Source organism: Mesoplodon densirostris, chromosome 16 (assembly GCF_025265405.1).
Source record: "Mesoplodon densirostris isolate mMesDen1 chromosome 16, mMesDen1 primary haplotype, whole genome shotgun sequence".
Classification (NCBI taxonomy): domain Eukaryota; kingdom Metazoa; phylum Chordata; class Mammalia; order Artiodactyla; family Ziphiidae; genus Mesoplodon; species Mesoplodon densirostris.
The window spans coordinates 31,416,303-31,980,687 of NC_082676.1; positions in this window are offsets into that span (position 1 = coordinate 31,416,303).

A 564,385-nucleotide genomic window follows, 5' to 3' on the forward strand; every position below is an offset into this window, starting at 1 on the left:
GAGGCCGATCAACGTGCAGGGAGGCTGCCCAGCGCTGCTCCCACGCGTCTCTGTTATGACTGGGACACTCTACCTTGGCCCCCAGCAAGCAACACGTGGCCCTTGCTAGAAATGTGAAGAGTGGCTCCCATGGGCCTCCTTCCCCCTGAGGTTCCTCAGAAGCCACCGGCGGCCGCTCCGGCACATAGCTGTCACCATGCAAAAGTGGTGCACGGCCGCCTCTGCTATGTGTCCCCGGAGGCATCGGAGAGTTCAGGCCAGCCAGCGTGGCGCATGGATTCATGGCACCCCTGCACCCCCAGCTCTGCTGACGTGAAAAACTAGCCCTTACCTTGGGGCCTCAGGTCACCTGTCATTTCGCCGGAGCTGACTCTGCAGTGCAGTGGTATGAGTCCCGAGAAAGGCATTTGCCAGCACAGTATGGGCTTTGAGAGAACGCAGCCTTGCTCGCCCACAGCGACTACCCTGCCGTGGAGAGTCGTCGGGCCGCAAGCGCTGCTCAGGCAGCTTGGAAGGCAGAAACAAGTCGCTCGCACACAGGCAGAAGGCATACTTTGCCATGAGTGTCCCACTTTCAGGCTTGATGGCACAGCATGTTTATCTGAACATTCTGTCTAGCTATCTAGTAGAAGGGAACGACGGACCCCTTCTGGTAAGAAAGGTTTCCAGGTGGGTAGTGCCATACGTGCAGGAGAGCGTTCCCCACGCTGTGCCAAGTTTGGTACTTGGTGACTCGGGGTGGTCCCGAACGTCCAGCATTGTGCCGGGGAAAGCCGTCCATCGTTTTCTTTCAGGCTGGACGTAAACATCTAACTTCCAGGTGCCGAAGGGATTCATCCTTGAGGCGTCCCCTGGTTTCACTGGGGACGCACAGTGGTGTTTCTCAGAAGAGACCAAATCGCTCCCTGGGGCACACCAGCATGGAATGTAAGGCTGCTCAGAACTGCGTTCCTGAGGCCGTTTGCAAGCTGAACAAACGGGAGGTGTCGAGCGAAGAGGGCAGCACTTTGCCATTACTGCTGGCACATCCGTGCAGATAAGGCAAATGGACGAATTCACTTCCTGCGGCTCAAACGCCACACAAGAGCTGGGCGGCACACAGTGCCCTCTCACAAAAGTTACAACGAACGTGAGTGCACAATGAGTTCTGCGATACCTTACAGAGTTGACGCTCTCCTTTACCGCCTGCTTCCTCACTAGGTGGCACGCTTCTCTTTACTACTGGAAAACGATGGATTTTTACTCAAGGCCAGGGCTCACCTTTCTGTCAGCGGCAATCTCCGGAGTGCTCTTGGAGACGCTCCCAGCAAAGAACTGAGACCAGCGAGCGTCATGTGAGTAAACTCGCACTTGTTCCCTGAGGCCTTCTGGAGCAAAGGAAAGACGGGCCCCAGGAATGTGTCTCAGGCCCCTTTCTAGCCACATCTCATCCACCCGGGGGGAAAAATTACGTTTGGGCAGGGTCGCCCTGTTTCAAACGTGAGCTCAGACAGTTATCCTCAGTAGTTTCTGACTACCTCAAGGAAACAGCGGGAGGAACAGGGCCTTTCCTCGGAGAGACTTTTGGACACAGGGTCCCCTGCACTGCATCCACTGCATAGGTAGTGCAGTACCTGAGGTGGGCCTCAGTGACCAAGGCTCTGTCCCATACCTAGCCGTGTTAAGTGTGAAAGATGTACCTTTCTTCAGGCTGCACTCACAGCCTAGCTCGCGCTTCTGCGAGAGTGCCGTCCTGAGTGTTTCCCTGGACTGAGCCGTTAGCACGGGGTGTTTCTGAAGCACAGGTCCGTTTCAGTCAGTGAGGCCGATCAACGTGCAGGGAGGCTGCCCAGCGCTGCTCCCACGCGTCTCTGTTATGACTGGGACACTCTACCTTGGCCCCCAGCAAGCAACACGTGGCCCTTGCTAGAAATGTGAAGAGTGGCTCCCATGGGCCTCCTTCCCCCTGAGGTTCCTCAGAAGCCACCGGCGGCCGCTCCGGCACATAGCTGTCACCATGCAAAAGTGGTGCACGGCCGCCTCTGCTATGTGTCCCCGGAGGCATCGGAGAGTTCAGGCCAGCCAGCGTGGCGCATGGATTCATGGCACCCCTGCACCCCCAGCTCTGCTGACGTGAAAAACTAGCCCTTACCTTGGGGCCTCAGGTCACCTGTCATTTCGCCGGAGCTGACTCTGCAGTGCAGTGGTATGAGTCCCGAGAAAGGCATTTGCCAGCACAGTATGGGCTTTGAGAGAACACAGCCTTGCTCGCCCACAGCGACTACCCTGCCGTGGAGAGTCGTCGGGCCGCAAGCGCTGCTCAGGCAGCTTGGAAGGCAGAAACAAGTCGCTCGCACACAGGCAGAAGGCATACTTTGCCATGAGTGTCCCACTTTCAGGCTTGATGGCACAGCATGTTTATCTGAACATTCTGTCTAGCTATCTAGTAGAAGGGAACGACGGACCCCTTCTGGTAAGAAAGGTTTCCAGGTGGGGAGTGCCATACGTGCAGGAGAGCGTTCCCCACGCTGTGCCAAGTTTGGTACTTGGTGACTCGGGGTGGTCCCGAACGTCCAGCATTGTGCCGGGGAAAGCCGTCCATCGTTTTCTTTCAGGCTGGACGTAAACATCTAACTTCCAGGTGCCGAAGGGATTCATCCTTGAGGCGTCCCCTGGTTTCACTGGGGACGCACAGTGGTGTTTCTCAGAAGAGACCAAATCGCTCCCTGGGGCACACCAGCATGGAATGTAAGGCTGCTCAGAACTGCGTTCCTGAGGCCGTTTGCAAGCTGAACAAACGGGAGGTGTCGAGCGAAGAGGGCAGCACTTTGCCATTACTGCTGGCACATCCGTGCAGATAAGGCAAATGGACGAATTCACTTCCTGCGGCTCAAACGCCACACAAGAGCTGGGCGGCACACAGTGCCCTCTCACAAAAGTTACAACGAACGTGAGTGCACAATGAGTTCTGCGATACCTTACAGAGTTGACGCTCTCCTTTACCGCCTGCTTCCTCACTAGGTGGCACGCTTCTCTTTACTACTGGAAAACGATGGATTTTTACTCAAGGCCAGGGCTCACCTTTCTGTCAGCGGCAATCTCCGGAGTGCTCTTGGAGACGCTCCCAGCAAAGAACTGAGACCAGCGAGCGTCATGTGAGTAAACTCGCACTTGTTCCCTGAGGCCTTCTGGAGCAAAGGAAAGACGGGCCCCAGGAATGTGTCTCAGGCCCCTTTCTAGCCGCATCTCATCCACCCGGGGGGAAAAATTACGTTTGGGCAGGGTCGCCCTGTTTCAAACGTGAGCTCAGACAGTTATCCTCAGTAGTTTCTGACTACCTCAAGGAAACAGCGGGAGGAACAGGGCCTTTCCTCGGAGAGACTTTTGGACACAGGGTCCCCTGCACTGCATCCACTGCATAGGTAGTGCAGTACCTGAGGTGGGCCTCAGTGACCAAGGCTCTGTCCCATACCTAGCCGTGTTAAGTGTGAAAGATGTACCTTTCTTCAGGCTGCACTCACAGCCTAGCTCGCGCTTCTGCGAGAGTGCCGTGCTGAGTGTTTCCCTGGACTGAGTCGTTAGCACGGTGTGTTTCTGAAGCACAGGTCCGTTTCAGTCAGTGAGGCCGATCGACTTGCAGGGAGGCTGCCCAGCACTGCTCCCACGCGTCTCTGTTATGACTGGGACACTCTACCTCGGCCCCCAGCAAGCACCACGTGGCCCTTGCTAGGAATGTGAACAGTGGCTCCCATGGGCCTCCTTCCCCCTGAGGTTCCTCAGAAGCCACCGGCCGCCCCTCCGGCACAGAGCAGTCACCATGCGAAAGTGGTGCACGGCCGCCTCTGCTATGTGTCCCCGTAGGCATCGGAGAGTTCAGGCCATCCAGCGTGGCGCATGGATTCATGGCACCCCTGCACCCCCAGCTCTGCTGACGTGAAAAACTAGCCCTTACCTTGGGGCCTCAGGTCACCTGTCATTTGGCCGGAGCTGACTCTGCAGTGCAGTGGTATGAGTCCCTAGAAAGGCTTTTGCCAGCACAGGATGGGCTTTGAGAGAACGCAGCCTTGCTCGCCCACAGCGACTACCCTGCCGTGGAGAGTCGTCGGGCCGCAAGCGCTGCTCAGGCAGCTTGGAAGGCAGAAACAAGTCGCTCGCACACAGGCAGAAGGCATACTTTGCCATGAGTGTCCCACTTTCAGGCTTGATGGCACAGCATGTTTATCTGAACATTCTGTCTAGCTATCTAGTACAAGTGAACGAGGGCCCCCTTCTGGTAAGAAAGGTTTCCAGGTGGGGAGTGCCGAACGTGCAGGAGAGCGTTCCCCACGCTGTGCCAAGTTTGGTACTTGGTGACTCGGGGTGGTCCCGAACGTCCAGCATTGTCCTGGGGAAAGCCATCCATCGTTTTCTTTCAGGCTGGACGTAAACATCTAGCTTCCAGGTGCCGAAGGGAGTCGTCCTTGAGGCGTCCCCTGGTTTCACTGGGGACGCACAGTGTTGTTTCTCAGAAGAGCCCAAATAGCTCCCTGGGGCACACCAACATGGAATGTAAGGCTGCTCAGAACTGCGTTCCTGAGGCCGTTTGCAAGCTGAACAAACGGGAGGTGTGGAGCGAAGAGGGAAGCACTTTGCCATTACTGCTGGCACATCCGTGCAGATAAGGCAAACCGACGAAATCACTTCCTGCGGCTCAAACGCCACACAAGAGCTGGGCGGCACACAGTGCCCTCTCACAAAAGTTACAACGAACGTGAGTGCACAATGAGTCCTGCGATACCTTACAGAGTTGACGCTCTCCTTTACCGCCTGCTTCCTCACTAGGTGGCACGCTTCTCTTTACTACTGGAAAACGCTGGACTTTTACTCAAGGCCAGGGCTCACCTTTCTGTCGGCGGCAATCTCCGGAGTGCTCTTGGAGACGCTCCCAGCAAAGAACTGAGACCAGCGAGCCTCATGTGAGTAAACTCGCACTTGTTCCCTGAGGCCTTCTGGAGCAAAGGAAAGACGGGTCCCAGGAATATGTCTCAGGCCCCTTTCTAGCCGCATCTCATCCACCCGGGGGGGGAAAATTACGTTTGGGCAGGGTCGCCCTGTTTCAAACGTGAGCTCAGACAGTTATCCTCAGTAGTTTCTGACTACCTCAAGGAAACAGCGGGAGGAACAGGGCCTTTCCTCGGAGAGACTTTTGGACACAGGGTCCCCTGCACTGCATCCACTGCATAGGTAGTGCAGTACCTGAGGTGGGCCTCAGTGACCAAGGCTCTGTCACATACCTAGCCGTGTTAAGTGTGAAAGATGTACCTTTCTTCAGGCTGCACTCACAGCCTAGCTCGCGCTTCTGCGAGAGTGCCGTCCTGAGGGTTTTCCTGGACTGAGTCGTTAGCACGGGGTGTTTCTGAAGCACAGGTCTGTTTCAGTCAGTGAGGCCGATCGACTTGCAGGGAGGCTGCCCAGCGCTGCTCCCACGCGTCTCTGTTATGACTGGGACACTCTACCTCGGCCCCCAGCAAGCAACACGTGGCCCTTGCTAGGAATGTGAAGAGTGGCTCCCATGGGCCTCCTTCCCCCTGAGGTTCCTCAGAAGCCACCGGCCGCCGATCCGGCACAGAGCAGTCACCAAGCGAAAGTGGTGCACGGCCACCTCTGCTATGTGTCCCCGGAGGCATCGGAGAGTTCAGGCCAGCCAGCGTGGCGCATGGATTCATGGCACCCCTGCACCCCCAGCTCTGCTGACGTGAAAAACTAGCCCTTACCTTGGGGCCTCAGGTCACCTGTCATTTGGCCGGAGCTGACTCTGCAGTGCAGTGGTATGAGTCCCTAGAAAGGCATTTGCCAGCACAGGATGGGCTTTGAGAGAATGCAGCCTTGCTCGCCCACAGCGACTACCCTGCAGTAGAGACTTCGGGCCTCAAGCGCTGCTCAGGCAGCTTGGAAGGCAGAAACAAGTCGCTCGCACACAGGCAGAAGGCGTACTTTGCCATGAGTGTCCCACTTTCAGGCTTGATGGCACAGCATGTTTATCTGAACATTCTGTCTAGCTATCTAGTACAAGGGAACGAGGGCCGCCTTCTGGTAAGAAAGGTTTCCAGGTGGGGAGTGCCGTCCGTGCAGGAGAGCGTTCCCCACGCTGTGCCAAGTTTGGTACTTGGTGCCTCAGGGTGGTCCCGAACGTCCAGCATTGTGCCGGGGAAAGCAGTCCTTCGTTTTCTTTCAGGCTGGACGTAAACATCTAACTTCCAGGTGCCGAAGGGATTCGTCCTTGAGGCGTCCCCTGGTTTCACTGGGGACGCACAGTGGTGTTTCTCAGAAGAGCCCAAATCGCTCCCTGGGGCACACCAGCATGGAATGTAAGGCTGCTCAGAACTGCGTTCCTGAGGCCGTTTGCAAGCTGAACAAACGGGAGGTGTGGAGCGAAGAGGGCAGCACTTTGCCATTACTGCTGGCACATCCGTGCAGATAAGGCAAACGGATGCACTCACTTCCTGCGGCTCAAACGCCACACAAGAGCTGGGCGGCACACAGTGCCCTCTCACAAAAGTTACAACGAACGTGAGTGCACAATGAGTCCTGCGATACCTTACAGAGTTGACGCTCTCCTTTACCGCCTGCTTCCTCACTAGGTGGCACGCTTCTCTTTACTACTGGAAAACGCTGGACTTTTACTCAAGGCCAGGGCTCACCTTTCTGTCGGCGGCAATCTCCGGAGTGCTCTTGGAGACGCTCCCAGCAAAGAACTGAGACCAGCGAGCCTCATGTGAGTAAACTCGCACTTGTTCCCTGAGGCCTTCTGGAGCAAAGGAAAGACGGGTCCCAGGAATGTGTCTCAGGCCCCTTTCTAGCCGCATCTCATCCACCCGGGGGGAAAAATTACGTTTGGGCAGGGTCGCCCTGTTTCAAACGTGAGCTCAGACAGTTATCCTCAGTAGTTTCTGACTACCTCAAGGAAACAGCGGGAGGAACAGGGCCTTTCCTCGGAGAGACTTTTGGGCACAGGGTCCCCTGCACTGCATCCACTGCATAGGTAGTGCAGTACCTGAGGTGGGCCTCAGTGACCAAGGCTCTGTCCCATACATAGCCGTGTTAAGTGTGAAAGATGTACCTTTCTCCAGGCTGCACTCACAGCCTAGCTCGCGCTTCTGCGAGAGTGCCGTCCTGAGTGTTTTCCTGGACTGAGTCGTTAGCACGGGGTGTTTCTGAAGCACAGGTCCGTTTCAGTCAGTGAGGCCGATCGACGTGCAGGGAGGCTGCCCAGCGCTGCTCCCACGCGTCTCTGTTATGACTGGGACACTCTACCTCGGCCCCCAGCAAGCAACACGTGGCCCTTGCTAGAAATGTGAAGAGTGGCTCCCATGGGCCTCCTTCCCCCTGAGGTTCCTCAGAAGCCACCGGCGGCCGCTCCGGCACAGAGCAGTCACCATGCGAAAGTGGTGCACGGCCGCCTCTGCTATGTGTCCCCGGAGGCATCGGAGAGTTCAGGCCATCCAGCGTGGCGCATGGATTCATGGCACCCCTGCACCCCCAGCTCTGCTGACGTGAAAAACTAGCCCTTACCTTGGGTCCTCAGGTCACCTTTCATTTGGCCGGAGCTGACTCTGCAGTGCAGTGGTATGAGTCCCTAGAAAGGCATTTTCCAGCACAGGATGGGCTTTGAGAGAACGCAGGCTTGCTCGCCCACAGCGACTACCCTGCAGTGGAGAGACGTCGGGCCGCAAGCGCTGCTCAGGCAGCTTGGAAGGCAGAAACAAGTCGCTCGCACACAGGCAGAAGGCATACTTTGCCATGAGTGTCCCACTTTCAGGCTTGATGGCACAGCATGTTTATCTGAACATTCTGTCTAGCTATCTAGTACAAGGGAACGTGGGCCCCCTTCTGGTAAGAAAGGTTTCCAGGTGGGGAGTGCCGTACGTGCAGGAGAGCGATCCCCACGCTGTGCCAAGTTTGGTACTTGGTGACTCGGGGTGGTCCCGAACGTCCAGCATTGTGCAGGGGAAAGCCGTCCATCGTTTTCTTTCAGGCTGGACGTAAACATCTAACTTCCAGGTGCCGAAGGGATTCGTCCTTGAGGCGTCCCCTGGTTTCACTGGGGACGCACAGTGGTGTTTCTCAGAAGAGACCAAATCGCTCCCTGGGGCACACCAGCATGGAATGTAAGGCTGCTCAGAACTGCGTTCCTGAGGCCGTTTGCAAGCTGAACAAACGGGAGGTGTCGAGCGAAGAGGGCAGCACTTTGCCATTACTGCTGGCACATCCGTGCAGATAAGGCAAACGGACGCATTCACTTCCTGCGGCTCAAACGCCACACAAGAGCTGGGCGGCACACAGGGCCCTCTCACAAAAGTTACAACGAACGTGAGTGCATAATGAGTTCTGCGATACTTTACAGAGTTGACGCTCTCCTTTACCGCCTGCTTCCTCACTAGGTGGCACGCTTCTCTTTACTACTGGAAATCGCTGGACTTTTACTCAAGGCCAGGGCTCACCTTTCTGTCGCCGGCAATCTCCGGAGTGCTCTTGGAGACGCTCCCAGCAAAGAACTGAGACCAGCGAGCCTCATGCGGGTAAACTTGCACTTGTTCCCTGAAGCCTTCTGGAGCAAAGAAAAGACGGGACCCAGGAATGTGTCTCAGGCCCCTTTCTAGCCGCATCTCATCCATCCGGGGGGAAAATTACGTTTGGTTAGGGTCGCCCTGTTTCAAACGTGAGCTCAGACAGTTATCCTCAGTAGTTTCTGACTACCTCAAGGAAACAGCGGGAGGAACAGGGCCTTTCCTCGGAGAGAGTTTTGGACACAGGGTCCCCTGCACTGCATCCACTGCATAGGTAGTGCAGTACCTGAGGTGGGCCTCAGTGACCAAGGCTCTGTCCCATACCTAGCCGTGTTAAGTGTGAAAGATGTACCTTTCTTCAGGCTGCACTCACAGCCTAGCTCGCGCTTCTGCGAGAGTGCCGTCCTGAGTGTTTCCCTGGACTGAGCCGTTAGCACGGGGTGTTTCTGAAGCACAGGTCCGTTTCAGTCAGTGAGGCCGATCAACGTGCAGGGAAGCTGCCCAGCGCTGCTCCCACGCGTCTCTGTTATGACTGGGACACTCTACCTTGGCCCCCAGCAAGCAACACGTGGCCCTTGCTAGGAATGTGAAGAGTGGCTCCCATGGGCCTCCTTCCCCCTGAGGTTCCACAGAAGCCACCGGCCGCCGCTCTGGCACAGAGCAGTCACCATGCGAAAGTGGTGCACGGCCGCCTCTGCTATGTGTCCCCAGAGGCATCGGAGAGTTCAGGCCATCCAGCGTGGCGCATGGATTCATGGCACCCCTGCACCCCCAGCTCTGCTGACGTGAAAAACTAGCCCTTACCTTGGGGCCTCAGGTCACCTTTCATTTGGCCGGAGCTGACTCTGCAGTGCAGTGGTATGAGTCCCTAGAAAGGCTTTTGCCAGCACAGGATGGGCTTTGAGAGAACGCAGCCTTGCTCGCCCACAGCGACTACCCTGCAGTGGAGAGACGTCGGGCCACAAGCGCTGCTCAGGCAGCTTGGAAGGCAGAAACAAGTCGCTCGCACACGGCCAGAAGGCATACTTTGCCATGAGTGTCCCACTTTCAGGCTTGATGACACAGCATGTTTATCTGAACATTCTGTCTAGCTATCTAGTACAAGGGAACGAGGGCCCCCTTCTGGTAAGAAAGGTTTCCAGGTGGGGAGTGCCGAACGTGCAGGAGAGCGTTCCCCACGCTGTGCCAAGTTTGGTACTTGGTGACTCGGTGTGGTCCCGAACGTCCAGCATTGTGCCGGGGAAAGCCGTCCATCGTTTTCTTTTTCAGTCTGGACGTAAACATCTAGCTTCCAGGTGCCGTAGGGAGTCGTCCTTGAGGCGTCCCCTGGTTTCACTGGGGACGCACAGTGGTGTTTCTCAGAAGAGCCCAAATCGCTCCCTGGGGCACACCAGCATGGAATGTAAGGCTGCTCAGAACTGCGTTCCTGAGGCCGTTTGCAAGCTGAACAAACGGGAGGTGTGGAGCGAAGAGGGCAGCACTTTGCCATTACTGCTGGCACATCCGTGCAGATAAGGCAAACGGACGAATTCACTTCCTGCGGCTGAAACGCCACACAAGAGCTGGGCGGCACACAGTGCCCTCTCACAAAAGTTACAACGAACGTGAGTGCACAATGAGTCCTGCGATACCTTACAGAGTTGACGCTCTCCTTTACCGCCTGCTTCCTCACTAGGTGGCACGCTTCTCTTTACTACTGGAAAACGCTGGACTTTTACTCAAGGCCAGGGCTCACCTTTCTGTCGCCGGCAATCTCCGGAGTGCTCTAGGAGACGCTCCCAGCAAAGAACTGAGACCAGCGAGCCTCATGTGAGTAAACTCGCACTTGTTCCCTGAGGCCTTCTGGAGCAAAGGAAAGACGGGTCCCAGGAATGTGTCTCAGGCCCCTTTCTAGCCGCATCTCATCCACCCGGGGGGAAAAATTACGTTTGGGCAGGGTCGCCCTGTTTCAAACGTGAGCTCAGACAGTTATCCTCAGTAGTTTCTGACTACCTCAAGGAAACCGCGGGAGGAACAGGGCCTTTCCTCGGAGACACTTTTGGACACAGGGTCCCCTGCACTGCATCCACTGCATAGGTAGTGAAGCACCTGAGGTGGGCCTCAGTGACCAAGGCTCTGTCCCATACCTAGCCGTGTTAAGTGTGAAAGATGTACCTTTCTTCAGGCTGCACTCACAGCCTAGCTCGCGCTTCTGCGAGAGTGCCGTCCTGAGGGTTTTCCTGGACTGAGTCGTTAGCACGGGGTGTTTCTGAAGCACAGGTCTGTTTCAGTCAGTGAGGCCGATCGACTTGCAGGGAGGCTGCCCAGCGCTGCTCCCACGCGTCTCTGTTATGACTGGGACACTCTACCTCGGCCCCCAGCAAGCAACACGTGGCCCTTGCTAGGAATGTGAAGAGTGGCTCCCATGGGCCTCCTTCCCCCTGAGGTTCCTCAGAAGCCACCGGCCGCCGATCCGGCACAGAGCAGTCACCAAGCGAAAGTGGTGCACGGCCGCCTCTGCTATGTGTCCCCGGAGGCATCGGAGAGTTCAGGCCAGCCAGCGTGGCGCATGGATTCATGGCACCCCTGCACCCCCAGCTCTGCTGACGTGCAAAACTAGCCCTTACCTTGGGGCCTCAGGTCACCTGTCATTTGGCCGGAGCTGACTCTGCAGTGCAGTGGTATGAGTCCCTAGAAAGGCATTTGCCAGCACAGGATGGGCTTTGAGAGAATGCAGCCTTGCTCGCCCACAGCGACTACCCTGCAGTGGAGAGACGTCGGGCCTCAAGCGCTGCTCAGGCAGCTTGGAAGGCAGAAACAAGTCGCTCGCACACAGGCAGAAGGCGTACTTTGCCATGAGTGTCCCACTTTCAGGCTTGATGGCACAGCATGTTTATCTGAACATTCTGTCTAGCTATCTAGTACAAGGGAATGAGGGCCGCCTTCTGGTAAGAAAGGTTTCCAGGTGGGGAGTGCCGTCCGTGCAGGAGAGCGTTCCCCACGCTGTGCCAAGTTTGGTACTTGGTGCCTCGGGGTGGTCCCGAACGTCCAGCATTGTGCCGGGGAAAGCAGTCCTTCGTTTTCTTTCAGGCTGGACGTAAACATCTAACTTCCAGGTGCCGAAGGGATTCGTCCTTGAGGCGTCCCCTGGTTTCACTGGGGACGCACAGTGGTGTTTCTCAGAAGAGCCCAAATCGCTCCCTGGGGCACACCAGCATGGAATGTAAGGCTGCTCAGAACTGCGTTCCTGAGGCCGTTTGCAAGCTGAACAAACGGGAGGTGTGGAGCGAAGAGGGCAGCACTTTGCCATTACTGCTGGCACATCCGTGCAGATAAGGCAAACGGATGCACTCACTTCCTGCGGCTCAAACGCCACACAAGAGCTGGGCGGCACACAGTGCCCTCTCACAAAAGATACAACGAACGTGTGTGCGCAATGAGTCCTGCGATACCTTACAGAGTTGACGCTCTCCTTTACCGCCTGCTTCCTCACTAGGTGGCACGCTTCTCTTTACTACTGGAAAACGCTGGACTTTTACTCAAGGCCAGGGCTCACCTTTCTGTCGGCGGCAATCTCCGGAGTGCTCTTGGAGACGCTCCCAGCAAAGAACTGAGACCAGCGAGCCTCATGTGAGTAAACTCGCACTTGTTCCCTGAGGCCTTCTGGAGCAAAGGAAAGACGGGTTCCAGGAATGTGTCTCAGGCCCCTTTCTAGCCGCATCTCATCCACCCGGGGGGAAAAATTACGTTTGGGCAGGGTCGCCCTGTTTCAAACGTGAGCTCAGACAGTTATCCTCAGTAGTTTCTGACTACCTCAAGGAAACCGCGGGAGGAACAGGGCCTTTCCTCGGAGAGACTTTTGGACACAGGGTCCCCTGCACTGCATCCACTGCATAGGTAGTGCAGTACCTGAGGTGGGCCTCAGTGACCAAGGCTCTGTCCCATACCTAGCCGTGTTAAGTGTGAAAGATGTACCTTTCTTCAGGCTGCACTCACAGCCTAGCTCGCGCTTCTGCGAGAGTGCCGTCCTGAGGGTTTTCCTGGACTGAGTCGTTAGCACGGGGTGTTTCTGAAGCACAGGTCTGTTTCAGTCAGTGAGGCCGATCGACTTGCAGGGAGGCTGCCCAGCGCTGCTCCCACGCGTCTCTGTTATGACTGGGACACTCTACCTCGGCCCCCAGCAAGCAACACGTGGCCCTTGCTAGGAATGTGAAGAGTGGCTCCCATGGGCCTCCTTCCCCCTGAGGTTCCTCAGAAGCCACCGGCCGCCGATCCGGCACAGAGCAGTCACCAAGCGAAAGTGGTGCACGGCCGCCTCTGCTATGTGTCCCCGGAGGCATCGGAGAGTTCAGGCCAGCCAGCGTGGCGCATGGATTCATGGCACCCCTGCACCCACAGCTCTGCTGACGTGCAAAACTAGCCCTTACCTTGGGGCCTCAGGTCACCTGTCATTTGGCCGGAGCTGACTCTGCAGTGCAGTGGTATGAGTCCCTAGAAAGGCATTTGCCAGCACAGGATGGGCTTTGAGAGAATGCAGCCTTGCTCGCCCACAGCGACTACCCTGCAGTGGAGAGACGTCGGGCCTCAAGCGCTGCTCAGGCAGCTTGGAAGGCAGAAACAAGTCGCTCGCACACAGGCAGAAGGCGTACTTTGCCATGAGTGTCCCACTTTCAGGCTTGATGGCACAGCATGTTTATCTGAACATTCTGTCTAGCTATCTAGTACAAGGGAATGAGGGCCGCCTTCTGGTAAGAAAGGTTTCCAGGTGGGGAGTGCCGTCCGTGCAGGAGAGCGTTCCCCACGCTGTGCCAAGTTTGGTACTTGGTGCCTCGGGGTGGTCCCGAACGTCCAGCATTGTGCCGGGGAAAGCAGTCCTTCGTTTTCTTTCAGGCTGGACGTAAACATCTAACTTCCAGGTGCCGAAGGGATTCGTCCTTGAGGCGTCCCCTGGTTTCACTGGGGACGCACAGTGGTGTTTCTCAGAAGAGCCCAAATCGCTCCCTGGGGCACACCAGCATGGAATGTAAGGCTGCTCAGAACTGCGTTCCTGAGGCCGTTTGCAAGCTGAACAAACGGGAGGTGTGGAGCGAAGAGGGCAGCACTTTGCCATTACTGCTGGCATATCCGTGCAGATAAGGCAAACGGATGCACTCACTTCCTGCGGCTCAAACGCCACACAAGAGCTGGGCGGCACACAGTGCCCTCTCACAAAAGATACAACGAACGTGTGTGCGCAATGAGTCCTGCGATACCTTACAGAGTTGACGCTCTCCTTTACCGCCTGCTTCCTCACTAGGTGGCACGCTTCTCTTTACTACTGGAAAACGCTGGACTTTTACTCAAGGCCAGGGCTCACCTTTCTGTCGGCGGCAATCTCCGGAGTGCTCTTGGAGACGCTCCCAGCAAAGAACTGAGACCAGCGAGCCTCATGTGAGTAAACTCGCACTTGTTCCCTGAGGCCTTCTGGAGCAAAGGAAAGACGGGTCCCAGGAATGTGTCTCAGGCCCCTTTCTAGCCGCATCTCATCCACCCGGGGGGAAAAATTACGTTTGGGCAGGGTCGCCCTGTTTCAAACGTGAGCTCAGACAGTTATCCTCAGTAGTTTCTGACTACCTCAAGGAAACCGCGGGAGGAACAGGGCCTTTCCTCGGAGAGACTTTTGGACACAGGGTCCCCTGCACTGCATCCACTGCATAGGTAGTGAAGTACCTGAGGTGGGCCTCAGTGACCAAGGCTCTGTCCCATACCTAGCCGTGTTAAGTGTGAAAGATGTACCTTTCTTCAGGCTGCACTCACAGCCTAGCTCGCGCTTCTGCGAGAGTGCCGTCCTGAGGGTTTTCCTGGACTGAGTCGTTAGCACGGGGTGTTTCTGAAGCACAGGTCTGTTTCAGTCAGTGAGGCCGATCGACTTGCAGGGAGGCTGCCCAGCGCTGCTCCCACGCGTCTCTGTTATGACTGGGACACTCTACCTCGGCCCCCAGCAAGCAACACGTGGCCCTTGCTAGGAATGTGAAGAGTGGCTCCCATGGGCCTCCTTCCCCCTGAGGTTCCTCAGAAGCCACCGGCCGCCGATCCGGCACAGAGCAGTCACCAAGCGAAAGTGGTGCACGGCCGCCTCTGCTATGTGTCCCCGGAGGCATCGGAGAGTTCAGGCCAGCCAGCGTGGCGCATGGATTCATGGCACCCCTGCACCCCCAGCTCTGCTGACGTGCAAAACTAGCCCTTACCTTGGGGCCTCAGGTCACCTGTCATTTGGCCGGAGCTGACTCTGCAGTGCAGTGGTATGAGTCCCTAGAAAGGCATTTGCCAGCACAGGATGGGCTTTGAGAGAATGCAGCCTTGCTCGCCCACAGCGACTACCCTGCAGTGGAGAGACGTCGGGCCTCAAGCGCTGCTCAGGCAGCTTGGAAGGCAGAAACAAGTCGCTCGCACACAGGCAGAAGGCATACTTTGCCATGAGTGTCCCACTTTCAGGCTTGATGGCACAGCATGTTTATCTGAACATTCTGTCTAGCTATCTAGTACAAGGGAATGAGGGCCGCCTTCTGGTAAGAAAGGTTTCCAGGTGGGGAGTGCCGTCCGTGCAGGAGAGCGTTCCCCACGCTGTGCCAAGTTTGGTACTTGGTGCCTCGGGGTGGTCCCGAACGTCCAGCATTGTGCCGGGGAAAGCAGTCCTTCGTTTTCTTTCAGGCTGGACGTAAACATCTAGCTTCCAGGTGCCGAAGGGATTCGTCTTTGAAGCGTCCCCTGGTTTCACTGGGGACGCACAGTGGTGTTTCTCAGAAGAGCCCAAATCGCTCCCTGGGGCACACCAGCATGGAATGTAAGGCTGCTCAGAACTGCGTTCCTGAGGCCGTTTGCAAGCTGAACAAACGGGAGGTGTCGAGCGAACAGGGCAGCACTGTGCCATTACTGCTGGCACATCCGTGCAGATAAGGCAAACGGACGCATTCACTTCCTGCGGCTCAAACGCCACACAAGAGCTGGGCGGCACCCAGTGCCCTCTCACAAAAGTTACAACGAACGTGAGTGCACAATGAGTCTTGCGATACCTTACAGACTTGACGCTCTCCTTTACCGCCTGCTTCCTCACTAGGTGGCACGCTTCTCTTTACTACTGGAAAACGCTGGACTTTTACTCAAGGCCAGGGCTCACCTTTCTGTCGGCGGCAATCTCCGGAGTGCTCTTGGAGACGCTCCCAGCAAAGAACTGAGACCAGCGAGCCTCATGTGAGTAAACTCGCACTTGTTCCCTGAGGCCTTCTGGAGCAAAGGAAAGACGGGTCCCAGGAATGTGTCTCAGGCCCCTTTCTAGCCGCATCTCATCCACCCGGGGGGAAAAATTACGTTTGGGCAGGGTCGCCCTGTTTCAAACGTGAGCTCAGACAGTTATCCTCAGTAGTTTCTGACTACCTCAAGGAAACCGCGGGAGGAACAGGGCCTTTCCTCGGAGAGACTTTTGGACACAGGGTCCCCTGCACTGCATCCACTGCATAGGTAGTGAAGTACCTGAGGTGGGCCTCAGTGACCAAGGCTCTGTCCCATACCTAGCCGTGTTAAGTGTGAAAGATGTACCTTTCTTCAGGCTGCACTCACAGCCTAGCTCGCGCTTCTGCGAGAGTGCCGTCCTGAGGGTTTTCCTGGACTGAGTCGTTAGCACGGTGTGTTTCTGAAGCACAGGTCTGTTTCAGTCAGTGAGGCCGATCGACTTGCAGGGTGGCTGCCCAGCGCTGCTCCCACACGTCTCTGTTATGACTGGGACACTCTACCTCGGCCCCCAGCAAGCAACACGTGGCCCTTGCTAGGAATGTGAAGAGTGGCTCCCATGGGCCTCCTTCCCCCTGAGGTTCCTCAGAAGCCACCGGCCGCCGCTCCGGCACAGAGCAGTCACCAAGCGAAAGTGGTGCACGGCCGCCTCTGCTATGTGTCCCCGGAGGCATCGGAGAGTTCAGGCCATCCAGCGTGGCGCATGGATTCATGGCACCCCTGCACCCCCAGCTCTGCTGACGTGCAAAACTAGCCCTTACCTTGGGGCCTCAGGTCACCTGTCATTTGGCCGGAGCTGACTCTGCAGTGCTGTGGTATGAGTCCCTAGAAAGGCATTTGCCAGCACAGGATGGGCTTTGAGAGAACGCAGCCTTGCTCGCCCACAGCGACTACCCTGCAGTGGAGAGACGTCGGGCCGCAAGCGCTGCTCAGGCAGCTTGGAAGGCAGAAACAAGTCGCTCGCACACGGCCAGAAGGCATACTTTGCCATGAGTGTCCCACTTTCAGGCTTGATGACACAGCATGTTTATCTGAACATTCTGTCTAGCTATCTAGTACAAGGGAACGAGGGCCCCCTTCTGGTAAGAAAGGTTTCCAGGTGGGGAGTGCCGAACGTGCAGGAGAGCGTTCCCCACGCTGTGCCAAGTTTGGTACTTGGTGACTCGGGGTGGTCCCGAACGTCCAGCATTGCCCCGGGGAAAGCCGTCCATCGTTTTCTTTTTCAGTCTGGACGTAAACATCTAGCTTCCAGGTGCCGAAGGGAGTCGTCCTTGAGGCGTCCCCTGGTTTCACTGGGGACGCACAGTGGTGTTTCTCAGAAGAGCCCAAATCGCTCCCTGGGGCACACCAGCATGGAATGTAAGGCTGCTCAGAACTGCGTTCCTGAGGCCGTTTTCAAGCTGAACAAACGGGAGGTGTCGAGCGAACAGGGCAGCACTGTGCCATTACTGCTGGCACATCCGTGCAGATAAGGCAAACGGACGCATTCACTTCCTGCGGCTCAAACGCCACACAAGAGCTGGGCGGCACACAGGGCCCTCTCACAAAAGTTACAACGAACGTGAGTGCGCAATGAGTCCTGCGATACCTTACAGAGTTGACGCTCTCCTTTACCGCCTGCTTCCTCACTAGGTGGCACGCTTCTCTTTACTACTGGAAAACGCTGGACTTTTACTCAAGGCCAGGGCTCACCTTTCTGTCGGCGGCAATCTCCGGAGTGCTCTTGGAGACGCTCCCAGCAAAGAACTGAGACCAGCGAGCCTCATGTGAGTAAACTCGCACTTGTTCCCTGAGGCCTTCTGGAGCAAAGGAAAGACGGGCCCCAGGAGGGTGTCTCAGGCCCCTTTCTAGCCGCATCTCATCCACCCGGGGGGAAAAATTACGTTTGGGCAGGGTCGCCCTGTTTCAAACGTGAGCTCAGACAGTTATCCTCAGTAGTTTCTGACTACCTCAAGGAAACAGCGGGAGGAACAGGGCCTTTCCTCGGAGACACTTTTGGACACAGGGTCCCCTGCACTGCATCCACTGCATAGGTAGTGCAGAACCTGAGGTGGGCCTCAGTGACCAAGGCTCTGTCCCATACATAGCCGTGTTAAGTGTGAAAGATGTACCTTTCTTCAGGCTGCACTCACAGCCTAGCTCGCGCTTCTGCGAGAGTGCCGTCCTGAGTGTTTTCCTGGACTGAGTCGTTAGCACGGGGTGTTTCTGAAGCACAGGTCCGTTTCAGTCAGTTAGGCCGATCGACGTGCTGGGAGGCTGCCCAGCGCTGCTCCCACGCGTCTCTGTTATGACTGGGACACTCTACCTCGGCCCCCAGCAAGCAACACGTGGCCCTTGCTAGAAATGTGAAGAGTGGCTCCCATGGGCCTCCTTCCCCCTGAGGTTCCTCAGAAGCCACCGGCGGCCGCTCCGGCACAGAGCAGTCACCATGCGAAAGTGGTGCACGGCCGCCTCTGCTATGTGTCCCCGGAGGCATCGGAGAGTTCATGCCATCCAGCAAGGGGCATGGATTCATGGCACCCCTGCACCCCCAGCTCTGCTGACGTGAAAAACTAGCCCTTACCTTGGGGCCTCAGGTCACCTTTCATTTGGCCGGAGCTGACTCTGCAGTGCAGTGGTATGAGTCCCTAGAAAGGCATTTGCCAGCACAGGATGGGCTTTGAGAGAACGCAGGCTTGCTCGCCCACAGCGACTACCCTGCAGTGGAGAGACGTCGGGCCGCAAGCGCTGCTCAGGCAGCTTGGAAGGCAGAAACAAGTCGCTCGCACACAGGCAGAAGGCATACTTTGCCATGAGTGTCCCACTTTCAGGCTTGATGGCACAGCATGTTTATCTGAACATTCTGTCTAGCTATCTAGTACAAGGGAACGAGGGCCCCCTTCTGGTAAGAAAGGTTTCCAGGTGGGGAGTGCCGTACGTGCAGGAGAGCGATCCCCACGCTGTGCCAAGTTTGGTACTTGGTGACTCGGGGTGGTCCCGAACGTCCAGCATTGTCCCGGGGAAAGCCGTCCATCGTTTTCTTTCAGGCTGGACGTAAACATCTAACTTCCAGGTGCCGAAGGGATTCGTCCTTGAGGCGTCCCCTGGTTTCACTGGGGACGCACAGTGGTGTTTCTCAGAAGAGACCAAATCGCTCCCTGGGGCACACCAGCATGGAATGTAAGGCTGCTCAGAACTGCGTTCCTGAGGCCGTTTGCAAGCTGAACAAACGGGAGGTGTGGAGCGAAGAGGGCAGCACTTTGCCATTACTGCTGGCACATCCGTGCAGATAAGGCAAACGGACGCATTCACTTCCTGCGGCTCAAACGCCACACAAGAGCTGGGCGGCACACAGGGCCCTCTCACAAAAGTTACAACGAACGTGAGTGCATAATGAGTTCTGCGATACTTTACAGAGTTGACGCTCTCCTTTACCGCCTGCTTCCTCACTAGGTGGCACGCTTCTCTTTACTACTGGAAATCGCTGGACTTTTACTCAAGGCCAGGGCTCACCTTTCTGTCGCCGGCAATCTCCGGAGTGCTCTTGGAGACGCTCCCAGCAAAGAACTGAGACCAGTGAGCCTCATGCGGGTAAACTTGCACTTGTTCCCTGAGGCCTTCTGGAGCAAAGAAAAGACGGGCCCCAGGAATGTGTCTCAGGCCCCTTTCTAGCCGCATCTCATCCACCCGGGGGGAAAATTACGTTTGGTTAGGGTCGCCCTGTTTCAAACGTGAGCTCAGACAGTTATCCTCAGTAGTTTCTGACTACCTCAAGGAAACCGCGGGAGGAACAGGGCCTTTCCTCGGAGAGACTTTTGGACACAGGGTCCCCTGCACTGCATCCACTGCATAGGTAGTGCAGTACCTGAGGTGGGCCTCAGTGACCAAGGCTCTGTCCCATACCTAGCCGTGTTAAGTGTGAAAGATGTACCTTTCTTCAGGCTGCACTCACAGCCTAGCTCGCGCTTCTGGGAGAGTGCCGTGCTGAGTGTTTCCCTGGACTGAGCCGTTAGCACGGGGTGTTTCTGAAGCACAGGTCCGTTTCAGTCAGTGAGGCCGATCGACGTGCAGGGAGGCTGCCCAGCGCTGCTCCCACGCGTCTCTGTTATGACTGGGACACTCTTCCTTGGCCCCCAGCAAGCAACACGTGGCCCTTGCTAGGAATGTGAAGAGTGGCTCCCATGGGCCTCCTTCCCCCTGAGGTTCCTCAGAAGCCACCGGCCGCCCCTCCGGCACAGAGCAGTCACCATGCGAAAGTGGTGCACGGCCGCCTCTGCTATGTGTCCCCGGAGGCATCGGAGAGTTCAGGCCATCCAGCGTGGCGCATGGATTCATGGCACCCCTGCACCCCCAGCTCTGCTGACGTGAAAAACTAGCCCTTACCTTGGGGCCTCAGGTCACCTTTCATTTGGCCGGAGCTGACTCTGCAGTGCAGTGGTATGAGTCCCTAGAAAGGCATTTGCCAGCACAGGATGGGCTTTGAGAGAACGCAGCCTTGCTCGCCCACAGCGACTACCCTGCAGTGGAGAGACGTCGGGCCTCAAGCGCTGCTCAGGCAGCTTGGAAGGCAGAAACAAGTCGCTCGCACACGGCCAGAAGGCATACTTTGCCATGAGTGTCCCACTTTCAGGCTTGATGACACAGCATGTTTATCTGAACATTCTGTCTAGCTATCTAGTACAAGGGAACGAGGGCCCCCTTCTGGTAAGAAAGGTTTCCAGGTGGGGAGTGCCGAACGTGCAGGAGAGCGTTCCCCACACTGTGCCAAGTTTGGTACTTGGTGACTCGGTGTGGTCCCGAACGTCCAGCATTGTCCCGGGGAAAGCCGTCCATCGTTTTCTTTTTCAGTCTAGACGTAAACATCTAGCTTCCAGGTGCCGAAGGGAGTCGTCCTTGAGGCGTCCCCTGGTTTCACTGGGGACGCACAGTGGTGTTTCTCAGAAGAGCCCAAATCGCTCCCTGGGGCACACCAGCATGGAATGTAAGGCTGCTCAGAACTGCGTTCCTGAGGCCGTTTTCAAGCTGAAAAAACGGGAGGTGTCGAGCGATGAGGGCAGCACTGTGCCATTACTGCTGGCACATCCGTGCAGATAAGGCAAACGGACGCATTCACTTCCTGCGGCTCAAACGCCACACAAGAGCTGGGCGGCACACAGGGCCCTCTCACAAAAGTTACAACGAACGTGAGTGCATAATGAGTTCTGCGATACTTTACAGAGTTGACGCTCTCCTTTACCGCCTGCTTCCTCACTAGGTGGCACGCTTCTCTTTACTACTGGAAATCGCTGGACTTTTACTCAAGGCCAGGGCTCACCTTTCTGTCGCCGGCAATCTCCAGACTGCTCTTGGAGACGCTCCCAGCAAAGAACTGAGACCAGCGAGCCTCATGCGGGTAAACTTGCACTTGTTCCCTGAGGCCTTCTGGAGCAAAGAAAAGACGGGCCCCAGGAATGTGTCTCAGGCCCCTTTCTAGCCGCATCTCATCCACCCGGGGGGAAAATTACGTTTGGTTAGGGTCGCCCTGTTTCAAACGTGAGCTCAGACAGTTATCCTCAGTAGTTTCTGACTACCTCAAGGAAACCGCGGGAGGAACAGGGCCTTTCCTCGGAGAGACTTTTGGACACAGGGTCCCCTGCACTGCATCCACTGCATAGGTAGTGCAGTACCTGAGGTGGGCCTCAGTGACCAAGGCTCTGTCCCATACCTAGCCGTGTTAAGTGTGAAAGATGTACCTTTCTTCAGGCTGCACTCACAGCCTAGCTCGCGCTTCTGCGAGAGTGCCGTCCTGAGTGTTTTCCTGGACTGAGTCGTTAGCACGGGGTGTTTCTGAAGCACAGGTCCGTTTCAGTCAGTGAGGCCGATCGACGTGCTGGGAGGCTGCCCAGCGCTGCTCCCACGCGTCTCTGTTATGACTGGGACACTCTACCTCGGCCCCCAGCAAGCAACACGTGGCCCTTGCTAGAAATGTGAAGAGTGGCTCCCATGGGCCTCCTTCCCCCTGAGGTTCCTCAGAAGCCACCGGCGGCCGCTCAGGCACAGAGCAGTCACCATGCGAAAGTGGTGCACGGCCGCCTCTGCTATGTGTCCCCGGAGGCATCGGAGAGTTCAGGCCATCCAGCGAGGGGCATGGATTCATGGCACCCCTGCACCCCCAGCTCTGCTGACGTGAAAAACTAGCCCTTACCTTGGGTCCTCAGGTCACCTTTCATTTGGACGGAGCTGACTCTGCAGTGCAGTGGTATGAGTCCCTAGAAAGGCATTTTCCAGCACAGGATGGGCTTTGAGAGAACGCAGGCTTGCTCGCCCACAGCGACTACCCTGCAGTGGAGAGACGTCGGGCCGCAAGCGCTGCTCAGGCAGCTTGGAAGGCAGAAACAAGTCGCTCGCACACAGGCAGAAGGCATACTTTGCCATGAGTGTCCCACTTTCAGGCTTGATGGCACAGCATGTTTATCTGAACATTCTGTCTAGCTATCTAGTACAAGGGAACGAGGGCCCCCTTCTGGTAAGAAAGGTTTCCAGGTGGGGAGTGCCGTACGTGCAGGAGAGCGATCCCCACGCTGTGCCAAGTTTGGTACTTGGTGACTCGGGGTGGTCCCGAACGTCCAGCATTGTGCCGGGGAAAGCCGTCCATCGTTTTCTTTCAGGCTGGACGTAAACATCTAACTTCCAGGTGCCGAAGGGATTCGTCCTTGAGGCGTCCCCTGGTTTCACTGGGGACGCACAGTGGTGTTTCTCAGAAGAGACCAAATCGCTCCCTGGGGCACACCAGCATGGAATGTAAGGCTGCTCAGAACTGCGTTCCTGAGGCCGTTTGCAAGCTGAACAAACGGGAGGTGTCGAGCGAAGAGGGCAGCACTTTGCCATTACTGCTGGCACATCCGTGCAGATAAGGCAAACGGACGCATTCACTTCCTGCGGCTCAAACGCCACACAAGAGCTGGGCGGCACACAGGGCCCTCTCACAAAAGTTACAACGAACGTGAGTGCATAATGAGTTCTGCGATACTTTACAGAGTTGACGCTCTCCTTTACCGCCTGCTTCCTCACTAGGTGGCACGCTTCTCTTTACTACTGGAAATCGCTGGACTTTTACTCAAGGCCAGGGCTCACCTTTCTGTCGCCGGCAATCTCCAGACTGCTCTTGGAGACGCTCCCAGCAAAGAACTGAGACCAGCGAGCCTCATGCGGGTAAACTTGCACTTGTTCCCTGAAGCCTTCTGGAGCAAAGAAAAGACGGGACCCAGGAATGTGTCTCAGGCCCCTTTCTAGCCGCATCTCATCCACCCGGGGGGAAAATTACGTTTGGTTAGGGTCGCCCTGTTTCAAACGTGAGCTCAGACAGTTATCCTCAGTAGTTTCTGACTACCTCAAGGAAACCGCGGGAGGAACAGGGCCTTTCCTCGGAGAGACTTTTGGACACAGGGTCCCCTGCACTGCATCCACTGCATAGGTAGTGCAGTACCTGAGGTGGGCCTCAGTGACCAAGGCTCTGTCCCATACCTAGCCGTGTTAAGTGTGAAAGATGCACCTTTCTTCAGGCTGCACTCACAGCCTAGCTCGCGCTTCTGGGAGAGTGCCGTGCTGAGTGTTTCCCTGGACTGAGCCGTTAGCACGGGGTGTTTCTGAAGCACAGGTCCGTTTCAGTCAGTGAGGCCGATCGACGTGCAGGGAGGCTGCCCAGCGCTGCTCCCACGCGTCTCTGTTATGACTGGGACACTCTTCCTTGGCCCCCAGCAAGCAACACGTGGCCCTTGCTAGGAATGTGAAGAGTGGCTCCCATGGGCCTCCTTCCCCCTGAGGTTCCTCAGAAGCCACCGGCCGCCGCTCCGGCACAGAGCAGTCACCATGCGAAAGTGGTGCACGGCCGCCTCTGCTATGTGTCCCCGGAGGCATCGGAGAGTTCAGGCCATCCAGCGTGGCGCATGGATTCATGGCACCCCTGCACCCCCAGCTCTGCTGACGTGAAAAACTAGCCCTTAACTTGGGGCCTCAGGTCACCTTTCATTTGGCCGGAGCTGACTCTGCAGTGCAGTGGTATGAGTCCCTAGAAAGGCATTTGCCAGCACAGGATGGGCTTTGAGAGAACGCAGCCTTGCTCCCCCAAAGCGACTACCCTGCAGTGGAGAGACGTCAGGCCACAAGCGCTGCTCAGGCAGCTTGGAAGGCAGAAACAAGTCGCTCGCACACGGGCAGAAGGCGTACTTTGCCATCAGTGTCCCACTTTCAGGCACGATGACACAGCATGTTTATCTGAACATTCTGTCTAGCTATCTAGTACAAGGGAACGAGGGCCCCCTTCTGGTAAGAAAGGTTTCCAGGTGGGGAGTGCCGTACGTGCAGGAGAGCGATCCCCACGCTGTGCCAAGTTTGGTACTTGGTGACTCGGGGTGGTCCCGAACGTCCAGCATTGTGCCGGGGAAAGCCGTCCATCGTTTTCTTTCAGGCTGGACGTAAACATCTAACTTCCAGGTGCCGAAGGGATTCGTCCTTGAGGCGTCCCCTGGTTTCACTGGGGACGCACAGTGGTGTTTCTCAGAAGAGACCAAATCGCTCCCTGGGGCACACCAGCATGGAATGTAAGGCTGCTCAGAACTGCGTTCCTGAGGCCGTTTGCAAGCTGAACAAACGGGAGGTGTCGAGCGAAGAGGGCAGCACTTTGCCATTACTGCTGGCACATCCGTGCAGATAAGGCAAACGGACGCATTCACTTCCTGCGGCTCAAACGCCACACAAGAGCTGGGCGGCACACAGGGCCCTCTCACAAAAGTTACAACGAACGTGAGTGCATAATGAGTTCTGCGATACTTTACAGAGTTGACGCTCTCCTTTACCGCCTGCTTCCTCACTAGGTGGCACGCTTCTCTTTACTACTGGAAATCGCTGGACTTTTACTCAAGGCCAGGGCTCACCTTTCTGTCGCCGGCAATCTCCGGAGTGCTCTTGGAGACGCTCCCAGCAAAGAACTGAGACCAGCGAGCCTCATGCGGGTAAACTTGCACTTGTTCCCTGAGGCCTTCTGGAGCAAAGAAAAGACGGGCCCCAGGAATGTGTCTCAGGCCCCTTTCTAGCCGCATCTCATCCACCCGGGGGGAAAATTACGTTTGGTTAGGGTCGCCCTGTTTCAAACGTGAGCTCAGACAGTTATCCTCAGTAGTTTCTGACTACCTCAAGGAAACCGCGGGAGGAACAGGGCCTTTCCTCGGAGAGACTTTTGGACACAGGGTCCCCTGCACTGCATCCACTGCATAGGTAGTGAAGTACCTGAGGTGGGCCTCAGTGACCAAGGCTCTGTCCCATACCTAGCCGTGTTAAGTGTGAAAGATGTACCTTTCTTCAGGCTGCACTCACAGCCTAGCTCGCGCTTCTGCGAGAGTGCCGTGCTGAGTGTTTCCCTGGACTGAGCTGTTAGCACGGGGTGTTTCTGAAGCACAGGTCCGTTTCAGTCAGTGAGGCCGTTCGACGTGCTGGGAGGCTGCCCAGCGCTGCTCCCACGCGTCTCTGTTATGACTGGGACACTCTACCTTGGCCCCCAGCAAGCAACACGTGGCCATTGCTAGGAATGTGAAGAGTGGCTCCCATGGGCCTCCTTCCCCCTGAGGTTCCTCAGAAGCCACCGGCCGCCGCTCCGGCACAGAGCAGTCACCATGCGAAAGTGGTGCACGGCCGCCTCTGCTATGTGTCCCCGGAGGCATCGGAGAGTTCAGGCCATCCAGCGTGGCGCATGGATTCATGGCACCCCTGCACCCCCAGCTCTGCTGACGTGAAAAACTAGCCCTTACCTTGGGGCCTCAGGTCACCTTTCATTTGGCCGGAGCTGACTCTGCAGTGCAGTGGTATGAGTCCCTAGAAAGGCATTTGCCAGCACAGGATGGGCTTTGAGAGAACACAGCCTTGCTCGCCCACAGCGACTACCATGCAGTGGAGAGACGTCGGGCCACAAGCGCTGCTCAGGCAGCTTGGAAGGCAGAAACAAGTCGCTCGCACACGGCCAGAAGGCATACTTTGCCATGAGTGTCCCACTTTCAGGCTTGATGACACAGCATGTTTATCTGAACATTCTGTCTAGCTATCTAGTACAAGGGAACGAGGGCCCCCTTCTGGTAAGAAAGGTTTCCAGGTGGGGAGTGCCGAACGTGCAGGAGAGCGTTCCCCACGCTGTGCCAAGTTTGGTACTTGGTGACTCGGTGTGGTCCCGAACGTCCAGCATTGTCCCGGGGAAAGCCGTCCATCGTTTTCTTTTTCAGTCTGGACGTAAACATCTAGCTTCCAGGTGCCGAAGGGAGTCGTCCTTGAGGCGTCCCCTGGTTTCACTGGGGACGCACAGTGGTGTTTCTCAGAAGAGCCCAAATCGCTCCCTGGGGCACACCAGCATGGAATGTAAGGCTGCTCAGAACTGCGTTCCTGAGGCCGTTTTCAAGCTGAACAAACGGGAGGTGTGGAGCGAAGAGGGCAGCACTGTGCCATTACTGCTGGCACATCCGTGCAGATAAGGCAAACGGACGCATTCACTTCCTGCGGCTCAAACGCCACACAAGAGCTGGGCGGCACACAGTGCCCTCTCACAAAAGTTACAACGAACGTGAGTGCACAATGAGTCCTGCGATACCTTACAGAGTTGACGCTCTCCTTTACCGCCTGCTTCCTCACTAGGTGGCACGCTTCTCTTTACTACTGGAAAACGCTGGACTTTTACTCAAGGCCAGGGCTCACCTTTCTGTCGCCGGCAATCTCCGGAGTGCTCTTGGAGACGCTCCCAGCAAAGAACTGAGACCAGCGAGCCTCATGCGAGTAAACTCGCACTTGTTCCCTGAGGCCTTCTGGAGCAAAGAAAAGACGGGCCCCAGGAATGTGTCTCAGGCCCCTTTCTAGCCGCATCTCATCCACCCGGGGGGGGAAAATTACGTTTGGGCAGGGTCGCCCTGTTTCAAACGTGAGCTCAGACAGTTATCCTCAGTAGTTTCTGACTACCTCAAGGAAACCGCGGGAGGAACAGGGCCTTTCCTCGGAGAGACTTTTGGACACAGGGTCCACTGCACTGCATCCACTGCATAGGTAGTGCAGTACCTGAGGTGGGCCAGAGTGACCAAGGCTCTGTCCCATACCTAGCCGTGTTAAGTGTGAAAGATGTACCTTTCTTCAGGCTGCACTCACAACCTAGCTCGCGCTTCTGCGAGAGTGCCGTGCTGAGTGTTTCCCTGGACTGAGTCGTTAGCACGGTGTGTTTCTGAAGCACAGGTCCGTTTCAGTCAGTGAGGCCGATCGACGTGCAGGGAGGCTGCCCAGCGCTGCTCCCACGCGTCTCTGTTATGACTGGGACACTCTACCTTGGCCCCCAGCAAGCAACACGTGGCCCTTGCTAGGAATGTGAAGAGTGGCTCCCATGGGCCTCCTTCCCCCTGAGGTTCCTCAGAAGCCACCGGCCGTCGCTCCGGCACAGAGCAGTCACCATGCGAAAGTGGTGCACGGCCCCCTCTGCTATGTTTCCCCGGAGGCATTGGAGAATTCAGGTCAGCCAGCGTGGCGCATGGATTCATGGCACCCCAGCACCCCCAGCTCTACTGACGTGCTAAACTAGCCCTTACCGTCGGGCCTCAGGTCACCTGTCATTTGGCCAGAGCTGACTCTGCAGTGCAGTGGTATGAGTCCCTAGAAAGGCTTTTGCCAGCACAGGATGGGCTTTGAGAGAACGCAGCCTTGCTCGCCCACAGCGACTACCCTGCAGTGGAGAGACGTCGGGCCGCAAGCGCTGCTCAGGCAGCTTGGAAGGCAGAAACAAGTCGCTCGCACACAGGCAGAAGGCGTACTTTGCCATCAGTGCCCCACTTTCAGGCTTGATGACACAGCATGTTTATCTGAACATTCTGTCTAGCTATCTAGTATAAGGGAACGAGGGCCCCCTTCTGGTAAGAAAGGTTTCCAGGTGGGGAGTGCCGTCCGTGCAGGAGAGCGTTCCCCACGCTGTGCCAAGTTTGGTACTTGGTGACTCGGGGTGGTCCCGAACGTCCAGCATTGTCCCGGGGACAGCCGTCCATCGTTTTCTTTTTCAGGCTGGACGTAAACATCTAGCTTCCAGGTGCCGAAGGGAGTCGTCCTTGAGGCGTCCCCTGGTTTCACGCGGGACGCACAGTGGTGTTTCTCAGAAGAGCCCAAATCGCTCCCTGGGGCACACCAGCATGGAATGTAAGGCTGCTCAGAACTGCGTGCCTGAGGCCGTTTGCAGGCTAAACAAACGGGAGGTGTCGAGCGAAGAGGGGCAGCACTTTGCCATTACTGCTGGCACATCCGTGCAGTTAAGGCAAACGAACGCATTCACTTCCTGCGGCTCAAACGCCACACAAGAGCTGGGCGGCACACAGTGCCCTCTCACAAAAGTTACAACGAACGTGAGTGCACAATGAGTTCTGCGATACCGTACAGAGTTGACGCTCTCCTTTACCGCCTGCTTCCTCACTAGGGCGGCACGCTTCACTTTACTACTGGAAAACGCTGGACTTTTACTCGAGGCCAGGGCTCACCTTTCTGTCGCCGGCAATCTCCAGACTGCTCTTGGAGACGCTCCCAGCAAAGAACTGAGACCAGCGAGCCTCATGCGAGTAAACTCGCACTTGTCCCCTGAGGCCTTCTGGAGCAAAGAAAAGACGGGCCCCAGGAGTGTGTCTCAGGCCCCTTTCTAGCCGCATCTCATCCACCCGGGGGGAAAATTACGTTTGGGCAGGGTCGCCCTGTTTCAAACGTGAGCTCAGACAGTTATCCTCAGTAGTTTCTGACTACCTCAAGGAAACAGCGGGAGGAACAGGGCCTTTCCTCGGAGACACTTTTGGACACAGGGTCCCCTGCACTGCATCCACTGCATAGGTAGTGCAGTACCTGAGGTGGGCCTCAGTGACCAAGGCTCTGTCCCATACCTAGCCGTGTTAAGTGTGAAAGATGTACCTTTCTTCAGGCTGCACTCACAGCCTAGCTCGCGCTTCTGCTAGAGGGCCGTGCTGAGTGTTTCCCTGGACTGAGTCGTTAGCACGGTGTTTTTCTGAAGCACAGGTCCGTTTCAGTCAGTGAGGCCGATCGACTTGCAGGGAGGCTGCCTAGCGCTGCTCCCACGCGTCTCTGTTATGACTGGGACACTCTACCTCGACCCCCAGCAAGCACCACGTGGCCCTTGCTAGGAATGTGAAGAGTGGCTCCCATGGGCCTCCTTCCCCCTGAGGTTCCTCAGAAGCCACCGGCCGCCCCTCCGGCACAGAGCAGTCAGCATGCGAAAGTGGTGCACGGCCCCCTCTGCTATGTGTCCCCGGAGGCATCGGAGAGTTCAGGCCATCCAGCGTGGCGCATGGATTCATGGCCCCCCTGCACCCCTAGCTCTGCTGACGTGAAACACTAGCCCTTACCTTGGGGCCTCAGGTCACCTTTCATTTGGCCGGAGCTGACTCTGCAGTGCAGTGGTATGAGTCCCTAGAAAGGCTTTTGCCAGCACAGGATGGGCTTTGAGAGAACGCAGCCTTGCTCGCCCACAGCGACTACCCTGCAGTGGAGAGACGTCGGGCCGCAAGCGCTGCTCAGGCAGCTTGGAAGGCAGAAACAAGTCGCTCGCACACAGGCAGAAGGCGTACTTTGCCATCAGTGCCCCACTTTCAGGCTTGATGACACAGCATGTTTATCTGAACATTCTGTCTAGCTATCTAGTATAAGGGAACGAGGGCCCCCTTCTGGTAAGAAAGGTTTCCAGGTGGGGAGTGCCGTCCGTGCAGGAGAGCGTTCCCCACGCTGTGCCAAGTTTGGTACTTGGTGACTCGGGGTGGTCCCGAACGTCCAGCATTGTCCCGGAGACAGCCGTCCATCGTTTTCTTATTCAGGCTGGACGTAAACATCTAGCTTCCAGGTGCCGAAGGGAGTCGTCCTTGAGGCGTCCCCTGGTTTCACGCGGGATGCACAGTGGTGTTTCTCAGAAGAGCCCAAATCGCTCCCTGGGGCACACCAGCATGGAATGTAAGGCTGCTCAGAACTGCGTGCCTGAGGCCGTTTGCAGGCTAAACAAACGGGAGGTGTCGAGCGAAGAGGGGCAGCACTTTGCCATTACTGCTGGCACATCCGTGCAGTTAAGGCAAACGAACGCATTCACTTCCTGCGGCTCAAACGCCACACAAGAGCTGGGCGGCACACAGTGCCCTCTCACAAAAGTTACAACGAACGTGAGTGCACAATGAGTTCTGCGATACCGTACAGAGTTGACGCTCTCCTTTACCGCCTGCTTCCTCACTAGGGCGGCACGCTTCACTTTACTACTGGAAAACGCTGGACTTTTACTCAAGGCCAGGGCTCACCTTTCTGTCGCCGGCAATCTCCAGACTGCTCTTGGAGACGCTCCCAGCAAAGAACTGAGACCAGCGAGCCTCATGCGAGTAAACTCGCACTTGTCCCCTGAGGCCTTCTGGAGCAAAGAAAAGACGGGCCCCAGGAGGGTGTCTCAGGCCCCTTTCTAGCCGCATCTCATCCACCCGGGGGGAAAATTACGTTTGGGCAGGGTCGCCCTGTTTCAAACGTGAGCTCAGACAGTTATCCTCAGTAGTTTCTGACTACCTCAAGGAAACAGCGGGAGGAACAGGGCCTTTCCTCGGAGACACTTTTGGACACAGGGTCCCCTGCACTGCATCCACTGCATAGGTAGTGCAGTACCTGAGGTGGGCCTCAGTGACCAAGGCTCTGTCCCATACCTAGCCGTGTTAAGTGTGAAAGATGTACCTTTCTTCAGGCTGCACTCACAGCCTAGCTCGCGCTTCTGCTAGAGTGCCGTGCTGAGTGTTTCCCTGGACTGAGTCGTTAGCACGGTGTGTTTCTGAAGCACAGGTCCGTTTCAGTCAGTGAGGCCGATCGACTTGCAGGGAGGCTGCCCAGCGCTGCTCCCACGCGTCTCTGTTATGACTGGGACACTCTACCTCGGCCCCCAGCAAGCACCACGTGGCCCTTGCTAGGAATGTGAAGAGTGGCTCCCATGGGCCTCCTTCCCCCTGAGGTTCCTCAGAAGCCACCGGCCGCCCCTCCGGCACAGAGCAGTCAGCATGCGAAAGTGGTGCACGGCCCCCTCTGCTATGTGTCCCCGGAGGCATCGGAGAGTTCAGGCCCTCCAGCGTGGCGCATGGATTCATGGCCCCCCTGCACCCCCAGCTCTGCTGACGTGAAACACTAGCCCTTACCTTGGGGCCTCAGGTCACCTTTCATTTGGCCGGAGCTGACTCTGCAGTGCAGTGGTATGAGTCCCTAGAAAGGCTTTTGCCAGCACAGGATGGGCTTTGAGAGAACGCAGCCTTGCTCGCCCACAGCGACTACCCTGCAGTGGAGAGACGTCGGGCCGCAAGCGCTGCTCAGGCAGCTTGGAAGGCAGAAACAAGTCGCTCGCACACGGGCAGAAGGCGTACTTTGCCATCAGTGTCCCACTTTCAGGCTTGATGACACAGCATGTTTATCTGAACATTCTGTCTAGCTATCTAGTATAAGGGAACGAGGGCCCCCTTCTGGTAAGAAAGGTTTCCAGGTGGGGAGTGCCGTCCGTGCAGGAGAGCGTTCCCCACGCTGTGCCAAGTTTGGTACTTGGTGACTCGGGGTGGTCCCGAACGTCCAGCATTGTCCCGGGGACAGCCGTCCATCGTTTTCTTTTTCAGGCTGGACGTAAACATCTAGCTTCCAGGTGCCGAAGGGAGTCGTCCTTGAGGCGTCCCCTGGTTTCACGCGGGACGCACAGTGGTGTTTCTCAGAAGAGCCCAAATCGCTCCCTGGGGCACACCAGCATGGAATGTAAGGCTGCTCAGAACTGCGTGCCTGAGGCCGTTTGCAGGTTAAACAAACGGGAGGTGTCGAGCGAAGAGGGCAGCACTTTGCCATTACTGCTGGCACATCCGTGCAGTTAAGGCAAACGAACGCATTCACTTCCTGCGGCTCAAACGCCACACAAGAGCTGGGCGGCACACAGTGCCCTCTCACAAAAGTTACAACGAACGTGAGTGCACAATGAGTTCTGCGATACCGTACAGAGTTGACGCTCTCCTTTACCGCCTGCTTCCTCACTAGGGCGGCACGCTTCACTTTACTACTGGAAAACGCTGGACTTTTACTCGAGGCCAGGGCTCACCTTTCTGTCGCCGGCAATCTCCAGACTGCTCTTGGAGACGCTCCCAGCAAAGAACTGAGACCAGCGAGCCTCATGCGAGTAAACTCGCACTTGTCCCCTGAGGCCTTCTGGAGCAAAGAAAAGACGGGCCCCAGGAGGGTGTCTCAGGCCCCTTTCTAGCCGCATCTCATCCACCCGGGGGGAAAATTACGTTTGGGCAGGGTCGCCCTGTTTCAAACGTGAGCTCAGACAGTTATCCTCAGTAGTTTCTGACTACCTCAAGGAAACAGCGGGAGGAACAGGGCCTTTCCTCGGAGACACTTTTGGACACAGGGTCCCCTGCACTGCATCCCCTGCATAGGTAGTGCAGTACCTGAGGTGGGCCTCAGTGACCAAGGCTCTGTCCCATACCTAGCGGTGGTAAGTGTGAAAGATGTACCTTTCTTCAGGCTGCACTCACAGCCTAGCTCGCGCTTCTGCGAGAGTGCCGTGCTGAGTGTTTCCCTGGACTGAGTCGTTAGCACGGTGTGTTTCTGAAGCACAGGTCCGTTTCAGTCAGTGAGGCCGATCGACTTGCAGGGAGGCTGCCCAGCGCTGCTCCCACGCGTCTCTGTTATGACTGGGACACTCTACCTCGGCCCCCAGCAAGCACCACGTGGCCCTTGCTAGGAATGTGAAGAGTGGCTCCCATGGGCCTCCTTCCCCCTGAGGTTCCTCAGAAGCCACCGGCCGCCCCTCCGGCACAGAGCAGTCAGCATGCGAAAGTGGTGCACGGCCCCCTCTGCTATGTGTCCCCGGAGGCATCGGAGAGTTCAGGCCATCCAGCGTGGCGCATGGATTCATGGCCCCCCTGCACCCCCAGCTCTGCTGACGTGAAACACTAGCCCTTACCTTGGGGCCTCAGGTCACCTTTCATTTGGCCGGAGCTGACTCTGCAGTGCAGTGGTATGAGTCCCTAGAAAGGCTTTTGCCAGCACAGGATGGGCTTTGAGAGAACGCAGCCTTGCTCGCCCACAGCGACTACCCTGCAGTGGAGAGACGTCGGGCCGCAAGCGCTGCTCAGGCAGCTTGGAAGGCAGAAACAAGTCGCTCGCACACAGGCAGAAGGCGTACTTTGCCATCAGTGCCCCACTTTCAGGCTTGATGACACAGCATGTTTATCTGAACATTCTGTCTAGCTATCTAGTATAAGGGAACGAGGGCCCCCTTCTGGTAAGAAAGGTTTCCAGGTGGGGAGTGCCGTCCGTGCAGGAGAGCGTTCCCCACGCTGTGCCAAGTTTGGTACTTGGTGACTCGGGGTGGTCCCGAACGTCCAGCATTGTCCCGGAGACAGCCGTCCATCGTTTTCTTTTTCAGGCTGGACGTAAACATCTAGCTTCCAGGTGCCGAAGGGAGTCGTCCTTGAGGCGTCCCCTGGTTTCACGCGGGATGCACAGTGGTGTTTCTCAGAAGAGCCCAAATCGCTCCCTGGGGCACACCAGCATGGAATGTAAGGCTGCTCAGAACTGCGTGCCTGAGGCCGTTTGCAGGCTAAACAAACGGGAGGTGTCGAGCGAAGAGGGGCAGCACTTTGCCATTACTGCTGGCACATCCGTGCAGTTAAGGCAAACGAACGCATTCACTTCCTGCGGCTCAAACGCCACACAAGAGCTGGGCGGCACACAGTGCCCTCTCACAAAAGTTACAACGAACGTGAGTGCACAATGAGTTCTGCGATACCGTACAGAGTTGACGCTCTCCTTTACCGCCTGCTTCCTCACTAGGGCGGCACGCTTCACTTTACTACTGGAAAACGCTGGACTTTTACTCGAGGCCAGGGCTCACCTTTCTGTCGCCGGCAATCTCCAGACTGCTCTTGGAGACGCTCCCAGCAAAGAACTGAGACCAGCGAGCCTCATGCGAGTAAACTCGCACTTGTTCCCTGAGGCCTTCTGGAGCAAAGAAAAGACGGGCCCCAGGAGGGTGTCTCAGGCCCCTTTCTAGCCGCATCTCATCCACCCGGGGGGAAAATTACGTTTGGGCAGGGTCGCCCTGTTTCAAACGTGAGCTCAGACAGTTATCCTCAGTAGTTTCTGACTACCTCAAGGAAACAGCGGGAGGAACAGGGCCTTTCCTCGGAGACACTTTTGGACACAGGGTCCCCTGCACTGCATCCCTTGCATAGGTAGTGCAGTACCTGAGGTGGGCCTCAGTGACCAAGGCTCTGTCCCATACCTAGCCGTGTTAAGTGTGAAAGATGTACCTTTCTTCAGGCTGCACTCACAGCCTAGCTCGCGCTTCTGCTAGAGTGCCGTGCTGAGTGTTTCCCTGGACTGAGTCGTTAGCACGGTGTGTTTCTGAAGCACAGGTCCGTTTCAGTCAGTGAGGCCGATCGACTTGCAGGGAGGCTGCCCAGCGCTGCTCCCACGCGTCTCTGTTATGACTGGGACACTCTACCTCGGCCCCCAGCAAGCACCACGTGGCCCTTGCTAGGAATGTGAAGAGTGGCTCCCATGGGCCTCCTTCCCCCTGAGGTTCCTCAGAAGCCACCGGCCGCCCCTCCGGCACAGAGCAGTCAGCATGCGAAAGTGGTGCACGGCCCCATCTGCTATGTGTCCCCGGAGGCATCGGAGAGTTCAGGGCATCCAGCGTGGCGCATGGATTCATGGCACCCCTGCACCTCCAGCTCTGCTGACGTGAAACACTAGCCCTTACCTTGGGGCCTCAGGTCACCTTTCATTTGGCCGGAGCTGACTCTGCAGTGCAGTGGTATGAGTCCCTAGAAAGGCTTTTGCCAGCACAGGATGGGCTTTGAGAGAACGCAGCCTTGCTCGCCCACAGCGACTACCCTGCAGTGGAGAGACGTCGGGCCGCAAGCGCTGCTCAGGCAGCTTGGAAGGCAGAAACAAGTCGCTCGCACACAGGCAGAAGGCGTACTTTGCCATCAGTGCCCCACTTTCAGGCTTGATGACACAGCATGTTTATCTGAACATTCTGTCTAGCTATCTAGTATAAGGGAACGAGGGCCCCCTTCTGGTAAGAAAGGTTTCCAGGTGGGGAGTGCCGTCCGTGCAGGAGAGCGTTCCCCACGCTGTGCCAAGTTTGGTACTTGGTGACTCGGGGTGGTCCCGAACGTCCAGCATTGTCCCGGGGACAGCCGTCCATCGTTTTCTTTTTCAGGCTGGACGTAAACATCTAGCTTCCAGGTGCCGAAGGGAGTCGTCCTTGAGGCGTCCCCTGGTTTCACGCGGGACGCACAGTGGTGTTTCTCAGAAGAGCCCAAATCGCTCCCTGGGGCACACCAGCATGGAATGTAAGGCTGCTCAGAACTGCGTGCCTGAGGCCGTTTGCAGGCTAAACAAACGGGAGGTGTCGAGCGAAGAGGGGCAGCACTTTGCCATTACTGCTGGCACATCCGTGCAGTTAAGGCAAACGAACGCATTCACTTCCTGCGGCTCAAACGCCACACAAGAGCTGGGCGGCACACAGTGCCCTCTCACAAAAGTTACAACGAACGTGAGTGCACAATGAGTTCTGCGATACCGTACAGAGTTGACGCTCTCCTTTACCGCCTGCTTCCTCACTAGGGCGGCACGCTTCACTTTACTACTGGAAAACGCTGGACTTTTACTCGAGGCCAGGGCTCACCTTTCTGTCGCCGGCAATCTCCAGACTGCTCTTGGAGACGCTCCCAGCAAAGAACTGAGACCAGCGAGCCTCATGCGAGTAAACTCGCACTTGTCCCCTGAGGCCTTCTGGAGCAAAGAAAAGACGGGCCCCAGGAGGGTGTCTCAGGCCCCTTTCTAGCCGCATCTCATCCACCCGGGGGGAAAATTACGTTTGGGCAGGGTCGCCCTGTTTCAAACGTGAGCTCAGACAGTTATCCTCAGTAGTTTCTGACTACCTCAAGGAAACAGCGGGAGGAACAGGGCCTTTCCTCGGAGAGACTTTTGGACACAGGGTCCCCTGCACTGCATCCCTTGCATAGGTAGTGCAGTACCTGAGGTGGGCCTCAGTGACCAAGGCTCTGTCCCATACCTAGCCGTGTTAAGTGTGAAAGATGTACCTTTCTTCAGGCTGCACTCACAGCCTAGCTCGCGCTTCTGCTAGAGTGCCGTGCTGAGTGTTTCCCTGGACTGAGTCGTTAGCACGGTGTGTTTCTGAAGCACAGGTCCGTTTCAGTCAGTGAGGCCGATCGACTTGTAGGGAGGCTGCCCAGCGCTGCTCCCACGCGTCTCTGTTATGACTGGGACACTCTACCTCGGCCCCCAGCAAGCACCACGTGGCCCTTGCTAGGAATGTGAAGAGTGGCTCCCATGGGCCTCCTTCCCCCTGAGGTTCCTCAGAAGCCACCGGCCGCCCCTCCGGCACAGAGCAGTCAGCATGCGAAAGTGGTGCACGGCCGCCTCTGCTATGTGTCCCCGGAGGCATCGGAGAGTTCAGGCCATCCAGCGTGGCGCATGGATTCATGGCACCCCTGCACCTCCAGCTCTGCTGACGTGAAACACTAGCCCTTACCTTGGGGCCTCAGGTCACCTTTCATTTGGCCGGAGCTGACTCTGCAGTGCAGTGGTATGAGTCCGTAGGAAGGCTTTTGCCAGCACAGGATGGGCTTTGAGAGAACGCAGCCTTGCTCACCCACAGCGACTACCCTGCAGTGGAGAGACGTCGGGCCGCAAGCGCTGCTCAGGCAGCTTGGAAGGCAGAAACAAGTCGCTCGCACACAGGCAGAAGGCGTACTTTGCCATCAGTGCCCCACTTTCAGGCTTGATGACACAGCATGTTTATCTGAACATTCTGTCTAGCTATCTAGTATAAGGGAACGAGGGCCCCCTTCTGGTAAGAAAGGTTTCCAGGTGGGGAGTGCCGTCCGTGCAGGAGAGCGTTCCCCACGCTGTGCCAAGTTTGGTACTTGGTGACTCGGGGTGGTCCCGAACGTCCAGCATTGTCCCGGGGACAGCCGTCCATCGTTTTCTTTTTCAGGCTGGACGTAAACATCTAGCTTCCAGGTGCCGAAGGGAGTCGTCCTTGAGGCGTCCCCTGGTTTCACGCGGGACGCACAGTGGTGTTTCTCAGAAGAGCCCAAATCGCTCCCTGGGGCACACCAGCATGGAATGTAAGGCTGCTCAGAACTGCGTGCCTGAGGCCGTTTGCAGGCTAAACAAACGGGAGGTGTCGAGCGAAGAGGGGCAGCACTTTGCCATTACTGCTGGCACATCCGTGCAGTTAAGGCAAACGAACGCATTCACTTCCTGCGGCTCAAACGCCACACAAGAGCTGGGCGGCACACAGTGCCCTCTCACAAAAGTTACAACGAACGTGAGTGCACAATGAGTTCTGCGATACCGTACAGAGTTGACGCTCTCCTTTACCGCCTGCTTCCTCACTAGGGCGGCACGCTTCACTTTACTACTGGAAAACGCTGGACTTTTACTCGAGGCCAGGGCTCACCTTTCTGTCGCCGGCAATCTCCAGACTGCTCTTGGAGACGCTCCCAGCAAAGAACTGAGACCAGCGAGCCTCATGCGAGTAAACTCGCACTTGTCCCCTGAGGCCTTCTGGAGCAAAGAAAAGACGGGCCCCAGGAGGGTGTCTCAGGCCCCTTTCTAGCCGCATCTCATCCACCCGGGGGGAAAATTACGTTTGGGCAGGGTCGCCCTGTTTCAAACGTGAGCTCAGACAGTTATCCTCAGTAGTTTCTGACTACCTCAAGGAAACAGCGGGAGGAACAGGGCCTTTCCTCGGAGACACTTTTGGACACAGGGTCCCCTGCACTGCATCCCCTGCATAGGTAGTGCAGTACCTGAGGTGGGCCTCAGTGACCAAGGCTCTGTCCCATACCTAGCGGTGGTAAGTGTGAAAGATGTACCTTTCTTCAGGCTGCACTCACAGCCTAGCTCGCGCTTCTGCGAGAGTGCCGTGCTGAGTGTTTCCCTGGACTGAGTCGTTAGCACGGTGTGTTTCTGAAGCACAGGTCCGTTTCAGTCAGTGAGGCCGATCGACTTGCAGGGAGGCTGCCCAGCGCTGCTCCCACGCGTCTCTGTTATGACTGGGACACTCTACCTCGGCCCCCAGCAAGCACCACGTGGCCCTTGCTAGGAATGTGAAGAGTGGCTCCCATGGGCCTCCTTCCCCCTGAGGTTCCTCAGAAGCCACCGGCCGCCCCTCCGGCACAGAGCAGTCAGCATGCGAAAGTGGTGCACGGCCCCCTCTGCTATGTGTCCCCGGAGGCATCGGAGAGTTCAGGCCATCCAGCGTGGCGCATGGATTCATGGCCCCCCTGCACCCCCAGCTCTGCTGACGTGAAACACTAGCCCTTACCTTGGGGCCTCAGGTCACCTTTCATTTGGCCGGAGCTGACTCTGCAGTGCAGTGGTATGAGTCCCTAGAAAGGCTTTTGCCAGCACAGGATGGGCTTTGAGAGAACGCAGCCTTGCTCGCCCACAGCGACTACCCTGCAGTGGAGAGACGTCGGGCCGCAAGCGCTGCTCAGGCAGCTTGGAAGGCAGAAACAAGTCGCTCGCACACAGGCAGAAGGCGTACTTTGCCATCAGTGCCCCACTTTCAGGCTTGATGACACAGCATGTTTATCTGAACATTCTGTCTAGCTATCTAGTATAAGGGAACGAGGGCCCCCTTCTGGTAAGAAAGGTTTCCAGGTGGGGAGTGCCGTCCGTGCAGGAGAGCGTTCCCCACGCTGTGCCAAGTTTGGTACTTGGTGACTCGGGGTGGTCCCGAACGTCCAGCATTGTCCCGGAGACAGCCGTCCATCGTTTTCTTTTTCAGGCTGGACGTAAACATCTAGCTTCCAGGTGCCGAAGGGAGTCGTCCTTGAGGCGTCCCCTGGTTTCACGCGGGATGCACAGTGGTGTTTCTCAGAAGAGCCCAAATCGCTCCCTGGGGCACACCAGCATGGAATGTAAGGCTGCTCAGAACTGCGTGCCTGAGGCCGTTTGCAGGCTAAACAAACGGGAGGTGTCGAGCGAAGAGGGGCAGCACTTTGCCATTACTGCTGGCACATCCGTGCAGTTAAGGCAAACGAACGCATTCACTTCCTGCGGCTCAAACGCCACACAAGAGCTGGGCGGCACACAGTGCCCTCTCACAAAAGTTACAACGAACGTGAGTGCACAATGAGTTCTGCGATACCGTACAGAGTTGACGCTCTCCTTTACCGCCTGCTTCCTCACTAGGGCGGCACGCTTCACTTTACTACTGGAAAACGCTGGACTTTTACTCGAGGCCAGGGCTCACCTTTCTGTCGCCGGCAATCTCCAGACTGCTCTTGGAGACGCTCCCAGCAAAGAACTGAGACCAGCGAGCCTCATGCGAGTAAACTCGCACTTGTTCCCTGAGGCCTTCTGGAGCAAAGAAAAGACGGGCCCCAGGAGGGTGTCTCAGGCCCCTTTCTAGCCGCATCTCATCCACCCGGGGGGAAAATTACGTTTGGGCAGGGTCGCCCTGTTTCAAACGTGAGCTCAGACAGTTATCCTCAGTAGTTTCTGACTACCTCAAGGAAACAGCGGGAGGAACAGGGCCTTTCCTCGGAGACACTTTTGGACACAGGGTCCCCTGCACTGCATCCCTTGCATAGGTAGTGCAGTACCTGAGGTGGGCCTCAGTGACCAAGGCTCTGTCCCATACCTAGCCGTGTTAAGTGTGAAAGATGTACCTTTCTTCAGGCTGCACTCACAGCCTAGCTCGCGCTTCTGCTAGAGTGCCGTGCTGAGTGTTTCCCTGGACTGAGTCGTTAGCACGGTGTGTTTCTGAAGCACAGGTCCGTTTCAGTCAGTGAGGCCGATCGACTTGCAGGGAGGCTGCCCAGCGCTGCTCCCACGCGTCTCTGTTATGACTGGGACACTCTACCTCGGCCCCCAGCAAGCACCACGTGGCCCTTGCTAGGAATGTGAAGAGTGGCTCCCATGGGCCTCCTTCCCCCTGAGGTTCCTCAGAAGCCACCGGCCGCCCCTCCGGCACAGAGCAGTCAGCATGCGAAAGTGGTGCACGGCCCCATCTGCTATGTGTCCCCGGAGGCATCGGAGAGTTCAGGGCATCCAGCGTGGCGCATGGATTCATGGCACCCCTGCACCTCCAGCTCTGCTGACGTGAAACACTAGCCCTTACCTTGGGGCCTCAGGTCACCTTTCATTTGGCCGGAGCTGACTCTGCAGTGCAGTGGTATGAGTCCCTAGAAAGGCTTTTGCCAGCACAGGATGGGCTTTGAGAGAACGCAGCCTTGCTCGCCCACAGCGACTACCCTGCAGTGGAGAGACGTCGGGCCGCAAGCGCTGCTCAGGCAGCTTGGAAGGCAGAAACAAGTCGCTCGCACACAGGCAGAAGGCGTACTTTGCCATCAGTGCCCCACTTTCAGGCTTGATGACACAGCATGTTTATCTGAACATTCTGTCTAGCTATCTAGTATAAGGGAACGAGGGCCCCCTTCTGGTAAGAAAGGTTTCCAGGTGGGGAGTGCCGTCCGTGCAGGAGAGCGTTCCCCACGCTGTGCCAAGTTTGGTACTTGGTGACTCGGGGTGGTCCCGAACGTCCAGCATTGTCCCGGGGACAGCCGTCCATCGTTTTCTTTTTCAGGCTGGACGTAAACATCTAGCTTCCAGGTGCCGAAGGGAGTCGTCCTTGAGGCGTCCCCTGGTTTCACGCGGGACGCACAGTGGTGTTTCTCAGAAGAGCCCAAATCGCTCCCTGGGGCACACCAGCATGGAATGTAAGGCTGCTCAGAACTGCGTGCCTGAGGCCGTTTGCAGGCTAAACAAACGGGAGGTGTCGAGCGAAGAGGGGCAGCACTTTGCCATTACTGCTGGCACATCCGTGCAGTTAAGGCAAACGAACGCATTCACTTCCTGCGGCTCAAACGCCACACAAGAGCTGGGCGGCACACAGTGCCCTCTCACAAAAGTTACAACGAACGTGAGTGCACAATGAGTTCTGCGATACCGTACAGAGTTGACGCTCTCCTTTACCGCCTGCTTCCTCACTAGGGCGGCACGCTTCACTTTACTACTGGAAAACGCTGGACTTTTACTCGAGGCCAGGGCTCACCTTTCTGTCGCCGGCAATCTCCAGACTGCTCTTGGAGACGCTCCCAGCAAAGAACTGAGACCAGCGAGCCTCATGCGAGTAAACTCGCACTTGTCCCCTGAGGCCTTCTGGAGCAAAGAAAAGACGGGCCCCAGGAGGGTGTCTCAGGCCCCTTTCTAGCCGCATCTCATCCACCCGGGGGGAAAATTACGTTTGGGCAGGGTCGCCCTGTTTCAAACGTGAGCTCAGACAGTTATCCTCAGTAGTTTCTGACTACCTCAAGGAAACAGCGGGAGGAACAGGGCCTTTCCTCGGAGAGACTTTTGGACACAGGGTCCCCTGCACTGCATCCCTTGCATAGGTAGTGCAGTACCTGAGGTGGGCCTCAGTGACCAAGGCTCTGTCCCATACCTAGCCGTGTTAAGTGTGAAAGATGTACCTTTCTTCAGGCTGCACTCACAGCCTAGCTCGCGCTTCTGCTAGAGTGCCGTGCTGAGTGTTTCCCTGGACTGAGTCGTTAGCACGGTGTGTTTCTGAAGCACAGGTCCGTTTCAGTCAGTGAGGCCGATCGACTTGTAGGGAGGCTGCCCAGCGCTGCTCCCACGCGTCTCTGTTATGACTGGGACACTCTACCTCGGTCCCCAGCAAGCACCACGTGGCCCTTGCTAGGAATGTGAAGAGTGGCTCCCATGGGCCTCCTTCCCCCTGAGGTTCCTCAGAAGCCACCGGCCGCCCCTCCGGCACAGAGCAGTCAGCATGCGAAAGTGGTGCACGGCCGCCTCTGCTATGTGTCCCCGGAGGCATCGGAGAGTTCAGGCCATCCAGCGTGGCGCATGGATTCATGGCACCCCTGCACCTCCAGCTCTGCTGACGTGAAACACTAGCCCTTACCTTGGGGCCTCAGGTCACCTTTCATTTGGCCGGAGCTGACTCTGCAGTGCAGTGGTATGAGTCCGTAGGAAGGCTTTTGCCAGCACAGGATGGGCTTTGAGAGAACGCAGCCTTGCTCACCCACAGCGACTACCCTGCAGTGGAGAGACGTCGGGCCGCAAGCGCTGCTCAGGCAGCTTGGAAGGCAGAAACAAGTCGCTCGCACACAGGCAGAAGGCGTACTTTGCCATCAGTGCCCCACTTTCAGGCTTGATGACACAGCATGTTTATCTGAACATTCTGTCTAGCTATCTAGTATAAGGGAACGAGGGCCCCCTTCTGGTAAGAAAGGTTTCCAGGTGGGGAGTGCCGTCCGTGCAGGAGAGCGTTCCCCACGCTGTGCCAAGTTTGGTACTTGGTGACTCGGGGTGGTCCCGAACGTCCAGCATTGTCCCGGGGACAGCCGTCCATCGTTTTCTTTTTCAGGCTGGACGTAAACATCTAGCTTCCAGGTGCCGAAGGGAGTCGTCCTTGAGGCGTCCCCTGGTTTCACGCGGGACGCACAGTGGTGTTTCTCAGAAGAGCCCAAATCGCTCCCTGGGGCACACCAGCATGGAATGTAAGGCTGCTCAGAACTGCGTGCCTGAGGCCGTTTGCAGGCTAAACAAACGGGAGGTGTCGAGCGAAGAGGGGCAGCACTTTGCCATTACTGCTGGCACATCCGTGCAGTTAAGGCAAACGAACGCATTCACTTCCTGCGGCTCAAACGCCACACAAGAGCTGGGCGGCACACAGTGCCCTCTCACAAAAGTTACAACGAACGTGAGTGCACAATGAGTTCTGCGATACCGTACAGAGTTGACGCTCTCCTTTACCGCCTGCTTCCTCACTAGGGCGGCACGCTTCACTTTACTACTGGAAAACGCTGGACTTTTACTCGAGGCCAGGGCTCACCTTTCTGTCGCCGGCAATCTCCAGACTGCTCTTGGAGACGCTCCCAGCAAAGAACTGAGACCAGCGAGCCTCATGAGAGTAAACTCGCACTTGTCCCCTGAGGCCTTCTGGAGCAAAGAAAAGACGGGCCCCAGGAGGGTGTCTCAGGCCCCTTTCTAGCCGCATCTCATCCACCCGGGGGGAAAATTACGTTTGGGCAGGGTCGCCCTGTTTCAAACGTGAGCTCAGACAGTTATCCTCAGTAGTTTCTGACTACCTCAAGGAAACAGCGGGAGGAACAGGGCCTTTCCTCGGAGACACTTTTGGACACAGGGTCCCCTGCACTGCATCCCTTGCATAGGTAGTGCAGTACCTGAGGTGGGCCTCAGTGACCAAGGCTCTGTCCCATACCTAGAGGTGGTAAGTGTGAAAGATGTACCTTTCTTCAGGCTGCACTCACAGCCTAGCTCGCGCTTCTGCGAGAGTGCCGTGCTGAGTGTTTCCCTGGACTGAGTCGTTAGCACAGTGTGTTTCTGAATCACAGGTCCGTTTCAGTCAGTGAGGCCGATCGACTTGCAGGGAGGCTGCCCAGCGCTGCTCCCACGCGTCTCTGTTATGACTGGGACACTCTACCTCGGCCCCCAGCAAGCACCACGTGGCCCTTGCTAGGAATGTGAAGAGTGGCTCCCATGGGCCTCCTTCCCCCTGAGGTTCCTCAGAAGCCACCGGCCGCCCCTCCGGCACAGAGCAGTCAGCATGCGAAAGTGGTGCACGGCCCCCTCTGCTATGTGTCCCCGGAGGCATCGGAGAGTTCAGGCCATCCAGCGTGGCGCATGGATTCATGGCCCCCCTGCACCCCCAGCTCTGCTGACGTGAAACACTAGCCCTTACCTTGGGGCCTCAGGTCACCTTTCATTTGGCCGGAGCTGACTCTGCAGTGCAGTGGTATGAGTCCCTAGAAAGGCTTTTGCCAGCACAGGATGGGCTTTGAGAGAACGCAGCCTTGCTCGCCCACAGCGACTACCCTGCAGTGGAGAGACGTCGGGCCGCAAGCGCTGCTCAGGCAGCTTGGAAGGCAGAAACAAGTCGCTCGCACACAGGCAGAAGGCGTACTTTGCCATCAGTGCCCCACTTTCAGGCTTGATGACACAGCATGTTTATCTGAACATTCTGTCTAGCTATCTAGTATAAGGGAACGAGGGCCCCCTTCTGGTAAGAAAGGTTTCCAGGTGGGGAGTGCCGTCCGTGCAGGAGAGCGTTCCCCACGCTGTGCCAAGTTTGGTACTTGGTGACTCGGGGTGGTCCCGAACGTCCAGCATTGTCCCGGGGACAGCCGTCCATCGTTTTCTTTTTCAGGCTGGACGTAAACATCTAGCTTCCAGGTGCCGAAGGGAGTCGTCCTTGAGGCGTCCCCTGGTTTCACGCGGGACGCACAGTGGTGTTTCTCAGAAGAGCCCAAATCGCTCCCTGGGGCACACCAGCATGGAATGTAAGGCTGCTCAGAACTGCGTGCCTGAGGCCGTTTGCAGGCTAAACAAACGGGAGGTGTCGAGCGAAGAGGGGCAGCACTTTGCCATTACTGCTGGCACATCCGTGCAGTTAAGGCAAACGAACGCATTCACTTCCTGCGGCTCAAACGCCACACAAGAGCTGGGCGGCACACAGTGCCCTCTCACAAAAGTTACAACGAACGTGAGTGCACAATGAGTTCTGCGATACCGTACAGAGTTGACGCTCTCCTTTACCGCCTGCTTCCTCACTAGGGCGGCACGCTTCACTTTACTACTGGAAAACGCTGGACTTTTACTCGAGGCCAGGGCTCACCTTTCTGTCGCCGGCAATCTCCAGACTGCTCTTGGAGACGCTCCCAGCAAAGAACTGAGACCAGCGAGCCTCATGCGAGTAAACTCGCACTTGTCCCCTGAGGCCTTCTGGAGCAAAGAAAAGACGGGCCCCAGGAGTGTGTCTCAGGCCCCTTTCTAGCCGCATCTCATCCACCCGGGGGGAAAATTACGTTTGGGCAGGGTCGCCCTGTTTCAAACGTGAGCTCAGACAGTTATCCTCAGTAGTTTCTGACTACCTCAAGGAAACAGCGGGAGGAACAGGGCCTTTCCTCGGAGACACTTTTGGACACAGGGTCCCCTGCACTGCATCCACTGCATAGGTAGTGCAGTACCTGAGGTGGGCCTCAGTGACCAAGGCTCTGTCCCATACCTAGCCGTGTTAAGTGTGAAAGATGTACCTTTCTTCAGGCTGCACTCACAGCCTAGCTCGCGCTTCTGCGAGAGTGCCGTGCTGAGTGTTTCCCTGGACTGAGTCGTTAGCACGGTGTGTTTCTGAAGCACAGGTCCGTTTCAGTCAGTGAGGCCGATCGACTTGCAGGGAGGCTGCCCAGCGCTGCTCCCACGCGTCTCTGTTATGACTGGGACACTCTACCTCGGCCCCCAGCAAGCACCACGTGGCCCTTGCTAGGAATGTGAAGAGTGGCTCCCATGGGCCTCCTTCCCCCTGAGGTTCCTCAGAAGCCACCGGCCGCCCCTCCGGCACAGAGCAGTCAGCATGCGAAAGTGGTGCACGGCCCCCTCTGCTATGTGTCCCCGGAGGCATCGGAGAGTTCAGGCCATCCAGCGTGGCGCATGGATTCATGGCACCCCTGCACCTCCAGCTCTGCTGACGTTAAACACTAGCCCTTACCTTGGGGCCTCAGGTCACCTTTCATTTGGCCGGAGCTGACTCTGCAGTGCAGTGGTATGAGTCCCTAGAAAGGCTTTTGCCAGCACAGGATGGGCTTTGAGAGAACGCAGCCTTGCTCGCCCACAGCGACTACCCTGCAGTGGAGAGACGTCGGGCCGCAAGCGCTGCTCAGGCAGCTTGGAAGGCAGAAACAAGTCGCTCGCACACAGGCAGAAGGCGTACTTTGCCATCAGTGCCCCACTTTCAGGCTTGATGACACAGCATGTTTATCTGAACATTCTGTCTAGCTATCTAGTATAAGGGAACGAGGGCCCCCTTCTGGTAAGAAAGGTTTCCAGGTGGGGAGTGCCGTCCGTGCAGGAGAGCGTTCCCCACGCTGTGCCAAGTTTGGTACTTGGTGACTCGGGGTGGTCCCGAACGTCCAACATTGTCCCGGAGACAGCCGTCCATCGTTTTCTTTTTCAGGCTGGACGTAAACATCTAGCTTCCAGGTGCCGAAGGGAGTCGTCCTTGAGGCGTCCCCTGGTTTCACGCGGGACGCACAGTGGTGTTTCTCAGAAGAGCCCAAATCGCTCCCTGGGGCACACCAGCATGGAATGTAAGGCTGCTCAGAACTGCGTGCCTGAGGCCATTTGCAGGCTAAACAAACGGGAGGTGTCGAGCGAAGAGGGGCAGCACTTTGCCATTACTGCTGGCACATCCGTGCAGTTAAGGCAAACGAACGCATTCACTTCCTGCGGCTCAAACGCCACACAAGAGCTGGGCGGCACACAGTGCCCTCTCACAAAAGTTACAACGAACGTGAGTGCACAATGAGTTCTGCGATACCGTACAGAGTTGACGCTCTCCTTTACCGCCTGCTTCCTCACTAGGGCGGCACGCTTCACTTTACTACTGGAAAACGCTGGACTTTTACTCGAGGCCAGGGCTCACCTTTCTGTCGCCGGCAATCTCCAGACTGCTCTTGGAGACGCTCCCAGCAAAGAACTGAGACCAGCGAGCCTCATGCGAGTAAACTCGCACTTGTTCCCTGAGGCCTTCTGGAGCAAAGAAAAGACGGGCCCCAGGAGGGTGTCTCAGGCCCCTTTCTAGCCGCATCTCATCCACCCGGGGGGAAAATTACGTTTGGGCAGGGTCGCCCTGTTTCAAACGTGAGCTCAGACAGTTATCCTCAGTAGTTTCTGACTACCTCAAGGAAACAGCGGGAGGAACAGGGCCTTTCCTCGGAGACACTTTTGGACACAGGGTCCCCTGCACTGCATCCACTGCATAGGTAGTGCAGTACCTGAGGTGGGCCTCAGTGACCAAGGCTCTGTCCCATACCTAGCCGTGTTAAGTGTGAAAGATGTACCTTTCTTCAGGCTGCACTCACAGCCTAGCTCGCGCTTCTGCGAGAGTGCCGTGCTGAGTGTTTCCCTGGACTGAGTCGTTAGCACGGTGTGTTTCTGAAGCACAGGTCCGTTTCAGTCAGTGAGGCCGATCGACTTGCAGGGAGGCTGCCCAGCGCTGCTCCCACGCGTCTCTGTTATGACTGGGACACTCTACCTCGGCCCCCAGCAAGCACCACGTGGCCCTTGCTAGGAATGTGAAGAGTGGCTCCCATGGGCCTCCTTCCCCCTGAGGTTCCTCAGAAGCCACCGCCCACCCCTCCGGCACAGAGCAGTCAGCATGCGAAAGTGGTGCACGGCCCCCTCTGCTATGTGTCCCCGGAGGCATCGGAGAGTTCAGGCCATCCAGCGTGGCGCATGGATTCATGGCACCCCTGCACCTCCAGCTCTGCTGACGTGAAACACTAGCCCTTACCTTGGGGCCTCAGGTCACCTTTCATTTGGCCGGAGCTGACTCTGCAGTGCAGTGGTATGAGTCCCTAGAAAGGCTTTTGCCAGCACAGGATGGGCTTTGAGAGAACGCAGCCTTGCTCACCCACAGCGACTACCCTGCAGTGGAGAGACGTCGGGCCGCAAGCGCTGCTCAGGCAGCTTGGAAGGCAGAAACAAGTCGCTCGCACACAGGCAGAAGGCGTACTTTGCCATCAGTGCCCCACTTTCAGGCTTGATGACACAGCATGTTTATCTGAACATTCTGTCTAGCTATCTAGTATAAGGGAACGAGGGCCCCCTTCTGGTAAGAAAGGTTTCCAGGTGGGGAGTGCCGTCCGTGCAGGAGAGCGTTCCCCACGCTGTGCCAAGTTTGGTACTTGGTGACTCGGGGTGGTCCCGAACGTCCAGCATTGTCCCGGGGACAGCCGTCCATCGTTTTCTTTTTCAGGCTGGACGTAAACATCTAGCTTCCAGGTGCCGAAGGGAGTCGTCCTTGAGGCGTCCCCTGGTTTCACGCGGGACGCACAGTGGTGTTTCTCAGAAGAGCCCAAATCGCTCCCTGGGGCACACCAGCATGGAATGTAAGGCTGCTCAGAACTGCGTGCCTGAGGCCGTTTGCAGGTTAAACAAACGGGAGGTGTCGAGCGAAGAGGGGCAGCACTTTGCCATTACTGCTGGCACATCCGTGCAGTTAAGGCAAACGAACGCATTCACTTCCTGCGGCTCAAACGCCACACAAGAGCTGGGCGGCACACAGTGCCCTCTCACAAAAGTTACAACGAACGTGAGTGCACAATGAGTTCTGCGATACCGTACAGAGTTGACGCTCTCCTTTACCGCCTGCTTCCTCACTAGGGCGGCACGCTTCACTTTACTACTGGAAAACGCTGGACTTTTACTCGAGGCCAGGGCTCACCTTTCTGTCGCCGGCAATCTCCAGACTGCTCTTGGAGACGCTCCCAGCAAAGAACTGAGACCAGCGAGCCTCATGCGAGTAAACTCGCACTTGTTCCCTGAGGCCTTCTGGAGCAAAGAAAAGACCGGCCCCAGGAGGGTGTCTCAGGCCCCTTTCTAGCCGCATCTCATCCACCCGGGGGGAAAATTACGTTTGGGCAGGGTCGCCCTGTTTCAAACGTGAGCTCAGACAGTTATCCTCAGTAGTTTCTGACTACCTCAAGGAAACAGCGGGAGGAACAGGGCCTTTCCTCGGAGACACTTTTGGACACAGGGTCCCCTGCACTGCATCCACTGCATAGGTAGTGCAGTACCTGAGGTGGGCCTCAGTGACCAAGGCTCTGTCCCATACCTAGCCGTGTTAAGTGTGAAAGATGTACCTTTCTTCAGGCTGCACTCACAGCCTAGCTCGCGCTTCTGCGAGAGTGCCGTGCTGAGTGTTTCCCTGGACTGAGTCGTTAGCACGGTGTGTTTCTGAAGCACAGGTCCGTTTCAGTCAGTGAGGCCGATCGACTTGCAGGGAGGCTGCCCAGCGCTGCTCCCACGCGTCTCTGTTATGACTGGGACACTCTACCTCGGCCCCCAGCAAGCACCACGTGGCCCTTGCTAGGAATGTGAAGAGTGGCTCCCATGGGCCTCCTTCCCCCTGAGGTTCCTCAGAAGCCACCGGCCGCCCCTCCGGCACAGAGCAGTCAGCATGCGAAAGTGGTGCACGGCCCCCTCTGCTATGTGTCCCCGGAGGCATCGGAGAGTTCAGGCCCTCCAGCGTGGCGCATGGATTCATGGCACCCCTGCACCCCCAGCTCTGCTGACGTGAAACACTAGCCCTTACCTTGGGGCCTCAGGTCACCTTTCATTTGGCCGGAGCTGACTCTGCAGTGCAGTGGTATGAGTCCCTAGAAAGGCTTTTGCCAGCACAGGATGGGCTTTGAGAGAACGCAGCCTTGCTCGCCCACAGCGACTACCCTGCAGTGGAGAGACGTCGGGACGCAAGCGCTGCTCAGGCAGCTTGGAAGGCAGAAACAAGTCGCTCGCACACAGGCAGAAGGCGTACTTTGCCATCAGTGCCCCACTTTCAGGCTTGATGACACAGCATGTTTATCTGAACATTCTGTCTAGCTATCTAGTATAAGGCAACGAGGGCCCCCTTCTGGTAAGAAAGGTTTCCAGGTGGGGAGTGCCGTCCGTGCAGGAGAGCGTTCCCCACGCTGTGCCAAGTTTGGTACTTGGTGACTCGGGGTGGTCCCGAACGTCCAGCATTGTCCCGGAGACAGCCGTCCATCGTTTTCTTTTTCAGGCTGGACGTAAACATCTAGCTTCCAGGTGCCGAAGGGAGTCGTCCTTGAGGCGTCCCCTGGTTTCACGCGGGACGCACAGTGGTGTTTCTCAGAAGAGCCCAAATCGCTCCCTGGGGCACACCAGCATGGAATGTAAGGCTGCTCAGAACTGCGTGCCTGAGGCCGTTTGCAGGCTAAACAAACGGGAGGTGTCGAGCGAAGAGGGGCAGCACTTTGCCATTACTGCTGGCACATCCGTGCAGTTAAGGCAAACGAACGCATTCACTTCCTGCGGCTCAAACGCCACACAAGAGCTGGGCGGCACACAGTGCCCTCTCACAAAAGTTACAACGAACGTGAGTGCACAATGAGTTCTGCGATACCGTACAGAGTTGACGCTCTCCTTTACCGCCTGCTTCCTCACTAGGGCGGCACGCTTCACTTTACTACTGGAAAACGCTGGACTTTTACTCGAGGCCAGGGCTCACCTTTCTGTCGCCGGCAATCTCCAGACTGCTCTTGGAGACGCTCCCAGCAAAGAACTGAGACCAGCGAGCCTCATGCGAGTAAACTCGCACTTGTCCCCTGAGGCCTTCTGGAGCAAAGAAAAGACGGGCCCCAGGAGGGTGTCTCAGGCCCCTTTCTAGCCGCATCTCATCCACCCGGGGGGAAAATTACGTTTGGGCAGGGTCGCCCTGTTTCAAACGTGAGCTCAGACAGTTATCCTCAGTAGTTTCTGACTACCTCAAGGAAACAGCGGGAGGAACAGGGCCTTTCCTCGGAGACACTTTTGGACACAGGGTCCCCTGCACTGCATCCACTGCATAGGTAGTGCAGTACCTGAGGTGGGCCTCAGTGACCAAGGCTCTGTCCCATACCTAGCCGTGTTAAGTGTGAAAGATGTACCTTTCTTCAGGCTGCACTCACAGCCTAGCTCGCGCTTCTGCTAGAGTGCCGTGCTGAGTGTTTCCCTGGACTGAGTCGTTAGCACGGTGTGTTTCTGAAGCACAGGTCCGTTTCAGTCAGTGAGGCCGATCGACTTGTAGGGAGGCTGCCCAGCGCTGCTCCCACGCGTCTCTGTTATGACTGGGACACTCTACCTCGGCCCCCAGCAAGCACCACGTGGCCCTTGCTAGGAATGTGAAGAGTGGCTCCCATGGGCCTCCTTCCCCCTGAGGTTCCTCAGAAGCCACCGCCCACCCCTCCGGCACAGAGCAGTCAGCATGCGAAAGTGGTGCACGGCCCCCTCTGCTATGTGTCCCCGGAGGCATCGGAGAGTTCAGGCCATCCAGCGTGGCGCATGGATTCATGGCACCCCTGCACCTCCAGCTCTGCTGACGTGAAACACTAGCCCTTACCTTGGGGCCTCAGGTCACCTTTCATTTGGCCGGAGCTGACTCTGCAGTGCAGTGGTATGAGTCCCTAGAAAGGCTTTTGCCAGCACAGGATGGGCTTTGAGAGAACGCAGCCTTGCTCGCCCACAGCGACTACCCTGCAGTGGAGAGACGTCGGGCCGCAAGCGCTGCTCAGGCAGCTTGGAAGGCAGAAACAAGTCGCTCGCACACAGGCAGAAGGCGTACTTTGCCATCAGTGCCCCACTTTCAGGCTTGATGACACAGCATGTTTATCTGAACATTCTGTCTAGCTATCTAGTATAAGGGAACGAGGGCCCCCTTCTGGTAAGAAAGGTTTCCAGGTGGGGAGTGCCGTCCGTGCAGGAGAGCGTTCCCCACGCTGTGCCAAGTTTGGTACTTGGTGACTCGGGGTGGTCCCGAACGTCCAGCATTGTCCCGGGGACAGCCGTCCATCGTTTTCTTTTTCAGGCTGGACGTAAACATCTAGCTTCCAGGTGCCGAAGGGAGTCGTCCTTGAGGCGTCCCCTGGTTTCACGCGGGACGCACAGTGGTGTTTCTCAGAAGAGCCCAAATCGCTCCCTGGGGCACACCAGCATGGAATGTAAGGCTGCTCAGAACTGCGTGCCTGAGGCCGTTTGCAGGTTAAACAAACGGGAGGTGTCGAGCGAAGAGGGCAGCACTTTGCCATTACTGCTGGCACATCCGTGCAGTTAAGGCAAACGAACGCATTCACTTCCTGCGGCTCAAACGCCACACAAGAGCTGGGCGGCACACAGTGCCCTCTCACAAAAGTTACAACGAACGTGAGTGCACAATGAGTTCTGCGATACCGTACAGAGTTGACGCTCTCCTTTACCGCCTGCTTCCTCACTAGGGCGGCACGCTTCACTTTACTACTGGAAAACGCTGGACTTTTACTCGAGGCCAGGGCTCACCTTTCTGTCGCCGGCAATCTCCAGACTGCTCTTGGAGACGCTCCCAGCAAAGAACTGAGACCAGCGAGCCTCATGCGAGTAAACTCGCACTTGTTCCCTGAGGCCTTCTGGAGCAAAGAAAAGACCGGCCCCAGGAGGGTGTCTCAGGCCCCTTTCTAGCCGCATCTCATCCACCCGGGGGGAAAATTACGTTTGGGCAGGGTCGCCCTGTTTCAAACGTGAGCTCAGACAGTTATCCTCAGTAGTTTCTGACTACCTCAAGGAAACAGCGGGAGGAACAGGGCCTTTCCTCGGAGACACTTTTGGACACAGGGTCCCCTGCACTGCATCCCTTGCATAGGTAGTGCAGTACCTGAGGTGGGCCTCAGTGACCAAGGCTCTGTCCCATACCTAGCGGTGGTAAGTGTGAAAGATGTACCTTTCTTCAGGCTGCACTCACAGCCTAGCTCGCGCTTCTGCGAGAGTGCCGTGCTGAGTGTTTCCCTGGACTGAGTCGTTAGCACGGTGTGTTTCTGAAGCACAGGTCCGTTTCAGTCAGTGAGGCCGATCGACTTGCAGGGAGGCTGCCCAGCGCTGCTCCCACGCGTCTCTGTTATGACTGGGACACTCTACCTCGGCCCCCAGCAAGCAACACGTGGCCCTTGCTAGGAATGTGAAGAGTGGCTCCCATGGGCCTCCTTCCCCCTGAGGTTCCTCAGAAGCCACCGGCCGCCCCTCCGGCACAGAGCAGTCAGCATGCGAAAGTGGTGCACGGCCCCCTCTGCTATGTGTCCCCGGAGGCATCGGAGAGTTCAGGCCATCCAGCGTGGCGCATGGATTCATGGCCCCCCTGCACCCCCAGCTCTGCTGACGTGAAACACTAGCCCTTACCTTGGGGCCTCAGGTCACCTTTCATTTGGCCGGAGCTGACTCTGCAGTGCAGTGGTATGAGTCCCTAGAAAGGCTTTTGCCAGCACAGGATGGGCTTTGAGAGAACGCAGCCTTGCTCGCCCACAGCGACTACCCTGCAGTGGAGAGACGTCGGGCCGCAAGCGCTGCTCAGGCAGCTTGGAAGGCAGAAACAAGTCGCTCGCACACAGGCAGAAGGCGTACTTTGCCATCAGTGCCCCACTTTCAGGCTTGATGACACAGCATGTTTATCTGAACATTCTGTCTAGCTATCTAGTATAAGGGAACGAGGGCCCCCTTCTGGTAAGAAAGGTTTCCAGGTGGGGAGTGCCATCCGTGCAGGAGAGCGTTCCCCACGCTGTGCCAAGTTTGGTACTTGGTGACTCGGGGTGGTCCCGAACGTCCAGCATTGTCCCGGGGACAGCCGTCCATCGTTTTCTTTTTCAGGCTGGACGTAAACATCTAGCTTCCAGGTGCCGAAGGGAGTCGTCCTTGAGGCGTCCCCTGGTTTCACGCGGGACGCACAGTGGTGTTTCTCAGAAGAGCCCAAATCGCTCCCTGGGGCACACCAGCATGGAATGTAAGGCTGCTCAGAACTGCGTGCCTGAGGCCGTTTGCAGGTTAAACAAACGGGAGGTGTCGAGCGAAGAGGGGCAGCACTTTGCCATTACTGCTGGCACATCCGTGCAGTTAAGGCAAACGAACGCATTCACTTCCTGCGGCTCAAACGCCACACAAGAGCTGGGCGGCACACAGTGCCCTCTCACAAAAGTTACAACGAACGTGAGTGCACAATGAGTTCTGCGATACCGTACAGAGTTGACGCTCTCCTTTACCGCCTGCTTCCTCACTAGGGCGGCACGCTTCACTTTACTACTGGAAAACGCTGGACTTTTACTCGAGGCCAGGGCTCACCTTTCTGTCGCCGGCAATCTCCAGACTGCTCTTGGAGACGCTCCCAGCAAAGAACTGAGACCAGCGAGCCTCATGCGAGTAAACTCGCACTTGTTCCCTGAGGCCTTCTGGAGCAAAGAAAAGACCGGCCCCAGGAGGGTGTCTCAGGCCCCTTTCTAGCCGCATCTCATCCACCCGGGGGGAAAATTACGTTTGGGCAGGGTCGCCCTGTTTCAAACGTGAGCTCAGACAGTTATCCTCAGTAGTTTCTGACTACCTCAAGGAAACAGTGGGAGGAACAGGGCCTTTCCTCGGAGACACTTTTGGACACAGGGTCCCCTGCACTGCATCCACTGCATAGGTAGTGCAGTACCTGAGGTGGGCCTCAGTGACCAAGGCTCTGTCCCATACCTAGCGGTGGTAAGTGTGAAAGATGTACCTTTCTTCAGGCTGCACTCACAGCCTAGCTCGCGCTTCTGCGAGAGTGCCGTGCTGAGTGTTTCCCTGGACTGAGTCGTTAGCACGGTGTGTTTCTGAAGCACAGGTCCGTTTCAGTCAGTGAGGCCGATCGACTTGGAGGCTGCCCAGCGCTGCTCCCACGCGTCTCTGTTATGACTGGGACACTCTACCTCGGCCCCCAGCAAGCACCACGTGGCCCTTGCTAGGAATGTGAAGAGTGGCTCCCATGGGCCTCCTTCCCCCTGAGGTTCCTCAGAAGCCACCGGCCGCCCCTCCGGCACAGAGCAGTCAGCATGCGAAAGTGGTGCACGGCCCCCTCTGCTATGTGTCCCCGGAGGCATCGGAGAGTTCAGGCCCTCCAGCGTGGCGCATGGATTCATGGCCCCCCTGCACCCCCAGCTCTGCTGACGTGAAACACTAGCCCTTACCTTGGGGCCTCAGGTCACCTTTCATTTGGCCGGAGCTGACTCTGCAGTGCAGTGGTATGAGTCCCTAGAAAGGCTTTTGCCAGCACAGGATGGGCTTTGAGAGAACGCAGCCTTGCTCGCCCACAGCGACTACCCTGCAGTGGAGAGACGTCGGGCCGCAAGCGCTGCTCAGGCAGCTTGGAAGGCAGAAACAAGTCGCTCGCACACAGGCAGAAGGCGTACTTTGCCATCAGTGCCCCACTTTCAGGCTTGATGACACAGCATGTTTATCTGAACATTCTGTCTAGCTATCTAGTATAAGGGAACGAGGGCCCCCTCCTGGTAAGAAAGGTTTCCAGGTGGGGAGTGCCATCCGTGCAGGAGAGCGTTCCCCACGCTGTGCCAAGTTTGGTACTTGGTGACTCGGGGTGGTCCCGAACGTCCAGCATTGTCCCGGGGACAGCCGTCCATCGTTTTCTTTTTCAGGCTGGACGTAAACATCTAGCTTCCAGGTGCCGAAGGGAGTCGTCCTTGAGGCGTCCCCTGGTTTCACGCGGGACGCACAGTGGTGTTTCTCAGAAGAGCCCAAATCGCTCCCTGGGGCACACCAGCATGGAATGTAAGGCTGCTCAGAACTGCGTGCCTGAGGCCGTTTGCAGGCTAAACAAACGGGAGGTGTCGAGCGAAGAGGGGCAGCACTTTGCCATTACTGCTGGCACATCCGTGCAGTTAAGGCAAACGAACGCATTCACTTCCTGCGGCTCAAACGCCACACAAGAGCTGGGCGGCACACAGTGCCCTCTCACAAAAGTTACAACGAACGTGAGTGCACAATGAGTTCTGCGATACCGTACAGAGTTGACGCTCTCCTTTACCGCCTGCTTCCTCACTAGGGCGGCACGCTTCACTTTACTACTGGAAAACGCTGGACTTTTACTCGAGGCCAGGGCTCACCTTTCTGTCGCCGGCAATCTCCGGACTGCTCTTGGAGACGCTCCCAGCAAAGAACTGAGACCAGCGAGCCTCATGCGAGTAAACTCGCACTTGTTCCCTGAGGCCTTCTGGAGCAAAGAAAAGACGGGCCCCAGGAGGGTGTCTCAGGCCCCTTTCTAGCCGCATCTCATCCACCCGGGGGGAAAATTACGTTTGGGCAGGGTCGCCCTGTTTCAAACGTGAGCTCAGACAGTTATCCTCAGTAGTTTCTGACTACCTCAAGGAAACAGCGGGAGGAACAGGGCCTTTCCTCGGAGACACTTTTGGACACAGGGTCCCCTGCACTGCATCCACTGCATAGGTAGTGCAGTACCTGAGGTGGGCCTCAGTGACCAAGGCTCTGTCCCATACCTAGCGGTGGTAAGTGTGAAAGATGTACCTTTCTTCAGGCTGCACTCACAGCCTAGCTCACGCTTCTGCGAGAGTGTCGTGCTGAGTGTTTCCCTGGACTGAGTCGTTAGCACGGTGTGTTTCTGAAGCACAGGTCCGTTTCAGTCAGTGAGGCCGATCGACTTGCAGGGAGGCTGCCCAGCGCTGCTCCCACGCATCTCTGTTATGACTGGGACACTCTACCTCGGCCCCCAGCAAGCACCACGTGGCCCTTGCTAGGAATGTGAACAGTGGCTCCCATGGGCCTCCTTCCCCCTGAGGTTCCTCAGAAGCCACCGGCCGCCCCTCCGGCACAGAGCAGTCAGCATGCGAAAGTGGTGCACGGCCCCCTCTGCTATGTGTCCCCGGAGGCATCGGAGAGTTCAGGCCCTCCAGCGTGGCGCATGGATTCATGGCCCCCCTGCACCCCCAGCTCTGCTGACGTGAAACACTAGCCCTTACCTTGGGGCCTCAGGTCACCTTTCATTTGGCCGGAGCTGACTCTGCAGTGCAGTGGTATGAGTCCCTAGAAAGGCTTTTGCCAGCACAGGATGGGCTTTGAGAGAACGCAGCCTTGCTCGCCCACAGCGACTACCCTGCAGTGGAGAGACGTCGGGCCGCAAGCGCTGCTCAGGCAGCTTGGAAGGCAGAAACAAGTCGCTCGCACACAGGCAGAAGGCGTACTTTGCCATCAGTGCCCCACTTTCAGGCTTGATGACACAGCATGTTTATCTGAACATTCTGTCTAGCTATCTAGTATAAGGGAACGAGGGCCCCCTTCTGGTAAGAAAGGTTTCCAGGTGGGGAGTGCCGTCCGTGCAGGAGAGCGTTCCCCACGCTGTGCCACGTTTGGTACTTGGTGACTCGGGGTGGTCCCGAACGTCCAGCATTGTCCCGGGGACAGCCGTCCATCGTTTTCTTTTTCAGGCTGGACGTAAACATCTAGCTTCCAGGTGCCGAAGGGAGTCGTCCTAGAGGCGTCCCCTGGTTTCACGCGGGACGCACAGTGGTGTTTCTCAGAAGAGCCCAAATCGCTCCCTGGGGCACACCAGCATGGAATGTAAGGCTGCTCAGAACTGCGTGCCTGAGGCCGTTTGCAGGTTAAACAAACGGGAGGTGTCGAGCGAAGAGGGCAGCACTTTGCCATTACTGCTGGCACATCCGTGCAGTTAAGGCAAACGAACGCATTCACTTCCTGCGGCTCAAACGCCACACAAGAGCTGGGCGGCACACAGTGCCCTCTCACAAAAGTTACAACGAACGTGAGTGCACAATGAGTTCTGCGATACCGTACAGAGTTGACGCTCTCCTTTACCGCCTGCTTCCTCACTAGGGCGGCACGCTTCACTTTACTACTGGAAAACGCTGGACTTTTACTCGAGGCCAGGGCTCACCTTTCTGTCGCCGGCAATCTCCAGACTGCTCTTGGAGACGCTCCCAGCAAAGAACTGAGACCAGCGAGCCTCATGCGAGTAAACTCGCACTTGTTCCCTGAGGCCTTCTGGAGCAAAGAAAAGACCGGCCCCAGGAGGGTGTCTCAGGCCCCTTTCTAGCCGCATCTCATCCACCCGGGGGGAAAATTACGTTTGGGCAGGGTCGCCCTGTTTCAAACGTGAGCTCAGACAGTTATCCTCAGTAGTTTCTGACTACCTCAAGGAAACAGCGGGAGGAACAGGGCCTTTCCTCGGAGACACTTTTGGACACAGGGTCCCCTGCACTGCATCCCCTGCATAGGTAGTGCAGTACCTGAGGTGGGCCTCAGTGACCAAGGCTCTGTCCCATACCTAGCGGTGGTAATTGTGAAAGATGTACCTTTCTTCAGGCTGCACTCACAGCCTAGCTCGCGCTTCTGCGAGAGTGCCGTGCTGAGTGTTTCCCTGGACTGAGTCGTTAGCACGGTGTGTTTCTGAAGCACAGGTCCGTTTCAGTCAGTGAGGCCGATCGACTTGCAGGGAGGCTGCCCAGCGCTGCTCCCACGCGTCTCTGTTATGACTGGGACACTCTACCTCGGCCCCCAGCAAGCACCACGTGGCCCTTGCTAGGAATGTGAAGAGTGGCTCCCATGGGCCTCCTTCCCCCTGAGGTTCCTCAGAAGCCACCGGCCGCCCCTCCGGCACAGAGCAGTCAGCATGCGAAAGTGGTGCACGGCCCCCTCTGCTATGTGTCCCCGGAGGCATCGGAGAGTTCAGGCCCTCCAGCGTGGCGCATGGATTCATGGCCCCCCTGCACCCCCAGCTCTGCTGACGTGAAACACTAGCCCTTACCTTGGGGCCTCAGGTCACCTTTCATTTGGCCGGAGCTGACTCTGCAGTGCAGTGGTATGAGTCCCTAGAAAGGCTTTTGCCAGCACAGGATGGGCTTTGAGAGAACGCAGCCTTGCTCGCCCACAGCGACTACCCTGCAGTGGAGAGACGTCGGGCCGCAAGCGCTGCTCAGGCAGCTTGGAAGGCAGAAACAAGTCGCTCGCACACAGGCAGAAGGCGTACTTTGCCATCAGTGCCCCACTTTCAGGCTTGATGACACAGCATGTTTATCTGAACATTCTGTCTAGCTATCTAGTATAAGGGAACGAGGGCCCCCTTCTGGTAAGAAAGGTTTCCAGGTGGGGAGTGCCGTCCGTGCAGGAGAGCGTTCCCCACGCTGTGCCAAGTTTGGTACTTGGTGACTCGGGGTGGTCCCGAACGTCCAGCATTGTCCCGGGGACAGCCGTCCATCGTTTTCTTTTTCAGGCTGGACGTAAACATCTAGCTTCCAGGTGCCGAAGGGAGTCGTCCTTGAGGCGTCCCCTGGTTTCACGCGGGACGCACAGTGGTGTTTCTCAGAAGAGCCCAAATCGCTCCCTGGGGCACACCAGCATGGAATGTAAGGCTGCTCAGAACTGCGTGCCTGAGGCCGTTTGCAGGTTAAACAAACGGGAGGTGTCGAGCGAAGAGGGCAGCACTTTGCCATTACTGCTGGCACATCCGTGCAGTTAAGGCAAACGAACGCATTCACTTCCTGCGGCTCAAACGCCACACAAGAGCTGGGCGGCACACAGTGCCCTCTCACAAAAGTTACAACCAACGTGAGTGCACAATGAGTTCTGTGATACCGTACAGAGTTGACGCTCTCCTTTACCGCCTGCTTCCTCACTAGGGCGGCACGCTTCACTTTACTACTGGAAAACGCTGGACTTTTACTCGAGGCCAGGGCTCACCTTTCTGTCGCCGGCAATCTCCAGACTGCTCTTGGAGACGCTCCCAGCAAAGAACTGAGACCAGCGAGCCTCATGCGTGTAAACTCGCACTTGTTCCCTGAGGCCTTCTGGAGCAAAGAAAAGACCGGCCCCAGGAGGGTGTCTCAGGCCCCTTTCTAGCCGCATCTCATCCACCCGGGGGGAAAATTACGTTTGGGCAGGGTCGCCCTGTTTCAAACGTGAGCTCAGACAGTTATCCTCAGTAGTTTCTGACTACCTCAAGGAAACAGCGGGAGGAACAGGGCCTTTCCTCGGAGACACTTTTGGACACAGGGTCCCCTGCACTGCATCCCCTGCATAGGTAGTGCAGTACCTGAGGTGGGCCTCAGTGACCAAGGCTCTGTCCCATACCTAGCGGTGGTAAGTGTGAAAGATGTACCTTTCTTCAGGCTGCACTCACAGCCTAGCTCGCGCTTCTGCGAGAGTGCCGTGCTGAGTGTTTCCCTGGACTGAGTCGTTAGCACGGTGTGTTTCTGAAGCACAGGTCCGTTTCAGTCAGTGAGGCCGATCGACTTGCAGGGAGGCTGCCCAGCGCTGCTCCCACGCGTCTCTGTTATGACTGGGACACTCTACCTCGGCCCCCAGCAAGCACCACGTGGCCCTTGCTAGGAATGTGAAGAGTGGCTCCCATGGGCCTCCTTCCCCCTGAGGTTCCTCAGAAGCCACCGGCCGCCCCTCCGGCACAGAGCAGTCAGCATGCGAAAGTGGTGCACGGCCCCCTCTGCTATGTGTCCCCGGAGGCATCGGAGAGTTCAGGCCCTCCAGCGTGGCGCATGGATTCATGGCCCCCCTGCACCCCCAGCTCTGCTGACGTGAAACACTAGCCCTTACCTTGGGGCCTCAGGTCACCTTTCATTTGGCCGGAGCTGACTCTGCAGTGCAGTGGTATGTGTCCCTAGAAAGGCTTTTGCCAGCACAGGATGGGCTTTGAGAGAACGCAGCCTTGCTCGCCCACAGCGACTACCCTGCAGTGGAGAGACGTCGGGCCGCAAGCGCTGCTCAGGCAGCTTGGAAGGCAGAAACAAGTCGCTCGCACACAGGCAGAAGGCGTACTTTGCCATCAGTGCCCCACTTTCAGGCTTGATGACACAGCATGTTTATCTGAACATTCTGTCTAGCTATCTAGTATAAGGGAACGAGGGCCCCCTTCTGGTAAGAAAGGTTTCCAGGTGGGGAGTGCCGTCCGTGCAGGAGAGCGTTCCCCACGCTGTGCCAAGTTTGGTACTTGGTGACTCGGGGTGGTCCCGAACGTCCAGCATTGTCCCGGGGACAGCCGTCCATCGTTTTCTTTTTCAGGCTGGACGTAAACATCTAGCTTCCAGGTGCCGAAGGGAGTCGTCCTTGAGGCGTCCCCTGGTTTCACGCGGGACGCACAGTGGTGTTTCTCAGAAGAGCCCAAATCGCTCCCTGGGGCACACCAGCATGGAATGTAAGGCTGCTCAGAACTGCGTGCCTGAGGCCGTTTGCAGGTTAAACAAACGGGAGGTGTCGAGCGAAGAGGGGCAGCACTTTGCCATTACTGCTGACACATCCGTGCAGTTAAGGCAAACGAACGCATTCACTTCCTGCGGCTCAAACGCCACACAAGAGCTGGGCGGCACACAGTGCCCTCTCACAAAAGTTACAACGAACGTGAGTGCACAATGAGTTCTGCGATACCGTACAGAGTTGACGCTCTCCTTTACCGCCTGCTTCCTCACTAGGGCGGCACGCTTCACTTTACTACTGGAAAACGCTGGACTTTTACTCGAGGCCAGGGCTCACCTTTCTGTCGCCGGCAATCTCCAGACTGCTCTTGGAGACGCTCCCAGCAAAGAACTGAGACCAGCGAGCCTCATGCGAGTAAACTCGCACTTGTTCCCTGAGGCCTTCTGGAGCAAAGAAAAGACCGGCCCCAGGAGGGTGTCTCAGGCCCCTTTCTAGCCGCATCTCATCCACCCGGGGGGAAAATTACGTTTGGGCAGGGTCGCCCTGTTTCAAACGTGAGCTCAGACAGTTATCCTCAGTAGTTTCTGACTACCTCAAGGAAACAGCGGGAGGAACAGGGCCTTTCCTCGGAGACACTTTTGGACACAGGGTCCCCTGCACTGCATCCACTGCATAGGTAGTGCAGTACCTGAGGTGGGCCTCAGTGACCAAGGCTCTGTCCCATACCTAGCCGTGTTAAGTGTGAAAGATGTACCTTTCTTCAGGCTGCACTCACAGCCTAGCTCGCGCTTCTGCGAGAGTGCCGTGCTGAGTGTTTCCCTGGACTGAGTCGTTAGCACGGTGTGTTTCTGAAGCACAGGTCCGTTTCAGTCAGTGAGGCCGATCGACTTGCAGGGAGGCTGCCCAGCGCTGCTCCCACGCGTCTCTGTTATGACTGGGACACTCTACCTCGGCCCCCAGCAAGCACCACGTGGCCCTTGCTAGGAATGTGAAGAGTGGCTCCCATGGGCCTCCTTCCCCCTGAGGTTCCTCAGAAGCCACCGGCCGCCCCTCCGGCACAGAGCAGTCAGCATGCGAAAGTGGTGCACGGCCCCCTCTGCTATGTGTCCCCGGAGGCATCGGAGAGTTCAGGCCCTCCAGCGTGGTGCATGGATTCATGGCCCCCCTGCACCCCCAGCTCTGCTGACGTGAAACACTAGCCCTTACCTTGGGGCCTCAGGTCACCTTTCATTTGGCCGGAGCTGACTCTGCAGTGCAGTGGTATGAGTCCCTAGAAAGGCTTTTGCCAGCACAGGATGGGCTTTGAGAGAACGCAGCCTTGCTCGCCCACAGCGACTACCCTGCAGTGGAGAGACGTCGGGCCGCAAGCGCTGCTCAGGCAGCTTGGAAGGCAGAAACAAGTCGCTCGCACACAGGCAGAAGGCGTACTTTGCCATCAGTGCCCCACTTTCAGGCTTGATGACACAGCATGTTTATCTGAACATTCTGTCTAGCTATCTAGTATAAGGGAACGAGGGCCCCCTTCTGGTAAGAAAGGTTTCCAGGTGGGGAGTGCCATCCGTGCAGGAGAGCGTTCCCCACGCTGTGCCAAGTTTGGTACTTGGTGACTCGGGGTGGTCCCGAACGTCCAGCATTGTCCCGGGGACAGCCGTCCATCGTTTTCTTTTTCAGGCTGGACGTAAACATCTAGCTTCCAGGTGCCGAAGGGAGTCGTCCTTGAGGCGTCCCCTGGTTTCACGCGGGACGCACAGTGGTGTTTCTCAGAAGAGCCCAAATCGCTCCCTGGGGCACACCAGCATGGAATGTAAGGCTGCTCAGAACTGCGTGCCTGAGGCCGTTTGCAGGCTAAACAAACGGGAGGTGTCGAGCGAAGAGGGGCAGCACTTTGCCATTACTGCTGGCACATCCGTGCAGTTAAGGCAAACGAACGCATTCACTTCCTGCGGCTCAAACGCCACACAAGAGCTGGGCGGCACACAGTGCCCTCTCACAAAAGTTACAACGAACGTGAGTGCACAATGAGTTCTGCGATACCGTACAGAGTTGACGCTCTCCTTTACCGCCTGCTTCCTCACTAGGGCGGCACGCTTCACTTTACTACTGGAAAACGCTGGACTTTTACTCGAGGCCAGGGCTCACCTTTCTGTCGCCGGCAATCTCCAGACTGCTCTTGGAGACGCTCCCAGCAAAGAACTGAGACCAGCGAGCCTCATGCGAGTAAACTCGCACTTGTTCCCTGAGGCCTTCTGGAGCAAAGAAAAGACCGGCCCCAGGAGGGTGTCTCAGGCCCCTTTCTAGCCGCATCTCATCCACCCGGGGGGAAAATTACGTTTGGGCAGGGTCGCCCTGTTTCAAACGTGAGCTCAGACAGTTATCCTCAGTAGTTTCTGACTACCTCAAGGAAACAGTGGGAGGAACAGGGCCTTTCCTCGGAGACACTTTTGGACACAGGGTCCCCTGCACTGCATCCACTGCATAGGTAGTGCAGTACCTGAGGTGGGCCTCAGTGACCAAGGCTCTGTCCCATACCTAGCGGTGGTAAGTGTGAAAGATGTACCTTTCTTCAGGCTGCACTCACAGCCTAGCTCGCGCTTCTGCGAGAGTGCCGTGCTGAGTGTTTCCCTGGACTGAGTCGTTAGCACGGTGTGTTTCTGAAGCACAGGTCCGTTTCAGTCAGTGAGGCCGATCGACTTGGAGGCTGCCCAGCGCTGCTCCCACGCGTCTCTGTTATGACTGGGACACTCTACCTCGGCCCCCAGCAAGCACCACGTGGCCCTTGCTAGGAATGTGAAGAGTGGCTCCCATGGGCCTCCTTCCCCCTGAGGTTCCTCAGAAGCCACCGGCCGCCCCTCCGGCACAGAGCAGTCAGCATGCGAAAGTGGTGCACGGCCCCCTCTGCTATGTGTCCCCGGAGGCATCGGAGAGTTCAGGCCCTCCAGCGTGGCGCATGGATTCATGGCCCCCCTGCACCCCCAGCTCTGCTGACGTGAAACACTAGCCCTTACCTTGGGGCCTCAGGTCACCTTTCATTTGGCCGGAGCTGACTCTGCAGTGCAGTGGTATGAGTCCCTAGAAAGGCTTTTGCCAGCACAGGATGGGCTTTGAGAGAACGCAGCCTTGCTCGCCCACAGCGACTACCCTGCAGTGGAGAGACGTCGGGCCGCAAGCGCTGCTCAGGCAGCTTGGAAGGCAGAAACAAGTCGCTCGCACACAGGCAGAAGGCGTACTTTGCCATCAGTGCCCCACTTTCAGGCTTGATGACACAGCATGTTTATCTGAACATTCTGTCTAGCTATCTAGTATAAGGGAACGAGGGCCCCCTCCTGGTAAGAAAGGTTTCCAGGTGGGGAGTGCCATCCGTGCAGGAGAGCGTTCCCCACGCTGTGCCAAGTTTGGTACTTGGTGACTCGGGGTGGTCCCGAACGTCCAGCATTGTCCCGGGGACAGCCGTCCATCGTTTTCTTTTTCAGGCTGGACGTAAACATCTAGCTTCCAGGTGCCGAAGGGAGTCGTCCTTGAGGCGTCCCCTGGTTTCACGCGGGACGCACAGTGGTGTTTCTCAGAAGAGCCCAAATCGCTCCCTGGGGCACACCAGCATGGAATGTAAGGCTGCTCAGAACTGCGTGCCTGAGGCCGTTTGCAGGCTAAACAAACGGGAGGTGTCGAGCGAAGAGGGGCAGCACTTTGCCATTACTGCTGGCACATCCGTGCAGTTAAGGCAAACGAACGCATTCACTTCCTGCGGCTCAAACGCCACACAAGAGCTGGGCGGCACACAGTGCCCTCTCACAAAAGTTACAACGAACGTGAGTGCACAATGAGTTCTGCGATACCGTACAGAGTTGACGCTCTCCTTTACCGCCTGCTTCCTCACTAGGGCGGCACGCTTCACTTTACTACTGGAAAACGCTGGACTTTTACTCGAGGCCAGGGCTCACCTTTCTGTCGCCGGCAATCTCCGGACTGCTCTTGGAGACGCTCCCAGCAAAGAACTGAGACCAGCGAGCCTCATGCGAGTAAACTCGCACTTGTTCCCTGAGGCCTTCTGGAGCAAAGAAAAGACGGGCCCCAGGAGGGTGTCTCAGGCCCCTTTCTAGCCGCATCTCATCCACCCGGGGGGAAAATTACGTTTGGGCAGGGTCGCCCTGTTTCAAACGTGAGCTCAGACAGTTATCCTCAGTAGTTTCTGACTACCTCAAGGAAACAGCGGGAGGAACAGGGCCTTTCCTCGGAGACACTTTTGGACACAGGGTCCCCTGCACTGCATCCACTGCATAGGTAGTGCAGTACCTGAGGTGGGCCTCAGTGACCAAGGCTCTGTCCCATACCTAGCGGTGGTAAGTGTGAAAGATGTACCTTTCTTCAGGCTGCACTCACAGCCTAGCTCACGCTTCTGCGAGAGTGTCGTGCTGAGTGTTTCCCTGGACTGAGTCGTTAGCACGGTGTGTTTCTGAAGCACAGGTCCGTTTCAGTCAGTGAGGCCGATCGACTTGCAGGGAGGCTGCCCAGCGCTGCTCCCACGCATCTCTGTTATGACTGGGACACTCTACCTCGGCCCCCAGCAAGCACCACGTGGCCCTTGCTAGGAATGTGAACAGTGGCTCCCATGGGCCTCCTTCCCCCTGAGGTTCCTCAGAAGCCACCGGCCGCCCCTCCGGCACAGAGCAGTCAGCATGCGAAAGTGGTGCACGGCCCCCTCTGCTATGTGTCCCCGGAGGCATCGGAGAGTTCAGGCCCTCCAGCGTGGCGCATGGATTCATGGCCCCCCTGCACCCCCAGCTCTGCTGACGTGAAACACTAGCCCTTACCTTGGGGCCTCAGGTCACCTTTCATTTGGCCGGAGCTGACTCTGCAGTGCAGTGGTATGAGTCCCTAGAAAGGCTTTTGCCAGCACAGGATGGGCTTTGAGAGAACGCAGCCTTGCTCGCCCACAGCGACTACCCTGCAGTGGAGAGACGTCGGGCCGCAAGCGCTGCTCAGGCAGCTTGGAAGGCAGAAACAAGTCGCTCGCACACAGGCAGAAGGCGTACTTTGCCATCAGTGCCCCACTTTCAGGCTTGATGACACAGCATGTTTATCTGAACATTCTGTCTAGCTATCTAGTATAAGGGAACGAGGGCCCCCTTCTGGTAAGAAAGGTTTCCAGGTGGGGAGTGCCGTCCGTGCAGGAGAGCGTTCCCCACGCTGTGCCACGTTTGGTACTTGGTGACTCGGGGTGGTCCCGAACGTCCAGCATTGTCCCGGGGACAGCCGTCCATCGTTTTCTTTTTCAGGCTGGACGTAAACATCTAGCTTCCAGGTGCCGAAGGGAGTCGTCCTAGAGGCGTCCCCTGGTTTCACGCGGGACGCACAGTGGTGTTTCTCAGAAGAGCCCAAATCGCTCCCTGGGGCACACCAGCATGGAATGTAAGGCTGCTCAGAACTGCGTGCCTGAGGCCGTTTGCAGGTTAAACAAACGGGAGGTGTCGAGCGAAGAGGGCAGCACTTTGCCATTACTGCTGGCACATCCGTGCAGTTAAGGCAAACGAACGCATTCACTTCCTGCGGCTCAAACGCCACACAAGAGCTGGGCGGCACACAGTGCCCTCTCACAAAAGTTACAACGAACGTGAGTGCACAATGAGTTCTGCGATACCGTACAGAGTTGACGCTCTCCTTTACCGCCTGCTTCCTCACTAGGGCGGCACGCTTCACTTTACTACTGGAAAACGCTGGACTTTTACTCGAGGCCAGGGCTCACCTTTCTGTCGCCGGCAATCTCCAGACTGCTCTTGGAGACGCTCCCAGCAAAGAACTGAGACCAGCGAGCCTCATGCGAGTAAACTCGCACTTGTTCCCTGAGGCCTTCTGGAGCAAAGAAAAGACCGGCCCCAGGAGGGTGTCTCAGGCCCCTTTCTAGCCGCATCTCATCCACCCGGGGGGAAAATTACGTTTGGGCAGGGTCGCCCTGTTTCAAACGTGAGCTCAGACAGTTATCCTCAGTAGTTTCTGACTACCTCAAGGAAACAGCGGGAGGAACAGGGCCTTTCCTCGGAGACACTTTTGGACACAGGGTCCCCTGCACTGCATCCCCTGCATAGGTAGTGCAGTACCTGAGGTGGGCCTCAGTGACCAAGGCTCTGTCCCATACCTAGCGGTGGTAATTGTGAAAGATGTACCTTTCTTCAGGCTGCACTCACAGCCTAGCTCGCGCTTCTGCGAGAGTGCCGTGCTGAGTGTTTCCCTGGACTGAGTCGTTAGCACGGTGTGTTTCTGAAGCACAGGTCCGTTTCAGTCAGTGAGGCCGATCGACTTGCAGGGAGGCTGCCCAGCGCTGCTCCCACGCGTCTCTGTTATGACTGGGACACTCTACCTCGGCCCCCAGCAAGCACCACGTGGCCCTTGCTAGGAATGTGAAGAGTGGCTCCCATGGGCCTCCTTCCCCCTGAGGTTCCTCAGAAGCCACCGGCCGCCCCTCCGGCACAGAGCAGTCAGCATGCGAAAGTGGTGCACGGCCCCCTCTGCTATGTGTCCCCGGAGGCATCGGAGAGTTCAGGCCCTCCAGCGTGGCGCATGGATTCATGGCCCCCCTGCACCCCCAGCTCTGCTGACGTGAAACACTAGCCCTTACCTTGGGGCCTCAGGTCACCTTTCATTTGGCCGGAGCTGACTCTGCAGTGCAGTGGTATGAGTCCCTAGAAAGGCTTTTGCCAGCACAGGATGGGCTTTGAGAGAACGCAGCCTTGCTCGCCCACAGCGACTACCCTGCAGTGGAGAGACGTCGGGCCGCAAGCGCTGCTCAGGCAGCTTGGAAGGCAGAAACAAGTCGCTCGCACACAGGCAGAAGGCGTACTTTGCCATCAGTGCCCCACTTTCAGGCTTGATGACACAGCATGTTTATCTGAACATTCTGTCTAGCTATCTAGTATAAGGGAACGAGGGCCCCCTTCTGGTAAGAAAGGTTTCCAGGTGGGGAGTGCCGTCCGTGCAGGAGAGCGTTCCCCACGCTGTGCCAAGTTTGGTACTTGGTGACTCGGGGTGGTCCCGAACGTCCAGCATTGTCCCGGGGACAGCCGTCCATCGTTTTCTTTTTCAGGCTGGACGTAAACATCTAGCTTCCAGGTGCCGAAGGGAGTCGTCCTTGAGGCGTCCCCTGGTTTCACGCGGGACGCACAGTGGTGTTTCTCAGAAGAGCCCAAATCGCTCCCTGGGGCACACCAGCATGGAATGTAAGGCTGCTCAGAACTGCGTGCCTGAGGCCGTTTGCAGGTTAAACAAACGGGAGGTGTCGAGCGAAGAGGGCAGCACTTTGCCATTACTGCTGGCACATCCGTGCAGTTAAGGCAAACGAACGCATTCACTTCCTGCGGCTCAAACGCCACACAAGAGCTGGGCGGCACACAGTGCCCTCTCACAAAAGTTACAACCAACGTGAGTGCACAATGAGTTCTGTGATACCGTACAGAGTTGACGCTCTCCTTTACCGCCTGCTTCCTCACTAGGGCGGCACGCTTCACTTTACTACTGGAAAACGCTGGACTTTTACTCGAGGCCAGGGCTCACCTTTCTGTCGCCGGCAATCTCCAGACTGCTCTTGGAGACGCTCCCAGCAAAGAACTGAGACCAGCGAGCCTCATGCGTGTAAACTCGCACTTGTTCCCTGAGGCCTTCTGGAGCAAAGAAAAGACCGGCCCCAGGAGGGTGTCTCAGGCCCCTTTCTAGCCGCATCTCATCCACCCGGGGGGAAAATTACGTTTGGGCAGGGTCGCCCTGTTTCAAACGTGAGCTCAGACAGTTATCCTCAGTAGTTTCTGACTACCTCAAGGAAACAGCGGGAGGAACAGGGCCTTTCCTCGGAGACACTTTTGGACACAGGGTCCCCTGCACTGCATCCCCTGCATAGGTAGTGCAGTACCTGAGGTGGGCCTCAGTGACCAAGGCTCTGTCCCATACCTAGCGGTGGTAAGTGTGAAAGATGTACCTTTCTTCAGGCTGCACTCACAGCCTAGCTCGCGCTTCTGCGAGAGTGCCGTGCTGAGTGTTTCCCTGGACTGAGTCGTTAGCACGGTGTGTTTCTGAAGCACAGGTCCGTTTCAGTCAGTGAGGCCGATCGACTTGCAGGGAGGCTGCCCAGCGCTGCTCCCACGCGTCTCTGTTATGACTGGGACACTCTACCTCGGCCCCCAGCAAGCACCACGTGGCCCTTGCTAGGAATGTGAAGAGTGGCTCCCATGGGCCTCCTTCCCCCTGAGGTTCCTCAGAAGCCACCGGCCGCCCCTCCGGCACAGAGCAGTCAGCATGCGAAAGTGGTGCACGGCCCCCTCTGCTATGTGTCCCCGGAGGCATCGGAGAGTTCAGGCCCTCCAGCGTGGCGCATGGATTCATGGCCCCCCTGCACCCCCAGCTCTGCTGACGTGAAACACTAGCCCTTACCTTGGGGCCTCAGGTCACCTTTCATTTGGCCGGAGCTGACTCTGCAGTGCAGTGGTATGTGTCCCTAGAAAGGCTTTTGCCAGCACAGGATGGGCTTTGAGAGAACGCAGCCTTGCTCGCCCACAGCGACTACCCTGCAGTGGAGAGACGTCGGGACGCAAGCGCTGCTCAGGCAGCTTGGAAGGCAGAAACAAGTCGCTCGCACACAGGCAGAAGGCGTACTTTGCCATCAGTGCCCCACTTTCAGGCTTGATGACACAGCATGTTTATCTGAACATTCTGTCTAGCTATCTAGTATAAGGGAACGAGGGCCCCCTTCTGGTAAGAAAGGTTTCCAGGTGGGGAGTGCCGTCCGTGCAGGAGAGCGTTCCCCACGCTGTGCCAAGTTTGGTACTTGGTGACTCGGGGTGGTCCCGAACGTCCAGCATTGTCCCGGGGACAGCCGTCCATCGTTTTCTTTTTCAGGCTGGACGTAAACATCTAGCTTCCAGGTGCCGAAGGGAGTCGTCCTTGAGGCGTCCCCTGGTTTCACGCGGGACGCACAGTGGTGTTTCTCAGAAGAGCCCAAATCGCTCCCTGGGGCACACCAGCATGGAATGTAAGGCTGCTCAGAACTGCGTGCCTGAGGCCGTTTGCAGGTTAAACAAACGGGAGGTGTCGAGCGAAGAGGGGCAGCACTTTGCCATTACTGCTGACACATCCGTGCAGTTAAGGCAAACGAACGCATTCACTTCCTGCGGCTCAAACGCCACACAAGAGCTGGGCGGCACACAGTGCCCTCTCACAAAAGTTACAACGAACGTGAGTGCACAATGAGTTCTGCGATACCGTACAGAGTTGACGCTCTCCTTTACCGCCTGCTTCCTCACTAGGGCGGCACGCTTCACTTTACTACTGGAAAACGCTGGACTTTTACTCGAGGCCAGGGCTCACCTTTCTGTCGCCGGCAATCTCCAGACTGCTCTTGGAGACGCTCCCAGCAAAGAACTGAGACCAGCGAGCCTCATGCGAGTAAACTCGCACTTGTTCCCTGAGGCCTTCTGGAGCAAAGAAAAGACCGGCCCCAGGAGGGTGTCTCAGGCCCCTTTCTAGCCGCATCTCATCCACCCGGGGGGAAAATTACGTTTGGGCAGGGTCGCCCTGTTTCAAACGTGAGCTCAGACAGTTATCCTCAGTAGTTTCTGACTACCTCAAGGAAACAGCGGGAGGAACAGGGCCTTTCCTCGGAGACACTTTTGGACACAGGGTCCCCTGCACTGCATCCACTGCATAGGTAGTGCAGTACCTGAGGTGGGCCTCAGTGACCAAGGCTCTGTCCCATACCTAGCCGTGTTAAGTGTGAAAGATGTACCTTTCTTCAGGCTGCACTCACAGCCTAGCTCGCGCTTCTGCGAGAGTGCCGTGCTGAGTGTTTCCCTGGACTGAGTCGTTAGCACGGTGTGTTTCTGAAGCACAGGTCCGTTTCAGTCAGTGAGGCCGATCGACTTGCAGGGAGGCTGCCCAGCGCTGCTCCCACGCGTCTCTGTTATGACTGGGACACTCTACCTCGGCCCCCAGCAAGCACCACGTGGCCCTTGCTAGGAATGTGAAGAGTGGCTCCCATGGGCCTCCTTCCCCCTGAGGTTCCTCAGAAGCCACCGGCCGCCCCTCCGGCACAGAGCAGTCAGCATGCGAAAGTGGTGCACGGCCCCCTCTGCTATGTGTCCCCGGAGGCATCGGAGAGTTCAGGCCCTCCAGCGTGGTGCATGGATTCATGGCCCCCCTGCACCCCCAGCTCTGCTGACGTGAAACACTAGCCCTTACCTTGGGGCCTCAGGTCACCTTTCATTTGGCCGGAGCTGACTCTGCAGTGCAGTGGTATGAGTCCCTAGAAAGGCTTTTGCCAGCACAGGATGGGCTTTGAGAGAACGCAGCCTTGCTCGCCCACAGCGACTACCCTGCAGTGGAGAGACGTCGGGCCGCAAGCGCTGCTCAGGCAGCTTGGAAGGCAGAAACAAGTCGCTCGCACACAGGCAGAAGGCGTACTTTGCCATCAGTGCCCCACTTTCAGGCTTGATGACACAGCATGTTTATCTGAACATTCTGTCTAGCTATCTAGTATAAGGGAACGAGGGCCCCCTTCTGGTAAGAAAGGTTTCCAGGTGGGGAGTGCCATCCGTGCAGGAGAGCGTTCCCCACGCTGTGCCAAGTTTGGTACTTGGTGACTCGGGGTGGTCCCGAACGTCCAGCATTGTCCCGGGGACAGCCGTCCATCGTTTTCTTTTTCAGGCTGGACGTAAACATCTAGCTTCCAGGTGCCGAAGGGAGTCGTCCTTGAGGCGTCCCCTGGTTTCACGCGGGACGCACAGTGGTGTTTCTCAGAAGAGCCCAAATCGCTCCCTGGGGCACACCAGCATGGAATGTAAGGCTGCTCAGAACTGCGTGCCTGAGGCCGTTTGCAGGTTAAACAAACGGGAGGTGTCGAGCGAAGAGGGGCAGCACTTTGCCATTACTGCTGGCACATCCGTGCAGTTAAGGCAAACGAACGCATTCACTTCCTGCGGCTCAAACGCCACACAAGAGCTGGGCGGCACACAGTGCCCTCTCACAAAAGTTACAACGAACGTGAGTGCACAATGAGTTCTGCGATACCGTACAGAGTTGACGCTCTCCTTTACCGCCTGCTTCCTCACTAGGGCGGCACGCTTCACTTTACTACTGGAAAACGCTGGACTTTTACTCGAGGCCAGGGCTCACCTTTCTGTCGCCGGCAATCTCCAGACTGCTCTTGGAGACGCTCCCAGCAAAGAACTGAGACCAGCGAGCCTCATGCGAGTAAACTCGCACTTGTTCCCTGAGGCCTTCTGGAGCAAAGAAAAGACCGGCCCCAGGAGGGTGTCTCAGGCCCCTTTCTAGCCGCATCTCATCCACCCGGGGGGAAAATTACGTTTGGGCAGGGTCGCCCTGTTTCAAACGTGAGCTCAGACAGTTATCCTCAGTAGTTTCTGACTACCTCAAGGAAACAGTGGGAGGAACAGGGCCTTTCCTCGGAGACACTTTTGGACACAGGGTCCCCTGCACTGCATCCACTGCATAGGTAGTGCAGTACCTGAGGTGGGCCTCAGTGACCAAGGCTCTGTCCCATACCTAGCGGTGGTAAGTGTGAAAGATGTACCTTTCTTCAGGCTGCACTCACAGCCTAGCTCGCGCTTCTGCGAGAGTGCCGTGCTGAGTGTTTCCCTGGACTGAGTCGTTAGCACGGTGTGTTTCTGAAGCACAGGTCCGTTTCAGTCAGTGAGGCCGATCGACTTGGAGGCTGCCCAGCGCTGCTCCCACGCGTCTCTGTTATGACTGGGACACTCTACCTCGGCCCCCAGCAAGCACCACGTGGCCCTTGCTAGGAATGTGAAGAGTGGCTCCCATGGGCCTCCTTCCCCCTGAGGTTCCTCAGAAGCCACCGGCCGCCCCTCCGGCACAGAGCAGTCAGCATGCGAAAGTGGTGCACGGCCCCCTCTGCTATGTGTCCCCGGAGGCATCGGAGAGTTCAGGCCCTCCAGCGTGGCGCATGGATTCATGGCCCCCCTGCACCCCCAGCTCTGCTGACGTGAAACACTAGCCCTTACCTTGGGGCCTCAGGTCACCTTTCATTTGGCCGGAGCTGAATCTGCAGTGCAGTGGTATGAGTCCCTAGAAAGGCTTTTGCCAGCACAGGATGGGCTTTGAGAGAACGCAGCCTTGCTCGCCCACAGCGACTACCCTGCAGTGGAGAGACGTCGGGCCGCAAGCGCTGCTCAGGCAGCTTGGAAGGCAGAAACAAGTCGCTCGCACACAGGCAGAAGGCGTACTTTGCCATCAGTGCCCCACTTTCAGGCTTGATGACACAGCATGTTTATCTGAACATTCTGTCTAGCTATCTAGTATAAGGGAACGAGAGCCCCCTCCTGGTAAGAAAGGTTTCCAGGTGGGGAGTGCCATCCGTGCAGGAGAGCGTTCCCCACGCTGTGCCAAGTTTGGTACTTGGTGACTCGGGGTGGTCCCGAACGTCCAGCATTGTCCCGGGGACAGCCGTCCATCGTTTTCTTTTTCAGGCTGGACGTAAACATCTAGCTTCCAGGTGCCGAAGGGAGTCGTCCTTGAGGCGTCCCCTGGTTTCACGCGGGACGCACAGTGGTGTTTCTCAGAAGAGCCCAAATCGCTCCCTGGGGCACACCAGCATGGAATGTAAGGCTGCTCAGAACTGCGTGCCTGAGGCCGTTTGCAGGTTAAACAAACGGGAGGTGTCGAGCGAAGAGGGGCAGCACTTTGCCATTACTGCTGGCACATCCGTGCAGTTAAGGCAAACGAACGCATTCACTTCCTGCGGCTCAAACGCCACACAAGAGCTGGGCGGCACACAGTGCCCTCTCACAAAAGTTACAACGAACGTGAGTGCACAATGAGTTCTGTGATACCGTACAGAGTTGACGCTCTCCTTTACCGCCTGCTTCCTCACTAGGGCGGCACGCTTCACTTTACTACTGGAAAACGCTGGACTTTTACTCGAGGCCAGGGCTCACCTTTCTGTCACCGGCAATCTCCAGACTGCTCTTGGAGACGCTCCCAGCAAAGAACTGAGACCAGCGAGCCTCATGCGAGTAAACTCGCACTTGTTCCCTGAGGCCTTCTGGAGCAAAGAAAAGACCGGCCCCAGGAGGGTGTCTCAGGCCCCTTTCTAGCCGCATCTCATCCACCCGGGGGGAAAATTACGTTTGGGCAGGGTCGCCCTGTTTCAAACGTGAGCTCAGACAGTTATCCTCAGTAGTTTCTGACTACCTCAAGGAAACAGCGGGAGGAACAGGGCCTTTCCTCGGAGACACTTTTGGACACAGGGTCCCCTGCACTGCATCCACTGCATAGGTAGTGCAGTACCTGAGGTGGGCCTCAGTGACCAAGGCTCTGTCCCATACCTAGCCGTGTTAAGTGTGAAAGATGTACCTTTCTTCAGGCTGCACTCACAGCCTAGCTCGCGCTTCTGCGAGAGTGCCGTGCTGAGTGTTTCCCTGGACTGAGTCGTTAGCACGGTGTGTTTCTGAAGCACAGGTCCGTTTCAGTCAGTGAGGCCGATCGACTTGCAGGGAGGCTGCCCAGCGCTGCTCCCACGCGTCTCTGTTATGACTGGGACACTCTACCTCGGCCCCCAGCAAGCACCACGTGGCCCTTGCTAGGAATGTGAAGAGTGGCTCCCATGGGCCTCCTTCCCCCTGAGGTTCCTCAGAAGCCACCGGCCGCCCCTCCGGCACAGAGCAGTCAGCATGCGAAAGTGGTGCACGGCCCCCTCTGCTATGTGTCCCCGGAGGCATCGGAGAGTTCAGGCCCTCCAGCGTGGCGCATGGATTCATGGCCCCCCTGCACCCCCAGCTCTGCTGACGTGAAACACTAGCCCTTACCTTGGGGCCTCAGGTCACCTTTCATTTGGCCGGAGCTGACTCTGCAGTGCAGTGGTATGAGTCCCTAGAAAGGCTTTTGCCAGCACAGGATGGGCTTTGAGAGAACGCAGCCTTGCTCGCCCACAGCGACTACCCTGCAGTGGAGAGACGTCGGGCCGCAAGCGCTGCTCAGGCAGCTTGGAAGGCAGAAACAAGTCGCTCGCACACAGGCAGAAGGCGTACTTTGCCATCAGTGCCCCACTTTCAGGCTTGATGACACAGCATGTTTATCTGAACATTCTGTCTAGCTATCTAGTATAAGGGAACGAGGGCCCCCTTCTGGTAAGAAAGGTTTCCAGGTGGGGAGTGCCGTCCGTGCAGGAGAGCGTTCCCCACGCTGTGCCAAGTTTGGTACTTGGTGACTCGGGGTGGTCCCGAACGTCCAGCATTGTCCCGGGGACAGCCGTCCATCGTTTTCTTTTTCAGGCTGGACGTAAACATCTAGCTTCCAGGTGCCGAAGGGAGTCGTCCTTGAGGCGTCCCCTGGTTTCACGCGGGACGCACAGTGGTGTTTCTCAGAAGAGCCCAAATCGCTCCCTGGGGCACACCAGCATGGAATGTAAGGCTGCTCAGAACTGCGTGCCTGAGGCCGTTTGCAGGTTAAACAAACGGGAGGTGTCGAGCGAAGAGGGCAGCACTTTGCCATTAATGCTGGCACATCCGTGCAGTTAAGGCAAACGAACGCATTCACTTCCTGCGGCTCAAACGCCACACAAGAGCTGGGCGGCACACAGTGCCCTCTCACAAAAGTTACAACGAACGTGAGTGCACAATGAGTTCTGCGATACCGTACAGAGTTGACGCTCTCCTTTACCGCCTGCTTCCTCACTAGGGCGGCACGCTTCACTTTACTACTGGAAAACGCTGGACTTTTACTCGAGGCCAGGGCTCACCTTTCTGTCGCCGGCAATCTCCAGACTGCTCTTGGAGACGCTCCCAGCAAAGAACTGAGACCAGCGAGCCTCATGCGAGTAAACTCGCACTTGTTCCCTGAGGCCTTCTGGAGCAAAGAAAAGACCGGCCCCAGGAGGGTGTCTCAGGCCCCTTTCTAGCCGCATCTCATCCACCCGGGGGGAAAATTACGTTTGGGCAGGGTCGCCCTGTTTCAAACGTGAGCTCAGACAGTTATCCTCAGTAGTTTCTGACTACCTCAAGGAAACAGCGGGAGGAACAGGGCCTTTCCTCGGAGACACTTTTGGACACAGGGTCCCCTGCACTGCATCCCCTGCATAGGTAGTGCAGTACCTGAGGTGGGCCTCAGTGACCAAGGCTCTGTCCCATACCTAGCGGTGGTAAGGGTGAAAGATGTACCTTTCTTCAGGCTGCACTCACAGCCTAGCTCGCGCTTCTGCGAGAGTGCCGTGCTGAGTGTTTCCCTGGACTGAGTCGTTAGCACGGTGTGTTTCTGAAGCACAGGTCCGTTTCAGTCAGTGAGGCCGATCGACTTGCAGGGAGGCTGCCCAGCGCTGCTCCCACGCGTCTCTGTTATGACTGGGACACTCTACCTCGGCCCCCAGCAAGCACCACGTGGCCCTTGCTAGGAATGTGAAGAGTGGCTCCCATGGGCCTCCTTCCCCCTGAGGTTCCTCAGAAGCCACCGGCCGCCCCTCCGGCACAGAGCAGTCAGCATGCGAAAGTGGTGCACGGCCCCCTCTGCTATGTGTCCCCGGAGGCATCGGAGAGTTCAGGCCCTCCAGCGTGGCGCATGGATTCATGGCCCCCCTGCACCCCCAGCTCTGCTGACGTGAAACACTAGCCCTTACCTTGGGGCCTCAGGTCACCTTTCATTTGGCCGGAGCTGACTCTGCAGTGCAGTGGTATGAGTCCCTAAAAAGGCTTTTGCCAGCACAGGATGGGCTTTGAGAGAACGCAGCCTTGCTCGCCCACAGCGACTACCCTGCAGTGGAGAGACGTCGGGACGCAAGCGCTGCTCAGGCAGCTTGGAAGGCAGAAACAAGTCGCTCGCACACAGGCAGAAGGCGTACTTTGCCATCAGTGCCCCACTTTCAGGCTTGATGACACAGCATGTTTATCTGAACATTCTGTCTAGCTATCTAGTATAAGGGAACGAGGGCCCCCTTCTGGTAAGAAAGGTTTCCAGGTGGGGAGTGCCGTCCGTGCAGGAGAGCGTTCCCCACGCTGTGCCAAGTTTGGTACTTGGTGACTCGGGGTGGTCCCGAACGTCCAGCATTGTCCCGGGGACAGCCGTCCATCGTTTTCTTTTTCAGGCTGGACGTAAACATCTAGCTTCCAGGTGCCGAAGGGAGTCGTCCTTGAGGCGTCCCCTGGTTTCACGCGGGACGCACAGTGGTGTTTCTCAGAAGAGCCCAAATCGCTCCCTGGGGCACACCAGCATGGAATGTAAGGCTGCTCAGAACTGCGTGCCTGAGGCCGTTTGCAGGTTAAACAAACGGGAGGTGTCGAGCGAAGAGGGGCAGCACTTTGCCATTACTGCTGGCACATCCGTGCAGTTAAGGCAAACGAACGCATTCACTTCCTGCGGCTCAAACGCCACACAAGAGCTGGGCGGCACACAGTGCCCTCTCACAAAAGTTACAACGAACGTGAGTGCACAATGAGTTCTGCGATACCGTACAGAGTTGACGCTCTCCTTTACCGCCTGCTTCCTCACTAGGGCGGCACGCTTCACTTTACTACTGGAAAACGCTGGACTTTTACTCGAGGCCAGGGCTCACCTTTCTGTCGCCGGCAATCTCCAGACTGCTCTTGGAGACGCTCCCAGCAAAGAACTGAGACCAGCGAGCCTCATGCGAGTAAACTCGCACTTGTTCCCTGAGGCCTTCTGGAGCAAAGAAAAGACCGGCCCCAGGAGGGTGTCTCAGGCCCCTTTCTAGCCGCATCTCATCCACCCGGGGGGAAAATTACGTTTGGGCAGGGTCGCCCTGTTTCAAACGTGAGCTCAGACAGTTATCCTCAGTAGTTTCTGACTACCTCAAGGAAACAGCGGGAGGAACAGGGCCTTTCCTCGGAGACACTTTTGGACACAGGGTCCCCTGCACTGCATCCACTGCATAGGTAGTGCAGTACCTGAGGTGGGCCTCAGTGACCAAGGCTCTGTCCCATACCTAGCGGTGGTAAGTGTGAAAGATGTACCTTTCTTCAGGCTGCACTCACAGCCTAGCTCGCGCTTCTGCGAGAGTGCCGTGCTGAGTGTTTCCCTGGACTGAGTCGTTAGCACGGTGTGTTTCTGAAGCACAGGTCCGTTTCAGTCAGTGAGGCCGATCGACTTGGAGGCTGCCCAGCGCTGCTCCCACGCGTCTCTGTTATGACTGGGACACTCTACCTCGGCCCCCAGCAAGCACCACGTGGCCCTTGCTAGGAATGTGAAGAGTGGCTCCCATGGGCCTCCTTCCCCCTGAGGTTCCTCAGAAGCCACCGGCCGCCCCTCCGGCACAGAGCAGTCAGCATGCGAAAGTGGTGCACGGCCCCCTCTGCTATGTGTCCCCGGAGGCATCGGAGAGTTCAGGCCCTCCAGCGTGGCGCATGGATTCATGGCCCCCCTGCACCCCCAGCTCTGCTGACGTGAAACACTAGCCCTTACCTTGGGGCCTCAGGTCACCTTTCATTTGGCCGGAGCTGACTCTGCAGTGCAGTGGTATGAGTCCCTAAAAAGGCTTTTGCCAGCACAGGATGGGCTTTGAGAGAACGCAGCCTTGCTCGCCCACAGCGACTACCCTGCAGTGGAGAGACGTCGGGCCGCAAGCGCTGCTCAGGCAGCTTGGAAGGCAGAAACAAGTCGCTCGCACACAGGCAGAAGGCGTACTTTGCCATCAGTGCCCCACTTTCAGGCTTGATGACACAGCATGTTTATCTGAACATTCTGTCTAGCTATCTAGTATAAGGGAACGAGGGCCCCCTTCTGGTAAGAAAGGTTTCCAGGTGGGGAGTGCCGTCCGTGCAGGAGAGCGTTCCCCACGCTGTGCCAAGTTTGGTACTTGGTGACTCGGGGTGGTCCCGAACGTCCAGCATTGTCCCGGGGACAGCCGTCCATCGTTTTCTTTTTCAGGCTGGACGTAAACATCTAGCTTCCAGGTGCCGAAGGGAGTCGTCCTTGAGGCGTCCCCTGGTTTCACGCGGGACGCACAGTGGTGTTTCTCAGAAGAGCCCAAATCGCTCCCTGGGGCACACCAGCATGGAATGTAAGGCTGCTCAGAACTGCGTGCCGGAGGCCGTTTGCAGGCTAAACAAACGGGAGGTGTCGAGCGAAGAGGGGCAGCACTTTGCCATTACTGCTGGCACATCCGTGCAGTTAAGGCAAACGAACGCATTCACTTCCTGCGGCTCAAACGCCACACAAGAGCTGGGCGGCACACAGTGCCCTCTCACAAAAGTTACAACGAACGTGAGTGCACAATGAGTTCTGCGATACCGTACAGAGTTGACGCTCTCCTTTACCGCCTGCTTCCTCACTAGGGCGGCACGCTTCACTTTACTACTGGAAAACGCTGGACTTTTACTCGAGGCCAGGGCTCACCTTTCTGTCGCCGGCAATCTCCAGACTGCTCTTGGAGACGCTCCCAGCAAAGAACTGAGACCAGCGAGCCTCATGCGAGTAAACTCGCACTTGTTCCCTGAGGCCTTCTGGAGCAAAGAAAAGACGGGCCCCAGGAGGGTGTCTCAGGCCCCTTTCTAGCCGCATCTCATCCACCCGGGGGGAAAATTACGTTTGGGCAGGGTCGCCCTGTTTCAAACGTGAGCTCAGACAGTTATACTCAGTAGTTTCTGACTACCTCAAGGAAACAGCGGGAGGAACAGGGCCTTTCCTCGGAGACACTTTTGGACACAGGGTCCCCTGCACTGCATCCACTGCATAGGTAGTGCAGTACCTGAGGTGGGCCTCAGTGACCAAGGCTCTGTCCCATACCTAGCCGTGTTAAGTGTGAAAGATGTACCTTTCTTCAGGCTGCACTCACAGCCTAGCTCGCGCTTCTGCTAGAGTGCCGTGCTGAGTGTTTCCCTGGACTGAGTCGTTAGCACGGTGTGTTTCTGAAGCACAGGTCCGTTTCAGTCAGTGAGGCCGATCGACTTGCAGGGAGGCTGCCCAGCGCTGCTCCCACGCGTCTCTGTTATGACTGGGACACTCTACCTCGGCCCCCAGCAAGCACCACGTGGCCCTTGCTAGGAATGTGAAGAGTGGCTCCCATGGGCCTCCTTCCCCCTGAGGTTCCTCAGAAGCCACCGGCCGCCCCTCCGGCACAGAGCAGTCAGCATGCGAAAGTGGTGCACGGCCCCCTCTGCTATGTGTCCCCGGAGGCATCGGAGAGTTCAGGCCATCCAGCGTGGCGCATGGATTCATGGCACCCCTGCACCTCCAGCTCTGCTGACGTGAAACACTAGCCCTTACCTTGGGGCCTCAGGTCACCTTTCATTTGGCCGGAGCTGACTCTGCAGTGCAGTGGTATGAGTCCCTAGAAAGGCTTTTGCCAGCACAGGATGGGCTTTGAGAGAACGCAGCCTTGCTCGCCCACAGCGACTACCCTGCAGTGGAGAGACGTCGGGCCGCAAGCGCTGCTCAGGCAGCTTGGAAGGCAGAAACAAGTCGCTCGCACACAGGCAGAAGGCGTACTTTGCCATCAGTGCCCCACTTTCAGGCTTGATGACACAGCATGTTTATCTGAACATTCTGTCTAGCTATCTAGTATAAGGGAACGAGGGCCCCCTTCTGGTAAGAAAGGTTTCCAGGTGGGGAGTGCCGTCCGTGCAGGAGAGCGTTCCCCACGCTGTGCCAAGTTTGGTACTTGGTGACTCGGGGTGGTCCCGAACGTCCAGCATTGTCCCGGGGACAGCCGTCCATCGTTTTCTTTTTCAGGCTGGACGTAAACATCTAGCTTCCAGGTGCCGAAGGGAGTCGTCCTTGAGGCGTCCCCTGGTTTCACGCGGGACGCACAGTGGTGTTTCTCAGAAGAGCCCAAATCGCTCCCTGGGGCACACCAGCATGGAATGTAAGGCTGCTCAGAACTGCGTGCCGGAGGCCGTTTGCAGGCTAAACAAACGGGAGGTGTCGAGCGAAGAGGGGCAGCACTTTGCCATTACTGCTGGCACATCCGTGCAGTTAAGGCAAACGAACGCATTCACTTCCTGCGGCTCAAACGCCACACAAGAGCTGGGCGGCACACAGTGCCCTCTCACAAAAGTTACAACGAACGTGAGTGCACAATGAGTTCTGCGATACCGTACAGAGTTGACGCTCTCCTTTACCGCCTGCTTCCTCACTAGGGCGGCACGCTTCACTTTACTACTGGACAACGCTGGACTTTTACTCGAGGCCAGGGCTCACCTTTCTGTCGCCGGCAATCTCCAGACTGCTCTTGGAGACGCTCCCAGCAAAGAACTGAGACCAGCGAGCCTCATGCGAGTAAACTCGCACTTGTTCCCTGAGGCCTTCTGGAGCAAAGAAAAGACGGGCCCCAGGAGGGTGTCTCAGGCCCCTTTCTAGCCGCATCTCATCCACCCGGGGGGAAAATTACGTTTGGGCAGGGTCGCCCTGTTTCAAACGTGAGCTCAGACAGTTATCCTCAGTAGTTTCTGACTACCTCAAGGAAACAGCGGGAGGAACAGGGCCTTTCCTCGGAGACACTTTTGGACACAGGGTCCCCTGCACTGCATCCACTGCATAGGTAGTGCAGTACCTGAGGTGGGCCTCAGTGACCAAGGCTCTGTCCCATACCTAGCCGTGTTAAGTGTGAAAGATGTACCTTTCTTCAGGCTGCACTCACAGCCTAGCTCGCGCTTCTGCTAGAGTGCCGTGCTGAGTGTTTCCCTGGACTGAGTCGTTAGCACGGTGTGTTTCTGAAGCACAGGTCCGTTTCAGTCAGTGAGGCCGATCGACTTGCAGGGAGGCTGCCCAGCGCTGCTCCCACGCGTCTCTGTTATGACTGGGACACTCTACCTCGGCCCCCAGCAAGCACCACGTGGCCCTTGCTAGGAATGTGAAGAGTGGCTCCCATGGGCCTCCTTCCCCCTGAGGTTCCTCAGAAGCCACCGGCCGCCCCTCCGGCACAGAGCAGTCAGCATGCGAAAGTGGTGCACGGCCCCCTCTGCTATGTGTCCCCGGAGGCATCGGAGAGTTCAGGCCATCCAGCGTGGCGCATGGATTCATGGCACCCCTGCACCTCCAGCTCTGCTGACGTGAAACACTAGCCCTTACCTTGGGGCCTCAGGTCACCTTTCATTTGGCCGGAGCTGACTCTGCAGTGCAGTGGTATGAGTCCCTAGAAAGGCTTTTGCCAGCACAGGATGGGCTTTGAGAGAACGCAGCCTTGCTCGCCCACAGCGACTACCCTGCAGTGGAGAGACGTCGGGCCGCAAGCGCTGCTCAGGCAGCTTGGAAGGCAGAAACAAGTCGCTCGCACACAGGCAGAAGGCGTACTTTGCCATCAGTGCCCCACTTTCAGGCTTGATGACACAGCATGTTTATCTGAACATTCTGTCTAGCTATCTAGTATAAGGGAACGAGGGCCCCCTTCTGGTAAGAAAGGTTTCCAGGTGGGGAGTGCCGTCCGTGCAGGAGAGCGTTCCCCACGCTGTGCCAAGTTTGGTACTTGGTGACTCGGGGTGGTCCCGAACGTCCAGCATTGTCCCGGGGACAGCCGTCCATCGTTTTCTTTTTCAGGCTGGACGTAAACATCTAGCTTCCAGGTGCCGAAGGGAGTCGTCCTTGAGGCGTCCCCTGGTTTCACGCGGGACGCACAGTGGTGTTTCTCAGAAGAGCCCAAATCGCTCCCTGGGGCACACCAGCATGGAATGTAAGGCTGCTCAGAACTGCGTGCCTGAGGCCGTTTGCAGGTTAAACAAACGGGAGGTGTCGAGCGAAGAGGGGCAGCACTTTGCCATTACTGCTGGCACATCCGTGCAGTTAAGGCAAACGAACGCATTCACTTCCTGCGGCTCAAACGCCACACAAGAGCTGGGCGGCACACAGTGCCCTCTCACAAAAGTTACAACGAACGTGAGTGCACAATGAGTTCTGCGATACCGTACAGAGTTGACGCTCTCCTTTACCGCCTGCTTCCTCACTAGGGCGGCACGCTTCACTTTACTACTGGAAAACGCTGGACTTTTACTCGAGGCCAGGGCTCACCTTTCTGTCGCCGGCAATCTCCAGACTGCTCTTGGAGACGCTCCCAGCAAAGAACTGAGACCAGCGAGCCTCATGCGAGTAAACTCGCACTTGTTCCCTGAGGCCTTCTGGAGCAAAGAAAAGACCGGCCCCAGGAGGGTGTCTCAGGCCCCTTTCTAGCCGCATCTCATCCACCCGGGGGGAAAATTACGTTTGGGCAGGGTCGCCCTGTTTCAAACGTGAGCTCAGACAGTTATCCTCAGTAGTTTCTGACTACCTCAAGGAAACAGCGGGAGGAACAGGGCCTTTCCTCGGAGACACTTTTGGACACAGGGTCCCCTGCACTGCATCCACTGCATAGGTAGTGCAGTACCTGAGGTGGGCCTCAGTGACCAAGGCTCTGTCCCATACCTAGCGGTGGTAAGTGTGAAAGATGTACCTTTCTTCAGGCTGCACTCACAGCCTAGCTCGCGCTTCTGCGAGAGTGCCGTGCTGAGTGTTTCCCTGGACTGAGTCGTTAGCACGGTGTGTTTCTGAAGCACAGGTCCGTTTCAGTCAGTGAGGCCGATCGACTTGGAGGCTGCCCAGCGCTGCTCCCACGCGTCTCTGTTATGACTGGGACACTCTACCTCGGCCCCCAGCAAGCACCACGTGGCCCTTGCTAGGAATGTGAAGAGTGGCTCCCATGGGCCTCCTTCCCCCTGAGGTTCCTCAGAAGCCACCGGCCGCCCCTCCGGCACAGAGCAGTCAGCATGCGAAAGTGGTGCACGGCCCCCTCTGCTATGTGTCCCCGGAGGCATCGGAGAGTTCAGGCCCTCCAGCGTGGCGCATGGATTCATGGCCCCCCTGCACCCCCAGCTCTGCTGACGTGAAACACTAGCCCTTACCTTGGGGCCTCAGGTCACCTTTCATTTGGCCGGAGCTGACTCTGCAGTGCAGTGGTATGAGTCCCTAAAAAGGCTTTTGCCAGCACAGGATGGGCTTTGAGAGAACGCAGCCTTGCTCGCCCACAGCGACTACCCTGCAGTGGAGAGACGTCGGGCCGCAAGCGCTGCTCAGGCAGCTTGGAAGGCAGAAACAAGTCGCTCGCACACAGGCAGAAGGCGTACTTTGCCATCAGTGCCCCACTTTCAGGCTTGATGACACAGCATGTTTATCTGAACATTCTGTCTAGCTATCTAGTATAAGGGAACGAGGGCCCCCTTCTGGTAAGAAAGGTTTCCAGGTGGGGAGTGCCGTCCGTGCAGGAGAGCGTTCCCCACGCTGTGCCAAGTTTGGTACTTGGTGACTCGGGGTGGTCCCGAACGTCCAGCATTGTCCCGGGGACAGCCGTCCATCGTTTTCTTTTTCAGGCTGGACGTAAACATCTAGCTTCCAGGTGCCGAAGGGAGTCGTCCTTGAGGCGTCCCCTGGTTTCACGCGGGACGCACAGTGGTGTTTCTCAGAAGAGCCCAAATCGCTCCCTGGGGCACACCAGCATGGAATGTAAGGCTGCTCAGAACTGCGTGCCGGAGGCCGTTTGCAGGCTAAACAAACGGGAGGTGTCGAGCGAAGAGGGGCAGCACTTTGCCATTACTGCTGGCACATCCGTGCAGTTAAGGCAAACGAACGCATTCACTTCCTGCGGCTCAAACGCCACACAAGAGCTGGGCGGCACACAGTGCCCTCTCACAAAAGTTACAACGAACGTGAGTGCACAATGAGTTCTGCGATACCGTACAGAGTTGACGCTCTCCTTTACCGCCTGCTTCCTCACTAGGGCGGCACGCTTCACTTTACTACTGGAAAACGCTGGACTTTTACTCGAGGCCAGGGCTCACCTTTCTGTCGCCGGCAATCTCCAGACTGCTCTTGGAGACGCTCCCAGCAAAGAACTGAGACCAGCGAGCCTCATGCGAGTAAACTCGCACTTGTTCCCTGAGGCCTTCTGGAGCAAAGAAAAGACGGGCCCCAGGAGGGTGTCTCAGGCCCCTTTCTAGCCGCATCTCATCCACCCGGGGGGAAAATTACGTTTGGGCAGGGTCGCCCTGTTTCAAACGTGAGCTCAGACAGTTATCCTCAGTAGTTTCTGACTACCTCAAGGAAACAGCGGGAGGAACAGGGCCTTTCCTCGGAGACACTTTTGGACACAGGGTCCCCTGCACTGCATCCACTGCATAGGTAGTGCAGTACCTGAGGTGGGCCTCAGTGACCAAGGCTCTGTCCCATACCTAGCCGTGTTAAGTGTGAAAGATGTACCTTTCTTCAGGCTGCACTCACAGCCTAGCTCGCGCTTCTGCGAGAGTGCCGTGCTGAGTGTTTCCCTGGACTGAGTCGTTAGCACGGTGTGTTTCTGAAGCACAGGTCCGTTTCAGTCAGTGAGGCCGATCGACTTGCAGGGAGGCTGCCCAGCGCTGCTCCCACGCGTCTCTGTTATGACTGGGACACTCTACCTCGGCCCCCAGCAAGCACCACGTGGCCCTTGCTAGGAATGTGAAGAGTGGCTCCCATGGGCCTCCTTCCCCCTGAGGTTCCTCAGAAGCCACCGCCCACCCCTCCGGCACAGAGCAGTCAGCATGCGAAAGTGGTGCACGGCCCCCTCTGCTATGTGTCCCCGGAGGCATCGGAGAGTTCAGGCCATCCAGCGTGGCGCATGGATTCATGGCACCCCTGCACCTCCAGCTCTGCTGACGTGAAACACTAGCCCTTACCTTGGGGCCTCAGGTCACCTTTCATTTGGCCGGAGCTGACTCTGCAGTGCAGTGGTATGAGTCCCTAGAAAGGCTTTTGCCAGCACAGGATGGGCTTTGAGAGAACGCAGCCTTGCTCGCCCACAGCGACTACCCTGCAGTGGAGAGACGTCGGGCCGCAAGCGCTGCTCAGGCAGCTTGGAAGGCAGAAACAAGTCGCTCGCACACAGGCAGAAGGCGTACTTTGCCATCAGTGCCCCACTTTCAGGCTTGATGACACAGCATGTTTATCTGAACATTCTGTCTAGCTATCTAGTATAAGGGAACGAGGGCCCCCTTCTGGTAAGAAAGGTTTCCAGGTGGGGAGTGCCGTCCGTGCAGGAGAGCGTTCCCCACGCTGTGCCAAGTTTGGTACTTGGTGACTCGGGGTGGTCCCGAACGTCCAGCATTGTCCCGGGGACAGCCGTCCATCGTTTTCTTTTTCAGGCTGGACGTAAACATCTAGCTTCCAGGTGCCGAAGGGAGTCGTCCTTGAGGCGTCCCCTGGTTTCACGCGGGACGCACAGTGGTGTTTCTCAGAAGAGCCCAAATCGCTCCCTGGGGCACACCAGCATGGAATGTAAGGCTGCTCAGAACTGCGTGCCTGAGGCCGTTTGCAGGTTAAACAAACGGGAGGTGTCGAGCGAAGAGGGGCAGCACTTTGCCATTACTGCTGGCACATCCGTGCAGTTAAGGCAAACGAACGCATTCACTTCCTGCGGCTCAAACGCCACACAAGAGCTGGGCGGCACACAGTGCCCTCTCACAAAAGTTACAACGAACGTGAGTGCACAATGAGTTCTGCGATACCGTACAGAGTTGACGCTCTCCTTTACCGCCTGCTTCCTCACTAGGGCGGCACGCTTCACTTTACTACTGGAAAACGCTGGACTTTTACTCGAGGCCAGGGCTCACCTTTCTGTCGCCGGCAATCTCCAGACTGCTCTTGGAGACGCTCCCAGCAAAGAACTGAGACCAGCGAGCCTCATGCGAGTAAACTCGCACTTGTTCCCTGAGGCCTTCTGGAGCAAAGAAAAGACGGGCCCCAGGAGGGTGTCTCAGGCCCCTTTCTAGCCGCATCTCATCCACCCGGGGGGAAAATTACGTTTGGGCAGGGTCGCCCTGTTTCAAACGTGAGCTCAGACAGTTATCCTCAGTAGTTTCTGACTACCTCAAGGAAACAGCGGGAGGAACAGGGCCTTTCCTCGGAGACACTTTTGGACACAGGGTCCCCTGCACTGCATCCACTGCATAGGTAGTGCAGTACCTGAGGTGGGCCTCAGTGACCAAGGCTCTGTCCCATACCTAGCCGTGTTAAGTGTGAAAGATGTACCTTTCTTCAGGCTGCACTCACAGCCTAGCTCGCGCTTCTGCGAGAGTGCCGTGCTGAGTGTTTCCCTGGACTGAGTCGTTAGCACGGTGTGTTTCTGAAGCACAGGTCCGTTTCAGTCAGTGAGGCCGATCGACTTGCAGGGAGGCTGCCCAGCGCTGCTCCCACGCGTCTCTGTTATGACTGGGACACTCTACCTCGGCCCCCAGCAAGCACCACGTGGCCCTTGCTAGGAATGTGAAGAGTGGCTCCCATGGGCCTCCTTCCCCCTGAGGTTCCTCAGAAGCCACCGCCCACCCCTCCGGCACAGAGCAGTCAGCATGCGAAAGTGGTGCACGGCCCCCTCTGCTATGTGTCCCCGGAGGCATCGGAGAGTTCAGGCCATCCAGCGTGGCGCATGGATTCATGGCACCCCTGCACCTCCAGCTCTGCTGACGTGAAACACTAGCCCTTACCTTGGGGCCTCAGGTCACCTTTCATTTGGCCGGAGCTGACTCTGCAGTGCAGTGGTATGAGTCCCTAGAAAGGCTTTTGCCAGCACAGGATGGGCTTTGAGAGAACGCAGCCTTGCTCGCCCACAGCGACTACCCTGCAGTGGAGAGACGTCGGGCCGCAAGCGCTGCTCAGGCAGCTTGGAAGGCAGAAACAAGTCGCTCGCACACAGGCAGAAGGCGTACTTTGCCATCAGTGCCCCACTTTCAGGCTTGATGACACAGCATGTTTATCTGAACATTCTGTCTAGCTATCTAGTATAAGGGAACGAGGGCCCCCTTCTGGTAAGAAAGGTTTCCAGGTGGGGAGTGCCGTCCGTGCAGGAGAGCGTTCCCCACGCTGTGCCAAGTTTGGTACTTGGTGACTCGGGGTGGTCCCGAACGTCCAGCATTGTCCCGGGGACAGCCGTCCATCGTTTTCTTTTTCAGGCTGGACGTAAACATCTAGCTTCCAGGTGCCGAAGGGAGTCGTCCTTGAGGCGTCCCCTGGTTTCACGCGGGACGCACAGTGGTGTTTCTCAGAAGAGCCCAAATCGCTCCCTGGGGCACACCAGCATGGAATGTAAGGCTGCTCAGAACTGCGTGCCTGAGGCCGTTTGCAGGTTAAACAAACGGGAGGTGTCGAGCGAAGAGGGGCAGCACTTTGCCATTACTGCTGGCACATCCGTGCAGTTAAGGCAAACGAACGCATTCACTTCCTGCGGCTCAAACGCCACACAAGAGCTGGGCGGCACACAGTGCCCTCTCACAAAAGTTACAACGAACGTGAGTGCACAATGAGTTCTGCGATACCGTACAGAGTTGACGCTCTCCTTTACCGCCTGCTTCCTCACTAGGGCGGCACGCTTCACTTTACTACTGGAAAACGCTGGACTTTTACTCGAGGCCAGGGCTCACCTTTCTGTCGCCGGCAATCTCCAGACTGCTCTTGGAGACGCTCCCAGCAAAGAACTGAGACCAGCGAGCCTCATGCGAGTAAACTCGCACTTGTTCCCTGAGGCCTTCTGGAGCAAAGAAAAGACCGGCCCCAGGAGGGTGTCTCAGGCCCCTTTCTAGCCGCATCTCATCCACCCGGGGGGAAAATTACGTTTGGGCAGGGTCGCCCTGTTTCAAACGTGAGCTCAGACAGTTATCCTCAGTAGTTTCTGACTACCTCAAGGAAACAGCGGGAGGAACAGGGCCTTTCCTCGGAGACACTTTTGGACACAGGGTCCCCTGCACTGCATCCACTGCATAGGTAGTGCAGTACCTGAGGTGGGCCTCAGTGACCAAGGCTCTGTCCCATACCTAGCCGTGTTAAGTGTGAAAGATGTACCTTTCTTCAGGCTGCACTCACAGCCTAGCTCGCGCTTCTGCGAGAGTGCCGTGCTGAGTGTTTCCCTGGACTGAGTCGTTAGCACGGTGTGTTTCTGAAGCACAGGTCCGTTTCAGTCAGTGAGGCCGATCGACTTGCAGGGAGGCTGCCCAGCGCTGCTCCCACGCGTCTCTGTTATGACTGGGACACTCTACCTCGGCCCCCAGCAAGCACCACGTGGCCCTTGCTAGGAATGTGAAGAGTGGCTCCCATGGGCCTCCTTCCCCCTGAGGTTCCTCAGAAGCCACCGGCCGCCCCTCCGGCACAGAGCAGTCAGCATGCGAAAGTGGTGCACGGCCCCCTCTGCTATGTGTCCCCGGAGGCATCGGAGAGTTCAGGCCATCCAGCGTGGCGCATGGATTCATGGCCCCCCTGCACCCCCAGCTCTGCTGACGTGAAACACTAGCCCTTACCTTGGGGCCTCAGGTCACCTTTCATTTGGCCGGAGCTGACTCTGCAGTGCAGTGGTATGAGTCCCTAGAAAGGCTTTTGCCAGCACAGGATGGGCTTTGAGAGAACGCAGCCTTGCTCGCCCACAGCGACTACCCTGCAGTGGAGAGACGTCGGGCCGCAAGCGCTGCTCAGGCAGCTTGGAAGGCAGAAACAAGTCGCTCGCACACAGGCAGAAGGCGTACTTTGCCATCAGTGCCCCACTTTCAGGCTTGATGACACAGCATGTTTATCTGAACATTCTGTCTAGCTATCTAGTATAAGGGAACGAGGGCCCCCTTCTGGTAAGAAAGGTTTCCAGGTGGGGAGTGCCGTCCGTGCAGGAGAGCGTTCCCCACGCTGTGCCAAGTTTGGTACTTGGTGACTCGGGGTGGTTCCGAACGTCCAACATTGTCCCGGAGACAGCCGTCCATCGTTTTCTTTTTCAGGCTGGACGTAAACATCTAGCTTCCAGGTGCCGAAGGGAGTCGTCCTTGAGGCGTCCCCTGGTTTCACGCGGGACGCACAGTGGTGTTTCTCAGAAGAGCCCAAATCGCTCCCTGGGGCACACCAGCATGGAATGTAAGGCTGCTCAGAACTGCGTGCCTGAGGCCGTTTGCAGGCTAAAGAAACGGGAGGTGTCGAGCGAAGAGGGGCAGCACTTTGCCATTACTGCTGGCACATCCGTGCAGTTAAGGCAAACGAACGCATTCACTTCCTGCGGCTCAAACGCCACACAAGAGCTGGGCGGCACACAGTGCCCTCTCACAAAAGTTACAACGAACGTGAGTGCACAATGAGTTCTGCGATACCGTACAGAGTTGACGCTCTCCTTTACCGCCTGCTTCCTCACTAGGGCGGCACGCTTCACTTTACTACTGGAAAACGCTGGACTTTTACTCGAGGCCAGGGCTCACCTTTCTGTCGCTGGCAATCTCCGGACTGCTCTTGGAGACGCTCCCAGCAAAGAACTGAGACCAGCGAGCCTCATGCGAGTAAACTCGCACTTGTTCCCTGAGGCCTTCTGGAGCAAAGAAAAGACGGGCCCCAGGAGGGTGTCTCAGGCCCCTTTCTAGCCGCATCTCATCCACCCGGGGGGAAAATTACGTTTGGGCAGGGTCGCCCTGTTTCAAACGTGAGCTCAGACAGTTATCCTCAGTAGTTTCTGACTACCTCAAGGAAACAGCGGGAGGAACAGGGCCTTTCCTCGGAGACACTTTTGGACACAGGGTCCCCTGCACTGCATCCACTGCATAGGTAGTGCAGTACCTGAGGTGGGCCTCAGTGACCAAGGCTCTGTCCCATACCTAGCGGTGGTAAGTGTGAAAGATGTACCTTTCTTCAGGCTGCACTCACAGCCTAGCTCACGCTTCTGCGAGAGTGTCGTGCTGAGTGTTTCCCTGGACTGAGTCGTTAGCACGGTGTGTTTCTGAAGCACAGGTCCGTTTCAGTCAGTGAGGCCGATCGACTTGCAGGGAGGCTGCCCACCGCTGCTCCCACGCATCTCTGTTATGACTGGGACACTCTACCTCGGCCCCCAGCAAGCACCACGTGGCCCTTGCTAGGAATGTGAAGAGTGGCTCCCATGGGCCTCCTTCCCCCTGAGGTTCCTCAGAAGCCACCGGCCGCCCCTCCGGCACAGAGCAGTCAGCATGCGAAAGTGGTGCACGGCCCCCTCTGCTATGTGTCCCCGGAGGCATCGGAGAGTTCAGGCCATCCAGCGTGGCGCATGGATTCATGGCCCCCCTGCACCCCCAGCTCTGCTGACGTGAAACACTAGCCCTTACCTTGGGGCCTCAGGTCACCTTTCATTTGGCCGGAGCTGTCTCTGCAGTGCAGTGGTATGAGTCCCTAGAAAGGCTTTTGCCAGCACAGGATGGGCTTTGAGAGAACGCAGCCTTGCTCGCCCACAGCGACTACCCTGCAGTGGAGAGACGTCGGGCCGCAAGCGCTGCTCAGGCAGCTTGGAAGGCAGAAACAAGTCGCTCGCACACAGGCAGAAGGCGTACTTTGCCATCAGTGCCCCACTTTCAGGCTTGATGACACAGCATGTTTATCTGAACATTCTGTCTAGCTATCTAGTATAAGGGAACGAGGGCCCCCTTCTGGTAAGAAAGGTTTCCAGGTGGGGAGTGCCGTCCGTGCAGGAGAGCGTTCCCCACGCTGTGCCAAGTTTGGTACTTGGTGACTCGGGGTGGTCCCGAACGTCCAGCATTGTCCCGGGGACAGCCGTCCATCGTTTTCTTTTTCAGGCTGGACGTAAACATCTAGCTTCCAGGTGCCGAAGGGAGTCGTCCTTGAGGCGTCCCCTGGTTTCACGCGGGACGCACAGTGGTGTTTCTCAGAAGAGCCCAAATCGCTCCCTGGGGCACACCAGCATGGAATGTAAGGCTGCTCAGAACTGCGTGCCTGAGGCCGTTTGCAGGTTAAACAAACGGGAGGTGTCGAGCGAAGAGGGCAGCACTTTGCCATTACTGCTGGCACATCCGTGCAGTTAAGGCAAACGAACGCATTCACTTCCTGCGGCTCAAACGCCACACAAGAGCTGGGCGGCACACAGTGCCCTCTCACAAAAGTTACAACGAACGTGAGTGCACAATGAGTTCTGCGATACCGTACAGAGTTGACGCTCTCCTTTACCGCCTGCTTCCTCACTAGGGCGGCACGCTTCACTTTACTACTGGAAAACGCTGGACTTTTACTCGAGGCCAGGGCTCACCTTTCTGTCGCCGGCAATCTCCAGACTGCTCTTGGAGACGCTCCCAGCAAAGAACTGAGACCAGCGAGCCTCATGCGAGTAAACTCGCACTTGTTCCCTGAGGCCTTCTGGAGCAAAGAAAAGACCGGCCCCAGGAGGGTGTCTCAGGCCCCTTTCTAGCCGCATCTCATCCACCCGGGGGGAAAATTACGTTTGGGCAGGGTCGCCCTGTTTCAAACGTGAGCTCAGACAGTTATCCTCAGTAGTTTCTGACTACCTCAAGGAAACAGCGGGAGGAACAGGGCCTTTCCTCAGAGACACTTTTGGACACAGGGTCCCCTGCACTGCATCCCCTGCATAGGTAGTGCAGTACCTGAGGTGGGCCTCAGTGACCAAGGCTCTGTCCCATACCTAGCGGTGGTAAGTGTGAAAGATGTACCTTTCTTCAGGCTGCACTCACAGCCTAGCTCGCGCTTCTGCGAGAGTGCCGTGCTGAGTGTTTCCCTGGACTGAGTCGTTAGCACGGTGTGTTTCTGAAGCACAGGTCCGTTTCAGTCAGTGAGGCCGATCGACTTGCAGGGAGGCTGCCCAGCGCTGCTCCCACGCGTCTCTGTTATGACTGGGACACTCTACCTCGGCCCCCAGCAAGCACCACGTGGCCCTTGCTAGGAATGTGAAGAGTGGCTCCCATGGGCCTCCTTCCCCCTGAGGTTCCTCAGAAGCCACCGGCCGCCCCTCCGGCACAGAGCAGTCAGCATGCGAAAGTGGTGCACGGCCCCCTCTGCTATGTGTCCCCGGAGGCATCGGAGAGTTCAGGCCCTCCAGCGTGGCGCATGGATTCATGGCCCCCCTGCACCCCCAGCTCTGCTGACGTGAAACACTAGCCCTTACCTTGGGGCCTCAGGTCACCTTTCATTTGGCCGGAGCTGACTCTGCAGTGCAGTGGTATGAGTCCCTAGAAAGGCTTTTGCCAGCACAGGATGGGCTTTGAGAGAACGCAGCCTTGCTCGCCCACAGCGACTACCCTGCAGTGGAGAGACGTCGGGCCGCAAGCGCTGCTCAGGCAGCTTGGAAGGCAGAAACAAGTCGCTCGCACACAGGCAGAAGGCGTACTTTGCCATCAGTGCCCCACTTTCAGGCTTGATGACACAGCATGTTTATCTGAACATTCTGTCTAGCTATCTAGTATAAGGGAACGAGGGCCCCCTTCTGGTAAGAAAGGTTTCCAGGTGGGGAGTGCCGTCCGTGCAGGAGAGCGTTCCCCACGCTGTGCCAAGTTTGGTACTTGGTGACTCGGGGTGGTCCCGAACGTCCAGCATTGTCCCGGGGACAGCCGTCCATCGTTTTCTTTTTCAGGCTGGACGTAAACATCTAGCTTCCAGGTGCCGAAGGGAGTCGTCCTTGAGGCGTCCCCTGGTTTCACGCGGGACGCACAGTGGTGTTTCTCAGAAGAGCCCAAATCGCTCCCTGGGGCACACCAGCATGGAATGTAAGGCTGCTCAGAACTGCGTGCCTGAGGCCGTTTGCAGGTTAAACAAACGGGAGGTGTCGAGCGAAGAGGGCAGCACTTTGCCATTACTGCTGGCACATCCGTGCAGTTAAGGCAAACGAACGCATTCACTTCCTGCGGCTCAAACGCCACACAAGAGCTGGGCGGCACACAGTGCCCTCTCACAAAAGTTACAACGAACGTGAGTGCACAATGAGTTCTGCGATACCGTACAGAGTTGACGCTCTCCTTTACCGCCTGCTTCCTCACTAGGGCGGCACGCTTCACTTTACTACTGGAAAACGCTGGACTTTTACTCGAGGCCAGGGCTCACCTTTCTGTCGCCGGCAATCTCCAGACTGCTCTTGGAGACGCTCCCAGCAAAGAACTGAGACCAGCGAGCCTCATGCGAGTAAACTCGCACTTGTTCCCTGAGGCCTTCTGGAGCAAAGAAAAGACCGGCCCCAGGAGGGTGTCTCAGGCCCCTTTCTAGCCGCATCTCATCCACCCGGGGGGAAAATTACGTTTGGGCAGGGTCGCCCTGTTTCAAACGTGAGCTCAGACAGTTATCCTCAGTAGTTTCTGACTACCTCAAGGAAACAGCGGGAGGAACAGGGCCTTTCCTCGGAGACACTTTTGGACACAGGGTCCCCTGCACTGCATCCCCTGCATAGGTAGTGCAGTACCTGAGGTGGGCCTCAGTGACCAAGGCTCTGTCCCATACCTAGCGGTGGTAAGTGTGAAAGATGTACCTTTCTTCAGGCTGCACTCACAGCCTAGCTCGCGCTTCTGCGAGAGTGCCGTGCTGAGTGTTTCCCTGGACTGAGTCGTTAGCACGGTGTGTTTCTGAAGCACAGGTCCGTTTCAGTCAGTGAGGCCGATCGACTTGCAGGGAGGCTGCCCAGCGCTGCTCCCACGCGTCTCTGTTATGACTGGGACACTCTACCTCGGCCCCCAGCAAGCACCACGTGGCCCTTGCTAGGAATGTGAAGAGTGGCTCCCATGGGCCTCCTTCCCCCTGAGGTTCCTCAGAAGCCACCGCCCGCCCCTCCGGCACAGAGCAGTCAGCATGCGAAAGTGGTGCACGGCCCCCTCTGCTATGTGTCCCCGGAGGCATCGGAGAGTTCAGGCCCTCCAGCGTGGCGCATGGATTCATGGCCCCCCTGCACCCCCAGCTCTGCTGACGTGAAACACTAGCCCTTACCTTGGGGCCTCAGGTCACCTTTCATTTGGCCGGAGCTGACTCTGCAGTGCAGTGGTATGAGTCCCTAGAAAGGCTTTTGCCAGCACAGGATGGGCTTTGAGAGAACGCAGCCTTGCTCGCCCACAGCGACTACCCTGCAGTGGAGAGACGTCGGGCCGCAAGCGCTGCTCAGGCAGCTTGGAAGGCAGAAACAAGTCGCTCGCACACAGGCAGAAGGCGTACTTTGCCATCAGTGCCCCACTTTCAGGCTTGATGACACAGCATGTTTATCTGAACATTCTGTCTAGCTATCTAGTATAAGGGAACGAGGGCCCCCTTCTGGTAAGAAAGGTTTCCAGGTGGGGAGTGCCGTCCGTGCAGGAGAGCGTTCCCCACGCTGTGCCAAGTTTGGTACTTGGTGACTCGGGGTGGTCCCGAACGTCCAGCATTGTCCCGGGGACAGCCGTCCATCGTTTTCTTTTTCAGGCTGGACGTAAACATCTAGCTTCCAGGTGCCGAAGGGAGTCGTCCTTGAGGCGTCCCCTGGTTTCACGCGGGACGCACAGTGGTGTTTCTCAGAAGAGCCCAAATCGCTCCCTGGGGCACACCAGCATGGAATGTAAGGCTGCTCAGAACTGCGTGCCTGAGGCCGTTTGCAGGTTAAACAAACGGGAGGTGTCGAGCGAAGAGGGCAGCACTTTGCCATTACTGCTGGCACATCCGTGCAGTTAAGGCAAACGAACGCATTCACTTCCTGCGGCTCAAACGCCACACAAGAGCTGGGCGGCACACAGTGCCCTCTCACAAAAGTTACAACGAACGTGAGTGCACAATGAGTTCTGCGATACCGTACAGAGTTGACGCTCTCCTTTACCGCCTGCTTCCTCACTAGGGCGGCACGCTTCACTTTACTACTGGAAAACGCTGGACTTTTACTCGAGGCCAGGGCTCACCTTTCTGTCGCCGGCAATCTCCAGACTGCTCTTGGAGACGCTCCCAGCAAAGAACTGAGACCAGCGAGCCTCATGCGAGTAAACTCGCACTTGTTCCCTGAGGCCTTCTGGAGCAAAGAAAAGACCGGCCCCAGGAGGGTGTCTCAGGCCCCTTTCTAGCCGCATCTCATCCACCCGGGGGGAAAATTACGTTTGGGCAGGGTCGCCCTGTTTCAAACGTGAGCTCAGACAGTTATCCTCAGTAGTTTCTGACTACCTCAAGGAAACAGCGGGAGGAACAGGGCCTTTCCTCGGAGACACTTTTGGACACAGGGTCCCCTGCACTGCATCCCCTGCATAGGTAGTGCAGTACCTGGGGTGGGCCTCAGTGACCAAGGCTCTGTCCCATACCTAGCGGTGGTAAGTGTGAAAGATGTACCTTTCTTCAGGCTGCACTCACAGCCTAGCTCGCGCTTCTGCGAGAGTGCCGTGCTGAGTGTTTCCCTGGACTGAGTCGTTAGCACGGTGTGTTTCTGAAGCACAGGTCCGTTTCAGTCAGTGAGGCCGATCGACTTGCAGGGAGGCTGCCCAGCGCTGCTCCCACGCGTCTCTGTTATGACTGGGACACTCTACCTCGGCCCCCAGCAAGCACCACGTGGCCCTTGCTAGGAATGTGAAGAGTGGCTCCCATGGGCCTCCTTCCCCCTGAGGTTCCTCAGAAGCCACCGGCCGCCCCTCCGGCACAGAGCAGTCAGCATGCGAAAGTGGTGCACGGCCCCCTCTGCTATGTGTCCCCGGAGGCATCGGAGAGTTCAGGCCCTCCAGCGTGGCGCATGGATTCATGGCCCCCCTGCACCCCCAGCTCTGCTGACGTGAAACACTAGCCCTTACCTTGGGGCCTCAGGTCACCTTTCATTTGGCCGGAGCTGACTCTGCAGTGCAGTGGTATGAGTCCCTAAAAAGGCTTTTGCCAGCACAGGATGGGCTTTGAGAGAACGCAGCCTTGCTCGCCCACAGCGACTACCCTGCAGTGGAGAGACGTCGGGACGCAAGCGCTGCTCAGGCAGCTTGGAAGGCAGAAACAAGTCGCTCGCACACAGGCAGAAGGCGTACTTTGCCATCAGTGCCCCACTTTCAGGCTTGATGACACAGCATGTTTATCTGAACATTCTGTCTAGCTATCTAGTATAAGGGAACGAGGGCCCCCTTCTGGTAAGAAAGGTTTCCAGGTGGGGAGTGCCGTCCGTGCAGGAGAGCGTTCCCCACGCTGTGCCAAGTTTGGTACTTGGTGACTCGGGGTGGTCCCGAACGTCCAGCATTGTCCCGGGGACAGCCGTCCATCGTTTTCTTTTTCAGGCTGGACGTAAACATCTAGCTTCCAGGTGCCGAAGGGAGTCGTCCTTGAGGCGTCCCCTGGTTTCACGCGGGACGCACAGTGGTGTTTCTCAGAAGAGCCCAAATCGCTCCCTGGGGCACACCAGCATGGAATGTAAGGCTGCTCAGAACTGCGTGCCTGAGGCCGTTTGCAGGTTAAACAAACGGGAGGTGTCGAGCGAAGAGGGGCAGCACTTTGCCATTACTGCTGGCACATCCGTGCAGTTAAGGCAAACGAACGCATTCACTTCCTGCGGCTCAAACGCCACACAAGAGCTGGGCGGCACACAGTGCCCTCTCACAAAAGTTACAACGAACGTGAGTGCACAATGAGTTCTGCGATACCGTACAGAGTTGACGCTCTCCTTTACCGCCTGCTTCCTCACTAGGGCGGCACGCTTCACTTTACTACTGGAAAACGCTGGACTTTTACTCGAGGCCAGGGCTCACCTTTCTGTCGCCGACAATCTCCAGACTGCTCTTGGAGACGCTCCCAGCAAAGAACTGAGACCAGCGAGCCTCATGCGAGTAAACTCGCACTTGTTCCCTGAGGCCTTCTGGAGCAAAGAAAAGACGGGCCCCAGGAGGGTGTCTCAGGCCCCTTTCTAGCCGCATCTCATCCACCCGGGGGGAAAATTACGTTTGGGCAGGGTCGCCCTGTTTCAAACGTGAGCTCAGACAGTTATCCTCAGTAGTTTCTGACTACCTCAAGGAAACCGCGGGAGGAACAGGGCCTTTCCTCGGAGACACTTTTGGACACAGGGTCCCCTGCACTGCATCCACTGCATAGGTAGTGCAGTACCTGAGGTGGGCCTCAGTGACCAAGGCTCTGTCCCATACCTAGCCGTGTTAAGTGTGAAAGATGTACCTTTCTTCAGGCTGCACTCACAGCCTAGCTCGCGCTTCTGCGAGAGTGCCGTGCTGAGTGTTTCCCTGGACTGAGTCGTTAGCACGGTGTGTTTCTGAAGCACAGGTCCGTTTCAGTCAGTGAGGCCGATCGACTTGCAGGGAGGCTGCCCAGCGCTGCTCCCACGCGTCTCTGTTATGACTGGGACACTCTACCTCGGCCCCCAGCAAGCACCACGTGGCCCTTGCTAGGAATGTGAAGAGTGGCTCCCATGGGCCTCCTTCCCCCTGAGGTTCCTCAGAAGCCACCGGCCGCCCCTCCGGCACAGAGCAGTCAGCATGCGAAAGTGGTGCACGGCCCCCTCTGCTATGTGTCCCCGGAGGCATCGGAGAGTTCAGGCCCTCCAGCGTGGCGCATGGATTCATGGCCCCCCTGCACCCCCAGCTCTGCTGACGTGAAACACTAGCCCTTACCTTGGGGCCTCAGGTCACCTTTCATTTGGCCGGAGCTGACTCTGCAGTGCAGTGGTATGAGTCCCTAGAAAGGCTTTTGCCAGCACAGGATGGGCTTTGAGAGAACGCAGCCTTGCTCGCCCACAGCGACTACCCTGCAGTGGAGAGACGTCGGGCCGCAAGCGCTGCTCAGGCAGCTTGGAAGGCAGAAACAAGTCGCTCGCACACAGGCAGAAGGCGTACTTTGCCATCAGTGCCCCACTTTCAGGCTTGATGACACAGCATGTTTATCTGAACATTCTGTCTAGCTATCTAGTATAAGGGAACGAGGGCCCCCTTCTGGTAAGAAAGGTTTCCAGGTGGGGAGTGCCGTCCGTGCAGGAGAGCGTTCCCCACGCTGTGCCAAGTTTGGTACTTGGTGACTCGGGGTGGTCCCGAACGTCCAGCATTGTCCCGGGGACAGCCGTCCATCGTTTTCTTTTTCAGGCTGGACGTAAACATCTAGCTTCCAGGTGCCGAAGGGAGTCGTCCTTGAGGCGTCCCCTGGTTTCACGCGGGACGCACAGTGGTGTTTCTCAGAAGAGCCCAAATCGCTCCCTGGGGCACACCAGCATGGAATGTAAGGCTGCTCAGAACTGCGTGCCTGAGGCCGTTTGCAGGTTAAACAAACGGGAGGTGTCGAGCGAAGAGGGCAGCACTTTGCCATTACTGCTGGCACATCCGTGCAGTTAAGGCAAACGAACGCATTCACTTCCTGCGGCTCAAACGCCACACAAGAGCTGGGCGGCACACAGTGCCCTCTCACAAAAGTTACAACGAACGTGAGTGCACAATGAGTTCTGCGATACCGTACAGAGTTGACGCTCTCCTTTACCGCCTGCTTCCTCACTAGGGCGGCACGCTTCACTTTACTACTGGAAAACGCTGGACTTTTACTCGAGGCCAGGGCTCACCTTTCTGTCGCCGGCAATCTCCAGACTGCTCTTGGAGACGCTCCCAGCAAAGAACTGAGACCAGCGAGCCTCATGCGAGTAAACTCGCACTTGTTCCCTGAGGCCTTCTGGAGCAAAGAAAAGACCGGCCCCAGGAGGGTGTCTCAGGCCCCTTTCTAGCCGCATCTCATCCACCCGGGGGGAAAATTACGTTTGGGCAGGGTCGCCCTGTTTCAAACGTGAGCTCAGACAGTTATCCTCAGTAGTTTCTGACTACCTCAAGGAAACAGCGGGAGGAACAGGGCCTTTCCTCAGAGACACTTTTGGACACAGGGTCCCCTGCACTGCATCCCCTGCATAGGTAGTGCAGTACCTGAGGTGGGCCTCAGTGACCAAGGCTCTGTCCCATACCTAGCGGTGGTAAGTGTGAAAGATGTACCTTTCTTCAGGCTGCACTCACAGCCTAGCTCGCGCTTCTGCGAGAGTGCCGTGCTGAGTGTTTCCCTGGACTGAGTCGTTAGCACGGTGTGTTTCTGAAGCACAGGTCCGTTTCAGTCAGTGAGGCCGATCGACTTGCAGGGAGGCTGCCCAGCGCTGCTCCCACGCGTCTCTGTTATGACTGGGACACTCTACCTCGGCCCCCAGCAAGCACCACGTGGCCCTTGCTAGGAATGTGAAGAGTGGCTCCCATGGGCCTCCTTCCCCCTGAGGTTCCTCAGAAGCCACCGGCCGCCCCTCCGGCACAGAGCAGTCAGCATGCGAAAGTGGTGCACGGCCCCCTCTGCTATGTGTCCCCGGAGGCATCGGAGAGTTCAGGCCCTCCAGCGTGGCGCATGGATTCATGGCCCCCCTGCACCCCCAGCTCTGCTGACGTGAAACACTAGCCCTTACCTTGGGGCCTCAGGTCACCTTTCATTTGGCCGGAGCTGACTCTGCAGTGCAGTGGTATGAGTCCCTAGAAAGGCTTTTGCCAGCACAGGATGGGCTTTGAGAGAACGCAGCCTTGCTCGCCCACAGCGACTACCCTGCAGTGGAGAGACGTCGGGCCGCAAGCGCTGCTCAGGCAGCTTGGAAGGCAGAAACAAGTCGCTCGCACACAGGCAGAAGGCGTACTTTGCCATCAGTGCCCCACTTTCAGGCTTGATGACACAGCATGTTTATCTGAACATTCTGTCTAGCTATCTAGTATAAGGGAACGAGGGCCCCCTTCTGGTAAGAAAGGTTTCCAGGTGGGGAGTGCCGTCCGTGCAGGAGAGCGTTCCCCACGCTGTGCCAAGTTTGGTACTTGGTGACTCGGGGTGGTCCCGAACGTCCAGCATTGTCCCGGGGACAGCCGTCCATCGTTTTCTTTTTCAGGCTGGACGTAAACATCTAGCTTCCAGGTGCCGAAGGGAGTCGTCCTTGAGGCGTCCCCTGGTTTCACGCGGGACGCACAGTGGTGTTTCTCAGAAGAGCCCAAATCGCTCCCTGGGGCACACCAGCATGGAATGTAAGGCTGCTCAGAACTGCGTGCCTGAGGCCGTTTGCAGGTTAAACAAACGGGAGGTGTCGAGCGAAGAGGGCAGCACTTTGCCATTACTGCTGGCACATCCGTGCAGTTAAGGCAAACGAACGCATTCACTTCCTGCGGCTCAAACGCCACACAAGAGCTGGGCGGCACACAGTGCCCTCTCACAAAAGTTACAACGAACGTGAGTGCACAATGAGTTCTGCGATACCGTACAGAGTTGACGCTCTCCTTTACCGCCTGCTTCCTCACTAGGGCGGCACGCTTCACTTTACTACTGGAAAACGCTGGACTTTTACTCGAGGCCAGGGCTCACCTTTCTGTCGCCGGCAATCTCCAGACTGCTCTTGGAGACGCTCCCAGCAAAGAACTGAGACCAGCGAGCCTCATGCGAGTAAACTCGCACTTGTTCCCTGAGGCCTTCTGGAGCAAAGAAAAGACGGGCCCCAGGAGGGTGTCTCAGGCCCCTTTCTAGCCGCATCTCATCCACCCGGGGGGAAAATTACGTTTGGGCAGGGTCGCCCTGTTTCAAACGTGAGCTCAGACAGTTATCCTCAGTAGTTTCTGACTACCTCAAGGAAACAGCGGGAGGAACAGGGCCTTTCCTCGGAGACACTTTTGGACACAGGGTCCCCTGCACTGCATCCCCTGCATAGGTAGTGCAGTACCTGAGGTGGGCCTCAGTGACCAAGGCTCTGTCCCATACCTAGCGGTGGTAAGTGTGAAAGATGTACCTTTCTTCAGGCTGCACTCACAGCCTAGCTCGCGCTTCTGCGAGAGTGCCGTGCTGAGTGTTTCCCTGGACTGAGTCGTTAGCACGGTGTGTTTCTGAAGCACAGGTCCGTTTCAGTCAGTGAGGCCGATCGACTTGCAGGGAGGCTGCCCAGCGCTGCTCCCACGCGTCTCTGTTATGACTGGGACACTCTACCTCGGCCCCCAGCAAGCACCACGTGGCCCTTGCTAGGAATGTGAAGAGTGGCTCCCATGGGCCTCCTTCCCCCTGAGGTTCCTCAGAAGCCACCGCCCGCCCCTCCGGCACAGAGCAGTCAGCATGCGAAAGTGGTGCACGGCCCCCTCTGCTATGTGTCCCCGGAGGCATCGGAGAGTTCAGGCCCTCCAGCGTGGCGCATGGATTCATGGCCCCCCTGCACCCCCAGCTCTGCTGACGTGAAACACTAGCCCTTACCTTGGGGCCTCAGGTCACCTTTCATTTGGCCGGAGCTGACTCTGCAGTGCAGTGGTATGAGTCCCTAGAAAGGCTTTTGCCAGCACAGGATGGGCTTTGAGAGAACGCAGCCTTGCTCGCCCACAGCGACTACCCTGCAGTGGAGAGACGTCGGGCCGCAAGCGCTGCTCAGGCAGCTTGGAAGGCAGAAACAAGTCGCTCGCACACAGGCAGAAGGCGTACTTTGCCATCAGTGCCCCACTTTCAGGCTTGATGACACAGCATGTTTATCTGAACATTCTGTCTAGCTATCTAGTATAAGGGAACGAGGGCCCCCTTCTGGTAAGAAAGGTTTCCAGGTGGGGAGTGCCGTCCGTGCAGGAGAGCGTTCCCCACGCTGTGCCAAGTTTGGTACTTGGTGACTCGGGGTGGTCCCGAACGTCCAGCATTGTCCCGGGGACAGCCGTCCATCGTTTTCTTTTTCAGGCTGGACGTAAACATCTAGCTTCCAGGTGCCGAAGGGAGTCGTCCTTGAGGCGTCCCCTGGTTTCACGCGGGACGCACAGTGGTGTTTCTCAGAAGAGCCCAAATCGCTCCCTGGGGCACACCAGCATGGAATGTAAGGCTGCTCAGAACTGCGTGCCTGAGGCCGTTTGCAGGTTAAACAAACGGGAGGTGTCGAGCGAAGAGGGCAGCACTTTGCCATTACTGCTGGCACATCCGTGCAGTTAAGGCAAACGAACGCATTCACTTCCTGCGGCTCAAACGCCACACAAGAGCTGGGCGGCACACAGTGCCCTCTCACAAAAGTTACAACGAACGTGAGTGCACAATGAGTTCTGCGATACCGTACAGAGTTGACGCTCTCCTTTACCGCCTGCTTCCTCACTAGGGCGGCACGCTTCACTTTACTACTGGAAAACGCTGGACTTTTACTCGAGGCCAGGGCTCACCTTTCTGTCGCCGGCAATCTCCAGACTGCTCTTGGAGACGCTCCCAGCAAAGAACTGAGACCAGCGAGCCTCATGCGAGTAAACTCGCACTTGTTCCCTGAGGCCTTCTGGAGCAAAGAAAAGACCGGCCCCAGGAGGGTGTCTCAGGCCCCTTTCTAGCCGCATCTCATCCACCCGGGGGGAAAATTACGTTTGGGCAGGGTCGCCCTGTTTCAAACGTGAGCTCAGACAGTTATCCTCAGTAGTTTCTGACTACCTCAAGGAAACAGCGGGAGGAACAGGGCCTTTCCTCGGAGACACTTTTGGACACAGGGTCCCCTGCACTGCATCCCCTGCATAGGTAGTGCAGTACCTGAGGTGGGCCTCAGTGACCAAGGCTCTGTCCCATACCTAGCGGTGGTAAGTGTGAAAGATGTACCTTTCTTCAGGCTGCACTCACAGCCTAGCTCGCGCTTCTGCGAGAGTGCCGTGCTGAGTGTTTCCCTGGACTGAGTCGTTAGCACGGTGTGTTTCTGAAGCACAGGTCCGTTTCAGTCAGTGAGGCCGATCGACTTGCAGGGAGGCTGCCCAGCGCTGCTCCCACGCGTCTCTGTTATGACTGGGACACTCTACCTCGGCCCCCAGCAAGCACCACGTGGCCCTTGCTAGGAATGTGAAGAGTGGCTCCCATGGGCCTCCTTCCCCCTGAGGTTCCTCAGAAGCCACCGGCCGCCCCTCCGGCACAGAGCAGTCAGCATGCGAAAGTGGTGCACGGCCCCCTCTGCTATGTGTCCCCGGAGGCATCGGAGAGTTCAGGCCCTCCAGCGTGGTGCATGGATTCATGGCCCCCCTGCACCCCCAGCTCTGCTGACGTGAAACACTAGCCCTTACCTTGGGGCCTCAGGTCACCTTTCATTTGGCCGGAGCTGACTCTGCAGTGCAGTGGTATGAGTCCCTAGAAAGGCTTTTGCCAGCACAGGATGGGCTTTGAGAGAACGCAGCCTTGCTCGCCCACAGCGACTACCCTGCAGTGGAGAGACGTCGGGACGCAAGCGCTGCTCAGGCAGCTTGGAAGGCAGAAACAAGTCGCTCGCACACAGGCAGAAGGCGTACTTTGCCATCAGTGCCCCACTTTCAGGCTTGATGACACAGCATGTTTATCTGAACATTCTGTCTAGCTATCTAGTATAAGGGAACGAGGGCCCCCTTCTGGTAAGAAAGGTTTCCAGGTGGGGAGTGCCATCCGTGCAGGAGAGCGTTCCCCACGCTGTGCCAAGTTTGGTACTTGGTGACTCGGGGTGGTCCCGAACGTCCAGCATTGTCCCGGGGACAGCCGTCCATCGTTTTCTTTTTCAGGCTGGACGTAAACATCTAGCTTCCAGGTGCCGAAGGGAGTCGTCCTTGAGGCGTCCCCTGGTTTCACGCGGGACGCACAGTGGTGTTTCTCAGAAGAGCCCAAATCGCTCCCTGGGGCACACCAGCATGGAATGTAAGGCTGCTCAGAACTGCGTGCCTGAGGCCGTTTGCAGGTTAAACAAACGGGAGGTGTCGAGCGAAGAGGGGCAGCACTTTGCCATTACTGCTGGCACATCCGTGCAGTTAAGGCAAACGAACGCATTCACTTCCTGCGGCTCAAACGCCACACAAGAGCTGGGCGGCACACAGTGCCCTCTCACAAAAGTTACAACGAACGTGAGTGCACAATGAGTTCTGCGATACCGTACAGAGTTGACGCTCTCCTTTACCGCCTGCTTCCTCACTAGGGCGGCACGCTTCACTTTACTACTGGAAAACGCTGGACTTTTACTCGAGGCCAGGGCTCACCTTTCTGTCGCCGGCAATCTCCAGACTGCTCTTGGAGACGCTCCCAGCAAAGAACTGAGACCAGCGAGCCTCATGCGAGTAAACTCGCACTTGTTCCCTGAGGCCTTCTGGAGCAAAGAAAAGACCGGCCCCAGGAGGGTGTCTCAGGCCCCTTTCTAGCCGCATCTCATCCACCCGGGGGGAAAATTACGTTTGGGCAGGGTCGCCCTGTTTCAAACGTGAGCTCAGACAGTTATCCTCAGTAGTTTCTGACTACCTCAAGGAAACAGCGGGAGGAACAGGGCCTTTCCTCGGAGACACTTTTGGACACAGGGTCCCCTGCACTGCATCCACTGCATAGGTAGTGCAGTACCTGAGGTGGGCCTCAGTGACCAAGGCTCTGTCCCATACCTAGCGGTGGTAAGTGTGAAAGATGTACCTTTCTTCAGGCTGCACTCACAGCCTAGCTCGCGCTTCTGCGAGAGTGCCGTGCTGAGTGTTTCCCTGGACTGAGTCGTTAGCACGGTGTGTTTCTGAAGCACAGGTCCGTTTCAGTCAGTGAGGCCGATCGACTTGGAGGCTGCCCAGCGCTGCTCCCACGCGTCTCTGTTATGACTGGGACACTCTACCTCGGCCCCCAGCAAGCACCACGTGGCCCTTGCTAGGAATGTGAAGAGTGGCTCCCATGGGCCTCCTTCCCCCTGAGGTTCCTCAGAAGCCACCGCCCGCCCCTCCGGCACAGAGCAGTCAGCATGCGAAAGTGGTGCACGGCCCCCTCTGCTATGTGTCCCCGGAGGCATCGGAGAGTTCAGGCCCTCCAGCGTGGCGCATGGATTCATGGCCCCCCTGCACCCCCAGCTCTGCTGACGTGAAACACTAGCCCTTACCTTGGGGCCTCAGGTCACCTTTCATTTGGCCGGAGCTGACTCTGCAGTGCAGTGGTATGAGTCCCTAGAAAGGCTTTTGCCAGCACAGGATGGGCTTTGAGAGAACGCAGCCTTGCTCGCCCACAGCGACTACCCTGCAGTGGAGAGACGTCGGGCCGCAAGCGCTGCTCAGGCAGCTTGGAAGGCAGAAACAAGTCGCTCGCACACAGGCAGAAGGCGTACTTTGCCATCAGTGCCCCACTTTCAGGCTTGATGACACAGCATGTTTATCTGAACATTCTGTCTAGCTATCTAGTATAAGGGAACGAGGGCCCCCTCCTGGTAAGAAAGGTTTCCAGGTGGGGAGTGCCATCCGTGCAGGAGAGCGTTCCCCACGCTGTGCCAAGTTTGGTACTTGGTGACTCGGGGTGGTCCCGAACGTCCAGCATTGTCCCGGGGACAGCCGTCCATCGTTTTCTTTTTCAGGCTGGACGTAAACATCTAGCTTCCAGGTGCCGAAGGGAGTCGTCCTTGAGGCGTCCCCTGGTTTCACGCGGGACGCACAGTGGTGTTTCTCAGAAGAGCCCAAATCGCTCCCTGGGGCACACCAGCATGGAATGTAAGGCTGCTCAGAACTGCGTGCCTGAGGCCGTTTGCAGGTTAAACAAACGGGAGGTGTCGAGCGAAGAGGGGCAGCACTTTGCCATTACTGCTGGCACATCCGTGCAGTTAAGGCAAACGAACGCATTCACTTCCTGCGGCTCAAACGCCACACAAGAGCTGGGCGGCACACAGTGCCCTCTCACAAAAGTTACAACGAACGTGAGTGCACAATGAGTTCTGCGATACCGTACAGAGTTGACGCTCTCCTTTACCGCCTGCTTCCTCACTAGGGCGGCACGCTTCACTTTACTACTGGAAAACGCTGGACTTTTACTCGAGGCCAGGGCTCACCTTTCTGTCGCCGGCAATCTCCAGACTGCTCTTGGAGACGCTCCCAGCAAAGAACTGAGACCAGCGAGCCTCATGCGAGTAAACTCGCACTTGTTCCCTGAGGCCTTCTGGAGCAAAGAAAAGACCGGCCCCAGGAGGGTGTCTCAGGCCCCTTTCTAGCCGCATCTCATCCACCCGGGGGGAAAATTACGTTTGGGCAGGGTCGCCCTGTTTCAAACGTGAGCTCAGACAGTTATCCTCAGTAGTTTCTGACTACCTCAAGGAAACAGCGGGAGGAACAGGGCCTTTCCTCGGAGACACTTTTGGACACAGGGTCCCCTGCACTGCATCCACTGCATAGGTAGTGCAGTACCTGAGGTGGGCCTCAGTGACCAAGGCTCTGTCCCATACCTAGCCGTGTTAAGTGTGAAAGATGTACCTTTCTTCAGGCTGCACTCACAGCCTAGCTCGCGCTTCTGCGAGAGTGCCGTGCTGAGTGTTTCCCTGGACTGAGTCGTTAGCACGGTGTGTTTCTGAAGCACAGGTCCGTTTCAGTCAGTGAGGCCGATCGACTTGCAGGGAGGCTGCCCAGCGCTGCTCCCACGCGTCTCTGTTATGACTGGGACACTCTACCTCGGCCCCCAGCAAGCACCACGTGGCCCTTGCTAGGAATGTGAAGAGTGGCTCCCATGGGCCTCCTTCCCCCTGAGGTTCCTCAGAAGCCACCGGCCGCCCCTCCGGCACAGAGCAGTCAGCATGCGAAAGTGGTGCACGGCCCCCTCTGCTATGTGTCCCCGGAGGCATCGGAGAGTTCAGGCCCTCCAGCGTGGCGCATGGATTCATGGCCCCCCTGCACCCCCAGCTCTGCTGACGTGAAACACTAGCCCTTACCTTGGGGCCTCAGGTCACCTTTCATTTGGCCGGAGCTGACTCTGCAGTGCAGTGGTATGAGTCCCTAGAAAGGCTTTTGCCAGCACAGGATGGGCTTTGAGAGAACGCAGCCTTGCTCGCCCACAGCGACTACCCTGCAGTGGAGAGACGTCGGGCCGCAAGCGCTGCTCAGGCAGCTTGGAAGGCAGAAACAAGTCGCTCGCACACAGGCAGAAGGCGTACTTTGCCATCAGTGCCCCACTTTCAGGCTTGATGACACAGCATGTTTATCTGAACATTCTGTCTAGCTATCTAGTATAAGGGAACGAGGGCCCCCTTCTGGTAAGAAAGGTTTCCAGGTGGGGAGTGCCGTCCGTGCAGGAGAGCGTTCCCCACGCTGTGCCAAGTTTGGTACTTGGTGACTCGGGGTGGTCCCGAACGTCCAGCATTGTCCCGGGGACAGCCGTCCATCGTTTTCTTTTTCAGGCTGGACGTAAACATCTAGCTTCCAGGTGCCGAAGGGAGTCGTCCTTGAGGCGTCCCCTGGTTTCACGCGGGACGCACAGTGGTGTTTCTCAGAAGAGCCCAAATCGCTCCCTGGGGCACACCAGCATGGAATGTAAGGCTGCTCAGAACTGCGTGCCTGAGGCCGTTTGCAGGTTAAACAAACGGGAGGTGTCGAGCGAAGAGGGGCAGCACTTTGCCATTACTGCTGGCACATCCGTGCAGTTAAGGCAAACGAACGCATTCACTTCCTGCGGCTCAAACGCCACACAAGAGCTGGGCGGCACACAGTGCCCTCTCACAAAAGTTACAACGAACGTGAGTGCACAATGAGTTCTGCGATACCGTACAGAGTTGACGCTCTCCTTTACCGCCTGCTTCCTCACTAGGGCGGCACGCTTCACTTTACTACTGGAAAACGCTGGACTTTTACTCGAGGCCAGGGCTCACCTTTCTGTCGCCGGCAATCTCCAGACTGCTCTTGGAGACGCTCCCAGCAAAGAACTGAGACCAGCGAGCCTCATGCGAGTAAACTCGCACTTGTTCCCTGAGGCCTTCTGGAGCAAAGAAAAGACCGGCCCCAGGAGGGTGTCTCAGGCCCCTTTCTAGCCGCATCTCATCCACCCGGGGGGAAAATTACGTTTGGGCAGGGTCGCCCTGTTTCAAACGTGAGCTCAGACAGTTATCCTCAGTAGTTTCTGACTACCTCAAGGAAACAGCGGGAGGAACAGGGCCTTTCCTCGGAGACACTTTTGGACACAGGGTCCCCTGCACTGCATCCACTGCATAGGTAGTGCAGTACCTGAGGTGGGCCTCAGTGACCAAGGCTCTGTCCCATACCTAGCCGTGTTAAGTGTGAAAGATGTACCTTTCTTCAGGCTGCACTCACAGCCTAGCTCGCGCTTCTGCGAGAGTGCCGTGCTGAGTGTTTCCCTGGACTGAGTCGTTAGCACGGTGTGTTTCTGAAGCACAGGTCCGTTTCAGTCAGTGAGGCCGATCGACTTGCAGGGAGGCTGCCCAGCGCTGCTCCCACGCGTCTCTGTTATGACTGGGACACTCTACCTCGGCCCCCAGCAAGCACCACGTGGCCCTTGCTAGGAATGTGAAGAGTGGCTCCCATGGGCCTCCTTCCCCCTGAGGTTCCTCAGAAGCCACCGGCCGCCCCTCCGGCACAGAGCAGTCAGCATGCGAAAGTGGTGCACGGCCCCCTCTGCTATGTGTCCCCGGAGGCATCGGAGAGTTCAGGCCCTCCAGCGTGGTGCATGGATTCATGGCCCCCCTGCACCCCCAGCTCTGCTGACGTGAAACACTAGCCCTTACCTTGGGGCCTCAGGTCACCTTTCATTTGGCCGGAGCTGACTCTGCAGTGCAGTGGTATGAGTCCCTAGAAAGGCTTTTGCCAGCACAGGATGGGCTTTGAGAGAACGCAGCCTTGCTCGCCCACAGCGACTACCCTGCAGTGGAGAGACGTCGGGACGCAAGCGCTGCTCAGGCAGCTTGGAAGGCAGAAACAAGTCGCTCGCACACAGGCAGAAGGCGTACTTTGCCATCAGTGCCCCACTTTCAGGCTTGATGACACAGCATGTTTATCTGAACATTCTGTCTAGCTATCTAGTATAAGGGAACGAGGGCCCCCTTCTGGTAAGAAAGGTTTCCAGGTGGGGAGTGCCATCCGTGCAGGAGAGCGTTCCCCACGCTGTGCCAAGTTTGGTACTTGGTGACTCGGGGTGGTCCCGAACGTCCAGCATTGTCCCGGGGACAGCCGTCCATCGTTTTCTTTTTCAGGCTGGACGTAAACATCTAGCTTCCAGGTGCCGAAGGGAGTCGTCCTTGAGGCGTCCCCTGGTTTCACGCGGGACGCACAGTGGTGTTTCTCAGAAGAGCCCAAATCGCTCCCTGGGGCACACCAGCATGGAATGTAAGGCTGCTCAGAACTGCGTGCCTGAGGCCGTTTGCAGGTTAAACAAACGGGAGGTGTCGAGCGAAGAGGGGCAGCACTTTGCCATTACTGCTGGCACATCCGTGCAGTTAAGGCAAACGAACGCATTCACTTCCTGCGGCTCAAACGCCACACAAGAGCTGGGCGGCACACAGTGCCCTCTCACAAAAGTTACAACGAACGTGAGTGCACAATGAGTTCTGCGATACCGTACAGAGTTGACGCTCTCCTTTACCGCCTGCTTCCTCACTAGGGCGGCACGCTTCACTTTACTACTGGAAAACGCTGGACTTTTACTCGAGGCCAGGGCTCACCTTTCTGTCGCCGGCAATCTCCAGACTGCTCTTGGAGACGCTCCCAGCAAAGAACTGAGACCAGCGAGCCTCATGCGAGTAAACTCGCACTTGTTCCCTGAGGCCTTCTGGAGCAAAGAAAAGACCGGCCCCAGGAGGGTGTCTCAGGCCCCTTTCTAGCCGCATCTCATCCACCCGGGGGGAAAATTACGTTTGGGCAGGGTCGCCCTGTTTCAAACGTGAGCTCAGACAGTTATCCTCAGTAGTTTCTGACTACCTCAAGGAAACAGCGGGAGGAACAGGGCCTTTCCTCGGAGACACTTTTGGACACAGGGTCCCCTGCACTGCATCCACTGCATAGGTAGTGCAGTACCTGAGGTGGGCCTCAGTGACCAAGGCTCTGTCCCATACCTAGCGGTGGTAAGTGTGAAAGATGTACCTTTCTTCAGGCTGCACTCACAGCCTAGCTCGCGCTTCTGCGAGAGTGCCGTGCTGAGTGTTTCCCTGGACTGAGTCGTTAGCACGGTGTGTTTCTGAAGCACAGGTCCGTTTCAGTCAGTGAGGCCGATCGACTTGGAGGCTGCCCAGCGCTGCTCCCACGCGTCTCTGTTATGACTGGGACACTCTACCTCGGCCCCCAGCAAGCACCACGTGGCCCTTGCTAGGAATGTGAAGAGTGGCTCCCATGGGCCTCCTTCCCCCTGAGGTTCCTCAGAAGCCACCGCCCGCCCCTCCGGCACAGAGCAGTCAGCATGCGAAAGTGGTGCACGGCCCCCTCTGCTATGTGTCCCCGGAGGCATCGGAGAGTTCAGGCCCTCCAGCGTGGCGCATGGATTCATGGCCCCCCTGCACCCCCAGCTCTGCTGACGTGAAACACTAGCCCTTACCTTGGGGCCTCAGGTCACCTTTCATTTGGCCGGAGCTGACTCTGCAGTGCAGTGGTATGAGTCCCTAGAAAGGCTTTTGCCAGCACAGGATGGGCTTTGAGAGAACGCAGCCTTGCTCGCCCACAGCGACTACCCTGCAGTGGAGAGACGTCGGGCCGCAAGCGCTGCTCAGGCAGCTTGGAAGGCAGAAACAAGTCGCTCGCACACAGGCAGAAGGCGTACTTTGCCATCAGTGCCCCACTTTCAGGCTTGATGACACAGCATGTTTATCTGAACATTCTGTCTAGCTATCTAGTATAAGGGAACGAGGGCCCCCTTCTGGTAAGAAAGGTTTCCAGGTGGGGAGTGCCGTCCGTGCAGGAGAGCGTTCCCCACGCTGTGCCAAGTTTGGTACTTGGTGACTCGGGGTGGTCCCGAACGTCCAGCATTGTCCCGGGGACAGCCGTCCATCGTTTTCTTTTTCAGGCTGGACGTAAACATCTAGCTTCCAGGTGCCGAAGGGAGTCGTCCTTGAGGCGTCCCCTGGTTTCACGCGGGACGCACAGTGGTGTTTCTCAGAAGAGCCCAAATCGCTCCCTGGGGCACACCAGCATGGAATGTAAGGCTGCTCAGAACTGCGTGCCTGAGGCCGTTTGCAGGTTAAACAAACGGGAGGTGTCGAGCGAAGAGGGCAGCACTTTGCCATTACTGCTGGCACATCCGTGCAGTTAAGGCAAACGAACGCATTCACTTCCTGCGGCTCAAACGCCACACAAGAGCTGGGCGGCACACAGTGCCCTCTCACAAAAGTTACAACGAACGTGAGTGCACAATGAGTTCTGCGATACCGTACAGAGTTGACGCTCTCCTTTACCGCCTGCTTCCTCACTAGGGCGGCACGCTTCACTTTACTACTGGAAAACGCTGGACTTTTACTCGAGGCCAGGGCTCACCTTTCTGTCGCCGGCAATCTCCAGACTGCTCTTGGAGACGCTCCCAGCAAAGAACTGAGACCAGCGAGCCTCATGCGAGTAAACTCGCACTTGTTCCCTGAGGCCTTCTGGAGCAAAGAAAAGACCGGCCCCAGGAGGGTGTCTCAGGCCCCTTTCTAGCCGCATCTCATCCACCCGGGGGGAAAATTACGTTTGGGCAGGGTCGCCCTGTTTCAAACGTGAGCTCAGACAGTTATCCTCAGTAGTTTCTGACTACCTCAAGGAAACAGCGGGAGGAACAGGGCCTTTCCTCGGAGACACTTTTGGACACAGGGTCCCCTGCACTGCATCCCCTGCATAGGTAGTGCAGTACCTGGGGTGGGCCTCAGTGACCAAGGCTCTGTCCCATACCTAGCGGTGGTAAGTGTGAAAGATGTACCTTTCTTCAGGCTGCACTCACAGCCTAGCTCGCGCTTCTGCGAGAGTGCCGTGCTGAGTGTTTCCCTGGACTGAGTCGTTAGCACGGTGTGTTTCTGAAGCACAGGTCCGTTTCAGTCAGTGAGGCCGATCGACTTGCAGGGAGGCTGCCCAGCGCTGCTCCCACGCGTCTCTGTTATGACTGGGACACTCTACCTCGGCCCCCAGCAAGCACCACGTGGCCCTTGCTAGGAATGTGAAGAGTGGCTCCCATGGGCCTCCTTCCCCCTGAGGTTCCTCAGAAGCCACCGGCCGCCCCTCCGGCACAGAGCAGTCAGCATGCGAAAGTGGTGCACGGCCCCCTCTGCTATGTGTCCCCGGAGGCATCGGAGAGTTCAGGCCCTCCAGCGTGGCGCATGGATTCATGGCCCCCCTGCACCCCCAGCTCTGCTGACGTGAAACACTAGCCCTTACCTTGGGGCCTCAGGTCACCTTTCATTTGGCCGGAGCTGACTCTGCAGTGCAGTGGTATGAGTCCCTAAAAAGGCTTTTGCCAGCACAGGATGGGCTTTGAGAGAACGCAGCCTTGCTCGCCCACAGCGACTACCCTGCAGTGGAGAGACGTCGGGACGCAAGCGCTGCTCAGGCAGCTTGGAAGGCAGAAACAAGTCGCTCGCACACAGGCAGAAGGCGTACTTTGCCATCAGTGCCCCACTTTCAGGCTTGATGACACAGCATGTTTATCTGAACATTCTGTCTAGCTATCTAGTATAAGGGAACGAGGGCCCCCTTCTGGTAAGAAAGGTTTCCAGGTGGGGAGTGCCGTCCGTGCAGGAGAGCGTTCCCCACGCTGTGCCAAGTTTGGTACTTGGTGACTCGGGGTGGTCCCGAACGTCCAGCATTGTCCCGGGGACAGCCGTCCATCGTTTTCTTTTTCAGGCTGGACGTAAACATCTAGCTTCCAGGTGCCGAAGGGAGTCGTCCTTGAGGCGTCCCCTGGTTTCACGCGGGACGCACAGTGGTGTTTCTCAGAAGAGCCCAAATCGCTCCCTGGGGCACACCAGCATGGAATGTAAGGCTGCTCAGAACTGCGTGCCTGAGGCCGTTTGCAGGTTAAACAAACGGGAGGTGTCGAGCGAAGAGGGGCAGCACTTTGCCATTACTGCTGGCACATCCGTGCAGTTAAGGCAAACGAACGCATTCACTTCCTGCGGCTCAAACGCCACACAAGAGCTGGGCGGCACACAGTGCCCTCTCACAAAAGTTACAACGAACGTGAGTGCACAATGAGTTCTGCGATACCGTACAGAGTTGACGCTCTCCTTTACCGCCTGCTTCCTCACTAGGGCGGCACGCTTCACTTTACTACTGGAAAACGCTGGACTTTTACTCGAGGCCAGGGCTCACCTTTCTGTCGCCGGCAATCTCCAGACTGCTCTTGGAGACGCTCCCAGCAAAGAACTGAGACCAGCGAGCCTCATGCGAGTAAACTCGCACTTGTTCCCTGAGGCCTTCTGGAGCAAAGAAAAGACGGGCCCCAGGAGGGTGTCTCAGGCCCCTTTCTAGCCGCATCTCATCCACCCGGGGGGAAAATTACGTTTGGGCAGGGTCGCCCTGTTTCAAACGTGAGCTCAGACAGTTATCCTCAGTAGTTTCTGACTACCTCAAGGAAACAGCGGGAGGAACAGGGCCTTTCCTCGGAGACACTTTTGGACACAGGGTCCCCTGCACTGCATCCACTGCATAGGTAGTGCAGTACCTGAGGTGGGCCTCAGTGACCAAGGCTCTGTCCCATACCTAGCCGTGTTAAGTGTGAAAGATGTACCTTTCTTCAGGCTGCACTCACAGCCTAGCTCGCGCTTCTGCGAGAGTGCCGTGCTGAGTGTTTCCCTGGACTGAGTCGTTAGCACGGTGTGTTTCTGAAGCACAGGTCCGTTTCAGTCAGTGAGGCCGATCGACTTGCAGGGAGGCTGCCCAGCGCTGCTCCCACGCGTCTCTGTTATGACTGGGACACTCTACCTCGGCCCCCAGCAAGCACCACGTGGCCCTTGCTAGGAATGTGAAGAGTGGCTCCCATGGGCCTCCTTCCCCCTGAGGTTCCTCAGAAGCCACCGGCCGCCCCTCCGGCACAGAGCAGTCAGCATGCGAAAGTGGTGCACGGCCCCCTCTGCTATGTGTCCCCGGAGGCATCGGAGAGTTCAGGCCCTCCAGCGTGGTGCATGGATTCATGGCCCCCCTGCACCCCCAGCTCTGCTGACGTGAAACACTAGCCCTTACCTTGGGGCCTCAGGTCACCTTTCATTTGGCCGGAGCTGACTCTGCAGTGCAGTGGTATGAGTCCCTAGAAAGGCTTTTGCCAGCACAGGATGGGCTTTGAGAGAACGCAGCCTTGCTCGCCCACAGCGACTACCCTGCAGTGGAGAGACGTCGGGACGCAAGCGCTGCTCAGGCAGCTTGGAAGGCAGAAACAAGTCGCTCGCACACAGGCAGAAGGCGTACTTTGCCATCAGTGCCCCACTTTCAGGCTTGATGACACAGCATGTTTATCTGAACATTCTGTCTAGCTATCTAGTATAAGGGAACGAGGGCCCCCTTCTGGTAAGAAAGGTTTCCAGGTGGGGAGTGCCATCCGTGCAGGAGAGCGTTCCCCACGCTGTGCCAAGTTTGGTACTTGGTGACTCGGGGTGGTCCCGAACGTCCAGCATTGTCCCGGGGACAGCCGTCCATCGTTTTCTTTTTCAGGCTGGACGTAAACATCTAGCTTCCAGGTGCCGAAGGGAGTCGTCCTTGAGGCGTCCCCTGGTTTCACGCGGGACGCACAGTGGTGTTTCTCAGAAGAGCCCAAATCGCTCCCTGGGGCACACCAGCATGGAATGTAAGGCTGCTCAGAACTGCGTGCCTGAGGCCGTTTGCAGGTTAAACAAACGGGAGGTGTCGAGCGAAGAGGGGCAGCACTTTGCCATTACTGCTGGCACATCCGTGCAGTTAAGGCAAACGAACGCATTCACTTCCTGCGGCTCAAACGCCACACAAGAGCTGGGCGGCACACAGTGCCCTCTCACAAAAGTTACAACGAACGTGAGTGCACAATGAGTTCTGCGATACCGTACAGAGTTGACGCTCTCCTTTACCGCCTGCTTCCTCACTAGGGCGGCACGCTTCACTTTACTACTGGAAAACGCTGGACTTTTACTCGAGGCCAGGGCTCACCTTTCTGTCGCCGGCAATCTCCAGACTGCTCTTGGAGACGCTCCCAGCAAAGAACTGAGACCAGCGAGCCTCATGCGAGTAAACTCGCACTTGTTCCCTGAGGCCTTCTGGAGCAAAGAAAAGACCGGCCCCAGGAGGGTGTCTCAGGCCCCTTTCTAGCCGCATCTCATCCACCCGGGGGGAAAATTACGTTTGGGCAGGGTCGCCCTGTTTCAAACGTGAGCTCAGACAGTTATCCTCAGTAGTTTCTGACTACCTCAAGGAAACAGCGGGAGGAACAGGGCCTTTCCTCGGAGACACTTTTGGACACAGGGTCCCCTGCACTGCATCCACTGCATAGGTAGTGCAGTACCTGAGGTGGGCCTCAGTGACCAAGGCTCTGTCCCATACCTAGCGGTGGTAAGTGTGAAAGATGTACCTTTCTTCAGGCTGCACTCACAGCCTAGCTCGCGCTTCTGCGAGAGTGCCGTGCTGAGTGTTTCCCTGGACTGAGTCGTTAGCACGGTGTGTTTCTGAAGCACAGGTCCGTTTCAGTCAGTGAGGCCGATCGACTTGGAGGCTGCCCAGCGCTGCTCCCACGCGTCTCTGTTATGACTGGGACACTCTACCTCGGCCCCCAGCAAGCACCACGTGGCCCTTGCTAGGAATGTGAAGAGTGGCTCCCATGGGCCTCCTTCCCCCTGAGGTTCCTCAGAAGCCACCGCCCGCCCCTCCGGCACAGAGCAGTCAGCATGCGAAAGTGGTGCACGGCCCCCTCTGCTATGTGTCCCCGGAGGCATCGGAGAGTTCAGGCCCTCCAGCGTGGCGCATGGATTCATGGCCCCCCTGCACCCCCAGCTCTGCTGACGTGAAACACTAGCCCTTACCTTGGGGCCTCAGGTCACCTTTCATTTGGCCGGAGCTGACTCTGCAGTGCAGTGGTATGAGTCCCTAGAAAGGCTTTTGCCAGCACAGGATGGGCTTTGAGAGAACGCAGCCTTGCTCGCCCACAGCGACTACCCTGCAGTGGAGAGACGTCGGGCCGCAAGCGCTGCTCAGGCAGCTTGGAAGGCAGAAACAAGTCGCTCGCACACAGGCAGAAGGCGTACTTTGCCATCAGTGCCCCACTTTCAGGCTTGATGACACAGCATGTTTATCTGAACATTCTGTCTAGCTATCTAGTATAAGGGAACGAGGGCCCCCTCCTGGTAAGAAAGGTTTCCAGGTGGGGAGTGCCATCCGTGCAGGAGAGCGTTCCCCACGCTGTGCCAAGTTTGGTACTTGGTGACTCGGGGTGGTCCCGAACGTCCAGCATTGTCCCGGGGACAGCCGTCCATCGTTTTCTTTTTCAGGCTGGACGTAAACATCTAGCTTCCAGGTGCCGAAGGGAGTCGTCCTTGAGGCGTCCCCTGGTTTCACGCGGGACGCACAGTGGTGTTTCTCAGAAGAGCCCAAATCGCTCCCTGGGGCACACCAGCATGGAATGTAAGGCTGCTCAGAACTGCGTGCCTGAGGCCGTTTGCAGGTTAAACAAACGGGAGGTGTCGAGCGAAGAGGGGCAGCACTTTGCCATTACTGCTGGCACATCCGTGCAGTTAAGGCAAACGAACGCATTCACTTCCTGCGGCTCAAACGCCACACAAGAGCTGGGCGGCACACAGTGCCCTCTCACAAAAGTTACAACGAACGTGAGTGCACAATGAGTTCTGCGATACCGTACAGAGTTGACGCTCTCCTTTACCGCCTGCTTCCTCACTAGGGCGGCACGCTTCACTTTACTACTGGAAAACGCTGGACTTTTACTCGAGGCCAGGGCTCACCTTTCTGTCGCCGGCAATCTCCAGACTGCTCTTGGAGACGCTCCCAGCAAAGAACTGAGACCAGCGAGCCTCATGCGAGTAAACTCGCACTTGTTCCCTGAGGCCTTCTGGAGCAAAGAAAAGACCGGCCCCAGGAGGGTGTCTCAGGCCCCTTTCTAGCCGCATCTCATCCACCCGGGGGGAAAATTACGTTTGGGCAGGGTCGCCCTGTTTCAAACGTGAGCTCAGACAGTTATCCTCAGTAGTTTCTGACTACCTCAAGGAAACAGCGGGAGGAACAGGGCCTTTCCTCGGAGACACTTTTGGACACAGGGTCCCCTGCACTGCATCCACTGCATAGGTAGTGCAGTACCTGAGGTGGGCCTCAGTGACCAAGGCTCTGTCCCATACCTAGCCGTGTTAAGTGTGAAAGATGTACCTTTCTTCAGGCTGCACTCACAGCCTAGCTCGCGCTTCTGCGAGAGTGCCGTGCTGAGTGTTTCCCTGGACTGAGTCGTTAGCACGGTGTGTTTCTGAAGCACAGGTCCGTTTCAGTCAGTGAGGCCGATCGACTTGCAGGGAGGCTGCCCAGCGCTGCTCCCACGCGTCTCTGTTATGACTGGGACACTCTACCTCGGCCCCCAGCAAGCACCACGTGGCCCTTGCTAGGAATGTGAAGAGTGGCTCCCATGGGCCTCCTTCCCCCTGAGGTTCCTCAGAAGCCACCGGCCGCCCCTCCGGCACAGAGCAGTCAGCATGCGAAAGTGGTGCACGGCCCCCTCTGCTATGTGTCCCCGGAGGCATCGGAGAGTTCAGGCCCTCCAGCGTGGCGCATGGATTCATGGCCCCCCTGCACCCCCAGCTCTGCTGACGTGAAACACTAGCCCTTACCTTGGGGCCTCAGGTCACCTTTCATTTGGCCGGAGCTGACTCTGCAGTGCAGTGGTATGAGTCCCTAGAAAGGCTTTTGCCAGCACAGGATGGGCTTTGAGAGAACGCAGCCTTGCTCGCCCACAGCGACTACCCTGCAGTGGAGAGACGTCGGGCCGCAAGCGCTGCTCAGGCAGCTTGGAAGGCAGAAACAAGTCGCTCGCACACAGGCAGAAGGCGTACTTTGCCATCAGTGCCCCACTTTCAGGCTTGATGACACAGCATGTTTATCTGAACATTCTGTCTAGCTATCTAGTATAAGGGAACGAGGGCCCCCTTCTGGTAAGAAAGGTTTCCAGGTGGGGAGTGCCGTCCGTGCAGGAGAGCGTTCCCCACGCTGTGCCAAGTTTGGTACTTGGTGACTCGGGGTGGTCCCGAACGTCCAGCATTGTCCCGGGGACAGCCGTCCATCGTTTTCTTTTTCAGGCTGGACGTAAACATCTAGCTTCCAGGTGCCGAAGGGAGTCGTCCTTGAGGCGTCCCCTGGTTTCACGCGGGACGCACAGTGGTGTTTCTCAGAAGAGCCCAAATCGCTCCCTGGGGCACACCAGCATGGAATGTAAGGCTGCTCAGAACTGCGTGCCTGAGGCCGTTTGCAGGTTAAACAAACGGGAGGTGTCGAGCGAAGAGGGGCAGCACTTTGCCATTACTGCTGGCACATCCGTGCAGTTAAGGCAAACGAACGCATTCACTTCCTGCGGCTCAAACGCCACACAAGAGCTGGGCGGCACACAGTGCCCTCTCACAAAAGTTACAACGAACGTGAGTGCACAATGAGTTCTGCGATACCGTACAGAGTTGACGCTCTCCTTTACCGCCTGCTTCCTCACTAGGGCGGCACGCTTCACTTTACTACTGGAAAACGCTGGACTTTTACTCGAGGCCAGGGCTCACCTTTCTGTCGCCGGCAATCTCCAGACTGCTCTTGGAGACGCTCCCAGCAAAGAACTGAGACCAGCGAGCCTCATGCGAGTAAACTCGCACTTGTTCCCTGAGGCCTTCTGGAGCAAAGAAAAGACGGGCCCCAGGAGGGTGTCTCAGGCCCCTTTCTAGCCGCATCTCATCCACCCGGGGGGAAAATTACGTTTGGGCAGGGTCGCCCTGTTTCAAACGTGAGCTCAGACAGTTATCCTCAGTAGTTTCTGACTACCTCAAGGAAACAGCGGGAGGAACAGGGCCTTTCCTCGGAGACACTTTTGGACACAGGGTCCCCTGCACTGCATCCACTGCATAGGTAGGGCAGTACCTGAGGTGGGCCTCAGTGACCAAGGCTCTGTCCCATACCTAGCCGTGTTAAGTGTGAAAGATGTACCTTTCTTCAGGCTGCACTCACAGCCTAGCTCGCGCTTCTGCGAGAGTGCCGTGCTGAGTGTTTCCCTGGACTGAGTCGTTAGCACGGTGTGTTTCTGAAGCACAGGTCCGTTTCAGTCAGTGAGGCCGATCGACTTGCAGGGAGGCTGCCCAGCGCTGCTCCCACGCGTCTCTGTTATGACTGGGACACTCTACCTCGGCCCCCAGCAAGCACCACGTGGCCCTTGCTAGGAATGTGAAGAGTGGCTCCCATGGGCCTCCTTCCCCCTGAGGTTCCTCAGAAGCCACCGGCCGCCCCTCCGGCACAGAGCAGTCAGCATGCGAAAGTGGTGCACGGCCCCCTCTGCTATGTGTCCCCGGAGGCATCGGAGAGTTCAGGCCATCCAGCGTGGCGCATGGATTCATGGCACCCCTGCACCCCCAGCTCTGCTGACGTGAAACACTAGCCCTTACCTTGGGGCCTCAGGTCACCTTTCATTTGGCCGGAGCTGACTCTGCAGTGCAGTGGTATGAGTCCCTAGAAAGGCTTTTGCCAGCACAGGATGGGCTTTGAGAGAACGCAGCCTTGCTCGCCCACAGCGACTACCCTGCAGTGGAGAGACGTCGGGCCGCAAGCGCTGCTCAGGCAGCTTGGAAGGCAGAAACAAGTCGCTCGCACACAGGCAGAAGGCGTACTTTGCCATCAGTGCCCCACTTTCAGGCTTGATGACACAGCATGTTTATCTGAACATTCTGTCTAGCTATCTAGTATAAGGGAACGAGGGCCCCCTTCTGGTAAGAAAGGTTTCCAGGTGGGGAGTGCCGTCCGTGCAGGAGAGCGTTCCCCACGCTGTGCCAAGTTTGGTACTTGGTGACTCGGGGTGGTCCCGAACGTCCAGCATTGTCCCGGGGACAGCCGTCCATCGTTTTCTTTTTCAGGCTGGACGTAAACATCTAGCTTCCAGGTGCCGAAGGGAGTCGTCCTTGAGGCGTCCCCTGGTTTCACGCGGGACGCACAGTGGTGTTTCTCAGAAGAGCCCAAATCGCTCCCTGGGGCACACCAGCATGGAATGTAAGGCTGCTCAGAACTGCGTGCCTGAGGCCGTTTGCAGGCTAAACAAACGGGAGGTGTCGAGCGAAGAGGGGCAGCACTTTGCCATTACTGCTGGCACATCCGTGCAGTTAAGGCAAACGAACGCATTCACTTCCTGCGGCTCAAACGCCACACAAGAGCTGGGCGGCACACAGTGCCCTCTCACAAAAGTTACAACGAACGTGAGTGCACAATGAGTTCTGCGATACCGTACAGAGTTGACGCTCTCCTTTACCGCCTGCTTCCTCACTAGGGCGGCACGCTTCACTTTACTACTGGAAAACGCTGGACTTTTACTCGAGGCCAGGGCTCACCTTTCTGTCGCCGGCAATCTCCAGACTGCTCTTGGAGACGCTCCCAGCAAAGAACTGAGACCAGCGAGCCTCATGCGAGTAAACTCGCACTTGTTCCCTGAGGCCTTCTGGAGCAAAGAAAAGACGGGCCCCAGGAGGGTGTCTCAGGCCCCTTTCTAGCCGCATCTCATCCACCCGGGGGGAAAATTACGTTTGGGCAGGGTCGCCCTGTTTCAAACGTGAGCTCAGACAGTTATCCTCAGTAGTTTCTGACTACCTCAAGGAAACAGCGGGAGGAACAGGGCCTTTCCTCGGAGACACTTTTGGACACAGGGTCCCCTGCACTGCATCCACTGCATAGGTAGTGCAGTACCTGAGGTGGGCCTCAGTGACCAAGGCTCTGTCCCATACCTAGCCGTGTTAAGTGTGAAAGATGTACCTTTCTTCAGGCTGCACTCACAGCCTAGCTCGCGCTTCTGCGAGAGTGCCGTGCTGAGTGTTTCCCTGGACTGAGTCGTTAGCACGGTGTGTTTCTGAAGCACAGGTCCGTTTCAGTCAGTGAGGCCGATCGACTTGCAGGGAGGCTGCCCAGCGCTGCTCCCACGCGTCTCTGTTATGACTGGGACACTCTACCTCGGCCCCCAGCAAGCACCACGTGGCCCTTGCTAGGAATGTGAAGAGTGGCTCCCATGGGCCTCCTTCCCCCTGAGGTTCCTCAGAAGCCACCGCCCACCCCTCCGGCACAGAGCAGTCAGCATGCGAAAGTGGTGCACGGCCCCCTCTGCTATGTGTCCCCGGAGGCATCGGAGAGTTCAGGCCATCCAGCGTGGCGCATGGATTCATGGCACCCCTGCACCTCCAGCTCTGCTGACGTGAAACACTAGCCCTTACCTTGGGGCCTCAGGTCACCTTTCATTTGGCCGGAGCTGACTCTGCAGTGCAGTGGTATGAGTCCCTAGAAAGGCTTTTGCCAGCACAGGATGGGCTATGAGAGAACGCAGCCTTGCTCACCCACAGCGACTACCCTGCAGTGGAGAGACGTCGGGCCGCAAGCGCTGCTCAGGCAGCTTGGAAGGCAGAAACAAGTCGCTCGCACACAGGCAGAAGGCGTACTTTGCCATCAGTGCCCCACTTTCAGGCTTGATGACACAGCATGTTTATCTGAACATTCTGTCTAGCTATCTAGTATAAGGGAACGAGGGCCCCCTTCTGGTAAGAAAGGTTTCCAGGTGGGGAGTGCCGTCCGTGCAGGAGAGCGTTCCCCACGCTGTGCCAAGTTTGGTACTTGGTGACTCGGGGTGGTCCCGAACGTCCAGCATTGTCCCGGAGACAGCCGTCCATCGTTTTCTTTTTCAGGCTGGACGTAAACATCTAGCTTCCAGGTGCCGAAGGGAGTCGTCCTTGAGGCGTCCCCTGGTTTCACGCGGGACGCACAGTGGTGTTTCTCAGAAGAGCCCAAATCGCTCCCTGGGGCACACCAGCATGGAATGTAAGGCTGCTCAGAACTGCGTGCCTGAGGCCGTTTGCAGGCTAAACAAACGGGAGGTGTCGAGCGAAGAGGGGCAGCACTTTGCCATTACTGCTGGCACATCCGTGCAGTTAAGGCAAACGAACGCATTCACTTCCTGCGGCTCAAACGCCACACAAGAGCTGGGCGGCACACAGTGCCCTCTCACAAAAGTTACAACGAACGTGAGTGCACAATGAGTTCTGCGATACCGTACAGAGTTGACGCTCTCCTTTACCGCCTGCTTCCTCACTAGGGCGGCACGCTTCACTTTACTACTGGAAAACGCTGGACTTTTACTCGAGGCCAGGGCTCACCTTTCTGTCGCCGGCAATCTCCAGACTGCTCTTGGAGACGCTCCCAGCAAAGAACTGAGACCAGCGAGCCTCATGCGAGTAAACTCGCACTTGTTCCCTGAGGCCTTCTGGAGCAAAGAAAAGACGGGCCCCAGGAGGGTGTCTCAGGCCCCTTTCTAGCCGCATCTCATCCACCCGGGGGGAAAATTACGTTTGGGCAGGGTCGCCCTGTTTCAAACGTGAGCTCAGACAGTTATCCTCAGTAGTTTCTGACTACCTCAAGGAAACAGCGGGAGGAACAGGGCCTTTCCTCGGAGACACTTTTGGACACAGGGTCCCCTGCACTGCATCCACTGCATAGGTAGTGCAGTACCTGAGGTGGGCCTCAGTGACCAAGGCTCTGTCCCATACCTAGCGGTGGTAAGTGTGAAAGATGTACCTTTCTTCAGGCTGCAATCACAGCCTAGCTCACGCTTCTGCGAGAGTGTCGTGCTGAGTGTTTCCCTGGACTGAGTCGTTAGCACGGTGTGTTTCTGAAGCACAGGTCCGTTTCAGTCAGTGAGGCCGATCGACTTGCAGGGAGGCTGCCCACCGCTGCTCCCACGCATCTCTGTTATGACTGGGACACTCTACCTCGGCCCCCAGCAAGCACCACGTGGCCCTTGCTAGGAATGTGAACAGTGGCTCCCATGGGCCTCCTTCCCCCTGAGGTTCCTCAGAAGCCACCGGCCGCCCCTCCGGCACAGAGCAGTCAGCATGCGAAAGTGGTGCACGGCCCCCTGTGCTATGTGTCCCCGGAGGCATCGGAGAGTTCAGGCCATCCAGCGTGGCGCATGGATTCATGGCCCCCCTGCACCCCCATCTCTGCTGACGTGAAACACTAGCCCTTACCTTGGGGCCTCAGGTCACCTTTCATTTGGCCGGAGCTGTCTCTGCAGTGCAGTGGTATGAGTCCCTAGAAAGGCTTTTGCCAGCACAGGATGGGCTTTGAGAGAACGCAGCCTTGCTCGCCCACAGCGACTACCCTGCAGTGGACAGACGTCGGGCCGCAAGCGCTGCTCAGGCAGCTTGGAAGGCAGAAACAAGTCGCTCGCACACAGGCAGAAGGCGTACTTTGCCATCAGTGCCCCACTTTCAGGCTTGATGACACAGCATGTTTATCTGAACATTCTGTCTAGCTATCTAGTATAAGGGAACGAGGGCCCCCTTCTGGTAAGAAAGGTTTCCAGGTGGGGAGTGCCGTCCGTGCAGGAGAGCGTTCCCCACGCTGTGCCAAGTTTGGTACTTGGTGACTCGGGGTGGTCCCGAACGTCCAGCATTGTCCCGGGGACAGCCGTCCATCGTTTTCTTTTTCAGGCTGGACGTAAACATCTAGCTTCCAGGTGCCGAAGGGAGTCGTCCTTGAGGCGTCCCCTGGTTTCACGCGGGACGCACAGTGGTGTTTCTCAGAAGAGCCCAAATCGCTCCCTGGGGCACACCAGCATGGAATGTAAGGCTGCTCAGAACTGCGTGCCTGAGGCCGTTTGCAGGTTAAACAAACGGGAGGTGTCGAGCGAAGAGGGCAGCACTTTGCCATTACTGCTGGCACATCCGTGCAGTTAAGGCAAACGAACGCATTCACTTCCTGCGGCTCAAACGCCACACAAGAGCTGGGCGGCACACAGTGCCCTCTCACAAAAGTTACAACGAACGTGAGTGCACAATGAGTTCTGCGATACCGTACAGAGTTGACGCTCTCCTTTACCGCCTGCTTCCTCACTAGGGCGGCACGCTTCACTTTACTACTGGAAAACGCTGGACTTTTACTCGAGGCCAGGGCTCACCTTTCTGTCGCCGGCAATCTCCGGACTGCTCTTGGAGACGCTCCCAGCAAAGAACTGAGACCAGCGAGCCTCATGCGAGTAAACTCGCACTTGTTCCCTGAGGCCTTCTGGAGCAAAGAAAAGACGGGCCCCAGGAGGGTGTCTCAGGCCCCTTTCTAGCCGCATCTCATCCACCCGGGGGGAAAATTACGTTTGGGCAGGGTCGCCCTGTTTCAAACGTGAGCTCAGACAGTTATCCTCAGTAGTTTCTGACTACCTCAAGGAAACAGCGGGAGGAACAGGGCCTTTCCTCGGAGACACTTTTGGACACAGGGTCCCCTGCACTGCATCCACTGTATACGTAGTGCAGTACCTGAGGTGGGCCTCAGTGACCAAGGCTCTGTCCCATACCTAGCGGTGGTAAGTGTGAAAGATGTACCTTTCTTCAGGCTGCACTCACAGCCTAGCTCACGCTTCTGCGAGAGTGTCGTGCTGAGTGTTTCCCTGGACTGAGTCGTTAGCACGGTGTGTTTCTGAAGCACAGGTCCGTTTCAGTCAGTGAGGCCGATCGACTTGCAGGGAGGCTGCCCAGCGCTGCTCCCACGCATCTCTGTTATGACTGGGACACTCTAGCTCGGCCCCCAGCAAGCACCACGTGGCCCTTGCTAGGAATGTGAACAGTGGCTCCCATGGGCCTCCTTCCCCCTGAGGTTCCTCAGAAGCCACCGCCCGCCCCTCCGGCACAGAGCAGTCAGCATGCGAAAGTGGTGCACGGCCCCCTCTGCTATGTGTCCCCGGAGGCATCGGAGAGTTCAGGCCCTCCAGCGTGGCGCATGGATTCATGGCCCCCCTGCACCCCCAGCTCTGCTGACGTGAAACACTAGCCCTTACCTTGGGGCCTCAGGTCACCTTTCATTTGGCCGGAGCTGTCTCTGCAGTGCAGTGGTATGAGTCCCTAGAAAGGCTTTTGCCAGCACAGGATGGGCTTTGAGAGAACGCAGCCTTGCTCGCCCACAGCGACTACCCTGCAGTGGAGAGACGTCGGGCCGCAAGCGCTGCTCAGGCAGCTTGGAAGGCAGAAACAAGTCGCTCGCACACAGGCAGAAGGCGTACTTTGCCATCAGTGCCCCACTTTCAGGCTTGATGACACAGCATGTTTATCTGAACATTCTGTCTAGCTATCTAGTATAAGGGAACGAGGGCCCCCTTCTGGTAAGAAAGGTTTCCAGGTGGGGAGTGCCGTCCGTGCAGGAGAGCGTTCCCCACGCTGTGCCAAGTTTGGTACTTGGTGACTCGGGGTGGTCCCGAACGTCCAGCATTGTCCCGGGGACAGCCGTCCATCGTTTGCTTTTTCAGGCTGGACGTAAACATCTAGCTTCCAGGTGCCGAAGGGAGTCGTCCTTGAGGCGTCCCCTGGTTTCACGCGGGACGCACAGTGGTGTTTCTCAGAAGAGCCCAAATCGCTCCCTGGGGCACACCAGCATGGAATGTAAGGCTGCTCAGAACTGCGTGCCTGAGGCCGTTTGCAGGTTAAACAAACGGGAGGTGTCGAGCGAAGAGGGCAGCACTTTGCCATTACTGCTGGCACATCCGTGCAGTTAAGGCAAACGAACGCATTCACTTCCTGCGGCTCAAACGCCACACAAGAGCTGGGCGGCACACAGTGCCCTCTCACAAAAGTTACAACGAACGTGAGTGCACAATGAGTTCTGCGATACCGTACAGAGTTGACGCTCTCCTTTACCGCCTGCTTCCTCACTAGGGCGGCACGCTTCACTTTACTACTGGAAAACGCTGGACTTTTACTCGAGGCCAGGGCTCACCTTTCTGTCGCCGGCAATCTCCAGACTGCTCTTGGAGACGCTCCCAGCAAAGAACTGAGACCAGCGAGCCTCATGCGAGTAAACTCGCACTTGTTCCCTGAGGCCTTCTGGAGCAAAGAAAAGACCGGCCCCAGGAGGGTGTCTCAGGCCCCTTTCTAGCCGCATCTCATCCACCCGGGGGGAAAATTACGTTTGGGCAGGGTCGCCCTGTTTCAAACGTGAGCTCAGACAGTTATCCTCAGTAGTTTCTGACTACCTCAAGGAAACAGCGGGAGGAACAGGGCCTTTCCTCGGAGACACTTTTGGACACAGGGTCCCCTGCACTGCATCCCCTGCATAGGTAGTGCAGTACCTGAGGTGGGCCTCAGTGACCAAGGCTCTGTCCCATACCTAGCGGTGGTAAGTGTGAAAGATGTACCTTTCTTCAGGCTGCACTCACAGCCTAGCTCGCGCTTCTGCGAGAGTGCCGTGCTGAGTGTTTCCCTGGACTGAGTCGTTAGCACGGTGTGTTTCTGAAGCACAGGTCCGTTTCAGTCAGTGAGGCCGATCGACTTGCAGGGAGGCTGCCCAGCGCTGCTCCCACGCGTCTCTGTTATGACTGGGACACTCTACCTCGGCCCCCAGCAAGCACCACGTGGCCCTTGCTAGGAATGTGAAGAGTGGCTCCCATGGGCCTCCTTCCCCCTGAGGTTCCTCAGAAGCCACCGGCCGCCCCTCCGGCACAGAGCAGTCAGCATGCGAAAGTGGTGCACGGCCCCCTCTGCTATGTGTCCCCGGAGGCATCGGAGAGTTCAGGCCCTCCAGCGTGGCGCATGGATTCATGGCCCCCCTGCACCCCCAGCTCTGCTGACGTGAAACACTAGCCCTTACCTTGGGGCCTCAGGTCACCTTTCATTTGGCCGGAGCTGACTCTGCAGTGCAGTGGTATGAGTCCCTAGAAAGGCTTTTGCCAGCACAGGATGGGCTTTGAGAGAACGCAGCCTTGCTCGCCCACAGCGACTACCCTGCAGTGGAGAGACGTCGGGCCGCAAGCGCTGCTCAGGCAGCTTGGAAGGCAGAAACAAGTCGCTCGCACACAGGCAGAAGGCGTACTTTGCCATCAGTGCCCCACTTTCAGGCTTGATGACACAGCATGTTTATCTGAACATTCTGTCTAGCTATCTAGTATAAGGGAACGAGGGCCCCCTTCTGGTAAGAAAGGTTTCCAGGTGGGGAGTGCCGTCCGTGCAGGAGAGCGTTCCCCACGCTGTGCCAAGTTTGGTACTTGGTGACTCGGGGTGGTCCCGAACGTCCAGCATTGTCCCGGGGACAGCCGTCCATCGTTTTCTTTTTCAGGCTGGACGTAAACATCTAGCTTCCAGGTGCCGAAGGGAGTCGTCCTTGAGGCGTCCCCTGGTTTCACGCGGGACGCACAGTGGTGTTTCTCAGAAGAGCCCAAATCGCTCCCTGGGGCACACCAGCATGGAATGTAAGGCTGCTCAGAACTGCGTGCCTGAGGCCGTTTGCAGGTTAAACAAACGGGAGGTGTCGAGCGAAGAGGGCAGCACTTTGCCATTACTGCTGGCACATCCGTGCAGTTAAGGCAAACGAACGCATTCACTTCCTGCGGCTCAAACGCCACACAAGAGCTGGGCGGCACACAGTGCCCTCTCACAAAAGTTACAACGAACGTGAGTGCACAATGAGTTCTGCGATACCGTACAGAGTTGACGCTCTCCTTTACCGCCTGCTTCCTCACTAGGGCGGCACGCTTCACTTTACTACTGGAAAACGCTGGACTTTTACTCGAGGCCAGGGCTCACCTTTCTGTCGCCGGCAATCTCCAGACTGCTCTTGGAGACGCTCCCAGCAAAGAACTGAGACCAGCGAGCCTCATGCGAGTAAACTCGCACTTGTTCCCTGAGGCCTTCTGGAGCAAAGAAAAGACGGGCCCCAGGAGGGTGTCTCAGGCCCCTTTCTAGCCGCATCTCATCCACCCGGGGGGAAAATTACGTTTGGGCAGGGTCGCCCTGTTTCAAACGTGAGCTCAGACAGTTATCCTCAGTAGTTTCTGACTACCTCAAGGAAACAGCGGGAGGAACAGGGCCTTTCCTCGGAGACACTTTTGGACACAGGGTCCCCTGCACTGCATCCCCTGCATAGGTAGTGCAGTACCTGAGGTGGGCCTCAGTGACCAAGGCTCTGTCCCATACCTAGCGGTGGTAAGTGTGAAAGATGTACCTTTCTTCAGGCTGCACTCACAGCCTAGCTCGCGCTTCTGCGAGAGTGCCGTGCTGAGTGTTTCCCTGGACTGAGTCGTTAGCACGGTGTGTTTCTGAAGCACAGGTCCGTTTCAGTCAGTGAGGCCGATCGACTTGCAGGGAGGCTGCCCAGCGCTGCTCCCACGCGTCTCTGTTATGACTGGGACACTCTACCTCGGCCCCCAGCAAGCACCACGTGGCCCTTGCTAGGAATGTGAAGAGTGGCTCCCATGGGCCTCCTTCCCCCTGAGGTTCCTCAGAAGCCACCGGCCGCCCCTCCGGCACAGAGCAGTCAGCATGCGAAAGTGGTGCACGGCCCCCTCTGCTATGTGTCCCCGGAGGCATCGGAGAGTTCAGGCCCTCCAGCGTGGCGCATGGATTCATGGCCCCCCTGCACCCCCAGCTCTGCTGACGTGAAACACTAGCCCTTACCTTGGGGCCTCAGGTCACCTTTCATTTGGCCGGAGCTGACTCTGCAGTGCAGTGGTATGAGTCCCTAGAAAGGCTTTTGCCAGCACAGGATGGGCTTTGAGAGAACGCAGCCTTGCTCGCCCACAGCGACTACCCTGCAGTGGAGAGACGTCGGGCCGCAAGCGCTGCTCAGGCAGCTTGGAAGGCAGAAACAAGTCGCTCGCACACAGGCAGAAGGCGTACTTTGCCATCAGTGCCCCACTTTCAGGCTTGATGACACAGCATGTTTATCTGAACATTCTGTCTAGCTATCTAGTATAAGGGAACGAGGGCCCCCTTCTGGTAAGAAAGGTTTCCAGGTGGGGAGTGCCGTCCGTGCAGGAGAGCGTTCCCCACGCTGTGCCAAGTTTGGTACTTGGTGACTCGGGGTGGTCCCGAACGTCCAGCATTGTCCCGGGGACAGCCGTCCATCGTTTTCTTTTTCAGGCTGGACGTAAACATCTAGCTTCCAGGTGCCGAAGGGAGTCGTCCTTGAGGCGTCCCCTGGTTTCACGCGGGACGCACAGTGGTGTTTCTCAGAAGAGCCCAAATCGCTCCCTGGGGCACACCAGCATGGAATGTAAGGCTGCTCAGAACTGCGTGCCTGAGGCCGTTTGCAGGCTAAACAAACGGGAGGTGTCGAGCGAAGAGGGGCAGCACTTTGCCATTACTGCTGGCACATCCGTGCAGTTAAGGCAAACGAACGCATTCACTTCCTGCGGCTCAAACGCCACACAAGAGCTGGGCGGCACACAGTGCCCTCTCACAAAAGTTACAACGAACGTGAGTGCACAATGAGTTCTGCGATACCGTACAGAGTTGACGCTCTCCTTTACCGCCTGCTTCCTCACTAGGGCGGCACGCTTCACTTTACTACTGGAAAACGCTGGACTTTTACTCGAGACCAGGGCTCACCTTTCTGTCGCCGGCAATCTCCAGACTGCTCTTGGAGACGCTCCCAGCAAAGAACTGAGACCAGCGAGCCTCATGCGAGTAAACTCGCACTTGTTCCCTGAGGCCTTCTGGAGCAAAGAAAAGACCGGCCCCAGGAGGGTGTCTCAGGCCCCTTTCTAGCCGCATCTCATCCACCCGGGGGGAAAATTACGTTTGGGCAGGGTCGCCCTGTTTCAAACGTGAGCTCAGACAGTTATCCTCAGTAGTTTCTGACTACCTCAAGGAAACAGCGGGAGGAACAGGGCCTTTCCTCGGAGACACTTTTGGACACAGGGTCCCCTGCACTGCATCCACTGCATAGGTAGTGCAGTACCTGAGGTGGGCCTCAGTGACCAAGGCTCTGTCCCATACCTAGCCGTGTTAAGTGTGAAAGATGTACCTTTCTTCAGGCTGCACTCACAGCCTAGCTCGCGCTTCTGCGAGAGTGCCGTGCTGAGTGTTTCCCTGGACTGAGTCGTTAGCACGGTGTGTTTCTGAAGCACAGGTCCGTTTCAGTCAGTGAGGCCGATCGACTTGCAGGGAGGCTGCCCAGCGCTGCTCCCACGCGTCTCTGTTATGACTGGGACACTCTACCTCGGCCCCCAGCAAGCACCACGTGGCCCTTGCTAGGAATGTGAAGAGTGGCTCCCATGGGCCTCCTTCCCCCTGAGGTTCCTCAGAAGCCACCGGCCGCCCCTCCGGCACAGAGCAGTCAGCATGCGAAAGTGGTGCACGGCCCCCTCTGCTATGTGTCCCCGGAGGCATCGGAGAGTTCAGGCCCTCCAGCGTGGTGCATGGATTCATGGCCCCCCTGCACCCCCAGCTCTGCTGACGTGAAACACTAGCCCTTACCTTGGGGCCTCAGGTCACCTTTCATTTGGCCGGAGCTGACTCTGCAGTGCAGTGGTATGAGTCCCTAGAAAGGCTTTTGCCAGCACAGGATGGGCTTTGAGAGAACGCAGCCTTGCTCGCCCACAGCGACTACCCTGCAGTGGAGAGACGTCGGGCCACAAGCGCTGCTCAGGCAGCTTGGAAGGCAGAAACAAGTCGCTCGCACACAGGCAGAAGGCGTACTTTGCCATCAGTGCCCCACTTTCAGGCTTGATGACACAGCATGTTTATCTGAACATTCTGTCTAGCTATCTAGTATAAGGGAACGAGGGCCCCCTTCTGGTAAGAAAGGTTTCCAGGTGGGGAGTGCCATCCGTGCAGGAGAGCGTTCCCCACGCTGTGCCAAGTTTGGTACTTGGTGACTCGGGGTGGTCCCGAACGTCCAGCATTGTCCCGGGGACAGCCGTCCATCGTTTTCTTTTTCAGGCTGGACGTAAACATCTAGCTTCCAGGTGCCGAAGGGAGTCGTCCTTGAGGCGTCCCCTGGTTTCACGCGGGACGCACAGTGGTGTTTCTCAGAAGAGCCCAAATCGCTCCCTGGGGCACACCAGCATGGAATGTAAGGCTGCTCAGAACTGCGTGCCTGAGGCCGTTTGCAGGTTAAACAAACGGGAGGTGTCGAGCGAAGAGGGGCAGCACTTTGCCATTACTGCTGGCACATCCGTGCAGTTAAGGCAAACGAACGCATTCACTTCCTGCGGCTCAAACGCCACACAAGAGCTGGGCGGCACACAGTGCCCTCTCACAAAAGTTACAACGAACGTGAGTGCACAATGAGTTCTGCGATACCGTACAGAGTTGACGCTCTCCTTTACCGCCTGCTTCCTCACTAGGGCGGCACGCTTCACTTTACTACTGGAAAACGCTGGACTTTTACTCGAGGCCAGGGCTCACCTTTCTGTCGCCGGCAATCTCCAGACTGCTCTTGGAGACGCTCCCAGCAAAGAACTGAGACCAGCGAGCCTCATGCGAGTAAACTCGCACTTGTTCCCTGAGGCCTTCTGGAGCAAAGAAAAGACCGGCCCCAGGAGGGTGTCTCAGGCCCCTTTCTAGCCGCATCTCATCCACCCGGGGGGAAAATTACGTTTGGGCAGGGTCGCCCTGTTTCAAACGTGAGCTCAGACAGTTATCCTCAGTAGTTTCTGACTACCTCAAGGAAACAGCGGGAGGAACAGGGCCTTTCCTCGGAGACACTTTTGGACAAAGGGTCCCCTGCACTGCATCCACTGCATAGGTAGTGCAGTACCTGAGGTGGGCCTCAGTGACCAAGGCTCTGTCCCATACCTAGCGGTGGTAAGTGTGAAAGATGTACCTTTCTTCAGGCTGCACTCACAGCCTAGCTCGCGCTTCTGCGAGAGTGCCGTGCTGAGTGTTTCCCTGGACTGAGTCGTTAGCACGGTGTGTTTCTGAAGCACAGGTCCGTTTCAGTCAGTGAGGCCGATCGACTTGGAGGCTGCCCAGCGCTGCTCCCACGCGTCTCTGTTATGACTGGGACACTCTACCTCGGCCCCCAGCAAGCACCACGTGGCCCTTGCTAGGAATGTGAAGAGTGGCTCCCATGGGCCTCCTTCCCCCTGAGGTTCCTCAGAAGCCACCGCCCGCCCCTCCGGCACAGAGCAGTCAGCATGCGAAAGTGGTGCACGGCCCCCTCTGCTATGTGTCCCCGGAGGCATCGGAGAGTTCAGGCCCTCCAGCGTGGCGCATGGATTCATGGCCCCCCTGCACCCCCAGCTCTGCTGACGTGAAACACTAGCCCTTACCTTGGGGCCTCAGGTCACCTTTCATTTGGCCGGAGCTGACTCTGCAGTGCAGTGGTATGAGTCCCTAGAAAGGCTTTTGCCAGCACAGGATGGGCTTTGAGAGAACGCAGCCTTGCTCGCCCACAGCGACTACCCTGCAGTGGAGAGACGTCGGGCCGCAAGCGCTGCTCAGGCAGCTTGGAAGGCAGAAACAAGTCGCTCGCACACAGGCAGAAGGCGTACTTTGCCATCAGTGCCCCACTTTCAGGCTTGATGACACAGCATGTTTATCTGAACATTCTGTCTAGCTATCTAGTATAAGGGAACGAGGGCCCCCTCCTGGTAAGAAAGGTTTCCAGGTGGGGAGTGCCATCCGTGCAGGAGAGCGTTCCCCACGCTGTGCCAAGTTTGGTACTTGGTGACTCGGGGTGGTCCCGAACGTCCAGCATTGTCCCGGGGACAGCCGTCCATCGTTTTCTTTTTCAGGCTGGACGTAAACATCTAGCTTCCAGGTGCCGAAGGGAGTCGTCCTTGAGGCGTCCCCTGGTTTCACGCGGGACGCACAGTGGTGTTTCTCAGAAGAGCCCAAATCGCTCCCTGGGGCACACCAGCATGGAATGTAAGGCTGCTCAGAACTGCGTGCCTGAGGCCGTTTGCAGGCTAAACAAACGGGAGGTGTCGAGCGAAGAGGGGCAGCACTTTGCCATTACTGCTGGCACATCCGTGCAGTTAAGGCAAACGAACGCATTCACTTCCTGCGGCTCAAACGCCACACAAGAGCTGGGCGGCACACAGTGCCCTCTCACAAAAGTTACAACGAACGTGAGTGCACAATGAGTTCTGCGATACCGTACAGAGTTGACGCTCTCCTTTACCGCCTGCTTCCTCACTAGGGCGGCACGCTTCACTTTACTACTGGAAAACGCTGGACTTTTACTCGAGGCCAGGGCTCACCTTTCTGTCGCCGGCAATCTCCAGACTGCTCTTGGAGACGCTCCCAGCAAAGAACTGAGACCAGCGAGCCTCATGCGAGTAAACTCGCACTTGTTCCCTGAGGCCTTCTGGAGCAAAGAAAAGACCGGCCCCAGGAGGGTGTCTCAGGCCCCTTTCTAGCCGCATCTCATCCACCCGGGGGGAAAATTACGTTTGGGCAGGGTCGCCCTGTTTCAAACGTGAGCTCAGACAGTTATCCTCAGTAGTTTCTGACTACCTCAAGGAAACAGCGGGAGGAACAGGGCCTTTCCTCGGAGACACTTTTGGACACAGGGTCCCCTGCACTGCATCCCCTGCATAGGTAGTGCAGTACCTGAGGTGGGCCTCAGTGACCAAGGCTCTGTCCCATACCTAGCGGTGGTAAGTGTGAAAGATGTACCTTTCTTCAGGCTGCACTCACAGCCTAGCTCGCGCTTCTGCGAGAGTGCCGTGCTGAGTGTTTCCCTGGACTGAGTCGTTAGCACGGTGTGTTTCTGAAGCACAGGTCCGTTTCAGTCAGTGAGGCCGATCGACTTGCAGGGAGGCTGCCCAGCGCTGCTCCCACGCGTCTCTGTTATGACTGGGACACTCTACCTCGGCCCCCAGCAAGCACCACGTGGCCCTTGCTAGGAATGTGAAGAGTGGCTCCCATGGGCCTCCTTCCCCCTGAGGTTCCTCAGAAGCCACCGGCCGCCCCTCCGGCACAGAGCAGTCAGCATGCGAAAGTGGTGCACGGCCCCCTCTGCTATGTGTCCCCGGAGGCATCGGAGAGTTCAGGCCCTCCAGCGTGGCGCATGGATTCATGGCCCCCCTGCACCCCCAGCTCTGCTGACGTGAAACACTAGCCCTTACCTTGGGGCCTCAGGTCACCTTTCATTTGGCCGGAGCTGACTCTGCAGTGCAGTGGTATGAGTCCCTAGAAAGGCTTTTGCCAGCACAGGATGGGCTTTGAGAGAACGCAGCCTTGCTCGCCCACAGCGACTACCCTGCAGTGGAGAGACGTCGGGCCGCAAGCGCTGCTCAGGCAGCTTGGAAGGCAGAAACAAGTCGCTCGCACACAGGCAGAAGGCGTACTTTGCCATCAGTGCCCCACTTTCAGGCTTGATGACACAGCATGTTTATCTGAACATTCTGTCTAGCTATCTAGTATAAGGGAACGAGGGCCCCCTCCTGGTAAGAAAGGTTTCCAGGTGGGGAGTGCCATCCGTGCAGGAGAGCGTTCCCCACGCTGTGCCAAGTTTGGTACTTGGTGACTCGGGGTGGTCCCGAACGTCCAGCATTGTCCCGGGGACAGCCGTCCATCGTTTTCTTTTTCAGGCTGGACGTAAACATCTAGCTTCCAGGTGCCGAAGGGAGTCGTCCTTGAGGCGTCCCCTGGTTTCACGCGGGACGCACAGTGGTGTTTCTCAGAAGAGCCCAAATCGCTCCCTGGGGCACACCAGCATGGAATGTAAGGCTGCTCAGAACTGCGTGCCTGAGGCCGTTTGCAGGTTAAACAAACGGGAGGTGTCGAGCGAAGAGGGGCAGCACTTTGCCATTACTGCTGGCACATCCGTGCAGTTAAGGCAAACGAACGCATTCACTTCCTGCGGCTCAAACGCCACACAAGAGCTGGGCGGCACACAGTGCCCTCTCACAAAAGTTACAACGAACGTGAGTGCACAATGAGTTCTGCGATACCGTACAGAGTTGACACTCTCCTTTACCGCCTGCTTCCTCACTAGGGCGGCACGCTTCACTTTACTACTGGAAAACGCTGGACTTTTACTCGAGGCCAGGGCTCACCTTTCTGTCGCCGGCAATCTCCAGACTGCTCTTGGAGACGCTCCCAGCAAAGAACTGAGACCAGCGAGCCTCATGCGAGTAAACTCGCACTTGTTCCCTGAGGCCTTCTGGAGCAAAGAAAAGACCGGCCCCAGGAGGGTGTCTCAGGCCCCTTTCTAGCCGCATCTCATCCACCCGGGGGGAAAATTACGTTTGGGCAGGGTCGCCCTGTTTCAAACGTGAGCTCAGACAGTTATCCTCAGTAGTTTCTGACTACCTCAAGGAAACAGCGGGAGGAACAGGGCCTTTCCTCGGAGACACTTTTGGACACAGGGTCCCCTGCACTGCATCCACTGCATAGGTAGTGCAGTACCTGAGGTGGGCCTCAGTGACCAAGGCTCTGTCCCATACCTAGCGGTGGTAAGTGTGAAAGATGTACCTTTCTTCAGGCTGCACTCACAGCCTAGCTCGCGCTTCTGCGAGAGTGCCGTGCTGAGTGTTTCCCTGGACTGAGTCGTTAGCACGGTGTGTTTCTGAAGCACAGGTCCGTTTCAGTCAGTGAGGCCGATCGACTTGGAGGCTGCCCAGCGCTGCTCCCACGCGTCTCTGTTATGACTGGGACACTCTACCTCGGCCCCCAGCAAGCACCACGTGGCCCTTGCTAGGAATGTGAAGAGTGGCTCCCATGGGCCTCCTTCCCCCTGAGGTTCCTCAGAAGCCACCGGCCGCCCCTCCGGCACAGAGCAGTCAGCATGCGAAAGTGGTGCACGGCCCCCTCTGCTATGTGTCCCCGGAGGCATCGGAGAGTTCAGGCCCTCCAGCGTGGCGCATGGATTCATGGCCCCCCTGCACCCCCAGCTCTGCTGACGTGAAACACTAGCCCTTACCTTGGGGCCTCAGGTCACCTTTCATTTGGCCGGAGCTGACTCTGCAGTGCAGTGGTATGAGTCCCTAGAAAGGCTTTTGCCAGCACAGGATGGGCTTTGAGAGAACGCAGCCTTGCTCGCCCACAGCGACTACCCTGCAGTGGAGAGACGTCGGGCCGCAAGCGCTGCTCAGGCAGCTTGGAAGGCAGAAACAAGTCGCTCGCACACAGGCAGAAGGCGTACTTTGCCATCAGTGCCCCACTTTCAGGCTTGATGACACAGCATGTTTATCTGAACATTCTGTCTAGCTATCTAGTATAAGGGAACGAGGGCCCCCTTCTGGTAAGAAAGGTTTCCAGGTGGGGAGTGCCATCCGTGCAGGAGAGCGTTCCCCACGCTGTGCCAAGTTTGGTACTTGGTGACTCGGGGTGGTCCCGAACGTCCAGCATTGTCCCGGGGACAGCCGTCCATCGTTTTCTTTTTCAGGCTGGACGTAAACATCTAGCTTCCAGGTGCCGAAGGGAGTCGTCCTTGAGGCGTCCCCTGGTTTCACGCGGGACGCACAGTGGTGTTTCTCAGAAGAGCCCAAATCGCTCCCTGGGGCACACCAGCATGGAATGTAAGGCTGCTCAGAACTGCGTGCCTGAGGCCGTTTGCAGGTTAAACAAACGGGAGGTGTCGAGCGAAGAGGGCAGCACTTTGCCATTACTGCTGGCACATCCGTGCAGTTAAGGCAAACGAACGCATTCACTTCCTGCGGCTCAAACGCCACACAAGAGCTGGGCGGCACACAGTGCCCTCTCACAAAAGTTACAACGAACGTGAGTGCACAATGAGTTCTGCGATACCGTACAGAGTTGACGCTCTCCTTTACCGCCTGCTTCCTCACTAGGGCGGCACGCTTCACTTTACTACTGGAAAACGCTGGACTTTTACTCGAGGCCAGGGCTCACCTTTCTGTCGCCGGCAATCTCCAGACTGCTCTTGGAGACGCTCCCAGCAAAGAACTGAGACCAGCGAGCCTCATGCGAGTAAACTCGCACTTGTTCCCTGAGGCCTTCTGGAGCAAAGAAAAGACCGGCCCCAGGAGGGTGTCTCAGGCCCCTTTCTAGCCGCATCTCATCCACCCGGGGGGAAAATTACGTTTGGGCAGGGTCGCCCTGTTTCAAACGTGAGCTCAGACAGTTATCCTCAGTAGTTTCTGACTACCTCAAGGAAACAGCGGGAGGAACAGGGCCTTTCCTCGGAGACACTTTTGGACACAGGGTACCCTGCACTGCATCCCCTGCATAGGTAGTGCAGTACCTGAGGTGGGCCTCAGTGACCAAGGCTCTGTCCCATACCTAGCGGTGGTAAGTGTGAAAGATGTACCTTTCTTCAGGCTGCACTCACAGCCTAGCTCGCGCTTCTGCGAGAGTGCCGTGCTGAGTGTTTCCCTGGACTGAGTCGTTAGCACGGTGTGTTTCTGAAGCACAGGTCCGTTTCAGTCAGTGAGGCCGATCGACTTGCAGGGAGGCTGCCCAGCGCTGCTCCCACGCGTCTCTGTTATGACTGGGACACTCTACCTCGGCCCCCAGCAAGCACCACGTGGCCCTTGCTAGGAATGTGAAGAGTGGCTCCCATGGGCCTCCTTCCCCCTGAGGTTCCTCAGAAGCCACCGGCCGCCCCTCCGGCACAGAGCAGTCAGCATGCGAAAGTGGTGCACGGCCCCCTCTGCTATGTGTCCCCGGAGGCATCGGAGAGTTCAGGCCCTCCAGCGTGGCGCATGGATTCATGGCCTCCCTGCACCCCCAGCTCTGCTGACGTGAAACACTAGCCCTTACCTTGGGGCCTCAGGTCACCTTTCATTTGGCCGGAGCTGACTCTGCAGTGCAGTGGTATGAGTCCCTAAAAAGGCTTTTGCCAGCACAGGATGGGCTTTGAGAGAACGCAGCCTTGCTCGCCCACAGCGACTACCCTGCAGTGGAGAGACGTCGGGCCGCAAGCGCTGCTCAGGCAGCTTGGAAGGCAGAAACAAGTCGCTCGCACACAGGCAGAAGGCGTACTTTGCCATCAGTGCCCCACTTTCAGGCTTGATGACACAGCATGTTTATCTGAACATTCTGTCTAGCTATCTAGTATAAGGGAACGAGGGCCCCCTTCTGGTAAGAAAGGTTTCCAGGTGGGGAGTGCCGTCCGTGCAGGAGAGCGTTCCCCACGCTGTGCCAAGTTTGGTACTTGGTGACTCGGGGTGGTCCCGAACGTCCAGCATTGTCCCGGGGACAGCCGTCCATCGTTTTCTTTTTCAGGCTGGACGTAAACATCTAGCTTCCAGGTGCCGAAGGGAGTCGTCCTTGAGGCGTCCCCTGGTTTCACGCGGGACGCACAGTGGTGTTTCTCAGAAGAGCCCAAATCGCTCCCTGGGGCACACCAGCATGGAATGTAAGGCTGCTCAGAACTGCGTGCCTGAGGCCGTTTGCAGGTTAAACAAACGGGAGGTGTCGAGCGAAGAGGGGCAGCACTTTGCCATTACTGCTGGCACATCCGTGCAGTTAAGGCAAACGAACGCATTCACTTCCTGCGGCTCAAACGCCACACAAGAGCTGGGCGGCACACAGTGCCCTCTCACAAAAGTTACAACGAACGTGAGTGCACAATGAGTTCTGCGATACCGTACAGAGTTGACGCTCTCCTTTACCGCCTGCTTCCTCACTAGGGCGGCACGCTTCACTTTACTACTGGAAAACGCTGGACTTTTACTCGAGGCCAGGGCTCACCTTTCTGTCGCCGGCAATCTCCAGACTGCTCTTGGAGACGCTCCCAGCAAAGAACTGAGACCAGCGAGCCTCATGCGAGTAAACTCGCACTTGTTCCCTGAGGCCTTCTGGAGCAAAGAAAAGACCGGCCCCAGGAGGGTGTCTCAGGCCCCTTTCTAGCCGCATCTCATCCACCCGGGGGGAAAATTACGTTTGGGCAGGGTCGCCCTGTTTCAAACGTGAGCTCAGACAGTTATCCTCAGTAGTTTCTGACTACCTCAAGGAAACAGCGGGAGGAACAGGGCCTTTCCTCGGAGACACTTTTGGACACAGGGTCCCCTGCACTGCATCCACTGCATAGGTAGTGCAGTACCTGAGGTGGGCCTCAGTGACCAAGGCTCTGTCCCATACCTAGCGGTGGTAAGTGTGAAAGATGTACCTTTCTTCAGGCTGCACTCACAGCCTAGCTCGCGCTTCTGCGAGAGTGCCGTGCTGAGTGTTTCCCTGGACTGAGTCGTTAGCACGGTGTGTTTCTGAAGCACAGGTCCGTTTCAGTCAGTGAGGCCGATCGACTTGGAGGCTGCCCAGCGCTGCTCCCACGCGTCTCTGTTATGACTGGGACACTCTACCTCGGCCCCCAGCAAGCACCACGTGGCCCTTGCTAGGAATGTGAAGAGTGGCTCCCATGGGCCTCCTTCCCCCTGAGGTTCCTCAGAAGCCACCGGCCGCCCCTCCGGCACAGAGCAGTCAGCATGCGAAAGTGGTGCACGGCCCCCTCTGCTATGTGTCCCCGGAGGCATCGGAGAGTTCAGGCCCTCCAGCGTGGCGCATGGATTCATGGCCCCCCTGCACCCCCAGCTCTGCTGACGTGAAACACTAGCCCTTACCTTGGGGCCTCAGGTCACCTTTCATTTGGCCGGAGCTGACTCTGCAGTGCAGTGGTATGAGTCCCTAGAAAGGCTTTTGCCAGCACAGGATGGGCTTTGAGAGAACGCAGCCTTGCTCGCCCACAGCGACTACCCTGCAGTGGAGAGACGTCGGGCCGCAAGCGCTGCTCAGGCAGCTTGGAAGGCAGAAACAAGTCGCTCGCACACAGGCAGAAGGCGTACTTTGCCATCAGTGCCCCACTTTCAGGCTTGATGACACAGCATGTTTATCTGAACATTCTGTCTAGCTATCTAGTATAAGGGAACGAGGGCCCCCTTCTGGTAAGAAAGGTTTCCAGGTGGGGAGTGCCATCCGTGCAGGAGAGCGTTCCCCACGCTGTGCCAAGTTTGGTACTTGGTGACTCGGGGTGGTCCCGAACGTCCAGCATTGTCCCGGGGACAGCCGTCCATCGTTTTCTTTTTCAGGCTGGACGTAAACATCTAGCTTCCAGGTGCCGAAGGGAGTCGTCCTTGAGGCGTCCCCTGGTTTCACGCGGGACGCACAGTGGTGTTTCTCAGAAGAGCCCAAATCGCTCCCTGGGGCACACCAGCATGGAATGTAAGGCTGCTCAGAACTGCGTGCCTGAGGCCGTTTGCAGGTTAAACAAACGGGAGGTGTCGAGCGAAGAGGGCAGCACTTTGCCATTACTGCTGGCACATCCGTGCAGTTAAGGCAAACGAACGCATTCACTTCCTGCGGCTCAAACGCCACACAAGAGCTGGGCGGCACACAGTGCCCTCTCACAAAAGTTACAACGAACGTGAGTGCACAATGAGTTCTGCGATACCGTACAGAGTTGACGCTCTCCTTTACCGCCTGCTTCCTCACTAGGGCGGCACGCTTCACTTTACTACTGGAAAACGCTGGACTTTTACTCGAGGCCAGGGCTCACCTTTCTGTCGCCGGCAATCTCCAGACTGCTCTTGGAGACGCTCCCAGCAAAGAACTGAGACCAGCGAGCCTCATGCGAGTAAACTCGCACTTGTTCCCTGAGGCCTTCTGGAGCAAAGAAAAGACCGGCCCCAGGAGGGTGTCTCAGGCCCCTTTCTAGCCGCATCTCATCCACCCGGGGGGAAAATTACGTTTGGGCAGGGTCGCCCTGTTTCAAACGTGAGCTCAGACAGTTATCCTCAGTAGTTTCTGACTACCTCAAGGAAACAGCGGGAGGAACAGGGCCTTTCCTCGGAGACACTTTTGGACACAGGGTACCCTGCACTGCATCCCCTGCATAGGTAGTGCAGTACCTGAGGTGGGCCTCAGTGACCAAGGCTCTGTCCCATACCTAGCGGTGGTAAGTGTGAAAGATGTACCTTTCTTCAGGCTGCACTCACAGCCTAGCTCGCGCTTCTGCGAGAGTGCCGTGCTGAGTGTTTCCCTGGACTGAGTCGTTAGCACGGTGTGTTTCTGAAGCACAGGTCCGTTTCAGTCAGTGAGGCCGATCGACTTGCAGGGAGGCTGCCCAGCGCTGCTCCCACGCGTCTCTGTTATGACTGGGACACTCTACCTCGGCCCCCAGCAAGCACCACGTGGCCCTTGCTAGGAATGTGAAGAGTGGCTCCCATGGGCCTCCTTCCCCCTGAGGTTCCTCAGAAGCCACCGGCCGCCCCTCCGGCACAGAGCAGTCAGCATGCGAAAGTGGTGCACGGCCCCCTCTGCTATGTGTCCCCGGAGGCATCGGAGAGTTCAGGCCCTCCAGCGTGGCGCATGGATTCATGGCCTCCCTGCACCCCCAGCTCTGCTGACGTGAAACACTAGCCCTTACCTTGGGGCCTCAGGTCACCTTTCATTTGGCCGGAGCTGACTCTGCAGTGCAGTGGTATGAGTCCCTAAAAAGGCTTTTGCCAGCACAGGATGGGCTTTGAGAGAACGCAGCCTTGCTCGCCCACAGCGACTACCCTGCAGTGGAGAGACGTCGGGCCGCAAGCGCTGCTCAGGCAGCTTGGAAGGCAGAAACAAGTCGCTCGCACACAGGCAGAAGGCGTACTTTGCCATCAGTGCCCCACTTTCAGGCTTGATGACACAGCATGTTTATCTGAACATTCTGTCTAGCTATCTAGTATAAGGGAACGAGGGCCCCCTTCTGGTAAGAAAGGTTTCCAGGTGGGGAGTGCCGTCCGTGCAGGAGAGCGTTCCCCACGCTGTGCCAAGTTTGGTACTTGGTGACTCGGGGTGGTCCCGAACGTCCAGCATTGTCCCGGGGACAGCCGTCCATCGTTTTCTTTTTCAGGCTGGACGTAAACATCTAGCTTCCAGGTGCCGAAGGGAGTCGTCCTTGAGGCGTCCCCTGGTTTCACGCGGGACGCACAGTGGTGTTTCTCAGAAGAGCCCAAATCGCTCCCTGGGGCACACCAGCATGGAATGTAAGGCTGCTCAGAACTGCGTGCCTGAGGCCGTTTGCAGGTTAAACAAACGGGAGGTGTCGAGCGAAGAGGGGCAGCACTTTGCCATTACTGCTGGCACATCCGTGCAGTTAAGGCAAACGAACGCATTCACTTCCTGCGGCTCAAACGCCACACAAGAGCTGGGCGGCACACAGTGCCCTCTCACAAAAGTTACAACGAACGTGAGTGCACAATGAGTTCTGCGATACCGTACAGAGTTGACGCTCTCCTTTACCGCCTGCTTCCTCACTAGGGCGGCACGCTTCACTTTACTACTGGAAAACGCTGGACTTTTACTCGAGGCCAGGGCTCACCTTTCTGTCGCCGGCAATCTCCAGACTGCTCTTGGAGACGCTCCCAGCAAAGAACTGAGACCAGCGAGCCTCATGCGAGTAAACTCGCACTTGTTCCCTGAGGCCTTCTGGAGCAAAGAAAAGACCGGCCCCAGGAGGGTGTCTCAGGCCCCTTTCTAGCCGCATCTCATCCACCCGGGGGGAAAATTACGTTTGGGCAGGGTCGCCCTGTTTCAAACGTGAGCTCAGACAGTTATCCTCAGTAGTTTCTGACTACCTCAAGGAAACAGCGGGAGGAACAGGGCCTTTCCTCGGAGACACTTTTGGACACAGGGTCCCCTGCACTGCATCCACTGCATAGGTAGTGCAGTACCTGAGGTGGGCCTCAGTGACCAAGGCTCTGTCCCATACCTAGCGGTGGTAAGTGTGAAAGATGTACCTTTCTTCAGGCTGCACTCACAGCCTAGCTCGCGCTTCTGCGAGAGTGCCGTGCTGAGTGTTTCCCTGGACTGAGTCGTTAGCACGGTGTGTTTCTGAAGCACAGGTCCGTTTCAGTCAGTGAGGCCGATCGACTTGGAGGCTGCCCAGCGCTGCTCCCACGCGTCTCTGTTATGACTGGGACACTCTACCTCGGCCCCCAGCAAGCACCACGTGGCCCTTGCTAGGAATGTGAAGAGTGGCTCCCATGGGCCTCCTTCCCCCTGAGGTTCCTCAGAAGCCACCGCCCGCCCCTCCGGCACAGAGCAGTCAGCATGCGAAAGTGGTGCACGGCCCCCTCTGCTATGTGTCCCCGGAGGCATCGGAGAGTTCAGGCCCTCCAGCGTGGCGCATGGATTCATGGCCCCCCTGCACCCCCAGCTCTGCTGACGTGAAACACTAGCCCTTACCTTGGGGCCTCAGGTCACCTTTCATTTGGCCGGAGCTGACTCTGCAGTGCAGTGGTATGAGTCCCTAGAAAGGCTTTTGCCAGCACAGGATGGGCTTTGAGAGAACGCAGCCTTGCTCGCCCACAGCGACTACCCTGCAGTGGAGAGACGTCGGGCCGCAAGCGCTGCTCAGGCAGCTTGGAAGGCAGAAACAAGTCGCTCGCACACAGGCAGAAGGCGTACTTTGCCATCAGTGCCCCACTTTCAGGCTTGATGACACAGCATGTTTATCTGAACATTCTGTCTAGCTATCTAGTATAAGGGAACGAGGGCCCCCTCCTGGTAAGAAAGGTTTCCAGGTGGGGAGTGCCATCCGTGCAGGAGAGCGTTCCCCACGCTGTGCCAAGTTTGGTACTTGGTGACTCGGGGTGGTCCCGAACGTCCAGCATTGTCCCGGGGACAGCCGTCCATCGTTTTCTTTTTCAGGCTGGACGTAAACATCTAGCTTCCAGGTGCCGAAGGGAGTCGTCCTTGAGGCGTCCCCTGGTTTCACGCGGGACGCACAGTGGTGTTTCTCAGAAGAGCCCAAATCGCTCCCTGGGGCACACCAGCATGGAATGTAAGGCTGCTCAGAACTGCGTGCCTGAGGCCGTTTGCAGGTTAAACAAACGGGAGGTGTCGAGCGAAGAGGGGCAGCACTTTGCCATTACTGCTGGCACATCCGTGCAGTTAAGGCAAACGAACGCATTCACTTCCTGCGGCTCAAACGCCACACAAGAGCTGGGCGGCACACAGTGCCCTCTCACAAAAGTTACAACGAACGTGAGTGCACAATGAGTTCTGCGATACCGTACAGAGTTGACGCTCTCCTTTACCGCCTGCTTCCTCACTAGGGCGGCACGCTTCACTTTACTACTGGAAAACGCTGGACTTTTACTCGAGGCCAGGGCTCACCTTTCTGTCGCCGGCAATCTCCAGACTGCTCTTGGAGACGCTCCCAGCAAAGAACTGAGACCAGCGAGCCTCATGCGAGTAAACTCGCACTTGTTCCCTGAGGCCTTCTGGAGCAAAGAAAAGACCGGCCCCAGGAGGGTGTCTCAGGCCCCTTTCTAGCCGCATCTCATCCACCCGGGGGGAAAATTACGTTTGGGCAGGGTCGCCCTGTTTCAAACGTGAGCTCAGACAGTTATCCTCAGTAGTTTCTGACTACCTCAAGGAAACAGCGGGAGGAACAGGGCCTTTCCTCGGAGACACTTTTGGACACAGGGTCCCCTGCACTGCATCCCCTGCATAGGTAGTGCAGTACCTGAGGTGGGCCTCAGTGACCAAGGCTCTGTCCCATACCTAGCGGTGGTAAGTGTGAAAGATGTACCTTTCTTCAGGCTGCACTCACAGCCTAGCTCGCGCTTCTGCGAGAGTGCCGTGCTGAGTGTTTCCCTGGACTGAGTCGTTAGCACGGTGTGTTTCTGAAGCACAGGTCCGTTTCAGTCAGTGAGGCCGATCGACTTGCAGGGAGGCTGCCCAGCGCTGCTCCCACGCGTCTCTGTTATGACTGGGACACTCTACCTCGGCCCCCAGCAAGCAACACGTGGCCCTTGCTAGGAATGTGAACAGTGGCTCCCATGGGCCTCCTTCCCCCTGAGGTTCCTCAGAAGCCACCGCCCGCCCCTCCGGCACAGAGCAGTCAGCATGCGAAAGTGGTGCACGGCCCCCTCTGCTATGTGTCCCCGGAGGCATCGGAGAGTTCAAGCCCTCCAGCGTGGCGCATGGATTCATGGCCCCCCTGCACCCCCAGCTCTGCTGACGTGAAACACTAGCCCTTACCTTGGGGCCTCAGGTCACCTTTCATTTGGCCGGAGCTGACTCTGCAGTGCAGTGGTATGAGTCCCTAAAAAGGCTTTTGCCAGCACAGGATGGGCTTTGAGAGAACGCAGCCTTGCTCGCCCACAGCGACTACCCTGCAGTGGAGAGACGTCGGGACGCAAGCGCTGCTCAGGCAGCTTGGAAGGCAGAAACAAGTCGCTCGCACACAGGCAGAAGGCGTACTTTGCCATCAGTGCCCCACTTTCAGGCTTGATGACACAGCATGTTTATCTGAACATTCTGTCTAGCTATCTAGTATAAGGGAACGAGGGCCCCCTTCTGGTAAGAAAGGTTTCCAGGTGGGGAGTGCCGTCCGTGCAGGAGAGCGTTCCCCACGCTGTGCCAAGTTTGGTACTTGGTGACTCGGGGTGGTCCCGAACGTCCAGCATTGTCCCGGGGACAGCCGTCCATCGTTTTCTTTTTCAGGCTGGACGTAAACATCTAGCTTCCAGGTGCCGAAGGGAGTCGTCCTTGAGGCGTCCCCTGGTTTCACGCGGGACGCACAGTGGTGTTTCTCAGAAGAGCCCAAATCGCTCCCTGGGGCACACCAGCATGGAATGTAAGGCTGCTCAGAACTGCGTGCCTGAGGCCGTTTGCAGGCTAAACAAACGGGAGGTGTCGAGCGAAGAGGGGCAGCACTTTGCCATTACTGCTGGCACATCCGTGCAGTTAAGGCAAACGAACGCATTCACTTCCTGCGGCTCAAACGCCACACAAGAGCTGGGCGGCACACAGTGCCCTCTCACAAAAGTTACAACGAACGTGAGTGCACAATGAGTTCTGCGATACCGTACAGAGTTGACGCTCTCCTTTACCGCCTGCTTCCTCACTAGGGCGGCACGCTTCACTTTACTACTGGAAAACGCTGGACTTTTACTCGAGGCCAGGGCTCACCTTTCTGTCGCCGGCAATCTCCAGACTGCTCTTGGAGACGCTCCCAGCAAAGAACTGAGACCAGCGAGCCTCATGCGAGTAAACTCGCACTTGTTCCCTGAGGCCTTCTGGAGCAAAGAAAAGACCGGCCCCAGGAGGTGTCTCAGGCCCCTTTCTAGCCGCATCTCATCCACCCGGGGGGAAAATTACGTTTGGGCAGGGTCGCCCTGTTTCAAACGTGAGCTCAGACAGTTATCCTCAGTAGTTTCTGACTACCTCAAGGAAACAGCGGGAGGAACAGGGCCTTTCCTCGGAGACACTTTTGGACACAGGGTCCCCTGCACTGCATCCCCTGCATAGGTAGTGCAGTACCTGAGGTGGGCCTCAGTGACCAAGGCTCTGTCCCATACCTAGCGGTGGTAAGTGTGAAAGATGTACCTTTCTTCAGGCTGCACTCACAGCCTAGCTCGCGCTTCTGCGAGAGTGCCGTGCTGAGTGTTTCCCTGGACTGAGTCGTTAGCACGGTGTGTTTCTGAAGCACAGGTCCGTTTCAGTCAGTGAGGCCGATCGACTTGGAGGCTGCCCAGCGCTGCTCCCACGCGTCTCTGTTATGACTGGGACACTCTACCTCGGCCCCCAGCAAGCACCACGTGGCCCTTGCTAGGAATGTGAAGAGTGGCTCCCATGGGCCTCCTTCCCCCTGAGGTTCCTCAGAAGCCACCGCCCGCCCCTCCGGCACAGAGCAGTCAGCATGCGAAAGTGGTGCACGGCCCCCTCTGCTATGTGTCCCCGGAGGCATCGGAGAGTTCAGGCCCTCCAGCGTGGCGCATGGATTCATGGCCCCCCTGCACCCCCAGCTCTGCTGACGTGAAACACTAGCCCTTACCTTGGGGCCTCAGGTCACCTTTCATTTGGCCGGAGCTGACTCTGCAGTGCAGTGGTATGAGTCCCTAGAAAGGCTTTTGCCAGCACAGGATGGGCTTTGAGAGAACGCAGCCTTGCTCGCCCACAGCGACTACCCTGCAGTGGAGAGACGTCGGGCCGCAAGCGCTGCTCAGGCAGCTTGGAAGGCAGAAACAAGTCGCTCGCACACAGGCAGAAGGCGTACTTTGCCATCAGTGCCCCACTTTCAGGCTTGATGACACAGCATGTTTATCTGAACATTCTGTCTAGCTATCTAGTATAAGGGAACGAGGGCCCCCTTCTGGTAAGAAAGGTTTCCAGGTGGGGAGTGCCATCCGTGCAGGAGAGCGTTCCCCACGCTGTGCCAAATTTGGTACTTGGTGACTCGGGGTGGTCCCGAACGTCCAGCATTGTCCCGGGGACAGCCGTCCATCGTTTTCTTTTTCAGGCTGGACGTAAACATCTAGCTTCCAGGTGCCGAAGGGAGTCGTCCTTGAGGCGTCCCCTGGTTTCACGCGGGACGCACAGTGGTGTTTCTCAGAAGAGCCCAAATCGCTCCCTGGGGCACACCAGCATGGAATGTAAGGCTGCTCAGAACTGCGTGCCTGAGGCCGTTTGCAGGTTAAACAAACGGGAGGTGTCGAGCGAAGAGGGCAGCACTTTGCCATTACTGCTGGCACATCCGTGCAGTTAAGGCAAACGAACGCATTCACTTCCTGCGGCTCAAACGCCACACAAGAGCTGGGCGGCACACAGTGCCCTCTCACAAAAGTTACAACGAACGTGAGTGCACAATGAGTTCTGCGATACCGTACAGAGTTGACGCTCTCCTTTACCGCCTGCTTCCTCACTAGGGCGGCACGCTTCACTTTACTACTGGAAAACGCTGGACTTTTACTCGAGGCCAGGGCTCACCTTTCTGTCGCCGGCAATCTCCAGACTGCTCTTGGAGACGCTCCCAGCAAAGAACTGAGACCAGCGAGCCTCATGCGAGTAAACTCGCACTTGTTCCCTGAGGCCTTCTGGAGCAAAGAAAAGACCGGCCCCAGGAGGGTGTCTCAGGCCCCTTTCTAGCCGCATCTCATCCACCCGGGGGGAAAATTACGTTTGGGCAGGGTCGCCCTGTTTCAAACGTGAGCTCAGACAGTTATCCTCAGTAGTTTCTGACTACCTCAAGGAAACAGCGGGAGGAACAGGGCCTTTCCTCGGAGACACTTTTGGACACAGGGTCCCCTGCACTGCATCCCCTGCATAGGTAGTGCAGTACCTGAGGTGGGCCTCAGTGACCAAGGCTCTGTCCCATACCTAGCGGTGGTAAGTGTGAAAGATGTACCTTTCTTCAGGCTGCACTCACAGCCTAGCTCGCGCTTCTGCGAGAGTGCCGTGCTTAGTGTTTCCCTGGACTGAGTCGTTAGCACGGTGTGTTTCTGAAGCACAGGTCCGTTTCAGTCAGTGAGGCCGATCGACTTGCAGGGAGGCTGCCCAGCGCTGCTCCCACGCGTCTCTGTTATGACTGGGACACTCTACCTCGGCCCCCAGCAAGCACCACGTGGCCCTTGCTAGGAATGTGAAGAGTGGCTCCCATGGGCCTCCTTCCCCCTGAGGTTCCTCAGAAGCCACCGGCCGCCCCTCCGGCACAGAGCAGTCAGCATGCGAAAGTGGTGCACGGCCCCCTCTGCTATGTGTCCCCGGAGGCATCGGAGAGTTCAGGCCCTCCAGCGTGGCGCATGGATTCATGGCCCCCCTGCACCCCCAGCTCTGCTGACGTGAAACACTAGCCCTTACCTTGGGGCCTCAGGTCACCTTTCATTTGGCCGGAGCTGACTCTGCAGTGCAGTGGTATGAGTCCCTAGAAAGGCTTTTGCCAGCACAGGATGGGCTTTGAGAGAACGCAGCCTTGCTCGCCCACAGCGACTACCCTGCAGTGGAGAGACGTCGGGCCGCAAGCGCTGCTCAGGCAGCTTGGAAGGCAGAAACAAGTCGCTCGCACACAGGCAGAAGGCGTACTTTGCCATCAGTGCCCCACTTTCAGGCTTGATGACACAGCATGTTTATCTGAACATTCTGTCTAGCTATCTAGTATAAGGGAACGAGGGCCCCCTTCTGGTAAGAAAGGTTTCCAGGTGGGGAGTGCCGTCCGTGCAGGAGAGCGTTCCCCACGCTGTGCCAAGTTTGGTACTTGGTGACTCGGGGTGGTCCCGAACGTCCAGCATTGTCCCGGGGACAGCCGTCCATCGTTTTCTTTTTCAGGCTGGACGTAAACATCTAGCTTCCAGGTGCCGAAGGGAGTCGTCCTTGAGGCGTCCCCTGGTTTCACGCGGGACGCACAGTGGTGTTTCTCAGAAGAGCCCAAATCGCTCCCTGGGGCACACCAGCATGGAATGTAAGGCTGCTCAGAACTGCGTGCCTGAGGCCGTTTGCAGGTTAAACAAACGGGAGGTGTCGAGCGAAGAGGGGCAGCACTTTGCCATTACTGCTGGCACATCCGTGCAGTTAAGGCAAACGAACGCATTCACTTCCTGCGGCTCAAACGCCACACAAGAGCTGGGCGGCACACAGTGCCCTCTCACAAAAGTTACAACGAACGTGAGTGCACAATGAGTTCTGCGATACCGTACAGAGTTGACGCTCTCCTTTACCGCCTGCTTCCTCACTAGGGCGGCACGCTTCACTTTACTACTGGAAAACGCTGGACTTTTACTCGAGGCCAGGGCTCACCTTTCTGTCGCCGGCAATCTCCAGACTGCTCTTGGAGACGCTCCCAGCAAAGAACTGAGACCAGCGAGCCTCATGCGAGTAAACTCGCACTTGTTCCCTGAGGCCTTCTGGAGCAAAGAAAAGACCGGCCCCAGGAGGGTGTCTCAGGCCCCTTTCTAGCCGCATCTCATCCACCCGGGGGGAAAATTACGTTTGGGCAGGGTCGCCCTGTTTCAAACGTGAGCTCAGACAGTTATCCTCAGTAGTTTCTGACTACCTCAAGGAAACAGCGGGAGGAACAGGGCCTTTCCTCGGAGACACTTTTGGACACAGGGTCCCCTGCACTGCATCCACTGCATAGGTAGTGCAGTACCTGAGGTGGGCCTCAGTGACCAAGGCTCTGTCCCATACCTAGCGGTGGTAAGTGTGAAAGATGTACCTTTCTTCAGGCTGCACTCACAGCCTAGCTCGCGCTTCTGCGAGAGTGCCGTGCTGAGTGTTTCCCTGGACTGAGTCGTTAGCACGGTGTGTTTCTGAAGCACAGGTCCGTTTCAGTCAGTGAGGCCGATCGACTTGGAGGCTGCCCAGCGCTGCTCCCACGCGTCTCTGTTATGACTGGGACACTCTACCTCGGCCCCCAGCAAGCACCACGTGGCCCTTGCTAGGAATGTGAAGAGTGGCTCCCATGGGCCTCCTTCCCCCTGAGGTTCCTCAGAAGCCACCGCCCGCCCCTCCGGCACAGAGCAGTCAGCATGCGAAAGTGGTGCACGGCCCCCTCTGCTATGTGTCCCCGGAGGCATCGGAGAGTTCAGGCCCTCCAGCGTGGCGCATGGATTCATGGCCCCCCTGCACCCCCAGCTCTGCTGACGTGAAACACTAGCCCTTACCTTGGGGCCTCAGGTCACCTTTCATTTGGCCGGAGCTGACTCTGCAGTGCAGTGGTATGAGTCCCTAGAAAGGCTTTTGCCAGCACAGGATGGGCTTTGAGAGAACGCAGCCTTGCTCGCCCACAGCGACTACCCTGCAGTGGAGAGACGTCGGGCCGCAAGCGCTGCTCAGGCAGCTTGGAAGGCAGAAACAAGTCGCTCGCACACAGGCAGAAGGCGTACTTTGCCATCAGTGCCCCACTTTCAGGCTTGATGACACAGCATGTTTATCTGAACATTCTGTCTAGCTATCTAGTATAAGGGAACGAGGGCCCCCTTCTGGTAAGAAAGGTTTCCAGGTGGGGAGTGCCATCCGTGCAGGAGAGCGTTCCCCACGCTGTGCCAAATTTGGTACTTGGTGACTCGGGGTGGTCCCGAACGTCCAGCATTGTCCCGGGGACAGCCGTCCATCGTTTTCTTTTTCAGGCTGGACGTAAACATCTAGCTTCCAGGTGCCGAAGGGAGTCGTCCTTGAGGCGTCCCCTGGTTTCACGCGGGACGCACAGTGGTGTTTCTCAGAAGAGCCCAAATCGCTCCCTGGGGCACACCAGCATGGAATGTAAGGCTGCTCAGAACTGCGTGCCTGAGGCCGTTTGCAGGCTAAACAAACGGGAGGTGTCGAGCGAAGAGGGCAGCACTTTGCCATTACTGCTGGCACATCCGTGCAGTTAAGGCAAACGAACGCATTCACTTCCTGCGGCTCAAACGCCACACAAGAGCTGGGCGGCACACAGTGCCCTCTCACAAAAGTTACAACGAACGTGAGTGCACAATGAGTTCTGCGATACCGTACAGAGTTGACGCTCTCCTTTACCGCCTGCTTCCTCACTAGGGCGGCACGCTTCACTTTACTACTGGAAAACGCTGGACTTTTACTCGAGGCCAGGGCTCACCTTTCTGTCGCCGGCAATCTCCAGACTGCTCTTGGAGACGCTCCCAGCAAAGAACTGAGACCAGCGAGCCTCATGCGAGTAAACTCGCACTTGTTCCCTGAGGCCTTCTGGAGCAAAGAAAAGACCGGCCCCAGGAGGGTGTCTCAGGCCCCTTTCTAGCCGCATCTCATCCACCCGGGGGGAAAATTACGTTTGGGCAGGGTCGCCCTGTTTCAAACGTGAGCTCAGACAGTTATCCTCAGTAGTTTCTGACTACCTCAAGGAAACAGCGGGAGGAACAGGGCCTTTCCTCGGAGACACTTTTGGACACAGGGTCCCCTGCACTGCATCCCCTGCATAGGTAGTGCAGTACCTGAGGTGGGCCTCAGTGACCAAGGCTCTGTCCCATACCTAGCGGTGGTAAGTGTGAAAGATGTACCTTTCTTCAGGCTGCACTCACAGCCTAGCTCGCGCTTCTGCGAGAGTGCCGTGCTGAGTGTTTCCCTGGACTGAGTCGTTAGCACGGTGTGTTTCTGAAGCACAGGTCCGTTTCAGTCAGTGAGGCCGATCGACTTGCAGGGAGGCTGCCCAGCGCTGCTCCCACGCGTCTCTGTTATGACTGGGACACTCTACCTCGGCCCCCAGCAAGCACCACGTGGCCCTTGCTAGGAATGTGAAGAGTGGCTCCCATGGGCCTCCTTCCCCCTGAGGTTCCTCAGAAGCCACCGCCCGCCCCTCCGGCACAGAGCAGTCAGCATGCGAAAGTGGTGCACGGCCCCCTCTGCTATGTGTCCCCGGAGGCATCGGAGAGTTCAGGCCCTCCAGCGTGGCGCATGGATTCATGGCCCCCCTGCACCCCCAGCTCTGCTGACGTGAAACACTAGCCCTTACCTTGGGGCCTCAGGTCACCTTTCATTTGGCCGGAGCTGACTCTGCAGTGCAGTGGTATGAGTCCCTAGAAAGGCTTTTGCCAGCACAGGATGGGCTTTGAGAGAACGCAGCCTTGCTCGCCCACAGCGACTACCCTGCAGTGGAGAGACGTCGGGCCGCAAGCGCTGCTCAGGCAGCTTGGAAGGCAGAAACAAGTCGCTCGCACACAGGCAGAAGGCGTACTTTGCCATCAGTGCCCCACTTTCAGGCTTGATGACACAGCATGTTTATCTGAACATTCTGTCTAGCTATCTAGTATAAGGGAACGAGGGCCCCCTTCTGGTAAGAAAGGTTTCCAGGTGGGGAGTGCCGTCCGTGCAGGAGAGCGTTCCCCACGCTGTGCCAAGTTTGGTACTTGGTGACTCGGGGTGGTCCCGAACGTCCAGCATTGTCCCGGGGACAGCCGTCCATCGTTTTCTTTTTCAGGCTGGACGTAAACATCTAGCTTCCAGGTGCCGAAGGGAGTCGTCCTTGAGGCGTCCCCTGGTTTCACGCGGGACGCACAGTGGTGTTTCTCAGAAGAGCCCAAATCGCTCCCTGGGGCACACCAGCATGGAATGTAAGGCTGCTCAGAACTGCGTGCCTGAGGCCGTTTGCAGGTTAAACAAACGGGAGGTGTCGAGCGAAGAGGGGCAGCACTTTGCCATTACTGCTGGCACATCCGTGCAGTTAAGGCAAACGAACGCATTCACTTCCTGCGGCTCAAACGCCACACAAGAGCTGGGCGGCACACAGTGCCCTCTCACAAAAGTTACAACGAACGTGAGTGCACAATGAGTTCTGCGATACCGTACAGAGTTGACGCTCTCCTTTACCGCCTGCTTCCTCACTAGGGCGGCACGCTTCACTTTACTACTGGAAAACGCTGGACTTTTACTCGAGGCCAGGGCTCACCTTTCTGTCGCCGGCAATCTCCAGACTGCTCTTGGAGACGCTCCCAGCAAAGAACTGAGACCAGCGAGCCTCATGCGAGTAAACTCGCACTTGTTCCCTGAGGCCTTCTGGAGCAAAGAAAAGACCGGCCCCAGGAGGGTGTCTCAGGCCCCTTTCTAGCCGCATCTCATCCACCCGGGGGGAAAATTACGTTTGGGCAGGGTCGCCCTGTTTCAAACGTGAGCTCAGACAGTTATCCTCAGTAGTTTCTGACTACCTCAAGGAAACAGCGGGAGGAACAGGGCCTTTCCTCGGAGACACTTTTGGACACAGGGTCCCCTGCACTGCATCCACTGCATAGGTAGTGCAGTACCTGAGGTGGGCCTCAGTGACCAAGGCTCTGTCCCATACCTAGCGGTGGTAAGTGTGAAAGATGTACCTTTCTTCAGGCTGCACTCACAGCCTAGCTCGCGCTTCTGCGAGAGTGCCGTGCTGAGTGTTTCCCTGGACTGAGTCGTTAGCACGGTGTGTTTCTGAAGCACAGGTCCGTTTCAGTCAGTGAGGCCGATCGACTTGGAGGCTGCCCAGCGCTGCTCCCACGCGTCTCTGTTATGACTGGGACACTCTACCTCGGCCCCCAGCAAGCACCACGTGGCCCTTGCTAGGAATGTGAAGAGTGGCTCCCATGGGCCTCCTTCCCCCTGAGGTTCCTCAGAAGCCACCGCCCGCCCCTCCGGCACAGAGCAGTCAGCATGCGAAAGTGGTGCACGGCCCCCTCTGCTATGTGTCCCCGGAGGCATCGGAGAGTTCAGGCCCTCCAGCGTGGCGCATGGATTCATGGCCCCCCTGCACCCCCAGCTCTGCTGACGTGAAACACTAGCCCTTACCTTGGGGCCTCAGGTCACCTTTCATTTGGCCGGAGCTGACTCTGCAGTGCAGTGGTATGAGTCCCTAGAAAGGCTTTTGCCAGCACAGGATGGGCTTTGAGAGAACGCAGCCTTGCTCGCCCACAGCGACTACCCTGCAGTGGAGAGACGTCGGGCCGCAAGCGCTGCTCAGGCAGCTTGGAAGGCAGAAACAAGTCGCTCGCACACAGGCAGAAGGCGTACTTTGCCATCAGTGCCCCACTTTCAGGCTTGATGACACAGCATGTTTATCTGAACATTCTGTCTAGCTATCTAGTATAAGGGAACGAGGGCCCCCTTCTGGTAAGAAAGGTTTCCAGGTGGGGAGTGCCATCCGTGCAGGAGAGCGTTCCCCACGCTGTGCCAAGTTTGGTACTTGGTGACTCGGGGTGGTCCCGAACGTCCAGCATTGTCCCGGGGACAGCCGTCCATCGTTTTCTTTTTCAGGCTGGACGTAAACATCTAGCTTCCAGGTGCCGAAGGGAGTCGTCCTTGAGGCGTCCCCTGGTTTCACGCGGGACGCACAGTGGTGTTTCTCAGAAGAGCCCAAATCGCTCCCTGGGGCACACCAGCATGGAATGTAAGGCTGCTCAGAACTGCGTGCCTGAGGCCGTTTGCAGGTTAAACAAACGGGAGGTGTCGAGCGAAGAGGGGCAGCACTTTGCCATTACTGCTGGCACATCCGTGCAGTTAAGGCAAACGAACGCATTCACTTCCTGCGGCTCAAACGCCACACAAGAGCTGGGCGGCACACAGTGCCCTCTCACAAAAGTTACAACGAACGTGAGTGCACAATGAGTTCTGCGATACCGTACAGAGTTGACGCTCTCCTTTACCGCCTGCTTCCTCACTAGGGCGGCACGCTTCACTTTACTACTGGAAAACGCTGGACTTTTACTCGAGGCCAGGGCTCACCTTTCTGTCACCGGCAATCTCCAGACTGCTCTTGGAGACGCTCCCAGCAAAGAACTGAGACCAGCGAGCCTCATGCGAGTAAACTCGCACTTGTTCCCTGAGGCCTTCTGGAGCAAAGAAAAGACCGGCCCCAGGAGGGTGTCTCAGGCCCCTTTCTAGCCGCATCTCATCCACCCGGGGGGAAAATTACGTTTGGGCAGGGTCGCCCTGTTTCAAACGTGAGCTCAGACAGTTATCCTCAGTAGTTTCTGACTACCTCAAGGAAACAGCGGGAGGAACAGGGCCTTTCCTCGGAGACACTTTTGGACACAGGGTCCCCTGCACTGCATCCACTGCATAGGTAGTGCAGTACCTGAGGTGGGCCTCAGTGACCAAGGCTCTGTCCCATACCTAGCCGTGTTAAGTGTGAAAGATGTACCTTTCTTCAGGCTGCACTCACAGCCTAGCTCGCGCTTCTGCGAGAGTGCCGTGCTGAGTGTTTCCCTGGACTGAGTCGTTAGCACGGTGTGTTTCTGAAGCACAGGTCCGTTTCAGTCAGTGAGGCCGATCGACTTGCAGGGAGGCTGCCCAGCGCTGCTCCCACGCGTCTCTGTTATGACTGGGACACTCTACCTCGGCCCCCAGCAAGCACCACGTGGCCCTTGCTAGGAATGTGAAGAGTGGCTCCCATGGGCCTCCTTCCCCCTGAGGTTCCTCAGAAGCCACCGGCCGCCCCTCCGGCACAGAGCAGTCAGCATGCGAAAGTGGTGCACGGCCCCCTCTGCTATGTGTCCCCGGAGGCATCGGAGAGTTCAGGCCCTCCAGCGTGGCGCATGGATTCATGGCCCCCCTGCACCCCCAGCTCTGCTGACGTGAAACACTAGCCCTTACCTTGGGGCCTCAGGTCACCTTTCATTTGGCCGGAGCTGACTCTGCAGTGCAGTGGTATGAGTCCCTAGAAAGGCTTTTGCCAGCACAGGATGGGCTTTGAGAGAACGCAGCCTTGCTCGCCCACAGCGACTACCCTGCAGTGGAGAGACGTCGGGCCGCAAGCGCTGCTCAGGCAGCTTGGAAGGCAGAAACAAGTCGCTCGCACACAGGCAGAAGGCGTACTTTGCCATCAGTGCCCCACTTTCAGGCTTGATGACACAGCATGTTTATCTGAACATTCTGTCTAGCTATCTAGTATAAGGGAACGAGGGCCCCCTTCTGGTAAGAAAGGTTTCCAGGTGGGGAGTGCCGTCCGTGCAGGAGAGCGTTCCCCACGCTGTGCCAAGTTTGGTACTTGGTGACTCGGGGTGGTCCCGAACGTCCAGCATTGTCCCGGAGACAGCCGTGCATCGTTTTCTTTTTCAGGCTGGACGTAAACATCTAGCTTCCAGGTGCCGAAGGGAGTCGTCCTTGAGGCGTCCCCTGGTTTCACGCGGGACGCACAGTGGTGTTTCTCAGAAGAGCCCAAATCGCTCCCTGGGGCACACCAGCATGGAATGTAAGGCTGCTCAGAACTGCGTGCCTGAGGCCGTTTGCAGGCTAAACAAACGGGAGGTGTCGAGCGAAGAGGGGCAGCACTTTGCCATTACTGCTGGCACATCCGTGCAGTTAAGGCAAACGAACGCATTCACTTCCTGCGGCTCAAACGCCACACAAGAGCTGGGCGGCACACAGTGCCCTCTCACAAAAGTTACAACGAACGTGAGTGCACAATGAGTTCTGCGATACCGTACAGAGTTGACGCTCTCCTTTACCGCCTGCTTCCTCACTAGGGCGGCACGCTTCACTTTACTACTGGAAAACGCTGGACTTTTACTCGAGGCCAGGGCTCACCTTTCTGTCGCCGGCAATCTCCGGACTGCTCTTGGAGACGCTCCCAGCAAAGAACTGAGACCAGCGAGCCTCATGCGAGTAAACTCGCACTTGTTCCCTGAGGCCTTCTGGAGCAAAGAAAAGACGGGCCCCAGGAGGGTGTCTCAGGCCCCTTTCTAGCCGCATCTCATCCACCCGGGGGGAAAATTACGTTTGGGCAGGGTCGCCCTGTTTCAAACGTGAGCTCAGACAGTTATCCTCAGTAGTTTCTGACTACCTCAAGGAAACAGCGGGAGGAACAGGGCCTTTCCTCGGAGACACTTTTGGACACAGGGTCCCCTGCACTGCATCCACTGCATAGGTAGTGCAGTACCTGAGGTGGGCCTCAGTGACCAAGGCTCTGTCCCATACCTAGCGGTGGTAAGTGTGAAAGATGTACCTTTCTTCAGGCTGCACTCACAGCCTAGCTCACGCTTCTGCGAGAGTGTCGTGCTGAGTGTTTCCCTGGACTGAGTCGTTAGCACGGTGTGTTTCTGAAGCACAGGTCCGTTTCAGTCAGTGAGGCCGATCGACTTGCAGGGAGGCTGCCCAGCGCTGCTCCCACGCATCTCTGTTATGACTGGGACACTCTACCTCGGCCCCCAGCAAGCACCACGTGGCCCTTGCTAGGAATGTGAACAGTGGCTCCCATGGGCCTCCTTCCCCCTGAGGTTCCTCAGAAGCCACCGGCCGCCCCTCCGGCACAGAGCAGTCAGCATGCGAAAGTGGTGCACGGCCCCCTCTGCTATGTGTCCCCGGAGGCATCGGAGAGTTCAGGCCATCCAGCGTGGCGCATGGATTCATGGCCCCCCTGCACCCCCAGCTCTGCTGACGTGAAACACTAGCCCTTACCTTGGGGCCTCAGGTCACCTTTCATTTGGCCGGAGCTGACTCTGCAGTGCAGTGGTATGAGTCCCTAGAAAGGCTTTTGCCAGCACAGGATGGGCTTTGAGAGAACGCAGCCTTGCTCGCCCACAGCGACTACCCTGCAGTGGAGAGACGTCGGGCCGCAAGCGCTGCTCAGGCAGCTTGGAAGGCAGAAACAAGTCGCTCGCACACAGGCAGAAGGCGTACTTTGCCATCAGTGCCCCACTTTCAGGCTTGATGACACAGCATGTTTATCTGAACATTCTGTCTAGCTATCTAGTATAAGGGAACGAGGGCCCCCTTCTGGTAAGAAAGGTTTCCAGGTGGGGAGTGCCATCCGTGCAGGAGAGCGTTCCCCACGCTGTGCCAAGTTTGGTACTTGGTGACTCGGGGTGGTCCCGAACGTCCAGCATTGTCCCGGGGACAGCCGTCCATCGTTTTCTTTTTCAGGCTGGACGTAAACATCTAGCTTCCAGGTGCCGAAGGGAGTCGTCCTTGAGGCGTCCCCTGGTTTCACGCGGGACGCACAGTGGTGTTTCTCAGAAGAGCCCAAATCGCTCCCTGGGGCACACCAGCATGGAATGTAAGGCTGCTCAGAACTGCGTGCCTGAGGCCGTTTGCAGGTTAAACAAACGGGAGGTGTCGAGCGAAGAGGGGCAGCACTTTGCCATTACTGCTGGCACATCCGTGCAGTTAAGGCAAACGAACGCATTCACTTCCTGCGGCTCAAACGCCACACAAGAGCTGGGCGGCACACAGTGCCCTCTCACAAAAGTTACAACGAACGTGAGTGCACAATGAGTTCTGCGATACCGTACAGAGTTGACGCTCTCCTTTACCGCCTGCTTCCTCACTAGGGCGGCACGCTTCACTTTACTACTGGAAAACGCTGGACTTTTACTCGAGGCCAGGGCTCACCTTTCTGTCACCGGCAATCTCCAGACTGCTCTTGGAGACGCTCCCAGCAAAGAACTGAGACCAGCGAGCCTCATGCGAGTAAACTCGCACTTGTTCCCTGAGGCCTTCTGGAGCAAAGAAAAGACCGGCCCCAGGAGGGTGTCTCAGGCCCCTTTCTAGCCGCATCTCATCCACCCGGGGGGAAAATTACGTTTGGGCAGGGTCGCCCTGTTTCAAACGTGAGCTCAGACAGTTATCCTCAGTAGTTTCTGACTACCTCAAGGAAACAGCGGGAGGAACAGGGCCTTTCCTCGGAGACACTTTTGGACACAGGGTCCCCTGCACTGCATCCACTGCATAGGTAGTGCAGTACCTGAGGTGGGCCTCAGTGACCAAGGCTCTGTCCCATACCTAGCCGTGTTAAGTGTGAAAGATGTACCTTTCTTCAGGCTGCACTCACAGCCTAGCTCGCGCTTCTGCGAGAGTGCCGTGCTGAGTGTTTCCCTGGACTGAGTCGTTAGCACGGTGTGTTTCTGAAGCACAGGTCCGTTTCAGTCAGTGAGGCCGATCGACTTGCAGGGAGGCTGCCCAGCGCTGCTCCCACGCGTCTCTGTTATGACTGGGACACTCTACCTCGGCCCCCAGCAAGCACCACGTGGCCCTTGCTAGGAATGTGAAGAGTGGCTCCCATGGGCCTCCTTCCCCCTGAGGTTCCTCAGAAGCCACCGGCCGCCCCTCCGGCACAGAGCAGTCAGCATGCGAAAGTGGTGCACGGCCCCCTCTGCTATGTGTCCCCGGAGGCATCGGAGAGTTCAGGCCCTCCAGCGTGGCGCATGGATTCATGGCCCCCCTGCACCCCCAGCTCTGCTGACGTGAAACACTAGCCCTTACCTTGGGGCCTCAGGTCACCTTTCATTTGGCCGGAGCTGACTCTGCAGTGCAGTGGTATGAGTCCCTAGAAAGGCTTTTGCCAGCACAGGATGGGCTTTGAGAGAACGCAGCCTTGCTCGCCCACAGCGACTACCCTGCAGTGGAGAGACGTCGGGCCGCAAGCGCTGCTCAGGCAGCTTGGAAGGCAGAAACAAGTCGCTCGCACACAGGCAGAAGGCGTACTTTGCCATCAGTGCCCCACTTTCAGGCTTGATGACACAGCATGTTTATCTGAACATTCTGTCTAGCTATCTAGTATAAGGGAACGAGGGCCCCCTTCTGGTAAGAAAGGTTTCCAGGTGGGGAGTGCCGTCCGTGCAGGAGAGCGTTCCCCACGCTGTGCCAAGTTTGGTACTTGGTGACTCGGGGTGGTCCCGAACGTCCAGCATTGTCCCGGAGACAGCCGTGCATCGTTTTCTTTTTCAGGCTGGACGTAAACATCTAGCTTCCAGGTGCCGAAGGGAGTCGTCCTTGAGGCGTCCCCTGGTTTCACGCGGGACGCACAGTGGTGTTTCTCAGAAGAGCCCAAATCGCTCCCTGGGGCACACCAGCATGGAATGTAAGGCTGCTCAGAACTGCGTGCCTGAGGCCGTTTGCAGGCTAAACAAACGGGAGGTGTCGAGCGAAGAGGGGCAGCACTTTGCCATTACTGCTGGCACATCCGTGCAGTTAAGGCAAACGAACGCATTCACTTCCTGCGGCTCAAACGCCACACAAGAGCTGGGCGGCACACAGTGCCCTCTCACAAAAGTTACAACGAACGTGAGTGCACAATGAGTTCTGCGATACCGTACAGAGTTGACGCTCTCCTTTACCGCCTGCTTCCTCACTAGGGCGGCACGCTTCACTTTACTACTGGAAAACGCTGGACTTTTACTCGAGGCCAGGGCTCACCTTTCTGTCGCCGGCAATCTCCGGACTGCTCTTGGAGACGCTCCCAGCAAAGAACTGAGACCAGCGAGCCTCATGCGAGTAAACTCGCACTTGTTCCCTGAGGCCTTCTGGAGCAAAGAAAAGACGGGCCCCAGGAGGGTGTCTCAGGCCCCTTTCTAGCCGCATCTCATCCACCCGGGGGGAAAATTACGTTTGGGCAGGGTCGCCCTGTTTCAAACGTGAGCTCAGACAGTTATCCTCAGTAGTTTCTGACTACCTCAAGGAAACAGCGGGAGGAACAGGGCCTTTCCTCGGAGACACTTTTGGACACAGGGTCCCCTGCACTGCATCCACTGCATAGGTAGTGCAGTACCTGAGGTGGGCCTCAGTGACCAAGGCTCTGTCCCATACCTAGCGGTGGTAAGTGTGAAAGATGTACCTTTCTTCAGGCTGCACTCACAGCCTAGCTCACGCTTCTGCGAGAGTGTCGTGCTGAGTGTTTCCCTGGACTGAGTCGTTAGCACGGTGTGTTTCTGAAGCACAGGTCCGTTTCAGTCAGTGAGGCCGATCGACTTGCAGGGAGGCTGCCCAGCGCTGCTCCCACGCATCTCTGTTATGACTGGGACACTCTACCTCGGCCCCCAGCAAGCACCACGTGGCCCTTGCTAGGAATGTGAACAGTGGCTCCCATGGGCCTCCTTCCCCCTGAGGTTCCTCAGAAGCCACCGGCCGCCCCTCCGGCACAGAGCAGTCAGCATGCGAAAGTGGTGCACGGCCCCCTCTGCTATGTGTCCCCGGAGGCATCGGAGAGTTCAGGCCATCCAGCGTGGCGCATGGATTCATGGCCCCCCTGCACCCCCAGCTCTGCTGACGTGAAACACTAGCCCTTACCTTGGGGCCTCAGGTCACCTTTCATTTGGCCGGAGCTGACTCTGCAGTGCAGTGGTATGAGTCCCTAGAAAGGCTTTTGCCAGCACAGGATGGGCTTTGAGAGAACGCAGCCTTGCTCGCCCACAGCGACTACCCTGCAGTGGAGAGACGTCGGGCCGCAAGCGCTGCTCAGGCAGCTTGGAAGGCAGAAACAAGTCGCTCGCACACAGGCAGAAGGCGTACTTTGCCATCAGTGCCCCACTTTCAGGCTTGATGACACAGCATGTTTATCTGAACATTCTGTCTAGCTATCTAGTATAAGGGAACGAGGGCCCCCTTCTGGTAAGAAAGGTTTCCAGGTGGGGAGTGCCATCCGTGCAGGAGAGCGTTCCCCACGCTGTGCCAAGTTTGGTACTTGGTGACTCGGGGTGGTCCCGAACGTCCAGCATTGTCCCGGGGACAGCCGTCCATCGTTTTCTTTTTCAGGCTGGATGTAAACATCTAGCTTCCAGGTGCCGAAGGGAGTCGTCCTTGAGGCGTCCCCTGGTTTCACGCGGGACGCACAGTGGTGTTTCTCAGAAGAGCCCAAATCGCTCCCTGGGGCACACCAGCATGGAATGTAAGGCTGCTCAGAACTGCGTGCCTGAGGCCGTTTGCAGGCTAAACAAACGGGAGGTGTCGAGCGAAGAGGGGCAGCACTTTGCCATTACTGCTGGCACATCCGTGCAGTTAAGGCAAACGAACGCATTCACTTCCTGCGGCTCAAACGCCACACAAGAGCTGGGCGGCACACAGTGCCCTCTCACAAAAGTTACAACGAACGTGAGTGCACAATGAGTTCTGCGATACTGTACAGAGTTGACGCTCTCCTTTACCGCCTGCTTCCTCACTAGGGCGGCACGCTTCACTTTACTACTGGAAAACGCTGGACTTTTACTCGAGGCCAGGGCTCACCTTTCTGTCGCCGGCAATCTCCAGACTGCTCTTGGAGACGCTCCCAGCAAAGAACTGAGACCAGCGAGCCTCATGCGAGTAAACTCGCACTTGTTCCCTGAGGCCTTCTGGAGCAAAGAAAAGACCGGCCCCAGGAGGGTGTCTCAGGCCCCTTTCTAGCCGCATCTCATCCACCCGGGGGGAAAATTACGTTTGGGCAGGGTCGCCCTGTTTCAAACGTGAGCTCAGACAGTTATCCTCAGTAGTTTCTGACTACCTCAAGGAAACAGCGGGAGGAACAGGGCCTTTCCTCGGAGACACTTTTGGACACAGGGTCCCCTGCACTGCATCCACTGCATAGGTAGTGCAGTACCTGAGGTGGGCCTCAGTGACCAAGGCTCTGTCCCATACCTAGCCGTGTTAAGTGTGAAAGATGTACCTTTCTTCAGGCTGCACTCACAGCCTAGCTCGCGCTTCTGCGAGAGTGCTGTGCTGAGTGTTTCCCTGGACTGAGTCGTTAGCACGGTGTGTTTCTGAAGCACAGGTCCGTTTCAGTCAGTGAGGCCGATCGACTTGCAGGGAGGCTGCCCAGCGCTGCTCCCACGCGTCTCTGTTATGACTGGGACACTCTACCTCGGCCCCCAGCAAGCACCACGTGGCCCTTGCTAGGAATGTGAAGAGTGGCTCCCATGGGCCTCCTTCCCCCTGAGGTTCCTCAGAAGCCACCGGCCACCCCTCCGGCACAGAGCAGTCAGCATGCGAAAGTGGTGCACGGCCCCCTCTGCTATGTGTCCCCGGAGGCATCGGAGAGTTCAGGCCCTCCAGCGTGGCGCATGGATTCATGGCCCCCCTGCACCCCCAGCTCTGCTGACGTGAAACACTAGCCCTTACCTTGGGGCCTCAGGTCACCTTTCATTTGGCCGGAGCTGACTCTGCAGTGCAGTGGTATGAGTCCCTAGAAAGGCTTTTGCCAGCACAGGATGGGCTTTGAGAGAACGCAGCCTTGCTCGCCCACAGCGACTACCCTGCAGTGGAGAGACGTCGGGCCGCAAGCGCTGCTCAGGCAGCTTGGAAGGCAGAAACAAGTCGCTCGCACACAGGCAGAAGGCGTACTTTGCCATCAGTGCCCCACTTTCAGGCTTGATGACACAGCATGTTTATCTGAACATTCTGTCTAGCTATCTAGTATAAGGGAACGAGGGCCCCCTTCTGGTAAGAAAGGTTTCCAGGTGGGGAGTGCCATCCGTGCAGGAGAGCGTTCCCCACGCTGTGCCAAGTTTGGTACTTGGTGACTCGGGGTGGTCCCGAACGTCCAGCATTGTCCCGGGGACAGCCGTCCATCGTTTTCTTTTTCAGGCTGGATGTAAACATCTAGCTTCCAGGTGCCGAAGGGAGTCGTCCTTGAGGCGTCCCCTGGTTTCACGCGGGACGCACAGTGGTGTTTCTCAGAAGAGCCCAAATCGCTCCCTGGGGCACACCAGCATGGAATGTAAGGCTGCTCAGAACTGCGTGCCTGAGGCCGTTTGCAGGTTAAACAAACGGGAGGTGTCGAGCGAAGAGGGGCAGCACTTTGCCATTACTGCTGGCACATCCGTGCAGTTAAGGCAAACGAACGCATTCACTTCCTGCGGCTCAAACGCCACACAAGAGCTGGGCGGCACACAGTGCCCTCTCACAAAAGTTACAACGAACGTGAGTGCACAATGAGTTCTGCGATACTGTACAGAGTTGACGCTCTCCTTTACCGCCTGCTTCCTCACTAGGGCGGCACGCTTCACTTTACTACTGGAAAACGCTGGACTTTTACTCGAGGCCAGGGCTCACCTTTCTGTCGCCGGCAATCTCCAGACTGCTCTTGGAGACGCTCCCAGCAAAGAACTGAGACCAGCGAGCCTCATGCGAGTAAACTCGCACTTGTTCCCTGAGGCCTTCTGGAGCAAAGAAAAGACCGGCCCCAGGAGGGTGTCTCAGGCCCCTTTCTAGCCGCATCTCATCCACCCGGGGGGAAAATTACGTTTGGGCAGGGTCGCCCTGTTTCAAACGTGAGCTCAGACAGTTATCCTCAGTAGTTTCTGACTACCTCAAGGAAACAGCGGGAGGAACAGGGCCTTTCCTCGGAGACACTTTTGGACACAGGGTCCCCTGCACTGCATCCACTGCATAGGTAGTGCAGTACCTGAGGTGGGCCTCAGTGACCAAGCCTCTGTCCCATACCTAGCCGTGTTAAGTGTGAAAGATGTACCTTTCTTCAGGCTGCACTCACAGCCTAGCTCGCGCTTCTGCGAGAGTGCTGTGCTGAGTGTTTCCCTGGACTGAGTCGTTAGCACGGTGTGTTTCTGAAGCACAGGTCCGTTTCAGTCAGTGAGGCCGATCGACTTGCAGGGAGGCTGCCCAGCGCTGCTCCCACGCGTCTCTGTTATGACTGGGACACTCTACCTCGGCCCCCAGCAAGCACCACGTGGCCCTTGCTAGGAATGTGAAGAGTGGCTCCCATGGGCCTCCTTCCCCCTGAGGTTCCTCAGAAGCCACCGGCCGCCCCTCCGGCACAGAGCAGTCAGCATGCGAAAGTGGTGCACGGCCCCCTCTGCTATGTGTCCCCGGAGGCATCGGAGAGTTCAGGCCCTCCAGCGTGGCGCATGGATTCATGGCCCCCCTGCACCCCCAGCTCTGCTGACGTGAAACACTAGCCCTTACCTTGGGGCCTCAGGTCACCTTTCATTTGGCCGGAGCTGACTCTGCAGTGCAGTGGTATGAGTCCCTAGAAAGGCTTTTGCCAGCACAGGATGGGCTTTGAGAGAACGCAGCCTTGCTCGCCCACAGCGACTACCCTGCAGTGGAGAGACGTCGGGCCGCAAGCGCTGCTCAGGCAGCTTGGAAGGCAGAAACAAGTCGCTCGCACACAGGCAGAAGGCGTACTTTGCCATCAGTGCCCCACTTTCAGGCTTGATGACACAGCATGTTTATCTGAACATTCTGTCTAGCTATCTAGTATAAGGGAACGAGGGCCCCCTTCTGGTAAGAAAGGTTTCCAGGTGGGGAGTGCCGTCCGTGCAGGAGAGCGTTCCCCACGCTGTGCCAAGTTTGGTACTTGGTGACTCGGGGTGGTCCCGAACGTCCAGCATTGTCCCGGGGACAGCCGTCCATCGTTTTCTTTTTCAGGCTGGACGTAAACATCTAGCTTCCAGGTGCCGAAGGGAGTCGTCCTTGAGGCGTCCCCTGGTTTCACGCGGGACGCACAGTGGTGTTTCTCAGAAGAACCCAAATCGCTCCCTGGGGCACACCAGCATGGAATGTAAGGCTGCTCAGAACTGCGTGCCTGAGGCCGTTTGCAGGTTAAACAAACGGGAGGTGTCGAGCGAAGAGGGCAGCACTTTGCCATTACTGCTGGCACATCCGTGCAGTTAAGGCAAACGAACGCATTCACTTCCTGCGGCTCAAACGCCACACAAGAGCTGGGCGGCACACAGTGCCCTCTCACAAAAGTTACAACGAACGTGAGTGCACAATGAGTTCTGCGATACCGTACAGAGTTGACGCTCTCCTTTACCGCCTGCTTCCTCACTAGGGCGGCACGCTTCACTTTACTACTGGAAAACGCTGGACTTTTACTCAAGGCCAGGGCTCACCTTTCTGTCGCCGGCAATCTCCAGACTGCTCTTGGAGACGCTCCCAGCAAAGAACTGAGACCAGCGAGTCTCATGCGAGTAAACTCGCACTTGTTCCCTGAGGCCTTCTGGAGCAAAGAAAAGACCGGCCCCAAGAGGGTGGCTCAGGCCCCTTTCTAGCCGCATCTCATCCACCCGGGGGGAAAATTACGTTTGGGCAGGGTCGCCCTGTTTCAAACGTGAGCTCAGACAGTTATCCTCAGTAGTTTCTGACTACCTCAAGGAAACAGCGGGAGGAACAGGGCCTTTCCTCGGAGACACTTTTGGACACAGGGTCCCCTGCACTGCATCCCTTGCATAGGTAGTGCAGTACCTGAGGTGGGCCTCAGTGACCAAGGCTCTGTCCCATACCTAGCGGTGGTAAGTGTGAAAGATGTACCTTTCTTCAGGCTGCACTCACAGCCTAGCTCGCGCTTCTGCGAGAGTGCCGTGCTGAGTGTTTCCCTGGACTGAGTCGTTAGCACGGTGTGTTTCTGAAGCACAGGTCCGTTTCAGTCAGTGAGGCCGATCGACTTGCAGGGAGGCTGCCCAGCGCTGCTCCCACGCGTCTCTGTTATGACTGGGACACTCTACCTCGGCCCCCAGCAAGCAACACGTGGCCCTTGCTAGGAATGTGAACAGTGGCTCCCATGGGCCTCCTTCCCCCTGAGGTTCCTCAGAAGCCACCGGCCGCCCCTCCGGCACAGAGCAGTCAGCATGCGAAAGTGGTGCACGGCCCCCTCTGCTATGTGTCCCCGGAGGCATCGGAGAGTTCAGGCCATCCAGCGTGGCGCATGGATTCATGGCCCCCCTGCACCCCCAGCTCTGCTGACGTGAAACACTAGCCCTTACCTTGGGGCCTCAGGTCACCTTTCATTTGGCCGGAGCTGACTCTGCAGTGCAGTGGTATGAGTCCCTAGAAAGGCTTTTGCCAGCACAGGATGGGCTTTGAGAGAACGCAGCCTTGCTCGCCCACAGCGACTACCCTGCAGTGGAGAGACGTCGGGCCGCAAGCGCTGCTCAGGCAGCTTGGAAGGCAGAAACAAGTCGCTCGCACACAGGCAGAAGGCGTACTTTGCCATCAGTGCCCCACTTTCAGGCTTGATGACACAGCATGTTTATCTGAACATTCTGTCTAGCTATCTAGTATAAGGGAACGAGGGCCCCCTTCTGGTAAGAAAGGTTTCCAGGTGGGGAGTGCCGTCCGTGCAGGAGAGCGTTCCCCACGCTGTGCCAAGTTTGGTACTTGGTGACTCGGGGTGGTCCCGAACGTCCAGCATTGTCCCGGAGACAGCCGTGCATCGTTTTCTTTTTCAGGCTGGACGTAAACATCTAGCTTCCAGGTGCCGAAGGGAGTCGTCCTTGAGGCGTCCCCTGGTTTCACGCGGGACGCACAGTGGTGTTTCTCAGAAGAGCCCAAATCGCTCCCTGGGGCACACCAGCATGGAATGTAAGGCTGCTCAGAACTGCGTGCCTGAGGCCGTTTGCAGGCTAAACAAACGGGAGGTGTCGAGCGAAGAGGGGCAGCACTTTGCCATTACTGCTGGCACATCCGTGCAGTTAAGGCAAACGAACGCATTCACTTCCTGCGGCTCAAACGCCACACAAGAGCTGGGCGGCACACAGTGCCCTCTCACAAAAGTTACAACGAACGTGAGTGCACAATGAGTTCTGCGATACCGTACAGAGTTGACGCTCTCCTTTACCGCCTGCTTCCTCACTAGGGCGGCACGCTTCACTTTACTACTGGAAAACGCTGGACTTTTACTCGAGGCCAGGGCTCACCTTTCTGTCGCCGGCAATCTCCGGACTGCTCTTGGAGACGCTCCCAGCAAAGAACTGAGACCAGCGAGCCTCATGCGAGTAAACTCGCACTTGTTCCCTGAGGCCTTCTGGAGCAAAGAAAAGACGGGCCCCAGGAGGGTGTCTCAGGCCCCTTTCTAGCCGCATCTCATCCACCCGGGGGGAAAATTACGTTTGGGCAGGGTCGCCCTGTTTCAAACGTGAGCTCAGACAGTTATCCTCAGTAGTTTCTGACTACCTCAAGGAAACAGCGGGAGGAACAGGGCCTTTCCTCGGAGACACTTTTGGACACAGGGTCCCCTGCACTGCATCCACTGCATAGGTAGTGCAGTACCTGAGGTGGGCCTCAGTGACCAAGGCTCTGTCCCATACCTAGCGGTGGTAAGTGTGAAAGATGTACCTTTCTTCAGGCTGCACTCACAGCCTAGCTCACGCTTCTGCGAGAGTGTCGTGCTGAGTGTTTCCCTGGACTGAGTCGTTAGCACGGTGTGTTTCTGAAGCACAGGTCCGTTTCAGTCAGTGAGGCCGATCGACTTGCAGGGAGGCTGCCCACCGCTGCTCCCACGCATCTCTGTTATGACTGGGACACTCTACCTCGGCCCCCAGCAAGCACCACGTGGCCCTTGCTAGGAATGTGAACAGTGGCTCCCATGGGCCTCCTTCCCCCTGAGGTTCCTCAGAAGCCACCGGCCGCCCCTCCGGCACAGAGCAGTCAGCATGCGAAAGTGGTGCACGGCCCCCTCTGCTATGTGTCCCCGGAGGCATCGGAGAGTTCAGGCCATCCAGCGTGGCGCATGGATTCATGGCCCCCCTGCACCCCCAGCTCTGCTGACGTGAAACACTAGCCCTTACCTTGGGGCCTCAGGTCACCTTTCATTTGGCCGGAGCTGACTCTGCAGTGCAGTGGTATGAGTCCCTAGAAAGGCTTTTGCCAGCACAGGATGGGCTTTGAGAGAACGCAGCCTTGCTCGCCCACAGCGACTACCCTGCAGTGGAGAGACGTCGGGCCGCAAGCGCTGCTCAGGCAGCTTGGAAGGCAGAAACAAGTCGCTCGCACACAGGCAGAAGGCGTACTTTGCCATCAGTGCCCCACTTTCAGGCTTGATGACACAGCATGTTTATCTGAACATTCTGTCTAGCTATCTAGTATAAGGGAACGAGGGCCCCCTTCTGGTAAGAAAGGTTTCCAGGTGGGGAGTGCCGTCCGTGCAGGAGAGCGTTCCCCACGCTGTGCCAAGTTTGGTACTTGGTGACTCGGGGTGGTCCCGAACGTCCAGCATTGTCCCGGGGACAGCCGTCCATCGTTTTCTTTTTCAGGCTGGACGTAAACATCTAGCTTCCAGGTGCCGAAGGGAGTCGTCCTTGAGGCGTCCCCTGGTTTCACGCGGGACGCACAGTGGTGTTTCTCAGAAGAGCCCAAATCGCTCCCTGGGGCACACCAGCATGGAATGTAAGGCTGCTCAGAACTGCGTGCCTGAGGCCGTTTGCAGGTTAAACAAACGGGAGGTGTCGAGCGAAGAGGGCAGCACTTTGCCATTACTGCTGGCACATCCGTGCAGTTAAGGCAAACGAACGCATTCACTTCCTGCGGCTCAAACGCCACACAAGAGCTGGGCGGCACACAGTGCCCTCTCACAAAAGTTACAACGAACGTGAGTGCACAATGAGTTCTGCGATACCGTACAGAGTTGACGCTCTCCTTTACCGCCTGCTTCCTCACTAGGGCGGCACGCTTCACTTTACTACTGGAAAACGCTGGACTTTTACTCGAGGCCAGGGCTCACCTTTCTGTCGCCGGCAATCTCCGGACTGCTCTTGGAGACGCTCCCAGCAAAGAACTGAGACCAGCGAGCCTCATGCGAGTAAACTCGCACTTGTTCCCTGAGGCCTTCTGGAGCAAAGAAAAGACCGGCCCCAGGAGGGTGTCTCAGGCCCCTTTCTAGCCGCATCTCATCCACCCGGGGGGAAAATTACGTTTGGGCAGGGTCGCCCTGTTTCAAACGTGAGCTCAGACAGTTATCCTCAGTAGTTTCTGACTACCTCAAGGAAACAGCGGGAGGAACAGGGCCTTTCCTCGGAGACACTTTTGGACACAGGGTCCCCTGCACTGCATCCCCTACATAGGTAGTGCAGTACCTGAGGTGGGCCTCAGTGACCAAGGCTCTGTCCCATACCTAGCGGTGGTAAGTGTGAAAGATGTACCTTTCTTCAGGCTGCACTCACAGCCTAGCTCGCGCTTCTGCGAGAGTGCCGTGCTGAGTGTTTCCCTGGACTGAGTCGTTAGCACGGTGTGTTTCTGAAGCACAGGTCCGTTTCAGTCAGTGAGGCCGATCGACTTGCAGGGAGGCTGCCCAGCGCTGCTCCCACGCGTCTCTGTTATGACTGGGACACTCTACCTCGGCCCCCAGCAAGCACCACGTGGCCCTTGCTAGGAATGTGAAGAGTGGCTCCCATGGGCCTCCTTCCCCCTGAGGTTCCTCAGAAGCCACCGCCCGCCCCTCCGGCACAGAGCAGTCAGCATGCGAAAGTGGTGCACGGCCCCCCTCTGCTATGTGTCCCCGGAGGCATCGGAGAGTTCAGGCCCTCCAGCGTGGCGCATGGATTCATGGCCCCCCTGCACCCCCAGCTCTGCTGACGTGAAACACTAGCCCTTACCTTGGGGCCTCAGGTCACCTTTCATTTGGCCGGAGCTGACTCTGCAGTGCAGTGGTATGAGTCCCTAGAAAGGCTTTTGCCAGCACAGGATGGGCTTTGAGAGAACGCAGCCTTGCTCGCCCACAGCGACTACCCTGCAGTGGAGAGACGTCGGGCCGCAAGCGCTGCTCAGGCAGCTTGGAAGGCAGAAACAAGTCGCTCGCACACAGGCAGAAGGCGTACTTTGCCATCAGTGCCCCACTTTCAGGCTTGATGACACAGCATGTTTATCTGAACATTCTGTCTAGCTATCTAGTATAAGGGAACGAGGGCCCCCTTCTGGTAAGAAAGGTTTCCAGGTGGGGAGTGCCATCCGTGCAGGAGAGCGTTCCCCACGCTGTGCCAAGTTTGGTACTTGGTGACTCGGGGTGGTCCCGAACGTCCAGCATTGTCCCGGGGACAGCCGTCCATCGTTTTCTTTTTCAGGCTGGACGTAAACATCTAGCTTCCAGGTGCCGAAGGGAGTCGTCCTTGAGGCGTCCCCTGGTTTCACGCGGGACGCACAGTGGTGTTTCTCAGAAGAGCCCAAATCGCTCCCTGGGGCACACCAGCATGGAATGTAAGGCTGCTCAGAACTGCGTGCCTGAGGCCGTTTGCAGGCTAAACAAACGGGAGGTGTCGAGCGAAGAGGGGCAGCACTTTGCCATTACTGCTGGCACATCCGTGCAGTTAAGGCAAACGAACGCATTCACTTCCTGCGGCTCAAACGCCACACAAGAGCTGGGCGGCACACAGTGCCCTCTCACAAAAGTTACAACGAACGTGAGTGCACAATGAGTTCTGCGATACCGTACAGAGTTGACGCTCTCCTTTACCGCCTGCTTCCTCACTAGGGCGGCACGCTTCACTTTACTACTGGAAAACGCTGGACTTTTACTCGAGGCCAGGGCTCACCTTTCTGTCGCCGGCAATCTCCAGACTGCTCTTGGAGACGCTCCCAGCAAAGAACTGAGACCAGCGAGCCTCATGCGAGTAAACTCGCACTTGTTCCCTGAGGCCTTCTGGAGCAAAGAAAAGACCGGCCCCAGGAGGGTGTCTCAGGCCCCTTTCTAGCCGCATCTCATCCACCCGGGGGGTAAATTACGTTTGGGCAGGGTCGCCCTGTTTCAAACGTGAGCTCAGACAGTTATCCTCAGTAGTTTCTGACTACCTCAAGGAAACAGCGGGAGGAACAGGGCCTTTCCTCGGAGACACTTTTGGACACAGGGTCCCCTGCACTGCATCCACTGCATAGGTAGTGCAGTACCTGAGGTGGGCCTCAGTGACCAAGGCTCTGTCCCATACCTAGCCGTGTTAAGTGTGAAAGATGTACCTTTCTTCAGGCTGCACTCACAGCCTAGCTCGCGCTTCTGCGAGAGTGCCGTGCTGAGTGTTTCCCTGGACTGAGTCGTTAGCACGGTGTGTTTCTGAAGCACAGGTCCGTTTCAGTCAGTGAGGCCGATCGACTTGCAGGGAGGCTGCCCAGCGCTGCTCCCACGCGTCTCTGTTATGACTGGGACACTCTACCTCGGCCCCCAGCAAGCACCACGTGGCCCTTGCTAGGAATGTGAAGAGTGGCTCCCATGGGCCTCCTTCCCCCTGAGGTTCCTCAGAAGCCACCGGCCGCCCCTCCGGCACAGAGCAGTCAGCATGCGAAAGTGGTGCACGGCCCCCTCTGCTATGTGTCCCCGGAGGCATCGGAGAGTTCAGGCCCTCCAGCGTGGCGCATGGATTCATGGCCCCCCTGCACCCCCAGCTCTGCTGACGTGAAACACTAGCCCTTACCTTGGGGCCTCAGGTCACCTTTCATTTGGCCGGAGCTGACTCTGCAGTGCAGTGGTATGAGTCCCTAGAAAGGCTTTTGCCAGCACAGGATGGGCTTTGAGAGAACGCAGCCTTGCTCGCCCACAGCGACTACCCTGCAGTGGAGAGACGTCGGGCCGCAAGCGCTGCTCAGGCAGCTTGGAAGGCAGAAACAAGTCGCTCGCACACAGGCAGAAGGCGTACTTTGCCATCAGTGCCCCACTTTCAGGCTTGATGACACAGCATGTTTATCTGAACATTCTGTCTAGCTATCTAGTATAAGGGAACGAGGGCCCCCTTCTGGTAAGAAAGGTTTCCAGGTGGGGAGTGCCGTCCGTGCAGGAGAGCGTTCCCCACGCTGTGCCAAGTTTGGTACTTGGTGACTCGGGGTGGTCCCGAACGTCCAGCATTGTCCCGGGGACAGCCGTCCATCGTTTTCTTTTTCAGGCTGGACGTAAACATCTAGCTTCCAGGTGCCGAAGGGAGTCGTCCTTGAGGCGTCCCCTGGTTTCACGCGGGACGCACAGTGGTGTTTCTCAGAAGAGCCCAAATCGCTCCCTGGGGCACACCAGCATGGAATGTAAGGCTGCTCAGAACTGCGTGCCTGAGGCCGTTTGCAGGTTAAACAAACGGGAGGTGTCGAGCGAAGAGGGGCAGCACTTTGCCATTACTGCTGGCACATCCGTGCAGTTAAGGCAAACGAACGCATTCACTTCCTGCGGCTCAAACGCCACACAAGAGCTGGGCGGCACACAGTGCCCTCTCACAAAAGTTACAACGAACGTGAGTGCACAATGAGTTCTGCGATACCGTACAGAGTTGACGCTCTCCTTTACCGCCTGCTTCCTCACTAGGGCGGCACGCTTCACTTTACTACTGGAAAACGCTGGACTTTTACTCGAGGCCAGGGCTCACCTTTCTGTCGCCGGCAATCTCCAGACTGCTCTTGGAGACGCTCCCAGCAAAGAACTGAGACCAGCGAGCCTCATGCGAGTAAACTCGCACTTGTTCCCTGAGGCCTTCTGGAGCAAAGAAAAGACCGGCCCCAGGAGGGTGTCTCAGGCCCCTTTCTAGCCGCATCTCATCCACCCGGGGGGAAAATTACGTTTGGGCAGGGTCGCCCTGTTTCAAACGTGAGCTCAGACAGTTATCCTCAGTAGTTTCTGACTACCTCAAGGAAACAGCGGGAGGAACAGGGCCTTTCCTCGGAGACACTTTTGGACACAGGGTCCCCTGCACTGCATCCACTGCATAGGTAGTGCAGTACCTGAGGTGGGCCTCAGTGACCAAGGCTCTGTCCCATACCTAGCGGTGGTAAGTGTGAAAGATGTACCTTTCTTCAGGCTGCACTCACAGCCTAGCTCGCGCTTCTGCGAGAGTGCCGTGCTGAGTGTTTCCCTGGACTGAGTCGTTAGCACGGTGTGTTTCTGAAGCACAGGTCCGTTTCAGTCAGTGAGGCCGATCGACTTGGAGGCTGCCCAGCGCTGCTCCCACGCGTCTCTGTTATGACTGGGACACTCTACCTCGGCCCCCAGCAAGCACCACGTGGCCCTTGCTAGGAATGTGAAGAGTGGCTCCCATGGGCCTCCTTCCCCCTGAGGTTCCTCAGAAGCCACCGGCCGCCCCTCCGGCACAGAGCAGTCAGCATGCGAAAGTGGTGCACGGCCCCCTCTGCTATGTGTCCCCGGAGGCATCGGAGAGTTCAGGCCCTCCAGCGTGGCGCATGGATTCATGGCCCCCCTGCACCCCCAGCTCTGCTGACGTGAAACACTAGCCCTTACCTTGGGGCCTCAGGTCACCTTTCATTTGGCCGGAGCTGACTCTGCAGTGCAGTGGTATGAGTCCCTAGAAAGGCTTTTGCCAGCACAGGATGGGCTTTGAGAGAACGCAGCCTTGCTCGCCCACAGCGACTACCCTGCAGTGGAGAGACGTCGGGCCGCAAGCGCTGCTCAGGCAGCTTGGAAGGCAGAAACAAGTCGCTCGCACACAGGCAGAAGGCGTACTTTGCCATCAGTGCCCCACTTTCAGGCTTGATGACACAGCATGTTTATCTGAACATTCTGTCTAGCTATCTAGTATAAGGCAACGAGGGCCCCCTTCTGGTAAGAAAGGTTTCCAGGTGGGGAGTGCCGTCCGTGCAGGAGAGCGTTCCCCACGCTGTGCCAAGTTTGGTACTTGGTGACTCGGGGTGGTCCCGAACGTCCAGCATTGTCCCGGGGACAGCCGTGCATCGTTTTCTTTTTCAGGCTGGACGTAAACATCTAGCTTCCAGGTGCCGAAGGGAGTCGTCCTTGAGGCGTCCCCTGGTTTCACGCGGGACGCACAGTGGTGTTTCTCAGAAGAGCCCAAATCGCTCCCTGGGGCACACCAGCATGGAATGTAAGGCTGCTCAGAACTGCGTGCCTGAGGCCGTTTGCAGGTTAAACAAACGGGAGGTGTCGAGCGAAGAGGGGCAGCACTTTGCCATTACTGCTGGCACATCCGTGCAGTTAAGGCAAACGAACGCATTCACTTCCTGCGGCTCAAACGCCACACAAGAGCTGGGCGGCACACAGTGCCCTCTCACAAAAGTTACAACGAACGTGAGTGCACAATGAGTTCTGCGATACCGTACAGAGTTGACGCTCTCCTTTACCGCCTGCTTCCTCACTAGGGCGGCACGCTTCACTTTACTACTGGAAAACGCTGGACTTTTACTCGAGGCCAGGGCTCACCTTTCTGTCGCCGGCAATCTCCAGACTGCTCTTGGAGACGCTCCCAGCAAAGAACTGAGACCAGCGAGCCTCATGCGAGTAAACTCGCACTTGTTCCCTGAGGCCTTCTGGAGCAAAGAAAAGACCGGCCCCAGGAGGGTGTCTCAGGCCCCTTTCTAGCCGCATCTCATCCACCCGGGGGGAAAATTACGTTTGGGCAGGGTCGCCCTGTTTCAAACGTGAGCTCAGACAGTTATCCTCAGTAGTTTCTGACTACCTCAAGGAAACAGCGGGAGGAACAGGGCCTTTCCTCGGAGACACTTTTGGACACAGGGTACCCTGCACTGCATCCCCTGCATAGGTAGTGCAGTACCTGAGGTGGGCCTCAGTGACCAAGGCTCTGTCCCATACCTAGCGGTGGTAAGTGTGAAAGATGTACCTTTCTTCAGGCTGCACTCACAGCCTAGCTCGCGCTTCTGCGAGAGTGCCGTGCTGAGTGTTTCCCTGGACTGAGTCGTTAGCACGGTGTGTTTCTGAAGCACAGGTCCGTTTCAGTCAGTGAGGCCGATCGACTTGCAGGGAGGCTGCCCAGCGCTGCTCCCACGCGTCTCTGTTATGACTGGGACACTCTACCTCGGCCCCCAGCAAGCACCACGTGGCCCTTGCTAGGAATGTGAACAGTGGCTCCCATGGGCCTCCTTCCCCCTGAGGTTCCTCAGAAGCCACCGCCCGCCCCTCCGGCACAGAGCAGTCAGCATGCGAAAGTGGTGCACGGCCCCCTCTGCTATGTGTCCCCGGAGGCATCGGAGAGTTCAGGCCCTCCAGCGTGGCGCATGGATTCATGGCCTCCCTGCACCCCCAGCTCTGCTGACGTGAAACACTAGCCCTTACCTTGGGGCCTCAGGTCACCTTTCATTTGGCCGGAGCTGACTCTGCAGTGCAGTGGTATGAGTCCCTAAAAAGGCTTTTGCCAGCACAGGATGGGCTTTGAGAGAACGCAGCCTTGCTCGCCCACAGCGACTACCCTGCAGTGGAGAGACGTCGGGACGCAAGCGCTGCTCAGGCAGCTTGGAAGGCAGAAACAAGTCGCTCGCACACAGGCAGAAGGCGTACTTTGCCATCAGTGCCCCACTTTCAGGCTTGATGACACAGCATGTTTATCTGAACATTCTGTCTAGCTATCTAGTATAAGGGAACGAGGGCCCCCTTCTGGTAAGAAAGGTTTCCAGGTGGGGAGTGCCGTCCGTGCAGGAGAGCGTTCCCCACGCTGTGCCAAGTTTGGTACTTGGTGACTCGGGGTGGTCCCGAACGTCCAGCATTGTCCCGGGGACAGCCGTCCATCGTTTTCTTTTTCAGGCTGGACGTAAACATCTAGCTTCCAGGTGCCGAAGGGAGTCGTCCTTGAGGCGTCCCCTGGTTTCACGCGGGACGCACAGTGGTGTTTCTCAGAAGAGCCCAAATCGCTCCCTGGGGCACACCAGCATGGAATGTAAGGCTGCTCAGAACTGCGTGCCTGAGGCCGTTTGCAGGTTAAACAAACGGGAGGTGTCGAGCGAAGAGGGGCAGCACTTTGCCATTACTGCTGGCACATCCGTGCAGTTAAGGCAAACGAACGCATTCACTTCCTGCGGCTCAAACGCCACACAAGAGCTGGGCGGCACACAGTGCCCTCTCACAAAAGTTACAACGAACGTGAGTGCACAATGAGTTCTGCGATACCGTACAGAGTTGACGCTCTCCTTTACCGCCTGCTTCCTCACTAGGGCGGCACGCTTCACTTTACTACTGGAAAACGCTGGACTTTTACTCGAGGCCAGGGCTCACCTTTCTGTCGCCGGCAATCTCCAGACTGCTCTTGGAGACGCTCCCAGCAAAGAACTGAGACCAGCGAGCCTCATGCGAGTAAACTCGCACTTGTTCCCTGAGGCCTTCTGGAGCAAAGAAAAGACCGGCCCCAGGAGGGTGTCTCAGGCCCCTTTCTAGCCGCATCTCATCCACCCGGGGGGAAAATTACGTTTGGGCAGGGTCGCCCTGTTTCAAACGTGAGCTCAGACAGTTATCCTCAGTAGTTTCTGACTACCTCAAGGAAACAGCGGGAGGAACAGGGCCTTTCCTCGGAGACACTTTTGGACACAGGGTCCCCTGCACTGCATCCACTGCATAGGTAGTGCAGTACCTGAGGTGGGCCTCAGTGACCAAGGCTCTGTCCCATACCTAGCGGTGGTAAGTGTGAAAGATGTACCTTTCTTCAGGCTGCACTCACAGCCTAGCTCGCGCTTCTGCGAGAGTGCCGTGCTGAGTGTTTCCCTGGACTGAGTCGTTAGCACGGTGTGTTTCTGAAGCACAGGTCCGTTTCAGTCAGTGAGGCCGATCGACTTGGAGGCTGCCCAGCGCTGCTCCCACGCGTCTCTGTTATGACTGGGACACTCTACCTCGGCCCCCAGCAAGCACCACGTGGCCCTTGCTAGGAATGTGAAGAGTGGCTCCCATGGGCCTCCTTCCCCCTGAGGTTCCTCAGAAGCCACCGGCCGCCCCTCCGGCACAGAGCAGTCAGCATGCGAAAGTGGTGCACGGCCCCCTCTGCTATGTGTCCCCGGAGGCATCGGAGAGTTCAGGCCCTCCAGCGTGGCGCATGGATTCATGGCCCCCCTGCACCCCCAGCTCTGCTGACGTGAAACACTAGCCCTTACCTTGGGGCCTCAGGTCACCTTTCATTTGGCCGGAGCTGACTCTGCAGTGCAGTGGTATGAGTCCCTAGAAAGGCTTTTGCCAGCACAGGATGGGCTTTGAGAGAACGCAGCCTTGCTCGCCCACAGCGACTACCCTGCAGTGGAGAGACGTCGGGCCGCAAGCGCTGCTCAGGCAGCTTGGAAGGCAGAAACAAGTCGCTCGCACACGGGCAGAAGGCGTACTTTGCCATCAGTGCCCCACTTTCAGGCTTGATGACACAGCATGTTTATCTGAACATTCTGTCTAGCTATCTAGTATAAGGGAACGAGGGCCCCCTCCTGGTAAGAAAGGTTTCCAGGTGGGGAGTGCCGTCCGTGCAGGAGAGCGTTCCCCACGCTGTGCCAAGTTTGGTACTTGGTGACTCGGGGTGGTCCCGAACGTCCAGCATTGTCCCGGGGACAGCCGTCCATCGTTTTCTTTTTCAGGCTGGACGTAAACATCTAGCTTCCAGGTGCCGAAGGGAGTCGTCCTTGAGGCGTCCCCTGGTTTCACGCGGGACGCACAGTGGTGTTTCTCAGAAGAGCCCAAATCGCTCCCTGGGGCACACCAGCATGGAATGTAAGGCTGCTCAGAACTGCGTGCCTGAGGCCGTTTGCAGGCTAAACAAACGGGAGGTGTCGAGCGAAGAGGGGCAGCACTTTGCCATTACTGCTGGCACATCCGTGCAGTTAAGGCAAACGAACGCATTCACTTCCTGCGGCTCAAACGCCACACAAGAGCTGGGCAGCACACAGTGCCCTCTCACAAAAGTTACAACGAACGTGAGTGCACAATGAGTTCTGCGATACCGTACAGAGTTGACGCTCTCCTTTACCGCCTGCTTCCTCACTAGGGCGGCACGCTTCACTTTACTACTGGAAAACGCTGGACTTTTACTCGAGGCCAGGGCTCACCTTTCTGTCGCCGGCAATCTCCAGACTGCTCTTGGAGACGCTCCCAGCAAAGAACTGAGACCAGCGAGCCTCATGCGAGTAAACTCGCACTTGTTCCCTGAGGCCTTCTGGAGCAAAGAAAAGACCGGCCCCAGGAGGTGTCTCATGCCCCTTTCTAGCCGCATCTCATCCACCCGGGGGGAAAATTACGTTTGGGCAGGGTCGCCCTGTTTCAAACGTGAGCTCAGACAGTTATCCTCAGTAGTTTCTGACTACCTCAAGGAAACAGCGGGAGGAACAGGGCCTTTCCTCGGAGACACTTTTGGACACAGGGTCCCCTGCACTGCATCCACTGCATAGGTAGTGCAGTACCTGAGGTGGGCCTCAGTGACCAAGGCTCTGTCCCATACCTAGCGGTGGTAAGTGTGAAAGATGTACCTTTCTTCAGGCTGCACTCACAGCCTAGCTCGCGCTTCTGCGAGAGTGCCGTGCTGAGTGTTTCCCTGGACTGAGTCGTTAGCACGGTGTGTTTCTGAAGCACAGGTCCGTTTCAGTCAGTGAGGCCGATCGACTTGGAGGCTGCCCAGCGCTGCTCCCACGCGTCTCTGTTATGACTGGGACACTCTACCTCGGCCCCCAGCAAGCACCACGTGGCCCTTGCTAGGAATGTGAAGAGTGGCTCCCATGGGCCTCCTTCCCCCTGAGGTTCCTCAGAAGCCACCGGCCGCCCCTCCGGCACAGAGCAGTCAGCATGCGAAAGTGGTGCACGGCCCCCTCTGCTATGTGTCCCCGGAGGCATCGGAGAGTTCAGGCCCTCCAGCGTGGCGCATGGATTCATGGCCCCCCTGCACCCCCAGCTCTGCTGACGTGAAACACTAGCCCTTACCTTGGGGCCTCAGGTCACCTTTCATTTGGCCGGAGCTGACTCTGCAGTGCAGTGGTATGAGTCCCTAGAAAGGCTTTTGCCAGCACAGGATGGGCTTTGAGAGAACGCAGCCTTGCTCGCCCACAGCGACTACCCTGCAGTGGAGAGACGTCGGGCCGCAAGCGCTGCTCAGGCAGCTTGGAAGGCAGAAACAAGTCGCTCGCACACAGGCAGAAGGCGTACTTTGCCATCAGTGCCCCACTTTCAGGCTTGATGACACAGCATGTTTATCTGAACATTCTGTCTAGCTATCTAGTATAAGGGAACGAGGGCCCCCTTCTGGTAAGAAAGGTTTCCAGGTGGGGAGTGCCGTCCGTGCAGGAGAGCGTTCCCCACGCTGTGCCAAATTTGGTACTTGGTGACTCGGGGTGGTCCCGAACGTCCAGCATTGTCCCGGGGACAGCCGTCCATCGTTTTCTTTTTCAGGCTGGACGTAAACATCTAGCTTCCAGGTGCCGAAGGGAGTCGTCCTTGAGGCGTCCCCTGGTTTCACGCGGGACGCACAGTGGTGTTTCTCAGAAGAGCCCAAATCGCTCCCTGGGGCACACCAGCATGGAATGTAAGGCTGCTCAGAACTGCGTGCCTGAGGCCGTTTGCAGGTTAAACAAACGGGAGGTGTCGAGCGAAGAGGGCAGCACTTTGCCATTACTGCTGGCACATCCGTGCAGTTAAGGCAAACGAACGCATTCACTTCCTGCGGCTCAAACGCCACACAAGAGCTGGGCGGCACACAGTGCCCTCTCACAAAAGTTACAACGAACGTGAGTGCACAATGAGTTCTGCGATACCGTACAGAGTTGACGCTCTCCTTTACCGCCTGCTTCCTCACTAGGGCGGCACGCTTCACTTTACTACTGGAAAACGCTGGACTTTTACTCGAGGCCAGGGCTCACCTTTCTGTCGCCGGCAATCTCCAGACTGCTCTTGGAGCCGCTCCCAGCAAAGAACTGAGACCAGCGAGCCTCATGCGAGTAAACTCGCACTTGTTCCCTGAGGCCTTCTGGAGCAAAGAAAAGACCGGCCCCAGGAGGGTGTCTCAGGCCCCTTTCTAGCCGCATCTCATCCACCCGGGGGGAAAATTACGTTTGGGCAGGGTCGCCCTGTTTCAAACGTGAGCTCAGACAGTTATCCTCAGTAGTTTCTGACTACCTCAAGGAAACAGCGGGAGGAACAGGGCCTTTCCTCGGAGACACTTTTGGACACAGGGTCCCCTGCACTGCATCCCCTGCATAGGTAGTGCAGTACCTGAGGTGGGCCTCAGTGACCAAGGCTCTGTCCCATACCTAGCGGTGGTAAGTGTGAAAGATGTACCTTTCTTCAGGCTGCACTCACAGCCTAGCTCGCGCTTCTGCGAGAGTGCCGTGCTGAGTGTTTCCCTGGACTGAGTCGTTAGCACGGTGTGTTTCTGAAGCACAGGTCCGTTTCAGTCAGTGAGGCCGATCGACTTGCAGGGAGGCTGCCCAGCGCTGCTCCCACGCGTCTCTGTTATGACTGGGACACTCTACCTCGGCCCCCAGCAAGCACCACGTGGCCCTTGCTAGGAATGTGAAGAGTGGCTCCCATGGGCCTCCTTCCCCCTGAGGTTCCTCAGAAGCCACCGGCCGCCCCTCCGGCACAGAGCAGTCAGCATGCGAAAGTGGTGCACGGCCCCCTCTGCTATGTGTCCCCGGAGGCATCGGAGAGTTCAGGCCCTCCAGCGTGGCGCATGGATTCATGGCCCCCCTGCACCCCCAGCTCTGCTGACGTGAAACACTAGCCCTTACCTTGGGGCCTCAGGTCACCTTTCATTTGGCCGGAGCTGACTCTGCAGTGCAGTGGTATGAGTCCCTAGAAAGGCTTTTGCCAGCACAGGATGGGCTTTGAGAGAACGCAGCCTTGCTCGCCCACAGCGACTACCCTGCAGTGGAGAGACGTCGGGCCGCAAGCGCTGCTCAGGCAGCTTGGAAGGCAGAAACAAGTCGCTCGCACACAGGCAGAAGGCGTACTTTGCCATCAGTGCCCCACTTTCAGGCTTGATGACACAGCATGTTTATCTGAACATTCTGTCTAGCTATCTAGTATAAGGGAACGAGGGCCCCCTTCTGGTAAGAAAGGTTTCCAGGTGGGGAGTGCCGTCCGTGCAGGAGAGCGTTCCCCACGCTGTGCCAAGTTTGGTACTTGGTGACTCGGGGTGGTCCCGAACGTCCAGCATTGTCCCGGGGACAGCCGTCCATCGTTTTCTTTTTCAGGCTGGACGTAAACATCTAGCTTCCAGGTGCCGAAGGGAGTCGTCCTTGAGGCGTCCCCTGGTTTCACGCGGGACGCACAGTGGTGTTTCTCAGAAGAGCCCAAATCGCTCCCTGGGGCACACCAGCATGGAATGTAAGGCTGCTCAGAACTGCGTGCCTGAGGCCGTTTGCAGGCTAAACAAACGGGAGGTGTCGAGCGAAGAGGGGCAGCACTTTGCCATTACTGCTGGCACATCCGTGCAGTTAAGGCAAACGAACGCATTCACTTCCTGCGGCTCAAACGCCACACAAGAGCTGGGCGGCACACAGTGCCCTCTCACAAAAGTTACAACGAACGTGAGTGCACAATGAGTTCTGCGATACCGTACAGAGTTGACGCTCTCCTTTACCGCCTGCTTCCTCACTAGGGCGGCACGCTTCACTTTACTACTGGAAAACGCTGGACTTTTACTCGAGGCCAGGGCTCACCTTTCTGTCGCCGGCAATCTCCAGACTGCTCTTGGAGACGCTCCCAGCAAAGAACTGAGACCAGCGAGCCTCATGCGAGTAAACTCGCACTTGTTCCCTGAGGCCTTCTGGAGCAAAGAAAAGACGGGCCCCAGGAGGGTGTCTCAGGCCCCTTTCTAGCCGCATCTCATCCACCCGGGGGGAAAATTACGTTTGGGCAGGGTCGCCCTGTTTCAAACGTGAGCTCAGACAGTTATCCTCAGTAGTTTCTGACTACCTCAAGGAAACAGCGGGAGGAACAGGGCCTTTCCTCGGAGACACTTTTGGACACAGGGTCCCCTGCACTGCATCCACTGCATAGGTAGTGCAGTACCTGAGGTGGGCCTCAGTGACCAAGGCTCTGTCCCATACCTAGCGGTGGTAAGTGTGAAAGATGTACCTTTCTTCAGGCTGCACTCACAGCCTAGCTCGCGCTTCTGCGAGAGTGCCGTGCTGAGTGTTTCCCTGGACTGAGTCGTTAGCACGGTGTGTTTCTGAAGCACAGGTCCGTTTCAGTCAGTGAGGCCGATCGACTTGGAGGCTGCCCAGCGCTGCTCCCACGCGTCTCTGTTATGACTGGGACACTCTACCTCGGCCCCCAGCAAGCACCACGTGGCCCTTGCTAGGAATGTGAAGAGTGGCTCCCATGGGCCTCCTTCCCCCTGAGGTTCCTCAGAAGCCACCGCCCGCCCCTCCGGCACAGAGCAGTCAGCATGCGAAAGTGGTGCACGGCCCCCTCTGCTATGTGTCCCCGGAGGCATCGGAGAGTTCAGGCCCTCCAGCGTGGCGCATGGATTCATGGCCCCCCTGCACCCCCAGCTCTGCTGACGTGAAACACTAGCCCTTACCTTGGGGCCTCAGGTCACCTTTCATTTGGCCGGAGCTGACTCTGCAGTGCAGTGGTATGAGTCCCTAGAAAGGCTTTTGCCAGCACAGGATGGGCTTTGAGAGAACGCAGCCTTGCTCGCCCACAGCGACTACCCTGCAGTGGAGAGACGTCGGGCCGCAAGCGCTGCTCAGGCAGCTTGGAAGGCAGAAACAAGTCGCTCGCACACAGGCAGAAGGCGTACTTTGCCATCAGTGCCCCACTTTCAGGCTTGATGACACAGCATGTTTATCTGAACATTCTGTCTAGCTATCTAGTATAAGGGAACGAGGGCCCCCTTCTGGTAAGAAAGGTTTCCAGGTGGGGAGTGCCATCCGTGCAGGAGAGCGTTCCCCACGCTGTGCCAAGTTTGGTACTTGGTGACTCGGGGTGGTCCCGAACGTCCAGCATTGTCCCGGGGACAGCCGTCCATCGTTTTCTTTTTCAGGCTGGACGTAAACATCTAGCTTCCAGGTGCCGAAGGGAGTCGTCCTTGAGGCGTCCCCTGGTTTCACGCGGGACGCACAGTGGTGTTTCTCAGAAGAGCCCAAATCGCTCCCTGGGGCACACCAGCATGGAATGTAAGGCTGCTCAGAACTGCGTGCCTGAGGCCGTTTGCAGGTTAAACAAACGGGAGGTGTCGAGCGAAGAGGGGCAGCACTTTGCCATTACTGCTGGCACATCCGTGCAGTTAAGGCAAACGAACGCATTCACTTCCTGCGGCTCAAACGCCACACAAGAGCTGGGCGGCACACAGTGCCCTCTCACAAAAGTTACAACGAACGTGAGTGCACAATGAGTTCTGCGATACCGTACAGAGTTGACGCTCTCCTTTACCGCCTGCTTCCTCACTAGGGCGGCACGCTTCACTTTACTACTGGAAAACGCTGGACTTTTACTCGAGGCCAGGGCTCACCTTTCTGTCACCGGCAATCTCCAGACTGCTCTTGGAGACGCTCCCAGCAAAGAACTGAGACCAGCGAGCCTCATGCGAGTAAACTCGCACTTGTTCCCTGAGGCCTTCTGGAGCAAAGAAAAGACCGGCCCCAGGAGGGTGTCTCAGGCCCCTTTCTAGCCGCATCTCATCCACCCGGGGGGAAAATTACGTTTGGGCAGGGTCGCCCTGTTTCAAACGTGAGCTCAGACAGTTATCCTCAGTAGTTTCTGACTACCTCAAGGAAACAGCGGGAGGAACAGGGCCTTTCCTCGGAGACACTTTTGGACACAGGGTCCCCTGCACTGCATCCACTGCATAGGTAGTGCAGTACCTGAGGTGGGCCTCAGTGACCAAGACTCTGTCCCATACCTAGCCGTGTTAAGTGTGAAAGATGTACCTTTCTTCAGGCTGCACTCACAGCCTAGCTCGCGCTTCTGCGAGAGTGCCGTGCTGAGTGTTTCCCTGGACTGAGTCGTTAGCACGGTGTGTTTCTGAAGCACAGGTCCGTTTCAGTCAGTGAGGCCGATCGACTTGCAGGGAGGCTGCCCAGCGCTGCTCCCACGCGTCTCTGTTATGACTGGGACACTCTACCTCGGCCCCCAGCAAGCACCACGTGGCCCTTGCTAGGAATGTGAAGAGTGGCTCCCATGGGCCTCCTTCCCCCTGAGGTTCCTCAGAAGCCACCGGCCGCCCCTCCGGCACAGAGCAGTCAGCATGCGAAAGTGGTGCACGGCCCCCTCTGCTATGTGTCCCCGGAGGCATCGGAGAGTTCAGGCCCTCCAGCGTGGCGCATGGATTCATGGCCCCCCTGCACCCCCAGCTCTGCTGACGTGAAACACTAGCCCTTACCTTGGGGCCTCAGGTCACCTTTCATTTGGCCGGAGCTGACTCTGCAGTGCAGTGGTATGAGTCCCTAGAAAGGCTTTTGCCAGCACAGGATGGGCTTTGAGAGAACGCAGCCTTGCTCGCCCACAGCGACTACCCTGCAGTGGAGAGACGTCGGGCCGCAAGCGCTGCTCAGGCAGCTTGGAAGGCAGAAACAAGTCGCTCGCACACAGGCAGAAGGCGTACTTTGCCATCAGTGCCCCACTTTCAGGCTTGATGACACAGCATGTTTATCTGAACATTCTGTCTAGCTATCTAGTATAAGGGAACGAGGGCCCCCTTCTGGTAAGAAAGGTTTCCAGGTGGGGAGTGCCGTCCGTGCAGGAGAGCGTTCCCCACGCTGTGCCAAGTTTGGTACTTGGTGACTCGGGGTGGTCCCGAACGTCCAGCATTGTCCCGGAGACAGCCGTGCATCGTTTTCTTTTTCAGGCTGGACGTAAACATCTAGCTTCCAGGTGCCGAAGGGAGTCGTCCTTGAGGCGTCCCCTGGTTTCACGCGGGACGCACAGTGGTGTTTCTCAGAAGAGCCCAAATCGCTCCCTGGGGCACACCAGCATGGAATGTAAGGCTGCTCAGAACTGCGTGCCTGAGGCCGTTTGCAGGCTAAACAAACGGGAGGTGTCGAGCGAAGAGGGCAGCACTTTGCCATTACTGCTGGCACATCCGTGCAGTTAAGGCAAACGAACGCATTCACTTCCTGCGGCTCAAACGCCACACAAGAGCTGGGCGGCACACAGTGCCCTCTCACAAAAGTTACAACGAACGTGAGTGCACAATGAGTTCTGCGATACCGTACAGAGTTGACGCTCTCCTTTACCGCCTGCTTCCTCACTAGGGCGGCACGCTTCACTTTACTACTGGAAAACGCTGGACTTTTACTCGAGGCCAGGGCTCACCTTTCTGTCGCCGGCAATCTCCAGACTGCTCTTGGAGACGCTCCCAGCAAAGAACTGAGACCAGCGAGCCTCATGCGAGTAAACTCGCACTTGTTCCCTGAGGCCTTCTGGAGCAAAGAAAAGACGGGCCCCAGGAGGGTGTCTCAGGCCCCTTTCTAGCCGCATCTCATCCACCCGGGGGGAAAATTACGTTTGGGCAGGGTCGCCCTGTTTCAAACGTGAGCTCAGACAGTTATCCTCAGTAGTTTCTGACTACCTCAAGGAAACAGCGGGAGGAACAGGGCCTTTCCTCGGAGACACTTTTGGACACAGGGTCCCCTGCACTGCATCCCCTGCATAGGTAGTGCAGTACCTGAGGTGGGCCTCAGTGACCAAGGCTCTGTCCCATACCTAGCGGTGGTAAGTGTGAAAGATGTACCTTTCTTCAGGCTGCACTCACAGCCTAGCTCGCGCTTCTGCGAGAGTGCCGTGCTGAGTGTTTCCCTGGACTGAGTCGTTAGCACGGTGTGTTTCTGAAGCACAGGTCCGTTTCAGTCAGTGAGGCCGATCGACTTGCAGGGAGGCTGCCCAGCGCTGCTCCCACGCGTCTCTGTTATGACTGGGACACTCTACCTCGGCCCCCAGCAAGCAACACGTGGCCCTTGCTAGGAATGTGAAGAGTGGCTCCCATGGGCCTCCTTCCCCCTGAGGTTCCTCAGAAGCCACCGGCCGCCCCTCCGGCACAGAGCAGTCAGCATGCGAAAGTGGTGCACGGCCCCCTCTGCTATGTGTCCCCGGAGGCATCGGAGAGTTCAGGCCATCCAGCGTGGCGCATGGATTCATGGCCCCCCTGCACCCCCAGCTCTGCTGACGTGAAACACTAGCCCTTACCTTGGGGCCTCAGGTCACCTTTCATTTGGCCGGAGCTGACTCTGCAGTGCAGTGGTATGAGTCCCTAGAAAGGCTTTTGCCAGCACAGGATGGGCTTTGAGAGAACGCAGCCTTGCTCGCCCACAGCGACTACCCTGCAGTGGAGAGACGTCGGGCCGCAAGCGCTGCTCAGGCAGCTTGGAAGGCAGAAACAAGTCGCTCGCACACGGGCAGAAGGCGTACTTTGCCATCAGTGCCCCACTTTCAGGCTTGATGACACAGCATGTTTATCTGAACATTCTGTCTAGCTATCTAGTATAAGGGAACGAGGGCCCCCTTCTGGTAAGAAAGGTTTCCAGGTGGGGAGTGCCGTCCGTGCAGGAGAGCGTTCCCCACGCTGTGCCAAGTTTGGTACTTGGTGACTCGGGGTGGTCCCGAACGTCCAGCATTGTCCCGGGGACAGCCGTCCATCGTTTTCTTTTTCAGGCTGGACGTAAACATCTAGCTTCCAGGTGCCGAAGGGAGTCGTCCTTGAGGCGTCCCCTGGTTTCACGCGGGACGCACAGTGGTGTTTCTCAGAAGAGCCCAAATCGCTCCCTGGGGCACACCAGCATGGAATGTAAGGCTGCTCAGAACTGCGTGCCTGAGGCCGTTTGCAGGCTAAACAAACGGGAGGTGTCGAGCGAAGAGGGGCAGCACTTTGCCATTACTGCTGGCACATCCGTGCAGTTAAGGCAAACGAACGCATTCACTTCCTGCGGCTCAAACGCCACACAAGAGCTGGGCGGCACACAGTGCCCTCTCACAAAAGTTACAACGAACGTGAGTGCACAATGAGTTCTGCGATACCGTACAGAGTTGACGCTCTCCTTTACCGCCTGCTTCCTCACTAGGGCGGCACGCTTCACTTTACTACTGGAAAACGCTGGACTTTTACTCGAGGCCAGGGCTCACCTTTCTGTCGCCGGCAATCTCCAGACTGCTCTTGGAGACGCTCCCAGCAAAGAACTGAGACCAGCGAGCCTCATGCGAGTAAACTCGCACTTGTTCCCTGAGGCCTTCTGGAGCAAAGAAAAGACCGGCCCCAGGAGGGTGTCTCAGGCCCCTTTCTAGCCGCATCTCATCCACCCGGGGGGAAAATTACGTTTGGGCAGGGTCGCCCTGTTTCAAACGTGAGCTCAGACAGTTATCCTCAGTAGTTTCTGACTACCTCAAGGAAACAGCGGGAGGAACAGGGCCTTTCCTCGGAGACACTTTTGGACACAGGGTCCCCTGCACTGCATCCCCTGCATAGGTAGTGCAGTACCTGAGGTGGGCCTCAGTGACCAAGGCTCTGTCCCATACCTAGCGGTGGTAAGTGTGAAAGATGTACCTTTCTTCAGGCTGCACTCACAGCCTAGCTCGCGCTTCTGCGAGAGTGCCGTGCTGAGTGTTTCCCTGGACTGAGTCGTTAGCACGGTGTGTTTCTGAAGCACAGGTCCGTTTCAGTCAGTGAGGCCGATCGACTTGCAGGGAGGCTGCCCAGCGCTGCTCCCACGCGTCTCTGTTATGACTGGGACACTCTACCTCGGCCCCCAGCAAGCACCACGTGGCCCTTGCTAGGAATGTGAAGAGTGGCTCCCATGGGCCTCCTTCCCCCTGAGGTTCCTCAGAAGCCACCGGCCGCCCCTCCGGCACAGAGCAGTCAGCATGCGAAAGTGGTGCACGGCCCCCTCTGCTATGTGTCCCCGGAGGCATCGGAGAGTTCAGGCCCTCCAGCGTGGCGCATGGATTCATGGCCCCCCTGCACCCCCAGCTCTGCTGACGTGAAACACTAGCCCTTACCTTGGGGCCTCAGGTCACCTTTCATTTGGCCGGAGCTGACTCTGCAGTGCAGTGGTATGAGTCCCTAGAAAGGCTTTTGCCAGCACAGGATGGGCTTTGAGAGAACGCAGCCTTGCTCGCCCACAGCGACTACCCTGCAGTGGAGAGACGTCGGGCCGCAAGCGCTGCTCAGGCAGCTTGGAAGGCAGAAACAAGTCGCTCGCACACAGGCAGAAGGCGTACTTTGCCATCAGTGCCCCACTTTCAGGCTTGATGACACAGCATGTTTATCTGAACATTCTGTCTAGCTATCTAGTATAAGGGAACGAGGGCCCCCTTCTGGTAAGAAAGGTTTCCAGGTGGGGAGTGCCGTCCGTGCAGGAGAGCGTTCCCCACGCTGTGCCAAGTTTGGTACTTGGTGACTCGGGGTGGTCCCGAACGTCCAGCATTGTCCCGGGGACAGCCGTCCATCGTTTTCTTTTTCAGGCTGGACGTAAACATCTAGCTTCCAGGTGCCGAAGGGAGTCGTCCTTGAGGCGTCCCCTGGTTTCACGCGGGACGCACAGTGGTGTTTCTCAGAAGAGCCCAAATCGCTCCCTGGGGCACACCAGCATGGAATGTAAGGCTGCTCAGAACTGCGTGCCTGAGGCCGTTTGCAGGCTAAACAAACGGGAGGTGTCGAGCGAAGAGGGGCAGCACTTTGCCATTACTGCTGGCACATCCGTGCAGTTAAGGCAAACGAACGCATTCACTTCCTGCGGCTCAAACGCCACACAAGAGCTGGGCGGCACACAGTGCCCTCTCACAAAAGTTACAACGAACGTGAGTGCACAATGAGTTCTGCGATACCGTACAGAGTTGACACTCTCCTTTACCGCCTGCTTCCTCACTAGGGCGGCACGCTTCACTTTACTACTGGAAAACGCTGGACTTTTACTCGAGGCCAGGGCTCACCTTTCTGTCGCCGGCAATCTCCAGACTGCTCTTGGAGACGCTCCCAGCAAAGAACTGAGACCAGCGAGCCTCATGCGAGTAAACTCGCACTTGTTCCCTGAGGCCTTCTGGAGCAAAGAAAAGACGGGCCCCAGGAGGGTGTCTCAGGCCCCTTTCTAGCCGCATCTCATCCACCCGGGGGGAAAATTACGTTTGGGCAGGGTCGCCCTGTTTCAAACGTGAGCTCAGACAGTTATCCTCAGTAGTTTCTGACTACCTCAAGGAAACAGCGGGAGGAACAGGGCCTTTCCTCGGAGACACTTTTGGACACAGGGTCCCCTGCACTGCATCCACTGCATAGGTAGTGCAGTACCTGAGGTGGGCCTCAGTGACCAAGGCTCTGTCCCATACCTAGCGGTGGTAAGTGTGAAAGATGTACCTTTCTTCAGGCTGCACTCACAGCCTAGCTCACGCTTCTGCGAGAGTGCCGTGCTGAGTGTTTCCCTGGACTGAGTCGTTAGCACGGTGTGTTTCTGAAGCACAGGTCCGTTTCAGTCAGTGAGGCCGATCGACTTGCAGGGAGGCTGCCCAGCGCTGCTCCCACGCGTCTCTGTTATGACTGGGACACTCTACCTCGGCCCCCAGCAAGCACCACGTGGCCCTTGCTAGGAATGTGAAGAGTGGCTCCCATGGGCCTCCTTCCCCCTGAGGTTCCTCAGAAGCCACCGGCCGCCCCTCCGGCACAGAGCAGTCAGCATGCGAAAGTGGTGCACGGCCCCCTCTGCTATGTGTCCCCGGAGGCATCGGAGAGTTCAGGCCATCCAGCGTGGCGCATGGATTCATGGCCCCCCTGCACCCCCAGCTCTGCTGACGTGAAACACTAGCCCTTACCTTGGGGCCTCAGGTCACCTTTCATTTGGCCGGAGCTGACTCTGCAGTGCAGTGGTATGAGTCCCTAGAAAGGCTTTTGCCAGCACAGGATGGGCTTTGAGAGAACGCAGCCTTGCTCGCCCACAGCGACTACCCTGCAGTGGAGAGACGTCGGGCCGCAAGCGCTGCTCAGGCAGCTTGGAAGGCAGAAACAAGTCGCTCGCACACGGGCAGAAGGCGTACTTTGCCATCAGTGCCCCACTTTCAGGCTTGATGACACAGCATGTTTATCTGAACATTCTGTCTAGCTATCTAGTATAAGGGAACGAGGGCCCCCTTCTGGTAAGAAAGGTTTCCAGGTGGGGAGTGCCGTCCGTGCAGGAGAGCGTTCCCCACGCTGTGCCAAGTTTGGTACTTGGTGACTCGGGGTGGTCCCGAACGTCCAGCATTGTCCCGGGGACAGCCGTCCATCGTTTTCTTTTTCAGGCTGGACGTAAACATCTAGCTTCCAGGTGCCGAAGGGAGTCGTCCTTGAGGCGTCCCCTGGTTTCACGCGGGACGCACAGTGGTGTTTCTCAGAAGAGCCCAAATCGCTCCCTGGGGCACACCAGCATGGAATGTAAGGCTGCTCAGAACTGCGTGCCTGAGGCCGTTTGCAGGCTAAACAAACGGGAGGTGTCGAGCGAAGAGGGGCAGCACTTTGCCATTACTGCTGGCACATCCGTGCAGTTAAGGCAAACGAACGCATTCACTTCCTGCGGCTCAAACGCCACACAAGAGCTGGGCGGCACACAGTGCCCTCTCACAAAAGTTACAACGAACGTGAGTGCACAATGAGTTCTGCGATACCGTACAGAGTTGACACTCTCCTTTACCGCCTGCTTCCTCACTAGGGCGGCACGCTTCACTTTACTACTGGAAAACGCTGGACTTTTACTCGAGGCCAGGGCTCACCTTTCTGTCGCCGGCAATCTCCAGACTGCTCTTGGAGACGCTCCCAGCAAAGAACTGAGACCAGCGAGCCTCATGCGAGTAAACTCGCACTTGTTCCCTGAGGCCTTCTGGAGCAAAGAAAAGACGGGCCCCAGGAGGGTGTCTCAGGCCCCTTTCTAGCCGCATCTCATCCACCCGGGGGGAAAATTACGTTTGGGCAGGGTCGCCCTGTTTCAAACGTGAGCTCAGACAGTTATCCTCAGTAGTTTCTGACTACCTCAAGGAAACAGCGGGAGGAACAGGGCCTTTCCTCGGAGACACTTTTGGACACAGGGCCCCCTGCACTGCATCCCCTGCATAGGTAGTGCAGTACCTGAGGTGGGCCTCAGTGACCAAGGCTCTGTCCCATACCTAGCGGTGGTAAGTGTGAAAGATGTACCTTTCTTCAGGCTGCACTCACAGCCTAGCTCACGCTTCTGCGAGAGTGCCGTGCTGAGTGTTTCCCTGGACTGAGTCGTTAGCACGGTGTGTTTCTGAAGCACAGGTCCGTTTCAGTCAGTGAGGCCGATCGACTTGCAGGGAGGCTGCCCAGCGCTGCTCCCACGCGTCTCTGTTATGACTGGGACACTCTACCTCGGCCCCCAGCAAGCACCACGTGGCCCTTGCTAGGAATGTGAAGAGTGGCTCCCATGGGCCTCCTTCCCCCTGAGGTTCCTCAGAAGCCACCGGCCGCCCCTCCGGCACAGAGCAGTCAGCATGCGAAAGTGGTGCACGGCCCCCTCTGCTATGTGTCCCCGGAGGCATCGGAGAGTTCAGGCCATCCAGCGTGGCGCATGGATTCATGGCCCCCCTGCACCCCCAGCTCTGCTGACGTGAAACACTAGCCCTTACCTTGGGGCCTCAGGTCACCTTTCATTTGGCCGGAGCTGACTCTGCAGTGCAGTGGTATGAGTCCCTAGAAAGGCTTTTGCCAGCACAGGATGGGCTTTGAGAGAACGCAGCCTTGCTCGCCCACAGCGACTACCCTGCAGTGGAGAGACGTCGGGCCGCAAGCGCTGCTCAGGCAGCTTGGAAGGCAGAAACAAGTCGCTCGCACACGGGCAGAAGGCGTACTTTGCCATCAGTGCCCCACTTTCAGGCTTGATGACACAGCATGTTTATCTGAACATTCTGTCTAGCTATCTAGTATAAGGGAACGAGGGCCCCCTTCTGGTAAGAAAGGTTTCCAGGTGGGGAGTGCCGTCCGTGCAGGAGAGCGTTCCCCACGCTGTGCCAAGTTTGGTACTTGGTGACTCGGGGTGGTCCCGAACGTCCAGCATTGTCCCGGGGACAGCCGTCCATCGTTTTCTTTTTCAGGCTGGACGTAAACATCTAGCTTCCAGGTGCCGAAGGGAGTCGTCCTTGAGGCGTCCCCTGGTTTCACGCGGGACGCACAGTGGTGTTTCTCAGAAGAGCCCAAATCGCTCCCTGGGGCACACCAGCATGGAATGTAAGGCTGCTCAGAACTGCGTGCCTGAGGCCGTTTGCAGGCTAAACAAACGGGAGGTGTCGAGCGAAGAGGGGCAGCACTTTGCCATTACTGCTGGCACATCCGTGCAGTTAAGGCAAACGAACGCATTCACTTCCTGCGGCTCAAACGCCACACAAGAGCTGGGCGGCACACAGTGCCCTCTCACAAAAGTTACAACGAACGTGAGTGCACAATGAGTTCTGCGATACCGTACAGAGTTGACGCTCTCCTTTACCGCCTGCTTCCTCACTAGGGCGGCACGCTTCACTTTACTACTGGAAAACGCTGGACTTTTACTCGAGGCCAGGGCTCACCTTTCTGTCGCCGGCAATCTCCAGACTGCTCTTGGAGACGCTCCCAGCAAAGAACTGAGACCAGCGAGCCTCATGCGAGTAAACTCGCACTTGTTCCCTGAGGCCTTCTGGAGCAAAGAAAAGACGGGCCCCAGGAGGGTGTCTCAGGCCCCTTTCTAGCCGCATCTCATCCACCCGGGGGGAAAATTACGTTTGGGCAGGGTCGCCCTGTTTCAAACGTGAGCTCAGACAGTTATCCTCAGTAGTTTCTGACTACCTCAAGGAAACAGCGGGAGGAACAGGGCCTTTCCTCGGAGACACTTTTGGACACAGGGTCCCCTGCACTGCATCCACTGCATAGGTAGTGCAGTACCTGAGGTGGTCCTCAGTGACCAAGGCTCTGTCCCATACCTAGCGGTGGTAAGTGTGAAAGATGTACCTTTCTTCAGGCTGCACTCACAGCCTAGCTCACGCTTCTGCGAGAGTGTCGTGCTGAGTGTTTCCCTGGACTGAGTCGTTAGCACGGTGTGTTTCTGAAGCACAGGTCCGTTTCAGTCAGTGAGGCCGATCGACTTGCAGGGAGGCTGCCCAGCGCTGCTCCCACGCGTCTCTGTTATGACTGGGACACTCTACCTCGGCCCCCAGCAAGCACCACGTGGCCCTTGCTAGGAATGTGAAGAGTGGCTCCCATGGGCCTCCTTCCCCCTGAGGTTCCTCAGAAGCCACCGGCCGCCCCTCCGGCACAGAGCAGTCAGCATGCGAAAGTGGTGCACGGCCCCCTCTGCTATGTGTCCCCGGAGGCATCGGAGAGTTCAGGCCATCCAGCGTGGCGCATGGATTCATGGCCCCCCTGCACCCCCAGCTCTGCTGACGTGAAACACTAGCCCTTACCTTGGGGCCTCAGGTCACCTTTCATTTGGCCGGAGCTGACTCTGCAGTGCAGTGGTATGAGTCCCTAGAAAGGCTTTTGCCAGCACAGGATGGGCTTTGAGAGAACGCAGCCTTGCTCGCCCACAGCGACTACCCTGCAGTGGAGAGACGTCGGGCCGCAAGCGCTGCTCAGGCAGCTTGGAAGGCAGAAACAAGTCGCTCGCACACAGGCAGAAGGCGTACTTTGCCATCAGTGCCCCACTTTCAGGCTTGATGACACAGCATGTTTATCTGAACATTCTGTCTAGCTATCTAGTATAAGGGAACGAGGGCCCCCTTCTGGTAAGAAAGGTTTCCAGGTGGGGAGTGCCGTCCGTGCAGGAGAGCGTTCCCCACGCTGTGCCAAGTTTGGTACTTGGTGACTCGGGGTGGTCCCGAACGTCCAGCATTGTCCCGGGGACAGCCGTCCATCGTTTTCTTTTTCAGGCTGGACGTAAACATCTAGCTTCCAGGTGCCGAAGGGAGTCGTCCTTGAGGCGTCCCCTGGTTTCACGCGGGACGCACAGTGGTGTTTCTCAGAAGAGCCCAAATCGCTCCCTGGGGCACACCAGCATGGAATGTAAGGCTGCTCAGAACTGCGTGCCTGAGGCCGTTTGCAGGCTAAACAAACGGGAGGTGTCGAGCGAAGAGGGGCAGCACTTTGCCATTACTGCTGGCACATCCGTGCAGTTAAGGCAAACGAACGCATTCACTTCCTGCGGCTCAAACGCCACACAAGAGCTGGGCGGCACACAGTGCCCTCTCACAAAAGTTACAACGAACGTGAGTGCACAATGAGTTCTGCGATACCGTACAGAGTTGACGCTCTCCTTTACCGCCTGCTTCCTCACTAGGGCGGCACGCTTCACTTTACTACTGGAAAACGCTGGACTTTTACTCGAGGCCAGGGCTCACCTTTCTGTCGCCGGCAATCTCCGGAGTGCTCTTGGAGACGCTCCCAGCAAAGAACTGAGACCAGCGAGCCTCATGCGAGTAAACTCGCACTTGTCCCCTGAGGCCTTCTGGAGCAAAGAAAAGACGGGCCCCAGGAGGGTGTCTCAGGCCCCTTTCTAGCCGCATCTCATCCACCCGGGGGGAAAATTACGTTTGGGCAGGGTCGCCCTGTTTCAAACGTGAGCTCAGACAGTTATCCTCAGTAGTTTCTGACTACCTCAAGGAAACAGCGGGAGGAACAGGGCCTTTCCTCGGAGACACTTTTGGACACAGGGCCCCCTGCACTGCATCCCCTGCATAGGTAGTGCAGTACCTGAGGTGGGCCTCAGTGACCAAGGCTCTGTCCCATACCTAGCGGTGGTAAGTGTGAAAGATGTACCTTTCTTCAGGCTGCACTCACAGCCTAGCTCACGCTTCTGCGAGAGTGCCGTGCTGAGTGTTTCCCTGGACTGAGTCGTTAGCACGGTGTGTTTCTGAAGCACAGGTCCGTTTCAGTCAGTGAGGCCGATCGACTTGCAGGGAGGCTGCCCAGCGCTGCTCCCACGCGTCTCTGTTATGACTGGGACACTCTACCTCGGCCCCCAGCAAGCACCACGTGGCCCTTGCTAGGAATGTGAAGAGTGGCTCCCATGGGCCTCCTTCCCCCTGAGGTTCCTCAGAAGCCACCGGCCGCCCCTCCGGCACAGAGCAGTCAGCATGCGAAAGTGGTGCACGGCCCCCTCTGCTATGTGTCCCCGGAGGCATCGGAGAGTTCAGGCCATCCAGCGTGGCGCATGGATTCATGGCCCCCCTGCACCCCCAGCTCTGCTGACGTGAAACACTAGCCCTTACCTTGGGGCCTCAGGTCACCTTTCATTTGGCCGGAGCTGACTCTGCAGTGCAGTGGTATGAGTCCCTAGAAAGGCTTTTGCCAGCACAGGATGGGCTTTGAGAGAACGCAGCCTTGCTCGCCCACAGCGACTACCCTGCAGTGGAGAGACGTCGGGCCGCAAGCGCTGCTCAGGCAGCTTGGAAGGCAGAAACAAGTCGCTCGCACACGGGCAGAAGGCGTACTTTGCCATCAGTGCCCCACTTTCAGGCTTGATGACACAGCATGTTTATCTGAACATTCTGTCTAGCTATCTAGTATAAGGGAACGAGGGCCCCCTTCTGGTAAGAAAGGTTTCCAGGTGGGGAGTGCCGTCCGTGCAGGAGAGCGTTCCCCACGCTGTGCCAAGTTTGGTACTTGGTGACTCGGGGTGGTCCCGAACGTCCAGCATTGTCCCGGGGACAGCCGTCCATCGTTTTCTTTTTCAGGCTGGACGTAAACATCTAGCTTCCAGGTGCCGAAGGGAGTCGTCCTTGAGGCGTCCCCTGGTTTCACGCGGGACGCACAGTGGTGTTTCTCAGAAGAGCCCAAATCGCTCCCTGGGGCACACCAGCATGGAATGTAAGGCTGCTCAGAACTGCGTGCCTGAGGCCGTTTGCAGGCTAAACAAACGGGAGGTGTCGAGCGAAGAGGGGCAGCACTTTGCCATTACTGCTGGCACATCCGTGCAGTTAAGGCAAACGAACGCATTCACTTCCTGCGGCTCAAACGCCACACAAGAGCTGGGCGGCACACAGTGCCCTCTCACAAAAGTTACAACGAACGTGAGTGCACAATGAGTTCTGCGATACCGTACAGAGTTGACGCTCTCCTTTACCGCCTGCTTCCTCACTAGGGCGGCACGCTTCACTTTACTACTGGAAAACGCTGGACTTTTACTCGAGGCCAGGGCTCACCTTTCTGTCGCCGGCAATCTCCAGACTGCTCTTGGAGACGCTCCCAGCAAAGAACTGAGACCAGCGAGCCTCATGCGAGTAAACTCGCACTTGTTCCCTGAGGCCTTCTGGAGCAAAGAAAAGACGGGCCCCAGGAGGGTGTCTCAGGCCCCTTTCTAGCCGCATCTCATCCACCCGGGGGGAAAATTACGTTTGGGCAGGGTCGCCCTGTTTCAAACGTGAGCTCAGACAGTTATCCTCAGTAGTTTCTGACTACCTCAAGGAAACAGCGGGAGGAACAGGGCCTTTCCTCGGAGACACTTTTGGACACAGGGTCCCCTGCACTGCATCCACTGCATAGGTAGTGCAGTACCTGAGGTGGGCCTCAGTGACCAAGGCTCTGTCCCATACCTAGCGGTGGTAAGTGTGAAAGATGTACCTTTCTTCAGGCTGCACTCACAGCCTAGCTCGCGCTTCTGCGAGAGTGTCGTGCTGAGTGTTTCCCTGGACTGAGTCGTTAGCACGGTGTGTTTCTGAAGCACAGGTCCGTTTCAGTCAGTGAGGCCGATCGACTTGCAGGGAGGCTGCCCAGCGCTGCTCCCACGCGTCTCTGTTATGACTGGGACACTCTACCTCGGCCCCCAGCAAGCACCACGTGGCCCTTGCTAGGAATGTGAAGAGTGGCTCCCATGGGCCTCCTTCCCCCTGAGGTTCCTCAGAAGCCACCGGCCGCCCCTCCGGCACAGAGCAGTCAGCATGCGAAAGTGGTGCACGGCCCCCTCTGCTATGTGTCCCCGGAGGCATCGGAGAGTTCAGGCCATCCAGCGTGGCGCATGGATTCATGGCCCCCCTGCACCCCCAGCTCTGCTGACGTGAAACACTAGCCCTTACCTTGGGGCCTCAGGTCACCTTTCATTTGGCCGGAGCTGACTCTGCAGTGCAGTGGTATGAGTCCCTAGAAAGGCTTTTGCCAGCACAGGATGGGCTTTGAGAGAACGCAGCCTTGCTCGCCCACAGCGACTACCCTGCAGTGGAGAGACGTCGGGCCGCAAGCGCTGCTCAGGCAGCTTGGAAGGCAGAAACAAGTCGCTCGCACACGGGCAGAAGGCGTACTTTGCCATCAGTGCCCCACTTTCAGGCTTGATGACACAGCATGTTTATCTGAACATTCTGTCTAGCTATCTAGTATAAGGGAACGAGGGCCCCCTCCTGGTAAGAAAGGTTTCCAGGTGGGGAGTGCCGTCCGTGCAGGAGAGCGTTCCCCACGCTGTGCCAAGTTTGGTACTTGGTGACTCGGGGTGGTCCCGAACGTCCAGCATTGTCCCGGGGACAGCCGTCCATCGTTTTCTTTTTCAGGCTGGACGTAAACATCTAGCTTCCAGGTGCCGAAGGGAGTCGTCCTTGAGGCGTCCCCTGGTTTCACGCGGGACGCACAGTGGTGTTTCTCAGAAGAGCCCAAATCGCTCCCTGGGGCACACCAGCATGGAATGTAAGGCTGCTCAGAACTGCGTGCCTGAGGCCGTTTGCAGGCTAAACAAACGGGAGGTGTCGAGCGAAGAGGGGCAGCACTTTGCCATTACTGCTGGCACATCCGTGCAGTTAAGGCAAACGAACGCATTCACTTCCTGCGGCTCAAACGCCACACAAGAGCTGGGCGGCACACAGTGCCCTCTCACAAAAGTTACAACGAACGTGAGTGCACAATGAGTTCTGCGATACCGTACAGAGTTGACGCTCTCCTTTACCGCCTGCTTCCTCACTAGGGCGGCACGCTTCACTTTACTACTGGAAAACGCTGGACTTTTACTCGAGGCCAGGGCTCACCTTTCTGTCGCCGGCAATCTCCAGACTGCTCTTGGAGACGCTCCCAGCAAAGAACTGAGACCAGCGAGCCTCATGCGAGTAAACTCGCACTTGTTCCCTGAGGCCTTCTGGAGCAAAGAAAAGACGGGCCCCAGGAGGGTGTCTCAGGCCCCTTTCTAGCCGCATCTCATCCACCCGGGGGGAAAATTACGTTTGGGCAGGGTCGCCCTGTTTCAAACGTGAGCTCAGACAGTTATCCTCAGTAGTTTCTGACTACCTCAAGGAAACAGCGGGAGGAACAGGGCCTTTCCTCGGAGACACTTTTGGACACAGGGTCCCCTGCACTGCATCCCCTGCATAGGTAGTGCAGTACCTGAGGTGGGCCTCAGTGACCAAGGCTCTGTCCCATACCTAGCGGTGGTAAGTGTGAAAGATGTACCTTTCTTCAGGCTGCACTCACAGCCTAGCTCGCGCTTCTGCGAGAGTGCCGTGCTGAGTGTTTCCCTGGACTGAGTCGTTAGCACGGTGTGTTTCTGAAGCACAGGTCCGTTTCAGTCAGTGAGGCCGATCGACTTGCAGGGAGGCTGCCCAGCGCTGCTCCCACGCGTCTCTGTTATGACTGGGACACTCTACCTCGGCCCCCAGCAAGCAACACGTGGCCCTTGCTAGGAATGTGAACAGTGGCTCCCATGGGCCTCCTTCCCCCTGAGGTTCCTCAGAAGCCACCGGCCGCCCCTCCGGCACAGAGCAGTCAGCATGCGAAAGTGGTGCACGGCCCCCTCTGCTATGTGTCCCCGGAGGCATCGGAGAGTTCAAGCCCTCCAGCGTGGCGCATGGATTCATGGCCCCCCTGCACCCCCAGCTCTGCTGACGTGAAACACTAGCCCTTACCTTGGGGCCTCAGGTCACCTTTCATTTGGCCGGAGCTGACTCTGCAGTGCAGTGGTATGAGTCCCTAAAAAGGCTTTTGCCAGCACAGGATGGGCTTTGAGAGAACGCAGCCTTGCTCGCCCACAGCGACTACCCTGCAGTGGAGAGACGTCGGGACGCAAGCGCTGCTCAGGCAGCTTGGAAGGCAGAAACAAGTCGCTCGCACACAGGCAGAAGGCGTACTTTGCCATCAGTGCCCCACTTTCAGGCTTGATGACACAGCATGTTTATCTGAACATTCTGTCTAGCTATCTAGTATAAGGGAACGAGGGCCCCCTTCTGGTAAGAAAGGTTTCCAGGTGGGGAGTGCCGTCCGTGCAGGAGAGCGTTCCCCACGCTGTGCCAAGTTTGGTACTTGGTGACTCGGGGTGGTCCCGAACGTCCAGCATTGTCCCGGGGACAGCCGTCCATCGTTTTCTTTTTCAGGCTGGACGTAAACATCTAGCTTCCAGGTGCCGAAGGGAGTCGTCCTTGAGGCGTCCCCTGGTTTCACGCGGGACGCACAGTGGTGTTTCTCAGAAGAGCCCAAATCGCTCCCTGGGGCACACCAGCATGGAATGTAAGGCTGCTCAGAACTGCGTGCCTGAGGCCGTTTGCAGGCTAAACAAACGGGAGGTGTCGAGCGAAGAGGGGCAGCACTTTGCCATTACTGCTGGCACATCCGTGCAGTTAAGGCAAACGAACGCATTCACTTCCTGCGGCTCAAACGCCACACAAGAGCTGGGCAGCACACAGTGCCCTCTCACAAAAGTTACAACGAACGTGAGTGCACAATGAGTTCTGCGATACCGTACAGAGTTGACGCTCTCCTTTACCGCCTGCTTCCTCACTAGGGCGGCACGCTTCACTTTACTACTGGAAAACGCTGGACTTTTACTCGAGGCCAGGGCTCACCTTTCTGTCGCCGGCAATCTCCAGACTGCTCTTGGAGACGCTCCCAGCAAAGAACTGAGACCAGCGAGCCTCATGCGAGTAAACTCGCACTTGTTCCCTGAGGCCTTCTGGAGCAAAGAAAAGACCGGCCCCAGGAGGTGTCTCAGGCCCCTTTCTAGCCGCATCTCATCCACCCGGGGGGAAAATTACGTTTGGGCAGGGTCGCCCTGTTTCAAACGTGAGCTCAGACAGTTATCCTCAGTAGTTTCTGACTACCTCAAGGAAACAGCGGGAGGAACAGGGCCTTTCCTCGGAGACACTTTTGGACACAGGGTCCCCTGCACTGCATCCACTGCATAGGTAGTGCAGTACCTGAGGTGGGCCTCAGTGACCAAGGCTCTGTCCCATACCTAGCGGTGGTAAGTGTGAAAGATGTACCTTTCTTCAGGCTGCACTCACAGCCTAGCTCGCGCTTCTGCGAGAGTGCCGTGCTGAGTGTTTCCCTGGACTGAGTCGTTAGCACGGTGTGTTTCTGAAGCACAGGTCCGTTTCAGTCAGTGAGGCCGATCGACTTGGAGGCTGCCCAGCGCTGCTCCCACGCGTCTCTGTTATGACTGGGACACTCTACCTCGGCCCCCAGCAAGCACCACGTGGCCCTTGCTAGGAATGTGAAGAGTGGCTCCCATGGGCCTCCTTCCCCCTGAGGTTCCTCAGAAGCCACCGCCCGCCCCTCCGGCACAGAGCAGTCAGCATGCGAAAGTGGTGCACGGCCCCCTCTGCTATGTGTCCCCGGAGGCATCGGAGAGTTCAGGCCCTCCAGCGTGGCGCATGGATTCATGGCCCCCCTGCACCCCCAGCTCTGCTGACGTGAAACACTAGCCCTTACCTTGGGGCCTCAGGTCACCTTTCATTTGGCCGGAGCTGACTCTGCAGTGCAGTGGTATGAGTCCCTAGAAAGGCTTTTGCCAGCACAGGATGGGCTTTGAGAGAACGCAGCCTTGCTCGCCCACAGCGACTACCCTGCAGTGGAGAGACGTCGGGCCGCAAGCGCTGCTCAGGCAGCTTGGAAGGCAGAAACAAGTCGCTCGCACACAGGCAGAAGGCGTACTTTGCCATCAGTGCCCCACTTTCAGGCTTGATGACACAGCATGTTTATCTGAACATTCTGTCTAGCTATCTAGTATAAGGGAACGAGGGCCCCCTTCTGGTAAGAAAGGTTTCCAGGTGGGGAGTGCCATCCGTGCAGGAGAGCGTTCCCCACGCTGTGCCAAATTTGGTACTTGGTGACTCGGGGTGGTCCCGAACGTCCAGCATTGTCCCGGGGACAGCCGTCCATCGTTTTCTTTTTCAGGCTGGACGTAAACATCTAGCTTCCAGGTGCCGAAGGGAGTCGTCCTTGAGGCGTCCCCTGGTTTCACGCGGGACGCACAGTGGTGTTTCTCAGAAGAGCCCAAATCGCTCCCTGGGGCACACCAGCATGGAATGTAAGGCTGCTCAGAACTGCGTGCCTGAGGCCGTTTGCAGGCTAAACAAACGGGAGGTGTCGAGCGAAGAGGGGCAGCACTTTGCCATTACTGCTGGCACATCCGTGCAGTTAAGGCAAACGAACGCATTCACTTCCTGCGGCTCAAACGCCACACAAGAGCTGGGCAGCACACAGTGCCCTCTCACAAAAGTTACAACGAACGTGAGTGCACAATGAGTTCTGCGATACCGTACAGAGTTGACGCTCTCCTTTACCGCCTGCTTCCTCACTAGGGCGGCACGCTTCACTTTACTACTGGAAAACGCTGGACTTTTACTCGAGGCCAGGGCTCACCTTTCTGTCGCCGGCAATCTCCAGACTGCTCTTGGAGACGCTCCCAGCAAAGAACTGAGACCAGCGAGCCTCATGCGAGTAAACTCGCACTTGTTCCCTGAGGCCTTCTGGAGCAAAGAAAAGACCGGCCCCAGGAGGTGTCTCAGGCCCCTTTCTAGCCGCATCTCATCCACCCGGGGGGAAAATTACGTTTGGGCAGGGTCGCCCTGTTTCAAACGTGAGCTCAGACAGTTATCCTCAGTAGTTTCTGACTACCTCAAGGAAACAGCGGGAGGAACAGGGCCTTTCCTCGGAGACACTTTTGGACACAGGGTCCCCTGCACTGCATCCACTGCATAGGTAGTGCAGTACCTGAGGTGGGCCTCAGTGACCAAGGCTCTGTCCCATACCTAGCGGTGGTAAGTGTGAAAGATGTACCTTTCTTCAGGCTGCACTCACAGCCTAGCTCGCGCTTCTGCGAGAGTGCCGTGCTGAGTGTTTCCCTGGACTGAGTCGTTAGCACGGTGTGTTTCTGAAGCACAGGTCCGTTTCAGTCAGTGAGGCCGATCGACTTGGAGGCTGCCCAGCGCTGCTCCCACGCGTCTCTGTTATGACTGGGACACTCTACCTCGGCCCCCAGCAAGCACCACGTGGCCCTTGCTAGGAATGTGAAGAGTGGCTCCCATGGGCCTCCTTCCCCCTGAGGTTCCTCAGAAGCCACCGCCCGCCCCTCCGGCACAGAGCAGTCAGCATGCGAAAGTGGTGCACGGCCCCCTCTGCTATGTGTCCCCGGAGGCATCGGAGAGTTCAGGCCCTCCAGCGTGGCGCATGGATTCATGGCCCCCCTGCACCCCCAGCTCTGCTGACGTGAAACACTAGCCCTTACCTTGGGGCCTCAGGTCACCTTTCATTTGGCCGGAGCTGACTCTGCAGTGCAGTGGTATGAGTCCCTAGAAAGGCTTTTGCCAGCACAGGATGGGCTTTGAGAGAACGCAGCCTTGCTCGCCCACAGCGACTACCCTGCAGTGGAGAGACGTCGGGCCGCAAGCGCTGCTCAGGCAGCTTGGAAGGCAGAAACAAGTCGCTCGCACACAGGCAGAAGGCGTACTTTGCCATCAGTGCCCCACTTTCAGGCTTGATGACACAGCATGTTTATCTGAACATTCTGTCTAGCTATCTAGTATAAGGGAACGAGGGCCCCCTTCTGGTAAGAAAGGTTTCCAGGTGGGGAGTGCCATCCGTGCAGGAGAGCGTTCCCCACGCTGTGCCAAATTTGGTACTTGGTGACTCGGGGTGGTCCCGAACGTCCAGCATTGTCCCGGGGACAGCCGTCCATCGTTTTCTTTTTCAGGCTGGACGTAAACATCTAGCTTCCAGGTGCCGAAGGGAGTCGTCCTTGAGGCGTCCCCTGGTTTCACGCGGGACGCACAGTGGTGTTTCTCAGAAGAGCCCAAATCGCTCCCTGGGGCACACCAGCATGGAATGTAAGGCTGCTCAGAACTGCGTGCCTGAGGCCGTTTGCAGGCTAAACAAACGGGAGGTGTCGAGCGAAGAGGGGCAGCACTTTGCCATTACTGCTGGCACATCCGTGCAGTTAAGGCAAACGAACGCATTCACTTCCTGCGGCTCAAACGCCACACAAGAGCTGGGCAGCACACAGTGCCCTCTCACAAAAGTTACAACGAACGTGAGTGCACAATGAGTTCTGCGATACCGTACAGAGTTGACGCTCTCCTTTACCGCCTGCTTCCTCACTAGGGCGGCACGCTTCACTTTACTACTGGAAAACGCTGGACTTTTACTCGAGGCCAGGGCTCACCTTTCTGTCGCCGGCAATCTCCAGACTGCTCTTGGAGACGCTCCCAGCAAAGAACTGAGACCAGCGAGCCTCATGCGAGTAAACTCGCACTTGTTCCCTGAGGCCTTCTGGAGCAAAGAAAAGACCGGCCCCAGGAGGTGTCTCAGGCCCCTTTCTAGCCGCATCTCATCCACCCGGGGGGAAAATTACGTTTGGGCAGGGTCGCCCTGTTTCAAACGTGAGCTCAGACAGTTATCCTCAGTAGTTTCTGACTACCTCAAGGAAACAGCGGGAGGAACAGGGCCTTTCCTCGGAGACACTTTTGGACACAGGGTCCCCTGCACTGCATCCACTGCATAGGTAGTGCAGTACCTGAGGTGGGCCTCAGTGACCAAGGCTCTGTCCCATACCTAGCGGTGGTAAGTGTGAAAGATGTACCTTTCTTCAGGCTGCACTCACAGCCTAGCTCGCGCTTCTGCGAGAGTGCCGTGCTGAGTGTTTCCCTGGACTGAGTCGTTAGCACGGTGTGTTTCTGAAGCACAGGTCCGTTTCAGTCAGTGAGGCCGATCGACTTGGAGGCTGCCCAGCGCTGCTCCCACGCGTCTCTGTTATGACTGGGACACTCTACCTCGGCCCCCAGCAAGCACCACGTGGCCCTTGCTAGGAATGTGAAGAGTGGCTCCCATGGGCCTCCTTCCCCCTGAGGTTCCTCAGAAGCCACCGGCCGCCCCTCCGGCACAGAGCAGTCAGCATGCGAAAGTGGTGCACGGCCCCCTCTGCTATGTGTCCCCGGAGGCATCGGAGAGTTCAGGCCCTCCAGCGTGGCGCATGGATTCATGGCCCCCCTGCACCCCCAGCTCTGCTGACGTGAAACACTAGCCCTTACCTTGGGGCCTCAGGTCACCTTTCATTTGGCCGGAGCTGACTCTGCAGTGCAGTGGTATGAGTCCCTAGAAAGGCTTTTGCCAGCACAGGATGGGCTTTGAGAGAACGCAGCCTTGCTCGCCCACAGCGACTACCCTGCAGTGGAGAGACGTCGGGCCGCAAGCGCTGCTCAGGCAGCTTGGAAGGCAGAAACAAGTCGCTCGCACACAGGCAGAAGGCGTACTTTGCCATCAGTGCCCCACTTTCAGGCTTGATGACACAGCATGTTTATCTGAACATTCTGTCTAGCTATCTAGTATAAGGGAACGAGGGCCCCCTTCTGGTAAGAAAGGTTTCCAGGTGGGGAGTGCCATCCGTGCAGGAGAGCGTTCCCCACGCTGTGCCAAATTTGGTACTTGGTGACTCGGGGTGGTCCCGAACGTCCAGCATTGTCCCGGGGACAGCCGTCCATCGTTTTCTTTTTCAGGCTGGACGTAAACATCTAGCTTCCAGGTGCCGAAGGGAGTCGTCCTTGAGGCGTCCCCTGGTTTCACGCGGGACGCACAGTGGTGTTTCTCAGAAGAGCCCAAATCGCTCCCTGGGGCACACCAGCATGGAATGTAAGGCTGCTCAGAACTGCGTGCCTGAGGCCGTTTGCAGGCTAAACAAACGGGAGGTGTCGAGCGAAGAGGGGCAGCACTTTGCCATTACTGCTGGCACATCCGTGCAGTTAAGGCAAACGAACGCATTCACTTCCTGCGGCTCAAACGCCACACAAGAGCTGGGCAGCACACAGTGCCCTCTCACAAAAGTTACAACGAACGTGAGTGCACAATGAGTTCTGCGATACCGTACAGAGTTGACGCTCTCCTTTACCGCCTGCTTCCTCACTAGGGCGGCACGCTTCACTTTACTACTGGAAAACGCTGGACTTTTACTCGAGGCCAGGGCTCACCTTTCTGTCGCCGGCAATCTCCAGACTGCTCTTGGAGACGCTCCCAGCAAAGAACTGAGACCAGCGAGCCTCATGCGAGTAAACTCGCACTTGTTCCCTGAGGCCTTCTGGAGCAAAGAAAAGACCGGCCCCAGGAGGGTGTCTCAGGCCCCTTTCTAGCCGCATCTCATCCACCCGGGGGGAAAATTACGTTTGGGCAGGGTCGCCCTGTTTCAAACGTGAGCTCAGACAGTTATCCTCAGTAGTTTCTGACTACCTCAAGGAAACAGCGGGAGGAACAGGGCCTTTCCTCGGAGACACTTTTGGACACAGGGTCCCCTGCACTGCATCCCCTGCATAGGTAGTGCAGTACCTGAGGTGGGCCTCAGTGACCAAGGCTCTGTCCCATACCTAGCGGTGGTAAGTGTGAAAGATGTACCTTTCTTCAGGCTGCACTCACAGCCTAGCTCGCGCTTCTGCGAGAGTGCCGTGCTGAGTGTTTCCCTGGACTGAGTCGTTAGCACGGTGTGTTTCTGAAGCACAGGTCCGTTTCAGTCAGTGAGGCCGATCGACTTGCAGGGAGGCTGCCCAGCGCTGCTCCCACGCGTCTCTGTTATGACTGGGACACTCTACCTCGGCCCCCAGCAAGCACCACGTGGTCCTTGCTAGGAATGTGAAGAGTGGCTCCCATGGGCCTCCTTCCCCCTGAGGTTCCTCAGAAGCCACCGGCCGCCCCTCCGGCACAGAGCAGTCAGCATGCGAAAGTGGTGCACGGCCCCCTCTGCTATGTGTCCCCGGAGGCATCGGAGAGTTCAGGCCCTCCAGCGTGGCGCATGGATTCATGGCCCCCCTGCACCCCCAGCTCTGCTGACGTGAAACACTAGCCCTTACCTTGGGGCCTCAGGTCACCTTTCATTTGGCCGGAGCTGACTCTGCAGTGCAGTGGTATGAGTCCCTAGAAAGGCTTTTGCCAGCACAGGATGGGCTTTGAGAGAACGCAGCCTTGCTCGCCCACAGCGACTACCCTGCAGTGGAGAGACGTCGGGCCGCAAGCGCTGCTCAGGCAGCTTGGAAGGCAGAAACAAGTCGCTCGCACACAGGCAGAAGGCGTACTTTGCCATCAGTGCCCCACTTTCAGGCTTGATGACACAGCATGTTTATCTGAACATTCTGTCTAGCTATCTAGTATAAGGGAACGAGGGCCCCCTTCTGGTAAGAAAGGTTTCCAGGTGGGGAGTGCCGTCCGTGCAGGAGAGCGTTCCCCACGCTGTGCCAAGTTTGGTACTTGGTGACTCGGGGTGGTCCCGAACGTCCAGCATTGTCCCGGGGACAGCCGTCCATCGTTTTCTTTTTCAGGCTGGACGTAAACATCTAGCTTCCAGGTGCCGAAGGGAGTCGTCCTTGAGGCGTCCCCTGGTTTCACGCGGGACGCACAGTGGTGTTTCTCAGAAGAGCCCAAATCGCTCCCTGGGGCACACCAGCATGGAATGTAAGGCTGCTCAGAACTGCGTGCCTGAGGCCGTTTGCAGGCTAAACAAAGGGAGGTGTCGAGCGAAGAGGGGCAGCACTTTGCCATTACTGCTGGCACATCCGTGCAGTTAAGGCAAACGAACGCATTCACTTCCTGCGGCTCAAACGCCACACAAGAGCTGGGCGGCACACAGTGCCCTCTCACAAAAGTTACAACGAACGTGAGTGCACAATGAGTTCTGCGATACCGTACAGAGTTGACACTCTCCTTTACCGCCTGCTTCCTCACTAGGGCGGCACGCTTCACTTTACTACTGGAAAACGCTGGACTTTTACTCGAGGCCAGGGCTCACCTTTCTGTCGCCGGCAATCTCCAGACTGCTCTTGGAGACGCTCCCAGCAAAGAACTGAGACCAGCGAGCCTCATGCGAGTAAACTCGCACTTGTTCCCTGAGGCCTTCTGGAGCAAAGAAAAGACGGGCCCCAGGAGGGTGTCTCAGGCCCCTTTCTAGCCGCATCTCATCCACCCGGGGGGAAAATTACGTTTGGGCAGGGTCGCCCTGTTTCAAACGTGAGCTCAGACAGTTATCCTCAGTAGTTTCTGACTACCTCAAGGAAACAGCGGGAGGAACAGGGCCTTTCCTCGGAGACACTTTTGGACACAGGGTCCCCTGCACTGCATCCACTGCATAGGTAGTGCAGTACCTGAGGTGGGCCTCAGTGACCAAGGCTCTGTCCCATACCTAGCGGTGGTAAGTGTGAAAGATGTACCTTTCTTCAGGCTGCACTCACAGCCTAGCTCGCGCTTCTGCGAGAGTGCCGTGCTGAGTGTTTCCCTGGACTGAGTCGTTAGCACGGTGTGTTTCTGAAGCACAGGTCCGTTTCAGTCAGTGAGGCCGATCGACTTGCAGGGAGGCTGCCCAGCGCTGCTCCCACGCGTCTCTGTTATGACTGGGACACTCTACCTCGGCCCCCAGCAAGCACCACGTGGCCCTTGCTAGGAATGTGAAGAGTGGCTCCCATGGGCCTCCTTCCCCCTGAGGTTCCTCAGAAGCCACCGGCCGCCCCTCCGGCACAGAGCAGTCAGCATGCGAAAGTGGTGCACGGCCCCCTCTGCTATGTGTCCCCGGAGGCATCGGAGAGTTCAGGCCCTCCAGCGTGGCGCATGGATTCATGGCCCCCCTGCACCCCCAGCTCTGCTGACGTGAAACACTAGCCCTTACCTTGGGGCCTCAGGTCACCTTTCATTTGGCCGGAGCTGACTCTGCAGTGCAGTGGTATGAGTCCCTAGAAAGGCTTTTGCCAGCACAGGATGGGCTTTGAGAGAACGCAGCCTTGCTCGCCCACAGCGACTACCCTGCAGTGGAGAGACGTCGGGCCGCAAGCGCTGCTCAGGCAGCTTGGAAGGCAGAAACAAGTCGCTCGCACACAGGCAGAAGGCGTACTTTGCCATCAGTGCCCCACTTTCAGGCTTGATGACACAGCATGTTTATCTGAACATTCTGTCTAGCTATCTAGTATAAGGGAACGAGGGCCCCCTTCTGGTAAGAAAGGTTTCCAGGTGGGGAGTGCCGTCCGTGCAGGAGAGCGTTCCCCACGCTGTGCCAAGTTTGGTACTTGGTGACTCGGGGTGGTCCCGAACGTCCAGCATTGTCCCGGGGACAGCCGTCCATCGTTTTCTTTTTCAGGCTGGACGTAAACATCTAGCTTCCAGGTGCCGAAGGGAGTCGTCCTTGAGGCGTCCCCTGGTTTCACGCGGGACGCACAGTGGTGTTTCTCAGAAGAGCCCAAATCGCTCCCTGGGGCACACCAGCATGGAATGTAAGGCTGCTCAGAACTGCGTGCCTGAGGCCGTTTGCAGGCTAAACAAACGGGAGGTGTCGAGCGAAGAGGGGCAGCACTTTGCCATTACTGCTGGCACATCCGTGCAGTTAAGGCAAACGAACGCATTCACTTCCTGCGGCTCAAACGCCACACAAGAGCTGGGCGGCACACAGTGCCCTCTCACAAAAGTTACAACGAACGTGAGTGCACAATGAGTTCTGCGATACCATACAGAGTTGACACTCTCCTTTACCGCCTGCTTCCTCACTAGGGCGGCACGCTTCACTTTACTACTGGAAAACGCTGGACTTTTACTCGAGGCCAGGGCTCACCTTTCTGTCGCCGGCAATCTCCAGACTGCTCTTGGAGACGCTCCCAGCAAAGAACTGAGACCAGCGAGCCTCATGCGAGTAAACTCGCACTTGTTCCCTGAGGCCTTCTGGAGCAAAGAAAAGACGGGCCCCAGGAGGGTGTCTCAGGCCCCTTTCTAGCCGCATCTCATCCACCCGGGGGGAAAATTACGTTTGGGCAGGGTCGCCCTGTTTCAAACGTGAGCTCAGACAGTTATCCTCAGTAGTTTCTGACTACCTCAAGGAAACAGCGGGAGGAACAGGGCCTTTCCTCGGAGACACTTTTGGACACAGGGTCCCCTGCACTGCATCCACTGCATAGGTAGTGCAGTACCTGAGGTGGGCCTCAGTGACCAAGGCTCTGTCCCATACCTAGCGGTGGTAAGTGTGAAAGATGTACCTTTCTTCAGGCTGCACTCACAGCCTAGCTCGCGCTTCTGCGAGAGTGCCGTGCTGAGTGTTTCCCTGGACTGAGTCGTTAGCACGGTGTGTTTCTGAAGCACAGGTCCGTTTCAGTCAGTGAGGCCGATCGACTTGCAGGGAGGCTGCCCAGCGCTGCTCCCACGCGTCTCTGTTATGACTGGGACACTCTACCTCGGCCCCCAGCAAGCACCACGTGGCCCTTGCTAGGAATGTGAAGAGTGGCTCCCATGGGCCTCCTTCCCCCTGAGGTTCCTCAGAAGCCACCGGCCGCCCCTCCGGCACAGAGCAGTCAGCATGCGAAAGTGGTGCACGGCCCCCTCTGCTATGTGTCCCCGGAGGCATCGGAGAGTTCAGGCCATCCAGCGTGGCGCATGGATTCATGGCCCCCCTGCACCCCCAGCTCTGCTGACGTGAAACACTAGCCCTTACCTTGGGGCCTCAGGTCACCTTTCATTTGGCCGGAGCTGACTCTGCAGTGCAGTGGTATGAGTCCCTAGAAAGGCTTTTGCCAGCACAGGATGGGCTTTGAGAGAACGCAGCCTTGCTCGCCCACAGCGACTACCCTGCAGTGGAGAGACGTCGGGCCGCAAGCGCTGCTCAGGCAGCTTGGAAGGCAGAAACAAGTCGCTCGCACACGGGCAGAAGGCGTACTTTGCCATCAGTGCCCCACTTTCAGGCTTGATGACACAGCATGTTTATCTGAACATTCTGTCTAGCTATCTAGTATAAGGGAACGAGGGCCCCCTTCTGGTAAGAAAGGTTTCCAGGTGGGGAGTGCCGTCCGTGCAGGAGAGCGTTCCCCACGCTGTGCCAAGTTTGGTACTTGGTGACTCGGGGTGGTCCCGAACGTCCAGCATTGTCCCGGGGACAGCCGTCCATCGTTTTCTTTTTCAGGCTGGACGTAAACATCTAGCTTCCAGGTGCCGAAGGGAGTCGTCCTTGAGGCGTCCCCTGGTTTCACGCGGGACGCACAGTGGTGTTTCTCAGAAGAGCCCAAATCGCTCCCTGGGGCACACCAGCATGGAATGTAAGGCTGCTCAGAACTGCGTGCCTGAGGCCGTTTGCAGGCTAAACAAACGGGAGGTGTCGAGCGAAGAGGGGCAGCACTTTGCCATTACTGCTGGCACATCCGTGCAGTTAAGGCAAACGAACGCATTCACTTCCTGCGGCTCAAACGCCACACAAGAGCTGGGCGGCACACAGTGCCCTCTCACAAAAGTTACAACGAACGTGAGTGCACAATGAGTTCTGCGATACCGTACAGAGTTGACGCTCTCCTTTACCGCCTGCTTCCTCACTAGGGCGGCACGCTTCACTTTACTACTGGAAAACGCTGGACTTTTACTCGAGGCCAGGGCTCACCTTTCTGTCGCCGGCAATCTCCAGACTGCTCTTGGAGACGCTCCCAGCAAAGAACTGAGACCAGCGAGCCTCATGCGAGTAAACTCGCACTTGTTCCCTGAGGCCTTCTGGAGCAAAGAAAAGACGGGCCCCAGGAGGGTGTCTCAGGCCCCTTTCTAGCCGCATCTCATCCACCCGGGGGGAAAATTACGTTTGGGCAGGGTCGCCCTGTTTCAAACGTGAGCTCAGACAGTTATCCTCAGTAGTTTCTGACTACCTCAAGGAAACAGCGGGAGGAACAGGGCCTTTCCTCGGAGACACTTTTGGACACAGGGTCCCCTGCACTGCATCCACTGCATAGGTAGTGCAGTACCTGAGGTGGGCCTCAGTGACCAAGGCTCTGTCCCATACCTAGCGGTGGTAAGTGTGAAAGATGTACCTTTCTTCAGGCTGCACTCACAGCCTAGCTCACGCTTCTGCGAGAGTGTCGTGCTGAGTGTTTCCCTGGACTGAGTCGTTAGCACGGTGTGTTTCTGAAGCACAGGTCCGTTTCAGTCAGTGAGGCCGATCGACTTGCAGGGAGGCTGCCCAGCGCTGCTCCCACGCGTCTCTGTTATGACTGGGACACTCTACCTCGGCCCCCAGCAAGCACCACGTGGCCCTTGCTAGGAATGTGAAGAGTGGCTCCCATGGGCCTCCTTCCCCCTGAGGTTCCTCAGAAGCCACCGGCCGCCCCTCCGGCACAGAGCAGTCAGCATGCGAAAGTGGTGCACGGCCCCCTCTGCTATGTGTCCCCGGAGGCATCGGAGAGTTCAGGCCATCCAGCGTGGCGCATGGATTCATGGCCCCCCTGCACCCCCAGCTCTGCTGACGTGAAACACTAGCCCTTACCTTGGGGCCTCAGGTCACCTTTCATTTGGCCGGAGCTGACTCTGCAGTGCAGTGGTATGAGTCCCTAGAAAGGCTTTTGCCAGCACAGGATGGGCTTTGAGAGAACGCAGCCTTGCTCGCCCACAGCGACTACCCTGCAGTGGAGAGACGTCGGGCCGCAAGCGCTGCTCAGGCAGCTTGGAAGGCAGAAACAAGTCGCTCGCACACAGGCAGAAGGCGTACTTTGCCATCAGTGCCCCACTTTCAGGCTTGATGACACAGCATGTTTATCTGAACATTCTGTCTAGCTATCTAGTATAAGGGAACGAGGGCCCCCTTCTGGTAAGAAAGGTTTCCAGGTGGGGAGTGCCGTCCGTGCAGGAGAGCGTTCCCCACGCTGTGCCAAGTTTGGTACTTGGTGACTCGGGGTGGTCCCGAACGTCCAGCATTGTCCCGGGGACAGCCGTCCATCGTTTTCTTTTTCAGGCTGGACGTAAACATCTAGCTTCCAGGTGCCGAAGGGAGTCGTCCTTGAGGCGTCCCCTGGTTTCACGCGGGACGCACAGTGGTGTTTCTCAGAAGAGCCCAAATCGCTCCCTGGGGCACACCAGCATGGAATGTAAGGCTGCTCAGAACTGCGTGCCTGAGGCCGTTTGCAGGCTAAACAAACGGGAGGTGTCGAGCGAAGAGGGGCAGCACTTTGCCATTACTGCTGGCACATCCGTGCAGTTAAGGCAAACGAACGCATTCACTTCCTGCGGCTCAAACGCCACACAAGAGCTGGGCGGCACACAGTGCCCTCTCACAAAAGTTACAACGAACGTGAGTGCACAATGAGTTCTGCGATACCGTACAGAGTTGACGCTCTCCTTTACCGCCTGCTTCCTCACTAGGGCGGCACGCTTCACTTTACTACTGGAAAACGCTGGACTTTTACTCGAGGCCAGGGCTCACCTTTCTGTCGCCGGCAATCTCCGGAGTGCTCTTGGAGACGCTCCCAGCAAAGAACTGAGACCAGCGAGCCTCATGCGAGTAAACTCGCACTTGTTCCCTGAGGCCTTCTGGAGCAAAGAAAAGACGGGCCCCAGGAGGGTGTCTCAGGCCCCTTTCTAGCCGCATCTCATCCACCCGGGGGGAAAATTACGTTTGGGCAGGGTCGCCCTGTTTCAAACGTGAGCTCAGACAGTTATCCTCAGTAGTTTCTGACTACCTCAAGGAAACAGCGGGAGGAACAGGGCCTTTCCTCGGAGACACTTTTGGACACAGGGTCCCCTGCACTGCATCCACTGCATAGGTAGTGCAGTACCTGAGGTGGGCCTCAGTGACCAAGGCTCTGTCCCATACCTAGCGGTGGTAAGTGTGAAAGATGTACCTTTCTTCAGGCTGCACTCACAGCCTAGCTCACGCTTCTGCGAGAGTGCCGTGCTGAGTGTTTCCCTGGACTGAGTCGTTAGCACGGTGTGTTTCTGAAGCACAGGTCCGTTTCAGTCAGTGAGGCCGATCGACTTGCAGGGAGGCTGCCCAGCGCTGCTCCCACGCGTCTCTGTTATGACTGGGACACTCTACCTCGGCCCCCAGCAAGCACCACGTGGCCCTTGCTAGGAATGTGAAGAGTGGCTCCCATGGGCCTCCTTCCCCCTGAGGTTCCTCAGAAGCCACCGGCCGCCCCTCCGGCACAGAGCAGTCAGCATGCGAAAGTGGTGCACGGCCCCCTCTGCTATGTGTCCCCGGAGGCATCGGAGAGTTCAGGCCATCCAGCGTGGCGCATGGATTCATGGCCCCCCTGCACCCCCAGCTCTGCTGACGTGAAACACTAGCCCTTACCTTGGGGCCTCAGGTCACCTTTCATTTGGCCGGAGCTGACTCTGCAGTGCAGTGGTATGAGTCCCTAGAAAGGCTTTTGCCAGCACAGGATGGGCTTTGAGAGAACGCAGCCTTGCTCGCCCACAGCGACTACCCTGCAGTGGAGAGACGTCGGGCCGCAAGCGCTGCTCAGGCAGCTTGGAAGGCAGAAACAAGTCGCTCGCACACGGGCAGAAGGCGTACTTTGCCATCAGTGCCCCACTTTCAGGCTTGATGACACAGCATGTTTATCTGAACATTCTGTCTAGCTATCTAGTATAAGGGAACGAGGGCCCCCTTCTGGTAAGAAAGGTTTCCAGGTGGGGAGTGCCGTCCGTGCAGGAGAGCGTTCCCCACGCTGTGCCAAGTTTGGTACTTGGTGACTCGGGGTGGTCCCGAACGTCCAGCATTGTCCCGGGGACAGCCGTCCATCGTTTTCTTTTTCAGGCTGGACGTAAACATCTAGCTTCCAGGTGCCGAAGGGAGTCGTCCTTGAGGCGTCCCCTGGTTTCACGCGGGACGCACAGTGGTGTTTCTCAGAAGAGCCCAAATCGCTCCCTGGGGCACACCAGCATGGAATGTAAGGCTGCTCAGAACTGCGTGCCTGAGGCCGTTTGCAGGCTAAACAAACGGGAGGTGTCGAGCGAAGAGGGGCAGCACTTTGCCATTACTGCTGGCACATCCGTGCAGTTAAGGCAAACGAACGCATTCACTTCCTGCGGCTCAAACGCCACACAAGAGCTGGGCGGCACACAGTGCCCTCTCACAAAAGTTACAACGAACGTGAGTGCACAATGAGTTCTGCGATACCGTACAGAGTTGACGCTCTCCTTTACCGCCTGCTTCCTCACTAGGGCGGCACGCTTCACTTTACTACTGGAAAACGCTGGACTTTTACTCGAGGCCAGGGCTCACCTTTCTGTCGCCGGCAATCTCCAGACTGCTCTTGGAGACGCTCCCAGCAAAGAACTGAGACCAGCGAGCCTCATGCGAGTAAACTCGCACTTGTTCCCTGAGGCCTTCTGGAGCAAAGAAAAGACGGGCCCCAGGAGGGTGTCTCAGGCCCCTTTCTAGCCGCATCTCATCCACCCGGGGGGAAAATTACGTTTGGGCAGGGTCGCCCTGTTTCAAACGTGAGCTCAGACAGTTATCCTCAGTAGTTTCTGACTACCTCAAGGAAACAGCGGGAGGAACAGGGCCTTTCCTCGGAGACACTTTTGGACACAGGGTCCCCTGCACTGCATCCACTGCATAGGTAGTGCAGTACCTGAGGTGGGCCTCAGTGACCAAGGCTCTGTCCCATACCTAGCGGTGGTAAGTGTGAAAGATGTACCTTTCTTCAGGCTGCACTCACAGCCTAGCTCGCGCTTCTGCGAGAGTGTCGTGCTGAGTGTTTCCCTGGACTGAGTCGTTAGCACGGTGTGTTTCTGAAGCACAGGTCCGTTTCAGTCAGTGAGGCCGATCGACTTGCAGGGAGGCTGCCCAGCGCTGCTCCCACGCGTCTCTGTTATGACTGGGACACTCTACCTCGGCCCCCAGCAAGCACCACGTGGCCCTTGCTAGGAATGTGAAGAGTGGCTCCCATGGGCCTCCTTCCCCCTGAGGTTCCTCAGAAGCCACCGGCCGCCCCTCCGGCACAGAGCAGTCAGCATGCGAAAGTGGTGCACGGCCCCCTCTGCTATGTGTCCCCGGAGGCATCGGAGAGTTCAGGCCATCCAGCGTGGCGCATGGATTCATGGCCCCCCTGCACCCCCAGCTCTGCTGACGTGAAACACTAGCCCTTACCTTGGGGCCTCAGGTCACCTTTCATTTGGCCGGAGCTGACTCTGCAGTGCAGTGGTATGAGTCCCTAGAAAGGCTTTTGCCAGCACAGGATGGGCTTTGAGAGAACGCAGCCTTGCTCGCCCACAGCGACTACCCTGCAGTGGAGAGACGTCGGGCCGCAAGCGCTGCTCAGGCAGCTTGGAAGGCAGAAACAAGTCGCTCGCACACGGGCAGAAGGCGTACTTTGCCATCAGTGCCCCACTTTCAGGCTTGATGACACAGCATGTTTATCTGAACATTCTGTCTAGCTATCTAGTATAAGGGAACGAGGGCCCCCTCCTGGTAAGAAAGGTTTCCAGGTGGGGAGTGCCGTCCGTGCAGGAGAGCGTTCCCCACGCTGTGCCAAGTTTGGTACTTGGTGACTCGGGGTGGTCCCGAACGTCCAGCATTGTCCCGGGGACAGCCGTCCATCGTTTTCTTTTTCAGGCTGGACGTAAACATCTAGCTTCCAGGTGCCGAAGGGAGTCGTCCTTGAGGCGTCCCCTGGTTTCACGCGGGACGCACAGTGGTGTTTCTCAGAAGAGCCCAAATCGCTCCCTGGGGCACACCAGCATGGAATGTAAGGCTGCTCAGAACTGCGTGCCTGAGGCCGTTTGCAGGCTAAACAAACGGGAGGTGTCGAGCGAAGAGGGGCAGCACTTTGCCATTACTGCTGGCACATCCGTGCAGTTAAGGCAAACGAACGCATTCACTTCCTGCGGCTCAAACGCCACACAAGAGCTGGGCGGCACACAGTGCCCTCTCACAAAAGTTACAACGAACGTGAGTGCACAATGAGTTCTGCGATACCGTACAGAGTTGACGCTCTCCTTTACCGCCTGCTTCCTCACTAGGGCGGCACGCTTCACTTTACTACTGGAAAACGCTGGACTTTTACTCGAGGCCAGGGCTCACCTTTCTGTCGCCGGCAATCTCCAGACTGCTCTTGGAGACGCTCCCAGCAAAGAACTGAGACCAGCGAGCCTCATGCGAGTAAACTCGCACTTGTTCCCTGAGGCCTTCTGGAGCAAAGAAAAGACCGGCCCCAGGAGGTGTCTCAGGCCCCTTTCTAGCCGCATCTCATCCACCCGGGGGGAAAATTACGTTTGGGCAGGGTCGCCCTGTTTCAAACGTGAGCTCAGACAGTTATCCTCAGTAGTTTCTGACTACCTCAAGGAAACAGCGGGAGGAACAGGGCCTTTCCTCGGAGACACTTTTGGACACAGGGTCCCCTGCACTGCATCCACTGCATAGGTAGTGCAGTACCTGAGGTGGGCCTCAGTGACCAAGGCTCTGTCCCATACCTAGCGGTGGTAAGTGTGAAAGATGTACCTTTCTTCAGGCTGCACTCACAGCCTAGCTCGCGCTTCTGCGAGAGTGCCGTGCTGAGTGTTTCCCTGGACTGAGTCGTTAGCACGGTGTGTTTCTGAAGCACAGGTCCGTTTCAGTCAGTGAGGCCGATCGACTTGGAGGCTGCCCAGCGCTGCTCCCACGCGTCTCTGTTATGACTGGGACACTCTACCTCGGCCCCCAGCAAGCACCACGTGGCCCTTGCTAGGAATGTGAAGAGTGGCTCCCATGGGCCTCCTTCCCCCTGAGGTTCCTCAGAAGCCACCGGCCGCCCCTCCGGCACAGAGCAGTCAGCATGCGAAAGTGGTGCACGGCCCCCTCTGCTATGTGTCCCCGGAGGCATCGGAGAGTTCAGGCCCTCCAGCGTGGCGCATGGATTCATGGCCCCCCTGCACCCCCAGCTCTGCTGACGTGAAACACTAGCCCTTACCTTGGGGCCTCAGGTCACCTTTCATTTGGCCGGAGCTGACTCTGCAGTGCAGTGGTATGAGTCCCTAGAAAGGCTTTTGCCAGCACAGGATGGGCTTTGAGAGAACGCAGCCTTGCTCGCCCACAGCGACTACCCTGCAGTGGAGAGACGTCGGGCCGCAAGCGCTGCTCAGGCAGCTTGGAAGGCAGAAACAAGTCGCTCGCACACAGGCAGAAGGCGTACTTTGCCATCAGTGCCCCACTTTCAGGCTTGATGACACAGCATGTTTATCTGAACATTCTGTCTAGCTATCTAGTATAAGGGAACGAGGGCCCCCTTCTGGTAAGAAAGGTTTCCAGGTGGGGAGTGCCATCCGTGCAGGAGAGCGTTCCCCACGCTGTGCCAAATTTGGTACTTGGTGACTCGGGGTGGTCCCGAACGTCCAGCATTGTCCCGGGGACAGCCGTCCATCGTTTTCTTTTTCAGGCTGGACGTAAACATCTAGCTTCCAGGTGCCGAAGGGAGTCGTCCTTGAGGCGTCCCCTGGTTTCACGCGGGACGCACAGTGGTGTTTCTCAGAAGAGCCCAAATCGCTCCCTGGGGCACACCAGCATGGAATGTAAGGCTGCTCAGAACTGCGTGCCTGAGGCCGTTTGCAGGCTAAACAAACGGGAGGTGTCGAGCGAAGAGGGGCAGCACTTTGCCATTACTGCTGGCACATCCGTGCAGTTAAGGCAAACGAACGCATTCACTTCCTGCGGCTCAAACGCCACACAAGAGCTGGGCGGCACACAGTGCCCTCTCACAAAAGTTACAACGAACGTGAGTGCACAATGAGTTCTGCGATACCGTACAGAGTTGACGCTCTCCTTTACCGCCTGCTTCCTCACTAGGGCGGCACGCTTCACTTTACTACTGGAAAACGCTGGACTTTTACTCGAGGCCAGGGCTCACCTTTCTGTCGCCGGCAATCTCCAGACTGCTCTTGGAGACGCTCCCAGCAAAGAACTGAGACCAGCGAGCCTCATGCGAGTAAACTCGCACTTGTTCCCTGAGGCCTTCTGGAGCAAAGAAAAGACCGGCCCCAGGAGGTGTCTCAGGCCCCTTTCTAGCCGCATCTCATCCACCCGGGGGGAAAATTACGTTTGGGCAGGGTCGCCCTGTTTCAAACGTGAGCTCAGACAGTTATCCTCAGTAGTTTCTGACTACCTCAAGGAAACAGCGGGAGGAACAGGGCCTTTCCTCGGAGACACTTTTGGACACAGGGTCCCCTGCACTGCATCCACTGCATAGGTAGTGCAGTACCTGAGGTGGGCCTCAGTGACCAAGGCTCTGTCCCATACCTAGCGGTGGTAAGTGTGAAAGATGTACCTTTCTTCAGGCTGCACTCACAGCCTAGCTCGCGCTTCTGCGAGAGTGCCGTGCTGAGTGTTTCCCTGGACTGAGTCGTTAGCACGGTGTGTTTCTGAAGCACAGGTCCGTTTCAGTCAGTGAGGCCGATCGACTTGGAGGCTGCCCAGCGCTGCTCCCACGCGTCTCTGTTATGACTGGGACACTCTACCTCGGCCCCCAGCAAGCACCACGTGGCCCTTGCTAGGAATGTGAAGAGTGGCTCCCATGGGCCTCCTTCCCCCTGAGGTTCCTCAGAAGCCACCGGCCGCCCCTCCGGCACAGAGCAGTCAGCATGCGAAAGTGGTGCACGGCCCCCTCTGCTATGTGTCCCCGGAGGCATCGGAGAGTTCAGGCCCTCCAGCGTGGCGCATGGATTCATGGCCCCCCTGCACCCCCAGCTCTGCTGACGTGAAACACTAGCCCTTACCTTGGGGCCTCAGGTCACCTTTCATTTGGCCGGAGCTGACTCTGCAGTGCAGTGGTATGAGTCCCTAGAAAGGCTTTTGCCAGCACAGGATGGGCTTTGAGAGAACGCAGCCTTGCTCGCCCACAGCGACTACCCTGCAGTGGAGAGACGTCGGGCCGCAAGCGCTGCTCAGGCAGCTTGGAAGGCAGAAACAAGTCGCTCGCACACAGGCAGAAGGCGTACTTTGCCATCAGTGCCCCACTTTCAGGCTTGATGACACAGCATGTTTATCTGAACATTCTGTCTAGCTATCTAGTATAAGGGAACGAGGGCCCCCTTCTGGTAAGAAAGGTTTCCAGGTGGGGAGTGCCATCCGTGCAGGAGAGCGTTCCCCACGCTGTGCCAAATTTGGTACTTGGTGACTCGGGGTGGTCCCGAACGTCCAGCATTGTCCCGGGGACAGCCGTCCATCGTTTTCTTTTTCAGGCTGGACGTAAACATCTAGCTTCCAGGTGCCGAAGGGAGTCGTCCTTGAGGCGTCCCCTGGTTTCACGCGGGACGCACAGTGGTGTTTCTCAGAAGAGCCCAAATCGCTCCCTGGGGCACACCAGCATGGAATGTAAGGCTGCTCAGAACTGCGTGCCTGAGGCCGTTTGCAGGTTAAACAAACGGGAGGTGTCGAGCGAAGAGGGCAGCACTTTGCCATTACTGCTGGCACATCCGTGCAGTTAAGGCAAACGAACGCATTCACTTCCTGCGGCTCAAACGCCACACAAGAGCTGGGCGGCACACAGTGCCCTCTCACAAAAGTTACAACGAACGTGAGTGCACAATGAGTTCTGCGATACCGTACAGAGTTGACGCTCTCCTTTACCGCCTGCTTCCTCACTAGGGCGGCACGCTTCACTTTACTACTGGAAAACGCTGGACTTTTACTCGAGGCCAGGGCTCACCTTTCTGTCGCCGGCAATCTCCAGACTGCTCTTGGAGACGCTCCCAGCAAAGAACTGAGACCAGCGAGCCTCATGCGAGTAAACTCGCACTTGTTCCCTGAGGCCTTCTGGAGCAAAGAAAAGACCGGCCCCAGGAGGGTGTCTCAGGCCCCTTTCTAGCCGCATCTCATCCACCCGGGGGGAAAATTACGTTTGGGCAGGGTCGCCCTGTTTCAAACGTGAGCTCAGACAGTTATCCTCAGTAGTTTCTGACTACCTCAAGGAAACAGCGGGAGGAACAGGGCCTTTCCTCGGAGACACTTTTGGACACAGGGTCCCCTGCACTGCATCCCCTGCATAGGTAGTGCAGTACCTGAGGTGGGCCTCAGTGACCAAGGCTCTGTCCCATACCTAGCGGTGGTAAGTGTGAAAGATGTACCTTTCTTCAGGCTGCACTCACAGCCTAGCTCGCGCTTCTGCGAGAGTGCCGTGCTGAGTGTTTCCCTGGACTGAGTCGTTAGCACGGTGTGTTTCTGAAGCACAGGTCCGTTTCAGTCAGTGAGGCCGATCGACTTGCAGGGAGGCTGCCCAGCGCTGCTCCCACGCGTCTCTGTTATGACTGGGACACTCTACCTCGGCCCCCAGCAAGCACCACGTGGCCCTTGCTAGGAATGTGAAGAGTGGCTCCCATGGGCCTCCTTCCCCCTGAGGTTCCTCAGAAGCCACCGGCCGCCCCTCCGGCACAGAGCAGTCAGCATGCGAAAGTGGTGCACGGCCCCCTCTGCTATGTGTCCCCGGAGGCATCGGAGAGTTCAGGCCCTCCAGCGTGGCGCATGGATTCATGGCCCCCCTGCACCCCCAGCTCTGCTGACGTGAAACACTAGCCCTTACCTTGGGGCCTCAGGTCACCTTTCATTTGGCCGGAGCTGACTCTGCAGTGCAGTGGTATGAGTCCCTAGAAAGGCTTTTGCCAGCACAGGATGGGCTTTGAGAGAACGCAGCCTTGCTCGCCCACAGCGACTACCCTGCAGTGGAGAGACGTCGGGCCGCAAGCGCTGCTCAGGCAGCTTGGAAGGCAGAAACAAGTCGCTCGCACACAGGCAGAAGGCGTACTTTGCCATCAGTGCCCCACTTTCAGGCTTGATGACACAGCATGTTTATCTGAACATTCTGTCTAGCTATCTAGTATAAGGGAACGAGGGCCCCCTTCTGGTAAGAAAGGTTTCCAGGTGGGGAGTGCCGTCCGTGCAGGAGAGCGTTCCCCACGCTGTGCCAAGTTTGGTACTTGGTGACTCGGGGTGGTCCCGAACGTCCAGCATTGTCCCGGGGACAGCCGTCCATCGTTTTCTTTTTCAGGCTGGACGTAAACATCTAGCTTCCAGGTGCCGAAGGGAGTCGTCCTTGAGGCGTCCCCTGGTTTCACGCGGGACGCACAGTGGTGTTTCTCAGAAGAGCCCAAATCGCTCCCTGGGGCACACCAGCATGGAATGTAAGGCTGCTCAGAACTGCGTGCCTGAGGCCGTTTGCAGGTTAAACAAACGGGAGGTGTCGAGCGAAGAGGGGCAGCACTTTGCCATTACTGCTGGCACATCCGTGCAGTTAAGGCAAACGAACGCATTCACTTCCTGCGGCTCAAACGCCACACAAGAGCTGGGCGGCACACAGTGCCCTCTCACAAAAGTTACAACGAACGTGAGTGCACAATGAGTTCTGCGATACCGTACAGAGTTGACGCTCTCCTTTACCGCCTGCTTCCTCACTAGGGCGGCACGCTTCACTTTACTACTGGAAAACGCTGGACTTTTACTCGAGGCCAGGGCTCACCTTTCTGTCGCCGGCAATCTCCAGACTGCTCTTGGAGACGCTCCCAGCAAAGAACTGAGACCAGCGAGCCTCATGCGAGTAAACTCGCACTTGTTCCCTGAGGCCTTCTGGAGCAAAGAAAAGACCGGCCCCAGGAGGGTGTCTCAGGCCCCTTTCTAGCCGCATCTCATCCACCCGGGGGGAAAATTACGTTTGGGCAGGGTCGCCCTGTTTCAAACGTGAGCTCAGACAGTTATCCTCAGTAGTTTCTGACTACCTCAAGGAAACAGCGGGAGGAACAGGGCCTTTCCTCGGAGACACTTTTGGACACAGGGTCCCCTGCACTGCATCCACTGCATAGGTAGTGCAGTACCTGAGGTGGGCCTCAGTGACCAAGGCTCTGTCCCATACCTAGCGGTGGTAAGTGTGAAAGATGTACCTTTCTTCAGGCTGCACTCACAGCCTAGCTCGCGCTTCTGCGAGAGTGCCGTGCTGAGTGTTTCCCTGGACTGAGTCGTTAGCACGGTGTGTTTCTGAAGCACAGGTCCGTTTCAGTCAGTGAGGCCGATCGACTTGGAGGCTGCCCAGCGCTGCTCCCACGCGTCTCTGTTATGACTGGGACACTCTACCTCGGCCCCCAGCAAGCACCACGTGGCCCTTGCTAGGAATGTGAAGAGTGGCTCCCATGGGCCTCCTTCCCCCTGAGGTTCCTCAGAAGCCACCGGCCGCCCCTCCGGCACAGAGCAGTCAGCATGCGAAAGTGGTGCACGGCCCCCTCTGCTATGTGTCCCCGGAGGCATCGGAGAGTTCAGGCCCTCCAGCGTGGCGCATGGATTCATGGCCCCCCTGCACCCCCAGCTCTGCTGACGTGAAACACTAGCCCTTACCTTGGGGCCTCAGGTCACCTTTCATTTGGCCGGAGCTGACTCTGCAGTGCAGTGGTATGAGTCCCTAGAAAGGCTTTTGCCAGCACAGGATGGGCTTTGAGAGAACGCAGCCTTGCTCGCCCACAGCGACTACCCTGCAGTGGAGAGACGTCGGGCCGCAAGCGCTGCTCAGGCAGCTTGGAAGGCAGAAACAAGTCGCTCGCACACAGGCAGAAGGCGTACTTTGCCATCAGTGCCCCACTTTCAGGCTTGATGACACAGCATGTTTATCTGAACATTCTGTCTAGCTATCTAGTATAAGGGAACGAGGGCCCCCTTCTGGTAAGAAAGGTTTCCAGGTGGGGAGTGCCATCCGTGCAGGAGAGCGTTCCCCACGCTGTGCCAAGTTTGGTACTTGGTGACTCGGGGTGGTCCCGAACGTCCAGCATTGTCCCGGGGACAGCCGTCCATCGTTTTCTTTTTCAGGCTGGACGTAAACATCTAGCTTCCAGGTGCCGAAGGGAGTCGTCCTTGAGGCGTCCCCTGGTTTCACGCGGGACGCACAGTGGTGTTTCTCAGAAGAGCCCAAATCGCTCCCTGGGGCACACCAGCATGGAATGTAAGGCTGCTCAGAACTGCGTGCCTGAGGCCGTTTGCAGGTTAAACAAACGGGAGGTGTCGAGCGAAGAGGGGCAGCACTTTGCCATTACTGCTGGCACATCCGTGCAGTTAAGGCAAACGAACGCATTCACTTCCTGCGGCTCAAACGCCACACAAGAGCTGGGCGGCACACAGTGCCCTCTCACAAAAGTTACAACGAACGTGAGTGCACAATGAGTTCTGCGATACCGTACAGAGTTGACGCTCTCCTTTACCGCCTGCTTCCTCACTAGGGCGGCACGCTTCACTTTACTACTGGAAAACGCTGGACTTTTACTCGAGGCCAGGGCTCACCTTTCTGTCGCCGGCAATCTCCAGACTGCTCTTGGAGACGCTCCCAGCAAAGAACTGAGACCAGCGAGCCTCATGCGAGTAAACTCGCACTTGTTCCCTGAGGCCTTCTGGAGCAAAGAAAAGACCGGCCCCAGGAGGGTGTCTCAGGCCCCTTTCTAGCCGCATCTCATCCACCCGGGGGGAAAATTACGTTTGGGCAGGGTCGCCCTGTTTCAAACGTGAGCTCAGACAGTTATCCTCAGTAGTTTCTGACTACCTCAAGGAAACAGCGGGAGGAACAGGGCCTTTCCTCGGAGACACTTTTGGACACAGGGTCCCCTGCACTGCATCCACTGCATAGGTAGTGCAGTACCTGAGGTGGGCCTCAGTGACCAAGGCTCTGTCCCATACCTAGCCGTGTTAAGTGTGAAAGATGTACCTTTCTTCAGGCTGCACTCACAGCCTAGCTCGCGCTTCTGCGAGAGTGCCGTGCTGAGTGTTTCCCTGGACTGAGTCGTTAGCACGGTGTGTTTCTGAAGCACAGGTCCGTTTCAGTCAGTGAGGCCGATCGACTTGCAGGGAGGCTGCCCAGCGCTGCTCCCACGCGTCTCTGTTATGACTGGGACACTCTACCTCGGCCCCCAGCAAGCACCACGTGGCCCTTGCTAGGAATGTGAAGAGTGGCTCCCATGGGCCTCCTTCCCCCTGAGGTTCCTCAGAAGCCACCGGCCGCCCCTCCGGCACAGAGCAGTCAGCATGCGAAAGTGGTGCACGGCCCCCTCTGCTATGTGTCCCCGGAGGCATCGGAGAGTTCAGGCCCTCCAGCGTGGCGCATGGATTCATGGCCCCCCTGCACCCCCAGCTCTGCTGACGTGAAACACTAGCCCTTACCTTGGGGCCTCAGGTCACCTTTCATTTGGCCGGAGCTGACTCTGCAGTGCAGTGGTATGAGTCCCTAGAAAGGCTTTTGCCAGCACAGGATGGGCTTTGAGAGAACGCAGCCTTGCTCGCCCACAGCGACTACCCTGCAGTGGAGAGACGTCGGGCCGCAAGCGCTGCTCAGGCAGCTTGGAAGGCAGAAACAAGTCGCTCGCACACAGGCAGAAGGCGTACTTTGCCATCAGTGCCCCACTTTCAGGCTTGATGACACAGCATGTTTATCTGAACATTCTGTCTAGCTATCTAGTATAAGGGAACGAGGGCCCCCTTCTGGTAAGAAAGGTTTCCAGGTGGGGAGTGCCGTCCGTGCAGGAGAGCGTTCCCCACGCTGTGCCAAGTTTGGTACTTGGTGACTCGGGGTGGTCCCGAACGTCCAGCATTGTCCCGGAGACAGCCGTGCATCGTTTTCTTTTTCAGGCTGGACGTAAACATCTAGCTTCCAGGTGCCGAAGGGAGTCGTCCTTGAGGCGTCCCCTGGTTTCACGCGGGACGCACAGTGGTGTTTCTCAGAAGAGCCCAAATCGCTCCCTGGGGCACACCAGCATGGAATGTAAGGCTGCTCAGAACTGCGTGCCTGAGGCCGTTTGCAGGCTAAACAAACGGGAGGTGTCGAGCGAAGAGGGGCAGCACTTTGCCATTACTGCTGGCACATCCGTGCAGTTAAGGCAAACGAACGCATTCACTTCCTGCGGCTCAAACGCCACACAAGAGCTGGGCGGCACACAGTGCCCTCTCACAAAAGTTACAACGAACGTGAGTGCACAATGAGTTCTGCGATACCGTACAGAGTTGACGCTCTCCTTTACCGCCTGCTTCCTCACTAGGGCGGCACGCTTCACTTTACTACTGGAAAACGCTGGACTTTTACTCGAGGCCAGGGCTCACCTTTCTGTCGCCGGCAATCTCCGGACTGCTCTTGGAGACGCTCCCAGCAAAGAACTGAGACCAGCGAGCCTCATGCGAGTAAACTCGCACTTGTTCCCTGAGGCCTTCTGGAGCAAAGAAAAGACGGGCCCCAGGAGGGTGTCTCAGGCCCCTTTCTAGCCGCATCTCATCCACCCGGGGGGAAAATTACGTTTGGGCAGGGTCGCCCTGTTTCAAACGTGAGCTCAGACAGTTATCCTCAGTAGTTTCTGACTACCTCAAGGAAACAGCGGAAGGAACAGGGCCTTTCCTCGGAGACACTTTTGGACACAGGGTCCCCTGCACTGCATCCACTGCATAGGTAGTGCAGTACCTGAGGTGGGCCTCAGTGACCAAGGCTCTGTCCCATACCTAGCGGTGGTAAGTGTGAAAGATGTACCTTTCTTCAGGCTGCACTCACAGCCTAGCTCACGCTTCTGCGAGAGTGCCGTGCTGAGTGTTTCCCTGGACTGAGTCGTTAGCACGGTGTGTTTCTGAAGCACAGGTCCGTTTCAGTCAGTGAGGCCGATCGACTTGCAGGGAGGCTGCCCAGCGCTGCTCCCACGCATCTCTGTTATGACTGGGACACTCTACCTCGGCCCCCAGCAAGCACCACGTGGCCCTTGCTAGGAATGTGAACAGTGGCTCCCATGGGCCTCCTTCCCCCTGAGGTTCCTCAGAAGCCACCGGCCGCCCCTCCGGCACAGAGCAGTCAGCATGCGAAAGTGGTGCACGGCCCCCTCTGCTATGTGTCCCCGGAGGCATTGGAGAGTTCAGGCCATCCAGCGTGGCGCATGGATTCATGGCCCCCCTGCACCCCCAGCTCTGCTGACGTGAAACACTAGCCCTTACCTTGGGGCCTCAGGTCACCTTTCATTTGGCCGGAGCTGACTCTGCAGTGCAGTGGTATGAGTCCCTAGAAAGGCTTTTGCCAGCACAGGATGGGCTTTGAGAGAACGCAGCCTTGCTCGCCCACAGCGACTACCCTGCAGTGGAGAGACGTCGGGCCGCAAGCGCTGCTCAGGCAGCTTGGAAGGCAGAAACAAGTCGCTCGCACACGGGCAGAAGGCGTACTTTGCCATCAGTGCCCCACTTTCAGGCTTGATGACACAGCATGTTTATCTGAACATTCTGTCTAGCTATCTAGTATAAGGGAACGAGGGCCCCCTTCTGGTAAGAAAGGTTTCCAGGTGGGGAGTGCCATCCGTGCAGGAGAGCGTTCCCCACGCTGTGCCAAGTTTGGTACTTGGTGACTCGGGGTGGTCCCGAACGTCCAGCATTGTCCCGGGGACAGCCGTCCATCGTTTTCTTTTTCAGGCTGGACGTAAACATCTAGCTTCCAGGTGCCGAAGGGAGTCGTCCTTGAGGCGTCCCCTGGTTTCACGCGGGACGCACAGTGGTGTTTCTCAGAAGAGCCCAAATCGCTCCCTGGGGCACACCAGCATGGAATGTAAGGCTGCTCAGAACTGCGTGCCTGAGGCCGTTTGCAGGTTAAACAAACGGGAGGTGTCGAGCGAAGAGGGGCAGCACTTTGCCATTACTGCTGGCACATCCGTGCAGTTAAGGCAAACGAACGCATTCACTTCCTGCGGCTCAAACGCCACACAAGAGCTGGGCGGCACACAGTGCCCTCTCACAAAAGTTACAACGAACGTGAGTGCACAATGAGTTCTGCGATACTGTACAGAGTTGACGCTCTCCTTTACCGCCTGCTTCCTCACTAGGGCGGCACGCTTCACTTTACTACTGGAAAACGCTGGACTTTTACTCGAGGCCAGGGCTCACCTTTCTGTCGCCGGCAATCTCCAGACTGCTCTTGGAGACGCTCCCAGCAAAGAACTGAGACCAGCGAGCCTCATGCGAGTAAACTCGCACTTGTTCCCTGAGGCCTTCTGGAGCAAAGAAAAGACCGGCCCCAGGAGGGTGTCTCAGGCCCCTTTCTAGCCGCATCTCATCCACCCGGGGGGAAAATTACGTTTGGGCAGGGTCGCCCTGTTTCAAACGTGAGCTCAGACAGTTATCCTCAGTAGTTTCTGACTACCTCAAGGAAACAGCGGGAGGAACAGGGCCTTTCCTCGGAGACACTTTTGGACACAGGGTCCCCTGCACTGCATCCACTGCATAGGTAGTGCAGTACCTGAGGTGGGCCTCAGTGACCAAGGCTCTGTCCCATACCTAGCCGTGTTAAGTGTGAAAGATGTACCTTTCTTCAGGCTGCACTCACAGCCTAGCTCGCGCTTCTGCGAGAGTGCCGTGCTGAGTGTTTCCCTGGACTGAGTCGTTAGCACGGTGTGTTTCTGAAGCACAGGTCCGTTTCAGTCAGTGAGGCCGATCGACTTGCAGGGAGGCTGCCCAGCGCTGCTCCCACGCGTCTCTGTTATGACTGGGACACTCTACCTCGGCCCCCAGCAAGCACCACGTGGCCCTTGCTAGGAATGTGAAGAGTGGCTCCCATGGGCCTCCTTCCCCCTGAGGTTCCTCAGAAGCCACCGGCCGCCCCTCCGGCACAGAGCAGTCAGCATGCGAAAGTGGTGCACGGCCCCCTCTGCTATGTGTCCCCGGAGGCATCGGAGAGTTCAGGCCCTCCAGCGTGGCGCATGGATTCATGGCCCCCCTGCACCCCCAGCTCTGCTGACGTGAAACACTAGCCCTTACCTTGGGGCCTCAGGTCACCTTTCATTTGGCCGGAGCTGACTCTGCAGTGCAGTGGTATGAGTCCCTAGAAAGGCTTTTGCCAGCACAGGATGGGCTTTGAGAGAACGCAGCCTTGCTCGCCCACAGCGACTACCCTGCAGTGGAGAGACGTCGGGCCGCAAGCGCTGCTCAGGCAGCTTGGAAGGCAGAAACAAGTCGCTCGCACACGGGCAGAAGGCGTACTTTGCCATCAGTGCCCCACTTTCAGGCTTGATGACACAGCATGTTTATCTGAACATTCTGTCTAGCTATCTAGTATAAGGGAACGAGGGCCCCCTTCTGGTAAGAAAGGTTTCCAGGTGGGGAGTGCCGTCCGTGCAGGAGAGCGTTCCCCACGCTGTGCCAAGTTTGGTACTTGGTGACTCGGGGTGGTCCCGAACGTCCAGCATTGTCCCGGGGACAGCCGTCCATCGTTTTCTTTTTCAGGCTGGACGTAAACATCTAGCTTCCAGGTGCCGAAGGGAGTCGTCCTTGAGGCGTCCCCTGGTTTCACGCGGGACGCACAGTGGTGTTTCTCAGAAGAGCCCAAATCGCTCCCTGGGGCACACCAGCATGGAATGTAAGGCTGCTCAGAACTGCGTGCCTGAGGCCGTTTGCAGGCTAAACAAACGGGAGGTGTCGAGCGAAGAGGGGCAGCACTTTGCCATTACTGCTGGCACATCCGTGCAGTTAAGGCAAACGAACGCATTCACTTCCTGCGGCTCAAACGCCACACAAGAGCTGGGCGGCACACAGTGCCCTCTCACAAAAGTTACAACGAACGTGAGTGCACAATGAGTTCTGCGATACCGTACAGAGTTGACGCTCTCCTTTACCGCCTGCTTCCTCACTAGGGCGGCACGCTTCACTTTACTACTGGAAAACGCTGGACTTTTACTCGAGGCCAGGGCTCACCTTTCTGTCGCCGGCAATCTCCGGACTGCTCTTGGAGACGCTCCCAGCAAAGAACTGAGACCAGCGAGCCTCATGCGAGTAAACTCGCACTTGTTCCCTGAGGCCTTCTGGAGCAAAGAAAAGACGGGCCCCAGGAGGGTGTCTCAGGCCCCTTTCTAGCCGCATCTCATCCACCCGGGGGAAAATTACGTTTGGGCAGGGTCGCCCTGTTTCAAACGTGAGCTCAGACAGTTATCCTCAGTAGTTTCTGACTACCTCAAGGAAACAGCGGAAGGAACAGGGCCTTTCCTCGGAGACACTTTTGGACACAGGGTCCCCTGCACTGCATCCACTGCATAGGTAGTGCAGTACCTGAGGTGGGCCTCAGTGACCAAGGCTCTGTCCCATACCTAGCGGTGGTAAGTGTGAAAGATGTACCTTTCTTCAGGCTGCACTCACAGCCTAGCTCACGCTTCTGCGAGAGTGCCGTGCTGAGTGTTTCCCTGGACTGAGTCGTTAGCACGGTGTGTTTCTGAAGCACAGGTCCGTTTCAGTCAGTGAGGCCGATCGACTTGCAGGGAGGCTGCCCAGCGCTGCTCCCACGCATCTCTGTTATGACTGGGACACTCTACCTCGGCCCCCAGCAAGCACCATGTGGCCCTTGCTAGGAATGTGAACAGTGGCTCCCATGGGCCTCCTTCCCCCTGAGGTTCCTCAGAAGCCACCGGCCGCCCCTCCGGCACAGAGCAGTCAGCATGCGAAAGTGGTGCACGGCCCCCTCTGCTATGTGTCCCCGGAGGCATCGGAGAGTTCAGGCCCTCCAGCGTGGCGCATGGATTCATGGCCCCCCTGCACCCCCAGCTCTGCTGACGTGAAACACTAGCCCTTACCTTGGGGCCTCAGGTCACCTTTCATTTGGCCGGAGCTGACTCTGCAGTGCAGTGGTATGAGTCCCTAGAAAGGCTTTTGCCAGCACAGGATGGGCTTTGAGAGAACGCAGCCTTGCTCGCCCACAGCGACTACCCTGCAGTGGAGAGACGTCGGGCCGCAAGCGCTGCTCAGGCAGCTTGGAAGGCAGAAACAAGTCGCTCGCACACGGGCAGAAGGCGTACTTTGCCATCAGTGCCCCACTTTCAGGCTTGATGACACAGCATGTTTATCTGAACATTCTGTCTAGCTATCTAGTATAAGGGAACGAGGGCCCCCTTCTGGTAAGAAAGGTTTCCAGGTGGGGAGTGCCGTCCGTGCAGGAGAGCGTTCCCCACGCTGTGCCAAGTTTGGTACTTGGTGACTCGGGGTGGTCCCGAACGTCCAGCATTGTCCCGGGGACAGCCGTCCATCGTTTTCTTTTTCAGGCTGGACGTAAACATCTAGCTTCCAGGTGCCGAAGGGAGTCGTCCTTGAGGCGTCCCCTGGTTTCACGCGGGACGCACAGTGGTGTTTCTCAGAAGAGCCCAAATCGCTCCCTGGGGCACACCAGCATGGAATGTAAGGCTGCTCAGAACTGCGTGCCTGAGGCCGTTTGCAGGCTAAACAAACGGGAGGTGTCGAGCGAAGAGGGGCAGCACTTTGCCATTACTGCTGGCACATCCGTGCAGTTAAGGCAAACGAACGCATTCACTTCCTGCGGCTCAAACGCCACACAAGAGCTGGGCGGCACACAGTGCCCTCTCACAAAAGTTACAACGAACGTGAGTGCACAATGAGTTCTGCGATACCGTACAGAGTTGACGCTCTCCTTTACCGCCTGCTTCCTCACTAGGGCGGCACGCTTCACTTTACTACTGGAAAACGCTGGACTTTTACTCGAGGCCAGGGCTCACCTTTCTGTCGCCGGCAATCTCCGGACTGCTCTTGGAGACGCTCCCAGCAAAGAACTGAGACCAGCGAGCCTCATGCGAGTAAACTCGCACTTGTTCCCTGAGGCCTTCTGGAGCAAAGAAAAGACGGGCCCCAGGAGGGTGTCTCAGGCCCCTTTCTAGCCGCATCTCATCCACCCGGGGGGAAAATTACGTTTGGGCAGGGTCGCCCTGTTTCAAACGTGAGCTCAGACAGTTATCCTCAGTAGTTTCTGACTACCTCAAGGAAACAGCGGAAGGAACAGGGCCTTTCCTCGGAGACACTTTTGGACACAGGGTCCCCTGCACTGCATCCACTGCATAGGTAGTGCAGTACCTGAGGTGGGCCTCAGTGACCAAGGCTCTGTCCCATACCTAGCCGTGTTAAGTGTGAAAGATGTACCTTTCTTCAGGCTGCACTCACAGCCTAGCTCGCGCTTCTGCGAGAGTGCCGTGCTGAGTGTTTCCCTGGACTGAGTCGTTAGCACGGTGTGTTTCTGAAGCACAGGTCCGTTTCAGTCAGTGAGGCCGATCGACTTGCAGGGAGGCTGCCCAGCGCTGCTCCCACGCGTCTCTGTTATGACTGGGACACTCTACCTCGGCCCCCAGCAAGCACCACGTGGCCCTTGCTAGGAATGTGAAGAGTGGCTCCCATGGGCCTCCTTCCCCCTGAGGTTCCTCAGAAGCCACCGGCCGCCCCTCCGGCACAGAGCAGTCAGCATGCGAAAGTGGTGCACGGCCCCCTCTGCTATGTGTCCCCGGAGGCATCGGAGAGTTCAGGCCCTCCAGCGTGGCGCATGGATTCATGGCCCCCCTGCACCCCCAGCTCTGCTGACGTGAAACACTAGCCCTTACCTTGGGGCCTCAGGTCACCTTTCATTTGGCCGGAGCTGACTCTGCAGTGCAGTGGTATGAGTCCCTAGAAAGGCTTTTGCCAGCACAGGATGGGCTTTGAGAGAACGCAGCCTTGCTCGCCCACAGCGACTACCCTGCAGTGGAGAGACGTCGGGCCGCAAGCGCTGCTCAGGCAGCTTGGAAGGCAGAAACAAGTCGCTCGCACACGGGCAGAAGGCGTACTTTGCCATCAGTGCCCCACTTTCAGGCTTGATGACACAGCATGTTTATCTGAACATTCTGTCTAGCTATCTAGTATAAGGGAACGAGGGCCCCCTTCTGGTAAGAAAGGTTTCCAGGTGGGGAGTGCCGTCCGTGCAGGAGAGCGTTCCCCACGCTGTGCCAAGTTTGGTACTTGGTGACTCGGGGTGGTCCCGAACGTCCAGCATTGTCCCGGGGACAGCCGTCCATCGTTTTCTTTTTCAGGCTGGACGTAAACATCTAGCTTCCAGGTGCCGAAGGGAGTCGTCCTTGAGGCGTCCCCTGGTTTCACGCGGGACGCACAGTGGTGTTTCTCAGAAGAGCCCAAATCGCTCCCTGGGGCACACCAGCATGGAATGTAAGGCTGCTCAGAACTGCGTGCCTGAGGCCGTTTGCAGGCTAAACAAAGGGAGGTGTCGAGCGAAGAGGGGCAGCACTTTGCCATTACTGCTGGCACATCCGTGCAGTTAAGGCAAACGAACGCATTCACTTCCTGCGGCTCAAACGCCACACAAGAGCTGGGCGGCACACAGTGCCCTCTCACAAAAGTTACAACGAACGTGAGTGCACAATGAGTTCTGCGATACCGTACAGAGTTGACACTCTCCTTTACCGCCTGCTTCCTCACTAGGGCGGCACGCTTCACTTTACTACTGGAAAACGCTGGACTTTTACTCGAGGCCAGGGCTCACCTTTCTGTCGCCGGCAATCTCCAGACTGCTCTTGGAGACGCTCCCAGCAAAGAACTGAGACCAGCGAGCCTCATGCGAGTAAACTCGCACTTGTTCCCTGAGGCCTTCTGGAGCAAAGAAAAGACGGGCCCCAGGAGGGTGTCTCAGGCCCCTTTCTAGCCGCATCTCATCCACCCGGGGGGAAAATTACGTTTGGGCAGGGTCGCCCTGTTTCAAACGTGAGCTCAGACAGTTATCCTCAGTAGTTTCTGACTACCTCAAGGAAACAGCGGGAGGAACAGGGCCTTTCCTCGGAGACACTTTTGGACACAGGGTCCCCTGCACTGCATCCCCTGCATAGGTAGTGCAGTACCTGAGGTGGGCCTCAGTGACCAAGGCTCTGTCCCATACCTAGCGGTGGTAAGTGTGAAAGATGTACCTTTCTTCAGGCTGCACTCACAGCCTAGCTCGCGCTTCTGCGAGAGTGCCGTGCTGAGTGTTTCCCTGGACTGAGTCGTTAGCACGGTGTGTTTCTGAAGCACAGGTCCGTTTCAGTCAGTGAGGCCGATCGACTTGCAGGGAGGCTGCCCAGCGCTGCTCCCACGCGTCTCTGTTATGACTGGGACACTCTACCTCGGCCCCCAGCAAGCACCACGTGGCCCTTGCTAGGAATGTGAAGAGTGGCTCCCATGGGCCTCCTTCCCCCTGAGGTTCCTCAGAAGCCACCGGCCGCCCCTCCGGCACAGAGCAGTCAGCATGCGAAAGTGGTGCACGGCCCCCTCTGCTATGTGTCCCCGGAGGCATCGGAGAGTTCAGGCCCTCCAGCGTGGCGCATGGATTCATGGCCCCCCTGCACCCCCAGCTCTGCTGACGTGAAACACTAGCCCTTACCTTGGGGCCTCAGGTCACCTTTCATTTGGCCGGAGCTGACTCTGCAGTGCAGTGGTATGAGTCCCTAGAAAGGCTTTTGCCAGCACAGGATGGGCTTTGAGAGAACGCAGCCTTGCTCGCCCACAGCGACTACCCTGCAGTGGAGAGACGTCGGGCCGCAAGCGCTGCTCAGGCAGCTTGGAAGGCAGAAACAAGTCGCTCGCACACGGGCAGAAGGCGTACTTTGCCATCAGTGCCCCACTTTCAGGCTTGATGACACAGCATGTTTATCTGAACATTCTGTCTAGCTATCTAGTATAAGGGAACGAGGGCCCCCTTCTGGTAAGAAAGGTTTCCAGGTGGGGAGTGCCGTCCGTGCAGGAGAGCGTTCCCCACGCTGTGCCAAGTTTGGTACTTGGTGACTCGGGGTGGTCCCGAACGTCCAGCATTGTCCCGGGGACAGCCGTCCATCGTTTTCTTTTTCAGGCTGGACGTAAACATCTAGCTTCCAGGTGCCGAAGGGAGTCGTCCTTGAGGCGTCCCCTGGTTTCACGCGGGACGCACAGTGGTGTTTCTCAGAAGAGCCCAAATCGCTCCCTGGGGCACACCAGCATGGAATGTAAGGCTGCTCAGAACTGCGTGCCTGAGGCCGTTTGCAGGCTAAACAAACGGGAGGTGTCGAGCGAAGAGGGGCAGCACTTTGCCATTACTGCTGGCACATCCGTGCAGTTAAGGCAAACGAACGCATTCACTTCCTGCGGCTCAAACGCCACACAAGAGCTGGGCGGCACACAGTGCCCTCTCACAAAAGTTACAACGAACGTGAGTGCACAATGAGTTCTGCGATACCGTACAGAGTTGACGCTCTCCTTTACCGCCTGCTTCCTCACTAGGGCGGCACGCTTCACTTTACTACTGGAAAACGCTGGACTTTTACTCGAGGCCAGGGCTCACCTTTCTGTCGCCGGCAATCTCCAGACTGCTCTTGGAGACGCTCCCAGCAAAGAACTGAGACCAGCGAGCCTCATGCGAGTAAACTCGCACTTGTTCCCTGAGGCCTTCTGGAGCAAAGAAAAGACGGGCCCCAGGAGGGTGTCTCAGGCCCCTTTCTAGCCGCATCTCATCCACCCGGGGGGAAAATTACGTTTGGGCAGGGTCGCCCTGTTTCAAACGTGAGCTCAGACAGTTATCCTCAGTAGTTTCTGACTACCTCAAGGAAACAGCGGGAGGAACAGGGCCTTTCCTCGGAGACACTTTTGGACACAGGGTCCCCTGCACTGCATCCACTGCATAGGTAGTGCAGTACCTGAGGTGGGCCTCAGTGACCAAGGCTCTGTCCCATACCTAGCGGTGGTAAGTGTGAAAGATGTACCTTTCTTCAGGCTGCACTCACAGCCTAGCTCACGCTTCTGCGAGAGTGTCGTGCTGAGTGTTTCCCTGGACTGAGTCGTTAGCACGGTGTGTTTCTGAAGCACAGGTCCGTTTCAGTCAGTGAGGCCGATCGACTTGCAGGGAGGCTGCCCAGCGCTGCTCCCACGCGTCTCTGTTATGACTGGGACACTCTACCTCGGCCCCCAGCAAGCACCACGTGGCCCTTGCTAGGAATGTGAAGAGTGGCTCCCATGGGCCTCCTTCCCCCTGAGGTTCCTCAGAAGCCACCGGCCGCCCCTCCGGCACAGAGCAGTCAGCATGCGAAAGTGGTGCACGGCCCCCTCTGCTATGTGTCCCCGGAGGCATCGGAGAGTTCAGGCCATCCAGCGTGGCGCATGGATTCATGGCCCCCCTGCACCCCCAGCTCTGCTGACGTGAAACACTAGCCCTTACCTTGGGGCCTCAGGTCACCTTTCATTTGGCCGGAGCTGACTCTGCAGTGCAGTGGTATGAGTCCCTAGAAAGGCTTTTGCCAGCACAGGATGGGCTTTGAGAGAACGCAGCCTTGCTCGCCCACAGCGACTACCCTGCAGTGGAGAGACGTCGGGCCGCAAGCGCTGCTCAGGCAGCTTGGAAGGCAGAAACAAGTCGCTCGCACACGGGCAGAAGGCGTACTTTGCCATCAGTGCCCCACTTTCAGGCTTGATGACACAGCATGTTTATCTGAACATTCTGTCTAGCTATCTAGTATAAGGGAACGAGGGCCCCCTTCTGGTAAGAAAGGTTTCCAGGTGGGGAGTGCCGTCCGTGCAGGAGAGCGTTCCCCACGCTGTGCCAAGTTTGGTACTTGGTGACTCGGGGTGGTCCCGAACGTCCAGCATTGTCCCGGGGACAGCCGTCCATCGTTTTCTTTTTCAGGCTGGACGTAAACATCTAGCTTCCAGGTGCCGAAGGGAGTCGTCCTTGAGGCGTCCCCTGGTTTCACGCGGGACGCACAGTGGTGTTTCTCAGAAGAGCCCAAATCGCTCCCTGGGGCACACCAGCATGGAATGTAAGGCTGCTCAGAACTGCGTGCCTGAGGCCGTTTGCAGGCTAAACAAACGGGAGGTGTCGAGCGAAGAGGGGCAGCACTTTGCCATTACTGCTGGCACATCCGTGCAGTTAAGGCAAACGAACGCATTCACTTCCTGCGGCTCAAACGCCACACAAGAGCTGGGCGGCACACAGTGCCCTCTCACAAAAGTTACAACGAACGTGAGTGCACAATGAGTTCTGCGATACCGTACAGAGTTGACGCTCTCCTTTACCGCCTGCTTCCTCACTAGGGCGGCACGCTTCACTTTACTACTGGAAAACGCTGGACTTTTACTCGAGGCCAGGGCTCACCTTTCTGTCGCCGGCAATCTCCAGACTGCTCTTGGAGACGCTCCCAGCAAAGAACTGAGACCAGCGAGCCTCATGCGAGTAAACTCGCACTTGTTCCCTGAGGCCTTCTGGAGCAAAGAAAAGACGGGCCCCAGGAGGGTGTCTCAGGCCCCTTTCTAGCCGCATCTCATCCACCCGGGGGGAAAATTACGTTTGGGCAGGGTCGCCCTGTTTCAAACGTGAGCTCAGACAGTTATCCTCAGTAGTTTCTGACTACCTCAAGGAAACAGCGGGAGGAACAGGGCCTTTCCTCGGAGACACTTTTGGACACAGGGTCCCCTGCACTGCATCCACTGCATAGGTAGTGCAGTACCTGAGGTGGGCCTCAGTGACCAAGGCTCTGTCCCATACCTAGCCGTGTTAAGTGTGAAAGATGTACCTTTCTTCAGGCTGCACTCACAGCCTAGCTCGCGCTTCTGCGAGAGTGCCGTGCTGAGTGTTTCCCTGGACTGAGTCGTTAGCACGGTGTGTTTCTGAAGCACAGGTCCGTTTCAGTCAGTGAGGCCGATCGACTTGCAGGGAGGCTGCCCAGCGCTGCTCCCACGCGTCTCTGTTATGACTGGGACACTCTACCTCGGCCCCCAGCAAGCACCACGTGGCCCTTGCTAGGAATGTGAAGAGTGGCTCCCATGGGCCTCCTTCCCCCTGAGGTTCCTCAGAAGCCACCGGCCGCCCCTCCGGCACAGAGCAGTCAGCATGCGAAAGTGGTGCACGGCCCCCTCTGCTATGTGTCCCCGGAGGCATCGGAGAGTTCAGGCCCTCCAGCGTGGCGCATGGATTCATGGCCCCCCTGCACCCCCAGCTCTGCTGACGTGAAACACTAGCCCTTACCTTGGGGCCTCAGGTCACCTTTCATTTGGCCGGAGCTGACTCTGCAGTGCAGTGGTATGAGTCCCTAGAAAGGCTTTTGCCAGCACAGGATGGGCTTTGAGAGAACGCAGCCTTGCTCGCCCACAGCGACTACCCTGCAGTGGAGAGACGTCGGGCCGCAAGCGCTGCTCAGGCAGCTTGGAAGGCAGAAACAAGTCGCTCGCACACGGGCAGAAGGCGTACTTTGCCATCAGTGCCCCACTTTCAGGCTTGATGACACAGCATGTTTATCTGAACATTCTGTCTAGCTATCTAGTATAAGGGAACGAGGGCCCCCTTCTGGTAAGAAAGGTTTCCAGGTGGGGAGTGCCGTCCGTGCAGGAGAGCGTTCCCCACGCTGTGCCAAGTTTGGTACTTGGTGACTCGGGGTGGTCCCGAACGTCCAGCATTGTCCCGGGGACAGCCGTCCATCGTTTTCTTTTTCAGGCTGGACGTAAACATCTAGCTTCCAGGTGCCGAAGGGAGTCGTCCTTGAGGCGTCCCCTGGTTTCACGCGGGACGCACAGTGGTGTTTCTCAGAAGAGCCCAAATCGCTCCCTGGGGCACACCAGCATGGAATGTAAGGCTGCTCAGAACTGCGTGCCTGAGGCCGTTTGCAGGCTAAACAAACGGGAGGTGTCGAGCGAAGAGGGGCAGCACTTTGCCATTACTGCTGGCACATCCGTGCAGTTAAGGCAAACGAACGCATTCACTTCCTGCGGCTCAAACGCCACACAAGAGCTGGGCGGCACACAGTGCCCTCTCACAAAAGTTACAACGAACGTGAGTGCACAATGAGTTCTGCGATACCGTACAGAGTTGACGCTCTCCTTTACCGCCTGCTTCCTCACTAGGGCGGCACGCTTCACTTTACTACTGGAAAACGCTGGACTTTTACTCGAGGCCAGGGCTCACCTTTCTGTCGCCGGCAATCTCCAGACTGCTCTTGGAGACGCTCCCAGCAAAGAACTGAGACCAGCGAGCCTCATGCGAGTAAACTCGCACTTGTTCCCTGAGGCCTTCTGGAGCAAAGAAAAGACGGGCCCCAGGAGGGTGTCTCAGGCCCCTTTCTAGCCGCATCTCATCCACCCGGGGGGAAAATTACGTTTGGGCAGGGTCGCCCTGTTTCAAACGTGAGCTCAGACAGTTATCCTCAGTAGTTTCTGACTACCTCAAGGAAACAGCGGGAGGAACAGGGCCTTTCCTCGGAGACACTTTTGGACACAGGGTCCCCTGCACTGCATCCACTGCATAGGTAGTGCAGTACCTGAGGTGGGCCTCAGTGACCAAGGCTCTGTCCCATACCTAGCGGTGGTAAGTGTGAAAGATGTACCTTTCTTCAGGCTGCACTCACAGCCTAGCTCACGCTTCTGCGAGAGTGTCGTGCTGAGTGTTTCCCTGGACTGAGTCGTTAGCACGGTGTGTTTCTGAAGCACAGGTCCGTTTCAGTCAGTGAGGCCGATCGACTTGCAGGGAGGCTGCCCAGCGCTGCTCCCACGCGTCTCTGTTATGACTGGAACACTCTACCTCGGCCCCCAGCAAGCACCACGTGGCCCTTGCTAGGAATGTGAAGAGTGGCTCCCATGGGCCTCCTTCCCCCTGAGGTTCCTCAGAAGCCACCGGCCGCCCCTCCGGCACAGAGCAGTCAGCATGCGAAAGTGGTGCACGGCCCCCTCTGCTATGTGTCCCCGGAGGCATCGGAGAGTTCAGGCCATCCAGCGTGGCGCATGGATTCATGGCCCCCCTGCACCCCCAGCTCTGCTGACGTGAAACACTAGCCCTTACCTTGGGGCCTCAGGTCACCTTTCATTTGGCCGGAGCTGACTCTGCAGTGCAGTGGTATGAGTCCCTAGAAAGGCTTTTGCCAGCACAGGATGGGCTTTGAGAGAACGCAGCCTTGCTCGCCCACAGCGACTACCCTGCAGTGGAGAGACGTCGGGCCGCAAGCGCTGCTCAGGCAGCTTGGAAGGCAGAAACAAGTCGCTCGCACACGGGCAGAAGGCGTACTTTGCCATCAGTGCCCCACTTTCAGGCTTGATGACACAGCATGTTTATCTGAACATTCTGTCTAGCTATCTAGTATAAGGGAACGAGGGCCCCCTTCTGGTAAGAAAGGTTTCCAGGTGGGGAGTGCCGTCCGTGCAGGAGAGCGTTCCCCACGCTGTGCCAAGTTTGGTACTTGGTGACTCGGGGTGGTCCCGAACGTCCAGCATTGTCCCGGGGACAGCCGTCCATCGTTTTCTTTTTCAGGCTGGACGTAAACATCTAGCTTCCAGGTGCCGAAGGGAGTCGTCCTTGAGGCGTCCCCTGGTTTCACGCGGGACGCACAGTGGTGTTTCTCAGAAGAGCCCAAATCGCTCCCTGGGGCACACCAGCATGGAATGTAAGGCTGCTCAGAACTGCGTGCCTGAGGCCGTTTGCAGGCTAAACAAACGGGAGGTGTCGAGCGAAGAGGGGCAGCACTTTGCCATTACTGCTGGCACATCCGTGCAGTTAAGGCAAACGAACGCATTCACTTCCTGCGGCTCAAACGCCACACAAGAGCTGGGCGGCACACAGTGCCCTCTCACAAAAGTTACAACGAACGTGAGTGCACAATGAGTTCTGCGATACCGTACAGAGTTGACGCTCTCCTTTACCGCCTGCTTCCTCACTAGGGCGGCACGCTTCACTTTACTACTGGAAAACGCTGGACTTTTACTCGAGGCCAGGGCTCACCTTTCTGTCGCCGGCAATCTCCAGACTGCTCTTGGAGACGCTCCCAGCAAAGAACTGAGACCAGCGAGCCTCATGCGAGTAAACTCGCACTTGTTCCCTGAGGCCTTCTGGAGCAAAGAAAAGACCGGCCCCAGGAGGGTGTCTCAGGCCCCTTTCTAGCCGCATCTCATCCACCCGGGGGGAAAATTACGTTTGGGCAGGGTCGCCCTGTTTCAAACGTGAGCTCAGACAGTTATCCTCAGTAGTTTCTGACTACCTCAAGGAAACAGCGGGAGGAACAGGGCCTTTCCTCGGAGACACTTTTGGACACAGGGTCCCCTGCACTGCATCCACTGCATAGGTAGTGCAGTACCTGAGGTGGGCCTCAGTGACCAAGGCTCTGTCCCATACCTAGCCGTGTTAAGTGTGAAAGATGTACCTTTCTTCAGGCTGCACTCACAGCCTAGCTCGCGCTTCTGCGAGAGTGCCGTGCTGAGTGTTTCCCTGGACTGAGTCGTTAGCACGGTGTGTTTCTGAAGCACAGGTCCGTTTCAGTCAGTGAGGCCGATCGACTTGCAGGGAGGCTGCCCAGCGCTGCTCCCACGCGTCTCTGTTATGACTGGGACACTCTACCTCGGCCCCCAGCAAGCACCACGTGGCCCTTGCTAGGAATGTGAACAGTGGCTCCCATGGGCCTCCTTCCCCCTGAGGTTCCTCAGAAGCCACCGGCCGCCCCTCCGGCACAGAGCAGTCAGCATGCGAAAGTGGTGCACGGCCCCCTCTGCTATGTGTCCCCGGAGGCATCGGAGAGTTCAGGCCCTCCAGCGTGGCGCATGGATTCATGGCCCCCCTGCACCCCCAGCTCTGCTGACGTGAAACACTAGCCCTTACCTTGGGGCCTCAGGTCACCTTTCATTTGGCCGGAGCTGACTCTGCAGTGCAGTGGTATGAGTCCCTAGAAAGGCTTTTGCCAGCACAGGATGGGCTTTGAGAGAACGCAGCCTTGCTCGCCCACAGCGACTACCCTGCAGTGGAGAGACGTCGGGCCGCAAGCGCTGCTCAGGCAGCTTGGAAGGCAGAAACAAGTCGCTCGCACACGGGCAGAAGGCGTACTTTGCCATCAGTGCCCCACTTTCAGGCTTGATGACACAGCATGTTTATCTGAACATTCTGTCTAGCTATCTAGTATAAGGGAACGAGGGCCCCCTTCTGGTAAGAAAGGTTTCCAGGTGGGGAGTGCCGTCCGTGCAGGAGAGCGTTCCCCACGCTGTGCCAAGTTTGGTACTTGGTGACTCGGGGTGGTCCCGAACGTCCAGCATTGTCCCGGGGACAGCCGTCCATCGTTTTCTTTTTCAGGCTGGACGTAAACATCTAGCTTCCAGGTGCCGAAGGGAGTCGTCCTTGAGGCGTCCCCTGGTTTCCCGCGGGACGCACAGTGGTGTTTCTCAGAAGAGCCCAAATCGCTCCCTGGGGCACACCAGCATGGAATGTAAGGCTGCTCAGAACTGCGTGCCTGAGGCCGTTTGCAGGCTAAACAAACGGGAGGTGTCGAGCGAAGAGGGGCAGCACTTTGCCATTACTGCTGGCACATCCGTGCAGTTAAGGCAAACGAACGCATTCACTTCCTGCGGCTCAAACGCCACACAAGAGCTGGGCGGCACACAGTGCCCTCTCACAAAAGTTACAACGAACGTGAGTGCACAATGAGTTCTGCGATACCGTACAGAGTTGACGCTCTCCTTTACCGCCTGCTTCCTCACTAGGGCGGCACGCTTCACTTTACTACTGGAAAACGCTGGACTTTTACTCGAGGCCAGGGCTCACCTTTCTGTCGCCGGCAATCTCCGGACTGCTCTTGGAGACGCTCCCAGCAAAGAACTGAGACCAGCGAGCCTCATGCGAGTAAACTCGCACTTGTTCCCTGAGGCCTTCTGGAGCAAAGAAAAGACGGGCCCCAGGAGGGTGTCTCAGGCCCCTTTCTAGCCGCATCTCATCCACCCGGGGGGAAAATTACGTTTGGGCAGGGTCGCCCTGTTTCAAACGTGAGCTCAGACAGTTATCCTCAGTAGTTTCTGACTACCTCAAGGAAACAGCGGAAGGAACAGGGCCTTTCCTCGGAGACACTTTTGGACACAGGGTCCCCTGCACTGCATCCACTGCATAGGTAGTGCAGTACCTGAGGTGGGCCTCAGTGACCAAGGCTCTGTCCCATACCTAGCGGTGGTAAGTGTGAAAGATGTACCTTTCTTCAGGCTGCACTCACAGCCTAGCTCACGCTTCTGCGAGAGTGCCGTGCTGAGTGTTTCCCTGGACTGAGTCGTTAGCACGGTGTGTTTCTGAAGCACAGGTCCGTTTCAGTCAGTGAGGCCGATCGACTTGCAGGGAGGCTGCCCAGCGCTGCTCCCACGCATCTCTGTTATGACTGGGACACTCTACCTCGGCCCCCAGCAAGCACCACGTGGCCCTTGCTAGGAATGTGAACAGTGGCTCCCATGGGCCTCCTTCCCCCTGAGGTTCCTCAGAAGCCACCGGCCGCCCCTCCGGCACAGAGCAGTCAGCATGCGAAAGTGGTGCACGGCCCCCTCTGCTATGTGTCCCCGGAGGCATCGGAGAGTTCAGGCCCTCCAGCGTGGCGCATGGATTCATGGCCCCCCTGCACCCCCAGCTCTGCTGACGTGAAACACTAGCCCTTACCTTGGGGCCTCAGGTCACCTTTCATTTGGCCGGAGCTGACTCTGCAGTGCAGTGGTATGAGTCCCTAGAAAGGCTTTTGCCAGCACAGGATGGGCTTTGAGAGAACGCAGCCTTGCTCGCCCACAGCGACTACCCTGCAGTGGAGAGACGTCGGGCCGCAAGCGCTGCTCAGGCAGCTTGGAAGGCAGAAACAAGTCGCTCGCACACGGGCAGAAGGCGTACTTTGCCATCAGTGCCCCACTTTCAGGCTTGATGACACAGCATGTTTATCTGAACATTCTGTCTAGCTATCTAGTATAAGGGAACGAGGGCCCCCTTCTGGTAAGAAAGGTTTCCAGGTGGGGAGTGCCGTCCGTGCAGGAGAGCGTTCCCCACGCTGTGCCAAGTTTGGTACTTGGTGACTCGGGGTGGTCCCGAACGTCCAGCATTGTCCCGGGGACAGCCGTCCATCGTTTTCTTTTTCAGGCTGGACGTAAACATCTAGCTTCCAGGTGCCGAAGGGAGTCGTCCTTGAGGCGTCCCCTGGTTTCACGCGGGACGCACAGTGGTGTTTCTCAGAAGAGCCCAAATCGCTCCCTGGGGCACACCAGCATGGAATGTAAGGCTGCTCAGAACTGCGTGCCTGAGGCCGTTTGCAGGCTAAACAAACGGGAGGTGTCGAGCGAAGAGGGGCAGCACTTTGCCATTACTGCTGGCACATCCGTGCAGTTAAGGCAAACGAACGCATTCACTTCCTGCGGCTCAAACGCCACACAAGAGCTGGGCGGCACACAGTGCCCTCTCACAAAAGTTACAACGAACGTGAGTGCACAATGAGTTCTGCGATACCGTACAGAGTTGACGCTCTCCTTTACCGCCTGCTTCCTCACTAGGGCGGCACGCTTCACTTTACTACTGGAAAACGCTGGACTTTTACTCGAGGCCAGGGCTCACCTTTCTGTCGCCGGCAATCTCCGGACTGCTCTTGGAGACGCTCCCAGCAAAGAACTGAGACCAGCGAGCCTCATGCGAGTAAACTCGCACTTGTTCCCTGAGGCCTTCTGGAGCAAAGAAAAGACGGGCCCCAGGAGGGTGTCTCAGGCCCCTTTCTAGCCGCATCTCATCCACCCGGGGGGAAAATTACGTTTGGGCAGGGTCGCCCTGTTTCAAACGTGAGCTCAGACAGTTATCCTCAGTAGTTTCTGACTACCTCAAGGAAACAGCGGGAGGAACAGGGCCTTTCCTCGGAGACACTTTTGGACACAGGGTCCCCTGCACTGCATCCACTGCATAGGTAGTGCAGTACCTGAGGTGGGCCTCAGTGACCAAGGCTCTGTCCCATACCTAGCGGTGGTAAGTGTGAAAGATGTACCTTTCTTCAGGCTGCACTCACAGCCTAGCTCACGCTTCTGCGAGAGTGTCGTGCTGAGTGTTTCCCTGGACTGAGTCGTTAGCACGGTGTGTTTCTGAAGCACAGGTCCGTTTCAGTCAGTGAGGCCGATCGACTTGCAGGGAGGCTGCCCAGCGCTGCTCCCACGCGTCTCTGTTATGACTGGGACACTCTACCTCGGCCCCCAGCAAGCACCACGTTGCCCTTGCTAGGAATGTGAAGAGTGGCTCCCATGGGCCTCCTTCCCCCTGAGGTTCCTCAGAAGCCACCGGCCGCCCCTCCGGCACAGAGCAGTCAGCATGCGAAAGTGGTGCACGGCCCCCTCTGCTATGTGTCCCCGGAGGCATCGGAGAGTTCAGGCCATCCAGCGTGGCGCATGGATTCATGGCCCCCCTGCACCCCCAGCTCTGCTGACGTGAAACACTAGCCCTTACCTTGGGGCCTCAGGTCACCTTTCATTTGGCCGGAGCTGACTCTGCAGTGCAGTGGTATGAGTCCCTAGAAAGGCTTTTGCCAGCACAGGATGGGCTTTGAGAGAACGCAGCCTTGCTCGCCCACAGCGACTACCCTGCAGTGGAGAGACGTCGGGCCGCAAGCGCTGCTCAGGCAGCTTGGAAGGCAGAAACAAGTCGCTCGCACACGGGCAGAAGGCGTACTTTGCCATCAGTGCCCCACTTTCAGGCTTGATGACACAGCATGTTTATCTGAACATTCTGTCTAGCTATCTAGTATAAGGGAACGAGGGCCCCCTTCTGGTAAGAAAGGTTTCCAGGTGGGGAGTGCCGTCCGTGCAGGAGAGCGTTCCCCACGCTGTGCCAAGTTTGGTACTTGGTGACTCGGGGTGGTCCCGAACGTCCAGCATTGTCCCGGGGACAGCCGTCCATCGTTTTCTTTTTCAGGCTGGACGTAAACATCTAGCTTCCAGGTGCCGAAGGGAGTCGTCCTTGAGGCGTCCCCTGGTTTCACGCGGGACGCACAGTGGTGTTTCTCAGAAGAGCCCAAATCGCTCCCTGGGGCACACCAGCATGGAATGTAAGGCTGCTCAGAACTGCGTGCCTGAGGCCGTTTGCAGGCTAAACAAACGGGAGGTGTCGAGCGAAGAGGGGCAGCACTTTGCCATTACTGCTGGCACATCCGTGCAGTTAAGGCAAACGAACGCATTCACTTCCTGCGGCTCAAACGCCACACAAGAGCTGGGCGGCACACAGTGCCCTCTCACAAAAGTTACAACGAACGTGAGTGCACAATGAGTTCTGCGATACCGTACAGAGTTGACGCTCTCCTTTACCGCCTGCTTCCTCACTAGGGCGGCACGCTTCACTTTACTACTGGAAAACGCTGGACTTTTACTCGAGGCCAGGGCTCACCTTTCTGTCGCCGGCAATCTCCAGACTGCTCTTGGAGACGCTCCCAGCAAAGAACTGAGACCAGCGAGCCTCATGCGAGTAAACTCGCACTTGTTCCCTGAGGCCTTCTGGAGCAAAGAAAAGACCGGCCCCAGGAGGGTGTCTCAGGCCCCTTTCTAGCCGCATCTCATCCACCCGGGGGGAAAATTACGTTTGGGCAGGGTCGCCCTGTTTCAAACGTGAGCTCAGACAGTTATCCTCAGTAGTTTCTGACTACCTCAAGGAAACAGCGGGAGGAACAGGGCCTTTCCTCGGAGACACTTTTGGACACAGGGTCCCCTGCACTGCATCCACTGCATAGGTAGTGCAGTACCTGAGGTGGGCCTCAGTGACCAAGGCTCTGTCCCATACCTAGCCGTGTTAAGTGTGAAAGATGTACCTTTCTTCAGGCTGCACTCACAGCCTAGCTCGCGCTTCTGCGAGAGTGCCGTGCTGAGTGTTTCCCTGGACTGAGTCGTTAGCACGGTGTGTTTCTGAAGCACAGGTCCGTTTCAGTCAGTGAGGCCGATCGACTTGCAGGGAGGCTGCCCAGCGCTGCTCCCACGCGTCTCTGTTATGACTGGGACACTCTACCTCGGCCCCCAGCAAGCACCACGTGGCCCTTGCTAGGAATGTGAAGAGTGGCTCCCATGGGCCTCCTTCCCCCTGAGGTTCCTCAGAAGCCACCGGCCGCCCCTCCGGCACAGAGCAGTCAGCATGCGAAAGTGGTGCACGGCCCCCTCTGCTATGTGTCCCCGGAGGCATCGGAGAGTTCAGGCCCTCCAGCGTGGCGCATGGATTCATGGCCCCCCTGCACCCCCAGCTCTGCTGACGTGAAACACTAGCCCTTACCTTGGGGCCTCAGGTCACCTTTCATTTGGCCGGAGCTGACTCTGCAGTGCAGTGGTATGAGTCCCTAGAAAGGCTTTTGCCAGCACAGGATGGGCTTTGAGAGAACGCAGCCTTGCTCGCCCACAGCGACTACCCTGCAGTGGAGAGACGTCGGGCCGCAAGCGCTGCTCAGGCAGCTTGGAAGGCAGAAACAAGTCGCTCGCACACGGGCAGAAGGCGTACTTTGCCATCAGTGCCCCACTTTCAGGCTTGATGACACAGCATGTTTATCTGAACATTCTGTCTAGCTATCTAGTATAAGGGAACGAGGGCCCCCTTCTGGTAAGAAAGGTTTCCAGGTGGGGAGTGCCGTCCGTGCAGGAGAGCGTTCCCCACGCTGTGCCAAGTTTGGTACTTGGTGACTCGGGGTGGTCCCGAACGTCCAGCATTGTCCCGGGGACAGCCGTCCATCGTTTTCTTTTTCAGGCTGGACGTAAACATCTAGCTTCCAGGTGCCGAAGGGAGTCGTCCTTGAGGCGTCCCCTGGTTTCACGCGGGACGCACAGTGGTGTTTCTCAGAAGAGCCCAAATCGCTCCCTGGGGCACACCAGCATGGAATGTAAGGCTGCTCAGAACTGCGTGCCTGAGGCCGTTTGCAGGCTAAACAAACGGGAGGTGTCGAGCGAAGAGGGGCAGCACTTTGCCATTACTGCTGGCACATCCGTGCAGTTAAGGCAAACGAACGCATTCACTTCCTGCGGCTCAAACGCCACACAAGAGCTGGGCGGCACACAGTGCCCTCTCACAAAAGTTACAACGAACGTGAGTGCACAATGAGTTCTGCGATACCGTACAGAGTTGACGCTCTCCTTTACCGCCTGCTTCCTCACTAGGGCGGCACGCTTCACTTTACTACTGGAAAACGCTGGACTTTTACTCGAGGCCAGGGCTCACCTTTCTGTCGCCGGCAATCTCCGGACTGCTCTTGGAGACGCTCCCAGCAAAGAACTGAGACCAGCGAGCCTCATGCGAGTAAACTCGCACTTGTTCCCTGAGGCCTTCTGGAGCAAAGAAAAGACGGGCCCCAGGAGGGTGTCTCAGGCCCCTTTCTAGCCGCATCTCATCCACCCGGGGGGAAAATTACGTTTGGGCAGGGTCGCCCTGTTTCAAACGTGAGCTCAGACAGTTATCCTCAGTAGTTTCTGACTACCTCAAGGAAACAGCGGAAGGAACAGGGCCTTTCCTCGGAGACACTTTTGGACACAGGGTCCCCTGCACTGCATCCACTGCATAGGTAGTGCAGTACCTGAGGTGGGCCTCAGTGACCAAGGCTCTGTCCCATACCTAGCGGTGGTAAGTGTGAAAGATGTACCTTTCTTCAGGCTGCACTCACAGCCTAGCTCACGCTTCTGCGAGAGTGCCGTGCTGAGTGTTTCCCTGGACTGAGTCGTTAGCACGGTGTGTTTCTGAAGCACAGGTCCGTTTCAGTCAGTGAGGCCGATCGACTTGCAGGGAGGCTGCCCAGCGCTGCTCCCACGCATCTCTGTTATGACTGGGACACTCTACCTCGGCCCCCAGCAAGCACCACGTGGCCCTTGCTAGGAATGTGAACAGTGGCTCCCATGGGCCTCCTTCCCCCTGAGGTTCCTCAGAAGCCACCGGCCGCCCCTCCGGCACAGAGCAGTCAGCATGCGAAAGTGGTGCACGGCCCCCTCTGCTATGTGTCCCCGGAGGCATCGCAGAGTTCAGGCCCTCCAGCGTGGCGCATGGATTCATGGCCCCCCTGCACCCCCAGCTCTGCTGACGTGAAACACTAGCCCTTACCTTGGGGCCTCAGGTCACCTTTCATTTGGCCGGAGCTGACTCTGCAGTGCAGTGGTATGAGTCCCTAGAAAGGCTTTTGCCAGCACAGGATGGGCTTTGAGAGAACGCAGCCTTGCTCGCCCACAGCGACTACCCTGCAGTGGAGAGACGTCGGGCCGCAAGCGCTGCTCAGGCAGCTTGGAAGGCAGAAACAAGTCGCTCGCACACGGGCAGAAGGCGTACTTTGCCATCAGTGCCCCACTTTCAGGCTTGATGACACAGCATGTTTATCTGAACATTCTGTCTAGCTATCTAGTATAAGGGAACGAGGGCCCCCTTCTGGTAAGAAAGGTTTCCAGGTGGGGAGTGCCGTCCGTGCAGGAGAGCGTTCCCCACGCTGTGCCAAGTTTGGTACTTGGTGACTCGGGGTGGTCCCGAACGTCCAGCATTGTCCCGGGGACAGCCGTCCATCGTTTTCTTTTTCAGGCTGGACGTAAACATCTAGCTTCCAGGTGCCGAAGGGAGTCGTCCTTGAGGCGTCCCCTGGTTTCACGCGGGACGCACAGTGGTGTTTCTCAGAAGAGCCCAAATCGCTCCCTGGGGCACACCAGCATGGAATGTAAGGCTGCTCAGAACTGCGTGCCTGAGGCCGTTTGCAGGCTAAACAAACGGGAGGTGTCGAGCGAAGAGGGGCAGCACTTTGCCATTACTGCTGGCACATCCGTGCAGTTAAGGCAAACGAACGCATTCACTTCCTGCGGCTCAAACGCCACACAAGAGCTGGGCGGCACACAGTGCCCTCTCACAAAAGTTACAACGAACGTGAGTGCACAATGAGTTCTGCGATACCGTACAGAGTTGACGCTCTCCTTTACCGCCTGCTTCCTCACTAGGGCGGCACGCTTCACTTTACTACTGGAAAACGCTGGACTTTTACTCGAGGCCAGGGCTCACCTTTCTGTCGCCGGCAATCTCCGGACTGCTCTTGGAGACGCTCCCAGCAAAGAACTGAGACCAGCGAGCCTCATGCGAGTAAACTCGCACTTGTTCCCTGAGGCCTTCTGGAGCAAAGAAAAGACGGGCCCCAGGAGGGTGTCTCAGGCCCCTTTCTAGCCGCATCTCATCCACCCGGGGGGAAAATTACGTTTGGGCAGGGTCGCCCTGTTTCAAACGTGAGCTCAGACAGTTATCCTCAGTAGTTTCTGACTACCTCAAGGAAACAGCGGAAGGAACAGGGCCTTTCCTCGGAGACACTTTTGGACACAGGGTCCCCTGCACTGCATCCACTGCATAGGTAGTGCAGTACCTGAGGTGGGCCTCAGTGACCAAGGCTCTGTCCCATACCTAGCGGTGGTAAGTGTGAAAGATGTACCTTTCTTCAGGCTGCACTCACAGCCTAGCTCACGCTTCTGCGAGAGTGCCGTGCTGAGTGTTTCCCTGGACTGAGTCGTTAGCACGGTGTGTTTCTGAAGCACAGGTCCGTTTCAGTCAGTGAGGCCGATCGACTTGCAGGGAGGCTGCCCAGCGCTGCTCCCACGCATCTCTGTTATGACTGGGACACTCTACCTCGGCCCCCAGCAAGCACCACGTGGCCCTTGCTAGGAATGTGAACAGTGGCTCCCATGGGCCTCCTTCCCCCTGAGGTTCCTCAGAAGCCACCGGCCGCCCCTCCGGCACAGAGCAGTCAGCATGCGAAAGTGGTGCACGGCCCCCTCTGCTATGTGTCCCCGGAGGCATCGGAGAGTTCAGGCCATCCAGCGTGGCGCATGGATTCATGGCCCCCCTGCACCCCCAGCTCTGCTGACGTGAAACACTAGCCCTTACCTTGGGGCCTCAGGTCACCTTTCATTTGGCCGGAGCTGACTCTGCAGTGCAGTGGTATGAGTCCCTAGAAAGGCTTTTGCCAGCACAGGATGGGCTTTGAGAGAACGCAGCCTTGCTCGCCCACAGCGACTACCCTGCAGTGGAGAGACGTCGGGCCGCAAGCGCTGCTCAGGCAGCTTGGAAGGCAGAAACAAGTCGCTCGCACACAGGCAGAAGGCGTACTTTGCCATCAGTGCCCCACTTTCAGGCTTGATGACACAGCATGTTTATCTGAACATTCTGTCTAGCTATCTAGTATAAGGGAACGAGGGCCCCCTTCTGGTAAGAAAGGTTTCCAGGTGGGGAGTGCCATCCGTGCAGGAGAGCGTTCCCCACGCTGTGCCAAGTTTGGTACTTGGTGACTCGGGGTGGTCCCGAACGTCCAGCATTGTCCCGGGGACAGCCGTCCATCGTTTTCTTTTTCAGGCTGGACGTAAACATCTAGCTTCCAGGTGCCGAAGGGAGTCGTCCTTGAGGCGTCCCCTGGTTTCACGCGGGACGCACAGTGGTGTTTCTCAGAAGAGCCCAAATCGCTCCCTGGGGCACACCAGCATGGAATGTAAGGCTGCTCAGAACTGCGTGCCTGAGGCCGTTTGCAGGTTAAACAAACGGGAGGTGTCGAGCGAAGAGGGGCAGCACTTTGCCATTACTGCTGGCACATCCGTGCAGTTAAGGCAAACGAACGCATTCACTTCCTGCGGCTCAAACGCCACACAAGAGCTGGGCGGCACACAGTGCCCTCTCACAAAAGTTACAACGAACGTGAGTGCACAATGAGTTCTGCGATACTGTACAGAGTTGACGCTCTCCTTTACCGCCTGCTTCCTCACTAGGGCGGCACGCTTCACTTTACTACTGGAAAACGCTGGACTTTTACTCGAGGCCAGGGCTCACCTTTCTGTCGCCGGCAATCTCCAGACTGCTCTTGGAGACGCTCCCAGCAAAGAACTGAGACCAGCGAGCCTCATGCGAGTAAACTCGCACTTGTTCCCTGAGGCCTTCTGGAGCAAAGAAAAGACCGGCCCCAGGAGGGTGTCTCAGGCCCCTTTCTAGCCGCATCTCATCCACCCGGGGGGAAAATTACGTTTGGGCAGGGTCGCCCTGTTTCAAACGTGAGCTCAGACAGTTATCCTCAGTAGTTTCTGACTACCTCAAGGAAACAGCGGGAGGAACAGGGCCTTTCCTCGGAGACACTTTTGGACACAGGGTCCCCTGCACTGCATCCACTGCATAGGTAGTGCAGTACCTGAGGTGGGCCTCAGTGACCAAGGCTCTGTCCCATACCTAGCCGTGTTAAGTGTGAAAGATGTACCTTTCTTCAGGCTGCACTCACAGCCTAGCTCGCGCTTCTGCGAGAGTGCCGTGCTGAGTGTTTCCCTGGACTGAGTCGTTAGCACGGTGTGTTTCTGAAGCACAGGTCCGTTTCAGTCAGTGAGGCCGATCGACTTGCAGGGAGGCTGCCCAGCGCTGCTCCCACGCGTCTCTGTTATGACTGGGACACTCTACCTCGGCCCCCAGCAAGCACCACGTGGCCCTTGCTAGGAATGTGAAGAGTGGCTCCCATGGGCCTCCTTCCCCCTGAGGTTCCTCAGAAGCCACCGGCCGCCCCTCCGGCACAGAGCAGTCAGCATGCGAAAGTGGTGCACGGCCCCCTCTGCTATGTGTCCCCGGAGGCATCGGAGAGTTCAGGCCCTCCAGCGTGGCGCATGGATTCATGGCCCCCCTGCACCCCCAGCTCTGCTGACGTGAAACACTAGCCCTTACCTTGGGGCCTCAGGTCACCTTTCATTTGGCCGGAGCTGACTCTGCAGTGCAGTGGTATGAGTCCCTAGAAAGGCTTTTGCCAGCACAGGATGGGCTTTGAGAGAACGCAGCCTTGCTCGCCCACAGCGACTACCCTGCAGTGGAGAGACGTCGGGCCGCAAGCGCTGCTCAGGCAGCTTGGAAGGCAGAAACAAGTCGCTCGCACACGGGCAGAAGGCGTACTTTGCCATCAGTGCCCCACTTTCAGGCTTGATGACACAGCATGTTTATCTGAACATTCTGTCTAGCTATCTAGTATAAGGGAACGAGGGCCCCCTTCTGGTAAGAAAGGTTTCCAGGTGGGGAGTGCCGTCCGTGCAGGAGAGCGTTCCCCACGCTGTGCCAAGTTTGGTACTTGGTGACTCGGGGTGGTCCCGAACGTCCAGCATTGTCCCGGGGACAGCCGTCCATCGTTTTCTTTTTCAGGCTGGACGTAAACATCTAGCTTCCAGGTGCCGAAGGGAGTCGTCCTTGAGGCGTCCCCTGGTTTCACGCGGGACGCACAGTGGTGTTTCTCAGAAGAGCCCAAATCGCTCCCTGGGGCACACCAGCATGGAATGTAAGGCTGCTCAGAACTGCGTGCCTGAGGCCGTTTGCAGGCTAAACAAAGGGAGGTGTCGAGCGAAGAGGGGCAGCACTTTGCCATTACTGCTGGCACATCCGTGCAGTTAAGGCAAACGAACGCATTCACTTCCTGCGGCTCAAACGCCACACAAGAGCTGGGCGGCACACAGTGCCCTCTCACAAAAGTTACAACGAACGTGAGTGCACAATGAGTTCTGCGATACCGTACAGAGTTGACACTCTCCTTTACCGCCTGCTTCCTCACTAGGGCGGCACGCTTCACTTTACTACTGGAAAACGCTGGACTTTTACTCGAGGCCAGGGCTCACCTTTCTGTCGCCGGCAATCTCCAGACTGCTCTTGGAGACGCTCCCAGCAAAGAACTGAGACCAGCGAGCCTCATGCGAGTAAACTCGCACTTGTTCCCTGAGGCCTTCTGGAGCAAAGAAAAGACGGGCCCCAGGAGGGTGTCTCAGGCCCCTTTCTAGCCGCATCTCATCCACCCGGGGGGAAAATTACGTTTGGGCAGGGTCGCCCTGTTTCAAACGTGAGCTCAGACAGTTATCCTCAGTAGTTTCTGACTACCTCAAGGAAACAGCGGGAGGAACAGGGCCTTTCCTCGGAGACACTTTTGGACACAGGGTCCCCTGCACTGCATCCCCTGCATAGGTAGTGCAGTACCTGAGGTGGGCCTCAGTGACCAAGGCTCTGTCCCATACCTAGCGGTGGTAAGTGTGAAAGATGTACCTTTCTTCAGGCTGCACTCACAGCCTAGCTCGCGCTTCTGCGAGAGTGCCGTGCTGAGTGTTTCCCTGGACTGAGTCGTTAGCACGGTGTGTTTCTGAAGCACAGGTCCGTTTCAGTCAGTGAGGCCGATCGACTTGCAGGGAGGCTGCCCAGCGCTGCTCCCACGCGTCTCTGTTATGACTGGGACACTCTACCTCGGCCCCCAGCAAGCACCACGTTGCCCTTGCTAGGAATGTGAAGAGTGGCTCCCATGGGCCTCCTTCCCCCTGAGGTTCCTCAGAAGCCACCGGCCGCCCCTCCGGCACAGAGCAGTCAGCATGCGAAAGTGGTGCACGGCCCCCTCTGCTATGTGTCCCCGGAGGCATCGGAGAGTTCAGGCCATCCAGCGTGGCGCATGGATTCATGGCCCCCCTGCACCCCCAGCTCTGCTGACGTGAAACACTAGCCCTTACCTTGGGGCCTCAGGTCACCTTTCATTTGGCCGGAGCTGACTCTGCAGTGCAGTGGTATGAGTCCCTAGAAAGGCTTTTGCCAGCACAGGATGGGCTTTGAGAGAACGCAGCCTTGCTCGCCCACAGCGACTACCCTGCAGTGGAGAGACGTCGGGCCGCAAGCGCTGCTCAGGCAGCTTGGAAGGCAGAAACAAGTCGCTCGCACACGGGCAGAAGGCGTACTTTGCCATCAGTGCCCCACTTTCAGGCTTGATGACACAGCATGTTTATCTGAACATTCTGTCTAGCTATCTAGTATAAGGGAACGAGGGCCCCCTTCTGGTAAGAAAGGTTTCCAGGTGGGGAGTGCCGTCCGTGCAGGAGAGCGTTCCCCACGCTGTGCCAAGTTTGGTACTTGGTGACTCGGGGTGGTCCCGAACGTCCAGCATTGTCCCGGGGACAGCCGTCCATCGTTTTCTTTTTCAGGCTGGACGTAAACATCTAGCTTCCAGGTGCCGAAGGGAGTCGTCCTTGAGGCGTCCCCTGGTTTCACGCGGGACGCACAGTGGTGTTTCTCAGAAGAGCCCAAATCGCTCCCTGGGGCACACCAGCATGGAATGTAAGGCTGCTCAGAACTGCGTGCCTGAGGCCGTTTGCAGGCTAAACAAACGGGAGGTGTCGAGCGAAGAGGGGCAGCACTTTGCCATTACTGCTGGCACATCCGTGCAGTTAAGGCAAACGAACGCATTCACTTCCTGCGGCTCAAACGCCACACAAGAGCTGGGCGGCACACAGTGCCCTCTCACAAAAGTTACAACGAACGTGAGTGCACAATGAGTTCTGCGATACCGTACAGAGTTGACGCTCTCCTTTACCGCCTGCTTCCTCACTAGGGCGGCACGCTTCACTTTACTACTGGAAAACGCTGGACTTTTACTCGAGGCCAGGGCTCACCTTTCTGTCGCCGGCAATCTCCAGACTGCTCTTGGAGACGCTCCCAGCAAAGAACTGAGACCAGCGAGCCTCATGCGAGTAAACTCGCACTTGTTCCCTGAGGCCTTCTGGAGCAAAGAAAAGACCGGCCCCAGGAGGGTGTCTCAGGCCCCTTTCTAGCCGCATCTCATCCACCCGGGGGGAAAATTACGTTTGGGCAGGGTCGCCCTGTTTCAAACGTGAGCTCAGACAGTTATCCTCAGTAGTTTCTGACTACCTCAAGGAAACAGCGGGAGGAACAGGGCCTTTCCTCGGAGACACTTTTGGACACAGGGTCCCCTGCACTGCATCCACTGCATAGGTAGTGCAGTACCTGAGGTGGGCCTCAGTGACCAAGGCTCTGTCCCATACCTAGCCGTGTTAAGTGTGAAAGATGTACCTTTCTTCAGGCTGCACTCACAGCCTAGCTCGCGCTTCTGCGAGAGTGCCGTGCTGAGTGTTTCCCTGGACTGAGTCGTTAGCACGGTGTGTTTCTGAAGCACAGGTCCGTTTCAGTCAGTGAGGCCGATCGACTTGCAGGGAGGCTGCCCAGCGCTGCTCCCACGCGTCTCTGTTATGACTGGGACACTCTACCTCGGCCCCCAGCAAGCACCACGTGGCCCTTGCTAGGAATGTGAAGAGTGGCTCCCATGGGCCTCCTTCCCCCTGAGGTTCCTCAGAAGCCACCGGCCGCCCCTCCGGCACAGAGCAGTCAGCATGCGAAAGTGGTGCACGGCCCCCTCTGCTATGTGTCCCCGGAGGCATCGGAGAGTTCAGGCCCTCCAGCGTGGCGCATGGATTCATGGCCCCCCTGCACCCCCAGCTCTGCTGACGTGAAACACTAGCCCTTACCTTGGGGCCTCAGGTCACCTTTCATTTGGCCGGAGCTGACTCTGCAGTGCAGTGGTATGAGTCCCTAGAAAGGCTTTTGCCAGCACAGGATGGGCTTTGAGAGAACGCAGCCTTGCTCGCCCACAGCGACTACCCTGCAGTGGAGAGACGTCGGGCCGCAAGCGCTGCTCAGGCAGCTTGGAAGGCAGAAACAAGTCGCTCGCACACGGGCAGAAGGCGTACTTTGCCATCAGTGCCCCACTTTCAGGCTTGATGACACAGCATGTTTATCTGAACATTCTGTCTAGCTATCTAGTATAAGGGAACGAGGGCCCCCTTCTGGTAAGAAAGGTTTCCAGGTGGGGAGTGCCGTCCGTGCAGGAGAGCGTTCCCCACGCTGTGCCAAGTTTGGTACTTGGTGACTCGGGGTGGTCCCGAACGTCCAGCATTGTCCCGGGGACAGCCGTCCATCGTTTTCTTTTTCAGGCTGGACGTAAACATCTAGCTTCCAGGTGCCGAAGGGAGTCGTCCTTGAGGCGTCCCCTGGTTTCACGCGGGACGCACAGTGGTGTTTCTCAGAAGAGCCCAAATCGCTCCCTGGGGCACACCAGCATGGAATGTAAGGCTGCTCAGAACTGCGTGCCTGAGGCCGTTTGCAGGCTAAACAAACGGGAGGTGTCGAGCGAAGAGGGGCAGCACTTTGCCATTACTGCTGGCACATCCGTGCAGTTAAGGCAAACGAACGCATTCACTTCCTGCGGCTCAAACGCCACACAAGAGCTGGGCGGCACACAGTGCCCTCTCACAAAAGTTACAACGAACGTGAGTGCACAATGAGTTCTGCGATACCGTACAGAGTTGACGCTCTCCTTTACCGCCTGCTTCCTCACTAGGGCGGCACGCTTCACTTTACTACTGGAAAACGCTGGACTTTTACTCGAGGCCAGGGCTCACCTTTCTGTCGCCGGCAATCTCCGGACTGCTCTTGGAGACGCTCCCAGCAAAGAACTGAGACCAGCGAGCCTCATGCGAGTAAACTCGCACTTGTTCCCTGAGGCCTTCTGGAGCAAAGAAAAGACGGGCCCCAGGAGGGTGTCTCAGGCCCCTTTCTAGCCGCATCTCATCCACCCGGGGGGAAAATTACGTTTGGGCAGGGTCGCCCTGTTTCAAACGTGAGCTCAGACAGTTATCCTCAGTAGTTTCTGACTACCTCAAGGAAACAGCGGAAGGAACAGGGCCTTTCCTCGGAGACACTTTTGGACACAGGGTCCCCTGCACTGCATCCACTGCATAGGTAGTGCAGTACCTGAGGTGGGCCTCAGTGACCAAGGCTCTGTCCCATACCTAGCGGTGGTAAGTGTGAAAGATGTACCTTTCTTCAGGCTGCACTCACAGCCTAGCTCACGCTTCTGCGAGAGTGCCGTGCTGAGTGTTTCCCTGGACTGAGTCGTTAGCACGGTGTGTTTCTGAAGCACAGGTCCGTTTCAGTCAGTGAGGCCGATCGACTTGCAGGGAGGCTGCCCAGCGCTGCTCCCACGCATCTCTGTTATGACTGGGACACTCTACCTCGGCCCCCAGCAAGCACCACGTGGCCCTTGCTAGGAATGTGAACAGTGGCTCCCATGGGCCTCCTTCCCCCTGAGGTTCCTCAGAAGCCACCGGCCGCCCCTCCGGCACAGAGCAGTCAGCATGCGAAAGTGGTGCACGGCCCCCTCTGCTATGTGTCCCCGGAGGCATCGCAGAGTTCAGGCCCTCCAGCGTGGCGCATGGATTCATGGCCCCCCTGCACCCCCAGCTCTGCTGACGTGAAACACTAGCCCTTACCTTGGGGCCTCAGGTCACCTTTCATTTGGCCGGAGCTGACTCTGCAGTGCAGTGGTATGAGTCCCTAGAAAGGCTTTTGCCAGCACAGGATGGGCTTTGAGAGAACGCAGCCTTGCTCGCCCACAGCGACTACCCTGCAGTGGAGAGACGTCGGGCCGCAAGCGCTGCTCAGGCAGCTTGGAAGGCAGAAACAAGTCGCTCGCACACGGGCAGAAGGCGTACTTTGCCATCAGTGCCCCACTTTCAGGCTTGATGACACAGCATGTTTATCTGAACATTCTGTCTAGCTATCTAGTATAAGGGAACGAGGGCCCCCTTCTGGTAAGAAAGGTTTCCAGGTGGGGAGTGCCGTCCGTGCAGGAGAGCGTTCCCCACGCTGTGCCAAGTTTGGTACTTGGTGACTCGGGGTGGTCCCGAACGTCCAGCATTGTCCCGGGGACAGCCGTCCATCGTTTTCTTTTTCAGGCTGGACGTAAACATCTAGCTTCCAGGTGCCGAAGGGAGTCGTCCTTGAGGCGTCCCCTGGTTTCACGCGGGACGCACAGTGGTGTTTCTCAGAAGAGCCCAAATCGCTCCCTGGGGCACACCAGCATGGAATGTAAGGCTGCTCAGAACTGCGTGCCTGAGGCCGTTTGCAGGCTAAACAAACGGGAGGTGTCGAGCGAAGAGGGGCAGCACTTTGCCATTACTGCTGGCACATCCGTGCAGTTAAGGCAAACGAACGCATTCACTTCCTGCGGCTCAAACGCCACACAAGAGCTGGGCGGCACACAGTGCCCTCTCACAAAAGTTACAACGAACGTGAGTGCACAATGAGTTCTGCGATACCGTACAGAGTTGACGCTCTCCTTTACCGCCTGCTTCCTCACTAGGGCGGCACGCTTCACTTTACTACTGGAAAACGCTGGACTTTTACTCGAGGCCAGGGCTCACCTTTCTGTCGCCGGCAATCTCCGGACTGCTCTTGGAGACGCTCCCAGCAAAGAACTGAGACCAGCGAGCCTCATGCGAGTAAACTCGCACTTGTTCCCTGAGGCCTTCTGGAGCAAAGAAAAGACGGGCCCCAGGAGGGTGTCTCAGGCCCCTTTCTAGCCGCATCTCATCCACCCGGGGGGAAAATTACGTTTGGGCAGGGTCGCCCTGTTTCAAACGTGAGCTCAGACAGTTATCCTCAGTAGTTTCTGACTACCTCAAGGAAACAGCGGAAGGAACAGGGCCTTTCCTCGGAGACACTTTTGGACACAGGGTCCCCTGCACTGCATCCACTGCATAGGTAGTGCAGTACCTGAGGTGGGCCTCAGTGACCAAGGCTCTGTCCCATACCTAGCGGTGGTAAGTGTGAAAGATGTACCTTTCTTCAGGCTGCACTCACAGCCTAGCTCACGCTTCTGCGAGAGTGCCGTGCTGAGTGTTTCCCTGGACTGAGTCGTTAGCACGGTGTGTTTCTGAAGCACAGGTCCGTTTCAGTCAGTGAGGCCGATCGACTTGCAGGGAGGCTGCCCAGCGCTGCTCCCACGCATCTCTGTTATGACTGGGACACTCTACCTCGGCCCCCAGCAAGCACCACGTGGCCCTTGCTAGGAATGTGAACAGTGGCTCCCATGGGCCTCCTTCCCCCTGAGGTTCCTCAGAAGCCACCGGCCGCCCCTCCGGCACAGAGCAGTCAGCATGCGAAAGTGGTGCACGGCCCCCTCTGCTATGTGTCCCCGGAGGCATCGGAGAGTTCAGGCCATCCAGCGTGGCGCATGGATTCATGGCCCCCCTGCACCCCCAGCTCTGCTGACGTGAAACACTAGCCCTTACCTTGGGGCCTCAGGTCACCTTTCATTTGGCCGGAGCTGACTCTGCAGTGCAGTGGTATGAGTCCCTAGAAAGGCTTTTGCCAGCACAGGATGGGCTTTGAGAGAACGCAGCCTTGCTCGCCCACAGCGACTACCCTGCAGTGGAGAGACGTCGGGCCGCAAGCGCTGCTCAGGCAGCTTGGAAGGCAGAAACAAGTCGCTCGCACACAGGCAGAAGGCGTACTTTGCCATCAGTGCCCCACTTTCAGGCTTGATGACACAGCATGTTTATCTGAACATTCTGTCTAGCTATCTAGTATAAGGGAACGAGGGCCCCCTTCTGGTAAGAAAGGTTTCCAGGTGGGGAGTGCCATCCGTGCAGGAGAGCGTTCCCCACGCTGTGCCAAGTTTGGTACTTGGTGACTCGGGGTGGTCCCGAACGTCCAGCATTGTCCCGGGGACAGCCGTCCATCGTTTTCTTTTTCAGGCTGGACGTAAACATCTAGCTTCCAGGTGCCGAAGGGAGTCGTCCTTGAGGCGTCCCCTGGTTTCACGCGGGACGCACAGTGGTGTTTCTCAGAAGAGCCCAAATCGCTCCCTGGGGCACACCAGCATGGAATGTAAGGCTGCTCAGAACTGCGTGCCTGAGGCCGTTTGCAGGTTAAACAAACGGGAGGTGTCGAGCGAAGAGGGGCAGCACTTTGCCATTACTGCTGGCACATCCGTGCAGTTAAGGCAAACGAACGCATTCACTTCCTGCGGCTCAAACGCCACACAAGAGCTGGGCGGCACACAGTGCCCTCTCACAAAAGTTACAACGAACGTGAGTGCACAATGAGTTCTGCGATACTGTACAGAGTTGACGCTCTCCTTTACCGCCTGCTTCCTCACTAGGGCGGCACGCTTCACTTTACTACTGGAAAACGCTGGACTTTTACTCGAGGCCAGGGCTCACCTTTCTGTCGCCGGCAATCTCCAGACTGCTCTTGGAGACGCTCCCAGCAAAGAACTGAGACCAGCGAGCCTCATGCGAGTAAACTCGCACTTGTTCCCTGAGGCCTTCTGGAGCAAAGAAAAGACCGGCCCCAGGAGGGTGTCTCAGGCCCCTTTCTAGCCGCATCTCATCCACCCGGGGGGAAAATTACGTTTGGGCAGGGTCGCCCTGTTTCAAACGTGAGCTCAGACAGTTATCCTCAGTAGTTTCTGACTACCTCAAGGAAACAGCGGGAGGAACAGGGCCTTTCCTCGGAGACACTTTTGGACACAGGGTCCCCTGCACTGCATCCACTGCATAGGTAGTGCAGTACCTGAGGTGGGCCTCAGTGACCAAGGCTCTGTCCCATACCTAGCCGTGTTAAGTGTGAAAGATGTACCTTTCTTCAGGCTGCACTCACAGCCTAGCTCGCGCTTCTGCGAGAGTGCCGTGCTGAGTGTTTCCCTGGACTGAGTCGTTAGCACGGTGTGTTTCTGAAGCACAGGTCCGTTTCAGTCAGTGAGGCCGATCGACTTGCAGGGAGGCTGCCCAGCGCTGCTCCCACGCGTCTCTGTTATGACTGGGACACTCTACCTCGGCCCCCAGCAAGCACCACGTGGCCCTTGCTAGGAATGTGAAGAGTGGCTCCCATGGGCCTCCTTCCCCCTGAGGTTCCTCAGAAGCCACCGGCCGCCCCTCCGGCACAGAGCAGTCAGCATGCGAAAGTGGTGCACGGCCCCCTCTGCTATGTGTCCCCGGAGGCATCGGAGAGTTCAGGCCCTCCAGCGTGGCGCATGGATTCATGGCCCCCCTGCACCCCCAGCTCTGCTGACGTGAAACACTAGCCCTTACCTTGGGGCCTCAGGTCACCTTTCATTTGGCCGGAGCTGACTCTGCAGTGCAGTGGTATGAGTCCCTAGAAAGGCTTTTGCCAGCACAGGATGGGCTTTGAGAGAACGCAGCCTTGCTCGCCCACAGCGACTACCCTGCAGTGGAGAGACGTCGGGCCGCAAGCGCTGCTCAGGCAGCTTGGAAGGCAGAAACAAGTCGCTCGCACACGGGCAGAAGGCGTACTTTGCCATCAGTGCCCCACTTTCAGGCTTGATGACACAGCATGTTTATCTGAACATTCTGTCTAGCTATCTAGTATAAGGGAACGAGGGCCCCCTTCTGGTAAGAAAGGTTTCCAGGTGGGGAGTGCCGTCCGTGCAGGAGAGCGTTCCCCACGCTGTGCCAAGTTTGGTACTTGGTGACTCGGGGTGGTCCCGAACGTCCAGCATTGTCCCGGGGACAGCCGTCCATCGTTTTCTTTTTCAGGCTGGACGTAAACATCTAGCTTCCAGGTGCCGAAGGGAGTCGTCCTTGAGGCGTCCCCTGGTTTCACGCGGGACGCACAGTGGTGTTTCTCAGAAGAGCCCAAATCGCTCCCTGGGGCACACCAGCATGGAATGTAAGGCTGCTCAGAACTGCGTGCCTGAGGCCGTTTGCAGGCTAAACAAAGGGAGGTGTCGAGCGAAGAGGGGCAGCACTTTGCCATTACTGCTGGCACATCCGTGCAGTTAAGGCAAACGAACGCATTCACTTCCTGCGGCTCAAACGCCACACAAGAGCTGGGCGGCACACAGTGCCCTCTCACAAAAGTTACAACGAACGTGAGTGCACAATGAGTTCTGCGATACCGTACAGAGTTGACACTCTCCTTTACCGCCTGCTTCCTCACTAGGGCGGCACGCTTCACTTTACTACTGGAAAACGCTGGACTTTTACTCGAGGCCAGGGCTCACCTTTCTGTCGCCGGCAATCTCCAGACTGCTCTTGGAGACGCTCCCAGCAAAGAACTGAGACCAGCGAGCCTCATGCGAGTAAACTCGCACTTGTTCCCTGAGGCCTTCTGGAGCAAAGAAAAGACGGGCCCCAGGAGGGTGTCTCAGGCCCCTTTCTAGCCGCATCTCATCCACCCGGGGGGAAAATTACGTTTGGGCAGGGTCGCCCTGTTTCAAACGTGAGCTCAGACAGTTATCCTCAGTAGTTTCTGACTACCTCAAGGAAACAGCGGGAGGAACAGGGCCTTTCCTCGGAGACACTTTTGGACACAGGGTCCCCTGCACTGCATCCCCTGCATAGGTAGTGCAGTACCTGAGGTGGGCCTCAGTGACCAAGGCTCTGTCCCATACCTAGCGGTGGTAAGTGTGAAAGATGTACCTTTCTTCAGGCTGCACTCACAGCCTAGCTCGCGCTTCTGCGAGAGTGCCGTGCTGAGTGTTTCCCTGGACTGAGTCGTTAGCACGGTGTGTTTCTGAAGCACAGGTCCGTTTCAGTCAGTGAGGCCGATCGACTTGCAGGGAGGCTGCCCAGCGCTGCTCCCACGCGTCTCTGTTATGACTGGGACACTCTACCTCGGCCCCCAGCAAGCACCACGTGGCCCTTGCTAGGAATGTGAAGAGTGGCTCCCATGGGCCTCCTTCCCCCTGAGGTTCCTCAGAAGCCACCGGCCGCCCCTCCGGCACAGAGCAGTCAGCATGTGAAAGTGGTGCACGGCCCCCTCTGCTATGTGTCCCCGGAGGCATCGGAGAGTTCAGGCCATCCAGCGTGGCGCATGGATTCATGGCCCCCCTGCACCCCCAGCTCTGCTGACGTGAAACACTAGCCCTTACCTTGGGGCCTCAGGTCACCTTTCATTTGGCCGGAGCTGACTCTGCAGTGCAGTGGTATGAGTCCCTAGAAAGGCTTTTGCCAGCACAGGATGGGCTTTGAGAGAACGCAGCCTTGCTCGCCCACAGCGACTACCCTGCAGTGGAGAGACGTCGGGCCGCAAGCGCTGCTCAGGCAGCTTGGAAGGCAGAAACAAGTCGCTCGCACACGGGCAGAAGGCGTACTTTGCCATCAGTGCCCCACTTTCAGGCTTGATGACACAGCATGTTTATCTGAACATTCTGTCTAGCTATCTAGTATAAGGGAACGAGGGCCCCCTTCTGGTAAGAAAGGTTTCCAGGTGGGGAGTGCCGTCCGTGCAGGAGAGCGTTCCCCACGCTGTGCCAAGTTTGGTACTTGGTGACTCGGGGTGGTCCCGAACGTCCAGCATTGTCCCGGGGACAGCCGTCCATCGTTTTCTTTTTCAGGCTGGACGTAAACATCTAGCTTCCAGGTGCCGAAGGGAGTCGTCCTTGAGGCGTCCCCTGGTTTCACGCGGGACGCACAGTGGTGTTTCTCAGAAGAGCCCAAATCGCTCCCTGGGGCACACCAGCATGGAATGTAAGGCTGCTCAGAACTGCGTGCCTGAGGCCGTTTGCAGGCTAAACAAACGGGAGGTGTCGAGCGAAGAGGGGCAGCACTTTGCCATTACTGCTGGCACATCCGTGCAGTTAAGGCAAACGAACGCATTCACTTCCTGCGGCTCAAACGCCACACAAGAGCTGGGCGGCACACAGTGCCCTCTCACAAAAGTTACAACGAACGTGAGTGCACAATGAGTTCTGCGATACCGTACAGAGTTGACGCTCTCCTTTACCGCCTGCTTCCTCACTAGGGCGGCACGCTTCACTTTACTACTGGAAAACGCTGGACTTTTACTCGAGGCCAGGGCTCACCTTTCTGTCGCCGGCAATCTCCAGACTGCTCTTGGAGACGCTCCCAGCAAAGAACTGAGACCAGCGAGCCTCATGCGAGTAAACTCGCACTTGTTCCCTGAGGCCTTCTGGAGCAAAGAAAAGACGGGCCCCAGGAGGGTGTCTCAGGCCCCTTTCTAGCCGCATCTCATCCACCCGGGGGGAAAATTACGTTTGGGCAGGGTCGCCCTGTTTCAAACGTGAGCTCAGACAGTTATCCTCAGTAGTTTCTGACTACCTCAAGGAAACAGCGGGAGGAACAGGGCCTTTCCTCGGAGACACTTTTGGACACAGGGTCCCCTGCACTGCATCCCCTGCATAGGTAGTGCAGTACCTGAGGTGGGCCTCAGTGACCAAGGCTCTGTCCCATACCTAGCGGTGGTAAGTGTGAAAGATGTACCTTTCTTCAGGCTGCACTCACAGCCTAGCTCACGCTTCTGCGAGAGTGTCGTGCTGAGTGTTTCCCTGGACTGAGTCGTTAGCACGGTGTGTTTCTGAAGCACAGGTCCGTTTCAGTCAGTGAGGCCGATCGACTTGCAGGGAGGCTGCCCAGCGCTGCTCCCACGCGTCTCTGTTATGACTGGGACACTCTACCTCGGCCCCCAGCAAGCACCACGTGGCCCTTGCTAGGAATGTGAAGAGTGGCTCCCATGGGCCTCCTTCCCCCTGAGGTTCCTCAGAAGCCACCGGCCGCCCCTCCGGCACAGAGCAGTCAGCATGCGAAAGTGGTGCACGGCCCCCTCTGCTATGTGTCCCCGGAGGCATCGGAGAGTTCAGGCCATCCAGCGTGGCGCATGGATTCATGGCCCCCCTGCACCCCCAGCTCTGCTGACGTGAAACACTAGCCCTTACCTTGGGGCCTCAGGTCACCTTTCATTTGGCCGGAGCTGACTCTGCAGTGCAGTGGTATGAGTCCCTAGAAAGGCTTTTGCCAGCACAGGATGGGCTTTGAGAGAACGCAGCCTTGCTCGCCCACAGCGACTACCCTGCAGTGGAGAGACGTCGGGCCGCAAGCGCTGCTCAGGCAGCTTGGAAGGCAGAAACAAGTCGCTCGCACACGGGCAGAAGGCGTACTTTGCCATCAGTGCCCCACTTTCAGGCTTGATGACACAGCATGTTTATCTGAACATTCTGTCTAGCTATCTAGTATAAGGGAACGAGGGCCCCCTTCTGGTAAGAAAGGTTTCCAGGTGGGGAGTGCCGTCCGTGCAGGAGAGCGTTCCCCACGCTGTGCCAAGTTTGGTACTTGGTGACTCGGGGTGGTCCCGAACGTCCAGCATTGTCCCGGGGACAGCCGTCCATCGTTTTCTTTTTCAGGCTGGACGTAAACATCTAGCTTCCAGGTGCCGAAGGGAGTCGTCCTTGAGGCGTCCCCTGGTTTCACGCGGGACGCACAGTGGTGTTTCTCAGAAGAGCCCAAATCGCTCCCTGGGGCACACCAGCATGGAATGTAAGGCTGCTCAGAACTGCGTGCCTGAGGCCGTTTGCAGGCTAAACAAACGGGAGGTGTCGAGCGAAGAGGGGCAGCACTTTGCCATTACTGCTGGCACATCCGTGCAGTTAAGGCAAACGAACGCATTCACTTCCTGCGGCTCAAACGCCACACAAGAGCTGGGCGGCACACAGTGCCCTCTCACAAAAGTTACAACGAACGTGAGTGCACAATGAGTTCTGCGATACCGTACAGAGTTGACGCTCTCCTTTACCGCCTGCTTCCTCACTAGGGCGGCACGCTTCACTTTACTACTGGAAAACGCTGGACTTTTACTCGAGGCCAGGGCTCACCTTTCTGTCGCCGGCAATCTCCGGAGTGCTCTTGGAGACGCTCCCAGCAAAGAACTGAGACCAGCGAGCCTCATGCGAGTAAACTCGCACTTGTTCCCTGAGGCCTTCTGGAGCAAACAAAAGACGGGCCCCAGGAGGGTGTCTCAGGCCCCTTTCTAGCCGCATCTCATCCACCCGGGGGGAAAATTACGTTTGGGCAGGGTCGCCCTGTTTCAAACGTGAGCTCAGACAGTTATCCTCAGTAGTTTCTGACTACCTCAAGGAAACAGCGGGAGGAACAGGGCCTTTCCTCGGAGACACTTTTGGACACAGGGTCCCCTGCACTGCATCCACTGCATAGGTAGTGCAGTACCTGAGGTGGGCCTCAGTGACCAAGGCTCTGTCCCATACCTAGCGGTGGTAAGTGTGAAAGATGTACCTTTCTTCAGGCTGCACTCAGCCTAGCTCACGCTTCTGCGAGAGTGTCGTGCTGAGTGTTTCCCTGGACTGAGTCGTTAGCACGGTGTGTTTCTGAAGCACAGGTCCGTTTCAGTCAGTGAGGCCGATCGACTTGCAGGGAGGCTGCCCAGCGCTGCTCCCACGCATCTCTGTTATGACTGGGACACTCTACCTCGGCCCCCAGCAAGCACCACGTGGCCCTTGCTAGGAATGTGAAGAGTGGCTCCCATGGGCCTCCTTCCCCCTGAGGTTCCTCAGAAGCCACCGCCCACCCCTCCGGCACAGAGCAGTCAGCATGCGAAAGTGGTGCACGGCCCCCTCTGCTATGTGTCCCCGGAGGCATCGGAGAGTTCAGGCCATCCAGCGTGGCGCATGGATTCATGGCACCCCTGCACCTCCAGCTCTGCTGACGTGAAACACTAGCCCTTACCTTGGGGCCTCAGGTCACCTTTCATTTGGCCGGAGCTGACTCTGCAGTGCAGTGGTATGAGTCCCTAGAAAGGCTTTTGCCAGCACAGGATGGGCTTTGAGAGAACGCAGCCTTGCTCGCCCACAGCGACTACCCTGCAGTGGAGAGACGTCGGGCCGCAAGCGCTGCTCAGGCAGCTTGGAAGGCAGAAACAAGTCGCTCGCACACGGGCAGAAGGCGTACTTTGCCATCAGTGCCCCACTTTCAGGCTTGATGACACAGCATGTTTATCTGAACATTCTGTCTAGCTATCTAGTATAAGGGAACGAGGGCCCCCTTCTGGTAAGAAAGGTTTCCAGGTGGGGAGTGCCGTCCGTGCAGGAGAGCGTTCCCCACGCTGTGCCAAGTTTGGTACTTGGTGACTCGGGGTGGTCCCGAACGTCCAGCATTGTCCCGGAGACAGCCGTCCATCGTTTTCTTTTTCAGGCTGGACGTAAACATCTAGCTTCCAGGTGCCGAAGGGAGTCGTCCTTGAGGCGTCCCCTGGTTTCACGCGGGACGCACAGTGGTGTTTCTCAGAAGAGCCCAAATCGCTCCCTGGGGCACACCAGCATGGAATGTAAGGCTGCTCAGAACTGCGTGCCTGAGGCCGTTTGCAGGCTAAACAAACGGGAGGTGTCGAGCGAAGAGGGGCAGCACTTTGCCATTACTGCTGGCACATCCGTGCAGTTAAGGCAAACGAACGCATTCACTTCCTGCGGCTCAAACGCCACACAAGAGCTGGGCGGCACACAGTGCCCTCTCACAAAAGTTACAACGAACGTGAGTGCACAATGAGTTCTGCGATACCGTACAGAGTTGACGCTCTCCTTTACCGCCTGCTTCCTCACTAGGGCGGCACGCTTCACTTTACTACTGGAAAACGCTGGACTTTTACTCGAGGCCAGGGCTCACCTTTCTGTCGCCGGCAATCTCCAGACTGCTCTTGGAGACGCTCCCAGCAAAGAACTGAGACCAGCGAGCCTCATGCGAGTAAACTCGCACTTGTTCCCTGAGGCCTTCTGGAGCAAAGAAAAGACGGGCCCCAGGAGGGTGTCTCAGGCCCCTTTCTAGCCGCATCTCATCCACCCGGGGGGAAAATTACGTTTGGGCAGGGTCGCCCTGTTTCAAACGTGAGCTCAGACAGTTATCCTCAGTAGTTTCTGACTACCTCAAGGAAACAGCGGGAGGAACAGGGCCTTTCCTCGGAGACACTTTTGGACACAGGGTCCCCTGCACTGCATCCCCTGCATAGGTAGTGCAGTACCTGAGGTGGGCCTCAGTGACCAAGGCTCTGTCCCATACCTAGCGGTGGTAAGTGTGAAAGATGTACCTTTCTTCAGGCTGCACTCACAGCCTAGCTCGCACTTCTGCGAGAGTGCCGTGCTGAGTGTTTCCCTGGACTGAGTCGTTAGCACGGTGTGTTTCTGAAGCACAGGTCCGTTTCAGTCAGTGAGGCCGATCGACTTGCAGGGAGGCTGCCCAGTGCTGCTCCCACGCGTCTCTGTTATGACTGGGACACTCTACCTCGGCCCCCAGCAAGCACCACGTGGCCCTTGCTAGGAATGTGAAGAGTGGCTCCCATGGGCCTCCTTCCCCCTGAGGTTCCTCAGAAGCCACCGGCCGCCCCTCCGGCACAGAGCAGTCAGCATGCGAAAGTGGTGCACGGCCCCCTCTGCTATGTGTCCCCGGAGGCATCGGAGAGTTCAGGCCATCCAGCGTGGCGCATGGATTCATGGCCCCCCTGCACCCCCAGCTCTGCTGACGTGAAACACTAGCCCTTACCTTGGGGCCTCAGGTCACCTTTCATTTGGCCGGAGCTGACTCTGCAGTGCAGTGGTATGAGTCCCTAGAAAGGCTTTTGCCAGCACAGGATGGGCTTTGAGAGAACGCAGCCTTGCTCGCCCACAGCGACTACCCTGCAGTGGAGAGACGTCGGGCCGCAAGCGCTGCTCAGGCAGCTTGGAAGGCAGAAACAAGTCGCTCGCACACAGGCAGAAGGCGTACTTTGCCATCAGTGCCCCACTTTCAGGCTTGATGACACAGCATGTTTATCTGAACATTCTGTCTAGCTATCTAGTATAAGGGAACGAGGGCCCCCTTCTGGTAAGAAAGGTTTCCAGGTGGGGAGTGCCGTCCGTGCAGGAGAGCGTTCCCCACGCTGTGCCAAGTTTGGTACTTGGTGACTCGGGGTGGTCCCGAACGTCCAGCATTGTCCCGGGGACAGCCGTCCATCGTTTTCTTTTTCAGGCTGGACGTAAACATCTAGCTTCCAGGTGCCGAAGGGAGTCGTCCTTGAGGCGTCCCCTGGTTTCACGCGGGACGCACAGTGGTGTTTCTCAGAAGAGCCCAAATCGCTCCCTGGGGCACACCAGCATGGAATGTAAGGCTGCTCAGAACTGCGTGCCTGAGGCCGTTTGCAGGCTAAACAAACGGGAGGTGTCGAGCGAAGAGGGGCAGCACTTTGCCATTACTGCTGGCACATCCGTGCAGTTAAGGCAAACGAATGCATTCACTTCCTGCGGCTCAAACGCCACACAAGAGCTGGGCGGCACACAGTGCCCTCTCACAAAAGTTACAACGAACGTGAGTGCACAATGAGTTCTGCGATACCGTACAGAGTTGACGCTCTCCTTTACCGCCTGCTTCCTCACTAGGGCGGCACGCTTCACTTTACTACTGGAAAACGCTGGACTTTTACTCGAGGCCAGGGCTCACCTTTCTGTCGCCGGCAATCTCCAGACTGCTCTTGGAGACGCTCCCAGCAAAGAACTGAGACCAGCGAGCCTCATGCGAGTAAACTCGCACTTGTTCCCTGAGGCCTTCTGGAGCAAAGAAAAGACGGGCCCCAGGAGGGTGTCTCAGGCCCCTTTCTAGCCGCATCTCATCCACCCGGGGGGAAAATTACGTTTGGGCAGGGTCGCCCTGTTTCAAACGTGAGCTCAGACAGTTATCCTCAGTAGTTTCTGACTACCTCAAGGAAACAGCGGGAGGAACAGGGCCTTTCCTCGGAGACACTTTTGGACACAGGGTCCCCTGCACTGCATCCACTGCATAGGTAGTGCAGTACCTGAGGTGGGCCTCAGTGACCAAGGCTCTGTCCCATACCTAGCGGTGGTAAGTGTGAAAGATGTACCTTTCTTCAGGCTGCACTCAGCCTAGCTCACGCTTCTGCGAGAGTGTCGTGCTGAGTGTTTCCCTGGACTGAGTCGTTAGCACGGTGTGTTTCTGAAGCACAGGTCCGTTTCAGTCATTGAGGCCGATCGACTTGCAGGGAGGCTGCCCAGCGCTGCTCCCACGCATCTCTGTTATGACTGGGACACTCTACCTCGGCCCCCAGCAAGCACCACGTGGCCCTTGCTAGGAATGTGAAGAGTAGCTCCCATGGGCCTCCTTCCCCCTGAGGTTCCTCAGAAGCCACCGCCCACCCCTCCGGCACAGAGCAGTCAGCATGCGAAAGTGGTGCACGGCCCCCTCTGCTATGTGTCCCCGGAGGCATCGGAGAGTTCAGGCCATCCAGCGTGGCGCATGGATTCATGGCACCCCTGCACCTCCAGCTCTGCTGACGTGAAACACTAGCCCTTACCTTGGGGCCTCAGGTCACCTTTCATTTGGCCGGAGCTGACTCTGCAGTGCAGTGGTATGAGTCCCTAGAAAGGCTTTTGCCAGCACAGGATGGGCTTTGAGAGAACGCAGCCTTGCTCGCCCACAGCGACTACCCTGCAGTGGAGAGACGTCGGGCCGCAAGCGCTGCTCAGGCAGCTTGGAAGGCAGAAACAAGTCGCTCGCACACGGGCAGAAGGCGTACTTTGCCATCAGTGCCCCACTTTCAGGCTTGATGACACAGCATGTTTATCTGAACATTCTGTCTAGCTATCTAGTATAAGGGAACGAGGGCCCCCTTCTGGTAAGAAAGGTTTCCAGGTGGGGAGTGCCGTCCGTGCAGGAGAGCGTTCCCCACGCTGTGCCAAGTTTGGTACTTGGTGACTCGGGGTGGTCCCGAACGTCCAGCATTGTCCCGGAGACAGCCGTCCATCGTTTTCTTTTTCAGGCTGGACGTAAACATCTAGCTTCCAGGTGCCGAAGGGAGTCGTCCTTGAGGCGTCCCCTGGTTTCACGCGGGACGCACAGTGGTGTTTCTCAGAAGAGCCCAAATCGCTCCCTGGGGCACACCAGCATGGAATGTAAGGCTGCTCAGAACTGCGTGCCTGAGGCCGTTTGCAGGCTAAACAAACGGGAGGTGTCGAGCGAAGAGGGGCAGCACTTTGCCATTACTGCTGGCACATCCGTGCAGTTAAGGCAAACGAACGCATTCACTTCCTGCGGCTCAAACGCCACACAAGAGCTGGGCGGCACACAGTGCCCTCTCACAAAAGTTACAACGAACGTGAGTGCACAATGAGTTCTGCGATACCGTACAGAGTTGACGCTCTCCTTTACCGCCTGCTTCCTCACTAGGGCGGCACGCTTCACTTTACTACTGGAAAACGCTGGACTTTTACTCGAGGCCAGGGCTCACCTTTCTGTCGCCGGCAATCTCCAGACTGCTCTTGGAGACGCTCCCAGCAAAGAACTGAGACCAGCGAGCCTCATGCGAGTAAACTCGCACTTGTCCCCTGAGGCCTTCTGGAGCAAAGAAAAGACGGGCCCCAGGAGGGTGTCTCAGGCCCCTTTCTAGCCGCATCTCATCCACCCGGGGGGAAAATTACGTTTGGGCAGGGTCGCCCTGTTTCAAACGTGAGCTCAGACAGTTATCCTCAGTAGTTTCTGACTACCTCAAGGAAACAGCGGGAGGAACAGGGCCTTTCCTCGGAGACACTTTTGGACACAGGGTCCCCTGCACTGCATCCCCTGCATAGGTAGTGCAGTACCTGAGGTGGGCCTCAGTGACCAAGGCTCTGTCCCATACCTAGCGGTGGTAAGTGTGAAAGATATACCTTTCTTCAGGCTGCACTCACAGCCTAGCTCGCGCTTCTGCGAGAGTGCCGTGCTGAGTGTTTCCCTGGACTGAGTCGTTAGCACGGTGTGTTTCTGAAGCACAGGTCCGTTTCAGTCAGTGAGGCCGATCGACTTGCCGGGAGGCTGCCCAGCGCTGCTCCCACGCGTCTCTGTTATGACTGGGACACTCTACCTCGGCCCCCAGCAAGCACCACGTGGCCCTTGCTAGGAATGTGAAGAGTGGCTCCCATGGGCCTCCTTCCCCCTGAGGTTCCTCAGAAGCCACCGGCCGCCCCTCCGGCACAGAGCAGTCAGCATGCGAAAGTGGTGCACGGCCCCCTCTGCTATGTGTCCCCGGAGGCATCGGAGAGTTCAGGCCATCCAGCGTGGCGCATGGATTCATGGCACTCCTGCACCCCCAGCTCTGCTGACGTGAAACACTAGCCCTTACCTTGGGGCCTCAGGTCACCTTTCATTTGGCTGGAGCTGACTCTGCAGTGCAGTGGTATGAGTCCCTAGAAAGGCTTTTGCCAGCATAGGATCGGCTTTGAGAGAACGCAGCCTTGCTCGCCCACAGCGACTACCCTGCAGTGGAGAGACGTCGGGCCGCAAGCGCTGCTCAGGCAGCTTGGAAGGCAGAAACAAGTCGCTCGCACACGGGCAGAAGGCGTACTTTGCCATCAGTGCCCCACTTTCAGGCTTGATGACACAGCATGTTTATCTGAACATTCTGTCTAGCTATCTAGTATAAGGGAACGAGGGCCCCCTTCTGGTAAGAAAGGTTTCCAGGTGGGGAGTGCCGTCCGTGCAGGAGAGCGTTCCCCACGCTGTGCCAAGTTTGGTACTTGGTGACTCGGGGTGGTCCCGAACGTCCAGCATTGTCCCGGGGACAGCCGTCCATCGTTTTCTTTTTCAGGCTGGACGTAAACATCTAGCTTCCAGGTGCCGAAGGGAGTCGTCCTTGAGGCGTCCCCTGGTTTCACGCGGGACGCACAGTGGTGTTTCTCAGAAGAGCCCAAATCGCTCCCTGGGGCACACCAGCATGGAATGTAAGGCTGCTCAGAACTGCGTGCCTGAGGCCGTTTGCAGGCTAAACAAACGGGAGGTGTCGAGCGAAGAGGGGCAGCACTTTGCCATTACTGCTGGCACATCCGTGCAGTTAAGGCAAACGAACGCATTCACTTCCTGCGGCTCAAACGCCACACAAGAGCTGGGCGGCACACAGTGCCCTCTCACAAAAGTTACAACGAACGTGAGTGCACAATGAGTTCTGCGATACCGTACAGAGTTGACGCTCTCCTTTACCGCCTGCTTCCTCACTAGGGCGGCACGCTTCACTTTACTACTGGAAAACGCTGGACTTTTACTCGAGGCCAGGGCTCACCTTTCTGTCGCCGGCAATCTCCAGACTGCTCTTGGAGACGCTCCCAGCAAAGAACTGAGACCAGCGAGCCTCATGCGAGTAAACTCGCACTTGTTCCCTGAGGCCTTCTGGAGCAAAGAAAAGACGGGCCCCAGGAGGGTGTCTCAGGCCCCTTTCTAGCCGCATCTCATCCACCCGGGGGGAAAATTACGTTTGGGCAGGGTCGCCCTGTTTCAAACGTGAGCTCAGACAGTTATCCTCAGTAGTTTCTGACTACCTCAAGGAAACAGCGGGAGGAACAGGGCCTTTCCTCGGAGACACTTTTGGACACAGGGTCCCCTGCACTGCATCCACTGCATAGGTAGTGCAGTACCTGAGGTGGGCCTCAGTGACCAAGGCTCTGTCCCATACCTAGCGGTGGTAAGTGTGAAAGATGTACCTTTCTTCAGGCTGCACTCAGCCTAGCTCACGCTTCTGCGAGAGTGTCGTGCTGAGTGTTTCCCTGGACTGAGTCGTTAGCACGGTGTGTTTCTGAAGCACAGGTCCGTTTCAGTCAGTGAGGCCGATCGACTTGCAGGGAGGCTGCCCAGCGCTGCTCCCACGCATCTCTGTTATGACTGGGACACTCTACCTCGGCCCCCAGCAAGCACCACGTGGCCCTTGCTAGGAATGTGAAGAGTGGCTCCCATGGGCCTCCTTCCCCCTGAGGTTCCTCAGAAGCCACCGCCCACCCCTCCGGCACAGAGCAGTCAGCATGCGAAAGTGGTGCACGGCCCCCTCTGCTATGTGTCCCCGGAGGCATCGGAGAGTTCAGGCCATCCAGCGTGGCGCATGGATTCATGGCACCCCTGCACCTCCAGCTCTGCTGACGTGAAACACTAGCCCTTACCTTGGGGCCTCAGGTCACCTTTCATTTGGCCGGAGCTGACTCTGCAGTGCAGTGGTATGAGTCCCTAGAAAGGCTTTTGCCAGCACAGGATGGGCTTTGAGAGAACGCAGCCTTGCTCGCCCACAGCGACTACCCTGCAGTGGAGAGACGTCGGGCCGCAAGCGCTGCTCAGGCAGCTTGGAAGGCAGAAACAAGTGGCTCGCACACGGGCAGAAGGCGTACTTTGACATCAGTGCCCCACTTTCAGGCTTGATGACACAGCATGTTTATCTGAACATTCTGTCTAGCTATCTAGTATAAGGGAACGAGGGCCCCCTTCTGGTAAGAAAGGTTTCCAGGTGGGGAGTGCCGTCCGTGCAGGAGAGCGTTCCCCACGCTGTGCCAAGTTTGGTACTTGGTGACTCGGGGTGGTCCCGAACGTCCAGCATTGTCCCGGGGACAGCCGTCCATCGTTTTCTTTTTCAGGCTGGACGTAAACATCTAGCTTCCAGGTGCCGAAGGGAGTCGTCCTTGAGGCGTCCCCTGGTTTCACGCGGGACGCACAGTGGTGTTTCTCAGAAGAGCCCAAATCGCTCCCTGGGGCACACCAGCATGGAATGTAAGGCTGCTCAGAACTGCGTGCCTGAGGCCGTTTGCAGGCTAAACAAACGGGAGGTGTCGAGCGAAGAGGGGCAGCACTTTGCCATTACTGCTGGCACATCCGTGCAGTTAAGGCAAACGAATGCATTCACTTCCTGCGGCTCAAACGCCACACAAGAGCTGGGCGGCACACAGTGCCCTCTCACAAAAGTTACAACGAACGTGAGTGCACAATGAGTTCTGCGATACCGTACAGAGTTGACGCTCTCCTTTACCGCCTGCTTCCTCACTAGGGCGGCACGCTTCACTTTACTACTGGAAAACGCTGGACTTTTACTCGAGGCCAGGGCTCACCTTTCTGTCGCCGGCAATCTCCAGACTGCTCTTGGAGACGCTCCCAGCAAAGAACTGAGACCAGCGAGCCTCATGCGAGTAAACTCGCACTTGTTCCCTGAGGCCTTCTGGAGCAAAGAAAAGACGGGCCCCAGGAGGGTGTCTCAGGCCCCTTTCTAGCCGCATCTCATCCACCCGGGGGGAAAATTACGTTTGGGCAGGGTCGCCCTGTTTCAAACGTGAGCTCAGACAGTTATCCTCAGTAGTTTCTGACTACCTCAAGGAAACAGCGGGAGGAACAGGGCCTTTCCTCGGAGACACTTTTGGACACAGGGTCCCCTGCACTGCATCCACTGCATAGGTAGTGCAGTACCTGAGGTGGGCCTCAGTGACCAAGGCTCTGTCCCATACCTAGCGGTGGTAAGTGTGAAAGATGTACCTTTCTTCAGGCTGCACTCAGCCTAGCTCACGCTTCTGCGAGAGTGTCGTGCTGAGTGTTTCCCTGGACTGAGTCGTTAGCACGGTGTGTTTCTGAAGCACAGGTCCGTTTCAGTCATTGAGGCCGATCGACTTGCAGGGAGGCTGCCCAGCGCTGCTCCCACGCATCTCTGTTATGACTGGGACACTCTACCTCGGCCCCCAGCAAGCACCACGTGGCCCTTGCTAGGAATGTGAAGAGTAGCTCCCATGGGCCTCCTTCCCCCTGAGGTTCCTCAGAAGCCACCGCCCACCCCTCCGGCACAGAGCAGTCAGCATGCGAAAGTGGTGCACGGCCCCCTCTGCTATGTGTCCCCGGAGGCATCGGAGAGTTCAGGCCATCCAGCGTGGCGCATGGATTCATGGCACCCCTGCACCTCCAGCTCTGCTGACGTGAAACACTAGCCCTTACCTTGGGGCCTCAGGTCACCTTTCATTTGGCCGGAGCTGACTCTGCAGTGCAGTGGTATGAGTCCCTAGAAAGGCTTTTGCCAGCACAGGATGGGCTTTGAGAGAACGCAGCCTTGCTCGCCCACAGCGACTACCCTGCAGTGGAGAGACGTCGGGCCGCAAGCGCTGCTCAGGCAGCTTGGAAGGCAGAAACAAGTCGCTCGCACACGGGCAGAAGGCGTACTTTGCCATCAGTGCCCCACTTTCAGGCTTGATGACACAGCATGTTTATCTGAACATTCTGTCTAGCTATCTAGTATAAGGGAACGAGGGCCCCCTTCTGGTAAGAAAGGTTTCCAGGTGGGGAGTGCCGTCCGTGCAGGAGAGCGTTCCCCACGCTGTGCCAAGTTTGGTACTTGGTGACTCGGGGTGGTCCCGAACGTCCAGCATTGTCCCGGAGACAGCCGTCCATCGTTTTCTTTTTCAGGCTGGACGTAAACATCTAGCTTCCAGGTGCCGAAGGGAGTCGTCCTTGAGGCGTCCCCTGGTTTCACGCGGGACGCACAGTGGTGTTTCTCAGAAGAGCCCAAATCGCTCCCTGGGGCACACCAGCATGGAATGTAAGGCTGCTCAGAACTGCGTGCCTGAGGCCGTTTGCAGGCTAAACAAACGGGAGGTGTCGAGCGAAGAGGGGCAGCACTTTGCCATTACTGCTGGCACATCCGTGCAGTTAAGGCAAACGAACGCATTCACTTCCTGCGGCTCAAACGCCACACAAGAGCTGGGCGGCACACAGTGCCCTCTCACAAAAGTTACAACGAACGTGAGTGCACAATGAGTTCTGCGATACCGTACAGAGTTGACGCTCTCCTTTACCGCCTGCTTCCTCACTAGGGCGGCACGCTTCACTTTACTACTGGAAAACGCTGGACTTTTACTCGAGGCCAGGGCTCACCTTTCTGTCGCCGGCAATCTCCAGACTGCTCTTGGAGACGCTCCCAGCAAAGAACTGAGACCAGCGAGCCTCATGCGAGTAAACTCGCACTTGTCCCCTGAGGCCTTCTGGAGCAAAGAAAAGACGGGCCCCAGGAGGGTGTCTCAGGCCCCTTTCTAGCCGCATCTCATCCACCCGGGGGGAAAATTACGTTTGGGCAGGGTCGCCCTGTTTCAAACGTGAGCTCAGACAGTTATCCTCAGTAGTTTCTGACTACCTCAAGGAAACAGCGGGAGGAACAGGGCCTTTCCTCGGAGACACTTTTGGACACAGGGTCCCCTGCACTGCATCCCCTGCATAGGTAGTGCAGTACCTGAGGTGGGCCTCAGTGACCAAGGCTCTGTCCCATACCTAGCGGTGGTAAGTGTGAAAGATATACCTTTCTTCAGGCTGCACTCACAGCCTAGCTCGCGCTTCTGCGAGAGTGCCGTGCTGAGTGTTTCCCTGGACTGAGTCGTTAGCACGGTGTGTTTCTGAAGCACAGGTCCGTTTCAGTCAGTGAGGCCGATCGACTTGCCGGGAGGCTGCCCAGCGCTGCTCCCACGCGTCTCTGTTATGACTGGGACACTCTACCTCGGCCCCCAGCAAGCACCACGTGGCCCTTGCTAGGAATGTGAAGAGTGGCTCCCATGGGCCTCCTTCCCCCTGAGGTTCCTCAGAAGCCACCGGCCGCCCCTCCGGCACAGAGCAGTCAGCATGCGAAAGTGGTGCACGGCCCCCTCTGCTATGTGTCCCCGGAGGCATCGGAGAGTTCAGGCCATCCAGCGTGGCGCATGGATTCATGGCACTCCTGCACCCCCAGCTCTGCTGACGTGAAACACTAGCCCTTACCTTGGGGCCTCAGGTCACCTTTCATTTGGCTGGAGCTGACTCTGCAGTGCAGTGGTATGAGTCCCTAGAAAGGCTTTTGCCAGCATAGGATCGGCTTTGAGAGAACGCAGCCTTGCTCGCCCACAGCGACTACCCTGCAGTGGAGAGACGTCGGGCCGCAAGCGCTGCTCAGGCAGCTTGGAAGGCAGAAACAAGTCGCTCGCACACGGGCAGAAGGCGTACTTTGCCATCAGTGCCCCACTTTCAGGCTTGATGACACAGCATGTTTATCTGAACATTCTGTCTAGCTATCTAGTATAAGGGAACGAGGGCCCCCTTCTGGTAAGAAAGGTTTCCAGGTGGGGAGTGCCGTCCGTGCAGGAGAGCGTTCCCCACGCTGTGCCAAGTTTGGTACTTGGTGACTCGGGGTGGTCCCGAACGTCCAGCATTGTCCCGGGGACAGCCGTCCATCGTTTTCTTTTTCAGGCTGGACGTAAACATCTAGCTTCCAGGTGCCGAAGGGAGTCGTCCTTGAGGCGTCCCCTGGTTTCACGCGGGACGCACAGTGGTGTTTCTCAGAAGAGCCCAAATCGCTCCCTGGGGCACACCAGCATGGAATGTAAGGCTGCTCAGAACTGCGTGCCTGAGGCCGTTTGCAGGCTAAACAAACGGGAGGTGTCGAGCGAAGAGGGGCAGCACTTTGCCATTACTGCTGGCACATCCGTGCAGTTAAGGCAAACGAACGCATTCACTTCCTGCGGCTCAAACGCCACACAAGAGCTGGGCGGCACACAGTGCCCTCTCACAAAAGTTACAACGAACGTGAGTGCACAATGAGTTCTGCGATACCGTACAGAGTTGACGCTCTCCTTTACCGCCTGCTTCCTCACTAGGGCGGCACGCTTCACTTTACTACTGGAAAACGCTGGACTTTTACTCGAGGCCAGGGCTCACCTTTCTGTCGCCGGCAATCTCCAGACTGCTCTTGGAGACGCTCCCAGCAAAGAACTGAGACCAGCGAGCCTCATGCGAGTAAACTCGCACTTGTTCCCTGAGGCCTTCTGGAGCAAAGAAAAGACGGGCCCCAGGAGGGTGTCTCAGGCCCCTTTCTAGCCGCATCTCATCCACCCGGGGGGAAAATTACGTTTGGGCAGGGTCGCCCTGTTTCAAACGTGAGCTCAGACAGTTATCCTCAGTAGTTTCTGACTACCTCAAGGAAACAGCGGGAGGAACAGGGCCTTTCCTCGGAGACACTTTTGGACACAGGGTCCCCTGCACTGCATCCACTGCATAGGTAGTGCAGTACCTGAGGTGGGCCTCAGTGACCAAGGCTCTGTCCCATACCTAGCGGTGGTAAGTGTGAAAGATGTACCTTTCTTCAGGCTGCACTCAGCCTAGCTCACGCTTCTGCGAGAGTGTCGTGCTGAGTGTTTCCCTGGACTGAGTCGTTAGCACGGTGTGTTTCTGAAGCACAGGTCCGTTTCAGTCAGTGAGGCCGATCGACTTGCAGGGAGGCTGCCCAGCGCTGCTCCCACGCATCTCTGTTATGACTGGGACACTCTACCTCGGCCCCCAGCAAGCACCACGTGGCCCTTGCTAGGAATGTGAAGAGTGGCTCCCATGGGCCTCCTTCCCCCTGAGGTTCCTCAGAAGCCACCGCCCACCCCTCCGGCACAGAGCAGTCAGCATGCGAAAGTGGTGCACGGCCCCCTCTGCTATGTGTCCCCGGAGGCATCGGAGAGTTCAGGCCATCCAGCGTGGCGCATGGATTCATGGCACCCCTGCACCTCCAGCTCTGCTGACGTGAAACACTAGCCCTTACCTTGGGGCCTCAGGTCACCTTTCATTTGGCCGGAGCTGACTCTGCAGTGCAGTGGTATGAGTCCCTAGAAAGGCTTTTGCCAGCACAGGATGGGCTTTGAGAGAACGCAGCCTTGCTCGCCCACAGCGACTACCCTGCAGTGGAGAGACGTCGGGCCGCAAGCGCTGCTCAGGCAGCTTGGAAGGCAGAAACAAGTGGCTCGCACACGGGCAGAAGGCGTACTTTGACATCAGTGCCCCACTTTCAGGCTTGATGACACAGCATGTTTATCTGAACATTCTGTCTAGCTATCTAGTATAAGGGAACGAGGGCCCCCTTCTGGTAAGAAAGGTTTCCAGGTGGGGAGTGCCGTCCGTGCAGGAGAGCGTTCCCCACGCTGTGCCAAGTTTGGTACTTGGTGACTCGGGGTGGTCCCGAACGTCCAGCATTGTCCCGGAGACAGCCGTCCATCGTTTTCTTTTTCAGGCTGGACGTAAACATCTAGCTTCCAGGTGCCGAAGGGAGTCGTCCTTGAGGCGTCCCCTGGTTTCACGCGGGACGCACAGTGGTGTTTCTCAGAAGAGCCCAAATCGCTCCCTGGGGCACACCAGCATGGAATGTAAGGCTGCTCAGAACTGCGTGCCTGAGGCCGTTTGCAGGCTAAACAAACGGGAGGTGTCGAGCGAAGAGGGGCAGCACTTTGCCATTACTGCTGGCACATCCGTGCAGTTAAGGCAAACGAACGCATTCACTTCCTGCGGCTCAAACGCCACACAAGAGCTGGGCGGCACACAGTGCCCTCTCACAAAAGTTACAACGAACGTGAGTGCACAATGAGTTCTGCGATACCGTACAGAGTTGACGCTCTCCTTTACCGCCTGCTTCCTCACTAGGGCGGCACGCTTCACTTTACTACTGGAAAACGCTGGACTTTTACTCGAGGCCAGGGCTCACCTTTCTGTCGCCGGCAATCTCCAGACTGCTCTTGGAGACACTCCCAGCAAAGAACTGAGACCAGCGAGCCTCATGCGAGTAAACTCGCACTTGTTCCCTGAGGCCTTCTGGAGCAAAGAAAAGACGGGCCCCAGGAGTGTGTCTCAGGCCCCTTTCTAGCCGCATCTCATCCACCCGGGGGGAAAATTACGTTTGGGCAGGGTCGCCCTGTTTCAAACGTGAGCTCAGACAGTTATCCTCAGTAGTTTCTGACTACCTCAAGGAAACAGCGGGAGGAACAGGGCCTTTCCTCGGAGACACTTTTGGACACAGGGTCCCCTGCACTGCATCCACTGCATAGGTAGTGCAGTACCTGAGGTGGGCCTCAGTGACCAAGGCTCTGTCCCATACCTAGCGGTGGTAAGTGTGAAAGATGTACCTTTCTTCAGGCTGCACTCACAGCCTAGCTCGCGCTTCTGCGAGAGTGCCGTGCTGAGTGTTTCCCTGGACTGAGTCGTTAGCACGGTGTGTTTCTGAAGCACAGGTCCGTTTCAGTCAGTGAGGCCGATCGACTTGCAGGGAGGCTGCCCAGCGCTGCTCCCACGCGTCTCTGTTATGACTGGGACACTCTACCTCGGCCCCCAGCAAGCACCACGTGGCCCTTGCTAGGAATGTGAAGAGTGGCTCCCATGGGCCTCCTTCCCCCTGAGGTTCCTCAGAAGCCACCGGCCGCCCCTCCGGCACAGAGCAGTCAGCATGCGAAAGTGGTGAACGGCCCCCTCTGCTATGTGTCCCCGGAGGCATCGGAGAGTTCAGGCCATCCAGCGTGGCGCATGGATTCATGGCCCCCCTGCACCCCCAGCTCTGCTGACGTGAAACACTAGCCCTTACCTTGGGGCCTCAGGTCACCTTTCATTTGGCCGGAGCTGACTCTGCAGTGCAGTGGTATGAGTCCCTAGAAAGGCTTTTGCCAGCACAGGATGGGCTTTGAGAGAACGCAGCCTTGCTCGCCCACAGCGACTACCCTGCAGTGGAGAGACGTCGGGCCGCAAGCGCTGCTCAGGCAGCTTGGAAGGCAGAAACAAGTCGCTCGCACACGGGCAGAAGGCGTACTTTGCCATCAGTGCCCCACTTTCAGGCTTGATGACACAGCATGTTTATCTGAACATTCTGTCTAGCTATCTAGTATAAGGGAACGAGGGCCCCCTTCTGGTAAGAAAGGTTTCCAGGTGGGGAGTGCCGTCCGTGCAGGAGAGCGTTCCCCACGCTGTGCCAAGTTTGGTACTTGGTGACTCGGGGTGGTCCCGAACGTCCAGCATTGTCCCGGAGACAGCCGTCCATCGTTTTCTTTTTCAGGCTGGACGTAAACATCTAGCTTCCAGGTGCCGAAGGGAGTCGTCCTTGAGGCGTCCCCTGGTTTCACGCGGGACGCACAGTGGTGTTTCTCAGAAGAGCCCAAATCGCTCCCTGGGGCACACCAGCATGGAATGTAAGGCTGCTCAGAACTGCGTGCCTGAGGCCGTTTGCAGGCTAAACAAACGGGAGGTGTCGAGCGAAGAGGGCAGCACTTTGCCATTACTGCTGGCACATCCGTGCAGTTAAGGCAAACGAACGCATTCACTTCCTGCGGCTCAAACGCCACACAAGAGCTGGGCGGCACACAGTGCCCTCTCACAAAAGTTACAACGAACGTGAGTGCACAATGAGTTCTGCGATACCGTACAGAGTTGACGCTCTCCTTTACCGCCTGCTTCCTCACTAGGGCGGCACGCTTCACTTTACTACTGGAAAACGCTGGACTTTTACTCGAGGCCAGGGCTCACCTTTCTGTCGCCGGCAATCTCCAGACTGCTCTTGGAGACGCTCCCAGCAAAGAACTGAGACCAGCGAGCCTCATGCGAGTAAACTCGCACTTGTTCCCTGAGGCCTTCTGGAGCAAAGAAAAGACGGGCCCCAGGAGGGTGTCTCAGGCCCCTTTCTAGCCGCATCTCATCCACCCGGGGGGAAAATTACGTTTGGGCAGGGTCGCCCTGTTTCAAACGTGAGCTCAGACAGTTATCCTCAGTAGTTTCTGACTACCTCAAGGAAACAGCGGGAGGAACAGGGCCTTTCCTCGGAGACACTTTTGGACACAGGGTCCCCTGCACTGCATCCCTTGCATAGGTAGTGCAGTACCTGAGGTGGGCCTCAGTGACCAAGGCTCTGTCCCATACCTAGCGGTGGTAAGTGTGAAAGATGTACCTTTCTTCAGGCTGCACTCACAGCCTAGCTCGCGCTTCTGCGAGAGTGCCGTGCTGAGTGTTTCCCTGGACTGAGTCGTTAGCACGGTGTGTTTCTGAAGCACAGGTCCGTTTCAGTCAGTGAGGCCGATCGACTTGCAGGGAGGCTGCCCAGCGCTGCTCCCACGCGTCTCTGTTATGACTGGGACACTCTACCTCGGCCCCCAGCAAGCACCACGTGGCCCTTGCTAGGAATGTGAAGAGTGGCTCCCATGGGCCTCCTTCCCCCTGAGGTTCCTCAGAAGCCACCGGCCGCCCCTCCGGCACAGAGCAGTCAGCATGCGAAAGTGGTGCACGGCCCCCTCTGCTATGTGTCCCCGGAGGCATCGGAGAGTTCAGGCCATCCAGCGTGGCGCATGGATTCATGGCCCCCCTGCACCCCCAGCTCTGCTGACGTGAAACACTAGCCCTTACCTTGGGGCCTCAGGTCACCTTTCATTTGGCCGGAGCTGACTCTGCAGTGCAGTGGTATGAGTCCCTAGAAAGGCTTTTGCCAGCACAGAATGGGCTTTTTTTTTTTTTTTTTTTTTTTTCCGGTATGCGGGCCTCTCACTGTCGTGGCCTCCCCCGTTGCGGAGCACAGGCTCCGGACGCGCAGGCTCAGCGGCCATGGCTCACGGGCCCAGCCGCTCCACGGCATATGGGATCCTCCCAGACCGGGGCACGAACCCGTATCCCCTGCATCGGCAGGCGGACTCCCAACCACTTGCGCCACAAGGGAGGCCCACAGGATGGGCCTTGACAGAACGCAGCCTTGCTCGCCCACAGCGACTACCCTGCAGTGGAGAGACGTCGGGCCGCAAGCGCTGCTCAGGCAGCTTGGAAGGCAGAAACAAGTCGCTCGCACACAGGCAGAAGGCGTACTTTGCCATCAGTGCCCCACTTTCAGGCTTGATGACACAGCATGTTTATCTGAACATTCTGTCTAGCTATCTAGTATAAGGGAACGAGGGCCCCCTTCTGGTAAGAAAGGTTTCCAGGTGGGGAGTGCCGTCCGTGCAGGAGAGCGTTCCCCACGCTGTGCCAAGTTTGGTACTTGGTGACTCGGTGTGGTCCCGAACGTCCAGCATTGTCCCGGAGACAGCCGTCCATCGTTTTCTTTTTCAGGCTGGACGTAAACATCTAGCTTCCAGGTGCCGAAGGGAGTCGTCCTTGAGGCATCCCCTGTTTTCACGCGGGACGCACAGTGGTGTTTCTCAGAAGAGCCCAAATCGCTCCCTGGGGCACACCAGCATGGAATGTAAGGCTGCTCAGAACTGCGTGCCTGAGGCCGTTTGCAGGCTAAACAAACGGGAGGTGTCGAGCGAAGAGGGCAGCACTTTGCCATTACTGCTGGCACATCCGTGCAGTTAAGGCAAACGAACGCATTCACTTCCTGCGGCTCAAACGCCACACAAGAGCTGGGCGGCACACAGTGCCCTCTCACAAAAGTTACAACGAACGTGAGTGCACAATGAGTTCTGCGATACCGTACAGAGTTGACGCTCTCCTTTACCGCCTGCTTCCTCACTAGGGCGGCACGCTTCACTTTACTACTGGAAAACGCTGGACTTTTACTCGAGGCCAGGGCTCACCTTTCTGTCGCCGGCAATCTCCAGACTGCTCTTGGAGACGCTCCCAGCAAAGAACTGAGACCAGCGAGCCTCATGCGAGTAAACTCGCACTTGTCCCCTGAGGCCTTCTGGAGCAAAGAAAAGACGGGCCCCAGGAGGGTGTCTCAGGCACTTTTCTAGCCGCATCTCATCCACCCGGGGGGAAAATTACGTTTGGGCAGGGTCGCCCTGTTTCAAACGTGAGCTCAGACAGTTATCCTCAGTAGTTTCTGACTACCTCAAGGAAACAGCGGGAGGAACAGGGCCTTTCCTCGGAGACACTTTTGGACACAGGGTCCCCTGCACTGCATCCCCTACATAGGTAGTGCAGTACCTGAGGTGGGCCTCAGTGACCAAGGCTCTGTCCCATACCTAGCGGTGGTAAGTGTGAAAGATGTACCTTTCTTCAGGCTGCACTCACAGCCTAGCTCACGCTTCTGCGAGAGTGTCGTGCTGAGTGTTTCCCTGGACTGAGTCGTTAGCACGGTGTGTTTCTGAAGCACAGGTCCGTTTCAGTCAGTGAGGCCGATCGACTTGCAGGGAGGCTGCCCAGCGCTGCTCCCACGCGTCTCTGTTATGACTGGGACACTCTACCTCGGCCCCCAGCAAGCACCACGTGGCCCTTGCTAGGAATGTGAACAGTGGCTCCCATGGGCCTCCTTCCCCCTGAGGTTCCTCAGAAGCCACCGCCCGCCCCTCCGGCACAGAGCAGTCAGCATGCGAAAGTGGTGCACGGCCCCCTCTGCTATGTGTCCCCGGAGGCATCGGAGAGTTCAGGCCATCCAGCGTGGCGCATGGATTCATGGCACCCCTGCACCTCCAGCTCTGCTGACGTGAAACACTAGCCCTTACCTTGGGGCCTCAGGTCACCTTTCATTTGGCCGGAGCTGACTCTGCAGTGCAGTGGTATGAGTCCCTAGAAAGGCTTTTGCCAGCACAGGATGGGCTTTGAGAGAACGCAGCCTTGCTCGCCCACAGCGACTACCCTGCAGTGGAGAGACGTCGGGCCGCAAGCGCTGCTCGGGCAGCTTGGAAGGCAGAAACAATTCGCTCGCACACAGGCAGAAAGCGTACTTTGCCATCAGTGCCCCACTTTCAGGCTTGATGACACAGCATGTTTATCTGAACATTCTGTCTAGCTATCTAGTATAAGGGAACGAGGGCCCCCTTCTGGTAAGAAAGGTTTCCAGGTGGGGAGTGCCGTCCGTGCAGGAGAGCGTTCCCCACGCTGTGCCAAGTTTGGTACTTGGTGACTCGGGGTGGTCCCGAACGTCCAGCATTGTCCCGGGGACAGCCATCCATCGTTTTCTTTTTCAGGCTGGACGTAAACATCTAGCTTCCAGGTGCCGAAGGGAGTCGTCCTTGAGGCGTCCCCTGGTTTCACGCGGGACGCACAGTGGTGTTTCTCAGAAGAGCCCAAATCGCTCCCTGGGGCACACCAGCATGGAATGTAAGGCTGCTCAGAACTGCGTGCCTGAGGCCGTTTGCAGGCTAAACAAAGGGAGGTGTCGAGCGAAGAGGGCAGCACTTTGCCATTACTGCTGGCACATCCGTGCAGTTAAGGCAAACGAACGCATTCACTTCCTGCGGCTCAAACGCCACACAAGAGCTGGGCGGCACACAGTGCCCTCTCACAAAAGTTACAACGAACGTGAGTGCACAATGAGTTCTGCGATACCGTACAGAGTTGACGCTCTCCTTTACCGCCTGCTTCCTCACTAGGGCGGCACGCTTCACTTTACTACTGGAAAACGCTGGACTTTTACTCGAGGCCAGGGCTCACCTTTCTGTCGCCGGCAATCTCCAGACTGCTCTTGGAGACGCTCCCAGCAAAGAACTGAGACCAGCGAGCCTCATGCGAGTAAACTCGCACTTGTCCCCTGAGGCCTTCTGGAGCAAAGAAAAGACGGGCCCCAGGAGGGTGTCTCAGGCCCCTTTCTAGCCGCATCTCATCCACCCGGGGGGAAAATTACGTTTGGGCAGGGTCGCCCTGTTTCAAACGTGAGCTCAGACAGTTATCCTCAGTAGTTTCTGACTACCTCAAGGAAACAGCGGGAGGAACAGGGCCTTTCCTCGGAGACACTTTTGGACACAGGGTCCCCTGCACTGCATCCCTTGCATAGGTAGTGCAGTACCTGAGGTGGGCCTCAGTGACCAAGGCTCTGTCCCATACCTAGCGGTGGTAAGTGTGAAAGATGTACCTTTCTTCAGGCTGCACTCACAGCCTAGCTCGCGCTTCTGCGAGAGTGCTGTGCTGAGTGTTTCCCTGGACTGAGTCGTTAGCACGGTGTGTTTCTGAAGCACAGGTCCGTTTCAGTCAGTGAGGCCGATCGACTTGCAGGGAGGCTGCCCAGCGCTGCTCCCACGCGTCTCTGTTATGACTGGGACACTCTACCTCGGCCCCCAGCAAGCACCACGTGGCCCTTGCTAGGAATGTGAAGAGTGGCTCCCATGGGCCTCCTTCCCCCTGAGGTTCCTCAGAAGCCACCGGCCGCCCCTCCGGCACAGAGCAGTCAGCATGCGAAAGTGGTGCACGGCCCCCTCTGCTATGTGTCCCCGGAGGCATCGGAGAGTTCAGGCCATCCAGCGTGGCGCATGGATTCATGGCCCCCCTGCACCCCCAGCTCTGCTGACGTGAAACACTAGCCCTTACCTTGGGGCCTCAGGTCACCTTTCATTTGGCCGGAGCTGACTCTGCAGTGCAGTGGTATGAGTCCCTAGAAAGGCTTTTGCCAGCACAGAATGGGCTTTTTTTTTTTTTTTTTTTTTTTCCGGTATGCGGGCCTCTCACTGTCGTGGCCTCCCCCGTTGCGGAGCACAGGCTCCGGACGCGCAGGCTCAGCGGCCATGGCTCACGGGCCCAGCCGCTCCACGGCATATGGGATCCTCCCAGACCGGGGCACGAACCCTTATCCCCTGCATCGGAAGGCGGACTCCCAACCACTTGCGCCACAAGGGAGGCCCACAGGATGGGCCTTGACAGAACGCAGCCTTGCTCGCCCACAGCGACTACCCTGCAGTGGAGAGACGTCGGGCCGCAAGCGCTGCTCAGGCAGCTTGGAAGGCAGAAACAAGTCGCTCGCACACGGGCAGAAGGCGTACTTTGCCATCAGTGCCCCACTTTCAGGCTTGATGACACAGCATGTTTATCTGAACATTCTGTCTAGCTATCTAGTATAAGGGAACGAGGGCCCCCTTCTGGTAAGAAAGGTTTCCAGGTGGGGAGTGCCGTCCGTGCAGGAGAGCGTTCCCCACGCTGTGCCAAGTTTGGTACTTGGTGACTCGGGGTGGTCCCGAACGTCCAGCATTGTCCCGGAGACAGCCGTCCATCGTTTTCTTTTTCAGGCTGGACGTAAACATCTAGCTTCCAGGTGCCGAAGGGAGTCGTCCTTGAGGCGTCCCCTGGTTTCACGCGGGACGCACAGTGGTGTTTCTCAGAAGAGCCCAAATCGCTCCCTGGGGCACACCAGCATGGAATGTAAGGCTGCTCAGAACTGCGTGCCTGAGGCCGTTTGCAGGCTAAACAAACGGGAGGTGTCGAGCGAAGAGGGCAGCACTTTGCCATTACTGCTGGCACATCCGTGCAGTTAAGGCAAACGAACGCATTCACTTCCTGCGGCTCAAACGCCACACAAGAGCTGGGCGGCACACAGTGCCCTCTCACAAAAGTTACAACGAACGTGAGTGCACAATGAGTTCTGCGATACCGTACAGAGTTGACGCTCTCCTTTACCGCCTGCTTCCTCACTAGGGCGGCACGCTTCACTTTACTACTGGAAAACGCTGGACTTTTACTCGAGGCCAGGGCTCACCTTTCTGTCGCCGGCAATCTCCAGACTGCTCTTGGAGACGCTCCCAGCAAAGAACTGAGACCAGCGAGCCTCATGCGAGTAAACTCGCACTTGTTCCCTGAGGCCTTCTGGAGCAAAGAAAAGACGGGCCCCAGGAGGGTGTCTCAGGCCCCTTTCTAGCCGCATCTCATCCACCCGGGGGGAAAATTACGTTTGGGCAGGGTCGCCCTGTTTCAAACGTGAGCTCAGACAGTTATCCTCAGTAGTTTCTGACTACCTCAAGGAAACAGCGGGAGGAACAGGGCCTTTCCTCGGAGACACTTTTGGACACAGGGTCCCCTGCACTGCATCCCTTGCATAGGTAGTGCAGTACCTGAGGTGGGCCTCAGTGACCAAGGCTCTGTCCCATACCTAGCGGTGGTAAGTGTGAAAGATGTACCTTTCTTCAGGCTGCACTCACAGCCTAGCTCGCGCTTCTGCGAGAGTGCCGTGCTGAGTGTTTCCCTGGACTGAGTCGTTAGCACGGTGTGTTTCTGAAGCACAGGTCCGTTTCAGTCAGTGAGGCCGATCGACTTGCAGGGAGGCTGCCCAGCGCTGCTCCCACGCGTCTCTGTTATGACTGGGACACTCTACCTCGGCCCCCAGCAAGCACCACGTGGCCCTTGCTAGGAATGTGAAGAGTGGCTCCCATGGGCCTCCTTCCCCCTGAGGTTCCTCAGAAGCCACCGGCCGCCCCTCCGGCACAGAGCAGTCAGCATGCGAAAGTGGTGCACGGCCCCCTCTGCTATGTGTCCCCGGAGGCATCGGAGAGTTCAGGCCATCCAGCGTGGCGCATGGATTCATGGCCCCCCTGCACCCCCAGCTCTGCTGACGTGAAACACTAGCCCTTACCTTGGGGCCTCAGGTCACCTTTCATTTGGCCGGAGCTGACTCTGCAGTGCAGTGGTATGAGTCCCTAGAAAGGCTTTTGCCAGCACAGAATGGGCTTTTTTTTTTTTTTTTTTTTTTTTCCGGTATGCGGGCCTCTCACTGTCGTGGCCTCCCCCGTTGCGGAGCACAGGCTCCGGACGCGCAGGCTCAGCGGCCATGGCTCACGGGCCCAGCCGCTCCACGGCATATGGGATCCTCCCAGACCGGGGCACGAACCCGTATCCCCTGCATCGGCAGGCGGACTCCCAACCACTTGCGCCACAAGGGAGGCCCACAGGATGGGCCTTGACAGAACGCAGCCTTGCTCGCCCACAGCGACTACCCTGCAGTGGAGAGACGTCGGGCCGCAAGCGCTGCTCAGGCAGCTTGGAAGGCAGAAACAAGTCGCTCGCACACAGGCAGAAGGCGTACTTTGCCATCAGTGCCCCACTTTCAGGCTTGATGACACAGCATGTTTATCTGAACATTCTGTCTAGCTATCTAGTATAAGGGAACGAGGGCCCCCTTCTGGTAAGAAAGGTTTCCAGGTGGGGAGTGCCGTCCGTGCAGGAGAGCGTTCCCCACGCTGTGCCAAGTTTGGTACTTGGTGACTCGGTGTGGTCCCGAACGTCCAGCATTGTCCCGGAGACAGCCGTCCATCGTTTTCTTTTTCAGGCTGGACGTAAACATCTAGCTTCCAGGTGCCGAAGGGAGTCGTCCTTGAGGCATCCCCTGTTTTCACGCGGGACGCACAGTGGTGTTTCTCAGAAGAGCCCAAATCGCTCCCTGGGGCACACCAGCATGGAATGTAAGGCTGCTCAGAACTGCGTGCCTGAGGCCGTTTGCAGGCTAAACAAACGGGAGGTGTCGAGCGAAGAGGGCAGCACTTTGCCATTACTGCTGGCACATCCGTGCAGTTAAGGCAAACGAACGCATTCACTTCCTGCGGCTCAAACGCCACACAAGAGCTGGGCGGCACACAGTGCCCTCTCACAAAAGTTACAACGAACGTGAGTGCACAATGAGTTCTGCGATACCGTACAGAGTTGACGCTCTCCTTTACCGCCTGCTTCCTCACTAGGGCGGCACGCTTCACTTTACTACTGGAAAACGCTGGACTTTTACTCGAGGCCAGGGCTCACCTTTCTGTCGCCGGCAATCTCCAGACTGCTCTTGGAGACGCTCCCAGCAAAGAACTGAGACCAGCGAGCCTCATGCGAGTAAACTCGCACTTGTCCCCTGAGGCCTTCTGGAGCAAAGAAAAGACGGGCCCCAGGAGGGTGTCTCAGGCACCTTTCTAGCCGCATCTCATCCACCCGGGGGGAAAATTACGTTTGGGCAGGGTCGCCCTGTTTCAAACGTGAGCTCAGACAGTTATCCTCAGTAGTTTCTGACTACCTCAAGGAAACAGCGGGAGGAACAGGGCCTTTCCTCGGAGACACTTTTGGACACAGGGTCCCCTGCACTGCATCCCCTACATAGGTAGTGCAGTACCTGAGGTGGGCCTCAGTGACCAAGGCTCTGTCCCATACCTAGCGGTGGTAAGTGTGAAAGATGTACCTTTCTTCAGGCTGCACTCACAGCCTAGCTCACGCTTCTGCGAGAGTGTCGTGCTGAGTGTTTCCCTGGACTGAGTCGTTAGCACGGTGTGTTTCTGAAGCACAGGTCCGTTTCAGTCAGTGAGGCCGATCGACTTGCAGGGAGGCTGCCCAGCGCTGCTCCCACGCATCTCTGTTATGACTGGGACACTCTACCTCGGCCCCCAGCAAGCACCACGTGGCCCTTGCTAGGAATGTGAACAGTGGCTCCCATGGGCCTCCTTCCCCCTGAGGTTCCTCAGAAGCCACCGCCCGCCCCTCCGGCACAGAGCAGTCAGCATGCGAAAGTGGTGCACGGCCCCCTCTGCTATGTGTCCCCGGAGGCATCGGAGAGTTCAGGCCATCCAGCGTGGCGCATGGATTCATGGCACCCCTGCACCTCCAGCTCTGCTGACGTGAAACACTAGCCCTTACCTTGGGGCCTCAGGTCACCTTTCATTTGGCCGGAGCTGACTCTGCAGTGCAGTGGTATGAGTCCCTAGAAAGGCTTTTGCCAGCACAGGATGGGCTTTGAGAGAACGCAGCCTTGCTCGCCCACAGCGACTACCCTGCAGTGGAGAGACGTCGGGCCGCAAGCGCTGCTCGGGCAGCTTGGAAGGCAGAAACAAGTCGCTCGCACACAGGCAGAAGGCGTACTTTGCCATCAGTGCCCCACTTTCAGGCTTGATGACACAGCATGTTTATCTGAACATTCTGTCTAGCTATCTAGTATAAGGGAACGAGGGCCCCCTTCTGGTAAGAAAGGTTTCCAGGTGGGGAGTGCCGTCCGTGCAGGAGAGCGTTCCCCACGCTGTGCCAAGTTTGGTACTTGGTGACTCGGGGTGGTCCCGAACGTCCAGCATTGTCCCGGGGACAGCCATCCATCGTTTTCTTTTTCAGGCTGGACGTAAACATCTAGCTTCCAGGTGCCGAAGGGAGTCGTCCTTGAGGCGTCCCCTGGTTTCACGCGGGACGCACAGTGGTGTTTCTCAGAAGAGCCCAAATCGCTCCCTGGGGCACACCAGCATGGAATGTAAGGCTGCTCAGAACTGCGTGCCTGAGGCCGTTTGCAGGCTAAACAAACGGGAGGTGTCGAGCGAAGAGGGGCAGCACTTTGCCATTACTGCTGGCACATCCGTGCAGTTAAGGCAAACGAACGCATTCACTTCCTGCGGCTCAAACGCCACACAAGAGCTGGGCAGCACACAGTGCCCTCTCACAAAAGTTACAACGAACGTGAGTGCACAATGAGTTCTGCGATACCGTACAGAGTTGACGCTCTCCTTTACCGCCTGCTTCCTCACTAGGGCGGCACGCTTCACTTTACTACTGGAAAACGCTGGACTTTTACTCGAGGCCAGGGCTCACCTTTCTGTCGCCGGCAATCTCCAGACTGCTCTTGGAGACGCTCCCAGCAAAGAACTGAGACCAGCGAGCCTCATGCGAGTAAACTCGCACTTGTTCCCTGAGGCCTTCTGGAGCAAAGAAAAGACCGGCCCCAGGAGGTGTCTCAGGCCCCTTTCTAGCCGCATCTCATCCACCCGGGGGGAAAATTACGTTTGGGCAGGGTCGCCCTGTTTCAAACGTGAGCTCAGACAGTTATCCTCAGTAGTTTCTGACTACCTCAAGGAAACAGCGGGAGGAACAGGGCCTTTCCTCGGAGACACTTTTGGACACAGGGTCCCCTGCACTGCATCCCTTGCATAGGTAGTGCAGTACCTGAGGTGGGCCTCAGTGACCAAGGCTCTGTCCCATACCTAGCGGTGGTAAGTGTGAAAGATGTACCTTTCTTCAGGCTGCACTCACAGCCTAGCTCGCGCTTCTGCGAGAGTGCCGTGCTGAGTGTTTCCCTGGACTGAGTCGTTAGCACGGTGTGTTTCTGAAGCACAGGTCCGTTTCAGTCAGTGAGGCCGATCGACTTGCAGGGAGGCTGCCCAGCGCTGCTCCCACGCGTCTCTGTTATGACTGGGACACTCTACCTCGGCCCCCAGCAAGCACCACGTGGCCCTTGCTAGGAATGTGAAGAGTGGCTCCCATGGGCCTCCTTCCCCCTGAGGTTCCTCAGAAGCCACCGGCCGCCCCTCCGGCACAGAGCAGTCAGCATGCGAAAGTGGTGCACGGCCCCCTCTGCTATGTGTCCCCGGAGGCATCGGAGAGTTCAGGCCATCCAGCGTGGCGCATGGATTCATGGCCCCCCTGCACCCCCAGCTCTGCTGACGTGAAACACTAGCCCTTACCTTGGGGCCTCAGGTCACCTTTCATTTGGCCGGAGCTGACTCTGCAGTGCAGTGGTATGAGTCCCTAGAAAGGCTTTTGCCAGCACAGAATGGGCTTTTTTTTTTTTTTTTTTTTTTTTCCGGTATGCGGGCCTCTCACTGTCGTGGCCTCCCCCGTTGCGGAGCACAGGCTCCGGACGCGCAGGCTCAGCGGCCATGGCTCACGGGCCCAGCCGCTCCACGGCATATGGGATCCTCCCAGACCGGGGCACGAACCCGTATCCCCTGCATCGGCAGGCGGACTCCCAACCACTTGCGCCACAAGGGAGGCCCACAGGATGGGCCTTGACAGAACGCAGCCTTGCTCGCCCACAGCGACTACCCTGCAGTGGAGAGACGTCGGGCCGCAAGCGCTGCTCAGGCAGCTTGGAAGGCAGAAACAAGTCGCTCGCACACAGGCAGAAGGCGTACTTTGCCATCAGTGCCCCACTTTCAGGCTTGATGACACAGCATGTTTATCTGAACATTCTGTCTAGCTATCTAGTATAAGGGAACGAGGGCCCCCTTCTGGTAAGAAAGGTTTCCAGGTGGGGAGTGCCGTCCGTGCAGGAGAGCGTTCCCCACGCTGTGCCAAGTTTGGTACTTGGTGACTCGGTGTGGTCCCGAACGTCCAGCATTGTCCCGGAGACAGCCGTCCATCGTTTTCTTTTTCAGGCTGGACGTAAACATCTAGCTTCCAGGTGCCGAAGGGAGTCGTCCTTGAGGCATCCCCTGTTTTCACGCGGGACGCACAGTGGTGTTTCTCAGAAGAGCCCAAATCGCTCCCTGGGGCACACCAGCATGGAATGTAAGGCTGCTCAGAACTGCGTGCCTGAGGCCGTTTGCAGGCTAAACAAACGGGAGGTGTCGAGCGAAGAGGGCAGCACTTTGCCATTACTGCTGGCACATCCGTGCAGTTAAGGCAAACGAACGCATTCACTTCCTGCGGCTCAAACGCCACACAAGAGCTGGGCGGCACACAGTGCCCTCTCACAAAAGTTACAACGAACGTGAGTGCACAATGAGTTCTGCGATACCGTACAGAGTTGACGCTCTCCTTTACCGCCTGCTTCCTCACTAGGGCGGCACGCTTCACTTTACTACTGGAAAACGCTGGACTTTTACTCGAGGCCAGGGCTCACCTTTCTGTCGCCGGCAATCTCCAGACTGCTCTTGGAGACGCTCCCAGCAAAGAACTGAGACCAGCGAGCCTCATGCGAGTAAACTCGCACTTGTCCCCTGAGGCCTTCTGGAGCAAAGAAAAGACGGGCCCCAGGAGGGTGTCTCAGGCACCTTTCTAGCCGCATCTCATCCACCCGGGGGGAAAATTACGTTTGGGCAGGGTCGCCCTGTTTCAAACGTGAGCTCAGACAGTTATCCTCAGTAGTTTCTGACTACCTCAAGGAAACAGCGGGAGGAACAGGGCCTTTCCTCGGAGACACTTTTGGACACAGGGTCCCCTGCACTGCATCCCCTACATAGGTAGTGCAGTACCTGAGGTGGGCCTCAGTGACCAAGGCTCTGTCCCATACCTAGCGGTGGTAAGTGTGAAAGATGTACCTTTCTTCAGGCTGCACTCACAGCCTAGCTCACGCTTCTGCGAGAGTGTCGTGCTGAGTGTTTCCCTGGACTGAGTCGTTAGCACGGTGTGTTTCTGAAGCACAGGTCCGTTTCAGTCAGTGAGGCCGATCGACTTGCAGGGAGGCTGCCCAGCGCTGCTCCCACGCATCTCTGTTATGACTGGGACACTCTACCTCGGCCCCCAGCAAGCACCACGTGGCCCTTGCTAGGAATGTGAACAGTGGCTCCCATGGGCCTCCTTCCCCCTGAGGTTCCTCAGAAGCCACCGCCCGCCCCTCCGGCACAGAGCAGTCAGCATGCGAAAGTGGTGCACGGCCCCCTCTGCTATGTGTCCCCGGAGGCATCGGAGAGTTCAGGCCATCCAGCGTGGCGCATGGATTCATGGCACCCCTGCACCTCCAGCTCTGCTGACGTGAAACACTAGCCCTTACCTTGGGGCCTCAGGTCACCTTTCATTTGGCCGGAGCTGACTCTGCAGTGCAGTGGTATGAGTCCCTAGAAAGGCTTTTGCCAGCACAGGATGGGCTTTGAGAGAACGCAGCCTTGCTCGCCCACAGCGACTACCCTGCAGTGGAGAGACGTCGGGCCGCAAGCGCTGCTCGGGCAGCTTGGAAGGCAGAAACAAGTCGCTCGCACACAGGCAGAAGGCGTACTTTGCCATCAGTGCCCCACTTTCAGGCTTGATGACACAGCATGTTTATCTGAACATTCTGTCTAGCTATCTAGTATAAGGGAACGAGGGCCCCCTTCTGGTAAGAAAGGTTTCCAGGTGGGGAGTGCCGTCCGTGCAGGAGAACGTTCCCCACGCTGTGCCAAGTTTGGTACTTGGTGACTCGGGGTGGTCCCGAACGTCCAGCATTGTCCCGGGGACAGCCATCCATCGTTTTCTTTTTCAGGCTGGACGTAAACATCTAGCTTCCAGGTGCCGAAGGGAGTCGTCCTTGAGGCGTCCCCTGGTTTCACGCGGGACGCACAGTGGTGTTTCTCAGAAGAGCCCAAATCGCTCCCTGGGGCACACCAGCATGGAATGTAAGGCTGCTCAGAACTGCGTGCCTGAGGCCGTTTGCAGGCTAAACAAACGGGAGGTGTCGAGCGAAGAGGGGCAGCACTTTGCCATTACTGCTGGCACATCCGTGCAGTTAAGGCAAACGAACGCATTCACTTCCTGCGGCTCAAACGCCACACAAGAGCTGGGCAGCACACAGTGCCCTCTCACAAAAGTTACAACGAACGTGAGTGCACAATGAGTTCTGCGATACCGTACAGAGTTGACGCTCTCCTTTACCGCCTGCTTCCTCACTAGGGCGGCACGCTTCACTTTACTACTGGAAAACGCTGGACTTTTACTCGAGGCCAGGGCTCACCTTTCTGTCGCCGGCAATCTCCAGACTGCTCTTGGAGACGCTCCCAGCAAAGAACTGAGACCAGCGAGCCTCATGCGAGTAAACTCGCACTTGTTCCCTGAGGCCTTCTGGAGCAAAGAAAAGACCGGCCCCAGGAGGTGTCTCAGGCCCCTTTCTAGCCGCATCTCATCCACCCGGGGGGAAAATTACGTTTGGGCAGGGTCGCCCTGTTTCAAACGTGAGCTCAGACAGTTATCCTCAGTAGTTTCTGACTACCTCAAGGAAACAGCGGGAGGAACAGGGCCTTTCCTCGGAGACACTTTTGGACACAGGGTCCCCTGCACTGCATCCCTTGCATAGGTAGTGCAGTACCTAAGGTGGGCCTCAGTGACCAAGGCTCTGTCCCATACCTAGCGGTGGTAAGTGTGAAAGATGTACCTTTCTTCAGGCTGCACTCACAGCCTAGCTCGCGCTTCTGCGAGAGTGCTGTGCTGAGTGTTTCCCTGGACTGAGTCGTTAGCACGGTGTGTTTCTGAAGCACAGGTCCGTTTCAGTCAGTGAGGCCGATCGACTTGCAGGGAGGCTGCCCAGCGCTGCTCCCACGCGTCTCTGTTATGACTGGGACACTCTACCTCGGCCCCCAGCAAGCACCACGTGGCCCTTGCTAGGAATGTGAAGAGTGGCTCCCATGGGCCTCCTTCCCCCTGAGGTTCCTCAGAAGCCACCGGCCGCCCCTCCGGCACAGAGCAGTCAGCATGCGAAAGTGGTGCACGGCCCCCTCTGCTATGTGTCCCCGGAGGCATCGGAGAGTTCAGGCCATCCAGCGTGGCGCATGGATTCATGGCCCCCCTGCACCCCCAGCTCTGCTGACGTGAAACACTAGCCCTTACCTTGGGGCCTCAGGTCACCTTTCATTTGGCCGGAGCTGACTCTGCAGTGCAGTGGTATGAGTCCCTAGAAAGGCTTTTGCCAGCACAGAATGGGCTTTTTTTTTTTTTTTTTTTTTTTTCCGGTATGCGGGCCTCTCACTGTCGTGGCCTCCCCCGTTGCGGAGCACAGGCTCCGGACGCGCAGGCTCAGCGGCCATGGCTCACGGGCCCAGCCGCTCCACGGCATATGGGATCCTCCCAGACCGGGGCACGAACCCTTATCCCCTGCATCGGAAGGCGGACTCCCAACCACTTGCGCCACAAGGGAGGCCCACAGGATGGGCCTTGACAGAACGCAGCCTTGCTCGCCCACAGCGACTACCCTGCAGTGGAGAGACGTCGGGCCGCAAGCGCTGCTCAGGCAGCTTGGAAGGCAGAAACAAGTCGCTCGCACACAGGCAGAAGGCGTACTTTGCCATCAGTGCCCCACTTTCAGGCTTGATGACACAGCATGTTTATCTGAACATTCTGTCTAGCTATCTAGTATAAGGGAACGAGGGCCCCCTTCTGGTAAGAAAGGTTTCCAGGTGGGGAGTGCCGTCCGTGCAGGAGAGCGTTCCCCACGCTGTGCCAAGTTTGGTACTTGGTGACTCGGTGTGGTCCCGAACGTCCAGCATTGTCCCGGAGACAGCCGTCCATCGTTTTCTTTTTCAGGCTGGACGTAAACATCTAGCTTCCAGGTGCCGAATGGAGTCGTCCTTGAGGCATCCCCTGTTTTCACGCGGGACGCACAGTGGTGTTTCTCAGAAGAGCCCAAATCGCTCCCTGGGGCACACCAGCATGGAATGTAAGGCTGCTCAGAACTGCGTGCCTGAGGCCGTTTGCAGGCTAAACAAACGGGAGGTGTCGAGCGAAGAGGGCAGCACTTTGCCATTACTGCTGGCACATCCGTGCAGTTAAGGCAAACGAACGCATTCACTTCCTGCGGCTCAAACGCCACACAAGAGCTGGGCGGCACACAGTGCCCTCTCACAAAAGTTACAACGAACGTGAGTGCACAATGAGTTCTGCGATACCGTACAGAGTTGACGCTCTCCTTTACCGCCTGCTTCCTCACTAGGGCGGCACGCTTCACTTTACTACTGGAAAACGCTGGACTTTTACTCGAGGCCAGGGCTCACCTTTCTGTCGCCGGCAATCTCCAGACTGCTCTTGGAGACGCTCCCAGCAAAGAAATGAGACCAGCGAGCCTCATGCGAGTAAACTCGCACTTGTTCCCTGAGGCCTTCTGGAGCAAAGAAAAGACGGGCCCCAGGAGGGTGTCTCAGGCCCCTTTCTAGCCGCATCTCATCCACCCGGGGGGAAAATTACGTTTGGGCAGGGTCGCCCTGCTTCAAACGTGAGCTCAGACAGTTATCCTCAGTAGTTTCTGACTACCTCAAGGAAACAGCGGGAGGAACAGGGCCTTTCCTCGGAGACACTTTTGGACACAGGGTCCCCTGCACTGCATCCACTGCATAGGTAGTGCAGTACCTGAGGTGGGCCTCAGTGACCAAGGCTCTGTCCCATACCTAGCGGTGGTAAGTGTGAAAGATGTACCTTTCTTCAGGCTGCACTCACAGCCTAGCTCGCGCTTCTGCGAGAGTGCCGTGCTGAGTGTTTCCCTGGACTGAGTCGTTAGCACGGTGTGTTTCTGAAGCACAGGTCCGTTTCAGTCAGTGAGGCCGATCGACTTGCAGGGAGGCTGCCCAGCGCTGCTCCCACGCGTCTCTGTTATGACTGGGACACTCTACCTCGGCCCCCAGCAAGCACCACGTGGCCCTTGCTAGGAATGTGAAGAGTGGCTCCCATGGGCCTCCTTCCCCCTGAGGTTCCTCAGAAGCCACCGGCCGCCCCTCCGGCACAGAGCAGTCAGCATGCGAAAGTGGTGCACGGCCCCCTCTGCTATGTGTCCCCGGAGGCATCGGAGAGTTCAGGCCATCCAGCGTGGCGCATGGATTCATGGCCCCCCTGCACCCCCAGCTCTGCTGACGTGAAACACTAGCCCTTACCTTGGGGCCTCAGGTCACCTTTCATTTGGCCGGAGCTGACTCTGCAGTGCAGTGGTATGAGTCCCTAGAAAGGCTTTTGCCAGCACAGGATGGACTTTGAGAGAACGCAGCCTTGCTCGCCCACAGCGAATACCCTGCAGTGGAGAGACGTCGGGCCGCAAGCGCTGCTCAGGCAGCTTGGAAGGCAGAAACAAGTCGCTCGCACACAGGCAGAAGGCGTACTTTGCCATCAGTGCCCCACTTTCAGGCTTGATGACACAGCATGTTTATCTGAACATTCTGTCTAGCTATCTAGTATAAGGGAACGAGGGCCCCCTTCTGGTAAGAAAGGTTTCCAGGTGGGGAGTGCCGTCCGTGCAGGAGAGCGTTCCCCACGCTGTGCCAAGTTTGGTACTTGGTGACTCGGGGTGGTCCCGAACGTCCAGCATTGTCCCGGAGACAGCCGTCCATCGTTTTCTTTTTCAGGCTGGACGTAAACATCTAGCTTCCAGGTGCCGAAGGGAGTCGTCCTTGAGGCGTCCCCTGGTTTCACGCGGGATGCACAGTGGTGTTTCTCAGAAGAGCCCAAATCGCTCCCTGGGGCACACCAGCATGGAATGTAAGGCTGCTCAGAACTGCGTGCCTGAGGCCGTTTGCAGGCTAAACAAACGGGAGGTGTCGAGCGAAGAGGGGCAGCACTTTGCCATTACTGCTGGCACATCCGTGCAGTTAAGGCAAACGAACGCATTCACTTCCTGCGGCTCAAACGCCACACAAGAGCTGGGCGGCACACAGTGCCCTCTCACAAAAGTTACAACGAACGTGAGTGCACAATGAGTTCTGCGATACCGTACAGAGTTGACGCTCTCCTTTACCGCCTGCTTCCTCACTAGGGCGGTACGCTTCACTTTACTACTGGAAAACGCTGGACTTTTACTCGAGGCCAGGGCTCACCTTTCTGTCGCCGGCAATCTCCGGAGTGCTCTTGGAGACGCTCCCAGCAAAGAACTGAGACCAGCGAGCCTCATGCGAGTAAACTCGCACTTGTTCCCTGAGGCCTTCTGGAGCAAAGAAAAGAAGGGCCCCAGGAGGGTGTCTCAGGCCCCTTTCTAGCCGCATCTCATCCACCCGGGGGGAAAATTACGTTTGGGCAGGGTCGCCCTGTTTCAAACGTGAGCTCAGACAGTTATCCTCAGTAGTTTCTGACTACCTCAAGGAAACAGCGGGAGGAACAGGGCCTTTCCTCGGAGACACTTTGGGACACAGGGTCCCCTGCACTGCATCCACTGCATAGGTAGTGCAGTACCTGAGGTGGGCCTCAGTGACCAAGGCTCTGTCCCATACCTAGCGGTGGTAAGTGTGAAAGATGTACCTTTCTTCAGGCTGCACTCACAGCCTAGCTCACGCTTCTGCGAGAGTGTCGTGCTGAGTGTTTCCCTGGACTGAGTCGTTAGCACGGTGTGTTTCTGAAGCACAGGTCCGTTTCAGTCAGTGAGGCCGATCGACTTGCAAGGGAGGCTGCCCAGCGCTGCTCCCACGCATCTCTGTTATGACTGGGACACTCTACCTCGGCCCCCAGCAAGCACCACGTGGCCCTTGCTAGGAATGTGAAGAGTGGCTCCCATGGGCCTCCTTCCCCCTGAGGTTCCTCATAAGCCACCGGCCGCCCCTCCGGCACAGAGCAGTCAGCATGCGAAAGTGGTGCACGGCCCCCTCTGCTATGTGTCCCCGGAGGCATCGGAGAGTTCAGGCCATCCAGCGTGGCGCATGGATTCATGGCACCCCTGCACCTCCAGCTCTGCTGACGTGAAACACTAGCCCTTACCTTGGGGCCTCAGGTCACCTTTCATTTGGCCGGAGCTGACTCTGCAGTGCAGTGGTATGAGTCCCTAGAAAGGCTTTTGCCAGCACAGGATGGGCTTTGAGAGAACGCAGCCTTGCTCGCCCACAGCGACTACCCTGCAGTGGAGAGACGTCGGGCCGCAAGCGCTGCTCGGGCAGCTTGGAAGGCAGAAACAAGTCGCTCGCACACGGGCAGAAGGCGTACTTTGCCATCAGTGCCCCACTTTCAGGCTTGATGACACAGCATGTTTATCTGAACATTCTGTCTAGCTATCTAGTATAAGGGAACGAGGGCCCCCTTCTGGTAAGAAAGGTTTCCAGGTGGGGAGTGCCGTCCGTGCAGGAGAGCGTTCCCCACGCTGTGCCAAGTTTGGTACTTGGTGACTCGGGGTGGTCCCGAACGTCCAGCATTGTCCCGGGGACAGCCATCCATCGTTTTCTTTTTCAGGCTGGACGTAAACATCTAGCTTCCAGGTGCCGAAGGGAGTCGTCCTTGAGGCGTCCCCTGGTTTCACGCGGGACGCACAGTGGTGTTTCTCAGAAGAGCCCAAATCGCTCCCTGGGGCACACCAGCATGGAATGTAAGGCTGCTCAGAACTGCGTGCCTGAGGCCGTTTGCAGGCTAAACAAAGGGAGGTGTCGAGCGAAGAGGGCAGCACTTTGCCATTACTGCTGGCACATCCGTGCAGTTAAGGCAAACGAACGCATTCACTTCCTGCGGCTCAAACGCCACACAAGAGCTGGGCGGCACACAGTGCCCTCTCACAAAAGTTACAACGAACGTGAGTGCACAATGAGTTCTGCGATACCGTACAGAGTTGACGCTCTCCTTTACCGCCTGCTTCCTCACTAGGGCGGCACGCTTCACTTTACTACTGGAAAACGCTGGACTTTTACTCGAGGCCAGGGCTCACCTTTCTGTCGCCGGCAATCTCCAGACTGCTCTTGGAGACGCTCCCAGCAAAGAACTGAGACCAGCGAGCCTCATGCGAGTAAACTCGCACTTGTCCCCTGAGGCCTTCTGGAGCAAAGAAAAGACGGGCCCCAGGAGGGTGTCTCAGGCCCCTTTCTAGCCGCATCTCATCCACCCGGGGGGAAAATTACGTTTGGGCAGGGTCGCCCTGTTTCAAACGTGAGCTCAGACAGTTATCCTCAGTAGTTTCTGACTACCTCAAGGAAACAGCGGGAGGAACAGGGCCTTTCCTCGGAGACACTTTTGGACACAGGGTCCCCTGCACTGCATCCCTTGCATAGGTAGTGCAGTACCTGAGGTGGGCCTCAGTGACCAAGGCTCTGTCCCATACCTAGCGGTGGTAAGTGTGAAAGATGTACCTTTCTTCAGGCTGCACTCACAGCCTAGCTCGCGCTTCTGCGAGAGTGCTGTGCTGAGTGTTTCCCTGGACTGAGTCGTTAGCACGGTGTGTTTCTGAAGCACAGGTCCGTTTCAGTCAGTGAGGCCGATCGACTTGCAGGGAGGCTGCCCAGCGCTGCTCCCACGCGTCTCTGTTATGACTGGGACACTCTACCTCGGCCCCCAGCAAGCACCACGTGGCCCTTGCTAGGAATGTGAAGAGTGGCTCCCATGGGCCTCCTTCCCCCTGAGGTTCCTCAGAAGCCACCGGCCGCCCCTCCGGCACAGAGCAGTCAGCATGCGAAAGTGGTGCACGGCCCCCTCTGCTATGTGTCCCCGGAGGCATCGGAGAGTTCAGGCCATCCAGCGTGGCGCATGGATTCATGGCCCCCCTGCACCCCCAGCTCTGCTGACGTGAAACACTAGCCCTTACCTTGGGGCCTCAGGTCACCTTTCATTTGGCCGGAGCTGACTCTGCAGTGCAGTGGTATGAGTCCCTAGAAAGGCTTTTGCCAGCACAGAATGGGCTTTTTTTTTTTTTTTTTTTTTTTCCGGTATGCGGGCCTCTCACTGTCGTGGCCTCCCCCGTTGCGGAGCACAGGCTCCGGACGCGCAGGCTCAGCGGCCATGGCTCACGGGCCCAGCCGCTCCACGGCATATGGGATCCTCCCAGACCGGGGCACGAACCCTTATCCCCTGCATCGGAAGGCGGACTCCCAACCACTTGCGCCACAAGGGAGGCCCACAGGATGGGCCTTGACAGAACGCAGCCTTGCTCGCCCACAGCGACTACCCTGCAGTGGAGAGACGTCGGGCCGCAAGCGCTGCTCAGGCAGCTTGGAAGGCAGAAACAAGTCGCTCGCACACAGGCAGAAGGCGTACTTTGCCATCAGTGCCCCACTTTCAGGCTTGATGACACAGCATGTTTATCTGAACATTCTGTCTAGCTATCTAGTATAAGGGAACGAGGGCCCCCTTCTGGTAAGAAAGGTTTCCAGGTGGGGAGTGCCGTCCGTGCAGGAGAGCGTTCCCCACGCTGTGCCAAGTTTGGTACTTGGTGACTCGGTGTGGTCCCGAACGTCCAGCATTGTCCCGGAGACAGCCGTCCATCGTTTTCTTTTTCAGGCTGGACGTAAACATCTAGCTTCCAGGTGCCGAATGGAGTCGTCCTTGAGGCATCCCCTGTTTTCACGCGGGACGCACAGTGGTGTTTCTCAGAAGAGCCCAAATCGCTCCCTGGGGCACACCAGCATGGAATGTAAGGCTGCTCAGAACTGCGTGCCTGAGGCCGTTTGCAGGCTAAACAAACGGGAGGTGTCGAGCGAAGAGGGCAGCACTTTGCCATTACTGCTGGCACATCCGTGCAGTTAAGGCAAACGAACGCATTCACTTCCTGCGGCTCAAACGCCACACAAGAGCTGGGCGGCACACAGTGCCCTCTCACAAAAGTTACAACGAACGTGAGTGCACAATGAGTTCTGCGATACCGTACAGAGTTGACGCTCTCCTTTACCGCCTGCTTCCTCACTAGGGCGGCACGCTTCACTTTACTACTGGAAAACGCTGGACTTTTACTCGAGGCCAGGGCTCACCTTTCTGTCGCCGGCAATCTCCAGACTGCTCTTGGAGACGCTCCCAGCAAAGAACTGAGACCAGCGAGCCTCATGCGAGTAAACTCGCACTTGTTCCCTGAGGCCTTCTGGAGCAAAGAAAAGACGGGCCCCAGGAGGGTGTCTCAGGCCCCTTTCTAGCCGCATCTCATCCACCCGGGGGGAAAATTACGTTTGGGCAGGGTCGCCCTGTTTCAAACGTGAGCTCAGACAGTTATCCTCAGTAGTTTCTGACTACCTCAAGGAAACAGCGGGAGGAACAGGGCCTTTCCTCGGAGACACTTTTGGACACAGGGTCCCCTGCACTGCATCCCTTGCATAGGTAGTGCAGTACCTGAGGTGGGCCTCAGTGACCAAGGCTCTGTCCCATACCTAGCGGTGGTAAGTGTGAAAGATGTACCTTTCTTCAGGCTGCACTCACAGCCTAGCTCGCGCTTCTGCGAGAGTGCCGTGCTGAGTGTTTCCCTGGACTGAGTCGTTAGCACGGTGTGTTTCTGAAGCACAGGTCCGTTTCAGTCAGTGAGGCCGATCGACTTGCAGGGAGGCTGCCCAGCGCTGCTCCCACGCGTCTCTGTTATGACTGGGACACTCTACCTCGGCCCCCAGCAAGCACCACGTGGCCCTTGCTAGGAATGTGAAGAGTGGCTCCCATGGGCCTCCTTCCCCCTGAGGTTCCTCAGAAGCCACCGGCCGCCCCTCCGGCACAGAGCAGTCAGCATGCGAAAGTGGTGCACGGCCCCCTCTGCTATGTGTCCCCGGAGGCATCGGAGAGTTCAGGCCATCCAGCGTGGCGCATGGATTCATGGCCCCCCTGCACCCCCAGCTCTGCTGACGTGAAACACTAGCCCTTACCTTGGGGCCTCAGGTCACCTTTCATTTGGCCGGAGCTGACTCTGCAGTGCAGTGGTATGAGTCCCTAGAAAGGCTTTTGCCAGCACAGAATGGGCTTTTTTTTTTTTTTTTTTTTTTTTCCGGTATGCGGGCCTCTCACTGTCGTGGCCTCCCCCGTTGCGGAGCACAGGCTCCGGACGCGCAGGCTCAGCGGCCATGGCTCACGGGCCCAGCCGCTCCACGGCATATGGGATCCTCCCAGACCGGGGCACGAACCCGTATCCCCTGCATCGGCAGGCGGACTCCCAACCACTTGCGCCACAAGGGAGGCCCACAGGATGGGCCTTGACAGAACGCAGCCTTGCTCGCCCACAGCGACTACCCTGCAGTGGAGAGACGTCGGGCCGCAAGCGCTGCTCAGGCAGCTTGGAAGGCAGAAACAAGTCGCTCGCACACAGGCAGAAGGCGTACTTTGCCATCAGTGCCCCACTTTCAGGCTTGATGACACAGCATGTTTATCTGAACATTCTGTCTAGCTATCTAGTATAAGGGAACGAGGGCCCCCTTCTGGTAAGAAAGGTTTCCAGGTGGGGAGTGCCGTCCGTGCAGGAGAGCGTTCCCCACGCTGTGCCAAGTTTGGTACTTGGTGACTCGGTGTGGTCCCGAACGTCCAGCATTGTCCCGGAGACAGCCGTCCATCGTTTTCTTTTTCAGGCTGGACGTAAACATCTAGCTTCCAGGTGCCGAAGGGAGTCGTCCTTGAGGCATCCCCTGTTTTCACGCGGGACGCACAGTGGTGTTTCTCAGAAGAGCCCAAATCGCTCCCTGGGGCACACCAGCATGGAATGTAAGGCTGCTCAGAACTGCGTGCCTGAGGCCGTTTGCAGGCTAAACAAACGGGAGGTGTCGAGCGAAGAGGGCAGCACTTTGCCATTACTGCTGGCACATCCGTGCAGTTAAGGCAAACGAACGCATTCACTTCCTGCGGCTCAAACGCCACACAAGAGCTGGGCGGCACACAGTGCCCTCTCACAAAAGTTACAACGAACGTGAGTGCACAATGAGTTCTGCGATACCGTACAGAGTTGACGCTCTCCTTTACCGCCTGCTTCCTCACTAGGGCGGCACGCTTCACTTTACTACTGGAAAACGCTGGACTTTTACTCGAGGCCAGGGCTCACCTTTCTGTCGCCGGCAATCTCCAGACTGCTCTTGGAGACGCTCCCAGCAAAGAACTGAGACCAGCGAGCCTCATGCGAGTAAACTCGCACTTGTCCCCTGAGGCCTTCTGGAGCAAAGAAAAGACGGGCCCCAGGAGGGTGTCTCAGGCACCTTTCTAGCCGCATCTCATCCACCCGGGGGGAAAATTACGTTTGGGCAGGGTCGCCCTGTTTCAAACGTGAGCTCAGACAGTTATCCTCAGTAGTTTCTGACTACCTCAAGGAAACAGCGGGAGGAACAGGGCCTTTCCTCGGAGACACTTTTGGACACAGGGTCCCCTGCACTGCATCCCCTACATAGGTAGTGCAGTACCTGAGGTGGGCCTCAGTGACCAAGGCTCTGTCCCATACCTAGCGGTGGTAAGTGTGAAAGATGTACCTTTCTTCAGGCTGCACTCACAGCCTAGCTCACGCTTCTGCGAGAGTGTCGTGCTGAGTGTTTCCCTGGACTGAGTCGTTAGCACGGTGTGTTTCTGAAGCACAGGTCCGTTTCAGTCAGTGAGGCCGATCGACTTGCAGGGAGGCTGCCCAGCGCTGCTCCCACGCATCTCTGTTATGACTGGGACACTCTACCTCGGCCCCCAGCAAGCACCACGTGGCCCTTGCTAGGAATGTGAACAGTGGCTCCCATGGGCCTCCTTCCCCCTGAGGTTCCTCAGAAGCCACCGCCCGCCCCTCCGGCACAGAGCAGTCAGCATGCGAAAGTGGTGCACGGCCCCCTCTGCTATGTGTCCCCGGAGGCATCGGAGAGTTCAGGCCATCCAGCGTGGCGCATGGATTCATGGCACCCCTGCACCTCCAGCTCTGCTGACGTGAAACACTAGCCCTTACCTTGGGGCCTCAGGTCACCTTTCATTTGGCCGGAGCTGACTCTGCAGTGCAGTGGTATGAGTCCCTAGAAAGGCTTTTGCCAGCACAGGATGGGCTTTGAGAGAACGCAGCCTTGCTCGCCCACAGCGACTACCCTGCAGTGGAGAGACGTCGGGCCGCAAGCGCTGCTCGGGCAGCTTGGAAGGCAGAAACAAGTCGCTCGCACACAGGCAGAAGGCGTACTTTGCCATCAGTGCCCCACTTTCAGGCTTGATGACACAGCATGTTTATCTGAACATTCTGTCTAGCTATCTAGTATAAGGGAACGAGGGCCCCCTTCTGGTAAGAAAGGTTTCCAGGTGGGGAGTGCCGTCCGTGCAGGAGAGCGTTCCCCACGCTGTGCCAAGTTTGGTACTTGGTGACTCGGGGTGGTCCCGAACGTCCAGCATTGTCCCGGGGACAGCCATCCATCGTTTTCTTTTTCAGGCTGGACGTAAACATCTAGCTTCCAGGTGCCGAAGGGAGTCGTCCTTGAGGCGTCCCCTGGTTTCACGCGGGACGCACAGTGGTGTTTCTCAGAAGAGCCCAAATCGCTCCCTGGGGCACACCAGCATGGAATGTAAGGCTGCTCAGAACTGCGTGCCTGAGGCCGTTTGCAGGCTAAACAAACGGGAGGTGTCGAGCGAAGAGGGGCAGCACTTTGCCATTACTGCTGGCACATCCGTGCAGTTAAGGCAAACGAACGCATTCACTTCCTGCGGCTCAAACGCCACACAAGAGCTGGGCAGCACACAGTGCCCTCTCACAAAAGTTACAACGAACGTGAGTGCACAATGAGTTCTGCGATACCGTACAGAGTTGACGCTCTCCTTTACCGCCTGCTTCCTCACTAGGGCGGCACGCTTCACTTTACTACTGGAAAACGCTGGACTTTTACTCGAGGCCAGGGCTCACCTTTCTGTCGCCGGCAATCTCCAGACTGCTCTTGGAGACGCTCCCAGCAAAGAACTGAGACCAGCGAGCCTCATGCGAGTAAACTCGCACTTGTTCCCTGAGGCCTTCTGGAGCAAAGAAAAGACCGGCCCCAGGAGGTGTCTCAGGCCCCTTTCTAGCCGCATCTCATCCACCCGGGGGGAAAATTACGTTTGGGCAGGGTCGCCCTGTTTCAAACGTGAGCTCAGACAGTTATCCTCAGTAGTTTCTGACTACCTCAAGGAAACAGCGGGAGGAACAGGGCCTTTCCTCGGAGACACTTTTGGACACAGGGTCCCCTGCACTGCATCCCTTGCATAGGTAGTGCAGTACCTGAGGTGGGCCTCAGTGACCAAGGCTCTGTCCCATACCTAGCGGTGGTAAGTGTGAAAGATGTACCTTTCTTCAGGCTGCACTCACAGCCTAGCTCGCGCTTCTGCGAGAGTGCCGTGCTGAGTGTTTCCCTGGACTGAGTCGTTAGCACGGTGTGTTTCTGAAGCACAGGTCCGTTTCAGTCAGTGAGGCCGATCGACTTGCAGGGAGGCTGCCCAGCGCTGCTCCCACGCGTCTCTGTTATGACTGGGACACTCTACCTCGGCCCCCAGCAAGCACCACGTGGCCCTTGCTAGGAATGTGAAGAGTGGCTCCCATGGGCCTCCTTCCCCCTGAGGTTCCTCAGAAGCCACCGGCCGCCCCTCCGGCACAGAGCAGTCAGCATGCGAAAGTGGTGCACGGCCCCCTCTGCTATGTGTCCCCGGAGGCATCGGAGAGTTCAGGCCATCCAGCGTGGCGCATGGATTCATGGCCCCCCTGCACCCCCAGCTCTGCTGACGTGAAACACTAGCCCTTACCTTGGGGCCTCAGGTCACCTTTCATTTGGCCGGAGCTGACTCTGCAGTGCAGTGGTATGAGTCCCTAGAAAGGCTTTTGCCAGCACAGAATGGGCTTTTTTTTTTTTTTTTTTTTTTTTCCGGTATGCGGGCCTCTCACTGTCGTGGCCTCCCCCGTTGCGGAGCACAGGCTCCGGACGCGCAGGCTCAGCGGCCATGGCTCACGGGCCCAGCCGCTCCACGGCATATGGGATCCTCCCAGACCGGGGCACGAACCCGTATCCCCTGCATCGGCAGGCGGACTCCCAACCACTTGCGCCACAAGGGAGGCCCACAGGATGGGCCTTGACAGAACGCAGCCTTGCTCGCCCACAGCGACTACCCTGCAGTGGAGAGACGTCGGGCCGCAAGCGCTGCTCAGGCAGCTTGGAAGGCAGAAACAAGTCGCTCGCACACAGGCAGAAGGCGTACTTTGCCATCAGTGCCCCACTTTCAGGCTTGATGACACAGCATGTTTATCTGAACATTCTGTCTAGCTATCTAGTATAAGGGAACGAGGGCCCCCTTCTGGTAAGAAAGGTTTCCAGGTGGGGAGTGCCGTCCGTGCAGGAGAGCGTTCCCCACGCTGTGCCAAGTTTGGTACTTGGTGACTCGGTGTGGTCCCGAACGTCCAGCATTGTCCCGGAGACAGCCGTCCATCGTTTTCTTTTTCAGGCTGGACGTAAACATCTAGCTTCCAGGTGCCGAAGGGAGTCGTCCTTGAGGCATCCCCTGTTTTCACGCGGGACGCACAGTGGTGTTTCTCAGAAGAGCCCAAATCGCTCCCTGGGGCACACCAGCATGGAATGTAAGGCTGCTCAGAACTGCGTGCCTGAGGCCGTTTGCAGGCTAAACAAACGGGAGGTGTCGAGCGAAGAGGGCAGCACTTTGCCATTACTGCTGGCACATCCGTGCAGTTAAGGCAAACGAACGCATTCACTTCCTGCGGCTCAAACGCCACACAAGAGCTGGGCGGCACACAGTGCCCTCTCACAAAAGTTACAACGAACGTGAGTGCACAATGAGTTCTGCGATACCGTACAGAGTTGACGCTCTCCTTTACCGCCTGCTTCCTCACTAGGGCGGCACGCTTCACTTTACTACTGGAAAACGCTGGACTTTTACTCGAGGCCAGGGCTCACCTTTCTGTCGCCGGCAATCTCCAGACTGCTCTTGGAGACGCTCCCAGCAAAGAACTGAGACCAGCGAGCCTCATGCGAGTAAACTCGCACTTGTCCCCTGAGGCCTTCTGGAGCAAAGAAAAGACGGGCCCCAGGAGGGTGTCTCAGGCACCTTTCTAGCCGCATCTCATCCACCCGGGGGGAAAATTACGTTTGGGCAGGGTCGCCCTGTTTCAAACGTGAGCTCAGACAGTTATCCTCAGTAGTTTCTGACTACCTCAAGGAAACAGCGGGAGGAACAGGGCCTTTCCTCGGAGACACTTTTGGACACAGGGTCCCCTGCACTGCATCCCCTACATAGGTAGTGCAGTACCTGAGGTGGGCCTCAGTGACCAAGGCTCTGTCCCATACCTAGCGGTGGTAAGTGTGAAAGATGTACCTTTCTTCAGGCTGCACTCACAGCCTAGCTCACGCTTCTGCGAGAGTGTCGTGCTGAGTGTTTCCCTGGACTGAGTCGTTAGCACGGTGTGTTTCTGAAGCACAGGTCCGTTTCAGTCAGTGAGGCCGATCGACTTGCAGGGAGGCTGCCCAGCGCTGCTCCCACGCATCTCTGTTATGACTGGGACACTCTACCTCGGCCCCCAGCAAGCACCACGTGGCCCTTGCTAGGAATGTGAACAGTGGCTCCCATGGGCCTCCTTCCCCCTGAGGTTCCTCAGAAGCCACCGCCCGCCCCTCCGGCACAGAGCAGTCAGCATGCGAAAGTGGTGCACGGCCCCCTCTGCTATGTGTCCCCGGAGGCATCGGAGAGTTCAGGCCATCCAGCGTGGCGCATGGATTCATGGCACCCCTGCACCTCCAGCTCTGCTGACGTGAAACACTAGCCCTTACCTTGGGGCCTCAGGTCACCTTTCATTTGGCCGGAGCTGACTCTGCAGTGCAGTGGTATGAGTCCCTAGAAAGGCTTTTGCCAGCACAGGATGGGCTTTGAGAGAACGCAGCCTTGCTCGCCCACAGCGACTACCCTGCAGTGGAGAGACGTCGGGCCGCAAGCGCTGCTCGGGCAGCTTGGAAGGCAGAAACAAGTCGCTCGCACACAGGCAGAAGGCGTACTTTGCCATCAGTGCCCCACTTTCAGGCTTGATGACACAGCATGTTTATCTGAACATTCTGTCTAGCTATCTAGTATAAGGGAACGAGGGCCCCCTTCTGGTAAGAAAGGTTTCCAGGTGGGGAGTGCCGTCCGTGCAGGAGAGCGTTCCCCACGCTGTGCCAAGTTTGGTACTTGGTGACTCGGGGTGGTCCCGAACGTCCAGCATTGTCCCGGGGACAGCCATCCATCGTTTTCTTTTTCAGGCTGGACGTAAACATCTAGCTTCCAGGTGCCGAAGGGAGTCGTCCTTGAGGCGTCCCCTGGTTTCACGCGGGACGCACAGTGGTGTTTCTCAGAAGAGCCCAAATCGCTCCCTGGGGCACACCAGCATGGAATGTAAGGCTGCTCAGAACTGCGTGCCTGAGGCCGTTTGCAGGCTAAACAAACGGGAGGTGTCGAGCGAAGAGGGGCAGCACTTTGCCATTACTGCTGGCACATCCGTGCAGTTAAGGCAAACGAACGCATTCACTTCCTGCGGCTCAAACGCCACACAAGAGCTGGGCAGCACACAGTGCCCTCTCACAAAAGTTACAACGAACGTGAGTGCACAATGAGTTCTGCGATACCGTACAGAGTTGACGCTCTCCTTTACCGCCTGCTTCCTCACTAGGGCGGCACGCTTCACTTTACTACTGGAAAACGCTGGACTTTTACTCGAGGCCAGGGCTCACCTTTCTGTCGCCGGCAATCTCCAGACTGCTCTTGGAGACGCTCCCAGCAAAGAACTGAGACCAGCGAGCCTCATGCGAGTAAACTCGCACTTGTTCCCTGAGGCCTTCTGGAGCAAAGAAAAGACCGGCCCCAGGAGGTGTCTCAGGCCCCTTTCTAGCCGCATCTCATCCACCCGGGGGGAAAATTACGTTTGGGCAGGGTCGCCCTGTTTCAAACGTGAGCTCAGACAGTTATCCTCAGTAGTTTCTGACTACCTCAAGGAAACAGCGGGAGGAACAGGGCCTTTCCTCGGAGACACTTTTGGACACAGGGTCCCCTGCACTGCATCCCTTGCATAGGTAGTGCAGTACCTAAGGTGGGCCTCAGTGACCAAGGCTCTGTCCCATACCTAGCGGTGGTAAGTGTGAAAGATGTACCTTTCTTCAGGCTGCACTCACAGCCTAGCTCGCGCTTCTGCGAGAGTGCTGTGCTGAGTGTTTCCCTGGACTGAGTCGTTAGCACGGTGTGTTTCTGAAGCACAGGTCCGTTTCAGTCAGTGAGGCCGATCGACTTGCAGGGAGGCTGCCCAGCGCTGCTCCCACGCGTCTCTGTTATGACTGGGACACTCTACCTCGGCCCCCAGCAAGCACCACGTGGCCCTTGCTAGGAATGTGAAGAGTGGCTCCCATGGGCCTCCTTCCCCCTGAGGTTCCTCAGAAGCCACCGGCCGCCCCTCCGGCACAGAGCAGTCAGCATGCGAAAGTGGTGCACGGCCCCCTCTGCTATGTGTCCCCGGAGGCATCGGAGAGTTCAGGCCATCCAGCGTGGCGCATGGATTCATGGCCCCCCTGCACCCCCAGCTCTGCTGACGTGAAACACTAGCCCTTACCTTGGGGCCTCAGGTCACCTTTCATTTGGCCGGAGCTGACTCTGCAGTGCAGTGGTATGAGTCCCTAGAAAGGCTTTTGCCAGCACAGAATGGGCTTTTTTTTTTTTTTTTTTTTTTTCCGGTATGCGGGCCTCTCACTGTCGTGGCCTCCCCCGTTGCGGAGCACAGGCTCCGGACGCGCAGGCTCAGCGGCCATGGCTCACGGGCCCAGCCGCTCCACGGCATATGGGATCCTCCCAGACCGGGGCACGAACCCTTATCCCCTGCATCGGAAGGCGGACTCCCAACCACTTGCGCCACAAGGGAGGCCCACAGGATGGGCCTTGACAGAACGCAGCCTTGCTCGCCCACAGCGACTACCCTGCAGTGGAGAGACGTCGGGCCGCAAGCGCTGCTCAGGCAGCTTGGAAGGCAGAAACAAGTCGCTCGCACACAGGCAGAAGGCGTACTTTGCCATCAGTGCCCCACTTTCAGGCTTGATGACACAGCATGTTTATCTGAACATTCTGTCTAGCTATCTAGTATAAGGGAACGAGGGCCCCCTTCTGGTAAGAAAGGTTTCCAGGTGGGGAGTGCCGTCCGTGCAGGAGAGCGTTCCCCACGCTGTGCCAAGTTTGGTACTTGGTGACTCGGTGTGGTCCCGAACGTCCAGCATTGTCCCGGAGACAGCCGTCCATCGTTTTCTTTTTCAGGCTGGACGTAAACATCTAGCTTCCAGGTGCCGAATGGAGTCGTCCTTGAGGCATCCCCTGTTTTCACGCGGGACGCACAGTGGTGTTTCTCAGAAGAGCCCAAATCGCTCCCTGGGGCACACCAGCATGGAATGTAAGGCTGCTCAGAACTGCGTGCCTGAGGCCGTTTGCAGGCTAAACAAACGGGAGGTGTCGAGCGAAGAGGGCAGCACTTTGCCATTACTGCTGGCACATCCGTGCAGTTAAGGCAAACGAACGCATTCACTTCCTGCGGCTCAAACGCCACACAAGAGCTGGGCGGCACACAGTGCCCTCTCACAAAAGTTACAACGAACGTGAGTGCACAATGAGTTCTGCGATACCGTACAGAGTTGACGCTCTCCTTTACCGCCTGCTTCCTCACTAGGGCGGCACGCTTCACTTTACTACTGGAAAACGCTGGACTTTTACTCGAGGCCAGGGCTCACCTTTCTGTCGCCGGCAATCTCCAGACTGCTCTTGGAGACGCTCCCAGCAAAGAAATGAGACCAGCGAGCCTCATGCGAGTAAACTCGCACTTGTTCCCTGAGGCCTTCTGGAGCAAAGAAAAGACGGGCCCCAGGAGGGTGTCTCAGGCCCCTTTCTAGCCGCATCTCATCCACCCGGGGGGAAAATTACGTTTGGGCAGGGTCGCCCTGCTTCAAACGTGAGCTCAGACAGTTATCCTCAGTAGTTTCTGACTACCTCAAGGAAACAGCGGGAGGAACAGGGCCTTTCCTCGGAGACACTTTTGGACACAGGGTCCCCTGCACTGCATCCACTGCATAGGTAGTGCAGTACCTGAGGTGGGCCTCAGTGACCAAGGCTCTGTCCCATACCTAGCGGTGGTAAGTGTGAAAGATGTACCTTTCTTCAGGCTGCACTCACAGCCTAGCTCGCGCTTCTGCGAGAGTGCCGTGCTGAGTGTTTCCCTGGACTGAGTCGTTAGCACGGTGTGTTTCTGAAGCACAGGTCCGTTTCAGTCAGTGAGGCCGATCGACTTGCAGGGAGGCTGCCCAGCGCTGCTCCCACGCGTCTCTGTTATGACTGGGACACTCTACCTCGGCCCCCAGCAAGCACCACGTGGCCCTTGCTAGGAATGTGAAGAGTGGCTCCCATGGGCCTCCTTCCCCCTGAGGTTCCTCAGAAGCCACCGGCCGCCCCTCCGGCACAGAGCAGTCAGCATGCGAAAGTGGTGCACGGCCCCCTCTGCTATGTGTCCCCGGAGGCATCGGAGAGTTCAGGCCATCCAGCGTGGCGCATGGATTCATGGCCCCCCTGCACCCCCAGCTCTGCTGACGTGAAACACTAGCCCTTACCTTGGGGCCTCAGGTCACCTTTCATTTGGCCGGAGCTGACTCTGCAGTGCAGTGGTATGAGTCCCTAGAAAGGCTTTTGCCAGCACAGGATGGACTTTGAGAGAACGCAGCCTTGCTCGCCCACAGCGAATACCCTGCAGTGGAGAGACGTCGGGCCGCAAGCGCTGCTCAGGCAGCTTGGAAGGCAGAAACAAGTCGCTCGCACACAGGCAGAAGGCGTACTTTGCCATCAGTGCCCCACTTTCAGGCTTGATGACACAGCATGTTTATCTGAACATTCTGTCTAGCTATCTAGTATAAGGGAACGAGGGCCCCCTTCTGGTAAGAAAGGTTTCCAGGTGGGGAGTGCCGTCCGTGCAGGAGAGCGTTCCCCACGCTGTGCCAAGTTTGGTACTTGGTGACTCGGGGTGGTCCCGAACGTCCAGCATTGTCCCGGAGACAGCCGTCCATCGTTTTCTTTTTCAGGCTGGACGTAAACATCTAGCTTCCAGGTGCCGAAGGGAGTCGTCCTTGAGGCGTCCCCTGGTTTCACGCGGGATGCACAGTGGTGTTTCTCAGAAGAGCCCAAATCGCTCCCTGGGGCACACCAGCATGGAATGTAAGGCTGCTCAGAACTGCGTGCCTGAGGCCGTTTGCAGGCTAAACAAACGGGAGGTGTCGAGCGAAGAGGGGCAGCACTTTGCCATTACTGCTGGCACATCCGTGCAGTTAAGGCAAACGAACGCATTCACTTCCTGCGGCTCAAACGCCACACAAGAGCTGGGCGGCACACAGTGCCCTCTCACAAAAGTTACAACGAACGTGAGTGCACAATGAGTTCTGCGATACCGTACAGAGTTGACGCTCTCCTTTACCGCCTGCTTCCTCACTAGGGCGGTACGCTTCACTTTACTACTGGAAAACGCTGGACTTTTACTCGAGGCCAGGGCTCACCTTTCTGTCGCCGGCAATCTCCGGAGTGCTCTTGGAGACGCTCCCAGCAAAGAACTGAGACCAGCGAGCCTCATGCGAGTAAACTCGCACTTGTTCCCTGAGGCCTTCTGGAGCAAAGAAAAGAAGGGCCCCAGGAGGGTGTCTCAGGCCCCTTTCTAGCCGCATCTCATCCACCCGGGGGGAAAATTACGTTTGGGCAGGGTCGCCCTGTTTCAAACGTGAGCTCAGACAGTTATCCTCAGTAGTTTCTGACTACCTCAAGGAAACAGCGGGAGGAACAGGGCCTTTCCTCGGAGACACTTTGGGACACAGGGTCCCCTGCACTGCATCCACTGCATAGGTAGTGCAGTACCTGAGGTGGGCCTCAGTGACCAAGGCTCTGTCCCATACCTAGCGGTGGTAAGTGTGAAAGATGTACCTTTCTTCAGGCTGCACTCACAGCCTAGCTCACGCTTCTGCGAGAGTGTCGTGCTGAGTGTTTCCCTGGACTGAGTCGTTAGCACGGTGTGTTTCTGAAGCACAGGTCCGTTTCAGTCAGTGAGGCCGATCGACTTGCAAGGGAGGCTGCCCAGCGCTGCTCCCACGCATCTCTGTTATGACTGGGACACTCTACCTCGGCCCCCAGCAAGCACCACGTGGCCCTTGCTAGGAATGTGAAGAGTGGCTCCCATGGGCCTCCTTCCCCCTGAGGTTCCTCATAAGCCACCGGCCGCCCCTCCGGCACAGAGCAGTCAGCATGCGAAAGTGGTGCACGGCCCCCTCTGCTATGTGTCCCCGGAGGCATCGGAGAGTTCAGGCCATCCAGCGTGGCGCATGGATTCATGGCACCCCTGCACCTCCAGCTCTGCTGACGTGAAACACTAGCCCTTACCTTGGGGCCTCAGGTCACCTTTCATTTGGCCGGAGCTGACTCTGCAGTGCAGTGGTATGAGTCCCTAGAAAGGCTTTTGCCAGCACAGGATGGGCTTTGAGAGAACGCAGCCTTGCTCGCCCACAGCGACTACCCTGCAGTGGAGAGACGTCGGGCCGCAAGCGCTGCTCAGGCAGCTTGGAAGGCAGAAACAAGTCGCTCGCACACGGGCAGAAGGCGTACTTTGCCATCAGTGCCCCACTTTCAGGCTTGATGACACAGCATGTTTATCTGAACATTCTGTCTAGCTATCTAGTATAAGGGAACGAGGGCCCCCTTCTGGTAAGAAAGGTTTCCAGGTGGGGAGTGCCGTCCGTGCAGGAGAGCGTTCCCCACGCTGTGCCAAGTTTGGTACTTGGTGACTCGGGGTGGTCCCGAACGTCCAGCATTGTCCCGGGGACAGCCGTCCATCGTTTTCTTTTTCAGGCTGGACGTAAACATCTAGCTTCCAGGTGCCGAAGGGAGTCGTCCTTGAGGCGTCCCCTGGTTTCACGCGGGACGCACAGTGGTGTTTCTCAGAAGAGCCCAAATCGCTCCCTGGGGCACACCAGCATGGAATGTAAGGCTGCTCAGAACTGCGTGCCTGAGGCCGTTTGCAGGTTAAACAAACGGGAGGTGTCGAGCGAAGAGGGGCAGCACTTTGCCATTACTGCTGGCACATCCGTGCAGTTAAGGCAAACGAACGCATTCACTTCCTGCGGCTCAAACGCCACACAAGAGCTGGGCGGCACACAGTGCCCTCTCACAAAAGTTACAACGAACGTGAGTGCACAATGAGTTCTGCGATACCGTACAGAGTTGACGCTCTCCTTTACCGCCTGCTTCCTCACTAGGGCGGCACGCTTCACTTTACTACTGGAAAACGCTGGACTTTTACTCGAGGCCAGGGCTCACCTTTCTGTCGCCGGCAATCTCCAGACTGCTCTTGGAGACGCTCCCAGCAAAGAACTGAGACCAGCGAGCCTCATGCGAGTAAACTCGCACTTGTCCCCTGAGGCCTTCTGGAGCAAAGAAAAGACGGGCCCCAGGAGGGTGTCTCAGGCCCCTTTCTAGCCGCATCTCATCCACCCGGGGGGGAAATTACGTTTGGGCAGGGTCGCCCTGTTTCAAACGTGAGCTCAGACAGTTATCCTCAGTAGTTTCTGACTACCTCAAGGAAACAGCGGGAGGAACAGGGCCTTTCCTCGGAGACACTTTTGGACACAGGGTCCCCTGCACTGCATCCCCTGCATAGGTAGTGCAGTACCTGAGGTGGGCCTCAGTGACCAAGGCTCTGTCCCATACCTAGCGGTGGTAAGTGTGAAAGATGTACCTTTCTTCAGGCTGCACTCACAGCCTAGCTCGCGCTTCTGCGAGAGTGCCGTGCTGAGTGTTTCCCTGGACTGAGTCGTTAGCACGGTGTGTTTCTGAAGCACAGGTCCGTTTCAGTCAGTGAGGCCGATCGACTTGCAGGGAGGCTGCCCAGCGCTGCTCCCACGCGTCTCTGTTATGACTGGGACACTCTACCTCGGCCCCCAGCAAGCACCACGTGGCCCTTGCTAGGAATGTGAAGAGTGGCTCCCATGGGCCTCCTTCCCCCTGAGGTTCCTCAGAAGCCACCGGCCGCCCCTCCGGCACAGAGCAGTCAGCATGCGAAAGTGGTGCACGGCCCCCTCTGCTATGTGTCCCCGGAGGCATCGGAGAGTTCAGGCCATCCAGCGTGGCACATGGATTCATGGCCCCCCTGCACCCCCAGCTCTGCTGACGTGAAACACTAGCCCTTACCTTGGGGCCTCAGGTCACCTGTCATTTGGCCGGAGCTGACTCTGCAGTGCAGTGGTATGAGTCCCTAGAAAGGCTTTTGCCAGCACAGGATGGGCTTTGAGAGAACGCAGCCTTGCTCGCCCACAGCGACTACCCTGCAGTGGAGAGACGTCGGGCCGCAAGCGCTGCTCAGGCAGCTTGGAAGGCAGAAACAAGTCGCTCGCACACGGGCAGAAGGCGTACTTTGCCATCAGTGCCCCACTTTCAGGCTTGATGACACAGCATGTTTATCTGAACATTCTGTCTAGCTATCTAGTATAAGGGAACGAGGGCCCCCTTCTGGTAAGAAAGGTTTCCAGGTGGGGAGTGCCGTCCGTGCAGGAGAGCGTTCCCCACGCTGTGCCAAGTTTGGTACTTGGTGACTCGGGGTGGTCCCGAACGTCCAGCATTGTCCCGGAGACAGCCGTCCATCGTTTTCTTTTTCAGGCTGGACGTAAACATCTAGCTTCCAGGTGCCGAAGGGAGTCGTCCTTGAGGCGTCCCCTGGTTTCACGCGGGACGCACAGTGGTGTTTCTCAGAAGAGCCCAAATCGCTCCCTGGGGCACACCAGCATGGAATGTAAGGCTGCTCAGAACTGCGTGCCTGAGGCCGTTTGCAGGCTAAACAAACGGGAGGTGTCGAGCGAAGAGGGGCAGCACTTTGCCATTACTGCTGGCACATCCGTGCAGTTAAGGCAAACGAACGCATTCACTTCCTGCGGCTCAAACGCCACACAAGAGCTGGGCGGCACACAGTGCCCTCTCACAAAAGTTACAACGAACGTGAGTGCACAATGAGTTCTGCGATACCGTACAGAGTTGACGCTCTCCTTTACCGCCTGCTTCCTCACTAGGGCGGCACGCTTCACTTTACTACTGGAAAACGCTGGACTTTTACTCGAGGCCAGGGCTCACCTTTCTGTCGCCGGCAATCTCCAGACTGCTCTTGGAGACGCTCCCAGCAAAGAACTGAGACCAGCGAGCCTCATGCGAGTAAACTCGCACTTGTTCCCTGAGGCCTTCTGGAGCAAAGAAAAGACGGGCCCCAGGAGGGTGTCTCAGGCCCCTTTCTAGCCGCATCTCATCCACCCGGGGGGAAAATTACGTTTGGGCAGGGTCGCCCTGTTTCAAACGTGAGCTCAGACAGTTATCCTCAGTAGTTTCTGACTACCTCAAGGAAACAGCGGGAGGAACAGGGCCTTTCCTCGGAGACACTTTTGGACACAGGGTCCCCTGCACTGCATCCACTGCATAGGTAGTGCAGTACCTGAGGTGGGCCTCAGTGACCAAGGCTCTGTCCCATACCTAGCGGTGGTAAGTGTGAAAGATGTACCTTTCTTCAGGCTGCACTCACAGCCTAGCTCACGCTTCTGCGAGAGTGTCGTGCTGAGTGTTTCCCTGGACTGAGTCGTTAGCACGGTGTGTTTCTGAAGCACAGGTCCGTTTCAGTCAGTGAGGCCGATCGACTTGCAGGGAGGCTGCCCAGCGCTGCTCCCACGCATTTCTGTTATGACTGGGACACTCTACCTCGGCCCCCAGCAAGCACCACGTGGCCCTTGCTAGGAATGTGAAGAGTGGCTCCCATGGGCCTCCTTCCCCCTGAGGTTCCTCAGAAGCCACCGCCCACCCCTCCGGCACAGAGCAGTCAGCATGCGAAAGTGGTGCACGGGCCCCTCTGCTATGTGTCCCCGGAGGCATCGGAGAGTTCAGGCCATCCAGCGTGGCGCATGGATTCATGGCACCCCTGCACCTCCAGCTCTGCTGACGTGAAACACTAGCCCTTACCTTGGGGCCTCAGGTCACCTTTCATTTGGCCGGAGCTGACTCTGCAGTGCAGTGGTATGAGTCCCTAGAAAGGCTTTTGCCAGCACAGGATGGGCTTTGAGAGAACGCAGCCTTGCTCGCCCACAGCGACTACCCTGCAGTGGAGAGACGTCGGGCCGCAAGCGCTGCTCAGGCAGCTTGGAAGGCAGAAACAAGTCGCTCGCACACAGGCAGAAGGCGTACTTTGCCATCAGTGCCCCACTTTCAGGCTTGATGACACAGCATGTTTATCTGAACATTCTGTCTAGCTATCTAGTATAAGGGAACGAGGGCCCCCTTCTGGTAAGAAAGGTTTCCAGGTGGGGAGTGCCGTCCGTGCAGGAGAGCGTTCCCCACGCTGTGCCAAGTTTGGTACTTGGTGACTCGGGGTGGTCCCGAACGTCCAGCATTGTCCCGGGGACAGCCGTCCATCGTTTTCTTTTTCAGGCTGGACGTAAACATCTAGCTTCCAGGTGCCGAAGGGAGTCGTCCTTGAGGCGTCCCCTGGTTTCACGCGGGACGCACAGTGGTGTTTCTCAGAAGAGCCCAAATCGCTCCCTGGGGCACACCAGCATGGAATGTAAGGCTGCTCAGAACTGCGTGCCTGAGGCCGTTTGCAGGTTAAACAAACGGGAGGTGTCGAGCAAAGAGGGCAGCACTTTGCCATTACTGCTGGCACATCCGTGCAGTTAAGGCAAACGAACGCATTCACTTCCTGCGGCTCAAACGCCACACAAGAGCTGGGCGGCACACAGTGCCCTCTCAGAAAATTTACAACGAACGTGAGTGCACAATGAGTTCTGCGATACCGTACAGAGTTGACGCTCTCCTTTACCGCCTGCTTCCTCACTAGGGCGGCACGCTTCACTTTACTACTGGAAAACGCTGGACTTTTACTCGAGGCCAGGGCTCACCTTTCTGTCGCCGGCAATCTCCAGACTGCTCTTGGAGACGCTCCCAGCAAAGAACTGAGACCAGCGAGCCTCATGCGAGTAAACTCGCACTTGTTCCCTGAGGCCTTCTGGAGCAAAGAAAAGACGGGCCCCAGGGGGGTGTCTCAGGCCCCTTTCTAGCCGCATCTCATCCACCCGGGGAGAAAATTACGTTTGGGCAGGGTCGCCCTGTTTCAAACGTGAGCTCAGACAGTTATCCTCAGTAGTTTCTGACTACCTCAAGGAAACAGCGGGAGGAACAGGGCCTTTCCTCGGAGACACTTTTGGACACAGGGTCCCCTGCACTGCATCCCCTGCATAGGTAGTGCAGTACCTGAGGTGGGCCTCAGTGACCAAGGCTCTGTCCCATACCTAGCGGTGGTAAGTGTGAAAGATGTACCTTTCTTCAGGCTGCACTCACAGCCTAGCTCGCGCTTCTGCGAGAGTGCCGTGCTGAGTGTTTCCCTGGACTGAGTCGTTAGCACGGTGTGTTTCTGAAGCACAGGTCCGTTTCAGTCAGTGAGGCCGATCGACTTGCAGGGAGGCTGCCCAGCGCTGCTCCCACGCGTCTCTGTTATGACTGGGACACTCTACCTCGGCCCCCAGCAAGCACCACGTGGCCCTTGCTAGGAATGTGAAGAGTGGCTCCCATGGGCCTCCTTCCCCCTGAGGTTCCTCAGAAGCCACCGGCCGCCCCTCCGGCACAGAGCAGTCAGCATGCGAAAGTGGTGCACGGCCCCCTCTGCTATGTGTCCCCGGAGGCATCGGAGAGTTCAGGCCATCCAGCGTGGCGCATGGATTCATGGCCCCCCTGCACCCCCAGCTCTGCTGACGTGAAACACTAGCCCTTACCTTGGGGCCTCAGGTCACCTTTCATTTGGCCGGAGCTGACTCTGCAGTGCAGTGGTATGAGTCCCTAGAAAGGCTTTTGCCAGCACAGGATGGGCTTTGAGAGAACGCAGCCTTGCTCGCCCACAGCGACTACCCTGCAGTGGAGAGACGTCGGGCCGCAAGCGCTGCTCAGGCAGCTTGGAAGGCAGAAACAATTCGCTCGCACACGGGCAGAAGGCGTACTTTGCCATCAGTGCCCCACTTTCAGGCTTGATGACACAGCATGTTTATCTGAACATTCTGTCTAGCTATCTAGTATAAGGGAACGAGGGCCCCCTTCTGGTAAGAAAGGTTTCCAGGTGGGGAGTGCCGTCCGTGCAGGAGAGCGTTCCCCACGCTGTGCCAAGTTTGGTACTTGGTGACTCGGGGTGGTCCCGAACGTCCAGCATTGTCCCGGAGACAGCCGTCCATCGTTTTCTTTTTCAGGCTGGACGTAAACATCTAGCTTCCAGGTGCCGAAGGGAGTCGTCCTTGAGGCGTCCCCTGGTTTCACGCGGGACGCACAGTGGTGTTTCTCAGAAGAGCCCAAATCGCTCCCTGGGGCACACCAGCATGGAATGTAAGGCTGCTCAGAACTGCGTGCCTGAGGCCGTTTGCAGGCTAAACAAACGGGAGGTGTCGAGCGAAGAGGGGCAGCACTTTGCCATTACTGCTGGCACATCCGTGCAGTTAAGGCAAACGAACGCATTCACTTCCTGCGGCTCAAACGCCACACAAGAGCTGGGCGGCACACAGTGCCCTCTCACAAAAGTTACAACGAACGTGAGTGCACAATGAGTTCTGCGATACCGTACAGAGTTGACGCTCTCCTTTACCGCCTGCTTCCTCACTAGGGCGGCACGCTTCACTTTACTACTGGAAAACGCTGGACTTTTACTCGAGGCCAGGGCTCACCTTTCTGTCGCCGGCAATCTCCAGACTGCTCTTGGAGACGCTCCCAGCAAAGAACTGAGACCAGCGAGCCTCATGCGAGTAAACTCGCACTTGTTCCCTGAGGCCTTCTGGAGCAAAGAAAAGACGGGCCCCAGGAGGGTGTCTCAGGCCCCTTTCTAGCCGCATCTCATCCACCCGGGGGGAAAATTACGTTTGGGCAGGGTCGCCCTGTTTCAAACGTGAGCTCAGACAGTTATCCTCAGTAGTTTCTGACTACCTCAAGGAAACAGCGGGAGGAACAGGGCCTTTCCTCGGAGACACTTTTGGACACAGGGTCCCCTGCACTGCATCCACTGCATAGGTAGTGCAGTACCTGAGGTGGGCCTCAGTGACCAAGGCTATGTCCCATACCTAGCGGTGGTAAGTGTGAAAGATGTACCTTTCTTCAGGCTGCACTCACAGCCTAGCTCACGCTTCTGCGAGAGTGTCGTGCTGAGTGTTTCCCTGGACTGAGTCGTTAGCACGGTGTGTTTCTGAAGCACAGGTCCGTTTCAGTCAGTGAGGCCGATCGACTTGCAGGGAGGCTGCCCAGCGCTGCTCCCACGCATCTCTGTTATGACTGGGACACTCTACCTCGGCCCCCAGCAAGCACCACGTGGCCCTTGCTAGGAATGTGAAGAGTGGCTCCCATGGGCCTCCTTCCCCCTGAGGTTCCTCAGAAGCCACCGCCCACCCCTCCGGCACAGAGCAGTCAGCATGCGAAAGTGGTGCACGGGCCCCTCTGCTATGTGTCCCCGGAGGCATCGGAGAGTTCAGGCCATCCAGCGTGGCGCATGGATTCATGGCACCCCTGCACCTCCAGCTCTGCTGACGTGAAACACTAGCCCTTACCTTGGGGCCTCAGGTCACCTTTCATTTGGCCGGAGCTGACTCTGCAGTGCAGTGGTATGAGTCCCTAGAAAGGCTTTTGCCAGCACAGGATGGGCTTTGAGAGAACGCAGCCTTGCTCGCCCACAGCGACTACCCTGCAGTGGAGAGACGTCGGGCCGCAAGCGCTGCTCAGGCAGCTTGGAAGGCAGAAACAAGTCGCTCGCACACAGGCAGAAGGCGTACTTTGCCATCAGTGCCCCACTTTCAGGCTTGATGACACAGCATGTTTATCTGAACATTCTGTCTAGCTATCTAGTATAAGGGAACGAGGGCCCCCTTCTGGTAAGAAAGGTTTCCAGGTGGGGAGTGCCGTCCGTGCAGGAGAGCGTTCCCCACGCTGTGCCAAGTTTGGTACTTGGTGACTCGGGGTGGTCCCGAACGTCCAGCATTGTCCCGGGGACAGCCGTCCATCGTTTTCTTTTTCAGGCTGGACGTAAACATCTAGCTTCCAGGTGCCGAAGGGAGTCGTCCTTGAGGCGTCCCCTGGTTTCACGCGGGACGCACAGTGGTGTTTCTCAGAAGAGCCCAAATCGCTCCCTGGGGCACACCAGCATGGAATGTAAGGCTGCTCAGAACTGCGTGCCTGAGGCCGTTTGCAGGCTAAACAAACGGGAGGTGTCGAGCGAAGAGGGGCAGCACTTTGCCATTACTGCTGGCACATCCGTGCAGTTAAGGCAAACGAACGCATTCACTTCCTGCGGCTCAAACGCCACACAAGAGCTGGGCGGCACACAGTGCCCTCTCACAAAAGTTACAACGAACGTGAGTGCACAATGAGTTCTGCGATACCGTACAGAGTTGACGCTCTCCTTTACCGCCTGCTTCCTCACTAGGGCGGCACGCTTCACTTTACTACTGGAAAACGCTGGACTTTTACTCGAGGCCAGGGCTCACCTTTCTGTCGCCGGCAATCTCCAGACTGCTCTTGGAGACGCTCCCAGCAAAGAACTGAGACCAGCGAGCCTCATGCGAGTAAACTCGCACTTGTTCCCTGAGGCCTTCTGGAGCAAAGAAAAGACGGGCCCCAGGAGGGTGTCTCAGGCCCCTTTCTAGCCGCATCTCATCCACCCGGGGGGAAAATTACGTTTGGGCAGGGTCGCCCTGTTTCAAACGTGAGCTCAGACAGTTATCCTCAGTAGTTTCTGACTACCTCAAGGAAACAGCGGGAGGAACAGGGCCTTTCCTCGGAGACACTTTTGGACACAGGGTCCCCTGCACTGCATCCACTGCATAGGTAGTGCAGTACCTGAGGTGGGCCTCAGTGACCAAGGCTCTGTCCCATACCTAGCAGTGGTAAGTGTGAAAGATGTACCTTTCTTCAGGCTGCACTCACAGCCTAGCTCACGCTTCTGCGAGAGTGTCGTGCTGAGCGTTTCCCTGGACTGAGTCGTTAGCACGGTGTGTTTCTGAAGCACAGGTCCGTTTCAGTCAGTGAGGCCGATCGACTTGCAGGGAGGCTGCCCAGCGCTGCTCCCACGCATCTCTGTTATGACTGGGACACTGTACCTCGGCCCCCAGCAAGCACCACGTGGCCCTTGCTAGGAATGTGAACAGTGGCTCCCATGGGCCTCCTTCCCCCTGAGGTTCCTCAGAAGCCACCGCCCACCCCTCCGGCACAGAGCAGTCAGCATGCGAAAGTGGTGCACGGCCCCCTCTGCTATGTGTCCCCGGAGGCATCGGAGAGTTCAGGCCATCCAGCGTGGCGCATGGATTCATGGCCCCCCTGCACCTCCAGCTCTGCTGACGTGAAACACTAGCCCTTACCTTGGGGCCTCAGGTCACCTTTCATTTGGCCGGAGCTGACTCTGCAGTGCAGTGGTATGAGTCCCTAGAAAGGCTTTTGCCAGCACAGGATGGGCTTTGAGAGAACGCAGCCTTGCTCGCCCACAGCGACTACCCTGCAGTGGAGAGACGTCGGGCCGCAAGCGCTGCTCAGGCAGCTTGGAAGGCAGAAACAAGTCGCTCGCACACAGGCAGAAGGCGTACTTTGCCATCAGTGCCCCACTTTCAGGCTTGATGACACAGCATGTTTATCTGAACATTCTGTCTAGCTATCTAGTATAAGGGAACGAGGGCCCCCTTCTGGTAAGAAAGGTTTCCAGGTGGGGAGTGCCGTCCGTGCAGGAGAGCGTTCCCCATGCTGTGCCAAGTTTGGTACTTGGTGACTCGGGGTGGTCCCGAACGTCCAGCATTGTCCCGGGGACAGCCGTCCATCGTTTTCTTTTTCAGGCTGGACGTAAACATCTAGCTTCCAGGTGCCGAAGGGAGTCGTCCTTGAGGCGTCCCCTGGTTTCACGCGGGACGCACAGTGGTGTTTCTCAGAAGAGCCCAAATCGCTCCCTGGGGCACACCAGCATGGAATGTAAGGCTGCTCAGAACTGCGTGCCTGAGGCCGTTTGCAGGTTAAACAAACGGGAGGTGTCGAGCAAAGAGGGCAGCACTTTGCCATTACTGCTGGCACATCCGTGCAGTTAAGGCAAACGAACGCATTCACTTCCTGCGGCTCAAACGCCACACAAGAGCTGGGCGGCACACAGTGCCCTCTCAGAAAATTTACAACGAACGTGAGTGCACAATGAGTTCTGCGATACCGTACAGAGTTGACGCTCTCCTTTACCGCCTGCTTCCTCACTAGGGCGGCACGCTTCACTTTACTACTGGAAAACGCTGGACTTTTACTCGAGGCCAGGGCTCACCTTTCTGTCGCCGGCAATCTCCAGACTGCTCTTGGAGACGCTCCCAGCAAAGAACTGAGACCAGCGAGCCTCATGCGAGTAAACTCGCACTTGTTCCCTGAGGCCTTCTGGAGCAAAGAAAAGACGGGCCCCAGGGGGGTGTCTCAGGCCCCTTTCTAGCCGCATCTCATCCACCCGGGGAGAAAATTACGTTTGGGCAGGGTCGCCCTGTTTCAAACGTGAGCTCAGACAGTTATCCTCAGTAGTTTCTGACTACCTCAAGGAAACAGCGGGAGGAACAGGGCCTTTCCTCGGAGACACTTTTGGACACAGGGTCCCCTGCACTGCATCCCCTGCATAGGTAGTGCAGTACCTGAGGTGGGCCTCAGTGACCAAGGCTCTGTCCCATACCTAGCGGTGGTAAGTGTGAAAGATGTACCTTTCTTCAGGCTGCACTCACAGCCTAGCTCGCGCTTCTGCGAGAGTGCCGTGCTGAGTGTTTCCCTGGACTGAGTCGTTAGCACGGTGTGTTTCTGAAGCACAGGTCCGTTTCAGTCAGTGAGGCCGATCGACTTGCAGGGAGGCTGCCCAGCGCTGCTCCCACGCGTCTCTGTTATGACTGGGACACTCTACCTCGGCCCCCAGCAAGCACCACGTGGCCCTTGCTAGGAATGTGAAGAGTGGCTCCCATGGGCCTCCTTCCCCCTGAGGTTCCTCAGAAGCCACCGGCCGCCCCTCCGGCACAGAGCAGTCAGCATGCGAAAGTGGTGCACGGCCCCCTCTGCTATGTGTCCCCGGAGGCATCGGAGAGTTCAGGCCATCCAGCGTGGCGCATGGATTCATGGCCCCCCTGCACCCCCAGCTCTGCTGACGTGAAACACTAGCCCTTACCTTGGGGCCTCAGGTCACCTTTCATTTGGCCGGAGCTGACTCTGCAGTGCAGTGGTATGAGTCCCTAGAAAGGCTTTTGCCAGCACAGGATGGGCTTTGAGAGAACGCAGCCTTGCTCGCCCACAGCGACTACCCTGCAGTGGAGAGACGTCGGGCCGCAAGCGCTGCTCAGGCAGCTTGGAAGGCAGAAACAAGTCGCTCGCACACGGGCAGAAGGCGTACTTTGCCATCAGTGCCCCACTTTCAGGCTTGATGACACAGCATGTTTATCTGAACATTCTGTCTAGCTATCTAGTATAAGGGAACGAGGGCCCCCTTCTGGTAAGAAAGGTTTCCAGGTGGGGAGTGCCGTCCGTGCAGGAGAGCGTTCCCCACGCTGTGCCAAGTTTGGTACTTGGTGACTCGGGGTGGTCCCGAACGTCCAGCATTGTCCCGGGGACAGCCGTCCATCGTTTTCTTTTTCAGGCTGGACGTAAACATCTAGCTTCCAGGTGCCGAAGGGAGTCGTCCTTGAGGCGTCCCCTGGTTTCACGCGGGACGCACAGTGGTGTTTCTCAGAAGAGCCCAAATCGCTCCCTGGGGCACACCAGCATGGAATGTAAGGCTGCTCAGAACTGCGTGCCTGAGGCCGTTTGCAGGCTAAACAAACGGGAGGTGTCGAGCGAAGAGGCGCAGCACTTTGCCATTACTGCTGGCACATCCGTGCAGTTAAGGCAAACGAACGCATTCACTTCCTGCGGCTCAAACGCCACACAAGAGCTGGGCGGCACACAGTGCCCTCTCACAAAAGTTACAACGAACGTGAGTGCACAATGAGTTCTGCGATACCGTACAGAGTTGACACTCTCCTTTACCGCCTGCTTCCTCACTAGGGCGGCACGCTTCACTTTACTACTGGAAAACGCTGGACTTTTACTCGAGGCCAGGGCTCACCTTTCTGTCGCCGGCAATCTCCAGACTGCTCTTGGAGACGCTCCCAGCAAAGAACTGAGACCAGCGAGCCTCATGCGAGTAAACTCGCACTTGTTCCCTGAGGCCTTCTGGAGCAAAGAAAAGACGGGCCCCAGGAGGGTGTCTCAGGCCCCTTTCTAGCCGCATCTCATCCACACGGGGGGAAAATTACGTTTGGGCAGGGTCGCCCTGTTTCAAACGTGAGCTCAGACAGTTATCCTCAGTGGTTTCTGACTACCTCAAGGAAACAGCGGGAGGAACAGGGCCTTTCCTCGGAGACACTTTTGGACACAGGGTCCCCTGCACTGCATCCCCTGCATAGGTAGTGCAGTACCTGAGGTGGGCCTCAGTGACCAAGGCTCTGTCCCATACCTAGCGGTGGTAAGTGTGAAAGATGTACCTTTCTTCAGGCTGCACTCACAGCCTAGCTCGCGCTTCTGCGAGAGTGCCGTGCTGAGTGTTTCCCTGGACTGAGTCGTTAGCACGGTGTGTTTCTGAAGCACAGGTCCGTTTCAGTCAGTGAGGCCGATCGACTTGCAGGGAGGCTGCCCAGCGCTGCTCCCACGCGTCTCTGTTATGACTGGGACACTCTACCTCGGCCCCCAGCAAGCACCACGTGGCCCTTGCTAGGAATGTGAAGAGTGGCTCCCATGGGCCTCCTTCCCCCTGAGGTTCCTCAGAAGCCACCGGCCGCCCCTCCGGCACAGAGCAGTCAGCATGCGAAAGTGGTGCACGGCCCCCTCTGCTATGTGTCCCCGGAGGCATCGGAGAGTTCAGGCCATCCAGCGTGGCGCATGGATTCATGGCACCCCTGCACCTCCAGCTCTGCTGACGTGAAACACTAGCCCTTACCTTGGGGCCTCAGGTCACCTTTCATTTGGCCGGAGCTGACTCTGCAGTGCAGTGGTATGAGTCCCTAGAAAGGCTTTTGCCAGCACAGGATGGGCTTTGAGAGAACGCAGCCTTGCTCGCCCACAGCGACTACCCTGCAGTGGAGAGACGTCGGGCCGCAAGCGCTGCTCAGGCAGCTTGGAAGGCAGAAACAAGTCGCTCGCACACAGGCAGAAGGCGTACTTTGCCATCAGTGCCCCACTTTCAGGCTTGATGACACAGCATGTTTATCTGAACATTCTGTCTAGCTATCTAGTATAAGGGAACGAGGGCCCCCTTCTGGTAAGAAAGGTTTCCAGGTGGGGAGTGCCGTCCGTGCAGGAGAGCGTTCCCCACGCTGTGCCAAGTTTGGTACTTGGTGACTCGGGGTGGTCCCGAACGTCCAGCATTGTCCCGGGGACAGCCGTCCATCGTTTTCTTTTTCAGGCTGGACGTAAACATCTAGCTTCCAGGTGCCGAAGGGAGTCGTCCTTGAGGCGTCCCCTGGTTTCACGCGGGACGCACAGTGGTGTTTCTCAGAAGAGCCCAAATCGCTCCCTGGGGCACACCAGCATGGAATGTAAGGCTGCTCAGAACTGCGTGCTTGAGGCCGTTTGCAGGTTAAACAAACGGGAGGTGTCGAGCAAAGAGGGCAGCACTTTGCCATTACTGCTGGCACATCCGTGCAGTTAAGGCAAACGAACGCATTCACTTCCTGCGGCTCAAACGCCACACAAGAGCTGGGCGGCACACAGTGCCCTCTCAGAAAATTTACAACGAACGTGAGTGCACAATGAGTTCTGCGATACCGTACAGAGTTGACGCTCTCCTTTACCGCCTGCTTCCTCACTAGGGCGGCACGCTTCACTTTACTACTGGAAAACGCTGGACTTTTACTCGAGGCCAGGGCTCACCTTTCTGTCGCCGGCAATCTCCAGACTGCTCTTGGAGACGCTCCCAGCAAAGAACTGAGACCAGCGAGCCTCATGCGAGTAAACTCGCACTTGTTCCCTGAGGCCTTCTGGAGCAAAGAAAAGACGGGCCCCAGGGGGGTGTCTCAGGCCCCTTTCTAGCCGCATCTCATCCACCCGGGGAGAAAATTACGTTTGGGCAGGGTCGCCCTGTTTCAAACGTGAGCTCAGACAGTTATCCTCAGTAGTTTCTGACTACCTCAAGGAAACAGCGGGAGGAACAGGGCCTTTCCTCGGAGACACTTTTGGACACAGGGTCCCCTGCACTGCATCCCCTGCATAGGTAGTGCAGTATCTGAGGTGGGCCTCAGTGACCAAGGCTCTGTCCCATACCTAGCGGTGGTAAGTGTGAAAGATGTACCTTTCTTCAGGCTGCACTCACAGCCTAGCTCGCGCTTCTGCGAGAGTGCCGTGCTGAGTGTTTCCCTGGACTGAGTCGTTAGCACGGTGTGTTTCTGAAGCACAGGTCCGTTTCAGTCAGTGAGGCCGATCGACTTGCAGGGAGGCTGCCCAGCGCTGCTCCCACGCGTCTCTGTTATGACTGGGACACTCTACCTCGGCCCCCAGCAAGCACCACGTGGCCCTTGCTAGGAATGTGAAGAGTGGCTCCCATGGGCCTCCTTCCCCCTGAGGTTCCTCAGAAGCCACCGGCCGCCCCTCCGGCACAGAGCAGTCAGCATGCGAAAGTGGTGCACGGCCCCCTCTGCTATGTGTCCCCGGAGGCATCGGAGAGTTCAGGCCATCCAGCGTGGCGCATGGATTCATGGCCCCCCTGCACCCCCAGCTCTGCTGACGTGAAACACTAGCCCTTACCTTGGGGCCTCAGGTCACCTTTCATTTGGCCGGAGCTGACTCTGCAGTGCAGTGGTATGAGTCCCTAGAAAGGCTTTTGCCAGCACAGGATGGGCTTTGAGAGAACGCAGCCTTGCTCGCCCACAGCGACTACCCTGCAGTGGAGAGACGTCGGGCCGCAAGCGCTGCTCAGGCAGCTTGGAAGGCAGAAACAAGTCGCTCGCACACGGGCAGAAGGCGTACTTTGCCATCAGTGCCCCACTTTCAGGCTTGATGACACAGCATGTTTATCTGAACATTCTGTCTAGCTATCTAGTATAAGGGAACGAGGGCCCCCTTCTGGTAAGAAAGGTTTCCAGGTGGGGAGTGCCGTCCGTGCAGGAGAGCGTTCCCCACGCTGTGCCAAGTTTGGTACTTGGTGACTCGGGGTGGTCCCGAACGTCCAGCATTGTCCCGGGGACAGCCGTCCATCGTTTTCTTTTTCAGGCTGGACGTAAACATCTAGCTTCCAGGTGCCGAAGGGAGTCGTCCTTGAGGCGTCCCCTGGTTTCACGCGGGACGCACAGTGGTGTTTCTCAGAAGAGCCCAAATCGCTCCCTGGGGCACACCAGCATGGAATGTAAGGCTGCTCAGAACTGCGTGCCTGAGGCCGTTTGCAGGCTAAACAAACGGGAGGTGTCGAGCGAAGAGGGGCAGCACTTTGCCATTACTGCTGGCACATCCGTGCAGTTAAGGCAAACGAACGCATTCACTTCCTGCGGCTCAAACGACACACAAGAGCTGGGCGGCACACAGTGCCCTCTCACAAAAGTTACAACGAACGTGAGTGCACAATGAGTTCTGCGATACCGTACAGAGTTGACACTCTCCTTTACCGCCTGCTTCCTCACTAGGGCGGCATGCTTCACTTTACTACTGGAAAACGCTGGACTTTTAATCGAGGCCAGGGCTCACCTTTCTGTCGCCGGCAATCTCCAGACTGCTCTTGGAGACGCTCCCAGCAAAGAACTGAGACCAGCGAGCCTCATGCGAGTAAACTCGCACTTGTTCCCTGAGGCCTTCTGGAGCAAAGAAAAGACGGGCCCCAGGAGGGTGTCTCAGGCCCCTTTCTAGCCGCATCTCATCCACACGGGGGGAAAATTACGTTTGGGCAGGGTCGCCCTGTTTCAAACGTGAGCTCAGACAGTTATCCTCAGTAGTTTCTGACTACCTCAAGGAAACAGCGGGAGGAACAGGGCCTTTCCTCGGAGACACTTTTGGACACAGGGTCCCCTGCACTGCATCCCCTGCATAGGTAGTGCAGTACCTGAGGTGGGCCTCAGTGACCAAGGCTCTGTCCCATACCTAGCGGTGGTAAGTGTGAAAGATGTACCTTTCTTCAGGCTGCACTCACAGCCTAGCTCGCGCTTCTGCGAGAGTGCCGTGCTGAGTGTTTCCCTGGACTGAGTCGTTAGCACGGTGTGTTTCTGAAGCACAGGTCCGTTTCAGTCAGTGAGGCCGATCGACTTGCAGGGAGGCTGCCCAGCGCTGCTCCCACGCGTCTCTGTTATGACTGGGACACTCTACCTCGGCCCCCAGCAAGCACCACGTGGCCCTTGCTAGGAATGTGAAGAGTGGCTCCCATGGGCCTCCTTCCCCCTGAGGTTCCTCAGAAGCCACCGGCCGCCCCTCCGGCACAGAGCAGTCAGCATGCGAAAGTGGTGCACGGCCCCCTCTGCTATGTGTCCCCGGAGGCATCGGAGAGTTCAGGCCATCCAGCGTGGCGCATGGATTCATGGCCCCCCTGCACCCCCAGCTCTGCTGACGTGAAACACTAGCCCTTACCTTGGGGCCTCAGGTCACCTTTCATTTGGCCGGAGCTGACTCTGCAGTGCAGTGGTATGAGTCCCTAGAAAGGCTTTTGCCAGCACAGGATGGGCTTTGAGAGAACGCAGCCTTGCTCGCCCACAGCGACTACCCTGCAGTGGAGAGACGTCGGGCCGCAAGCGCTGCTCAGGCAGCTTGGAAGGCAGAAACAAGTCGCTCGCACACGGGCAGAAGGCGTACTTTGCCATCAGTGCCCCACTTTCAGGCTTGATGACACAGCATGTTTATCTGAACATTCTGTCTAGCTATCTAGTATAAGGGAACGAGGGCCCCCTTCTGGTAAGAAAGGTTTCCAGGTGGGGAGTGCCGTCCGTGCAGGAGAGCGTTCCCCACGCTGTGCCAAGTTTGGTACTTGGTGACTCGGGGTGGTCCCGAACGTCCAGCATTGTCCCGGGGACAGCCGTCCATCGTTTTCTTTTTCAGGCTGGACGTAAACATCTAGCTTCCAGGTGCCGAAGGGAGTCGTCCTTGAGGCGTCCCCTGGTTTCACGCGGGACGCACAGTGGTGTTTCTCAGAAGAGCCCAAATCGCTCCCTGGGGCACACCAGCATGGAATGTAAGGCTGCTCAGAACTGCGTGCCTGAGGCCGTTTGCAGGCTAAACAAACGGGAGGTGTCGAGCGAAGAGGGGCAGCACTTTGCCATTACTGCTGGCACATCCGTGCAGTTAAGGCAAACGAACGCATTCACTTCCTGCGGCTCAAACGCCACACAAGAGCTGGGCGGCACACAGTGCCCTCTCACAAAAGTTACAACGAACGTGAGTGCACAATGAGTTCTGCGATACCGTACAGAGTTGACGCTCTCCTTTACCGCCTGCTTCCTCACTAGGGCGGCACGCTTCACTTTACTACTGGAAAACGCTGGACTTTTACTCGAGGCCAGGGCTCACCTTTCTGTCGCCGGCAATCTCCAGACTGCTCTTGGAGACGCTCCCAGCAAAGAACTGAGACCAGCGAGCCTCATGCGAGTAAACTCGCACTTGTTCCCTGAGGCCTTCTGGAGCAAAGAAAAGACGGGCCCCAGGAGGGTGTCTCAGGCCCCTTTCTAGCCGCATCTCATCCACCCGGGGGGAAAATTACGTTTGGGCAGGGTCGCCCTGTTTCAAACGTGAGCTCAGACAGTTATCCTCAGTAGTTTCTGACTACCTCAAGGAAACAGCGGGAGGAACAGGGCCTTTCCTCGGAGACACTTTTGGACACAGGGTCCCCTGCACTGCATCCACTGCATAGGTAGTGCAGTACCTGAGGTGGGCCTCAGTGACCAAGGCTCTGTCCCATACCTAGCGGTGGTAAGTGTGAAAGATGTACCTTTCTTCAGGCTGCACTCAGCCTAGCTCACGCTTCTGCGTGAGTGTCGTGCTGAGTGTTTCCCTGGACTGAGTCGTTAGCACGGTGTGTTTCTGAAGCACAGGTCCGTTTCAGTCAGTGAGGCCGATCGACTTGCAGGGAGGCTGCCCAGCGCTGCTCCCACGCATCTCTGTTATGACTGGGACACTCTACCTCGGCCCCCAGCAAGCACCACGTGGCCCTTGCTAGGAATGTGAAGAGTGGCTCCCATGGGCCTCCTTCCCCCTGAGGTTCCTCAGAAGCCACCGCCCACCCCTCCGGCACAGAGCAGTCAGCATGCGAAAGTGGTGCACGGCCCCCTCTGCTATGTGTCCCCGGAGGCATCGGAGAGTTCAGGCCATCCAGCGTGGCGCATGGATTCATGGCACCCCTGCACCTCCAGCTCTGCTGACGTGAAACACTAGCCCTTACCTTGGGGCCTCAGGTCACCTTTCATTTGGCCGGAGCTGACTCTGCAGTGCAGTGGTATGAGTCCCTAGAAAGGCTTTTGCCAGCACAGGATGGGCTTTGAGAGAACGCAGCCTTGCTCGCCCACAGCGACTACCCTGCAGTGGAGAGACGTCGGGCCGCAAGCGCTGCTCAGGCAGCTTGGAAGGCAGAAACAAGTCGCTCGCACACGGGCAGAAGGCGTACTTTGCCATCAGTGCCCCACTTTCAGGCTTGATGACACAGCATGTTTATCTGAACATTCTGTCTAGCTATCTAGTATAAGGGAACGAGGGCCCCCTTCTGGTAAGAAAGGTTTCCAGGTGGGGAGTGCCGTCCGTGCAGGAGAGCGTTCCCCACGCTGTGCCAAGTTTGGTACTTGGTGACTCGGGGTGGTCCCGAACGTCCAGCATTGTCCCGGGGACAGCCGTCCATCGTTTTCTTTTTCAGGCTGGACGTAAACATCTAGCTTCCAGGTGCCGAAGGGAGTCGTCCTTGAGGCGTCCCCTGGTTTCACGCGGGACGCACAGTGGTGTTTCTCAGAAGAGCCCAAATCGCTCCCTGGGGCACACCAGCATGGAATGTAAGGCTGCTCAGAACTGCGTGCCTGAGGCCGTTTGCAGGCTAAACAAACGGGAGGTGTCGAGCGAAGAGGGGCAGCACTTTGCCATTACTGCTGGCACATCCGTGCAGTTAAGGCAAACGAACGCATTCACTTCCTGCGGCTCAAACGCCACACAAGAGCTGGGCGGCACACAGTGCCCTCTCACAAAAGTTACAACGAACGTGAGTGCACAATGAGTTCTGCGATACCGTACAGAGTTGACGCTCTCCTTTACCGCCTGCTTCCTCACTAGGGCGGCACGCTTCACTTTACTACTGGAAAACGCTGGACTTTTACTCGAGGCCAGGGCTCACCTTTCTGTCGCCGGCAATCTCCAGACTGCTCTTGGAGACGCTCCCAGCAAAGAACTGAGACCAGCGAGCCTCATGCGAGTAAACTCGCACTTGTTCCCTGAGGCCTTCTGGAGCAAAGAAAAGACCGGCCCCAGGAGGGTGTCTCAGGCCCCTTTCTAGCCGCATCTCATCCACCCGGGGGGAAAATTACGTTTGGGCAGGGTCGCCCTGTTTCAAACGTGAGCTCAGACAGTTATCCTCAGTAGTTTCTGACTACCTCAAGGAAACAGCGGGAGGAACAGGGCCTTTCCTCGGAGACACTTTTGGACACAGGGTCCCCTGCACTGCATCCCCTGCATAGGTAGTGCAGTACCTGAGGTGGGCCTCAGTGACCAAGGCTCTGTCCCATACCTAGCGGTGGTAAGTGTGAAAGATGTACCTTTCTTCAGGCTGCACTCACAGCCTAGCTCGCGCTTCTGCGAGAGTGCCGTGCTGAGTGTTTCCCTGGACTGAGTCGTTAGCACGGTGTGTTTCTGAAGCACAGGTCCGTTTCAGTCAGTGAGGCCGATCGACTTGCAGGGAGGCTGCCCAGCGCTGCTCCCACGCGTCTCTGTTATGACTGGGACACTCTACCTCGGCCCCCAGCAAGCACCACGTGGCCCTTGCTAGGAATGTGAAGAGTGGCTCCCATGGGCCTCCTTCCCCCTGAGGTTCCTCAGAAGCCACCGGCCGCCCCTCCGGCACAGAGCAGTCAGCATGCGAAAGTGGTGCACGGCCCCCTCTGCTATGTGTCCCCGGAGGCATCGGAGAGTTCAGGCCATCCAGCGTGGCGCATGGATTCATGGCCCCCCTGCACCCCCAGCTCTGCTGACGTGAAACACTAGCCCTTACCTTGGGGCCTCAGGTCACCTTTCATTTGGCCGGAGCTGACTCTGCAGTGCAGTGGTATGAGTCCCTAGAAAGGCTTTTGCCAGCACAGGATGGGCTTTGAGAGAACGCAGCCTTGCTCGCCCACAGCGACTACCCTGCAGTGGAGAGACGTCGGGCCGCAAGCGCTGCTCAGGCAGCTTGGAAGGCAGAAACAAGTCGCTCGCACACGGGCAGAAGGCGTACTTTGCCATCAGTGCCCCACTTTCAGGCTTGATGACACAGCATGTTTATCTGAACATTCTGTCTAGCTATCTAGTATAAGGGAACGAGGGCCCCCTTCTGGTAAGAAAGGTTTCCAGGTGGGGAGTGCCGTCCGTGCAGGAGAGCGTTCCCCACGCTGTGCCAAGTTTGGTACTTGGTGACTCGGGGTGGTCCCGAACGTCCAGCATTGTCCCGGAGACAGCCGTCCATCGTTTTCTTTTTCAGGCTGGACGTAAACATCTAGCTTCCAGGTGCCGAAGGGAGTCGTCCTTGAGGCGTCCCCTGGTTTCACGCGGGACGCACAGTGGTGTTTCTCAGAAGAGCCCAAATCGCTCCCTGGGGCACACCAGCATGGAATGTAAGGCTGCTCAGAACTGCGTGCCTGAGGCCGTTTGCAGGCTAAACAAACGGGAGGTGTCGAGCGAAGAGGGCAGCACTTTGCCATTACTGCTGGCACATCCGTGCAGTTAAGGCAAACGAACGCATTCACTTCCTGCGGCTCAAACGCCACACAAGAGCTGGGCGGCACACAGTGCCCTCTCACAAAAGTTACAACGAACGTGAGTGCACAATGAGTTCTGCGATACCGTACAGAGTTGACGCTCTCCTTTACCGCCTGCTTCCTCACTAGGGCGGCACGCTTCACTTTACTACTGGAAAACGCTGGACTTTTACTCGAGGCCAGGGCTCACCTTTCTGTCGCCGGCAATCTCCAGACTGCTCTTGGAGACGCTCCCAGCAAAGAACTGAGACCAGCGAGCCTCATGCGAGTAAACTCGCACTTGTTCCCTGAGGCCTTCTGGAGCAAAGAAAAGACCGGCCCCAGGAGGGTGTCTCAGGCCCCTTTCTAGCCGCATCTCATCCACCCGGGGGGAAAATTACGTTTGGGCAGGGTCGCCCTGTTTCAAACGTGAGCTCAGACAGTTATCCTCAGTAGTTTCTGACTACCTCAAGGAAACAGCGGGAGGAACAGGGCCTTTCCTCGGAGACACTTTTGGACACAGGGTCCCCTGCACTGCATCCCTTGCATAGGTAGTGCAGTACCTGAGGTGGGCCTCAGTGACCAAGGCTCTGTCCCATACCTAGCGGTGGTAAGTGTGAAAGATGTACCTTTCTTCAGGCTGCACTCACAGCCTAGCTCGCGCTTCTGCGAGAGTGCTGTGCTGAGTGTTTCCCTGGACTGAGTCGTTAGCACGGTGTGTTTCTGAAGCACAGGTCCGTTTCAGTCAGTGAGGCCGATCGACTTGCAGGGAGGCTGCCCAGCGCTGCTCCCACGCGTCTCTGTTATGACTGGGACACTCTACCTCGGCCCCCAGCAAGCACCACGTGGCCCTTGCTAGGAATGTGAAGAGTGGCTCCCATGGGCCTCCTTCCCCCTGAGGTTCCTCAGAAGCCACCGCCCGCCCCTCCGGCACAGAGCAGTCAGCATGCGAAAGTGGTGCACGGCCCCCTCTGCTATGTGTCCCCGGAGGCATCGGAGAGTTCAGGCCATCCAGCGTGGCGCATGGATTCATGGCCCCCCTGCACCCCCAGCTCTGCTGACGTGAAACACTAGCCCTTACCTTGGGGCCTCAGGTCACCTTTCATTTGGCCGGAGCTGACTCTGCAGTGCAGTGGTATGAGTCCCTAGAAAGGCTTTTGCCAGCACAGAATGGGCTTTTTTTTTTTTTTTTTTTTTTTCCGGTATGCGGGCCTCTCACTGTCGTGGCCTCCCCCGTTGCGGAGCACAGGCTCCGGACGCGCAGGCTCAGCGGCCATGGCTCACGGGCCCAGCCGCTCCACGGCATATGGGATCCTCCCAGACCGGGGCACGAACCCGTATCCCCTGCATCGGCAGGCGGACTCCCAACCACTTGCGCCACAAGGGAGGCCCACAGGATGGGCCTTGACAGAACGCAGCCTTGCTCGCCCACAGCGACTACCCTGCAGTGGAGAGACGTCGGGCCGCAAGCGCTGCTCAGGCAGCTTGGAAGGCAGAAACAAGTCGCTCGCACACAGGCAGAAGGCGTACTTTGCCATCAGTGCCCCACTTTCAGGCTTGATGACACAGCATGTTTATCTGAACATTCTGTCTAGCTATCTAGTATAAGGGAACGAGGGCCCCCTTCTGGTAAGAAAGGTTTCCAGGTGGGGAGTGCCGTCCGTGCAGGAGAGCGTTCCCCACGCTGTGCCAAGTTTGGTACTTGGTGACTCGGGGTGGTCCCGAACGTCCAGCATTGTCCCGGAGACAGCCGTCCATCGTTTTCTTTTTCAGGCTGGACGTAAACATCTAGCTTCCAGGTGCCGAAGGGAGTCGTCCTTGAGGCATCCCCTGTTTTCACGCGGGACGCACAGTGGTGTTTCTCAGAAGAGCCCAAATCGCTCCCTGGGGCACACCAGCATGGAATGTAAGGCTGCTCAGAACTGCGTGCCTGAGGCCGTTTGCAGGCTAAACAAACGGGAGGTGTCGAGCGAAGAGGGCAGCACTTTGCCATTACTGCTGGCACATCCGTGCAGTTAAGGCAAACGAACGCATTCACTTCCTGCGGCTCAAACGCCACACAAGAGCTGGGCGGCACACAGTGCCCTCTCACAAAAGTTACAACGAACGTGAGTGCACAATGAGTTCTGCGATACCGTACAGAGTTGACGCTCTCCTTTACCGCCTGCTTCCTCACTAGGGCGGCACGCTTCACTTTACTACTGGAAAACGCTGGACTTTTACTCGAGGCCAGGGCTCACCTTTCTGTCGCCGGCAATCTCCAGACTGCTCTTGGAGACGCTCCCAGCAAAGAACTGAGACCAGCGAGCCTCATGCGAGTAAACTCGCACTTGTCCCCTGAGGCCTTCTGGAGCAAAGAAAAGACGGGCCCCAGGAGGGTGTCTCAGGCACCTTTCTAGCCGCATCTCATCCACCCGGGGGGAAAATTACGTTTGGGCAGGGTCGCCCTGTTTCAAACGTGAGCTCAGACAGTTATCCTCAGTAGTTTCTGACTACCTCAAGGAAACAGCGGGAGGAACAGGGCCTTTCCTCGGAGACACTTTTGGACACAGGGTCCCCTGCACTGCATCCCCTGCATAGGTAGTGCAGTACCTGAGGTGGGCCTCAGTGACCAAGGCTCTGTCCCATACCTAGCGGTGGTAAGTGTGAAAGATGTACCTTTCTTCAGGCTGCACTCACAGCCTAGCTCACGCTTCTGCGAGAGTGTCGTGCTGAGTGTTTCCCTGGACTGAGTCGTTAGCACGGTGTGTTTCTGAAGCACAGGTCCGTTTCAGTCAGTGAGGCCGATCGACTTGCAGGGAGGCTGCCCAGCGCTGCTCCCACGCATCTCTGTTATGACTGGGACACTCTACCTCGGCCCCCAGCAAGCACCACGTGGCCCTTGCTAGGAATGTGAACAGTGGCTCCCATGGGCCTCCTTCCCCCTGAGGTTCCTCAGAAGCCACCGCCCGCCCCTCCGGCACAGAGCAGTCAGCATGCGAAAGTGGTGCACGGCCCCCTCTGCTATGTGTCCCCGGAGGCATCGGAGAGTTCAGGCCATCCAGCGTGGCGCATGGATTCATGGCACCCCTGCACCTCCAGCTCTGCTGACGTGAAACACTAGCCCTTACCTTGGGGCCTCAGGTCACCTTTCATTTGGCCGGAGCTGACTCTGCAGTGCAGTGGTATGAGTCCCTAGAAAGGCTTTTGCCAGCACAGGATGGGCTTTGAGAGAACGCAGCCTTGCTCGCCCACAGCGACTACCCTGCAGTGGAGAGACGTCGGGCCGCAAGCGCTGCTCGGGCAGCTTGGAAGGCAGAAACAAGTCGCTCGCACACAGGCAGAAGGCGTACTTTGCCATCAGTGCCCCACTTTCAGGCTTGATGACACAGCATGTTTATCTGAACATTCTGTCTAGCTATCTAGTATAAGGGAACGAGGGCCCCCTTCTGGTAAGAAAGGTTTCCAGGTGGGGAGTGCCGTCCGTGCAGGAGAGCGTTCCCCACGCTGTGCCAAGTTTGGTACTTGGTGACTCGGGGTGGTCCCGAACGTCCAGCATTGTCCCGGGGACAGCCATCCATCGTTTTCTTTTTCAGGCTGGACGTAAACATCTAGCTTCCAGGTGCCGAAGGGAGTCGTCCTTGAGGCGTCCCCTGGTTTCACGCGGGACGCACAGTGGTGTTTCTCAGAAGAGCCCAAATCGCTCCCTGGGGCACACCAGCATGGAATGTAAGGCTGCTCAGAACTGCGTGCCTGAGGCCGTTTGCAGGCTAAACAAACGGGAGGTGTCGAGCAAAGAGGGCAGCACTTTGCCATTACTGCTGGCACATCCGTGCAGTTAAGGCAAACGAACGCATTCACTTCCTGCGGCTCAAACGCCACACAAGAGCTGGGCGGCACACAGTGCCCTCTCACAAAAGTTACAACGAACGTGAGTGCACAATGAGTTCTGCGATACCGTACAGAGTTGACGCTCTCCTTTACCGCCTGCTTCCTCACTAGGGCGGCACGCTTCACTTTACTACTGGAAAACGCTGGACTTTTACTCGAGGCCAGGGCTCACCTTTCTGTCGCCGGCAATCTCCAGACTGCTCTTGGAGACGCTCCCAGCAAAGAACTGAGACCAGCGAGCCTCATGCGAGTAAACTCGCACTTGTTCCCTGAGGCCTTCTGGAGCAAAGAAAAGACCGGCCCCAGGAGGGTGTCTCAGGCCCCTTTCTAGCCGCATCTCATCCACCCGGGGGGAAAATTACGTTTGGGCAGGGTCGCCCTGTTTCAAACGTGAGCTCAGACAGTTATCCTCAGTAGTTTCTGACTACCTCAAGGAAACAGCGGGAGGAACAGGGCCTTTCCTCGGAGACACTTTTGGACACAGGGTCCCCTGCACTGCATCCCCTGCATAGGTAGTGCAGTACCTGAGGTGGGCCTCAGTGACCAAGGCTCTGTCCCATACCTAGCCGTGTTAAGTGTGAAAGATGTACCTTTCTTCAGGCGGCACTCACAGCCTAGCTCGCGCTTCTGCGAGAGTGCCGTGCTGAGTGTTTCCCTGGACTGAGTCGTTAGCACGGTGTGTTTCTGAAGCACAGGTCCGTTTCAGTCAGTGAGGCCGATCGACTTGCAGGGAGGCTGCCCAGCGCTGCTCCCACGTGTCTCTGTTATGACTGGGACACTCTACCTCGGCCCCCAGCAAGCACCACGTGGCCCTTGCTAGGAATGTGAAGAGTGGCTCCCATGGGCCTCCTTCCCCCTGAGGTTCCTCAGAAGCCACCGGCCGCCCCTCCGGCACAGAGCAGTCAGCATGCGAAAGTGGTGCACGGCCCCCTCTGCTATGTGTCCCCGGAGGCATCGGAGAGTTCAGGCCATCCAGCGTGGCGCATGGATTCATGGCCCCCCTGCACCCCCAGCTCTGCTGACGTGAAACACTAGCCCTTACCTTGGGGCCTCAGGTCACCTTTCATTTGGCCGGAGCTGACTCTGCAGTGCAGTGGTATGAGTCCCTAGAAAGGCTTTTGCCAGCACAGAATGGGCTTTTTTTTTTTTTTTTTTTTTTTCCGGTATGCGGGCCTCTCACTGTCGTGGCCTCCCCCGTTGCGGAGCACAGGCTCCGGACGCGCAGGCTCAGCGGCCATGGCTCACGGGCCCAGCCGCTCCACGGCATATGGGATCCTCCCAGACCGGGGCACGAACCCTTATCCCCTGCATCGGAAGGCGGACTCCCAACCACTTGCGCCACAAGGGAGGCCCACAGGATGGGTCTTGACAGAACGCAGCCTTGCTCGCCCACAGCGACTACCCTGCAGTGGAGAGACGTCGGGCCGCAAGCGCTGCTCAGGCAGCTTGGAAGGCAGAAACAAGTCGCTCGCACACAGGCAGAAGGCGTACTTTGCCATCAGTGCCCCACTTTCAGGCTTGATGACACAGCATGTTTATCTGAACATTCTGTCTAGCTATCTAGTATAAGGGAACGAGGGCCCCCTTCTGGTAAGAAAGGTTTCCAGGTGGGGAGTGCCGTCCGTGCAGGAGAGCGTTCCCCACGCTGTGCCAAGTTTGGTACTTGGTGACTCGGTGTGGTCCCGAACGTCCAGCATTGTCCCGGAGACAGCCGTCCATCGTTTTCTTTTTCAGGCTGGACGTAAACATCTAGCTTCCAGGTGCCGAATGGAGTCGTCCTTGAGGCATCCCCTGTTTTCACGCGGGACGCACAGTGGTGTTTCTCAGAAGAGCCCAAATCGCTCCCTGGGGCACACCAGCATGGAATGTAAGGCTGCTCAGAACTGCGTGCCTGAGGCCGTTTGCAGGCTAAACAAACGGGAGGTGTCGAGCGAAGAGGGCAGCACTTTGCCATTACTGCTGGCACATCCGTGCAGTTAAGGCAAACGAACGCATTCACTTCCTGCGGCTCAAACGCCACACAAGAGCTGGGCGGCACACAGTGCCCTCTCACAAAAGTTACAACGAACGTGAGTGCACAATGAGTTCTGCGATACCGTACAGAGTTGACGCTCTCCTTTACCGCCTGCTTCCTCACTAGGGCGGCACGCTTCACTTTACTACTGGAAAACGCTGGACTTTTACTCGAGGCCAGGGCTCACCTTTCTGTCGCCGGCAATCTCCAGACTGCTCTTGGAGACGCTCCCAGCAAAGAACTGAGACCAGCGAGCCTCATGCGAGTAAACTCGCACTTGTTCCCTGAGGCCTTCTGGAGCAAAGAAAAGACGGGCCCCAGGAGGGTGTCTCAGGCCCCTTTCTAGCCGCATCTCATCCACCCGGGGGGAAAATTACGTTTGGGCAGGGTCGCCCTGTTTCAAACGTGAGCTCAGACAGTTATCCTCAGTAGTTTCTGACTACCTCAAGGAAACAGCGGGAGGAACAGGGCCTTTCCTCGGAGACACTTTTGGACACAGGGTCCCCTGCACTGCATCCACTGCATAGGTAGTGCAGTACCTGAGGTGGGCCTCAGTGACCAAGGCTCTGTCCCATACCTAGCAGTGGTAAGTGTGAAAGATGTACCTTTCTTCAGGCTGCACTCACAGCCTAGCTCACGCTTCTGCGAGAGTGTCGTGCTGAGCGTTTCCCTGGACTGAGTCGTTAGCACGGTGTGTTTCTGAAGCACAGGTCCGTTTCAGTCAGTGAGGCCGATCGACTTGCAGGGAGGCTGCCCAGCGCTGCTCCCACGCATCTCTGTTATGACTGGGACACTGTACCTCGGCCCCCAGCAAGCACCACGTGGCCCTTGCTAGGAATGTGAACAGTGGCTCCCATGGGCCTCCTTCCCCCTGAGGTTCCTCAGAAGCCACCGCCCACCCCTCCGGCACAGAGCAGTCAGCATGCGAAAGTGGTGCACGGCCCCCTCTGCTATGTGTCCCCGGAGGCATCGGAGAGTTCAGGCCATCCAGCGTGGCGCATGGATTCATGGCCCCCCTGCACCTCCAGCTCTGCTGACGTGAAACACTAGCCCTTACCTTGGGGCCTCAGGTCACCTTTCATTTGGCCGGAGCTGACTCTGCAGTGCAGTGGTATGAGTCCCTAGAAAGGCTTTTGCCAGCACAGGATGGGCTTTGAGAGAACGCAGCCTTGCTCGCCCACAGCGACTACCCAGCAGTGGAGAGACGTCGGGCCGCAAGCGCTGCTCAGGCAGCTTGGAAGGCAGAAACAAGTCGCTCGCACACAGGCAGAAGGCGTACTTTGCCATCAGTGCCCCACTTTCAGGCTTGATGACACAGCATGTTTATCTGAACATTCTGTCTAGCTATCTAGTATAAGGGAACGAGGGCCCCCTTCTGGTAAGAAAGGTTTCCAGGTGGGGAGTGCCGTCCGTGCAGGAGAGCGTTCCCCACGCTGTGCCAAGTTTGGTACTTGGTGACTCGGGGTGGTCCCGAACGTCCAGCATTGTCCCGGGGACAGCCGTCCATCGTTTTCTTTTTCAGGCTGGACGTAAACATCTAGCTTCCAGGTGCCGAAGGGAGTCGTCCTTGAGGCGTCCCCTGGTTTCACGCGGGACGCACAGTGGTGTTTCTCAGAAGAGCCCAAATCGCTCCCTGGGGCACACCAGCATGGAATGTAAGGCTGCTCAGAACTGCGTGCCTGAGGCCGTTTGCAGGTTAAACAAACGGGAGGTGTCGAGCAAAGAGGGCAGCACTTTGCCATTACTGCTGGCACATCCGTGCAGTTAAGGCAAACGAACGCATTCACTTCCTGCGGCTCAAACGCCACACAAGAGCTGGGCGGCACACAGTGCCCTCTCAGAAAATTTACAACGAACGTGAGTGCACAATGAGTTCTGCGATACCGTACAGAGTTGACGCTCTCCTTTACCGCCTGCTTCCTCACTAGGGCGGCACGCTTCACTTTACTACTGGAAAACGCTGGACTTTTACTCGAGGCCAGGGCTCACCTTTCTGTCGCCGGCAATCTCCAGACTGCTCTTGGAGACGCTCCCAGCAAAGAACTGAGACCAGCGAGCCTCATGCGAGTAAACTCGCACTTGTTCCCTGAGGGCTTCTGGAGCAAAGAAAAGACGGGCCCCAGGGGGGTGTCTCAGGCCCCTTTCTAGCCGCATCTCATCCACCCGGGGAGAAAATTACGTTTGGGCAGGGTCGCCCTGTTTCAAACGTGAGCTCAGACAGTTATCCTCAGTAGTTTCTGACTACCTCAAGGAAACAGCGGGAGGAACAGGGCCTTTCCTCTGAGACACTTTTGGACACAGGGTCCCCTGCACTGCATCCCCTGCATAGGTAGTGCAGTACCTGAGGTGGGCCTCAGTGACCAAGGCTCTGTCCCATACCTAGCGGTGGTAAGTGTGAAAGATGTACCTTTCTTCAGGCTGCACTCACAGCCTAGCTCGCGCTTCTGCGAGAGTGCCGTGCTGAGTGTTTCCCTGGACTGAGTCGTTAGCACGGTGTGTTTCTGAAGCACAGGTCCGTTTCAGTCAGTGAGGCCGATCGACTTGCAGGGAGGCTGCCCAGCGCTGCTCCCACGCGTCTCTGTTATGACTGGGACACTCTACCTCGGCCCCCAGCAAGCACCACGTGGCCCTTGCTAGGAATGTGAAGAGTGGCTCCCATGGGCCTCCTTCCCCCTGAGGTTCCTCAGAAGCCACCGGCCGCCCCTCCGGCACAGAGCAGTCAGCATGCGAAAGTGGTGCACGGCCCCCTCTGCTATGTGTCCCCGGAGGCATCGGAGAGTTCAGGCCATCCAGCGTGGCGCATGGATTCATGGCCCCCCTGCACCCCCAGCTCTGCTGACGTGAAACACTAGCCCTTACCTTGGGGCCTCAGGTCACCTTTCATTTGGCCGGAGCTGACTCTGCAGTGCAGTGGTATGAGTCCCTAGAAAGGCTTTTGCCAGCACAGGATGGGCTTTGAGAGAACGCAGCCTTGCTCGCCCACAGCGACTACCCTGCAGTGGAGAGACGTCGGGCCGCAAGCGCTGCTCAGGCAGCTTGGAAGGCAGAAACAAGTCGCTCGCACACGGGCAGAAGGCGTACTTTGCCATCAGTGCCCCACTTTCAGGCTTGATGACACAGCATGTTTATCTGAACATTCTGTCTAGCTATCTAGTATAAGGGAACGAGGGCCCCCTTCTGGTAAGAAAGGTTTCCAGGTGGGGAGTGCCGTCCGTGCAGGAGAGCGTTCCCCACGCTGTGCCAAGTTTGGTACTTGGTGACTCGGGGTGGTCCCGAACGTCCAGCATTGTCCCGGGGACAGCCGTCCATCGTTTTCTTTTTCAGGCTGGACGTAAACATCTAGCTTCCAGGTGCCGAAGGGAGTCGTCCTTGAGGCGTCCCCTGGTTTCACGCGGGACGCACAGTGGTGTTTCTCAGAAGAGCCCAAATCGCTCCCTGGGGCACACCAGCATGGAATGTAAGGCTGCTCAGAACTGCGTGCCTGAGGCCGTTTGCAGGCTAAACAAACGGGAGGTGTCGAGCGAAGAGGGGCAGCACTTTGCCATTACTGCTGGCACATCCGTGCAGTTAAGGCAAACGAACGCATTCACTTCCTGCGGCTCAAACGACACACAAGAGCTGGGCGGCACACAGTGCCCTCTCACAAAAGTTACAACGAACGTGAGTGCACAATGAGTTCTGCGATACCGTACAGAGTTGACACTCTCCTTTACCGCCTGCTTCCTCACTAGGGCGGCACGCTTCACTTTACTACTGGAAAACGCTGGACTTTTACTCGAGGCCAGGGCTCACCTTTCTGTCGCCGGCAATCTCCAGACTGCTCTTGGAGACGCTCCCAGCAAAGAACTGAGACCAGCGAGCCTCATGCGAGTAAACTCGCACTTGTTCCCTGAGGCCTTCTGGAGCAAAGAAAAGACGGGCCCCAGGAGGGTGTCTCAGGCCCCTTTCTAGCCGCATCTCATCCACCCGGGGGGAAAATTACGTTTGGGCAGGGTCGCCCTGTTTCAAACGTGAGCTCAGACAGTTATCCTCAGTAGTTTCTGACTACCTCAAGGAAACAGCGGGAGGAACAGGGCCTTTCCTCGGAGACACTTTTGGACACAGGGTCCCCTGCACTGCATCCCCTGCATAGGTAGTGCAGAACCTGAGGTGGGCCTCAGTGACCAAGGCTCTGTCCCATACCTAGCGGTGGTAAGTGTGAAAGATGTACCTTTCTTCAGGCTGCACTCAGCCTAGCTCACGCTTCTGCGAGAGTGTCGTGCTGAGTGTTTCCCTGGACTGAGTCGTTAGCACGGTGTGTTTCTGAAGCACAGGTCCGTTTCAGTCAGTGAGGCCGATCGACTTGCAGGGAGGCTGCCCAGCGCTGCTCCCACGCATCTCTGTTATGACTGGGACACTCTACCTCGGCCCCCAGCAAGCACCACGTGGCCCTTGCTAGGAATGTGAAGAGTGGCTCCCATGGGCCTCCTTCCCCCTGAGGTTCCTCAGAAGCCACCGCCCACCCCTCCGGCACAGAGCAGTCAGCATGCGAAAGTGGTGCACGGCCCCCTCTGCTATGTGTCCCCGGAGGCATCGGAGAGTTCAGGCCATCCAGCGTGGCGCATGGATTCATGGCACCCCTGCACCTCCAGCTCTGCTGACGTGAAACACTAGCCCTTACCTTGGGGCCTCAGGTCACCTTTCATTTGGCCGGAGCTGACTCTGCAGTGCAGTGGTATGAGTCCCTAGAAAGGCTTTTGCCAGCACAGGATGGGCTTTGAGAGAACGCAGCCTTGCTCGCCCACAGCGACTACCCTGCAGTGGAGAGACGTCGGGCCGCAAGCGCTGCTCAGGCAGCTTGGAAGGCAGAAACAAGTCGCTCGCACACGGGCAGAAGGCGTACTTTGCCATCAGTGCCCCACTTTCAGGCTTGATGACACAGCATGTTTATCTGAACATTCTGTCTAGCTATCTAGTATAAGGGAACGAGGGCCCCCTTCTGGTAAGAAAGGTTTCCAGGTGGGGAGTGCCGTCCGTGCAGGAGAGCGTTCCCCACGCTGTGCCAAGTTTGGTACTTGGTGACTCGGGGTGGTCCCGAACGTCCAGCATTGTCCCGGGGACAGCCGTCCATCGTTTTCTTTTTCAGGCTGGACGTAAACATCTAGCTTCCAGGTGCCGAAGGGAGTCGTCCTTGAGGCGTCCCCTGGTTTCACGCGGGACGCACAGTGGTGTTTCTCAGAAGAGCCCAAATCGCTCCCTGGGGCACACCAGCATGGAATGTAAGGCTGCTCAGAACTGCGTGCCTGAGGCCGTTTGCAGGCTAAACAAACGGGAGGTGTCGAGCGAAGAGGGGCAGCACTTTGCCATTACTGCTGGCACATCCGTGCAGTTAAGGCAAACGAACGCATTCACTTCCTGCGGCTCAAACGCCACACAAGAGCTGGGCGGCACACAGTGCCCTCTCACAAAAGTTACAACGAACGTGAGTGCACAATGAGTTCTGCGATACCGTACAGAGTTGACGCTCTCCTTTACCGCCTGCTTCCTCACTAGGGCGGCACGCTTCACTTTACTACTGGAAAACGCTGGACTTTTACTCGAGGCCAGGGCTCACCTTTCTGTCGCCGGCAATCTCCAGACTGCTCTTGGAGACGCTCCCAGCAAAGAACTGAGACCAGCGAGCCTCATGCGAGTAAACTCGCACTTGTTCCCTGAGGCCTTCTGGAGCAAAGAAAAGACCGGCCCCAGGAGGGTGTCTCAGGCCCCTTTCTAGCCGCATCTCATCCACCCGGGGGGAAAATTACGTTTGGGCAGGGTCGCCCTGTTTCAAACGTGAGCTCAGACAGTTATCCTCAGTAGTTTCTGACTACCTCAAGGAAACAGCGGGAGGAACAGGGCCTTTCCTCGGAGACACTTTTGGACACAGGGTCCCCTGCACTGCATCCCCTGCATAGGTAGTGCAGTACCTGAGGTGGGCCTCAGTGACCAAGGCTCTGTCCCATACCTAGCGGTGGTAAGTGTGAAAGATGTACCTTTCTTCAGGCTGCACTCACAGCCTAGCTCGCGCTTCTGCGAGAGTGCCGTGCTGAGTGTTTCCCTGGACTGAGTCGTTAGCACGGTGTGTTTCTGAAGCACAGGTCCGTTTCAGTCAGTGAGGCCGATCGACTTGCAGGGAGGCTGCCCAGCGCTGCTCCCACGCGTCTCTGTTATGACTGGGACACTCTACCTCGGCCCCCAGCAAGCACCACGTGGCCCTTGCTAGGAATGTGAAGAGTGGCTCCCATGGGCCTCCTTCCCCCTGAGGTTCCTCAGAAGCCACCGGCCGCCCCTCCGGCACAGAGCAGTCAGCATGCGAAAGTGGTGCACGACCCCTCTGCTATGTGTCCCCGGAGGCATCGGAGAGTTCAGGCCATCCAGCGTGGCGCATGGATTCATGGCCCCCCTGCACCCCCAGCTCTGCTGACGTGAAACACTAGCCCTTACCTTGGGGCCTCAGGTCACCTTTCATTTGGCCGGAGCTGACTCTGCAGTGCAGTGGTATGAGTCCCTAGAAAGGCTTTTGCCAGCACAGGATGGGCTTTGAGAGAACGCAGCCTTGCTCGCCCACAGCGACTACCCTGCAGTGGAGAGACGTCGGGCCGCAAGCGCTGCTCAGGCAGCTTGGAAGGCAGAAACAAGTCGCTCGCACACGGGCAGAAGGCGTACTTTGCCATCAGTGCCCCACTTTCAGGCTTGATGACACAGCATGTTTATCTGAACATTCTGTCTAGCTGTCTAGTATAAGGGAACGAGGGCCCCCTTCTGGTAAGAAAGGTTTCCAGGTGGGGAGTGCCGTCCGTGCAGGAGAGCGTTCCCCACGCTGTGCCAAGTTTGGTACTTGGTGACTCGGGGTGGTCCCGAACGTCCAGCATTGTCCCGGAGACAGCCGTCCATCGTTTTCTTTTTCAGGCTGGACGTAAACATCTAGCTTCCAGGTGCCGAAGGGAGTCGTCCTTGAGGCGTCCCCTGGTTTCACGCGGGACGCACAGTGGTGTTTCTCAGAAGAGCCCAAATCGCTCCCTGGGGCACACCAGCATGGAATGTAAGGCTGCTCAGAACTGCGTGCCTGAGGCCGTTTGCAGGCTAAACAAACGGGAGGTGTCGAGCGAAGAGGGGCAGCACTTTGCCATTACTGCTGGCACATCCGTGCAGTTAAGGCAAACGAACGCATTCACTTCCTGCGGCTCAAACGCCACACAAGAGCTGGGCGGCACACAGTGCCCTCTCACAAAAGTTACAACGAACGTGAGTGCACAATGAGTTCTGCGATACCGTACAGAGTTGACGCTCTCCTTTACCGCCTGCTTCCTCACTAGGGCGGCACGCTTCACTTTACTACTGGAAAACGCTGGACTTTTACTCGAGGCCAGGGCTCACCTTTCTGTCGCCGGCAATCTCCAGACTGCTCTTGGAGACGCTCCCAGCAAAGAACTGAGACCAGCGAGCCTCATGCGAGTAAACTCGCACTTGTTCCCTGAGGCCTTCTGGAGCAAAGAAAAGACGGGCCCCAGGAGGGTGTCTCAGGCCCCTTTCTAGCCGCATCTCATCCACCCGGGGGGAAAATTACGTTTGGGCAGGGTCGCCCTGTTTCAAACGTGAGCTCAGACAGTTATCCTCAGTAGTTTCTGACTACCTCAAGGAAACAGCGGGAGGAACAGGGCCTTTCCTCGGAGACACTTTTGGACACAGGGTCCCCTGCACTGCATCCACTGCATAGGTAGTGCAGTACCTGAGGTGGGCCTCAGTGACCAAGGCTCTGTCCCATACCTAGCGGTGGTAAGTGTGAAAGATGTACCTTTCTTCAGGCTGCACTCACAGCCTAGCTCGCGCTTCTGCGAGAGTGCCGTGCTGAGTGTTTCCCTGGACTGAGTCGTTAGCACGGTGTGTTTCTGAAGCACAGGTCCGTTTCAGTCAGTGAGGCCGATCGACTTGCAGGGAGGCAGCCCAGCGCTGCTCCCACGCGTCTCTGTTATGACTGGGACACTCTACCTCGGCCCCCAGCAAGCACCACGTGGCCCTTGCTAGGAATGTGAAGAGTGGCTCCCATGGGCCTCCTTCCCCCTGAGGTTCCTCAGAAGCCACCGGCCGCCCCTCCGGCACAGAGCAGTCAGCATGCGAAAGTGGTGCACGGCCCCCTCTGCTATGTGTCCCCGGAGGCATCGGAGAGTTCAGGCCATCCAGCGTGGCGCATGGATTCATGGCCCCCCTGCACCTCCAGCTCTGCTGACGTGAAACACTAGCCCTTACCTTGGGGCCTCAGGTCACCTTTCATTTGGCCGGAGCTGACTCTGCAGTGCAGTGGTATGAGTCCCTAGAAAGGCTTTTGCCAGCACAGGATGGGCTTTGAGAGAACGCAGCCTTGCTCGCCCACAGCGACTACCCTGCAGTGGAGAGACGTCGGGCCGCAAGCGCTGCTCAGGCAGCTTGGAAGGCAGAAACAAGTCGCTCGCACACGGGCAGAAGGCGTACTTTGCCATCAGTGCCCCACTTTCAGGCTTGATGACACAGCATGTTTATCTGAACATTCTGTCTAGCTATCTAGTATAAGGGAACGAGGGCCCCCTTCTGGTAAGAAAGGTTTCCAGGTGGGGAGTGCCGTCCGTGCAGGAGAGCGTTCCCCACGCTGTGCCAAGTTTGGTACTTGGTGACTCGGGGTGGTCCCGAACGTCCAGCATTGTCCCGGGGACAGCCGTCCATCGTTTTCTTTTTCAGGCTGGACGTAAACATCTAGCTTCCAGGTGCCGAAGGGAGTCGTCCTTGAGGCGTCCCCTGGTTTCACGCGGGACGCACAGTGGTGTTTCTCAGAAGAGCCCAAATCGCTCCCTGGGGCACACCAGCATGGAATGTAAGGCTGCTCAGAACTGCGTGCCTGAGGCCGTTTGCAGGCTAAACAAACGGGAGGTGTCGAGCGAAGAGGGGCAGCACTTTGCCATTACTGCTGGCACATCCGTGCAGTTAAGGCAAACGAACGCATTCACTTCCTGCGGCTCAAACGCCACACAAGAGCTGGGCGGCACACAGTGCCCTCTCACAAAAGTTACAACGAACGTGAGTGCACAATGAGTTCTGCGATACCGTACAGAGTTGACGCTCTCCTTTACCGCCTGCTTCCTCACTAGGGCGGCACGCTTCACTTTACTACTGGAAAACGCTGGACTTTTACTCGAGGCCAGGGCTCACCTTTCTGTCGCCGGCAATCTCCAGACTGCTCTTGGAGACGCTCCCAGCAAAGAACTGAGACCAGCGAGCCTCATGCGAGTAAACTCGCACTTGTTCCCTGAGGCCTTCTGGAGCAAAGAAAAGACGGGCCCCAGGAGGGTGTCTCAGGCCCCTTTCTAGCCGCATCTCATCCACCCGGGGGGAAAATTACGTTTGGGCAGGGTCGCCCTGTTTCAAACGTGAGCTCAGACAGTTATCCTCAGTAGTTTCTGACTACCTCAAGGAAACAGCGGGAGGAACAGGGCCTTTCCTCGGAGACACTTTTGGACACAGGGTCCCCTGCACTGCATCCACTGCATAGGTAGTGCAGTACCTGAGGTGGGCCTCAGTGACCAAGGCTCTGTCCCATACCTAGCGGTGGTAAGTGTGAAAGATGTACCTTTCTTCAGGCTGCACTCAGCCTAGCTCACGCTTCTGCGAGAGTGTCGTGCTGAGTGTTTCCCTGGACTGAGTCGTTAGCACGGTGTGTTTCTGAAGCACAGGTCCGTTTCAGTCAGTGAGGCCGATCGACTTGCAGGGAGGCTGCCCAGCGCTGCTCCCACGCATCTCTGTTATGACTGGGACACTCTACCTCGGCCCCCAGCAAGCACCACGTGGCCCTTGCTAGGAATGTGAAGAGTGGCTCCCATGGGCCTCCTTCCCCCTGAGGTTCCTCAGAAGCCACCGCCCACCCCTCCGGCACAGAGCAGTCAGCATGCGAAAGTGGTGCACGGCCCCCTCTGCTATGTGTCCCCGGAGGCATCGGAGAGTTCAGGCCATCCAGCGTGGCGCATGGATTCATGGCACCCCTGCACCTCCAGCTCTGCTGACGTGAAACACTAGCCCTTACCTTGGGGCCTCAGGTCACCTTTCATTTGGCCGGAGCTGACTCTGCAGTGCAGTGGTATGAGTCCCTAGAAAGGCTTTTGCCAGCACAGGATGGGCTTTGAGAGAACGCAGCCTTGCTCGCCCACAGCGACTACCCTGCAGTGGAGAGACGTCGGGCCGCAAGCGCTGCTCAGGCAGCTTGGAAGGCAGAAACAAGTCGCTCGCACACGGGCAGAAGGCGTACTTTGCCATCAGTGCCCCACTTTCAGGCTTGATGACACAGCATGTTTATCTGAACATTCTGTCTAGCTATCTAGTATAAGGGAACGAGGGCCCCCTTCTGGTAAGAAAGGTTTCCAGGTGGGGAGTGCCGTCCGTGCAGGAGAGCGTTCCCCACGCTGTGCCAAGTTTGGTACTTGGTGACTCGGGGTGGTCCCGAACGTCCAGCATTGTCCCGGGGACAGCCGTCCATCGTTTTCTTTTTCAGGCTGGACGTAAACATCTAGCTTCCAGGTGCCGAAGGGAGTCGTCCTTGAGGCGTCCCCTGGTTTCACGCGGGACGCACAGTGGTGTTTCTCAGAAGAGCCCAAATCGCTCCCTGGGGCACACCAGCATGGAATGTAAGGCTGCTCAGAACTGCGTGCCTGAGGCCGTTTGCAGGCTAAACAAACGGGAGGTGTCGAGCGAAGAGGGGCAGCACTTTGCCATTACTGCTGGCACATCCGTGCAGTTAAGGCAAACGAACGCATTCACTTCCTGCGGCTCAAACGCCACACAAGAGCTGGGCGGCACACAGTGCCCTCTCACAAAAGTTACAACGAACGTGAGTGCACAATGAGTTCTGCGATACCGTACAGAGTTGACGCTCTCCTTTACCGCCTGCTTCCTCACTAGGGCGGCACGCTTCACTTTACTACTGGAAAACGCTGGACTTTTACTCGAGGCCAGGGCTCACCTTTCTGTCGCCGGCAATCTCCAGACTGCTCTTGGAGACGCTCCCAGCAAAGAACTGAGACCAGCGAGCCTCATGCGAGTAAACTCGCACTTGTTCCCTGAGGCCTTCTGGAGCAAAGAAAAGACCGGCCCCAGGAGGGTGTCTCAGGCCCCTTTCTAGCCGCATCTCATCCACCCGGGGGGAAAATTACGTTTGGGCAGGGTCGCCCTGTTTCAAACGTGAGCTCAGACAGTTATCCTCAGTAGTTTCTGACTACCTCAAGGAAACAGCGGGAGGAACAGGGCCTTTCCTCGGAGACACTTTTGGACACAGGGTCCCCTGCACTGCATCCCCTGCATAGGTAGTGCAGTACCTGAGGTGGGCCTCAGTGACCAAGGCTCTGTCCCATACCTAGCGGTGGTAAGTGTGAAAGATGTACCTTTCTTCAGGCTGCACTCACAGCCTAGCTCGCGCTTCTGCGAGAGTGCCGTGCTGAGTGTTTCCCTGGACTGAGTCGTTAGCACGGTGTGTTTCTGAAGCACAGGTCCGTTTCAGTCAGTGAGGCCGATCGACTTGCAGGGAGGCTGCCCAGCGCTGCTCCCACGCGTCTCTGTTATGACTGGGACACTCTACCTCGGCCCCCAGCAAGCACCACGTGGCCCTTGCTAGGAATGTGAAGAGTGGCTCCCATGGGCCTCCTTCCCCCTGAGGTTCCTCAGAAGCCACCGGCCGCCCCTCCGGCACAGAGCAGTCAGCATGCGAAAGTGGTGCACGACCCCTCTGCTATGTGTCCCCGGAGGCATCGGAGAGTTCAGGCCATCCAGCGTGGCGCATGGATTCATGGCCCCCCTGCACCCCCAGCTCTGCTGACGTGAAACACTAGCCCTTACCTTGGGGCCTCAGGTCACCTTTCATTTGGCCGGAGCTGACTCTGCAGTGCAGTGGTATGAGTCCCTAGAAAGGCTTTTGCCAGCACAGGATGGGCTTTGAGAGAACGCAGCCTTGCTCGCCCACAGCGACTACCCTGCAGTGGAGAGACGTCGGGCCGCAAGCGCTGCTCAGGCAGCTTGGAAGGCAGAAACAAGTCGCTCGCACACGGGCAGAAGGCGTACTTTGCCATCAGTGCCCCACTTTCAGGCTTGATGACACAGCATGTTTATCTGAACATTCTGTCTAGCTGTCTAGTATAAGGGAACGAGGGCCCCCTTCTGGTAAGAAAGGTTTCCAGGTGGGGAGTGCCGTCCGTGCAGGAGAGCGTTCCCCACGCTGTGCCAAGTTTGGTACTTGGTGACTCGGGGTGGTCCCGAACGTCCAGCATTGTCCCGGAGACAGCCGTCCATCGTTTTCTTTTTCAGGCTGGACGTAAACATCTAGCTTCCAGGTGCCGAAGGGAGTCGTCCTTGAGGCGTCCCCTGGTTTCACGCGGGACGCACAGTGGTGTTTCTCAGAAGAGCCCAAATCGCTCCCTGGGGCACACCAGCATGGAATGTAAGGCTGCTCAGAACTGCGTGCCTGAGGCCGTTTGCAGGCTAAACAAACGGGAGGTGTCGAGCGAAGAGGGGCAGCACTTTGCCATTACTGCTGGCACATCCGTGCAGTTAAGGCAAACGAACGCATTCACTTCCTGCGGCTCAAACGCCACACAAGAGCTGGGCGGCACACAGTGCCCTCTCACAAAAGTTACAACGAACGTGAGTGCACAATGAGTTCTGCGATACCGTACAGAGTTGACGCTCTCCTTTACCGCCTGCTTCCTCACTAGGGCGGCACGCTTCACTTTACTACTGGAAAACGCTGGACTTTTACTCGAGGCCAGGGCTCACCTTTCTGTCGCCGGCAATCTCCAGACTGCTCTTGGAGACGCTCCCAGCAAAGAACTGAGACCAGCGAGCCTCATGCGAGTAAACTCGCACTTGTTCCCTGAGGCCTTCTGGAGCAAAGAAAAGACGGGCCCCAGGAGGGTGTCTCAGGCCCCTTTCTAGCCGCATCTCATCCACCCGGGGGGAAAATTACGTTTGGGCAGGGTCGCCCTGTTTCAAACGTGAGCTCAGACAGTTATCCTCAGTAGTTTCTGACTACCTCAAGGAAACAGCGGGAGGAACAGGGCCTTTCCTCGGAGACACTTTTGGACACAGGGTCCCCTGCACTGCATCCACTGCATAGGTAGTGCAGTACCTGAGGTGGGCCTCAGTGACCAAGGCTCTGTCCCATACCTAGCGGTGGTAAGTGTGAAAGATGTACCTTTCTTCAGGCTGCACTCACAGCCTAGCTCACGCTTCTGCGAGAGTGTCGTGCTGAGTGTTTCCCTGGACTGAGTCGTTAGCACGGTGTGTTTCTGAAGCACAGGTCAGTTTCAGTCAGTGAGGCCGATCGACTTGCAGGGAGGCTGCCCAGCGCTGCTCCCACGCGTCTCTGTTATGACTGGGACACTCTACCTCGGCCCCCAGCAAGCACCACGTGGCCCTTGCTAGGAATGTGAAGAGTGGCTCCCATGGGCCTCCTTCCCCCTGAGGTTCCTCAGAAGCCACCGGCCGCCCCTCCGGCACAGAGCAGTCAGCATGCGAAAGTGGTGCACGGCCCCCTCTGCTATGTGTCCCCGGAGGCATCGGAGAGTTCAGGCCATCCAGCGTGGCGCATGGATTCATGGCCCCCCTGCACCCCCAGCTCTGCTGACGTGAAACACTAGCCCTTACCTTGGGGCCTCAGGTCACCTTTCATTTGGCCGGAGCTGACTCTGCAGTGCAGTGGTATGAGTCCCTAGAAAGGCTTTTGCCAGCACAGGATGGGCTTTGAGAGAACGCAGCCTTGCTCGCCCACAGCGACTACCCTGCAGTGGAGAGACGTCGGGCCGCAAGCGCTGCTCAGGCAGCTTGGAAGGCAGAAACAAGTCGCTCGCACACAGGCAGAAGGCGTACTTTGCCATCAGTGCCCCACTTTCAGGCTTGATGACACAGCATGTTTATCTGAACATTCTGTCTAGCTATCTAGTATAAGGGAACGAGGGCCCCCTTCTGGTAAGAAAGGTTTCCAGGTGGGGAGTGCCGTCCGTGCAGGAGAGCGTTCCCCACGCTGTGCCAAGTTTGGTACTTGGTGACTCGGGGTGGTCCCGAACGTCCAGCATTGTCCCGGGGACAGCCGTCCATCGTCTTCTTTTTCAGGCTGGACGTAAACATCTAGCTTCCAGGTGCAGAAGGGAGTCGTCCTTGAGGCGTCCCCTGGTTTCACGCGGGACGCACAGTGGTGTTTCTCAGAAGAGCCCAAATCGCTCCCTGGGGCACACCAGCATGGAATGTAAGGCTGCTCAGAACTGCGTGCCTGAGGCCGTTTGCAGGCTAAACAAACGGGAGGTGTCGAGCGAAGAGGGGCAGCACTTTGCCATTACTGCTGGCACATCCGTGCAGTTAAGGCAAACGAACGCATTCACTTCCTGCGGCTCAAACGCCACACAAGAGCTGGGCGGCACACAGTGCCCTCTCACAAAAGTTACAACGAACGTGAGTGCACAATGAGTTCTGCGATACCGTACAGAGTTGACGCTCTCCTTTACCGCCTGCTTCCTCACTAGGGCGGCACGCTTCACTTTACTACTGGAAAACGCTGGACTTTTACTCGAGGCCAGGGCTCACCTTTCTGTCGCCGGCAATCTCCAGACTGCTCTTGGAGACGCTCCCAGCAAAGAACTGAGACCAGCGAGCCTCATGCGAGTAAACTCGCACTTGTTCCCTGAGGCCTTCTGGAGCAAAGAAAAGACGGGCCCCAGGAGGGTGTCTCAGGCCCCTTTCTAGCCGCATCTCATCCACCCGGGGGGAAAATTACGTTTGGGCAGGGTCGCCCTGTTTCAAACGTGAGCTCAGACAGTTATCCTCAGTAGTTTCTGACTACCTCAAGGAAACAGCGGGAGGAACAGGGCCTTTCCTCGGAGACACTTTTGGACACAGGGTCCCCTGCACTGCATCCACTGCATAGGTAGTGCAGTACCTGAGGTGGGCCTCAGTGACCAAGGCTCTGTCCCATACCTAGCGGTGGTAAGTGTGAAAGATGTACCTTTCTTCAGGCTGCACTCAGCCTAGCTCACGCTTCTGCGAGAGTGTCGTGCTGAGTGTTTCCCTGGACTGAGTCGTTAGCACGGTGTGTTTCTGAAGCACAGGTCCGTTTCAGTCAGTGAGGCCGATCGACTTGCAGGGAGGCTGCCCAGCGCTGCTCCCACGCATCTCTGTTATGACTGGGACACTCTACCTCGGCCCCCAGCAAGCACCACGTGGCCCTTGCTAGGAATGTGAACAGTGGATCCCATGGGCCTCCTTCCCCCTGAGGTTCCTCAGAAGCCACCGCCCACCCCTCCGGCACAGAGCAGTCAGCATGCGAAAGTGGTGCACGGCCCCCTCTGCTATGTGTCCCCGGAGGCATCGGAGAGTTCAGGCCATCCAGCGTGGCGCATGGATTCATGGCACCCCTGCACCTCCAGCTCTGCTGACGTGAAACACTAGCCCTTACCTTGGGGCCTCAGGTCACCTTTCATTTGGCCGGAGCTGACTCTGCAGTGCAGTGGTATGAGTCCCTAGAAAGGCTTTTGCCAGCACAGGATGGGCTTTGAGAGAACGCAGCCTTGCTCGCCCACAGCGACTACCCTGCAGTGGAGAGACGTCGGGCCGCAAGCGCTGCTCAGGCAGCTTGGAAGGCAGAAACAAGTCGCTCGCACACGGGCAGAAGGCGTACTTTGACATCAGTGCCCCACTTTCAGGCTTGATGACACAGCATGTTTATCTGAACATTCTGTCTAGCTATCTAGTATAAGGGAACGAGGGCCCCCTTCTGGTAAGAAAGGTTTCCAGGTGGGGAGTGCCGTCCGTGCAGGAGAGCGTTCCCCACGCTGTGCCAAGTTTGGTACTTGGTGACTCGGGGTGGTCCCGAACGTCCAGCATTGTCCCGGAGACAGCCGTCCATCGTTTTCTTTTTCAGGCTGGACGTAAACATCTAGCTTCCAGGTGCCGAAGGGAGTCGTCCTTGAGGCGTCCCCTGGTTTCACGCGGGACGCACAGTGGTGTTTCTCAGAAGAGCCCAAATCGCTCCCTGGGGCACACCAGCATGGAATGTAAGGCTGCTCAGAACTGCGTGCCTGAGGCCGTTTGCAGGCTAAACAAACGGGAGGTGTCGAGCGAAGAGGGGCAGCACTTTGCCATTACTGCTGGCACATCCGTGCAGTTAAGGCAAACGAACGCATTCACTTCCTGCGGCTCAAACGCCACACAAGAGCTGGGCGGCACACAGTGCCCTCTCACAAAAGTTACAACGAACGTGAGTGCACAATGAGTTCTGCGATACCGTACAGAGTTGACGCTCTCCTTTACCGCCTGCTTCCTCACTAGGGCGGCACGCTTCACTTTACTACTGGAAAACGCTGGACTTTTACTCGAGGCCAGGGCTCACCTTTCTGTCGCCGGCAATCTCCAGACTGCTCTTGGAGACGCTCCCAGCAAAGAACTGAGACCAGCGAGCCTCATGCGAGTAAACTCGCACTTGTCCCCTGAGGCCTTCTGGAGCAAAGAAAAGACGGGCCCCAGGAGTGTGTCTCAGGCCCCTTTCTAGCCGCATCTCATCCACCCGGGGGGAAAATTACGTTTGGGCAGGGTCGCCCTGTTTCAAACGTGAGCTCAGACAGTTATCCTCAGTAGTTTCTGACTACCTCAAGGAAACAGCGGGAGGAACAGGGCCTTTCCTCGGAGACACTTTTGGACACAGGGTCCCCTGCACTGCATCCCCTGCATAGGTAGTGCAGTACCTGAGGTGGGCCTCAGTGACCAAGGCTCTGTCCCATACCTAGCGGTGGTAAGTGTGAAAGATGTACCTTTCTTCAGGCTGCACTCACAGCCTAGCTCGCGCTTCTGCGAGAGTGCCGTGCTGAGTGTTTCCCTGGACTGAGTCGTTAGCACGGTGTGTTTCTGAAGCACAGGTCCGTTTCAGTCAGTGAGGCCGATCGACTTGCAGGGAGGCTGCCCAGTGCTGCTCCCACGCGTCTCTGTTATGACTGGGACACTCTACCTCGGCCCCCAGATAGCACCACGTGGCCCTTGCTAGGAATGTGAAGAGTGGCTCCCATGGGCCTCCTTCCCCCTGAGGTTCCTCAGAAGCCACCGGCCGCCCCTCCGGCACAGAGCAGTCAGCATGCGAAAGTGGTGCACGGCCCCCTCTGCTATGTGTCCCCGGAGGCATCGGAGAGTTCAGGCCATCCAGCGTGGCGCATGGATTCATGGCACCCCTGCACCCCCAGCTCTGCTGACGTGAAACACTAGCCCTTACCTTGGGGCCTCAGGTCACCTTTCATTTGGCCGGAGCTGACTCTGCAGTGCAGTGGTATGAGTCCCTAGAAAGGCTTTTGCCAGCACAGGATGGGCTTTGAGAGAACGCAGCCTTGCTCGCCCACAGCGACTACCCTGCAGTGGAGAGACGTCGGGCCGCAAGCGCTGCTCAGGCAGCTTGGAAGGCAGAAACAAGTCGCTCGCACACGGGCAGAAGGCGTACTTTGCCATCAGTGCCCCACTTTCAGGCTTGATGACACAGCATGTTTATCTGAACATTCTGTCTAGCTATCTAGTATAAGGGAACGAGGGCCCCCTTCTGGTAAGAAAGGTTTCCAGGTGGGGAGTGCCGTCCGTGCAGGAGAGCGTTCCCCACGCTGTGCCAAGTTTGGTACTTGGTGACTCGGGGTGGTCCCGAACGTCCAGCATTGTCCCGGAGACAGCCGTCCATCGTTTTCTTTTTCAGGCTGGACGTAAACATCTAGCTTCCAGGTGCCGAAGGGAGTCGTCCTTGAGGCGTCCCCTGGTTTCACGCGGGACGCACAGTGGTGTTTCTCAGAAGAGCCCAAATCGCTCCCTGGGGCACACCAGCATGGAATGTAAGGCTGCTCAGAACTGCGTGCCTGAGGCCGTTTGCAGGCTAAACAAACGGGAGGTGTCGAGCGAAGAGGGGCAGCACTTTGCCATTACTGCTGGCACATCCGTGCAGTTAAGGCAAACGAACGCATTCACTTCCTGCGGCTCAAACGCCACACAAGAGCTGGGCGGCACACAGTGCCCTCTCACAAAAGTTACAACGAACGTGAGTGCACAATGAGTTCTGCGATACCGTACAGAGTTGACGCTCTCCTTTACCGCCTGCTTCCTCACTAGGGCGGCACGCTTCACTTTACTACTGGAAAACGCTGGACTTTTACTCGAGGCCAGGGCTCACCTTTCTGTCGCCGGCAATCTCCAGACTGCTCTTGGAGACGCTCCCAGCAAAGAACTGAGACCAGCGAGCCTCATGCGAGTAAACTCGCACTTGTTCCCTGAGGCCTTCTGGAGCAAAGAAAAGACGGGCCCCAGGAGGGTGTCTCAGGCCCCTTTCTAGCCGCATCTCATCCACCCGGGGGGAAAATTACGTTTGGGCAGGGTCGCCCTGTTTCAAACGTGAGCTCAGACAGTTATCCTCAGTAGTTTCTGACTACCTCAAGGAAACAGCGGGAGGAACAGGGCCTTTCCTCGGAGACACTTTTGGACACAGGGTCCCCTGCACTGCATCCACTGCATAGGTAGTGCAGTACCTGAGGTGGGCCTCAGTGACCAAGGCTCTGTCCCATACCTAGCGGTGGTAAGTGTGAAAGATGTACCTTTCTTCAGGCTGCACTCACAGCCTAGCTCACGCTTCTGCGAGAGTGTCGTGCTGAGTGTTTCCCTGGACTGAGTCGTTAGCACGGTGTGTTTCTGAAGCACAGGTCCGTTTCAGTCAGTGAGGCCGATCGACTTGCAGGGAGGCTGCCCAGCGCTGCTCCCACGCATCTCTGTTATGACTGGGACACTCTACCTCGGCCCCCAGCAAGCACCACGTGGCCCTTGCTAGGAATGTGAACAGTGGCTCCCATGGGCCTCCTTCCCCCTGAGGTTCCTCAGAAGCCACCGCCCACCCCTCCGGCACAGAGCAGTCAGCATGCGAAAGTGGTGCACGGCCCCCTCTGCTATGTGTCCCCGGAGGCATCGGAGAGTTCAGGCCATCCAGCGTGGCGCATGGATTCATGGCACCCCTGCACCTCCAGCTCTGCTGACGTGAAACACTAGCCCTTACCTTGGGGCCTCAGGTCACCTTTCATTTGGCCGGAGCTGACTCTGCAGTGCAGTGGTATGAGTCCCTAGAAAGGCTTTTGCCAGCACAGGATGGGCTTTGAGAGAACGCAGCCTTGCTCGCCCACAGCGACTACCCTGCAGTGGAGAGACGTCGGGCCGCAAGCGCTGCTCAGGCAGCTTGGAAGGCAGAAACAAGTCGCTCGCACACGGGCAGAAGGCGTACTTTGCCATCAGTGCCCCACTTTCAGGCTTGATGACACAGCATGTTTATCTGAACATTCTGTCTAGCTATCTAGTATAAGGGAACGAGGGCCCCCTTCTGGTAAGAAAGGTTTCCAGGTGGGGAGTGCCGTCCGTGCAGGAGAGCGTTCCCCACGCTGTGCCAAGTTTGGTACTTGGTGACTCGGGGTGGTCCCGAACGTCCAGCATTGTCCCGGGGACAGCCGTCCATCGTTTTCTTTTTCAGGCTGGACGTAAACATCTAGCTTCCAGGTGCCGAAGGGAGTCGTCCTTGAGGCGTCCCCTGGTTTCACGCGGGACGCACAGTGGTGTTTCTCAGAAGAGCCCAAATCACTCCCTGGGGCACACCAGCATGGAATGTAAGGCTGCTCAGAACTGCGTGCCTGAGGCCGTTTGCAGGCTAAACAAACGGGAGGTGTCGAGCGAAGAGGGGCAGCACTTTGCCATTACTGCTGGCACATCCGTGCAGTTAAGGCAAACGAACGCATTCACTTCCTGCGGCTCAAACGCCACACAAGAGCTGGGCGGCACACAGTGCCCTCTCACAAAAGTTACAACGAACGTGAGTGCACAATGAGTTCTGCGATACCGTACAGAGTTGACGCTCTCCTTTACCGCCTGCTTCCTCACTAGGGCGGCACGCTTCACTTTACTACTGGAAAACGCTGGACTTTTACTCGAGGCCAGGGCTCACCTTTCTGTCGCCGGCAATCTCCAGACTGCTCTTGGAGACGCTCCCAGCAAAGAACTGAGACCAGCGAGCCTCATGCGAGTAAACTCGCACTTGTTCCCTGAGGCCTTCTGGAGCAAAGAAAAGACGGGCCCCAGGAGGGTGTCTCAGGCCCCTTTCTAGCCGCATCTCATCCACCCGGGGGGAAAATTACGTTTGGGCAGGGTCGCCCTGTTTCAAACGTGAGCTCAGACAGTTATCCTCAGTAGTTTCTGACTACCTCAAGGAAACAGCGGGAGGAACAGGGCCTTTCCTCGGAGACACTTTTGGACACAGGGTCCCCTGCACTGCATCCACTGCATAGGTAGTGCAGTACCTGAGGTGGGCCTCAGTGACCAAGGCTCTGTCCCATACCTAGCGGTGGTAAGTGTGAAAGATGTACCTTTCTTCAGGCTGCACTCAGCCTAGCTCACGCTTCTGCGAGAGTGTCGTGCTGAGTGTTTCCCTGGACTGAGTCGTTAGCACGGTGTGTTTCTGAAGCACAGGTCCGTTTCAGTCAGTGAGGCCGATCGACTTGCAGGGAGGCTGCCCAGCGCTGCTCCCACGCGTCTCTGTTATGACTGGGACACTCTACCTCGGCCCCCAGATAGCACCACGTGGCCCTTGCTAGGAATGTGAAGAGTGGCTCCCATGGGCCTCCTTCCCCCTGAGGTTCCTCAGAAGCCACCGGCCGCCCCTCCGGCACAGAGCAGTCAGCATGCGAAAGTGGTGCACGGCCCCCTCTGCTATGTGTCCCCGGAGGCATCGGAGAGTTCAGGCCATCCAGCGTGGCGCATGGATTCATGGCACCCCTGCACCCCCAGCTCTGCTGACGTGAAACACTAGCCCTTACCTTGGGGCCTCAGGTCACCTTTCATTTGGCCGGAGCTGACTCTGCAGTGCAGTGGTATGAGTCCCTAGAAAGGCTTTTGCCAGCACAGGATGGGCTTTGAGAGAACGCAGCCTTGCTCGCCCACAGCGACTACCCTGTAGTGGAGAGACGTCGGGCCGCAAGCGCTGCTCAGGCAGCTTGGAAGGCAGAAACAAGTCGCTCGCACACGGGCAGAAGGCGTACTTTGCCATCAGTGCCCCACTTTCAGGCTTGATGACACAGCATGTTTATCTGAACATTCTGTCTAGCTATCTAGTATAAGGGAACGAGGGCCCCCTTCTGGTAAGAAAGGTTTCCAGGTGGGGAGTGCCGTCCGTGCAGGAGAGCGTTCCCCACGCTGTGCCAAGTTTGGTACTTGGTGACTCGGGGTGGTCCCGAACGTCCAGCATTGTCCCGGAGACAGCCGTCCATCGTTTTCTTTTTCAGGCTGGACGTAAACATCTAGCTTCCAGGTGCCGAAGGGAGTCGTCCTTGAGGCGTCCCCTGGTTTCACGCGGGACGCACAGTGGTGTTTCTCAGAAGAGCCCAAATCGCTCCCTGGGGCACACCAGCATGGAATGTAAGGCTGCTCAGAACTGCGTGCCTGAGGCCGTTTGCAGGCTAAACAAACGGGAGGTGTCGAGCGAAGAGGGGCAGCACTTTGCCATTACTGCTGGCACATCCGTGCAGTTAAGGCAAACGAACGCATTCACTTCCTGCGGCTCAAACGCCACACAAGAGCTGGGCGGCACACAGTGCCCTCTCACAAAAGTTACAACGAACGTGAGTGCACAATGAGTTCTGCGATACCGTACAGAGTTGACGCTCTCCTTTACCGCCTGCTTCCTCACTAGGGCGGCACGCTTCACTTTACTACTGGAAAACGCTGGACTTTTACTCGAGGCCAGGGCTCACCTTTCTGTCGCCGGCAATCTCCAGACTGCTCTTGGAGACGCTCCCAGCAAAGAACTGAGACCAGCGAGCCTCATGCGAGTAAACTCGCACTTGTTCCCTGAGGCCTTCTGGAGCAAAGAAAAGACCGGCCCCAGGAGGGTGTCTCAGGCCCCTTTCTAGCCGCATCTCATCCACCCGGGGGGAAAATTACGTTTGGGCAGGGTCGCCCTGTTTCAAACGTGAGCTCAGACAGTTATCCTCAGTAGTTTCTGACTACCTCAAGGAAACAGCGGGAGGAACAGGGCCTTTCCTCGGAGACACTTTTGGACACAGGGTCCCCTGCACTGCATCCACTGCATAGGTAGTGCAGTACCTGAGGTGGGCCTCAGTGACCAAGGCTCTGTCCCATACCTAGCGGTGGTAAGTGTGAAAGATGTACCTTTCTTCAGGCTGCACTCACAGCCTAGCTCACGCTTCTGCGAGAGTGTCGTGCTGAGTGTTTCCCTGGACTGAGTCGTTAGCACGGTGTGTTTCTGAAGCACAGGTCCGTTTCAGTCAGTGAGGCCGATCGACTTGCAGGGAGGCTGCCCAGCGCTGCTCCCACGCATCTCTGTTATGACTGGGACACTCTACATCGGCCCCCAGCAAGCACCACGTGGCCCTTGCTAGGAATGTGAACAGTGGCTCCCATGGGCCTCCTTCCCCCTGAGGTTCCTCAGAAGCCACCGCCCACCCCTCCGGCACAGAGCAGTCAGCATGCGAAAGTGGTGCATGGCCCCCTCTGCTATGTGTCCCCGGAGGCATCGGAGAGTTCAGGCCATCCAGCGTGGCACATGGATTCATGGCACCCCTGCACCTCCAGCTCTGCTGACGTGAAACACTAGCCCTTACCTTGGGGCCTCAGGTCACCTTTCATTTGGCCGGAGCTGACTCTGCAGTGCAGTGGTATGAGTCCCTAGAAAGGCTTTTGCCAGCACAGGATGGGCTTTGAGAGAACGCAGCCTTGCTCGCCCACAGCGACTACCCTGCAGTGGAGAGACGTCGGGCCGCAAGCGCTGCTCAGGCAGCTTGGAAGGCAGAAACAAGTCGCTCGCACACAGGCAGAAGGCGTACTTTGCCATCAGTGCCCCACTTTCAGGCTTGATGACACAGCATGTTTATCTGAACATTCTGTCTAGCTATCTAGTATAAGGGAACGAGGGCCCCCTTCTGGTAAGAAAGGTTTCCAGGTGGGGAGTGCCGTCCGTGCAGGAGAGCGTTCCCCACGCTGTGCCAAGTTTGGTACTTGGTGACTCGGGGTGGTCCCGAACGTCCAGCATTGTCCCGGGGACAGCCGTCCATCGTTTTCTTTTTCAGGCTGGACGTAAACATCTAGCTTCCAGGTGCCGAAGGGAGTCGTCCTTGAGGCGTCCCCTGGTTTCACGCGGGACGCACAGTGGTGTTTCTCAGAAGAGCCCAAATCGCTCCCTGGGGCACACCAGCATGGAATGTAAGGCTGCTCAGAACTGCGTGCCTGAGGCCGTTTGCAGGTTAAACAAACGGGAGGTGTCGAGCGAAGAGGGCAGCACTTTGCCATTACTGCTGGCACATCCGTGCAGTTAAGGCAAACGAACGCATTCACTTCCTGCGGCTCAAATGCCACACAAGAGCTGGGCGGCACACAGTGCCCTCTCACAAAAGTTACAACGAACGTGAGTGCACAATGAGTTCTGCGATACCGTACAGAGTTGACGCTCTCCTTTACCGCCTGCTTCCTCACTAGGGCGGCACGCTTCACTTTACTACTGGAAAACGCTGGACTTTTACTCGAGGCCAGGGCTCACCTTTCTGTCGCCGGCAATCTCCAGACTGCTCTTGGAGACGCTCCCAGCAAAGAACTGAGACCAGCGAGCCTCATGCGAGTAAACTCGCACTTGTCCCCTGAGGCCTTCTGGAGCAAAGAAAAGACGGGCCCCAGGAGGGTGTCTCAGGCCCCTTTCTAGCCGCATCTCATCCACCCGGGGGGAAAATTACGTTTGGGCAGGGTCGCCCTGTTTCAAACGTGAGCTCAGACAGTTATCCTCAGTAGTTTCTGACTACCTCAAGGAAACAGCGGGAGGAACAGGGCCTTTCCTCGGAGACACTTTTGGACACAGGGCCCCCTGCACTGCATCCCCTGCATAGGTAGTGCAGTACCTGAGGTGGGCCTCAGTGACCAAGGCTCTGTCCCATACCTAGCGGTGGTAAGTGTGAAAGATGTACCTTTCTTCAGGCTGCACTCACAGCCTAGCTCGCACTTCTGCGAGAGTGCCGTGCTGAGTGTTTCCCTGGACTGAGTCGTTAGCACGGTGTGTTTCTGAAGCACAGGTCCGTTTCAGTCAGTGAGGCCGATCGACTTGCAGGGAGGCTGCCCAGCGCTGCTCCCACGCGTCTCTGTTATGACTGGGACACTCTACCTCGGCCCCCAGCAAGCACCACGTGGCCCTTGCTAGGAATGTAAAGAGTGGCTCCCATGGGCCTCCTTCCCCCTGAGGTTCCTCAGAAGCCACCGGCCGCCCCTCCGGCACAGAGCAGTCAGCATGCGAAAGTGGTGCACGGCCCCCTCTGCTATGTGTCCCCGGAGGCATCGGAGAGTTCAGGCCCTCCAGCGTGGCGCATGGATTCATGGCCCCCCTGCACCCCCAGCTCTGCTGACGTGAAACACTAGCCCTTACCTTGGGGCCTCAGGTCACCTTTCATTTGGCCGGAGCTGACTCTGCAGTGCAGTGGTATGAGTCCCTAGAAAGGCTTTTGCCAGCACAGGATGGGCTTTGAGAGAACGCAGCCTTGCTCGCCCACAGCGACTACCCTGCAGTGGAGAGACGTCGGGCCGCAAGCGCTGCTCAGGCAGCTTGGAAGGCAGAAACAAGTCGCTCGCACACAGGCAGAAGGCGTACTTTGCCATCAGTGCCCCACTTTCAGGCTTGATGACACAGCATGTTTATCTGAACATTCTGTCTAGCTATCTAGTATAAGGGAACGAGGGCCCCCTTCTGGTAAGAAAGATTTCCAGGTGGGGAGTGCCGTCCGTGCAGGAGAGCGTTCCCCACGCTGTGCCAAGTTTGGTACTTGGTGACTCGGGGTGGTCCCGAACGTCCAGCATTGTCCCGGAGACAGCCGTCCATCGTTTTCTTTTTCAGGCTGGACGTAAACATCTAGCTTCCAGGTGCCGAAGGGAGTCGTCCTTGAGGCGTCCCCTGGTTTCACGCGGGACGCACAGTGGTGTTTCTCAGAAGAGCCCAAATCGCTCCCTGGGGCACACCAGCATGGAATGTAAGGCTGCTCAGAACTGCGTGCCTGAGGCCGTTTGCAGGCTAAACAAACGGGAGGTGTCGAGCGAAGAGGGGCAGCACTTTGCCATTACTGCTGGCACATCCGTGCAGTTAAGGCAAACGAACGCATTCACTTCCTGCGGCTCAAACGCCACACAAGAGCTGGGCGGCACACAGTGCCCTCTCACAAAAGTTACAACGAACGTGAGTGCACAATGAGTTCTGCGATACCGTACAGAGTTGACGCTCTCCTTTACCGCCTGCTTCCTCACTAGGGCGGCACGCTTCACTTTACTACTGGAAAACGCTGGACTTTTACTCGAGGCCAGGGCTCACCTTTCTGTCGCCGGCAATCTCCAGACTGCTCTTGGAGACGCTCCCAGCAAAGAACTGAGACCAGCGAGCCTCATGCGAGTAAACTCGCACTTGTTCCCTGAGGCCTTCTGGAGCAAAGAAAAGACGGGCCCCAGGAGGGTGTCTCAGGCCCCTTTCTAGCCGCATCTCATCCACCCGGGGGGAAAATTACGTTTGGGCAGGGTCGCCCTGTTTCAAACGTGAGCTCAGACAGTTATCCTCAGTAGTTTCTGACTACCTCAAGGAAACAGCGGGAGGAACAGGGCCTTTCCTCGGAGACACTTTTGGACACAGGGTCCCCTGCACTGCATCCCCTGCATAGGTAGTGCAGTACCTGAGGTGGGCCTCAGTGACCAAGGCTCTGTCCCATACCTAGCGGTGGTAAGTGTGAAAGATGTACCTTTCTTCAGGCTGCACTCACAGCCTAGCTCGCGCTTCTGCGAGAGTGCCGTGCTGAGTGTTTCCCTGGACTGAGTCGTTAGCACGGTGTGTTTCTGAAGCACAGGTCCGTTTCAGTCAGTGAGGCCGATCGACTTGCAGGGAGGCTGCCCAGCGCTGCTCCCACGCGTCTCTGTTATGACTGGGACACTCTACCTCGGCCCCCAGCAAGCACCACGTGGCCCTTGCTAGGAATGTGAAGAGTGGCTCCCATGGGCCTCCTTCCCCCTGAGGTTCCTCAGAAGCCACCGGCCGCCCCTCCGGCACAGAGCAGTCAGCATGCGAAAGTGGTGCACGGCCCCCTCTGCTATGTGTCCCCGGAGGCATCGGAGAGTTCAGGCCATCCAGCGTGGCGCATGGATTCATGGCCCCCCTGCACCCCCAGCTCTGCTGACGTGAAACACAAGCCCTTACCTTGGGGCCTCAGGTCACCTTTCATTTGGCCGGAGCTGACTCTGCAGTGCAGTGGTATGAGTCCCTAGAAAGGCTTTTGCCAGCACAGGATGGGCTTTGAGAGAACGCAGCCTTGCTCGCCCACAGCGAATACCCTGCAGTGGAGAGACGTCGGGCCGCAAGCGCTGCTCAGGCAGCTTGGAAGGCAGAAACAAGTCGCTCGCACACAGGCAGAAGGCGTACTTTGCCATCAGTGCCCCACTTTCAGGCTTGATGACACAGCATGTTTATCTGAACATTCTGTCTAGCTATCTAGTATAAGGGAACGAGGGCCCCCTTCTGGTAAGAAAGGTTTCCAGGTGGGGAGTGCCGTCCGTGCAGGAGAGCGTTCCCCACGCTGTGCCAAGTTTGGTACTTGGTGACTCGGGGTGGTCCCGAACGTCCAGCATTGTCCCGGAGACAGCCGTCCATCGTTTTCTTTTTCAGGCTGGACGTAAACATCTAGCTTCCAGGTGCCGAAGGGAGTCGTCCTTGAGGCGTCCCCTGGTTTCACGCGGGACGCACAGTGGTGTTTCTCAGAAGAGCCCAAATCGCTCCCTGGGGCACACCAGCATGGAATGTAAGGCTGCTCAGAACTGCGTGCCTGAGGCCGTTTGCAGGCTAAACAAACGGGAGGTGTCGAGCGAAGAGGGGCAGCACTTTGCCATTACTGCTGGCACATCCGTGCAGTTAAGGCAAACGAACGCATTCACTTCCTGCGGCTCAAACGCCACACAAGAGCTGGGCGGCACACAGTGCCCTCTCACAAAAGTTACAACGAACGTGAGTGCACAATGAGTTCTGCGATACCGTACAGAGTTGACGCTCTCCTTTACCGCCTGCTTCCTCACTAGGGCGGCACGCTTCACTTTACTACTGGAAAACGCTGGACTTTTACTCGAGGCCAGGGCTCACCTTTCTGTCGCCGGCAATCTCCAGACTGCTCTTGGAGACGCTCCCAGCAAAGAACTGAGACCAGCGAGCCTCATGCGAGTAAACTCGCACTTGTCCCCTGAGGCCTTCTGGAGCAAAGAAAAGACCGGCCCCAGGAGGGTGTCTCAGGCCCCTTTCTAGCCGCATCTCATCCACCCGGGGGGAAAATTACGTTTGGGCAGGGTCGCCCTGTTTCAAACGTGAGCTCAGACAGTTATCCTCAGTAGTTTCTGACTACCTCAAGGAAACAGCGGGAGGAACAGGGCCTTTCCTCGGAGACACTTTTGGACACAGGGTCCCCTGCACTGCATCCCCTGCATAGGTAGTGCAGTACCTGAGGTGGGCCTCAGTGACCAAGGCTCTGTCCCATACCTAGCGGTGGTAAGTGTGAAAGATGTACCTTTCTTCAGGCGGCACTCACAGCCTAGCTCGCGCTTCTGCGAGAGTGCCGTGCTGAGTGTTTCCCTGGACTGAGTCGTTAGCACGGTGTGTTTCTGAAGCACAGGTCCGTTTCAGTCAGTGAGGCCGATCGACTTGCAGGGAGGCTGCCCAGCGCTGCTCCCACGCGTCTCTGTTATGACTGGGACACTCTACCTCGGCCCCCAGCAAGCACCACGTGGCCCTTGCTAGGAATGTGAAGAGTGGCTCCCATGGGCCTCCTTCCCCCTGAGGTTCCTCAGAAGCCACCGGCCGCCCCTCCGGCACAGAGCAGTCAGCATGCGAAAGTGGTGCACGGCCCCCTCTGCTATGTGTCCCCGGAGGCATCGGAGAGTTCAGGCCCTCCAGCGTGGCGCATGGATTCATGGCCCCCCTGCACCCCCAGCTCTGCTGACGTGAAACACTAGCCCTTACCTTGGGGCCTCAGGTCACCTTTCATTTGGCCGGAGCTGACTCTGCAGTGCAGTGGTATGAGTCCCTAGAAAGGCTTTTGCCAGCACAGGATGGGCTTTGAGAGAACGCAGCCTTGCTCGCCCACAGCGACTACCCTGCAGTGGAGAGACGTCGGGCCGCAAGCGCTGCTCAGGCAGCTTGGAAGGCAGAAACAAGTCGCTCGCACACGGGCAGAAGGCGTACTTTGCCATCAGTGCCCCACTTTCAGGCTTGATGACACAGCATGTTTATCTGAACATTCTGTCTAGCTATCTAGTATAAGGGAACGAGGGCCCCCTTCTGGTAAGAAAGGTTTCCAGGTGGGGAGTGCCGTCCGTGCAGGAGAGCGTTCCCCACGCTGTGCCAAGTTTGGTACTTGGTGACTCGGGGTGGTCCCGAACGTCCAGCATTGTCCCGGGGACAGCCGTCCATCGTCTTCTTTTTCAGGCTGGACGTAAACATCTAGCTTCCAGGTGCCGAAGGGAGTCGTCCTTGAGGCGTCCCCTGGTTTCACGCGGGACGCACAGTGGTGTTTCTCAGAAGAGCCCAAATCGCTCCCTGGGGCACACCAGCATGGAATGTAAGGCTGCTCAGAACTGCGTGCCTGAGGCCGTTTGCAGGCTAAACAAACGGGAGGTGTCGAGCGAAGAGGGGCAGCACTTTGCCATTACTGCTGGCACATCCGTGCAGTTAAGGCAAACGAACGCATTCACTTCCTGCGGCTCAAACGCCACACAAGAGCTGGGCGGCACACAGTGCCCTCTCACAAAAGTTACAACGAACGTGAGTGCACAATGAGTTCTGCGATACCGTACAGAGTTGACGCTCTCCTTTACCGCCTGCTTCCTCACTAGGGCGGCACGCTTCACTTTACTACTGGAAAACGCTGGACTTTTACTCGAGGCCAGGGCTCACCTTTCTGTCGCCGGCAATCTCCAGACTGCTCTTGGAGACGCTCCCAGCAAAGAACTGAGACCAGCGAGCCTCATGCGAGTAAACTCGCACTTGTCCCCTGAGGCCTTCTGGAGCAAAGAAAAGACCGGCCCCAGGAGGGTGTCTCAGGCCCCTTTCTAGCCGCATCTCATCCACCCGGGGGGAAAATTACGTTTGGGCAGGGTCGCCCTGTTTCAAACGTGAGCTCAGACAGTTATCCTCAGTAGTTTCTGACTACCTCAAGGAAACAGCGGGAGGAACAGGGCCTTTCCTCGGAGACACTTTTGGACACAGGGTCCCCTGCACTGCATCCCCTGCATAGGTAGTGCAGTACCTGAGGTGGGCCTCAGTGACCAAGGCTCTGTCCCATACCTAGCGGTGGTAAGTGTGAAAGATGTACCTTTCTTCAGGCGGCACTCACAGCCTAGCTCGCGCTTCTGCGAGAGTGCCGTGCTGAGTGTTTCCCTGGACTGAGTCGTTAGCACGGTGTGTTTCTGAAGCACAGGTCCGTTTCAGTCAGTGAGGCCGATCGACTTGCAGGGAGGCTGCCCAGCGCTGCTCCCACGCGTCTCTGTTATGACTGGGACACTCTACCTCGGCCCCCAGCAAGCACCACGTGGCCCTTGCTAGGAATGTGAAGAGTGGCTCCCATGGGCCTCCTTCCCCCTGAGGTTCCTCAGAAGCCACCGGCCGCCCCTCCGGCACAGAGCAGTCAGCATGCGAAAGTGGTGCACGGCCCCCTCTGCTATGTGTCCCCGGAGGCATCGGAGAGTTCAGGCCCTCCAGCGTGGCGCATGGATTCATGGCCCCCCTGCACCCCCAGCTCTGCTGACGTGAAACACTAGCCCTTACCTTGGGGCCTCAGGTCACCTTTCATTTGGCCGGAGCTGACTCTGCAGTGCAGTGGTATGAGTCCCTAGAAAGGCTTTTGCCAGCACAGGATGGGCTTTGAGAGAACGCAGCCTTGCTCGCCCACAGCGACTACCCTGCAGTGGAGAGACGTCGGGCCGCAAGCGCTGCTCAGGCAGCTTGGAAGGCAGAAACAAGTCGCTCGCACACGGGCAGAAGGCGTACTTTGCCATCAGTGCCCCACTTTCAGGCTTGATGACACAGCATGTTTATCTGAACATTCTGTCTAGCTATCTAGTATAAGGGAACGAGGGCCCCCTTCTGGTAAGAAAGGTTTCCAGGTGGGGAGTGCCGTCCGTGCAGGAGAGCGTTCCCCACGCTGTGCCAAGTTTGGTACTTGGTGACTCGGGGTGGTCCCGAACGTCCAGCATTGTCCCGGGGACAGCCGTCCATCGTCTTCTTTTTCAGGCTGGACGTAAACATCTAGCTTCCAGGTGCCGAAGGGAGTCGTCCTTGAGGCGTCCCCTGGTTTCACGCGGGACGCACAGTGGTGTTTCTCAGAAGAGCCCAAATCGCTCCCTGGGGCACACCAGCATGGAATGTAAGGCTGCTCAGAACTGCGTGCCTGAGGCCGTTTGCAGGCTAAACAAACGGGAGGTGTCGAGCGAAGAGGGGCAGCACTTTGCCATTACTGCTGGCACATCCGTGCAGTTAAGGCAAACGAACGCATTCACTTCCTGCGGCTCAAACACCACACAAGAGCTGGGCGGCACACAGTGCCCTCTCACAAAAGTTACAACGAACGTGAGTGCACAATGAGTTCTGCGATACCGTACAGAGTTGACGCTCTCCTTTACCGCCTGCTTCCTCACTAGGGCGGCACGCTTCACTTTACTACTGGAAAACGCTGGACTTTTACTCGAGGCCAGGGCTCACCTTTCTGTCGCCGGCAATCTCCAGACTGCTCTTGGAGACGCTCCCAGCAAAGAACTGAGACCAGCGAGCCTCATGCGAGTAAACTCGCACTTGTCCCCTGAGGCCTTCTGGAGCAAAGAAAAGACGGGCCCCAGGAGGGTGTCTCAGGCCCCTTTCTAGCCGCATCTCATCCACCCGGGGGGAAAATTACGTTTGGGCAGGGTCGCCCTGTTTCAAACGTGAGCTCAGACAGTTATCCTCAGTAGTTTCTGACTACCTCAAGGAAACAGCGGGAGGAACAGGGCCTTTCCTCGGAGACACTTTTGGACACAGGGCCCCCTGCACTGCATCCCCTGCATAGGTAGTGCAGTACCTGAGGTGGGCCTCAGTGACCAAGGCTCTGTCCCATACCTAGCCGTGTTAAGTGTGAAAGATGTACCTTTCTTCAGGCGGCACTCACAGCCTAGCTCGCGCTTCTGCGAGAGTGCCGTGCTGAGTGTTTCCCTGGACTGAGTCGTTAGCACGGTGTGTTTCTGAAGCACAGGTCCGTTTCAGTCAGTGAGGCCGATCGACTTGCAGGGAGGCTGCCCAGCGCTGCTCCCACGCGTCTCTGTTATGACTGGGACACTCTACCTCGGCCCCCAGCAAGCACCACGTGGCCCTTGCTAGGAATGTGAAGAGTGGCTCCCATGGGCCTCCTTCCCCCTGAGGTTCCTCAGAAGCCACCGGCCGCCCCTCCGGCACAGAGCAGTCAGCATGCGAAAGTGGTGCACGGCCCCCTCTGCTATGTGTCCCCGGAGGCATCGGAGAGTTCAGGCCCTCCAGCGTGGCGCATGGATTCATGGCCCCCCTGCACCCCCAGCTCTGCTGACGTGAAACACTAGCCCTTACCTTGGGGCCTCAGGTCACCTTTCATTTGGCCGGAGCTGACTCTGCAGTGCAGTGGTATGAGTCCCTAGAAAGGCTTTTGCCAGCACAGGATGGGCTTTGAGAGAACGCAGCCTTGCTCGCCCACAGCGACTACCCTGCAGTGGAGAGACGTCGGGCCGCAAGCGCTGCTCAGGCAGCTTGGAAGGCAGAAACAAGTCGCTCGCACACGGGCAGAAGGCGTACTTTGCCATCAGTGCCCCACTTTCAGGCTTGATGACACAGCATGTTTATCTGAACATTCTGTCTAGCTATCTAGTATAAGGGAACGAGGGCCCCCTTCTGGTAAGAAAGGTTTCCAGGTGGGGAGTGCCGTCCGTGCAGGAGAGCGTTCCCCACGCTGTGCCAAGTTTGGTACTTGGTGACTCGGGGTGGTCCCGAACGTCCAGCATTGTCCCGGGGACAGCTGTCCATCGTTTTCTTTTTCAGGCTGGACGTAAACATCTAGCTTCCAGGTGCCGAAGGGAGTCGTCCTTGAGGCGTCCCCTGGTTTCACGCGGGACGCACAGTGGTGTTTCTCAGAAGAGCCCAAATCGCTCCCTGGGGCACACCAGCATGGAATGTAAGGCTGCTCAGAACTGCGTGCCTGAGGCCGTTTGCAGGCTAAACAAACGGGAGGTGTCGAGCGAAGAGGGGCAGCACTTTGCCATTACTGCTGGCACATCCGTGCAGTTAAGGCAAACGAACGCATTCACTTCCTGCGGCTCAAACGCCACACAAGAGCTGGGCGGCACACAGTGCCCTCTCACAAAAGTTACAACGAACGTGAGTGCACAATGAGTTCTGCGATACCGTACAGAGTTGACGCTCTCCTTTACCGCCTGCTTCCTCACTAGGGCGGCACGCTTCACTTTACTACTGGAAAACGCTGGACTTTTACTCGAGGCCAGGGCTCACCTTTCTGTCGCCGGCAATCTCCAGAGTGCTCTTGGAGACGCTCTCAGCAAAGAACTGAGACCAGCGAGCCTCATGCGAGTAAACTCGCACTTGTCCCCTGAGGCCTTCTGGAGCAAAGAAAAGACGGGCCCCAGGAGGGTGTCTCAGGCCCCTTTCTAGCCGCATCTCATCCACCCGGGGGGAAAATTACGTTTGGGCAGGGTCGCCCTGTTTCAAACGTGAGCTCAGACAGTTATCCTCAGTAGTTTCTGACTACCTCAAGGAAACAGCGGGAGGAACAGGGCCTTTCCTCGGAGACACTTTTGGACACAGGGTCCCCTGCACTGCATCCACTGCATAGGTAGTGCAGTACCTGAGGTGGGCCTCAGTGACCAAGGCTCTGTCCCATACCTAGCCGTGTTAAGTGTGAAAGATGTACCTTTCTTCAGGCGGCACTCACAGCCTAGCTCGCGCTTCTGCGAGAGTGCCGTGCTGAGTGTTTCCCTGGACTGAGTCGTTAGCACGGTGTGTTTCTGAAGCACAGGTCCGTTTCAGTCAGTGAGGCCGATCGACTTGCAGGGAGGCTGCCCAGCGCTGCTCCCACGCGTCTCTGTTATGACTGGGACACTCTACCTCGGCCCCCAGCAAGCACCACGTGGCCCTTGCTAGGAATGTGAAGAGTGGCTCCCATGGGCCTCCTTCCCCCTGAGGTTCCTCAGAAGCCACCGGCCGCCCCTCCGGCACAGAGCAGTCAGCATGCGAAAGTGGTGCACGGCCCCCTCTGCTATGTGTCCCCGGAGGCATCGGAGAGTTCAGGCCATCCAGCGTGGCGCATGGATTCATGGCCCCCCTGCACCCCCAGCTCTGCTGACGTGAAACACTAGCCCTTACCTTGGGGCCTCAGGTCACCTTTCATTTGGCCGGAGCTGACTCTGCAGTGCAGTGGTATGAGTCCCTAGAAAGGCTTTTGCCAGCACAGGATGGGCTTTGAGAGAACGCAGCCTTGCTCGCCCACAGCGACTACCCTGCAGTGGAGAGACGTCGGGCCGCAAGCGCTGCTCAGGCAGCTTGGAAGGCAGAAACAAGTCGCTCGCACACAGGCAGAAGGCGTACTTTGCCATCAGTGCCCCACTTTCAGGCTTGATGACACAGCATGTTTATCTGAACATTCTGTCTAGCTATCTAGTATAAGGGAACGAGGGCCCCCTTCTGGTAAGAAAGGTTTCCAGGTGGGGAGTGCCGTCCGTGCAGGAGAGCGTTCCCCACGCTGTGCCAAGTTTGGTACTTGGTGACTCGGGGTGGTCCCGAACGTCCAGCATTGTCCCGGGGACAGCCGTCCATCGTCTTCTTTTTCAGGCTGGACGTAAACATCTAGCTTCCAGGTGCCGAAGGGAGTCGTCCTTGAGGCGTCCCCTGGTTTCACGCGGGACGCACAGTGGTGTTTCTCAGAAGAGCCCAAATCGCTCCCTGGGGCACACCAGCATGGAATGTAAGGCTGCTCAGAACTGCGTGCCTGAGGCCGTTTGCAGGCTAAACAAACGGGAGGTGTCGAGCGAAGAGGGGCAGCACTTTGCCATTACTGCTGGCACATCCGTGCAGTTAAGGCAAACGAACGCATTCACTTCCTGCGGCTCAAACGCCACACAAGAGCTGGGCGGCACACAGTGCCCTCTCACAAAAGTTACAACGAACGTGAGTGCACAATGAGTTCTGCGATACCGTACAGAGTTGACGCTCTCCTTTACCGCCTGCTTCCTCACTAGGGCGGCACGCTTCACTTTACTACTGGAAAACGCTGGACTTTTACTCGAGGCCAGGGCTCACCTTTCTGTCGCCGGCAATCTCCAGAGTGCTCTTGGAGACGCTCTCAGCAAAGAACTGAGACCAGCGAGCCTCATGCGAGTAAACTCGCACTTGTCCCCTGAGGCCTTCTGGAGCAAAGAAAAGACGGGCCCCAGGAGGGTGTCTCAGGCCCCTTTCTAGCCGCATCTCATCCACACGGGGGGAAAATTACGTTTGGGCAGGGTCGCCCTGTTTCAAACGTGAGCTCAGACAGTTATCCTCAGTAGTTTCTGACTACCTCAAGGAAACAGCGGGAGGAACAGGGCCTTTCCTCGGAGACACTTTTGGACACAGGGCCCCCTGCACTGCATCCCCTGCATAGGTAGTGCAGTACCTGAGGTGGGCCTCAGTGACCAAGGCTCTGTCCCATACCTAGCCGTGTTAAGTGTGAAAGATGTACCTTTCTTCAGGCGGCACTCACAGCCTAGCTCGCGCTTCTGCGAGAGTGCCGTGCTGAGTGTTTCCCTGGACTGAGTCGTTAGCACGGTGTGTTTCTGAAGCACAGGTCCGTTTCAGTCAGTGAGGCCGATCGACTTGCAGGGAGGCTGCCCAGCGCTGCTCCCACGCGTCTCTGTTATGACTGGGACACTCTACCTCGGCCCCCAGCAAGCACCACGTGGCCCTTGCTAGGAATGTGAAGAGTGGCTCCCATGGGCCTCCTTCCCCCTGAGGTTCCTCAGAAGCCACCGGCCGCCCCTCCGGCACAGAGCAGTCAGCATGCGAAAGTGGTGCACGGCCCCCTCTGCTATGTGTCCCCGGAGGCATCGGAGAGTTCAGGCCCTCCAGCGTGGCGCATGGATTCATGGCCCCCCTGCACCCCCAGCTCTGCTGACGTGAAACACTAGCCCTTACCTTGGGGCCTCAGGTCACCTTTCATTTGGCCGGAGCTGACTCTGCAGTGCAGTGGTATGAGTCCCTAGAAAGGCTTTTGCCAGCACAGGATGGGCTTTGAGAGAACGCAGCCTTGCTCGCCCACAGCGACTACCCTGCAGTGGAGAGATGTCGGGCCGCAAGCGCTGCTCAGGCAGCTTGGAAGGCAGAAACAAGTCGCTCGCACACGGGCAGAAGGCGTACTTTGCCATCAGTGCCCCACTTTCAGGCTTGATGACACAGCATGTTTATCTGAACATTCTGTCTAGCTATCTAGTATAAGGGAACGAGGGCCCCCTTCTGGTAAGAAAGGTTTCCAGGTGGGGAGTGCCGTCCGTGCAGGAGAGCGTTCCCCACGCTGTGCCAAGTTTGGTACTTGGTGACTCGGGGTGGTCCCGAACGTCCAGCATTGTCCCGGGGACAGCCGTCCATCGTCTTCTTTTTCAGGCTGGACGTAAACATCTAGCTTCCAGGTGCCGAAGGGAGTCGTCCTTGAGGCGTCCCCTGGTTTCACGCGGGACGCACAGTGGTGTTTCTCAGAAGAGCCCAAATCGCTCCCTGGGGCACACCAGCATGGAATGTAAGGCTGCTCAGAACTGCGTGCCTGAGGCCGTTTGCAGGCTAAACAAACGGGAGGTGTCGAGCGAAGAGGGGCAGCACTTTGCCATTACTGCTGGCACATCCGTGCAGTTAAGGCAAACGAACGCATTCACTTCCTGCGGCTCAAACGCCACACAAGAGCTGGGCGGCACACAGTGCCCTCTCACAAAAGTTACAACGAACGTGAGTGCACAATGAGTTCTGCGATACCGTACAGAGTTGACGCTCTCCTTTACCGCCTGCTTCCTCACTAGGGCGGCACGCTTCACTTTACTACTGGAAAACGCTGGACTTTTACTCGAGGCCAGGGCTCACCTTTCTGTCGCCGGCAATCTCCAGAGTGCTCTTGGAGACGCTCCCAGCAAAGAACTGAGACCAGCGAGCCTCATGCGAGTAAACTCGCACTTGTCCCCTGAGGCCTTCTGGAGCAAAGAAAAGACGGGCCCCAGGAGGGTGTCTCAGGCCCCTTTCTAGCCGCATCTCATCCACCCGGGGGGAAAATTACGTTTGGGCAGGGTCGCCCTGTTTCAAACGTGAGCTCAGACAGTTATCCTCAGTAGTTTCTGACTACCTCAAGGAAACAGCGGGAGGAACAGGGCCTTTCCTCGGAGACACTTTTGGACACAGGGTCCCCTGCACTGCATCCCCTGCATAGGTAGTGCAGTACCTGAGGTGGGCCTCAGTGACCAAGGCTCTGTCCCATACCTAGCCGTGTTAAGTGTGAAAGATGTACCTTTCTTCAGGCGGCACTCACAGCCTAGCTCGCGCTTCTGCGAGAGTGCCGTGCTGAGTGTTTCCCTGGACTGAGTCGTTAGCACGGTGTGTTTCTGAAGCACAGGTCCGTTTCAGTCAGTGAGGCCGATCGACTTGCAGGGAGGCTGCCCAGCGCTGCTCCCACGCGTCTCTGTTATGACTGGGACACTCTACCTCGGCCCCCAGCAAGCACCACGTGGCCCTTGCTAGGAATGTGAAGAGTGGCTCCCATGGGCCTCCTTCCCCCTGAGGTTCCTCAGAAGCCACCGGCCGCCCCTCCGGCACAGAGCAGTCAGCATGCGAAAGTGGTGCACGGCCCCCTCTGCTATGTGTCCCCGGAGGCATCGGAGAGTTCAGGCCCTCCAGCGTGGCGCATGGATTCATGGCCCCCCTGCACCCCCAGCTCTGCTGACGTGAAACACTAGCCCTTACCTTGGGGCCTCAGGTCACCTTTCATTTGGCCGGAGCTGACTCTGCAGTGCAGTGGTATGAGTCCCTAGAAAGGCTTTTGCCAGCACAGGATGGGCTTTGAGAGAACGCAGCCTTGCTCGCCCACAGCGACTACCCTGCAGTGGAGAGACGTCGGGCCGCAAGCGCTTCTCAGGCAGCTTGGAAGGCAGAAACAAGTCGCTCGCACACAGGCAGAAGGCGTACTTTGCCATCAGTGCCCCACTTTCAGGCTTGATGACACAGCATGTTTATCTGAACATTCTGTCTAGCTATCTAGTATAAGGGAACGAGGGCCCCCTTCTGGTAAGAAAGGTTTCCAGGTGGGGAGTGCCGTCCGTGCAGGAGAGCGTTCCCCACGCTGTGCCAAGTTTGGTACTTGGTGACTCGGGGTGGTCCCGAACGTCCAGCATTGTCCCGGAGACAGCCGTCCATCGTTTTCTTTTTCAGGCTGGACGTAAACATCTAGCTTCCAGGTGCCGAAGGGAGTCGTCCTTGAGGCGTCCCCTGGTTTCACGCGGGACGCACAGTGGTGTTTCTCAGAAGAGCCCAAATCGCTCCCTGGGGCACACCAGCATGGAATGTAAGGCTGCTCAGAACTGCGTGCCTGAGGCCGTTTGCAGGCTAAACAAACGGGAGGTGTCGAGCGAAGAGGGGCAGCACTTTGCCATTACTGCTGGCACATCCGTGCAGTTAAGGCAAACGAACGCATTCACTTCCTGCGGCTCAAACGCCACACAAGAGCTGGGCGGCACACAGTGCCCTCTCACAAAAGTTACAACGAACGTGAGTGCACAATGAGTTCTGCGATACCGTACAGAGTTGACGCTCTCCTTTACCGCCTGCTTCCTCACTAGGGCGGCACGCTTCACTTTACTACTGGAAAACGCTGGACTTTTACTCGAGGCCAGGGCTCACCTTTCTGTCGCCGGCAATCTCCAGAGTGCTCTTGGAGACGCTCCCAGCAAAGAACTGAGACCAGCGAGCCTCATGCGAGTAAACTCGCACTTGTCCCCTGAGGCCTTCTGGAGCAAAGAAAAGACGGGCCCCAGGAGGGTGTCTCAGGCCCCTTTCTAGCCGCATCTCATCCACCCGGGGGGAAAATTACGTTTGGGCAGGGTCGCCCTGTTTCAAACGTGAGCTCAGACAGTTATCCTCAGTAGTTTCTGACTACCTCAAGGAAACAGCGGGAGGAACAGGGCCTTTCCTCGGAGACACTTTTGGACACAGGGCCCCCTGCACTGCATCCCCTGCATAGGTAGTGCAGTACCTGAGGTGGGCCTCAGTGACCAAGGCTCTGTCCCATACCTAGCGGTGGTAAGTGTGAAAGATGTACCTTTCTTCAGGCTGCACTCACAGCCTAGCTCGCGCTTCTGCGAGAGTGCCGTGCTGAGTGTTTCCCTGGACTGAGTCGTTAGCACGGTGTGTTTCTGAAGCACAGGTCCGTTTCAGTCAGTGAGGCCGATCGACTTGCAGGGAGGCTGCCCAGCGCTGCTCCCACGCGTCTCTGTTATGACTGGGACACTCTACCTCGGCCCCCAGCAAGCACCACGTGGCCCTTGCTAGGAATGTGAAGAGTGGCTCCCATGGGCCTCCTTCCCCCTGAGGTTCCTCAGAAGCCACCGGCCGCCCCTCCGGCACAGAGCAGTCAGCATGCGAAAGTGGTGCACGGCCCCCTCTGCTATGTGTCCCCGGAGGCATCGGAGAGTTCAGGCCCTCCAGCGTGGCGCATGGATTCATGGCCCCCCTGCACCCCCAGCTCTGCTGACGTGAAACACTAGCCCTTACCTTGGGGCCTCAGGTCACCTTTCATTTGGCCGGAGCTGACTCTGCAGTGCAGTGGTATGAGTCCCTAGAAAGGCTTTTGCCAGCACAGGATGGGCTTTGAGAGAACGCAGCCTTGCTCGCCCACAGCGACTACCCTGCAGTGGACAGATGTCGGGCCGCAAGCGCTGCTCAGGCAGCTTGGAAGGCAGAAACAAGTCGCTCGCACACGGGCAGAAGGCGTACTTTGCCATCAGTGCCCCACTTTCAGGCTTGATGACACAGCATGTTTATCTGAACATTCTGTCTAGCTATCTAGTATAAGGGAACGAGGGCCCCCTTCTGGTAAGAAAGGTTTCCAGGTGGGGAGTGCCGTCCGTGCAGGAGAGCGTTCCCCACGCTGTGCCAAGTTTGGTACTTGGTGACTCGGGGTGGTCCCGAACGTCCAGCATTGTCCCGGGGACAGCCGTCCATCGTCTTCTTTTTCAGGCTGGACGTAAACATCTAGCTTCCAGGTGCCGAAGGGAGTCGTCCTTGAGGCGTCCCCTGGTTTCACGCGGGACGCACAGTGGTGTTTCTCAGAAGAGCCCAAATCGCTCCCTGGGGCACACCAGTATGGAATGTAAGGCTGCTCAGAACTGCGTGCCTGAGGCCGTTTGCAGGCTAAACAAACGGGAGGTGTCGAGCGAAGAGGGGCAGCACTTTGCCATTACTGCTGGCACATCCGTGCAGTTAAGGCAAACGAACGCATTCACTTCCTGCGGCTCAAACGCCACACAAGAGCTGGGCGGCACACAGTGCCCTCTCACAAAAGTTACAACGAACGTGAGTGCACAATGAGTTCTGCGATACCGTACAGAGTTGACGCTCTCCTTTACCGCCTGCTTCCTCACTAGGGCGGCACGCTTCACTTTACTACTGGAAAACGCTGGACTTTTACTCGAGGCCAGGGCTCACCTTTCTGTCGCCGGCAATCTCCAGAGTGCTCTTGGAGACGCTCCCAGCAAAGAACTGAGACCAGCGAGCCTCATGCGAGTAAACTCGCACTTGTCCCCTGAGGCCTTCTGGAGCAAAGAAAAGACGGGCCCCAGGAGGGTGTCTCAGGCCCCTTTCTAGCCGCATCTCATCCACCCGGGGGGAAAATTACGTTTGGGCAGGGTCGCCCTGTTTCAAACGTGAGCTCAGACAGTTATCCTCAGTAGTTTCTGACTACCTCAAGGAAACAGCGGGAGGAACAGGGCCTTTCCTCGGAGACACTTTTGGACACAGGGCCCCCTGCACTGCATCCCCTGCATAGGTAGTGCAGTACCTGAGGTGGGCCTCAGTGACCAAGGCTCTGTCCCATACCTAGCCGTGTTAAGTGTGAAAGATGTACCTTTCTTCAGGCTGCACTCACAGCCTAGCTCGCGCTTCTGCGAGAGTGCCGTGCTGAGTGTTTCCCTGGACTGAGTCGTTAGCACGGTGTGTTTCTGAAGCACAGGTCCGTTTCAGTCAGTGAGGCCGATCGACTTGCAGGGAGGCTGCCCAGCGCTGCTCCCACGCGTCTCTGTTATGACTGGGACACTCTACCTCGGCCCCCAGCAAGCACCACGTGGCCCTTGCTAGGAATGTGAAGAGTGGCTCCCATGGGCCTCCTTCCCCCTGAGGTTCCTCAGAAGCCACCGGCCGCCCCTCCGGCACAGAGCAGTCAGCATGCGAAAGTGGTGCACGGCCCCCTCTGCTATGTGTCCCCGGAGGCATCGGAGAGTTCAGGCCCTCCAGCGTGGCGCATGGATTCATGGCCCCCCTGCACCCCCAGCTCTGCTGACGTGAAACACTAGCCCTTACCTTGGGGCCTCAGGTCACCTTTCATTTGGCCGGAGCTGACTCTGCAGTGCAGTGGTATGAGTCCCTAGAAAGGCTTTTGCCAGCACAGGATGGGCTTTGAGAGAACGCAGCCTTGCTCGCCCACAGCGACTACCCTGCAGTGGAGAGACGTCGGGCCGCAAGCGCTGCTCAGGCAGCTTGGAAGGCAGAAACAAGTCGCTCGCACACAGGCAGAAGGCGTACTTTGCCATCAGTGCCCCACTTTCAGGCTTGATGACACAGCATGTTTATCTGAACATTCTGTCTAGCTATCTAGTATAAGGGAACGAGGGCCCCCTTCTGGTAAGAAAGGTTTCCAGGTGGGGAGTGCCGTCCGTGCAGGAGAGCGTTCCCCACGCTGTGCCAAGTTTGGTACTTGGTGACTCGGGGTGGTCCCGAACGTCCAGCATTGTCCCGGGGACAGCCGTCCATCGTCTTCTTTTTCAGGCTGGACGTAAACATCTAGCTTCCAGGTGCCGAAGGGAGTCGTCCTTGAGGCGTCCCCTGGTTTCACGCGGGACGCACAGTGGTGTTTCTCAGAAGAGCCCAAATCGCTCCCTGGGGCACACCAGCATGGAATGTAAGGCTGCTCAGAACTGCGTGCCTGAGGCCGTTTGCAGGCTAAACAAACGGGAGGTGTCGAGCGAAGAGGGGCAGCACTTTGCCATTACTGCTGGCACATCCGTGCAGTTAAGGCAAACGAACGCATTCACTTCCTGCGGCTCAAACGCCACACAAGAGCTGGGCGGCACACAGTGCCCTCTCACAAAAGTTACAACGAACGTGAGTGCACAATGAGTTCTGCGATACCGTACAGAGTTGACGCTCTCCTTTACCGCCTGCTTCCTCACTAGGGCGGCACGCTTCACTTTACTACTGGAAAACGCTGGACTTTTACTCGAGGCCAGGGCTCACCTTTCTGTCGCCGGCAATCTCCAGAGTGCTCTTGGAGACGCTCTCAGCAAAGAACTGAGACCAGCGAGCCTCATGCGAGTAAACTCGCACTTGTCCCCTGAGGCCTTCTGGAGCAAAGAAAAGACGGGCCCCAGGAGGGTGTCTCAGGCCCCTTTCTAGCCGCATCTCATCCACACGGGGGGAAAATTACGTTTGGGCAGGGTCGCCCTGTTTCAAACGTGAGCTCAGACAGTTATCCTCAGTAGTTTCTGACTACCTCAAGGAAACAGCGGGAGGAACAGGGCCTTTCCTCGGAGACACTTTTGGACACAGGGCCCCCTGCACTGCATCCCCTGCATAGGTAGTGCAGTACCTGAGGTGGGCCTCAGTGACCAAGGCTCTGTCCCATACCTAGCCGTGTTAAGTGTGAAAGATGTACCTTTCTTCAGGCGGCACTCACAGCCTAGCTCGCGCTTCTGCGAGAGTGCCGTGCTGAGTGTTTCCCTGGACTGAGTCGTTAGCACGGTGTGTTTCTGAAGCACAGGTCCGTTTCAGTCAGTGAGGCCGATCGACTTGCAGGGAGGCTGCCCAGCGCTGCTCCCACGCGTCTCTGTTATGACTGGGACACTCTACCTCGGCCCCCAGCAAGCACCACGTGGCCCTTGCTAGGAATGTGAAGAGTGGCTCCCATGGGCCTCCTTCCCCCTGAGGTTCCTCAGAAGCCACCGGCCGCCCCTCCGGCACAGAGCAGTCAGCATGCGAAAGTGGTGCACGGCCCCCTCTGCTATGTGTCCCCGGAGGCATCGGAGAGTTCAGGCCCTCCAGCGTGGCGCATGGATTCATGGCCCCCCTGCACCCCCAGCTCTGCTGACGTGAAACACTAGCCCTTACCTTGGGGCCTCAGGTCACCTTTCATTTGGCCGGAGCTGACTCTGCAGTGCAGTGGTATGAGTCCCTAGAAAGGCTTTTGCCAGCACAGGATGGGCTTTGAGAGAACGCAGCCTTGCTCGCCCACAGCGACTACCCTGCAGTGGAGAGAAGTCGGGCCGCAAGCGCTGCTCAGGCAGCTTGGAAGGCAGAAACAAGTCGCTCGCACACGGGCAGAAGGCGTACTTTGCCATCAGTGCCCCACTTTCAGGCTTGATGACACAGCATGTTTATCTGAACATTCTGTCTAGCTATCTAGTATAAGGGAACGAGGGCCCCCTTCTGGTAAGAAAGGTTTCCAGGTGGGGAGTGCCGTCCGTGCAGGAGAGCGTTCCCCACGCTGTGCCAAGTTTGGTACTTGGTGACTCGGGGTGGTCCCGAACGTCCAGCATTGTCCCGGGGACAGCCGTCCATCGTCTTCTTTTTCAGGCTGGACGTAAACATCTAGCTTCCAGGTGCCGAAGGGAGTCGTCCTTGAGGCGTCCCCTGGTTTCACGCGGGACGCACAGTGGTGTTTCTCAGAAGAGCCCAAATCGCTCCCTGGGGCCCACCAGCATGGAATGTAAGGCTGCTCAGAACTGCGTGCCTGAGGCCGTTTGCAGGCTAAACAAACGGGAGGTGTCGAGCGAAGAGGGGCAGCACTTTGCCATTACTGCTGGCACATCCGTGCAGTTAAGGCAAACGAACGCATTCACTTCCTGCGGCTCAAACGCCACACAAGAGCTGGGCGGCACACAGTGCCCTCTCACAAAAGTTACAACGAACGTGAGTGCACAATGAGTTCTGCGATACCGTACAGAGTTGACGCTCTCCTTTACCGCCTGCTTCCTCACTAGGGCGGCACGCTTCACTTTACTACTGGAAAACGCTGGACTTTTACTCGAGGCCAGGGCTCACCTTTCTGTCGCCGGCAATCTCCAGACTGCTCTTGGAGACGCTCCCAGCAAAGAACTGAGACCAGCGAGCCTCATGCGAGTAAACTCGCACTTGTCCCCTGAGGCCTTCTGGAGCAAAGAAAAGACGGGCCCCAGGAGGGTGTCTCAGGCCCCTTTCTAGCCGCATCTCATCCACCCGGGGGGAAAATTACGTTTGGGCAGGGTCGCCCTGTTTCAAACGTGAGCTCAGACAGTTATCCTCAGTAGTTTCTGACTACCTCAAGGAAACAGCGGGAGGAACAGGGCCTTTCCTCGGAGACACTTTTGGACACAGGGTCCCCTGCACTGCATCCCCTGCATAGGTAGTGCAGTACCTGAGGTGGGCCTCAGTGACCAAGGCTCTGTCCCATACCTAGCCGTGTTAAGTGTGAAAGATGTACCTTTCTTCAGGCGGCACTCACAGCCTAGCTCGCGCTTCTGCGAGAGTGCCGTGCTGAGTGTTTCCCTGGACTGAGTCGTTAGCACGGTGTGTTTCTGAAGCACAGGTCCGTTTCAGTCAGTGAGGCCGATCGACTTGCAGGGAGGCTGCCCAGCGCTGCTCCCACGCATCTCTGTTATGACTGGGACACTCTACCTCGGCCCCCAGCAAGCACCACGTGGCCCTTGCTAGGAATGTGAAGAGTGGCTCCCATGGGCCTCCTTCCCCCTGAGGTTCCTCAGAAGCCACCGGCCGCCCCTCCGGCACAGAGCAGTCAGCATGCGAAAGTGGTGCACGGCCCCCTCTGCTATGTGTCCCCGGAGGCATCGGAGAGTTCAGGCCATCCAGCGTGGCGCATGGATTCATGGCCCCCCTGCACCCCCAGCTCTGCTGACGTGAAACACTAGCCCTTACCTTGGGGCCTCAGGTCACCTTTCATTTGGCCGGAGCTGACTCTGCAGTGCAGTGGTATGAGTCCCTAGAAAGGCTTTTGCCAGCACAGGATGGGCTTTGAGAGAACGCAGCCTTGCTCGCCCACAGCGACTACCCTGCAGTGGAGAGATGTCGGGCCGCAAGCGCTGCTCAGGCAGCTTGGAAGGCAGAAACAAGTCGCTCGCACACGGGCAGAAGGCGTACTTTGCCATCAGTGCCCCACTTTCAGGCTTGATGACACAGCATGTTTATCTGAACATTCTGTCTAGCTATCTAGTATAAGGGAACGAGGGCCCCCTTCTGGTAAGAAAGGTTTCCAGGTGGGGAGTGCCGTCCGTGCAGGAGAGCGTTCCCCACGCTGTGCCAAGTTTGGTACTTGGTGACTCGGGGTGGTCCCGAACGTCCAGCATTGTCCCGGGGACAGCCGTCCATCGTCTTCTTTTTCAGGCTGGACGTAAACATCTAGCTTCCAGGTGCCGAAGGGAGTCGTCCTTGAGGCGTCCCCTGGTTTCACGCGGGACGCACAGTGGTGTTTCTCAGAAGAGCCCAAATCGCTCCCTGGGGCACACCAGCATGGAATGTAAGGCTGCTCAGAACTGCGTGCCTGAGGCCGTTTGCAGGCTAAACAAACGGGAGGTGTCGAGCGAAGAGGGGCAGCACTTTGCCATTACTGCTGGCACATCCGTGCAGTTAAGGCAAACGAACGCATTCACTTCCTGCGGCTCAAACGCCACACAAGAGCTGGGCGGCACACAGTGCCCTCTCACAAAAGTTACAACGAACGTGAGTGCACAATGAGTTCTGCGATACCGTACAGAGTTGACGCTCTCCTTTACCGCCTGCTTCCTCACTAGGGCGGCACGCTTCACTTTACTACTGGAAAACGCTGGACTTTTACTCGAGGCCAGGGCTCACCTTTCTGTCGCCGGCAATCTCCAGACTGCTCTTGGAGACGCTCCCAGCAAAGAACTGAGACCAGCGAGCCTCATGCGAGTAAACTCGCACTTGTCCCCTGAGGCCTTCTGGAGCAAAGAAAAGACGGGCCCCAGGAGGGTGTCTCAGGCCCCTTTCTAGCCGCATCTCATCCACACGGGGGGAAAATTACGTTTGGGCAGGGTCGCCCTGTTTCAAACGTGAGCTCAGACAGTTATCCTCAGTAGTTTCTGACTACCTCAAGGAAACAGCGGGAGGAACAGGGCCTTTCCTCGGAGACACTTTTGGACACAGGGCCCCCTGCACTGCATCCCCTGCATAGGTAGTGCAGTACCTGAGGTGGGCCTCAGTGACCAAGGCTCTGTCCCATACCTAGCCGTGTTAAGTGTGAAAGATGTACCTTTCTTCAGGCGGCACTCACAGCCTAGCTCGCGCTTCTGCGAGAGTGCCGTGCTGAGTGTTTCCCTGGACTGAGTCGTTAGCACGGTGTGTTTCTGAAGCACAGGTCCGTTTCAGTCAGTGAGGCCGATCGACTTGCAGGGAGGCTGCCCAGCGCTGCTCCCACGCGTCTCTGTTATGACTGGGACACTCTACCTCGGCCCCCAGCAAGCACCACGTGGCCCTTGCTAGGAATGTGAAGAGTGGCTCCCATGGGCCTCCTTCCCCCTGAGGTTCCTCAGAAGCCACCGGCCGCCCCTCCGGCACAGAGCAGTCAGCATGCGAAAGTGGTGCACGGCCCCCTCTGCTATGTGTCCCCGGAGGCATCGGAGAGTTCAGGCCCTCCAGCGTGGCGCATGGATTCATGGCCCCCCTGCACCCCCAGCTCTGCTGACGTGAAACACTAGCCCTTACCTTGGGGCCTCAGGTCACCTTTCATTTGGCCGGAGCTGACTCTGCAGTGCAGTGGTATGAGTCTCTAGAAAGGCTTTTGCCAGCACAGGATGGGCTTTGAGAGAACGCAGCCTTGCTCGCCCACAGCGACTACCCTGCAGTGGGGAGACGTCGGGCCGCAAGCGCTGCTCAGGCAGCTTGGAAGGCAGAAACAAGTCGCTCGCACACAGGCAGAAGGCGTACTTTGCCATCAGTGCCCCACTTTCAGGCTTGATGACACAGCATGTTTATCTGAACATTCTGTCTAGCTATCTAGTATAAGGGAACGAGGGCCCCCTTCTGGTAAGAAAGGTTTCCAGGTGGGGAGTGCCGTCCGTGCAGGAGAGCGTTCCCCACGCTGTGCCAAGTTTGGTACTTGGTGACTCGGGGTGGTCCCGAACGTCCAGCATTGTCCCGGGGACAGCCGTCCATCGTCTTCTTTTTCAGGCTGGACGTAAACATCTAGCTTCCAGGTGCCGAAGGGAGTCGTCCTTGAGGCGTCCCCTGGTTTCACGCGGGACGCACAGTGGTGTTTCTCAGAAGAGCCCAAATCGCTCCCTGGGGCACACCAGCATGGAATGTAAGGCTGCTCAGAACTGCGTGCCTGAGGCCGTTTGCAGGCTAAACAAACGGGAGGTGTCGAGCGAAGAGGGGCAGCACTTTGCCATTACTGCTGGCACATCCGTGCAGTTAAGGCAAACGAACGCATTCACTTCCTGCGGCTCAAACGCCACACAAGAGCTGGGCGGCACACAGTGCCCTCTCACAAAAGTTACAACGAACGTGAGTGCACAATGAGTTCTGCGATACCGTACAGAGTTGACGCTCTCCTTTACCGCCTGCTTCCTCACTAGGGCGGCACGCTTCACTTTACTACTGGAAAACGCTGGACTTTTACTCGAGGCCAGGGCTCACCTTTCTGTCGCCGGCAATCTCCAGAGTGCTCTTGGAGACGCTCTCAGCAAAGAACTGAGACCAGCGAGCCTCATGCGAGTAAACTCGCACTTGTCCCCTGAGGCCTTCTGGAGCAAAGAAAAGACGGGCCCCAGGAGGGTGTCTCAGGCCCCTTTCTAGCCGCATCTCATCCACACGGGGGGAAAATTACGTTTGGGCAGGGTCGCCCTGTTTCAAACGTGAGCTCAGACAGTTATCCTCAGTAGTTTCTGACTACCTCAAGGAAACAGCGGGAGGAACAGGGCCTTTCCTCGGAGACACTTTTGGACACAGGGTCCCCTGCACTGCATCCCCTGCATAGGTAGTGCAGTACCTGAGGTGGGCCTCAGTGACCAAGGCTCTGTCCCATACCTAGCCGTGTTAAGTGTGAAAGATGTACCTTTCTTCAGGCGGCACTCACAGCCTAGCTCGCGCTTCTGCGAGAGTGCCGTGCTGAGTGTTTCCCTGGACTGAGTCGTTAGCACGGTGTGTTTCTGAAGCACAGGTCCGTTTCAGTCAGTGAGGCCGATCGACTTGCAGGGAGGCTGCCCAGCGCTGCTCCCACGCGTCTCTGTTATGACTGGGACACTCTACCTCGGCCCCCAGCAAGCACCACGTGGCCCTTGCTAGGAATGTGAAGAGTGGCTCCCATGGGCCTCCTTCCCCCTGAGGTTCCTCAGAAGCCACCGGCCGCCCCTCCGGCACAGAGCAGTCAGCATGCGAAAGTGGTGCACGGCCCCCTCTGCTATGTGTCCCCGGAGGCATCGGAGAGTTCAGGCCCTCCAGCGTGGCGCATGGATTCATGGCCCCCCTGCACCCCCAGCTCTGCTGACGTGAAACACTAGCCCTTACCTTGGGGCCTCAGGTCACCTTTCATTTGGCCGGAGCTGACTCTGCAGTGCAGTGGTATGAGTCCCTAGAAAGGCTTTTGCCAGCACAGGATGGGCTTTGAGAGAACGCAGCCTTGCTCGCCCACAGCGACTACCCTGCAGTGGAGAGATGTCGGGCCGCAAGCGCTGCTCAGGCAGCTTGGAAGGCAGAAACAAGTCGCTCGCACACGGGCAGAAGGCGTACTTTGCCATCAGTGCCCCACTTTCAGGCTTGATGACACAGCATGTTTATCTGAACATTCTGTCTAGCTATCTAGTATAAGGGAACGAGGGCCCCCTTCTGGTAAGAAAGGTTTCCAGGTGGGGAGTGCCGTCCGTGCAGGAGAGCGTTCCCCACGCTGTGCCAAGTTTGGTACTTGGTGACTCGGGGTGGTCCCGAACGTCCAGCATTGTCCCGGGGACAGCCGTCCATCGTCTTCTTTTTCAGGCTGGACGTAAACATCTAGCTTCCAGGTGCCGAAGGGAGTCGTCCTTGAGGCGTCCCCTGGTTTCACGCGGGACGCACAGTGGTGTTTCTCAGAAGAGCCCAAATCGCTCCCTGGGGCACACCAGCATGGAATGTAAGGCTGCTCAGAACTGCGTGCCTGAGGCCGTTTGCAGGCTAAACAAACGGGAGGTGTCGAGCGAAGAGGGGCAGCACTTTGCCATTACTGCTGGCACATCCGTGCAGTTAAGGCAAACGAACGCATTCACTTCCTGCGGCTCAAACGCCACACAAGAGCTGGGCGGCACACAGTGCCCTCTCACAAAAGTTACAACGAACGTGAGTGCACAATGAGTTCTGCGATACCGTACAGAGTTGACGCTCTCCTTTACCGCCTGCTTCCTCACTAGGGCGGCACGCTTCACTTTACTACTGGAAAACGCTGGACTTTTACTCGAGGCCAGGGCTCACCTTTCTGTCGCCGGCAATCTCCAGAGTGCTCTTGGAGACGCTCCCAGCAAAGAACTGAGACCAGCGAGCCTCATGCGAGTAAACTCGCACTTGTCCCCTGAGGCCTTCTGGAGCAAAGAAAAGACGGGCCCCAGGAGGGTGTCTCAGGCCCCTTTCTAGCCGCATCTCATCCACACGGGGGGAAAATTACGTTTGGGCAGGGTCGCCCTGTTTCAAACGTGAGCTCAGACAGTTATCCTCAGTAGTTTCTGACTACCTCAAGGAAACAGCGGGAGGAACAGGGCCTTTCCTCGGAGACACTTTTGGACACAGGGCCCCCTGCACTGCATCCCCTGCATAGGTAGTGCAGTACCTGAGGTGGGCCTCAGTGACCAAGGCTCTGTCCCATACCTAGCCGTGTTAAGTGTGAAAGATGTACCTTTCTTCAGGCTGCACTCACAGCCTAGCTCGCGCTTCTGCGAGAGTGCCGTGCTGAGTGTTTCCCTGGACTGAGTCGTTAGCACGGTGTGTTTCTGAAGCACAGGTCCGTTTCAGTCAGTGAGGCCGATCGACTTGCAGGGAGGCTGCCCAGCGCTGCTCCCACGCGTCTCTGTTATGACTGGGACACTCTACCTCGGCCCCCAGCAAGCACCACGTGGCCCTTGCTAGGAATGTGAAGAGTGGCTCCCATGGGCCTCCTTCCCCCTGAGGTTCCTCAGAAGCCACCGGCCGCCCCTCCGGCACAGAGCAGTCAGCATGCGAAAGTGGTGCACGGCCCCCTCTGCTATGTGTCCCCGGAGGCATCGGAGAGTTCAGGCCCTCCAGCGTGGCGCATGGATTCATGGCCCCCCTGCACCCCCAGCTCTGCTGACGTGAAACACTAGCCCTTACCTTGGGGCCTCAGGTCACCTTTCATTTGGCCGGAGCTGACTCTGCAGTGCAGTGGTATGAGTCCCTAGAAAGGCTTTTGCCAGCACAGGATGGGCTTTGAGAGAACGCAGCCTTGCTCGCCCACAGCGACTACCCTGCAGTGGGGAGACGTCGGGCCGCAAGCGCTGCTCAGGCAGCTTGGAAGGCAGAAACAAGTCGCTCGCACACAGGCAGAAGGCGTACTTTGCCATCAGTGCCCCACTTTCAGGCTTGATGACACAGCATGTTTATCTGAACATTCTGTCTAGCTATCTAGTATAAGGGAACGAGGGCCCCCTTCTGGTAAGAAAGGTTTCCAGGTGGGGAGTGCCGTCCGTGCAGGAGAGCGTTCCCCACGCTGTGCCAAGTTTGGTACTTGGTGACTCGGGGTGGTCCCGAACGTCCAGCATTGTCCCGGAGACAGCCGTCCATCGTTTTCTTTTTCAGGCTGGACGTAAACATCTAGCTTCCAGGTGCCGAAGGGAGTCGTCCTTGAGGCGTCCCCTGGTTTCACGCGGGACGCACAGTGGTGTTTCTCAGAAGAGCCCAAATCGCTCCCTGGGGCACACCAGCATGGAATGTAAGGCTGCTCAGAACTGCGTGCCTGAGGCCGTTTGCAGGCTAAACAAACGGGAGGTGTCGAGCGAAGAGGGGCAGCACTTTGCCATTACTGCTGGCACATCCGTGCAGTTAAGGCAAACGAACGCATTCACTTCCTGCGGCTCAAACGCCACACAAGAGCTGGGCGGCACACAGTGCCCTCTCACAAAAGTTACAACGAACGTGAGTGCACAATGAGTTCTGCGATACCGTACAGAGTTGACGCTCTCCTTTACCGCCTGCTTCCTCACTAGGGCGGCACGCTTCACTTTACTACTGGAAAACGCTGGACTTTTACTCGAGGCCAGGGCTCACCTTTCTGTCGCCGGCAATCTCCAGAGTGCTCTTGGAGACGCTCCCAGCAAAGAACTGAGACCAGCGAGCCTCATGCGAGTAAACTCGCACTTGTCCCCTGAGGCCTTCTGGAGCAAAGAAAAGACGGGCCCCAGGAGGGTGTCTCAGGCCCCTTTCTAGCCGCATCTCATCCACACGGGGGGAAAATTACGTTTGGGCAGGGTCGCCCTGTTTCAAACGTGAGCTCAGACAGTTATCCTCAGTAGTTTCTGACTACCTCAAGGAAACAGCGGGAGGAACAGGGCCTTTCCTCGGAGACACTTTTGGACACAGGGCCCCCTGCACTGCATCCCCTGCATAGGTAGTGCAGTACCTGAGGTGGGCCTCAGTGACCAAGGCTCTGTCCCATACCTAGCCGTGTTAAGTGTGAAAGATGTACCTTTCTTCAGGCTGCACTCACAGCCTAGCTCGCGCTTCTGCGAGAGTGCCGTGCTGAGTGTTTCCCTGGACTGAGTCGTTAGCACGGTGTGTTTCTGAAGCACAGGTCCGTTTCAGTCAGTGAGGCCGATCGACTTGCAGGGAGGCTGCCCAGCGCTGCTCCCACGCGTCTCTGTTATGACTGGGACACTCTACCTCGGCCCCCAGCAAGCACCACGTGGCCCTTGCTAGGAATGTGAAGAGTGGCTCCCATGGGCCTCCTTCCCCCTGAGGTTCCTCAGAAGCCACCGGCCGCCCCTCCGGCACAGAGCAGTCAGCATGCGAAAGTGGTGCACGGCTCCCTCTGCTATGTGTCCCCGGAGGCATCGGAGAGTTCAGGCCATCCAGCGTGGCGCATGGATTCATGGCCCACCTGCACCCCCAGCTCTGCTGACGTGAAACACTAGCCCTTACCTTGGGGCCTCAGGTCACCTTTCATTTGGCCGGAGCTGACTCTGCAGTGCAGTGGTATGAGTCCCTAGAAAGGCTTTTGCCAGCACAGGATGGGCTTTGAGAGAACGCAGCCTTGCTCCACAGCGACTACCCTGCAATGGAGAGACGTCGGGCCGCAAGCGCTGCTCAGGCAGCTTGGAAGGCAGAAACAAGTCGCTCGCACACGGGCAGAAGGCGTACTTTGCCATCAGTGCCCCACTTTCAGGCTTGATGACACAGCATGTTTATCTGAACATTCTGTCTAGCTATCTAGTATAAGGGAACGAGGGCCCCCTTCTGGTAAGAAAGGTTTCCAGGTGGGGAGTGCCGTCCGTGCAGGAGAGCGTTCCCCACGCTGTGCCAAGTTTGGTACTTGGTGACTCGGGGTGGTCCCGAACGTCCAGCATTGTCCCGGGGACAGCCGTCCATCGTTTTCTTTTTCAGGCTGGACGTAAACATCTAGCTTCCAGGTGCCGAAGGGAGTCGTCCTTGAGGCGTCCCCTGGTTTCACGCGGGACGCACAGTGGTGTTTCTCAGAAGAGCCCAAATCGCTCCCTGGGGCACACCAGCATGGAATGTAAGGCTGCTCAGAACTGCGTGCCTGAGGCCGTTTGCAGGCTAAACAAACGGGAGGTGTCGAGCGAAGAGGGGCAGCACTTTGCCATTACTGCTGGCACATCCGTGCAGTTAAGGCAAACGAACGCATTCACTTCCTGCGGCTCAAACGCCACACAAGAGCTGGGCGGCACACAGTGCCCTCTCACAAAAGTTACAACGAACGTGAGTGCACAATGAGTTCTGCGATACCGTACAGAGTTGACGCTCTCCTTTACCGCCTGCTTCCTCACTAGGGCGGCACGCTTCACTTTACTACTGGAAAACGCTGGACTTTTACTCGAGGCCAGGGCTCACCTTTCTGTCGCCGGCAATCTCCAGAGTGCTCTTGGAGACGCTCCCAGCAAAGAACTGAGACCAGCGAGCCTCATGCGAGTAAACTCGCACTTGTCCCCTGAGGCCTTCTGGAGCAAAGAAAAGACGGGCCCCAGGAGGGTGTCTCAGGCCCCTTTCTAGCCGCATCTCATCCACCCGGGGGGAAAATTACGTTTGGGCAGGGTCGCCCTGTTTCAAACGTGAGCTCAGACAGTTATCCTCAGTAGTTTCTGACTACCTCAAGGAAACAGCGGGAGGAACAGGGCCTTTCCTCGGAGACACTTTTGGACACAGGGTCCCCTGCACTGCATCCCCTGCATAGGTAGTGCAGTACCTGAGGTGGGCCTCAGTGACCAAGGCTCTGTCCCATACCTAGCCGTGTTAAGTGTGAAAGATGTACCTTTCTTCAGGCGGCACTCACAGCCTAGCTCGCGCTTCTGCGAGAGTGCCGTGCTGAGTGTTTCCCTGGACTGAGTCGTTAGCACGGTGTGTTTCTGAAGCACAGGTCCGTTTCAGTCAGTGAGGCCGATCGACTTGCAGGGAGGCTGCCCAGCGCTGCTCCCACGCGTCTCTGTTATGACTGGGACACTCTACCTCGGCCCCCAGCAAGCACCACGTGGCCCTTGCTAGGAATGTGAAGAGTGGCTCCCATGGGCCTCCTTCCCCCTGAGGTTCCTCAGAAGCCACCGGCCGCCCCTCCGGCACAGAGCAGTCAGCATGCGAAAGTGGTGCACGGCCCCCTCTGCTATGTGTCCCCGGAGGCATCGGAGAGTTCAGGCCCTCCAGCGTGGCGCATGGATTCATGGCCCCCCTGCACCCCCAGCTCTGCTGACGTGAAACACTAGCCCTTACCTTGGGGCCTCAGGTCACCTTTCATTTGGCCGGAGCTGACTCTGCAGTGCAGTGGTATGAGTCCCTAGAAAGGCTTTTGCCAGCACAGGATGGGCTTTGAGAGAACGCAGCCTTGCTCGCCCACAGCGACTACCCTGCAGTGGAGAGACGTCGGGCCGCAAGCGCTGCTCAGGCAGCTTGGAAGGCAGAAACAAGTCGCTCGCACACAGGCAGAAGGCGTACTTTGCCATCAGTGCCCCACTTTCAGGCTTGATGACACAGCATGTTTATCTGAACATTCTGTCTAGCTATCTAGTATAAGGGAACGAGGGCCCCCTTCTGGTAAGAAAGGTTTCCAGGTGGGGAGTGCCGTCCGTGCAGGAGAGCGTTCCCCACGCTGTGCCAAGTTTGGTACTTGGTGACTCGGGGTGGTCCCGAACGTCCAGCATTGTCCCGGGGACAGCCGTCCATCGTCTTCTTTTTCAGGCTGGACGTAAACATCTAGCTTCCAGGTGCCGAAGGGAGTCGTCCTTGAGGCGTCCCCTGGTTTCACGCGGGACGCACAGTGGTGTTTCTCAGAAGAGCCCAAATCGCTCCCTGGGGCACACCAGCATGGAATGTAAGGCTGCTCAGAACTGCGTGCCTGAGGCCGTTTGCAGGCTAAACAAACGGGAGGTGTCGAGCGAAGAGGGGCAGCACTTTGCCATTACTGCTGGCACATCCGTGCAGTTAAGGCAAACGAACGCATTCACTTCCTGCGGCTCAAACGCCACACAAGAGCTGGGCGGCACACAGTGCCCTCTCACAAAAGTTACAACGAACGTGAGTGCACAATGAGTTCTGCGATACCGTACAGAGTTGACGCTCTCCTTTACCGCCTGCTTCCTCACTAGGGCGGCACGCTTCACTTTACTACTGGAAAACGCTGGACTTTTACTCGAGGCCAGGGCTCACCTTTCTGTCGCCGGCAATCTCCAGAGTGCTCTTGGAGACGCTCCCAGCAAAGAACTGAGACCAGCGAGCCTCATGCGAGTAAACTCGCACTTGTCCCCTGAGGCCTTCTGGAGCAAAGAAAAGACCGGCCCCAGGAGGGTGTCTCAGGCCCCTTTCTAGCCGCATCTCATCCACACGGGGGGAAAATTACGTTTGGGCAGGGTCGCCCTGTTTCAAACGTGAGCTCAGACAGTTATCCTCAGTAGTTTCTGACTACCTCAAGGAAACAGCGGGAGGAACAGGGCCTTTCCTCGGAGACACTTTTGGACACAGGGCCCCCTGCACTGCATCCCCTGCATAGGTAGTGCAGTACCTGAGGTGGGCCTCAGTGACCAAGGCTCTGTCCCATACCTAGCCGTGTTAAGTGTGAAAGATGTACCTTTCTTCAGGCGGCACTCACAGCCTAGCTCGCGCTTCTGCGAGAGTGCCGTGCTGAGTGTTTCCCTGGACTGAGTCGTTAGCACGGTGTGTTTCTGAAGCACAGGTCCGTTTCAGTCAGTGAGGCCGATCGACTTGCAGGGAGGCTGCCCAGCGCTGCTCCCACGCGTCTCTGTTATGACTGGGACACTCTACCTCGGCCCCCAGCAAGCACCACGTGGCCCTTGCTAGGAATGTGAAGAGTGGCTCCCATGGGCCTCCTTCCCCCTGAGGTTCCTCAGAAGCCACCGGCCGCCCCTCCGGCACAGAGCAGTCAGCATGCGAAAGTGGTGCACGGCCCCCTCTGCTATGTGTCCCCGGAGGCATTGGAGAGTTCAGGCCCTCCAGCGTGGCGCATGGATTCATGGCCCCCCTGCACCCCCAGCTCTGCTGACGTGAAACACTAGCCCTTACCTTGGGGCCTCAGGTCACCTTTCATTTGGCCGGAGCTGACTCTGCAGTGCAGTGGTATGAGTCCCTAGAAAGGCTTTTGCCAGCACAGGATGGGCTTTGAGAGAACGCAGCCTTGCTCGCCCACAGCGACTACCCTGCAGTGGAGAGATGTCGGGCCGCAAGCGCTGCTCAGGCAGCTTGGAAGGCAGAAACAAGTCGCTCGCACACGGGCAGAAGGCGTACTTTGCCATCAGTGCCCCACTTTCAGGCTTGATGACACAGCATGTTTATCTGAACATTCTGTCTAGCTATCTAGTATAAGGGAACGAGGGCCCCCTTCTGGTAAGAAAGGTTTCCAGGTGGGGAGTGCCGTCCGTGCAGGAGAGCGTTCCCCACGCTGTGCCAAGTTTGGTACTTGGTGACTCGGGGTGGTCCCGAACGTCCAGCATTGTCCCGGGGACAGCCGTCCATCGTCTTCTTTTTCAGGCTGGACGTAAACATCTAGCTTCCAGGTGCCGAAGGGAGTCGTCCTTGAGGCGTCCCCTGGTTTCACGCGGGACGCACAGTGGTGTTTCTCAGAAGAGCCCAAATCGCTCCCTGGGGCACACCAGCATGGAATGTAAGGCTGCTCAGAACTGCGTGCCTGAGGCCGTTTGCAGGCTAAACAAACGGGAGGTGTCGAGCGAAGAGGGGCAGCACTTTGCCATTACTGCTGGCACATCCGTGCAGTTAAGGCAAACGAACGCATTCACTTCCTGCGGCTCAAACGCCACACAAGAGCTGGGCGGCACACAGTGCCCTCTCACAAAAGTTACAACGAACGTGAGTGCACAATGAGTTCTGCGATACCGTACAGAGTTGACGCTCTCCTTTACCGCCTGCTTCCTCACTAGGGCGGCACGCTTCACTTTACTACTGGAAAACGCTGGACTTTTACTCGAGGCCAGGGCTCACCTTTCTGTCGCCGGCAATCTCCAGACTGCTCTTGGAGACGCTCCCAGCAAAGAACTGAGACCAGCGAGCCTCATGCGAGTAAACTCGCACTTGTCCCCTGAGGCCTTCTGGAGCAAAGAAAAGACGGGCCCCAGGAGGGTGTCTCAGGCCCCTTTCTAGCCGCATCTCATCCACACGGGGGGAAAATTACGTTTGGGCAGGGTCGCCCTGTTTCAAACGTGAGCTCAGACAGTTATCCTCAGTAGTTTCTGACTACCTCAAGGAAACAGCGGGAGGAACAGGGCCTTTCCTCGGAGACACTTTTGGACACAGGGCCCCCTGCACTGCATCCCCTGCATAGGTAGTGCAGTACCTGAGGTGGGCCTCAGTGACCAAGGCTCTGTCCCATACCTAGCCGTGTTAAGTGTGAAAGATGTACCTTTCTTCAGGCTGCACTCACAGCCTAGCTCGCGCTTCTGCGAGAGTGCCGTGCTGAGTGTTTCCCTGGACTGAGTCGTTAGCACGGTGTGTTTCTGAAGCACAGGTCCGTTTCAGTCAGTGAGGCCGATCGACTTGCAGGGAGGCTGCCCAGCGCTGCTCCCACGCGTCTCTGTTATGACTGGGACACTCTACCTCGGCCCCCAGCAAGCACCACGTGGCCCTTGCTAGGAATGTGAAGAGTGGCTCCCATGGGCCTCCTTCCCCCTGAGGTTCCTCAGAAGCCACCGGCCGCCCCTCCGGCACAGAGCAGTCAGCATGCGAAAGTGGTGCACGGCCCCCTCTGCTATGTGTCCCCGGAGGCATCGGAGAGTTCAGGCCCTCCAGCGTGGCGCATGGATTCATGGCCCCCCTGCACCCCCAGCTCTGCTGACGTGAAACACTAGCCCTTACCTTGGGGCCTCAGGTCACCTTTCATTTGGCCGGAGCTGACTCTGCAGTGCAGTGGTATGAGTCCCTAGAAAGGCTTTTGCCAGCACAGGATGGGCTTTGAGAGAACGCAGCCTTGCTCGCCCACAGCGACTACCCTGCAGTGGGGAGACGTCGGGCCGCAAGCGCTGCTCAGGCAGCTTGGAAGGCAGAAACAAGTCGCTCGCACACAGGCAGAAGGCGTACTTTGCCATCAGTGCCCCACTTTCAGGCTTGATGACACAGCATGTTTATCTGAACATTCTGTCTAGCTATCTAGTATAAGGGAACGAGGGCCCCCTTCTGGTAAGAAAGGTTTCCAGGTGGGGAGTGCCGTCCGTGCAGGAGAGCGTTCCCCACGCTGTGCCAAGTTTGGTACTTGGTGACTCGGGGTGGTCCCGAACGTCCAGCATTGTCCCGGGGACAGCCGTCCATCGTTTTCTTTTTCAGGCTGGACGTAAACATCTAGCTTCCAGGTGCCGAAGGGAGTCGTCCTTGAGGCGTCCCCTGGTTTCACGCGGGACGCACAGTGGTGTTTCTCAGAAGAGCCCAAATCGCTCCCTGGGGCACACCAGCATGGAATGTAAGGCTGCTCAGAACTGCGTGCCTGAGGCCGTTTGCAGGCTAAACAAACGGGAGGTGTCGAGCGAAGAGGGGCAGCACTTTGCCATTACTGCTGGCACATCCGTGCAGTTAAGGCAAACGAACGCATTCACTTCCTGCGGCTCAAACGCCACACAAGAGCTGGGCGGCACACAGTGCCCTCTCACAAAAGTTACAACGAACGTGAGTGCACAATGAGTTCTGCGATACCGTACAGAGTTGACGCTCTCCTTTACCGCCTGCTTCCTCACTAGGGCGGCACGCTTCACTTTACTACTGGAAAACGCTGGACTTTTACTCGAGGCCAGGGCTCACCTTTCTGTCGCCGGCAATCTCCAGAGTGCTCTTGGAGACGCTCCCAGCAAAGAACTGAGACCAGCGAGCCTCATGCGAGTAAACTCGCACTTGTCCCCTGAGGCCTTCTGGAGCAAAGAAAAGACGGGCCCCAGGAGGGTGTCTCAGGCCCCTTTCTAGCCGCATCTCATCCACACGGGGGGAAAATTACGTTTGGGCAGGGTCGCCCTGTTTCAAACGTGAGCTCAGACAGTTATCCTCAGTAGTTTCTGACTACCTCAAGGAAACAGCGGGAGGAACAGGGCCTTTCCTCGGAGACACTTTTGGACACAGGGCCCCCTGCACTGCATCCCCTGCATAGGTAGTGCAGTACCTGAGGTGGGCCTCAGTGACCAAGGCTCTGTCCCATACCTAGCCGTGTTAAGTGTGAAAGATGTACCTTTCTTCAGGCTGCACTCACAGCCTAGCTCGCGCTTCTGCGAGAGTGCCGTGCTGAGTGTTTCCCTGGACTGAGTCGTTAGCACGGTGTGTTTCTGAAGCACAGGTCCGTTTCAGTCAGTGAGGCCGATCGACTTGCAGGGAGGCTGCCCAGCGCTGCTCCCACGCGTCTCTGTTATGACTGGGACACTCTACCTCGGCCCCCAGCAAGCACCACGTGGCCCTTGCTAGGAATGTGAAGAGTGGCTCCCATGGGCCTCCTTCCCCCTGAGGTTCCTCAGAAGCCACCGGCCGCCCCTCCGGCACAGAGCAGTCAGCATGCGAAAGTGGTGCACGGCTCCCTCTGCTATGTGTCCCCGGAGGCATCGGAGAGTTCAGGCCATCCAGCGTGGCGCATGGATTCATGGCCCACCTGCACCCCCAGCTCTGCTGACGTGAAACACTAGCCCTTACCTTGGGGCCTCAGGTCACCTTTCATTTGGCCGGAGCTGACTCTGCAGTGCAGTGGTATGAGTCCCTAGAAAGGCTTTTGCCAGCACAGGATGGGCTTTGAGAGAACGCAGCCTTGCTCCACAGCGACTACCCTGCAATGGAGAGACGTCGGGCCGCAAGCGCTGCTCAGGCAGCTTGGAAGGCAGAAACAAGTCGCTCGCACACGGGCAGAAGGCGTACTTTGCCATCAGTGCCCCACTTTCAGGCTTGATGACACAGCATGTTTATCTGAACATTCTGTCTAGCTATCTAGTATAAGGGAACGAGGGCCCCCTTCTGGTAAGAAAGGTTTCCAGGTGGGGAGTGCCGTCCGTGCAGGAGAGCGTTCCCCACGCTGTGCCAAGTTTGGTACTTGGTGACTCGGGGTGGTCCCGAACGTCCAGCATTGTCCCGGGGACAGCCGTCCATCGTTTTCTTTTTCAGGCTGGACGTAAACATCTAGCTTCCAGGTGCCGAAGGGAGTCGTCCTTGAGGCGTCCCCTGGTTTCACGCGGGACGCACAGTGGTGTTTCTCAGAAGAGCCCAAATCGCTCCCTGGGGCACACCAGCATGGAATGTAAGGCTGCTCAGAACTGCGTGCCTGAGGCCGTTTGCAGGCTAAACAAACGGGAGGTGTCGAGCGAAGAGGGGCAGCACTTTGCCATTACTGCTGGCACATCCGTGCAGTTAAGGCAAACGAACGCATTCACTTCCTGCGGCTCAAACGCCACACAAGAGCTGGGCGGCACACAGTGCCCTCTCACAAAAGTTACAACGAACGTGAGTGCACAATGAGTTCTGCGATACCGTACAGAGTTGACGCTCTCCTTTACCGCCTGCTTCCTCACTAGGGCGGCACGCTTCACTTTACTACTGGAAAACGCTGGACTTTTACTCGAGGCCAGGGCTCACCTTTCTGTCGCCGGCAATCTCCAGAGTGCTCTTGGAGACGCTCCCAGCAAAGAACTGAGACCAGCGAGCCTCATGCGAGTAAACTCGCACTTGTCCCCTGAGGCCTTCTGGAGCAAAGAAAAGACGGGCCCCAGGAGGGTGTCTCAGGCCCCTTTCTAGCCGCATCTCATCCACCCGGGGGGAAAATTACGTTTGGGCAGGGTCGCCCTGTTTCAAACGTGAGCTCAGACAGTTATCCTCAGTAGTTTCTGACTACCTCAAGGAAACAGCGGGAGGAACAGGGCCTTTCCTCGGAGACACTTTTGGACACAGGGTCCCCTGCACTGCATCCCCTGCATAGGTAGTGCAGTACCTGAGGTGGGCCTCAGTGACCAAGGCTCTGTCCCATACCTAGCCGTGTTAAGTGTGAAAGATGTACCTTTCTTCAGGCGGCACTCACAGCCTAGCTCGCGCTTCTGCGAGAGTGCCGTGCTGAGTGTTTCCCTGGACTGAGTCGTTAGCACGGTGTGTTTCTGAAGCACAGGTCCGTTTCAGTCAGTGAGTCCGATCGACTTGCAGGGAGGCTGCCCAGCGCTGCTCCCACGCGTCTCTGTTATGACTGGGACACTCTACCTCGGCCCCCAGCAAGCACCACGTGGCCCTTGCTAGGAATGTGAAGAGTGGCTCCCATGGGCCTCCTTCCCCCTGAGGTTCCTCAGAAGCCACCGGCCGCCCCTCCGGCACAGAGCAGTCAGCATGCGAAAGTGGTGCACGGCCCCCTCTGCTATGTGTCCCCGGAGGCATCGGAGAGTTCAGGCCCTCCAGCGTGGCGCATGGATTCATGGCCCCCCTGCACCCCCAGCTCTGCTGACGTGAAACACTAGCCCTTACCTTGGGGCCTCAGGTCACCTTTCATTTGGCCGGAGCTGACTCTGCAGTGCAGTGGTATGAGTCCCTAGAAAGGCTTTTGCCAGCACAGGATGGGCTTTGAGAGAACGCAGCCTTGCTCGCCCACAGCGACTACCCTGCAGTGGAGAGACGTCGGGCCGCAAGCGCTGCTCAGGCAGCTTGGAAGGCAGAAACAAGTCGCTCGCACACAGGCAGAAGGCGTACTTTGCCATCAGTGCCCCACTTTCAGGCTTGATGACACAGCATGTTTATCTGAACATTCTGTCTAGCTATCTAGTATAAGGGAACGAGGGCCCCCTTCTGGTAAGAAAGGTTTCCAGGTGGGGAGTGCCGTCCGTGCAGGAGAGCGTTCCCCACGCTGTGCCAAGTTTGGTACTTGGTGACTCGGGGTGGTCCCGAACGTCCAGCATTGTCCCGGGGACAGCCGTCCATCGTCTTCTTTTTCAGGCTGGACGTAAACATCTAGCTTCCAGGTGCCGAAGGGAGTCGTCCTTGAGGCGTCCCCTGGTTTCACGCGGGACGCACAGTGGTGTTTCTCAGAAGAGCCCAAATCGCTCCCTGGGGCACACCAGCATGGAATGTAAGGCTGCTCAGAACTGCGTGCCTGAGGCCGTTTGCAGGCTAAACAAACGGGAGGTGTCGAGCGAAGAGGGGCAGCACTTTGCCATTACTGCTGGCACATCCGTGCAGTTAAGGCAAACGAACGCATTCACTTCCTGCGGCTCAAACGCCACACAAGAGCTGGGCGGCACACAGTGCCCTCTCACAAAAGTTACAACGAACGTGAGTGCACAATGAGTTCTGCGATACCGTACAGAGTTGACGCTCTCCTTTACCGCCTGCTTCCTCACTAGGGCGGCACGCTTCACTTTACTACTGGAAAACGCTGGACTTTTACTCGAGGCCAGGGCTCACCTTTCTGTCGCCGGCAATCTCCAGAGTGCTCTTGGAGACGCTCCCAGCAAAGAACTGAGACCAGCGAGCCTCATGCGAGTAAACTCGCACTTGTCCCCTGAGGCCTTCTGGAGCAAAGAAAAGACGGGCCCCAGGAGGGTGTCTCAGGCCCCTTTCTAGCCGCATCTCATCCACCCGGGGGGAAAATTACGTTTGGGCAGGGTCGCCCTGTTTCAAACGTGAGCTCAGACAGTTATCCTCAGTAGTTTCTGACTACCTCAAGGAAACAGCGGGAGGAACAGGGCCTTTCCTCGGAGACACTTTTGGACACAGGGCCCCCTGCACTGCATCCCCTGCATAGGTAGTGCAGTACCTGAGGTGGGCCTCAGTGACCAAGGCTCTGTCCCATACCTAGCGGTGGTAAGTGTGAAAGATGTACCTTTCTTCAGGCTGCACTCACAGCCTAGCTCGCGCTTCTGCGAGAGTGCCGTGCTGAGTGTTTCCCTGGACTGAGTCGTTAGCACGGTGTGTTTCTGAAGCACAGGTCCGTTTCAGTCAGTGAGGCCGATCGACTTGCAGGGAGGCTGCCCAGCGCTGCTCCCACGCGTCTCTGTTATGACTGGGACACTCTACCTCGGCCCCCAGCAAGCACCACGTGGCCCTTGCTAGGAATGTGAAGAGTGGCTCCCATGGGCCTCCTTCCCCCTGAGGTTCCTCAGAAGCCACCGGCCGCCCCTCCGGCACAGAGCAGTCAGCATGCGAAAGTGGTGCACGGCCCCCTCTGCTATGTGTCCCCGGAGGCATCGGAGAGTTCAGGCCATCCAGCGTGGCGCATGGATTCATGGCCCCCCTGCACCCCCAGCTCTGCTGACGTGAAACACTAGCCCTTACCTTGGGGCCTCAGGTCACCTTTCATTTGGCCGGAGCTGACTCTGCAGTGCAGTGGTATGAGTCCCTAGAAAGGCTTTTGCCAGCACAGGATGGGCTTTGAGAGAACGCAGCCTTGCTCGCCCACAGCGACTACCCTGCAGTGGAGAGACGTCGGGCCGCAAGCGCTGCTCAGGCAGCTTGGAAGGCAGAAACAAGTCGCTCGCACACAGGCAGAAGGCGTACTTTGCCATCAGTGCCCCACTTTCAGGCTTGATGACACAGCATGTTTATCTGAACATTCTGTCTAGCTATCTAGTATAAGGGAACGAGGGCCCCCTTCTGGTAAGAAAGGTTTCCAGGTGGGGAGTGCCGTCCGTGCAGGAGAGCGTTCCCCACGCTGTGCCAAGTTTGGTACTTGGTGACTCGGGGTGGTCCCGAACGTCCAGCATTGTCCCGGGGACAGCCGTCCATCGTCTTCTTTTTCAGGCTGGACGTAAACATCTAGCTTCCAGGTGCCGAAGGGAGTCGTCCTTGAGGCGTCCCCTGGTTTCACGCGGGACGCACAGTGGTGTTTCTCAGAAGAGCCCAAATCGCTCCCTGGGGCACACCAGCATGGAATGTAAGGCTGCTCAGAACTGCGTGCCTGAGGCCGTTTGCAGGCTAAACAAACGGGAGGTGTCGAGCGAAGAGGGGCAGCACTTTGCCATTACTGCTGGCACATCCGTGCAGTTAAGGCAAACGAACGCATTCACTTCCTGCGGCTCAAACGCCACACAAGAGCTGGGCGGCACACAGTGCCCTCTCACAAAAGTTACAACGAACGTGAGTGCACAATGAGTTCTGCGATACCGTACAGAGTTGACGCTCTCCTTTACCGCCTGCTTCCTCACTAGGGCGGCACGCTTCACTTTACTACTGGAAAACGCTGGACTTTTACTCGAGGCCAGGGCTCACCTTTCTGTCGCCGGCAATCTCCAGAGTGCTCTTGGAGACGCTCCCAGCAAAGAACTGAGATCAGCGAGCCTCATGCGAGTAAACTCGCACTTGTCCCCTGAGGCCTTCTGGAGCAAAGAAAAGATGGGCCCCAGGAGGGTGTCTCAGGCCCCTTTCTAGCCGCATCTCATCCACCCGGGGGGAAAATTACGTTTGGGCAGGGTCGCCCTGTTTCAAACGTGAGCTCAGACAGTTATCCTCAGTAGTTTCTGACTACCTCAAGGAAACAGCGGGAGGAACAGGGCCTTTCCTCGGAGACACTTTTGGACACAGGGCCCCCTGCACTGCATCCCCTGCATAGGTAGTGCAGTACCTGAGGCGGGCCTCAGTGACCAAGGCTCTGTCCCATACCTAGCGGTGGTAAGTGTGAAAGATGTACCTTTCTTCAGGCTGCACTCACAGCCTAGCTCGCGCTTCTGCGAGAGTGCCGTGCTGAGTGTTTCCCTGGACTGAGTCGTTAGCACGGTGTGTTTCTGAAGCACAGGTCCGTTTCAGTCAGTGAGGCCGATCGACTTGCAGGGAGGCTGCCCAGCGCTGCTCCCACGCGTCTCTGTTATGACTGGGACACTCTACCTCGGCCCCCAGCAAGCACCACGTGGCCCTTGCTAGGAATGTGAAGAGTGGCTCCCATGGGCCTCCTTCCCCCTGAGGTTCCTCAGAAGCCACCGGCCGCCCCTCCGGCACAGAGCAGTCAGCATGCGAAAGTGGTGCACGGCCCCCTCTGCTATGTGTCCCCGGAGGCATCGGAGAGTTCAGGCCCTCCAGCGTGGCGCATGGATTCATGGCCCCCCTGCACCCCCAGCTCTGCTGACGTGAAACACTAGCCCTTACCTTGGGGCCTCAGGTCACCTTTCATTTGGCCGGAGCTGACTCTGCAGTGCAGTGGTATGAGTCCCTAGAAAGGCTTTTGCCAGCACAGGATGGGCTTTGAGAGAACGCAGCCTTGCTCGCCCACAGCGACTACCCTGCAATGGAGAGACGTCGGGCCGCAAGCGCTGCTCAGGCAGCTTGGAAGGCAGAAACAAGTCGCTCGCACACGGGCAGAAGGCGTACTTTGCCATCAGTGCCCCACTTTCAGGCTTGATGACACAGCATGTTTATCTGAACATTCTGTCTAGCTATCTAGTATAAGGGAACGAGGGCCCCCTTCTGGTAAGAAAGGTTTCCAGGTGGGGAGTGCCGTCCGTGCAGGAGAGCGTTCCCCACGCTGTGCCAAGTTTGGTACTTGGTGACTCGGGGTGGTCCCGAACGTCCAGCATTGTCCCGGGGACAGCCGTCCATCGTTTTCTTTTTCAGGCTGGACGTAAACATCTAGCTTCCAGGTGCCGAAGGGAGTCGTCCTTGAGGCGTCCCCTGGTTTCACGCGGGACGCACAGTGGTGTTTCTCAGAAGAGCCCAAATCGCTCCCTGGGGCACACCAGCATGGAATGTAAGGCTGCTCAGAACTGCGTGCCTGAGGCCGTTTGCAGGCTAAACAAACGGGAGGTGTCGAGCGAAGAGGGGCAGCACTTTGCCATTACTGCTGGCACATCCGTGCAGTTAAGGCAAACGAACGCATTCACTTCCTGCGGCTCAAACGCCACACAAGAGCTGGGCGGCACACAGTGCCCTCTCACAAAAGTTACAACGAACGTGAGTGCACAATGAGTTCTGCGATACCGTACAGAGTTGACGCTCTCCTTTACCGCCTGCTTCCTCACTAGGGCGGCACGCTTCACTTTACTACTGGAAAACGCTGGACTTTTACTCGAGGCCAGGGCTCACCTTTCTGTCGCCGGCAATCTCCAGAGTGCTCTTGGAGACGCTCCCAGCAAAGAACTGAGACCAGCGAGCCTCATGCGAGTAAACTCGCACTTGTCCCCTGAGGCCTTCTGGAGCAAAGAAAAGACGGGCCCCAGGAGGGTGTCTCAGGCCCCTTTCTAGCCGCATCTCATCCACCCGGGGGGAAAATTACGTTTGGGCAGGGTCGCCCTGTTTCAAACGTGAGCTCAGACAGTTATCCTCAGTAGTTTCTGACTACCTCAAGGAAACAGCGGGAGGAACAGGGCCTTTCCTCGGAGACACTTTTGGACACAGGGTCCCCTGCACTGCATCCCCTGCATAGGTAGTGCAGTACCTGAGGTGGGCCTCAGTGACCAAGGCTCTGTCCCATACCTAGCGGTGGTAAGTGTGAAAGATGTACCTTTCTTCAGGCTGCACTCACAGCCTAGCTCGCGCTTCTGCGAGAGTGCCGTGCTGAGTGTTTCCCTGGACTGAGTCGTTAGCACGGTGTGTTTCTGAAGCACAGGTCCGTTTCAGTCAGTGAGGCCGATCGACTTGCAGGGAGGCTGCCCAGCGCTGCTCCCACGCGTCTCTGTTATGACTGGGACACTCTACCTCGGCCCCCAGCAAGCACCACGTGGCCCTTGCTAGGAATGTGAAGAGTGGCTCCCATGGGCCTCCTTCCCCCTGAGGTTCCTCAGAAGCCACCGGCCGCCCCTCCGGCACAGAGCAGTCAGCATGCGAAAGTGGTGCACGGCCCCCTCTGCTATGTGTCCCCGGAGGCATCGGAGAGTTCAGGCCCTCCAGCGTGGCGCATGGATTCATGGCCCCCCTGCACCCCCAGCTCTGCTGACGTGAAACACTAGCCCTTACCTTGGGGCCTCAGGTCACCTTTCATTTGGCCGGAGCTGACTCTGCAGTGCAGTGGTATGAGTCCCTAGAAAGGCTTTTGCCAGCACAGGATGGGCTTTGAGAGAACGCAGCCTTGCTCGCCCACAGCGACTACCCTGCAGTGGAGAGACGTCGGGCCGCAAGCGCTGCTCAGGCAGCTTGGAAGGCAGAAACAAGTCGCTCGCACACAGGCAGAAGGCGTACTTTGCCATCAGTGCCCCACTTTCAGGCTTGATGACACAGCATGTTTATCTGAACATTCTGTCTAGCTATCTAGTATAAGGGAACGAGGGCCCCCTTCTGGTAAGAAAGGTTTCCAGGTGGGGAGTGCCGTCCGTGCAGGAGAGCGTTCCCCACGCTGTGCCAAGTTTGGTACTTGGTGACTCGGGGTGGTCCCGAACGTCCAGCATTGTCCCGGAGACAGCCGTCCATCGTTTTCTTTTTCAGGCTGGACGTAAACATCTAGCTTCCAGGTGCCGAAGGGAGTCGTCCTTGAGGCGTCCCCTGGTTTCACGCGGGACGCACAGTGGTGTTTCTCAGAAGAGCCCAAATCGCTCCCTGGGGCACACCAGCATGGAATGTAAGGCTGCTCAGAACTGCGTGCCTGAGGCCGTTTGCAGGCTAAACAAACGGGAGGTGTCGAGCGAAGAGGGGCAGCACTTTGCCATTACTGCTGGCACATCCGTGCAGTTAAGGCAAACGAACGCATTCACTTCCTGCGGCTCAAACGCCACACAAGAGCTGGGCGGCACACAGTGCCCTCTCACAAAAGTTACAACGAACGTGAGTGCACAATGAGTTCTGCGATACCGTACAGAGTTGACGCTCTCCTTTACCGCCTGCTTCCTCACTAGGGCGGCACGCTTCACTTTACTACTGGAAAACGCTGGACTTTTACTCGAGGCCAGGGCTCACCTTTCTGTCGCCGGCAATCTCCAGACTGCTCTTGGAGACGCTCCCAGCAAAGAACTGAGACCAGCGAGCCTCATGCGAGTAAACTCGCACTTGTCCCCTGAGGCCTTCTGGAGCAAAGAAAAGACCGGCCCCAGGAGGGTGTCTCAGGCCCCTTTCTAGCCGCATCTCATCCACCCGGGGGGAAAATTACGTTTGGGCAGGGTCGCCCTGTTTCAAACGTGAGCTCAGACAGTTATCCTCAGTAGTTTCTGACTACCTCAAGGAAACAGCGGGAGGAACAGGGCCTTTCCTCGGAGACACTTTTGGACACAGGGTCCCCTGCACTGCATCCCCTGCATAGGTAGTGCAGTACCTGAGGTGGGCCTCAGTGACCAAGGCTCTGTCCCATACCTAGCGGTGGTAAGTGTGAAAGATGTACCTTTCTTCAGGCGGCACTCACAGCCTAGCTCGCGCTTCTGCGAGAGTGCCGTGCTGAGTGTTTCCCTGGACTGAGTCGTTAGCACGGTGTGTTTCTGAAGCACAGGTCCGTTTCAGTCAGTGAGGCCGATCGACTTGCAGGGAGGCTGCCCAGCGCTGCTCCCACGCGTCTCTGTTATGACTGGGACACTCTACCTCGGCCCCCAGCAAGCACCACGTGGCCCTTGCTAGGAATGTGAAGAGTGGCTCCCATGGGCCTCCTTCCCCCTGAGGTTCCTCAGAAGCCACCGGCCGCCCCTCCGGCACAGAGCAGTCAGCATGCGAAAGTGGTGCACGGCCCCCTCTGCTATGTGTCCCCGGAGGCATCGGAGAGTTCAGGCCATCCAGCGTGGCGCATGGATTCATGGCCCCCCTGCACCCCCAGCTCTGCTGACGTGAAACACTAGCCCTTACCTTGGGGCCTCAGGTCACCTTTCATTTGGCCGGAGCTGACTCTGCAGTGCAGTGGTATGAGTCCCTAGAAAGGCTTTTGCCAGCACAGGATGGGCTTTGAGAGAACGCAGCCTTGCTCGCCCACAGCGACTACCCTGCAGTGGAGAGACGTCGGGCCGCAAGCGCTGCTCAGGCAGCTTGGAAGGCAGAAACAAGTCGCTCGCACACGGGCAGAAGGCGTACTTTGCCATCAGTGCCCCACTTTCAGGCTTGATGACACAGCATGTTTATCTGAACATTCTGTCTAGCTATCTAGTATAAGGGAACGAGGGCCCCCTTCTGGTAAGAAAGGTTTCCAGGTGGGGAGTGCCGTCCGTGCAGGAGAGCGTTCCCCACGCTGTGCCAAGTTTGGTACTTGGTGACTCGGGGTGGTCCCGAACGTCCAGCATTGTCCCGGGGACAGCCGTCCATCGTCTTCTTTTTCAGGCTGGACGTAAACATCTAGCTTCCAGGTGCCGAAGGGAGTCGTCCTTGAGGCGTCCCCTGGTTTCACGCGGGACGCACAGTGGTGTTTCTCAGAAGAGCCCAAATCGCTCCCTGGGGCACACCAGCATGGAATGTAAGGCTGCTCAGAACTGCGTGCCTGAGGCCGTTTGCAGGCTAAACAAACGGGAGGTGTCGAGCGAAGAGGGGCAGCACTTTGCCATTACTGCTGGCACATCCGTGCAGTTAAGGCAAACGAACGCATTCACTTCCTGCGGCTCAAACGCCACACAAGAGCTGGGCGGCACACAGTGCCCTCTCACAAAAGTTACAACGAACGTGAGTGCACAATGAGTTCTGCGATACCGTACAGAGTTGACGCTCTCCTTTACCGCCTGCTTCCTCACTAGGGCGGCACGCTTCACTTTACTACTGGAAAACGCTGGACTTTTACTCGAGGCCAGGGCTCACCTTTCTGTCGCCGGCAATCTCCAGACTGCTCTTGGAGACGCTCCCAGCAAAGAACTGAGACCAGCGAGCCTCATGCGAGTAAACTCGCACTTGTCCCCTGAGGCCTTCTGGAGCAAAGAAAAGACCGGCCCCAGGAGGGTGTCTCAGGCCCCTTTCTAGCCGCATCTCATCCACCCGGGGGGAAAATTACGTTTGGGCAGGGTCGCCCTGTTTCAAACGTGAGCTCAGACAGTTATCCTCAGTAGTTTCTGACTACCTCAAGGAAACAGCGGGAGGAACAGGGCCTTTCCTCGGAGACACTTTTGGACACAGGGCCCCCTGCACTGCATCCCCTGCATAGGTAGTGCAGTACCTGAGGTGGGCCTCAGTGACCAAGGCTCTGTCCCATACCTAGCCGTGTTAAGTGTGAAAGATGTACCTTTCTTCAGGCGGCACTCACAGCCTAGCTCGCGCTTCTGCGAGAGTGCCGTGCTGAGTGTTTCCCTGGACTGAGTCGTTAGCACGGTGTGTTTCTGAAGCACAGGTCCGTTTCAGTCAGTGAGGCCGATCGACTTGCAGGGAGGCTGCCCAGCGCTGCTCCCACGCGTCTCTGTTATGACTGGGACACTCTACCTCGGCCCCCAGCAAGCACCACGTGGCCCTTGCTAGGAATGTGAAGAGTGGCTCCCATGGGCCTCCTTCCCCCTGAGGTTCCTCAGAAGCCACCGGCCGCCCCTCCGGCACAGAGCAGTCAGCATGCGAAAGTGGTGCACGGCCCCCTCTGCTATGTGTCCCCGGAGGCATCGGAGAGTTCAGGCCCTCCAGCGTGGCGCATGGATTCATGGCCCCCCTGCACCCCCAGCTCTGCTGACGTGAAACACTAGCCCTTACCTTGGGGCCTCAGGTCACCTTTCATTTGGCCGGAGCTGACTCTGCAGTGCAGTGGTATGAGTCCCTAGAAAGGCTTTTGCCAGCACAGGATGGGCTTTGAGAGAACGCAGCCTTGCTCGCCCACAGCGACTACCCTGCAGTGGAGAGACGTCGGGCCGCAAGCGCTGCTCAGGCAGCTTGGAAGGCAGAAACAAGTCGCTCGCACACGGGCAGAAGGCGTACTTTGCCATCAGTGCCCCACTTTCAGGCTTGATGACACAGCATGTTTATCTGAACATTCTGTCTAGCTATCTAGTATAAGGGAACGAGGGCCCCCTTCTGGTAAGAAAGGTTTCCAGGTGGGGAGTGCCGTCCGTGCAGGAGAGCGTTCCCCACGCTGTGCCAAGTTTGGTACTTGGTGACTCGGGGTGGTCCCGAACGTCCAGCATTGTCCCGGGGACAGCCGTCCATCGTTTTCTTTTTCAGGCTGGACGTAAACATCTAGCTTCCAGGTGCCGAAGGGAGTCGTCCTTGAGGCGTCCCCTGGTTTCACGCGGGACGCACAGTGGTGTTTCTCAGAAGAGCCCAAATCGCTCCCTGGGGCACACCAGCATGGAATGTAAGGCTGCTCAGAACTGCGTGCCTGAGGCCGTTTGCAGGCTAAACAAACGGGAGGTGTCGAGCGAAGAGGGGCAGCACTTTGCCATTACTGCTGGCACATCCGTGCAGTTAAGGCAAACGAACGCATTCACTTCCTGCGGCTCAAACGCCACACAAGAGCTGGGCGGCACACAGTGCCCTCTCACAAAAGTTACAACGAACGTGAGTGCACAATGAGTTCTGCGATACCGTACAGAGTTGACGCTCTCCTTTACCGCCTGCTTCCTCACTAGGGCGGCACGCTTCACTTTACTACTGGAAAACGCTGGACTTTTACTCGAGGCCAGGGCTCACCTTTCTGTCGCCGGCAATCTCCAGACTGCTCTTGGAGACGCTCCCAGCAAAGAACTGAGACCAGCGAGCCTCATGCGAGTAAACTCGCACTTGTCCCCTGAGGCCTTCTGGAGCAAAGAAAAGACGGGCCCCAGGAGGGTGTCTCAGGCCCCTTTCTAGCCGCATCTCATCCACCCGGGGGGAAAATTACGTTTGGGCAGGGTCGCCCTGTTTCAAACGTGAGCTCAGACAGTTATCCTCAGTAGTTTCTGACTACCTCAAGGAAACAGCGGGAGGAACAGGGCCTTTCCTCGGAGACACTTTTGGACACAGGGTCCCCTGCACTGCATCCACTGCATAGGTAGTGCAGTACCTGAGGTGGGCCTCAGTGACCAAGACTCTGTCCCATACCTAGCCGTGTTAAGTGTGAAAGATGTACCTTTCTTCAGGCGGCACTCACAGCCTAGCTCGCGCTTCTGCGAGAGTGCCGTGCTGAGTGTTTCCCTGGACTGAGTCGTTAGCACGGTGTGTTTCTGAAGCACAGGTCCGTTTCAGTCAGTGAGGCCGATCGACTTGCAGGGAGGCTGCCCAGCGCTGCTCCCACGCATCTCTGTTATGACTGGGACACTCTACCTCGGCCCCCAGCAAGCACCACGTGGCCCTTGCTAGGAATGTGAAGAGTGGCTCCCATGGGCCTCCTTCCCCCTGAGGTTCCTCAGAAGCCACCGGCCGCCCCTCCGGCACAGAGCAGTCAGCATGCGAAAGTGGTGCACGGCCCCCTCTGCTATGTGTCCCCGGAGGCATCGGAGAGTTCAGGCCATCCAGCGTGGCGCATGGATTCATGGCCCCCCTGCACCCCCAGCTCTGCTGACGTGAAACACTAGCCCTTACCTTGGGGCCTCAGGTCACCTTTCATTTGGCCGGAGCTGACTCTGCAGTGCAGTGGTATGAGTCCCTAGAAAGGCTTTTGCCAGCACAGGATGGGCTTTGAGAGAACGCAGCCTTGCTCGCCCACAGCGACTACCCTGCAGTGGAGAGACGTCGGGCCGCAAGCGCTGCTCAGGCAGCTTGGAAGGCAGAAACAAGTCGCTCGCACACAGGCAGAAGGCGTACTTTGCCATCAGTGCCCCACTTTCAGGCTTGATGACACAGCATGTTTATCTGAACATTCTGTCTAGCTATCTAGTATAAGGGAACGAGGGCCCCCTTCTGGTAAGAAAGGTTTCCAGGTGGGGAGTGCCGTCCGTGCAGGAGAGCGTTCCCCACGCTGTGCCAAGTTTGGTACTTGGTGACTCGGGGTGGTCCCGAACGTCCAGCATTGTCCCGGGGACAGCCGTCCATCGTCTTCTTTTTCAGGCTGGACGTAAACATCTAGCTTCCAGGTGCCGAAGGGAGTCGTCCTTGAGGCGTCCCCTGGTTTCACGCGGGACGCACAGTGGTGTTTCTCAGAAGAGCCCAAATCGCTCCCTGGGGCACACCAGCATGGAATGTAAGGCTGCTCAGAACTGCGTGCCTGAGGCCGTTTGCAGGCTAAACAAACGGGAGGTGTCGAGCGAAGAGGGGCAGCACTTTGCCATTACTGCTGGCACATCCGTGCAGTTAAGGCAAACGAACGCATTCACTTCCTGCGGCTCAAACGCCACACAAGAGCTGGGCGGCACACAGTGCCCTCTCACAAAAGTTACAACGAACGTGAGTGCACAATGAGTTCTGCGATACCGTACAGAGTTGACGCTCTCCTTTACCGCCTGCTTCCTCACTAGGGCGGCACGCTTCACTTTACTACTGGAAAACGCTGGACTTTTACTCGAGGCCAGGGCTCACCTTTCTGTCGCCGGCAATCTCCAGACTGCTCTTGGAGACGCTCCCAGCAAAGAACTGAGACCAGCGAGCCTCATGCGAGTAAACTCGCACTTGTCCCCTGAGGCCTTCTGGAGCAAAGAAAAGACGGGCCCCAGGAGGGTGTCTCAGGCCCCTTTCTAGCCGCATCTCATCCACCCGGGGGGAAAATTACGTTTGGGCAGGGTCGCCCTGTTTCAAACGTGAGCTCAGACAGTTATCCTCAGTAGTTTCTGACTACCTCAAGGAAACAGCGGGAGGAACAGGGCCTTTCCTCGGAGACACTTTTGGACACAGGGCCCCCTGCACTGCATCCCCTGCATAGGTAGTGCAGTACCTGAGGTGGGCCTCAGTGACCAAGGCTCTGTCCCATACCTAGCCGTGTTAAGTGTGAAAGATGTACCTTTCTTCAGGCGGCACTCACAGCCTAGCTCGCGCTTCTGCGAGAGTGCCGTGCTGAGTGTTTCCCTGGACTGAGTCGTTAGCACGGTGTGTTTCTGAAGCACAGGTCCGTTTCAGTCAGTGAGGCCGATCGACTTGCAGGGAGGCTGCCCAGCGCTGCTCCCACGCGTCTCTGTTATGACTGGGACACTCTACCTCGGCCCCCAGCAAGCACCACGTGGCCCTTGCTAGGAATGTGAAGAGTGGCTCCCATGGGCCTCCTTCCCCCTGAGGTTCCTCAGAAGCCACCGGCCGCCCCTCCGGCACAGAGCAGTCAGCATGCGAAAGTGGTGCACGGCCCCCTCTGCTATGTGTCCCCGGAGGCATCGGAGAGTTCAGGCCCTCCAGCGTGGCGCATGGATTCATGGCCCCCCTGCACCCCCAGCTCTGCTGACGTGAAACACTAGCCCTTACCTTGGGGCCTCAGGTCACCTTTCATTTGGCCGGAGCTGACTCTGCAGTGCAGTGGTATGAGTCCCTAGAAAGGCTTTTGCCAGCACAGGATGGGCTTTGAGAGAACGCAGCCTTGCTCGCCCACAGCGACTACCCTGCAGTGGAGAGATGTCGGGCCGCAAGCGCTGCTCAGGCAGCTTGGAAGGCAGAAACAAGTCGCTCGCACACGGGCAGAAGGCGTACTTTGCCATCAGTGCCCCACTTTCAGGCTTGATGACACAGCATGTTTATCTGAACATTCTGTCTAGCTATCTAGTATAAGGGAACGAGGGCCCCCTTCTGGTAAGAAAGGTTTCCAGGTGGGGAGTGCCGTCCGTGCAGGAGAGCGTTCCCCACGCTGTGCCAAGTTTGGTACTTGGTGACTCGGGGTGGTCCCGAACGTCCAGCATTGTCCCGGGGACAGCCGTCCATCGTCTTCTTTTTCAGGCTGGACGTAAACATCTAGCTTCCAGGTGCCGAAGGGAGTCGTCCTTGAGGCGTCCCCTGGTTTCACGCGGGACGCACAGTGGTGTTTCTCAGAAGAGCCCAAATCGCTCCCTGGGGCACACCAGCATGGAATGTAAGGCTGCTCAGAACTGCGTGCCTGAGGCCGTTTGCAGGCTAAACAAACGGGAGGTGTCGAGCGAAGAGGGGCAGCACTTTGCCATTACTGCTGGCACATCCGTGCAGTTAAGGCAAACGAACGCATTCACTTCCTGCGGCTCAAACGCCACACAAGAGCTGGGCGGCACACAGTGCCCTCTCACAAAAGTTACAACGAACGTGAGTGCACAATGAGTTCTGCGATACCGTACAGAGTTGACGCTCTCCTTTACCGCCTGCTTCCTCACTAGGGCGGCACGCTTCACTTTACTACTGGAAAACGCTGGACTTTTACTCGAGGCCAGGGCTCACCTTTCTGTCGCCGGCAATCTCCAGAGTGCTCTTGGAGACGCTCCCAGCAAAGAACTGAGACCAGCGAGCCTCATGCGAGTAAACTCGCACTTGTCCCCTGAGGCCTTCTGGAGCAAAGAAAAGACGGGCCCCAGGAGGGTGTCTCAGGCCCCTTTCTAGCCGCATCTCATCCACACGGGGGGAAAATTACGTTTGGGCAGGGTCGCCCTGTTTCAAACGTGAGCTCAGACAGTTATCCTCAGTAGTTTCTGACTACCTCAAGGAAACAGCGGGAGGAACAGGGCCTTTCCTCGGAGACACTTTTGGACACAGGGCCCCCTGCACTGCATCCCCTGCATAGGTAGTGCAGTACCTGAGGTGGGCCTCAGTGACCAAGGCTCTGTCCCATACCTAGCGGTGGTAAGTGTGAAAGATGTACCTTTCTTCAGGCTGCACTCACAGCCTAGCTCGCGCTTCTGCGAGAGTGCCGTGCTGAGTGTTTCCCTGGACTGAGTCGTTAGCACGGTGTGTTTCTGAAGCACAGGTCCGTTTCAGTCAGTGAGGCCGATCGACTTGCAGGGAGGCTGCCCAGCGCTGCTCCCACGCGTCTCTGTTATGACTGGGACACTCTACCTCGGCCCCCAGCAAGCACCACGTGGCCCTTGCTAGGAATGTGAAGAGTGGCTCCCATGGGCCTCCTTCCCCCTGAGGTTCCTCAGAAGCCACCGGCCGCCCCTCCGGCACAGAGCAGTCAGCATGCGAAAGTGGTGCACGGCCCCCTCTGCTATGTGTCCCCGGAGGCATCGGAGAGTTCAGGCCCTCCAGCGTGGCGCATGGATTCATGGCCCCCCTGCACCCCCAGCTCTGCTGACGTGAAACACTAGCCCTTACCTTGGGGCCTCAGGTCACCTTTCATTTGGCCGGAGCTGACTCTGCAGTGCAGTGGTATGAGTCCCTAGAAAGGCTTTTGCCAGCACAGGATGGGCTTTGAGAGAACGCAGCCTTGCTCGCCCACAGCGACTACCCTGCAGTGGAGAGACGTCGGGCCGCAAGCGCTGCTCAGGCAGCTTGGAAGGCAGAAACAAGTCGCTCGCACACGGGCAGAAGGCGTACTTTGCCATCAGTGCCCCACTTTCAGGCTTGATGACACAGCATGTTTATCTGAACATTCTGTCTAGCTATCTAGTATAAGGGAACGAGGGCCCCCTTCTGGTAAGAAAGGTTTCCAGGTGGGGAGTGCCGTCCGTGCAGGAGAGCGTTCCCCACGCTGTGCCAAGTTTGGTACTTGGTGACTCGGGGTGGTCCCGAACGTCCAGCATTGTCCCGGGGACAGCCGTCCATCGTCTTCTTTTTCAGGCTGGACGTAAACATCTAGCTTCCAGGTGCCGAAGGGAGTCGTCCTTGAGGCGTCCCCTGGTTTCACGCGGGACGCACAGTGGTGTTTCTCAGAAGAGCCCAAATCGCTCCCTGGGGCACACCAGCATGGAATGTAAGGCTGCTCAGAACTGCGTGCCTGAGGCCGTTTGCAGGCTAAACAAACGGGAGGTGTCGAGCGAAGAGGGGCAGCACTTTGCCATTACTGCTGGCACATCCGTGCAGTTAAGGCAAACGAACGCATTCACTTCCTGCGGCTCAAACGCCACACAAGAGCTGGGCGGCACACAGTGCCCTCTCACAAAAGTTACAACGAACGTGAGTGCACAATGAGTTCTGCGATACCGTACAGAGTTGACGCTCTCCTTTACCGCCTGCTTCCTCACTAGGGCGGCACGCTTCACTTTACTACTGGAAAACGCTGGACTTTTACTCGAGGCCAGGGCTCACCTTTCTGTCGCCGGCAATCTCCAGAGTGCTCTTGGAGACGCTCTCAGCAAAGAACTGAGACCAGCGAGCCTCATGCGAGTAAACTCGCACTTGTCCCCTGAGGCCTTCTGGAGCAAAGAAAAGACGGGCCCCAGGAGGGTGTCTCAGGCCCCTTTCTAGCCGCATCTCATCCACACGGGGGGAAAATTACGTTTGGGCAGGGTCGCCCTGTTTCAAACGTGAGCTCAGACAGTTATCCTCAGTAGTTTCTGACTACCTCAAGGAAACAGCGGGAGGAACAGGGCCTTTCCTCGGAGACACTTTTGGACACAGGGCCCCCTGCACTGCATCCCCTGCATAGGTAGTGCAGTACCTGAGGTGGGCCTCAGTGACCAAGGCTCTGTCCCATACCTAGCCGTGTTAAGTGTGAAAGATGTACCTTTCTTCAGGCGGCACTCACAGCCTAGCTCGCGCTTCTGCGAGAGTGCCGTGCTGAGTGTTTCCCTGGACTGAGTCGTTAGCACGGTGTGTTTCTGAAGCACAGGTCCGTTTCAGTCAGTGAGGCCGATCGACTTGCAGGGAGGCTGCCCAGCGCTGCTCCCACGCGTCTCTGTTATGACTGGGACACTCTACCTCGGCCCCCAGCAAGCACCACGTGGCCCTTGCTAGGAATGTGAAGAGTGGCTCCCATGGGCCTCCTTCCCCCTGAGGTTCCTCAGAAGCCACCGGCCGCCCCTCCGGCACAGAGCAGTCAGCATGCGAAAGTGGTGCACGGCCCCCTCTGCTATGTGTCCCCGGAGGCATCGGAGAGTTCAGGCCCTCCAGCGTGGCGCATGGATTCATGGCCCCCCTGCACCCCCAGCTCTGCTGACGTGAAACACTAGCCCTTACCTTGGGGCCTCAGGTCACCTTTCATTTGGCCGGAGCTGACTCTGCAGTGCAGTGGTATGAGTCCCTAGAAAGGCTTTTGCCAGCACAGGATGGGCTTTGAGAGAACGCAGCCTTGCTCGCCCACAGCGACTACCCTGCAGTGGAGAGATGTCGGGCCGCAAGCGCTGCTCAGGCAGCTTGGAAGGCAGAAACAAGTCGCTCGCACACGGGCAGAAGGCGTACTTTGCCATCAGTGCCCCACTTTCAGGCTTGATGACACAGCATGTTTATCTGAACATTCTGTCTAGCTATCTAGTATAAGGGAACGAGGGCCCCCTTCTGGTAAGAAAGGTTTCCAGGTGGGGAGTGCCGTCCGTGCAGGAGAGCGTTCCCCACGCTGTGCCAAGTTTGGTACTTGGTGACTCGGGGTGGTCCCGAACGTCCAGCATTGTCCCGGGGACAGCCGTCCATCGTCTTCTTTTTCAGGCTGGACGTAAACATCTAGCTTCCAGGTGCCGAAGGGAGTCGTCCTTGAGGCGTCCCCTGGTTTCACGCGGGACGCACAGTGGTGTTTCTCAGAAGAGCCCAAATCGCTCCCTGGGGCACACCAGCATGGAATGTAAGGCTGCTCAGAACTGCGTGCCTGAGGCCGTTTGCAGGCTAAACAAACGGGAGGTGTCGAGCGAAGAGGGGCAGCACTTTGCCATTACTGCTGGCACATCCGTGCAGTTAAGGCAAACGAACGCATTCACTTCCTGCGGCTCAAACGCCACACAAGAGCTGGGCGGCACACAGTGCCCTCTCACAAAAGTTACAACGAACGTGAGTGCACAATGAGTTCTGCGATACCGTACAGAGTTGACGCTCTCCTTTACCGCCTGCTTCCTCACTAGGGCGGCACGCTTCACTTTACTACTGGAAAACGCTGGACTTTTACTCGAGGCCAGGGCTCACCTTTCTGTCGCCGGCAATCTCCAGACTGCTCTTGGAGACGCTCCCAGCAAAGAACTGAGACCAGCGAGCCTCATGCGAGTAAACTCGCACTTGTCCCCTGAGGCCTTCTGGAGCAAAGAAAAGACGGGCCCCAGGAGGGTGTCTCAGGCCCCTTTCTAGCCGCATCTCATCCACACGGGGGGAAAATTACGTTTGGGCAGGGTCGCCCTGTTTCAAACGTGAGCTCAGACAGTTATCCTCAGTAGTTTCTGACTACCTCAAGGAAACAGCGGGAGGAACAGGGCCTTTCCTCGGAGACACTTTTGGACACAGGGCCCCCTGCACTGCATCCCCTGCATAGGTAGTGCAGTACCTGAGGTGGGCCTCAGTGACCAAGGCTCTGTCCCATACCTAGCCGTGTTAAGTGTGAAAGATGTACCTTTCTTCAGGCTGCACTCACAGCCTAGCTCGCGCTTCTGCGAGAGTGCCGTGCTGAGTGTTTCCCTGGACTGAGTCGTTAGCACGGTGTGTTTCTGAAGCACAGGTCCGTTTCAGTCAGTGAGGCCGATCGACTTGCAGGGAGGCTGCCCAGCGCTGCTTCCACGCGTCTCTGTTATGACTGGGACACTCTACCTCGGCCCCCAGCAAGCACCACGTGGCCCTTGCTAGGAATGTGAAGAGTGGCTCCCATGGGCCTCCTTCCCCCTGAGGTTCCTCAGAAGCCACCGGCCGCCCCTCCGGCACAGAGCAGTCAGCATGCGAAAGTGGTGCACGGCCCCCTCTGCTATGTGTCCCCGGAGGCATCGGAGAGTTCAGGCCCTCCAGCGTGGCGCATGGATTCATGGCCCCCCTGCACCCCCACCTCTGCTGACGTGAAACACTAGCCCTTACCTTGGGGCCTCAGGTCACCTTTCATTTGGCCGGAGCTGACTCTGCAGTGCAGTGGTATGAGTCCCTAGAAAGGCTTTTGCCAGCACAGGATGGGCTTTGAGAGAACGCAGCCTTGCTCGCCCACAGCGACTACCCTGCAGTGGGGAGACGTCGGGCCGCAAGCGCTGCTCAGGCAGCTTGGAAGGCAGAAACAAGTCGCTCGCACACAGGCAGAAGGCGTACTTTGCCATCAGTGCCCCACTTTCAGGCTTGATGACACAGCATGTTTATCTGAACATTCTGTCTAGCTATCTAGTATAAGGGAACGAGGGCCCCCTTCTGGTAAGAAAGGTTTCCAGGTGGGGAGTGCCGTCCGTGCAGGAGAGCGTTCCCCACGCTGTGCCAAGTTTGGTACTTGGTGACTCGGGGTGGTCCCGAACGTCCAGCATTGTCCCGGGGACAGCCGTCCATCGTCTTCTTTTTCAGGCTGGACGTAAACATCTAGCTTCCAGGTGCCGAAGGGAGTCGTCCTTGAGGCGTCCCCTGGTTTCACGCGGGACGCACAGTGGTGTTTCTCAGAAGAGCCCAAATCGCTCCCTGGGGCACACCAGCATGGAATGTAAGGCTGCTCAGAACTGCGTGCCTGAGGCCGTTTGCAGGCTAAACAAACGGGAGGTGTCGAGCGAAGAGGGGCAGCACTTTGCCATTACTGCTGGCACATCCGTGCAGTTAAGGCAAACGAACGCATTCACTTCCTGCGGCTCAAACGCCACACAAGAGCTGGGCGGCACACAGTGCCCTCTCACAAAAGTTACAACGAACGTGAGTGCACAATGAGTTCTGCGATACCGTACAGAGTTGACGCTCTCCTTTACCGCCTGCTTCCTCACTAGGGCGGCACGCTTCACTTTACTACTGGAAAACGCTGGACTTTTACTCGAGGCCAGGGCTCACCTTTCTGTCGCCGGCAATCTCCGGAGTGCTCTTGGAGACGCTCCCAGCAAAGAACTGAGACCAGCGAGCCTCATGCGAGTAAACTCGCACTTGTTCCCTGAGGCCTTCTGGAGCAAAGAAAAGACGGGCCCCAGGAGTGTGTCTCAGGCCCCTTTCTAGCCGCATCTCATCCACCCGGGGGGAAAATTACGTTTGGGCAGGGTCGCCCTGTTTCAAACGTGAGCTCAGACAGTTATCCTCAGTAGTTTCTGACTACCTCAAGGAAACAGCGGGAGGAACAGGGCCTTTCCTCGGAGACACTTTTGGACACAGGGTCCCCTGCACTGCATCCCCTGCATAGGTAGTGCAGTACCTGAGGCGGGCCTCAGTGACCAAGGCTCTGTCCCATACCTAGCCGTGTTAAGTGTGAAAGATGTACCTTTCTTCAGGCTGCACTCACAGCCTAGCTCGCGCTTCTGCGAGAGTGCCGTGCTGAGTGTTTCCCTGGACTGAGTCATTAGCACGGTGTGTTTCTGAAGCACAGGTCCGTTTCAGTCAGTGAGGCCGATCGACTTGCAGGGAGGCTGCCCAGCGCTGCTCCCACGCGTCTCTGTTATGACTGGGACACTCTACCTCGGCCCCCAGCAAGCACCACGTGGCCCTTGCTAGGAATGTGAAGAGTGGCTCCCATGGGCCTCCTTCCCCCTGAGGTTCCTCAGAAGCCACCGGCCGCCCCTCCGGCACAGAGCAGTCAGCATGCGAAAGTGGTGCACGGCTCCCTCTGCTATGTGTCCCCGGAGGCATCGGAGAGTTCAGGCCATCCAGCGTGGCGCATGGATTCATGGCCCCCCTGCACCCCCAGCTCTGCTGACGTGAAACACTAGCCCTTACCTTGGGGCCTCAGGTCACCTTTCATTTGGCCGGAGCTGACTCTGCAGTGCAGTGGTATGAGTCCCTAGAAAGGCTTTTGCCAGCACAGGATGGGCTTTGAGAGAACGCAGCCTTGCTCCACAGCGACTACCCTGCAATGGAGAGACGTCGGGCCGCAAGCGCTGCTCAGGCAGCTTGGAAGGCAGAAACAAGTCGCTCGCACACGGGCAGAAGGCGTACTTTGCCATCAGTGCCCCACTTTCAGGCTTGATGACACAGCATGTTTATCTGAACATTCTGTCTAGCTATCTAGTATAAGGGAACGAGGGCCCCCTTCTGGTAAGAAAGGTTTCCAGGTGGGGAGTGCCGTCCGTGCAGGAGAGCGTTCCCCACGCTGTGCCAAGTTTGGTACTTGGTGACTCGGGGTGGTCCCGAACGTCCAGCATTGTCCCGGAGACAGCCGTCCATCGTTTTCTTTTTCAGGCTGGACGTAAACATCTAGCTTCCAGGTGCCGAAGGGAGTCGTCCTTGAGGCGTCCCCTGGTTTCACGCGGGACGCACAGTGGTGTTTCTCAGAAGAGCCCAAATCGCTCCCTGGGGCACACCAGCATGGAATGTAAGGCTGCTCAGAACTGCGTGCCTGAGGCCGTTTGCAGGCTAAACAAACGGGAGGTGTCGAGCGAAGAGGGGCAGCACTTTGCCATTACTGCTGGCACATCCGTGCAGTTAAGGCAAACGAACGCATTCACTTCCTGCGGCTCAAACGCCACACAAGAGCTGGGCGGCACACAGTGCCCTCTCACAAAAGTTACAACGAACGTGAGTGCACAATGAGTTCTGCGATACCGTACAGAGTTGACGCTCTCCTTTACCGCCTGCTTCCTCACTAGGGCGGCACGCTTCACTTTACTACTGGAAAACGCTGGACTTTTACTCGAGGCCAGGGCTCACCTTTCTGTCGCCGGCAATCTCCAGAGTGCTCTTGGAGACGCTCCCAGCAAAGAACTGAGACCAGCGAGCCTCATGCGAGTAAACTCGCACTTGTCCCCTGAGGCCTTCTGGAGCAAAGAAAAGACGGGCCCCAGGAGGGTGTCTCAGGCCCCTTTCTAGCCGCATCTCATCCACCCGGGGGGAAAATTACGTTTGGGCAGGGTCGCCCTGTTTCAAACGTGAGCTCAGACAGTTATCCTCAGTAGTTTCTGACTACCTCAAGGAAACAGCGGGAGGAACAGGGCCTTTCCTCGGAGACACTTTTGGACACAGGGTCCCCTGCACTGCATCCCCTGCATAGGTAGTGCAGTACCTGAGGTGGGCCTCAGTGACCAAGGCTCTGTCCCATACCTAGCCGTGTTAAGTGTGAAAGATGTACCTTTCTTCAGGCGGCACTCACAGCCTAGCTCGCGCTTCTGCGAGAGTGCCGTGCTGAGTGTTTCCCTGGACTGAGTCGTTAGCACGGTGTGTTTCTGAAGCACAGGTCCGTTTCAGTCAGTGAGGCCGATCGACTTGCAGGGAGGCTGCCCAGCGCTGCTCCCACGCGTCTCTGTTATGACTGGGACACTCTACCTCGGCCCCCAGCAAGCACCACGTGGCCCTTGCTAGGAATGTGAAGAGTGGCTCCCATGGGCCTCCTTCCCCCTGAGGTTCCTCAGAAGCCACCGGCCGCCCCTCCGGCACAGAGCAGTCAGCATGCGAAAGTGGTGCACGGCCCCCTCTGCTATGTGTCCCCGGAGGCATCGGAGAGTTCAGGCCCTCCAGCGTGGCGCATGGATTCATGGCCCCCCTGCACCCCCAGCTCTGCTGACGTGAAACACTAGCCCTTACCTTGGGGCCTCAGGTCACCTTTCATTTGGCCGGAGCTGACTCTGCAGTGCAGTGGTATGAGTCCCTAGAAAGGCTTTTGCCAGCACAGGATGGGCTTTGAGAGAACGCAGCCTTGCTCGCCCACAGCGACTACCCTGCAGTGGAGAGACGTCGGGCCGCAAGCGCTGCTCAGGCAGCTTGGAAGGCAGAAACAAGTCGCTCGCACACAGGCAGAAGGCGTACTTTGCCATCAGTGCCCCACTTTCAGGCTTGATGACACAGCATGTTTATCTGAACATTCTGTCTAGCTATCTAGTATAAGGGAACGAGGGCCCCCTTCTGGTAAGAAAGGTTTCCAGGTGGGGAGTGCCGTCCGTGCAGGAGAGCGTTCCCCACGCTGTGCCAAGTTTGGTACTTGGTGACTCGGGGTGGTCCCGAACGTCCAGCATTGTCCCGGAGACAGCCGTCCATCGTTTTCTTTTTCAGGCTGGACGTAAACATCTAGCTTCCAGGTGCCGAAGGGAGTCGTCCTTGAGGCGTCCCCTGGTTTCACGCGGGACGCACAGTGGTGTTTCTCAGAAGAGCCCAAATCGCTCCCTGGGGCACACCAGCATGGAATGTAAGGCTGCTCAGAACTGCGTGCCTGAGGCCGTTTGCAGGCTAAACAAACGGGAGGTGTCGAGCGAAGAGGGGCAGCACTTTGCCATTACTGCTGGCACATCCGTGCAGTTAAGGCAAACGAACGCATTCACTTCCTGCGGCTCAAACGCCACACAAGAGCTGGGCGGCACACAGTGCCCTCTCACAAAAGTTACAACGAACGTGAGTGCACAATGAGTTCTGCGATACCGTACAGAGTTGACGCTCTCCTTTACCGCCTGCTTCCTCACTAGGGCGGCACGCTTCACTTTACTACTGGAAAACGCTGGACTTTTACTCGAGGCCAGGGCTCACCTTTCTGTCGCCGGCAATCTCCAGAGTGCTCTTGGAGACGCTCCCAGCAAAGAACTGAGACCAGCGAGCCTCATGCGAGTAAACTCGCACTTGTCCCCTGAGGCCTTCTGGAGCAAAGAAAAGACGGGCCCCAGGAGGGTGTCTCAGGCCCCTTTCTAGCCGCATCTCATCCACCCGGGGGGAAAATTACGTTTGGGCAGGGTCGCCCTGTTTCAAACGTGAGCTCAGACAGTTATCCTCAGTAGTTTCTGACTACCTCAAGGAAACAGCGGGAGGAACAGGACCTTTCCTCGGAGACACTTTTGGACACAGGGCCCCCTGCACTGCATCCCCTGCATAGGTAGTGCAGTACCTGAGGTGGGCCTCAGTGACCAAGGCTCTGTCCCATACCTAGCGGTGGTAAGTGTGAAAGATGTACCTTTCTTCAGGCTGCACTCACAGCCTAGCTCGCGCTTCTGCGAGAGTGCCGTGCTGAGTGTTTCCCTGGACTGAGTCGTTAGCACGGTGTGTTTCTGAAGCACAGGTCCGTTTCAGTCAGTGAGGCCGATCGACTTGCAGGGAGGCTGCCCAGCGCTGCTCCCACGCGTCTCTGTTATGACTGGGACACTCTACCTCGGCCCCCAGCAAGCACCACGTGGCCCTTGCTAGGAATGTGAAGAGTGGCTCCCATGGGCCTCCTTCCCCCTGAGGTTCCTCAGAAGCCACCGGCCGCCCCTCCAGCACAGAGCAGTCAGCATGCGAAAGTGGTGCACGGCCCCCTCTGCTATGTGTCCCCGGAGGCATCGGAGAGTTCAGGCCATCCAGCGTGGCGCATGGATTCATGGCCCCCCTGCACCCCCAGCTCTGCTGACGTGAAACACTAGCCCTTACCTTGGGGCCTCAGGTCACCTTTCATTTGGCCGGAGCTGACTCTGCAGTGCAGTGGTATGAGTCCCTAGAAAGGCTTTTGCCAGCACAGGATGGGCTTTGAGAGAACGCAGCCTTGCTCGCCCACAGCGACTACCCTGCAGTGGAGAGACGTCGGGCCGCAAGCGCTGCTCAGGCAGCTTGGAAGGCAGAAACAAGTCGCTCGCACACAGGCAGAAGGCGTACTTTGCCATCAGTGCCCCACTTTCAGGCTTGATGACACAGCATGTTTATCTGAACATTCTGTCTAGCTATCTAGTATAAGGGAACGAGGGCCCCCTTCTGGTAAGAAAGGTTTCCAGGTGGGGAGTGCCGTCCGTGCAGGAGAGCGTTCCCCACGCTGTGCCAAGTTTGGTACTTGGTGACTCGGGGTGGTCCCGAACGTCCAGCATTGTCCCGGGGACAGCCGTCCATCGTCTTCTTTTTCAGGCTGGACGTAAACATCTAGCTTCCAGGTGCCGAAGGGAGTCGTCCTTGAGGCGTCCCCTGGTTTCACGCGGGACGCACAGTGGTGTTTCTCAGAAGAGCCCAAATCGCTCCCTGGGGCACACCAGCATGGAATGTAAGGCTGCTCAGAACTGCGTGCCTGAGGCCGTTTGCAGGCTAAACAAACGGGAGGTGTCGAGCGAAGAGGGGCAGCACTTTGCCATTACTGCTGGCACATCCGTGCAGTTAAGGCAAACGAACGCATTCACTTCCTGCGGCTCAAACGCCACACAAGAGCTGGGCGGCACACAGTGCCCTCTCACAAAAGTTACAACGAACGTGAGTGCACAATGAGTTCTGCGATACCGTACAGAGTTGACGCTCTCCTTTACCGCCTGCTTCCTCACTAGGGCGGCACGCTTCACTTTACTACTGGAAAACGCTGGACTTTTACTCGAGGCCAGGGCTCACCTTTCTGTCGCCGGCAATCTCCAGACTGCTCTTGGAGACGCTCCCAGCAAAGAACTGAGACCAGCGAGCCTCATGCGAGTAAACTCGCACTTGTTCCCTGAGGCCTTCTGGAGCAAAGAAAAGACGGGCCCCAGGAGTGTGTCTCAGGCCCCTTTCTAGCCGCATCTCATCCACCCGGGGGGAAAATTACGTTTGGGCAGGGTCGCCCTGTTTCAAACGTGAGCTCAGACAGTTATCCTCAGTAGTTTCTGACTACCTCAAGGAAACAGCGGGAGGAACAGGGCCTTTCCTCGGAGACACTTTTGGACACAGGGTCCCCTGCACTGCATCCCCTGCATAGGTAGTGCAGTACCTGAGGCGGGCCTCAGTGACCAAGGCTCTGTCCCATACCTAGCCGTGTTAAGTGTGAAAGATGTACCTTTCTTCAGGCTGCACTCACAGCCTAGCTCGCGCTTCTGCGAGAGTGCCGTGCTGAGTGTTTCCCTGGACTGAGTCATTAGCACGGTGTGTTTCTGAAGCACAGGTCCGTTTCAGTCAGTGAGGCCGATCGACTTGCAGGGAGGCTGCCCAGCGCTGCTCCCACGCGTCTCTGTTATGACTGGGACACTCTACCTCGGCCCCCAGCAAGCACCACGTGGCCCTTGCTAGGAATGTGAAGAGTGGCTCCCATGGGCCTCCTTCCCCCTGAGGTTCCTCAGAAGCCACCGGCCGCCCCTCCGGCACAGAGCAGTCAGCATGCGAAAGTGGTGCACGGCTCCCTCTGCTATGTGTCCCCGGAGGCATCGGAGAGTTCAGGCCATCCAGCGTGGCGCATGGATTCATGGCCCCCCTGCACCCCCAGCTCTGCTGACGTGAAACACTAGCCCTTACCTTGGGGCCTCAGGTCACCTTTCATTTGGCCGGAGCTGACTCTGCAGTGCAGTGGTATGAGTCCCTAGAAAGGCTTTTGCCAGCACAGGATGGGCTTTGAGAGAACGCAGCCTTGCTCCACAGCGACTACCCTGCAATGGAGAGACGTCGGGCCGCAAGCGCTGCTCAGGCAGCTTGGAAGGCAGAAACAAGTCGCTCGCACACGGGCAGAAGGCGTACTTTGCCATCAGTGCCCCACTTTCAGGCTTGATGACACAGCATGTTTATCTGAACATTCTGTCTAGCTATCTAGTATAAGGGAACGAGGGCCCCCTTCTGGTAAGAAAGGTTTCCAGGTGGGGAGTGCCGTCCGTGCAGGAGAGCGTTCCCCACGCTGTGCCAAGTTTGGTACTTGGTGACTCGGGGTGGTCCCGAACGTCCAGCATTGTCCCGGAGACAGCCGTCCATCGTTTTCTTTTTCAGGCTGGACGTAAACATCTAGCTTCCAGGTGCCGAAGGGAGTCGTCCTTGAGGCGTCCCCTGGTTTCACGCGGGACGCACAGTGGTGTTTCTCAGAAGAGCCCAAATCGCTCCCTGGGGCACACCAGCATGGAATGTAAGGCTGCTCAGAACTGCGTGCCTGAGGCCGTTTGCAGGCTAAACAAACGGGAGGTGTCGAGCGAAGAGGGGCAGCACTTTGCCATTACTGCTGGCACATCCGTGCAGTTAAGGCAAACGAACGCATTCACTTCCTGCGGCTCAAACGCCACACAAGAGCTGGGCGGCACACAGTGCCCTCTCACAAAAGTTACAACGAACGTGAGTGCACAATGAGTTCTGCGATACCGTACAGAGTTGACGCTCTCCTTTACCGCCTGCTTCCTCACTAGGGCGGCACGCTTCACTTTACTACTGGAAAACGCTGGACTTTTACTCGAGGCCAGGGCTCACCTTTCTGTCGCCGGCAATCTCCAGAGTGCTCTTGGAGACGCTCCCAGCAAAGAACTGAGACCAGCGAGCCTCATGCGAGTAAACTCGCACTTGTCCCCTGAGGCCTTCTGGAGCAAAGAAAAGACGGGCCCCAGGAGGGTGTCTCAGGCCCCTTTCTAGCCGCATCTCATCCACCCGGGGGGAAAATTACGTTTGGGCAGGGTCGCCCTGTTTCAAACGTGAGCTCAGACAGTTATCCTCAGTAGTTTCTGACTACCTCAAGGAAACAGCGGGAGGAACAGGGCCTTTCCTCGGAGACACTTTTGGACACAGGGTCCCCTGCACTGCATCCCCTGCATAGGTAGTGCAGTACCTGAGGTGGGCCTCAGTGACCAAGGCTCTGTCCCATACCTAGCCGTGTTAAGTGTGAAAGATGTACCTTTCTTCAGGCGGCACTCACAGCCTAGCTCGCGCTTCTGCGAGAGTGCCGTGCTGAGTGTTTCCCTGGACTGAGTCGTTAGCACGGTGTGTTTCTGAAGCACAGGTCCGTTTCAGTCAGTGAGGCCGATCGACTTGCAGGGAGGCTGCCCAGCGCTGCTCCCACGCGTCTCTGTTATGACTGGGACACTCTACCTCGGCCCCCAGCAAGCACCACGTGGCCCTTGCTAGGAATGTGAAGAGTGGCTCCCATGGGCCTCCTTCCCCCTGAGGTTCCTCAGAAGCCACCGGCCGCCCCTCCGGCACAGAGCAGTCAGCATGCGAAAGTGGTGCACGGCCCCCTCTGCTATGTGTCCCCGGAGGCATCGGAGAGTTCAGGCCCTCCAGCGTGGCGCATGGATTCATGGCCCCCCTGCACCCCCAGCTCTGCTGACGTGAAACACTAGCCCTTACCTTGGGGCCTCAGGTCACCTTTCATTTGGCCGGAGCTGACTCTGCAGTGCAGTGGTATGAGTCCCTAGAAAGGCTTTTGCCAGCACAGGATGGGCTTTGAGAGAACGCAGCCTTGCTCGCCCACAGCGACTACCCTGCAGTGGAGAGACGTCGGGCCGCAAGCGCTGCTCAGGCAGCTTGGAAGGCAGAAACAAGTCGCTCGCACACAGGCAGAAGGCGTACTTTGCCATCAGTGCCCCACTTTCAGGCTTGATGACACAGCATGTTTATCTGAACATTCTGTCTAGCTATCTAGTATAAGGGAACGAGGGCCCCCTTCTGGTAAGAAAGGTTTCCAGGTGGGGAGTGCCGTCCGTGCAGGAGAGCGTTCCCCACGCTGTGCCAAGTTTGGTACTTGGTGACTCGGGGTGGTCCCGAACGTCCAGCATTGTCCCGGAGACAGCCGTCCATCGTTTTCTTTTTCAGGCTGGACGTAAACATCTAGCTTCCAGGTGCCGAAGGGAGTCGTCCTTGAGGCGTCCCCTGGTTTCACGCGGGACGCACAGTGGTGTTTCTCAGAAGAGCCCAAATCGCTCCCTGGGGCACACCAGCATGGAATGTAAGGCTGCTCAGAACTGCGTGCCTGAGGCCGTTTGCAGGCTAAACAAACGGGAGGTGTCGAGCGAAGAGGGGCAGCACTTTGCCATTACTGCTGGCACATCCGTGCAGTTAAGGCAAACGAACGCATTCACTTCCTGCGGCTCAAACGCCACACAAGAGCTGGGCGGCACACAGTGCCCTCTCACAAAAGTTACAACGAACGTGAGTGCACAATGAGTTCTGCGATACCGTACAGAGTTGACGCTCTCCTTTACCGCCTGCTTCCTCACTAGGGCGGCACGCTTCACTTTACTACTGGAAAACGCTGGACTTTTACTCGAGGCCAGGGCTCACCTTTCTGTCGCCGGCAATCTCCAGAGTGCTCTTGGAGACGCTCCCAGCAAAGAACTGAGACCAGCGAGCCTCATGCGAGTAAACTCGCACTTGTCCCCTGAGGCCTTCTGGAGCAAAGAAAAGACGGGCCCCAGGAGGGTGTCTCAGGCCCCTTTCTAGCCGCATCTCATCCACCCGGGGGGAAAATTACGTTTGGGCAGGGTCGCCCTGTTTCAAACGTGAGCTCAGACAGTTATCCTCAGTAGTTTCTGACTACCTCAAGGAAACAGCGGGAGGAACAGGACCTTTCCTCGGAGACACTTTTGGACACAGGGCCCCCTGCACTGCATCCCCTGCATAGGTAGTGCAGTACCTGAGGTGGGCCTCAGTGACCAAGGCTCTGTCCCATACCTAGCGGTGGTAAGTGTGAAAGATGTACCTTTCTTCAGGCTGCACTCACAGCCTAGCTCGCGCTTCTGCGAGAGTGCCGTGCTGAGTGTTTCCCTGGACTGAGTCGTTAGCACGGTGTGTTTCTGAAGCACAGGTCCGTTTCAGTCAGTGAGGCCGATCGACTTGCAGGGAGGCTGCCCAGCGCTGCTCCCACGCGTCTCTGTTATGACTGGGACACTCTACCTCGGCCCCCAGCAAGCACCACGTGGCCCTTGCTAGGAATGTGAAGAGTGGCTCCCATGGGCCTCCTTCCCCCTGAGGTTCCTCAGAAGCCACCGGCCGTCCCTCCAGCACAGAGCAGTCAGCATGCGAAAGTGGTGCACGGCCCCCTCTGCTATGTGTCCCCGGAGGCATCGGAGAGTTCAGGCCATCCAGCGTGGCGCATGGATTCATGGCCCCCCTGCACCCCCAGCTCTGCTGACGTGAAACACTAGCCCTTACCTTGGGGCCTCAGGTCACCTTTCATTTGGCCGGAGCTGACTCTGCAGTGCAGTGGTATGAGTCCCTAGAAAGGCTTTTGCCAGCACAGGATGGGCTTTGAGAGAACGCAGCCTTGCTCCCCCACAGCGACTACCCTGCAGTGGAGAGACGTCGGGCCGCAAGCGCTGCTCAGGCAGCTTGGAAGGCAGAAACAAGTCGCTCGCACACAGGCAGAAGGCGTACTTTGCCATCAGTGCCCCACTTTCAGGCTTGATGACACAGCATGTTTATCTGAACATTCTGTCTAGCTATCTAGTATAAGGGAACGAGGGCCCCCTTCTGGTAAGAAAGGTTTCCAGGTGGGGAGTGCCGTCCGTGCAGGAGAGCGTTCCCCACGCTGTGCCAAGTTTGGTACTTGGTGACTCGGGGTGGTCCCGAACGTCCAGCATTGTCCCGGGGACAGCCGTCCATCGTCTTCTTTTTCAGGCTGGACGTAAACATCTAGCTTCCAGGTGCCGAAGGGAGTCGTCCTTGAGGCGTCCCCTGGTTTCACGCGGGACGCACAGTGGTGTTTCTCAGAAGAGCCCAAATCGCTCCCTGGGGCACACCAGCATGGAATGTAAGGCTGCTCAGAACTGCGTGCCTGAGGCCGTTTGCAGGCTAAACAAACGGGAGGTGTCGAGCGAAGAGGGGCAGCACTTTGCCATTACTGCTGGCACATCCGTGCAGTTAAGGCAAACGAACGCATTCACTTCCTGCGGCTCAAACGCCACACAAGAGCTGGGCGGCACACAGTGCCCTCTCACAAAAGTTACAACGAACGTGAGTGCACAATGAGTTCTGCGATACCGTACAGAGTTGACGCTCTCCTTTACCGCCTGCTTCCTCACTAGGGCGGCACGCTTCACTTTACTACTGGAAAACGCTGGACTTTTACTCGAGGCCAGGGCTCACCTTTCTGTCGCCGGCAATCTCCAGAGTGCTCTTGGAGACGCTCCCAGCAAAGAACTGAGACCAGCGAGCCTCATGCGAGTAAACTCGCACTTGTCCCCTGAGGCCTTCTGGAGCAAAGAAAAGATGGGCCCCAGGAGGGTGTCTCAGGCCCCTTTCTAGCCGCATCTCATCCACCCGGGGGGAAAATTACGTTTGGGCAGGGTCGCCCTGTTTCAAACGTGAGCTCAGACAGTTATCCTCAGTAGTTTCTGACTACCTCAAGGAAACAGCGGGAGGAACAGGGCCTTTCCTCGGAGACACTTTTGGACACAGGGCCCCCTGCACTGCATCCCCTGCATAGGTAGTGCAGTACCTGAGGCGGGCCTCAGTGACCAAGGCTCTGTCCCATACCTAGCGGTGGTAAGTGTGAAAGATGTACCTTTCTTCAGGCTGCACTCACAGCCTAGCTCGCGCTTCTGCGAGAGTGCCGTGCTGAGTGTTTCCCTGGACTGAGTCGTTAGCACGGTGTGTTTCTGAAGCACAGGTCCGTTTCAGTCAGTGAGGCCGATCGACTTGCAGGGAGGCTGCCCAGCGCTGCTCCCACGCGTCTCTGTTATGACTGGGACACTCTACCTCGGCCCCCAGCAAGCACCACGTGGCCCTTGCTAGGAATGTGAAGAGTGGCTCCCATGGGCCTCCTTCCCCCTGAGGTTCCTCAGAAGCCACCGGCCGCCCCTCCGGCACAGAGCAGTGAGCATGCGAAAGTGGTGCACGGCCCCCTCTGCTATGTGTCCCCGGAGGCATCGGAGAGTTCAGGCCATCCAGCGTGGCGCATGGATTCATGGCCCCCCTGCACCCCCAGCTCTGCTGACGTGAAACACTAGCCCTTACCTTGGGGCCTCAGGTCACCTTTCATTTGGCCGGAGCTGACTCTGCAGTGCAGTGGTATGAGTCCCTAGAAAGGCTTTTGCCAGCACAGGATGGGCTTTGAGAGAACGCAGCCTTGCTCGCCCACAGCGACTACCCTGCAGTGGAGAGACGTCGGGCCGCAAGCGCTGCTCAGGCAGCTTGGAAGGCAGAAACAAGTCGCTCGCACACAGGCAGAAGGCGTACTTTGCCATCAGTGCCCCACTTTCAGGCTTGATGACACAGCATGTTTATCTGAACATTCTGTCTAGCTATCTAGTATAAGGGAACGAGGGCCCCCTTCTGGTAAGAAAGGTTTCCAGGTGGGGAGTGCCGTCCGTGCAGGAGAGCGTTCCCCACGCTGTGCCAAGTTTGGTACTTGGTGACTCGGGGTGGTCCCGAACGTCCAGCATTGTCCCGGGGACAGCCGTCCATCGTCTTCTTTTTCAGGCTGGACGTAAACATCTAGCTTCCAGGTGCCGAAGGGAGTCGTCCTTGAGGCGTCCCCTGGTTTCACGCGGGACGCACAGTGGTGTTTCTCAGAAGAGCCCAAATCGCTCCCTGGGGCACACCAGCATGGAATGTAAGGCTGCTAAGAACTGCGTGCCTGAGGCCGTTTGCAGGCTAAACAAACGGGAGGTGTCGAGCGAAGAGGGGCAGCACTTTGCCATTACTGCTGGCACATCCGTGCAGTTAAGGCAAACGAACGCATTCACTTCCTGCGGCTCAAACGCCACACAGGAGCTGGGCGGCACACAGTGCCCTCTCACAAAAGTTACAACGAACGTGAGTGCACAATGAGTTCTGCGATACCGTACAGAGTTGACGCTCTCCTTTACCGCCTGCTTCCTCACTAGGGCGGCACGCTTCACTTTACTACTGGAAAACGCTGGACTTTTACTCGAGGCCAGGGCTCACCTTTCTGTCGCCGGCAATCTCCAGACTGCTCTTGGAGACGCTCCCAGCAAAGAACTGAGACCAGCGAGCCTCATGCGAGTAAACTCGCACTTGTCCCCTGAGGCCTTCTGGAGCAAAGAAAAGACGGGCCCCAGGAGGGTGTCTCAGGCCCCTTTCTAGCCGCATCTCATCCACCCGGGGGGAAAATTACGTTTGGGCAGGGTCGCCCTGTTTCAAACGTGAGCTCAGACAGTTATCCTCAGTAGTTTCTGACTACCTCAAGGAAACAGCGGGAGGAACAGGGCCTTTCCTCGGAGACACTTTTGGACACAGGGTCCCCTGCACTGCATCCCCTGCATAGGTAGTGCAGTACCTGAGGCGGGCCTCAGTGACCAAGGCTCTGTCCCATACCTAGCGGTGGTAAGTGTGAAAGATGTACCTTTCTTCAGGCTGCACTCACAGCCTAGCTCGCGCTTCTGCGAGAGTGCCGTGCTGAGTGTTTCCCTGGACTGAGTCGTTAGCACGGTGTGTTTCTGAAGCACAGGTCCGTTTCAGTCAGTGAGGCCGATCGACTTGCAGGGAGGCTACCCAGCGCTGCTCCCACGCGTCTCTGTTATGACTGGGACACTCTACCTCGGCCCCCAGCAAGCACCACGTGGCCCTTGCTAGGAATGTGAAGAGTGGCTCCCATGGGCCTCCTTCCCCCTGAGGTTCCTCAGAAGCCACCGGCCGCCACTCCGGCACAGAGCAGTCAGCATGCGAAAGTGGTGCACGGCCCCCTCTGCTATGTGTCCCCGGAGGCATCGGAGAGTTCAGGCCATCCAGCGTGGCGCATGGATTCATGGCCCCCCTGCACCCCCAGCTCTGCTGACGTGAAACACTAGCCCTTACCTTGGGGCCTCAGGTCACCTTTCATTTGGCCGGAGCTGACTCTGCAGTGCAGTGGTATGAGTCCCTAGAAAGGCTTTTGCCAGCACAGGATGGGCTTTGAGAGAACGCAGCCTTGCTCGCCCACAGCGACTACCCTGCAGTGGAGAGACGTCGGGCCGCAAGCGCTGCTCAGGCAGCTTGGAAGGCAGAAACAAGTCGCTCGCACACAGGCAGAAGGCGTACTTTGCCATCAGTGCCCCACTTTCAGGCTTGATGACACAGCATGTTTATCTGAACATTCTGTCTAGCTATCTAGTATAAGGGAACGAGGGCCCCCTTCTGGTAAGAAAGGTTTCCAGGTGGGGAGTGCCGTCCGTGCAGGAGAGCGTTCCCCACGCTGTGCCAAGTTTGGTACTTGGTGACTCGGGGTGGTCCCGAACGTCCAGCATTGTCCCGGGGACAGCCGTCCATCGTCTTCTTTTTCAGGCTGGACGTAAACATCTAGCTTCCAGGTGCCGAAGGGAGTCGTCCTTGAGGCGTCCCCTGGTTTCACGCGGGACGCACAGTGGTGTTTCTCAGAAGAGCCCAAATCGCTCCCTGGGGCACACCAGCATGGAATGTAAGGCTGCTCAGAACTGCGTGCCTGAGGCCGTTTGCAGGCTAAACAAACGGGAGGTGTCGAGCGAAGAGGGGCAGCACTTTGCCATTACTGCTGGCACATCCGTGCAGTTAAGGCAAACGAACGCATTCACTTCCTGCGGCTCAAACGCCACACAGGAGCTGGGCGGCACACAGTGCCCTCTCACAAAAGTTACAACGAACGTGAGTGCACAATGAGTTCTGCGATACCGTACAGAGTTGACGCTCTCCTTTACCGCCTGCTTCCTCACTAGGGCGGCACGCTTCACTTTACTACTGGAAAACGCTGGACTTTTACTCGAGGCCAGGGCTCACCTTTCTGTCGCCGGCAATCTCCAGACTGCTCTTGGAGACGCTCCCAGCAAAGAACTGAGACCAGCGAGCCTCATGCGAGTAAACTCGCACTTGTCCCCTGAGGCCTTCTGGAGCAAAGAAAAGACGGGCCCCAGGAGGGTGTCTCAGGCCCCTTTCTAGCCGCATCTCATCCACCCGGGGGGAAAATTACGTTTGGGCAGGGTCGCCCTGTTTCAAACGTGAGCTCAGACAGTTATCCTCAGTAGTTTCTGACTACCTCAAGGAAACAGCGGGAGGAACAGGGCCTTTCCTCGGAGACACTTTTGGACACAGGGCCCCCTGCACTGCATCCCCTGCATAGGTAGTGCAGTACCTGAGGCGGGCCTCAGTGACCAAGGCTCTGTCCCATACCTAGCGGTGGTAAGTGTGAAAGATGTACCTTTCTTCAGGCTGCACTCACAGCCTAGCTCGCGCTTCTGCGAGAGTGCCGTGCTGAGTGTTTCCCTGGACTGAGTCGTTAGCACGGTGTGTTTCTGAAGCACAGGTCCGTTTCAGTCAGTGAGGCCGATCGACTTGCAGGGAGGCTACCCAGCGCTGCTCCCACGCGTCTCTGTTATGACTGGGACACTCTACCTCGGCCCCCAGCAAGCACCACGTGGCCCTTGCTAGGAATGTGAAGAGTGGCTCCCATGGGCCTCCTTCCCCCTGAGGTTCCTCAGAAGCCACCGGCCGCCCCTCCGGCACAGAGCAGTCAGCATGCGAAAGTGGTGCACGGCCCCCTCTGCTATGTGTCCCCGGAGGCATCGGAGAGTTCAGGCCATCCAGCGTGGCGCATGGATTCATGGCCCCCCTGCACCCCCAGCTCTGCTGACGTGAAACACTAGCCCTTACCTTGGGGCCTCAGGTCACCTTTCATTTGGCCGGAGCTGACTCTGCAGTGCAGTGGTATGAGTCCCTAGAAAGGCTTTTGCCAGCACAGGATGGGCTTTGAGAGAACGCAGCCTTGCTCGCCCACAGCGACTACCCTGCAGTGGAGAGACGTCGGGCCGCAAGCGCTGCTCAGGCAGCTTGGAAGGCAGAAACAAGTCGCTCGCACACAGGCAGAAGGCGTACTTTGCCATCAGTGCCCCACTTTCAGGCTTGATGACACAGCATGTTTATCTGAACATTCTGTCTAGCTATCTAGTATAAGGGAACGAGGGCCCCCTTCTGGTAAGAAAGGTTTCCAGGTGGGGAGTGCCGTCCGTGCAGGAGAGCGTTCCCCACGCTGTGCCAAGTTTGGTACTTGGTGACTCGGGGTGGTCCCGAACGTCCAGCATTGTCCCGGGGACAGCCGTCCATCGTCTTCTTTTTCAGGCTGGACGTAAACATCTAGCTTCCAGGTGCCGAAGGGAGTCGTCCTTGAGGCGTCCCCTGGTTTCACGCGGGACGCACAGTGGTGTTTCTCAGAAGAGCCCAAATCGCTCCCTGGGGCACACCAGCATGGAATGTAAGGCTGCTCAGAACTGCGTGCCTGAGGCCGTTTGCAGGCTAAACAAACGGGAGGTGTCGAGCGAAGAGGGGCAGCACTTTGCCATTACTGCTGGCACATCCGTGCAGTTAAGGCAAACGAACGCATTCACTTCCTGCGGCTCAAACGCCACACAGGAGCTGGGCGGCACACAGTGCCCTCTCACAAAAGTTACAACGAACGTGAGTGCACAATGAGTTCTGCGATACCGTACAGAGTTGACGCTCTCCTTTACCGCCTGCTTCCTCACTAGGGCGGCACGCTTCACTTTACTACTGGAAAACGCTGGACTTTTACTCGAGGCCAGGGCTCACCTTTCTGTCGCCGGCAATCTCCAGACTGCTCTTGGAGACGCTCCCAGCAAAGAACTGAGACCAGCGAGCCTCATGCGAGTAAACTCGCACTTGTCCCCTGAGGCCTTCTGGAGCAAAGAAAAGACGGGCCCCAGGAGGGTGTCTCAGGCCCCTTTCTAGCCGCATCTCATCCACCCGGGGGGAAAATTACGTTTGGGCAGGGTCGCCCTGTTTCAAACGTGAGCTCAGACAGTTATCCTCAGTAGTTTCTGACTACCTCAAGGAAACAGCGGGAGGAACAGGGCCTTTCCTCGGAGACACTTTTGGACACAGGGCCCCCTGCACTGCATCCCCTGCATAGGTAGTGCAGTACCTGAGGCGGGCCTCAGTGACCAAGGCTCTGTCCCATACCTAGCGGTGGTAAGTGTGAAAGATGTACCTTTCTTCAGGCTGCACTCACAGCCTAGCTCGCGCTTCTGCGAGAGTGCCGTGCTGAGTGTTTCCCTGGACTGAGTCGTTAGCACGGTGTGTTTCTGAAGCACAGGTCCGTTTCAGTCAGTGAGGCCGATCGACTTGCAGGGAGGCTGCCCAGCGCTGCTCCCACGCGTCTCTGTTATGACTGGGACACTCTACCTCGGCCCCCAGCAAGCACCACGTGGCCCTTGCTAGGAATGTGAAGAGTGGCTCCCATGGGCCTCCTTCCCCCTGAGGTTCCTCAGAAGCCACCGGCCGCCCCTCCGGCACAGAGCAGTCAGCATGCGAAAGTGGTGCACGGCCCCCTCTGCTATGTGTCCCCGGAGGCATCGGAGAGTTCAGGCCATCCAGCGTGGTGCATGGATTCATGGCCCCCCTGCACCCCCAGCTCTGCTGACGTGAAACACTAGCCCTTACCTTGGGGCCTCAGGTCACCTTTCATTTGGCCGGAGCTGACTCTGCAGTGCAGTGGTATGAGTCCCTAGAAAGGCTTTTGCCAGCACAGGATGGGCTTTGAGAGAACGCAGCCTTGCTCGCCCACAGCGACTACCCTGCAGTGGAGAGACGTCGGGCCGCAAGCGCTGCTCAGGCAGCTTGGAAGGCAGAAACAAGTCGCTCGCACACAGGCAGAAGGCGTACTTTGCCATCAGTGCCCCACTTTCAGGCTTGATGACACAGCATGTTTATCTGAACATTCTGTCTAGCTATCTAGTATAAGGGAACGAGGGCCCCCTTCTGGTAAGAAAGGTTTCCAGGTGGGGAGTGCCGTCCGTGCAGGAGAGCGTTCCCCACGCTGTGCCAAGTTTGGTACTTGGTGACTCGGGGTGGTCCCGAACGTCCAGCATTGTCCCGGAGACAGCCGTCCATCGTTTTCTTTTTCAGGCTGGACGTAAACATCTAGCTTCCAGGTGCCGAAGGGAGTCGTCCTTGAGGCGTCCCCTGGTTTCACGCGGGACGCACAGTGGTGTTTCTCAGAAGAGCCCAAATCGCTCCCTGGGGCACACCAGCATGGAATGTAAGGCTGCTCAGAACTGCGTGCCTGAGGCCGTTTGCAGGCTAAACAAACGGGAGGTGTCGAGCGAAGAGGGGCAGCACTTTGCCATTACTGCTGGCACATCCGTGCAGTTAAGGCAAACGAACGCATTCACTTCCTGCGGCTCAAACGCCACACAGGAGCTGGGCGGCACACAGTGCCCTCTCACAAAAGTTACAACGAACGTGAGTGCACAATGAGTTCTGCGATACCGTACAGAGTTGACGCTCTCCTTTACCGCCTGCTTCCTCACTAGGGCGGCACGCTTCACTTTACTACTGGAAAACGCTGGACTTTTACTCGAGGCCAGGGCTCACCTTTCTGTCGCCGGCAATCTCCAGACTGCTCTTGGAGACGCTCCCAGCAAAGAACTGAGACCAGCGAGCCTCATGCGAGTAAACTCGCACTTGTCCCCTGAGGCCTTCTGGAGCAAAGAAAAGACGGGCCCCAGGAGGGTGTCTCAGGCCCCTTTCTAGCCGCATCTCATCCACCCGGGGGGAAAATTACGTTTGGGCAGGGTCGCCCTGTTTCAAACGTGAGCTCAGACAGTTATCCTCAGTAGTTTCTGACTACCTCAAGGAAACAGCGGGAGGAACAGGGCCTTTCCTCGGAGACACTTTTGGACACAGGGCCCCCTGCACTGCATCCCCTGCATAGGTAGTGCAGTACCTGAGGCGGGCCTCAGTGACCAAGGCTCTGTCCCATACCTAGCGGTGGTAAGTGTGAAAGATGTACCTTTCTTCAGGCTGCACTCACAGCCTAGCTCGCGCTTCTGCGAGAGTGCCGTGCTGAGTGTTTCCCTGGACTGAGTCGTTAGCACGGTGTGTTTCTGAAGCACAGGTCCGTTTCAGTCAGTGAGGCCGATCGACTTGCAGGGAGGCTACCCAGCGCTGCTCCCACGCGTCTCTGTTATGACTGGGACACTCTACCTCGGCCCCCAGCAAGCACCACGTGGCCCTTGCTAGGAATGTGAAGAGTGGCTCCCATGGGCCTCCTTCCCCCTGAGGTTCCTCAGAAGCCACCGGCCGCCCCTCCGGCACAGAGCAGTCAGCATGCGAAAGTGGTGCACGGCCCCCTCTGCTATGTGTCCCCGGAGGCATCGGAGAGTTCAGGCCATCCAGCGTGGCGCATGGATTCATGGCCCCCCTGCACCCCCAGCTCTGCTGACGTGAAACACTAGCCCTTACCTTGGGGCCTCAGGTCACCTTTCATTTGGCCGGAGCTGACTCTGCAGTGCAGTGGTATGAGTCCCTAGAAAGGCTTTTGCCAGCACAGGATGGGCTTTGAGAGAACGCAGCCTTGCTCGCCCACAGCGACTACCCTGCAGTGGAGAGACGTCGGGCCGCAAGCGCTGCTCAGGCAGCTTGGAAGGCAGAAACAAGTCGCTCGCACACAGGCAGAAGGCGTACTTTGCCATCAGTGCCCCACTTTCAGGCTTGATGACACAGCATGTTTATCTGAACATTCTGTCTAGCTATCTAGTATAAGGGAACGAGGGCCCCCTTCTGGTAAGAAAGGTTTCCAGGTGGGGAGTGCCGTCCGTGCAGGAGAGCGTTCCCCACGCTGTGCCAAGTTTGGTACTTGGTGACTCGGGGTGGTCCCGAACGTCCAGCATTGTCCCGGGGACAGCCGTCCATCGTCTTCTTTTTCAGGCTGGACGTAAACATCTAGCTTCCAGGTGCCGAAGGGAGTCGTCCTTGAGGCGTCCCCTGGTTTCACGCGGGACGCACAGTGGTGTTTCTCAGAAGAGCCCAAATCGCTCCCTGGGGCACACCAGCATGGAATGTAAGGCTGCTCAGAACTGCGTGCCTGAGGCCGTTTGCAGGCTAAACAAACGGGAGGTGTCGAGCGAAGAGGGGCAGCACTTTGCCATTACTGCTGGCACATCCGTGCAGTTAAGGCAAACGAACGCATTCACTTCCTGCGGCTCAAACGCCACACAGGAGCTGGGCGGCACACAGTGCCCTCTCACAAAAGTTACAACGAACGTGAGTGCACAATGAGTTCTGCGATACCGTACAGAGTTGACGCTCTCCTTTACCGCCTGCTTCCTCACTAGGGCGGCACGCTTCACTTTACTACTGGAAAACGCTGGACTTTTACTCGAGGCCAGGGCTCACCTTTCTGTCGCCGGCAATCTCCAGACTGCTCTTGGAGACGCTCCCAGCAAAGAACTGAGACCAGCGAGCCTCATGCGAGTAAACTCGCACTTGTCCCCTGAGGCCTTCTGGAGCAAAGAAAAGACGGGCCCCAGGAGGGTGTCTCAGGCCCCTTTCTAGCCGCATCTCATCCACCCGGGGGGAAAATTACGTTTGGGCAGGGTCGCCCTGTTTCAAACGTGAGCTCAGACAGTTATCCTCAGTAGTTTCTGACTACCTCAAGGAAACAGCGGGAGGAACAGGGCCTTTCCTCGGAGACACTTTTGGACACAGGGCCCCCTGCACTGCATCCCCTGCATAGGTAGTGCAGTACCTGAGGCGGGCCTCAGTGACCAAGGCTCTGTCCCATACCTAGCGGTGGTAAGTGTGAAAGATGTACCTTTCTTCAGGCTGCACTCACAGCCTAGCTCGCGCTTCTGCGAGAGTGCCGTGCTGAGTGTTTCCCTGGACTGAGTCGTTAGCACGGTGTGTTTCTGAAGCACAGGTCCGTTTCAGTCAGTGAGGCCGATCGACTTGCAGGGAGGCTGCCCAGCGCTGCTCCCACGCGTCTCTGTTATGACTGGGACACTCTACCTCGGCCCCCAGCAAGCACCACGTGGCCCTTGCTAGGAATGTGAAGAGTGGCTCCCATGGGCCTCCTTCCCCCTGAGGTTCCTCAGAAGCCACCGGCCGCCCCTCCGGCACAGAGCAGTCAGCATGCGAAAGTGGTGCACGGCCCCCTCTGCTATGTGTCCCCGGAGGCATCGGAGAGTTCAGGCCATCCAGCGTGGTGCATGGATTCATGGCCCCCCTGCACCCCCAGCTCTGCTGACGTGAAACACTAGCCCTTACCTTGGGGCCTCAGGTCACCTTTCATTTGGCCGGAGCTGACTCTGCAGTGCAGTGGTATGAGTCCCTAGAAAGGCTTTTGCCAGCACAGGATGGGCTTTGAGAGAACGCAGCCTTGCTCGCCCACAGCGACTACCCTGCAGTGGAGAGACGTCGGGCCGCAAGCGCTGCTCAGGCAGCTTGGAAGGCAGAAACAAGTCGCTCGCACACAGGCAGAAGGCGTACTTTGCCATCAGTGCCCCACTTTCAGGCTTGATGACACAGCATGTTTATCTGAACATTCTGTCTAGCTATCTAGTATAAGGGAACGAGGGCCCCCTTCTGGTAAGAAAGGTTTCCAGGTGGGGAGTGCCGTCCGTGCAGGAGAGCGTTCCCCACGCTGTGCCAAGTTTGGTACTTGGTGACTCGGGGTGGTCCCGAACGTCCAGCATTGTCCCGGAGACAGCCGTCCATCGTTTTCTTTTTCAGGCTGGACGTAAACATCTAGCTTCCAGGTGCCGAAGGGAGTCGTCCTTGAGGCGTCCCCTGGTTTCACGCGGGACGCACAGTGGTGTTTCTCAGAAGAGCCCAAATCGCTCCCTGGGGCACACCAGCATGGAATGTAAGGCTGCTCAGAACTGCGTGCCTGAGGCCGTTTGCAGGCTAAACAAACGGGAGGTGTCGAGCGAAGAGGGCAGCACTTTGCCATTACTGCTGGCACATCCATGCAGTTAAGGCAAACGAACGCATTCACTTCCTGCGGCTCAAACGCCACACAAGAGCTGGGCGGCACACAGTGCCCTCTCACAAAAGTTACAACGAACGTGAGTGCACAATGAGTTCTGCGATACCGTACAGAGTTGACGCTCTCCTTTACCGCCTGCTTCCTCACTAGGGCGGCACGCTTCACTTTACTACTGGAAAACGCTGGACTTTTACTCGAGGCCAGGGCTCACCTTTCTGTCGCCGGCAATCTCCGGAGTGCTCTTGGAGACGCTCCCAGCAAAGAACTGAGACCAGCGAGCCTCATGCGAGTAAACTCGCACTTGTTCCCTGAGGCCTTCTGGAGCAAAGAAAAGACGGGCCCCAGGAGTGTGTCTCAGGCCCCTTTCTAGCCGCATCTCATCCACCCCGGGGGAAAATTACGTTTGGGCAGGGTCGCCCTGTTTCAAACGTGAGCTCAGACAGTTATCCTCAGTAGTTTCTGACTACCTCAAGGAAACAGCGGGAGGAACAGGGCCTTTCCTCGGAGACACTTTTGGACACAGGGTCCCCTGCACTGCATCCCCTGCATAGGTAGTGCAGTACCTGAGGCGGGCCTCAGTGACCAAGGCTCTGTCCCATACCTAGCGGTGGTAAGTGTGAAAGATGTACCTTTCTTCAGGCGGCACTCACAGCCTAGCTCGCGCTTCTGCGAGAGTGCCGTGCTGAGTGTTTCCCTGGACTGAGTCGTTAGCACGGTGTGTTTCTGAAGCACAGGTCCGTTTCAGTCAGTGAGGCCGATCGACTTGCAGGGAGGCTGCCCAGCGCTGCTCCCACGCGTCTCTGTTATGACTGGGACACTCTACCTCGGCCCCCAGCAAGCACCACGTGGCCCTTGCTAGGAATGTGAAGAGTGGCTCCCATGGGCCTCCTTCCCCCTGAGGTTCCTCAGAAGCCACCGGCCGCCCCTCCGGCACAGAGCAGTCAGCATGCGAAAGTGGTGCACGGCCCCCTCTGCTATGTGTCCCCGGAGGCATCGGAGAGTTCAGGCCATCCAGCGTGGCGCATGGATTCATGGCCCCCCTGCACCCCCAGCTCTGCTGACGTGAAACACTAGCCCTTACCTTGGGGCCTCAGGTCACCTTTCATTTGGCCGGAGCTGACTCTGCAGTGCAGTGGTATGAGTCCCTAGAAAGGCTTTTGCCAGCACAGGATGGGCTTTGAGAGAACGCAGCCTTGCTCGCCCACAGCGACTACCCTGCAGTGGAGAGACGTCGGGCCGCAAGCGCTGCTCAGGCAGCTTGGAAGGCAGAAACAAGTCGCTCGCACACAGGCAGAAGGCGTACTTTGCCATCAGTGCCCCACTTTCAGGCTTGATGACACAGCATGTTTATCTGAACATTCTGTCTAGCTATCTAGTATAAGGGAACGAGGGCCCCCTTCTGGTAAGAAAGGTTTCCAGGTGGGGAGTGCCGTCCGTGCAGGAGAGCGTTCCCCACGCTGTGCCAAGTTTGGTACTTGGTGACTCGGGGTGGTCCCGAACGTCCAGCATTGTCCCGGGGACAGCCGTCCATCGTTTTCTTTTTCAGGCTGGACGTAAACATCTAGCTTCCAGGTGCCGAAGGGAGTCGTCCTTGAGGCGTCCCCTGGTTTCACGCGGGACGCACAGTGGTGTTTCTCAGAAGAGCCCAAATCGCTCCCTGGGGCACACCAGCATGGAATGTAAGGCTGCTCAGAACTGCGTGCCTGAGGCCGTTTGCAGGCTAAACAAACGGGAGGTGTCGAGCGAAGAGGGGCAGCACTTTGCCATTACTGCTGGCACATCCGTGCAGTTAAGGCAAACGAACGCATTCACTTCCTGCGGCTCAAACGCCACACAAGAGCTGGGCGGCACACAGTGCCCTCTCACAAAAGTTACAACGAACGTGAGTGCACAATGAGTTCTGCGATACCGTACAGAGTTGACGCTCTCCTTTACCGCCTGCTTCCTCACTAGGGCGGCACGCTTCACTTTACTACTGGAAAACGCTGGACTTTTACTCGAGGCCAGGGCTCACCTTTCTGTCGCCGGCAATCTCCAGACTGCTCTTGGAGACGCTCCCAGCAAAGAACTGAGACCAGCGAGCCTCATGCGAGTAAACTCGCACTTGTTCCCTGAGGCCTTCTGGAGCTAAGAAAAGACGGGCCCCAGGAGGGTGTCTCAGGCCCCTTTCTAGCCGCATCTCATCCACCCGGGGGGAAAATTACGTTTGGGCAGGGTCGCCCTGTTTCAAACGTGAGCTCAGACAGTTATCCTCAGTAGTTTCTGACTACCTCAAGGAAACAGCGGGAGGAACAGGGCCTTTCCTCGGAGACACTTTTGGACACAGGGCCCCCTGCACTGCATCCCCTGCATAGGTAGTGCAGTACCTGAGGTGGGCCTCAGTGACCAAGGCTCTGTCCCATACCTAGCGGTGGTAAGTGTGAAAGATGTACCTTTCTTCAGGCTGCACTCACATCCTAGCTCGCGCTTCTGCGAGAGTGCCGTGCTGAGTGTTTCCCTGGACTGAGTCGTTAGCACGGTGTGTTTCTGAAGCACAGGTCCGTTTCAGTCAGTGAGGCCGATCGACTTGCAGGGAGGCTGCCCAGCGCTGCTCCCACGCGTCTCTGTTATGACTGGGACACTCTACCTCGGCCCCCAGCAAGCACCACGTGGCCCTTGCTAGGAATGTGAAGAGTGGCTCCCATGGGCCTCCTTCCCCCAGAGGTTCCTCAGAAGCCACCGGCCGCCCCTCCGGCACAGAGCAGTCAGCATGCGAAAGTGTTCCACGGCGCCCTCTGCTATGTGTCCCCGGAGGCATCGGAGAGTTCAGGCCATCCAGCGTGGCGCATGGATTCATGGCGCCCCTGAACACCCAGCTCTGCTGACGTGAAACACTAGCCCTTACCTTGGGGCCTCAGGTCACCTTTCATTTGGCCGGAGCTGACTCTGCAGTGCAGTGGTATGAGTCTCTAGAAAGGCTTTTGCCAGCACAGGATGGGCTTTGAGAGAACGCAGCCTTGCTCGCCCACAGCGACTACCCTGCAGTGGAGAGACGTCGGGCCGCAAGCGCTGCTCAGGCAGCTTGGAAGGCAGAAACAAGTCGCTCGCACACAGGCAGAAGGCGTACTTTGCCATCAGTGCCCCACTTTCAGGCTTGATGACACAGCATGTTTATCTGAACATTCTGTCTAGCTATCTAGTATAAGGGAACGAGGGCCCCCTTCTGGTAAGAAAGGTTTCCAGGTGGGGAGTGCCGTCCGTGCAGGAGAGCGTTCCCCACGCTGTGCCAAGTTTGGTACTTGGTGACTCGGGGTGGTCCCGAACGTCCAGCATTGTCCCGGGGACAGCCGTCCATCGTCTTCTTTTTCAGGCTGGACGTAAACATCTAGCTTCCAGGTGCCGAAGGGAGTCGTCCTTGAGGCGTCCCCTGGTTTCACGCGGGACGCACAGTGGTGTTTCTCAGAAGAGCCCAAATCGCTCCCTGGGGCACACCAGCATGGAATGTAAGGCTGCTCAGAACTGCGTGCCTGAGGCCGTTTGCAGGCTAAACAAACGGGAGGTGTCGAGCGAAGAGGGCAGCACTTTGCCATTACTGCTGGCACATCCATGCAGTTAAGGCAAACGAACGCATTCACTTCCTGCGGCTCAAACGCCACACAAGAGCTGGGCGGCACACAGTGCCCTCTCACAAAAGTTACAACGAACGTGAGTGCACAATGAGTTCTGCGATACCGTACAGAGTTGACGCTCTCCTTTACCGCCTGCTTCCTCACTAGGGCGGCACGCTTCACTTTACTACTGGAAAACGCTGGACTTTTACTCGAGGCCAGGGCTCACCTTTCTGTCGCCGGCAATCTCCGGAGTGCTCTTGGAGACGCTCCCAGCAAAGAACTGAGACCAGCGAGCCTCATGCGAGTAAACTCGCACTTGTTCCCTGAGGCCTTCTGGAGCAAAGAAAAGACGGGCCCCAGGAGTGTGTCTCAGGCCCCTTTCTAGCCGCATCTCATCCACCCGGGGGGAAAATTACGTTTGGGCAGGGTCGCCCTGTTTCAAACGTGAGCTCAGACAGTTATCCTCAGTAGTTTCTGACTACCTCAAGGAAACAGCGGGAGGAACAGGGCCTTTCCTCGGAGACACTTTTGGACACAGGGTCCCCTGCACTGCATCCCCTGCATAGGTAGTGCAGTACCTGAGGCGGGCCTCAGTGACCAAGGCTCTGTCCCATACCTAGCGGTGGTAAGTGTGAAAGATGTACCTTTCTTCAGGCTGCACTCACAGCCTAGCTCGCGCTTCTGCGAGAGTGCCGTGCTGAGTGTTTCCCTGGACTGAGTCGTTAGCACGGTGTGTTTCTGAAGCACAGGTCCGTTTCAGTCAGTGAGGCCGATCGACTTGCAGGGAGGCTGCCCAGCGCTGCTCCCACGCGTCTCTGTTATGACTGGGACACTCTACCTCGGCCCCCAGCAAGCACCACGTGGCCCTTGCTAGGAATGTGAAGAGTGGCTCCCATGGGCCTCCTTCCCCCTGAGGTTCCTCAGAAGCCACCGGCCGCCCCTCCGGCACAGAGCAGTCAGCATGCGAAAGTGGTGCACGGCCCCCTCTGCTATGTGTCCCCGGAGGCATCGGAGAGTTCAGGCCATCCAGCGTGGCGCATGGATTCATGGCCCACCTGCACCCCCAGCTCTGCTGACGTGAAACACTAGCCCTTACCTTGGGGCCTCAGGTCACCTTTCATTTGGCCGGAGCTGACTCTGCAGTGCAGTGGTATGAGTCCCTAGAAAGGCTTTTGCCAGCACAGGATGGGCTTTGAGAGAACGCAGCCTTGCTCGCCCACAGCGACTACCCTGCAGTGGAGAGACGTCGGGCCGCAAGCGCTGCTCAGGCAGCTTGGAAGGCAGAAACAAGTCGCTCGCACACAGGCAGAAGGCGTACTTTGCCATCAGTGCCCCACTTTCAGGCTTGATGACACAGCATGTTTATCTGAACATTCTGTCTAGCTATCTAGTATAAGGGAACGAGGGCCCCCTTCTGGTAAGAAAGGTTTCCAGGTGGGGAGTGCCGTCCGTGCAGGAGAGCGTTCCCCACGCTGTGCCAAGTTTGGTACTTGGTGACTCGGGGTGGTCCCGAACGTCCAGCATTGTCCCGGGGACAGCCGTCCATCGTTTTCTTTTTCAGGCTGGACGTAAACATCTAGCTTCCAGGTGCCGAAGGGAGTCGTCCTTGAGGCGTCCCCTGGTTTCACGCGGGACGCACAGTGGTGTTTCTCAGAAGAGCCCAAATCGCTCCCTGGGGCACACCAGCATGGAATGTAAGGCTGCTCAGAACTGCGTGCCTGAGGCCGTTTGCAGGCTAAACAAACGGGAGGTGTCGAGCGAAGAGGGGCAGCACTTTGCCATTACTGCTGGCACATCCGTGCAGTTAAGGCAAACGAACGCATTCACTTCCTGCGGCTCAAACGCCACACAGGAGCTGGGCGGCACACAGTGCCCTCTCACAAAAGTTACAACGAACGTGAGTGCACAATGAGTTCTGCGATACCGTACAGAGTTGACGCTCTCCTTTACCGCCTGCTTCCTCACTAGGGCGGCACGCTTCACTTTACTACTGGAAAACGCTGGACTTTTACTCGAGGCCAGGGCTCACCTTTCTGTCGCCGGCAATCTCCGGAGTGCTCTTGGAGACGCTCCCAGCAAAGAACTGAGACCAGCGAGCCTCATGCGAGTAAACTCGCACTTGTTCCCTGAGGCCTTCTGGAGCAAAGAAAAGACGGGCCCCAGGAGTGTGTCTCAGGCCCCTTTCTAGCCGCATCTCATCCACCCGGGGGGAAAATTACGTTTGGGCAGGGTCGCCCTGTTTCAAACGTGAGCTCAGACAGTTATCCTCAGTAGTTTCTGACTACCTCAAGGAAACAGCGGGAGGAACAGGGCCTTTCCTCGGAGACACTTTTGGACACAGGGTCCCCTGCACTGCATCCCCTGCATAGGTAGTGCAGTACCTGAGGCGGGCCTCAGTGACCAAGGCTCTGTCCCATACCTAGCGGTGGTAAGTGTGAAAGATGTACCTTTCTTCAGGCTGCACTCACAGCCTAGCTCGCGCTTCTGCGAGAGTGCCGTGCTGAGTGTTTCCCTGGACTGAGTCGTTAGCACGGTGTGTTTCTGAAGCACAGGTCCGTTTCAGTCAGTGAGGCCAATCGACTTGCAGGGAGGCTGCCCAGCGCTGCTCCCACGCGTCTCTGTTATGACTGGGACACTCTACCTCGGCCCCCAGCAAGCACCACGTGGCCCTTGCTAGGAATGTGAAGAGTGGCTCCCATGGGCCTCCTTCCCCCTGAGGTTCCTCAGAAGCCACCGGCCGCCCCTCCGGCACAGAGCAGTCAGCATGCGAAAGTGGTGCACGGCCCCCTCTGCTATGTGTCCCCGGAGGCATCGGAGAGTTCAGGCCATCCAGCGTGGCGCATGGATTCATGGCCCCCCTGCACCCCCAGCTCTGCTGACATGAAACACTAGCCCTTACCTTGGGGCCTCAGGTCACCTTTCATTTGGCCGGAGCTGACTCTGCAGTGCAGTGGTATGAGTCCCTAGAAAGGCTTTTGCCAGCACAGGATGGGCTTTGAGAGAACGCAGCCTTGCTCGCCCACAGCGACTACCCTGCAGTGGAGAGACGTCGGGCCGCAAGCGCTGCTCAGGCAGCTTGGAAGGCAGAAACAAGTCGCTCGCACACAGGCAGAAGGCGTACTTTGCCATCAGTGCCCCACTTTCAGGCTTGATGACACAGCATGTTTATCTGAACATTCTGTCTAGCTATCTAGTATAAGGGAACGAGGGCCCCCTTCTGGTAAGAAAGGTTTCCAGGTGGGGAGTGCCGTCCGTGCAGGAGAGCGTTCCCCACGCTGTGCCAAGTTTGGTACTTGGTGACTCGGGGTGGTCCCGAACGTCCAGCATTGTCCCGGGGACAGCCGTCCATCGTCTTCTTTTTCAGGCTGGACGTAAACATCTAGCTTCCAGGTGCCGAAGGGAGTCGTCCTTGAGGCGTCCCCTGGTTTCACGCGGGACGCACAGTGGTGTTTCTCAGAAGAGCCCAAATCGCTCCCTGGGGCACACCAGCATGGAATGTAAGGCTGCTCAGAACTGCGTGCCTGAGGCCGTTTGCAGGCTAAACAAACGGGAGGTGTCGAGCGAAGAGGGGCAGCACTTTGCCATTACTGCTGGCACATCCGTGCAGTTAAGGCAAACGAACGCATTCACTTCCTGCGGCTCAAACGCCACACAGGAGCTGGGCGGCACACAGTGCCCTCTCACAAAAGTTACAACGAACGTGAGTGCACAATGAGTTCTGCGATACCGTACAGAGTTGACGCTCTCCTTTACCGCCTGCTTCCTCACTAGGGCGGCACGCTTCACTTTACTACTGGAAAACGCTGGACTTTTACTCGAGGCCAGGGCTCACCTTTCTGTCGCCGGCAATCTCCAGACTGCTCTTGGAGACGCTCCCAGCAAAGAACTGAGACCAGCGAGCCTCATGCGAGTAAACTCGCACTTGTTCCCTGAGGCCTTCTGGAGCAAAGAAAAGACGGGCCCCAGGAGTGTGTCTCAGGCCCCTTTCTAGCCGCATCTCATCCACCCGGGGGGAAAATTACGTTTGGGCAGGGTCGCCCTGTTTCAAACGTGAGCTCAGACAGTTATCCTCAGTAGTTTCTGACTACCTCAAGGAAACAGCGGGAGGAACAGGGCCTTTCCTCGGAGACACTTTTGGACACAGGGTCCCCTGCACTGCATCCCCTGCATAGGTAGTGCAGTACCTGAGGCGGGCCTCAGTGACCAAGGCTCTGTCCCATACCTAGCGGTGGTAAGTGTGAAAGATGTACCTTTCTTCAGGCTGCACTCACAGCCTAGCTCGCGCTTCTGCGAGAGTGCCGTGCTGAGTGTTTCCCTGGACTGAGTCGTTAGCACGGTGTGTTTCTGAAGCACAGGTCCGTTTCAGTCAGTGAGGCCGATCGACTTGCAGGGAGGCTGCCCAGCGCTGCTCCCACGCGTCTCTGTTATGACTGGGACACTCTACCTCGGCCCCCAGCAAGCACCACGTGGCCCTTGCTAGGAATGTGAAGAGTGGCTCCCATGGGCCTCCTTCCCCCTGAGGTTCCTCAGAAGCCACCGGCCGCCCCTCCGGCACAGAGCAGTCAGCATGCGAAAGTGGTGCACGGCCCCCTCTGCTATGTGTCCCCGGAGGCATCGGAGAGTTCAGGCCATCCAGCGTGGCGCATGGATTCATGGCCCCCCTGCACCCCCAGCTCTGCTGACGTGAAACACTAGCCCTTACCTTGGGGCCTCAGGTCACCTTTCATTTGGCCGGAGCTGACTCTGCAGTGCAGTGGTATGAGTCCCTAGAAAGGCTTTTGCCAGCACAGGATGGGCTTTGAGAGAACGCAGCCTTGCTCGCCCACAGCGACTACCCTGCAGTGGAGAGACGTCGGGCCGCAAGCGCTGCTCAGGCAGCTTGGAAGGCAGAAACAAGTCGCTCGCACACAGGCAGAAGGCGTACTTTGCCATCAGTGCCCCACTTTCAGGCTTGATGACACAGCATGTTTATCTGAACATTCTGTCTAGCTATCTAGTATAAGGGAACGAGGGCCCCCTTCTGGTAAGAAAGGTTTCCAGGTGGGGAGTGCCGTCCGTGCAGGAGAGCGTTCCCCACGCTGTGCCAAGTTTGGTACTTGGTGACTCGGGGTGGTCCCGAACGTCCAGCATTGTCCCGGGGACAGCCGTCCATCGTTTTCTTTTTCAGGCTGGACGTAAACATCTAGCTTCCAGGTGCCGAAGGGAGTCGTCCTTGAGGCGTCCCCTGGTTTCACGCGGGACGCACAGTGGTGTTTCTCAGAAGAGCCCAAATCGCTCCCTGGGGCACACCAGCATGGAATGTAAGGCTGCTCAGAACTGCGTGCCTGAGGCCGTTTGCAGGCTAAACAAACGGGAGGTGTCGAGCGAAGAGGGGCAGCACTTTGCCATTACTGCTGGCACATCCGTGCAGTTAAGGCAAACGAACGCATTCACTTCCTGCGGCTCAAACGCCACACAGGAGCTGGGCGGCACACAGTGCCCTCTCACAAAAGTTACAACGAACGTGAGTGCACAATGAGTTCTGCGATACCGTACAGAGTTGACGCTCTCCTTTACCGCCTGCTTCCTCACTAGGGCGGCACGCTTCACTTTACTACTGGAAAACGCTGGACTTTTACTCGAGGCCAGGGCTCACCTTTCTGTCGCCGGCAATCTCCAGACTGCTCTTGGAGACGCTCCCAGCAAAGAACTGAGACCAGCGAGCCTCATGCGAGTAAACTCGCACTTGTTCCCTGAGGCCTTCTGGAGCTAAGAAAAGACGGGCCCCAGGAGGGTGTCTCAGGCCCCTTTCTAGCCGCATCTCATCCACCCGGGGGGAAAATTACGTTTGGGCAGGGTCGCCCTGTTTCAAACGTGAGCTCAGACAGTTATCCTCAGTAGTTTCTGACTACCTCAAGGAAACAGCGGGAGGAACAGGGCCTTTCCTCGGAGACACTTTTGGACACAGGGCCCCCTGCACTGCATCCCCTGCATAGGTAGTGCAGTACCTGAGGTGGGCCTCAGTGACCAAGGCTCTGTCCCATACCTAGCGGTGGTAAGTGTGAAAGATGTACCTTTCTTCAGGCTGCACTCACATCCTAGCTCGCGCTTCTGCGAGAGTGCCGTGCTGAGTGTTTCCCTGGACTGAGTCGTTAGCACGGTGTGTTTCTGAAGCACAGGTCCGTTTCAGTCAGTGAGGCCGATCGACTTGCAGGGAGGCTGCCCAGCGCTGCTCCCACGCGTCTCTGTTATGACTGGGACACTCTACCTCGGCCCCCAGCAAGCACCACGTGGCCCTTGCTAGGAATGTGAAGAGTGGCTCCCATGGGCCTCCTTCCCCCAGAGGTTCCTCAGAAGCCACCGGCCGCCCCTCCGGCACAGAGCAGTCAGCATGCGAAAGTGTTCCACGGCGCCCTCTGCTATGTGTCCCCGGAGGCATCGGAGAGTTCAGGCCATCCAGCGTGGCGCATGGATTCATGGCGCCCCTGAACACCCAGCTCTGCTGACGTGAAACACTAGCCCTTACCTTGGGGCCTCAGGTCACCTTTCATTTGGCCGGAGCTGACTCTGCAGTGCAGTGGTATGAGTCTCTAGAAAGGCTTTTGCCAGCACAGGATGGGCTTTGAGAGAACGCAGCCTTGCTCGCCCACAGCGACTACCCTGCAGTGGAGAGACGTCGGGCCGCAAGCGCTGCTCAGGCAGCTTGGAAGGCAGAAACAAGTCGCTCGCACACAGGCAGAAGGCGTACTTTGCCATCAGTGCCCCACTTTCAGGCTTGATGACACAGCATGTTTATCTGAACATTCTGTCTAGCTATCTAGTATAAGGGAACGAGGGCCCCCTTCTGGTAAGAAAGGTTTCCAGGTGGGGAGTGCCGTCCGTGCAGGAGAGCGTTCCCCACGCTGTGCCAAGTTTGGTACTTGGTGACTCGGGGTGGTCCCGAACGTCCAGCATTGTCCCGGGGACAGCCGTCCATCGTCTTCTTTTTCAGGCTGGACGTAAACATCTAGCTTCCAGGTGCCGAAGGGAGTCGTCCTTGAGGCGTCCCCTGGTTTCACGCGGGACGCACAGTGGTGTTTCTCAGAAGAGCCCAAATCGCTCCCTGGGGCACACCAGCATGGAATGTAAGGCTGCTCAGAACTGCGTGCCTGAGGCCGTTTGCAGGCTAAACAAACGGGAGGTGTCGAGCGAAGAGGGGCAGCACTTTGCCATTACTGCTGGCACATCCGTGCAGTTAAGGCAAACGAACGCATTCACTTCCTGCGGCTCAAACGCCACACAGGAGCTGGGCGGCACACAGTGCCCTCTCACAAAAGTTACAACGAACGTGAGTGCACAATGAGTTCTGCGATACCGTACAGAGTTGACGCTCTCCTTTACCGCCTGCTTCCTCACTAGGGCGGCACGCTTCACTTTACTACTGGAAAACGCTGGACTTTTACTCGAGGCCAGGGCTCACCTTTCTGTCGCCGGCAATCTCCAGACTGCTCTTGGAGACGCTCCCAGCAAAGAACTGAGACCAGCGAGCCTCATGCGAGTAAACTCGCACTTGTTCCCTGAGGCCTTCTGGAGCTAAGAAAAGACGGGCCCCAGGAGGGTGTCTCAGGCCCCTTTCTAGCCGCATCTCATCCACCCGGGGGGAAAATTACGTTTGGGCAGGGTCGCCCTGTTTCAAACGTGAGCTCAGACAGTTATCCTCAGTAGTTTCTGACTACCTCAAGGAAACAGCGGGAGGAACAGGGCCTTTCCTCGGAGACACTTTTGGACACAGGGCCCCCTGCACTGCATCCCCTGCATAGGTAGTGCAGTACCTGAGGTGGGCCTCAGTGACCAAGGCTCTGTCCCATACCTAGCGGTGGTAAGTGTGAAAGATGTACCTTTCTTCAGGCTGCACTCACATCCTAGCTCGCGCTTCTGCGAGAGTGCCGTGCTGAGTGTTTCCCTGGACTGAGTCGTTAGCACGGTGTGTTTCTGAAGCACAGGTCCGTTTCAGTCAGTGAGGCCGATCGACTTGCAGGGAGGCTGCCCAGCGCTGCTCCCACGCGTCTCTGTTATGACTGGGACACTCTACCTCGGCCCCCAGCAAGCACCACGTGGCCCTTGCTAGGAATGTGAAGAGTGGCTCCCATGGGCCTCCTTCCCCCAGAGGTTCCTCAGAAGCCACCGGCCGCCCCTCCGGCACAGAGCAGTCAGCATGCGAAAGTGTTCCACGGCGCCCTCTGCTATGTGTCCCCGGAGGCATCGGAGAGTTCAGGCCATCCAGCGTGGCGCATGGATTCATGGCGCCCCTGAACACCCAGCTCTGCTGACGTGAAACACTAGCCCTTACCTTGGGGCCTCAGGTCACCTTTCATTTGGCCGGAGCTGACTCTGCAGTGCAGTGGTATGAGTCTCTAGAAAGGCTTTTGCCAGCACAGGATGGGCTTTGAGAGAACGCAGCCTTGCTCGCCCACAGCGACTACCCTGCAGTGGAGAGACGTCGGGCCGCAAGCGCTGCTCAGGCAGCTTGGAAGGCAGAAACAAGTCGCTCGCACACAGGCAGAAGGCGTACTTTGCCATCAGTGCCCCACTTTCAGGCTTGATGACACAGCATGTTTATCTGAACATTCTGTCTAGCTATCTAGTATAAGGGAACGAGGGCCCCCTTCTGGTAAGAAAGGTTTCCAGGTGGGGAGTGCCGTCCGTGCAGGAGAGCGTTCCCCACGTTGTGCCAAGTTTGGTACTTGGTGACTCGGGGTGGTCCCGAACGTCCAGCATTGTCCCGGGGACAGCCGTCCATCGTCTTCTTTTTCAGGCTGGACGTAAACATCTAGCTTCCAGGTGCCGAAGGGAGTCGTCCTTGAGGCGTCCCCTGGTTTCACGCGGGACGCACAGTGGTGTTTCTCAGAAGAGCCCAAATCGCTCCCTGGGGCACACCAGCATGGAATGTAAGGCTGCTCAGAACTGCGTGCCTGAGGCCGTTTGCAGGCTAAACAAACGGGAGGTGTCGAGCGAAGAGGGGCAGCACTTTGCCATTACTGCTGGCACATCCGTGCAGTTAAGGCAAACGAACGCATTCACTTCCTGCGGCTCAAACGCCACACAGGAGCTGGGCGGCACACAGTGCCCTCTCACAAAAGTTACAACGAACGTGAGTGCACAATGAGTTCTGCGATACCGTACAGAGTTGACGCTCTCCTTTACCGCCTGCTTCCTCACTAGGGCGGCATGCTTCACTTTACTACTGGAAAACGCTGGACTTTTACTCGAGGCCAGGGCTCACCTTTCTGTCGCCGGCAATCTCCAGACTGCTCTTGGAGACGCTCCCAGCAAAGAACTGAGACCAGCGAGCCTCATGCGAGTAAACTCGCACTTGTCCCCTGAGGCCTTCTGGAGCAAAGAAAAGACCGGCCCCAGGAGGGTGTCTCAGGCCCCTTTCTAGCCGCATCTCATCCACCCGGGGGGAAAATTACGTTTGGGCAGGGTCGCCCTGTTTCAAACGTGAGCTCAGACAGTTATCCTCAGTAGTTTCTGACTACCTCAAGGAAACAGCGGGAGGAACAGGGCCTTTCCTCGGAGACACTTTTGGACACAGGGCCCCCTGCACTGCATCCCCTGCATAGGTAGTGCAGTACCTGAGGCGGGCCTCAGTGACCAAGGCTCTGTCCCATACCTAGCGGTGGTAAGTGTGAAAGATGTACCTTTCTTCAGGCTGCACTCACAGCCTAGCTCGCGCTTCTGCGAGAGTGCCGTGCTGAGTGTTTCCCTGGACTGAGTCGTTAGCACGGTGTGTTTCTGAAGCACAGGTCCGTTTCAGTCAGTGAGGCCGATCGACTTGCAGGGAGGCTGCCCAGCGCTGCTCCCACGCGTCTCTGTTATGACTGGGACACTCTACCTCGGCCCCCAGCAAGCACCACGTGGCCCTTGCTAGGAATGTGAAGAGTGGCTCCCATGGGCCTCCTTCCCCCTGAGGTTCCTCAGAAGCCACCGGCCGCCCCTCCGGCACAGAGCAGTCAGCATGCGAAAGTGGTGCACGGCCCCCTCTGCTATGTGTCCCCGGAGGCATCGGAGAGTTCAGGCCATCCAGCGTGGCGCATGGATTCATGGCCCCCCTGCACCCCCAGCTCTGCTGACGTGAAACACTAGCCCTTACCTTGGGGCCTCAGGTCACCTTTCATTTGGCCGGAGCTGACTCTGCAGTGCAGTGGTATGAGTCCCTAGAAAGGCTTTTGCCAGCACAGGATGGGCTTTGAGAGAACGCAGCCTTGCTCGCCCACAGCGACTACCCTGCAGTGGAGAGACGTCGGGCCGCAAGCGCTGCTCAGGCAGCTTGGAAGGCAGAAACAAGTCGCTCGCACACAGGCAGAAGGCGTACTTTGCCATCAGTGCCCCACTTTCAGGCTTGATGACACAGCATGTTTATCTGAACATTCTGTCTAGCTATCTAGTATAAGGGAACGAGGGCCCCCTTCTGGTAAGAAAGGTTTCCAGGTGGGGAGTGCCGTCCGTGCAGGAGAGCGTTCCCCACGCTGTGCCAAGTTTGGTACTTGGTGACTCGGGGTGGTCCCGAACGTCCAGCATTGTCCCGGGGACAGCCGTCCATCGTTTTCTTTTTCAGGCTGGACGTAAACATCTAGCTTCCAGGTGCCGAAGGGAGTCGTCCTTGAGGCGTCCCCTGGTTTCACGCGGGACGCACAGTGGTGTTTCTCAGAAGAGCCCAAATCGCTCCCTGGGGCACACCAGCATGGAATGTAAGGCTGCTCAGAACTGCGTGCCTGAGGCCGTTTGCAGGCTAAACAAACGGGAGGTGTCGAGCGAAGAGGGGCAGCACTTTGCCATTACTGCTGGCACATCCGTGCAGTTAAGGCAAACGAACGCATTCACTTCCTGCGGCTCAAACGCCACACAGGAGCTGGGCGGCACACAGTGCCCTCTCACAAAAGTTACAACGAACGTGAGTGCACAATGAGTTCTGCGATACCGTACAGAGTTGACGCTCTCCTTTACCGCCTGCTTCCTCACTAGGGCGGCACGCTTCACTTTACTACTGTAAAACGCTGGACTTTTACTCGAGGCCAGGGCTCACCTTTCTGTCGCCGGCAATCTCCGGAGTGCTCTTGGAGACGCTCCCAGCAAAGAACTGAATCCAGCGAGCCTCATGCGAGTAAACTCGCACTTGTTCCCTGAGGCCTTCTGGAGCAAAGAAAAGACGGGCCCCAGGAGTGTGTCTCAGGCCCCTTTCTAGCCGCATCTCATCCACCCGGGGGGAAAATTACGTTTGGGCAGGGTCGCCCTGTTTCAAACGTGAGCTCAGACAGTTATCCTCAGTAGTTTCTGACTACCTCAAGGAAACAGCGGGAGGAACAGGGCCTTTCCTCGGAGACACTTTTGGACACAGGGTCCCCTGCACTGCATCCCCTGCATAGGTAGTGCAGTACCTGAGGCGGGCCTCAGTGACCAAGGCTCTGTCCCATACCTAGCGGTGGTAAGTGTGAAAGATGTACCTTTCTTCAGGCTGCACTCACAGCCTAGCTCGCGCTTCTGCGAGAGTGCCGTGCTGAGTGTTTCCCTGGACTGAGTCGTTAGCACGGTGTGTTTCTGAAGCACAGGTCCGTTTCAGTCAGTGAGGCCGATCGACTTGCAGGGAGGCTGCCCAGCGCTGCTCCCACGCGTCTCTGTTATGACTGGGACACTCTACCTCGGCCCCCAGCAAGCACCACGTGGCCCTTGCTAGGAATGTGAAGAGTGGCTCCCATGGGCCTCCTTCCCCCTGAGGTTCCTCAGAAGCCACCGGCCGCCCCTCCGGCACAGAGCAGTCAGCATGCGAAAGTGGTGCACGGCCCCCTCTGCTATGTGTCCCCGGAGGCATCGGAGAGTTCAGGCCATCCAGCGTGGCGCATGGATTCATGGCCCCCCTGCACCCCCAGCTCTGCTGACGTGAAACACTAGCCCTTACCTTGGGGCCTCAGGTCACCTTTCATTTGGCCGGAGCTGACTCTGCAGTGCAGTGGTATGAGTCCCTAGAAAGGCTTTTGCCAGCACAGGATGGGCTTTGAGAGAACGCAGCCTTGCTCGCCCACAGCGACTACCCTGCAGTGGAGAGACGTCGGGCCGCAAGCGCTGCTCAGGCAGCTTGGAAGGCAGAAACAAGTCGCTCGCACACAGGCAGAAGGCGTACTTTGCCATCAGTGCCCCACTTTCAGGCTTGATGACACAGCATGTTTATCTGAACATTCTGTCTAGCTATCTAGTATAAGGGAACGAGGGCCCCCTTCTGGTAAGAAAGGTTTCCAGGTGGGGAGTGCCGTCCGTGCAGGAGAGCGTTCCCCACGCTGTGCCAAGTTTGGTACTTGGTGACTCGGGGTGGTCCCGAACGTCCAGCATTGTCCCGGGGACAGCCGTCCATCGTTTTCTTTTTCAGGCTGGACGTAAACATCTAGCTTCCAGGTGCCGAAGGGAGTCGTCCTTGAGGCGTCCCCTGGTTTCACGCGGGACGCACAGTGGTGTTTCTCAGAAGAGCCCAAATCGCTCCCTGGGGCACACCAGCATGGAATGTAAGGCTGCTCAGAACTGCGTGCCTGAGGCCGTTTGCAGGCTAAACAAACGGGAGGTGTCGAGCGAAGAGGGGCAGCACTTTGCCATTACTGCTGGCACATCCGTGCAGTTAAGGCAAACGAACGCATTCACTTCCTGCGGCTCAAACGCCACACAGGAGCTGGGCGGCACACAGTGCCCTCTCACAAAAGTTACAACGAACGTGAGTGCACAATGAGTTCTGCGATACCGTACAGAGTTGACGCTCTCCTTTACCGCCTGCTTCCTCACTAGGGCGGCACGCTTCACTTTACTACTGGAAAACGCTGGACTTTTACTCGAGGCCAGGGCTCACCTTTCTGTCGCCGGCAATCTCCAGACTGCTCTTGGAGACGCTCCCAGCAAAGAACTGAGACCAGCGAGCCTCATGCGAGTAAACTCGCACTTGTTCCCTGAGGCCTTCTGGAGCAAAGAAAAGACGGGCCCCAGGAGTGTGTCTCAGGCCCCTTTCTAGCCGCATCTCATCCACCCGGGGGGAAAATTACGTTTGGGCAGGGTCGCCCTGTTTCAAACGTGAGCTCAGACAGTTATCCTCAGTAGTTTCTGACTACCTCAAGGAAACAGCGGGAGGAACAGGGCCTTTCCTCGGAGACACTTTTGGACACAGGGTCCCCTGCACTGCATCCCCTGCATAGGTAGTGCAGTACCTGAGGCGGGCCTCAGTGACCAAGGCTCTGTCCCATACCTAGCGGTGGTAAGTGTGAAAGATGTACCTTTCTTCAGGCTGCACTCACAGCCTAGCTCGCGCTTCTGCGAGAGTGCCGTGCTGAGTGTTTCCCTGGACTGAGTCGTTAGCACGGTGTGTTTCTGAAGCACAGGTCCGTTTCAGTCAGTGAGGCCGATCGACTTGCAGGGAGGCTGCCCAGCGCTGCTCCCACGCGTCTCTGTTATGACTGGGACACTCTACCTCGGCCCCCAGCAAGCACCACGTGGCCCTTGCTAGGAATGTGAAGAGTGGCTCCCATGGGCCTCCTTCCCCCTGAGGTTCCTCAGAAGCCACCGGCCGCCCCTCCGGCACAGAGCAGTCAGCATGCGAAAGTGGTGCACGGCCCCCTCTGCTATGTGTCCCCGGAGGCATCGGAGAGTTCAGGCCATCCAGCGTGGCGCATGGATTCATGGCCCCCCTGCACCCCCAGCTCTGCTGACGTGAAACACTAGCCCTTACCTTGGGGCCTCAGGTCACCTTTCATTTGGCCGGAGCTGACTCTGCAGTGCAGTGGTATGAGTCCCTAGAAAGGCTTTTGCCAGCACAGGATGGGCTTTGAGAGAACGCAGCCTTGCTCGCCCACAGCGACTACCCTGCAGTGGAGAGACGTCGGGCCGCAAGCGCTGCTCAGGCAGCTTGGAAGGCAGAAACAAGTCGCTCGCACACAGGCAGAAGGCGTACTTTGCCATCAGTGCCCCACTTTCAGGCTTGATGACACAGCATGTTTATCTGAACATTCTGTCTAGCTATCTAGTATAAGGGAACGAGGGCCCCCTTCTGGTAAGAAAGGTTTCCAGGTGGGGAGTGCCGTCCGTGCAGGAGAGCGTTCCCCACGCTGTGCCAAGTTTGGTACTTGGTGACTCGGGGTGGTCCCGAACGTCCAGCATTGTCCCGGGGACAGCCGTCCATCGTTTTCTTTTTCAGGCTGGACGTAAACATCTAGCTTCCAGGTGCCGAAGGGAGTCGTCCTTGAGGCGTCCCCTGGTTTCACGCGGGACGCACAGTGGTGTTTCTCAGAAGAGCCCAAATCGCTCCCTGGGGCACACCAGCATGGAATGTAAGGCTGCTCAGAACTGCGTGCCTGAGGCCGTTTGCAGGCTAAACAAACGGGAGGTGTCGAGCGAAGAGGGGCAGCACTTTGCCATTACTGCTGGCACATCCGTGCAGTTAAGGCAAACGAACGCATTCACTTCCTGCGGCTCAAACGCCACACAGGAGCTGGGCGGCACACAGTGCCCTCTCACAAAAGTTACAACGAACGTGAGTGCACAATGAGTTCTGCGATACCGTACAGAGTTGACGCTCTCCTTTACCGCCTGCTTCCTCACTAGGGCGGCACGCTTCACTTTACTACTGGAAAACGCTGGACTTTTACTCGAGGCCAGGGCTCACCTTTCTGTCGCCGGCAATCTCCAGACTGCTCTTGGAGACGCTCCCAGCAAAGAACTGAGACCAGCGAGCCTCATGCGAGTAAACTCGCACTTGTTCCCTGAGGCCTTCTGGAGCTAAGAAAAGACGGGCCCCAGGAGGGTGTCTCAGGCCCCTTTCTAGCCGCATCTCATCCACCCGGGGGGAAAATTACGTTTGGGCAGGGTCGCCCTGTTTCAAACGTGAGCTCAGACAGTTATCCTCAGTAGTTTCTGACTACCTCAAGGAAACAGCGGGAGGAACAGGGCCTTTCCTCGGAGACACTTTTGGACACAGGGCCCCCTGCACTGCATCCCCTGCATAGGTAGTGCAGTACCTGAGGTGGGCCTCAGTGACCAAGGCTCTGTCCCATACCTAGCGGTGGTAAGTGTGAAAGATGTACCTTTCTTCAGGCTGCACTCACATCCTAGCTCGCGCTTCTGCGAGAGTGCCGTGCTGAGTGTTTCCCTGGACTGAGTCGTTAGCACGGTGTGTTTCTGAAGCACAGGTCCGTTTCAGTCAGTGAGGCCGATCGACTTGCAGGGAGGCTGCCCAGCGCTGCTCCCACGCGTCTCTGTTATGACTGGGACACTCTACCTCGGCCCCCAGCAAGCACCACGTGGCCCTTGCTAGGAATGTGAAGAGTGGCTCCCATGGGCCTCCTTCCCCCAGAGGTTCCTCAGAAGCCACCGGCCGCCCCTCCGGCACAGAGCAGTCAGCATGCGAAAGTGTTCCACGGCGCCCTCTGCTATGTGTCCCCGGAGGCATCGGAGAGTTCAGGCCCTCCAGCGTGGCGCATGGATTCATGGCCCCCCTGCACCCCCAGCTCTGCTGACGTGAAACACTAGCCCTTACCTTGGGGCCTCAGGTCACCTTTCATTTGGCCGGAGCTGACTCTGCAGTGCAGTGGTATGAGTCCCTAGAAAGGCTTTTGCCAGCACAGGATGGGCTTTGAGAGAACGCAGCCTTGCTCGCCCACAGCGACTACCCTGCAGTGGAGAGACGTCGGGCCGCAAGCGCTTCTCAGGCAGCTTGGAAGGCAGAAACAAGTCGCTCGCACACAGGCAGAAGGCGTACTTTGCCATCAGTGCCCCACTTTCAGGCTTGATGACACAGCATGTTTATCTGAACATTCTGTCTAGCTATCTAGTATAAGGGAACGAGGGCCCCCTTCTGGTAAGAAAGGTTTCCAGGTGGGGAGTGCCGTCCGTGCAGGAGAGCGTTCCCCACGCTGTGCCAAGTTTGGTACTTGGTGACTCGGGGTGGTCCCGAACGTCCAGCATTGTCCCGGAGACAGCCGTCCATCGTTTTCTTTTTCAGGCTGGACGTAAACATCTAGCTTCCAGGTGCCGAAGGGAGTCGTCCTTGAGGCGTCCCCTGGTTTCACGCGGGACGCACAGTGGTGTTTCTCAGAAGAGCCCAAATCGCTCCCTGGGGCACACCAGCATGGAATGTAAGGCTGCTCAGAACTGCGTGCCTGAGGCCGTTTGCAGGCTAAACAAACGGGAGGTGTCGAGCGAAGAGGGGCAGCACTTTGCCATTACTGCTGGCACATCCGTGCAGTTAAGGCAAACGAACGCATTCACTTCCTGCGGCTCAAACGCCACACAAGAGCTGGGCGGCACACAGTGCCCTCTCACAAAAGTTACAACGAACGTGAGTGCACAATGAGTTCTGCGATACCGTACAGAGTTGACGCTCTCCTTTACCGCCTGCTTCCTCACTAGGGCGGCACGCTTCACTTTACTACTGGAAAACGCTGGACTTTTACTCGAGGCCAGGGCTCACCTTTCTGTCGCCGGCAATCTCCAGAGTGCTCTTGGAGACGCTCCCAGCAAAGAACTGAGACCAGCGAGCCTCATGCGAGTAAACTCGCACTTGTCCCCTGAGGCCTTCTGGAGCAAAGAAAAGACGGGCCCCAGGAGGGTGTCTCAGGCCCCTTTCTAGCCGCATCTCATCCACCCGGGGGGAAAATTACGTTTGGGCAGGGTCGCCCTGTTTCAAACGTGAGCTCAGACAGTTATCCTCAGTAGTTTCTGACTACCTCAAGGAAACAGCGGGAGGAACAGGGCCTTTCCTCGGAGACACTTTTGGACACAGGGCCCCCTGCACTGCATCCCCTGCATAGGTAGTGCAGTACCTGAGGTGGGCCTCAGTGACCAAGGCTCTGTCCCATACCTAGCGGTGGTAAGTGTGAAAGATGTACCTTTCTTCAGGCTGCACTCACAGCCTAGCTCGCGCTTCTGCGAGAGTGCCGTGCTGAGTGTTTCCCTGGACTGAGTCGTTAGCACGGTGTGTTTCTGAAGCACAGGTCCGTTTCAGTCAGTGAGGCCGATCGACTTGCAGGGAGGCTGCCCAGCGCTGCTCCCACGCGTCTCTGTTATGACTGGGACACTCTACCTCGGCCCCCAGCAAGCACCACGTGGCCCTTGCTAGGAATGTGAAGAGTGGCTCCCATGGGCCTCCTTCCCCCTGAGGTTCCTCAGAAGCCACCGGCCGCCCCTCCGGCACAGAGCAGTCAGCATGCGAAAGTGGTGCACGGCCCCCTCTGCTATGTGTCCCCGGAGGCATCGGAGAGTTCAGGCCTTCCAGCGTGGCGCATGGATTCATGGCCCCCCTGCACCCCCAGCTCTGCTGACGTGAAACACTAGCCCTTACCTTGGGGCCTCAGGTCACCTTTCATTTGGCCGGAGCTGACTCTGCAGTGCAGTGGTATGAGTCCCTAGAAAGGCTTTTGCCAGCACAGGATGGGCTTTGAGAGAACGCAGCCTTGCTCGCCCACAGCGACTACCCTGCAGTGGACAGATGTCGGGCCGCAAGCGCTGCTCAGGCAGCTTGGAAGGCAGAAACAAGTCGCTCGCACACGGGCAGAAGGCGTACTTTGCCATCAGTGCCCCACTTTCAGGCTTGATGACACAGCATGTTTATCTGAACATTCTGTCTAGCTATCTAGTATAAGGGAACGAGGGCCCCCTTCTGGTAAGAAAGGTTTCCAGGTGGGGAGTGCCGTCCGTGCAGGAGAGCGTTCCCCACGCTGTGCCAAGTTTGGTACTTGGTGACTCGGGGTGGTCCCGAACGTCCAGCATTGTCCCGGGGACAGCCGTCCATCGTCTTCTTTTTCAGGCTGGACGTAAACATCTAGCTTCCAGGTGCCGAAGGGAGTCGTCCTTGAGGCGTCCCCTGGTTTCACGCGGGACGCACAGTGGTGTTTCTCAGAAGAGCCCAAATCGCTCCCTGGGGCACACCAGTATGGAATGTAAGGCTGCTCAGAACTGCGTGCCTGAGGCCGTTTGCAGGCTAAACAAACGGGAGGTGTCGAGCGAAGAGGGGCAGCACTTTGCCATTACTGCTGGCACATCCGTGCAGTTAAGGCAAACGAACGCATTCACTTCCTGCGGCTCAAACGCCACACAAGAGCTGGGCGGCACACAGTGCCCTCTCACAAAAGTTACAACGAACGTGAGTGCACAATGAGTTCTGCGATACCGTACAGAGTTGACGCTCTCCTTTACCGCCTGCTTCCTCACTAGGGCGGCACGCTTCACTTTACTACTGGAAAACGCTGGACTTTTACTCGAGGCCAGGGCTCACCTTTCTGTCGCCGGCAATCTCCAGAGTGCTCTTGGAGACGCTCCCAGCAAAGAACTGAGACCAGCGAGCCTCATGCGAGTAAACTCGCACTTGTCCCCTGAGGCCTTCTGGAGCAAAGAAAAGACGGGCCCCAGGAGGGTGTCTCAGGCCCCTTTCTAGCCGCATCTCATCCACCCGGGGGGAAAATTACGTTTGGGCAGGGTCGCCCTGTTTCAAACGTGAGCTCAGACAGTTATCCTCAGTAGTTTCTGACTACCTCAAGGAAACAGCGGGAGGAACAGGGCCTTTCCTCGGAGACACTTTTGGACACAGGGCCCCCTGCACTGCATCCCCTGCATAGGTAGTGCAGTACCTGAGGTGGGCCTCAGTGACCAAGGCTCTGTCCCATACCTAGCCGTGTTAAGTGTGAAAGATGTACCTTTCTTCAGGCTGCACTCACAGCCTAGCTCGCGCTTCTGCGAGAGTGCCGTGCTGAGTGTTTCCCTGGACTGAGTCGTTAGCACGGTGTGTTTCTGAAGCACAGGTCCGTTTCAGTCAGTGAGGCCGATCGACTTGCAGGGAGGCTGCCCAGCGCTGCTCCCACGCGTCTCTGTTATGACTGGGACACTCTACCTCGGCCCCCAGCAAGCACCACGTGGCCCTTGCTAGGAATGTGAAGAGTGGCTCCCATGGGCCTCCTTCCCCCTGAGGTTCCTCAGAAGCCACCGGCCGCCCCTCCGGCACAGAGCAGTCAGCATGCGAAAGTGGTGCACGGCCCCCTCTGCTATGTGTCCCCGGAGGCATCGGAGAGTTCAGGCCCTCCAGCGTGGCGCATGGATTCATGGCCCCCCTGCACCCCCAGCTCTGCTGACGTGAAACACTAGCCCTTACCTTGGGGCCTCAGGTCACCTTTCATTTGGCCGGAGCTGACTCTGCAGTGCAGTGGTATGAGTCCCTAGAAAGGCTTTTGCCAGCACAGGATGGGCTTTGAGAGAACGCAGCCTTGCTCGCCCACAGCGACTACCCTGCAGTGGAGAGACGTCGGGCCGCAAGCGCTTCTCAGGCAGCTTGGAAGGCAGAAACAAGTCGCTCGCACACAGGCAGAAGGCGTACTTTGCCATCAGTGCCCCACTTTCAGGCTTGATGACACAGCATGTTTATCTGAACATTCTGTCTAGCTATCTAGTATAAGGGAACGAGGGCCCCCTTCTGGTAAGAAAGGTTTCCAGGTGGGGAGTGCCGTCCGTGCAGGAGAGCGTTCCCCACGCTGTGCCAAGTTTGGTACTTGGTGACTCGGGGTGGTCCCGAACGTCCAGCATTGTCCCGGGGACAGCCGTCCATCGTCTTCTTTTTCAGGCTGGACGTAAACATCTAGCTTCCAGGTGCCGAAGGGAGTCGTCCTTGAGGCGTCCCCTGGTTTCACGCGGGACGCACAGTGGTGTTTCTCAGAAGAGCCCAAATCGCTCCCTGGGGCACACCAGCATGGAATGTAAGGCTGCTCAGAACTGCGTGCCTGAGGCCGTTTGCAGGCTAAACAAACGGGAGGTGTCGAGCGAAGAGGGGCAGCACTTTGCCATTACTGCTGGCACATCCGTGCAGTTAAGGCAAACGAACGCATTCACTTCCTGCGGCTCAAACGCCACACAAGAGCTGGGCGGCACACAGTGCCCTCTCACAAAAGTTACAACGAACGTGAGTGCACAATGAGTTCTGCGATACCGTACAGAGTTGACGCTCTCCTTTACCGCCTGCTTCCTCACTAGGGCGGCACGCTTCACTTTACTACTGGAAAACGCTGGACTTTTACTCGAGGCCAGGGCTCACCTTTCTGTCGCCGGCAATCTCCAGAGTGCTCTTGGAGACGCTCTCAGCAAAGAACTGAGACCAGCGAGCCTCATGCGAGTAAACTCGCACTTGTCCCCTGAGGCCTTCTGGAGCAAAGAAAAGACGGGCCCCAGGAGGGTGTCTCAGGCCCCTTTCTAGCCGCATCTCATCCACACGGGGGGAAAATTACGTTTGGGCAGGGTCGCCCTGTTTCAAACGTGAGCTCAGACAGTTATCCTCAGTAGTTTCTGACTACCTCAAGGAAACAGCGGGAGGAACAGGGCCTTTCCTCGGAGACACTTTTGGACACAGGGCCCCCTGCACTGCATCCCCTGCATAGGTAGTGCAGTACCTGAGGTGGGCCTCAGTGACCAAGGCTCTGTCCCATACCTAGCCGTGTTAAGTGTGAAAGATGTACCTTTCTTCAGGCGGCACTCACAGCCTAGCTCGCGCTTCTGCGAGAGTGCCGTGCTGAGTGTTTCCCTGGACTGAGTCGTTAGCACGGTGTGTTTCTGAAGCACAGGTCCGTTTCAGTCAGTGAGGCCGATCGACTTGCAGGGAGGCTGCCCAGCGCTGCTCCCACGCGTCTCTGTTATGACTGGGACACTCTACCTCGGCCCCCAGCAAGCACCACGTGGCCCTTGCTAGGAATGTGAAGAGTGGCTCCCATGGGCCTCCTTCCCCCTGAGGTTCCTCAGAAGCCACCGGCCGCCCCTCCGGCACAGAGCAGTCAGCATGCGAAAGTGGTGCACGGCCCCCTCTGCTATGTGTCCCCGGAGGCATCGGAGAGTTCAGGCCCTCCAGCGTGGCGCATGGATTCATGGCCCCCCTGCACCCCCAGCTCTGCTGACGTGAAACACTAGCCCTTACCTTGGGGCCTCAGGTCACCTTTCATTTGGCCGGAGCTGACTCTGCAGTGCAGTGGTATGAGTCCCTAGAAAGGCTTTTGCCAGCACAGGATGGGCTTTGAGAGAACGCAGCCTTGCTCGCCCACAGCGACTACCCTGCAGTGGAGAGACGTCGGGCCGCAAGCGCTGCTCAGGCAGCTTGGAAGGCAGAAACAAGTCGCTCGCACACAGGCAGAAGGCGTACTTTGCCATCAGTGCCCCACTTTCAGGCTTGATGACACAGCATGTTTATCTGAACATTCTGTCTAGCTATCTAGTATAAGGGAACGAGGGCCCCCTTCTGGTAAGAAAGGTTTCCAGGTGGGGAGTGCCGTCCGTGCAGGAGAGCGTTCCCCACGCTGTGCCAAGTTTGGTACTTGGTGACTCGGGGTGGTCCCGAACGTCCAGCATTGTCCCGGGGACAGCCGTCCATCGTCTTCTTTTTCAGGCTGGACGTAAACATCTAGCTTCCAGGTGCCGAAGGGAGTCGTCCTTGAGGCGTCCCCTGTTTTCACGCGGGACGCACAGTGGTGTTTCTCAGAAGAGCCCAAATCGCTCCCTGGGGCACACCAGCATGGAATGTAAGGCTGCTCAGAACTGCGTGCCTGAGGCCGTTTGCAGGCTAAACAAACGGGAGGTGTCGAGCGAAGAGGGGCAGCACTTTGCCATTACTGCTGGCACATCCGTGCAGTTAAGGCAAACGAACGCATTCACTTCCTGCGGCTCAAACGCCACACAAGAGCTGGGCGGCACACAGTGCCCTCTCACAAAAGTTACAACGAACGTGAGTGCACAATGAGTTCTGCGATACCGTACAGAGTTGACGCTCTCCTTTACCGCCTGCTTCCTCACTAGGGCGGCACGCTTCACTTTACTACTGGAAAACGCTGGACTTTTACTCGAGGCCAGGGCTCACCTTTCTGTCGCCGGCAATCTCCAGAGTGCTCTTGGAGACGCTCTCAGCAAAGAACTGAGACCAGCGAGCCTCATGCGAGTAAACTCGCACTTGTCCCCTGAGGCCTTCTGGAGCAAAGAAAAGACGGGCCCCAGGAGGGTGTCTCAGGCCCCTTTCTAGCCGCATCTCATCCACACGGGGGGAAAATTACGTTTGGGCAGGGTCGCCCTGTTTCAAACGTGAGCTCAGACAGTTATCCTCAGTAGTTTCTGACTACCTCAAGGAAACAGCGGGAGGAACAGGGCCTTTCCTCGGAGACACTTTTGGACACAGGGCCCCCTGCACTGCATCCCCTGCATAGGTAGTGCAGTACCTGAGGTGGGCCTCAGTGACCAAGGCTCTGTCCCATACCTAGCCGTGTTAAGTGTGAAAGATGTACCTTTCTTCAGGCGGCACTCACAGCCTAGCTCGCGCTTCTGCGAGAGTGCCGTGCTGAGTGTTTCCCTGGACTGAGTCGTTAGCACGGTGTGTTTCTGAAGCACAGGTCCGTTTCAGTCAGTGAGGCCGATCGACTTGCAGGGAGGCTGCCCAGCGCTGCTCCCACGCGTCTCTGTTATGACTGGGACACTCTACCTCGGCCCCCAGCAAGCACCACGTGGCCCTTGCTAGGAATGTGAAGAGTGGCTCCCATGGGCCTCCTTCCCCCTGAGGTTCCTCAGAAGCCACCGGCCGCCCCTCCGGCACAGAGCAGTCAGCATGCGAAAGTGGTGCACGGCCCCCTCTGCTATGTGTCCCCGGAGGCATCGGAGAGTTCAGGCCCTCCAGCGTGGCGCATGGATTCATGGCCCCCCTGCACCCCCAGCTCTGCTGACGTGAAACACTAGCCCTTACCTTGGGGCCTCAGGTCACCTTTCATTTGGCCGGAGCTGACTCTGCAGTGCAGTGGTATGAGTCCCTAGAAAGGCTTTTGCCAGCACAGGATGGGCTTTGAGAGAACGCAGCCTTGCTCGCCCACAGCGACTACCCTGCAGTGGAGAGATGTCGGGCCGCAAGCGCTGCTCAGGCAGCTTGGAAGGCAGAAACAAGTCGCTCGCACACGGGCAGAAGGCGTACTTTGCCATCAGTGCCCCACTTTCAGGCTTGATGACACAGCATGTTTATCTGAACATTCTGTCTAGCTATCTAGTATAAGGGAACGAGGGCCCCCTTCTGGTAAGAAAGGTTTCCAGGTGGGGAGTGCCGTCCGTGCAGGAGAGCGTTCCCCACGCTGTGCCAAGTTTGGTACTTGGTGACTCGGGGTGGTCCCGAACGTCCAGCATTGTCCCGGGGACAGCCGTCCATCGTCTTCTTTTTCAGGCTGGACGTAAACATCTAGCTTCCAGGTGCCGAAGGGAGTCGTCCTTGAGGCGTCCCCTGGTTTCACGCGGGACGCACAGTGGTGTTTCTCAGAAGAGCCCAAATCGCTCCCTGGGGCCCACCAGCATGGAATGTAAGGCTGCTCAGAACTGCGTGCCTGAGGCCGTTTGCAGGCTAAACAAACGGGAGGTGTCGAGCGAAGAGGGGCAGCACTTTGCCATTACTGCTGGCACATCCGTGCAGTTAAGGCAAACGAACGCATTCACTTCCTGCGGCTCAAACGCCACACAAGAGCTGGGCGGCACACAGTGCCCTCTCACAAAAGTTACAACGAACGTGAGTGCACAATGAGTTCTGCGATACCGTACAGAGTTGACGCTCTCCTTTACCGCCTGCTTCCTCACTAGGGCGGCACGCTTCACTTTACTACTGGAAAACGCTGGACTTTTACTCGAGGCCAGGGCTCACCTTTCTGTCGCCGGCAATCTCCAGACTGCTCTTGGAGACGCTCCCAGCAAAGAACTGAGACCAGCGAGCCTCATGCGAGTAAACTCGCACTTGTCCCCTGAGGCCTTCTGGAGCAAAGAAAAGACGGGCCCCAGGAGGGTGTCTCAGGCCCCTTTCTAGCCGCATCTCATCCACCCGGGGGGAAAATTACGTTTGGGCAGGGTCGCCCTGTTTCAAACGTGAGCTCAGACAGTTATCCTCGGTAGTTTCTGACTACCTCAAGGAAACAGCGGGAGGAACAGGGCCTTTCCTCGGAGACACTTTTGGACACAGGGTCCCCTGCACTGCATCCCCTGCATAGGTAGTGCAGTACCTGAGGTGGGCCTCAGTGACCAAGGCTCTGTCCCATACCTAGCCGTGTTAAGTGTGAAAGATGTACCTTTCTTCAGGCGGCACTCACAGCCTAGCTCGCGCTTCTGCGAGAGTGCCGTGCTGAGTGTTTCCCTGGACTGAGTCGTTAGCACGGTGTGTTTCTGAAGCACAGGTCCGTTTCAGTCAGTGAGGCCGATCGACTTGCAGGGAGGCTGCCCAGCGCTGCTCCCACGCATCTCTGTTATGACTGGGACACTCTACCTCGGCCCCCAGCAAGCACCACGTGGCCCTTGCTAGGAATGTGAAGAGTGGCTCCCATGGGCCTCCTTCCCCCTGAGGTTCCTCAGAAGCCACCGGCCGCCCCTCCGGCACAGAGCAGTCAGCATGCGAAAGTGGTGCACGGCCCCCTCTGCTATGTGTCCCCGGAGGCATCGGAGAGTTCAGGCCCTCCAGCGTGGCGCATGGATTCATGGCCCCCCTGCACCCCCAGCTCTGCTGACGTGAAACACTAGCCCTTACCTTGGGGCCTCAGGTCACCTTTCATTTGGCCGGAGCTGACTCTGCAGTGCAGTGGTATGAGTCCCTAGAAAGGCTTTTGCCAGCACAGGATGGGCTTTGAGAGAACGCAGCCTTGCTCGCCCACAGCGACTACCCTGCAGTGGAGAGATGTCGGGCCGCAAGCGCTGCTCAGGCAGCTTGGAAGGCAGAAACAAGTCGCTCGCACACGGGCAGAAGGCGTACTTTGCCATCAGTGCCCCACTTTCAGGCTTGATGACACAGCATGTTTATCTGAACATTCTGTCTAGCTATCTAGTATAAGGGAACGAGGGCCCCCTTCTGGTAAGAAAGGTTTCCAGGTGGGGAGTGCCGTCCGTGCAGGAGAGCGTTCCCCACGCTGTGCCAAGTTTGGTACTTGGTGACTCGGGGTGGTCCCGAACGTCCAGCATTGTCCCGGGGACAGCCGTCCATCGTCTTCTTTTTCAGGCTGGACGTAAACATCTAGCTTCCAGGTGCCGAAGGGAGTCGTCCTTGAGGCGTCCCCTGGTTTCACGCGGGACGCACAGTGGTGTTTCTCAGAAGAGCCCAAATCGCTCCCTGGGGCACACCAGCATGGAATGTAAGGCTGCTCAGAACTGCGTGCCTGAGGCCGTTTGCAGGCTAAACAAACGGGAGGTGTCGAGCGAAGAGGGGCAGCACTTTGCCATTACTGCTGGCACATCCGTGCAGTTAAGGCAAACGAACGCATTCACTTCCTGCGGCTCAAACGCCACACAAGAGCTGGGCGGCACACAGTGCCCTCTCACAAAAGTTACAACGAACGTGAGTGCACAATGAGTTCTGCGATACCGTACAGAGTTGACGCTCTCCTTTACCGCCTGCTTCCTCACTAGGGCGGCACGCTTCACTTTACTACTGGAAAACGCTGGACTTTTACTCGAGGCCAGGGCTCACCTTTCTGTCGCCGGCAATCTCCAGACTGCTCTTGGAGACGCTCCCAGCAAAGAACTGAGACCAGCGAGCCTCATGCGAGTAAACTCGCACTTGTCCCCTGAGGCCTTCTGGAGCAAAGAAAAGACGGGCCCCAGGAGGGTGTCTCAGGCCCCTTTCTAGCCGCATCTCATCCACACGGGGGGAAAATTACGTTTGGGCAGGGTCGCCCTGTTTCAAACGTGAGCTCAGACAGTTATCCTCAGTAGTTTCTGACTACCTCAAGGAAACAGCGGGAGGAACAGGGCCTTTCCTCGGAGACACTTTTGGACACAGGGCCCCCTGCACTGCATCCCCTGCATAGGTAGTGCAGTACCTGAGGTGGGCCTCAGTGACCAAGGCTCTGTCCCATACCTAGCCGTGTTAAGTGTGAAAGATGTACCTTTCTTCAGGCGGCACTCACAGCCTAGCTCGCGCTTCTGCGAGAGTGCCGTGCTGAGTGTTTCCCTGGACTGAGTCGTTAGCACGGTGTGTTTCTGAAGCACAGGTCCGTTTCAGTCAGTGAGGCCGATCGACTTGCAGGGAGGCTGCCCAGCGCTGCTCCCACGCGTCTCTGTTATGACTGGGACACTCTACCTCGGCCCCCAGCAAGCACCACGTGGCCCTTGCTAGGAATGTGAAGAGTGGCTCCCATGGGCCTCCTTCCCCCTGAGGTTCCTCAGAAGCCACCGGCCGCCCCTCCGGCACAGAGCAGTCAGCATGCGAAAGTGGTGCACGGCCCCCTCTGCTATGTGTCCCCGGAGGCATCGGAGAGTTCAGGCCCTCCAGCGTGGCGCATGGATTCATGGCCCCCCTGCACCCCCAGCTCTGCTGACGTGAAACACTAGCCCTTACCTTGGGGCCTCAGGTCACCTTTCATTTGGCCGGAGCTGACTCTGCAGTGCAGTGGTATGAGTCCCTAGAAAGGCTTTTGCCAGCACAGGATGGGCTTTGAGAGAACGCAGCCTTGCTCGCCCACAGCGACTACCCTGCAGTGGGGAGACGTCGGGCCGCAAGCGCTGCTCAGGCAGCTTGGAAGGCAGAAACAAGTCGCTCGCACACAGGCAGAAGGCGTACTTTGCCATCAGTGCCCCACTTTCAGGCTTGATGACACAGCATGTTTATCTGAACATTCTGTCTAGCTATCTAGTATAAGGGAACGAGGGCCCCCTTCTGGTAAGAAAGGTTTCCAGGTGGGGAGTGCCGTCCGTGCAGGAGAGCGTTCCCCACGCTGTGCCAAGTTTGGTACTTGGTGACTCGGGGTGGTCCCGAACGTCCAGCATTGTCCCGGGGACAGCCGTCCATCGTCTTCTTTTTCAGGCTGGACGTAAACATCTAGCTTCCAGGTGCCGAAGGGAGTCGTCCTTGAGGCGTCCCCTGGTTTCACGCGGGACGCACAGTGGTGTTTCTCAGAAGAGCCCAAATCGCTCCCTGGGGCACACCAGCATGGAATGTAAGGCTGCTCAGAACTGCGTGCCTGAGGCCGTTTGCAGGCTAAACAAACGGGAGGTGTCGAGCGAAGAGGGGCAGCACTTTGCCATTACTGCTGGCACATCCGTGCAGTTAAGGCAAACGAACGCATTCACTTCCTGCGGCTCAAACGCCACACAAGAGCTGGGCGGCACACAGTGCCCTCTCACAAAAGTTACAACGAACGTGAGTGCACAATGAGTTCTGCGATACCGTACAGAGTTGACGCTCTCCTTTACCGCCTGCTTCCTCACTAGGGCGGCACGCTTCACTTTACTACTGGAAAACGCTGGACTTTTACTCGAGGCCAGGGCTCACCTTTCTGTCGCCGGCAATCTCCAGAGTGCTCTTGGAGACGCTCTCAGCAAAGAACTGAGACCAGCGAGCCTCATGCGAGTAAACTCGCACTTGTCCCCTGAGGCCTTCTGGAGCAAAGAAAAGACGGGCCCCAGGAGGGTGTCTCAGGCCCCTTTCTAGCCGCATCTCATCCACACGGGGGGAAAATTACGTTTGGGCAGGGTCGCCCTGTTTCAAACGTGAGCTCAGACAGTTATCCTCAGTAGTTTCTGACTACCTCAAGGAAACAGCGGGAGGAACAGGGCCTTTCCTCGGAGACACTTTTGGACACAGGGCCCCCTGCACTGCATCCCCTGCATAGGTAGTGCAGTACCTGAGGTGGGCCTCAGTGACCAAGGCTCTGTCCCATACCTAGCCGTGTTAAGTGTGAAAGATGTACCTTTCTTCAGGCGGCACTCACAGCCTAGCTCGCGCTTCTGCGAGAGTGCCGTGCTGAGTGTTTCCCTGGACTGAGTCGTTAGCACGGTGTGTTTCTGAAGCACAGGTCCGTTTCAGTCAGTGAGGCCGATCGACTTGCAGGGAGGCTGCCCAGCGCTGCTCCCACGCGTCTCTGTTATGACTGGGACACTCTACCTCGGCCCCCAGCAAGCACCACGTGGCCCTTGCTAGGAATGTGAAGAGTGGCTCCCATGGGCCTCCTTCCCCCTGAGGTTCCTCAGAAGCCACCGGCCGCCCCTCCGGCACAGAGCAGTCAGCATGCGAAAGTGGTGCACGGCCCCCTCTGCTATGTGTCCCCGGAGGCATCGGAGAGTTCAGGCCCTCCAGCGTGGCGCATGGATTCATGGCCCCCCTGCACCCCCAGCTCTGCTGACGTGAAACACTAGCCCTTACCTTGGGGCCTCAGGTCACCTTTCATTTGGCCGGAGCTGACTCTGCAGTGCAGTGGTATGAGTCCCTAGAAAGGCTTTTGCCAGCACAGGATGGGCTTTGAGAGAACGCAGCCTTGCTCGCCCACAGCGACTACCCTGCAGTGGAGAGATGTCGGGCCGCAAGCGCTGCTCAGGCAGCTTGGAAGGCAGAAACAAGTCGCTCGCACACGGGCAGAAGGCGTACTTTGCCATCAGTGCCCCACTTTCAGGCTTGATGACACAGCATGTTTATCTGAACATTCTGTCTAGCTATCTAGTATAAGGGAACGAGGGCCCCCTTCTGGTAAGAAAGGTTTCCAGGTGGGGAGTGCCGTCCGTGCAGGAGAGCGTTCCCCACGCTGTGCCAAGTTTGGTACTTGGTGACTCGGGGTGGTCCCGAACGTCCAGCATTGTCCCGGGGACAGCCGTCCATCGTCTTCTTTTTCAGGCTGGACGTAAACATCTAGCTTCCAGGTGCCGAAGGGAGTCGTCCTTGAGGCGTCCCCTGGTTTCACGCGGGACGCACAGTGGTGTTTCTCAGAAGAGCCCAAATCGCTCCCTGGGGCACACCAGCATGGAATGTAAGGCTGCTCAGAACTGCGTGCCTGAGGCCGTTTGCAGGCTAAACAAACGGGAGGTGTCGAGCGAAGAGGGGCAGCACTTTGCCATTACTGCTGGCACATCCGTGCAGTTAAGGCAAACGAACGCATTCACTTCCTGCGGCTCAAACGCCACACAAGAGCTGGGCGGCACACAGTGCCCTCTCACAAAAGTTACAACGAACGTGAGTGCACAATGAGTTCTGCGATACCGTACAGAGTTGACGCTCTCCTTTACCGCCTGCTTCCTCACTAGGGCGGCACGCTTCACTTTACTACTGGAAAACGCTGGACTTTTACTCGAGGCCAGGGCTCACCTTTCTGTCGCCGGCAATCTCCAGAGTGCTCTTGGAGACGCTCTCAGCAAAGAACTGAGACCAGCGAGCCTCATGCGAGTAAACTCGCACTTGTCCCCTGAGGCCTTCTGGAGCAAAGAAAAGACGGGCCCCAGGAGGGTGTCTCAGGCCCCTTTCTAGCCGCATCTCATCCACACGGGGGGAAAATTACGTTTGGGCAGGGTCGCCCTGTTTCAAACGTGAGCTCAGACAGTTATCCTCAGTAGTTTCTGACTACCTCAAGGAAACAGCGGGAGGAACAGGGCCTTTCCTCGGAGACACTTTTGGACACAGGGCCCCCTGCACTGCATCCCCTGCATAGGTAGTGCAGTACCTGAGGTGGGCCTCAGTGACCAAGGCTCTGTCCCATACCTAGCCGTGTTAAGTGTGAAAGATGTACCTTTCTTCAGGCGGCACTCACAGCCTAGCTCGCGCTTCTGCGAGAGTGCCGTGCTGAGTGTTTCCCTGGACTGAGTCGTTAGCACGGTGTGTTTCTGAAGCACAGGTCCGTTTCAGTCAGTGAGGCCGATCGACTTGCAGGGAGGCTGCCCAGCGCTGCTCCCACGCGTCTCTGTTATGACTGGGACACTCTACCTCGGCCCCCAGCAAGCACCACGTGGCCCTTGCTAGGAATGTGAAGAGTGGCTCCCATGGGCCTCCTTCCCCCTGAGGTTCCTCAGAAGCCACCGGCCGCCCCTCCGGCACAGAGCAGTCAGCATGCGAAAGTGGTGCACGGCCCCCTCTGCTATGTGTCCCCGGAGGCATCGGAGAGTTCAGGCCCTCCAGCGTGGCGCATGGATTCATGGCCCCCCTGCACCCCCAGCTCTGCTGACGTGAAACACTAGCCCTTACCTTGGGGCCTCAGGTCACCTTTCATTTGGCCGGAGCTGACTCTGCAGTGCAGTGGTATGAGTCCCTAGAAAGGCTTTTGCCAGCACAGGATGGGCTTTGAGAGAACGCAGCCTTGCTCGCCCACAGCGACTACCCTGCAGTGGAGAGATGTCGGGCCGCAAGCGCTGCTCAGGCAGCTTGGAAGGCAGAAACAAGTCGCTCGCACACGGGCAGAAGGCGTACTTTGCCATCAGTGCCCCACTTTCAGGCTTGATGACACAGCATGTTTATCTGAACATTCTGTCTAGCTATCTAGTATAAGGGAACGAGGGCCCCCTTCTGGTAAGAAAGGTTTCCAGGTGGGGAGTGCCGTCCGTGCAGGAGAGCGTTCCCCACGCTGTGCCAAGTTTGGTACTTGGTGACTCGGGGTGGTCCCGAACGTCCAGCATTGTCCCGGGGACAGCCGTCCATCGTCTTCTTTTTCAGGCTGGACGTAAACATCTAGCTTCCAGGTGCCGAAGGGAGTCGTCCTTGAGGCGTCCCCTGGTTTCACGCGGGACGCACAGTGGTGTTTCTCAGAAGAGCCCAAATCGCTCCCTGGGGCACACCAGCATGGAATGTAAGGCTGCTCAGAACTGCGTGCCTGAGGCCGTTTGCAGGCTAAACAAACGGGAGGTGTCGAGCGAAGAGGGGCAGCACTTTGCCATTACTGCTGGCACATCCGTGCAGTTAAGGCAAACGAACGCATTCACTTCCTGCGGCTCAAACGCCACACAAGAGCTGGGCGGCACACAGTGCCCTCTCACAAAAGTTACAACGAACGTGAGTGCACAATGAGTTCTGCGATACCGTACAGAGTTGACGCTCTCCTTTACCGCCTGCTTCCTCACTAGGGCGGCACGCTTCACTTTACTACTGGAAAACGCTGGACTTTTACTCGAGGCCAGGGCTCACCTTTCTGTCGCCGGCAATCTCCAGAGTGCTCTTGGAGACGCTCCCAGCAAAGAACTGAGACCAGCGAGCCTCATGCGAGTAAACTCGCACTTGTCCCCTGAGGCCTTCTGGAGCAAAGAAAAGACGGGCCCCAGGAGGGTGTCTCAGGCCCCTTTCTAGCCGCATCTCATCCACACGGGGGGAAAATTACGTTTGGGCAGGGTCGCCCTGTTTCAAACGTGAGCTCAGACAGTTATCCTCAGTAGTTTCTGACTACCTCAAGGAAACAGCGGGAGGAACAGGGCCTTTCCTCGGAGACACTTTTGGACACAGGGCCCCCTGCACTGCATCCCCTGCATAGGTAGTGCAGTACCTGAGGTGGGCCTCAGTGACCAAGGCTCTGTCCCATACCTAGCCGTGTTAAGTGTGAAAGATGTACCTTTCTTCAGGCTGCACTCACAGCCTAGCTCGCGCTTCTGCGAGAGTGCCGTGCTGAGTGTTTCCCTGGACTGAGTCGTTAGCACGGTGTGTTTCTGAAGCACAGGTCCGTTTCAGTCAGTGAGGCCGATCGACTTGCAGGGAGGCTGCCCAGCGCTGCTCCCACGCGTCTCTGTTATGACTGGGACACTCTACCTCGGCCCCCAGCAAGCACCACGTGGCCCTTGCTAGGAATGTGAAGAGTGGCTCCCATGGGCCTCCTTCCCCCTGAGGTTCCTCAGAAGCCACCGGCCGCCCCTCCGGCACAGAGCAGTCAGCATGCGAAAGTGGTGCACGGCTCCCTCTGCTATGTGTCCCCGGAGGCATCGGAGAGTTCAGGCCATCCAGCGTGGCGCATGGATTCATGGCCCACCTGCACCCCCAGCTCTGCTGACGTGAAACACTAGCCCTTACCTTGGGGCCTCAGGTCACCTTTCATTTGGCCGGAGCTGACTCTGCAGTGCAGTGGTATGAGTCCCTAGAAAGGCTTTTGCCAGCACAGGATGGGCTTTGAGAGAACGCAGCCTTGCTCCACAGCGACTACCCTGCAATGGAGAGACGTCGGGCCGCAAGCGCTGCTCAGGCAGCTTGGAAGGCAGAAACAAGTCGCTCGCACACGGGCAGAAGGCGTACTTTGCCATCAGTGCCCCACTTTCAGGCTTGATGACACAGCATGTTTATCTGAACATTCTGTCTAGCTATCTAGTATAAGGGAACGAGGGCCCCCTTCTGGTAAGAAAGGTTTCCAGGTGGGGAGTGCCGTCCGTGCAGGAGAGCGTTCCCCACGCTGTGCCAAGTTTGGTACTTGGTGACTCGGGGTGGTCCCGAACGTCCAGCATTGTCCCGGGGACAGCCGTCCATCGTTTTCTTTTTCAGGCTGGACGTAAACATCTAGCTTCCAGGTGCCGAAGGGAGTCGTCCTTGAGGCGTCCCCTGGTTTCACGCGGGACGCACAGTGGTGTTTCTCAGAAGAGCCCAAATCGCTCCCTGGGGCACACCAGCATGGAATGTAAGGCTGCTCAGAACTGCGTGCCTGAGGCCGTTTGCAGGCTAAACAAACGGGAGGTGTCGAGCGAAGAGGGGCAGCACTTTGCCATTACTGCTGGCACATCCGTGCAGTTAAGGCAAACGAACGCATTCACTTCCTGCGGCTCAAACGCCACACAAGAGCTGGGCGGCACACAGTGCCCTCTCACAAAAGTTACAACGAACGTGAGTGCACAATGAGTTCTGCGATACCGTACAGAGTTGACGCTCTCCTTTACCGCCTGCTTCCTCACTAGGGCGGCACGCTTCACTTTACTACTGGAAAACGCTGGACTTTTACTCGAGGCCAGGGCTCACCTTTCTGTCGCCGGCAATCTCCAGAGTGCTCTTGGAGACGCTCCCAGCAAAGAACTGAGACCAGCGAGCCTCATGCGAGTAAACTCGCACTTGTCCCCTGAGGCCTTCTGGAGCAAAGAAAAGACGGGCCCCAGGAGGGTGTCTCAGGCCCCTTTCTAGCCGCATCTCATCCACCCGGGGGGAAAATTACGTTTGGGCAGGGTCGCCCTGTTTCAAACGTGAGCTCAGACAGTTATCCTCAGTAGTTTCTGACTACCTCAAGGAAACAGCGGGAGGAACAGGGCCTTTCCTCGGAGACACTTTTGGACACAGGGTCCCCTGCACTGCATCCCCTGCATAGGTAGTGCAGTACCTGAGGTGGGCCTCAGTGACCAAGGCTCTGTCCCATACCTAGCCGTGTTAAGTGTGAAAGATGTACCTTTCTTCAGGCGGCACTCACAGCCTAGCTCGCGCTTCTGCGAGAGTGCCGTGCTGAGTGTTTCCCTGGACTGAGTCGTTAGCACGGTGTGTTTCTGAAGCACAGGTCCGTTTCAGTCAGTGAGGCCGATCGACTTGCAGGGAGGCTGCCCAGCGCTGCTCCCACGCGTCTCTGTTATGACTGGGACACTCTACCTCGGCCCCCAGCAAGCACCACGTGGCCCTTGCTAGGAATGTGAAGAGTGGCTCCCATGGGCCTCCTTCCCCCTGAGGTTCCTCAGAAGCCACCGGCCGCCCCTCCGGCACAGAGCAGTCAGCATGCGAAAGTGGTGCACGGCCCCCTCTGCTATGTGTCCCCGGAGGCATCGGAGAGTTCAGGCCCTCCAGCGTGGCGCATGGATTCATGGCCCCCCTGCACCCCCAGCTCTGCTGACGTGAAACACTAGCCCTTACCTTGGGGCCTCAGGTCACCTTTCATTTGGCCGGAGCTGACTCTGCAGTGCAGTGGTATGAGTCCCTAGAAAGGCTTTTGCCAGCACAGGATGGGCTTTGAGAGAACGCAGCCTTGCTCGCCCACAGCGACTACCCTGCAGTGGAGAGACGTCGGGCCGCAAGCGCTGCTCAGGCAGCTTGGAAGGCAGAAACAAGTCGCTCGCACACAGGCAGAAGGCGTACTTTGCCATCAGTGCCCCACTTTCAGGCTTGATGACACAGCATGTTTATCTGAACATTCTGTCTAGCTATCTAGTATAAGGGAACGAGGGCCCCCTTCTGGTAAGAAAGGTTTCCAGGTGGGGAGTGCCGTCCGTGCAGGAGAGCGTTCCCCACGCTGTGCCAAGTTTGGTACTTGGTGACTCGGGGTGGTCCCGAACGTCCAGCATTGTCCCGGGGACAGCCGTCCATCGTCTTCTTTTTCAGGCTGGACGTAAACATCTAGCTTCCAGGTGCCGAAGGGAGTCGTCCTTGAGGCGTCCCCTGGTTTCACGCGGGACGCACAGTGGTGTTTCTCAGAAGAGCCCAAATCGCTCCCTGGGGCACACCAGCATGGAATGTAAGGCTGCTCAGAACTGCGTGCCTGAGGCCGTTTGCAGGCTAAACAAACGGGAGGTGTCGAGCGAAGAGGGGCAGCACTTTGCCATTACTGCTGGCACATCCGTGCAGTTAAGGCAAACGAACGCATTCACTTCCTGCGGCTCAAACGCCACACAAGAGCTGGGCGGCACACAGTGCCCTCTCACAAAAGTTACAACGAACGTGAGTGCACAATGAGTTCTGCGATACCGTACAGAGTTGACGCTCTCCTTTACCGCCTGCTTCCTCACTAGGGCGGCACGCTTCACTTTACTACTGGAAAACGCTGGACTTTTACTCGAGGCCAGGGCTCACCTTTCTGTCGCCGGCAATCTCCAGACTGCTCTTGGAGACGCTCCCAGCAAAGAACTGAGACCAGCGAGCCTCATGCGAGTAAACTCGCACTTGTCCCCTGAGGCCTTCTGGAGCAAAGAAAAGACCGGCCCCAGGAGGGTGTCTCAGGCCCCTTTCTAGCCGCATCTCATCCACACGGGGGGAAAATTACGTTTGGGCAGGGTCGCCCTGTTTCAAACGTGAGCTCAGACAGTTATCCTCAGTAGTTTCTGACTACCTCAAGGAAACAGCGGGAGGAACAGGGCCTTTCCTCGGAGACACTTTTGGACACAGGGCCCCCTGCACTGCATCCCCTGCATAGGTAGTGCAGTACCTGAGGTGGGCCTCAGTGACCAAGGCTCTGTCCCATACCTAGCCGTGTTAAGTGGGAAAGATGTACCTTTCTTCAGGCGGCACTCACAGCCTAGCTCGCGCTTCTGCGAGAGTGCCGTGCTGAGTGTTTCCCTGGACTGAGTCGTTAGCACGGTGTGTTTCTGAAGCACAGGTCCGTTTCAGTCAGTGAGGCCGATCGACTTGCAGGGAGGCTGCCCAGCGCTGCTCCCACGCGTCTCTGTTATGACTGGGACACTCTACCTCGGCCCCCAGCAAGCACCACGTGGCCCTTGCTAGGAATGTGAAGAGTGGCTCCCATGGGCCTCCTTCCCCCTGAGGTTCCTCAGAAGCCACCGGCCGCCCCTCCGGCACAGAGCAGTCAGCATGCGAAAGTGGTGCACGGCCCCCTCTGCTATGTGTCCCCGGAGGCATCGGAGAGTTCAGGCCCTCCAGCGTGGCGCATGGATTCATGGCCCCCCTGCACCCCCAGCTCTGCTGACGTGAAACACTAGCCCTTACCTTGGGGCCTCAGGTCACCTTTCATTTGGCCGGAGCTGACTCTGCAGTGCAGTGGTATGAGTCCCTAGAAAGGCTTTTGCCAGCACAGGATGGGCTTTGAGAGAACGCAGCCTTGCTCGCCCACAGCGACTACCCTGCAGTGGAGAGATGTCGGGCCGCAAGCGCTGCTCAGGCAGCTTGGAAGGCAGAAACAAGTCGCTCGCACACGGGCAGAAGGCGTACTTTGCCATCAGTGCCCCACTTTCAGGCTTGATGACACAGCATGTTTATCTGAACATTCTGTCTAGCTATCTAGTATAAGGGAACGAGGGCCCCCTTCTGGTAAGAAAGGTTTCCAGGTGGGGAGTGCCGTCCGTGCAGGAGAGCGTTCCCCACGCTGTGCCAAGTTTGGTACTTGGTGACTCGGGGTGGTCCCGAACGTCCAGCATTGTCCCGGGGACAGCCGTCCATCGTCTTCTTTTTCAGGCTGGACGTAAACATCTAGCTTCCAGGTGCCGAAGGGAGTCGTCCTTGAGGCGTCCCCTGGTTTCACGCGGGACGCACAGTGGTGTTTCTCAGAAGAGCCCAAATCGCTCCCTGGGGCACACCAGCATGGAATGTAAGGCTGCTCAGAACTGCGTGCCTGAGGCCGTTTGCAGGCTAAACAAACGGGAGGTGTCGAGCGAAGAGGGGCAGCACTTTGCCATTACTGCTGGCACATCCGTGCAGTTAAGGCAAACGAACGCATTCACTTCCTGCGGCTCAAACGCCACACAAGAGCTGGGCGGCACACAGTGCCCTCTCACAAAAGTTACAACGAACGTGAGTGCACAATGAGTTCTGCGATACCGTACAGAGTTGACGCTCTCCTTTACCGCCTGCTTCCTCACTAGGGCGGCACGCTTCACTTTACTACTGGAAAACGCTGGACTTTTACTCGAGGCCAGGGCTCACCTTTCTGTCGCCGGCAATCTCCAGACTGCTCTTGGAGACGCTCCCAGCAAAGAACTGAGACCAGCGAGCCTCATGCGAGTAAACTCGCACTTGTCCCCTGAGGCCTTCTGGAGCAAAGAAAAGACGGGCCCCAGGAGGGTGTCTCAGGCCCCTTTCTAGCCGCATCTCATCCACACGGGGGGAAAATTACGTTTGGGCAGGGTCGCCCTGTTTCAAACGTGAGCTCAGACAGTTATCCTCAGTAGTTTCTGACTACCTCAAGGAAACAGCGGGAGGAACAGGGCCTTTCCTCGGAGACACTTTTGGACACAGGGCCCCCTGCACTGCATCCCCTGCATAGGTAGTGCAGTACCTGAGGTGGGCCTCAGTGACCAAGGCTCTGTCCCATACCTAGCCGTGTTAAGTGTGAAAGATGTACCTTTCTTCAGGCTGCACTCACAGCCTAGCTCGCGCTTCTGCGAGAGTGCCGTGCTGAGTGTTTCCCTGGACTGAGTCGTTAGCACGGTGTGTTTCTGAAGCACAGGTCCGTTTCAGTCAGTGAGGCCGATCGACTTGCAGGGAGGCTGCCCAGCGCTGCTCCCACGCGTCTCTGTTATGACTGGGACACTCTACCTCGGCCCCCAGCAAGCACCACGTGGCCCTTGCTAGGAATGTGAAGAGTGGCTCCCATGGGCCTCCTTCCCCCTGAGGTTCCTCAGAAGCCACCGGCCGCCCCTCCGGCACAGAGCAGTCAGCATGCGAAAGTGGTGCACGGCCCCCTCTGCTATGTGTCCCCGGAGGCATCGGAGAGTTCAGGCCCTCCAGCGTGGCGCATGGATTCATGGCCCCCCTGCACCCCCAGCTCTGCTGACGTGAAACACTAGCCCTTACCTTGGGGCCTCAGGTCACCTTTCATTTGGCCGGAGCTGACTCTGCAGTGCAGTGGTATGAGTCCCTAGAAAGGCTTTTGCCAGCACAGGATGGGCTTTGAGAGAACGCAGCCTTGCTCGCCCACAGCGACTACCCTGCAGTGGGGAGACGTCGGGCCGCAAGCGCTGCTCAGGCAGCTTGGAAGGCAGAAACAAGTCGCTCGCACACAGGCAGAAGGCGTACTTTGCCATCAGTGCCCCACTTTCAGGCTTGATGACACAGCATGTTTATCTGAACATTCTGTCTAGCTATCTAGTATAAGGGAACGAGGGCCCCCTTCTGGTAAGAAAGGTTTCCAGGTGGGGAGTGCCGTCCGTGCAGGAGAGCGTTCCCCACGCTGTGCCAAGTTTGGTACTTGGTGACTCGGGGTGGTCCCGAACGTCCAGCATTGTCCCGGGGACAGCCGTCCATCGTTTTCTTTTTCAGGCTGGACGTAAACATCTAGCTTCCAGGTGCCGAAGGGAGTCGTCCTTGAGGCGTCCCCTGGTTTCACGCGGGACGCACAGTGGTGTTTCTCAGAAGAGCCCAAATCGCTCCCTGGGGCACACCAGCATGGAATGTAAGGCTGCTCAGAACTGCGTGCCTGAGGCCGTTTGCAGGCTAAACAAACCGGAGGTGTCGAGCGAAGAGGGGCAGCACTTTGCCATTACTGCTGGCACATCCGTGCAGTTAAGGCAAACGAACGCATTCACTTCCTGCGGCTCAAACGCCACACAAGAGCTGGGCGGCACACAGTGCCCTCTCACAAAAGTTACAACGAACGTGAGTGCACAATGAGTTCTGCGATACCGTACAGAGTTGACGCTCTCCTTTACCGCCTGCTTCCTCACTAGGGCGGCACGCTTCACTTTACTACTGGAAAACGCTGGACTTTTACTCGAGGCCAGGGCTCACCTTTCTGTCGCCGGCAATCTCCAGAGTGCTCTTGGAGACGCTCCCAGCAAAGAACTGAGACCAGCGAGCCTCATGCGAGTAAACTCGCACTTGTCCCCTGAGGCCTTCTGGAGCAAAGAAAAGACGGGCCCCAGGAGGGTGTCTCAGGCCCCTTTCTAGCCGCATCTCATCCACACGGGGGGAAAATTACGTTTGGGCAGGGTCGCCCTGTTTCAAACGTGAGCTCAGACAGTTATCCTCAGTAGTTTCTGACTACCTCAAGGAAACAGCGGGAGGAACAGGGCCTTTCCTCGGAGACACTTTTGGACACAGGGCCCCCTGCACTGCATCCCCTGCATAGGTAGTGCAGTACCTGAGGTGGGCCTCAGTGACCAAGGCTCTGTCCCATACCTAGCCGTGTTAAGTGTGAAAGATGTACCTTTCTTCAGGCTGCACTCACAGCCTAGCTCGCGCTTCTGCGAGAGTGCCGTGCTGAGTGTTTCCCTGGACTGAGTCGTTAGCACGGTGTGTTTCTGAAGCACAGGTCCGTTTCAGTCAGTGAGGCCGATCGACTTGCAGGGAGGCTGCCCAGCGCTGCTCCCACGCGTCTCTGTTATGACTGGGACACTCTACCTCGGCCCCCAGCAAGCACCACGTGGCCCTTGCTAGGAATGTGAAGAGTGGCTCCCATGGGCCTCCTTCCCCCTGAGGTTCCTCAGAAGCCACCGGCCGCCCCTCCGGCACAGAGCAGTCAGCATGCGAAAGTGGTGCACGGCTCCCTCTGCTATGTGTCCCCGGAGGCATCGGAGAGTTCAGGCCATCCAGCGTGGCGCATGGATTCATGGCCCACCTGCACCCCCAGCTCTGCTGACGTGAAACACTAGCCCTTACCTTGGGGCCTCAGGTCACCTTTCATTTGGCCGGAGCTGACTCTGCAGTGCAGTGGTATGAGTCCCTAGAAAGGCTTTTGCCAGCACAGGATGGGCTTTGAGAGAACGCAGCCTTGCTCCACAGCGACTACCCTGCAATGGAGAGACGTCGGGCCGCAAGCGCTGCTCAGGCAGCTTGGAAGGCAGAAACAAGTCGCTCGCACACGGGCAGAAGGCGTACTTTGCCATCAGTGCCCCACTTTCAGGCTTGATGACACAGCATGTTTATCTGAACATTCTGTCTAGCTATCTAGTATAAGGGAACGAGGGCCCCCTTCTGGTAAGAAAGGTTTCCAGGTGGGGAGTGCCGTCCGTGCAGGAGAGCGTTCCCCACGCTGTGCCAAGTTTGGTACTTGGTGACTCGGGGTGGTCCCGAACGTCCAGCATTGTCCCGGGGACAGCCGTCCATCGTTTTCTTTTTCAGGCTGGACGTAAACATCTAGCTTCCAGGTGCCGAAGGGAGTCGTCCTTGAGGCGTCCCCTGGTTTCACGCGGGACGCACAGTGGTGTTTCTCAGAAGAGCCCAAATCGCTCCCTGGGGCACACCAGCATGGAATGTAAGGCTGCTCAGAACTGCGTGCCTGAGGCCGTTTGCAGGCTAAACAAACGGGAGGTGTCGAGCGAAGAGGGGCAGCACTTTGCCATTACTGCTGGCACATCCGTGCAGTTAAGGCAAACGAACGCATTCACTTCCTGCGGCTCAAACGCCACACAAGAGCTGGGCGGCACACAGTGCCCTCTCACAAAAGTTACAACGAACGTGAGTGCACAATGAGTTCTGCGATACCGTACAGAGTTGACGCTCTCCTTTACCGCCTGCTTCCTCACTAGGGCGGCACGCTTCACTTTACTACTGGAAAACGCTGGACTTTTACTCGAGGCCAGGGCTCACCTTTCTGTCGCCGGCAATCTCCAGAGTGCTCTTGGAGACGCTCCCAGCAAAGAACTGAGACCAGCGAGCCTCATGCGAGTAAACTCGCACTTGTCCCCTGAGGCCTTCTGGAGCAAAGAAAAGACGGGCCCCAGGAGGGTGTCTCAGGCCCCTTTCTAGCCGCATCTCATCCACCCGGGGGGAAAATTACGTTTGGGCAGGGTCGCCCTGTTTCAAACGTGAGCTCAGACAGTTATCCTCAGTAGTTTCTGACTACCTCAAGGAAACAGCGGGAGGAACAGGGCCTTTCCTCGGAGACACTTTTGGACACAGGGTCCCCTGCACTGCATCCCCTGCATAGGTAGTGCAGTACCTGAGGTGGGCCTCAGTGACCAAGGCTCTGTCCCATACCTAGCCGTGTTAAGTGTGAAAGATGTACCTTTCTTCAGGCGGCACTCACAGCCTAGCTCGCGCTTCTGCGAGAGTGCCGTGCTGAGTGTTTCCCTGGACTGAGTCGTTAGCACGGTGTGTTTCTGAAGCACAGGTCCGTTTCAGTCAGTGAGGCCGATCGACTTGCAGGGAGGCTGCCCAGCGCTGCTCCCACGCGTCTCTGTTATGACTGGGACACTCTACCTCGGCCCCCAGCAAGCACCACGTGGCCCTTGCTAGGAATGTGAAGAGTGGCTCCCATGGGCCTCCTTCCCCCTGAGGTTCCTCAGAAGCCACCGGCCGCCCCTCCGGCACAGAGCAGTCAGCATGCGAAAGTGGTGCACGGCCCCCTCTGCTATGTGTCCCCGGAGGCATCGGAGAGTTCAGGCCCTCCAGCGTGGCGCATGGATTCATGGCCCCCCTGCACCCCCAGCTCTGCTGACGTGAAACACTAGCCCTTACCTTGGGGCCTCAGGTCACCTTTCATTTGGCCGGAGCTGACTCTGCAGTGCAGTGGTATGAGTCCCTAGAAAGGCTTTTGCCAGCACAGGATGGGCTTTGAGAGAACGCAGCCTTGCTCGCCCACAGCGACTACCCTGCAGTGGAGAGACGTCGGGCCGCAAGCGCTGCTCAGGCAGCTTGGAAGGCAGAAACAAGTCGCTCGCACACAGGCAGAAGGCGTACTTTGCCATCAGTGCCCCACTTTCAGGCTTGATGACACAGCATGTTTATCTGAACATTCTGTCTAGCTATCTAGTATAAGGGAACGAGGGCCCCCTTCTGGTAAGAAAGGTTTCCAGGTGGGGAGTGCCGTCCGTGCAGGAGAGCGTTCCCCACGCTGTGCCAAGTTTGGTACTTGGTGACTCGGGGTGGTCCCGAACGTCCAGCATTGTCCCGGGGACAGCCGTCCATCGTCTTCTTTTTCAGGCTGGACGTAAACATCTAGCTTCCAGGTGCCGAAGGGAGTCGTCCTTGAGGCGTCCCCTGGTTTCACGCGGGACGCACAGTGGTGTTTCTCAGAAGAGCCCAAATCGCTCCCTGGGGCACACCAGCATGGAATGTAAGGCTGCTCAGAACTGCGTGCCTGAGGCCGTTTGCAGGCTAAACAAACGGGAGGTGTCGAGCGAAGAGGGGCAGCACTTTGCCATTACTGCTGGCACATCCGTGCAGTTAAGGCAAACGAACGCATTCACTTCCTGCGGCTCAAACGCCACACAAGAGCTGGGCGGCACACAGTGCCCTCTCACAAAAGTTACAACGAACGTGAGTGCACAATGAGTTCTGCGATACCGTACAGAGTTGACGCTCTCCTTTACCGCCTGCTTCCTCACTAGGGCGGCACGCTTCACTTTACTACTGGAAAACGCTGGACTTTTACTCGAGGCCAGGGCTCACCTTTCTGTCGCCGGCAATCTCCAGAGTGCTCTTGGAGACGCTCCCAGCAAAGAACTGAGACCAGCGAGCCTCATGCGAGTAAACTCGCACTTGTCCCCTGAGGCCTTCTGGAGCAAAGAAAAGACGGGCCCCAGGAGGGTGTCTCAGGCCCCTTTCTAGCCGCATCTCATCCACCCGGGGGGAAAATTACGTTTGGGCAGGGTAGCCCTGTTTCAAACGTGAGCTCAGACAGTTATCCTCAGTAGTTTCTGACTACCTCAAGGAAACAGCGGGAGGAACAGGGCCTTTCCTCGGAGACACTTTTGGACACAGGGCCCCCTGCACTGCATCCCCTGCATAGGTAGTGCAGTACCTGAGGTGGGCCTCAGTGACCAAGGCTCTGTCCCATACCTAGCGGTGGTAAGTGTGAAAGATGTACCTTTCTTCAGGCTGCACTCACAGCCTAGCTCGCGCTTCTGCGAGAGTGCCGTGCTGAGTGTTTCCCTGGACTGAGTCGTTAGCACGGTGTGTTTCTGAAGCACAGGTCCGTTTCAGTCAGTGAGGCCGATCGACTTGCAGGGAGGCTGCCCAGCGCTGCTCCCACGCGTCTCTGTTATGACTGGGACACTCTACCTCGGCCCCCAGCAAGCACCACGTGGCCCTTGCTAGGAATGTGAAGAGTGGCTCCCATGGGCCTCCTTCCCCCTGAGGTTCCTCAGAAGCCACCGGCCGCCCCTCCGGCACAGAGCAGTCAGCATGCGAAAGTGGTGCACGGCCCCCTCTGCTATGTGTCCCCGGAGGCATCGGAGAGTTCAGGCCATCCAGCGTGGCGCATGGATTCATGGCCCCCCTGCACCCCCAGCTCTGCTGACGTGAAACACTAGCCCTTACCTTGGGGCCTCAGGTCACCTTTCATTTGGCCGGAGCTGACTCTGCAGTGCAGTGGTATGAGTCCCTAGAAAGGCTTTTGCCAGCACAGGATGGGCTTTGAGAGAACGCAGCCTTGCTCGCCCACAGCGACTACCCTGCAGTGGAGAGACGTCGGGCCGCAAGCGCTGCTCAGGCAGCTTGGAAGGCAGAAACAAGTCGCTCGCACACAGGCAGAAGGCGTACTTTGCCATCAGTGCCCCACTTTCAGGCTTGATGACACAGCATGTTTATCTGAACATTCTGTCTAGCTATCTAGTATAAGGGAACGAGGGCCCCCTTCTGGTAAGAAAGGTTTCCAGGTGGGGAGTGCCGTCCGTGCAGGAGAGCGTTCCCCACGCTGTGCCAAGTTTGGTACTTGGTGACTCGGGGTGGTCCCGAACGTCCAGCATTGTCCCGGGGACAGCCGTCCATCGTCTTCTTTTTCAGGCTGGACGTAAACATCTAGCTTCCAGGTGCCGAAGGGAGTCGTCCTTGAGGCGTCCCCTGTTTTCACGCGGGACGCACAGTGGTGTTTCTCAGAAGAGCCCAAATCGCTCCCTGGGGCACACCAGCATGGAATGTAAGGCTGCTCAGAACTGCGTGCCTGAGGCCGTTTGCAGGCTAAACAAACGGGAGGTGTCGAGCGAAGAGGGGCAGCACTTTGCCATTACTGCTGGCACATCCGTGCAGTTAAGGCAAACGAACGCATTCACTTCCTGCGGCTCAAACGCCACACAAGAGCTGGGCGGCACACAGTGCCCTCTCACAAAAGTTACAACGAACGTGAGTGCACAATGAGTTCTGCGATACCGTACAGAGTTGACGCTCTCCTTTACCGCCTGCTTCCTCACTAGGGCGGCACGCTTCACTTTACTACTGGAAAACGCTGGACTTTTACTCGAGGCCAGGGCTCACCTTTCTGTCGCCGGCAATCTCCAGAGTGCTCTTGGAGACGCTCCCAGCAAAGAACTGAGATCAGCGAGCCTCATGCGAGTAAACTCGCACTTGTCCCCTGAGGCCTTCTGGAGCAAAGAAAAGATGGGCCCCAGGAGGGTGTCTCAGGCCCCTTTCTAGCCGCATCTCATCCACCCGGGGGGAAAATTACGTTTGGGCAGGGTCGCCCTGTTTCAAACGTGAGCTCAGACAGTTATCCTCAGTAGTTTCTGACTACCTCAAGGAAACAGCGGGAGGAACAGGGCCTTTCCTCGGAGACACTTTTGGACACAGGGCCCCCTGCACTGCATCCCCTGCATAGGTAGTGCAGTACCTGAGGCGGGCCTCAGTGACCAAGGCTCTGTCCCATACCTAGCGGTGGTAAGTGTGAAAGATGTACCTTTCTTCAGGCTGCACTCACAGCCTAGCTCGCGCTTCTGCGAGAGTGCCGTGCTGAGTGTTTCCCTGGACTGAGTCGTTAGCACGGTGTGTTTCTGAAGCACAGGTCCGTTTCAGTCAGTGAGGCCGATCGACTTGCAGGGAGGCTGCCCAGCGCTGCTCCCACGCGTCTCTGTTATGACTGGGACACTCTACCTCGGCCCCCAGCAAGCACCACGTGGCCCTTGCTAGGAATGTGAAGAGTGGCTCCCATGGGCCTCCTTCCCCCTGAGGTTCCTCAGAAGCCACCGGCCGCCCCTCCGGCACAGAGCAGTCAGCATGCGAAAGTGGTGCACGGCCCCCTCTGCTATGTGTCCCCGGAGGCATCGGAGAGTTCAGGCCCTCCAGCGTGGCGCATGGATTCATGGCCCCCCTGCACCCCCAGCTCTGCTGACGTGAAACACTAGCCCTTACCTTGGGGCCTCAGGTCACCTTTCATTTGGCCGGAGCTGACTCTGCAGTGCAGTGGTATGAGTCCCTAGAAAGGCTTTTGCCAGCACAGGATGGGCTTTGAGAGAACGCAGCCTTGCTCGCCCACAGCGACTACCCTGCAATGGAGAGACGTCGGGCCGCAAGCGCTGCTCAGGCAGCTTGGAAGGCAGAAACAAGTCGCTCGCACACGGGCAGAAGGCGTACTTTGCCATCAGTGCCCCACTTTCAGGCTTGATGACACAGCATGTTTATCTGAACATTCTGTCTAGCTATCTAGTATAAGGGAACGAGGGCCCCCTTCTGGTAAGAAAGGTTTCCAGGTGGGGAGTGCCGTCCGTGCAGGAGAGCGTTCCCCACGCTGTGCCAAGTTTGGTACTTGGTGACTCGGGGTGGTCCCGAACGTCCAGCATTGTCCCGGGGACAGCCGTCCATCGTTTTCTTTTTCAGGCTGGACGTAAACATCTAGCTTCCAGGTGCCGAAGGGAGTCGTCCTTGAGGCGTCCCCTGGTTTCACGCGGGACGCACAGTGGTGTTTCTCAGAAGAGCCCAAATCGCTCCCTGGGGCACACCAGCATGGAATGTAAGGCTGCTCAGAACTGCGTGCCTGAGGCCGTTTGCAGGCTAAACAAACGGGAGGTGTCGAGCGAAGAGGGGCAGCACTTTGCCATTACTGCTGGCACATCCGTGCAGTTAAGGCAAACGAACGCATTCACTTCCTGCGGCTCAAACGCCACACAAGAGCTGGGCGGCACACAGTGCCCTCTCACAAAAGTTACAACGAACGTGAGTGCACAATGAGTTCTGCGATACCGTACAGAGTTGACGCTCTCCTTTACCGCCTGCTTCCTCACTAGGGCGGCACGCTTCACTTTACTACTGGAAAACGCTGGACTTTTACTCGAGGCCAGGGCTCACCTTTCTGTCGCCGGCAATCTCCAGAGTGCTCTTGGAGACGCTCCCAGCAAAGAACTGAGACCAGCGAGCCTCATGCGAGTAAACTCGCACTTGTCCCCTGAGGCCTTCTGGAGCAAAGAAAAGACGGGCCCCAGGAGGGTGTCTCAGGCCCCTTTCTAGCCGCATCTCATCCACCCGGGGGGAAAATTACGTTTGGGCAGGGTCGCCCTGTTTCAAACGTGAGCTCAGACAGTTATCCTCAGTAGTTTCTGACTACCTCAAGGAAACAGCGGGAGGAACAGGGCCTTTCCTCGGAGACACTTTTGGACACAGGGTCCCCTGCACTGCATCCCCTGCATAGGTAGTGCAGTACCTGAGGTGGGCCTCAGTGACCAAGGCTCTGTCCCATACCTAGCGGTGGTAAGTGTGAAAGATGTACCTTTCTTCAGGCGGCACTCACAGCCTAGCTCGCGCTTCTGCGAGAGTGCCGTGCTGAGTGTTTCCCTGGACTGAGTCGTTAGCACGGTGTGTTTCTGAAGCACAGGTCCGTTTCAGTCAGTGAGGCCGATCGACTTGCAGGGAGGCTGCCCAGCGCTGCTCCCACGCGTCTCTGTTATGACTGGGACACTCTACCTCGGCCCCCAGCAAGCACCACGTGGCCCTTGCTAGGAATGTGAAGAGTGGCTCCCATGGGCCTCCTTCCCCCTGAGGTTCCTCAGAAGCCACCGGCCGCCCCTCCGGCACAGAGCAGTCAGCATGCGAAAGTGGTGCACGGCCCCCTCTGCTATGTGTCCCCGGAGGCATCGGAGAGTTCAGGCCCTCCAGCGTGGCGCATGGATTCATGGCCCCCCTGCACCCCCAGCTCTGCTGACGTGAAACACTAGCCCTTACCTTGGGGCCTCAGGTCACCTTTCATTTGGCCGGAGCTGACTCTGCAGTGCAGTGGTATGAGTCCCTAGAAAGGCTTTTGCCAGCACAGGATGGGCTTTGAGAGAACGCAGCCTTGCTCGCCCACAGCGACTACCCTGCAGTGGAGAGACGTCGGGCCGCAAGCGCTGCTCAGGCAGCTTGGAAGGCAGAAACAAGTCGCTCGCACACAGGCAGAAGGCGTACTTTGCCATCAGTGCCCCACTTTCAGGCTTGATGACACAGCATGTTTATCTGAACATTCTGTCTAGCTATCTAGTATAAGGGAACGAGGGCCCCCTTCTGGTAAGAAAGGTTTCCAGGTGGGGAGTGCCGTCCGTGCAGGAGAGCGTTCCCCACGCTGTGCCAAGTTTGGTACTTGGTGACTCGGGGTGGTCCCGAACGTCCAGCATTGTCCCGGAGACAGCCGTCCATCGTTTTCTTTTTCAGGCTGGACGTAAACATCTAGCTTCCAGGTGCCGAAGGGAGTCGTCCTTGAGGCGTCCCCTGGTTTCACGCGGGACGCACAGTGGTGTTTCTCAGAAGAGCCCAAATCGCTCCCTGGGGCACACCAGCATGGAATGTAAGGCTGCTCAGAACTGCGTGCCTGAGGCCGTTTGCAGGCTAAACAAACGGGAGGTGTCGAGCGAAGAGGGGCAGCACTTTGCCATTACTGCTGGCACATCCGTGCAGTTAAGGCAAACGAACGCATTCACTTCCTGCGGCTCAAACGCCACACAAGAGCTGGGCGGCACACAGTGCCCTCTCACAAAAGTTACAACGAACGTGAGTGCACAATGAGTTCTGCGATACCGTACAGAGTTGACGCTCTCCTTTACCGCCTGCTTCCTCACTAGGGCGGCACGCTTCACTTTACTACTGGAAAACGCTGGACTTTTACTCGAGGCCAGGGCTCACCTTTCTGTCGCCGGCAATCTCCAGAGTGCTCTTGGAGACGCTCCCAGCAAAGAACTGAGACCAGCGAGCCTCATGCGAGTAAACTCGCACTTGTCCCCTGAGGCCTTCTGGAGCAAAGAAAAGACGGGCCCCAGGAGGGTGTCTCAGGCCCCTTTCTAGCCGCATCTCATCCACCCGGGGGGAAAATTACGTTTGGGCAGGGTCGCCCTGTTTCAAACGTGAGCTCAGACAGTTATCCTCAGTAGTTTCTGACTACCTCAAGGAAACAGCGGGAGGAACAGGGCCTTTCCTCGGAGACACTTTTGGACACAGGGCCCCCTGCACTGCATCCCCTGCATAGGTAGTGCAGTACCTGAGGTGGGCCTCAGTGACCAAGGCTCTGTCCCATACCTAGCGGTGGTAAGTGTGAAAGATGTACCTTTCTTCAGGCTGCACTCACAGCCTAGCTCGCGCTTCTGCGAGAGTGCCGTGCTGAGTGTTTCCCTGGACTGAGTCGTTAGCACGGTGTGTTTCTGAAGCACAGGTCCGTTTCAGTCAGTGAGGCCGATCGACTTGCAGGGAGGCTGCCCAGCGCTGCTCCCACGCGTCTCTGTTATGACTGGGACACTCTACCTCGGCCCCCAGCAAGCACCACGTGGCCCTTGCTAGGAATGTGAAGAGTGGCTCCCATGGGCCTCCTTCCCCCTGAGGTTCCTCAGAAGCCACCGGCCTCCCCTCCAGCACAGAGCAGTCAGCATGCGAAAGTGGTGCACGGCCCCCTCTGCTATGTGTCCCCGGAGGCATCGGAGAGTTCAGGCCATCCAGCGTGGCGCATGGATTCATGGCCCCCCTGCACCCCCAGCTCTGCTGACGTGAAACACTAGCCCTTACCTTGGGGCCTCAGGTCACCTTTCATTTGGCCGGAGCTGACTCTGCAGTGCAGTGGTATGAGTCCCTAGAAAGGCTTTTGCCAGCACAGGATGGGCTTTGAGAGAACGCAGCCTTGCTCGCCCACAGCGACTACCCTGCAGTGGAGAGACGTCGGGCCGCAAGCGCTGCTCAGGCAGCTTGGAAGGCAGAAACAAGTCGCTCGCACACAGGCAGAAGGCGTACTTTGCCATCAGTGCCCCACTTTCAGGCTTGATGACACAGCATGTTTATCTGAACATTCTGTCTAGCTATCTAGTATAAGGGAACGAGGGCCCCCTTCTGGTAAGAAAGGTTTCCAGGTGGGGAGTGCCGTCCGTGCAGGAGAGCGTTCCCCACGCTGTGCCAAGTTTGGTACTTGGTGACTCGGGGTGGTCCCGAACGTCCAGCATTGTCCCGGAGACAGCCGTCCATCGTTTTCTTTTTCAGGCTGGACGTAAACATCTAGCTTCCAGGTGCCGAAGGGAGTCGTCCTTGAGGCGTCCCCTGGTTTCACGCGGGACGCACAGTGGTGTTTCTCAGAAGAGCCCAAATCGCTCCCTGGGGCACACCAGCATGGAATGTAAGGCTGCTCAGAACTGCGTGCCTGAGGCCGTTTGCAGGCTAAACAAACGGGAGGTGTCGAGCGAAGAGGGGCAGCACTTTGCCATTACTGCTGGCACATCCGTGCAGTTAAGGCAAACGAACGCATTCACTTCCTGCGGCTCAAACGCCACACAAGAGCTGGGCGGCACACAGTGCCCTCTCACAAAAGTTACAACGAACGTGAGTGCACAATGAGTTCTGCGATACCGTACAGAGTTGACGCTCTCCTTTACCGCCTGCTTCCTCACTAGGGCGGCACGCTTCACTTTACTACTGGAAAACGCTGGACTTTTACTCGAGGCCAGGGCTCACCTTTCTGTCGCCGGCAATCTCCAGACTGCTCTTGGAGACGCTCCCAGCAAAGAACTGAGACCAGCGAGCCTCATGCGAGTAAACTCGCACTTGTCCCCTGAGGCCTTCTGGAGCAAAGAAAAGACCGGCCCCAGGAGGGTGTCTCAGGCCCCTTTCTAGCCGCATCTCATCCACCCGGGGGGAAAATTACGTTTGGGCAGGGTCGCCCTGTTTCAAACGTGAGCTCAGACAGTTATCCTCAGTAGTTTCTGACTACCTCAAGGAAACAGCGGGAGGAACAGGGCCTTTCCTCGGAGACACTTTTGGACACAGGGTCCCCTGCACTGCATCCCCTGCATAGGTAGTGCAGTACCTGAGGTGGGCCTCAGTGACCAAGGCTCTGTCCCATACCTAGCGGTGGTAAGTGTGAAAGATGTACCTTTCTTCAGGCGGCACTCACAGCCTAGCTCGCGCTTCTGCGAGAGTGCCGTGCTGAGTGTTTCCCTGGACTGAGTCGTTAGCACGGTGTGTTTCTGAAGCACAGGTCCGTTTCAGTCAGTGAGGCCGATCGACTTGCAGGGAGGCTGCCCAGCGCTGCTCCCACGCGTCTCTGTTATGACTGGGACACTCTACCTCGGCCCCCAGCAAGCACCACGTGGCCCTTGCTAGGAATGTGAAGAGTGGCTCCCATGGGCCTCCTTCCCCCTGAGGTTCCTCAGAAGCCACCGGCCGCCCCTCCGGCACAGAGCAGTCAGCATGCGAAAGTGGTGCACGGCCCCCTCTGCTATGTGTCCCCGGAGGCATCGGAGAGTTCAGGCCATCCAGCGTGGCGCATGGATTCATGGCCCCCCTGCACCCCCAGCTCTGCTGACGTGAAACACTAGCCCTTACCTTGGGGCCTCAGGTCACCTTTCATTTGGCCGGAGCTGACTCTGCAGTGCAGTGGTATGAGTCCCTAGAAAGGCTTTTGCCAGCACAGGATGGGCTTTGAGAGAACGCAGCCTTGCTCGCCCACAGCGACTACCCTGCAGTGGAGAGACGTCGGGCCGCAAGCGCTGCTCAGGCAGCTTGGAAGGCAGAAACAAGTCGCTCGCACACGGGCAGAAGGCGTACTTTGCCATCAGTGCCCCACTTTCAGGCTTGATGACACAGCATGTTTATCTGAACATTCTGTCTAGCTATCTAGTATAAGGGAACGAGGGCCCCCTTCTGGTAAGAAAGGTTTCCAGGTGGGGAGTGCCGTCCGTGCAGGAGAGCGTTCCCCACGCTGTGCCAAGTTTGGTACTTGGTGACTCGGGGTGGTCCCGAACGTCCAGCATTGTCCCGGGGACAGCCGTCCATCGTCTTCTTTTTCAGGCTGGACGTAAACATCTAGCTTCCAGGTGCCGAAGGGAGTCGTCCTTGAGGCGTCCCCTGGTTTCACGCGGGACGCACAGTGGTGTTTCTCAGAAGAGCCCAAATCGCTCCCTGGGGCACACCAGCATGGAATGTAAGGCTGCTCAGAACTGCGTGCCTGAGGCCGTTTGCAGGCTAAACAAACGGGAGGTGTCGAGCGAAGAGGGGCAGCACTTTGCCATTACTGCTGGCACATCCGTGCAGTTAAGGCAAACGAACGCATTCACTTCCTGCGGCTCAAACGCCACACAAGAGCTGGGCGGCACACAGTGCCCTCTCACAAAAGTTACAACGAACGTGAGTGCACAATGAGTTCTGCGATACCGTACAGAGTTGACGCTCTCCTTTACCGCCTGCTTCCTCACTAGGGCGGCACGCTTCACTTTACTACTGGAAAACGCTGGACTTTTACTCGAGGCCAGGGCTCACCTTTCTGTCGCCGGCAATCTCCAGACTGCTCTTGGAGACGCTCCCAGCAAAGAACTGAGACCAGCGAGCCTCATGCGAGTAAACTCGCACTTGTCCCCTGAGGCCTTCTGGAGCAAAGAAAAGACCGGCCCCAGGAGGGTGTCTCAGGCCCCTTTCTAGCCGCATCTCATCCACCCGGGGGGAAAATTACGTTTGGGCAGGGTCGCCCTGTTTCAAACGTGAGCTCAGACAGTTATCCTCAGTAGTTTCTGACTACCTCAAGGAAACAGCGGGAGGAACAGGGCCTTTCCTCGGAGACACTTTTGGACACAGGGCCCCCTGCACTGCATCCCCTGCATAGGTAGTGCAGTACCTGAGGTGGGCCTCAGTGACCAAGGCTCTGTCCCATACCTAGCCGTGTTAAGTGTGAAAGATGTACCTTTCTTCAGGCGGCACTCACAGCCTAGCTCGCGCTTCTGCGAGAGTGCCGTGCTGAGTGTTTCCCTGGACTGAGTCGTTAGCACGGTGTGTTTCTGAAGCACAGGTCCGTTTCAGTCAGTGAGGCCGATCGACTTGCAGGGAGGCTGCCCAGCGCTGCTCCCACGCGTCTCTGTTATGACTGGGACACTCTACCTCGGCCCCCAGCAAGCACCACGTGGCCCTTGCTAGGAATGTGAAGAGTGGCTCCCATGGGCCTCCTTCCCCCTGAGGTTCCTCAGAAGCCACCGGCCGCCCCTCCGGCACAGAGCAGTCAGCATGCGAAAGTGGTGCACGGCCCCCTCTGCTATGTGTCCCCGGAGGCATCGGAGAGTTCAGGCCCTCCAGCGTGGCGCATGGATTCATGGCCCCCCTGCACCCCCAGCTCTGCTGACGTGAAACACTAGCCCTTACCTTGGGGCCTCAGGTCACCTTTCATTTGGCCGGAGCTGACTCTGCAGTGCAGTGGTATGAGTCCCTAGAAAGGCTTTTGCCAGCACAGGATGGGCTTTGAGAGAACGCAGCCTTGCTCGCCCACAGCGACTACCCTGCAGTGGAGAGACGTCGGGCCGCAAGCGCTGCTCAGGCAGCTTGGAAGGCAGAAACAAGTCGCTCGCACACGGGCAGAAGGCGTACTTTGCCATCAGTGCCCCACTTTCAGGCTTGATGACACAGCATGTTTATCTGAACATTCTGTCTAGCTATCTAGTATAAGGGAACGAGGGCCCCCTTCTGGTAAGAAAGGTTTCCAGGTGGGGAGTGCCGTCCGTGCAGGAGAGCGTTCCCCACGCTGTGCCAAGTTTGGTACTTGGTGACTCGGGGTGGTCCCGAACGTCCAGCATTGTCCCGGGGACAGCCGTCCATCGTTTTCTTTTTCAGGCTGGACGTAAACATCTAGCTTCCAGGTGCCGAAGGGAGTCGTCCTTGAGGCGTCCCCTGGTTTCACGCGGGACGCACAGTGGTGTTTCTCAGAAGAGCCCAAATCGCTCCCTGGGGCACACCAGCATGGAATGTAAGGCTGCTCAGAACTGCGTGCCTGAGGCCGTTTGCAGGCTAAACAAACGGGAGGTGTCGAGCGAAGAGGGGCAGCACTTTGCCATTACTGCTGGCACATCCGTGCAGTTAAGGCAAACGAACGCATTCACTTCCTGCGGCTCAAACGCCACACAAGAGCTGGGCGGCACACAGTGCCCTCTCACAAAAGTTACAACGAACGTGAGTGCACAATGAGTTCTGCGATACCGTACAGAGTTGACGCTCTCCTTTACCGCCTGCTTCCTCACTAGGGCGGCACGCTTCACTTTACTACTGGAAAACGCTGGACTTTTACTCGAGGCCAGGGCTCACCTTTCTGTCGCCGGCAATCTCCAGACTGCTCTTGGAGATGCTCCCAGCAAAGAACTGAGACCAGCGAGCCTCATGCGAGTAAACTCGCACTTGTCCCCTGAGGCCTTCTGGAGCAAAGAAAAGACGGGCCCCAGGAGGGTGTCTCAGGCCCCTTTCTAGCCGCATCTCATCCACCCGGGGGGAAAATTACGTTTGGGCAGGGTCGCCCTGTTTCAAACGTGAGCTCAGACAGTTATCCTCAGTAGTTTCTGACTACCTCAAGGAAACAGCGGGAGGAACAGGGCCTTTCCTCGGAGACACTTTTGGACACAGGGTCCCCTGCACTGCATCCACTGCATAGGTAGTGCAGTACCTGAGGTGGGCCTCAGTGACCAAGACTCTGTCCCATACCTAGCCGTGTTAAGTGTGAAAGATGTACCTTTCTTCAGGCGGCACTCACAGCCTAGCTCGCGCTTCTGCGAGAGTGCCGTGCTGAGTGTTTCCCTGGACTGAGTCGTTAGCACGGTGTGTTTCTGAAGCACAGGTCCGTTTCAGTCAGTGAGGCCGATCGACTTGCAGGGAGGCTGCCCAGCGCTGCTCCCACGCGTCTCTGTTATGACTGGGACACTCTACCTCGGCCCCCAGCAAGCACCACGTGGCCCTTGCTAGGAATGTGAAGAGTGGCTCCCATGGGCCTCCTTCCCCCTGAGGTTCCTCAGAAGCCACCGGCCGCCCCTCCGGCACAGAGCAGTCAGCATGCGAAAGTGGTGCACGGCCCCCTCTGCTATGTGTCCCCGGAGGCATCGGAGAGTTCAGGCCCTCCAGCGTGGCGCATGGATTCATGGCCCCCCTGCACCCCCAGCTCTGCTGACGTGAAACACTAGCCCTTACCTTGGGGCCTCAGGTCACCTTTCATTTGGCCGGAGCTGACTCTGCAGTGCAGTGGTATGAGTCCCTAGAAAGGCTTTTGCCAGCACAGGATGGGCTTTGAGAGAACGCAGCCTTGCTCGCCCACAGCGACTACCCTGCAGTGGAGAGACGTCGGGCCACAAGCGCTGCTCAGGCAGCTTGGAAGGCAGAAACAAGTCGCTCGCACACGGGCAGAAGGCGTACTTTGCCATCAGTGCCCCACTTTCAGGCTTGATGACACAGCATGTTTATCTGAACATTCTGTCTAGCTATCTAGTATAAGGGAACGAGGGCCCCCTTCTGGTAAGAAAGGTTTCCAGGTGGGGAGTGCCGTCCGTGCAGGAGAGCGTTCCCCACGCTGTGCCAAGTTTGGTACTTGGTGACTCGGGGTGGTCCCGAACGTCCAGCATTGTCCCGGGGACAGCCGTCCATCGTTTTCTTTTTCAGGCTGGACGTAAACATCTAGCTTCCAGGTGCCGAAGGGAGTCGTCCTTGAGGCGTCCCCTGGTTTCACGCGGGACGCACAGTGGTGTTTCTCAGAAGAGCCCAAATCGCTCCCTGGGGCACACCAGCATGGAATGTAAGGCTGCTCAGAACTGCGTGCCTGAGGCCGTTTGCAGGCTAAACAAACGGGAGGTGTCGAGCGAAGAGGGGCAGCACTTTGCCATTACTGCTGGCACATCCGTGCAGTTAAGGCAAACGAACGCATTCACTTCCTGCGGCTCAAACGCCACACAAGAGCTGGGCGGCACACAGTGCCCTCTCACAAAAGTTACAACGAACGTGAGTGCACAATGAGTTCTGCGATACCGTACAGAGTTGACGCTCTCCTTTACCGCCTGCTTCCTCACTAGGGCGGCACGCTTCACTTTACTACTGGAAAACGCTGGACTTTTACTCGAGGCCAGGGCTCACCTTTCTGTCGCCGGCAATCTCCAGACTGCTCTTGGAGACGCTCCCAGCAAAGAACTGAGACCAGCGAGCCTCATGCGAGTAAACTCGCACTTGTCCCCTGAGGCCTTCTGGAGCAAAGAAAAGACGGGCCCCAGGAGGGTGTCTCAGGCCCCTTTCTAGCCGCATCTCATCCACCCGGGGGGAAAATTACGTTTGGGCAGGGTCGCCCTGTTTCAAACGTGAGCTCAGACAGTTATCCTCAGTAGTTTCTGACTACCTCAAGGAAACAGCGGGAGGAACAGGGCCTTTCCTCGGAGACACTTTTGGACACAGGGTCCCCTGCACTGCATCCACTGCATAGGTAGTGCAGTACCTGAGGTGGGCCTCAGTGACCAAGACTCTGTCCCATACCTAGCCGTGTTAAGTGTGAAAGATGTACCTTTCTTCAGGCGGCACTCACAGCCTAGCTCGCGCTTCTGCGAGAGTGCCGTGCTGAGTGTTTCCCTGGACTGAGTCGTTAGCACGGTGTGTTTCTGAAGCACAGGTCCGTTTCAGTCAGTGAGGCCGATCGACTTGCAGGGAGGCTGCCCAGCGCTGCTCCCACGCATCTCTGTTATGACTGGGACACTCTACCTCGGCCCCCAGCAAGCACCACGTGGCCCTTGCTAGGAATGTGAAGAGTGGCTCCCATGGGCCTCCTTCCCCCTGAGGTTCCTCAGAAGCCACCGGCCGCCCCTCCGGCACAGAGCAGTCAGCATGCGAAAGTGGTGCACGGCCCCCTCTGCTATGTGTCCCCGGAGGCATCGGAGAGTTCAGGCCATCCAGCGTGGCGCATGGATTCATGGCCCCCCTGCACCCCCAGCTCTGCTGACGTGAAACACTAGCCCTTACCTTGGGGCCTCAGGTCACCTTTCATTTGGCCGGAGCTGACTCTGCAGTGCAGTGGTATGAGTCCCTAGAAAGGCTTTTGCCAGCACAGGATGGGCTTTGAGAGAACGCAGCCTTGCTCGCCCACAGCGACTACCCTGCAGTGGAGAGACGTCGGGCCGCAAGCGCTGCTCAGGCAGCTTGGAAGGCAGAAACAAGTCGCTCGCACACAGGCAGAAGGCGTACTTTGCCATCAGTGCCCCACTTTCAGGCTTGATGACACAGCATGTTTATCTGAACATTCTGTCTAGCTATCTAGTATAAGGGAACGAGGGCCCCCTTCTGGTAAGAAAGGTTTCCAGGTGGGGAGTGCCGTCCGTGCAGGAGAGCGTTCCCCACGCTGTGCCAAGTTTGGTACTTGGTGACTCGGGGTGGTCCCGAACGTCCAGCATTGTCCCGGGGACAGCCGTCCATCGTCTTCTTTTTCAGGCTGGACGTAAACATCTAGCTTCCAGGTGCCGAAGGGAGTCGTCCTTGAGGCGTCCCCTGGTTTCACGCGGGACGCACAGTGGTGTTTCTCAGAAGAGCCCAAATCGCTCCCTGGGGCACACCAGCATGGAATGTAAGGCTGCTCAGAACTGCGTGCCTGAGGCCGTTTGCAGGCTAAACAAACGGGAGGTGTCGAGCGAAGAGGGGCAGCACTTTGCCATTACTGCTGGCACATCCGTGCAGTTAAGGCAAACGAACGCATTCACTTCCTGCGGCTCAAACGCCACACAAGAGCTGGGCGGCACACAGTGCCCTCTCACAAAAGTTACAACGAACGTGAGTGCACAATGAGTTCTGCGATACCGTACAGAGTTGACGCTCTCCTTTACCGCCTGCTTCCTCACTAGGGCGGCACGCTTCACTTTACTACTGGAAAACGCTGGACTTTTACTCGAGGCCAGGGCTCACCTTTCTGTCGCCGGCAATCTCCAGAGTGCTCTTGGAGACGCTCCCAGCAAAGAACTGAGACCAGCGAGCCTCATGCGAGTAAACTCGCACTTGTCCCCTGAGGCCTTCTGGAGCAAAGAAAAGACGGGCCCCAGGAGGGTGTCTCAGGCCCCTTTCTAGCCGCATCTCATCCACCCGGGGGGAAAATTACGTTTGGGCAGGGTCGCCCTGTTTCAAACGTGAGCTCAGACAGTTATCCTCAGTAGTTTCTGACTACCTCAAGGAAACAGCGGGAGGAACAGGGCCTTTCCTCGGAGACACTTTTGGACACAGGGTCCCCTGCACTGCATCCACTGCATAGGTAGTGCAGTACCTGAGGTGGGCCTCAGTGACCAAGACTCTGTCCCATACCTAGCCGTGTTAAGTGTGAAAGATGTACCTTTCTTCAGGCTGCACTCACAGCCTAGCTCGCGCTTCTGCGAGAGTGCCGTGCTGAGTGTTTCCCTGGACTGAGTCGTTAGCACGGTGTGTTTCTGAAGCACAGGTCCGTTTCAGTCAGTGAGGCCGATCGACTTGCAGGGAGGCTGCCCAGCGCTGCTCCCACGCGTCTCTGTTATGACTGGGACACTCTACCTCGGCCCCCAGCAAGCACCACGTGGCCCTTGCTAGGAATGTGAAGAGTGGCTCCCATGGGCCTCCTTCCCCCTGAGGTTCCTCAGAAGCCACCGGCCGCCCCTCCGGCACAGAGCAGTCAGCATGCGAAAGTGGTGCACGGCCCCCTCTGCTATGTGTCCCCGGAGGCATCGGAGAGTTCAGGCCCTCCAGCGTGGCGCATGGATTCATGGCCCCCCTGCACCCCCAGCTCTGCTGACGTGAAACACTAGCCCTTACCTTGGGGCCTCAGGTCACCTTTCATTTGGCCGGAGCTGACTCTGCAGTGCAGTGGTATGAGTCCCTAGAAAGGCTTTTGCCAGCACAGGATGGGCTTTGAGAGAACGCAGCCTTGCTCGCCCACAGCGACTACCCTGCAGTGGAGAGACGTCGGGCCGCAAGCGCTGCTCAGGCAGCTTGGAAGGCAGAAACAAGTCGCTCGCACACGGGCAGAAGGCGTACTTTGCCATCAGTGCCCCACTTTCAGGCTTGATGACACAGCATGTTTATCTGAACATTCTGTCTAGCTATCTAGTATAAGGGAACGAGGGCCCCCTTCTGGTAAGAAAGGTTTCCAGGTGGGGAGTGCCGTCCGTGCAGGAGAGCGTTCCCCACGCTGTGCCAAGTTTGGTACTTGGTGACTCGGGGTGGTCCCGAACGTCCAGCATTGTCCCGGGGACAGCCGTCCATCGTTTTCTTTTTCAGGCTGGACGTAAACATCTAGCTTCCAGGTGCCGAAGGGAGTCGTCCTTGAGGCGTCCCCTGGTTTCACGCGGGACGCACAGTGGTGTTTCTCAGAAGAGCCCAAATCGCTCCCTGGGGCACACCAGCATGGAATGTAAGGCTGCTCAGAACTGCGTGCCTGAGGCCGTTTGCAGGCTAAACAAACGGGAGGTGTCGAGCGAAGAGGGGCAGCACTTTGCCATTACTGCTGGCACATCCGTGCAGTTAAGGCAAACGAACGCATTCACTTCCTGCGGCTCAAACGCCACACAAGAGCTGGGCGGCACACAGTGCCCTCTCACAAAAGTTACAACGAACGTGAGTGCACAATGAGTTCTGCGATACCGTACAGAGTTGACGCTCTCCTTTACCGCCTGCTTCCTCACTAGGGCGGCACGCTTCACTTTACTACTGGAAAACGCTGGACTTTTACTCGAGGCCAGGGCTCACCTTTCTGTCGCCGGCAATCTCCAGACTGCTCTTGGAGACGCTCCCAGCAAAGAACTGAGACCAGCGAGCCTCATGCGAGTAAACTCGCACTTGTCCCCTGAGGCCTTCTGGAGCAAAGAAAAGACGGGCCCCAGGAGGGTGTCTCAGGCCCCTTTCTAGCCGCATCTCATCCACCCGGGGGGAAAATTACGTTTGGGCAGGGTCGCCCTGTTTCAAACGTGAGCTCAGACAGTTATCCTCAGTAGTTTCTGACTACCTCAAGGAAACAGCGGGAGGAACAGGGCCTTTCCTCGGAGACACTTTTGGACACAGGGTCCCCTGCACTGCATCCACTGCATAGGTAGTGCAGTACCTGAGGTGGGCCTCAGTGACCAAGACTCTGTCCCATACCTAGCCGTGTTAAGTGTGAAAGATGTACCTTTCTTCAGGCGGCACTCACAGCCTAGCTCGCGCTTCTGCGAGAGTGCCGTGCTGAGTGTTTCCCTGGACTGAGTCGTTAGCACGGTGTGTTTCTGAAGCACAGGTCCGTTTCAGTCAGTGAGGCCGATCGACTTGCAGGGAGGCTGCCCAGCGCTGCTCCCACGCATCTCTGTTATGACTGGGACACTCTACCTCGGCCCCCAGCAAGCACCACGTGGCCCTTGCTAGGAATGTGAAGAGTGGCTCCCATGGGCCTCCTTCCCCCTGAGGTTCCTCAGAAGCCACCGGCCGCCCCTCCGGCACAGAGCAGTCAGCATGCGAAAGTGGTGCACGGCCCCCTCTGCTATGTGTCCCCGGAGGCATCGGAGAGTTCAGGCCATCCAGCGTGGCGCATGGATTCATGGCCCCCCTGCACCCCCAGCTCTGCTGACGTGAAACACTAGCCCTTACCTTGGGGCCTCAGGTCACCTTTCATTTGGCCGGAGCTGACTCTGCAGTGCAGTGGTATGAGTCCCTAGAAAGGCTTTTGCCAGCACAGGATGGGCTTTGAGAGAACGCAGCCTTGCTCGCCCACAGCGACTACCCTGCAGTGGAGAGACGTCGGGCCGCAAGCGCTGCTCAGGCAGCTTGGAAGGCAGAAACAAGTCGCTCGCACACAGGCAGAAGGCGTACTTTGCCATCAGTGCCCCACTTTCAGGCTTGATGACACAGCATGTTTATCTGAACATTCTGTCTAGCTATCTAGTATAAGGGAACGAGGGCCCCCTTCTGGTAAGAAAGGTTTCCAGGTGGGGAGTGCCGTCCGTGCAGGAGAGCGTTCCCCACGCTGTGCCAAGTTTGGTACTTGGTGACTCGGGGTGGTCCCGAACGTCCAGCATTGTCCCGGGGACAGCCGTCCATCGTCTTCTTTTTCAGGCTGGACGTAAACATCTAGCTTCCAGGTGCCGAAGGGAGTCGTCCTTGAGGCGTCCCCTGGTTTCACGCGGGACGCACAGTGGTGTTTCTCAGAAGAGCCCAAATCGCTCCCTGGGGCACACCAGCATGGAATGTAAGGCTGCTCAGAACTGCGTGCCTGAGGCCGTTTGCAGGCTAAACAAACGGGAGGTGTCGAGCGAAGAGGGGCAGCACTTTGCCATTACTGCTGGCACATCCGTGCAGTTAAGGCAAACGAACGCATTCACTTCCTGCGGCTCAAACGCCACACAAGAGCTGGGCGGCACACAGTGCCCTCTCACAAAAGTTACAACGAACGTGAGTGCACAATGAGTTCTGCGATACCGTACAGAGTTGACGCTCTCCTTTACCGCCTGCTTCCTCACTAGGGCGGCACGCTTCACTTTACTACTGGAAAACGCTGGACTTTTACTCGAGGCCAGGGCTCACCTTTCTGTCGCCGGCAATCTCCAGAGTGCTCTTGGAGACGCTCTCAGCAAAGAACTGAGACCAGCGAGCCTCATGCGAGTAAACTCGCACTTGTCCCCTGAGGCCTTCTGGAGCAAAGAAAAGACGGGCCCCAGGAGGGTGTCTCAGGCCCCTTTCTAGCCGCATCTCATCCACACGGGGGGAAAATTACGTTTGGGCAGGGTCGCCCTGTTTCAAACGTGAGCTCAGACAGTTATCCTCAGTAGTTTCTGACTACCTCAAGGAAACAGCGGGAGGAACAGGGCCTTTCCTCGGAGACACTTTTGGACACAGGGCCCCCTGCACTGCATCCCCTGCATAGGTAGTGCAGTACCTGAGGTGGGCCTCAGTGACCAAGGCTCTGTCCCATACCTAGCCGTGTTAAGTGTGAAAGATGTACCTTTCTTCAGGCGGCACTCACAGCCTAGCTCGCGCTTCTGCGAGAGTGCCGTGCTGAGTGTTTCCCTGGACTGAGTCGTTAGCACGGTGTGTTTCTGAAGCACAGGTCCGTTTCAGTCAGTGAGGCCGATCGACTTGCAGGGAGGCTGCCCAGCGCTGCTCCCACGCGTCTCTGTTATGACTGGGACACTCTACCTCGGCCCCCAGCAAGCACCACGTGGCCCTTGCTAGGAATGTGAAGAGTGGCTCCCATGGGCCTCCTTCCCCCTGAGGTTCCTCAGAAGCCACCGGCCGCCCCTCCGGCACAGAGCAGTCAGCATGCGAAAGTGGTGCACGGCCCCCTCTGCTATGTGTCCCCGGAGGCATCGGAGAGTTCAGGCCCTCCAGCGTGGCGCATGGATTCATGGCCCCCCTGCACCCCCAGCTCTGCTGACGTGAAACACTAGCCCTTACCTTGGGGCCTCAGGTCACCTTTCATTTGGCCGGAGCTGACTCTGCAGTGCAGTGGTATGAGTCCCTAGAAAGGCTTTTGCCAGCACAGGATGGGCTTTGAGAGAACGCAGCCTTGCTCGCCCACAGCGACTACCCTGCAGTGGAGAGATGTCGGGCCGCAAGCGCTGCTCAGGCAGCTTGGAAGGCAGAAACAAGTCGCTCGCACACGGGCAGAAGGCGTACTTTGCCATCAGTGCCCCACTTTCAGGCTTGATGACACAGCATGTTTATCTGAACATTCTGTCTAGCTATCTAGTATAAGGGAACGAGGGCCCCCTTCTGGTAAGAAAGGTTTCCAGGTGGGGAGTGCCGTCCGTGCAGGAGAGCGTTCCCCACGCTGTGCCAAGTTTGGTACTTGGTGACTCGGGGTGGTCCCGAACGTCCAGCATTGTCCCGGGGACAGCCGTCCATCGTCTTCTTTTTCAGGCTGGACGTAAACATCTAGCTTCCAGGTGCCGAAGGGAGTCGTCCTTGAGGCGTCCCCTGGTTTCACGCGGGACGCACAGTGGTGTTTCTCAGAAGAGCCCAAATCGCTCCCTGGGGCACACCAGCATGGAATGTAAGGCTGCTCAGAACTGCGTGCCTGAGGCCGTTTGCAGGCTAAACAAACGGGAGGTGTCGAGCGAAGAGGGGCAGCACTTTGCCATTACTGCTGGCACATCCGTGCAGTTAAGGCAAACGAACGCATTCACTTCCTGCGGCTCAAACGCCACACAAGAGCTGGGTGGCACACAGTGCCCTCTCACAAAAGTTACAACGAACGTGAGTGCACAATGAGTTCTGCGATACCGTACAGAGTTGACGCTCTCCTTTACCGCCTGCTTCCTCACTAGGGCGGCACGCTTCACTTTACTACTGGAAAACGCTGGACTTTTACTCGAGGCCAGGGCTCACCTTTCTGTCGCCGGCAATCTCCAGACTGCTCTTGGAGACGCTCCCAGCAAAGAACTGAGACCAGCGAGCCTCATGCGAGTAAACTCGCACTTGTCCCCTGAGGCCTTCTGGAGCAAAGAAAAGACCGGCCCCAGGAGGGTGTCTCAGGCCCCTTTCTAGCCGCATCTCATCCACCCGGGGGGAAAATTACGTTTGGGCAGGGTCGCCCTGTTTCAAACGTGAGCTCAGACAGTTATCCTCAGTAGTTTCTGACTACCTCAAGGAAACAGCGGGAGGAACAGGGCCTTTCCTCGGAGACACTTTTGGACACAGGGCCCCCTGCACTGCATCCCCTGCATAGGTAGTGCAGTACCTGAGGTGGGCCTCAGTGACCAAGGCTCTGTCCCATACCTAGCGGTGGTAAGTGTGAAAGATGTACCTTTCTTCAGGCTGCACTCACAGCCTAGCTCGCGCTTCTGCGAGAGTGCCGTGCTGAGTGTTTCCCTGGACTGAGTCGTTAGCACGGTGTGTTTCTGAAGCACAGGTCCGTTTCAGTCAGTGAGGCCGATCGACTTGCAGGGAGGCTGCCCAGCGCTGCTCCCACGCGTCTCTGTTATGACTGGGACACTCTACCTCGGCCCCCAGCAAGCACCACGTGGCCCTTGCTAGGAATGTGAAGAGTGGCTCCCATGGGCCTCCTTCCCCCTGAGGTTCCTCAGAAGCCACCGGCCGCCCCTCCGGCACAGAGCAGTCAGCATGCGAAAGTGGTGCACGGCCCCCTCTGCTATGTGTCCCCGGAGGCATCGGAGAGTTCAGGCCCTCCAGCGTGGCGCATGGATTCATGGCCCCCCTGCACCCCCAGCTCTGCTGACGTGAAACACTAGCCCTTACCTTGGGGCCTCAGGTCACCTTTCATTTGGCCGGAGCTGACTCTGCAGTGCAGTGGTATGAGTCCCTAGAAAGGCTTTTGCCAGCACAGGATGGGCTTTGAGAGAACGCAGCCTTGCTCGCCCACAGCGACTACCCTGCAGTGGAGAGACGTCGGGCCGCAAGCGCTGCTCAGGCAGCTTGGAAGGCAGAAACAAGTCGCTCGCACACGGGCAGAAGGCGTACTTTGCCATCAGTGCCCCACTTTCAGGCTTGATGACACAGCATGTTTATCTGAACATTCTGTCTAGCTATCTAGTATAAGGGAACGAGGGCCCCCTTCTGGTAAGAAAGGTTTCCAGGTGGGGAGTGCCGTCCGTGCAGGAGAGCGTTCCCCACGCTGTGCCAAGTTTGGTACTTGGTGACTCGGGGTGGTCCCGAACGTCCAGCATTGTCCCGGGGACAGCCGTCCATCGTCTTCTTTTTCAGGGTGGACGTAAACATCTAGCTTCCAGGTGCCGAAGGGAGTCGTCCTTGAGGCGTCCCCTGGTTTCACGCGGGACGCACAGTGGTGTTTCTCAGAAGAGCCCAAATCGCTCCCTGGGGCACACCAGCATGGAATGTAAGGCTGCTCAGAACTGCGTGCCTGAGGCCGTTTGCAGGCTAAACAAACGGGAGGTGTCGAGCGAAGAGGGGCAGCACTTTGCCATTACTGCTGGCACATCCGTGCAGTTAAGGCAAACGAACGCATTCACTTCCTGCGGCTCAAACGCCACACAAGAGCTGGGCGGCACACAGTGCCCTCTCACAAAAGTTACAACGAACGTGAGTGCACAATGAGTTCTGCGATACCGTACAGAGTTGACGCTCTCCTTTACCGCCTGCTTCCTCACTAGGGCGGCACGCTTCACTTTACTACTGGAAAACGCTGGACTTTTACTCGAGGCCAGGGCTCACCTTTCTGTCGCCGGCAATCTCCAGACTGCTCTTGGAGACGCTCCCAGCAAAGAACTGAGACCAGCGAGCCTCATGCGAGTAAACTCGCACTTGTCCCCTGAGGCCTTCTGGAGCAAAGAAAAGACGGGCCCCAGGAGGGTGTCTCAGGCCCCTTTCTAGCCGCATCTCATCCACCCGGGGGGAAAATTACGTTTGGGCAGGGTCGCCCTGTTTCAAACGTGAGCTCAGACAGTTATCCTCAGTAGTTTCTGACTACCTCAAGGAAACAGCGGGAGGAACAGGGCCTTTCCTCGGAGACACTTTTGGACACAGGGCCCCCTGCACTGCATCCCCTGCATAGGTAGTGCAGTACCTGAGGTGGGCCTCAGTGACCAAGGCTCTGTCCCATACCTAGCCGTGTTAAGTGTGAAAGATGTACCTTTCTTCAGGCTGCACTCACAGCCTAGCTCGCGCTTCTGCGAGAGTGCCGTGCTGAGTGTTTCCCTGGACTGAGTCGTTAGCACGGTGTGTTTCTGAAGCACAGGTCCGTTTCAGTCAGTGAGGCCGATCGACTTGCAGGGAGGCTGCCCAGCGCTGCTCCCACGCATCTCTGTTATGACTGGGACACTCTACCTCGGCCCCCAGCAAGCACCACGTGGCCCTTGCTAGGAATGTGAAGAGTGGCTCCCATGGGCCTCCTTCCCCCTGAGGTTCCTCAGAAGCCACCGGCCGCCCCTCCGGCACAGAGCAGTCAGCATGCGAAAGTGGTGCACGGCCCCCTCTGCTATGTGTCCCCGGAGGCATCGGAGAGTTCAGGCCATCCAGCGTGGCGCATGGATTCATGGCCCCCCTGCACCCCCAGCTCTGCTGACGTGAAACACTAGCCCTTACCTTGGGGCCTCAGGTCACCTTTCATTTGGCCGGAGCTGACTCTGCAGTGCAGTGGTATGAGTCCCTAGAAAGGCTTTTGCCAGCACAGGATGGGCTTTGAGAGAACGCAGCCTTGCTCGCCCACAGCGACTACCCTGCAGTGGAGAGACGTCGGGCCGCAAGCGCTGCTCAGGCAGCTTGGAAGGCAGAAACAAGTCGCTCGCACACAGGCAGAAGGCGTACTTTGCCATCAGTGCCCCACTTTCAGGCTTGATGACACAGCATGTTTATCTGAACATTCTGTCTAGCTATCTAGTATAAGGGAACGAGGGCCCCCTTCTGGTAAGAAAGGTTTCCAGGTGGGGAGTGCCGTCCGTGCAGGAGAGCGTTCCCCACGCTGTGCCAAGTTTGGTACTTGGTGACTCGGGGTGGTCCCGAACGTCCAGCATTGTCCCGGGGACAGCCGTCCATCGTCTTCTTTTTCAGGCTGGACGTAAACATCTAGCTTCCAGGTGCCGAAGGGAGTCGTCCTTGAGGCGTCCCCTGGTTTCACGCGGGACGCACAGTGGTGTTTCTCAGAAGAGCCCAAATCGCTCCCTGGGGCACACCAGCATGGAATGTAAGGCTGCTCAGAACTGCGTGCCTGAGGCCGTTTGCAGGCTAAACAAACGGGAGGTGTCGAGCGAAGAGGGGCAGCACTTTGCCATTACTGCTGGCACATCCGTGCAGTTAAGGCAAACGAACGCATTCACTTCCTGCGGCTCAAACGCCACACAAGAGCTGGGCGGCACACAGTGCCCTCTCACAAAAGTTACAACGAACGTGAGTGCACAATGAGTTCTGCGATACCGTACAGAGTTGACGCTCTCCTTTACCGCCTGCTTCCTCACTAGGGCGGCACGCTTCACTTTACTACTGGAAAACGCTGGACTTTTACTCGAGGCCAGGGCTCACCTTTCTGTCGCCGGCAATCTCCAGAGTGCTCTTGGAGACGCTCTCAGCAAAGAACTGAGACCAGCGAGCCTCATGCGAGTAAACTCGCACTTGTCCCCTGAGGCCTTCTGGAGCAAAGAAAAGACGGGCCCCAGGAGGGTGTCTCAGGCCCCTTTCTAGCCGCATCTCATCCACACGGGGGGAAAATTACGTTTGGGCAGGGTCGCCCTGTTTCAAACGTGAGCTCAGACAGTTATCCTCAGTAGTTTCTGACTACCTCAAGGAAACAGCGGGAGGAACAGGGCCTTTCCTCGGAGACACTTTTGGACACAGGGCCCCCTGCACTGCATCCCCTGCATAGGTAGTGCAGTACCTGAGGTGGGCCTCAGTGACCAAGGCTCTGTCCCATACCTAGCCGTGTTAAGTGTGAAAGATGTACCTTTCTTCAGGCGGCACTCACAGCCTAGCTCGCGCTTCTGCGAGAGTGCCGTGCTGAGTGTTTCCCTGGACTGAGTCGTTAGCACGGTGTGTTTCTGAAGCACAGGTCCGTTTCAGTCAGTGAGGCCGATCGACTTGCAGGGAGGCTGCCCAGCGCTGCTCCCACGCGTCTCTGTTATGACTGGGACACTCTACCTCGGCCCCCAGCAAGCACCACGTGGCCCTTGCTAGGAATGTGAAGAGTGGCTCCCATGGGCCTCCTTCCCCCTGAGGTTCCTCAGAAGCCACCGGCCGCCCCTCCGGCACAGAGCAGTCAGCATGCGAAAGTGGTGCACGGCCCCCTCTGCTATGTGTCCCCGGAGGCATCGGAGAGTTCAGGCCCTCCAGCGTGGCGCATGGATTCATGGCCCCCCTGCACCCCCAGCTCTGCTGACGTGAAACACTAGCCCTTACCTTGGGGCCTCAGGTCACCTTTCATTTGGCCGGAGCTGACTCTGCAGTGCAGTGGTATGAGTCCCTAGAAAGGCTTTTGCCAGCACAGGATGGGCTTTGAGAGAACGCAGCCTTGCTCGCCCACAGCGACTACCCTGCAGTGGAGAGATGTCGGGCCGCAAGCGCTGCTCAGGCAGCTTGGAAGGCAGAAACAAGTCGCTCGCACACGGGCAGAAGGCGTACTTTGCCATCAGTGCCCCACTTTCAGGCTTGATGACACAGCATGTTTATCTGAACATTCTGTCTAGCTATCTAGTATAAGGGAACGAGGGCCCCCTTCTGGTAAGAAAGGTTTCCAGGTGGGGAGTGCCGTCCGTGCAGGAGAGCGTTCCCCACGCTGTGCCAAGTTTGGTACTTGGTGACTCGGGGTGGTCCCGAACGTCCAGCATTGTCCCGGGGACAGCCGTCCATCGTCTTCTTTTTCAGGCTGGACGTAAACATCTAGCTTCCAGGTGCCGAAGGGAGTCGTCCTTGAGGCGTCCCCTGGTTTCACGCGGGACGCACAGTGGTGTTTCTCAGAAGAGCCCAAATCGCTCCCTGGGGCACACCAGCATGGAATGTAAGGCTGCTCAGAACTGCGTGCCTGAGGCCGTTTGCAGGCTAAACAAACGGGAGGTGTCGAGCGAAGAGGGGCAGCACTTTGCCATTACTGCTGGCACATCCGTGCAGTTAAGGCAAACGAACGCATTCACTTCCTGCGGCTCAAACGCCACACAAGAGCTGGGCGGCACACAGTGCCCTCTCACAAAAGTTACAACGAACGTGAGTGCACAATGAGTTCTGCGATACCGTACAGAGTTGACGCTCTCCTTTACCGCCTGCTTCCTCACTAGGGCGGCACGCTTCACTTTACTACTGGAAAACGCTGGACTTTTACTCGAGGCCAGGGCTCACCTTTCTGTCGCCGGCAATCTCCAGACTGCTCTTGGAGACGCTCCCAGCAAAGAACTGAGACCAGCGAGCCTCATGCGAGTAAACTCGCACTTGTCCCCTGAGGCCTTCTGGAGCAAAGAAAAGACGGGCCCCAGGAGGGTGTCTCAGGCCCCTTTCTAGCCGCATCTCATCCACACGGGGGGAAAATTACGTTTGGGCAGGGTCGCCCTGTTTCAAACGTGAGCTCAGACAGTTATCCTCAGTAGTTTCTGACTACCTCAAGGAAACAGCGGGAGGAACAGGGCCTTTCCTCGGAGACACTTTTGGACACAGGGCCCCCTGCACTGCATCCCCTGCATAGGTAGTGCAGTACCTGAGGTGGGCCTCAGTGACCAAGGCTCTGTCCCATACCTAGCCGTGTTAAGTGTGAAAGATGTACCTTTCTTCAGGCTGCACTCACAGCCTAGCTCGCGCTTCTGCGAGAGTGCCGTGCTGAGTGTTTCCCTGGACTGAGTCGTTAGCACGGTGTGTTTCTGAAGCACAGGTCCGTTTCAGTCAGTGAGGCCGATCGACTTGCAGGGAGGCTGCCCAGCGCTGCTCCCACGCGTCTCTGTTATGACTGGGACACTCTACCTCGGCCCCCAGCAAGCACCACGTGGCCCTTGCTAGGAATGTGAAGAGTGGCTCCCATGGGCCTCCTTCCCCCTGAGGTTCCTCAGAAGCCACCGGCCGCCCCTCCGGCACAGAGCAGTCAGCATGCGAAAGTGGTGCACGGCCCCCTCTGCTATGTGTCCCCGGAGGCATCGGAGAGTTCAGGCCCTCCAGCGTGGCGCATGGATTCATGGCCCCCCTGCACCCCCACCTCTGCTGACGTGAAACACTAGCCCTTACCTTGGGGCCTCAGGTCACCTTTCATTTGGCCGGAGCTGACTCTGCAGTGCAGTGGTATGAGTCCCTAGAAAGGCTTTTGCCAGCACAGGATGGGCTTTGAGAGAACGCAGCCTTGCTCGCCCACAGCGACTACCCTGCAGTGGGGAGACGTCGGGCCGCAAGCGCTGCTCAGGCAGCTTGGAAGGCAGAAACAAGTCGCTCGCACACAGGCAGAAGGCGTACTTTGCCATCAGTGCCCCACTTTCAGGCTTGATGACACAGCATGTTTATCTGAACATTCTGTCTAGCTATCTAGTATAAGGGAACGAGGGCCCCCTTCTGGTAAGAAAGGTTTCCAGGTGGGGAGTGCCGTCCGTGCAGGAGAGCGTTCCCCACGCTGTGCCAAGTTTGGTACTTGGTGACTCGGGGTGGTCCCGAACGTCCAGCATTGTCCCGGGGACAGCCGTCCATCGTCTTCTTTTTCAGGCTGGACGTAAACATCTAGCTTCCAGGTGCCGAAGGGAGTCGTCCTTGAGGCGTCCCCTGGTTTCACGCGGGACGCACAGTGGTGTTTCTCAGAAGAGCCCAAATCGCTCCCTGGGGCACACCAGCATGGAATGTAAGGCTGCTCAGAACTGCGTGCCTGAGGCCGTTTGCAGGCTAAACAAACGGGAGGTGTCGAGCGAAGAGGGGCAGCACTTTGCCATTACTGCTGGCACATCCGTGCAGTTAAGGCAAACGAACGCATTCACTTCCTGCGGCTCAAACGCCACACAGGAGCTGGGCGGCACACAGTGCCCTCTCACAAAAGTTACAACGAACGTGAGTGCACAATGAGTTCTGCGATACCGTACAGAGTTGACGCTCTCCTTTACCGCCTGCTTCCTCACTAGGGCGGCACGCTTCACTTTACTACTGGAAAACGCTGGACTTTTACTCGAGGCCAGGGCTCACCTTTCTGTCGCCGGCAATCTCCGGAGTGCTCTTGGAGACGCTCCCAGCAAAGAACTGAGACCAGCGAGCCTCATGCGAGTAAACTCGCACTTGTTCCCTGAGGCCTTCTGGAGCAAAGAAAAGACGGGCCCCAGGAGTGTGTCTCAGGCCCCTTTCTAGCCGCATCTCATCCACCCGGGGGGAAAATTACGTTTGGGCAGGGTCGCCCTGTTTCAAACGTGAGCTCAGACAGTTATCCTCAGTAGTTTCTGACTACCTCAAGGAAACAGCGGGAGGAACAGGGCCTTTCCTCGGAGACACTTTTGGACACAGGGTCCCCTGCACTGCATCCCCTGCATAGGTAGTGCAGTACCTGAGGCGGGCCTCAGTGACCAAGGCTCTGTCCCATACCTAGCCGTGTTAAGTGTGAAAGATGTACCTTTCTTCAGGCTGCACTCACAGCCTAGCTCGCGCTTCTGCGAGAGTGCCGTGCTGAGTGTTTCCCTGGACTGAGTCATTAGCACGGTGTGTTTCTGAAGCACAGGTCCGTTTCAGTCAGTGAGGCCGATCGACTTGCAGGGAGGCTGCCCAGCGCTGCTCCCACGCGTCTCTGTTATGACTGGGACACTCTACCTCGGCCCCCAGCAAGCACCACGTGGCCCTTGCTAGGAATGTGAAGAGTGGCTCCCATGGGCCTCCTTCCCCCTGAGGTTCCTCAGAAGCCACCGGCCGCCCCTCCGGCACAGAGCAGTCAGCATGCGAAAGTGGTGCACGGCTCCCTCTGCTATGTGTCCCCGGAGGCATCGGAGAGTTCAGGCCATCCAGCGTGGCGCATGGATTCATGGCCCCCCTGCACCCCCAGCTCTGCTGACGTGAAACACTAGCCCTTACCTTGGGGCCTCAGGTCACCTTTCATTTGGCCGGAGCTGACTCTGCAGTGCAGTGGTATGAGTCCCTAGAAAGGCTTTTGCCAGCACAGGATGGGCTTTGAGAGAACGCAGCCTTGCTCCACAGCGACTACCCTGCAATGGAGAGACGTCGGGCCGCAAGCGCTGCTCAGGCAGCTTGGAAGGCAGAAACAAGTCGCTCGCACACGGGCAGAAGGCGTACTTTGCCATCAGTGCCCCACTTTCAGGCTTGATGACACAGCATGTTTATCTGAACATTCTGTCTAGCTATCTAGTATAAGGGAACGAGGGCCCCCTTCTGGTAAGAAAGGTTTCCAGGTGGGGAGTGCCGTCCGTGCAGGAGAGCGTTCCCCACGCTGTGCCAAGTTTGGTACTTGGTGACTCGGGGTGGTCCCGAACGTCCAGCATTGTCCCGGAGACAGCCGTCCATCGTTTTCTTTTTCAGGCTGGACGTAAACATCTAGCTTCCAGGTGCCGAAGGGAGTCGTCCTTGAGGCGTCCCCTGGTTTCACGCGGGACGCACAGTGGTGTTTCTCAGAAGAGCCCAAATCGCTCCCTGGGGCACACCAGCATGGAATGTAAGGCTGCTCAGAACTGCGTGCCTGAGGCCGTTTGCAGGCTAAACAAACGGGAGGTGTCGAGCGAAGAGGGGCAGCACTTTGCCATTACTGCTGGCACATCCGTGCAGTTAAGGCAAACGAACGCATTCACTTCCTGCGGCTCAAACGCCACACAAGAGCTGGGCGGCACACAGTGCCCTCTCACAAAAGTTACAACGAACGTGAGTGCACAATGAGTTCTGCGATACCGTACAGAGTTGACGCTCTCCTTTACCGCCTGCTTCCTCACTAGGGCGGCACGCTTCACTTTACTACTGGAAAACGCTGGACTTTTACTCGAGGCCAGGGCTCACCTTTCTGTCGCCGGCAATCTCCAGAGTGCTCTTGGAGACGCTCCCAGCAAAGAACTGAGACCAGCGAGCCTCATGCGAGTAAACTCGCACTTGTCCCCTGAGGCCTTCTGGAGCAAAGAAAAGACGGGCCCCAGGAGGGTGTCTCAGGCCCCTTTCTAGCCGCATCTCATCCACCCGGGGGGAAAATTACGTTTGGGCAGGGTCGCCCTGTTTCAAACGTGAGCTCAGACAGTTATCCTCAGTAGTTTCTGACTACCTCAAGGAAACAGCGGGAGGAACAGGGCCTTTCCTCGGAGACACTTTTGGACACAGGGTCCCCTGCACTGCATCCCCTGCATAGGTAGTGCAGTACCTGAGGTGGGCCTCAGTGACCAAGGCTCTGTCCCATACCTAGCCGTGTTAAGTGTGAAAGATGTACCTTTCTTCAGGCGGCACTCACAGCCTAGCTCGCGCTTCTGCGAGAGTGCCGTGCTGAGTGTTTCCCTGGACTGAGTCGTTAGCACGGTGTGTTTCTGAAGCACAGGTCCGTTTCAGTCAGTGAGGCCGATCGACTTGCAGGGAGGCTGCCCAGCGCTGCTCCCACGCGTCTCTGTTATGACTGGGACACTCTACCTCGGCCCCCAGCAAGCACCACGTGGCCCTTGCTAGGAATGTGAAGAGTGGCTCCCATGGGCCTCCTTCCCCCTGAGGTTCCTCAGAAGCCACCGGCCGCCCCTCCGGCACAGAGCAGTCAGCATGCGAAAGTGGTGCACGGCCCCCTCTGCTATGTGTCCCCGGAGGCATCGGAGAGTTCAGGCCCTCCAGCGTGGCGCATGGATTCATGGCCCCCCTGCACCCCCAGCTCTGCTGACGTGAAACACTAGCCCTTACCTTGGGGCCTCAGGTCACCTTTCATTTGGCCGGAGCTGACTCTGCAGTGCAGTGGTATGAGTCCCTAGAAAGGCTTTTGCCAGCACAGGATGGGCTTTGAGAGAACGCAGCCTTGCTCGCCCACAGCGACTACCCTGCAGTGGAGAGACGTCGGGCCGCAAGCGCTGCTCAGGCAGCTTGGAAGGCAGAAACAAGTCGCTCGCACACAGGCAGAAGGCGTACTTTGCCATCAGTGCCCCACTTTCAGGCTTGATGACACAGCATGTTTATCTGAACATTCTGTCTAGCTATCTAGTATAAGGGAACGAGGGCCCCCTTCTGGTAAGAAAGGTTTCCAGGTGGGGAGTGCCGTCCGTGCAGGAGAGCGTTCCCCACGCTGTGCCAAGTTTGGTACTTGGTGACTCGGGGTGGTCCCGAACGTCCAGCATTGTCCCGGGGACAGCCGTCCATCGTCTTCTTTTTCAGGCTGGACGTAAACATCTAGCTTCCAGGTGCCGAAGGGAGTCGTCCTTGAGGCGTCCCCTGGTTTCACGCGGGACGCACAGTGGTGTTTCTCAGAAGAGCCCAAATCGCTCCCTGGGGCACACCAGCATGGAATGTAAGGCTGCTCAGAACTGCGTGCCTGAGGCCGTTTGCAGGCTAAACAAACGGGAGGTGTCGAGCGAAGAGGGGCAGCACTTTGCCATTACTGCTGGCACATCCGTGCAGTTAAGGCAAACGAACGCATTCACTTCCTGCGGCTCAAACGCCACACAAGAGCTGGGCGGCACACAGTGCCCTCTCACAAAAGTTACAACGAACGTGAGTGCACAATGAGTTCTGCGATACCGTACAGAGTTGACGCTCTCCTTTACCGCCTGCTTCCTCACTAGGGCGGCACGCTTCACTTTACTACTGGAAAACGCTGGACTTTTACTCGAGGCCAGGGCTCACCTTTCTGTCGCCGGCAATCTCCAGAGTGCTCTTGGAGACGCTCCCAGCAAAGAACTGAGACCAGCGAGCCTCATGCGAGTAAACTCGCACTTGTCCCCTGAGGCCTTCTGGAGCAAAGAAAAGACGGGCCCCAGGAGGGTGTCTCAGGCCCCTTTCTAGCCGCATCTCATCCACCCGGGGGGAAAATTACGTTTGGGCAGGGTCGCCCTGTTTCAAACGTGAGCTCAGACAGTTATCCTCAGTAGTTTCTGACTACCTCAAGGAAACAGCGGGAGGAACAGGGCCTTTCCTCGGAGACACTTTTGGACACAGGGCCCCCTGCACTGCATCCCCTGCATAGGTAGTGCAGTACCTGAGGTGGGCCTCAGTGACCAAGGCTCTGTCCCATACCTAGCGGTGGTAAGTGTGAAAGATGTACCTTTCTTCAGGCTGCACTCACAGCCTAGCTCGCGCTTCTGCGAGAGTGCCGTGCTGAGTGTTTCCCTGGACTGAGTCGTTAGCACGGTGTGTTTCTGAAGCACAGGTCCGTTTCAGTCAGTGAGGCCGATCGACTTGCAGGGAGGCTGCCCAGCGCTGCTCCCACGCGTCTCTGTTATGACTGGGACACTCTACCTCGGCCCCCAGCAAGCACCACGTGGCCCTTGCTAGGAATGTGAAGAGTGGCTCCCATGGGCCTCCTTCCCCCTGAGGTTCCTCAGAAGCCACCGGCCGCCCCTCCAGCACAGAGCAGTCAGCATGCGAAAGTGGTGCACGGCCCCCTCTGCTATGTGTCCCCGGAGGCATCGGAGAGTTCAGGCCATCCAGCGTGGCGCATGGATTCATGGCCCCCCTGCACCCCCAGCTCTGCTGACGTGAAACACTAGCCCTTACCTTGGGGCCTCAGGTCACCTTTCATTTGGCCGGAGCTGACTCTGCAGTGCAGTGGTATGAGTCCCTAGAAAGGCTTTTGCCAGCACAGGATGGGCTTTGAGAGAACGCAGCCTTGCTCGCCCACAGCGACTACCCTGCAGTGGAGAGACGTCGGGCCGCAAGCGCTGCTCAGGCAGCTTGGAAGGCAGAAACAAGTCGCTCGCACACAGGCAGAAGGCGTACTTTGCCATCAGTGCCCCACTTTCAGGCTTGATGACACAGCATGTTTATCTGAACATTCTGTCTAGCTATCTAGTATAAGGGAACGAGGGCCCCCTTCTGGTAAGAAAGGTTTCCAGGTGGGGAGTGCCGTCCGTGCAGGAGAGCGTTCCCCACGCTGTGCCAAGTTTGGTACTTGGTGACTCGGGGTGGTCCCGAACGTCCAGCATTGTCCCGGGGACAGCCGTCCATCGTCTTCTTTTTCAGGCTGGACGTAAACATCTAGCTTCCAGGTGCCGAAGGGAGTCGTCCTTGAGGCGTCCCCTGGTTTCACGCGGGACGCACAGTGGTGTTTCTCAGAAGAGCCCAAATCGCTCCCTGGGGCACACCAGCATGGAATGTAAGGCTGCTCAGAACTGCGTGCCTGAGGCCGTTTGCAGGCTAAACAAACGGGAGGTGTCGAGCGAAGAGGGGCAGCACTTTGCCATTACTGCTGGCACATCCGTGCAGTTAAGGCAAACGAACGCATTCACTTCCTGCGGCTCAAACGCCACACAAGAGCTGGGCGGCACACAGTGCCCTCTCACAAAAGTTACAACGAACGTGAGTGCACAATGAGTTCTGCGATACCGTACAGAGTTGACGCTCTCCTTTACCGCCTGCTTCCTCACTAGGGCGGCACGCTTCACTTTACTACTGGAAAACGCTGGACTTTTACTCGAGGCCAGGGCTCACCTTTCTGTCGCCGGCAATCTCCAGACTGCTCTTGGAGACGCTCCCAGCAAAGAACTGAGACCAGCGAGCCTCATGCGAGTAAACTCGCACTTGTCCCCTGAGGCCTTCTGGAGCAAAGAAAAGATGGGCCCCAGGAGGGTGTCTCAGGCCCCTTTCTAGCCGCATCTCATCCACCCGGGGGGAAAATTACGTTTGGGCAGGGTCGCCCTGTTTCAAACGTGAGCTCAGACAGTTATCCTCAGTAGTTTCTGACTACCTCAAGGAAACAGCGGGAGGAACAGGGCCTTTCCTCGGAGACACTTTTGGACACAGGGCCCCCTGCACTGCATCCCCTGCATAGGTAGTGCAGTACCTGAGGCGGGCCTCAGTGACCAAGGCTCTGTCCCATACCTAGCGGTGGTAAGTGTGAAAGATGTACCTTTCTTCAGGCTGCACTCACAGCCTAGCTCGCGCTTCTGCGAGAGTGCCGTGCTGAGTGTTTCCCTGGACTGAGTCGTTAGCACGGTGTGTTTCTGAAGCACAGGTCCGTTTCAGTCAGTGAGGCCGATCGACTTGCAGGGAGGCTGCCCAGCGCTGCTCCCACGCGTCTCTGTTATGACTGGGACACTCTACCTCGGCCCCCAGCAAGCACCACGTGGCCCTTGCTAGGAATGTGAAGAGTGGCTCCCATGGGCCTCCTTCCCCCTGAGGTTCCTCAGAAGCCACCGGCCGCCCCTCCGGCACAGAGCAGTGAGCATGCGAAAGTGGTGCACGGCCCCCTCTGCTATGTGTCCCCGGAGGCATCGGAGAGTTCAGGCCATCCAGCGTGGCGCATGGATTCATGGCCCCCCTGCACCCCCAGCTCTGCTGACGTGAAACACTAGCCCTTACCTTGGGGCCTCAGGTCACCTTTCATTTGGCCGGAGCTGACTCTGCAGTGCAGTGGTATGAGTCCCTAGAAAGGCTTTTGCCAGCACAGGATGGGCTTTGAGAGAACGCAGCCTTGCTCGCCCACAGCGACTACCCTGCAGTGGAGAGACGTCGGGCCGCAAGCGCTGCTCAGGCAGCTTGGAAGGCAGAAACAAGTCGCTCGCACACAGGCAGAAGGCGTACTTTGCCATCAGTGCCCCACTTTCAGGCTTGATGACACAGCATGTTTATCTGAACATTCTGTCTAGCTATCTAGTATAAGGGAACGAGGGCCCCCTTCTGGTAAGAAAGGTTTCCAGGTGGGGAGTGCCGTCCGTGCAGGAGAGCGTTCCCCACGCTGTGCCAAGTTTGGTACTTGGTGACTCGGGGTGGTCCCGAACGTCCAGCATTGTCCCGGGGACAGCCGTCCATCGTCTTCTTTTTCAGGCTGGACGTAAACATCTAGCTTCCAGGTGCCGAAGGGAGTCGTCCTTGAGGCGTCCCCTGGTTTCACGCGGGACGCACAGTGGTGTTTCTCAGAAGAGCCCAAATCGCTCCCTGGGGCACACCAGCATGGAATGTAAGGCTGCTAAGAACTGCGTGCCTGAGGCCGTTTGCAGGCTAAACAAACGGGAGGTGTCGAGCGAAGAGGGGCAGCACTTTGCCATTACTGCTGGCACATCCGTGCAGTTAAGGCAAACGAACGCATTCACTTCCTGCGGCTCAAACGCCACACAGGAGCTGGGCGGCACACAGTGCCCTCTCACAAAAGTTACAACGAACGTGAGTGCACAATGAGTTCTGCGATACCGTACAGAGTTGACGCTCTCCTTTACCGCCTGCTTCCTCACTAGGGCGGCACGCTTCACTTTACTACTGGAAAACGCTGGACTTTTACTCGAGGCCAGGGCTCACCTTTCTGTCGCCGGCAATCTCCAGACTGCTCTTGGAGACGCTCCCAGCAAAGAACTGAGACCAGCGAGCCTCATGCGAGTAAACTCGCACTTGTCCCCTGAGGCCTTCTGGAGCAAAGAAAAGACGGGCCCCAGGAGGGTGTCTCAGGCCCCTTTCTAGCCGCATCTCATCCACCCGGGGGGAAAATTACGTTTGGGCAGGGTCGCCCTGTTTCAAACGTGAGCTCAGACAGTTATCCTCAGTAGTTTCTGACTACCTCAAGGAAACAGCGGGAGGAACAGGGCCTTTCCTCGGAGACACTTTTGGACACAGGGTCCCCTGCACTGCATCCCCTGCATAGGTAGTGCAGTACCTGAGGCGGGCCTCAGTGACCAAGGCTCTGTCCCATACCTAGCGGTGGTAAGTGTGAAAGATGTACCTTTCTTCAGGCTGCACTCACAGCCTAGCTCGCGCTTCTGCGAGAGTGCCGTGCTGAGTGTTTCCCTGGACTGAGTCGTTAGCACGGTGTGTTTCTGAAGCACAGGTCCGTTTCAGTCAGTGAGGCCGATCGACTTGCAGGGAGGCTACCCAGCGCTGCTCCCACGCGTCTCTGTTATGACTGGGACACTCTACCTCGGCCCCCAGCAAGCACCACGTGGCCCTTGCTAGGAATGTGAAGAGTGGCTCCCATGGGCCTCCTTCCCCCTGAGGTTCCTCAGAAGCCACCGGCCGCCACTCCGGCACAGAGCAGTCAGCATGCGAAAGTGGTGCACGGCCCCCTCTGCTATGTGTCCCCGGAGGCATCGGAGAGTTCAGGCCATCCAGCGTGGCGCATGGATTCATGGCCCCCCTGCACCCCCAGCTCTGCTGACGTGAAACACTAGCCCTTACCTTGGGGCCTCAGGTCACCTTTCATTTGGCCGGAGCTGACTCTGCAGTGCAGTGGTATGAGTCCCTAGAAAGGCTTTTGCCAGCACAGGATGGGCTTTGAGAGAACGCAGCCTTGCTCGCCCACAGCGACTACCCTGCAGTGGAGAGACGTCGGGCCGCAAGCGCTGCTCAGGCAGCTTGGAAGGCAGAAACAAGTCGCTCGCACACAGGCAGAAGGCGTACTTTGCCATCAGTGCCCCACTTTCAGGCTTGATGACACAGCATGTTTATCTGAACATTCTGTCTAGCTATCTAGTATAAGGGAACGAGGGCCCCCTTCTGGTAAGAAAGGTTTCCAGGTGGGGAGTGCCGTCCGTGCAGGAGAGCGTTCCCCACGCTGTGCCAAGTTTGGTACTTGGTGACTCGGGGTGGTCCCGAACGTCCAGCATTGTCCCGGGGACAGCCGTCCATCGTCTTCTTTTTCAGGCTGGACGTAAACATCTAGCTTCCAGGTGCCGAAGGGAGTCGTCCTTGAGGCGTCCCCTGGTTTCACGCGGGACGCACAGTGGTGTTTCTCAGAAGAGCCCAAATCGCTCCCTGGGGCACACCAGCATGGAATGTAAGGCTGCTCAGAACTGCGTGCCTGAGGCCGTTTGCAGGCTAAACAAACGGGAGGTGTCGAGCGAAGAGGGGCAGCACTTTGCCATTACTGCTGGCACATCCGTGCAGTTAAGGCAAACGAACGCATTCACTTCCTGCGGCTCAAACGCCACACAGGAGCTGGGCGGCACACAGTGCCCTCTCACAAAAGTTACAACGAACGTGAGTGCACAATGAGTTCTGCGATACCGTACAGAGTTGACGCTCTCCTTTACCGCCTGCTTCCTCACTAGGGCGGCACGCTTCACTTTACTACTGGAAAACGCTGGACTTTTACTCGAGGCCAGGGCTCACCTTTCTGTCGCCGGCAATCTCCAGACTGCTCTTGGAGACGCTCCCAGCAAAGAACTGAGACCAGCGAGCCTCATGCGAGTAAACTCGCACTTGTCCCCTGAGGCCTTCTGGAGCAAAGAAAAGACGGGCCCCAGGAGGGTGTCTCAGGCCCCTTTCTAGCCGCATCTCATCCACCCGGGGGGAAAATTACGTTTGGGCAGGGTCGCCCTGTTTCAAACGTGAGCTCAGACAGTTATCCTCAGTAGTTTCTGACTACCTCAAGGAAACAGCGGGAGGAACAGGGCCTTTCCTCGGAGACACTTTTGGACACAGGGCCCCCTGCACTGCATCCCCTGCATAGGTAGTGCAGTACCTGAGGCGGGCCTCAGTGACCAAGGCTCTGTCCCATACCTAGCGGTGGTAAGTGTGAAAGATGTACCTTTCTTCAGGCTGCACTCACAGCCTAGCTCGCGCTTCTGCGAGAGTGCCGTGCTGAGTGTTTCCCTGGACTGAGTCGTTAGCACGGTGTGTTTCTGAAGCACAGGTCCGTTTCAGTCAGTGAGGCCGATCGACTTGCAGGGAGGCTGCCCAGCGCTGCTCCCACGCGTCTCTGTTATGACTGGGACACTCTACCTCGGCCCCCAGCAAGCACCACGTGGCCCTTGCTAGGAATGTGAAGAGTGGCTCCCATGGGCCTCCTTCCCCCTGAGGTTCCTCAGAAGCCACCGGCCGCCCCTCCGGCACAGAGCAGTCAGCATGCGAAAGTGGTGCACGGCCCCCTCTGCTATGTGTCCCCGGAGGCATCGGAGAGTTCAGGCCATCCAGCGTGGCGCATGGATTCATGGCCCCCCTGCACCCCCAGCTCTGCTGACGTGAAACACTAGCCCTTACCTTGGGGCCTCAGGTCACCTTTCATTTGGCCGGAGCTGACTCTGCAGTGCAGTGGTATGAGTCCCTAGAAAGGCTTTTGCCAGCACAGGATGGGCTTTGAGAGAACGCAGCCTTGCTCGCCCACAGCGACTACCCTGCAGTGGAGAGACGTCGGGCCGCAAGCGCTGCTCAGGCAGCTTGGAAGGCAGAAACAAGTCGCTCGCACACAGGCAGAAGGCGTACTTTGCCATCAGTGCCCCACTTTCAGGCTTGATGACACAGCATGTTTATCTGAACATTCTGTCTAGCTATCTAGTATAAGGGAACGAGGGCCCCCTTCTGGTAAGAAAGGTTTCCAGGTGGGGAGTGCCGTCCGTGCAGGAGAGCGTTCCCCACGCTGTGCCAAGTTTGGTACTTGGTGACTCGGGGTGGTCCCGAACGTCCAGCATTGTCCCGGGGACAGCCGTCCATCGTCTTCTTTTTCAGGCTGGACGTAAACATCTAGCTTCCAGGTGCCGAAGGGAGTCGTCCTTGAGGCGTCCCCTGGTTTCACGCGGGACGCACAGTGGTGTTTCTCAGAAGAGCCCAAATCGCTCCCTGGGGCACACCAGCATGGAATGTAAGGCTGCTCAGAACTGCGTGCCTGAGGCCGTTTGCAGGCTAAACAAACGGGAGGTGTCGAGCGAAGAGGGCAGCACTTTGCCATTACTGCTGGCACATCCGTGCAGTTAAGGCAAACGGACGCATTCACTTCCTGCGGCTCTAACGCCACACAAGAGCTGGGCGGCACACAGTGCCCTCTCACAAAAGTTACAACGAACGTGAGTGCACAATGAGTTCTGCGATACCGTACAGAGTTGACGCTCTCCTTTACCGCCTGCTTCCTCACTAGGGCGGCACGCTTCACTTTACTACTGGAAAACGCTGGACTTTTACTCGAGGCCAGGGCTCACCTTTCTGTCGCCGGCAATCTCCAGACTGCTCTTGGAGACGCTCCCAGCAAAGAACTGAGACCAGCGAGCCTCATGCGAGTAAACTCGCACTTGTCCCCTGAGGCCTTCTGGAGCAAAGAAAAGACGGGCCCCAGGAGGGTGTCTCAGGCCCCTTTCTAGCCGCATCTCATCCACCCGGGGGGAAAATTACGTTTGGGCAGGGTCGCCCTGTTTCAAACGTGAGCTCAGACAGTTATCCTCAGTAGTTTCTGACTACCTCAAGGAAACAGCGGGAGGAACAGGGCCTTTCCTCGGAGACACTTTTGGACACAGGGCCCCCTGCACTGCATCCCCTGCATAGGTAGTGCAGTACCTGAGGCGGGCCTCAGTGACCAAGGCTCTGTCCCATACCTAGCGGTGGTAAGTGTGAAAGATGTACCTTTCTTCAGGCTGCACTCACAGCCTAGCTCGCGCTTCTGCGAGAGTGCCGTGCTGAGTGTTTCCCTGGACTGAGTCGTTAGCACGGTGTGTTTCTGAAGCACAGGTCCGTTTCAGTCAGTGAGGCCGATCGACTTGCAGGGAGGCTGCCCAGCGCTGCTCCCACGCGTCTCTGTTATGACTGGGACACTCTACCTCGGCCCCCAGCAAGCACCACGTGGCCCTTGCTAGGAATGTGAAGAGTGGCTCCCATGGGCCTCCTTCCCCCTGAGGTTCCTCAGAAGCCACCGGCCGCCCCTCCGGCACAGAGCAGTCAGCATGCGAAAGTGGTGCACGGCCCCCTCTGCTATGTGTCCCCGGAGGCATCGGAGAGTTCAGGCCATCCAGCGTGGTGCATGGATTCATGGCCCCCCTGCACCCCCAGCTCTGCTGACGTGAAACACTAGCCCTTACCTTGGGGCCTCAGGTCACCTTTCATTTGGCCGGAGCTGACTCTGCAGTGCAGTGGTATGAGTCCCTAGAAAGGCTTTTGCCAGCACAGGATGGGCTTTGAGAGAACGCAGCCTTGCTCGCCCACAGCGACTACCCTGCAGTGGAGAGACGTCGGGCCGCAAGCGCTGCTCAGGCAGCTTGGAAGGCAGAAACAAGTCGCTCGCACACAGGCAGAAGGCGTACTTTGCCATCAGTGCCCCACTTTCAGGCTTGATGACACAGCATGTTTATCTGAACATTCTGTCTAGCTATCTAGTATAAGGGAACGAGGGCCCCCTTCTGGTAAGAAAGGTTTCCAGGTGGGGAGTGCCGTCCGTGCAGGAGAGCGTTCCCCACGCTGTGCCAAGTTTGGTACTTGGTGACTCGGGGTGGTCCCGAACGTCCAGCATTGTCCCGGAGACAGCCGTCCATCGTTTTCTTTTTCAGGCTGGACGTAAACATCTAGCTTCCAGGTGCCGAAGGGAGTCGTCCTTGAGGCGTCCCCTGGTTTCACGCGGGACGCACAGTGGTGTTTCTCAGAAGAGCCCAAATCGCTCCCTGGGGCACACCAGCATGGAATGTAAGGCTGCTCAGAACTGCGTGCCTGAGGCCGTTTGCAGGCTAAACAAACGGGAGGTGTCGAGCGAAGAGGGCAGCACTTTGCCATTACTGCTGGCACATCCATGCAGTTAAGGCAAACGAACGCATTCACTTCCTGCGGCTCAAACGCCACACAAGAGCTGGGCGGCACACAGTGCCCTCTCACAAAAGTTACAACGAACGTGAGTGCACAATGAGTTCTGCGATACCGTACAGAGTTGACGCTCTCCTTTACCGCCTGCTTCCTCACTAGGGCGGCACGCTTCACTTTACTACTGGAAAACGCTGGACTTTTACTCGAGGCCAGGGCTCACCTTTCTGTCGCCGGCAATCTCCGGAGTGCTCTTGGAGACGCTCCCAGCAAAGAACTGAGACCAGCGAGCCTCATGCGAGTAAACTCGCACTTGTTCCCTGAGGCCTTCTGGAGCAAAGAAAAGACGGGCCCCAGGAGTGTGTCTCAGGCCCCTTTCTAGCCGCATCTCATCCACCCCGGGGGAAAATTACGTTTGGGCAGGGTCGCCCTGTTTCAAACGTGAGCTCAGACAGTTATCCTCAGTAGTTTCTGACTACCTCAAGGAAACAGCGGGAGGAACAGGGCCTTTCCTCGGAGACACTTTTGGACACAGGGTCCCCTGCACTGCATCCCCTGCATAGGTAGTGCAGTACCTGAGGCGGGCCTCAGTGACCAAGGCTCTGTCCCATACCTAGCGGTGGTAAGTGTGAAAGATGTACCTTTCTTCAGGCGGCACTCACAGCCTAGCTCGCGCTTCTGCGAGAGTGCCGTGCTGAGTGTTTCCCTGGACTGAGTCGTTAGCACGGTGTGTTTCTGAAGCACAGGTCCGTTTCAGTCAGTGAGGCCGATCGACTTGCAGGGAGGCTGCCCAGCGCTGCTCCCACGCGTCTCTGTTATGACTGGGACACTCTACCTCGGCCCCCAGCAAGCACCACGTGGCCCTTGCTAGGAATGTGAAGAGTGGCTCCCATGGGCCTCCTTCCCCCTGAGGTTCCTCAGAAGCCACCGGCCGCCCCTCCGGCACAGAGCAGTCAGCATGCGAAAGTGGTGCACGGCCCCCTCTGCTATGTGTCCCCGGAGGCATCGGAGAGTTCAGGCCATCCAGCGTGGCGCATGGATTCATGGCCCCCCTGCACCCCCAGCTCTGCTGACGTGAAACACTAGCCCTTACCTTGGGGCCTCAGGTCACCTTTCATTTGGCCGGAGCTGACTCTGCAGTGCAGTGGTATGAGTCCCTAGAAAGGCTTTTGCCAGCACAGGATGGGCTTTGAGAGAACGCAGCCTTGCTCGCCCACAGCGACTACCCTGCAGTGGAGAGACGTCGGGCCGCAAGCGCTGCTCAGGCAGCTTGGAAGGCAGAAACAAGTCGCTCGCACACAGGCAGAAGGCGTACTTTGCCATCAGTGCCCCACTTTCAGGCTTGATGACACAGCATGTTTATCTGAACATTCTGTCTAGCTATCTAGTATAAGGGAACGAGGGCCCCCTTCTGGTAAGAAAGGTTTCCAGGTGGGGAGTGCCGTCCGTGCAGGAGAGCGTTCCCCACGCTGTGCCAAGTTTGGTACTTGGTGACTCGGGGTGGTCCCGAACGTCCAGCATTGTCCCGGGGACAGCCGTCCATCGTTTTCTTTTTCAGGCTGGACGTAAACATCTAGCTTCCAGGTGCCGAAGGGAGTCGTCCTTGAGGCGTCCCCTGGTTTCACGCGGGACGCACAGTGGTGTTTCTCAGAAGAGCCCAAATCGCTCCCTGGGGCACACCAGCATGGAATGTAAGGCTGCTCAGAACTGCGTGCCTGAGGCCGTTTGCAGGCTAAACAAACGGGAGGTGTCGAGCGAAGAGGGGCAGCACTTTGCCATTACTGCTGGCACATCCGTGCAGTTAAGGCAAACGAACGCATTCACTTCCTGCGGCTCAAACGCCACACAGGAGCTGGGCGGCACACAGTGCCCTCTCACAAAAGTTACAACGAACGTGAGTGCACAATGAGTTCTGCGATACCGTACAGAGTTGACGCTCTCCTTTACCGCCTGCTTCCTCACTAGGGCGGCACGCTTCACTTTACTACTGGAAAACGCTGGACTTTTACTCGAGGCCAGGGCTCACCTTTCTGTCGCCGGCAATCTCCAGACTGCTCTTGGAGACGCTCCCAGCAAAGAACTGAGACCAGCGAGCCTCATGCGAGTAAACTCGCACTTGTTCCCTGAGGCCTTCTGGAGCTAAGAAAAGACGGGCCCCAGGAGGGTGTCTCAGGCCCCTTTCTAGCCGCATCTCATCCACCCGGGGGGAAAATTACGTTTGGGCAGGGTCGCCCTGTTTCAAACGTGAGCTCAGACAGTTATCCTCAGTAGTTTCTGACTACCTCAAGGAAACAGCGGGAGGAACAGGGCCTTTCCTCGGAGACACTTTTGGACACAGGGCCCCCTGCACTGCATCCCCTGCATAGGTAGTGCAGTACCTGAGGTGGGCCTCAGTGACCAAGGCTCTGTCCCATACCTAGCGGTGGTAAGTGTGAAAGATGTACCTTTCTTCAGGCTGCACTCACATCCTAGCTCGCGCTTCTGCGAGAGTGCCGTGCTGAGTGTTTCCCTGGACTGAGTCGTTAGCACGGTGTGTTTCTGAAGCACAGGTCCGTTTCAGTCAGTGAGGCCGATCGACTTGCAGGGAGGCTGCCCAGCGCTGCTCCCACGCGTCTCTGTTATGACTGGGACACTCTACCTCGGCCCCCAGCAAGCACCACGTGGCCCTTGCTAGGAATGTGAAGAGTGGCTCCCATGGGCCTCCTTCCCCCAGAGGTTCCTCAGAAGCCACCGGCCGCCCCTCCGGCACAGAGCAGTCAGCATGCGAAAGTGTTCCACGGCGCCCTCTGCTATGTGTCCCCGGAGGCATCGGAGAGTTCAGGCCATCCAGCGTGGCGCATGGATTCATGGCGCCCCTGAACACCCAGCTCTGCTGACGTGAAACACTAGCCCTTACCTTGGGGCCTCAGGTCACCTTTCATTTGGCCGGAGCTGACTCTGCAGTGCAGTGGTATGAGTCTCTAGAAAGGCTTTTGCCAGCACAGGATGGGCTTTGAGAGAACGCAGCCTTGCTCGCCCACAGCGACTACCCTGCAGTGGAGAGACGTCGGGCCGCAAGCGCTGCTCAGGCAGCTTGGAAGGCAGAAACAAGTCGCTCGCACACAGGCAGAAGGCGTACTTTGCCATCAGTGCCCCACTTTCAGGCTTGATGACACAGCATGTTTATCTGAACATTCTGTCTAGCTATCTAGTATAAGGGAACGAGGGCCCCCTTCTGGTAAGAAAGGTTTCCAGGTGGGGAGTGCCGTCCGTGCAGGAGAGCGTTCCCCACGCTGTGCCAAGTTTGGTACTTGGTGACTCGGGGTGGTCCCGAACGTCCAGCATTGTCCCGGGGACAGCCGTCCATCGTCTTCTTTTTCAGGGTGGACGTAAACATCTAGCTTCCAGGTGCCGAAGGGAGTCGTCCTTGAGGCGTCCCCTGGTTTCACGCGGGACGCACAGTGGTGTTTCTCAGAAGAGCCCAAATCGCTCCCTGGGGCACACCAGCATGGAATGTAAGGCTGCTCAGAACTGCGTGCCTGAGGCCGTTTGCAGGCTAAACAAACGGGAGGTGTCGAGCGAAGAGGGGCAGCACTTTGCCATTACTGCTGGCACATCCGTGCAGTTAAGGCAAACGAACGCATTCACTTCCTGCGGCTCAAACGCCACACAAGAGCTGGGCGGCACACAGTGCCCTCTCACAAAAGTTACAACGAACGTGAGTGCACAATGAGTTCTGCGATACCGTACAGAGTTGACGCTCTCCTTTACCGCCTGCTTCCTCACTAGGGCGGCACGCTTCACTTTACTACTGGAAAACGCTGGACTTTTACTCGAGGCCAGGGCTCACCTTTCTGTCGCCGGCAATCTCCAGACTGCTCTTGGAGACGCTCCCAGCAAAGAACTGAGACCAGCGAGCCTCATGCGAGTAAACTCGCACTTGTCCCCTGAGGCCTTCTGGAGCAAAGAAAAGACGGGCCCCAGGAGGGTGTCTCAGGCCCCTTTCTAGCCGCATCTCATCCACCCGGGGGGAAAATTACGTTTGGGCAGGGTCGCCCTGTTTCAAACGTGAGCTCAGACAGTTATCCTCAGTAGTTTCTGACTACCTCAAGGAAACAGCGGGAGGAACAGGGCCTTTCCTCGGAGACACTTTTGGACACAGGGCCCCCTGCACTGCATCCCCTGCATAGGTAGTGCAGTACCTGAGGTGGGCCTCAGTGACCAAGGCTCTGTCCCATACCTAGCCGTGTTAAGTGTGAAAGATGTACCTTTCTTCAGGCTGCACTCACAGCCTAGCTCGCGCTTCTGCGAGAGTGCCGTGCTGAGTGTTTCCCTGGACTGAGTCGTTAGCACGGTGTGTTTCTGAAGCACAGGTCCGTTTCAGTCAGTGAGGCCGATCGACTTGCAGGGAGGCTGCCCAGCGCTGCTCCCACGCATCTCTGTTATGACTGGGACACTCTACCTCGGCCCCCAGCAAGCACCACGTGGCCCTTGCTAGGAATGTGAAGAGTGGCTCCCATGGGCCTCCTTCCCCCTGAGGTTCCTCAGAAGCCACCGGCCGCCCCTCCGGCACAGAGCAGTCAGCATGCGAAAGTGGTGCACGGCCCCCTCTGCTATGTGTCCCCGGAGGCATCGGAGAGTTCAGGCCCTCCAGCGTGGCGCATGGATTCATGGCCCCCCTGCACCCCCAGCTCTGCTGACGTGAAACACTAGCCCTTACCTTGGGGCCTCAGGTCACCTTTCATTTGGCCGGAGCTGACTCTGCAGTGCAGTGGTATGAGTCCCTAGAAAGGCTTTTGCCAGCACAGGATGGGCTTTGAGAGAACGCAGCCTTGCTCGCCCACAGCGACTACCCTGCAGTGGAGAGATGTCGGGCCGCAAGCGCTGCTCAGGCAGCTTGGAAGGCAGAAACAAGTCGCTCGCACACGGGCAGAAGGCGTACTTTGCCATCAGTGCCCCACTTTCAGGCTTGATGACACAGCATGTTTATCTGAACATTCTGTCTAGCTATCTAGTATAAGGGAACGAGGGCCCCCTTCTGGTAAGAAAGGTTTCCAGGTGGGGAGTGCCGTCCGTGCAGGAGAGCGTTCCCCACGCTGTGCCAAGTTTGGTACTTGGTGACTCGGGGTGGTCCCGAACGTCCAGCATTGTCCCGGGGACAGCCGTCCATCGTCTTCTTTTTCAGGCTGGACGTAAACATCTAGCTTCCAGGTGCCGAAGGGAGTCGTCCTTGAGGCGTCCCCTGGTTTCACGCGGGACGCACAGTGGTGTTTCTCAGAAGAGCCCAAATCGCTCCCTGGGGCACACCAGCATGGAATGTAAGGCTGCTCAGAACTGCGTGCCTGAGGCCGTTTGCAGGCTAAACAAACGGGAGGTGTCGAGCGAAGAGGGGCAGCACTTTGCCATTACTGCTGGCACATCCGTGCAGTTAAGGCAAACGAACGCATTCACTTCCTGCGGCTCAAACGCCACACAGGAGCTGGGCGGCACACAGTGCCCTCTCACAAAAGTTACAACGAACGTGAGTGCACAATGAGTTCTGCGATACCGTACAGAGTTGACGCTCTCCTTTACCGCCTGCTTCCTCACTAGGGCGGCACGCTTCACTTTACTACTGGAAAACGCTGGACTTTTACTCGAGGCCAGGGCTCACCTTTCTGTCGCCGGCAATCTCCGGAGTGCTCTTGGAGACGCTCCCAGCAAAGAACTGAGACCAGCGAGCCTCATGCGAGTAAACTCGCACTTGTTCCCTGAGGCCTTCTGGAGCAAAGAAAAGACGGGCCCCAGGAGTGTGTCTCAGGCCCCTTTCTAGCCGCATCTCATCCACCCGGGGGGAAAATTACGTTTGGGCAGGGTCGCCCTGTTTCAAACGTGAGCTCAGACAGTTATCCTCAGTAGTTTCTGACTACCTCAAGGAAACAGCGGGAGGAACAGGGCCTTTCCTCGGAGACACTTTTGGACACAGGGTCCCCTGCACTGCATCCCCTGCATAGGTAGTGCAGTACCTGAGGCGGGCCTCAGTGACCAAGGCTCTGTCCCATACCTAGCCGTGTTAAGTGTGAAAGATGTACCTTTCTTCAGGCTGCACTCACAGCCTAGCTCGCGCTTCTGCGAGAGTGCCGTGCTGAGTGTTTCCCTGGACTGAGTCATTAGCACGGTGTGTTTCTGAAGCACAGGTCCGTTTCAGTCAGTGAGGCCGATCGACTTGCAGGGAGGCTGCCCAGCGCTGCTCCCACGCGTCTCTGTTATGACTGGGACACTCTACCTCGGCCCCCAGCAAGCACCACGTGGCCCTTGCTAGGAATGTGAAGAGTGGCTCCCATGGGCCTCCTTCCCCCTGAGGTTCCTCAGAAGCCACCGGCCGCCCCTCCGGCACAGAGCAGTCAGCATGCGAAAGTGGTGCACGGCTCCCTCTGCTATGTGTCCCCGGAGGCATCGGAGAGTTCAGGCCATCCAGCGTGGCGCATGGATTCATGGCCCCCCTGCACCCCCAGCTCTGCTGACGTGAAACACTAGCCCTTACCTTGGGGCCTCAGGTCACCTTTCATTTGGCCGGAGCTGACTCTGCAGTGCAGTGGTATGAGTCCCTAGAAAGGCTTTTGCCAGCACAGGATGGGCTTTGAGAGAACGCAGCCTTGCTCCACAGCGACTACCCTGCAATGGAGAGACGTCGGGCCGCAAGCGCTGCTCAGGCAGCTTGGAAGGCAGAAACAAGTCGCTCGCACACGGGCAGAAGGCGTACTTTGCCATCAGTGCCCCACTTTCAGGCTTGATGACACAGCATGTTTATCTGAACATTCTGTCTAGCTATCTAGTATAAGGGAACGAGGGCCCCCTTCTGGTAAGAAAGGTTTCCAGGTGGGGAGTGCCGTCCGTGCAGGAGAGCGTTCCCCACGCTGTGCCAAGTTTGGTACTTGGTGACTCGGGGTGGTCCCGAACGTCCAGCATTGTCCCGGAGACAGCCGTCCATCGTTTTCTTTTTCAGGCTGGACGTAAACATCTAGCTTCCAGGTGCCGAAAGGAGTCGTCCTTGAGGCGTCCCCTGGTTTCACGCGGGACGCACAGTGGTGTTTCTCAGAAGAGCCCAAATCGCTCCCTGGGGCACACCAGCATGGAATGTAAGGCTGCTCAGAACTGCGTGCCTGAGGCCGTTTGCAGGCTAAACAAACGGGAGGTGTCGAGCGAAGAGGGGCAGCACTTTGCCATTACTGCTGGCACATCCGTGCAGTTAAGGCAAACGAACGCATTCACTTCCTGCGGCTCAAACGCCACACAAGAGCTGGGCGGCACACAGTGCCCTCTCACAAAAGTTACAACGAACGTGAGTGCACAATGAGTTCTGCGATACCGTACAGAGTTGACGCTCTCCTTTACCGCCTGCTTCCTCACTAGGGCGGCACGCTTCACTTTACTACTGGAAAACGCTGGACTTTTACTCGAGGCCAGGGCTCACCTTTCTGTCGCCGGCAATCTCCAGAGTGCTCTTGGAGACGCTCCCAGCAAAGAACTGAGACCAGCGAGCCTCATGCGAGTAAACTCGCACTTGTCCCCTGAGGCCTTCTGGAGCAAAGAAAAGACGGGCCCCAGGAGGGTGTCTCAGGCCCCTTTCTAGCCGCATCTCATCCACCCGGGGGGAAAATTACGTTTGGGCAGGGTCGCCCTGTTTCAAACGTGAGCTCAGACAGTTATCCTCAGTAGTTTCTGACTACCTCAAGGAAACAGCGGGAGGAACAGGGCCTTTCCTCGGAGACACTTTTGGACACAGGGTCCCCTGCACTGCATCCCCTGCATAGGTAGTGCAGTACCTGAGGTGGGCCTCAGTGACCAAGGCTCTGTCCCATACCTAGCCGTGTTAAGTGTGAAAGATGTACCTTTCTTCAGGCGGCACTCACAGCCTAGCTCGCGCTTCTGCGAGAGTGCCGTGCTGAGTGTTTCCCTGGACTGAGTCGTTAGCACGGTGTGTTTCTGAAGCACAGGTCCGTTTCAGTCAGTGAGGCCGATCGACTTGCAGGGAGGCTGCCCAGCGCTGCTCCCACGCGTCTCTGTTATGACTGGGACACTCTACCTCGGCCCCCAGCAAGCACCACGTGGCCCTTGCTAGGAATGTGAAGAGTGGCTCCCATGGGCCTCCTTCCCCCTGAGGTTCCTCAGAAGCCACCGGCCGCCCCTCCGGCACAGAGCAGTCAGCATGCGAAAGTGGTGCACGGCCCCCTCTGCTATGTGTCCCCGGAGGCATCGGAGAGTTCAGGCCCTCCAGCGTGGCGCATGGATTCATGGCCCCCCTGCACCCCCAGCTCTGCTGACGTGAAACACTAGCCCTTACCTTGGGGCCTCAGGTCACCTTTCATTTGGCCGGAGCTGACTCTGCAGTGCAGTGGTATGAGTCCCTAGAAAGGCTTTTGCCAGCACAGGATGGGCTTTGAGAGAACGCAGCCTTGCTCGCCCACAGCGACTACCCTGCAGTGGAGAGACGTCGGGCCGCAAGCGCTGCTCAGGCAGCTTGGAAGGCAGAAACAAGTCGCTCGCACACAGGCAGAAGGCGTACTTTGCCATCAGTGCCCCACTTTCAGGCTTGATGACACAGCATGTTTATCTGAACATTCTGTCTAGCTATCTAGTATAAGGGAACGAGGGCCCCCTTCTGGTAAGAAAGGTTTCCAGGTGGGGAGTGCCGTCCGTGCAGGAGAGCGTTCCCCACGCTGTGCCAAGTTTGGTACTTGGTGACTCGGGGTGGTCCCGAACGTCCAGCATTGTCCCGGGGACAGCCGTCCATCGTCTTCTTTTTCAGGCTGGACGTAAACATCTAGCTTCCAGGTGCCGAAGGGAGTCGTCCTTGAGGCGTCCCCTGGTTTCACGCGGGACGCACAGTGGTGTTTCTCAGAAGAGCCCAAATCGCTCCCTGGGGCACACCAGCATGGAATGTAAGGCTGCTCAGAACTGCGTGCCTGAGGCCGTTTGCAGGCTAAACAAACGGGAGGTGTCGAGCGAAGAGGGGCAGCACTTTGCCATTACTGCTGGCACATCCGTGCAGTTAAGGCAAACGAACGCATTCACTTCCTGCGGCTCAAACGCCACACAAGAGCTGGGCGGCACACAGTGCCCTCTCACAAAAGTTACAACGAACGTGAGTGCACAATGAGTTCTGCGATACCGTACAGAGTTGACGCTCTCCTTTACCGCCTGCTTCCTCACTAGGGCGGCACGCTTCACTTTACTACTGGAAAACGCTGGACTTTTACTCGAGGCCAGGGCTCACCTTTCTGTCGCCGGCAATCTCCAGAGTGCTCTTGGAGACGCTCCCAGCAAAGAACTGAGACCAGCGAGCCTCATGCGAGTAAACTCGCACTTGTCCCCTGAGGCCTTCTGGAGCAAAGAAAAGACGGGCCCCAGGAGGGTGTCTCAGGCCCCTTTCTAGCCGCATCTCATCCACCCGGGGGGAAAATTACGTTTGGGCAGGGTCGCCCTGTTTCAAACGTGAGCTCAGACAGTTATCCTCAGTAGTTTCTGACTACCTCAAGGAAACAGCGGGAGGAACAGGGCCTTTCCTCGGAGACACTTTTGGACACAGGGCCCCCTGCACTGCATCCCCTGCATAGGTAGTGCAGTACCTGAGGTGGGCCTCAGTGACCAAGGCTCTGTCCCATACCTAGCGGTGGTAAGTGTGAAAGATGTACCTTTCTTCAGGCTGCACTCACAGCCTAGCTCGCGCTTCTGCGAGAGTGCCGTGCTGAGTGTTTCCCTGGACTGAGTCGTTAGCACGGTGTGTTTCTGAAGCACAGGTCCGTTTCAGTCAGTGAGGCCGATCGACTTGCAGGGAGGCTGCCCAGCGCTGCTCCCACGCGTCTCTGTTATGACTGGGACACTCTACCTCGGCCCCCAGCAAGCACCACGTGGCCCTTGCTAGGAATGTGAAGAGTGGCTCCCATGGGCCTCCTTCCCCCTGAGGTTCCTCAGAAGCCACCGGCCGCCCCTCCAGCACAGAGCAGTCAGCATGCGAAAGTGGTGCACGGCCCCCTCTGCTATGTGTCCCCGGAGGCATCGGAGAGTTCAGGCCATCCAGCGTGGCGCATGGATTCATGGCCCCCCTGCACCCCCAGCTCTGCTGACGTGAAACACTAGCCCTTACCTTGGGGCCTCAGGTCACCTTTCATTTGGCCGGAGCTGACTCTGCAGTGCAGTGGTATGAGTCCCTAGAAAGGCTTTTGCCAGCACAGGATGGGCTTTGAGAGAACGCAGCCTTGCTCGCCCACAGCGACTACCCTGCAGTGGAGAGACGTCGGGCCGCAAGCGCTGCTCAGGCAGCTTGGAAGGCAGAAACAAGTCGCTCGCACACAGGCAGAAGGCGTACTTTGCCATCAGTGCCCCACTTTCAGGCTTGATGACACAGCATGTTTATCTGAACATTCTGTCTAGCTATCTAGTATAAGGGAACGAGGGCCCCCTTCTGGTAAGAAAGGTTTCCAGGTGGGGAGTGCCGTCCGTGCAGGAGAGCGTTCCCCACGCTGTGCCAAGTTTGGTACTTGGTGACTCGGGGTGGTCCCGAACGTCCAGCATTGTCCCGGGGACAGCCGTCCATCGTCTTCTTTTTCAGGCTGGACGTAAACATCTAGCTTCCAGGTGCCGAAGGGAGTCGTCCTTGAGGCGTCCCCTGGTTTCACGCGGGACGCACAGTGGTGTTTCTCAGAAGAGCCCAAATCGCTCCCTGGGGCACACCAGCATGGAATGTAAGGCTGCTCAGAACTGCGTGCCTGAGGCCGTTTGCAGGCTAAACAAACGGGAGGTGTCGAGCGAAGAGGGGCAGCACTTTGCCATTACTGCTGGCACATCCGTGCAGTTAAGGCAAACGAACGCATTCACTTCCTGCGGCTCAAACGCCACACAAGAGCTGGGCGGCACACAGTGCCCTCTCACAAAAGTTACAACGAACGTGAGTGCACAATGAGTTCTGCGATACCGTACAGAGTTGACGCTCTCCTTTACCGCCTGCTTCCTCACTAGGGCGGCACGCTTCACTTTACTACTGGAAAACGCTGGACTTTTACTCGAGGCCAGGGCTCACCTTTCTGTCGCCGGCAATCTCCAGAGTGCTCTTGGAGACGCTCCCAGCAAAGAACTGAGACCAGCGAGCCTCATGCGAGTAAACTCGCACTTGTCCCCTGAGGCCTTCTGGAGCAAAGAAAAGACGGGCCCCAGGAGGGTGTCTCAGGCCCCTTTCTAGCCGCATCTCATCCACCCGGGGGGAAAATTACGTTTGGGCAGGGTCGCCCTGTTTCAAACGTGAGCTCAGACAGTTATCCTCAGTAGTTTCTGACTACCTCAAGGAAACAGCGGGAGGAACAGGGCCTTTCCTCGGAGACACTTTTGGACACAGGGCCCCCTGCACTGCATCCCCTGCATAGGTAGTGCAGTACCTGAGGTGGGCCTCAGTGACCAAGGCTCTGTCCCATACCTAGCGGTGGTAAGTGTGAAAGATGTACCTTTCTTCAGGCTGCACTCACAGCCTAGCTCGCGCTTCTGCGAGAGTGCCGTGCTGAGTGTTTCCCTGGACTGAGTCGTTAGCACGGTGTGTTTCTGAAGCACAGGTCCGTTTCAGTCAGTGAGGCCGATCGACTTGCAGGGAGGCTGCCCAGCGCTGCTCCCACGCGTCTCTGTTATGACTGGGACACTCTACCTCGGCCCCCAGCAAGCACCACGTGGCCCTTGCTAGGAATGTGAAGAGTGGCTCCCATGGGCCTCCTTCCCCCTGAGGTTCCTCAGAAGCCACCGGCCGCCCCTCCAGCACAGAGCAGTCAGCATGCGAAAGTGGTGCACGGCCCCCTCTGCTATGTGTCCCCGGAGGCATCGGAGAGTTCAGGCCATCCAGCGTGGCGCATGGATTCATGGCCCCCCTGCACCCCCAGCTCTGCTGACGTGAAACACTAGCCCTTACCTTGGGGCCTCAGGTCACCTTTCATTTGGCCGGAGCTGACTCTGCAGTGCAGTGGTATGAGTCCCTAGAAAGGCTTTTGCCAGCACAGGATGGGCTTTGAGAGAACGCAGCCTTGCTCGCCCACAGCGACTACCCTGCAGTGGAGAGACGTCGGGCCGCAAGCGCTGCTCAGGCAGCTTGGAAGGCAGAAACAAGTCGCTCGCACACAGGCAGAAGGCGTACTTTGCCATCAGTGCCCCACTTTCAGGCTTGATGACACAGCATGTTTATCTGAACATTCTGTCTAGCTATCTAGTATAAGGGAACGAGGGCCCCCTTCTGGTAAGAAAGGTTTCCAGGTGGGGAGTGCCGTCCGTGCAGGAGAGCGTTCCCCACGCTGTGCCAAGTTTGGTACTTGGTGACTCGGGGTGGTCCCGAACGTCCAGCATTGTCCCGGGGACAGCCGTCCATCGTCTTCTTTTTCAGGCTGGACGTAAACATCTAGCTTCCAGGTGCCGAAGGGAGTCGTCCTTGAGGCGTCCCCTGGTTTCACGCGGGACGCACAGTGGTGTTTCTCAGAAGAGCCCAAATCGCTCCCTGGGGCACACCAGCATGGAATGTAAGGCTGCTCAGAACTGCGTGCCTGAGGCCGTTTGCAGGCTAAACAAACGGGAGGTGTCGAGCGAAGAGGGGCAGCACTTTGCCATTACTGCTGGCACATCCGTGCAGTTAAGGCAAACGAACGCATTCACTTCCTGCGGCTCAAACGCCACACAAGAGCTGGGCGGCACACAGTGCCCTCTCACAAAAGTTACAACGAACGTGAGTGCACAATGAGTTCTGCGATACCGTACAGAGTTGACGCTCTCCTTTACCGCCTGCTTCCTCACTAGGGCGGCACGCTTCACTTTACTACTGGAAAACGCTGGACTTTTACTCGAGGCCAGGGCTCACCTTTCTGTCGCCGGCAATCTCCAGACTGCTCTTGGAGACGCTCCCAGCAAAGAACTGAGACCAGCGAGCCTCATGCGAGTAAACTCGCACTTGTCCCCTGAGGCCTTCTGGAGCAAAGAAAAGATGGGCCCCAGGAGGGTGTCTCAGGCCCCTTTCTAGCCGCATCTCATCCACCCGGGGGGAAAATTACGTTTGGGCAGGGTCGCCCTGTTTCAAACGTGAGCTCAGACAGTTATCCTCAGTAGTTTCTGACTACCTCAAGGAAACAGCGGGAGGAACAGGGCCTTTCCTCGGAGACACTTTTGGACACAGGGCCCCCTGCACTGCATCCCCTGCATAGGTAGTGCAGTACCTGAGGCGGGCCTCAGTGACCAAGGCTCTGTCCCATACCTAGCGGTGGTAAGTGTGAAAGATGTACCTTTCTTCAGGCTGCACTCACAGCCTAGCTCGCGCTTCTGCGAGAGTGCCGTGCTGAGTGTTTCCCTGGACTGAGTCGTTAGCACGGTGTGTTTCTGAAGCACAGGTCCGTTTCAGTCAGTGAGGCCGATCGACTTGCAGGGAGGCTGCCCAGCGCTGCTCCCACGCGTCTCTGTTATGACTGGGACACTCTACCTCGGCCCCCAGCAAGCACCACGTGGCCCTTGCTAGGAATGTGAAGAGTGGCTCCCATGGGCCTCCTTCCCCCTGAGGTTCCTCAGAAGCCACCGGCCGCCCCTCCGGCACAGAGCAGTCAGCATGCGAAAGTGGTGCACGGCCCCCTCTGCTATGTGTCCCCGGAGGCATCGGAGAGTTCAGGCCATCCAGCGTGGCGCATGGATTCATGGCCCCCCTGCACCCCCAGCTCTGCTGACGTGAAACACTAGCCCTTACCTTGGGGCCTCAGGTCACCTTTCATTTGGCCGGAGCTGACTCTGCAGTGCAGTGGTATGAGTCCCTAGAAAGGCTTTTGCCAGCACAGGATGGGCTTTGAGAGAACGCAGCCTTGCTCGCCCACAGCGACTACCCTGCAGTGGAGAGACGTCGGGCCGCAAGCGCTGCTCAGGCAGCTTGGAAGGCAGAAACAAGTCGCTCGCACACAGGCAGAAGGCGTACTTTGCCATCAGTGCCCCACTTTCAGGCTTGATGACACAGCATGTTTATCTGAACATTCTGTCTAGCTATCTAGTATAAGGGAACGAGGGCCCCCTTCTGGTAAGAAAGGTTTCCAGGTGGGGAGTGCCGTCCGTGCAGGAGAGCGTTCCCCACGCTGTGCCAAGTTTGGTACTTGGTGACTCGGGGTGGTCCCGAACGTCCAGCATTGTCCCGGGGACAGCCGTCCATCGTCTTCTTTTTCAGGCTGGACGTAAACATCTAGCTTCCAGGTGCCGAAGGGAGTCGTCCTTGAGGCGTCCCCTGGTTTCACGCGGGACGCACAGTGGTGTTTCTCAGAAGAGCCCAAATCGCTCCCTGGGGCACACCAGCATGGAATGTAAGGCTGCTAAGAACTGCGTGCCTGAGGCCGTTTGCAGGCTAAACAAACGGGAGGTGTCGAGCGAAGAGGGGCAGCACTTTGCCATTACTGCTGGCACATCCGTGCAGTTAAGGCAAACGAACGCATTCACTTCCTGCGGCTCAAACGCCACACAGGAGCTGGGCGGCACACAGTGCCCTCTCACAAAAGTTACAACGAACGTGAGTGCACAATGAGTTCTGCGATACCGTACAGAGTTGACGCTCTCCTTTACCGCCTGCTTCCTCACTAGGGCGGCACGCTTCACTTTACTACTGGAAAACGCTGGACTTTTACTCGAGGCCAGGGCTCACCTTTCTGTCGCCGGCAATCTCCAGACTGCTCTTGGAGACGCTCCCAGCAAAGAACTGAGACCAGCGAGCCTCATGCGAGTAAACTCGCACTTGTCCCCTGAGGCCTTCTGGAGCAAAGAAAAGACGGGCCCCAGGAGGGTGTCTCAGGCCCCTTTCTAGCCGCATCTCATCCACCCGGGGGGAAAATTACGTTTGGGCAGGGTCGCCCTGTTTCAAACGTGAGCTCAGACAGTTATCCTCAGTAGTTTCTGACTACCTCAAGGAAACAGCGGGAGGAACAGGGCCTTTCCTCGGAGACACTTTTGGACACAGGGTCCCCTGCACTGCATCCCCTGCATAGGTAGTGCAGTACCTGAGGCGGGCCTCAGTGACCAAGGCTCTGTCCCATACCTAGCGGTGGTAAGTGTGAAAGATGTACCTTTCTTCAGGCTGCACTCACAGCCTAGCTCGCGCTTCTGCGAGAGTGCCGTGCTGAGTGTTTCCCTGGACTGAGTCGTTAGCACGGTGTGTTTCTGAAGCACAGGTCCGTTTCAGTCAGTGAGGCCGATCGACTTGCAGGGAGGCTACCCAGCGCTGCTCCCACGCGTCTCTGTTATGACTGGGACACTCTACCTCGGCCCCCAGCAAGCACCACGTGGCCCTTGCTAGGAATGTGAAGAGTGGCTCCCATGGGCCTCCTTCCCCCTGAGGTTCCTCAGAAGCCACCGGCCGCCACTCCGGCACAGAGCAGTCAGCATGCGAAAGTGGTGCACGGCCCCCTCTGCTATGTGTCCCCGGAGGCATCGGAGAGTTCAGGCCATCCAGCGTGGCGCATGGATTCATGGCCCCCCTGCACCCCCAGCTCTGCTGACGTGAAACACTAGCCCTTACCTTGGGGCCTCAGGTCACCTTTCATTTGGCCGGAGCTGACTCTGCAGTGCAGTGGTATGAGTCCCTAGAAAGGCTTTTGCCAGCACAGGATGGGCTTTGAGAGAACGCAGCCTTGCTCGCCCACAGCGACTACCCTGCAGTGGAGAGACGTCGGGCCGCAAGCGCTGCTCAGGCAGCTTGGAAGGCAGAAACAAGTCGCTCGCACACAGGCAGAAGGCGTACTTTGCCATCAGTGCCCCACTTTCAGGCTTGATGACACAGCATGTTTATCTGAACATTCTGTCTAGCTATCTAGTATAAGGGAACGAGGGCCCCCTTCTGGTAAGAAAGGTTTCCAGGTGGGGAGTGCCGTCCGTGCAGGAGAGCGTTCCCCACGCTGTGCCAAGTTTGGTACTTGGTGACTCGGGGTGGTCCCGAACGTCCAGCATTGTCCCGGGGACAGCCGTCCATCGTCTTCTTTTTCAGGCTGGACGTAAACATCTAGCTTCCAGGTGCCGAAGGGAGTCGTCCTTGAGGCGTCCCCTGGTTTCAGGCGGGACGCACAGTGGTGTTTCTCAGAAGAGCCCAAATCGCTCCCTGGGGCACACCAGCATGGAATGTAAGGCTGCTCAGAACTGCGTGCCTGAGGCCGTTTGCAGGCTAAACAAACGGGAGGTGTCGAGCGAAGAGGGCAGCACTTTGCCATTACTGCTGGCACATCCGTGCAGTTAAGGCAAACGGACGCATTCACTTCCTGCGGCTCTAACGCCACACAAGAGCTGGGCGGCACACAGTGCCCTCTCACAAAAGTTACAACGAACGTGAGTGCACAATGAGTTCTGCGATACCGTACAGAGTTGACGCTCTCCTTTACCGCCTGCTTCCTCACTAGGGCGGCACGCTTCACTTTACTACTGGAAAACGCTGGACTTTTACTCGAGGCCAGGGCTCACCTTTCTGTCGCCGGCAATCTCCAGACTGCTCTTGGAGACGCTCCCAGCAAAGAACTGAGACCAGCGAGCCTCATGCGAGTAAACTCGCACTTGTCCCCTGAGGCCTTCTGGAGCAAAGAAAAGACGGGCCCCAGGAGGGTGTCTCAGGCCCCTTTCTAGCCGCATCTCATCCACCCGCGGGGAAAATTACGTTTGGGCAGGGTCGCCCTGTTTCAAACGTGAGCTCAGACAGTTATCCTCAGTAGTTTCTGACTACCTCAAGGAAACAGCGGGAGGAACAGGGCCTTTCCTCGGAGACACTTTTGGACACAGGGCCCCCTGCACTGCATCCCCTGCATAGGTAGTGCAGTACCTGAGGCGGGCCTCAGTGACCAAGGCTCTGTCCCATACCTAGCGGTGGTAAGTGTGAAAGATGTACCTTTCTTCAGGCTGCACTCACAGCCTAGCTCGCGCTTCTGCGAGAGTGCCGTGCTGAGTGTTTCCCTGGACTGAGTCGTTAGCACGGTGTGTTTCTGAAGCACAGGTCCGTTTCAGTCAGTGAGGCCGATCGACTTGCAGGGAGGCTGCCCAGCGCTGCTCCCACGCGTCTCTGTTATGACTGGGACACTCTACCTCGGCCCCCAGCAAGCACCACGTGGCCCTTGCTAGGAATGTGAAGAGTGGCTCCCATGGGCCTCCTTCCCCCTGAGGTTCCTCAGAAGCCACCGGCCGCCCCTCCGGCACAGAGCAGTCAGCATGCGAAAGTGGTGCACGGCCCCCTCTGCTATGTGTCCCCGGAGGCATCGGAGAGTTCAGGCCATCCAGCGTGGTGCATGGATTCATGGCCCCCCTGCACCCCCAGCTCTGCTGACGTGAAACACTAGCCCTTACCTTGGGGCCTCAGGTCACCTTTCATTTGGCCGGAGCTGACTCTGCAGTGCAGTGGTATGAGTCCCTAGAAAGGCTTTTGCCAGCACAGGATGGGCTTTGAGAGAACGCAGCCTTGCTCGCCCACAGCGACTACCCTGCAGTGGAGAGACGTCGGGCCGCAAGCGCTGCTCAGGCAGCTTGGAAGGCAGAAACAAGTCGCTCGCACACAGGCAGAAGGCGTACTTTGCCATCAGTGCCCCACTTTCAGGCTTGATGACACAGCATGTTTATCTGAACATTCTGTCTAGCTATCTAGTATAAGGGAACGAGGGCCCCCTTCTGGTAAGAAAGGTTTCCAGGTGGGGAGTGCCGTCCGTGCAGGAGAGCGTTCCCCACGCTGTGCCAAGTTTGGTACTTGGTGACTCGGGGTGGTCCCGAACGTCCAGCATTGTCCCGGAGACAGCCGTCCATCGTTTTCTTTTTCAGGCTGGACGTAAACATCTAGCTTCCAGGTGCCGAAGGGAGTCGTCCTTGAGGCGTCCCCTGGTTTCACGCGGGACGCACAGTGGTGTTTCTCAGAAGAGCCCAAATCGCTCCCTGGGGCACACCAGCATGGAATGTAAGGCTGCTCAGAACTGCGTGCCTGAGGCCGTTTGCAGGCTAAACAAACGGGAGGTGTCGAGCGAAGAGGGCAGCACTTTGCCATTACTGCTGGCACATCCATGCAGTTAAGGCAAACGAACGCATTCACTTCCTGCGGCTCAAACGCCACACAAGAGCTGGGCGGCACACAGTGCCCTCTCACAAAAGTTACAACGAACGTGAGTGCACAATGAGTTCTGCGATACCGTACAGAGTTGACGCTCTCCTTTACCGCCTGCTTCCTCACTAGGGCGGCACGCTTCACTTTACTACTGGAAAACGCTGGACTTTTACTCGAGGCCAGGGCTCACCTTTCTGTCGCCGGCAATCTCCGGAGTGCTCTTGGAGACGCTCCCAGCAAAGAACTGAGACCAGCGAGCCTCATGCGAGTAAACTCGCACTTGTTCCCTGAGGCCTTCTGGAGCAAAGAAAAGACGGGCCCCAGGAGTGTGTCTCAGGCCCCTTTCTAGCCGCATCTCATCCACCCCGGGGGAAAATTACGTTTGGGCAGGGTCGCCCTGTTTCAAACGTGAGCTCAGACAGTTATCCTCAGTAGTTTCTGACTACCTCAAGGAAACAGCGGGAGGAACAGGGCCTTTCCTCGGAGACACTTTTGGACACAGGGTCCCCTGCACTGCATCCCCTGCATAGGTAGTGCAGTACCTGAGGCGGGCCTCAGTGACCAAGGCTCTGTCCCATACCTAGCGGTGGTAAGTGTGAAAGATGTACCTTTCTTCAGGCGGCACTCACAGCCTAGCTCGCGCTTCTGCGAGAGTGCCGTGCTGAGTGTTTCCCTGGACTGAGTCGTTAGCACGGTGTGTTTCTGAAGCACAGGTCCGTTTCAGTCAGTGAGGCCGATCGACTTGCAGGGAGGCTGCCCAGCGCTGCTCCCACGCGTCTCTGTTATGACTGGGACACTCTACCTCGGCCCCCAGCAAGCACCACGTGGCCCTTGCTAGGAATGTGAAGAGTGGCTCCCATGGGCCTCCTTCCCCCTGAGGTTCCTCAGAAGCCACCGGCCGCCCCTCCGGCACAGAGCAGTCAGCATGCGAAAGTGGTGCACGGCCCCCTCTGCTATGTGTCCCCGGAGGCATCGGAGAGTTCAGGCCATCCAGCGTGGCGCATGGATTCATGGCCCCCCTGCACCCCCAGCTCTGCTGACGTGAAACACTAGCCCTTACCTTGGGGCCTCAGGTCACCTTTCATTTGGCCGGAGCTGACTCTGCAGTGCAGTGGTATGAGTCCCTAGAAAGGCTTTTGCCAGCACAGGATGGGCTTTGAGAGAACGCAGCCTTGCTCGCCCACAGCGACTACCCTGCAGTGGAGAGACGTCGGGCCGCAAGCGCTGCTCAGGCAGCTTGGAAGGCAGAAACAAGTCGCTCGCACACAGGCAGAAGGCGTACTTTGCCATCAGTGCCCCACTTTCAGGCTTGATGACACAGCATGTTTATCTGAACATTCTGTCTAGCTATCTAGTATAAGGGAACGAGGGCCCCCTTCTGGTAAGAAAGGTTTCCAGGTGGGGAGTGCCGTCCGTGCAGGAGAGCGTTCCCCACGCTGTGCCAAGTTTGGTACTTGGTGACTCGGGGTGGTCCCGAACGTCCAGCATTGTCCCGGGGACAGCCGTCCATCGTTTTCTTTTTCAGGCTGGACGTAAACATCTAGCTTCCAGGTGCCGAAGGGAGTCGTCCTTGAGGCGTCCCCTGGTTTCACGCGGGACGCACAGTGGTGTTTCTCAGAAGAGCCCAAATCGCTCCCTGGGGCACACCAGCATGGAATGTAAGGCTGCTCAGAACTGCGTGCCTGAGGCCGTTTGCAGGCTAAACAAACGGGAGGTGTCGAGCGAAGAGGGGCAGCACTTTGCCATTACTGCTGGCACATCCGTGCAGTTAAGGCAAACGAACGCATTCACTTCCTGCGGCTCAAACGCCACACAGGAGCTGGGCGGCACACAGTGCCCTCTCACAAAAGTTACAACGAACGTGAGTGCACAATGAGTTCTGCGATACCGTACAGAGTTGACGCTCTCCTTTACCGCCTGCTTCCTCACTAGGGCGGCACGCTTCACTTTACTACTGGAAAACGCTGGACTTTTACTCGAGGCCAGGGCTCACCTTTCTGTCGCCGGCAATCTCCAGACTGCTCTTGGAGACGCTCCCAGCAAAGAACTGAGACCAGCGAGCCTCATGCGAGTAAACTCGCACTTGTTCCCTGAGGCCTTCTGGAGCTAAGAAAAGACGGGCCCCAGGAGGGTGTCTCAGGCCCCTTTCTAGCCGCATCTCATCCACCCGGGGGGAAAATTACGTTTGGGCAGGGTCGCCCTGTTTCAAACGTGAGCTCAGACAGTTATCCTCAGTAGTTTCTGACTACCTCAAGGAAACAGCGGGAGGAACAGGGCCTTTCCTCGGAGACACTTTTGGACACAGGGCCCCCTGCACTGCATCCCCTGCATAGGTAGTGCAGTACCTGAGGTGGGCCTCAGTGACCAAGGCTCTGTCCCATACCTAGCGGTGGTAAGTGTGAAAGATGTACCTTTCTTCAGGCTGCACTCACATCCTAGCTCGCGCTTCTGCGAGAGTGCCGTGCTGAGTGTTTCCCTGGACTGAGTCGTTAGCACGGTGTGTTTCTGAAGCACAGGTCCGTTTCAGTCAGTGAGGCCGATCGACTTGCAGGGAGGCTGCCCAGCGCTGCTCCCACGCGTCTCTGTTATGACTGGGACACTCTACCTCGGCCCCCAGCAAGCACCACGTGGCCCTTGCTAGGAATGTGAAGAGTGGCTCCCATGGGCCTCCTTCCCCCAGAGGTTCCTCAGAAGCCACCGGCCGCCCCTCCGGCACAGAGCAGTCAGCATGCGAAAGTGTTCCACGGCGCCCTCTGCTATGTGTCCCCGGAGGCATCGGAGAGTTCAGGCCATCCAGCGTGGCGCATGGATTCATGGCGCCCCTGAACACCCAGCTCTGCTGACGTGAAACACTAGCCCTTACCTTGGGGCCTCAGGTCACCTTTCATTTGGCCGGAGCTGACTCTGCAGTGCAGTGGTATGAGTCCCTAGAAAGGCTTTTGCCAGCACAGGATGGGCTTTGAGAGAACGCAGCCTTGCTCGCCCACAGCGACTACCCTGCAGTGGAGAGACGTCGGGCCGCAAGCGCTGCTCAGGCAGCTTGGAAGGCAGAAACAAGTCGCTCGCACACAGGCAGAAGGCGTACTTTGCCATCAGTGCCCCACTTTCAGGCTTGATGACACAGCATGTTTATCTGAACATTCTGTCTAGCTATCTAGTATAAGGGAACGAGGGCCCCCTTCTGGTAAGAAAGGTTTCCAGGTGGGGAGTGCCGTCCGTGCAGGAGAGCGTTCCCCACGCTGTGCCAAGTTTGGTACTTGGTGACTCGGGGTGGTCCCGAACGTCCAGCATTGTCCCGGGGACAGCCGTCCATCGTCTTCTTTTTCAGGCTGGACGTAAACATCTAGCTTCCAGGTGCCGAAGGGAGTCGTCCTTGAGGCGTCCCCTGGTTTCACGCGGGACGCACAGTGGTGTTTCTCAGAAGAGCCCAAATCGCTCCCTGGGGCACACCAGCATGGAATGTAAGGCTGCTCAGAACTGCGTGCCTGAGGCCGTTTGCAGGCTAAACAAACGGGAGGTGTCGAGCGAAGAGGGCAGCACTTTGCCATTACTGCTGGCACATCCATGCAGTTAAGGCAAACGAACGCATTCACTTCCTGCGGCTCAAACGCCACACAAGAGCTGGGCGGCACACAGTGCCCTCTCACAAAAGTTACAACGAACGTGAGTGCACAATGAGTTCTGCGATACCGTACAGAGTTGACGCTCTCCTTTACCGCCTGCTTCCTCACTAGGGCGGCACGCTTCACTTTACTACTGGAAAACGCTGGACTTTTACTCGAGGCCAGGGCTCACCTTTCTGTCGCCGGCAATCTCCGGAGTGCTCTTGGAGACGCTCCCAGCAAAGAACTGAGACCAGCGAGCCTCATGCGAGTAAACTCGCACTTGTTCCCTGAGGCCTTCTGGAGCAAAGAAAAGACGGGCCCCAGGAGTGTGTCTCAGGCCCCTTTCTAGCCGCATCTCATCCACCCGGGGGGAAAATTACGTTTGGGCAGGGTCGCCCTGTTTCAAACGTGAGCTCAGACAGTTATCCTCAGTAGTTTCTGACTACCTCAAGGAAACAGCGGGAGGAACAGGGCCTTTCCTCGGAGACACTTTTGGACACAGGGTCCCCTGCACTGCATCCCCTGCATAGGTAGTGCAGTACCTGAGGCGGGCCTCAGTGACCAAGGCTCTGTCCCATACCTAGCGGTGGTAAGTGTGAAAGATGTACCTTTCTTCAGGCTGCACTCACAGCCTAGCTCGCGCTTCTGCGAGAGTGCCGTGCTGAGTGTTTCCCTGGACTGAGTCGTTAGCACGGTGTGTTTCTGAAGCACAGGTCCGTTTCAGTCAGTGAGGCCGATCGACTTGCAGGGAGGCTGCCCAGCGCTGCTCCCACGCGTCTCTGTTATGACTGGGACACTCTACCTCGGCCCCCAGCAAGCACCACGTGGCCCTTGCTAGGAATGTGAAGAGTGGCTCCCATGGGCCTCCTTCCCCCTGAGGTTCCTCAGAAGCCACCGGCCGCCCCTCCGGCACAGAGCAGTCAGCATGCGAAAGTGGTGCACGGCCCCCTCTGCTATGTGTCCCCGGAGGCATCGGAGAGTTCAGGCCATCCAGCGTGGCGCATGGATTCATGGCCCCCCTGCACCCCCAGCTCTGCTGACGTGAAACACTAGCCCTTACCTTGGGGCCTCAGGTCACCTTTCATTTGGCCGGAGCTGACTCTGCAGTGCAGTGGTATGAGTCCCTAGAAAGGCTTTTGCCAGCACAGGATGGGCTTTGAGAGAACGCAGCCTTGCTCGCCCACAGCGACTACCCTGCAGTGGAGAGACGTCGGGCCGCAAGCGCTGCTCAGGCAGCTTGGAAGGCAGAAACAAGTCGCTCGCACACAGGCAGAAGGCGTACTTTGCCATCAGTGCCCCACTTTCAGGCTTGATGACACAGCATGTTTATCTGAACATTCTGTCTAGCTATCTAGTATAAGGGAACGAGGGCCCCCTTCTGGTAAGAAAGGTTTCCAGGTGGGGAGTGCCGTCCGTGCAGGAGAGCGTTCCCCACGCTGTGCCAAGTTTGGTACTTGGTGACTCGGGGTGGTCCCGAACGTCCAGCATTGTCCCGGGGACAGCCGTCCATCGTTTTCTTTTTCAGGCTGGACGTAAACATCTAGCTTCCAGGTGCCGAAGGGAGTCGTCCTTGAGGCGTCCCCTGGTTTCACGCGGGACGCACAGTGGTGTTTCTCAGAAGAGCCCAAATCGCTCCCTGGGGCACACCAGCATGGAATGTAAGGCTGCTCAGAACTGCGTGCCTGAGGCCGTTTGCAGGCTAAACAAACGGGAGGTGTCGAGCGAAGAGGGGCAGCACTTTGCCATTACTGCTGGCACATCCGTGCAGTTAAGGCAAACGAACGCATTCACTTCCTGCGGCTCAAACGCCACACAGGAGCTGGGCGGCACACAGTGCCCTCTCACAAAAGTTACAACGAACGTGAGTGCACAATGAGTTCTGCGATACCGTACAGAGTTGACGCTCTCCTTTACCGCCTGCTTCCTCACTAGGGCGGCACGCTTCACTTTACTACTGGAAAACGCTGGACTTTTACTCGAGGCCAGGGCTCACCTTTCTGTCGCCGGCAATCTCCGGAGTGCTCTTGGAGACGCTCCCAGCAAAGAACTGAGACCAGCGAGCCTCATGCGAGTAAACTCGCACTTGTTCCCTGAGGCCTTCTGGAGCAAAGAAAAGACGGGCCCCAGGAGTGTGTCTCAGGCCCCTTTCTAGCCGCATCTCATCCACCCGGGGGGAAAATTACGTTTGGGCAGGGTCGCCCTGTTTCAAACGTGAGCTCAGACAGTTATCCTCAGTAGTTTCTGACTACCTCAAGGAAACAGCGGGAGGAACAGGGCCTTTCCTCGGAGACACTTTTGGACACAGGGTCCCCTGCACTGCATCCCCTGCATAGGTAGTGCAGTACCTGAGGCGGGCCTCAGTGACCAAGGCTCTGTCCCATACCTAGCGGTGGTAAGTGTGAAAGATGTACCTTTCTTCAGGCTGCACTCACAGCCTAGCTCGCGCTTCTGCGAGAGTGCCGTGCTGAGTGTTTCCCTGGACTGAGTCGTTAGCACGGTGTGTTTCTGAAGCACAGGTCCGTTTCAGTCAGTGAGGCCAATCGACTTGCAGGGAGGCTGCCCAGCGCTGCTCCCACGCGTCTCTGTTATGACTGGGACACTCTACCTCGGCCCCCAGCAAGCACCACGTGGCCCTTGCTAGGAATGTGAAGAGTGGCTCCCATGGGCCTCCTTCCCCCTGAGGTTCCTCAGAAGCCACCGGCCGCCCCTCCGGCACAGAGCAGTCAGCATGCGAAAGTGGTGCACGGCCCCCTCTGCTATGTGTCCCCGGAGGCATCGGAGAGTTCAGGCCATCCAGCGTGGCGCATGGATTCATGGCCCCCCTGCACCCCCAGCTCTGCTGACGTGAAACACTAGCCCTTACCTTGGGGCCTCAGGTCACCTTTCATTTGGCCGGAGCTGACTCTGCAGTGCAGTGGTATGAGTCCCTAGAAAGGCTTTTGCCAGCACAGGATGGGCTTTGAGAGAACGCAGCCTTGCTCGCCCACAGCGACTACCCTGCAGTGGAGAGACGTCGGGCCGCAAGCGCTGCTCAGGCAGCTTGGAAGGCAGAAACAAGTCGCTCGCACACAGGCAGAAGGCGTACTTTGCCATCAGTGCCCCACTTTCAGGCTTGATGACACAGCATGTTTATCTGAACATTCTGTCTAGCTATCTAGTATAAGGGAACGAGGGCCCCCTTCTGGTAAGAAAGGTTTCCAGGTGGGGAGTGCCGTCCGTGCAGGAGAGCGTTCCCCACGCTGTGCCAAGTTTGGTACTTGGTGACTCGGGGTGGTCCCGAACGTCCAGCATTGTCCCGGGGACAGCCGTCCATCGTCTTCTTTTTCAGGCTGGACGTAAACATCTAGCTTCCAGGTGCCGAAGGGAGTCGTCCTTGAGGCGTCCCCTGGTTTCACGCGGGACGCACAGTGGTGTTTCTCAGAAGAGCCCAAATCGCTCCCTGGGGCACACCAGCATGGAATGTAAGGCTGCTCAGAACTGCGTGCCTGAGGCCGTTTGCAGGCTAAACAAACGGGAGGTGTCGAGCGAAGAGGGGCAGCACTTTGCCATTACTGCTGGCACATCCGTGCAGTTAAGGCAAACGAACGCATTCACTTCCTGCGGCTCAAACGCCACACAGGAGCTGGGCGGCACACAGTGCCCTCTCACAAAAGTTACAACGAACGTGAGTGCACAATGAGTTCTGCGATACCGTACAGAGTTGACGCTCTCCTTTACCGCCTGCTTCCTCACTAGGGCGGCACGCTTCACTTTACTACTGGAAAACGCTGGACTTTTACTCGAGGCCAGGGCTCACCTTTCTGTCGCCGGCAATCTCCAGACTGCTCTTGGAGACGCTCCCAGCAAAGAACTGAGACCAGCGAGCCTCATGCGAGTAAACTCGCACTTGTTCCCTGAGGCCTTCTGGAGCAAAGAAAAGACGGGCCCCAGGAGGGTGTCTCAGGCCCCTTTCTAGCCGCATCTCATCCACCCGGGGGGAAAATTACGTTTGGGCAGGGTCGCCCTGTTTCAAACGTGAGCTCAGACAGTTATCCTCAGTAGTTTCTGACTACCTCAAGGAAACAGCGGGAGGAACAGGGCCTTTCCTCGGAGACACTTTTGGACACAGGGCCCCCTGCACTGCATCCCCTGCATAGGTAGTGCAGTACCTGAGGTGGGCCTCAGTGACCAAGGCTCTGTCCCATACCTAGCGGTGGTAAGTGTGAAAGATGTACCTTTCTTCAGGCTGCACTCACATCCTAGCTCGCGCTTCTGCGAGAGTGCCGTGCTGAGTGTTTCCCTGGACTGAGTCGTTAGCACGGTGTGTTTCTGAAGCACAGGTCCGTTTCAGTCAGTGAGGCCGATCGACTTGCAGGGAGGCTGCCCAGCGCTGCTCCCACGCGTCTCTGTTATGACTGGGACACTCTACCTCGGCCCCCAGCAAGCACCACGTGGCCCTTGCTAGGAATGTGAAGAGTGGCTCCCATGGGCCTCCTTCCCCCTGAGGTTCCTCAGAAGCCACCGGCCGCCCCTCCGGCACAGAGCAGTCAGCATGCGAAAGTGTTCCACGGCGCCCTCTGCTATGTGTCCCCGGAGGCATCGGAGAGTTCAGGCCATCCAGCGTGGCGCATGGATTCATGGCGCCCCTGAACACCCAGCTCTGCTGACGTGAAACACTAGCCCTTACCTTGGGGCCTCAGGTCACCTTTCATTTGGCCGGAGCTGACTCTGCAGTGCAGTGGTATGAGTCTCTAGAAAGGCTTTTGCCAGCACAGGATGGGCTTTGAGAGAACGCAGCCTTGCTCGCCCACAGCGACTACCCTGCAGTGGAGAGACGTCGGGCCGCAAGCGCTGCTCAGGCAGCTTGGAAGGCAGAAACAAGTCGCTCGCACACAGGCAGAAGGCGTACTTTGCCATCAGTGCCCCACTTTCAGGCTTGATGACACAGCATGTTTATCTGAACATTCTGTCTAGCTATCTAGTATAAGGGAACGAGGGCCCCCTTCTGGTAAGAAAGGTTTCCAGGTGGGGAGTGCCGTCCGTGCAGGAGAGCGTTCCCCACGCTGTGCCAAGTTTGGTACTTGGTGACTCGGGGTGGTCCCGAACGTCCAGCATTGTCCCGGGGACAGCCGTCCATCGTTTTCTTTTTCAGGCTGGACGTAAACATCTAGCTTCCAGGTGCCGAAGGGAGTCGTCCTTGAGGCGTCCCCTGGTTTCACGCGGGACGCACAGTGGTGTTTCTCAGAAGAGCCCAAATCGCTCCCTGGGGCACACCAGCATGGAATGTAAGGCTGCTCAGAACTGCGTGCCTGAGGCCGTTTGCAGGCTAAACAAACGGGAGGTGTCGAGCGAAGAGGGGCAGCACTTTGCCATTACTGCTGGCACATCCGTGCAGTTAAGGCAAACGAACGCATTCACTTCCTGCGGCTCAAACGCCACACAGGAGCTGGGCGGCACACAGTGCCCTCTCACAAAAGTTACAACGAACGTGAGTGCACAATGAGTTCTGCGATACCGTACAGAGTTGACGCTCTCCTTTACCGCCTGCTTCCTCACTAGGGCGGCACGCTTCACTTTACTACTGGAAAACGCTGGACTTTTACTCGAGGCCAGGGCTCACCTTTCTGTCGCCGGCAATCTCCAGACTGCTCTTGGAGACGCTCCCAGCAAAGAACTGAGACCAGCGAGCCTCATGCGAGTAAACTCGCACTTGTTCCCTGAGGCCTTCTGGAGCTAAGAAAAGACGGGCCCCAGGAGGGTGTCTCAGGCCCCTTTCTAGCCGCATCTCATCCACCCGGGGGGAAAATTACGTTTGGGCAGGGTCGCCCTGTTTCAAACGTGAGCTCAGACAGTTATCCTCAGTAGTTTCTGACTACCTCAAGGAAACAGCGGGAGGAACAGGGCCTTTCCTCGGAGACACTTTTGGACACAGGGCCCCCTGCACTGCATCCCCTGCATAGGTAGTGCAGTACCTGAGGTGGGCCTCAGTGACCAAGGCTCTGTCCCATACCTAGCGGTGGTAAGTGTGAAAGATGTACCTTTCTTCAGGCTGCACTCACATCCTAGCTCGCGCTTCTGCGAGAGTGCCGTGCTGAGTGTTTCCCTGGACTGAGTCGTTAGCACGGTGTGTTTCTGAAGCACAGGTCCGTTTCAGTCAGTGAGGCCGATCGACTTGCAGGGAGGCTGCCCAGCGCTGCTCCCACGCGTCTCTGTTATGACTGGGACACTCTACCTCGGCCCCCAGCAAGCACCACGTGGCCCTTGCTAGGAATGTGAAGAGTGGCTCCCATGGGCCTCCTTCCCCCAGAGGTTCCTCAGAAGCCACCGGCCGCCCCTCCGGCACAGAGCAGTCAGCATGCGAAAGTGTTCCACGGCGCCCTCTGCTATGTGTCCCCGGAGGCATCGGAGAGTTCAGGCCATCCAGCGTGGCGCATGGATTCATGGCGCCCCTGAACACCCAGCTCTGCTGACGTGAAACACTAGCCCTTACCTTGGGGCCTCAGGTCACCTTTCATTTGGCCGGAGCTGACTCTGCAGTGCAGTGGTATGAGTCTCTAGAAAGGCTTTTGCCAGCACAGGATGGGCTTTGAGAGAACGCAGCCTTGCTCGCCCACAGCGACTACCCTGCAGTGGAGAGACGTCGGGCCGCAAGCGCTGCTCAGGCAGCTTGGAAGGCAGAAACAAGTCGCTCGCACACAGGCAGAAGGCGTACTTTGCCATCAGTGCCCCACTTTCAGGCTTGATGACACAGCATGTTTATCTGAACATTCTGTCTAGCTATCTAGTATAAGGGAACGAGGGCCCCCTTCTGGTAAGAAAGGTTTCCAGGTGGGGAGTGCCGTCCGTGCAGGAGAGCGTTCCCCACGCTGTGCCAAGTTTGGTACTTGGTGACTCGGGGTGGTCCCGAACGTCCAGCATTGTCCCGGGGACAGCCGTCCATCGTCTTCTTTTTCAGGCTGGACGTAAACATCTAGCTTCCAGGTGCCGAAGGGAGTCGTCCTTGAGGCGTCCCCTGGTTTCACGCGGGACGCACAGTGGTGTTTCTCAGAAGAGCCCAAATCGCTCCCTGGGGCACACCAGCATGGAATGTAAGGCTGCTCAGAACTGCGTGCCTGAGGCCGTTTGCAGGCTAAACAAACGGGAGGTGTCGAGCGAAGAGGGGCAGCACTTTGCCATTACTGCTGGCACATCCGTGCAGTTAAGGCAAACGAACGCATTCACTTCCTGCGGCTCAAACGCCACACAGGAGCTGGGCGGCACACAGTGCCCTCTCACAAAAGTTACAACGAACGTGAGTGCACAATGAGTTCTGCGATACCGTACAGAGTTGACGCTCTCCTTTACCGCCTGCTTCCTCACTAGGGCGGCACGCTTCACTTTACTACTGGAAAACGCTGGACTTTTACTCGAGGCCAGGGCTCACCTTTCTGTCGCCGGCAATCTCCAGACTGCTCTTGGAGACGCTCCCAGCAAAGAACTGAGACCAGCGAGCCTCATGCGAGTAAACTCGCACTTGTCCCCTGAGGCCTTCTGGAGCAAAGAAAAGACCGGCCCCAGGAGGGTGTCTCAGGCCCCTTTCTAGCCGCATCTCATCCACCCGGGGGGAAAATTACGTTTGGGCAGGGTCGCCCTGTTTCAAACGTGAGCTCAGACAGTTATCCTCAGTAGTTTCTGACTACCTCAAGGAAACAGCGGGAGGAACAGGGCCTTTCCTCGGAGACACTTTTGGACACAGGGCCCCCTGCACTGCATCCCCTGCATAGGTAGTGCAGTACCTGAGGCGGGCCTCAGTGACCAAGGCTCTGTCCCATACCTAGCGGTGGTAAGTGTGAAAGATGTACCTTTCTTCAGGCTGCACTCACAGCCTAGCTCGCGCTTCTGCGAGAGTGCCGTGCTGAGTGTTTCCCTGGACTGAGTCGTTAGCACGGTGTGTTTCTGAAGCACAGGTCCGTTTCAGTCAGTGAGGCCGATCGACTTGCAGGGAGGCTGCCCAGCGCTGCTCCCACGCGTCTCTGTTATGACTGGGACACTCTACCTCGGCCCCCAGCAAGCACCACGTGGCCCTTGCTAGGAATGTGAAGAGTGGCTCCCATGGGCCTCCTTCCCCCTGAGGTTCCTCAGAAGCCACCGGCCGCCCCTCCGGCACAGAGCAGTCAGCATGCGAAAGTGGTGCACGGCCCCCTCTGCTATGTGTCCCCGGAGGCATCGGAGAGTTCAGGCCATCCAGCGTGGCGCATGGATTCATGGCCCCCCTGCACCCCCAGCTCTGCTGACGTGAAACACTAGCCCTTACCTTGGGGCCTCAGGTCACCTTTCATTTGGCCGGAGCTGACTCTGCAGTGCAGTGGTATGAGTCCCTAGAAAGGCTTTTGCCAGCACAGGATGGGCTTTGAGAGAACGCAGCCTTGCTCGCCCACAGCGACTACCCTGCAGTGGAGAGACGTCGGGCCGCAAGCGCTGCTCAGGCAGCTTGGAAGGCAGAAACAAGTCGCTCGCACACAGGCAGAAGGCGTACTTTGCCATCAGTGCCCCACTTTCAGGCTTGATGACACAGCATGTTTATCTGAACATTCTGTCTAGCTATCTAGTATAAGGGAACGAGGGCCCCCTTCTGGTAAGAAAGGTTTCCAGGTGGGGAGTGCCGTCCGTGCAGGAGAGCGTTCCCCACGCTGTGCCAAGTTTGGTACTTGGTGACTCGGGGTGGTCCCGAACGTCCAGCATTGTCCCGGGGACAGCCGTCCATCGTTTTCTTTTTCAGGCTGGACGTAAACATCTAGCTTCCAGGTGCCGAAGGGAGTCGTCCTTGAGGCGTCCCCTGGTTTCACGCGGGACGCACAGTGGTGTTTCTCAGAAGAGCCCAAATCGCTCCCTGGGGCACACCAGCATGGAATGTAAGGCTGCTCAGAACTGCGTGCCTGAGGCCGTTTGCAGGCTAAACAAACGGGAGGTGTCGAGCGAAGAGGGGCAGCACTTTGCCATTACTGCTGGCACATCCGTGCAGTTAAGGCAAACGAACGCATTCACTTCCTGCGGCTCAAACGCCACACAGGAGCTGGGCGGCACACAGTGCCCTCTCACAAAAGTTACAACGAACGTGAGTGCACAATGAGTTCTGCGATACCGTACAGAGTTGACGCTCTCCTTTACCGCCTGCTTCCTCACTAGGGCGGCACGCTTCACTTTACTACTGTAAAACGCTGGACTTCTACTCGAGGCCAGGGCTCACCTTTCTGTCGCCGGCAATCTCCGGAGTGCTCTTGGAGACGCTCCCAGCAAAGAACTGAATCCAGCGAGCCTCATGCGAGTAAACTCGCACTTGTTCCCTGAGGCCTTCTGGAGCAAAGAAAAGACGGGCCCCAGGAGTGTGTCTCAGGCCCCTTTCTAGCCGCATCTCATCCACCCGGGGGGAAAATTACGTTTGGGCAGGGTCGCCCTGTTTCAAACGTGAGCTCAGACAGTTATCCTCAGTAGTTTCTGACTACCTCAAGGAAACAGCGGGAGGAACAGGGCCTTTCCTCGGAGACACTTTTGGACACAGGGTCCCCTGCACTGCATCCCCTGCATAGGTAGTGCAGTACCTGAGGCGGGCCTCAGTGACCAAGGCTCTGTCCCATACCTAGCGGTGGTAAGTGTGAAAGATGTACCTTTCTTCAGGCTGCACTCACAGCCTAGCTCGCGCTTCTGCGAGAGTGCCGTGCTGAGTGTTTCCCTGGACTGAGTCGTTAGCACGGTGTGTTTCTGAAGCACAGGTCCGTTTCAGTCAGTGAGGCCGATCGACTTGCAGGGAGGCTGCCCAGCGCTGCTCCCACGCGTCTCTGTTATGACTGGGACACTCTACCTCGGCCCCCAGCAAGCACCACGTGGCCCTTGCTAGGAATGTGAAGAGTGGCTCCCATGGGCCTCCTTCCCCCTGAGGTTCCTCAGAAGCCACCGGCCGCCCCTCCGGCACAGAGCAGTCAGCATGCGAAAGTGGTGCACGGCCCCCTCTGCTATGTGTCCCCGGAGGCATCGGAGAGTTCAGGCCATCCAGCGTGGCGCATGGATTCATGGCCCCCCTGCACCCCCAGCTCTGCTGACGTGAAACACTAGCCCTTACCTTGGGGCCTCAGGTCACCTTTCATTTGGCCGGAGCTGACTCTGCAGTGCAGTGGTATGAGTCCCTAGAAAGGCTTTTGCCAGCACAGGATGGGCTTTGAGAGAACGCAGCCTTGCTCGCCCACAGCGACTACCCTGCAGTGGAGAGACGTCGGGCCGCAAGCGCTGCTCAGGCAGCTTGGAAGGCAGAAACAAGTCGCTCGCACACAGGCAGAAGGCGTACTTTGCCATCAGTGCCCCACTTTCAGGCTTGATGACACAGCATGTTTATCTGAACATTCTGTCTAGCTATCTAGTATAAGGGAACGAGGGCCCCCTTCTGGTAAGAAAGGTTTCCAGGTGGGGAGTGCCGTCCGTGCAGGAGAGCGTTCCCCACGCTGTGCCAAGTTTGGTACTTGGTGACTCGGGGTGGTCCCGAACGTCCAGCATTGTCCCGGGGACAGCCGTCCATCGTTTTCTTTTTCAGGCTGGACGTAAACATCTAGCTTCCAGGTGCCGAAGGGAGTCGTCCTTGAGGCGTCCCCTGGTTTCACGCGGGACGCACAGTGGTGTTTCTCAGAAGAGCCCAAATCGCTCCCTGGGGCACACCAGCATGGAATGTAAGGCTGCTCAGAACTGCGTGCCTGAGGCCGTTTGCAGGCTAAACAAACGGGAGGTGTCGAGCGAAGAGGGGCAGCACTTTGCCATTACTGCTGGCACATCCGTGCAGTTAAGGCAAACGAACGCATTCACTTCCTGCGGCTCAAACGCCACACAGGAGCTGGGCGGCACACAGTGCCCTCTCACAAAAGTTACAACGAACGTGAGTGCACAATGAGTTCTGCGATACCGTACAGAGTTGACGCTCTCCTTTACCGCCTGCTTCCTCACTAGGGCGGCACGCTTCACTTTACTACTGGAAAACGCTGGACTTTTACTCGAGGCCAGGGCTCACCTTTCTGTCGCCGGCAATCTCCAGACTGCTCTTGGAGACGCTCCCAGCAAAGAACTGAGACCAGCGAGCCTCATGCGAGTAAACTCGCACTTGTTCCCTGAGGCCTTCTGGAGCAAAGAAAAGACGGGCCCCAGGAGTGTGTCTCAGGCCCCTTTCTAGCCGCATCTCATCCACCCGGGGGGAAAATTACGTTTGGGCAGGGTCGCCCTGTTTCAAACGTGAGCTCAGACAGTTATCCTCAGTAGTTTCTGACTACCTCAAGGAAACAGCGGGAGGAACAGGGCCTTTCCTCGGAGACACTTTTGGACACAGGGTCCCCTGCACTGCATCCCCTGCATAGGTAGTGCAGTACCTGAGGCGGGCCTCAGTGACCAAGGCTCTGTCCCATACCTAGCGGTGGTAAGTGTGAAAGATGTACCTTTCTTCAGGCTGCACTCACAGCCTAGCTCGCGCTTCTGCGAGAGTGCCGTGCTGAGTGTTTCCCTGGACTGAGTCGTTAGCACGGTGTGTTTCTGAAGCACAGGTCCGTTTCAGTCAGTGAGGCCGATCGACTTGCAGGGAGGCTGCCCAGCGCTGCTCCCACGCGTCTCTGTTATGACTGGGACACTCTACCTCGGCCCCCAGCAAGCACCACGTGGCCCTTGCTAGGAATGTAAAGAGTGGCTCCCATGGGCCTCCTTCCCCCTGAGGTTCCTCAGAAGCCACCGGCCGCCCCTCCGGCACAGAGCAGTCAGCATGCGAAAGTGGTGCACGGCCCCCTCTGCTATGTGTCCCCGGAGGCATCGGAGAGTTCAGGCCATCCAGCGTGGCGCATGGATTCATGGCCCCCCTGCACCCCCAGCTCTGCTGACGTGAAACACTAGCCCTTACCTTGGGGCCTCAGGTCACCTTTCATTTGGCCGGAGCTGACTCTGCAGTGCAGTGGTATGAGTCCCTAGAAAGGCTTTTGCCAGCACAGGATGGGCTTTGAGAGAACGCAGCCTTGCTCGCCCACAGCGACTACCCTGCAGTGGAGAGACGTCGGGCCGCAAGCGCTGCTCAGGCAGCTTGGAAGGCAGAAACAAGTCGCTCGCACACAGGCAGAAGGCGTACTTTGCCATCAGTGCCCCACTTTCAGGCTTGATGACACAGCATGTTTATCTGAACATTCTGTCTAGCTATCTAGTATAAGGGAACGAGGGCCCCCTTCTGGTAAGAAAGGTTTCCAGGTGGGGAGTGCCGTCCGTGCAGGAGAGCGTTCCCCACGCTGTGCCAAGTTTGGTACTTGGTGACTCGGGGTGGTCCCGAACGTCCAGCATTGTCCCGGGGACAGCCGTCCATCGTTTTCTTTTTCAGGGTGGACGTAAACATCTAGCTTCCAGGTGCCGAAGGGAGTCGTCCTTGAGGCGTCCCCTGGTTTCACGCGGGACGCACAGTGGTGTTTCTCAGAAGAGCCCAAATCGCTCCCTGGGGCACACCAGCATGGAATGTAAGGCTGCTCAGAACTGCGTGCCTGAGGCCGTTTGCAGGCTAAACAAACGGGAGGTGTCGAGCGAAGAGGGGCAGCACTTTGCCATTACTGCTGGCACATCCGTGCAGTTAAGGCAAACGAACGCATTCACTTCCTGCGGCTCAAACGCCACACAGGAGCTGGGCGGCACACAGTGCCCTCTCACAAAAGTTACAACGAACGTGAGTGCACAATGAGTTCTGCGATACCGTACAGAGTTGACGCTCTCCTTTACCGCCTGCTTCCTCACTAGGGCGGCACGCTTCACTTTACTACTGGAAAACGCTGGACTTTTACTCGAGGCCAGGGCTCACCTTTCTGTCGCCGGCAATCTCCAGACTGCTCTTGGAGACGCTCCCAGCAAAGAACTGAGACCAGCGAGCCTCATGCGAGTAAACTCGCACTTGTTCCCTGAGGCCTTCTGGAGCTAAGAAAAGACGGGCCCCAGGAGGGTGTCTCAGGCCCCTTTCTAGCCGCATCTCATCCACCCGGGGGGAAAATTACGTTTGGGCAGGGTCGCCCTGTTTCAAACGTGAGCTCAGACAGTTATCCTCAGTAGTTTCTGACTACCTCAAGGAAACAGCGGGAGGAACAGGGCCTTTCCTCGGAGACACTTTTGGACACAGGGCCCCCTGCACTGCATCCCCTGCATAGGTAGTGCAGTACCTGAGGTGGGCCTCAGTGACCAAGGCTCTGTCCCATACCTAGCGGTGGTAAGTGTGAAAGATGTACCTTTCTTCAGGCTGCACTCACATCCTAGCTCGCGCTTCTGCGAGAGTGCCGTGCTGAGTGTTTCCCTGGACTGAGTCGTTAGCACGGTGTGTTTCTGAAGCACAGGTCCGTTTCAGTCAGTGAGGCCGATCGACTTGCAGGGAGGCTGCCCAGCGCTGCTCCCACGCGTCTCTGTTATGACTGGGACACTCTACCTCGGCCCCCAGCAAGCACCACGTGGCCCTTGCTAGGAATGTGAAGAGTGGCTCCCATGGGCCTCCTTCCCCCAGAGGTTCCTCAGAAGCCACCGGCCGCCCCTCCGGCACAGAGCAGTCAGCATGCGAAAGTGTTCCACGGCGCCCTCTGCTATGTGTCCCCGGAGGCATCGGAGAGTTCAGGCCATCCAGCGTGGCGCATGGATTCATGGCGCCCCTGAACACCCAGCTCTGCTGACGTGAAACACTAGCCCTTACCTTGGGGCCTCAGGTCACCTTTCATTTGGCCGGAGCTGACTCTGCAGTGCAGTGGTATGAGTCTCTAGAAAGGCTTTTGCCAGCACAGGATGGGCTTTGAGAGAACGCAGCCTTGCTCGCCCACAGCGACTACCCTGCAGTGGAGAGACGTCGGGCCGCAAGCGCTGCTCAGGCAGCTTGGAAGGCAGAAACAAGTCGCTCGCACACAGGCAGAAGGCGTACTTTGCCATCAGTGCCCCACTTTCAGGCTTGATGACACAGCATGTTTATCTGAACATTCTGTCTAGCTATCTAGTATAAGGGAACGAGGGCCCCCTTCTGGTAAGAAAGGTTTCCAGGTGGGGAGTGCCGTCCGTGCAGGAGAGCGTTCCCCACGCTGTGCCAAGTTTGGTACTTGGTGACTCGGGGTGGTCCCGAACGTCCAGCATTGTCCCGGGGACAGCCGTCCATCGTTTTCTTTTTCAGGCTGGACGTAAACATCTAGCTTCCAGGTGCCGAAGGGAGTCGTCCTTGAGGCGTCCCCTGGTTTCACGCGGGACGCACAGTGGTGTTTCTCAGAAGAGCCCAAATCGCTCCCTGGGGCACACCAGCATGGAATGTAAGGCTGCTCAGAACTGCGTGCCTGAGGCCGTTTGCAGGCTAAACAAACGGGAGGTGTCGAGCGAAGAGGGGCAGCACTTTGCCATTACTGCTGGCACATCCGTGCAGTTAAGGCAAACGAACGCATTCACTTCCTGCGGCTCAAACGCCACACAGGAGCTGGGCGGCACACAGTGCCCTCTCACAAAAGTTACAACGAACGTGAGTGCACAATGAGTTCTGCGATACCGTACAGAGTTGACGCTCTCCTTTACCGCCTGCTTCCTCACTAGGGCGGCACGCTTCACTTTACTACTGGAAAACGCTGGACTTTTACTCGAGGCCAGGGCTCACCTTTCTGTCGCCGGCAATCTCCAGACTGCTCTTGGAGACGCTCCCAGCAAAGAACTGAGACCAGCGAGCCTCATGCGAGTAAACTCGCACTTGTTCCCTGAGGCCTTCTGGAGCTAAGAAAAGACGGGCCCCAGGAGGGTGTCTCAGGCCCCTTTCTAGCCGCATCTCATCCACCCGGGGGGAAAATTACGTTTGGGCAGGGTCGCCCTGTTTCAAACGTGAGCTCAGACAGTTATCCTCAGTAGTTTCTGACTACCTCAAGGAAACAGCGGGAGGAACAGGGCCTTTCCTCGGAGACACTTTTGGACACAGGGCCCCCTGCACTGCATCCCCTGCATAGGTAGTGCAGTACCTGAGGTGGGCCTCAGTGACCAAGGCTCTGTCCCATACCTAGCGGTGGTAAGTGTGAAAGATGTACCTTTCTTCAGGCTGCACTCACATCCTAGCTCGCGCTTCTGCGAGAGTGCCGTGCTGAGTGTTTCCCTGGACTGAGTCGTTAGCACGGTGTGTTTCTGAAGCACAGGTCCGTTTCAGTCAGTGAGGCCGATCGACTTGCAGGGAGGCTGCCCAGCGCTGCTCCCACGCGTCTCTGTTATGACTGGGACACTCTACCTCGGCCCCCAGCAAGCACCACGTGGCCCTTGCTAGGAATGTGAAGAGTGGCTCCCATGGGCCTCCTTCCCCCAGAGGTTCCTCAGAAGCCACCGGCCGCCCCTCCGGCACAGAGCAGTCAGCATGCGAAAGTGTTCCACGGCGCCCTCTGCTATGTGTCCCCGGAGGCATCGGAGAGTTCAGGCCATCCAGCGTGGCGCATGGATTCATGGCGCCCCTGAACACCCAGCTCTGCTGACGTGAAACACTAGCCCTTACCTTGGGGCCTCAGGTCACCTTTCATTTGGCCGGAGCTGACTCTGCAGTGCAGTGGTATGAGTCTCTAGAAAGGCTTTTGCCAGCACAGGATGGGCTTTGAGAGAACGCAGCCTTGCTCGCCCACAGCGACTACCCTGCAGTGGAGAGACGTCGGGCCGCAAGCGCTGCTCAGGCAGCTTGGAAGGCAGAAACAAGTCGCTCGCACACAGGCAGAAGGCGTACTTTGCCATCAGTGCCCCACTTTCAGGCTTGATGACACAGCATGTTTATCTGAACATTCTGTCTAGCTATCTAGTATAAGGGAACGAGGGCCCCCTTCTGGTAAGAAAGGTTTCCAGGTGGGGAGTGCCGTCCGTGCAGGAGAGCGTTCCCCACGCTGTGCCAAGTTTGGTACTTGGTGACTCGGGGTGGTCCCGAACGTCCAGCATTGTCCCGGGGACAGCCGTCCATCGTCTTCTTTTTCAGGCTGGACGTAAACATCTAGCTTCCAGGTGCCGAAGGGAGTCGTCCTTGAGGCGTCCCCTGGTTTCACGCGGGACGCACAGTGGTGTTTCTCAGAAGAGCCCAAATCGCTCCCTGGGGCACACCAGCATGGAATGTAAGGCTGCTCAGAACTGCGTGCCTGAGGCCGTTTGCAGGCTAAACAAACGGGAGGTGTCGAGCGAAGAGGGGCAGCACTTTGCCATTACTGCTGGCACATCCGTGCAGTTAAGGCAAACGAACGCATTCACTTCCTGCGGCTCAAACGCCACACAGGAGCTGGGCGGCACACAGTGCCCTCTCACAAAAGTTACAACGAACGTGAGTGCACAATGAGTTCTGCGATACCGTACAGAGTTGACGCTCTCCTTTACCGCCTGCTTCCTCACTAGGGCGGCACGCTTCACTTTACTACTGGAAAACGCTGGACTTTTACTCGAGGCCAGGGCTCACCTTTCTGTCGCCGGCAATCTCCAGACTGCTCTTGGAGACGCTCCCAGCAAAGAACTGAGACCAGCGAGCCTCATGCGAGTAAACTCGCACTTGTCCCCTGAGGCCTTCTGGAGCAAAGAAAAGACCGGCCCCAGGAGGGTGT